The sequence below is a fragment of the Corella eumyota genome, chromosome 2 (assembly GCF_963082875.1).
Source record: "Corella eumyota chromosome 2, kaCorEumy4.1, whole genome shotgun sequence".
NCBI classification, from domain to species: domain Eukaryota; kingdom Metazoa; phylum Chordata; class Ascidiacea; order Phlebobranchia; family Corellidae; genus Corella; species Corella eumyota.
This window is the reverse complement of record NC_137491.1, coordinates 9,456,863-10,000,000: the sequence shown is the minus strand read 5'-3', so window position 1 is coordinate 10,000,000 and position 543,138 is coordinate 9,456,863. Positions and strand designations below refer to the sequence as shown.

The window sequence follows — 543,138 nt, the reverse complement described above, 5'->3', positions numbered from 1 at the left end:
CATAATGACATCCTGTTTTGATCAATAATATTTGTCACTTGAAAGTCAGTTTCCAATATTTCCTGGCATTCACCAATGCAAGTATTCATACTTCTTTGAAATTCGACGAAAGCGGGAAATGATAGTGGAAATATTGCAATGAATTCTTACATTGCTTTCCGTTATGTAAACTTGTCACTACAATTACTTACAATATTTCATTAAAGTTATGTAACGACAATAACTTATTGTAGGAATGCAGTTACAGGCAATCTTTCCCTATAATAACCCAAAAAAAAATAAACAATAAATTTAAAGTTCCAACATGACAAATATAAACAGAAAAATTTTTAGTCATGATTTGTTTCTATGTTATTTCTCTATATCAAAAGTTTATTGCAAGTTTTTTACTATTGTTTTTTTGGGCTTAGTTTTCTTTACATTTTTGTTTATTTTTATATAGATATTCGCCAAGAAGTGGACTCGTATTCCGACAATATTTCCCAGAATAAAGAAAAATTAAATCAGGTTGCACAAGAAGTTAAATATCTTAAAAACAGTAACGCAAACATGCAAAAAAGACTTAACCAAATTGAAGGTATGGGTACATGTTGAAGACACGGTTAAACTATTCTCAATTTAAAATATTTTGCCATTACTTTTAGTATGCAAAAGATTTTATGTATTAAGGCAAAGTGCTTTTTAGTTTTAATTATTTTTAAACCCTTTTATACATTTTTTTAATAGCAAAACAAAGTGAACAACAAGCATCGATAGAAAGTTTATCAACTCTTCTTGAAAATACGGGCGATTTTACGCTTCCTCCAGATGGGGCTGACGTGTCAGACTACTCAGATTACGGCCGAGAATTTTCACAAATTCCTTCACTTAGTAAGTGAATTCGTTTTATTTAATTACATAAAAGGCCAAACATATAGCCTTGTTTAGTGTTTTTTAAAGAATATCAAATTTGCTCCCACATTTGTTTCTGCAGACCGAACACAAATTACAAAGTTGTACTCCGTTGTGGAAGGGTTACGCCACAGGTTGAACGACACAGATAAGTTGATCAACAACCACGATCAACACTTACTACAACTTGGTTTCGAGTTTAAGAACATTCGCCAGGCTTCAGATTTTTTACAAGGTAAGATAAAAAAGAATTTAACATATAACATTTGTAACATAACCACGCAAATATACCCTTTATTTAACTAATATTATACAATACGGTGCGTGTTAAAATTTGATCGAGCAGAGAGGTTATAGAATTACAAGAAACGCTTATTTAACAAATGTATATTCTACCTAAGTGTTTAAAAATAAATGTTATTTATATTTTACCAAAGTGTTTAAAAATAAATATTAAAAACACATAACATTTTAGGCGAAAATCTCAAGACGTCCCAGAATTTAAATAATTTGAACAACGCGATGTCACAGATGCAAGTTCAAGTTGATTCAATAAGTGGTAAAATTAATTGTTTTAAACTTGTTTAAATACAACTCAATCATATTTAAAAAAAAAAAACTTTTTACAGTAATTTACAAACTTAACTTCAATACGATTTAAAAATGATAAAACTAAAGAAAATATCTTGTGTTCCAGCATTACAACTAAAATAAAGATAATTTTCTAATTTGTTAAAATGTGCTTGACTAAAAAAAATGTCTATAACCATTCTTAGAAGATATCCCCATCCCACCTTCTTCTACTCAGGATCAAAGTGCTATTGATGTCATCACATCATCTTTAAATGGCCTTAGAAATGACGTCATAGGCGTACAACGAGAACAACGTGTTCAAAAATCGTCAATTCGAGTAAGAAACTATCAAGACTCAAGCAATAAAATAATATCAAAATTACGAATTTCTTTTAACAGCTTTTTAATGATAAATAACTTTTAACTATTATAACTTTTAAATAAGATCTCCCCTAAGTTTTTCCTATACCCAGAACATAAATACATCAACATAGTTATTGATCATGATCTTATTTGTTTTAGAACCTTACATTAAGTTTAGACCTTGCAACAAGTTTTGGAGCCTTGAGTGCAAAACCAAACACACCAACTTCTGATTATTACGGCAATGATGGTGGTACCTCCAATGACAATATGGTGTTTGACCTTGCTAGAACTGTTTCGGACTTAGAGGAAAGATTTAAAAACGTTAATGGTAAGTTCATAAGTCAAAATTGCTGCAGCTTTTTTTAAAACATAAGAGTTTTATAAGGCCTGGTGATTACTTTTTTGTGCTAGTTTATAGTATATAAACCACAAAACTTAAATCAAATCCTTCTAATTAAACAACTTAACAGGGAACTTGTGCAACCAATGCACTAAGTATATTTATAAAAAAAACTAGCAGACAATATACAATAAAATATTAAAACACAAAAATAATATCTTTTAACAGAAAATGGTCAAGTTGAGTTGGAGGAATTAGCAATGAGAATGACCCATCTGGACAACACAGTGGGAGATCAAGGACAACAAACAAGTTCACTTTTAACAAGAGTCAATAATTTACAACAAACATCACAAGTAATTACTTGCAATATAAAAACTATGCAAATTTCCTTATTATATTTGTTATGTTTTTTAATTTTACCACAAAGTTGTATACAAAAAATATAAGCAGTTAAATCTCTTATATATTGTTTTATAAAAATAATAAATTGTTTTTGTATTTTGGTTTTACTATTGGGGAACAATATTTAACCTAATCTTCAAATAAAATGTTATTTGTTATCTGTAGAAACTGCAAGAAAATTTACTAAAAATAAACACAACAGTTCAACAACATGACGGTGTTATAAATGAGGTAGTTCCACCAGAAGACTATCCCTCACTGGGATTCGTACCCTACCCCCTAGACTCTAGAGATCAGTTTCCAGCAAACCTAACAAACCAAGTTTGGGAGCCACCAAATTTTGACATTGATGCCAGATTTAAAGTATTGGAAGATTCGACCAAAGAAACAATAGGAATTCAAAACAACAGATTGCAAGCTGTTTCAGATAAAATATCACTTCTTGAGAGTCAACTACAGCCAAAATTATATAGATCATTAACTAGAGATCTTAACAATGTACCGCATGATGCTAATAGTGCTATTGAAGATGTCATCAATGCCATGAATACAAGTATAGTAGTTCAGAATGCTATGCTAAATCAAGGAATAAGAGAAATTGGAAATTACAACCAAAGGTAGAAGTTTAAATGCCAATCAGCTAACAATAACTTGTAAACCATTATTGCCTCAAATAATTAATAAAATAATAGCAATACCTAAAATCTGAAATATGTTGTAGATTGCGGAGAAATGAAGCCAGGGACAGTTCTCGAGATAGAGAATTAACAGAGCTCAGAGAATTACTTGAGAATACAACAGTTACTTTATCTGAAATGAGCATGCATGTAGCAGAACATCAACTAACAATACCAAGCATTTTTGAAGTAAGTTATATGTTAAACTGGCACAGGGTAAGATTCTACAAATTTTTGTAATAAAATCAATTTTTTAGGTTTAGACCTTAGTATAAAGCGTAAATTCTAGTTTATGTCTTAATATTAAAGTACCGACACACAATTATTCACTTGTGAAAAAATAAAAATTAAGCTCATTTACTATGGAAATATATATGTTTATATAATTAAAACATTCTTTTGCCATAGAGCCTCAAAACTGGAGATGATATTTTGCTGGACTTAAATGAACAAATCTACCAACAACAGTTAAACTTGGATGCCATGAATCTTACTGTACAAGGTTTAGGTTCTGATACCGTACCAAACCAACTACTTAATGATGATTCCTATGTGACCCATGCTGATTTTAGTGCATTAGCAGAAGCACTAGCTGGTAAATTAAAAAAGTTAACAAAATGGTTTTGCTAAAAAGAAAATATTGACTTAATATGGTACACTTACAAAGTTTTAAGTAAAAATATTGTTAGGTTGCAAATATTTTGTTATATTCTTAGTATGTTTCTTTTTTGTTCTTTATCTAGGTGTAGCCATGCGAATTGATACCACTACAAAAAACCTTGATGATTTCAAGAATAAATCAAATTATGTTTCAACAACTAATACAAATACTAATCAAGATGATAACAACCAAGTTTTACAAACCCTCACTACCCAAATTGAACTAATAAACAGAAAATGTTCACTCAGCCAGTTTGCAATACAAGATTTATCTTTAAAATCTGATAATTTAACTCAAGAAATAAATCTGATTCAAGCAACCATTGCAGCATTGCCCATTAATGCAACTGGGGTATTCCAACTAATTAATAAAATAAAATCTAATAATGAAATTTCCAACTTATTGGACACTAGTATGGGAAAGCTTGTTACTAACGCAAATAATCATAAAAAATGGATTATATCTTTGAGAAAAAGAATAAGGAATTTGGAAGGTATAGTAGTTCTGTACAAATACTATTTTATTTTACACATTTTAAAAATAATTTTAAGGTATCTGTTGAGTTCTAAAAAACTGAAATTATACATAACAGACTATAAAGAACTACAACAAACCCAGAAAATATATCTAGAAAAGTCTTTATTTAGGTTTAAAGTTAAAGACATGTGCACATATGTCTGATGTCTCATCATTAAACACAACCTTATCAGACAAACTAGTTACACTCAACAATGTTGTTGAATCTATATCTCCACTTTGTGAAGATAAAAAACAAACTCTAAATGAATTAAATGAGAACCTAAACGGTGATTTTCTACTAGAGGTAATATTATTTTTCATTTAATTTTATGTATAGATAATAAAGTAATATCAGTTAACATTTATTGTAAAACACTTAAGCTCGATAAGTTGGGTTTTATTAAACTCTTTATGAAAAATCATAGTTTAAACTCCTTTAGGATGAACCCAGTGATAGTCAAAATGAAAACAACGTTTCTAAGATAGCCAAAATGTTGCATGAGCTTAGAAGTATCCCCTTATCAGTAAGACTTCTTGAAACTCAGGTAAGAACAAATATTTGAAAAAATAAACTTTAAAAGCATAAGTAAATAATAACATAGGTTTTTTAAAATTACGTATATATGTTCAGTTAGTGATAAAAAATGAGTATTTTAACAGGTGCATACACTTCAAGAAGCAATGCAAACTCTTCCAAAACTAAACACCAGAGTTGAAACACTAAACAGTATGAGGAATCTTGTGTTCAAAAATGCTCAAGATGTAAGTTCTTTCCATGAAAGTGTTGCAGCTTTGGAACGGAGTATTCATGATGTTTCAGTTATATTGGATTCTGTACAATTCTCACATAATAGATTGGATTCATATCACCACGATTTAAGGTATTTTTGAACATATTTACTTAAAAGGTTAGAATATTATGAATTTTTTGTACATGTTAATTTTTACAGAGATATAATATTTGGTGTACTAATTAAAACTTAGGACCACTTATAAAAGCCAATTAAACAATATTTTTTTAGGTCCCAATTAAATGATACTAAAAAAGAGCTAGATGGAAGCAACGATCAAATTGTAGGATTAGTGAGCAATGTTGGGTTAATAAATCGACACTTGAGTGGTAACTTAACTGAGGTTAAGGACAGTCTTAAAAAACTGACTACAAATCTTCAAGAGAAAAGTCAACAACTAGAAACAGTGTCACAAAAGCTTGATGATGTCGATAATTACGCAAAGCACAATAGTGCACAGGGTGTGTTACGCGTTAATGAAGTTGATTCACAATTAACACTTACTAACCGTCGTGTCAAGGAAGTGAAGGCACGTTTGCAACAGCATGACAACTCAATTGATCTATTAACTCGATCTGGAAATGAAGATAGAAACACCCAAAGAAATGCAGTGTCTGAAGTCAATTCCAAACTTTTACAGCTTACAGCAAGAGCTAATGGGTTAGTTCAAAAGGTGAATGACATGAAATTAAAAACAACACAAAATGAAGATATGCTTGCTAACTTGAACAACCAACAACTAACAACTTCAGGTAAAACCAGTTTAAGTGAATAAATAAAACCAATTTAAAGGTACCAAACTATTAGTTCCATTTAAGCATCCATTGGAACCTAAAACAGCATAAATTAAGTATTTTTATTTTTGTATTTTAGATGAACTGAGTGGTTTAACAAGATCAAATACTGACATTTTGGGTGACCTGAGAGGAATGAATTCTGAAATAAATAGTCTACAATCTGATGTTAATCTTCAAAACACAAAAATGAATAATTTTGAGGATGAACTAACTGAAGTTACAAATTCAGTTACATCACAAGTAAAAATTAAGTTTAATCATTAACTTTAAGTTAAGATAACATTTCTAAAAATAAATAACAGAGTTTATTTTCTTTCTTTTAAGGCTTCAAATATAATGTCAGTAAGACAAAGTTTCTTGACGGCAAATGATGAAATTAATAATTTGCAGCAAGCTGTACAGGTAACCTTAAATCTTTTTTTAATTTAATCTCTACAAAGTTAAATTCAGGAGCTTAAACCTTACTTAACAATAAAATACATACTTTAATTCAATATTGATTTTTTTATATTTTGCAAAATTTTAGTAATATTTTTTGTGAAGTTTAATATAATGTCTTTAGAGACATGATTTATTTGTAAGGAGGGCAGATCAAACAATAGAGAAACAGAAGTTCGACATATCATTTATACTTGAACACTCGTCCAATCATACTGTTGCAATCGAAAGAATAAAACAATTGGTTGATGTAGATTTTGCAGGTAAACATTAAAAAAAATATATTTTAAAGTGATTTTTGCAGATATACAACTTGTTATTTTAGACAGTCTTACTAACAACACACAAGAAATGCTAAATGAAATTAGACTAATTGACCAGGATTTACGAAATGTGAAAGATGAAATGGTCTTTGTTAAAAGACAAAGTAGTGTAAGGGACAATACAGCAACTCAACTTGAGCTACAAATATCTGAAGTTTCATCAAGGTAAGTTAACATGCTCCAATATTAATTTACTGTAAAATGCTATCCATAATGAAGCTATTTTATTTAATTAACGAAATAGTTGTTAAAATAACTTTATTTGTAGCCATCAAGTCATATTTTTTAACTTTAAGCAAGTTCACTACAAAGATGATTAATAAATCATGACCAAAATTTATAACATGTTTAAGTTTATTGGAGCAAGGAAATAAGGTGAGAGCTAATAAAGAGTCAATAAATTTGGTAAAAGGAGACTTGAACAGACAAAAAAACAAGGTCAGGGAGCTGGAACACATTTCAACAGAACAACGAACGTTTAATGAAGATTTACAACAGGTAAAATAGCAAATTAATACAGTTGTCCTTATTTAAATTACTAATTGTTTAAAAAATCCTTTTAACAGTATTCTGTACACAAAAATATTTCAAATACAAAGTCCGGACTTTATACATTGTGTTTTAGTTTGAACAAACAAAATGCAATTTATTTAGGTTGTGTTGTCTAATCGAAATGATTTGGTCTCACTTAATAATCTTCAATCCACCTTGGAACAGACTCGGACAAGTTTTGTTAAAGTGGTTTCAAGACAAGAAAACCAAACACGAGCTATTAAACTTGTCCAAGATCAACAAGCTAATGAAGTATTAACAACTTACTTTTTGTGCATAAATGTATTTATTTAACACATTAATATTGCCACAATAAAATTCTGTTTTAGCACACCCCTGTTAAACAAATTTTATTGCAGTGGCTCAGAAATAAATATCAAGTATTTTTGGACACTTAGTTTAAATATTACTGCTCACAGATATCTTTAACAAGCCATATTCAACTTGTTTATATTTTAGATTTTGCGAATACGAACTTCTATCTCAGAGCATGACAGAACATTAAACAACATGCAACAAGATCGCTTTAGTTTGGAAGGGGACATTGACCAAATATATCAATCTTCTAGAAACTTAGAAAATCTGCTCAGAACAACTGTAACTCAGTTAAATGACTTAAGAAAAGAATTTGATGATTCTGCGGGTAGTAGACTTATAGAATCTGATATTGAAAAAAAGTAATATATTGTTAAATTTATCAAAGAGGCTTATGTTTGTTTTAAAAACTTAATGCCTATGTTATACTAATACAGGTTTCAATACATTTTGTTTAACCAAATGCCTCATTATTTTTATATTAGGACAACAAAATTACAAGAAATGGTCAGGAACAGCATTCAAACTATGAACTCAAATGAAAACAAGATATCTCAAATACAAGGCACAATAGAACGGATGAGTTTGTCTATTTATGAAGTAACAAATAATTTGCATACAAGAGAACAAGTAGATCGATCAAGAATTGCAGAGTCAAGAGACTTGAGAAATAAAATTGATAGAACTTCATTGATAATACGAAATTTACAGGTTTTTAAATTTTTTAATATAGTGTATATTATACACAATGTAAAATACAATAAATTCTGTTTCTAAAGATATGTTAAAAAATATAAATTCCATTTAAAATTAATTTTCTGTTTTAAACCTCCAGAGAGATTTGCGTAATAATAATGACAGATTAAGAAGCTTAATTCATCACCAATCTACAAATATCAATGTTCCAACACCAACAAAACCAACTACAACAACTAGTCTGGATTCCACAAACGACTTAGAAGCATCAGGTAAAAAAAAAAACAAGTTACACAATTACATTTTTCATTTAACTTGTTTAGTTAGTATAATTTTTTATTATTTAGGCTGGATAAATACTGGTGAAAACTCAGAAAAACAAGTACAACCAACAGAAAACCAACCTAGTATTGATTCAAAACAGTTTTATGAAAACTTAAATGCTTTATCGAATGAAATCTTTAAATTAAATGAAGCAATTGATAGACTTGAAAGAAGGTCTGATGATCAAAGTCTATTACAAAACATCACATCATCTCAAGTTTCAGAGGTACAGTGTAACTTAATTGTATTTTTAAATAATTTTTCTTTAATTTTGATGAGGTAAAAAAAATCATGAAACTGTAATTTTCTATTTATAATATTAAAGTAGAATAAAAAGAGCGTCTTTTTTTCAAAAAAAATAGGCAATTACATTTTCATCACAAAACCTTCAAAGATCTGAAGAAATAAACACTGCTTTGCTCTCCTTGATCACAGCCCTTGAACTAGATGTAATAAAGCTATCCAACCAAGTTAGTAAGCCTTCTGATTATGATAATATTATTGCTAGTCTTAGTAGGAATGTGGAAGAATCAAAAACAAATGCACAAAATGCTTTAAAGTTGGCTGAAAGGTGTAATGGAGATGTGTCAAGCTTTAGAAATGAAATGATAAAACAAGTTGAGAGACTGGATGTAAGAAGGTAAAAAAGTTGGGATTAATTAAAATAGCCAAATTTGTTTTGGGTTTCATCATTTTGTATTAATTTTTTTTATTAGTCTTGGATACCAACAAAATTTGGAGGAAAGATTATCAGAATCATTCTTAAATTTAAACAACACTCTAAATAAGATTATATTAAACAATAATGGTTCTGATAAAGGACAATTTGATAAACTCCGCAGCCAAATAATAACCTTGCTGAACAACAGAAATCAGGTTAAAAAAACTACGATTCCATTCATTTACAAACTACATATAAAACACATGAACGAATAATTTCAATTAGCACATTCAGTTTTCTGTTGAAAATATGATTTTTTACTTCTTTTAGAAATACCTTCAAAACATTGAGACAATAAATTCAACATTGGATATGGTTCTAAATAGTCTTGAAGAAAACTTGAATCCAACAACTAATAAGGATGCTCAATCGCTAATTCAAAATTATATAAGAGCAAATTTTAGTGAGTTGCGCCAACAAATTAATGATGTTGTAAGCCAATTTGATATACTGTTTGAACTAATAAATAATCTAGAAGAAACAACTTATCAATTGCAAGATAAAGTTAATGACAACGGTCATGTATCTGATCTTGACAGTCAGGTATTTTTGCTATTCAAAATTACAAACTAAAAATCAAACAACTACTATAATTTTAAAAATTTTATGGGCTAATTAAAACAACATTTCTGACATTAACTTATGTTTAGCCAAACTATCATTACACTAATAAATTAAAAAAGCATTTTAAAAACTATTACTTAATACCATATCTGGGATTACAGATATATAAAAAAAATTTTGATTTAAAATTTGGTTGATAAATATAAAGTTGTGTTTACAAACAAATATAACTTTTGCATTTTTGTATTTAAGATGACACATTTGTCAACTATATTAAATGACATACTACATCGCATTGAGACATTGGATCACTCAAGTAAAACTTTACATCATAGAAATTCAAAGCAAATTACAGCAAACACAGATATTTCTTTAACGAATCAAAACTCTATTGAAAGGTTATGTAACTAAATTTACTATGGTAACTAGACAACATATTTGTTTAATTATGTTGTAGTTTAAAATGGTTACTCTTCTTTTAAACTTTTATTTTACTTTTACCTAATTTTGGGTGCTCAATTTTTAGAATTTTAATGATGTTAGATGGCAATGCAATAAGCTTAGCAGAACAAGGTGCAAATATTGATATAATTAACACAACACTTAATAACCTGGACATAACTAAAACCGAGCATGTTCCTAAACAAAAAGGTAAGTAAGACTAAAGGAATCAAAAAATATATTAAACATTTCAAAGTATATGTGAAAAAGATATTACAAAGCATCAGTATCAAAAATGTCAACAAATTTACAAAGTGGTAACAACCGACTGTAGTTATTGTGTAAGTTATCATCATATTTATTTTTAGATGAAAGGCCACATCGCACATTAGCCAATCAAATAGCATCAATACTTAACTCAGTTACCTATGAATTGAACCAAGTAAACCAATCCTCTCATATAATTATCAACAAATCAATTGGTTCTTTTTTCAAGGATATGACATCTTATTCTTTTTACCCTGAAGTAGTAGATGAAACAGACTCGAATGATATTTTTTATGGTAGAGAGGAAGAGGTATCAGTTAATTATTTTTTGTTCATGTAATTATCAATTAAAAAATGTGCTAATGTGCAAAATTGCTTTTAAATAGAATAATATAGGCATATGTTTTGAAAAGCGTAAATAAGTATAAAAAATTTTTAACCATTATTCATGCTGAATACAACATTATTTTCTATTTAGTTCGACTAATTTTGTAATTTTTTTTAAGATAAACGGTTTTAAGGAAGATGAAGATCAAATGCAAGATGGAGATGTAAGTAATTTAAATTTTTTTTTCATGATTCTCACCACTGGTGACAAACTTAAGTATTAACTATAAAAACTTTGATATTTTTAATAGAATCTGATCAAGGACACAAATGAAAATTTGATTCATATCGTTTCTGTTCTGTTAAATGTGTTTGATCAAATCACTAATGTTCTTAATGCTAATATTGATCAAACAAATACTAACAATGACCATAACAAGAATCTTGATATAAATTCAAACTTGAATGAGGAAAATATAGATTCAACTTTAAATGATGTAGTGCTAGGTTTGGCAGCAAGAATACAATATTTAGAAGGTAAATTTGATAAATATGGAAAAAAGAAAAATCAGACTTTCTAACAAAATCTAACTTCCAAATTATTGTTTGCTACATAACATAGTTTAATAAAAACATGCTGAGTGTTTTATTTACCATTTTCATTTTGTGCCCTACATAAAAATCACAAATTTTATTTTTAATGTAGAAGAACCAAGTTTGCCCCCAGAATTATTTTATGAATTATTAACCAACATGACTACACTGTCTGACAAAATAAGGGTTATGTCTTCGGATGAATTAGCCTTATTTGGTAGAAATGAGGTAACTTAACATAATTAAAATTACATGTGAGTTAATTAAACCATTTTTTTTCTGTTTTTTTTATGTTAATTTCTGTTAACATTCTATATATTTAGAACATTACTGCGCAGTTACGTAAGGATTTCAATGCTTTTAAAAACCAAATTAAAGATATAAAAACCCCTGACCCTAAAAATACTGTTGCTAAGTTAACTCAAGATTTCAGAACTCTAAACGAAACTGTTTCTGCCCTTTCTGAATCTCAAGACTTCCAGGTTTGAAGTAGTTTATAATATTTAACAAAATCTTATAGATCTAAATCTTTCACAACCTCCAAATAATAATAATAATAATAAATATAAAACAAACATTTTAGGACTTGAGCATCAGCAATATGTTGCATACCCAAAACTCTAATGGACAAAGAGTAACACAATGTAAGCAAACTCTACAAAATCTTACTAGAGAAGTTAAACAAATTGAAGCATCAGTGAACAAACAAATGCAAGATAAATCTGATCAGTAAGTATAAAAAAAAATTTTTTTTGTTGATGCATAGATTGGTAAATTATGGAAAGAAAAAAAACAGATGGTATGATTAATTAACAACCATAAAGTTGTAGTTTTTAACAATCTAACTATAACTTTAAACTATTTGTTAGGCTGGACAGAAGATTAAATGAAATGATGACACAATTATCATTCGATCAACAGAACATAATGTCTGATCTTTTTGGTGTAATGGATGATATTACTACTGTGAATTTAACAATTCAATCTTTGGCAAATTACATCGGTACAATTCAAGCAGGTTAATTAATCAAAAATATCAGAAGCATAATTTAATTACCAAAATAATTTTTTTATTAATTTAATTTTTTTTACTTCTGTTAACAAATAAAATAAATCAAATTCTTAGAAAAACATTGTTTACCACAAGACGTCATTGTTGTCAATAAAACAATTAGTTTTTTTATTCTAGATTTTCAAGTTCAACTTTCAGGAGTAGATATAAATGAAGTCCTAAGAAGGACACTAGATCAACATGAGGAACAGTTAAATCAATTTAATGAAAAACAAATGGAACAAGAAACGTAAATTACTTTTTATTGGCTTTTTAAAATTAATTATATCATTAATTTTAGTAAAACAACATACAATTTTTTCCAACTGTTTTCCATTTTAGAGTACTAACTGACTTTGAAAACACAAACCTGCAACTTACAAATGATCTGCTATCAGCTAAAAATGACATTGCAAATATGAACAAAACTACTCATAGACTACATAGCTCTTCTAAGGCAAGACTAATGAAAGTGGTGGAGAGTGCCAATTCTGCACATTTTAGAATTGAACAGGTACAATAATATAAAAAAGTGTTCTTGGGTGAAAAAATAAGTAATTTAATGTGCGCTGGTAAATGTATAGAGGTGTTAATATTTTGACTTTTAATGGCTTATTAATTTCAATTTTAATATATTTAAAGACTGAAAAAATTGAAAAAAATAATTTTAACAGTAAACTAATATTAAAGTTAGACAGTTTAAAATATTTAAAGATTTTTTTAGAGTTTGGATCAACATGATCGCCAGATTGCAACTCTACGAGAAATCACAAATGCAATTGGCCAGCGTGTGGCATCAGAGATTGGTGAGCTTGCCCTTCAAATGGGTGATGTAAATGCAACTTTGCAATCTAATAAACTTGATTTAACACAACTTCAAAGTGATACCAATGCACTGGAGACTTTAAGTCAAAAAACTAATGCTGTTTTAATGAGGCATTCAGTTGAACAAAAGGGTTTTACAAGATCAATTCAGGTAAAATTTAAAAATAATTAAACAGATTTTTTAATATTGCTCTATTTTTGAATTAAAAATAATAGGTTGGATGAAAAAAAACCCTAACTAATCTTTTTAAATTAGTCAATTTCTCCAAAAAATGTTTGTAAAAATAGTTTAAACCACGCGATCAATTTTTTACTTTAGGCTACAGAAAACTTATTGAGAACTATGATGGAAACAGTGTCTTTACACAGCAGTCAAATAACTATCCTTACAGGAGAAGTCATGAGTGCACCAGATAAATATAAACACACAATTTCGTTCCTAACTGAGATTGTCAGCAACCATTCAATTGATTTAATGCATCTTTATAATCAGGTGAAGCAAATTGTGAATATTTGTAATGCAAATTGTGAATATTTGTAATTGTTTAGGTATTTTACAATTACTGTGTTTTTAACAATGTTCCAATTAAAAGTTTCAACTTATTGATAAACAACAATGTTTTAAGATGTCATCGCTATCAAACCGGGTGAGAAATCCTACCTCTGTAAGGGTTATAGTTCCACCATCAGGCCCAATAAGAATCCCAGTTCAAACCACAACAACAACATCTACAAGTAATTTCTTATTTTTTTACAAATATTTTGCAAAAGTCCAGTAGTGTGGCCATCTCTTTATAGCGCCGGACTACGAGCCAAAAGGTTTCGGGTTAGAGCCACACAGTTGCCACACTATTCGCCTTTGAGCTCTGTGTTTACGCACAGCTCAAACACGCCCCAATTACACACCCCTACCCGATAAAGTTATCAAGAACCTATCTCCCGGGGGATATGAAAAAAAAATTGTTTTGAATAAGAAGAGTGGTTTACAAAATACACAAATATCCATTTTTTCAATGATAATTAACAATTTAACATAATAACAACCAATTTTATTCTGTTTCTGTTTATAAAGTGCCAAGTGATCTATTTATTTAAATTGGCAAGACAAAAATTACATTTTATTAAAATTTACACATTCTAGCTACAACAACTGACTCAAGTTTAGGCAAGCCACCTAGTCCAAGTGGCCTGACAGTAATTGCCTCAACTCACAATGAACTTACTCTTACTTGGATACTTGTAAGTGGAGTAAGAGAGTATAGACTGGTGATTCAAAATATCAATGGCTCGCCACAGATTACAAAAGAGGTAAAGATTTGTAAAAGTAAAAGTTCTTTAAAGATCAATGAAAGTGAAAACACTATTGCTTATTACAATTCCAGTTTTATTGGCTGAAACTTGATCTTCACATGTAATTTTTTTAAATTGATGTTTAGAAATGTATTATAATTTAATTTTAGATAGTGGTACCTCACTCACCAGTAACAATTCACGGACTTGCACCAGACACCAGATATCTACTTACATTATTTTCTGCAGTTGGTCAACAGTTAAGCCAGCCTCATAGCGTTATTGCTAGCACATGTAACACCACATTTTCCTTTTCTGTTATAGTTACATTTTGTCACAAATTTATGTGAGTTTAAACATATATGTTATTCGTAGCTTCACTGCCTACCACTACTACTACAACAACCACAACACAGCAAACAACAACGACATCTACATTTGATCCAAATGAAATAATACCAGATCTAGTTTTAACAGATAACAACTTAAATAGAGATTCATCTAAAGGTTTGAAAAAACTTGTGTTTTAACTTGACAACATCAAGTTTAAATAACAAATAGCTTATATCATATTTTTTTAACCTTTATTCCTTTCTATAAGACACACTAACCTTAGAACTAATCTGGAATAAGTATTAAGATAGAAGTTTAATATTTATTTAAATAATTCGATTTATTTTTTAGTTTTCTCCTGTGACTTTGATAATGGCCTCTGTGGTTTTGTTGACGGTAGCAGTGACGATTTTGATTGGATAAGAAGAAATGGTTCTACCCCCTCAGCAGATACAGGACCTTCAAGAGACCATACACAAGGAAGTGATCATGGTAATATAATTTGTTTAAACCCCTCAACAGAAAAATCCAAAAATTTGGTAATATACAAGTTTACTTTCGGGATACAGCTTTTATTTAAATTAAGTAAATATGTTTGGTTTGGCAGGTTATTATATGTTTATTGAATCATCTCGGCCAAGAAGAGTTGGAGATATTGCTCAATTAATTACGCCAAACTTTCAAACACCAAGTATGTTGAAAATACAATTTTAACTAACCAGTAATTTCTTGTAAGTAACGACAATGTTAAATTTATTTGTGTTTTCAAGGTATATGTGTTGACTTTTACTACCATATGTTTGGTGTTGGCACTGGGGGTTTAAATGTTTTGGTGGGGTCAAGTGACGGGGCCACAAGCAAAAAAATTTGGGGTGAAACTGGCAACCTTGGTAACCAATGGAAACATGCAGAGATCAGTGTTGTGTCAAGTGAAGAATTCAATGTGAGAATCTTTTTTATGCCTTAGTAAATTTTCTTTTTCTTTCTACTTCTAATACAAAATATATAAAAAATTTGGAAACAAATGTACTATGTACCAATTACCACAGCTATACCATCAGTATAGTCTTCTCCTTTATTAACTTAAACCTGATCTAAAACTTGTGTTAAATATTTTAGATCATATTTGAAGCTGTGCGAGGGGCTGATTACCATGGCGATACAGCGATTGATGACATAATAGTTAAACGAGGAGCATGTCCACAACCTTTAATTAGTTGTGGCTTTGAAACACCGGGGTTATGTGGCTTTGTACAGGTATTAAAAAACTGAGCAATACTTAATAATTAAAGATTTTTAATTAAACAACAGGTTTTTTTTAAATTAACTATTAATTATGATAAGGCAAACAAAAAATAATTCTGTATCAAAAAGTAAACTTTCTTTCAAACAAACAAACACCGGTGCAAATTAAGCCATAATTTTTTTACAGGAAACAGATGATGATTTTGATTGGACCCTTCAGAAAGGTGCAACATCTTCTGCTGATACTGGGCCAGTAGCTGATCATACTTTGGCAAATGCTGATGGATATTATGTGTTTATAGAAGCTTCAAATCCAAGGTGCAAAGAGTTTTTTTAAAGTTAATACCGTTTTATAATTATTTTTAGATCTTAAATTTAAATAATACCAATGTTTAGCTAAGTAAAACAACATATAAACACCTTTTTCGTGATTTGAACACTGGCAATGTAATAAAATTAGAAAGTTTTTTTAAACAAAACCAAAATAAAATCGAAATTCTTCTATACTGCTATTTTAATAATACCATAACAATCTTAATAAAAATTAAATTGTAATAAAATTGGTAGGAAACTTGATGACAAAACACGTTTAGCTTCTTCAACCCTATCAACTACAACTGGACAGTGTTTACAGTTTTATTACCATATGCATGTGAGTTTTTTTAAAATAAAAAAAATATTTATTTTTACAATAGTGGTTTAATTAAATTGATACGCTATCTTCAGGGTGCAGACACAGGTAGCTTAAATGTGTACTTGCGACAAGTTTCAACCCCAAATGACCTGGGGGTAGCAATTTGGAATAAAGAGGGACCTCAAGGTTTATATTAATTATTATTTTTGGTATATATATACATGAAAGAAACTATAGAAAGAAGCCTATTTATACATATAAAACCATATCAAAAAAACACTTAACTTAATTTGTAACTTTCATTAAATTGCTGGACTGGCAATATGAACCATATTTTGAAGTAATGTACAAAATTATTTACAAAATTCTATGTAAAACACTTTGCAAAATAAGTTTTGTCTAACAATGCTACCTATATTACCGATTAATAATTCGTTTTAACCTAAATTTTTAGGAAATGATTGGATATTAGGTCGAGTGTCAGTAGTTTCAGTAGACTCATTTCAAATAGTATTTGAAGCCATTAGAGGGGGAGATTACCATGGCGATATTGCTCTTGATGATATTACTATAACAGAAGGACTATGTGAAAACCCAGGTTAAAATACACTAACATTGGGTTTTTATTTTTTGTATTTTAAGTGTGCCATTTAACAAATCAGGTTTAAAAAATATGAGTTGGCAATTAAAAGTAGCTAATTAAAACATGGTATATTTGCTACTATTTAACTAAATACATTTTTTTTAAATAGTATGTCCAGTTGGTGTACGGTTTTTGGAGCAATGTTACAAGGTAGAAAAGGATGGCAAAACTTATCAAGATGCGAGAGCACATTGCCAATCTAATGGAGGATTATTGGCTGCTATAAAAACTCAAGAACAACAAGATTTTATAGTGGTAATTACTATTCATCAATAAATGCAAAAAAGCAAAAACAGGTTTTTTATTGCATTTTTTTGGTAATATGTTACACATTTTCCCCTGTATTGGATGTATTTCCATTTTTAGAACTTACTGAGCAATGAAGGAAATAGATGGACCTTATTTTGGATTGGGTTGGACGATTTAACAACAGAAGGACAGTTCAGATTTAGGTAATTATGCATAAAAACTTATTTCACAAACACACCACAAACTACATTTCATCTAAATCAACTAATCGAAAGTCAAAAAATAATAAACTAATGTTTTACCTAAGTTAATATTTTATAAAATACTAAAATAAACTAGCCCTAAAATAAAAACAATCAAGGCTAGGCTTAAAACTTTAACTTACGATGCATTGGCGTTACTGAACACACATTTACCATACTTAAAATAACAACCTTTACTCTAAACAGTACTATTATATAACAAAAAGTCAAATTCTGTATAACAAAAATACATTTTCGTAGTGATGGAACATCGCTAGACTTGGGAGCTTTCGGTGCTTGGACCGACAACGAACCTAACGACGCACTTGGCGACGAAGATTGCGTAAATATGGAATACTCTTCGAAAAATCGAAGGTGGAACGATGTACCGTGCGACCGAGAACTATGGTTTATATGCCAATATGATGTAACTGTATAATTGGCATTGCGCATATCTAAATGGCTACAGTAACTTCAAAAGTGCAGCGCTTAAAATGTTGTAGATAGCATATCTACATTTTCAAATTTGATTTTTAATATTTAGTAATAAAGCGTAGTTTTTAACAACTAAAAACATCAAAATACTTTTACTACTACGGTTAGGCTATGTACTTGTTCTAATGTTGTGCTATAAACTGTTTACCAGCATTTTTGTTCCATTTTTTGAGCGTTTTTTTTATTTTGTCATCAATAACTTGATTATCTCAATTGTTGATTTCTTTGATTGCCTTTTTTTGTATTGTACATGACATGACAAATAAATTTGATTGTACAGAAAATGTAAAGTGGTCATTTTTTCTCCTATACTCTTAATTAGTTAATTTTGTAAAATACAACCAAAGTAAACACATGTAAACGGTTCTTTAAAATTTATGCTTTGGTAACGAATGCGTCGTACACAAAAGTAGCTTAACGAAAAGTTCACGTAAAATTAAGCAACGTATTTTGGCTACCGCGTTGTTTTAAACACCTAATTACGGTATTCGTATTAATATGTACACACTTAAATTAACTTAATTTTAAATGCCTTTTAAGATGAAATACACTAAATGCAATTTTACTGAGATAGAAGGTTAGGTTTATCTAAACGTATTAAAAAAATCTATAACCGTACTTACTTTTGCAGCAAAAAAGAAGTGATACATAAATAAACCTTTTTCATATTGTTGTGTTGCTTTAAATCGTGTATGAAATTTCTGGTTTCTGAGATACGTCTACTATTGGTTTGCATGTCTTCCATTTAATGAAAAAAACTTGCTGCGCAAATCGCCTAAAAACAATCAAACGTTTTGTCGTCACAATTCTGCGTTCTATTGCGTAATACTATTGGATGTTAACTTATATAAATAATTAAAATTTAATATTTTTATGCAAAATTAATACAAAAAAACAGTACCCGAATTATTAAGTAACAAAAAATATTTAAAGTTAATTAATATTAATAGACGTTAGATTGTTTTTAGTGGTTAAACGCACTTTTAATTTGCTATTTTTGTTAGTTGTGGTTTTACAACGATATAGTATTAACTACATGAGCGTTAGTTTGTATACAGTTTAACTTCCTTAATTGTTCTTCATAACTAAGCCTAAATTAAAGTTCCGCACAAAAGCAGTGAACTACAAAAACATTTGAAATAAGGATTCAGTTCTTAAAGCAGCATTCTCACATTCAGAATCATGCTTTTGACTTAATTAATTAATTTGGGCATAGTAATGTTGGTTTATAGTATAAATAACAGTTTTTCAACATGTTGTTCAGCACAAATAAATAATATATCAAAAAACAACTCTTATAACAAAAATTAAAATCAGTCATAAAGTTTTAAAACTAATTCATTTTTAAATATTTCTTCAAGTTATAAAATGCAACGTATTTACAGTTAGGTTTAATCGCAAAAGTGCAAACAGTGATAACTAGCAAAATTTTAAATTCAAAACAGATTTAACGATGTCATATTTATTGCCAACTTTGACCCTAAATCGCAAACAAAATAGGATATCTGGATACATAACAATATCAACAAGATAAACAATAAGCAATAAAAGTTGTTTGCCGAATGCTGTTAAACCCCATAAAATAAACACAGTTTTTTCAACAAAACATAAAACTTTATGTATATGGTGTCAGGCCGAACCAAAAACAGTTAATGTTTTACGCATTATTAAAATCATTTATTTGTACCAAGGCAAAAGTTATGTACAGGAAAGATATAATTTAAATTAAAGTTCCAAAAAGGCTGTTTTTAATTTCATGATATTATTATGTCCATTTAAAAAATGAAGTAACTTTTTTGCTCTTACATTCTCTATGTAATCTGCATATTGGAATAGCAGATTATTAGTTCGTTTGTTTGACTTACACTAAACTTTAAAATAAATGAAAAATAAAATAAGTTTAAAACGTTCTAAAGAGTAGCTTAAATTGTAAATTTACGAACATAGGTTCTGAATTTATCGGCTCACTAGATAAAAAAGTCAGTTTTGCTTTACGATATGCAAAACTACGCTGCGACGATACGCCCAAAATGGGTCTAGGCTGATGTTTAAAATTTATTATATCCATCAAGTTTAACACATGTTTAAAACAATTTAAGTTTTTAGATTTATATTTTAACTTGACTTAAAATTGTCACAGTGCAGCTATAATGTCTTCTACGAACGGTTAGTTTATTTATTAACGATTATAATGCTACAATAACAATTCCCTTATATTTAAATAAAGTTTTTTAAATTAAAAAAAAGTATATATTTAAATATTAAATTTTATTTTTAGCGGAAAGAAAACTGTTTATCGTTCTGACAGTACAGGTAAGACATTAAATTAAACAAAACTTTACCAGACAAATTATTTAGTAAAAATGTTTGTTTCATAGGATGTTAAAAGAAAAAATGTACTTGGGGTGATAAATGAAGATGCCGATCTTTTAAAAACAATTGCCAACCAACTAAAATTCGAAGTTATTGAAAACCATGTACGAAATATAAACGATGCGTCAGCTTTCCTCCAAAACAGTTTGTATTTTAATAATCTGTTTTTCAATTGCAATTTTTTAAATTATTTAATGCTATTATATTTTGAAGTTAAATTCATTTTAATTTTTATAGTGTTTATTAGAATATAACTACTTTGACGAAAATCATTTCGTTTTAGAAAGCAAAGAAATCCCATACGCGACCAAGCAGTTTGTATGCTGTGTTTTGGGATATCAGTGTACGAGTTTATTATCAGAAACAAATTTGTGGAAAAATGTTACCCAACATTTTAATGGAGAAAATTGTCAGGCACTAAACGAAATACCAAAAGTTTTTGTAATCCAGGTATAAAAAATATTCAATAAAACTAACTAATTCTAACTTTTACCATAGTTCAAAAGCAGTCACATTACTAAAAATTCCAACGTAGGCGTACGAATCACAGAATCTACATGCAGTTTTGAGTGATGGAGGAGGGGCATCTCCTATATCAATTCCTAACGAATCTGAGGTTTTTATTCTTTTCTCAATTGATGAATGTGAGCAAATGGGTTGAAAATTTTTAACAATAATTTTTTATTGGTAAATAAATCTCTCGTATTTAAGTTGATGATAAGAAACCTTCATCACCTTCTGTATTCGTTAAGCATTTGACAGAAGAATTGGGTAACAACCAACAAAAACTAGACATGCTAAAGGTAATCTATGTGTCTATAACGACATGTTGTAAAAATATAATTAATAAAAATTGTAATTGTTATTAATCCTAGGTTGCTACCAAAGTTATTGAAAAGATATCCGACCAGAATCCAGATAACAAAAAGGTGCCGATTATGTTTAGTCGTATGACCAAGCCATTAATTTTAGGAGGCAGTGGGAAAGCAGATATCAAGTTAAATCGATACAAAATGATGGATAAATATTCTGACGGACTCTTTGTTATTTTTAAAATAAAGGTATTGTATGATATTTTGCATCGCTTAACTAACAAAAAACTTAATCAATTTTTTTTACAATACAATAAAAAGGTTGTTAGATAATTTATTTTTTAATTTAAGAATTTTGAAAATGGCGGTGATCCGACCTGGGGAGCAGACGCAGATGAAAAAAGATTAAAAACTACAATGGAGAAGTTTGGTTTTTGGTGTGATGTGCGAGAGGAGGAAGACTGCACCAGAGAGAAAATTAGGAATTATCTTACGGAGGGTATTTAAAAATGTTTGCTTAATGTAATAACTAACTCAATGCTTACGTTTTAACATTTTTTCTAAAATTATAGTCAAAAAAAGAAAATGGATCTGTTTTGGTTGTGCTATTTTGACACATGGTATTAATGATAAGCTTGTAACTTACAAAAAAAATGAGAAAATGGAGCTATCCGAGTTTACTGACCCTTTAACAGATTTAAAATGTCCGAAATTTTTTCTTATAGGGGTAAGAATTGTCAGTTAAATTTGAATTAAGTTACATTTCTTTTTTTAAACGACATACTTTACATTATCTTCATATAATATATTTTTTAATTGTTTTTTACATTTTTAAATTTCAAAAGTTGTTTATGTTAATAAACTTTTAGCGAACCGTTTAAAGGTCAATTTGAAATTTTAAAACTTTAGTTTACTTTTTCCTAAAAAAGGCTTGCAAGGGGGTAAAAAACGACAAAGTAATTTTTGGAGAACCGACCTCCACAACCATTGAGAACGAAGTTTTATATTCACAGCCATTAGCAACGCCAATTACAAGCGTAAATTTACCTTAAATTTCAATATGCTGTTTTTAATAAGTTTGGTTAACGGTTTTTACATATTATTACCTATTTTAATTTAAACTGGCAGCGTGGTGTACTGGTAAGAACACTTGCTACACCACACATGAGGTCGTGGGTTTAATTCCCACTGCTCTCATGCTGTAGCGCCCTTGAGTAAGGCGCTATAAACGGTATAAACTCCTGCTGAGTCAGCACTTAATCAACAGTATAATTATTGGGCAATTTTAATCTATGTAATATCCCAAACTGCCAAAAGCAACTCGAGACACTGGGTCTGTGTAACTGATGTTACTCTATGTTTAGGTCGCGCATTTGACCTTCCCACATTGAGGATAAAGATATATACAAAAAAATGTTAAAACCTAAAAAAAGACTACCATTTTTTTGTTATATGACCTCTAACAAACATGACATCTGCTTTTTTGTTTTAATTGAGATATAATATCAAAAAACCTTTACTTAATGTTGTTAGATACCCAGAACCGACGTACAATTTGATCTGTGTCACGACTTTCTGATAGCAAACGCAACAACCATAGGTGATTCATGGTTGAATTGGTTATTCTAAATTCTAAATTTCTAGTGTTGTATTTTAAGTTGTTTTGTATTTTAAGTGAAAATTTATAAATTAACTGCTATAGTTTATTCAATTATTTTAAAACGATACCAAAATTAAGTATAAATTACAGATTAAAATAAGTAAAATTTTTAGGATACACAGCCTATGGGCATGCAAAAAATGGATCAAGTTTTATGCAAGAATTTTGTGCAAAACTAAATGACATAAAAGAAAATGAAAGCAAAGAACTTCTACAGGTATGGTTTCGGCATATATTTAATGTTAAGAATAAACCTAACGTCAGAGGATACTTCAAACACACCAAATTTTTCTTGATTTGTTACAATAAATAAACATTACGAACAAAATGTATACCTAAAAAATTACAATAACTCAATAGGACTTACCAACTTAGCAATAGTACAGAGTAGAGTAAAAAAATGATATTATTCAGCATTCAAGTTAATTTATTACTGGTACATATTCAGCAACTGACCCCTTTTAAAAGAACCCTATGCAAATACAATTAAAAGTTAAAGTGAAATATAGCATTATAAATACATTTAATTGCAAAAATTATTTAAAATGTTTTTTTTTATTTTACTAAAAATAGAATATACTATTTTTGTTTTGTTACTTGGTAATATATCAACCAAAAGAATTTTTAGATCTTAACTGAAGTAAATGACTGCGTTAGTGCACCGGATGTTAAAGTTGGGGCAGGTACTATAAACTTCCAAGCTAAACAAATGCCCTCATTTTGTTCAACTTTGAGAAAGGAGTTAGTTTTAAAACATAGGTAGAATTTTAATTTACTTTTTTTTAGTAACAGTTTAATACTAATTTTACATAACGGTTATAATTTTAAGAACTTTTTCTGACTATGAAAAAAATCTGCATCAAAAATACATCGAAAGCAAAAACGTACAAAAAGTAGAAAAAAACTTTTTATCTATCACAGTGTTCGAAGTGTACAAAAAGTAAGACCAACATAAACAATTTAATTTTACATTTCTTTTATTTTTTATCTTTGAATAAAAAAATACAACAATCATTTTTACTTTTTATAATTTAAGTCCGTTTTCAATATATATTAAAAAATCAGTTCGTGGTTATAACCAACTAAATTTTTTTTGTTAATTAGATGCGGTGAGATTGGTTTTAAAAACATGCACATTGAGTGCCGCAAACTGCAATTCGGAGAAACACAGCAAACAGCGGAAATTCGTTTTAATATTGAGTATATGTTCTGCAAAGTGTGTAAGAAAAAGAAAAGAACAGAGGATCCATTTTTTTGCGACTGTTTCGCATTTTGTGAAGATTGTGTGGAAAACGCTAATAAATGTGTAATTTGCGGTTCAACCCCTTAATAATTAGATTAAAATACACGGTAACAATTAACGAAAAGTGAATACAACTTTTATGTAGGCAAGTATTTCTAAAAAAGAGTAACACTCAAAATGGTACTTAACTTTAAGGCAACGACTTCGGCTTTTTACTTTACTAAAATAAATATAAATTTGCTTAAAATAAAAAATTAGGTAACACATTGTTTTTGTATTAATGCTTTGGATTGTATTTTTATCTTATATGTTTTGTGACTGCTAAGCCACGGCATTTTTTTGATGTATTTTTTACATCAAGCATAAAACTTTGTGGTTTGAAGCCTTATTATAACGCCTTTATGTGTACAAAAGGTATGCAAAAATTGGTTTTACTGCGCCGATTTTAAGTTTAGTTCAAATAAAATAGCACGTACAAATCATTTATTTAAATTTCAAAGTAACGGTTCCTGCGTTAATCATTAATATTGTGAGGACATTGGCATTTTATTAAAAAAGGAGTAGTAAACATTAACACGCAAGGCAAACAAAGCGAAAGGTATTTTAAATGGAAACAACATTTTATTTCAAGTTTGTTTGCAAATGTTCGTTGCGTGGGTAGGCAAAAAGTTAGATTTTATTAAAGTTTAAATCTTAAAGCTCTTTTTAAGTTACTTTTTAAAATTTATATAGTTAGATTATGTCAAAATTATTTTAGGAATTATATGAACCATCACTCTTAGATGTCTACTAAGAACGGTTAGTTTATAAACAGTTTTATATAACCATGGTATAACTATAAAAGTTTGTATTTTTGTTAAAAACAAAGATTTTAAAAAGTTTTTTTTTATAGAAAAGGAAAAGTTGTTTCTTATTCTGACAATACAAGTAAGATATAATAAACACACATTGTCATCATCATATACAAATTATAAGTAACAAACTAAACTTTAACACTTTGTGCAAATTTTTAACAACATAGCATAATGTGTTTTAGAAAGTTGAAGTCTTCCAAAATGTACATGGGGCAATAAAGGAAGATGCGCGTATTTTAGAAAACATTGCCCAGCAGCTTAATTTCAAAGTTATTCAAGAACACGTACAAAATATAAGTGACGCGTCAACTTTTTTTAAAAAAGGTTTGTCTTTAACCTATTTTTGGCTTAACACATAATGTTACTTTATGTTAGATTTAGAAATGTCTTACCTTTATGATTTAAACCTTTCGTTGCAGTGTAACCTTAAAACTTTATTTAAGATGTTTAATAAACGTAAAATATGATGGTGATCAATTTTTTGACTTTAGTAAGTCAAGAAATTGCAAGTTCAATTGAGCAATTTTTTTGTTGCGTTTTGGGATACGAATTAAAAAAATTAAAATTGGAAAAAATTTTATGGAAAAAAGTTACAAAGCATTTTAATGGAGAGAACTGCCCAGCTTTGGATGAAAAACCAAAAGTTTTTGTGATTCAGGTAATTACATTTAAAGCAATAACAAAAAAGACAAAGAATTAAGATCATTTTTAAAAAAGATTGTTTATTTTTTAATAGCTGTATGAACAAAACAAAATAAACGGACCACTAAATCCTGGAGAGATTTCTACTCCTATAAAATTTCCTGTCGAAAACGAAATTTTTATTATTTTGGCTGTTGAAAAATGTAAGAAAAGTTTGATTTTGTAATGATGCTTATTTTAAATAAAAATTTATTATTTAAAATTTGATAAAGTAAAAGAAAATGAAGCTGCAGCACCATCGGTTTTCATTAAAGTTTTGAAAAATGAGTTGAATAACCTTTAACAAAAACTTGACATAGTTAAGGTAATTTCGGCATGTACATGTTTATAAATCTAAAAAGAGTTTGATTATTGTGAAAGTGCTATACTTATTTTACAATAGAAGGATAGAAGGATTTTAACATATTAAATAAAATAAACAAGATTATAAATTTTTGAGCCGATTATAAGTGTGTTTTTGCAAAATTGTAACACTTGCTAAAAAAACATATTCTTAGATCGCCACAAAAGTTAATCAAAAAATCTCAGAAAATAATCCTTATAACAAAAATGGACTGATCTCATTTTTAGCCGTTTAACAAAACCATTAATTCTAAGAAATGGTAAAGCAGATATTGTATTAGATCAATACAATATGATGGAAAAATATTCTGATGGACTCTTTGTTATTTTTAAAATGCAGGTAATGCTTTATGTTTTGCGGTACTATATTAGTAAAAATATATAGTCATATTTGCAATAATATAAAAAAAATGAAAATATGCCGTGACTTAGTTATATTAAATAATCCATTTATCATTAAAAAACAAATAAAAATTCTTTTTTAATATTTAAGAGTTTTGAAAAAGACCATTGTATAAAAACATGGGGAGCAGATGAAGATGCAGAGAAACTAAGTACTACAATGGAGCTGTTTGGTTTTCGTTGTCAAATAAAAGAAAACTGCACTAAACAGGAAATTAAAGATTATCTTGCCAAAGGTGTTTAACTACTTAGCATTTGCGTTAGGTACGTGGTGTTCACAATTTTTAATTTGCATTTACAATGCAGTTAGAAGGTTCAAAGGAAAATTGATTTGTTTTGGTTATGCCATTTTAACACATAGTAGAGGTGATAAGCTTGTTACATTTAAACAAAATGAGGAAATGGAATTGTCGGAATTCACTGCCCCACTTCGAGACTTAAACTGCCCTAAATTATTCCTTATCGGTGTAAGTATTGTCTTCTTGTAAAAGTCCAGAATGACTGTGTTTAAAGTTGCCTAAATTTTACCTAAAATATGTTTTAAATAAATGTTGCTCTATTTAACGTTAAGGCGTGCAAAGGTGATAAAATAGACGAAGGAGTATATGGAACACTTTCAACTCCGACGAGCGATAACGCACAACCAACCCCAATAAATATGACATTGGCTAAGCCATTTTTGCAAGTATACTACCTTTAAAAACATATGATAGTTCGACTTTCTAGTATTTTGTGAATGTCGGCCTAACTAATTTTATTTTAATAGTTAAAATCTGTAGACGGTACAGCTTCTTTCACCCGACCTGAAAGATATAAAGTTTTGAGGCTTGGCAAAACGTCTGCTAAACAATACGAGGTAGGAAATATTTGCTAAATTGGATTGACACTTTAAAACTGTCTTTAATATTAGAAATTACAATTTCGACAAGCAAAAATAAATAAACAACATATAGGATATATGTATCGACTAGTCAATTTCTTAAACAAGTTTACCTAAAAAGGTCGGCTGTAGTTTGTGATCCTATTAAGGTTTCTAAATTGATTTTTATTTTACAGGCAACAAACAAGATACAAAACGATTTAGGTTACGATTTCTTGATATCAAATGCAACAACTATAGGTAAAAATTAAATTACCATTTGGATTTTAACATCAAAATTTATTGTTAATCGATAAATACACCTTTTGAAAAGACCCAACCAACTCAAAATTTTGTAACATAGGATATCAGGCATATGCACCAAAAGATAAAGGTGGATTCTACTTTATACAAAACTTTTGCTCAAGATTAAATGATATAAAAGAAGATGAAAGCGAGGGAATGTTTAAAGTATATAAACTTTTATATGTATTATTAAAAAATCAAATCAAAACAAATTTTATTTTGTTGATATTTAATAAACAAATAAATCTGATTAGATATTAACTGAAGTCAACAAATCTGTTGGTGAATTAGATATTCCTTTTGAAATAAGTTCGCAAGATTGTGTTGTTAAACAAATGCCCTCGTTTTGTTCGACTTTGCGGAAGGAACTGGTTTTAAAAAATAGGTAAAATTTAGAATTTAATTTCTTTCAGAAAGTTTATAACTTTTTTTATAACGTTTTTTTTTCAATTTTAGAAAGTATTCTAACGAGAAAAGGGAATTGCATCATAACTACAACAAAAGTAAGGAGGTAAAAGAAGCGGAAAAACATTTTTCACCCACAACAGTGTTTAAAGTTTACGAAAAGTAAGGCTAACAAAAATATTAAAAATTTTTATAAATTAAAATATACCTGGATAGTTTCACTAAATACTTTTAAACACTTATCTTATTAAATAGTTTTATTTTATTAAACTGATATACTTTTACTGATCCATTTTAAATTAAAATAAGTTAACTTGTAGTTATCACTTATGTAAGATTTTCTATTTTAAAACAGAAACGGTGATTTTAGCTATAAAAACCAATTTATTGAGTGCCGTAAATTGAATGTGGAGAAACAAAACAAGAAGCAGAAACTAGTTTCAATGTTCAGTATGGTTTTTGCAGTAAGTGTCAGAAAAAGAAAAAAACAAAGGATTCATTTAATTGGGGTGATTTTGCATTTTGCAACTGTGCAAAAAAAACCAAAACTGTGTAGTCTGCGGTTCAACCGTTTTAAAGTAGATTGACATGTATGCTAACAATTAATCTAATGTAGCAAGTAAAAAAATCTAAAAATTATTAATATCTTAATTTAGAGTTCTGACTTAAAAACCTTTTTTTAAGTTAATTAATTTTTTTAAATCATTCGCAAAGTTTTGGTTTTATTGTTGGTTTAGATGCTTTAGTTAGTAATTTAATCTTAGTGTGTAACTTTTATAAAGTGTGATAATTTTTGAATAATTATTTTTCAAAATTTGAATTATAGTACCGCTTTTGTATCCGCATTGTTGGTCGAAGTTTTTCATTTATTTTGTTAGTCGTAGTTTTTCATTTATTTTGTAAGTCGTAGTTTTTCATTTATTTTGTTAGTCGTATTTTTCATATATTTTGTTAGTCGTAGTTTTTCATTTATTTTGTTAGTCGTATTTTTCATATATTTTGTTAGTCGTAGTTTTTCATTTATTTTGTTAGTCGTAGTTTTTTATCAATTTTGTTAATCGTGTTTTTTTTTTATCATACTTTAATAATAACCTTGCTAATATGCAATAGAGAGTTATTTTTTGCACATTTTAACATAAATTGTGCCAAATGATAAGTTTGATCTACTAAAAAACTTAACCTAAATTTTTTTTAAATCAGCATTCTATTTTTAAAGTTTTGACCCTGGTTAAATTATTAAATTTTGGCAATTGAACGCTAGTTTATAGTTAAATTTTTTCTACTCGTTGTTCACACAAGTTATTTTAAACCCTTAAAAAATAATTAAAAATTAACAAAAATGGTAAAAAGAGAACACGTTTAACGATGTTATATGTATGGCCCCACGTCAATAAATGACAATATCGACAAAATGACAAATAGAAATAAAAATTCTTCACCAAATGCTGCTAAGCCTATTAAAAACAGAACAATTTATTAATTAAGTTGTTGCCTTGAAGCATAAAACTTTATGTGATTTTAATGCGTAATCAAAAACAATAAGGTATTTTACAAAAAAAGTAATAATCCCCTTATTTGTACAGAAGGTTTTTAAAAATATAAAAATTACATTAAAAATAATTCACATTTATCAGTAAGTTAATCAGTTTAACCTGCGCCCAATGACTAATGTTTGTAATAAAAAACTGCGGATTTTTTACAGGTTAGTTCAAACAAAACAAGTGCAATTTTATTTAATAACAGTATGTTTTAGTTAAAACATTGTTAATATTATGTATACAAAAAGTAACAAACACTTACATAAGATAAGCAGAGAAAGTATTTTAAAGGGAAACGATGGCTTATAATAAAGCTGTTTTTATATTTTTACATAAGTTACGACTTTTTTTAACTTTGTAATTTGCAGTATTTTATTAAAAATATATATATTATTAAGCTGCTGCAAATATGTACTTGAAACGGTTAGGTTATGGCATTTTATTCTGACATTAGATATTATATAATTAACAAAAACATTTACCAAATGTTGTTTAAAAACATAATGCATTACATTATTGTCATTACCCAAATAGATTAAATTAGCTTAAAGAAAAAATTAATTTTAAATAACTATACCAAACCAACTGAGTTTATATAGATATATGAAATAGTTAACTTCTTAAAGTTAGACTTCAATAAAAGTAAACTTCGTAAAAGTTTTATTTTGTAAAGTTAAACTTTAACTTAATACTTTAAGCTTGTTGTTAAACAAGCGGAACCGTTTGAATACATAACACCCACACAAAATCAACGGAGCGACAAATAGGCCTTTGTATTATTACAATATAAAAAAGGGGAACTGTCTTTATTAGTTCAGGTGGTAGTTAATTGAAATAAAAGCTTGAGGTTCAAATCTGACCTTATATTTAAATCGAGCAAGATTAAACTTATGGTTAATAAAATTGTTTTTAATGTGTAGGTTTATATTTGATGTGTTTATGTAGGTTTATATTTAAATTAAACTGAAAATGTCTACTACTTCACCTATCAAAGATGGTTAGTTTAACTAAATGTTTTATGCGGATAGTAAAGTTTTTTTTTAATTACCATATGTATATATATATCTCTTTTTTTTTTTTTTTAGAACCAAGAAAATTGTTTTTAATTATCACAGTACAGGTAAGTCTAAGCAAATATGTATTTTGATATGCGTATCTGGTAGCGTTGAACAACATAATTAGAGCAATATTACAATTTGTTTATAATGTATATTTGACCTATGTAAACTAACTAATGTTTATTATCCTCTGTTTTATAGAACCTTGAAAAAGGTAAAAATTTACATGAGGCAATACGAAAAGACGCCTGTCTGCTAATCCATACTGCCACTCAGCACTTTAATGTCGAAGTTATTGATCAACATGCTCACAATATAAGAGAAGTGTCAAACTATCTAGACAAAAGTTTGTAATTTAATTTAGAAATTGTATGCTCGTGGTATACTTAGTTTAAGAAAAGGCACAGTTCCCTTGCATACACACATATATACATATTAATATATATATATATATATATATGGCATTGCTTTACTAACTTAATAAAAAAAAATTAAACTTTATTGTATAGTTGAACTAACGACTTTCCAGATAAACTGGATATTGCTCTTTTAAAGCATATAAAAATATTAGATTATTTAACATAATTTATTTGGTTTTAGTAAGACAAAAAATTTCAAGTTCAATTGACCAATTTGTTTGTTGTGTTTTGGGATACAAATTTGTGGAAACATTAACTGAGACATTTTTGTGGGAAAATATTACTCAGCATTTTAATGGAAAGAACTGCCCAGCTTTGAATGAAAAACCAAAAATTTTTGTGATTCAGGTAATAAAATTTTAAATAAACAAACATAGATTTCTATAAAAAAACAAACCAAATATAACAAAGTAAGTTATTTTTTTATGATGTAATTTAAATAAAATTTTATAAGCTTAATACTTATCTTTAACTTTTAACTAACAAAAAATATTTTTCAATATATATCCCATTTTTAAGTTATTAAAATCATGATATTAAATCGTTTTTTTATATTAATAACAATAAAAATATGTTTTAAAATTAAAAAATTTTAAGCTATAAATAAAAATTAAACTGACTAGTAAAAAAAAATTAAATGTTTTGTTTATTTTACACTAGATGTATAAACAAAACAATTGCAACAGATTTATGGGTACCGTAAGAGGCACTACCCCAATACAATTTCCTGTCGAGGGCGAATTTTTTATTATTCTTTCAGTAGAAAAACGTAAGCAAAGTTATTGTGCTATCTGTGTTCTCTTTAAAAACAATTAATTCTTAAAAATTTTATTTAAGTTAAAGAAAGGAAACCTTACTCGGCTTCTTTGTTTATTAAATGCTTAACAAATGAACTGGGTAACGATGAACAAAAACTTGATATACTTAAGGTAATTAACCTTTAACGTTCTCGAAGTGAAAACTAAGATATCATAAATGTAATACTATACAAAAAATTAATTGTCATTACTGTAACGCGAAAATAAAATAGTTACTTTTTGTTTTTCTTAAATATTTAACTAACGAAGCCGAATAAACAATTTTTTAGCTTGGGCTAATAACAGGATTTTAAAAGCTAAAATATTTAATTTGTTAAAGCTAATCTTAAAAATATTCGAAGTGAATATATTTATTCAAAGTGTAGGTATTATATTTTTTATTGTTTGTATGTTTTAAGGTTGCTACTAAAGTTAACAAAACAATATCAGATCAAAACCCAGGTAATATAAAATTGCCGATCATTTTTAGCCGTTTGACAAAGCCATTAATTTTAAGAGATAAAAGTGAAGTAATTAAATTGGATCAATATAAAATGATGGACAAACACTCTGACGGACTGTTTGTTATCTTTAAAATTAAGGTGATTAATTAAATGACAAAAATATTAGCATTAATTTTGTAGTATAAATGTCAACAAAACTATGTTTACTATATTTTATTCTAAAATTTTTATCAAAAATTTAAAGACATTTGAAAACAACCATTGTGATCCGACCTGGGGAGCAGATGCAGATGCAAAAAACTTAAAAACTACAATGGAGCTGTTTGGTTTTCATTGCGTTGTGCAAAAGGAGGAAGACTGTACCAGGGAGAAAATTAAGAATTATCTTTCAGAGGGTAATTGAAATGTTTGTAACTGGTAACAAACGTTATTTATTATGTTGTATAACAATCACTATGTGTATATATATTTCAGTCAAAAAGGAGCAATTGATTTGTTTTGGCTGTGCTATTTTAACACATGGTGATGGCGACAAGCTTCAGACATTTAAAAAGGGAGAGGAGATGAGCTTGTTCGAATTTACTGATATCCTTACAGAATTAAACTGTCCAAAACTTATTGTGACCGGAGTAAATATTGTCTTAAAATTAAATTTGTCGTGTTATCAAATCTCTGTGACTTTAATTTAATGTTAAAATTCAAAGTCCCATACTTTTAAATGTATATATTTTTTATAACAATAAAGGCATGTAGAGGTGACAAATGGGACATCGTTAAATACAAAAAAATTGAATCAACATCTAGCGAAAATGAAGTATCAAGTTCAGCAAGTGCTACAATGGCAAATCCTTTTCCTAAGGTAAACCTTATTTTAACACCTTCTGCAGTTTTGTAAACTTTATATTCTGCATTCTGTTACTTTAGTTTTTTAATAAGTTTTTTTTATATTTTTACATGTTAGTTCGAGATTCAAATTGATCTAAACTACGATATTCTGATTGCAAATGCAACAACAATAGGTGACTAACAATAATAGTAGCTTTTTAAACATTAAGCTTAAATATTAAAATTTTTTCTCCTAATTTTGCTTAACAATTTGTGAATTTAAATTAAAACCTAGGATATGTCGCACATCCGTCTAAGCAAATTGAAACCGGAACACGTTTTATTCAAGAACTTTGTGCAAAATTAAATGATATCAAGGAAAATGAGAAAAGGGGTCTATTTCAAGTAAAACATAATAATTTTGATATTAAATAACAGTTTTATTTTGTTTTACGCTACCCTGATAATTTTTACAAGTTTATTTTGATATTTTTCATGTTTAGATATTAACGGAAGTCAATAAATCGATGAGCGAAATAGCGGATTTTTATTATCTACAAATGCCCTCCTTTTGTTCAACTTTGCGAAAAGAATGGGTATTAAAACACAAGTAAAATCTTTTATTTTTTTTTCTACATAAAAGTTTCAGGATTTTTTACAACCGTTGTAATTTTAGAAAGTATTCTGAAAAAGAGAAGGCGTTGCATTTATCATATAACAACAGTGCGATTGTACAAGAAGCGGAAAAACACTTTTTACCAGATATAGTGTTTAAAGTTTACGAGAAGTTCAACCCACAAAATGGGTAGTTATTGTTATATATTTGTATATAACGAGTGTTAAGTAGGTTGTTATGAAAATATGTGGATTTTGTTAAATTTGAGATTGGTACTATAAAACACTTCTTACAAAAAATTTACAAAAACGAAAACGTGGGTATAACCGATATAATTATTTTGTTTTAAAACAGGGAAGATACGGTCACTATGGAAAACATGTATATTGGGTGCCGCGAATTACAATATAAAGAAACGGAAAAAAACGCAATAGAGTGTTACAATAAGCAGTACATTAACTGCAAAGTGTGCGGAGAAAATCCGAAGACTCGTGCACCCTTTGTATGTGATCATTTGGTATTTTGTAATGATTGTGCGATAAAGGCCAAAAAATGTTTAATCTGCTCGAACATGTGTAAGGTTTCCAACTAGATTAATTTGTATGTTGTTGTGTATGAAAACCTATTATTCCCAGTACGTTAAATTTTCATAAATATTTTTCTAAAAAAAGTACTTATTCAATTTTATGAACGATTGCATAAAGTCTGAAGTTTAAATCTAACCATTACCACAATTAGTGTTTTTTAACCAAAATAGTTTATTTTGTTCCAATACTTGAGTTGAATTTTAATATAATGTGTAACTTTATTAAATCGAATATAAGTCAAATTTTGTACTCGTGTATTTATTGTGTTTTGAAATGAGTAAAACAATAATGTAGAGTAGGTCAAAATAAGATAAATGTGAATTTTTAATTTGAAAAATGCTTAATAATAATATAAAGGTACGTTTTTGATTTAATAAAATGCAAACAATTCCAAATGCAAAACACTTTGTTTTAACACCAATATTATTGAACAAAACACGTTAGTCCACCTATGGCCAGATTTAGTATCTCAATCAACAAGTTATAAAATACACTAAAGCCTAATACAAATTGCAAATCATGCAATTAAAATTTAAATGATTTAAATATAGGTTTCAAAAATATTTTAAATAAAACTTGATACATCTGTAAAAAACTCAAAATAGCTAACATAGTATTCTTTAAAATCTAAAACTAAACTAAATACTGAGTGAGTGTTTAAATAAACATAACAATATGTTAAAATATTCGGAATTAAAAGTTTAATTTGCGGTATTTTAAAATTAAGAGTAAATAAAAATAGAAAAAAATTTCAAATACACCAAAGGTTTAAACTTTTTTACACACTGTTTGTTTATTCTAAGGGAAAAACATTAAGCGGTTAAGCAAATACAATTCTTAGCTATAGGCCTATTTGTACTATACTTATTCCAATTCATGATTATTAAAATCGTGCTCTAACATGGGCTTTAACACAATGGCCGGTTTTATTTGTGATGATTTAGCAAATCAAACAAGTTTTATGCCTTAAACATTATTTTAGAAATAATGGCCATTGTGTAAAAGTTAGTTTAGTTGGTAGATTTCAAGTCAAACGAATTTTAAAAAAGGTTTAGCTTCAAATGCTTTTTAAATAAAAAGTTTACGTTTGTTAAACATTTTTTAAATTCAGGATTTTATAGTTTGCATAGATTTTGAAATAAATACGACATCTTGTATTTAAAAAATGGGTTGCTGTACCGATATTATCAAGTATCTCTTGTTTGTGTTTAACATTTTATTTTGGGTAAGTTATTTAATTTGTAAAGTTTAAAGAATATGATATACATTACATTTAACTCAATATATATATATACATATGATAACCACTGCTTTAAAAATTTTCGACCTATTTTAAAATATCTTATTGTATTTTTAAGTTGTAGCCTACAGCGTTTAAATTTAAAATTAAATAGTTTGTTTGATATATTATTGTATAATATTTACCATAACGTTTAATTAAAACTTATATTTGTATGTTTAAGATTGCAGGTGGTGCTGTTCTTGGAGTGGGAATTTATTTGTTAGTTGCCAACAATGTTGAAAACGTCGTTGAAGTAGCTGGGCTACAATTTTACTACTCAGGCAAGTTTTAAGAATTCAAAACTTAACCTTTTCTGTTTAAATACATCTTGCATAAATTTTACAATTTGCTTAAAATTTAGGCTGTTCAATAATTAACTTACTTGTATAAAATGTTATTACAGAAAACTGATAAAATGATAGGACATATTCTTTAAAACGCTTTCTTGGAATGCCATAAAATATTAAAGTAAATTTTACTCGTTAACTATATCTAAGGTTGTTATGTCCTTATTTCGGTTGGTTGTATTATGTTTGTTGTTGGATTTTTTGGCTGCTGTGGCGCAATCAAGGAAAACCAATGCTTACTAGGAACGGTAATGATTAAAATAAGGCTACATATAGTTTTAAGTAAAAAACACAACACAAATATTTAAAATGAAAGTATATTTAAACATTCCTACAGTGCAAACATAACTGCAAATTATCCAAATAAGTTTTATTGTTTAACCATATAAGTTTATAGTGTTACTTGTTTCATATTTTTTTAGTATTTTACGTTCCTTCTTATCATTTTTCTAATGCAAGTCGGTATTGGAATATGGGCTTTAGTTTCACAGTCGTCAGTAAGTATTTATAGCCAATACTCAATATGTTAAAAGTTCAGTAAAATTGGTAAAGCTATAGAAAAATTATATTTACCCAAATTCACTTTAGAAGGTTCATCAAGGCCATAACGCAAAAGTCAATTTAATTAAACGCAGTTAATAGTTTTATGTCTTTCAAAGCAAAATTAAACACAAATTTTAATACTTTTTATGACTCATGTGTTTAATAAGAAGGACTTATAAAAATTGGCATTGACATATAGTGTTGCTAAACACACAGATTTCATTGTTGGGGCGTTGGAGAAGACGCCTATAAGTTAAACAAGAACAGTGTATTTGGTATTCCATGTAAATAGATTTTGTAATCGTGTTTAAATAATGACATTAGAAAATATGTCAAGTACATAACTATGCTTTATGTTATACTTTTCTACTCTATAATTTTAAATAAATCGCATTTAAAAAAGTTCTATCTTGGAGACTTTTTTTCATAAAATCACGAAAAACGTGTAAAAAGAACATTTGTTGACTCTTTAGTTTACTATCCAACTAAGCTAACTAAATACTTTCTTTCGTTTAGATTGAAACCACCATTAAATCTGGGTTAAGTTCTACTTTGCCCATTGATGAAAGCAAGGACAGTGCATATGCTAACACAGTGATATCGTTACAACAAAGCGTATGTAAAACAAAAAAATCAACTAAATAATATTTTATATAAATATATATATTGCAATATAACTAATGTTGCTACCGGCTAACGAGGCAGAAAAGTCTATTCTTAAATACTTATTTATGTTAATTATTGCTTTATCATAGAATATATAGACAAGTAAATTTTAAGAAAATACTACAACATTAGGGCATATAAAACGGGCATTAGTATTTGAATAAGTATTATATAGTTTATTTGTATAGTTTCAATGCTGTGGACTTGTGAATGGATGTTCGGATTGGGTAAACGGTACAACTAAGGGCTGCGAATGTACGCCACCTACCGTCGGTGTTTCTGTAACATGTGCGGCACCTAATGGAACTTGTACTGCAACGTCGGCAACCATATACCAAAACGTTAGTATCTATATGGTTTGTGATTTTTTTTAAATTAAAATGATTACAAATTTAAAACAAACGTATTTTGACATTGTAAAAGAACACTATTTTTACAGGACTGTTACAATGCTATTCTGCAGTTTGTTAACGACAACATTGTGCTTATAGCCGGCATTGGTTTGGGAATAGGCCTAGCAGAGGTAAGGAGTTACATTATTTTAAACTTAAAATATAACAATTTTAAAACCAATACATGTTTTTGTGTACAGATTTTCGGAATGATATTCGCATTAGTGATGTGTCGAAGTGGAAAACATAGTTACGAGACTTATTAAAAAAGCAAGAAATGTAGGATCAAAAATCTTTACATTTTCAGTCGTAAATTTAAATTCAAAAATATATATATTTGTACATTATAATTACCCATATTAAAAATTTATAATATTTATTTTAAAATATAATTTACGCTACGTAATTTAAGTGTAAATTAATTAATTTAGATTATTACATCTGTAAAGTTTAATTATTTTTTTTTATTTTATTAAACGTTTAATTACAATTAACCAACGTATTATTAATTACATAAAAAGTAAGAAAATGTACTTTAGATGCATTATGTTGTGTTCAAAATTTTGTAATTAATAGCACTATAACTCAGTTTAAAATACTTAATAAGTTAAATAGAAAAGCGTAATAATAAAACAAGCGTAATTCATGTACTTGTTTTGGCAGTAAATAAATAAAAAGTAACTAAATTGACCGATGCAAATTTGAGCTTAAATTTAAACCGCCATTAGAAGTTTTAAATACAGTACTACATTAAAAAATAAAAATAGCAAAACAACTACCCAATATTTCATCGCAAAACATTAAAATAATCGAATAATTTGAAATTTGATCTCACATTGGCGCAAAATGAGTTAATTTTTAAAGTTTTCGAATTGCATTAGAATATAACTTTTTTTTAAATAAATTGAGTTAGACCAAAGTGCTTTAAATAATTCAATTTTAGCTTAAAGCTTATTGGTTTCAAATAAAGGTACTCGTATACCTTACTTAAATCATTTTTGATAAAAACACCTCAAAAATTAAAACACACCTTTCACCGAAATTGCATGTCATAGCACCTCTTCTTAATAAATTAAAATCATGTGAATTTGATAAAAATTTAAAAATAAGTACTCAGGTAATAAGGTAAATGAAACTTAAGTTTGATTTTGTTTTGCGAAATATAAGTCTACTTAAATAAATATCATTGTAAAAACAAAGATTATGCTGAACAAAAAAGCATATGTTTTTAGTTTAAGCAAATAAATAAAGATGTAATACCGGCTTTTTAGCTTCTTTAGTACTATTTTATAATACAAAAAAAATAAAACAAAGTGAATAAAAAAATGAAACTAAAATACCTACAGAAATCGTTTTAGAGACACCAGGTGACAATCAACATCTGACGTCATCAAAAAAATTTTGGGTCATGACGTCATTAATAAGTGACGTATTGTGCGATTTTTAAACCTTGGTCTGGTCGATAAGCGTGGTGGTAGATTTTTTGCCACGAAAGTGTTTTTGTATCTGGTCCGGGGTTTTCCCTTTAGTCTCGGGCAGAAACATGATGACGTAACCGGCAAAGAAAGCGTTGCAAATTGCCCACGGTATAAACGCGTAAGCTTTCGCGTATTTCTACAATGGCAAATTTTTTTAATAATACACAAAATAAATTGATATGCATTTCCACTTTTCTGCATATAGCCCCATATAATATTATAAACAACATTTAATCATAACCTACCTTCGAAACAGCATGGTTTTCCTTATAACAAAAAACTCTATAGTTGAAATAATGCTGTGTAATTAACTTACCATTAAATAGGGGGATATAAAACTGACGAACCAGGAAAAAATCCAGAATATTCCCCCGCCATAAGTGAAGGCTGTTTCTCGGGTTTGCTCGGTTGTAAAAGCCGCCAACATCGGGAACAAAGTTAAACTTACACCACAAGCCCATCTAATCATATTAATATTTAGATTGAAATTTATAAAACCAAAAAAGCAATACAAGTAATAGCCTAAAAACAGAAAACTAAAATATAGTACTTTATTATTTTTAATAATTGCATATTGGTATTAGGGTATGTGCCCCCAATAATTCATCTCTTATATCTATAAAGTACCAGCAAAACTTTAAATAGTAAATCTTCAGTAAACAGTTTAAAAAAAGTGCTATGGTTAAATTTAAAAAAGTTTATTTTTTCGTTGTTGTTTATCCAATGATGGGTAAAAAACTTTTAAGAATTTTGATTAACCCAACACAACATCGCTTTCACTATTGTTTACACTCAAAAAAAATAGAGCAAACGTTCTTTGCACAATTAGGTAACAAACTCAAACGAACTTGCTTGTTGTGGTGACAGACCATCTCAATCTTTTCGTTTAGATTCAGTTTTAACAGTTTAAGCACTTACATAACGTATTTCATGGAATAATGCCGTAAGGCAGAGAACAGATCCAAAACATTTATAAACAAATGAGGTTCATGTAAGTGTACTCGTTTTTTTTTAAACACGTTCGGTGGAAAAATTTTAAATAATCTAAAATCTTGATTTCAACTTTGCCCTATTTTCAATAAACTAAACTTAGAGGCTTTGAGGTTTTTCGGCAAATATTTTAAGGCGTATACAAGTTTAGAAAATGATTTATCATCTGCTGATGTAGATTAAGGTTTGGAAGTTAGTATATGTAACTACCAGCCCAAATTAAGCAATGATAAAGAAGTAAAACTAAATTCTTAGTCCATTTTTAGGGACAATAAACCACTGCATCATGGGGTGTTAATTACAATATAAAATATATATTCTAGAAAATTAATGTAAAAATCTCTAAAATTAATTTTAGAGACAAATTTATAACTTACACTAGCACGTAGATAGTAACAGCTACTACACCAACGTATGGCCAACCCGATATATCTACGAACACGAGAGACAGGGTTAACATAATTAAAGATGCTGACATGATTAAACCTGATAGAATGTTGATAGTACGCGTCCCCCATCTATCCACAGCACCAGACTGAAAAAATTTACAAATTTTCAAAACTCAGAAACAAAACAAGGGCAATTTTTGCATGGTCACAACTTAAAGAGAAATGTTTCGTTGTTTACTATTAAAAGTAATCGAAGTTACTTTCTTCTTTCAATAGTAAATTGACAAATAAACAAATAATAACCGCATGCATAACATGTATCAATCTTAACAATTCCTTGAAAAAAACGTGGGAGAAATATACTTTTAAATCAAAAAACAAGCCCTAATTTTATTATTAAATTTATGCATTTGTAAAGCAATTAAAAAAATCCATAATAATATTGTTAATTAAATGTAATATTTACCCCTGCCAGTGCAACAATAAATTGAACAGAATAAACAACTGTAGATGCAGTCGTTGCTCCGTCTTGATCAAAATTTGCCTCCATAAAAATTAAATTCGTGTAAGAACCAACTGCATTTATACCGCAGAGTTGAGCTACAAAATTTTTTTATTAATTTTTAATTTTTTTAATAAAAGTAACTTTAATGTAACTTAAGTAACAAAGTACCGGCAGCGTGGTGTAGTGGTCAGAACACTTCCTACCCTACATAGGACCTTGGGTTCGATTCCCAATGCTCTCATTCTGTAGCGCTCTTAAGTAAGACGTTATAAACGGTATAAACTCCCGTTAAGCCAACACTTAAACAACAGTTTAATTCTTGAGCAAATATAATCTATAATACCAAAAAATGTCGAAGGCAACTTAAGACTGGGTCAAGGTAACGGCTGTTAGTCTATGTTTAGGTCGTGAAGTCGACCTTCCCACACCAAGGATAAATATGTAAAAAAGCGATTGGAAATAAGTAACAGTCTATAAAGACAGAATGTATTGCACAATATCTTATAAGAGAAAATGCACACCGCGCAAAAATTTAGACTTATATAATTTAGTTTATACGTATTTATTAATCGGATTTTAAACTTACATTGTAGAAAAACCATGATTACAGCAAAAAGCTGAGTTCTATACTGCGGTGACGACAACATTTCGGTTATTTTCACCAAACGAACTTTCTGTCCGTCCGTCTTTAACATTTTTTCCATTACAGAAAACTCTTTTAAAAGTTCATTCTAAAAAAAATTAAAAAATAATCTTGTAGAATTTTTATATTTTTTTAGGTAGGCTGGTAAAGTTCGCATGTTATCCGCAACGACAACAAGCGCATATGTTAAACTGTTTGTTTAGGCGTAGAAATATAGGTTAAACATGAATGTTTTTATCTTGTTGACTAGACAAGCCCTCAACAACAACAGATCTGATGAGTAGTTCACGTTAACATGTGTCCTCGATTTTAAGATAAACCAAATAAAAGAACAGCTCGAATATTCTCATGTGATATTTTTCCAAAAATGACAGAAGTCGCTTGGCGCCAGAAAATGTTAAAAAAGTGTTTGTCTTTTTACGCAAAATAAATATGGATACCAAGCAGGTATGTAACAGTACATTAAATTTTTAACCCAGAATTCAAAAGAGAAATAAATAAACGAACAATAACACAAGAGGAAATATACTTTAAATTTCTTGTCCAAGGTCATAAAGAATATAATTAAATTACAAAACCTTTTTTTAAATAAACCCTCACTAAAAACAAATTTAACTGTAAAATCACACACCAAAAGATTAGTTTAAAAGTAAATAAATAGAGTTGAATTGAGTTTAAATTAGTTAACCTATTGTAATTCTAGTGATGTAATTTAACCCGACTTTAACACGACTTTACTAACTAACGGCTATACAAGATGAGACGCTTTCTTAACAGTATTAACAAAAATTCTTGATTTTTTTAAAAAACACAGTCGTTTATATTAGATTACAAGTAACTTATGTATATTTCACGGTTAAGAGATCTATGTAAGATAGCTTCTAAGCGCCAGAATGTGTAATTTCTTTCTAAAATTAAAAATGATTATCGAGCCCAAATATTGAGACGTTAGGTAATGATAATGTCACGGTTTTAGTCTAAGCCTAAGACGTGTTTATTTTTGACGAGGACTTAAAAATACTATCACGTACACCTTCATATATAGCTTATGGGCTATTCTTGTATTTTTTAACCTCTGTTGTTAATGAATAACAACAAATATTACACTCCGTTAAAGTTAATATTAGCAGCGAGTTTTAGCTATTTATAAAATTTAAAAAAAAAGTCAAATAAAAATATTATTTCAAGAGAAAAAATTGTTTTCTTTGTGTAAATGTTTATAGAATATTAAAATTTACAAACTAGGTCAAATTTAAAAAAAAAGATTTTAAATTTTCAGATAATAAATGAGAAAATTCTTTTCTGGAATGCAATAAATTTGGCAGTGAAATGTTACGACGTCGCAAGAACTTTCTGCATTGCCGCAAGCGGGTCAGAAAAATGCAAGATTCTAATATTTTATTTATAAGCTATCTAGGTGAACACGCCTACAATTTTTAGGTAATGCACGTCGAATATTACATCAGTTTTAAGATCAAAATGTATATTTAAAAACATACTATTATTCAAAATCTCGTTTCGGTCTTTAGGGAATTAAAACTTCAAAACTATAAGTTTTGTGTTACAATAAACTTTTTGTTCTTAATAGACTATTTTTTGAGGAATTTGTTAATAAATAAAACAGTGTCTTGAATGTAGATTTTGACAGTTTTTGACTCAGTAAAATATAGTCTATAAATACCTTTGTTTTTTTGTAGTAATACAATAGATTTAAAATACAAGTTCTATAACAAACATGCTTTATTCTTTAAATAATCCACTAACAATTGAATTGTTTCCGCTATTAGGAATCCTATTACATGGTCTACTACTTTTCTCCCCTACAAACTTTCCAAGAAATTTCAACTATGTTGTTTTGAAATATTTACTATAATTTAACCCCAATGAAAATATACAACTTAACACCCTTGTCGTAGGAGAATGTTAGGTAAAAATACATCTGAGTATATAGGAGTTTATAAATACCTTATACGTTAAATACAGTAACATACCTCGTCGCTGTAATTTCTCAAAATCTTAAATGTATTTAGTGCTTCGGCTTTTTTCCCTTGCCTTAATAAATAGGAAGGAGTTTGTGGTAGCCAGGGTGATAAGAATAAGTAAACTAACGAAGGTAGAGAAGATAGAGTTAACAAAATTGGCCACAAGTCCTCTGTACCTAAAACCTATTGCATAAAAAAAATATATTTGTTTATTTAAAATTTCAATTTTTAATTTGTGTCAACATTACGAATCGAACTCTGTACCTTATGTATGACAAACCCGCGTATGTTTAACACCTAGACCGCGATATCACATTGTGACTATTTTACAACCTTCTAATATTTACTTAGACACCTTAATACATGTTTTTACGCGTTTCACCTGCTTAAAACTGAAGCACAAACCAAATAAGCCACCGAACGAAAGATTTACACCGATCAAACTTAAGTAAAAGGCTTGTCTCTGTAGAGACGAAGTTTCAGCTACTACAATTGGAATTAAATCTAAAAAAGAAGAAAAATACAACGATAAATTCTGTATATTTATTAATACTGTGTTAAATATTAAAAATATACTTCAAAAAATAGCACCAAATTTAAATTTAGTTTTTAACGAATATTTTAACACTACCTACTCATTCCAAAGCCGCAAAACAATCCCATTATAAATCGACCGATGATAATAGCCTCGTACGAAGGTATAAGTCGACCTCCAAGGGTAATCACCATAACTGATACCACGTTGGTGAGATTCATTGCTATCATGGAACCTTTGCGACTTAAACGAGCCAAAACCCAACCTAAATATAAGAAATATATTTTATTTTAGAAAATCAATCTTACACTTATTGTTATATATTAACTGTAGGACTGAGCATTAAACAATTATGTAAAAAAAGGGTAATTTAAGCTTTAAAAATGTCTTCTGCTAAGTTTGGCAAAAAACAAAGATGGCAAGAAATATGGAATAAACTAAAATTAAAGTTTAAAAGTAATTAACCTCAACATCTCACGGTAAAACAATTTATATTACTAATAAGCTAATAGTTGTTTAAAAGGTTGAACATAAAAGAAAAAAACATCTTAAATTTACCGATAGATAAAGCACCAACGAATCCACCAGCAAGCATCATAGAAACAGTTAAGGCCAACAACATCGCAGAATCCTCCCCTACCGGTTCCCCATATCTGTCCTGTAATAAAAATAAATAATTTGTTCAACATAACAAAATTTAAGTACATATTGTTAAAACACAACGAAAAAATGAAATTAAAACTACATAGTTACATGTACATTTTTATTGATACACTTATAACGTTAAGTTTAAATAGGTATGGACTAAATAACATAACAGTTTTCAGTTCCAACCTAATAAACACATTTAAATGTAATAAAGACCAACAACCTTATTTTTTGGCAAAAAACTATGCGTTAACACTTAATTCTTATTTATGCACCAGTAATAAAAGGCACCGGCATTTTTAATACCAATTTATGTAGCATAAAAATTTAAAAGGTGTTGCTATTAAAATTATTTATCCATAAAACCCACGTCATTCTAATATATCATTCTTACCATATAAGTTTGGTTATAAAATGGATTTAATAATGCAAGAGAAGGATTTAAAGCACCAACTGCTATTCCAGTTGACATCATGACAGATGCAACGGATAATAGTAGAGTGATCATACAATAATTTGAGTTCTAAAAATAAATAAGTTAAATTTTTTTATCTTTATGGTAGTTTTTTAATTAACTTGGCAATGCCTAGTCACGAATTACTAAGCTTTGTTTAGGGTTTTCAATTAGTATACCGGTAACGGGAATTGAACTTTAGGTATCGTGTGCTTTTGTGTAATTTTCTTGCTATTTTGTATAATTTTCACTTCACTCGACATTGAAATAATACAAAACGTTTTTTTTTTCTCGTAAACAAGTAACAATTACTACATTTACAACCCCATAAACTTGTTGTACGCTATACTATAAATATTTGCTTTTTACAGAAGTCAAACAACGCTATAACGTACGACGATATTTGGTAACTTTATTTTTATGATATTTACCAAGTCCATGTTAATTAAACAATATCTTTACAAATTGGAATGTTTAATACAATTATAATCCTATATGCATTTACATAACTAAGTCTTATTAGAATAGTGCTTAATTTACAAATGTAAATAATTAACTTAAATCCAAGGTGTTATGTACACTTTATCAATGTGGTTGGTTTAACAAGTGAAATCACACGTATTTCAGGTGTTTTGGTATAGATTTTACCAAAGCATATGTCAAGTGAACTTTGACATATTTATTGAAATGTTAACACAGTTTTTACCGGTAATAGAGATTGAGGTTTTGCCTGCTCATTTTCCTCGAATGAATGACCATTTTCTCTCGTCAAAAGTGGTAAGTCGCCATTTTCCTTTCCATTTTCTTTGGTTTCATTGCCCATTATTAACTAATATAAATCCACTTTTACTTAGCCCACTCTAAAACAAGAAAGAAGGGCGGATGTTATTAAAAACCACGCGGCCAATAAACAACGTATAGCGGTACATGCACAACGTAACTCTCTGCAATTACCTGCCTACGTAAAAAGCACGCGCAATAAAAATTTACGTTTTTATGCTTTTTTTTAGTTATTAGAAATAGTTTCCATTGCCTATTTCTTTTTTTTTTCTAGTAAGTGGCATCCGAATATGCCATACGACTTAATAAATAAAACCATATTTTTTAAAAAATTGCGTTTCGTTAGTAAGCTGACTCTAAAATTACAATAATATTTGTCGGATTATGGATAGATGTGCAAAATAAAATTCGGGTGACTCATCTAATATGTTATTTGCATTGTAATCGTGTTTTCGTCAGTATTAGCAAAACACAAAAACTAGAAGAGCAACGAAAAACACATTTTAAACACAATAGGCATAATAACAATTTGAAATTTTTTAATTTAAATTCTGCTTTCTTTAATTAGTTATCTCAGCCGATGGGTGACCTTTACAAACCTTCAATTTTCGCAATTTGAAAAGTAGTATGAGGTTGTTAAAATAGTTCTACGATTACATCACTATAAATTAATTTCTGTCAAATTAGACCAGGAAACCATACTAGATTAACACATGCAGTGCATCAATAACAGTTTATTTGGCGTACGCTAAATGTTATGACTGTTAGTGGTAGCTAGTTAGTAGATTGGTAAATCAGTCTACTGAGACTCTTTAATAGTATTATGGTCGCGCTATCAATTATTTATGCACATTGCCTCTCATGTTATATAAGTGTAAAACTTGCCACTAAAGTCAATTTGTATAATTTAATTTATTGTCAAAACACTTTGTGCTGTCAATCTAATTAACTTGTTTTAAAATAACTTAGTAAGCTATTTCCTAACTAAATGGTGTTACTTTACACTTTTAATTACTAAAACATACGTTCAAAGTCACTTACTAATTTCTAACACTACAAATACTAAGGACCATGCGTTAACAAACAACAATTTGCCTCTAATTATGTCAAACTTAACAGGTTCAAAATACAACAATAAAGAATGCTACTTTGGTTCATAGTCTGATAGAAGGCCCATCGTTTAGAATGAACTACTTTACTTCTGTGCCTGTATGATGTAACACTACTGCAAACGCCAAAAACCAATTCTACATTCTTTAATTAAATTTAAAATGTGAGCTGTTAGCAAGAACTAAACAACGAAGTCCACGGTACTATGAAATGACCGACATTTTTATCTTAAATTCTTGAAAATATAGGCCAAACAGTGAATGAGCTCCAGTTTTTACACGCGTCATGGTTATCGATTTAAAGTGAGAGAATAAAAAGAAAGTTTCGCCGTCAAGCTTTTTTTCGTACACGGCGCGGATCTCTAACGTTTCTTTTGTCAACCTCACGTTCTATAAATAATTGGTAATTTAAAAATGTAGGTCACCTTACCGTCTCGCCATTAAATTGTGACGTACCCTCGCTAACAATTCGAAAAATGCAGTCCATTTGTCGCTCTAGTGCATTATTTAACTTTTGAAACTATAACAAAGGTAAAAAGAATTATATATACATATCATTTTTAAATTAACTTGTGGGTTACTATTTAATATAAGGATTTACCTGTCAATGTGTTTATGTAACGCTGTTTTTGATAAAACCGAAACAAAATGTCAAAAATAGGTCATTCGACATTCTGATTAGGTTATTGACATAAAAGTAACATAACTGGCACTTTAAGGAACATTTACCTAGTATATTTCAGTTAAACCCATTGTTTTTTTTATAAAAATACTACAAATATTTAAAAAAAAATACGTTGTAAAAAATAAAACCATTTTAATTTTTATTAAATTATACCATTTTTTTATACTTATTAAAAACCGTAACTTAATAACGCCATTTTACTTCCAATTTAACAAAAAAAAATTAAAAAAAAAAATTAAACTAAATTTCAGTAAAATATTGTTTCTAAAATTTTGATTTACAATATTATGTTTAACCGGTAAGACAGATTTTTGGTTATAAAGCAAATTTTACTTCTATACTTATTTTTGCGGTGCCAAAAACTTAAAATATCAAGTATTACATACATTTAAAAAAAAATGTTTAAGTATTTGGCAACCCTGAATGTTATTTTTCACGTGGTAAAAATTCTGCGGGAGTTAACAATATTTTATGTTTTGATCTTTATTTACTTATTAGAGACTTGGTACTAAAAAAAGGTTTTGTACGAAAAAACACAAAGGTTCGTTGTCTTTAAACACTTGCCTGTAGCCACTATGTTTTTGGTTTAATTAAACCCTTAGATTAAGATGTAAAAAACAGTAAAACTTTTTATAAAAAATTGCTGTTCAGCTGTTCGGTGCTAATACAAAATTTCTAACCCTTTTTTGCATAGTTTTAATTGTGAAGTGTGCATTTTTGTTGGAGCTATTATAACAAAAAAATGCATCTTTTTTAAGGTAAACTAGTATGCTTTACAGCTTACCAGTCTGCCAGTAGCTTCTAGCCTATTAATTTTTTGCTGATAAAAAAACAACTTAGTATTATCTGATCATCCTGTCTGCCAGTTAATAAAAATGCCAAAAAAGAGAAAAAGATCATCTTCTAAAGTCGCTGTTAATGATTCAGGTAGAATATTAAAATTTTATTTTTTATTGGCAAGCACTAAATTTTTCTTATTATTTAACTATTTAGAATTAAATATTTTTGGTTTTAGACAGCAGTGGTGAATATCATTCTGCAGACGAAGAAGTTATTAAAAGTAAGAAATTGCTAACTAAAATTCAAATGTTTTTTTGAAATTTAAATTTTTAGAATATGCAAGTGGACATATATATTAATTACTATATTTAATTTAACCAAACACTTGCTTAAGGTCCTGTTCGTTTTATTTGATACATGCTTTGTTTTAAGGTGTTAGAAATAAATTGACTGCTTTTAACTGGTTCACCAGAATTCTGACTCCAGTCAATACATCAATTTCTAATGAAACACCACCCATTACCATTCCTACAGGTATATTTTTAAAGTTTTTAAAGCGATCTTGGTCTGAAGGTTAAACAATATTTGGCTAAGGCAACTACTTGCCAGCATGGTAGTTTAGTGGTCAAAACACGTACACTACATAAGGTCAGGGTTTGTTACACAACATAAGGTCAGGGGTTCAATCCCTGTTGCTCTCACGCTGTAGGAACCTTGAGTAAGGCTCTATACACGGTATAAACTTCTGCTAAGCCAGCACTTAACCATCAGCTTAATTATCGGGCAATTATAATTGATAAAATTTAAAAACTGCTAAATGCAACTTAAGACTGGGTTGGGTAAACAGTTGTTTCTCTATGTTCAGGTCGTGAAGTCGACCTTCCAACATCAAGGATAAATGTATATATACAAAAAAATCATAAAGTATTCTAGCCAAAGTCAACTGCTTACTGGAAAATATTTATTATATATATATATATAATCTTTAATTAATATATACAGTTTAATTTTTGTTATTAAGAACAAATTTTGATTCAAACAAAAAAAAATCTGTTTATCAAATAGAAGTACAGGAAGTTCAAGAAAATTCAATAGAAATACAAGAATTACAACTATCACCAAAAAGTTCAATTTCAAGTGGATCCTTTTCTAATTTTACCCATCCGTCAGACTTTGATTCAATTTCAACAAACAGTTTAAACCAAATAGTTTCAAAACAGGTTTTTGCCATTGTTAGCTCTTTACTACTTGGAGTTGGAGTTTTAACAATTGTGTTTTGTACTATTTGTAAGTTCAATTTAATATTGCCTAAACGTCTTTTACAAAATTATTGTGGTACCTACTTTACTACTTTTATTACTTTTTCTAAGGTAAAAATTTAAATTGGAGATAGATAATAAGGTTACTTAAGATTTTACAAAATTTGAATGTTTTTTACTAAATAGTCAATGTTCTTGATATACCAGGGTTTGTAATCACTTCTACAAACCAATATAATTTGGACCAAGAAGAAGACTTATCTCAATTTTATGGATTTATTCAAGTGGTATCTGTTAACAATAATTTGACTTTATGGGACAGTCAAATGGAAAATATTGAATCCGCATCTGCACAAAAACTTATTTCTAAATTGAAATTGCCAGTATGTAGAAAATCATTCATTTAAACACTTGTACACACTAGTCTTTTGATTGCCTTACAACTTGCATTTAAGGTTTAATCTGCCCTCATGCTGCTGTGCCTTGAGTATAAACTTGAGTATAAATAATATAAAATATGGTCACATTGACACAACTCCTAAATAATATAAGCCCATGATAATTTACGTCTCAATACAAACGAAAGTTTTTTATTTTAAAGGCCTAAAATTTAACATATTTTTATTCAATTTTAAATTGCAATACAATACTTTTTAGATTCAGGATTCCTTGGAGGCAGAGGGTTTTTCTGTTTCAAATGTTGAAATTTTAGAAATAAATTCTTTTAAGGAAACTTTATATAAAGTTAATGAACAAATTGTTTCATCAATTTCACTAAGAAATCAAATTGAAGGGGAAAATGAAAATAGTTTAGAACTGGTGGTAAATGAAATAGTATAAAAGCATACTTTTAGATTGTAACCTTTGTATTAATTAAACAAAAAGTAGCATTCTATTAATTAATACATCAAAATTTAGGTAGAAAAGGACAAAGAGATTCTAGCTGTAAGAGTTGAGTTTACAACTTATGGCAAGCCATCAAAAAACAGTGCCTTGTTGTCAAGGGTTGGAGAAAATGAATTATTTGTTGTTCAATTCATGTTAAATAATTATCTGGAACATCAGAATGTGATTGCTAATGTTGAAAGCATTGAAGGTAAAAATTACATATTTTATAGGCTATATTTAATTGTATATATAATAAATTAACTAAAAATAGTCATTTAAGTATTTTGTACTGGCATGGTGTTGATGGTTTAAATTAAATTATATATATCTTTTTCTCGAATTTTGTAAAGTTTTATTAACAAGAAAAACTAATGAGCAGACTATTTAACATATTGATACAGTAATATGGGCTATAAGATATGCTATTTAATATATTTTAAGTATAACTCAATTTTTATTACATTAAATCTTATTTTAGTTTATGAAAGTTTCCGAACCCAAGTTCAAAAAGCTCTACGCATTATTTCAAGACTCGCAGATCTTGAAACTGAAGATGACAAAAATAGTAAGTATAAGTCTGTTTTTTGTGCTTCGCTATTGATAATACTCTTTTAGCTGCATTCTAAAATATAATCTACATATAATAAAGCTTTGTGGCCATATTACATTAAATAAAATGCAGCTTAGAAGGCTGGCCATCAACGGCAGCGTGGTGTAGTGGTAAGAATACTTGCTACACCACACATGAGGTTTTGGGTTCATTCTCCACTACTCTTATGCTGTAGTGCTCTTCAGCAAGGCGCTATAAACAGTATGAACTCCTGCTGAGCCAGCAGTTAATCAGCAGCATAATTACCGGGCACTTATATTCTATATAATATCCCAAACTGCTAAAGGCAACTCGAGACTGGGTCGGAGTAACTGATGTTACTCTTTGTTTAAGTCGCGCATTCTTTCCACATCAAGAATAAAAAAAGATATATATATACTAAAAAAAATTTTAAAGGGTCATTTATCTGGTTTTTGCATTTTTTTTTAAATAATCTGTTTTATTTGGAGTTGTATATGTGGCATGCCACAAGCCTGGTACTGACATGTACTTGGACAACATGTTAGTAAGATGTCCACCTGACTGTTTAAACTCAGGGAATGGTTTACTTGTTGGAAGTGAATTTTATCAAATCCAATCTTCAGTTTGTTTGGCTGCAATTCATTCACATGTTATATTAGTAAGTGTATTCTTTTTTCAAAAAAATGGACGAATTTTTTAAAAAAAATGTCTTGAGGTCATAGTTCAAATTTTACTTAAAAATTTTAAATTTTTTTTTATATATAAGTTTTTGTTTTACATATTTGCTGGTTTTAAATTTTTTTGGTTAGGTCTTTAAAATTGAATTTATTTGATAAGCTTCTTAATCAAATTACCCTTTTTGCATTTTCTTAGAATGCACAAGGTGGAGTTGTTGAGTTTTTAAAAGTTGGAAAAGGATTTATATTTAAGGGAGAGGATTGGAATGGAATTAACTCAACGAGTAAAGTTGAATATTCTGAAAGATTTATTGTCAAAAGTAAGCTTTAATTTAAATTAGATTACCAGTATTTTTATTTTTTGTATATATCTTTATCCTTGATGTGGGAAGGTTGAATGCGCGACCTAAACATAGAGTAACATCAGTTACTTTGACCCAGTCTCGAGTTGCCTGTGGCAGTTTGGGATATTATAGAGATTATAATTGCCCAGTAATTATGCTGCTAATTAGGTGCTGGCTCAGCAGGAGTTCATACCATTTATAGCGCCTTACTCGAGGGCGCTACAGCATGAGAGCAGTGGGGATTGAACCCACGACTTCATAGTGGTGTAGCGTGTTTTTACTACTACACCACGCTGCCGGTTATTATAAATTGTACTGTACGAACATTGTAAAATATTGTTTTTTTTTGTTATTTTTTAGAACCAGGTCCTACTTGGGTAAATGATTTTGTTGAAGTAACAGAAAATAGAATTGAACCATTGCAAGAAAAAAAGAAATCCATCATGAAAAGTAATTTTATTTTAAGTCATTTAATAAAGTTTTATAGAAGCAACTAACTAATTTTCTATCCTATGCAATTTTTAACAATTCAGGCACCTGTCAAATAATACTTGTACTATATACATAACTAAAATATTGACCCGTTAATAGTTATTATTTTAAAACTTTTATAGACTTATATATGTATACATTCTTTAATTTAAACTAAAATGGTAAATTTTTAAGTTTTCCAATATTATTTTTTTAAATAATATGTATATGTTTTAGTTTCATTCACATTGTTAAAATATGACAACATTGCAACATCTTATTCATCTATTCAACTCAGAGATACTCCTTTTTCTCAAAATGTTAAATCTAATCTTCCTGTGCAAGTATTTAATATTATATATATTTTATCATCAATATAACACTTTTTTTTATATTTATTTATTCTTGATGTGGGAAGATTGACCTAAACATAAAATAACATTAGTTATTCTGACATAGTCATAAGTTGTCTACGGAACTTTGGGATATTATTGATTATTGTTGCCTGATAATTAAGCAGCTGATTAAGTGTTGGCTCAGCAGGAGTTTATACCATTTAAAGCACTTTACTTAACGGTGCTACAGCATGAGAGCATGGGGATCGTACTCTGGACCTTATGTAGTTAAGTCAAGTGTTCTGACCACTACCCAATGCTGCCAGTTTTATTAATTTGTTTTTGATTCATTTTACATATAATTAGGATTTCAAATAAAAGTATGTATTTTAAATATTTTTTTCAGTTTAAATTTTAATCTGATCAGTTTAATTTTTAATCTGATTTTATTTTAAAATATTTTAGGTCAAATATTCACTTCAATTAATTGATTGTGTAATATCTTCGGTGAAAATTAATTCTTTTAAACCATCACAAGTTAGTTCAACAACTGTCCAAGTTAATGTGGAATTGTTTGGTGAATATTCACTTAATACTTGGGTAAGCTGAATGCCATCAAAATAATATTGCAACAGATAATTAAATAAATTATTAAGTCCTGATAAGTTTATAAAAGAAAATATAACTTTTTACAGTACCTTTATTCAATTTAAATTGAGTTTTATTAGTTTATTATTTGTTAAACATAACCTAACTTAAATATTTATTTTTTAATTTTTACAAATGTTTATTAAAAGAAATAAAAAATGTTTTGGCAGGCTTTATTTCCCTACAAACCATGGGAAAAAAAACAGATTGGAAATCTTGAGGATAAAATTCAAACTTTACTCTTACAACATAGTTTAGAATTAGATGAATTAAAAGTAGAAGGTAACTAACTATACTTTATCATTACTGTGTCATTATTTTATGTTATAATACAAAAAAAACATATCTTTAATCCTTAATATAGCACTTTAAAATCTTATAAAGCTATGTTTTTTTATTCTAATGTTAAATTGTTTTAACCGTGTTTAGTGAATAAAGAATTTCTTGAATTTCTTGAGATATCACCAAGTACAACTTTTCCACCAATGTTGAAATACACAGGCAAGTGCGGGTAGGCTCAAAAGTTCAAAGTTTTATCTTAACAAAATTGGCGAAATTAGCGATTGCCAAATAATGATGTACATTTTATGGTATAGCTCCAAAATTTAGTCTTAAAATTATATATAAGGATTTAACTACCTGTTTCTGTGGTATTGACATTTAATAAGTTTTTGAACAACATAAGTTTGTTAAGTTTAAACATTATAAAATGTGTTTGTTAGATGTGGCGAAGTGTTTTTTATTCAAAGTGTTGAATCAACATACAACGAGAATGATTTTAATTTACTTACTGAGATGTACACTGATATTTTTGACAACTATGATTTTGATCAGGTATGTTTGGTAAATTGATTAAGTTGGCAGCGTGGTGTAGTGTTAAGAACACTTGCTACACCACCATGAGGTCGTGGGTTCAATCTCCACTGCTGTCATGCTGCAGCGCCTATTGAGTAAGGCGCTATAAACGATACAAACTCCTGCTGAGCCAGAAATTAATCAGCAGCATAATAACTGGGCAATAATATCCCAAACTGCTAAAGGCAATTCGAGACTGGGTCGGAGTAATATGTGTTACTCTATGTTTAGGTCGCACATTCGACCTTCCCACATCAAGGATAAAGATATATACAAAAAAAAATGCATCAGTAAATGTTATAGATCAAGTGGGTATTAACCTGCATAATACTTACTTAACAAAATTTTTGTAAGTTTTTATGTTCAACTCAAATAAAATCTAAGGTTTTAAGCACAACCAGTTTAAACCCAAAAATTTCACATCACTGTTGCACTGGGATTCGAACCCAGGACTTCAGGTTTCACAACATCTAATTTTTAGTTAATAAAAAAAAATATTTTCGTAGATAAACCTTGGTCTTGGTTTTGCAATAATATCTCCAACTCCATGGAATGACAAAATTATTACCAATGTTGGTCAAGACTTTAGTAATGCAACATTGAGAAAAATATCTGAAGCTTTTGTAGAATATTCTTCAACAAAAAAATCAACAAATATAGAAAATGATGAGAATATTGAAAATGAAAAGTTGTGGAAAATGATATCTGTAAGTAAGTTCTTCCATTTTTTGTGATTTTGTTAGGCCAAATATAATTTAAAAAAATATTAATTCAGTATATTTATAGTTAAATGCTTGATTTATTTTTTAAATTTTTAATACATTGTTTTAGAAAATGCAAACAGAGTCAAATTTTCTTAGGCAAGGTATAGGAACGCGTAAAAAGTTGTTGGTAATTATATCAAGACATGTAAATGGACCATCTTCCAATTTAAACCAAGCTTATTTGGATAAGCTAAAAAGAAAAGGAATATTAGTTGCCTATCTTGGTTATAATTGGAATGAAAAAGAATTACAAAGGTTAAGTATATTTTTTTTATAATTTGTTTACTTTTGCAAAACTTTTTATATATAGGCATATTTTCCAAATTTTATGGTATGATACATCATTTTTTTAGGAGTGTTTAAAACTTTTTTTTTTAGATTTTATTATCCTCAGAAATTTTCGTCGGAGCCTGCAATAAATTTTGTTCGAAATGTCGCTGCTCTTAAGGATGTTAAAAGATTAACTTTATTTATAATTGATGTTATTAAGTAAGTAGTTGGTATATTAATTTGTATATACCTAAAAATTAGGACCTTACTTATAGTTTAGGATATTATAGATTATATGATTAAGTGCTGGCTTAGCAAGAGCTGATTAAGTGGGGGCTCAGCAAGAGCTTATATGGTTTATAACGCCTTACTCGTGGGTGCTACAGCATGGGAGCAGTGGGGATTGAACCCACGACCTTATGGTGGCGTAGCAAGTGTTCTTACCACTACACCACGCTGCCGGTCAGAAATCACATTGAAATCACAGGTTTGATTGCCGGTTTGTGCAACATTTTTTTACTGAATTTAAAGTAATCTGTTACAATATGGCAGTTTAAATATATAAAAATTTAAAAAAATGTATTTTTTATAAAAATTTAAATGTTTTTATTTTAGAAATTATATTTGTATGGAACCACCTGAAAGTTGTGAAAGTTTAAGTCACATCATTCCACCACCAGGTTATTAGAATTTGGTCTTGGTCTCGAAGTTTTTAACCTAAAATTTATAATTTAAAAAATATGTTTTAAATCAGTTTTTTTAACCTACACAATTCTTAGGTGTAGATATAATGTAATTTTAATAATTAAGTAATTTTATGATATCTTTATAATACCATAAAAATGCAATCCTATTTTTAGCGAATTGATTTTCAACTGCTAATTCGTACCCTATTTTTAATAACAGCAAAATAAGATTACTTTTTTCATTTTTTAAAAGGCATTTTGTCGTTTAGATGACTTATTCTTTAACTTGTCTTCAACTGGAAAGAATGAAACGATAGGAAGTTATTATTTGGGAATTCCAAAAGGAAATGGATTACGACAATTTCCAGTAATTGCAGGTGCAATGTTTTTGCAAGTAAAATTAATACTACTTTAAATAACATTTTTTATGACTGTACAGTTTGATTCCTCACATTAGGTGCCTTATAGTGGTGGATAAAAATTTATACATAAAGTTTAGTGGACGTTATATATATATATATATATTTTTTTTGTATATATTTTTATCATCGATGTAGGAAAGTCGAATGCGTGACTTAAACATAGAGTAACATCAGTTGCTCTGACCCAGTCTCTAGTTGCCTTTTAGCAGTTTTGGATAGATTATAATTGGGTAATCATGCTGCTGATTAAGTGCTGGCTCAGCAGGAGCTCATACTGTTTATAGCGCCTTACTTAAGGGCGCTACAGCATGAGACCAGTGGGGATTGAACCAACGACCTCATAGTTGTGGAGCAAGTGTTGTTATCACTACACCACGCTGTCGGTACTACACCTCACTGTCGGTTATATATGTATGTCCAATTTATATTAACTACAAAATAAAATAAACTGTCTTTTATAGTTTATGGGGAAATTATCCCAAACAAATATTAGTTGATAGTTGCGAGCATATTATGACAATTAAAATGCCGACTGTAGGCTAATTAAAAAAATTTATAATAAATTGAATAAATTATTTATAAACATAGGTAGAAAATACAATCTCGTAGATCTTCCAAAGACATCAACCTGGCGTAAAACTCCACCTGATCACCAACAATCTTTCTACAGACTTTATTCTTGTGGTCAACAAGCAAATCAACCTGTGTTTACTCAAGGAAGGATAGTGGGTAATATTTTTTAGTTTGTTCATTCTAAAATTTGAATTATTATTAGCTTTATAGTATACCTGATTTTTTTTATAGCTGATGTGTATATTTAGTTGTCCGCACTTGCCTGTCCTTTAACTACCCTATGCTACTTTAACCATCAAAGTTTTTATTAGTCTGTTGATATATTTATGCCTTTGATTGATGTTAACTCCTGCTGAGCCGGCACCTAACCGCCAGCTTAATAATTCGGCAATTATAATTTTAATATTCCAAACTGCCAAAGGCAACTTGAGGCTGGGTTTGGGTTAAAGTTGTTACTTTATGTTTACGTCGTTAAGTCGACCTTTCCATATCAAGGATAGTCGACCTTCCCACATCAAGGTACACACAAAAAAATATTTAAATAAATTTATTTTTATTACTTGTTTAGGTGGTAGTGAGGCACTTCCCCATTCATGGCCATGGACAATAAGTATAAATATTGTGAGGGGAAAATTCAGTGAGGCTAGCAATAAGATTAAATATTATTATAACTACTGGAACTGTGGGGGAACTATTATCGATAAACTTTGGATTGTTACTGCAGCTCATTGTTTTGCTAATGGAAATATACAAGTGTAAGTTAAAAATTTTTATATTTTAGATTTTAAAAAAGCAAATTTTTCTAGAAAAATTTAAACTTTTTTTGTATATTTGCTTATCTTTGATGTGAAAATATCAACTTCACGACCTAAACATAGAGTAATATTAGTTACTTCGACACAGTCTTGAATTGCCTTGGGCAGTTTGGGACGTTATAGATTATAATTGCCTAATAATTATAAGCTTGTGATTAAGTGTTGACTCAGCACGAGGTTATACCATTCATATCGCCTTACTTATGAGCACTACAGCATGAGAGCAGTGGGGATCAAACCCAGCCCCTTATGTACTGAAACCAAGTTTTGTGACCACTACACCATGCTGCTTGCAATAAATACTAAATCTTTTTTTAATTTTGAGACTTTTATACCATACTCTTGTGTCAGCAGTTAGTATTAAATTTAGCAACTCTGCTTACTAACTCTAACTAAAAGCCAAACTATTTTTACTAACAAATCTCATATTGCAATATTTCTATGAAGTAAAAAACTGTGTGAATACAGGGAACGAAATAACGGGTCGCTATTCGCTAACAGCGAATCGTTTTTTTAAAATTAGCGAATCGTTTTTTACAAATATATTAGAAATAGCGAATCAACAAAAAATGGTTCAGGCAGTGATAAAACTCTCGTGTATATTTTTACGATCTATTTTACACCGGTTTCACACTAATTTAATTACATCATCATAATCCTGCGTAAATGTAGGTTACTATAGGGCATTTAATAACAATAACTTTCCATGTTTTGGCAATGCGTAAATTTCGCTCCCGAGATCGTTCAGTTGTTGCGCAATTTTTTAAATGCTTAACACAGCCTTAAAAGAATTAAAAATGTCTCGTTTTTCGTGCAAAATATTCTTAACAATTGTTTAACAATAAGTTACGTTTTAAAAATGCCACGCAACGCGTCAAGTGTTACAAAAAAAACGAAGATTATGACTTGAACCTAATAATTACTATAAAAATGCGACCTCATTTTTAGCGAATCGTTTTTTAAACGTTAATTCGTACCCTGGAATAAATTATAGATTTTCATTAATTTAAAACATTTTTTTTTATGATATCCAGACCTACCACAAATTACAAAGTGGTTGTAGGTATGCATGACCAAGAAGACCTAACTTCATTGGAAGGAAATGTTTATGTAATTGAAAAAATTGTTTATCATCCCAAATATGATGATTCTAGAAATCAATTTGATATTGCCCTTCTTAAACTAGATGTAAGATTTTAAATAATTTATAAAAATATTTTTTTGTTACTTGTGTTTTAACAAAAACCTAAAAAAATTTTAGCGTGACATAATGTTCAACCGCGAAGTGGCGCCAGCGTGCTTGCCAAATGCTGACGTTATTTTACGAACGAATACAGTTTGCTATGTAGCAGGGTGGGGCTTTACAAGCAATACAGGTAGTTCTTTCACATTTTAAATTACTAAAGTAATAACGTGTTTAATTTTGTTCATTACGAAAGTAAAAACGTATTCAAATACTAAATATCACGTTTATTATTATACTCAATCCTTGTTACTTTATGTTTAAGTCATGTATTTCACCTTCCCACATCAAGGATGAAGATATATCCAAAAAAAATTGTTTTCTTATTTAATCTAATAAAGTTTATATAACCTTTTAACATATAGATTGTATTTTGTTTTATTTAGCTGATACGAAGCGCAATAAATTAAAGCAGGCAATTCAATATATTGAACAGCCCTGGAAATGTCAGAAAATATATCGAAGATATTATTATGATCCTAACTTTAACTTTTGTGCAAAACGTTCTGATGATCCAAGTAACGCTAACCTTCAATGCAGGGTAAATATTTTTTTAATGTTTTAAATTTATTTTTTTACATACAAACACTAATTTTTAATTTTTTTTACATGAAACTCTATTTAAATATACTTGGTCTTTAGTTAAGGACACAGTGGTATTTAAACTCAGAATCTAAAGTTTATAAAAATTTATAAAACTGCTCGTTTGGAGAAATTTTACGATCAACTTTTGAATATAATAATGGTTTAAAATTTGCCAATCTACTAAAATTATTTAGTTTGAGTTTAGAAAACATTAATACTTCATAAAACTGAAACAGCAATAGGCCAGAAAATTTAGTTTAAAAAAAATAATGAAAGATTAGAATAAGAAGAAATTAAAAAATTAGATTTAAAAAGTTAACGTTGTAAGTAATAGAAATTCAAAGTTAGAAAAATTTATTAACTATTTAGGGCGACTCAGGAGGCCCCCTAGTGTGCAAGGAGAACGACCGATGGATCCTTTACGGAGTATCGAACTTCGGGCCCAAGTTTTGTGAGAACGGGGGGGAGGGGGGTTACTTTTTAGTTTCCAGTGTTTTGGATTGGTTGTGTTGTTACATGGAACCTAAGTTTGGACCTTGCGCTTACGTTCAATGTTCCTATGGAGAGTAATGCCATACATCATTAATTGCAGCGTGTTGCTTACGTCATAAGTCGCTAGTTGCTCTGTGACGCCATTGAAGTGACTGTTGACGTCAGTAACTTGACCTATGACATCATTTAGGCTTTTTTGGTGCTACCAACGTCGCGTAATTGCAATCAGTGATACTACCAACTTAACTTGTGACGTCATTACCTTGATCTATGACGTTATTAACGTGATTTTTGACGTCATCGGCTTGAATTGTTACGTCACCCTTGCAAGCAATTAAATGTGTGGTAGAATATTTACCCTATTAGTTAAAGGACGTAATTTTAATATGTTAAAGTAAAGTTTAGGCATACATTGTCTATGGAAATTTGTAAGCATAACAAAACGTTTAATGCCCGTTTAGGAATTCTATGTTTAAGTTATTTTAAGTATCATTTATGTGCTTATGACGTCAATGACTAATTATGACGCAAAACTCACTTTAGCGTAACTTATCAAAGGGTAAGTTGTTTAAAATAAATATATTGACGTAAAACAGGTCACGTGACTCGACGAAGTTTTTCTTTAATATCTTAAAAATTTAAATCAAAAGACCCAGCGTGTCACGTGACTTTTTGGTACTACACCGTTCTTGTTGCCGAAGCTTTCGAATTTTTCGGGAGTTTTTTTTGTGGTTATTCGGCTCAAGTTTAGGATTAACATATTCTCAGGATTTACGTTTTGTTACTAATTCTGGCCCGGCGCCATTCGTTATTTGTTTACCCGCAGATTATTTAAACCGATTTAAATACAAAGTTTATTATACGAGAATTTGTTGTTGATTATTTTTAAGGCTTAAACAAAATAACTAGATTTTAAGCCTAACGAATTTTGTTAAACAAATTCAAAAATGTTAATGCGATTTTTTGTGAGGTAACTACATTGCCCTTTAAAAAAAGAGTATGTTAAACTACATATATACTAAAAGGACTAAGCTCATTTTAAAATAGCAGTCTGATATTACACATTACAAAAATTCGTTTTCCCATTTTGTGATTTTGAACTTCGTATTTTGATATTTTGATCTTTCCATTTCCCCGCGTTTTGCCCATTACTGACTCTGGTTACAATTTTGTTTTTGCCCGTGATTCATTCATCTTGATATGTTATCCTACTACAACGATATCAATGTTATTGGTGATTTATTGAACCGATATGTGGTCAATATTATTCCATAAATATTTTGACATTTATATTAAAATGAAAATTTGTTTTGGGTTCGAATTTTGAACAAAGGCGAATTATTTTTATGATGTTTTTAACAACTTACTTAATGTGTGGCAAAAAGCTACGGATTTTTAACATTTAGTTTATTTTTCTGGTTAGAAATTTGGTTAATAATGAATATTGTGCCAATTTTTAAACTTAAACTAGTTAGGTGGCATTGGGCAATATTTCATTTTAATGTTGGTTAACAATAATTAACGTGGCAGGTGGAAATGCATATTTGTTTATTTTTGGTCGTCAACTGCAACTGACTGCCTGCTTCTTATTGTTTGAAGTCATAAGTTTAATACCTTCTTGAGATAAATAACTCGAATTTTGTTTTGGTATTTTATCATGATATCGCAACTGGCGAAAATAAACATCGGACGAGTAATTTTTCGTATAAATTTATTCGTTTATTTGCACAGCAAATTTTGATATGAGCAACTTCAAAACGTGATGTTTATCATAAATGTGCTTTTAAATTGTTATCAATTTGGTCATTTTCTGGTATAATTACTTAGAATGTTCTGTAACCACCTTTGAGGTGATTATAATTTTTGACACTTAAATCTAAACAATATTTTGAAAATTACGAAGCTGTAAGTCATTTTATCATGAAAAATCTGTTCTTTGTTGACTTTACAGCCAATCAAAATTGACCTACGGTTCAACCAAGTGTGTTATATACAAATTCTTTTAAAAATGGTCACTTTTGAACTTTGTATCTGTCTTGTGGCAAGATTCGGCGTACGAGTTTATATGTTTGGAGAGCGACCGGGCATTTGTTAAAGTTCAAATCTGAATTGGAGCCAAGGTTAGCGTGTTAAACCGAAAGGTCAGACTTTCACAAAAATTTGACGGGGTTTTGGTTGTCTTCCCACGGTCGATTTCACTTCGATGTTACCCTCTTCCAAGAACGATCAACGTTCTTGCGATGTACTAGGTTTTTACATAATTTATTTAAGTTTAATGTTGGACAGAATAACATCTGTTTCTTGAAGGTCGTTCAAGCTGTTTACAGAATTGCAAAGGTTGCCGATGCAGCAGAAATGGCAAGACGATATCTGTTAAACATATAGCGTCAATTAAGGTCGCCTGTGTTTTTTTAAACTTATATTGTGATAGAGCCAACATTATCTTTAAATTTTGGAAAATGCTTTGCTACTGATGTTATATAGTAACTAAACACTTACGTTGTCTTTTGAAGTGTCGAAACTCTTGCATTGAATGTTATTTGTTTTTCCTTGTTCTAAACAAAGATCTGGGTTTTGACAAGATTTTTCTAATGTGACTTCTCCGTTTAAAATTTCTAATTTTGTCATACACATTTTCTAGGAATAAAAATTGGTTTTTAATTATTTTGCAATGACGTTTGGACCATATATTTCTTTAGTTTTAAAGCCAAAATTGGCAGCAAGGTTTAATTTGGTAGGCTATATAGTAACATCTAAATCTAAACTTCAAAATATTTTAGCAAAAATTTAAATAAAAAAAGTTGAGTACAGCCGCTTTAATACAAATTAGCTGCAAGTTTGTGTTTTTATTTAATCCTACTAGAAAAAACTTAATCTACTACCATGTTATGCAAGTTTGCAAATTGCCATGACATTTATAAGCGTGGGATTATGAAACCTAAATTAAAGATCTAAACTTGATAAACGTTGTGTAAAGCTTTTTTAATGAAGCTGTTTGTTTCCAAAATATTGCAGTTTAGCATTAAGATTGTAGGTTTTTAGTTCAAGGTATTGTTTTGTATGTAGTTGACCACCAATCCGCAAATAAATTACTCACATATGCCTTGAGGTTTAACGTAAAATGTGACGTGAATTGGTATTTATAAACATGTAAAAGATTTGAATTACATTAAAATTACTTGTAAGCTCTAAAACCCACACCCTAAAATAAAGAAATTGGTCATTTAAATGGACCTAGTGCTATTTTCAATTAAAGTTCTTTGAAACGGGTTTAAATTCTACACTTACAGGTCGAAATGGTAAATCACCATGTAAAATACGATTTTAAAATACTAAATCATCATGATATAAGTAATTTATCGGTCTAAGCACGTCAAGATTCAAAACAAGATTACTTTTATGATTTTGGACACGTGATATAAACGCCTTAAATACCGTCTTTTAGCTTAAACTGGACATTTTTTTCATGTTTTTTGGGGAATTATTTCTTATCCTATTGCGTTCGTATAAGCAAAAACAAGTAGTATCTAATATCAAATAAATGGTTTTGACTACATATTTAACAAGCTAAAGATTTTACGATTATGCTCAATATACCCTTAAGTAGACGCTGCAATATTTAACAAATATACACGAAGTTACATATACACATACCTTGTCTGAAGCGCAAGTTTCGGTCTTGTAATTCTGGTTTTTGCCTTGATAGCATTCACTCGTAACTGGAAGAATTCGTTCGTATGTTTCACCTATGTTTGTTTATAATAGAAGTGTTATTATGTTAGATGTCTAATGGTTTTTTGAAATGTAATCATGTACATTTACTCAAGTACATGACATAAACGCACAATTTCATTTTTTACAACTTAAAAACATTGGTTAGAAAAATTTTCTTTGTTTAAGCAATATATAATTATATGTAATTTAAAGATATAAGTATAAGTTTATTCACATAATAATATATAAAAGCTTTTTGGAAGTTTCTTAAAATAAACCACTAATTTCTTTATTGTTTTTTCTATATAATGGTCAAAGTAAAATGTAAATATAATACGATAATCTAAGTTTTTATCAAGATTGGAAAATTTTTGCGAATTTAGAATCGCAACATCTATAAATCATCTTTAAAGTTTTCTTAAAATATTGCTTAGGGCCAAATACATATTGTAACAGCTATAACAACAATATACACTTCTTAAAAATTTATATAAATTAAATAAATTCAAAAAAAAATTACAAATTGCTATAATTTGAAACAAATTATTGCATTAAAAAACGTGTCAAAAAATAATTCCACAAATAGTTTTTTCGAATAACAATTTTTTTTTACAAATACCTTGTTTGTGAATGAAGGGAGGCAACGGAATAGCTTCATTTGTTTGTGCTAATTTTAAAAAGCACAACAAAGTCACAAATATAAATTTAATGTTCATTTTTATTAGCAAAATATTTAACTAATTTAAAAAAATTAAATAGTTGAGGCCTTATCCCTTAAAGGAAAAAAATATTAAATATACTTTTTAGCAGTAATTATTATTTAACTGCGTTTTTTGCTTTGTTGTGAATTTCTAAAAGTGCGAAATTTTTTGTCTAAAACTTGTCTGATCTGTAAAAATCTTATCTGACCTAAATTTCATGGTTAAAAATTACGAATATTACTGAGTTTACCTGTTATCGTAAAAGGTAATCTGTCTACTTTATTGAAAGGCGTCTTTTTTGTTTTTATCACTCTATCAATACATTTACCACTTTTCACTTTTCGGCCAAGTACTTCTTAGTTTTACTTGTTAATTTTCAATCTTAATTGGCTTATCGAATAATCTCAAACGTTGGTTTTCTTGGCAAAACTGATTAAGTCCTGGTTTATAATACAGCACGATTTGTATGTATTATGCTGCTTATAACAAGACTTACTGATTTATTTAGCTAACGGCATGTTACACATTCTTTTTTCGCCTCTCATGTTATAAGAAAATAAACATAGGCACAAGCTATATGTGTAACGGTTTGTAATCGAACATTAAATCGATTTAAAGGTAACGCAATAGGTTCTGGATATATAATATTTTAATAGGTCTTTTCTGCACCAGTCATTTTAAATGGTTGTAAAATAAAACGGCATAAATGCCCACGCGCTGAAAAATAAAACTTTTTCTTAGAAGTACTAACAATTAAATTGCGGTGACATTGGGTTTTTTGTCCTGACATTTGGTCAAGCTTGTTAATTGCCTGCTGTCGTTATCCAAAGAACAATTAAAATTACAATACAAAAACTCTTACCGTTCAAATGTGTACTAAAAATTGCTTTTGAAAAAAAAATTTCTAATTAATATTTCTGTTAAAACTATTCGGAAAAATTTAAATAATTATATAATCTAAAAATTTAAGTTCAGTTTTTTTGGTTTCTTTTAAATTTTGTTGTTTTACAACATCTAACCACTGTTTTATTGCTCAGTCCTTGGGCTATAACATAATAAAACTAACATAATACTCTATTGCATTTTTTGCTGCTCCTTTTTATATTATCTTAAGATAACTTTTTCTAATTTTTATTTGTATGATAAAATTTATTTTTTAGTTTTAAACAAATTAAATATTTGGTTAACAAGTGTCTTTTTTATTTTTTAAAGTTTTTAGTTGTTATTTTAAGTTTACCTATGGTATTTTAATCGGTTTCCTATTGTCCGCAAGTATTGCATTTAATCCCATGCATAAGCTTAACACCTTTCTTAATTATTTTAGACTGTCGACTATAAACTTTAATTGATTAGTTCCACTTTCTATTAAATACCAAGATTTTAAAGGCATCTTAACTCATATGGTAATTAATCTGTAAATATTTAAGCTATAAATATTTAGTTAAATCATTGCAATATAGTTTAGAATTGAAGCCTAAATAGGATTAGATAATTCATAAACACAAGACAGTGTGTAGCGGAGACTTGAGTTTATGGTAATCTACTTATAATTTGCTTCACGTTTAAGTTGACATTAATCTGATAATGAATGATGCATTGCAACAACCACTAACGCCGGCTAGGTTGGCAGAAATGGTATGACTTCATAGATTTGAGATTTAAAAAATTATAAGTTTTGTAAGTGTATTAAACCCACGATTATTAATAAAATAAGTTTATTCCTTAAGAGTTTGTATTTAAATAAAAAGAAAATAAATTTGTTAGAGAACAAAATAAATTCTGTTTTTTGTTTTTTAAATTTAGTTAAACCTTTTTCCGTTCTTATATTATTTTCTGTTACGTTTATAATGTCACAAATGACGACTCTATTGTCCCATCTAGCGATTTCAAAACTATGAGTTTTTTCGATTGTATATTTTTGTGTTAAAAATTGTTGATTCTAGTGATTAAAATAATTAAAAATTGCACTTTTCCCCTTTAGGTTTTGTGTAAGGCATTATACTTAAATAATTTTAAACAAAAAATTTAAAATAAAAATTACATTCTTACCCTTTGTGTTTTGGGTAAGACTTTACTTACGTTTTTAAACAAAAATATATTGCGGCCCTAAAAGTGATTAATCCCCCTTTCTTTCGTGGTGACAATTTCAAATTAATTTATTTGCAAATTAGATTTTCTGTATTCCAACAATGTGGTATCACGTAGAGATCTTCTCTCATAGGAAATCAATTTATTACTAACGATTTTGGAATTTGTCTTTAAAGAAAATTTAAATTTTTGTAAATAAAGGTTTGAACTAAAATTAACATAATTTAATTTAAAAAATATCTTACTAATTTTTTTAACTTTTTATTTTTTTAATACTGATTACTAAATTTAATTAAAACGCTATTAGATGGAATATTTGTAGTTTTATATCGGTGGAATATTTGTATTTTTTTTTGTAAAAAGTTACCTAACAATTATATCATTAACGGAAATGCAATTTAAACAAATCAAAAACGAAAAGCTATAGTTAAAATAAGACTTCAATATACTTTTCAATTGCCATATAATTCGCCTAACTTTAAAAATTAAGTATATAAATAATACTTAGTCATGGGTATAGCCAAAACGACGCCCAAAAAAGATTAAATTTAGTTGATCCATTTATATTCATTATTTAGCTATTACCACTTTAACCCGTTACAAAATCCTGTTATAAATATATTTGATAGGCCTAAAACCGTATAGAGCGTGTAATTTTTGTAGAGCGATTTAATAACAATTAAATGTATTTGATATGTTAGTGTCTAATGTAAGTAAATATAGATTTTATACTTCTGCTAATCTTTCAAAACGTATTTATTAAAATGGAAAAAATCTCGTAAATTGTTGAATTTAAATTTAAGTTAAATAAAATTTTGACTTATTACAGTTTATTTTATTTTAAAATATTTTCAAAATGGCGGAAACTTTAAGAAAAATGTGTAAAGCATAAATAAAACCGGTACATAAACGCAAATATTTACAAAAAACTTCAAATATAAAATTCCCAAATGTTTTAGTTTGTTTACTTTTCTTGATCTGCATCATCTTGGGTGCAATGATTATAAAGACCCTGGGCGATTAACTCCATCGCCAACCCGTTTCTAACCCCACTCATTTTCTTCACTTTGGCCCTCTTATTTTGAAACCAAACTAAAAATAAATAAATAAAACAAAATTACATATAGTTATTATAAAAATTATAAGTTGACATGTTTTTTTTGTTTTTTGTGTAGTTTAGCCATATCTTTAAACAAAAACAATTATTTTTGCCGTTATTTTTATAGAATTTTACTTTATTTGGTATATGAAAATTTTAGATATGTTTTTACTAACCTTTAATTTGCGCGACTTTCAAACCCAGATTTTTAGCAAGTCTGATTCGTCTTTCTTCGGTTAAGTATTGACTTTGCTCAAATTCTTTCTGCGACAATAATAATAAATAACAATTTTACCCTTTGCCAATATTTTTCATAATTAAATTTTTAGTGTTCAATTTCTAATGTTAATCTATTAAAACCATCTTGAATTTTTCTTTTTTATTTTACCTGTAAAAATTCCAATTGACTTTCAGAAAATGCTGTTCTTGCTCTTTTATCTGTGACATCACTATCCGGTGATTTCCCTTCAGGTGATTTTCTTTTATTTCTTCTTATTCTAGGTCCTTAAAAAAAATTATAATTACGTAAAAAAATTTTAGCACATTTTTAAAATAAAGAATAGGTGTGTTTACATCTTTGTTTAGTTAGTAACTAAAAAATCAAATTAAAATTAGATTTGTAAATTAAATATATATTCCACCTGCCGAAGGTCGGTCCGAATACCGAGTACAGTAAACCCAAGCCGGCCATATTTGTCCCTCCGGCTTTTCAGTTTTATTCCCCGGGCTTGTGGTACCTTCGCTCGATTTTTCTGTTTCGACTTTCGATATTTTGGGTTCTGATGTTTCGGTGACGTCATCAAAGCTATGACGTAATTTGAATTGACGCCTGGGTGGGGTTGTGTTGTTTTGTGAAAGATTTTGAGAAAGTTGGTTTAGTTTTTTAAGAGGGTTTGAATCAACTTGCGGATTTTTCAAATCCGAAAAAGCCTCGTTTTTTGGAGAAATATTTTGACTAAATAATGGATTCCAGACGACTTTACGTTTAGGACTGGTTTGTGGGGCTAAATAGCGTTGATTGTGCATATGCGGCCTTCCATATAGAAAAGGTTGAATATATTTTGACTGTGGAATTGGAAACCTACCATACGACATCTGTACAAAGTTACTCCAATTTTGTAACTGATGAGTAAAATTTTGCAACGCGCTTCGATATCTGTCCGAATCCCGAACTACATTAAACTGTGGTTCTTGTATCATTGAAAATGTCTTATTCGGGTATATACGCTGTGGAGATATATTCAGGCCAGAATTTTGAACCTCCTTTTGTTTTTTTAGATTATTGTTTTTAGAGTTTTGGTCTTGGTTTTTTGGCATACCTTGTTCTGGAATAATTTTTAATATTGTCTCAATTAAAAAGTTTGGAAATCGTTTTTGATTTTTGGACACACTTTTGTTTCTGTTAACTTTTTCTTGTGACCAACTACTTGTTTCTTCATTCGAGTTATCGTCGTTGTTAGAAAATAATTTTACAACATTGTCAGAGTTTAAGCTTAATTCCATTTTAGAAGCCATTTTGTTTAAATCTAAAAATCTTCATAAAATGAATGTTTTATTAATACTTGTATAAGGTCTAGAAATATTAAATTTAATATAACACTTTTTTCTTGCCCTCTGAAAATCCTGACATTTCTTATGTTCCATTATTTGGAATTTGACAAAATAAAATGGAATCAATCTAAAATCTCGATTTCATTACGATTTTTTTTCTTTTTCGTGACGTCACAAGTTGATGTCACGTGACTGAACGCGAATTAGGAAAAATTGAATAAACCACAAATACATTTGATTGAAAATGGAGATATTTAATCAAAAAAATAAAAAAATAATTTAAAAAGCAATACAAAAATTAAATTTAAATCTTATTAAAAATAGCTTCACAATCTCTACATTTTTAAAACGGATTTGTAATTTAATAATTTGGTTTCAATAATATTTGCCTAATCAAAAAAAATATTTTAAAAATTTATATTTTATTTAAATGACATCATATGAGGTTATGTACTCTGTTATATAAAATTAAACAAACATATTTTTTTTATAATTTTCAATTGGCTTATACATTCCTTATTCACATTATTGAGTAATTAAATCGGAATCAGTAAAACAACAGCAATCTGTTATCTTCTTGTAAATTTAATTACTTTATTTATCCCCGAACGAAAAAACAAATTATTGTATCGTTTAAAAACGTGTTTATTGAATTCCAATGAAATGATAATTGACAATAAATCGTTTATAAAGCAAATAACAGCATGGTTTAGGTTATTATATGTTTTGTATACTCTCCCATGGGGTTGACTATCCTGTTGGAATAAAATTAACGCCATGATATGGAATTAATTAAGGTTCATTTATCAATGCTTAACAATAGCAAATTAAATTTAAATTAAATAACAAAATCAAAATTTATATTTAAATAACAAATTAAATTTTTTTTTTAAATATGTCAATATATTTATTTGTATACTTTTTAAATATTATGTTGTATTGTTTTTAATAAATTTAATGTGACTTTCTAGAATTTCTGAAGCAAAAGAAAAACAAAACTAATTAAGTTATTAAAATTTTTTTCAGTAACTTTATATTAAACTTTGTTTAAAATTTATATTTTTTTATTTTATAAATTTTGACAACCGTCTTTATCATATCAAAGTAATGTCGTGAGCGGTAGAGCGAAAAAATGACTTTTTTATGACTTCCCTTCATCTTTGTTCGTGCCTAATGTAGTGCTACATTGTTGAGTATACTCGTGTCAATCTTAAACTGTAAACTAATTTGTCATTCGATTAAGTATTTAGGACGTGAATTTTTACGTGTTACAGCCGCGAAATCGACATAAAAACATCTTTGAGATTATTTGCTTCGTCTTTGATGCAGTTTACTGAATTAATCAATTTGGCATATCAATTATTCGGGCAAAGTAAGTGATTAGTTTATAATAGTCAAAACTCAAAAAAAAAATTTCGGTGCTTTTAAAAACGAAACTTTTGTTAAACCAATTTCATTAGTTTGACAAATTGCCGAAACAAAACATTTTACTAAAACCAAAAAAGCGATTTTATTAACAATACGCTTTCTACATCAACCCTAAAAATTCTAAAAAAAAATCTTTGTATAAAGCGTTGTATAAATTCGGAAATTGAGATTTTCAAGAAATACATTTTTCGGCAAAGTGTATTGTGTTTATATGGGCGAATACTAATAGAATTAGTCGTATTTTTTATAAGGTATTACGTAACAAAAACAACAAGACATAATGTAGGTATATTTTATTTCCAATACAGCAGTCAATATACACACCGCGTTATTAAACAATTAATTATTTGCCGTAAGTCCAGGTGGAGGATTGATGACATTAGTCGCTGTGTTGCAGAAGTCGCTGTCACAACAATAACGGCAAACTTGGGACTGAAAAAAAATAAAATGAATTTTTTTCCCCCTTTCTTGTTAAACTTTTTAAATTCGCATGCAAACTTTCATATAACAAACATGGCACATATTAAAAATGTAAGTTATTGTGTAAAATTAAAAGACGTTTTAGTACAAAAATTTCCTTTGTTTATTTTTTTTACCTCACTTAGAATTCGTTCCCCGGCATAACAATCACGTTCGTTTTCCAGCACAATTTGCCTGCATGGTCCTTCCTCCTTGCAGAATTTCTCTACCACTACTTTTCCGTTACTCACATCAACTCTTGTTTGGCAAAACTAACAAAAAGTCACTATTTTAAATTTATGCGACCAAGATAAAATATTTAAGATAGGATATTGCAGGTTACGACTACTATATTTTTAACTGGGATATGGCATTGAAAATTTTGTTATTCATTTTGTCAAATTTATATATTATACTAATAACAGTTTAAAATACAAGAATTTGCGGTTCTTTGAGCTTATAATTGTTTCTTGGGCTTTGCAAAAAGAGATTTAACAAGTTGCATATTATTTAAGGTACACCCTTACCTTATTCACGCAATCCGTCATGTTGAAAAATCCTGTCACTGTATAGTCCCCATCAACTCTCATTCGATCTGTTCGTCCAGTAAAACACATGATGCCATAAGTTTGTACAAAAGCCACACAAACAAGCAATGCAACAAGTAGATACTTCATTTTAAAAATTGTCCTAAGCTTTTTCACCTACTAGTTTTTATCCGAATTCTAGAAATATACAAGTTTAATGGCATAACCATAACACTGCTGAAACTAAGTTGTACATGTTGTTTCTTATAATATAAGCTTAATATATATTTATATAACCACATCGTTTTGCTGTAAATTTATACAAATGCAAAATGTTTAGACTTGTATTGAATTTATACCGTTACTGCAATCATTTAGAAGTTAAATATTTAAACGTTTACATGTGATTCATGTCTTACGTGTATTTCTGCCCTGCAGGGACATATAGCTTTAGATTGTGATCTTCCAATAACATTGTGTAAAATGTCATGCGGGTAGCATTACGATAAAATCTGTCATGTAAGGTTAAGGTTAGCTTACCTTTATAAACATTGGTCGGTAAGGGTAATAAATTTAACTAGATAAATTAAACTTTTATTACAAAACTTAAATAATTTTAAAATTGCGCAAGCTAAAAATGCCTAATTTTAATTAAACTTTTTAAACCTGTAACATATTTTTTAAATTATCCAATTTTAATATTACCAAGGTTAACCCATGATAAATATAGTAATCAAACAACTCTTTTTTTAAATTGTTTATATAGTAAAAAGTCTCGTTGTGTCGCATTTCTGTTACAACTTGGAATTAGGGAAAGTCCCATTTCACGTGTGTTATTTTTTGGATTACGAACAAATAAATAATCAAGTTTTTTTTTAACTTTTAAACAAAACATGTAAAGCAGTATTTATTGGCATAAAACTATTGACAGAATGGAATCATGTGATAAAGTTGATTTTGTTTTATGTGGCTGTAAAGGTTGTCGGACTTGTATTATTTGTGAAAAACAAAAACTAAAAAACGAAGAAATTATAAAACAAGACGTAAGTAAGTGATTTTAAGAGTTCGTGTCATAACGTTACTAAAAGCTACAAGTGTATAATTTTTTTTTATTTTTTAATCTTTTTAAATTGACAATTTTTTTTCTAGAATAAAATTTGTTTTCTTTATTGTCCAAATCTACAATTGGCAGTTTGTAAACTGTCACAAGAACAATATACTTACGTTGGACTACAATTTGAAGGGGTCACTTTATTTAATAATTTCATCTCAGAAAAGGATGAGATTAACTTAGTAAACAATATCGACAAGACAGCTTGGAAAAATTCGCAGTCTGGTCGCAGAAAACAAGATTTTGGCCCAAAAGTAAACTTTAAAAAGAAAAAGGTTAAAACTTCAACCTTTTCTGGGCTACCAATTTATAGTCTTTCAATAAACAAACAATTACAAAGTTTAGAAATTTTGTCGGATTTTAAATGTGTTGAGCAGTGCAATTTGGAGTATGACCCCAAACGGGGTTCGGCAATTGACCCCCATTTTGATGATAACTGGTTATGGGGTGAGAGACTTGTAACCCTAAGTTTGTTATCCAACACTTACCTGACAATGACAAAATCAAGTCCTGAAAAATTGAAACCCCACCTTACTAATCTCTCATTAGAAACAATATCAAAACTTGATAAAAACCAAATATTATTTTTGGATAAAAATTCAAGCGATATTTCTCTTGAAGACTTTAGCTCTTTTTCTTTTAGCGATATTTTTGTTAAAATTCCAATGAACAGAAGATCTTTACTTGTATTAAAAGGACCAGCACGATATGAATGGAAACATGCTATTACAAGGTCAGTATGCTGTAACCCTATCTTATCTCATTACAAATATAAAAGATTTGGTGACAAAACATAGTAAAAATATAATATAAAAACCATAGTTAAAAATTTTACAACTATGTTTGAAAACTGCTGGTACTGAAATATCAAACCTTAAGAATGACACTTAATTGCCTTTTCAACAAAAAGTTAGGGGTAAGCATGGGTATATGCTGTGTTTATTCTATTTTTTTATTTTTTATTGTATATATCTTTATCCTCAATGTGGGAAAAGCGAATGTGCGACTTAAACATAGAGTAACATCAGTTACTGTTACCCATTCTCGAGTTGCCTGCGGCAGTTTGGGATATTATAGATTATAATTGCCTGTTAATTATGCTGATGATTAAGTGCTGGTTCAGCAGGAGTTCACACTGTTTATAGCGCCTTAGTCAAGGGCGCTACAGCATGAGATCACTGGGGATTGAACCCACGACCTCATGTGTGGCGTAGCAAGAGTTCTTACCACTACACCACTGATTTAAAAGGACATTAAGTACCACCGTTTTAAACCAATATATGATTTTTGTAATTATGCATCAAGTAAAATTTTATTTTTACAGGAAAGATATAACTGCAAGACGGCTGTGTTCCACTTTTCGTGAACTATCTGATTTGTTTTTAAATGGACCAGATAAACAAGTCGGAGATTGTTTATTAAAAATTGCCAATACATTTAGTGGCCATGTAGTACTGTAAGTGAAATATAATAAAACACCCATCATTGCCTTTATTTCAAAAAAATATTTAATACATAAACAAAAACAAATAAAAAATGTGCGTTAGTGTTTGCAGCTTTTCTCTGATAGACCAAACGCCTATTTTTTTAATATTTGTATTTTAGGCAAGTTTTAAATTAACTTATACCATTCAATAGTGCCAGGTTTTTAAAATTATTACATTTAACAGCATATTAGGAATATATTTAGATCCAAGCTAGTTCCTTAAAAAACCCTGTTATATTACATTAAATATAAAATTTACTTTAAGCCAGCGGCAGTATTTTAACTATAACGTGAAACGAAATCCTATTAGAAATATTAGGTAATTAACGTTTTTAAACCAAATCTACTCGAAAATAGGTAATGCAACGGGTCGTTGTTACAAAAGCTTTTTTAATTTTACCCTTCTTACTTAAAGGACAAAATAGCATTAGTAATCTAATAACGTAATTAAAAATTAAATTTTGTTTGTTTATTATATTTAAATGCTTGTTTATATGTATTTGTTAGATCGTTCATTTATTAAAAAAAAAAAAAATTAATTTAAACATTCAAAATTTGGTATAATATATCTTCTGATATTAACAACTTGAAACTGGGTTAAACAGTTATTTTTTTTATGTTTATTATATTTAAAATCTTTTGTTTATTAAAATATAATTTAAGATTCTTAAAAGTAATTTATGCTTTAACTAATAAGCTATTAAACTTTTTGTTAAAAATAATCAAATGTTTTCGGGCCATATTTTATTTAAAAAACAAATCTAGTTAATGTTTAAACCACGCTTATGAAATCGGGTTTTTCAGCTTAAAAACTAAACCTCAAAATTTTAAACAAACAACGTGTAATTTTAAATTTAAATATACCAATACTTTGTAAAAGTGCAAATTTACCTTCAGGCATTTATATTGCAAAATGTTTTTTCCTTTGTCATCGTGGCCTAAGTTGTATAACTTAAAAAGAATGGCAAAAATAAGTAGGCTTTGTTTTTTGTTCATACTTCTAGTATTTTTTGAATCAGCATTTAGTCAAAGTGAGTTAATAATTTTTTGTTAAGTTGGTTTGTCATTTTAAACATTTTTTTTCTTGTTGAGTTTAAAGACCTAAAGCGCCGCGCAAAATTTTTAAGTTGTTTTGTAAAAAATATAGGAATTGTTTATCAATTAAAAAATTTTATTTAGGAAAATGTGAAGACACAATATCCAAAAGCCAATGTAGCTTATTTGTGGTTGGTGGTTTATGCAAAACGAACAGATTTCTTGAGATAACGTGCGCAGAGTCTTGTAGTTTCTGTAAGCCGGAATCAGGTAAAAGAAAAGAGAAAAACTGCAAAATGAGCACTACTTAAAAAAAATTAACCTAAATATGCCTCAAAAGAGCAAATTTAACAACAAGTAAATTTTAATATCGTGGGCCAAGGTAACTAGATTTTTTGGGATTTTAGATTATTTTGCTTTTTTAAAGCCTTTTTTTATTTAGGTGCAGTCTGTGAAGATGCCAACCCTTCGTATTGCAAAAGTCTTTCTTATTTTAGCCTGTGTGTTCTTTTAAAAAACTCATCAGCAATATTGTGCAAGCGAAAATGCAATCTGTGCTCAAACATAGTTCCAAGAACACTTGTTAGTGTATTACAACCAACAACAACAAGTATAAAACAACTTTTATTACATTTTCCTGTAACAGTAACATAAATTAGATAAGCTCAGGGCTTAAAAAAACACATTGCTCTTTACAAACATTGTATCACTTTTCTGATTATTGCGGTTTTTTACTTTTAATATTAGTTGCATCACTTTTGGGACGGTGGCTACCGTGGGGAGAGTGGAGCAGTTGCACAACAACATGCGGACTTGGTAGCACCGAAAGAAGAAGGCGATGTAGTAATACTAGATTAGGGTGTGGCGTTGGGACAGACAGAGTAGTGAGGCCTTGCAACGTTCGGACATGCACATTAAGTATTTTTTTCTAAGTTATTTAAATTATATGTGTTTAAATTTTGAACTCCGAAGTGTAGTTGTACAAAAGATCCATTTGTCAAACAAAGACGTTTTAAATCATTTTTTTGCCACAACAAGCCTATAATCTTTTTGTTCTTACTTCCAGTTGCAGCTTGGTCCTCTTGGGGAGGATGGGGGCAATGTAGCAGTGTTTGCGGAAGAGTTACTTACACCACCCGGCATAAAACATGCAGCACTGGTCGTCCTTCTGATTGCGGAACTTCCAACGCTGTTAATGTAATAAATGAACAAAAGCAATGTCCTATTGTACGGTGTCCGAGTAAGTTTTTACCAATGTATTTTAGATTATATATAGAAAACTAAACGTCAAAGTCTCTTACAAAATTTTCATGATTAGGCTACATACCAACTGAATTATAGAGATTACAAATACAGAGCCTATGTTATATAGGTAATATTTGTATGATTGTTAATTTGTATAGCGAACTGGAATTCATGGGGCGCCTGGGGGGAATGTAGTAAGACATGCGGTGAAAATAGTCTCGCAACTCGGCGTAGAACTTGTAACACCGGCCAAACTGCTGACTGTGGAAGTTTAGACTCAGTTACAAAACGGTGTCCATCGGCACAATGCCCACGTATGTATCTTATATTTCATTTTTTTAGGTCATCTATTTCTACTTGATCTAATTTTTTTATGCAATTGATATTAGTCATTTAAGTGTTTTTTTAACTCTTTTCTTAAATCCAATTAAACGTTTTTAAGAAAATAGGTAACGGATCCTGTGTATTTAGCTATTTGGAATACTTGGGGAACATGGGAAAAATGCGATAAAACTTGCGGGCAAGTTAGTTACATATTCCGGCGTAGAACCTGCAATACTGGTCGATCATCTGACTGTGGAAATTTGAAGGAAGTTAATAAACGATGTCCAGTCGTACAATGTGCTCGTAAGTAATCACCTTACTAGAAATCACTGGATATATATAAATTAATTTTTAAGCATAGCTAATGAGGTAATACATGTAGCAAAAACGACCTTGAAAAAAATTGGCAACAACTTCCAACTACTCTTAGAAAAATTCATTTAATTTTATTGATAGCTTGGACTAGTTGGAGTGCTTGGACAAAATGTACGAAATCATGTGGTGGAGGAACTAAATTCAAGGCAAGATCTTGTAGTACTGGAAGAAGTGAAGATTGTGGTACCCAGGCAAGAACAGATACAGAAAAATGCAACACTAACTCTTGTATTAGCCCAGGTACAATTTTAAATCTTTGTTTGTATAAAAGAGTGCGATAAAAAAGTTGCAACAAAACCAATTTATAAAACAACAGATAATTTGTTTAGATCGGAGGTTTTTAGGTTAATTTAAATAGCTGTACTACTGTATTTGCAATATTATATAAGACCAAGGAAATTTAGTAATAGTTGTTTCATTGGCAATTGATTTAAACATAATAAAATTACAATTAATTGTTAAAAGTAAGATATTATTAAACATATTTAAACAAAAAATTTTCAGTAATGATATTAAATATTTTAAACATAAAAACGGCAATTAATGTGACCTAACTCTACTTTAATATTTTCTTTTAATACTAGCTTGGACTAGTTGGAGTCCATGGACAAAATGCACGAGGTCATGTGGCACTGGATCTAGAATCAAGGCAAGATCTTGTAGCACTGGAAGAAATGGAGATTGTGGTTCACAGTCGAGAACTGTAACGGAAAAGTGCAACACTAACTCTTGTATTAGCCCAGGTACAATTTTAAATTTTTGTTTGTATAAAAGAGTGCGATAAAAAAGTTGCAACAAAACAAATTTATAAAACAACAGATAATTTTTTTAGATCGGAGGTTTTAGGGTTAATTTAAATAGCTGTACTTTCTGTATTTGCGATATTATATAAGACCAAGGAAATTTAGTTATAGTTGTTTCATTGGCAATTGATTTAAACATAATAAATGTACAATAACAATTAATTGTTATATGTAAGATATTATTAAACATATTTAAACAAAAAATTTTCAGTAATGATATTAAATATTTTAAACATAAAAACGGCAATTAATGTGACCTAACTCTACTTTAATATTTCCTTTTAATACTAGCTTGGACTAATTGGAGTCCATGGACAAAATGCACGAGGTCATGTGGCACTGGATCTAGAATACAAGCAAGATCTTGTAGCACTGGAAGAAGTGAAGATTGTGGTTAACAGTCGGGAACTGTCACGGAAAAGTGCAACACTAACTCTTGTATTAGTCAAGGTACTATATTACACTCTGTTTGTTTATCTATATGAAAATTGAAAATTATATTAAAAAATAAATTTTTCGTTTAAATTATACAAACATAACCTGAAGCAACTTGGAATCGATGGACCTCATGGAGTCCTTGTAGTCACCAATGCGGTGATGGTACAAAAACAAGAACCAGGTCTTGTAGTTTAAAAAATACCAACAATTGTGGAACCCAAAAAAGCCAACGTGTTGCCTGTAATCTACAACCTTGCCCTGATGGTAAATTTATACTTAAACTTTTATTTTAAGCTGATGGAGCTTAGTTTAAGAGGTGTGAATAAAACATTTTACTTATAAGTTAATTTAGCTAATCCTAATTGGTTAACTTGGAACCAATGGAGTCGTTGTACGAAATCGTGCGGGGATGGAACACGAACTCGTACTCGGGGGTGTAGCAGAAGTCGAATCAGGGAATGCGGAACGGAGGAAGAAGCGAGGCAAAAGTGGTTGTGCAATGACAGACCGTGTCCGTTTGGTAAGTTTAGGTTTAATAGCTACAACAACTTTATAAATACTATTGCAAAAATTAATGCAAATTAATCAAACTTAGGAGATCGATGGTTTGAATGGACGCAGTGGACCACATGTACAAAGTCATGCGGAGGCGGAACACAGAGAAGAAGTAGAAGTTGCTCGACTGGAAGAAATGAAGACTGTGGAGATCTATTCTTTCAGAACTGGAAATGTAACACGGCTGAATGTTCTCGAACAGGTATAACGAAAAATGTTTTTTTTATTTTGGTTGTATTTAACTTTTCAATCTGGTGTTATGTTAAGTTTGGAGCAGTTGGAGTGTTTGGTCGCAATGTAGTAAAACTTGTGGTGGCGGCAACCGGATTCGAACTCGAACATGTGGATCAGGAAACAATAATGATTGTACTGGATCATCAACTGAAAATCAAAGATGTTCGACCCAAGAATGTCCTAGTAAGTAGTAGTTTTATCTTTTAGCATTAAGTGTTTTTGGTATATTTCTATATTGTATTTGTTTTTTGTCATTGGTAACATTATTGAATAAGGTTTAAAAGAATTATATGACTATACACATGTTTTACCTTACAAGGTTGGAGCGCTTGGAAAAGTTCGCAATCTTGTAGTGTTACATGTGGTGATGGAACCCGAAGTCGAACAAGAAGTTGTAGTTCAAGACAAAATTCAGATTGTGGCTCAAGGAGTTCGGTAACGGCGTCATGCAACATACAGCCTTGTCCAGGTAATTGAATTGGAAAGTTTATTGTTTTATGAATAATTTTTAATGTAAAAAACTTGGTATTCGTTCAAATCTTATATACTTAGAGTTGTCTGTTGATGCAATTGTATTGCACAATTATAAGTTTATTTCAAATAGCATGGAACAACTGGCAACGTTGGTCTCAGTGTTCGAAAACTTGTGGAAATGGAAGGCAATCAAGAAGAAGAGTTTGTAATTCAAATGGTAGAACCTGTATTGGAAGTTCAAGAGATTCAAGAGATTGTCAAGTTTCTGATTGTCCAGGTATTTTTAACAATTTATATTAAAGTTTTACCTTTAGATTTATAAATTTTAATTAAGTAAATTTGTTTAAACTGATTAAAACTACAAAGTCTTTAGGGATTTGGTAGTATCTTCTTTTTCCTTACTTTATCAACAAAAAACGTTAGATAGATAATAACAAAACTAAAACTAATTAAAAAAAGCCCAAAAAAAACTTTTCTACTTAAGTTTGGAGCAGTTGGAATAGTTGGTCGCAATGTAGTGCAACTTGTGGTGGCGGCAACCAGGTTCGAACTCGAACATGTGGATCAGAAAACAACAATGATTGCACTGGATCTTCAATTAAAAACCAAAGATGCTCAAGACAAAATTGTCCAAGTAAATAATTTTTTTTGTTACTTAAATTTAATTTAAAGCTTTGTTATTTAAATTCTTAGTTCTATTTTTAAATATAAGTAAAATTAAACAGTTTTTTCCCTTATATACTTGATATTATAATAAAGCAGCATATGTTACATGTTAAAGGTAAACTTATTGAAAATAAATTTGACAAAGGCATGATTTCAATCTCTTAACCTGCTTTTAAAAAGGTTGGGGCTCATGGAAAAGTTGGCAGTCATGTAGTGTTACCTGTGATGGCGGAACCCGAAGTCGAACAAGAAGTTGTAGTTCAGGACGAAATTTAGATTGTGGCTCAAGAGATTCAGTAACAGTGTCATGCAACACACAATCTTGTCCAAGTAAAACTTTTAATAAAGTTTGTGTCATCGTAAATAATCCATTATGAAAAAATATTATTTTTATAACTTTATCATTTTATTCAAATCTTACTACATAGTGTGAGTTATCTGTTGACGCCAGTACATTGCATGAGATTGATTTGCGGACCTTATTTAAAACTTACTAAAGAAGCATTACCAATAGTTTATGTCTCTGCTTTACGTATCATATTTAAAATTCAGGGTTTTAAAATTTTTCCAACTTGGTATTGTTATAAAAATATATCTAAAATATTAAAAAAAAATTTCCGATCTCGCATTTTTTTTAAATAGCTTGAAACAACTGGCAGCGATGGTCCCAATGTTCAAAAACTTGTGGAAATGGTAGGCAATCAAGAAGAAGAGTTTGTAATTTAAGTGGCGGAAACTGTGTTGGAAGTTCAAGAGATTCAAGAGATTGTCGAGTGTCTGATTGTCCAGGTATTTTTAGAGTCTTATTTTATGTTTAAAATACTTTGATTGAATAATAGATTTAGGCATTAAAAGAAACAGTAAGGATGTATGTTTTGCCAACTAAGGACAATATTAATTTTGATATTTTAATTTTTCATGTTCTGTTTTAACTTAATTTTAAAAAAATAATTAAAAAAACAATAATATTTACCCATAAGAATAACAATTTTATGTTAAGTATGGAGCAGTTGGAACAGTTGGGGTCAATGCAGTGCGACTTGTGGTGGCGGCAACCGGATTCGAACTCGAACATGTGGATCTGGAAACAATAATGATTGCATTGGATCTTCAACTGAAAACCAAAGATGTTCAAGTCAGGATTGTCCTGGTAGGAGAAAGTTTTATAATTTACTAGAACTAATCTAATGAAAGTTTTAGGGTTAAAGACTTTTAAAGAAAAATTGCTAAATTAGGATTTTGCTTATTTTATTCAAGACTTAGATAATCCTAATTGGTTAACTTGGAACCAATGGGGTCGTTGTACGAAATCTTGCGGAGATGGATCACGAACTCGAACTCGGGGGTGTAGCAGAAGTCGAATCAGGGAATGCGGAACGGAAGAAGAAACGAGGCAAAAGTGGTTGTGCAATGACAGACCGTGTCCGTTTGGTAAGTTTAGGTTTATTAGCTACAACAACTTTTTAAATACTATTGCAAAAATTAATGCAAATTAATCAAACTTAGGAGATCGATGGTTTAAATGGACGCAGTGGACCACATGTACAAAGTCATGCGGAGGCGGAACACAGAGAAGAAGTAGAAGTTGCTCGACTGGAAGAAATGAAGATTGTGGAGATCTTTTTTTTCAGAACTGGAAATGTAACACGGCTGAATGTTCTCGAACAGGTAATAAAAAAATCTAACTTTTTTTAATTTTGTTTAACATTTAAATTGTTTTAAGTTTGGAGCGGTTGGAACAATTGGTCTCAATGTAGTGCAACTTGTGGTGGCGGTAACCGGGTTCGAACTCGAACATGTGAATCAGAAAACAATAATGATTGCACTGGATCTTCAACTGAAAACCAAAGATGCTCAAGCAAGGAGTGTTCTGGTAATAAACTTCTTTACTTTTTATTTTTTCACCTTGATAAGTTTAACAGAAAAATTTTTATCAGCATATTATTAATGTAAATGAATTTTATTTTTAATTTACTATTTAGTGTGCCCGAGTTCACACGTTAAAAAGTTTGAATCAAATGAGTGTTGTAACACAAGAGTTACAGAGGAATGTGCTCGAATTGAAGTACCTAGAAGAATCACAGGCAGCAGGATATTTAGCGGAAACGTTTCGAATTCTTATCAATGGCCATGGATGGTTAGTTTTTCTACAATAGCCTTAGAGCTATGTTTTAACATGCATTTAGTCTTAATAACCTTATGCAACATTCATGCATACATGCGCTATAAGAGTTGCGTTGCCATTTTTACATGTTTATAGAATTATTTACGTAGGTTTCAGTAACATATGAAGGTAGCTTTAACTGTGGAGGGACACTTATACATAGAAGATGGGTATTAACTGCTGCCCATTGCTTATAGTAAGAAGCTTTGATCATTAGGTGGTAACTCAATCTATTCACAAATTTTTATTGTTTACAATGTTTAATATAAACGCAGCGGAATTCAAGCAGGCATAGGAGTAAGTCTTGGGGCAAAAAGGTTGAGCAATTTACGACCAGTTGGGATTCGACGAACGATAATTCATCCAAACTATAATCATTTTTTAATTCTTCGATTAAATGTACACCCACACGACATTGGATTAATAGAGGTAGTCCTATTATTACTTTAAAAAATAACTTCGTAAGAACCTTGTTTTGATAGCCAATGAGATATACAAAATAACTAAAAAAAAATTTTGTCATTATGTTTAGCTGGAAGTTGATGTTTTAACTAACCCTTTCGTTCGACCAATTTGTATGCCAAAAGGTAAAAGACCGGTGGTCGGTATGCTTTGCTTTGCTGCAGGGTGGGGTAAAAGTAAGTATTAGTTTATTCAATTTCATGCACTATACTCAATGGTATGGTAAATGATTCTTGGCGTACGATTACAGACTAAAAGGTTTAAGATTTAAGCCGTACCAATGCCCTACTGTTTAACCTTGGGCAAAGCGTTCAGTGATAGCTTCGTCTGTCCAATCCCATTTTCTTTTCCTATAAAACTAACAACACGTTTAAAAAGGTTTGTTAATTTAAATGTAGCAAGTAAAGGGAAATCCGAAGAGTTACTTCATGTTGGTTTAAAAGTGTTAAACCAGCAGAAATGTAATCAAGTTTATAGAAATCTAAGACCAAATATGATTTGTGCAGGGGGAGAGAAGGGGGTAGATACCTGCAACGTAAGTTTAATAAAACATATTCTCTAAACAACATCTTTTTTTTATTTTTATTTTTTGTGAGTATATTAAAACAAAAAAACTTCATTATTTGTTAAGCAGCGGCAGCGTGGTTTAATAGTAAGAACACTTGCTACGCTACCATGAGGTCGTGGGTTTAATCCCAACTGCTCTCATGCTGTAGCACTCTTGCGTAAGACGCTAAAAACGGTATAAACTCTTGGTGAACCAGCACTTAATCAGCAGCATAATTACCGGGCAATTATAATTTATAATATCTCAAACTGCCACGGCAACTCGAGGCTGGGTCGGAGTAACTGATGTTACTCAATGTTTAAGTCGCGCATTCAAACTTCCCACATTAAATATGAAAATATATCCAAAAAAATAATAATTACAAGTCTCTTTATATTCTAAGGGTGATAGTGGTGGGCCGTTAATGTGCTAGGTTTGTAGAAATTGTGGATGGTATTTGGCAGGGATAACTTCTACAGGTCCAATAAAATGTGGTACAGCTGGCAAGAGTGGAGTCTACACTCGAGTAACTTCGTTTGAAACCTGGATCTCAACTTATACAGGAGTTTCACCTACACCATTACCAAATTCTTGCTAAAGTGAATATAGCCGTTTTTTGTTTCGTACTATGTACATATTAAATGCTTTTTGTAAACATATTAAATGCTTTTTGTAAACATATTAAATGCTTTTGTAAAAATCTTGGTGTTGCAAATTGCTTTACTTTTAATAACTTCCTTTTGTTAACTAATTATTATTTTTTTAACAACACAAATTTAAATCAACTATATTTTAAGTTAATTTTAGGAGTCAGTTATGTCATAATTGGCGATAACAATTTGGATAAAGAAATGTATTAACATTTAAAACTAACATACTTTTAAAAAGATGTAATAAACTGTAAAATTTTACATTACATGATGAAGTTTAAAAATCTACTTTAACTATTTATTTGAGAAAAAGGGTAAAAATAATAAGAACAGATTTAAAAGTTTGGGTCATCGACATTTGTTATTTTTTGTCCCAAATGTTTTTCTTCAAATTGTGAAAGTTGTCGAACCAAGTTTCTATTTGGTCGAATTGTAAATTTACAAGCTCTCATATGACGCCAGGCATCCTAATGTCAATGAAATATGATTATTTTAAACCAAAGATAAAACTGCTTTTGCAAACTCTACACTCCTTACATAAAAACAAAAGGTACAATAGTTTAAACATTGTGGAAATAATACCTTTAAGGGCCATTTATAATATGACATCAAATATAAAATACAGGCTGCAGCACTTCTACTAATTCCATTGGTTGACCAAATAAGAATGGAGTTCAAGTTTGTACGATTCATATCTTGACAAAAATTAATTTAAGTATTTTTATATAAACATTTTTGCATTGTTTATATAAATGTATAGGCCCATACAGCAAAACACCAACTGCTGTAGTTATATTTCTTTTAAATTTGGGCCGTCAATTATTCTCTAAATAAGTTTTATATACCCACCTATGAATTGAACAAGTTCTTGCATGTGGCTAGTTAGATCACAAGAGTCATTATCCTCAATTGGAATGTTCAGATAAATTGCTTTGTCATATTCTGTAAAACTTAAATACAAAATTAAATTTTAATACATTGAATTTGTTTTAAAAAATTGTACAAACAAATGAATTCTAGTGTAGCAAAATACCTTTATTGAAAAAACCTATTTAAAGTTGACACATTTATTGTAAATAAGGGTTTGTTGTTTTTTTAAAATCATATTTTATTTAGACATTTAAAAATAACACAAAGTTATGACTTACTATTTATCAGGTTCATTAGTAAGATTGATATGTGCCCTGATCTTTAATTCTTTATGAACGGTTGCACTGTTTGCCTGCTTACTTGATCCAATATACAAAATTCCTGGCAACACTTCGCAGGGATATGTTTCAATAGCATCATATTCCTGCAGATAGATTTATATATTAAGTAAGCATAAAAAAATTCTGGACACCTATAAGTAACATTAAATTTTGTTCAATAAGTATTTTGATTTTCATATTCAAACTTTATAGATTGATAAAAATGCAAAAAATATTACGCAGAGTCATTTTTCTGTTTTACCTGGGGCATGTAAATAATTTTTTGTGTTCTCAGAAATGGATACATGGCAGAAAAATCCTCATATCCTCCTCTTAATATTTTAACTGGATTTTTACTTCCATTATTTCCCATAGTGGAGGCACATTTGACAGCATCACCTAAACATAACATTTACAAGTTGTATAATGTGATTGGTGTTTTTCTGGAAATCTTAGTTTTATTTATAAATCCCTGCCAAACGTTTTATTAGATATTCTGTAATGAAGCCTTTTGTTCTTTGCAACAAAAATTTATTATTGCTGTGAATTTCTATTGAAAAATCATTTAAGCATGAAAATATATTCACATGCACCAAATGTCTAGTTCATTTAATGTTTACATTAAAAATTTTCGTTTACATTAAAAATTGGAAACTAACTTTTAATCACATCATATTTAACTTACTCTTTTCTCTGAGCGATCTACAATTTCCATCATAAACAATTACATGGGTTTTACATTCAAGCTCAGCATCATAAGGTACCATATAATTTTCATCCTCATTCAGTTGCGCTCTTTTTGCTGTGATCACATGACTTTCGTCGTACTCGGATTTTTTACGAGCATCTTAATGTAAAATAACTTGTGATTATTTTACAGAATTAATATAACAGGCAGACAAGATAGTATAATTATATTAAGACCAATTTTTAGCCAATAATTAATGGCATTATTAATGTAAAAATTAATTTTTAACTTTTAAATGTATATTAAATTAGGAACTTATTTATTTTTTATATTTGGACTATGCTGCATTAACTCGAAACGTTTTCTGACATGTTTTTAATATAAAAATGGCAATTTACAATATATCTAGTAAATCTGGTCTGCAAATCACCTAAAAGTAAAAGAAAATTCTGGTCACTTAGACAGGGATATACTGTGTGTTGATTTAGAATATTATACAGCTCGGTCGGTTCTATCAATACAATTTTTGACATTTTTCTATCCCGACCGAATATTTCAAAACAATTTTGCAAAGCGTCTTTGTGGTTATAGCAACAACTCGAATTATGTTACCACTTGAGTTCGCAATTTTTAAATACAATTTTATATTTTGATGCGGAAATAAGCAAATTATTCAAATCTATATTTAATAACAAAGGCGCACATTGGTCAAGAAATAAACAAAAATGAGTTTTTAAATGCACATAAAAAAGCAATTTGCAACACCAGGATTCTACAATGCATTTAAATATGTACATATGGTACATAACAAGAAACAGGATGTGTTCACTTTAGCAAGAATGTGGTAATGGTGTAGGTGAAACTCCTGTATAAGTCGAGATCCAGGTTTCAAACGAAGTTACGCGGGTATAGACTCCACTCTCGCCAGCTGTACCACACTGTGTTGGACCTGAGGAAGTTATTCCTGCCAAATACCATCCACAATTTCTACAAAGCTGGCACATTAAAGGTCCACCACTATCGCCCTATAAAATATCAAAAAATAGTAAATAACATGTATAACTAACATTTTTAATCCATTAATTATACCCAACACAATAAAAAGAAACAAAAAAGTTTTGTTTTAGAAAGCATGTCTTATTATTTCACTTACTGTGCAGGTATCAATGCCCTCTTCCCCTCCCGCGCAAATCATATCTGGTCTTAAGTTTCTATAAACCCGATTACATTGCTGCTGGTTAACCACTTCTAACCCAGCATGAACCAACACCTCGGATAACTGGGCGTTAAAATTGTTGCTTCCTTCATAAACAAAAATTTAAATGCAGTTGTTAATTTTTTCACATTAACCTTGGGGAATTTTATTTTAATTTATTTGGAGAGGTTGCACTGGACACCTTTCTTTTAAAACCTTGCTAAAGGGCGGGGCATTATGCTTCTTTAAGCTAGTAGCTTTATACCATGAATAAACAACCAAGCCTGTTGCATAAAACTTAATAAACTAATACTTACTTCTACCCCATCCAGCAGCAAAGCACCTCATACCATCATCTGGCCTTTTACCTTTCGGCATACAAATTGGCCGAACGGAAACATCTATTGAAACATCAACTTCCAGCTAAACTCAAAAATGTGATTGTAATGTTATTAGCATGTAGTTAATGCTAGTTTGTAGTTGATTAACTTGTGAATATATACTTGTTTTTGGCCTGCTTAATTTTTTTTTAATTATTTTGGTATAACAAACTGAATCTTAATTTAGACAGCCCATATCGATATATGAGAAATTATGGTTCTTTTAATATGTAAAAATACTTAAAGTTGTCATACCTCTATTAGGCCAATGTCGTGTGGAATAACATCTGTATGTCCAATTATTTGATCATCGTAGTTTGGATGAATTATCGTTCGTCGAATACCAACTGGTCGTAAATTGCCCAACCTGCTTGCTCCAAGACTTACTCCTATGCCTGATTGTTGTCCGCTGTGTTTAAATTCAACATTGTAAAGATCAGAAATTATTTACAATAATAATTCGTTGAAATAGTTTGGTTAACAAAAGAAAGTATCGTTTTTACTTTATGCAATGGGCAGCAGTTAACACCCATCTTCTATGTATAAGTGTTCCTCCACAAAAATTGGCTCCTCCATGTGTAAGTGAAACCTAAATAAGTATAACGTAAATAGTCAAACATTGCAATATATAATTTTATTACTATAACAATACAATAACGCCTATGCATGAATGTTGCACAATGCGATGGGTCCAAGTTAAATCGTTGCTCTAAAGCTTTTGCGACAGTTAAAGTATAAAACTCATCAATTACATTTACAACGTTGTGCTTAAAAGTTTTATATAAGCTTGTTTTAAATTTTCTATTTTTTGATATCAATATTACTAACCATCCAAGGCCATTGGTAAGTTTTTGAAACATTTCCGCCAACTACTCTTTTAGGAAGTTCAACTCGTCCACATTCTTCTGTAACTTTTGTGCTACAACACTCGTTTGATTCCATTTTTTTCACATGTAAATTTGGGCACACTAAATGAGTAAAGTAATTTTAAAGAGCTGCTAGTAGATTGGTTAGTCAAGTATAAGCCTTATTATAAGAAAACTTATTGAATTTCATTAAGTTATCTTTATTTGTGAACGTACCTGATTTGCTATCACATGGACATGTAAACTTGTCGCATAAATCACACGTTCGCGGGCAATTTTGTTTTGCATAATCAGGAAAATCGTTGCACAAAACAGCAAACGAATCACATCCAACCATAACGTTGTCGTTACAGTTTTTATCGGGACAGTAACATGTGTCACTAACAATAAAAAAAATAAAATGTCGTTTACCAGACCGATTATGTCAAACTGACAGCATGGTGTAATGGCCCGAACACTTGGCTTCACTACATGAGGTCCTAGTTCGTTCCCAACTGTTCTTATGCTAAGGCACCCTTAACTAAGACGCTATAAACGGTATGAACTTCTGCTGAGCCAGCACTTAATTAGCAATATTTATTTAAAATACCAAAGGCAACTGGAGACTAGGTCGGGGTAACTGATGTTACTCTATGTTTGACTTTTTAATTCGACCTTCCACATCGAGAATAAATAAATATAAAAAAATATGTTAATACTTTTTTGTGGTGTGACCATAGCATTAAAACGTTTAAAGCATTTAGTCTACTAACACCTTATCTCAATCCAGTTTTTATCACAACTTACTTGCATGGGCCGTTGTTACAGAAATCATTTGATATAGACTGGCCTGTACATTGACCACCAGGGCAACTTCTTGATCGAGTTTTAACTCCAAAACCACAATTCGCATCACAACTTGTCCAACTTGACCATGTTGTCCATACATCTGTATAATACAAATACGTATTTATGTATTTGATATTGTATTAGGCCTAAAATAGGCTAAAAGTCTATTACATAAGGCTTTAGGAATATGAAAAAAGAAACTAATTTGCGTGGTTTTTATTATAAAGACACATGTCTTTAAAATACCTGGACAGTCAGACACTCGACAATCTCTCGAATCTCTTGAAATTCCAACACAGTTTCCGCCACTTAAATTACAAACTCTTATTCTTGATTGCCTTCCATTTCCACAATTCGCTGAACATTGGGTCCAACGTTGCCAGTTGTTCCACGCTACATAAAATATTAAGTACTGCTTTTAATTTTAAAACATGATGTTAGAAAGTCACTATGCCAAGTGTAACATTCAAAACAAATAATTCTTTTTTTACGATATTCAAATTGTTTTATAGTACTTACTTGAACAAGGTCGTATGTTGCATGACGCTGTTACTGAACTCCTTGAGCCACAATTTGAATTTTGACCTGAACTACAACTTCTTGTTCGACTGCGGGTTCCATCACCACATGTAACACTACATGACTGCCAACCGTTCCACGCGTTCCAATCTTTTAAACATTTAAAAAATTAACTATCTCGCCAATATAGTTAGCTTAAGAAATTTTAAATTTAGAATTTTTTTTAAGTATATATCTTTATCCTCGAATGGAAAGGTAGAACCTAAACATAGAGTTACAACTGTTACCCCGACCCAGTCTCGAGTTGACTGTGGCAGTTTGGGATATTATAAATTATAATTGCCCGATAATTATGCTGCTGATTAAGTGCTACCTCAGCGGTAGTTTATACCATTTATAGCGCCTTACTCAAGGGCGCTACAGCATAACAGACGTGGTGATTAAACCCACGACCTCATGTGGTATAGTAAGTGTTCTTACCACTACACCACGCTGCCGGTAAAATTCTTCGTAGCCAATAATTTCAATAGCATTGCAAAATTTATGATTACTTGGACAATCTTGACTTGAACATCTTTGGTTTTCAGTTGAAGACCCAGTACAATCATTATTGTTTCCTGATCCACATGTTCGAGTTCGAATCCGGTTGCCGGCACCACAAGTTGCACTACATTGACCCCAACTGTTCCAACTGTTCCATACTTAACATAAAACAAAAAAATAGATCATTGGTATATTGTATTACCGGTACATTAACGCACAACTGTTCAGTATTATTATTTCCTACCGAAATCTTAGTTGATTGTACTTTATTTAATTATATGTTGGCTGTTTTGGAAATATTTTTCACCTGTGCGGGGACATTCTTCTATATTACATTTCCAGTTTTGAAAAAAAAGGTCTCCACAATCTTCATTTCTACCGGTTGGACAACTTCTACTTCTTTGTTGTGTTCCGCCCCCGCATGGCTTTGAACAGGAAGTCCACTGCGTCCAATCAAACCATTGATAACCTAATGAAAAAGAAAAAGTTTAATAATAATTTAGTTTTTTTTTTATTATGCAGCTTAATATAACGATAATTGTGTAAAAACAAACGAATCAAAAGAACCATTTTTTAAAGAATAAAATTATAGTAAACTAAATTTACAAATTGTTTTTTAATTCTTCCAAATTTTTCATTAAAATTTCATGATTATGTTAACTTACTAAATGGACACACGTTGCTGTTGCACACCCAAGTTTGCCTCGCTTCTTCTTCCGTTCCGCATTCCCTGTTTTGCCCTCTATTACATCTCCGAGACCTGGTCCGGGTTCCATCTCCGCACGACTTTGTACAACGACTCCATTGGTTCCAAGTTAACCAATTAGGACCGCCTAAATTGAGTAAACAAAAAAGTTTATACCCAAAAATAGACTGCTTCATGAATAAGTTCAATCTTAGTAAGATGTGATGGAATATTCTAAATACGGTCGTTACGTTTTTACTGCATTAATTAGACCATACCTACTCGATAGACCGTCCCAACGGCATTTTGGTTGTCATAGTATAATGGCAATTAGTAAACCACAAACAAAATTTTATTTATAATCTTAGCCTATATATTGGACACACAAATATATCTACCAAGCTACATTATATATGAATTGATCAGTTTGTAACAAAATTTAAAATGATCTTTTTTTACCTTGCGAGCACTGTTGTAAGTTACAGGGGTCCGACTGGCTGTTTGTGGTTCCACAATCTCTGTTATTTCCTGTACTACAACCCCTCGTTCTTGTTCTTGAGCCACCTCCACACTGATGACTACATTGACCCCATGCAGTCCATTGGTTCCATGTCGGGCCTATTGTTACGTAACAATCACATGACTATGACGATTAATTAGGATCTACAAACTTTTTATGTTTTAGGCTTATCTTAATACGAAAGGTATAGCTTTTGGAATTTTATGATGGGTTAAAAATTTGCTAGTTTTTTTAAATTGTTTAATAACGTTGATATTTTTGTCTAAACTACAGACAAATTTTTACTTTTTATATCAATGCTTAAATTACCATTACAAGATCGAATAAAACAATCTCTAGAATCGACATTAAAACTTCCACAATCTGAAAGTCTTCCACCGTTGCATAATCGGTCACGAGTCTGCCTCCCTTGTCCACATGTTTGGTCACAACTCCCCCACGAACTCCAATCTGCCCAAGTTGCTGCTTGACCTAAAATTAAAATTGGTTCACAATTTTAAAGGAATTAAAACTAGTTATGTTTTGTAACAACTCTATAATTGTTTTTGTCCAAAGCGGGAATTAATATTAAATTTCCTGAAAGCCTTCAAGATTAACGGGCAGCGTGGTGTAGTGGTAAGAACACTTGCTACTTCACTATGAGGTCTTGGGTTTAATCCCCACTGCTCTTATACTGTAACGCCTCCTAAGTAAGGACTATATAAACGGCATTAACTCCTACTGAGCAAGCAAATTTCGCTACGACAAATGCTTAAATTACCATTACAAGATCGAATAAAACAATCTCTGGAATCGACATTAAAACTTCCGCAATCAGAAAGTCTTCCGCTGGTGCATAATCGGTCACGAGTCTGCCTCCCTTGTCCACATGATTGGTCACAACTCCCCCACGAACTCCAATCTGCCCAAGTTGCTGCTTGAGCTAAAATTACAAAAACTTAAGTAAGAAACTCTAATTTAGTTTAGTAAAAAAGATTGCAGACATATGCTTAAAGTTTAAGTCGCATTTTTGTAGTTTTGGTGGTTTTAGAATGTAGTTAATATTTAACTTTTATACCCTCATTGCTAAATTACCAAAATTTAAGTCCTACATGATTTAGTTTGGTAAATAAGTTATTATATATTAAGTTTTAATTGTTTTTTGTACTTTTTGTGCTTTTAAAATGCATTTTTCATACCCTGGGTGCATGATTGAATGTTGCAATTTTCTGTTAAAGTAGCTTGTGAGCCACAATCCCCATTCCTTCCAGAACTACAAGTCCTCGACCTGGTTCTAATTCCTGAACCACAAGGTCTCGTACATTGTGTCCATGTTTCCCAACTGGTCCAGCCGGGTACTTGATCTTTAAATATAGATAGTTTAATAAGGAAGGTAATTTAAAAAGCAACGCCAACTTGCAAAAATTTTAAAAAGTTAATAAATATTAATTATAGCTTTGCCTATAGGGTTTCGCTTAGTTTGTTGGTGCTAAATTATTGTTTTCACAAACGATTTTCTAACACTGTCAGGCAGGTTTGACATAGCTTCAAATGCTAAAATAAAATAATATCAAAAATCGGCAAATTTTAACCATTGGTAAATAAATTCAGAAATAGGCGCACAAATTAAAATGTTTGCGTTTATTTTCTATTATCCAAATTTGTATGCAAGGTTCAAGTGTGCAACGTTTTTCATTAACAACTTGAATCTAAAGTCAAATAAACTTACCAGAACATTCCACCACGTCGCATTGTTTTCCATCAGTATGGAAAAGGCCACAATCATTAGTTTGGCCAGTTGAACATTTTCTACTTCTTAAACGGAGGGCATAGCCACAGGTTTTATCACATCTTGACCAAGAATTCCAAGACAACCATAACCCAGTTGTAGCTATTATGGATTTAAATTTGTTAAGATAGGATTGAAATGCTTATGTTTTGACAGGTTTATATATAAATGCTCTAAAAACTTTACGCCTGCGGCCAAGGTCATTTAACTAATGCGTTAAGGTGCGTGAAATTTTTTAAAGGTCAAGTCATTCGACCGGTGTGTCATTACTTTTAAAGCAATCGATTACTAAACTTTTTTTTAATAAACAACAGAATACGGCAAATTTTAGACAAATTTTAAATCCTTGTGATTTAACTAAAATATTTTTTAAAAGGTAAAGGTATTTTTTTCATTAAATAATAAACTCTAATTTAAATAGTAACTTACGACCACATTCCATGAACTCGCACTCTTCATGATCTAAGTTAAAAGTTCCACAATTAGATGTTTGGTCACTGTCGCAAGTTCGCTCGCGGGTTTTGTAACCAACTTCTCCGCAAGTCTTTGAGCATTTTGTCCACGATCCCCATGAATTCCAAGAAGCTAAATTACGTGAAACGATTTAAAAATAACCAAACGCTTGATTATATAAACCTAGTTTAAACTATATGAATGGTATAGGCTATAAAATGCTGCGGTATGATAAACTTTTAAAAAAAATAAAAATACTTAATTTTTTAATTGTTAAACTTATAGTTTTACTTACGTGGGCATTGTACCACTGGACATGGTTTACTTTGATTATCAAGAATTCCGCAATCAGCAGCTCGGCCAGTACTACAACTTCTACGCCGGGTTGAGAAAGTATTTTCCCCGCAAGGTCTACTGCATTCTCCCCAGCTTTCCCATGAATTCCAAGTAGCTATAGGTTACATAAAATCAAAAAAATTTAGTTTTAAGTAATACATATAACTTCTTGGGCTTTGTATCATAATTGACTTGAAAAAAACAGCATGGTTGAGTAACTTAAAGTGAGTGTAAATAGTAAAATAAATTTAAAAATAAATATTTTGGCTGTATTATGGTAACTTATACAAGTTTTAAACCGTAGTCATGAAATCCTAAAATTTGTGCTGTAATACTTACGTGCACATTGCACAAATGGACACTGTTTATTATCAACGTTTGTTGTTCCACAATCAGAAGATCGACCCGTATTACAAGCTCTGCGCCGGGTTGTAAAGCTAGCTTCCCCACAAACACTGCTACATTGTCCCCAACTACCCCAAGAATTCCAGTTAGCTAAAATGCAAAACAAAATGGTAAGCGATTATAGAGTGTCAATGTAGCATAACGTTTTAAGAATGACACTGTGACTTACGACAGTTACGTCCGACACAGCTTCTAATATCACTAGTTCGTCTGCTACAGGAACTTTGAGGGTAACCAGATTCTCTGAATAAACATCTTCTTGTTCTTGTTTCGGTTCCATCGCCACATATGTTTGAACATGATGACCACAAACTCCAATCACTATATCTTAAAACTCGAGCTGTTAACATACAACTTTTTTAAAGAAATTTAATTACTATATTATGAATATAAGTTAAATTTTTGGTTTGTTTAACACTTTGTAAAGGCTGCAATGGTTTGTGGTTTAAATACCACTCATTGCAACATACCTTAGCAGATAAAATAACAAATTTTATAGACTGTCAATAACGAATTATTTCTCTGCTCGTTATAAAAAATTGAAAAAATAAAACATTAAGCATGTTAATATACTTCTGCATGGCTCAAGATTGCATGTTTTGACTTGTCTGTCAGACTCAACTCCACAATCCAAGACTCTCCCAGTGCTACATCTTCTTCGTCTTTCAGTACTTCCAGATCCACAACTTGTTGTACATCTACTCCATTGTCCCCACGGTAACCATCGACCTGGACAAAATAGCAAAAAATTTTAATTTGACAAAAATTTTCAAGTTTTTTTTTAAATAATGGCATTATGTTAAACATTTCTTGTACGTTATTTAAAAAAAAGCTAACAATTTAAAGTAAACATTGTCGTTTAAACATCGATTTAAAAATATTTTAATCAATGTATATAAATTAACCAGAGGGTTAATAGAAGGTTGTAAAAATATTTTTATAATTTATTTATTATTTATTAAAATAATGCTAATGTACATTGAAATATAATCTTTAAGTTAGAATAATTGGTTAGTTAGTACGAGCGTTAAATGTAAATATAAGTAAAACTTAACCTGTATTTGAGCACCAGTTACAAGTGCGCCTGCATATTCCTTCAATTGAACTTTTAAAAGTCTCACACAAATTTAATCGAAAATAACTATCGCATAACGAGGCATCCACATCTTGACATACCGCCCCACCTATATAACACATTTAAATATAATATTTATTGATTTAAAAGTTACTTCAGTAGCATTCTTAGTTCATGTTGATTCATAATCTGTGTAAGAAATGTGTTATAACACATTTAAACTTAGAGTTTAAACAGACATTATGTTTGATTTATACATTAATACACTTCTGCTTAAACTATATACGGCCTTACTGTTTATACCTACCCGATCTTGAGTTACAGAAATTGCAAGACTCTGCGCACGTGATTAGCATAGTGAGTCTGTTTGACACGCACGATCCTCCCCGCACCAGTACATCGCATTCGTTCTTTGATAGCCTGTCCTGACATAAACCTAAATAAAACCCATAATTAAAATTAACTTAATAAAATATAATGTGATTTGATGTGAAACAATAAACGTTTTTTGGAATTTAATTTATATTTTTGTTTCCAACTTTATAGAATTCGATTATTATTCTATTCTTAATTTTTCATGTTTTTAACTATTTTTTTGCTTTAATTAACATTCTTTAAATATGTTAATTAAATATAATTGTTTATTGTAAAATACTGTTTAAAAAAAAAATAAAACCTTATATTTAAAACATCAACTTACTTTGGCTGAATGCTGATTTCAGATTTACTGCAAAAAACAGTAATAACAAAAAACAAAACCCACTTATTTTTGCCATTCTTTCTTAGTTATAAATTTATGACTCAATCAAAAAAAACATTTATTTTCACAATTGCCTCAAGGTAAAGTCGTGCACCTACACAATATTTTAAAAATTAATTTAAAAGCAAATGCGCACTTTATTTAATATTTTGGATTTTAATTTGCGAAAATCTAACTTAAATGCGTCATGTAATGATATGTAAAGAAAGGTTTACTGAATAACGCTATATTAACTAATTGACGTAATCCATTATCTCTAAATTTGATAAGTTTACATGATTTCGTACATAACATTTCACAGATCGATCAAAAAGTTATTTTCATCATAAAAGTAAATTATTCTGCTAATTTCTAGTTTAAATTTAGTCTACTACAAAACTTGACACGAAAATATGTTAATTATTGCATATTTCGTGACATTTTTGTTAAATTACGGTTAATTAACAAATTATTTTTAATGTTTTATCACTTGAAAACACTATGTTTTCGACCCCTGGTCTTGTAAACGTGACAAGCTTTGTTAATTAATTTACCCTTTTAACTTATTTATTGAAACCTACTTTTACCAAAATTGCGGTTTTCATAAAAAAAAATTTCCCAAAAATGTAGTTTTACCCGATGTTTTTTATATTTTTTAGGTTATAGAATTTTGGTTAATATGTTAAATGACCACATTTTTTTAAATAATTTGTGAACACATTGAATAAAATATAACAGTATTTTTTTAAAACATCTTATTTACATAAAAAATATAATTATTCTTAAATTTTTAAGTAAAAACTATTTTGTAGTAGAAAAAGGTCAAGCTTGTTTAATAAATTAAAAGCAATGTTGTTGAATATACAATAGATACACTGGGTATCTTAAAAGCTCCTTGGGTCTCATATAATTGACCCAGGCCCGATACAGATGCCCCAGGACAATGATCGTATATACGATCATTGCCCAGGACCTATAAACATATTTATTTTATGCTAGTCAGGACACTTTAATTAAATCTAATTTTTTTATTCCTTTGAAAGTAATATAACAACATACAGATTATAGAACTAAAATACATTTTAATTTGTTTTAATAAATTTAATCGGCTAAGCGTGATGATAAAATTTGAATTAAACGGGGAAATCCCCTAAGGGATGCGTGGTTTTAAAAACTGCAACCTTGCAAATTTTATTTTAAATAAAACGTTTAGACTGTGGGAGATTTTTGTAAAGTTCCGAATGTATTCTTTAAGTGTATAACTGTTAATATTATAAACCATAAAGCTGAATGTAGCTAGAAAGCAGTTAAATTGCGCTCTAAAGACAGACAGCAACAAATTAAGAATTTTAACAAATTAGTCTAATAGCTGAATAGTGTTAAATTTTCGACTTTTAAAAATTTCCACATTTGTGTAGCTTTTAGTCTTTAGATTGTGGATTAATAAAAATAAAGAATGGACTGTGGTGACAGCATGGATTTTGAAAATGTTGTTATTCCAAACTTAAATAAGTTTTATGAGGTAGATCCTCATGTTAGAAGCTTTGAAAGCGATCTAAAAAGAAGGTTAATTTTCCTAAAAAATTCGGATCTCTATTACTTTCGCACGGCCGAATTTAACAAGGCGTTATAACCTAAGTATGGCAATTGTTCAACCAGACATTAAAAATTACTTAAAATATGTTTTAATGAGTATAACTAAGTCCACTTTACGAGTCAGATGTGTTAATGTGTAAACTGAATAGGTGAGGGTTAGGGTAAGGGTTTAATTTATGCAACCTCTTTGTTTAATTACATGTGCCGCATTTTGGTTACACGCCCTGTTTATGTAGGGCGTGCGTAACTAATAGAGATCCAAAAATTCTTATTTTTATAGTGGTTATAAAATGCTTAAAAACCGTAAACTTATTTAATATATTCTGTGTAATTACAGCTAAATATAAATTATGGTTTTTAATTTTAAATCCTTTTATGTTTTTAACAATTTATTTTTTATAGATATGCATTGTTTGAGAAAACTAAAGAGCGGATCGAAAAAGCCGAAGGGTTAAACAAGTTTACCCAAGGGTTTAGGGAGTTTGGGATTCGAGCCACTCCAGAAGGAGGAATATTCTGTAGAGAATGGGCCCCAGGAGCAAAAGCAATTTATCTTTGCGGGGCTTTTAGTAAGTAAAATAATCAATCGACTATTTTTAACTATATTTTTGTTAAAATTTTGGCTTTATTTTGTTTAATATTTACACGAGAACATTTTGAATTTTTATCTTTGTATTTATTTGCATTTTTTTGTTTAAGACAACTGGGACAAGCGCCAGTATGCATTTGAGAAAAAGGATTTTAGTAAATGGGAACTTAACATACCAGTTCGACCTGATGGAAGATGTCCAATTGAGCAAGAAAGTGAAATAATGGTAAAAATGAAACGTGTATATATATAGCCTATCTATTTCTTAAATTTTAAAATAAAAAAAAAAAAACAAGTTAACCAAGCCCAAGTTTTTCTTTTTGGTCGAAAGATCACTCAACCTATGCTGTTTTAAACTAACCTATGCCAATGCCATTTGATGTTAAGGCATTTTATGATCTGTATAGTTGTAAGTGGTGCGCAGGAAACATTAGTTGCGAGTTGTGACCATATAACAACAATTAAAGGGCCAAACGTAGGGCAGGTTATTGACTATTTAACTTAATAAAATTAATTTATTATTTGTTGAACTCAAAGTTTGTATATCCTTTACAGCTGGTTATACAATCCCAAAATGATGAATACCTGGAAAGAATTTCACCATGGGCAACTTATGTTATACAGAGAGATGGACATGGAACTTATAAATGGATATTCTGGAACCCAGAACATAAGTTCAGGGTAAAACTCAATTAAAATTTTTCTTAGTTTAAATTGTTATATATATACATTATCAACTTTTGTAAATTAGTTTTTTATTGCTTCTTTATAAAAGTTAAGGATAATGATAAAACTGGGAATAGGATTCATTAAATACAATTATTTAGATTTGAGCTTTTTGTATCAGTTTGGGTGAACACAAATCAGTTTGCATAAAACTCCTGCAAAGCCAATACTTATTCAGCAGACCATTATAATCTATAATATCCCAAACTGCCAAAGACAACTTTAGATTGGGTTGGGGTAGCAAATGCTGGTCTATGTTAAGGCCGAGAAGTCGATCTTCCCACATTGAGATAAACAAATGTGACAAAAAAAATTAGTTTTATTTAATAAACAACTTTTTAAAATAATGTCAGATTTTAAATTTGGAATATTAAATACTTACCATTTAACGCTTTTTAATTTTAAGTTATTTAAAACTGTATGTTTTAGTTTAAAAATCAAAGACCAAAGAAGCCAACCAGTGTTCGTATTTACGAAGCTCATGTTGGTATTTCATCACATGAAGGAAAAGTTGCATCTTATTCCCATTTTACTCAAAACGTCTTGCCCAAAATCAAGGAACTTGGGTACAACTGCGTTCAACTCATGGCAATTATGGAGCATGCATATTATGCAAGTTTTGGGTACCAAGTAACAAGCTTTTTTGCCGCTTCCAGGTGAATATGGACAGTTCCACGTGCTAATATAGCTAAAAACATAACTTTATAATTAACTACAGAAAAATTTGATTATTATATTAAAAATAAAAATGGGTTTTTAATAGAAGTAACAGTAAAAACACAGTTCTCTATGCAAAACTCTATCTTAACGATTGCACTTTTTAGGCATTTTTTAATAAAAAAAATAATTTATTATTATTAAAACCAAATGTGATGTTTTCGGTATTTTAACCACCATAAAATGATTTTTGATGTTGTAGTCGATATGGAACCCCAGATGAACTAAAACAACTTATTGACGTTGCACATGGAATGGGGTTGTATGTTTTATTGGATGTAGTTCACAGTCATGCTTGCAAGAATGTTTTGGATGGATTGAATATGTTTGATGGAACAGATTCTTGTTATTTTCATTCAGGGGGAAGGGGTACACATAGCATGTGGGACAGTAGACTCTTCAATTACTCTAGGTGAGAAAATGTTTTGATTTTAAAATAGAAAAAAAATCTTTTAATAATTTTTCTTATTAGTATTGGCTAATGGTGAACTTTATTTTTTTAAAAGATAACTTAGCTTTGTTTGGCATTGATTTATTTGTAAATAGTTAAACTATAATTTTGGATCATTTGAAGCCACGTTTACTAATTATTTTTAATTTAGGTATAAAACTATGCTTTAAATTAGGTAATTTATGGATAAAAATAATTACAATTTTTTGCTATGTAAACTTTTAGCTGGATAATGTATATACTTCAAATGTCTTATATTTCTTTAATGTTTATGTTAAATATAGTTGGGAAGTGTTAAGGTTTTTGCTGTCCAACTTGAGATGGTACATGGATGAATATATGTTTGATGGATTCAGATTTGATGGGGTCACTTCAATGCTGTACCATGACCATGCAATAAGTAAATACAGAAAATATATAAAACATGTTTTTTCCATACAGTATATTTACACTTACACTTTTTTTATAAAATTTGTTAACTTTGGCAATGGTGTAATTAATTTTTAACTTTTTTAATTTTTTTTACTTATGATTAAATTACTGTTGACTGCCTTACGACTATATGAGTGTATGCTACATGCTTGTGACATTTAAAACAATGAGTTTACCTTTTTTATGATAGCCCGGGGCTTTTCTGGTGATTACAACGAATATTTTGGTTTACAAATGGATTTGGAATCGATCGTTTATCTTATGCTATCTAACGATATTCTTAAAAATCTGTACCCTAATATTATCACCATTGCCGAGGTAAATAACAGTTAATTTTTTATGTAAATATTATACTTATTTATTTAGAATAAATAGGTTTTAAAAGTTGTGCTTTATTAGTTGGTCATTAAAAATTAACTTTGTGCAATAGTTTAAAGAAGTATTCAAGCTTTTTTAATAATATGATTTTTTTTTTTAAATATGAAATTAAAACCAATTTAAAATTTTTGAAACAATTTATTTTTATTAAGGATGTCTCTGGTATGCCAGGTATGTGTAGACCAGTTGATGAAGGAGGTGTGGGGTTTGATTACAGGTTAGCTATGGCTATTCCTGATAAGTGGATTAAGGTAATTTTCTAACTGGTTACGTTAAAATTTTTTATTAAAAAAGGCTATTCTTGCATTCTGGTATTGAAGTTAGCTTGGTTGGTTCTCTGTAGGCATGGCAGGTGCATAATTTTTGCTATTTTACTTAAAACTTTTAAGTTTTGGCAGCATCAGAAATTAAACCTAGGACCTAAGGCACTAAAAAAGAGGACAAAAAAACTTAAAAACAACTATTACTTTTTTTAAATTTTTTTGAAGGCAACTTTAAAAATGTTAATAATTCTTCATTTTTACAGATTTTAAAAGAGCAATCAGATGAAGATTGGAACTTGGGGAATATAGTTCACACTTTAATTAACAGAAGGCATGGGGAGAAATGTATTGCATACGCTGAGAGCCATGACCAAGTAAAAATTTATTACAAAAAATCAAAATAGTAAAAATTTTAAGCTAAAACATTTTTAACTAAAAATTTAACAAAATAGATAAATACATCTGCTTCTGGTATAAAGTATTATTATAGTTTACAAATGGTACCATATAATTAGCCTTACAAGTTTACCTTTTTTTACAATTTCATTTTTTTGTGAAACAATTTTTTTAGGCATTGGTTGGTGACAAGACTTTGGCATTCTGGTTGATGGATAAAGAAATGTACACAAATATGTCGACCATGACTCATCGAAGTGATGTCATCGATCGAGGATTAGCTCTTCATAAAATGATTCGGTTTATCACTCATGGTTTAGGGGGTGAAGGATATCTCAACTTTATTGGTAAATAAATTATTTGTTTATTAAGTTTAACTTTGAAAATACAATAGATACAAATTTAAATAAATTTTATTTATCATAGCAATATTGGTAAATAAAAATAAATAACATTAGGTATATTTAAATTTATTTATGTTTAGTTTCATAAAAAACCTTTAAAATTAGTTAAATTATATTTTTTGCTTATGTGGCTAAAATGAATGATTAATGTGTCATTATATTGTAAAGTTTTAAAAAAAAACTTGAACACATATTATGTATATGTATATTAGAAGTTGACAATGTTTTTACATATGTATTACATTAAGGGAAGTTGTTAAAACTTTCTTGTGTCAATAGAGTTTACCATATGCTCTTAAAGGATACATTGTTAGTCAGTTTTAACAGATTGAAATGGAGTTAGTTTTAGTTAACGAATAATTTAAACCTTTTTTTTTATCCATTTTTTCCATATATATTTTTTTTATTAGGTAGGGGTGTGATATTGTGATGTGTATAAGCTATCCATAAACGCCGGGCTCAAGAGTCATAGTGGCAATGGTGCGGCTCGAACCTGAAACCGTTTGGCTCGTAATCCGCTGCCATGACCGCTTAACCACACTACCGGATAATAATTTTAACACTTTTTAATTTTTTTAAGGTAATGAATTTGGTCACCCCGAGTGGTTGGATTTCCCAAGAGCTGGCAACAACTCAAGTTACCATTATGCTAGACGACAATTTCATCTTATTGATGATGAAAACTTAAGATATAAGTTCTTGTTTCGATTTGATGTGGCCATGCAGCATGCAGAAGAGAAATATGGTTGGCTCAATTCACCTCAGGTATTTATATGCTGTAGAAGAGTGTATATTAAAATGTTAACTTTTGGTAAATTTTGTGTATTATTGGGGTTGCTAAAACATGTCATGGTAATACCTGATATTTCTTTTGCTGGTATGCCAAGTTGTTTTTCCCGGCAGTTCCCACTTAAGTTTGAAAAATAATTGCCTGGTAATAAACAGTTAATATTAAATGACCAACAATATACAGTACTTGCAAATTTGTCCTTAGACTATGCCAAAGTAAGAAGATAGGGTTGCTTTTTTAAAAATTAAAATTTAGGAAAAAAATGCATCTAAAATGTGTTTAAATTAATTGTTTACTAACAATGTTTTTATAGGCCTATGTAAGCAGAAAACATGAAAGTGACAAAGTAGTTGTGTTTGAGCGAGCTAATGTTTTATTTTTGTTTAACTTTCACCCAACTAAAAGTTACACTGGATACAAAGTGGGGGTGGATAAACCAGGAAGGTAAAAAAAATACTTCCTTTTTTTTAATTAAGCAATTTATATAATAACATTTTTTTGTCATTTTTGTTTTAAATTAAATTTTTAATTTTTTGTATATTTTTTCGTTGATATGGGTAGGGTGACCTGTTTGTGTATACATAGGGCCAATTTAAATACTCTGACTTAATTTAAATACTCCGGCCCGGAGTACCATATGACATTTTAGAATAATATTAGTTAAAATTGCCAGGTATTTAACCTGCCGATTAGTTTTTGGCTTGGCATGGGTTCATTTCATTTAAAGAGCCTTACTCAAGGGGCAACAGCATAAAAGGGCGAGAAATTCAACCCAGGATAATATATTTTATTTTTTGACTTTCCAGATATTTAATATTTTAATTTTTTAGATACAAGATTATATTGGACACAGATGAGAAAGAGTTTGGTGGTCATGGTAGAAATGAAAAATCAACGAGATTTTTCACAGAGAATAATCATTGGGATAATAGAAATAATTCTATGATGGTTTGTATTTTAAACTTTATAATTTTTTTATTTTTAAATTAATTTTTTCCTTACTAAGGCTTTGTAGTTGGCCTTTGCTAAAATATTTTTTTGTTATGAAAATTTTTGTAATTGCCACCAATAATTTTTTTTATTTTAAATATTTTACTTTTAGGTTTATCTACCATGCAGAAGTGCCTTAGCCATGGCAATTGACAATGGAAAATAAATAATCACTAAAGTTCATAATGCCCACTGTATTAGCTATCATTTAAAAATTATATAGTACTAAAAAAAATTATAACACAAATTATTATTGTTTTTTTCTAGTTAGATTTTTGTTTTTATTATTTCTATTTATTTTTAATACTAGATTAATATGACCTAATTTATTTTAGAAATAAAATTTCTTTAAACAACATTATAAAATAGTTTAATTGTTAATATTAATAAATATTGCTTGCGCTTGTAATAAAGGGAATATTATTAGCTTTATTTATGTCTATATCCTGAGTTCTATCCGATTTTTTTACCAAGATTTTTGAAAGTTATTCGATCAAAAACAAAACGTAGGCCTGTGTTTGTACTAGTTCAAAACGTAGGCCGGTGTTTGTATTAGTTTATTTTATGTAGGTCTAATTAGTCATAAAATAAACAATTTTTATTTCTAAAGTATGTTAAGATAACTTGTTAATTAAAAAAAATAACAGTTTAGTATTGTGATGAAAGGACTTAAAGACATTAGTTATCGATACATGAGAGCCTGGTTTATAATCCCACCCATTTTATGTGGTAGAAAGTAAAACAATATGTTTATACTTAGTTCAATAAACAACTAGCAAGCTTATCATAAGGCATTACACCAGTTTAGCTTTTCTTCATCGAGGATAAATAAATATTTATAAAAAAAATTTCTTATTAGGGAAACTTCCCCAAACGATTTCATTTTACTTTGCAATGTGATTACAAATTATAAACGTGCTTTCTGTGACTTAAAACCAGATGACGGGGCCTACTAAAAAAACAAGTGCTGTTATCGCATGACACGTAAGCATGCAATTTTTACCTACTTCATTGATTAAATTTTATGCAATATTGATTAAATTTTATGCAATACGAATGTAAATGTTGAGTATAAAAAAAGGGTTCTATTAATTACCAAACACTGACACACAGGTCGTTCAGTCATAAAGGACAATACATTACCACACAGAACAAAAATATAAGTGGGGTGGTTCTGTTTGGTAATTAGTAGGGCCCTATATAAATGTTTAAAATATAATGAATCTAAAGAACCAAACTTAAAAAAAATTGTAAATATCAAGCAATAAATATTAGTACTAATACACTTAACTTATTTAGTGGACCTGAAAAGTTATTAGAAAAAAAAGAGGTTTTTTAATACGAAATAAATGAAATTTTTTTTAAAGAAATTTTTATAATTGTATACATGCCTTAAACACATTTGTTTTAATACCTCTTAAAATACATATGTTACCTAACATTGCATTTATTACATTTTACATGCTTTTTATTATCCTAGGTTTTATTTAAACAAAAGTAATCATGAAAATTGTGGATGTAAATGAATATTTACATCGTATAAAATACAATGGATCAAAAGAGCCAAATTTGGAGAATTTAATGAAATTATGTGAACATCAAGTAATGAACATACCTACTGATACACTTGACCTATTTGGCGGGCCTGGAAAATCATTTGATCTTCATTATATATACAGAGTTATGGTGAAGGAAAATAGAGGCGGATTTTGTTATGAGTTAAATGTTATTTTTGGGGAGTTTTTAAAAGAATTTGGTTATGATGTTGCTTTCTTGGAAGGAAATTACTATTTGGACAATGACAACTTTGCATTTCCATTTAATCATATGTTACTGAAGGTATAGGTTCTTTTTATCCTATTACTTTATTTTATGTGTTTCAAATAATAGGTAAATAGTCTATTTTGGGTCTATATCACTTAAGTAAATTATTATAGAACTAGCCTAGGGTATTAAAACAGTATGTTTAGGCTGTAAAATTAGTGTTTTTTCTAGAATAAATATCTTTAAAAAAGATACAAGATATATAACTTAAAACAGTGAAAACACTTACTAAATGTTGTTGACAAAATTATAACTGTTTTTATTAAGGTTAAATTGAATGATGAAGTTTGGATAGTAGATGTTGGTTATGGTGCACAGTCTTACTATTTGCCAAAAAAATTTGAGTGTTCAACAGAACAAAGTGATATTACTGGTACCTATCGCTTTCGATTATTGCCTGGTTCTAAGGTTATTTATTTACAAGAGAAACATGTAAAAACCATGTATAATATGGATAGTAAGTAAATTAATCAAATTAAAATCCAAGTTTTATATTCTGTAAATAAATATCAAAAAATTTTTGGCTTTATTTCTAAAAGAACATGAAATTTTTTTCATTTTATAGGTGGCAAAAAACTGGATGTAAAGAGGCAGAACTTATCAAAATTTCTAAATCAATCAGAAGAATGGATTATTATACAAAAATTCAGGTATATTGTGTAAAAATTAAGAATATTGGTTGTCTTAACGTTTAAATTTTTAACGAATTACAACTCTTTATTTCTTGTAGAATTTTTATTTACAATTTAAGTTTAATGGTTTCATGGTATATTTAAATAAGAAAATAGTGAAGACAATATATAAAATATATGGTTTAAATTTTATAGCCTTTTTATTGAAGTTTTAATTTTCTGTTAAATGTTTAAGTACAAAAGAGCATACTTGGGAAGATTTCAAAGAAGGTTGGGATGGACATTTAGATGACCCTGATAGTTACATTATGGGAAACTCATTTCTTTCAGTAAGTATTATTACATACTAAAAAAGAAGTTTATTTGAAGAGGATAAAAATGCCAAGAATTGCATGTATGTACATATTTTAACTCGAAAAACATATTATTGAATATAAGTAGCTAATATATAAAATATAGTTAACAGTGGTAACTATTGAATAGTTAATATTTGTAGGATAATTTTAGCTTGCCTTTTTATTTAGGAATAAGATTATCTTATTACCAATCATAAATTATTGTCTCTTTTTTTATTTTAATTTCTGGAAAAAAATATTTAAAAAATAAAAAAAGGTAATTAATATTTAAAGATTAAAATTGGAAAGTAATGGTAACTTATTATATATTTGTAACAGGTATTTCATCAAAATGGTGGTAATGTTTTGTGGGGCTACAATTTTCTGGAAATTGAATTTGTCGATTCAACAACGGAGAAAAGAAGAATTACTGAGATCCCACATTCTACTTTGGATGATGAAAAAGCTCTTTTGGATTTGATTCGTTCCAAATTTGGAATCACTCTGAAATTTAAGCTCAACAATTTGAGATCTATCCATTTAAGAAAATAGATAGTAGATATAAAAATTTTAGGGGGTGAATAGAAGTATTTTGGGAATCATTTTTATTAATTTAATTAATTCTGTTTAAAGGGTATAAGTTTTTAGGTTGATTGTTAGGTTTTGTAATTACTTTATTTTTATAATTACTTTATATGCATGAATTGTTATTTTTTTAAATGTTTAATCACTGATTTGTAAAATTATTCTAATTTTTTTATAAAATTAACCTAAAATTTAAGCTTTCTACCTCATTATGTATGCACTGGCTATTTCTTTCTATGCATTGGTTACCTTATTACACATGCAATTACTGTACATTTAATTTCTATGTCCAACCATTGTAACTGATAAAATCTGGGATTTAATTTAGTATTTAAGATGTTTCTGGCATTTGTTACCTTATTATGTATGCATTGTTATCTTACATTTAATTTTCATGTTTAACCTTTAAAATTGAATTGTAATTTATGTAATACTCTTATTACTAGAAAGCCTCAATTGTAAAATGAATTATTTTTAGAGTCTTAATATTTTATAAGATAAAGGAATATATGAAAAATATTAAAAATGTTGGTGAATATTGTCAAGAATAAAGAACAACAGATCTGAAGAACTAAACCCAACTAGCCTTAAAGACTATAAAAGTTAAGGTATATACTAAACTTTAACAGCAAACTTTTAGTTACAGTGTAAAAATGGTGCCGTTTTATTAAAGGGATACAAATTTATTAAAGAAAAATTTAAAGATCAAAAATTTCAATTGGAACACCTGAAGAATTGAATTTACTTAAAGAATTTATTAAAATTTTAATTAATGTAACTAACTTTAAAATAATATTGCTGAAAAAAGATTTTTTGTTTATATATTAGTGCAATTTAAAAATTATTATTATTTCACACTTTCTGTTTACTTATACTTAGCTGTGGTGTCATGATTATTTTTTTTTCTTTAAACAGGAAACTATATTAAATCATGTCTATAGTAAATGTTGATGAATATATAAGTCGTATCAGATATAATGGGTCAAAAGAACCAAACTTGGAAAATTTAAGGAAATTATGTGAACATCAAGTGTTGAATATTCCTTTTGATACACTTGACCTATTTGGTGGGCCTGGAAAATTTTTTGATCTTCATAAAATATATCAAAGCATAGTGAAGGAGAACAGAGGTGGATTTTGCTATGAATTAAATGCACTTTTTGGAGAGTTTTTAAAAGGACTAGGATATAATGTTGCATTTCTTGAAGCAAGGGTATATAAGGGAACTAAGCAAGATATTTTTTCACCACCTTTTGACCACATGATTTTAAAGGTAAAAGTTTATATTTACAGGATTCTATGCTTGTGTAAAAATATAAGCTAAATATCTTTTCTTAAAAATACAAAATTTGGCCATGTCTGTACACAGCAGAGGATTGCTAATGCCTTAGATTCTATTTCTACCCAGTTATATTATTATATCATTCTTTAAAAAGTTTATAATGTGAAATGGTTTACTAAACATGTACCTTAAAAATGTATTTCAAGATAGAATTGGAAGGTGTAATTTGGATAGTTGATGTTGGATTTGGTAAACCCAACTTTTACTTGCCTAAAAGACTAGAGTGTTTGACAGAACAAACTGAGATTACTGGTACATATCGGTTTCGAGAAATGCCTGGTTGTAACAATGAATTTATTCTAGAAACAAGTGTGAACAAAGTTAACAGTGAAAGTAAGTATAATCTACTACAATAACTTAGTAAATTGTCAATGTATTTTGTGAATTTATTTAGACTTTTTTGCGGGTTTGATTTAAGTTGACCTTTTGTAACATACCTTTTAATTACAAGTTTTATTTTTTGTATTTGTAAATAGATGGAAAAAGAAAAATTGAATGTATTTCTAAGTTGTGTAATGGAACATTGGAATGGAAAATTATATATAAATTTAGGTTTGTTGCATTCAAAGTGGTTTTATCAACACATTATTACTTTCAAACATAAACCAATGTTTTTTGGCACTCTTTTATGTTTAGTGTATGATGTTTAAACATAATTAGTTTTAGATACATAATTAGTTTAGTTATTATAAGGTCCGCCTAGCAACATTTAAACATCATGTAAAACTTTAAATTATTTGCAGTTAATTTAAATTTTTTTCTAAAAGAAAATGTAACTTATGTTTAGCATTAAAGAATACAATTGGGAAAACTTTAAGGTTGGTTGGATTAATAATACTACAAATGAAAAAGACTTTATATTAAACAACTCAATTCTGAAGGTATGTTTTTAGCAATTTTGGGCTAATTTAACATGCAAAAATTTATTTATGCTTCTTCAAAATTGCCAGTATGACATTTTTCTATGTCTTCTTTTAATTTATAAATGCTGATATAATGTCCAACGTTGTGTTACAAAGTTTAACCTAAGCCTAGTTTTCTGTTTTTTTAAAGGTTATGTATGATAAATTTCAAATACTTGGCTTGCCACTTGAGGGTAGGTAGAATCATACACGAAAGTTATATATAAATAACACAGTTTAACCGGCAGCGTGGTGTAGTGGTAAGAACACTTCCTACATCACAATGAGGTTGTGGGTTCAATTCCTGCTGCTCTCATGCTGTAGCGCCCTCGATTAAAAATGGTATAAACTCTTGCTGAGCCAGCACTTAACCAGCAGCATAATTACCCGGCAATTGTACTCTATAATATCCCAAACTGCTAAAGGTAACTCAATACTGGGTCAGAGTAACTGATGTTACTCTATGTTTAGGTCGCGTATTCGACCTTGCCACATCGAGAATAACTATATATACAAAAAAAAACAGTAGGCTATCAACAAGTTACAATGAACTTTAATTCTAGCATGATCTATATTTAATAGCAAATTAAGTTATGCAATGAAGCTGGCACTCGCACATTGTGGGGATACAAATTTATTGAAAGAAGTTTTAAAGATCAAATTCCTAATACGATAAAGGTGACAGAAATTCCTCATGGAACACCACAAGAATTAGATTTACTTAAAGAGTTTATTACAGAAAAGTTTGGAATGAAGATTTCACATACACTGGATAAACTAAAATCTAATTTTTTTAAAGATTAAACTCTTTACTTAAAATTTTAGATTTCTAATTTATAATGTGCAATTATTTTTTAACGTTGTGTTGATAATGCCAATATCTCAATTAATTTTTAATACTTACTGCTTTAAAAGTTTTTTGATTTATTTTATTATGTGATATGCAATTTAAATTATTAGATTATGGTTGTTTCATGTATTTATCACTTATTCAGATTTAATGCCATCTAAATATAACCTATATTATCATCAACAGATAACTGATTAAATTATGTCTATAGTAAATGTAGATGAATACTTAAAACGTATAAAATATAATGGATCAAAAGAACCAAACTTGGAAAATTTAAGGAAATTATGTGAACATCAGGCCTTTAGTTTTCCATTTGATACACTTGATTTATTTGGTGGGCCTGGAAAATCTCTTGATCTTGATGATATATATAGAGTTATGGTAAAGGAAAATAGAGGCGGTTTTTGCTATGAATTAAATGTAATGTTTGGTGAGTTTTTAAAGGAACTTGGATATAATGTTGCTTTTCTGGAAGGAAGTGTTTATAAAGGTGCTAAACAAGATATTTTTTATCCCAAATTTAATCATATGATTTTAAAGGTTTGTACAATCATATATCTTGCAAATGCTTTCTGTGTATATTAATTAGTAATTTTTATGTTAAAATTCATGAAAAAGTCATTTACTATTATAATTAATTTATATATGTTAATTTAAGGTGATACTAAATGATGAAATTTGGATAGTAGATGTTGGGTTTGGATCTTCAAACTATTATCTACCTAAAAAATTGGAATGTTTAACAGAGCAATGCGAGGTTACTGGTTTGTATCGCTTTAGAAAAATGCCTGAAAATGATAATGACTACATTCTTGAAAGACATGTCAAAGAAATTATCAATGTGGATAGTATGTATTGTATAAGTATGACTATTAAAAATTCAGTGGTAATTTTATACAAAAACATTTTAATTTTGCAAAAACATTTGTGTTAAGTTATAATAAATGTGTTTTAATAAATACCAATTTTATTATCAGTACAAAAATAAAAATCTTGTTTTTGTTTAAAGCTGATAGGAAGAAAACAAAGGATATTATTATCTCCAAGTTATACAATGGTTCAAAAAACTGGGAAATAACCTTAAGGTTCAGGTAAAAAATATTTAAACTGCTTTACTATTAGAATCATTCTGGATACTAATTTTCATCTTAATATTTATTTGTACTAACCATATAGATTTGTTCTAGCTACTGTGTTTTATATTGCAAGTAAATCAAGACTGTATATGTAGCTTTATGTTTTTATATTTACAAAAGCTAATACTGGATTATTTTTTTTATTGTCTTAGTTTAAAAGAATATATTTGGGAAGATTTTAAAGAAGGGTGGATAAGTAATACAACTGATAAAGATTGCTTTCTTCTTAAGAACTCCTTCATAGAGGTAAATTTTGATATATATTAATTTTAAACTCTTTTATATACTTCAAAAAATAGTCTTGATATTTTTTTAATTAGAAAAATATTTATTTACAAACTAAACAAATTAAAAACATGAATAACTAAATAAATTTATGTATAGCTATTTTACATTTAGCTGTTTAACAAAAATGGTATAACTATACTGTGGGGTTATAAATTATTGGAAACAAAATTTATAGATCCACTTACTGAAAGTATTAAAGTTACTGAAGTTCCTCATTCAGCACCTGAAGATATAAAAGCTATTAACAAATTTGTCCAAGAAAAATTTGGTTTTCATATTGCATTTGAGCTCAATAAATTACGATCTGATCATTACAAAAATTAAACTTAAATTGTATTTTAATCAAACAAAAATAATTTGTAGTTTTAAGTTTGTGTGTAAATACTTTCACCTCAATTTATAATTTGTATTTTTTTATGCAGCATTTTTGAATTGTGTTTGTTTTTTATCTTTGTTTATAATTTTTTACTTGTATTATTAATTTTTGTAATTTAATACTTTTATTAAAGGATTCTATTCTTTTTATATTAAATATAACAGCATTACCCTTAATAAACGAAATCCAACTATTTTGTTGATTTAATATACACTAAAGAAAGTTAATTTAAAATACAAAATTTTATTTCTAATACTAATTTACTGAACTAGCTGCAACCTTGATAAAGCTATTACTTAAAGCAAGTTTTTTATATTCATTTTTATATTTGTCATTGCTTTACATATTTAAGTCTTGACAATGTAAGACTTTGGTGTTATATAACCTATTTATTTATTTACACAGAAAACCACTTTTAAATATGTCTATAGTTAATGTTGATGAATATATAAGTCGCATAAATTATAATGGATCAAAAGAACCAAACTTGGAAAATTTAAGGAAATTTTGTGAACATCAAATGATGAATATTCCATTTGATTCCCTGGACCTATTTGGTGGGCCTGGAAAATCATTTGATCTCTGTGATATATACAGAGTTATGGTAAAAGAAAAAAGAGGCGGATTTTGTTATGAGTTAAATGTTATTTTTGGGGAGTTTTTAAAAGAATTTGGATATAATGTTGCTTTCTTGGAAGGAAGTGTTTATAAGGGGACCAAACAAGATGCCTTTATCCACAATTTAATCATATATTAAAGGTTTGTTCAATCTTCTATTTTTTCTTTAACTTTCTGTGTTAATACAACATTATTGGTAGGTAAAACTTGCTAATGAAATTTGGATAGTTGATGTTGGTTTTGGTACATCATCTGGTTTTATGCCAAAAAAGTTAGAATGTTTGACAGAACAAAGTAAGATTACTGGAGTATATCGCTTTCGAGAGAAGCCTGGAGATGATGATGATTACATTCTTGAAAAGCATGTCAAAGTTTACAATAAGGATAGTGAGTGTATATAGGCTTAAAATTACTTTAAACTTTGGATTAATTTTAAACTAATTGAGATTATCTTTCTAAATAAAAAGTTTAGTTTAAAAATAGTTTTAAAAGTAATATTTAATTTTAAAAAAAGTTGACGAGAAGCACAAAAAAGATGGCAACATATCCAAATTATTTAATGGTTCAAAGAACTGGGATATATGCTTAAGATTTAGGTACACATGATGCATAACTTTAAATAATTTTTTTTGTTACTTATTATTACATAGTACTGTTTATAACTATGTTGCTCTTTAGTAGTTAATGTTGATACTTTATATTTTAGCCCTTTAGCCTATGAATACTTTTTTTTAATCATGCATAGTATTAGGACAGTAAATGAAAAGATTGTTTTGTACATTTTAGTTTAAAAGAGTTTGTTTGGAAAGATTTTAAAGAAGGTTGGATAAATAATACAACTGATAAAGATTGCTTTATCCTTAAAAACTCAATTTTGGAGGTAAGTTAAACAATATGATTAGTTTAAAAGTTTAACTAAATTTAGATAAAGATCAAACCAAAGTTTACTTTAAATGCATAATTATTGTATTTTTGCTCAAAAAACAACCCATTTTTTTGATTTATTAAATCTAACATTGTAAAAGTTATTTTTCATTTAGATTTTTTTAAAAAAAGGTGAAATTTTACTTCAGGGTTATAAATTTTTGGAAACGGAATTCTTAGATCCACTTTCAGAAAATCTTAAAGTTACATAAATTCCTTATTCTACACTAGAAGATATAAAATCTCTTAACAATTTGTTCTAGAAATATTTGGGGTTCGCATTACATTTGATCTAAATAAATTACGATCAGACTTTTGCAAATATTAAATTGATGTATTTTTATGTTTATTCAATAAAATGTTACTAATAATTATTTAAATTTGGTTGTGACTGTGTATATTTAAATCACATCTTTTTTTCCTAGATTTACTAATGATGTTAACTTTGTTTTTTTAACTTTTAATTTTTGCAAAAGTTAGGTACACAAATCTTAAAATTTGTATACATCCTATTATTTTTTTTTTTAATTTTAATGTAGTGTTTTGTTTCATTCTTAACATAATGAGGATAAATAAAAATTACAACAATTGTTTTTGTTATTACTGAACCAATGTGAACATAATTCAGCAGCATGTGTGTACGTTTTTAACTGAAATTTAAGTTGGAAAAATACTTTTCAAGTTTGATTTGTATTTAATGTTGAGATAAAAGCAATAAAATGGCCATTTTTGATGTGTAAGGTATGTTTTAAAAAGAATTACCTTGTTAACATAACATAAAATAAGTACTAATTGAATTTATGTGAATTTATTCGCGATAAGCAATAACTTAAACTGATGGTCACATAATATGGTGATTGCAATAAAAAACAATTATATTTCTAGCATTTAAAGCAGCATGGCTAACAAAAATATAAAATAAATTAGAATGCAACGCAAGCAAAAAGCATTAACCCATAATATTTACTATTTTTTCTCAAAACTATAATTTTTTTTTTATAATTTAGCTTTTTAAGAGATTTTTTCACTTAAGAGTTTTTTTTTAACAATGACATGGGCGCAGATTGGCAGTTATAAAAAAAAAAAAAAAAAAAAAAAAATTAGCTAGTACCATAAGCCTCCATAGTATAAAATAAGAAAACAATTCATATACCTTCGCACACCAAAAAATTTAATGAACTAGAAATCAACTTTTTAAATTAATCAAAAGCAGCTTAAGAAATAAAGTTGTCAAAATTGCTAATCAACAAGCCTGTTAAAATTAACAGATTTATTAAACTATTTTTATAATAAAAGAGGCCATTGCAATTTGCGGACACAAAATGATATAATTAGGTGCACAAATTGTTGACATACTTAAAAAGAAATTGAAGAAAACAAAAACTACCACAGCATTAAGGGGCAAATATTTGATGAAACTATAAATCGGTGACGAAAGATGCCCTTGAAGGGTCTTGCATCTTTGAACGCCGATCGTTTTGCATTGCAACATCGAAGCCAGGCTGATCACCATAGTACATATTGTTATTATTTAAGTTATAAGCACGATCGTCTGATATCGACCTGTTTAAATCAGAAACTTGGGGCCTCCAGTGAGGATTAGTCCTGGGCAAAGCCCTTCGGACATTATTGTTTGGGTTTTCCCCTCGTGGGGCCCTGCGTTGGATCAAGGGTGAAGGCTCTGGGGGGTAAGCAGCAAGACTCAGCATGGACTCGGCCATGCTTTCTTGGGAATTACCCCTTCTAAGGAGTCCATTGTTTGCGTTTGACCCATAAAGTGGGGCAAGTTGGTGGCTGTTGCTCCGAACATGGCCGGCTCCCTTGTAACTCTGAGCACGAAATGAGCGACCACCATGGTCAGCAGGGTGGGTGGGCGCAGGAGATGTCCCTCTGCTTAGGTTGCCATGGTAACTGGAGGAAGAGTTAAGTCGTGGACGAGCTTGTGGGATTTGGATTAATTCAGAGGATGCAGAAGCAGGTCGGTGTCTGTAAAAGAAGAAAATTTAGATTTTGTAAGAATTTAAACAGATTTTTGTGAAGGTTAATGCAAGTAGTTTAATTGTTTGTTAAAAGAAAGAGGACTTATATTCAAGTAAAAAATGATTGTTTATAAAAATGATATTTTCTTACCTTGTGCCAGCTTTTCTTATTTCATCCTTAATTCGTTCAATCAATCTTTTAATTTCCTTCAAATTATGAGCAGGTGCAGTTTTCTCTGCTTCTATGACATCACGGAGGGCAGCTTGAAGTTGTGAAGCTTCTCTTAAAACTCTTGCTCGAGCGTACAAAGCCTCATACCAGTGGGGTTTCAACTCAATGGCTCGTGATGCTGTATCCTCAGCTGTTAAAAAAAAATGTATAATTGTAAGTAATCTAGAAAACTAACCAAAGGTAATGTGGAAAGGCTTTTATCTGATATTTAGGGTATTATTTTGTGGTATATGTCAACTTAAAAAAAAACAAACAAAATTTTTTAAAAAAATTGTAAAAAACTTACCTTCTTGTAAGTCACCAAGCTTTCTTAAACATCTCGAGTAACCTAGCAACAAGTGGGCACAAAGGTCAGCGAGTTTACCCACAGGTGATGGACGATCATCCCTCGAGTTTGATGTAGGGACTTCCCCCACATGCCTCAGTGCTTTTGAGTAAACATTGCTCGCATTTTCAAAATCGAAACTTTTATAAAAAGCGTTACCGTCTTCCAAGCATTTGTCTAAAGAAAAAAAATGATTAAAAAAACATATATGACATGATATTTTGCTAAAATAACAGTTAAATGCAATTATAAAATGTAATGTTATTGTTTTATATCTTGTTTTTTAAGACATTACTTACTCAAAAGGGCTGCAGTGACGTCGGGTTTTCCACTTGCCATCGCCCACGATGTTTGAGCAATCTGAGCCCCTCTTCTCAACAACCTTGCCACTACGTTAATATTCTGACAACCAATGGCTCGATCCAATGCACACATTCCACTTGCATCTACATGCATAAAGTCAGCCCCAGCATCAAGAAGTAAATCAACAATCTAAATAAGAACAAAAAAGGTAAATCTTAGTTTAATTTAGCCTTCAAAAAGGTAAATCTTGGTTTAATTTAATATTTAAAATTAGAGTTTTTTGGTTTATCTTATGTAAATACCTGTGGGTCGCCGAAGAATGCTGCAAGATCTAATGCAGTTCTTCCACTAGCATCACAATGATTAACTGAAGAGTTTCTACTTAGCAAGGATCTTACACAAGGACCATGTCCTGAAATATCAATATAAATTTACTAATCACAGTAAAAACGTTGCAAGACAAGTCATTGTATGCAAAACAGAGAAAACAAAACTTTTTAAACGGTATTAAAATAAAAAAAAACTAAAAAAGAATTTCATCAAAAAAAAAAAATTATGATTTTAATGTAGTTTTTACCTTGCAGTGCAGCCCAACTGAGGGCGGTTAATCCCTCGCGATCAGCAGCCACTACACTTGAACCCCGTGACAACAAGAGTTCTAACACACCCAAGTGACCATTACATGCTGCAGTTATGAGTGCTGTTTTACCAGCTGTGTCACAAGCATCGAGTGACGCTCCAGAATTAAGTAGCAGATCTGCAGTATCCCAATGGCCCTAAAAAAGGTAAAAAGGAGTTAATAAAGCTTACTACACACTTTTTGTTTAAATGGTGTGTACACTTTGTTTAAAAACAGTTTTTAATACTTTTTTATCTCTGTGTTGAAAATTTACCCTTCACCATTAAGGGATTATATCAAAATTTGCCAAAGAACTTACTTGTTTTACAGCACACAACAACGGCATCAACCCAGATTTGTTTCTCTGTTCGACGTCGGCTTTGTATTTGCTGATGAGGAAGTCGCAAACTTCGGTTTTGCCGTGTGCAGCAGCTGATGTAAGAGGGGATTCCCCATGAGATGGTTCAAGAGCGTTCACGTTGCAGTTGAAACCTTGATATTCTATCAGGTATTGCATTAACTGACAAGAAAAATTTAAGTTAGAGGTTGTAAAAAATTTAATTTTTTAATAAAAAATTTAATTTTTTAATATCTGAAATTTAAATCTAAATTTGAAATGCAAATTCTTTCATTAATTTTTTTTCAAATTCTTTTATTATTTTAGTTGTTGGTGATTTTGGGTTTTAAAACTTACCCCAATGTCACCAGTTGTGGCAGAAGCCACCAGTGCTTGTTGTGCTGCAAAAGTTCGATATTCCTCGGAGGCATATAAATCACAGGTCAATAGGAGTTTGGCAACATCCGAGTGACCTCGAGAGATGGCGTGAAGTAGAGGAGTATGTCCGTTCATGTCAACTTGGTTTAACTAAAAAAAATGTTTAAAAATTAAACTTTAACTTTGTTTCACATTTAACATTTACTTTTAAATTAGTTACAAAAAATCCAAAATCAGCAAAATATATCTTAATTTAACAATTCAACAAAATAACTTTATTTTTTTGGAAATTTTACTTCAATTTCTTCTCACAATTTTGTTTACGTATTGTATAAATATTTTATTTAATATTCTCCACTTACGTTAGGTCCGTATTTGAGCAACAAGTCAACAATATGTCTTCTGCCAGCAGCTGCACCAAAAGTCAGAGCACTCATTCCATTTGAAGCTGGAAGATTGACATCAGCTCCAAACATTAGAAGAAGTTCAGCTAACTCTGTACAACCTAAAGGTAAAAAATATGTTAAAATACTGATTTAAAATATTCTTAGATTTTTTGAAAATAAGCCAAACTAATTTTGTTTATATTAGGTCTAGTTAGGATAAATAACACCTGAAAAAACTAATAGTTGATTTATTTAAATATTAATAATACCTGAGTGAGATACAACAGCCAAGGGTGTAGCATTGTGGAAAACTTGGGTTGGAACATTAGGATTTGCTCCTGCTTTTAACAGCAACTTGCTTACCTAAACATTTAAATTTGATATAAAAAATATTCAGTTTTATAATGTTTATTATTCTAGAGATTATATGTAGAAGTAAAAATGTTATATTTACCTTCATGTTGGGATAGAAAAGATTTCTGATAGATGTTAGTGCTTCTGTCAGTTGTTTGCTACTTTGTGCCATAAATCTAGCATTTTGTTCACTTGCCCCAATGCCTAACAATAACAATAACAAATTAATTTTAAGAAAAAAAAATTGAAAATGAAAAAAAATTACAAAATGGTAAAGCCAATTTTTCTGAATTTACCGGTTTGTTTTGATTGGTTTTTAAACATGCCGGCTTTGAGTACGTGATGTGCTAACTCAAGTGTGGCATGTTTATGTAATCGCTCAGCTGGTTGTCTTGACAACACGGTGGCTAATAAAGCGTATCCCCGTTTAACATCAACACGAAATTTACTCGAGGATTGAACTAAAATAAAAAAAAAATTATAAACAGGTTGCCAAAATTTTTTTTTTAATTAAACAGATTAATATTCCAATTTTTACACAAAAGATAAGTAAAACATTTTTAAACTGCACATAATTTTTAAATTAAAACTTACGAGTTCCATTTTTCTGTCCAGCTGTTGCTTGCTCAACTAACCACTCCCTGAAACAAGGATGAAAAAATGACCTTCCTTGGTTGACCAAACCCTGAACTAAAACGTCATCCAACATCTCCATTTGTTGTTTAAACTTTTGCCAGGTAAGGTGGTTAGGAGGGAAACCAGAACCAATTGCCTGTAAGGTAAAAAAAAAATTAAAAAATTTGATTTTGAATAAATTAAAATTTTTAAGTTATTTTTCTACATCTATGTTTTGAGGATAATATGTTCTTTTTTTTGTTTATATACCTGATAGATTTGATCATCTTTTAATGGGTACAAAGAAGCAAGTGCAACTGAAATAATATCACGAACTTCATCAAATGAAGTGTAACTCATAAACCTCAAGTTGCACATCAACAAAAATACCTAAAAAATGAAAGTAAGTTAAAAAAAAAAATTAATTTTAACACCCATTTAAGTTTATAAACATTCCTTTACAGTACTAGTTATTAAAATAGCATAAAAGTAGCCAATATATGTTATTATTAATATTTAAAAGTTCTTTACAACTTTTTGATATTACCTCATGTATTGAGACTGGGATAATTTTGAACCCAGCACTTTTAGGAACAATTGATCCTTTTTCAATAAGATCCAAAGTCATTCTGAGATATAGGAAATTTCCTTTTGACAGTTTAAGTAAATGTTGGGTCAGTTGTTTTTGGGTAACGGCGGGGTCAGATTTACCTAAAAAAAATATTAAAATTATTTTTAAATAAAGGTTTTAATACATCTTAAAGTCCTACATGTAATTTTTAAAGGCCTTCTGATTTTAAGCGTTCATTTTGTGTTTTACATTATATTTCAAGGTTTTTTCAATTTTTTTATGTTTTTTTGTTAAAAATTATTTTAACAAACCTGATAAATTAAGGTTAGCAAGAGTAGGTGCACTTGAAATCCTGTTACCAATATACATCTGTACATCCCTTGCCACGTGATTATTTTCTGCATCGATTGATACAAAATGGACGGGAAATCGGGCAAGTTGCTCACTTTCCTGAGTCCGGCATGTGACTATGACTTTCATAAAGTCAGGGAAGTCGACTAGGTGGCATTCCAAGAAAGATAAAATGGAGAAACCGTAGTCGGGGCGATATTTTTCTGCTTCATTAATGGCGTCGATAAGGATCACAAGGTTCGTTCGAGGAAGTTTTTGACCTGAAAATAAATTATTTTTAGATTTTGTTCCTAAAATACAAGGCTCTTTATGTTCTCATGTATTTAAGTATCCACACCCAGAAAAATAACTATTTTTAATGTTTCATGAATGGAATGAATGGACTTTGTTATTTTTGGTCTGCTTTATAGATGATTATTTTGCGTGAGAATTTCATGAAAAGTATTTTAAAATCTATAGCGTCATATATTCGCCTTCATTTAATAAAGGAAACTTGACTTCATAAATTTAAATAAAAACTTACATTGTTTTAGCATGACTAGAGGCTCGATGATTGCTTTTTTCAAGGCTTGAGATGGGTTTTGAATGCAACTTCTGACACTAAGTAAATTTTGTAAGTGAGGTTCGTTGATCAATAATTCCCTGTATGCAGTTAATTGGGGAGCTTGGCTTAGTTGTGCAGAGATGCTGTTGAGAAATTCAGGCACGTAACAAGTTGTGTTGTTGTTAGACTGGCAAAAATGAAATGCTACAACCTGAAAATAAATTGGTTTAATTTTTAATCTAATGATATTTTGTTACTTTTTGTGTTTTTTTAATTTTTTTTTGTGTTTTAAAAATACTGAATAAAAAAAAAATTTTGTTAAATATGCCAATAAAAATTGAAGGCTTTTTTTGAATATGGCAATGTTTTTAAATTTAGTAAATTTTTTTATGCAAATATTTAATTTTTTTACCTGTGATGCCAATTTTCTGCAAGAATCGTCCACATTTAATGAGGTCTGACTGCTTGCTCTACTATTTGCAGTGCTTCCAAAAGCTGGACTGGCAGTTCTGCTGGAATGGTTTGAACTGGTCACCGATAACTGGTTGGAACCACCTCTTGGGTGGTAATATTGGCGACCACTTGATATTGGGCTGGAGGAACGAACCAGAGAACCAATTCTTTGTAAGGTATCTAAATATTCCATAAAAAAAGTTAAAAAGTTATTTTTTGGACTTTTGAATTTTAAAAATTAGGTAACAAAATTGTTTTTATTTACCTCCATCATTTGATCTCATAGTTCCACATTGTTTTGAGTTCTTGTGCCCATGGTAACTATAAGACACCAAGTGGTCAATAATTGAGGTCTTTCCATGACCAGATTCTCCACTAATGACCTGAAATAACACAAACACATTAACAAAAAATATAACAAAATTGATTTGCTGTAATAAAAACAAAAATATAACAACCCAGAGTTAAATAATTATTTTTACAAAACCTTTTACTTACCACTCCTTTTTTGTTTTTATTCTCAGAATTGTTGTTATTCAGAGCAGCAAGAATTTCACTGAACAACCATTCCCGACCAACAAACTTGCTTTCATTAGCGACAGCCAATGGAAGCTCGAACATTAAAGGTTGTAGGTTCACATCCGGTGCACGGAAGGGAGCAAATCGAACAGCTAAGCAAAAAAATTATTTAAAACATTAAAATAAAGATTTAACAAATTACAATTTAATTTTATATATAAAACAAAAAACTTTTAATTCTTTTTACCTTTTGGATCTCCATTTTCTGCATTTCTATCACTAGGATTAGACCTCGTTGACGACCTTCCATTGCTATGACGACTAAAGGTATCTTCATTAAACCCTGGGGCTTGGGGAGTCAACCTAGCAGGATTGGGGGGTATGGGTGAAGAGTGAGCATGGGGTCTTTGCAGTTGTTGCTGCTGTTCCCATAAAGCACTCGTCGACCCGTAAGTTGGTTTTGGTTTGTTGGTTTTCTTATTTTTGTGAATGTTTCCAACTGATTCGGCGCCACCTAGTGCTGATGTTGACATGCTAGCGGATAAAGCTGTGTGGTTGTTTTGTGTAATGGAAATCGGGATTTCTCGTCTCTGATCTTGCGCCCTGATTTAAAAACAAAAATTAATAAACTTGTAAAAAAAATTTCCAAAGGAAATTTGTTAATTTTTAAATTATTTGTAACATTAAATATTATTTTATTTACCAAATTCTTTTATCCTGCCTTTCTCTTTCCCTAGGCTCCGGATGACCATTTCTCAATGGATTAATTGCTCCATCTGAGGACAGTCTTAGCCTTCTTGTTAGGGTTGAGCTTGCCGTTATCACCTCATCACTAGGGGTCACAGTTTCCTCCCTGGTGTACCCGTTGACCGATGTGTAACGGTCAAAGTTAGGGTTAAATGTGTCCACACAGGGGCTTGCCAAAGGTGGGGGTAAACTGTTGGTAGGGGTGGGTTCTTGGAAGTGAGAGTGTGAGTTCTCAACTTGAAGTTGTAAAGCTTAAAAAATAAAAATTTTAAACATTTTCATTTTTTTTAAATTGATTTTTTAAGAATATTTTTGATTTTATAAATTTCTTTTACTTTTAGGGGGTAACGGTGGAGGGGGTAACATCTCTTCAACTTCCTCTTCCTGTTCTTCTGGAGGGGGTGGAGGAGGGGGCAAGTCGTTCTCGATGACAATATCAATTGGGGGAGGAGGGGGTGGCGGGGGTAATGGCTCGTTACTGTAACCCTGGAAACAAAATAAGGGGTAAAATATTAAAAAATTTTCGATTTAAAAAAAAAAATTGAATTTTTTATCAAACTTACAATTGATTTCACAGATTTCAATGAACTTTTATTCGACATCTCGCACACCGATACTGCAGGTGTGACAGAGCGTGACGATGACACACTGGAGTGACTCGAGTGGCTCGGAGAATTCTGACATAATTGGGGCAACTTTTTGATGTCCAGGGAATCTAGAATCACGAAAAAGGGGGTAAAATTATTATTTTTAAAGGTTGGGATAATAGTAAGGGGTATTTTTTGTAATATTACCCACTAAAGTATTTAAGATCTGTTATTTAAATGTAAGAGTTGCTTTTATTTCAACTTGATATTATTTTTTGGATTTTTCTTTCAACTGACCTCTCTCGGTTGATCTGTCAGTTCCATTTGATGTTTGTCTTCTGGTCGAAGGTCGCCTGGGTTTGATTGAGGTCATCGATGACACAAGGTTTCCTCTTCGTGGATCTGAGTTCCACATGGTGGCGCTGCTCTGTTCGGCGAGCTTTGATTGAGGAATTCCACCCATGTTGCTACTAATTTGAAAAAAAATTTAAAATGTTATTTTAAAACATACAAAAAAATAAAAATGTTTTATTTTAATTTGAAAAAATCTAAAAACCTTGATACGGAGGAGTGGCAAATGATGTCAGATGAACTTCTTGAATGATTAGGGATTGGAGCAACTTCTGTGGAGTAGGAGGAAAGATCCTGTGTCCTCGAGTCTAAAGATCCACTTCTACTCGCATCATATGGAGCAGGAGAAGGAAGAAAAACGGACAATCCTGACCGGAACTCTGAATCAAAGGATCCCACACTGCTTCCTGTAAATAAAAATTTGTAATTTTTTAATTTTTGTTTCTTTTTTTATTTTAAAATTAAATTTTTTTTAGATTTTCGGAAATTGTTCAAAAAAAAGTGAAAATTTTTAAGATATTAAAAATCAATTTTTTTTGTTGAAATTACCGATTCCTTTGTCGGACAACGTGGACGCAGGACTAGTGGTTTGTTTCTTTTTAATTTCGTTGCTATGGATCGCGCTGATCACGTCGTTGCTATGTATGACGTTGGTCGCTTCGTTGCTAGGTAAAATGTCGTTGCTATGGATGTTGGCGCCAATGTTAATATGACTCAACATCGGGTGGGGATGGTTAGTTGTTTTGACATGACTTACTCTAAAAAAAATTAAACAAAAATTCGAATTTAAATTTGAAAACGTTTATATTTAAATGTTATTATCATGTTAGTAAGTGAGTAATTTAACAATGACTGGCAGTTTTACATAAACTGAAAAAATCGATTATTATTTACAAGTGTTAAATATATATCAAGTTACTCATAACCAATATTAACATGACTAAAATAAATAGACTTAAATTTAAAAAAAATTCAAAATAAGAAATTTGGTCCCTACAAGATCAAATTTATATTATTAAAGTTAACAAAATGTTTTTTTTACCTTTGTTCACCCATATAAAGTCCTAGTTTAGCCATTAGTGTGGGGTCCGGGACATCTGTATCACTTGTTATACATTCCCCTAAAAGACGATTCGATGGACTTACATTAATCGAATCTAAACAAAAAATTATTTCAGAAATTTAAAATTATAAGCAATCAAAATTTTATTTAAAATTTGCCAATACTATTGACGTATTGAAGTTTTAATAGGCCTGCTTTTGGCATATGTGTTTTTGGCTATTAAAATTATTAAGTTTGCAAGCCTACTGCAGAACCCTTAATTTCTACGATTAAACCCTTACTGAACTCTGCCAATATATTAAATCTTGCCGCAAAAATTACGCGATTAACAGATTGCCAACCAGCGCACGCACTTCCTAATGGCAAGGTGCGTGGGAAAGTAAAATGCGGAAGTAATGCGGAAATCGTTAGCAGCACTGCTGTGTCTAATTAAACGATCGAATCCCGATTAATTCAATTGGAGTCGGCCCGACCTGATCTCCGATTGATTTAGGTTGATAAAATTAATTTTTGCGGATCTTATTGGTGTTAGTTATAACCATGATATATAAAATGTAATATTAAACTTTAAAAAATGCCTTTTTTAAACCTTTGCGTGATAATTGTCTAAATTTAAAACCGAAAATTTAAAAAGTCTTATTTTTAAATTTACAGTCATCTAAAATCGCACAATTGACGTCAAAGCATTACGTCATCTGCCTTCTTTAAAAGTACTCCAGTCGAAATCAATTAGAGCCTTGTCGACCTGAACTTGAAAAAACTATTTTTGACGACTTATCAGTTTACACAGCACACTATGTTGCAACACTTTTTGTAATGTGTACTGAACACTTTAAACGCTGTGTGCCATATAACACTCTAACCCACATTCTTTTGCCTTATCGCGTCTTGGCAAATATGTACTTATGTTTTTATGGCGAAAATAACACGTTGAAATTTAAATCATAACAAGCTCTGAAAACTTGAAATAAATTCCAAACTTGTTTTATTTATAAAATTTATGTATGACACATATTTTAGATGTGTAAATTAAACAGTATACATTTATCTTAATGCTAACCTGTTTAATTTTAAATTTAAATAACTGGTAACGTAGTTTCTATTTGTTCTAGGCATAAAAATATAAAAAGCAATGTTCAAACAGGTTTATTATTCTCTAATACTCTTATACCTCCCAATCTAGTTAGAGCTTATACGGAAAATCGATAATCAACCGCACATTTCGACTTTCTTATCGATTTTTACTGCACCACAAAACTCTGGTATATTTACGTATTCGATTTTTTGCACTCAATTCGTTGTAAGGTTTTAAAAGGCCAACGCACTGGTTCAATTAAAGATTTTTCGGTTTCTTAGTATTGATTGTGCTATGTATACTTCGTTTTATCTTTGATGTGAATACGACTATTTAATCTAAAGCTATTTTAAATACCTTAGCTTAGCCTCTGCCTGTATACGGACATATTACTAAGCTTCTAAATTTTTCTTTTTGTTTCTTACTTGAAAATAAACTTCAAAAAATAGCCCGATTTTACTAAATGCCTATGACCTATACTTTCAAAAAATCAAAAGGCATTTCTAAAAATAAATTTAAAACAAATTAAACGCCAATAATTGATCAAAAGTTGAAGTAAGATTTCCTTGTTTGACAAGCTTTTGATAAATCTGATATTTTGATTTTTCGCTCAAGAATTCGACGAGGGAAGTTAAGTATTGTGCGAACCTTTATGTTTAAAACCCAGGGGAGTCTCAATTATTTTATTGCTGTTTATTTTGAAATGTGGTATTTTTCGAGGCCCTTTTAGTAATAAGTAAAACAAAAAGTTTAGTAGTATTACATAGCGAAGTATTTTTAAATAATAATCAAATTTTCGAATTAAAAAAAAAGAATTTAGGGGTAGGTTGTAAAGTTGCTATTCCTTAAAGCGGAATTTTTAAGCCCCGCCCCCCCCCCTTCTTTCCTAGCTGTCAATCAAAGTTAAACAAATTCCTGTTCGGCTTATTCGACCTTCACAATTCGCATTCCGCGATTGGAAATAATCCAGACTTGCAAGCCAATAAGGACGCCAACTTGTCTAAATACTTTCTTAATTTCGTGTATATTTGAAGTATGGTTAAAACCACATATAAAGATGGATTAAAATCGGATTTTAAATACTAAATTTCAAACAGATTTTTGTTTAAGATTTTACAATAGCCTATGTATACCTTTATAGTTAAAAAATTAAATTCCTGTTTTTTAATTTTTTTATTAATTTTCTTTATGTTTTCAATTACCGGTGTTTGGTTACATTCGACTGTCTACAATAAACCAAACAATTGTCATTTCTAGACACATTGTCTGCCCATTGTCCGCTGTAACAATGGTCCACAATTAGGCTCAATGCAAAATTTACAGCACAAAAGCGTGCCCAGAACAATTAAACATAAAAGTGGAACTTGCTATTAGAGAAATCGGTCAATTACATAATAGCACACCAACGTAAGGTAAGCCGCGTGTCATGGCACTATACTAAATATAACGAGCGCCTAATTAGTTTCAGATAATTACAATAAACTTAATTAGGTATTTAATATACGTATTGATTTGGCTCTAGGCTTTTCAATTATTACTGAAAGTTTATATATGCACCTGTCAAAGGCTGCGAATCTTAGGTAACGATGTCTATTAAACCAATTTTACCGTAATTTAACTAAGTAGCCTACACAATAATAACTAGCAGCGCCTATTCAACGTAACGCAAGTGTAAATTTGTTTAAAGCCCATATAGACTTTATACAAAGCAGCCTGTCATATTAACCTGCCCTCGGTAGAAAAATCGAATATTTAAAATAGCGGACTACCGCTTAAACGTGACGAAAATCTGTCATGCGCAGTCGAGCGTGGCTTCCGTAAACTCTTCTTAGGACCACGTGGTTGCAATCGAACAATGCAAGACCACGTGACCCGTAACAATCCTACACACCCTGTACTGTCAAATTAAAAGCACCACAAATGTGATTTTTCCTTATAAGCGTTATTAAATAGGATTTAAAGTAACTTTAACTTACTGTATGTTATAAAATCATGTTTACGATAGTTACTGTTACGATAGTTGATGGGTAAAAATGACTTCATTTCAAAAACCAGTGTGCTTAAAATTACCTGAAAACTATGTTAAAAAATGCATTATCAATATTAAGAAAAAAAAACGAAGTTAATTAAATTTTTACTTCATCTTATCTTCAAGTATTTTACATTTTTCAACAACACCAGATACCACAACATTGCCAAGTTAACCTTTATCTTAAATATGCTTGGAATGTACTCGTTTGATTTTCACACACAAATATCTTAATATCGATATGTTGAATAAAACCACAAAAATGCGCCAAGGGGATACGAAATTCACGTACAGCGAAGTAATGGTAATATTAAAATTTTTAGGGTTATTATAAAATATTTTGTAAGGGGATATGAAAGTTTGACGTCATATAACAATAACTGTTAAATAGTGACCTCCAAATTTTGTATTTAAATTTAAAGATTATCTAAATAACGATAAATATTATATAGGCAAAAGTAGATTTTTTAAACTTTTTTATTAATTTTTGTAGTAATTTACATACAAAGCTTTTAAAATTTTTTACCTTTTAAAAAATGCCTTTATTGGAATTATCGCATTAGTCTTATTTTCAACATGTATAAATACAGGTTTTGTGAATTACAAGGTAGCAATTATTGGTATAGGTAAAAAACTAAGAGAAAAATTAATTTACCGTTCTCGGATACTGATGGGATGGAAGGAATTTCAACGAACTTCGGTTTGCGGTTCGCTGGCGTCGGTGTAACTGTTTAGAAAATAAATTAAACTTTTTTGGCTTTCTGCGAATGGCTTAGCTATTTAAATTGCGTTTTAATTCATTTTTAATACAATTTTTTGAAAGTATAGAAGATTAGGATTGTTAGATTTTATTTAAGGGATTGGTATTTTGTTGAAAAATATTTATAAATATTTGAATTTTTGGTAATTATAAAACTATAGTCTTTAAATATATAAATAAAACTGTTTATAATAAAACAAACAAAAACGTTTATAAATATTGATTTTTCTATATATTATTTAAAAATTGGTTAAACAATTTACTTACCTCTATTTACATCAATATTAGTCGCCATTTTTTTAACTTTTTCTTTAAATAAATAATCCTTTTCTTAAAATTGAATAAAAATCATATCAATTTTAACATGTAAATCTTATTATTAAATCACTGCTGTATTCTGCGAAAAGAATAATTTGGTTAATAACTAACACGTCAATCAAATAGACTAATTTACCGTAACTCTAATTACTTATAATTAACTTGAGTTAATTTGGCTAAATTGTTCTTTCAGTCGAGCCTTTAAACCTGTCGACTTGACTACGTTTGTAGAAAATTTTTAATTGTTACGTCACTAGCACACGACCACATACGATCATTCACAAAAAGTTAACGTCACATAACAGGAAACATTGGGCCGAAGAAGTCGATTTAATGTTTTAAAACGTAACTTAATAGCCCACACCTGTATTTAATAACTCTTTACCTTAAAACGTCAACTTAATGTGCCAAACTATAAAGCGTTAAACCTTGCTGTATAACTTAACTTTTTTAAAGAGTTAACAATTACGTTTTTTCCCGTCCTTACTGGATTTAAATGCCTAAATGTCGAAATAATGACAAAAAAAGAACGAAATACAATTGTAATCACCAAAATTACAACCTCGCAAAGTCGGAAATGCTTAACAAAAGAAAGCGGAAACAATAATTTTCCAAAATAGTGAATGATATCATTTCGGATGACTAAAAACCTTAATTTATTTTTCTTGCATGAATCCATTTCCTGATCAACTCCGATTTAAAAATTAAGGGAAATTTTTTTAGTTTATTCTAAATAAAATTTTTAATTTATCCTCGACGTAAAAAGTGGATTCATTACATTTAAAATGAACCTAACAGTTCTAAAAACTTGTACTAGCTCAAAATATTGCTGATTTTATTTTAAATATTTATTAATTTGCGAAAATTGAAAAAAACCAAAAGTTTTTCAACTACATATATCACCTTTTAATCTTCTCTATTATTCTTATCAACCTTTTATTCTTATCTACAACACAACATGTCGCAATCAAAAAAAAATTCAAATGGGGATTTTAGTTCGCGTGTTCGTTCTTTACAATTTGATTCCTAAAACCCCAATGCCTAGAACCAATCATCTAATCTGAGAGCAAACACTATTGTCTGTGACGTCATAAGGCTCCATTGTTACGCCATGTTTGCTTGCCGAGTGAGTTGTAGGATTACGAAGTTGATAGGTTTTCGAATTAATCGGAAAAAAGTTTAATCCAGGCTTATTCTGTTTGCGATACAGATCGAGTGAAATTCGACTTGCAAGTTTTAATTAAATTTAAATCCAGCGACGAAATACCTGGCAAAAAATTCCGACAATTTTGTTTTCTATTTTTAGCCTTTCTTCTGACAATTTTTTGTTATTATATTAAAATATTTTTTTATTTTTTTTCTTCAAAATATTTTTTTGTCTGAATAATATTAAGCCTTAAATTTTTTAAGTCTGTATTAAAATACCAGACCTAAATTTTATCTTGGTCTATGATTCATAATTTCAACCATCCCAAATTTACCCCTAGCATATAAAAGTGTTATGTTATTGTGTCTTTCTTTAATACCTATTCACACTTAATACACGTTCCATTGACTTTCCAAGGAACAAAAATGGGTGTATTTCGAATCCTGACTAATATAGTGAAAAGAGAAATTTTTTCACATTCAAATTTTTTTTTCTCAAAAATTACGCAACAGAATTCGTTCCACTACGTTTAGGGTGAATGGTATCACGAAACTAGACATTTATTACCTGTCTATTACGTCACAATTGTTACTATAACTTTAGTAATGACAAATCTAGACGAAGTCGTATCAAAAAATTACCCTAAGTTTGAAATTGACTTCACTACAACTTAAGACAAAAAATCAAAATTTGTGATTTCTATAAACAACTAACTAGACTATACCAGTGCTTTTTAAAGGGCATTTAAATTAAAAACCGCCAATGACACTATATGACACAATAGGGTCACATTTTTACTCTACAAAGTTCAAAAGCGCTTGTAATTGCTTTTGGGCCACCCGTATGGTCTACAAATGACAACACGTGTATCATACGTAAAAGCGCATACTTTTAAACTTAAACAAAAGAAATACATTCAAACTACAATAACGTGGTTTTGTTATGAAAATAAAATCTGGAAGCGTGTTTAAACAATGGATTTGAGAACATACTTGAAATTTTAACACATTTTTATGGCATGACTATATCTTTAATTAAGTCTTACTTATACGCCTTTTTTACTATATTCCTATAGCTTTAAAAACTAAAAATTGTTGATATTATTAATTCTGAAATGGGTTAATTTTTTTGTCAAAACTGACTATACATCAAACATTATCATCCAGTCTTAGTACCTTAATACACCTACCTACCGCGCCGTACTAACTCAATAATGGTTTAAACGATGAGCCTATAACTCGGGTAATATTGTCTAAGTGAATCAGAGAGAACTTTACAGGTATTTGCCCTTTAGCTATTTATTCAACGGTAAATATTCCAATCCGATTGCTTTGACGTAAAAGAACAAGTCTTTACGCTGTGCGTCAGCTACTATAAAGACTTCCACTATTTTAGGTAAACGTAAAGAGAATTTTACGATTTTCGAATACATATTTTAACTGTAATGTCTATCTAATCTGGCGACATGGTGGCATAAAATGGTTGTGTATTTTAAATGTTAATCGGCTTTGGGTAGTCTACAATGTTAAGGATACTGACTAAATAAACTCAAAAACTTTATTTTGTTCAAATATATACTTTCTGATTTGGTCTAAATAAATTTACTTTATAAATTTTGATTCTATTTTTAGTATCTATTTGTTTACTTTTTAAACAATATAATGTATTTTGCCTTACTTTTTAAATGTCAAAACATAAATCATATTTAAATTAAACATCATTTTCTCTCTGCGAAAAACGAAAAACAAAGAAGCCAAAAATAGATGACGTAACCTATTTGCCAAGACTTCAAAACAAGAGTTAGCACAATAGCTATCTCGCTTTAACTCGACAAGGGTTTAAATCACTCACAAAAGTGCCCTAAAACACTTGAGTTTTCGATTTAACAGCACGCAATATGAAGGGGTTAAACTAGGTTGATAAAAGGAAAACACACGAGGCTGATGCTATTCATACTAAAACACTTGACAACGTTGAAAACTTTGCAAAGTGATTTATGGCATTTTTTATTACTTTTTTTAAATATGCGTAAAGGCCAACTCTAAGAACTGTATATAACATCAGATACAGTTCTTAAAACACATAAGCCGTATATATTAATATTTCTTTTCTGTAAAATAACAAATTCTGTAAACGCCCATTTGAAACCTTTATAATGTTTGTTATTGAAATAAATATGTCCTATAGAAGTTATTTCTATTTGCATATATTTACAAAAAATGCTTTGAAATTTAAATTTTAAAAACCAAAATAGGATTTAACTTTAGATTAAAGATGATTCGACGATATTTTGAAAACAGAAAAATTTTCAGATCAATCGCTTTCCATGAAAAAGATTATTTAGTAAAAACCGATTAAAATGTTGTCGTAATAGGTATTTTTGTTTATTTGACTTTATACAATATTTCCATCTTCAAATTTTTAAAAATTTAAAAAATTAGAAAGAATATTTTAGTGTTTGCGTTTTTTAGTAATTTCCTAATCTTTTTGGTAAACCAAATTAAGGATTGGGTAATGTTTCTATTAAAAATAAAGCGTAGGTGTAAAAATATTTAAAAAATTTATATTTTTTGACTCAAAAAAAGTTTATTTTTCCCTTAAACCTTTATTTTATTCTAAAAAACAAAAATCTAATTCAAATTTTCGGGAATTCCTTAACTGTTCCAATACACTACCGCCGCTCTTATCAATTGATCACATTACCGTTACGTCACACATTGGTTTATGACGTCACAGCCGTATAATTTTTATGTAGATTGCACAGATTACCGGTCGGCCAGTCACCAAAGTATAGCCCTGAGCTAAATACTGTGTACTTACTTAACAACACCTTACTTGTATTTGTACGATCTTAACTAGTTCTGTTAGACGTAAATGTCTATTAAAAGCGCATCAATCTGTTGCTGGTGGGGCTAAATCTGCTTGTTTTTTGTAAACATTTCCCGGCCAAAACCTTTAAAAACAAGTTTTTTTTTTAATATTTGGGTGGCCTGTTTGTTTTTCGTATTGCGAATTATATTATTCATATTTCTGCAAGAGGTTAGAATTAACTAATTGGTAGTCGCAGAGATCTGTTTAAAAATTAAGTTAAATATTTTAACTTGTGCAAACCAATTTTTAAAAAAAGAAATGCTTTAATACCAAATTTTTTTCCAAAAATGACTTTTGATCTTTAAATAATCTTCAACTGTCCAGCTATAGATAAACAGCCCGCACTTTCACACAACAACTATACGACTATCTGCCATTTAATAACGTATTATATCGAATCCTATAATCTCCACGAGTTATTTCCCATAAGGAAATGATAGCTTAAACCGCTTTTGGTAAGGTCCGCCGCCTAAACTCAATGGACACTTAACTTTCTCCTATATCAAGCCGAAATCATCCAAGCGTGTACAATTCTTCCGATCACGTGACGTGTTTGAACGGATGACGTAATGTCAATGCCCTAGCGAGCGAACCTATACCTACACGGCGCTTTCAAGTAGTATGAAAGAGGTCATTCATAACTGATTAATAAAGTCGAATTTCTTTGTAGTTCTGCCTACGCTACGCCCGGATCTAAACAAGGAAGTTTAGATAAGCGATATGTACTTTGAAAGCCTAACTTCCGAGACCAATAAAAAAAACGCAGTAGACTTTGTATACTTTTGGTGAAATTGGAAATTAATAATTAATTTGTTTGCGTTGTTTTTAACAATACTTGGTATTGTTACTTAATTATTGCCTTTTTAATAAAGTTTTATCTATTAATAATAATTAACCTTATGCTTGAAAGGGCATTATTCTAAGTATTGCCCACCCTTTAATAATATTCTAAATTAAATTTGATCTATATTTACCTGAAATATTAATTCTAAACAAGGCTAGGTTAGATGGATTATATTTCTAACTATCCTTTTAAATCTATAAAATGAACGACAAAGTTCTACCACAAACATAAGGCTTGGTATAATAACCTTTCTTCCCTTAATCTGCTTATAATAGGTATTTAATATAGCGAAGGCGTGTATTAGTTAATCATTAAGCAGAGGACTCGTGTAGACTGAAAATAAACACTTGTTAGGTATAAGCTAACGACAAATGCTAACGGAATACAAATAATCGTAAACTATCGTGTTTTATGTAATGTTGGTTTTTGTATCACACCTCTAGTTGAGAGGGCGTGTTTTGTTAAATAGCCCTTAAAATAATCGATTTTTTAATAACTGAGAACATAATATATTTATTAAGTAAATAAACGACGCAATTGTTAAGTTAGTTTTAAATTTATCCTCGATATGAAAATAATTTGCCATGCCTTTAATCCATACATGTTTATGCACAATACAAATCTTAAATTCACTTTGAAAGGCTGGTTTAAATATTAATTTATTTAAATATTTTCTTAAATGCAATTTTAATTTCTAAAAATTCACCCTTTTTTAAAAAACTGCTATAAAGTTTTAACCATCAATCAACTACCAGACTACCATAACTCAAGATCAAATAACCTGTTATCTAATACTGAAATTTTATCTTGTTAAAACCTAACCACTATCGCTTATTCACTGTGTGTGGTACACCTTGTTTATGTTATGAACGAACACATTTGAAAGTTGATTAAACAAAATCAAAATCCCGATTCTCGTGGGAAATATATATGATCACGTGATTCATTAAGGTAATCACGTGACCATATATTGATATTCCAGCAGTAACGTATAAGGTAATATATGATTATTAAAATGTTCAAAAAAAAACCTACTATAGTTTAATTCCTAAGGTTGCGACGAGGTCACGAAATATAATAATTTTTCTGTCAAAAAATTTCGAAAAATCCACATTTTAATATCTTTAAACGAAGTCCTAAGACTATAATTCGAATAGCAAACAACGCTGCTAATTCCAACACGTCCCTGCTGTTAAAATAGCTTATATTCCACTTACAATGCCTGCTGTTTTTGGGAGAGTTTTTTGCAAGTTTTTTGTTAGGGTTTTAAGCCTTGGCTACTTGACATATTTTAGAGCTCTAAACCCCCGTGTATTACAATCGACTTAAAGAAACATTTTGACCAGAACAAAAAAACTCGACATTCCTTGAATAGGGAAAAGGTTTAATCTAATTTTGCTTGCTAGTTGCAAAAAAAACTTGCTTCTAACTGTATACTCTTACTGATGTAAGCTATACAAATTATAGGTTTATGATGGGTTAGTTTGACTTTGTAAATTCATTCTGACTGTAAGAGTTTGAAGATATAAATGATTTAAAAAACAATATTCTCTTTTTAATAAAAATCGACTTTTTCTTTGTTTATTGTTACTGTAACTTTAATCCAAAGAATTTTTTTTTTAGAAATTGTTCACTAAAATCTCGTAAATTTAATTTGATCTCAATTTGACTGCTATAAAATAATCGAATACGCTCGTAAAAGTGAGAACAACATCACCACACTTCATTCAACGATCAATTTATTTCCAGCGGCGTTTTAACAAGTTTTATTATGATAGAATAACAATGGAATTGCGCTCTTGTATAAGCCGTGAACAGCAAGCAACAATTGTTGTTTTTAGTTTAAAAAGATTTTTCTTTAAGATTATTACAAAAAAAAGAAATTTTGAATGTGATTTTTAATTTTTCGCACCATAAATATTTAAAACGTTTTCCAAAATTGTTTAACGATAAGGTAAAAATTACTAAAACTTTTAAAATACCTTGTCGAAATTTTATTAAAAAACGAATAAACAACGCCTCGCGTGTTTAAATTTTAAGTCAGGCCGGTCTAGACGTGCCTAAAAAAATTTGGGTGAAAAGTTTAAAATAGTTGTGAAAATTTCTAAAATGGCCTCAATTATTTTTCAAAATCAGACTGTCTAAAAAAACAAGTTTAAAATTGGATTAATAAAACTAGGTCGAGATGTTAGTTGGAAAAACAACTTTAAACTACATCATCTAATTACTTAAAACTTTTCGTTTGGCTACCCAAGCAGCAAATTGTATTAAGAATAATCTATTAAAAACTCACATACTTTATTTAACATCGAAAGTTTACAAACTACGTATTGTGTGGATTAAACCGTGTTAAAAATACAAATTTTACTTTCCAACGTAAAAATAAATTGCCAAATCATATGATTCCTACCTTACCTATATATAACTTCGGGTATTTTCCATTTATTTTAATCCAGTTAGATTTTAAAATTTCGAATACACTGGCGTTAGTTCAAATCTTACTTATGACGTTAACACTGGGTAATTTATACACACTACTCGTTAAATTATTTAGTTATAAACAAAATGTCCTGTGTTTACTTTTAAAGTGACAAAGTTAGCACAACACATACTTATTCGCACTAGAATGTTAAAGAAGTTTTAAACTTTTGTGTCAAAACAAAAGTGAAAAAGGGGTCAATTTAAACGAATAATTTAAAAAAAAATTAAACAACAATTTTTTTGTCTAAAAACACAAATTATAATAATTTTTGTTACAAAATATTTAAAAAAATTTTTCATGCATTTTACAAAAAAATGACGACAAAAACTTGAAATAATCACCTTTATACATTTGACTTAGGAACACATTATGACATATCGTATTTCCATTGTGTGACGTAATACCAATTGTAACTAAGGGATTTAAACCGCGCACGAAGCCCCGCTGGGTAAAACCCTGGGTACAGCGTTAATAATCACGTGACCGTAAAATTTTTAAGGTTAACTCGAGCGATAACTTTTACACCACGCTGGCTTAGGGCGGTAATGATGTCATTGCATAGTTGAAATTCGGCAAATTTTGGGGGAAATTTAAATAAAAACAAAGAAGAACCATTTCGACGGAAAAAACTTATAGTAATTACCTGAAAATACCCCCTTAAACATTTTGAAAAAAACCTAAGACTATGTTATAAAAAAATTTACACTTCTGTTTTTTTTCGCGATAATTTACGGTAGACTTTTAAAATAACTTTAGGTTTTGATCTGTTATAAACTAGGTTTTGATCTGTTATAAAATTACAAACTAATGTGAGAATATATTTAAAATTCCTATCCTACCCAAACACAAATATTCAGTTCTAAAAATATTATTAGTTAATCATTGTTAATATAACTTGTCCAAATTAAAGCGTCACCTTACAGTTCCCATATGTATCGGCCTACGTTAAATTCCGCTGGCCAACCAAGCGTAAGTTATAAGCTTATGTATATACTCGACCCGTGGAATGTAGTAGTGTTTGCTTAACCAAAATAAAGCCTTTTTATTTTACAGCACAATGTTTAAAAGCCGGCTGTTTTATATAGAAATGCTATCCTAATTCGGGCGTAAATAATTTTATGTTTCGCTTTTTTTAAGCGCGGTTTAAAGAACGTATTAATATTTCATCTACGTGATTCATAATAATTTTTCTAAAAAAATTGTTACCACAAAAAATAAAAAACTTAAAAATGAAATAATGTTAGTTTTTAAAAAATAACGTCATACGATTATGTAACGTACAATTTTTAGCAACTATATCTTCAAGTTGTAAGTGGTATGCAATAAATCTTTATAATAATAAATGTTAGTTGTACACTTATCGCTGCCGACCAAAGAGCGTAATTATAAACTCCGTGTTATTTTAATGGGCAGTTATACAAACGTTGCAACTTTATAGATATATGTGTTTGAGCTAATATTTCATCAAAACAAAATTCCTTTTAAAACGCTACTTGAAACTGTAAATACTTTGTTGTTAGACATAGTAGAATGACATTTCAATTAATTGTGATTATAGAGTAAGTTATATTGTCAAACACAAGCTTATAACATATGTTTAAAAAAACGTAACAAATTTCTGAAATTCCGAAATTATTGCAAATCTAGCTCTTACTCACTTCTTTATATTAACTCAAAGCTATTGTGTAACTGTTATTTATTGGGCTATTTAGTTCCTTTGCTTTTTTTTCTGTTTAATTTCTGAATTTGAGGGTTTGTCTTTTTTTGACAACTTATATGCTTATCAAGAGTTACATATTTTTACGAGGAAAATTTAATTTTAAAATTTAAGTGATTAATAAAATTAATTTTCATTTGGTCTAAACACACACATATACCTATACCTCATCTTTAAGTTAAACAAAAACCTTAAATTGGATACTGAATTTACAATACGACCATTTAACTTCCTTTACTGCCCTATACCCTTTATCAGCTGCGGATAATTTTTGTTGCAGACAAACACACGCAATAAAAAACTCAACAACAGAAGAGAAATAGATAAAAAACTTTTTCTGATTATCCCCTTTTTCTTGTCACCCCGCGGCGTTGTCGTAACTCTCTCGCATTTCTTTGTTTGTTTCATATTGACGAGAGCACGTGCTATCTTTTACGAGTAATCAAACAATAGTAAATCATGGGCGATCGAACGACGCTGCAAGGTGTAGATTGCAATTATCAGATTTCCAAGCTGTTATTATTTGTCGCAATACCCAATTAAGGCATTAAGTGCCATTCAACTTAACATTACGCAAAAGTTGGTTACTTATTGCGAAATAATGTCTTTTAAACTTGTAAAAGTTAATAAAGCCTTACTAAGGTTATTTTGATATGCTTCTTTTTGAATTGTTTTTTTTGAAATAAAGTCTTTTAGACAATTAATATTATCCTTAATTTAAAATACAATGGTTTAAAGCCCAAACTATAGAAAAAACATTTATTAGTTACATTTTTTTTTTTTGATTTTAAATAAATTCCCTTACCTTAACACATTTGTTTAATAAAGCTATTAATCTTATATGATTTAAATTACGTTCAATTGAAATTAATTAAGTTCCCACAATCTTTAATTGTTAAATGTGTAAGTTAACTTGTACAATTAGAAGTGTATAATGAGCTATTGTTACTTTTAATGGGAATTTACCTACGACAAAGAAAAAAAGAATTACTAATTGTTTGTTTGTATCATTTTTCAAAATATTATGTTTTGAACGCTTTCTATTTAAAAAACCAATATTTTCACATTATAAAGTTAGTTAAAGTCATTTTTATTTTATTATAGTTAAAAATGAATTAAAAAGTAGGTAAAATGATATTTTTGAAAATGTATTTATTTATAAAATATTTATATAAACACATTTAATTTGAAACTAGTCTATTGTTAAAAATATAATTTAGTTTATAAATTATTAAAAAGCATACAACATTTTTATTATTAAGTTTTCGATACCCCAAAAAGTATATTATATCAACATTTAATTTAAATAAAACTGGATAAAAATCAATTTATCACAATTTTTAAAAATTAAAACAAAAATATATTAATTTTTTTTGTTTAATTTTGTTTGTGCAATTAAGGTTACGCTGCGGTCAAAAAATCATAATTGAGAAAATTACTAATTGAGTCAAAACAAGGATTTAACAGGCCTTGGCGCTAAGTCGTTGTTAATTTGGGTTTATTTAGCTTATAAATTCCGACAAGGTTAAAAAGGTAAAGGCTGGATTTTTAAGGCTTGCTAACTGTACGAAAGGTAGGCTCGACCGCTTTAATACCAATCTACAAAACGCCTTAACATTTAGCAGTAAAAACCGCCAAAAATAACAGATTTTTGTAGAAAAATGGCTTATTTATTTCACAAACAACTGCATTTATGTAGGTATTGATTTCGTGGGAAGTTTATTAGGCGGATAACGGCGACAGATTAACTTTAAATTCTCCCGAATTACATTTTTCGAGTGTAAATAATAACAGAAAACAATCTTGTATTCGTGCGTTGTGTCAAATAGTTAATTGTCAAAACAAATTAAAACAACAAGTTTTTATTGGTCAGTAGTCACGTGACCAATTGTCAAAATAAATATTTTTAAAAAAGCATTCGTAATTTGTCTCAATTCGAAACAAAAATTTTTAAAAATATTATTTTTTTACATTTAAAAAAAAAATTAAAAAAAAAATTTCCAAACAACTAAAGGGATTTAAAGCCCGACACGTTTTAACCTTATCATAAAAGTCCATGTTTATATTTGCACAGACTGACTCTCGTCCTGAAGACCAAATTTAATAATAATCCGATCTTAAACTGTTTAATATCAACGTTATTAACACAAGGTGAAAAGTGTAGCCCACGCTGTTTTATGACCATGCATAACTCTCCTTACCGCCTTATGACGTCACAATCAGCTTGGTGGTTGTTTAATCTTGCAACATAGGTCCACGTGGTTTAATTGAGAACGAATGTCGTTTGCATTATTTGATCTTTTATATAAACATTGGCAAGGCATAGGAACGTGTAAATAAATTGTAAAAACACGTGTTTTTGTCCCTTTAGTTTCAAAATGTTTACACTTGTTTTATCAAATAAAACGTTGCAAGTACAAACTTAATAATTGATAAGGTTTATTTTTAATTAGGTAAAAGGCAATATTTTAAAATGTTTACTAAACATTGCATTACAAATTTGGGGACATTTTAATTATTTAACCGATTGCTAAAACTTAACCAAAACCATTATCTACTCAATTACTAAATGTCTTTGCAATATATCAATAATTGCAATGCACTTTATATATATATACTTGTACAAATTAGCTAATTTGCTATCTGTTCTACCCAGTAAATTATCAAAACTACTTTCTTTTCAAAAATAGTTAAACGGATAACTTACTTTAGATATACCAATTCCTTCCAAGAACTGTTCAGTAATAAATCAACGTTAGTGCAATTAGCATTAAGTTATTACTATTACTCAATTATATTTTTTTTAAATTATTGTGATGAATATGTTATTATTTTGGACATACAAATTATTTTTTATTAAACATTTAATTTTTGTTTTAACAAAAGACCAAGCTAGCGTATATTCATCCATAAACCCAGTTTAAAAATTTATTTAAGATAATTACTAACTTTCTAGGTCTGATAACCTTAATTAGAAATTTACTTTTTTACGACTACAAACAAAGTAAATCGAAACCGCACTTGTTTAAAAACAAGCACAACTTAACACCATTTGATTAAAACAGGTTCTTTTACTTAAGCAACACGCCGGGCTTTTATTCATTATAAACTATCCCACCGCTGCTTTTATAACTATTCACCCTAAAATATAGTCTTAGATTAAGGACCTTTCACTGGCCATTATGACGTCATATTATCTAATTCTCACGAACCACGTTGCGCTATTGAATTAAGGTATAAAGAAAATGTGTTAAAATGCCGATCAGCTGTGTGGCGTGCTTAAAAAGTTTATTTTAAAAGCTGATTTTAAGTTAAGATTGCGATAAAATTACGTTTTTTTATTTTTGTTTATTTAAATCAATTACTTTTGACAATTGTTATAACAACAAAAGATTATAATAATTTAAATTCAAAATTTTTTTCTAACATCACTTTTTTTGTGAAAAAATTTTGGCCGAATTTGCTTAAAAATTGCTTAGTTATGATACTTAAACAAAGGCCATACCTTCTGTTCAGCCTACATCCAAAAACTAAGACTTCTTCACACGGTTTAAACACATATCATAGCTGGGAATAGTCTGGATTTAAATCATTGTTATAAAGAAATCTATTCATTTCACACGGCCGAATAATGTACTTAATTCGGATCAAATACAATTGATATCAAATTCCTTAATTCTTGCCTAGACATGACGGTGTAATACTCTGTTATTTTAGGGCATAACTGTGTTGTTTATATTTCTGTATTGTTAGGTATACGGTATAATGTAGTTTATTAAATATTTAGTAACTGTTTGTTTAACATATATTGCTCAACGTTAAAAAAGTTTTATTTTTTTTAAATGCCATTTTAATTTTTTAAACCGTTTCATCTTAAATTAAAATAAATATATTTTTAAATTTAATTCAAGTCTGTATTATTTCAAAATATTTAATTTTTTTTAAAAACATCACTACCCAAGTTTTACCATAGACTTATTTATCCAAATAAAAATTTAATTTATCAAAATATTTCGCATCTGTATATGAGAGTTATATTTTGATTGACAGCTTCTGTTTTTTGTCCAAATATTTTGTTTAATTCACGACTAAGCCGCTTTTATTGGAATATTAAAATATCGACATATGGAATTTGTTAATATCGTGAAATTTTGCAGACATTTATTTTTTTACAGCTTCCATGGGAAATAAAGAATAAAAGAATATATAATGTATTTTTTTAAATGTTCAATGCAAAAATTAAAAACTTAATAGTTTTTTAACAAATGTTTTTTAGTTATTTCCTTTTTAAATATGTAAACTGACAAGAATTTTTATATAGTTAATTTCGGAACAAATATTATTCAATTTTTTTTCTAATTTTGTTTTTATAACAAAAATATTACTAGTTACACTTGTTTAAATGACATTTAATTAAGGCTTATCCTTATAAGTGAGATCAATGCAGTCTTTATTCTCAAATATCATGCGTTGAAGACTATCTACATATATTTTCATAACATTAGCCTTTAACAACTACCCATAACATATTAATACTAATTGGTAAATTCCGGGCTATCGTTAAACCCAACATAATGCGATTACATGTTCGTTAATAGACAGAAATAAAATAAAACAGCTTTATAATTTCACGACGATGTTCACAGCATTTTTGCATCTCCATCATGGTGGTCGTCTATGTTTTGAAATCGATATTGTGACGTCATAAAACGATTCGTCTCTCATGAATTGAGCTGTGAGAAGACTGTTTCCGATACTTGGACCTTTGATATATTTCGTTTTCATTTTTGGTATGAATTAAGTTCAAAGTAAGAAAAATATTGTTTTTGTGTATACCTACATTAGTGAAAAATTCTTAAGTTTATTTATATATGGATTTTAATTTAGCAAAATATGCCAACTTTTTGCTTTTTTGGGAACTTTTTTAATTTTATATTATTAATTAAACCTTATTAGGTACTGAATTATTAAATTTAGTTGCAAAAACAACCACAAGGCTGCGTCAAAGGATTACATTTCTTGGTATTTTAATTCTAAAAAGAATTTAAGGCAGAAAACAGTTAAAAAATGTGTATTCGCACTCGTTTTACACTGTTTAAGGTATTTAACCCTTTCGTAACGAAAACACTACAAACACAAGTATTAAGATTACTTATAATTGTTCTTGCTGGTAAAAGGGCTGAACAAATTTTAGTTATAATGACTTGCAATTTTATATCACGTAAATAATTTAAAATGAATTTCAGAAACAAATTACAATAAATTTTTAATATTTCTTTATTTAAAAAAAATAAAAAAACTTTTCATATTCTGGCAGATATTAAATTCAGGTTAAGGTCGCCGGTTTTAACGTTCTGTTATTTTTATTCTACTTAAGACCCCTTAAAAAATGTTTACACAGTGAGATACACCTACACTGACCCGAGCTGTGTACCTACGAGAGATATTAGATTACATTTTGTTGAAACTAAATCTAATGTAAGTAAAAGTGGCGACCCATTTATTCGCTTAACTTATTTTCCCATGCTATTATGGATAGAACAACAACTATCAAAACACTATTGACAAATATTTTTTTTTAATTAAATAACTACCTAATTTTTTTTTTAAGAATTTAATTTTTTTAAGAATGTTTTGTTGTTTTAAATAATTTAATCAATTTATATATTTCTTTAATAGCGAAATACGCAAGATTTCTTCAAAAAAATTAAAAAAGTGAGTTTTATTTAGATTGAACTCAAATGCAAATATATTATTTATTATATTAAAAGTCTTTCAACTACATTGATTTTTTTTCAGCTGTAAATTCATAATCCTTTTAAAGCCCACTAGCGCCAACTCGCGATACGTTTTATAAACTGGTTTTAATTTATGGCTGTAGTCAATCAATTACTTGTTGCTACTTTTTTTTAAACCTTTTTAAAATACTAAGAAAAATTTTACAAAATTATTATATCTAACAAAAAGAAAGACTAAACTGTAGTATGTTAAATAAAATATTTATTTTAGCTTTCAATATTGTCCGGTCGTAAATTTTTAAATTAATGATTAATAAAAGTAACCGTACAGATATCTTAGTTACTGGTTTAAAAAGTTAAATATTAGTAACACGATGACAGTTTATAATCATTAGTTTATAATAAATCATTATTCATAAACAGGCTTTAGTTAGAAATGTATAGAACGTTAGTTCTAATACTTTTTAATGGTAAAAAAATTTATTTTTTATGTTTGGTTTAAAGTTATTTAGTTAAAGTTTACTTATTTTAGTTAGTGTAGTTAAAGCAAGGTATGTAGGCAGCTAGGCAGCACTTCAGTATCCAGCCATATTACCATTTGACCGAATATACATTTTCCCGAAAATTTAAATTTTAAACTCGACATTTTACCTAAGTTTACGTCAACATTCTTTAAAACTAAGTTTATTTAAAAAAAAGTGGGGTTTGGATAAAAGTGGCTGAATAGAAAAATGTCCCATTATGGGTTAAACGTAATTTGGTTTTCGTTTAAATGTGTTTTCGGAAAAATGGTGTTTGGTCATATGGCAGTTTACACACATGGGATTTTGTATAATCAATTAATTAATCATGCATTAAAGTAGACTTCCTGCCTTTTGCGCTTAAAAAAATACCAAATCGCCAGTTTGTAAAAGGGTATAGCTTAATATTGTTGCCTGGGTATATTATTATTGGTTTAGAGTATTATGGATTGAAAGTATTTTTTTTATCAAGTTAGTTTACACTGACTGTTAAATATTTATAAATGCTGTATAAATATTATTAATAAACTGGATGATTTTAAAGCAAAACTTAAATTATTTTTGGTGTAATAATGGCAACAATTTTACTTTATACTTAGACATGTGATATTTGATGTATATAAATAAGAATTAGGCAAAGAGAAAATAAATTTAAAAATTTTTTCACACTTTATTAAGTTAAAGGGTGGAGTATGTAGGATCATTGTGTTAAATTATATTAAGGAGTTTCAAGGAAGTAAAATTACATGGGGACGCGGAATTTGAGGGAATGGAAAATGAAGGAACGGAAATTGAAAGAACGGAAAATGAAGGAACCGGAAAATGAAGGAACGGAAAATGAAGGAACCGGAAAATGAAGGAACGGAAAATGAAGAAACCGGAAAATGAAGGAACGGAAAATGAAGGAACCGGAAAATGAAGGAACGGAAATTGAAGGAAAGTGAAAAAAGGGGAGGCGGAATCTTAAAAAAATAAAACGCGGAAATTCCGTTGACTGTTTATTTGTATTTAAGTCAATATTATTTTAGAAATAAACGGGCATTTTATAGAAGAGAGTTAGGGTATGCTGGGGTAATAAAAATTAACTCATTATCGCTCATCAGTTCTCGAATAAATGACAGTAATCCTAAATAAACAGTCAACGGTATTTCCGCGTTTTAGTATTTAAGATTCCGCCCTCTCCTTTTTTGCTTTTCTTTATTTTCTGGTTCCTTCATTTTCCGTTTCCTTCATTTTCCGTTCCTTCATTTTCCGGTTCCTTCATTTTCCGTTCCTTCATTTTCCGGTTCCTTCATTTTCCGTTCCTTCATTTTCCGGTTCCTTCATTTTCCGTTCCTTCATTTTCCGTTCCTTCAATTTCCATTCCCTCATTTTCAGTCGACCCAATTACATAACGTTTCATATATTTTGATTTTAAGTGGCCCACACAACGTTTTAAGCTGCTTCAGGTTCTGTAGTGAAACAAAAATGTTTTCTCTACTAGTTCAGTCTATAGCATAAGCATAAGAGTAGTAGTACTTGCTTATGTTAAGTGGCCCAAGGGCATTTATATAAAGCCGCACTGTTTGGTTTAGTTTTGTTTAGTTATGCCATCGTTCAGATTGGTAAGGCTATGTAAAGCACTGTACCGTGAAACATGTGTTAACATAACTTTTGTTTTAATACACCGGTCACATTTAAAAAAGCTTATATGCACTTAAAACAAACCAAACTGTTAAAATTTAAACTGTAGAGTGTGTTTTAGTTTTTGTACAGGCAGAAGCAGATTAGAAAAACACTATTTTTTAGTTATGAATTATTTATACTGGTTAGCAAGTACTACAGTTAGATCACTACATTTAGCTTGTGTATTTGTAGGCGTTTTTAAAATAAAGCCCAAGCTATTGTGACTATGTGGATATAGCAATATGTTTAGTTAATCAACATGAAACTTTAGAAAACTGGAAGTAATTGAGTTATGTGGTAAGGTGGAAACGGAGATTAAGCTGTTTAAAAAACCGTTCTAACAGTTTTAAACTATAGTTTAAAGTTTTTAAATATAGCTTAATGTAGAAATACTATCTGTTTTCCAATGCTTATTACTAAAGATTATAAGTTTATTTAACATACATGTTACTTTATAGTATAACAAATCAAATATTTTAAATCTTAGAACTTTGTATAGTGTATAAAAATGTCTCAGTCTAGAATAAATATAACAAAATTTAGGCGTGCGTTTCTACTGCTTGCATTTATAGTAGCATTTTTTCTTTTCTTTGGTTTGCAATCACTAGTTACTTCTAGTCTAAAAATACAAGGTAAATTTTATTAAATAAGAATTTTAAAGCTAAATTGTTTGATATGGACTGTAGCTTATACCATTTCATTGATTTTTACACAGGTTAAGAATAAAAGCAATTGGCGTATTGATTTTTAATGTTTTTTTCTCCCATTGGTTTTAAACCATTGTATACAAGAGCTATTAAATGAATGCTTGTGGCTGCGTTAAAAAAAATTAACAATTGTTTTTTTTTAGAATTTCTAAGATTTGAAACATATGAACGTAAGTATCGTTTAATTCAACTATAATTAAGAACACTTTAAAAACGTTGTGTTAAAAACTTAATGCTAGTTTATATATACTGGGTTTGGTGACCATGCTATAACATACTTGAAATATTTATGTTAACATTAATGTTTGTGGCATGTTTTAAATCATTAAATTGATTTCGTAATTTTTCCCGTCGCAATAATGTGATATTTATGTCTTATTATATTATATGTCTTATTATGCACTGTCATTGATGCGCGAAAAAAACAAAATAAATAAAAAAGGAGGTTAAAAATGTTACGGGTTTGTAACACCAGTCATGCGTTGTTAGTTTATATTGGCCTTATAGTAAGCTAACAGCTCATAAGCAAGCGTAACGAAAATTTTAAACACGCGGCTTTTTAAATCTAAGGTATTTTCAACGATTATTTCACGCATAAAATGATAATAACAAGAAAAGGTTCATATTAAATAATATATATATGCGTCAGTATAAAATAATTTAATCAATTTGTGAATACACTTTATGATTGTTACATGTTTATTTAAAGACTTTATAGTACAATATGACATTGCAACTAACTCTATGTAACAAAAATTATTAAACCCCCCTTTTAACACACCAGCAACATACTTCGTAAAAGGTCTTAAAATTTTTCAAATATGTAAACCTTTAAACCTTTAAATTGCAGTTGCTATCACTAAAAACTGGCAAAGTTAACTCGAGACTAAGTCAAGGATATCAAAGTTGTCATACGTTTAAAATGTTTACAATTTAACCTTAGTGTAAAACATATAAAAATAATTTATATTTTAGCTGGAATACCGGGCAAGTCTTCTCCCACAGAAGAGTTTGAAAGATTATGGAATTTTGTCTACAAAAGACAGGCAAGGAGCTTATATTATATTAAAAATTATTTTAACGGATAGAATATTAGTTAAAAACTGGATTTTCTTGAACGTAATTTACCTGGAAATAAAATATTTCCAAATAAGATATTTCCAATAACACACTAACATCCTGTTTTAAATTTCGAACCTAAATTTTAATAAAATGTCGTTTTTGAAATTTTGTTTTTTGGAAATATGTTTATTCGATAATATAGATGATTACTGAAGCTTATAAAACTATTTTCTGTATAACCAAACTTTAGAATATATCTGTTATATTTTTACGGTTTCTTATATATTCAAATATGCTTTTCTTTGTTTGGACAAACTAAAAATCATTCAATTCGGACTGTTTTGTGTTATTAGTCAACACGCTTGAAATAATGACAAAAGAACGAATCAGACATTAAATATACAAGTTCAATTATATTTATTTTTGAATAGATTTGGCATAATAGAATTGAAGAAATCTTTTGTAACTTAATCTAATAAAGACGAGAGAAATACTTTACATATCTACAACAATAAGCCTCTTCTAACAAAATTCAAAAAAACGACTAACCGTATTTTTATAAAAATAAATAATAAATCAAAAATAACAAAGCTTTTTTAAAACGGAACTACATTTTTTTAAGTAAAATTTAAAACGACATTTTACCCAAATTTAACTACAAATTTATTCAGGGTGATAGAAGTTTTAATAAATGTCTTATTAAAATATGTTTTTGGGGATATGATTTTCGGTTAAATGTATACTCGATAAAATGTTTTTTCGGTAAAACTACAATTTACGTTCTCCTGAAAATTGCCGCAAACACTAGCTTTAAATGATATTTCTGCAAATTATTAATAAGAAGCAATTACATTTATTTGTAACAAAACATAAAATTTGCAATAATTTCACAGTATGAATGTACTAAAAGCGAATACATTGGTGGGCGGGAATTCGACGGAGACGGAGCATATAGTCTCTGTACGGAAGACCAGTTTTGGCCCAAAGAAAGAAAAACCAAATGCCTCATGTACTCGATCGGAGTTGGCGGCGACTTTTCTTTTGATGACGTCATTGCTGAGAGGAATTGTGAGGTGCATTCGTTTGACCCAAGTAAGTGTTTGGTCAATAAGAATTTTTTAAAGTAATTTATTATTCTAAATTACTTGTAATTTTAATCTAGAAAGTAGCTTAAATTTTTTTTAAACGTATTAAGTTTGTGACACTGCTCTTTTACAGGCATGGAGTTTGAAGATGGCTGGGTCCGAGATTCCGGGGTTACTTTTCATAAGATTGGAATTGCTGGCGAGGACAACGATAAAGACGAACATGGTTGGAAAATGAGAACTTTTAGTAAGTGCGGGATCGAATCCCACTGCACCCATTTTTCACAATTGTTTTTTTTTTAATAAAAAATGAACGAGAATTTTTTGAGCTTAAGTAAATAACGTGAAAATTTTACTAAACATTTGTTTTTAGAAACCCTATTAAAAGAACTGGGACACAGTAATAAGGGGAGATATATGGATTATTTAAAAATAGACACAGATAAACCTGGCGGTGGTGGATTTGAAGATACGGTAATTATATTTTAACTAAAAAAACATTAAAGGAATATTGCTACGACTTATTTAACAAACTGTCAAATTTCCACTTTTTTTCTCTTTTTCTTTTTTTTCCTTTCCACTTAAAGTTAACACAGCTAATTTAATGCATTGTTTTAAAGCTTATGCAAGAGTTATTGGATACTGGACTGCACAAATGTGTTCGTCAATTTGCTATGGAAATACATTTACCGGGTCCAATCTCTACACCAAAATGGCTGGACCGGTGTCGTAGAATTTATCGTCAGTTATCGGAACTTCACGATAATGGATATCGTATTTTTAATACGACTGACAACGTTCGAGCTGCTAGATATTTGCAAAATAATCCCCAATATAGCCAAGTGCACGATGTTAAACCGCACATGGTGTACGGTTTCACTACTATATTATGGGAAATAGCTATGGTTAATCTTAATGCCGAGCCTTGTCCGTAACTTTGTCATACATTTATTGCATTAAAAAATCATGACATAAAACATATGCCTTAAGCAAAGTGTTTAACAGTTCTTTTTTATTTTGTAGTGTTACAAATTTAGAGCACAAATGAAACGTACGGTATTTTAATGTTTTCAGTTATTAAAAAATATATTTTGTTTTATTATCTGTACCAAAAATGTACTTTTCGATTTGTTTTGTTTTTTATTTTAACGCTTGTTTGTTGATGTTTATTTTCTAATCACACAACTTTTAATAAACTAGTTTAATGCAATGCTGCAAAATCAAGTTCGAAAAAGGTCTCAGAAAAACTAAAAAAAAAATACTCAAAAAATCGTTTTATTTCATCTTAGAAAAATGCAATTGTTTATATAACGTTACCAAGCAGTTTACTTTATAACCAAAAAAAGCATATGTCGCCAAAGGAAATGGTTGATTTCTACCAGTTAAAAAGCTGTAGGTGTATTTTAAATACTGTTCTCACGTTTGCTTCGTTACATGAAAAAAGGGATCACTTGACTTAACGGTTCTCAAAATTATAGGACCGTAAAGCACGAGAACGAATTAGCAAGGAATGTTAAAACGGGATAAAATTAGCTGAGGCCGTAAAATACGAGAAAGAGAATTCAATAGGCCAGTAAACTACGTTAAAAAGTTAGGTAGGACCGTAATGTACGAGAGAGAATTATGCAGTACCGTTTTTCTGATAACGGTACAAGTGATCTAAAAAAATACTTTTTTAACAAGCTTAAAAACTTAGGTCTCCTTTGCAATGTCTTGTGATAAAATTTATATGGTTGTAAATGCAAAGAATTTGTTTTACATGTTTCCCTTCGTATTCGTAACTTGTGTTCACATTAATTTATAAAAAGTTATCAAATTTTGAGACTGGTTTTAAATTAATGCAACATTTGTATAAATCGTGTTTTGTTGCGTTACAACTACGGTTAGAAAGATATAAATATTTAATTATTTGGTGTTTTTGTTTACTATGTTAAAAGATATTGTTAAATTTGCAGCTTAATAACGATGTTTTTGCAACTATTTTTCATTTCTGATCTTCTACTATTGTTTATATTACTTACAACTTTATTTTACATTTTTAAATGGTACCAACCCATACACCCCAGATTTCCCCCAGGACCAAAGGGGGTACCCATTTTGGGAGTTTTACCCTTTGCTTCAACCAAACCTGAGCAAGTGTTTAAGAAATGGAGTAAAAAATATGGGGATGTTATGTCTGTAAAGTTTGGAACAAATAATGTAGTTGTATTAAACACCTATGATGCATGCTATCAGGTAAAGTTTGCTTTTTTTGGTTAGTAATTTTTAAAGCTAGCTTTACTAAGCAGGACAATGTGATTGTTGTGATTGGTCTTATGTTTAAACTCTTAGATTGCAAAGTTGTAAATCCCATTAAATATTCAAACAAGATGTAGTTTGATTTGTAGGCATTCGTAAAGCAAAGTAACAAGTTTTCTGGAAGACCATTGGTGGAGTTGTTTCATCAAATTAATGGAAGAGAAGGAATTATTCTGAAAACTTACAATGCTGATTTTAAGATTCAAAAAAAATTTGGACTTAAGACATTAAGAAGGTAAATAAATATTTTTTTATTATTATGGGTTATTTTACAACTTGAATATTTTACAATATAACTTATATATGTTAAATAAATATCTTTTAATCAGTTTGGGCTTTGGAAAAAGGTCCATGGAAAATGTTATTAATAAAGAGATTGATTATATCATTGAAAGTCTTTTAGAATTAGGAAAGGATACACCATTTGATATTTCTGTAAGTTAAGGGTTGATTTAAAATTGCTAGAAAGTACTTTTCTTATAAAAATATATTTTGAATTCAGTCATATACAAGAAAGTTTACTGGAAATGTTTTAGCTGGTTTATTATTCGGGAAGAGATTCGAATATTTTGATCCGGTCTTTCACCAAATCCTATTTGCAGTTCAGAATGCGTAAATATTTGTGCAATTTGTTACAACTTATACCAAATTTTTCGATTAAATAAAACAATTTCATTGTGTTCGAATTTATTTTATTTTTTTTAAATATTTTATTTAGATTTGGCAATCGTGAAGATTTAGGTAAAATGATGCTGATATATTTAATGCCATCATTTCGACATTTACCTGTAATAAAAGCAGCAAACAATAGATTTCGCAAGTTTATGTGGAAACATATAGATAAGAATTTAAAAATTTTAGCAAAATAATTACTGATTTAAATTTAATAATATAAAAATCTAGTTTTATTTTATGCTGCAGCATCTTGAAAGATAATACCCTTAATATTTTGGTGATACCGTTTAGCAGTTAAGTTATGATACAAATTTTACGGGGTCGAAAAAATCTGAAAATTATATAAAATTTTAAAATCTTATAACAAATACCATATATATTTTTGGTCTATATTTTGATTTTTTTTAGTCCATTTAGGTATTTAATTATTCATGTTAAACAGATATAATAAAATGCAAAATACAAGAACACAGGGAGAACTATGATGAAAACAATTTAAAAGATTTTATTGATTGTTTTATTTATGAACAACTACAAGAAAAAGACAACCCAGACACTAGTTTTACAGTAAATTTTATTCATTTAAAATTTGAAGCTGAACAAAAATATATTTTGTAGTAGTATTAAATTATATGTTTATGGTTCTAAATTATTCAACATATGATTTTTTTAGGATGCTCAACTTGTGATTTATGCAAGAGATCTGCTTGTTGCTGGCATTGTAACTACAAGTGGAATATTAGATTGGGCTTTTCTTTGCTTTCTTAAACATAAAGAATGTCAACAAGAAATTTATAATGAAATTGACAATGTGTTGGGTAAATAAAGTAGTTAATTTTCACACATTAAATACAGATTGTAATATAACAAATATTAACTTTTGATCTATAACAAATTTCTATATTGTATTTTTTAAAGGTAAAAATGATTTAGCATCTTTGGATTTAAAATCCCAAATGCCTTATACTTGTTCGTTTATTGATGAAATTTTAAGATTTGCTTCTGTATCTCCACTAGGAGTAAATCACGTCACAACAGAAGCTGCTGAATTATATGGTTACCACATACCAAAAGGAACAGATGTAATAATTACAATTTTTAATTTAAAGAATATTTAAATGGTAACTTTGCTATTGTTGTCCAATCTTAAGATGTCAAATAATTAGTATTAAGAAAAACAAGCAAAATTTGGAGTTTTAACTACAAAAGATCATCATTATTTCTAACAGATTATGTCAAACCTTTGGGGAGTAAACAACGATCCAAAAGTTTGGGAGAACCCTGAACTGTTTTCGCCAAGCCGACATTTAAAAGAAGGAAAATATGTGCCCTCTACTAACAAAACTCTTTCATTTTCTATTGGACCAAGGTTGTGTATTGGTGAAAATTTAGCTAGGATGGAATTATTTATTTTCTTTGTCAGATTTTTGCAAAAAATCAAGATTTCTTCCAAGGAAGAACTACCTAGCCTACATGATGGTATAAGTAGTGGACTCCAACACACATGTCCCTACTATGAATGTTATTTACAATTACGATAGGTAATGTATGTGTAAAGAAATTTATTTTTGATACATATGTAAATAATCATTTCGCACTGCCTTAGATACAATGTAAAAGCTTTCCTAGCTTTTTTTTTTTTGTATATATCTTTATCCTCGATGTGGGAAAGTCGAATGCGCGACTTAAACATAGAGTAACATAAGTTACTCCGACCCAGTCTCGAGTTGCCTGTGGCAGTTTGAGATATTATAGAGACTATAATTGCCCGGTAATTATGCTGCTGATTAAGTGCTGTCTCAGCAGGAGTTTATACCGTTTATAGCGCCTTACTCAAGGGCGCTACAGCATGAGGTCAGTGGGGATTGAACCCACTACCTCATGTGTGGTGTAGCAAGTGTTCTTACCACTACACCACGCTTTAAATCAGCAGTCCAGTTCTTAGGACAGAAAGAAAAATTGAACATAAACTCTAAGGCAATATTAATCACTCGGCCCCTGTTGACCATGCAAACTTGCTCTAAAATGTCATTTAAAATTATCTGATTTCAAAAAAGAACGAAAAATATTACCAGATTGTTAAATAATTTAATTAACCAACAAAAAAATTACAGGAGAACCACCTTTTCAAACATATCCTACGAATCAAAAACTTGTGCGAACTAGCTGCCATCTAATGCAATCAAAAATGCACTGTAATTCAATTGTACACAAGTACAGGTCCCACTGCCCATAGGGCAGTTAGAAAAACACAAAATTTTAATCGTTACTATAGTGAAATAGTTAACTTTAAGGTAATGTACCCTTAATCATAGTTAACTTTTTTATTTTGTGCTATGCAGATATGTGTTATCTAAATGTTATTAATGTAAATGTGTAAAAAAATTATTTGTAAAATCATGTAAATACATTAAAATAAAACATGTAAGGAGTTTTTTTTTAATTCAAAAACAAAATTAGAAGTTTTAAATCAATAATAAAAAAGCGATCTTCATATAAATATTAATATCACGAATTTAACAGAAACGTTAGAAATTAACAAACTAAAATTTTTGTATCAAAACATAATTTCGCAACTTTGTATTTTTAGCGTAAAAATTACCTAGTTTTATCATTCTTATATGAATCATCTTCATTGCAAGAAAGTGGCGCAATAAGTGACTTGAGACTGGCTGACTAGTCGGTTCGTTAAGTTTTGAGTGCCAGCGTAAGCGGTATTTTTAAGCAAAGGGTGCGGTCTAATTTGTTAAGTTATATTGTTTATTTGTTCTAAAATAACTGTAATGATATTGTTTTTGTTTTATTTATTTAAAATTCGCTGATAGTCAGACACAAGTTACACAAGTAATGCCTAAAAAATATAGGTTGTCGGGTGTAAAGCTTCAGCTACAAAACTTTACGAAATCTTACGTAACTTACGCAAACTTTCGTACGTGTGAACCACTCTGTTCATTTTAAATGGTTGCGAAATCTTACACTACGTTGCGTTGCGTTGCGTACGCCGTGTGAACGGGCCTTTAGTGCGACCCTGTTTTCTTTATTAAGGTATAAAATTTCTTTTGCAGCCCAACAAGGATGTTTTTTCAACTATTCTCCCTGTCTTATCTTCTACTATTGTTTATATTACTTGCAACTTTATTTTACCTTTTTAAATGGTATCAACCTATACACCTCAGATTCCCCCCAGGACCTAAGGGGGTTCCTATTTTGGGGGTTTTACCCTTTACTTCAACCAAACCTGAGCAAGTGTTTAAGAAATGGAGTAAAAAATATGGCGATGTTATGTCTGTAAAGTTTGGAACAAATAATGTAGTTGTATTTAACACCTATGATGCATGCCATCAGGTAAAGTTTTATTTGCCCTTCTTATTTGGTAATATTCTATAGCCTAATACATTAAACAGGGTGGTATGATGTTATTAGAGATCGATGTGATCAAAACATCAAAGGCCTTAAGTTCAAATCCCCTAAGTGGACCCTTTTTTTATTTATAATTTAAACCACATATTTTTGTATTCTTTGTTGATATTCATTTAAAAAATATTGATTTGTATTGTAGGCATTTGTAAAGCAAAGTAAAAAGTTTTCTGGAAGACCATGGGTTGAGTTGTTTTGTCAAATTAGTGGTAGAAAAGGAATTATTGAAGGAAATTATAATGCAAACTATAAGATTCAAAGGAAATTTGGATTAAAGACATTAAGATGGTAAATAAATATTGTTTAAAACCTAATGTAAGGGCTACATCACACATGAAGTATTTTAAATTTAAAAATGGTAACATAACAGATGAAGTATTTAACATTTAAAAATGGTAACATTTTATTCTTTGTATGTTATTCTACCATTTTTTAACAAATATATATACCTAATAAATTAGTTTGGGCTTTGGAAAGACGTCGATGGAAGGTGTTATAAATGAAGAGGTGGATTATGTTATTAAAAGTCTTTTAGAATTAGAGAAGGATACACCAATAGATATTACTGTAAGTTGGGGGTAATTTTAAATTCTTCTTTAGGAGAAGTATATTATGTATAAAATTTAAATTTTGATTGTACTGTCAATATATTTTAATTTATTCACAGCCATTTACAAGAAAGTTTACTGGAAATGTAATTGCTGGTTTTATTTTCGGAAAAAGATTTGAATACTCGGATCCAGTTTTTCATCAAATCTTATTTTCAGTTCAGAATACAGAAATATTTGTGCATTGTGCTAAAATTTAAATTAAAATTTTAAATCTCGAAATTTTAAATCCAATTTTATAATATATATTAGAATTTCTTTTAAATATTTTTTATAATTTATGTAGGTTAGGCAATCGTGAAGATTTATGGAAAATAATGCTGATATTTTTAATGCCATCATTTCGACATTTACCAATAATAAAAGGGGCAAACGATAGATTTTGCAAGTTTATGTTGAAACAAATAGGTAATAGTTATCACAACTTTAAAAAAATTATATATATACTGATTTAAATTTTTTAAATTTAAATTCTATAAATATTAACCATATTCTTTATTGATAACAATTAACAAGTAAATAATTATATAAATTTCATACAAAGGTCAACTAAATCTAAAAAAGATATATATATACAATTTTTAAAATCTAATACCCAGTGTCTTTATTTTTAATTTTTTAATTTTGAAGCATTTATTTACTTTTGTTAAACAGATTTAATGAAAAGCATAATACAGGAACACAGGGATAATTTTGATGAAAACAACTTGAAAGATTTTATTGATTGTTACATTTATGAACAACTGCAGGAAAAGGACAACCCCGATACCAGTTTCACAGTAAATTAAATTAAATTTTTTATTTATAATTTGAAGTTGTACAGAAACTAATTTCATAGAAGTATTCAATTTATGCTTCTGCTTCTAAATTTTTTAACATAAATAACTCTTTAGAATGAACAACTTGAAATTTATACCAGAGATCTGTATATGGGTGGCATTGTTGAATCAAGTAAGACTTTAGATTGGGCTTTTCTTTGCTTTCTTAAACATAAGGAATGCCAACAAGATATTTATGATGAAATTGACAATGTGTTGGGTAAATGCAAGAGTTAAATTTTAAACATTGAATATCTATATACAACTTTTTTGTTGTACTTTTTAAAGGTGAAAATGCATTAGCAACTTTGAATTTAAAATCCCAAATGCCTTTTACTTGTTCGTTTATTGACGAAGTCCTAAGATTTGCTTCCACATCCCCATTAGGAATAAATCACATGACAACAGAATCTGCTGAATTAGATGGTTATCACATACCAAAAGGAACAGATGTAATAAATATATGTTTGTTAACTTTGTGCAATCTTAAGTTGCCAAGTAATTAGTATAGGGAAAATATTTAAAAAATTTAAGTTTTATATTATCAATTTTAGTTTTAATTACAGAAGTTATCTATATTTTTAACATATTATGTCCAATATTTGGGGAGTAAACAACGATCCAAAAGTTTGGGAGAATCCTGAACTGTTTTTGCCAGGCCGACATTTAAAAGAAGGAAAATATGTGCCCTCTACTAACAAAACTCTTTCATTTTCTATTGGACCTAGGTTTTGTATTGGTAAAAATTTAGCCAGAATGGAAATATTTATTTCCTTTGTCAGATTTTTTCAAAAATTCAAGATTTCTTCCATGGAAGGACTACCTAGTTTACATGGTGGTATAAGTAGTGGAGTTCAACATGTTTGCCCCCACTATGAATGTTAGGGATTAACTTAGGCTGATCTTAAACTCCATAGCCTTATGCAAGGACATGCATTACTCATAATTTTGTGCAACACACATTTTTTAAAATTAAGCCTGAAACTATGGGACTATGACTTTTTTTTTTTTTTTTTTGTATATATCTTTATCCTCGATGTGGGAAAGTCGAATGCGCGACTTAAACATAGAGTAACATAAGTTACCCCGACCCAGTCTCGAGTTGCCTGTGGCAGTTTGGGATATTATAGAGACTATAATTGCCCGGTAATTATGCTGCTGATTAAGTGCTGGCTCAGCAGGAGTTTATACCGTTTCTAGCGCCTTACTCAAGGGCGCTACAGCATGAGATCAGTGGGGATTGAACCCACGACCTCATGTGTGGTGTAGCAAGTGTTCTTACCACTACACCACGCTGCCGGCCAACTTTGGATTGCCTACACATTTAGTATATTTGAATGAACTTATATTATGCTGTTTTTTACGAAAAACAATAAAAAAGACTTTAAATCGGTTACTAACTGCGATCTATATAAAAATTATTAAAATTACGTACGTAAGAATTTAAGGAACTAAATTTATATAATAAAATGTTATTTGGCAACTCTGTATTTTCTAGCGTAGAAATAAACAAAGTTCCTTTCTTCTTAATGTTAATGAATCATCTCTAATGCATGTACAGACAGACGTAAGTTGCGTAAAAACGACTTGTGATTACTCGGTTCGTTAAGTTTTGACTTTGTGCCAGCGTAAGCGGTATATGTAATCAAAGGGTAAGGTCTAATTTGTTAAGTAATACCGTTAATTTATTCTAAAATAATCGAATGTTATTGTTCTTGTTTTATAATCTGACAATTATAATTTGCGTTTGTTAAATACTAGATTGCTAGTAGTGTCAGTTATTATTATTAAATTTATCGCTTTTTTAGTTGTCAGTTAGTTCACATGGTAAACACCAACAAACTGACTGACTAAATCAGTATATAAACAGACAAAATATTCCCTATCAGGCCCATTCAGCTCTTAGTATACATGCTTAACAGGAACAGGAACAAGATATCATTGAACAGTTAACACACAGCCATATTACATTACTTATAGTACCTGTATTTGTTTAGAATGACTTAATTTTAAAGTTTGGTTTATGAAGCTATCAAAATGAAATTAATAGAACAACATAAAACTTTAAAAAAGGAAATAAATGAGGTTTGAAAGCATTTTTTTGTATATTTAGTAAAAGTTTTGATTTTTAAAATTTTATTCTTGAAAATAACTAATCATTTTTACAAGGTAATTGTTATTGTAGTATTATGTCCTGGCTTTGAGTAAGTTTTTTTTTGTAATTTGATACTGATAAGTGGATTGTTATTGTTTTTAGTGTTACAAGGTTGGATCAAGATAGTACAGTACAATAAGGAAATAAACTAAACAAACTTTAATATTATTTTCTAGAATTTGTCATCAAGTGTTAAACTGTTGCAACACGAGATTGCTCAAAAGGTTGAAAGTGCCCCTAGTGTTCAATCTGACAGTGATGTTGCTTCTCAATTTATTTCTGTAATTGAAGCTGCATTTGTTCATGGATTAAAGGTAGTTTTACACAAATTGTTCAAATTGTAAACATTATATAAGATTCAATATTTGTATTATTTTATATAAAATGCCAATGTAAAATAATTTAAACAAAAGTTTATTTAATTATATGTTGTGTTTTTTACGAGTGTGTAAAATAGCAAACACATATAATTACTTTCATTATAGTAAGATCATAAAAAAACATCAACTAAATTTTGCTAAAAGTATCAAAATCATAAATATGTTGAGAACTGTTGAATTATATACAATTTTTATTTTTTACTAATTTTTAAATATAAACAGTTAAGTTACTATGACAAAAGGAAGGATGGTGAATTATATAAACCCCAATTTTGGAATTTAATAGTGAAGATTGGTCATAAAGATAGCCTAACACAGGTAAACAATTGTCATCATGTTGACAACTTAATCTGTTAATAGCTTATACCTTCATATAAATATTAGTATGGTTAATTTTTTGTTTATCATTAGCGTTAATATGATTGGAATTTGCAGTTACTAAAAAATACACAATTTTTTTTTTACAATATTTGCTCTTGTATATGACCAATGGCTTTTAGTCATTGAGGTTAGTGTTTTTTTTGTCTTTAAGGTCATTGTTTTTTTTATAAAAAAGGAAATGAGTAAAAAAAAAAAATAAATGATTTTTTTTTGTTAAGCATCTTAAGCTTTTATATTTGTTGTTTTTAATTTTTTTTATATTTAGGTTCGAAAATTAAACTGGATTAAAACTAGTATAGGACGATGTCGTGCATGGTTAAGACTTGCGTTAAACGATGCAGCTTTATCCTCATATTTATCTTCTCTTCTTTTAACTTCGGAATATAAAACAACGTTAAATCATTATTATCTACCTTATGCTCTGTTTAACGACCCTGAACAGGTATTTTGGGAATTATTTCAATTTTTTATTGTTTTTTTTGTTATTTGTTTCTTTATTTGTTGTAAATTAGGTTTTTAAGTATTAGAATTGTAAATCCATAATGTTTGGCCCACCACACCTCTATTTGTTTAGTTTTGGGAATTAAAAAAAAATATTAATAACTTTAACAATTAATCAAGGTATGAAATTGATTAAAATTATAAGTTAATATTGTTTTAATGTCATTTAAATATTTACTTTATGCAAAAAGATAGTTTTCTAACCTGTTCAAATATTTGTGTAGGCTGACATATTTCTGAGATATTTGCAAGGCGCCGAAAGTCTTAATTTTCAGCTCAGTTTTAATTCTTCTGTTTTAAATTCGTGGACGAGAACTCCTTTAGAAATTGCTGGAATAATTGCACCTAGTTTATCTAAAAAGTAGGTGAACTTTGTTTGTTTAATTGCATTTACAATTTAGAATTACCAAAAGTTTTTTGTTCTATTCAAAAATTTTTTTGTTGTGTAAAATTTCATTTTTAAAATGTACTAATTGGAATTTATTTATATTTTTTCTATTGATAGTTTATTTTGAATAAATTAAAGTGTTTTGTTTTTAAAATGTATGGTCATTAGATTATAATCATATTTTAAATTTTAATTAATCAGGAAACCCACTTTGTAAATAAAAAGCAAACATATGTACACAAACTAAAAAAAAATAAATTATTTAATTTATTATTTTTGACTTTCATAAGAAGCATACCCGTTGTCATTAAAAAATTGTATTTTTTTAACTATAAAATTTTTTTTAATTAAAGGAATATATTTTTCAGAGCATTTTCTGACAACAACAATGGGTCAAAATCTCGCTCCACGACATCGTCGTCATGGTTACGACCAAAGAACTTCCCAATTGATGTAGCCTCCAGAAAATCTTCTTCAACATCCAACTCAGATGAAAGTCGACGCGAGAGTCTGATGTCCTTCTCGCTTGCCCTACCTCCCTCCCCAACTGGAAGGTATTTATTTTTTGTAGGATTTTCATTATTTTGTAATGTAATAAGCAAATCAGGCTTTTGTAATGCATGGAAAACTGAACAAATGTGTTTTTATTTTTGTTTACAGTGTAGCTTCCATTATAAGTAATTCACTACCTCCTGCAATTCATGTTCTACCCCCCTCTGGTAAGCAACTAAAGTGATACTTTTTAAATTAAAAATTGCAAAGTATTCAGTTAATATTCACATTTTTAGAAAAAAATTGGTATAAATAATATATTTACATTGATTTTTTCTACAATTAGTTTTGTTTTATTAAAATATAGTGTCAATGGACTTACTTAAAAACTGCTGAAATTCTCAGCTGCGTTAATTTTTAACTTTAGTTGTAAATTGACTTTTTTGAATTTTTAGTCCAAGAAGATTCAAACCTAGTCGAAGTTATTCCGGATGCAGGACTTGCTCCTGCTTGCTCTTCCAAGGAAAAATGTGGAAGGAGAGAGGAGAAGGATGGAGGAGTTGTACACAGAAGACATCTAGTAAAAAGAAGAAGGAAAAGATCGCTCAGAATCCAAGTAAAAATTAACAAAAAAATTATGTTTTTAATTTTTTTTTAGATTTATTTTATTGTTAATATTTTTATAAGATGTTTGTATACATTTATATTAAATATATTATTACAATAAACATATTATAAGTATAAGCACATAGTTTAAAATCTATAATTAGTTAACTTGTATTCTTGTTATGTGGTATATATAGTTTTAAACCTGATAAGCTGTTAATGATGTAATTAGGTCAGTAAATATCTTAAGTGTTACAACTTAGATAACCTCTCGCTTTGTTTGATTCAGATTTTTAAAACAACAAAAATAAATTTTTCCACACAAACATGTTTTTACATATAAAATCTTTAAAATTAAATATAAAATAACAAAATAATGTTGTGACACATTTTTAACAAATATTTTATGGCTCATTTTGATTTATTGCCTACTGTGTTAAATAGTAAGAATTAGTTTAATTCTATTTTATTTTAAGTTGCTATTGTGGTTTAAAACATTTTTAAGAAATAGTAAAAAAAATTTTTTTTTTTTTTTACCGAATAATTTTTAAAAATATTTTTATTTCAGTCTGTGGATCTTGGTCGCTTAAATGGATCCTGGGGCTCGATTGGAAGTTTAAGTTCTAACTTAAGTAATGGATACGAGAGAAACACGAGTAGAACCAACAGTATAAGTTCCAACACTCCACGTAGCCCAACTCTAAGTGAAACTTCAAGTTCTGTAAGTTATTGATAATAAATAAAAAAGTAGAAACATATATTTAAAGAATGATATTTCATAAAATGTATTTTATACATTGCAATGATTTTTTTGTTGTTGGTTTTTTTTACGCTTTATAAAAGCCTTTTTTTTTGAAATTGTTTTTAATAATTTTTTTTTGGTGTGTGTTAGGCCTTAATTAGTTTCATTTGCAGCATATAAAATTGATACCAAATTCTTATTTGTAAACGGTATCTTAACTGATTATACATTTAATTAATAACGTCTATATATACATGAAATCTTTGTGATTACTTTTAAACTGTTTTTTTTTTGATTTTATAGGACCAGTATGTTGATGCCAAAAATGAAATTATCAGATCCACTCGAAAACCGAGTATTACCTCAACCCTTAAATCCGAGAAACTCAGTCGATCTGCTTCCGCTTCAAAACTTTTATCTTCAACCCCCACTTATTTATTGAATAATATCGAAAACAAAAACGGTGGAATACCACAAAAAAATCCGACCGAGTTAAGTTTTAATAATCACGACGAACAAAGACTTGTTGAAATTGATGATATAGAGGAAGATCGAAATGAAAATAATAATAATAAAGAAGAAGAAGTAAAATCCGGGAAGAATCTAGCTTCAGTTGACGATATGATGAACCCAGATTTTCTACTAGAAATGGATTCAAGGTAATTTTGTTTATTTACATAACAACCTTATCAAGTACTTACTAACATATTTTTACATCTAAAGTTATGTTATTACCATGTTAAAGCCATTTAAACCTTGAGCCCAAGCAAGGCTTGCAATATGTTTACATTTTAACACCATCCCTCAGTTTAAAAACTGTTTACATAATCTGTGTATACAAAAATAGTTTTATTTATCTTAAATTTGAATTGCAAATCAATTTTTAAAACTGAACATAATTTAAATAAGTAAACTAAACAAGTAAGGTTTTTATTAATATTTTGCAACTAAAATTAAATATTGCAACCCGACAAAATAAATAATAATTTTTAAAACAATAAACGATGGTGCAATTTGCACGTGGCATCTAAATTCACCTGACTTGTATTTTAATATTTAATTGCAACACTGTATTGTTTCCTTCTGCACACAAATAAAGTGGAAAGTTTATTTTTATAAGGTTATTTTAATTGGGACCATAAAGTCAATTTTATTTTTAGTGAGTCAAAAAAATAGAATCTCATTGTATTTTCATTTTTTACTTCCTGTTTTTTATTTGTTTTAAAATTGCAACATTTTAGGCCTATGGATTTTAAAAATAATTTTTAACTTATTTAATTTTAGACTTTTAAGTAAATTTTTTTAGTTTTCCTTAAAATTATTAAAATTTTTTTTTTTTAAGGTTGCCTGAATTACTAGAACACGACGAAGAACAAAACACAACCCAAGAAACAGGGGATTTCCCTGATACTCCACTCTCACCCCGGACCCAGATGTCGGATTCAACACTTACCGAGGAAGTTGACATTTATGCAAACTCACATATGACATCATCGATGACATCATCAAGGAACGAGGAAAGCAGCGAGAATCCGTTTTCGTGTACACCTGGCAAAGGAAGTAAGTTAACATTTTTTTTAATTTAAAATATTTTTAATAGGTTTTTATTTTTTTTAATTAACTTTATATTAAAAAAATTGTTTAAATTAAAATTAGAATTTTCTAAAAACTGTTATTAACAGTTTTGTTATTTTTGAATGTTTATGGTTATTTTTTGCCTAACTTCTGTTAAAAAAAATAATCACTAAATTTTAATTATCAGAAGTTATAACAAAATTTAAGTTTATGTAAAGAATTACTTTATTTAATATGTTAATGCAATTTAATAAATTAAATTCTGTATTTATTATATATTTTATTCAATCCATTTTTTTATTCATTTTTCTTAAATATTTTCAGGTTATGGAAATAGTTTACTGTGTGCAGTTGGTTGGTCATCTGACAATAAACCTGCTGACCACAACAGCGATGACCTCACAAAGGCTGTAACCCCACCTGTGACATCACCACCGATGAGGTCATCAACTCCTGATTCAAATAATTTCAATAATGTTTTGGAAGTAACGCCACAACCTCGAAAAATGTAAAAAAAATATTTTCTGTTTATAAAAATTTCATGTTTTGTTTTTATTAAAATTTATAATTTTTAAAAATTTTTATTTTTTGCAGAATAAAAGATGACTATTTACAAAAGAAAGATAATTTATTATTCTGGAGAACAAGATGGTTTATATTAACTTCAGAATCTTTAACTTATTATAAAGGTAATGTTAAAATATTTATATTAGTTTAATTTTAATAAGTAAAAATGTCCCTTGCTTATTGTTAGTTTATTAGGTTATCAAACTTAATAAATATTAAACATCTTCTTTCAGTTTTTATTATTTTTTTTGCTGTTTTATTATAGATTGTTTTACAATTTTTTAATTTTTTGTTATTTTTATTTAGATAAATCCTGTGAAGAAAGATTGGAGAAACTATTTCTCAAAGATATTAAATTAATAAACGATTCTGATATTCACAAAAACAAAAGCATAAAGTAAGTCAAAATTTCCAAAAATTAAAATTTTATTAAAACCAAGCCTCGAGTTTAAATCCCACTGTTGGCATGTAAAAGTGTCGTTAATAAATTGGTAATAATAATAATTTAAGGTAAGCTTAAAATCTAATTAGCAGATTATTATCATCTTAAAATAAAGTAGATCAATAAAATGTTGAACTTATAAATTGCTTTAAAATTATCTTATCCTTAAAACTAATTTTTAATTTTAGATGCCTTTTGAAATTAATTTAATGTTTTATTTAAAGAGATTACCACTGCGCCGTCTATAAAATTCACTAACATCATTTGTTTTATTTAAACAAATATATATTTCTTTAATTTTTAGATTTGTAATGGCAAATGGAACTAGCCACCAACTTGCGGCCCAGAGCAGGGAAATACTTCGAGAATGGGCAACAGTTTTACAAGAAACTGTTAACTCGGCAAAAATTTTACAAACTGAGGCTGATGTTAGATTAGGGGATTCACCCGACAGCAACACTTTTGAAGTTCTGGAAAATTCTGATCTACTACCTGGTAAGTCGAAAAATGTACCTTCCGAAGTAGTGGTTAGAACAATTTGCTTCACTATGTGAGGTCATAGGTTCAATTCCCACTGCTTCCATGCTGTATCACCCCTTGGTGAAGCAACATTGACAGTATAAACTTTTGTGGCAGAAATCTATCGGCAGAATAATCATAAGACAATTATAATCAATAATATTCTAATTGCCCAATGGGTCAGAATTTTAAAAAAAATTCCGACATTTACTAAATGTTAACTCTTTTTTTTGTTTTTCTTTAATAAAAAACTTTTTTATATAAATTTTTTTATGTTAACAATTTTTTAGACCACTTGCTAAGTAACGAAACTAACACAAGCTGGCATTCAACCATGACAAGTCACCTGACTAGGATAGCCAATGAAAAAGGACTTGATGCTCAAACTTATAAATGTGCTGACTGTGCCTCACCTATTGGTAGATTAACTTATTGATTGTTGTTTTTTGTTAATGTTTTGATATTGTTTGGAATTTTTTAGTCGTTTGTGATAAAATTTTGTGTTGATTTTTCAGATCAATTCTGGACAAATTCTTTTAATGAATTTTATTTCTTTTTCCAGGTATAATATACGGTCAACCAAGGTTATGCAACTACACAGGAATGTATTACTGCCACCAATGTCATAGTAATGAGGAACATTTTATACCAGCCAGAATGGTTCATAATTGGGACTTCAGGAGACATAAAGTGGCCAACAGGTTTGTTGAATTGAGCTTGTATTTATTTTTAAATAATTGCTATTATTTAATTTTTCCATTTTTTTAAACAACACAAATGTTATGTTAAAATAATATTTTAGGTTACTTTTTAAGATATATTTATATTTTTATTTTTTTAATCAAATCTGTAATTTTTTTTCTTAAAATTTAAAATAAGCAAACTTAAAATCTAAAATTTTTTTTTTTTTCATTGCTTTAAAGGTCTCGCAAATTTTTGACCCAAATGTGGAGAGAACCTTGTATTAACATGGAAGAAGTCAATCCAAATGCATACAGACATTTATCACAACTTAAAAAACTCTTGCCACTGAGACAAAAGCTTCATCAAATGCAACCTTACCTTAAGACCTGCAGTAGAATTAAACCAGGACAACTTAGTAAAAGGTAAAATAATTTATGTTTTAGCTTGGAAAAAAAATAAAATTAACATCAAAAATATTTTGAAAAATTTTAAAAATAACTTTGCAATTTGACACTCTAGATTAAAAGGCCATTATTACATGATGGAAGACCCCCACTTATTTTCACCTCATGACCTCTACAAAGTTCAAGATGGTGACCTATATGACATTATCAACAATATGGTTAACTATGGGTCAGGTCATGTGACCTCCTGTGAACTTTGTATGGCAAAAGGATTCCTATGCGAAATATGCAAAAAAGACGAGGTAGAAAAAGTTAAAAAATTAGTAAAATTTCTGAAATATTCCAACCGTCGGTTGGCGCAGCGGAGCAACCATCTTTGTATATCTGGTTGATAGGGTTAGATCTGTGTATACCTGATGTTTAGATGGATCACGCCCAAGTCTATTGTTGTTAATGTTAGATAGACTAACAACGCGTCATTACGTACATTGTCTGGACAAATAAAATTTCATAACACTTTTTAATATAATATTTTGCCAATGAATCACGTTTTGTTTTTGTAGATTTCAAAAATAAAAGAGCACGCGACTAATCCGTTAGGCTTTATAATATAAGTTCAACAAAATGCCATAGCTTTAAATTGTGAATCAAATAATGTAAAGTTTACATTTTGAAAACCAACTGAATATTTTTTTGACTTTTTTTAGATTATATTCGCATTTGAAAGTGAAAAAACAACGCAGTGTGATTTGTGCAAAGGAGTCTTCCACAAGGTGAACATTATGACGTCATAATTGTATAAAACGTCAACAATTTCTTTTATTATTCAAAGAAAATTGTGAGCGTAAAAATAGCTTCGCAAAAATCTCACATTTATTTATTTAACAATCAATTATTAAATTGATTTTGGTCACGTGGTAAGAGCGCACCTCATCTCCGTGTATACTCGTGACGTCACGTGTTTAAACTTCGGGCGTTGTGATGACGTAGAACAATAGAAATTGGAATTTACTTTTGTGGAGCTTTGAGTAAATGACGATGAAATTAATCTTAATTTTAAACTGTTTTTTATGGACACTTTCTTTAAAATATAAAACAAGAATTTTGTGCAAAGACTGCATCAACACTTTTGCTTAGAATTTAACAGAAAATTAAAACATTTTTAAATATCAACACGTTTTAAATAAGATATATTTTGACCAACAGGTTCGTTTGTTTGGGAAGGTTTAGGGAAATTTTATATAGTTCTGAAAAGAGATCAAAAAATATTATTAAAGATCAAAAATATTAAAAAATATTGTTATTTTTAATTTTTTTGTTTTTTTTTAGAATTGTTTAACCGATCAAGCAGATTGCCCGAGATGTGAGAGAAGATGTGCCAGATTGCATGCTCAACATAACAACTACGACCAACCTACCACCTCATATCAAACCGATGACGTCACATCGCTTAAAAGATGACATCGTCAAAACTAAAAAATGAGGTCATGCTTTGTTGGGTCGGTAAGGCGGGTATAATACAAGTTAATGACGTCATTCTGGTTGAAATATGACGTCACTTCCAATAATGGTATAATGTCATCGCATAAATAAATATACTTCTAAATGCATTTTTTTCTGTCTTTGTGAAGCTAATGATGACGTCACATCTCTGTATTGATGACGTTACAATATTGGTTTTGCAGTTATCAATTTCTGCCAGTTTTCAATCCTTATAATCTACCACGTGATGAAAACATTCAATAATTTCCAAAAAAATCAGACTTGTAGAAAAATAGCACTTAATCAAAATCAAAATTCTGGTCCTATTTGTTTTGCGGATTTTATTCTGCGATGTTGCAAAATTTTTATTTTATTAAAGTTTTGAAGGAATTTTAAATATAAGGAAACCTTTCAACTTCCTTGAAATTCGATATTTTCTAGTGTCTATAAAAGAAAAGGGGGTTACTCAAGGACATTTTTGTTTTTTTCGGTTTCAAATTCTCTATTTTAATTTAAACAAATTTATAAAGAAAATGTCAATGTCTTGTATAAAGTGTTCAGTGTTGCAAAACAAACGGAGGCATTGTAACTGGTGATTTAAGGGTGTTATTAGAACTATACATTTTGAGTTTTTCCATTTCAAGTTTTAAGAAAAATATTTTTTTAAATTATTTTATTATGTACTTAACTAAAAATCAAAAATGTACGAACTCTGTAAAACCATATCTAAAAGCTCTTAACTAAATCAACATTCAAACTCCTTTTTACTGAATAAAAAAAAATTCTTTATTTAGTTAACTTTCTTAAGCATTTAAGCATGAACGAAGTTTTTACTACAAATTTATTTGACTTTTTCTATGTCATCATAAACTAGCTTCTTTAAGTGACTTTCTAACAGAACATGTATTTAATTATGACGTCATAATGTCATGTTGTTGTTCTTAGAAGTGTGTTAAAATGGTGCGAATCGTCCTAAGAAGTATTTTACCTAAATGTCAGTTATTTTTTGCTTGTTTTGTTATTTTCTCTTAAACATTTTTGCTTATAATGATTCGAAATTATAATCGCCATCTTGCAAATATTTTTGGTGAAGGCATAATTCATAAAAGCGCTTATTTTTAATCAAAATTATTTTTTAATTCCTTAGGTTATAATTTAATAATTAAACTGCCCCCATAGTTTTGTTTTCCAAAGATAAATACTAATGTTGTTGTTTGATTTTTAGCCACTTGTGCCTTCACAGCATATAATATAAGTGTTATTTCCATTTAAATTATCATTAAATATATTACTATATATTTTGCTTATGAAATTTTTTGACCTTAAATTGTTATTAAAAAATTGACTATTTTCATAATGAAATAAATCATTTTTTGATTATATATAGCTATATTATTTGTATCCTACATTAACGATTACGACTACAATATAGTTATACTGTTTTATTTTTTCTATTTCGTCAAGTATATAAATTATTTATTGAACAAAAAACTATTGTTAAAAGCAACAAAAAGGAAAATTAAATAACTACAAACATTATTAAATAACATCAAAATATAGAATATGTTTTTAATAAATCAACGTTAGCTATTTTAAAAGGAACTCGCGGTTTTTTGGATTGATATAAATGATATAAATTACAATTTTAATATGACTTTAAAAATCGATGTTTTATGCATTTTCGCGTTAATTTTAATAAGTTTTTACCATTTTAAGGCACTTCAGCGTTTTATAAAATCCTGCATAGCAAAAACATGAACGAAATAAAGCGTAACAGTAAATAAAATATATTTCTTCTTAAACAACAAATAAAAAAGCTAATATATATAACAGTGTTTTAAATTAATATATACTCAACTAATTGCACGGTAAACTTAAAATAATAAACAAACACCTCTACTCTGATGTTGAACAACTGTTAATCTATAATGACCATTAAAATTTGTAAAGTCCTAAAATGTAATATGATATTTTAATTTACCAAATGATGTATTTATATATTGATATCTGCGCCCATATCATCAAAAACCATTTTAATAAGACATATATATTCCCTAATATCAAAGTTTTTCAAATATAAAAAAAAATTGTTTTTCTAAATTTGCTAACCTAAGGTTTTACTCAATCAAGAAAGTAAAAATCAGCATTATTGTTGCGTCACACTTTCCATCATGACGTCACAGAAAACCTAATACTACGTACGATATACATACACTCGATAAAACTTTTATTATGTCATAGTGATGTTGGATTTACGCAGCGTCATTGGCAAATTAATAATAATTAGGTAAAATATCATTTGCGCCTTTCAATTATATTATGACGTCATTGTAAAAAATGTGATTAATTTACACAAATAAAATTTTTATTTTTGTTGCATTGTGGTCATTATACTTGGCCTCTAGCGCACAACTATTTTAAAGTTAAATATTTTAATACAGCTACATTCAAAACAAAGCCATGTTCGAAAATATATGAAATCGAGGTCGTATTCTAAGATACCATTCAGTCCACTTACTTACAAAGTTTTCTTCGTCCTTCGCCTCATAAGTCAGCAGCTTTCTGTCATTCGAAGCTGGCAGGACATGAAATCTATCCAAAACCTCGTCTTGTAAGTCGTACCTCGTTGCCCCTTTAATATTCGAATCCCCTCGCCGTAATTTTCGACGCAAAATGCCTGTTACGAATACGTCGTGTAGCTCGGGCGGTAATATTAAGTTCGTGACCCTCGATACGTCATAAAGCTCTTTTATAAACGACACAGGAGCTGTGTAAAGTCCTTCGCTGCAATAGGGTGGCCACTTTAAAGCGGAATAAGTTTCCATGGATACGGAGCGTATAATCTCAGTTTGTCGTTCCGTACTTTCTGATTCTTTGTAAACTTCAAAACAATATAATTGTAAAGGCTGCGACGAGGCTACGGTGCCTCCGTCGTCCGCCTCTGCGACTGAGATTCGATTAGGTGGCGCCACGGGCCGTAACTCGCGGTTAAAATAGTCTCGAATCAGCGCAAGGTTAAGAACGATGTCGTCTGATGTTGAAGCGTAATGAAAATCTCCGGGTAAGTTTTCTGATGCCCATTGCATTCCGGCAAGTAATTTAAATGTGCCGTCACTGTAAAATAAAAAGATAAATTTAGGTTTAAAAGTGAATAATAATCATGTAAAATTAGTTACATAAGAATCTTATATAGCTATCATATTGGTAGATAATTTCGCATTTAAACTAAATTGCTATACTTAGAACTATTGCATATGTATATAATAAAAGGATACAGTTATGTCGTATTGCTGTTTAGACCGAATTTAAAAAGTGTACTATTACCTATAACCTAACAAGTGTGACTCACATTAATATTATATTGTAATATCCTGAATACAAAGGTTAATTTCTAAGTACTGTAGTGGATATGTTTTGTATGATGTAGTTGTTTTGTTTTTTTCTAAGAGTTTTTTATCAGAATTTTTAATCTTTGAATTTTTTCATTAAAAGTTTAGTACCGAGGTTGGAAATAAATATTTTTGTTATTGCCAATTCCTTTTCAATAATTTAACTATGTTTTTACATTTCTTTTTATGTTTTCACGACAGAAAATACAATACTTTTAACTTAGCAAACCGCACAAAAAGTACACATTGGGCTTTCTTTAGTATTTACTAAGATTTTAACATAAATTTAATATATGCGCTTGAATAAAGGGGTTTTAGGCAAATAAAACTAATTCGTAGGTTTTGGTTTGGGATCCCTAGAATTACCTTTATTACAGTATTGTAGAAGGCAAGTCCAGACCACTACAGTATAACGACAATATTATACAGGCTTACAGGCTTAAAAAACACAATGTATTTTGTGCTTTGCTGTATGGGGTTAGGTACTAGTCAAGTACACTTTACCAGCACTTGTGTTTTCTGTTTTCTTAGCCTCTCCAGCTAGCTAACAGGAAATCGTTTCGCTTATTAAGAAAGAGTTCATCAACCAACAATGGCCTTTTCAAAAATTACCCCTATGTTTAGTTAGTGTTTTAATTCTTCATTTTATTTTAAACGACAAAAAACAAATTGAAAACTTTTTGATTTTCCACGTGTAGTTGTAAAAGGATTTAAAATAGTTTTAAGTGTTTGCATTTTGCAATTATCTTGGTTTGTTTGTATTAAATTTAAGTGCACGTGTTTTTGAAATTGAGCCAATTTTTGATAGCCACACTTTCAAATGTAGCAGCATTTCAAAAAGGCTAAATATGTGCTATAACCTTGCTTTTGAAAATTGAAATTGAGCCAATTTTTGATAGCCACACTTTCAAATGTAGCAGCATTTCAAAAAGGCTAAATATGTGCTATAACCTTGCTTTTGTTGGTTCTATAAGATGGTTTTTATAGAAATTCGACAAAATAAAAGCAAAAAGTAAACCTTGCTGTGTCGTTCCCGTAATACTGAAGCATGTCACCATAAGAACTATTTTCAATAACTAAACTCGATTGCTGACGCTTCGTGTTAGCCTTTCCCATGACAAACACCACCTCGAATCTACAACAAAACAATTTTTGACGTCACAATTATTAATTATAACTTAGACAACGCGTTGATCTGGTAATAGTATGTTTTATTATATGTAACGCATAGAAAGGCTGTTTGAATGTTGTTAAGAATTGGGAAAAAATAATATTGTGCATATTTTGGATAAAATAAAACTATTTTTTTAAATAAATTTAACTAAATAATATTTTTATTTGTGTTTAAAAAAAAACACTTTTTTTACACAATTTTAACATTTTTGAGAAAAACTATTTCTTACTTCCATCCCTCGATTTCACGAATGGAGGCCCACGTCCTCCGGAGCAACATCCTCCTCCTAAAATGCGTAACGCTTGACTGCACAAAGAATACCACTGCTCCCTTCATGAAGGTACCAGACCAAGTGTTTCCCTGAAATTCTCGGATTTCCTAAAAACAAATTTAGCTAACTTAAAAAATTTGATAACTAGAAAAATAAATAACCAATCAATATTTTAAAAGGCTTTTTATAATTTAAAGCAGTCTAACTATCCCCTTACATAAAATTTGTGTAACATAATCAATGTTAATTATACAACCAGTTGTTAACAAAACAACCTTAACAGTTTTTTTTTTTTTTTTATTTAAAAAAAACACAATATATTTATTCACATTTTTATATTTAACGATTAATGAATTAAAACAACAGTTAGGTTAACCTGGTTTTTATCAACCAACTGTATATGTCATGCGGTTAAGTAAGTAAAGAAAAAGTATAGTAATAGCCTTTGTAGCCCTTTCAAATACGTAATATTATTTTTTTGGTAACACAAAATATGTAATAAATTTATTAGGTTAACAAAACAATATTACATATTAATATAATTGACAAATTTTCAACCGCACGTCTTTCATTCTTTTGCTTTACAAAAGAAACAAATTTCAACATTTCTAACACAATGGCTTTAGTGTAAGTGGTTAGACAATAGACTTAAGACAACACTGGCAAAATAGTCGTCTTATAGTTGTCGCAACGCACTCAAAATTTCATAATAGGTTAAAACAAATTAAATCACATTTTGACGTTGAGAGCTTTTTTATATCAATGATTGACAATTTTAAACTTTGGGTTATTAGGTTAGGGTAACAGCACCTAAAAGTTTCATCATTTTTTCGATCTTCATATTAGTTCATATTAGTCGATCTTCATATTACCTTAATATTTTATTATGTGGTTTTTATATTATTGTCAATCCTGTTTGGAATTGTTCACTATAAGTTTTACATATACCCAAATCAACATGCATTTCATAGTTCAAGTCGTATAAGGGTTGTACAATAAAAAAGAAAAACTGTTTAATATACTTGTAATTTTTTATGAAACATGCCATAAAAGTTAATTTAAAAACTGAGTTTCTTATTCCAAAAATTTTCATAGAGCAAAAAGTATATCTTACTAGTAATCCTTGTTGTCCTATAAGTCTAGTTGGTTCAAGTCGAAATTCGACATTTTTTCGTTTAGTTTTCATTATTTCGGTAAATTGAACTGGTAGGTTAACTAAACCCTTGATAGGCACTTTTTGTGTTGGTGGAGGTGTGGTCAAGGGCTCGGGTTCGAACCTCAGCACCTCCGTTTCAACAGTCTTCTTTTTAATTCGTGTTTTTCTGTTGTTATTTGCTAGTTGGGTTGATTCGTACGGCATTTGTAAATTCAACAAGGAAGCTTCTGTTTTTTCTACTGGGCTAAAACAACAAAGCACTAATGTAGGTTATATTCAACACGTTATGGAAACAATATATTTAACGTTCTTAACCATACTGTAATATAGCTGTTTTCACATAAAAATACAAGTATTTATACTGTTCATAAATAATTTAATATGTATATACACTATTCAGCCTAACTTTCCTATGTAAATTTAAAGTGCTTAACTCGTACTAAGATATACTTACCCAGGCGACGGGATTTGCAACATTTGTAAGACACTTGCACTTGAGAAAAATAAAATTGCAATAACAAAAATTTCCTTGGTCTTGTACCGGAAATTGCTCCCCCACGCACGCATAATAAACACTACACAATACTTCTTTAACGTTTTGGCTTCATTCAGTAGTTTTCCTAATTTCAGCGCACATAAGGCGCTTCTATACACATATATTTATTTGTCTATTGTCTAATTCAATTACATAAAATAATACCACATAAAAACAGCCTGTAAATAGTACATTAATTAACTCTTACATATTAAAGTTTACTATAAAATATAAAACCGAAATATCCATTAGATATTTTGCTTTTCAAAACGTTTAATACTATGTGTATTAACAAATCGTAACAACAATAAAACTTCGTTCTAGCATAATTTATTAAAAGAACAATATTTTATTAATTGCCTTACTGAAAAATTGTTTGATAATTATAGCAAAGTTGGCAAGTTTTCAATAGATTAAATGACAGCTCAGCAAAATATATAATTTCCTCTTGCAAAATATATTATATGACTTTTTAGGCGGGGTTTTATTTTTTAACAAGTGTTGAAACTGAATTCTCTTTCTTAAAGGTTTTCTCATTTTTGCCTAATTAGCTATTCGAGTTTCGGTTTGTATATGCTTATAACCAATAACATTGCCTGTACTGACTTAATTTTTATACAATCTTAAAGGAAACGGAAATTCTCCTACAAAGTAATTTTTATTCTATCAATAATTTAAAACTGAAATAAAAGCTTGATAATTGTTTAACTACAGCAAAATATAGTCTATATATAAGTCCTTTTACATAATGTAGTCTATATACTAACATTGTGTATCTGTTGTACTTTTAACATTATTATAATATGCGAGAGCATGGATAAGCTGTCTGCCGGCAATCACGGAAACAATAAAAATGACGTTGCGTATGTGTCATCGCTAAAATGGCATTTATTTGGGCCACACTCATTGCGTACATACCTACTTTCGAGCTTTGCCAGTGTTTTTAAAAAACATGTTCACTAACGCATGGTTTACACGGTTGCTTGTAGCAGTGTGCTATTTTGTTTAGCATATTGGACTTACATACTCTAGCTTTTGGCTTCCGTTCGCGTATACACCATGTGTTTTCAAGCTTATGCGAATACGTTTCAACTCGATTGACAGTAACAGGCTTGCTTACTTTATACAATGGTTTTAACTTTTCTAATTTGTTTTGCGGCAGCATAGGTTTTAACACTTGAAATATTTTAAGTAAAATCTTATTTATAAATAGCTCAGTCTCTAACATTTAACGTTTTTTTCTGCCTTTACTGTAAGTTGCTGAGCATACCTGCAGTACATTACAAACGATGCGCAAAATAAATTAATCAAAGCTAATCAGTTCAAAAATTCCTGTTTGCTGTACAACATATTTAATAACTGCAACTATGTATTTACTAAAAACCCATAAAAGCATTTTCACTTTGAAATTATACTCAGCACCGCTCGATTATGGCCCACAAATGGGTTTGAATAGAAAATAAAAGCCCATTCACATTTTATTGGATTTTTTTAGAGTTTTGCTTTGTCGTTTGGATTAGCTCTGCGCGATAAGCTCAGTAATGCTATCTTGCGACTGTTATTTCTGACCTCAGTATAAGTAAAACTATTGGATAAATGACAATAAAATGTTACAAATATTAATCTAAAACGTATGCACGTTTTTACATATTTGGTAAAAGTAAAATGCAGAGGACGGTTCTAAAAATGAGGTTTATTTTTATAATATGACGTAACAAACTATCATTTATATAGTTATATGACGGCATAAATTCGGTTTAGTGCTGTATTAGTTTACACAAAATGGATTTATAAGTAAAAAATATTTTAATTGGTAGTTAGTGATGCTGATGAATATAAACCAATTAGTCCAATTTTTGTTTATGATGTTTTATTTTTTTTTTTTTAAATGATTTTCACTGAGGATAAAGTTTTAAAATATTGCCTATTTTGCGACCATAAATTAACCGTTGAATCTTTGACCGCTTCACTTAAAATAAAAGCAAGGGAAAGTACCAGGAATTAGTCATAAGATAAAGTTTGTTAAATAAATAATTTTTTAAAATGCATAAGACAAAAAGTACAGAAACGTTATTGGAAGAGGAATGCTGTTCAACTGTTACTATTGATTTAGTTAAAGATACTAATCTACAAACTGACCGAAGTATATAATTTTTTTCTTAAAAAAATTTGCTTAAAGTTTTAATCAAAACCATTTGATGTAAAAAAGAAACTCAAAATGTATATCAATGTTAGTTTTTTGTTACCCTAACCCAGTCTTAGGCTTAATTTATCTGTTAAGAAGACAAGCAAGTGCTTTAAATAAAAGCTACCCATTTATAAAAATATTAAATAACATTTACTTAGAAGTTAATCTTATTTAAAAAACATTGTGTTTAGGTTCTTTATCGCACAAAGACCAAATTTTTTTTGTCTCCGATCAATTTGAAACAAACAACAATGAGCAAGAAATAATGTTTGTCGATAACAATGTGCATGATAAAGCAACTCTGCCTCCCCCCAGTGGTCAAACAATCAAACGAACACATAATTCTGAACCTTTGCAGTTTAAAATTATAAATGGTAAACTAATAAAAAAAGTTGTTTAAAAATTAATTAAAAGTGATTTTTTGGTTGTTTAAATGTTTGATTACTTGTGTATTTTAGGTAAACCGTCGAAGAAACCCAAAACATCATTAAAACAAAGTAAAAAAGAGATTCCAGGTCGATCGAGAGCAGCTGTCACTCAATGTCTGGAACCAGGATGTAATTTTGTGTAAGTTTTGTAAATTGTTTTAACTCACTCAGAGTTTAAATTTTAGGGCTGTAAAGTAAAGTAAGAATTTGTTAAAGTAACCGGAACAAAAATGTAAGGATTAAAAAAACAGACCCTTCATTAGATATGTAATGATTTAAGATTTGGCATTAGGATATATAGGGTATATAGATATACTTATGTATTTTAAAGAATAGTAAAGCATTACAAAAATTTGGTGTGGTAATGATATTATATAACATAAATATGCAAATTATAAATGTATTCTCTTTTATTGAAGATTTTATGTTTCACATATTTAAAAAATTGTGAATTGCATTAAAATAATAAATTTATCACCAATTTAAATTATTTTGAATAATAGATGTAACAGAATCCCCCAACTAAGATGTCACTTAGAAGATGTTCATAATATTTCTCAGGAAAAGAAAGAGTTTTATTTTAGTAGTGAAGAAGGTAAAAAATATATTATTTGCCCAAACTAATATTGTATACAGCATTAATTGATGTGTAAATCATTTTTCCTAACTAGTTTAATAACTTCACAAAAAAAGAAAATGCAAAAAAAATCAAAATTTTTTTTTTTTTTGAAATTGCAAAATTTTTTTTTAGAATTTCATTCTTGGTTAGGAGAACTTCAAAGAGAAGCCCGTTGCACTTACATGAGAAGAAGAGGTTGGCAGAAAAATAAACGGGGTTCAAAAACAAGTTGTTATTATTGCCATCGAGGTGGGGCTTATACAAGTATTGCATCTAAGAAACAAGTTAAATTACAGGTAAGTAATAATAACTTTTATTATTATTATTGATACTAGTCGTCAGCTCTTACCCTACAGTCAATATTTGCCAGCGATAATTGATGGTGCTCCACAAACTGCAGTTTTATTTTATTTGTATGTCTCTAAATTCGACACACATAAATATAAGTATATAGTCCACCAAGCTCCATTATTTTTAGATTATTTGCAGCAAGTTTTTCTTATTATGAACAATGTAATTCATACACATTTGGAATTATTTTTATAATTTAGTAGATTTTATTTAATGCCTATGTTTATACCATAACGAATATGTGTCCTGCTAATGTATCATGCTACTTATATGCTATCTGATTACATTCTAATATATGTATGTGTTATTAAATAGGGGTCATGTAAAATAGGGGTTGAGTGTACTTCTTCAATGAAAGTTACAATGTGGCCTGATCAACACTTGGATAAAAAAGTACAGGTACTATGACTACATCACTATTTAAATAAAAATTCTGTAAATTATTATATGAACTGGATTTATTTTGTTTTAGGTTGAGGCATTTCTTCAACATTATGGTCACAATCTTGATATTGGTCACACAAGGATAACTGACAAAGAAAAAAAGGAAATTGCGAAGTAAATATTTTGTTAATATATAATCATATGTTGCATTGCTGTTATTACTTTTGTAAAGTAGTTCTTATGATGTCAGAGCCTACTAAGACATTCTCTAAGGGTCCTTAGGTTATTTATATTGACATTTATTTTTAATAACAAATTTATTAATTTAGAAAATTGTCAAGTGGAATTAGTCGTCACAAAATCTTGGATGAAATTCGTGGAACATTGGATCCTGCTGAGACACCAAAAAGACTTCATTTTCTATCTTTACAGGTGGAGTTGGATTTGTTTAATTTATTCAACATTAAAGTACTCCAACAAAAAATCTAAATTTTTAAATCTTTTTTGGCACTGATAACAAAAAAATTGATTTGCTTTATATTTAATCTAAAAACTTCTATAAATTGTAGGATATCTACAACATAGAAAAGAAAGAAGGAATAAACAATTCTAAACCTAAACATGAAGCAGGAACAACTGTACAAGCTTGGATAGAGAGGATGCAAACAAGTGAAGATAATCCAGTTATTCTCATTAAATATCAACAAGAAAAACCAACACAGGTAAGACCTTGTTCTGTAATCTTTAAGGGTTATAGATTTGAGAAAAATGATTTTACATAATTTATTTAAAAAAAATTATATCACCTAGGAATTTAACAAATGGAAAAAATTACATGGTCAAAGTTACAATAAATTTGCTAAATTATCATCCAAAATTGTTTTTATACACCAATTACATGTTTTTGCATCAAAAATAATCTAAAAAAATTAAATTTGGTTAGGTTTGTTCATGCCTAACCGATGATGATTTTCTTCTTGTGATGCAAACTCCCCTTCAATCGATGATGTTGCGGAGATACGGTCCTCATCAGTGCATTTGCATCGACATTACACAAGGCGATATCAGCAATCTTACTCCAAAGGGTGATTTTTTATATCAAGTGGCATAATTAAAAGCACCCCTTATTATTTAAAGGATTTTAAAGTCTATAATTTAAGTTAAAATTGTAAAATTATGTTAAAATAATAAACATAAAATAGAGCTTGATTTATCAACATGTGTTTTACCATGTTTGAAGTTGTTATATTTTATTAAAAAACATTTAAAAAAGTCAGTACTAGTTTTATTACTACTTTTTGGTAATTTTAGTGGACCCTAGTTTTTATCTTGTATCTCTTCAAGTTCTTATCCCACTTCAAGATAACAACGATGAAATCTTCCCAGTTGCTTGGTTTGTTTCTAACAGAAAAGATCAACCTGTTATAGAGATATTTCTATCTCAAATTAAAGTAAGTTTATTTCAATAGTTTTTACATTTTAGTGTTTATCCAAACAAAATATAGCTATAGTATAAATTAATACTGTGTATCATAATTTTGTTATGATATCTTTTTAATATATTTTTGAATATTAAAGTTAAATTATTTAAATGTTTTTATAAATTTGATGCTGTTAAAATAACTTAAAACATTTGATTACGTTATATAAAATGAAATTTTCAAATCACTTACAAAGTTATATTAAATTTTTTATTCTAAAAATAATAAATTTGTCTTAAATTGACTGAAATTTTATTAGAGAAATTTGTCAGACCTTACCTTGACCCCTTCTTATCTGATGGTCCCTAGCATGGGGGTAACAGGAGGGTCAGATTGGTTCGATATTTGGACTAAATTGTTTGGATCAGGACCAAGAAAAATAATTTGTGGTTGGCATGTTATGGGTAAGAAGAAATATTTTTTTTGGAGAGGGGTTAAAAAAATTTAAAATGATTGAATTTTTTATATTTTTTTATCATAGCTGAATGGTCACGCAAGGTTGAACACCAAAGTTCATCGATTCGAACTTTACCACTAGAGGGCAAAAGACTATTGGCAAACGTTACCACCGTGATACTTGAACCAAGTATTTCTAATTTCGTGATCCTCGTGAAAGATTTTCATGATGACCTGAAATCGGTAATTTTTGATTTTTACAAAATTTTAAAAATGTTTTCCTATTTACCAGAAGAAAAAAAACAATAAATGGTTACTGATTTGTTTGGATTTTCTTTCAAACATTATTTTAAATCTATGTATTTATTGTTAATATGACTCGGTTATGAGTTTTTATGATAGAGTGTCTAAACATTAGTTACCCCGACCCAGTCCCGAGTTAACCTTAGTGGTTTTGCTTATCAAAGATTTTAATTACCCCTTAATTAATCTGTTAATTGATTTTTGACCCAGTAGAGGTTTAAACTGTTCATATCGCCTTTCTTAAAAGCATTAATGCAGTAGGGATTGAACAAAGGACCTGATGTAGTGAACCCAAGTGATCTAATCACTACACCATACTGCCGTTTTTATTATAAATTCAAGCTATTGACATAATATCTCATTTTTTATATTAGAGTGATGTCACCCTTCCCTTTGCAAACCATTTCGAGAAATATTACCTAGAACAACCGGAATCCTGGGCACGTGCATATAGAACAGAAGTTGTTAATAAGGCAGAATCAAGATTCGAGGATTTTCATCGAAAGTTAAGTCGACATATTTATCACGAAGGTTTTAAGCGAAAACAGTTGGACGTTTTAATCAAGGTAAAAAACAAAGTTTTGGAATATATTTTATCACCTAGTGTTAAAGATTGATTTTTTTCCTTTTCACGTGTTTTTACTATTTAAGTTTATTAAGCATAATTAATATTTGTTTATCTTAAAACCATCAAATTCGATCCATTTTTTACTTATTTACATAAATTTGTTTATAAATTATTAAAATAATCAAGTTAACTACGATGGAACTTAATGTAAAATTTAATGTTTTGCAATTTACAAAATGTTTTTTTAGCCTTTTTTTATTTTTTAGACACTTATGAAACATTCACGCGACAAAGCACTGAACAAGTTACGAAATATTTACAAAAATTCAAGCGATTTAATAGTCAGTAGAAGCACAATATCGAAACATAAACTAAGTTTGCAAATACCTTCTTCATTCGTTACATCACAAACTGTAAGTCCCATTTTTTAAAGTAGTAAAATATTTATTCTCATGGCCACAAAAATGAACTTGTATAAAATTAATACAATCAATTGGTTTTTTTCTTTATTTTTTGCCTTATAATATTATTTGTTGTTTAAATTGTAATTGTCTTTAACATATATCACGTAGGGCACTCATAGTTGGACAGTAATGTCTGTTATTGATAGTATCAGAGCAGTAGAACAAGCAGACGAGGGAGAACCATTAAGGTTAAAACAGGTAAGAGGATCATAAATAAAATTTTCATAAATAAAAAAAAAAAATCTGACTAAAAAAAAATATTTATCTTAAATTTTTTCTACCATATCGTTAATTTTTTTTTTGATTTTTTCTTGATTTTTTCCAGGTTGCAGTAGAGTATGTTGTGGAATGTACCGACGTTGACCGATGTCCAGCTAGGTTAAAATGCCCTTACAGATGCCCAGACTGCGAGGTTTGCTCTCATCATTTTACCTGCACTTGTCAACCTAAAAACGTAAGAAAAATTATTATTAAAATATTATAAGCTTCGGAAATTAGATATTTCCGTTTTCGGTATTTTATGATATATTTAAGTCACGTCACCAGAATTTCAACGTTATTTTGGTGACGTCACAATATTTTTGACGCTAATTTGGTGACTTTCCATTTTTTGTTTTTTATTTGGGTTACGTCAAAAGTTTGTTTTCGCGAATTTCGTTTTCAGATATTTTTCACTATTAATTAAATAAAATTCTATAAAGTTTTCAAAGTAAATATCAAAGTTAAGCATAAATCCTTATTTTTAATGACCGCAATGTTCGTAGTAAGAAAAATATACTCAGTAAGAAAAATATTCTGAAGTAGTTAACTTATTGTAGAACATCGACGCACTGGTAAACGACGGCGTTGTAGTCTTGTGCGAACACTGCCATCTAGTACGCAGGTATTTAGCGGAACACGGTCGCACGGTGGCCTCGTTGTTCACTTCCCAGGAACCTTCCGAGGTCGTGATTCAAGTTGAAACCGGAACTTCCCACGAACGTCGTAATTTCCTGCTTGACCCGGAAATAGAAGAAGACGATATTCCCATCGTTGCTTCAGCACAAAACAGATTAGTAGTTGTTGTTACTGAAGAAACTGAGTATGACGTCACAAGGGTAAAAGATATCGATGACGTCACAGATAACACTCACCATTGCATTGGTAATGACGTCACGAATAACGATGTCGTGAATTTGTCTAGAAAATCTTATGAAAATAAAATCATGAACGTTGCTAATGTAACAAAGAAAACATAAAAATAAAGAATAAAGTAGTGGAACAATGGATTGACAAACAATGAAGTCGATTAGGATTATGTGAAATTTTATTTTTTGTCTTTTGTTTATATGAAAATACAAAAAATCATTTAAAAAAAGTTGGTTTTTTTCTAAGCACATTTTTATTGAAAGTATAGAATAACGTTGCTCTTGATTTAAATTTTCCTAAACAAACAAATGTTTAAACAAAAAAAATATTTTCTAGGTGTCCAATCTAATAGCACAACCTGCTTAGTTTGTGAGTAATTAAATTATAAAGACATAATATAGAAGGCTATAAACAATTAATAATGTAAACCTTCATATGGGTTATACTTACAATAAATCCAATATCTGTCAAAATTTAGATCTGACATATATTTTTTCCATTGATTTAAACCTAGATCAGGAATTACTGTTTGGGTTTAAACTTAATTTGAATAACAATAAGCAATATACTACACATTACTGCTAAACATGAACTTGCGTAAAAAGGTACAGTGAAATTACCAGTAATATCAACTAATAACCCCGCAAGAGGCGGAGTTGCCATTACAAAACTGCCGACTAATACTGATCTTAAACCCAGAGAATTAAGAAGATTTTTTGGACCAAATAATTCGGCTAGAATTGTTATTGGTAAGGCACCTAGGCAGCCAGTGCCAATCGAGTAAACCAAAGTTGCAATACTTAACATTGGAAAAGTTCGAGCATATGGAATAGAAAATGTAGTACATGCAGTGAATAGCATTATACCAATATAAACCATTAGTCTGTTTACGTTAAATCGACCTATTTTTTGACGACTCAACGCAAAACCAACAGTTGGTTTTAAAAAAATTTCCACAGTGTTAATCATTGTAAAGAGCGACGCAGCTTTGTAATCGTTTATACCTAGATCCTGAGCATATCTCACTAGGTAAGTGTTAATTAAAGTAAAACATGCTATATGCATGGCTGCAGCGAAGGCAAAAATAAGAAAATAACCATTCTTTAGCAAGCTTAAATCAAATAGCTTTTGTTTACTATTCGATTTGATTTTAACATGTGTGTTTTTGGCCTGCAATGTTAAAATTAAAACTGCCGGAATTGTTTGCATTATAATATTGCTAAGAAGTAATATTGAGCCTCTCCAAGTATAAACATCAATCCAATATTGTACAACAATGGCTAAAGGGCCAGCTATTATTGATGGCCCGATAGAAAGCAAATTGTTAACAAGAGGTCTTTTTGTCGTAAATATTTGGCCAATCAAGGCAAGAACAGGAATATTGATTAGGCTACTACCAATTCCTAAAAAAAACAGGTCTAGCTAAGCATTTAAAAATACCAAAACGTATTTTAAATATGTTTTAACTTTTTTAAAGTTTTTTCTCTTGGTTTAAGAACATTACAAAGTACTTACCCGCACAGACACCCAACGTTACATAGAGTGTATATATTGAAGAAACCCAAGATGATGCAGCAACGCCACTACTAATTAATATGGAACCTATAAGTAGGGTTTTCTTATAACCCAATAAGTTACAAAGCACAGTTGATAGTGGAGCTAAAAAACAGTATATGAATTTTTTTTTTTAGATTTTTTATTCGTTAATGCTAAAAATGGATTTCTAATTATTTTTTTTGACATGTTACAGTTCAAAAGTATGGTAATACTTAATCGTATAAACTAATAGTTAACATTCATGTAAATGATAAATGAATATGGGTAAATTAATGGACAAATACAAACCGCTTAAGTGTAGAAAGCCAAACAATAAAGCCCGAACCAAAGCGGCTTCTCTTGTTTTAGCTTCCAAATCTTCTTGAAATGGTAAAAAATATATACTTATACATTTCATAGATCCAAATAGTAAAGCTTTAGCTAATACAGCGAACACAACAATTAAAATCAAAGTTTTCTTTTTCGGTTTTGGCGATTCAGTTGGTTGCGTCACAATTGAGGTTTGTGACGTTTTTTTGTCATCAGCAGGCATTTTTACTTTAAAATTTTACTTAGTTATGTCTATATACTATTGGCAATAATCATATTTGTTATATTTTCTTTATTATTGAAACTGTAAAAAAAATCAATTTCTTTTAAATTGTTCCCTATCTGCTTAAAATAATGTTTATTTTCTACCTTTACAAAGTTAAACATTATCTAACCTAACATGTCCACACAATGACAATAAAAATATCTTCTTTATACCCAATGCCCATAGGCCAGGTAAATTACTGTATTTGTTTTGCAATCAAATGCAATGGAAATGCTTTCCTAGCTTTAAACCAGCGGTTATGCTGGTTAACTCAAGAGCGAAAATAAAATTACACGCTTTGTTGACGATGAATCATTACACGCAGTAATTCATTGGTAAAAATGCTTATTAAAGACAAAAGGTAACAACAAACAATACTAGATTTATTAGATAAATAAAATATGGTTCGAAATTATTTGATCATTTAAAATTAATCTCTATTAGTAAATAAAATTATGCATAAACATTACTTTATTAAGATTATTAACTAAATAAATAAATCAAATATTACGTATTTAATTGTTGTTAGACTAAAAACGTATTAAATTATTAAACTAAGAAAATTTTGGAACAAAATTATTTTAAAAATTTTAAAATATCAATCTTTAACTTTTCAATCAACAAACAAGTAATTAAATATACTTAACAAACAAAAATTATTTTTCTACCCAGTTTTAAGTTGTTAATATCTAAATATACATTAGACCAAGTTTTGAATGCCTAAAATTGATTTTTGATTTTTATTAAATAAACAAGCATTTAAATATAATAAATAAACTAAAATTATGTTTTAAATATGTTTTTTAATTACTAAAATTATGAAGTACATTATACTAAATTTTAAATGCTTAACATTAAATTTTAATTTTTAATAAACAAACAAGAATTTAAATTTAATAAACAAACGAAAATTAAATTTTTAATACATTTTTGACTTAAAAATATTATAATATATACCTGACCAAAATTTAAAAACCTAATAACGATTCCTAGATAAGCAAACATGAATTAGTAATTAGTAATATTTAAATTATCAAAATAGGAGGGTTGGAACACGATATGATAATAAACAACATACTAAAATTTTAAAGATTTATATATACAAAATCAAAAATTATTCGATTTCAAAATTCGGATTAGTAAGAATAAAAATAAAAACTAGATTTATTTGATAAATAAAATATGGTTCGAAATTATTTGATTATGTTTAGCATAAATTTTTATAAATAAAAAAAATATGCATACACCTTAACTAAGAATATTACATATCTTTGATTTTTAATAAACAAACAATCATTTAAATATATTGTACAAATAAAATTAATTTTTCAACCCAGTTTTATGTTGTTAATATCAGGATATACATTATACTAAATTTTAAATTCCTAAAATTGATTTTTGATTTTTAATAAATAAACAAGCATTTAAATAAAATAAACAACCAAAAATTATTTTTTAAACAAGTATTTTATTACAAATATTATAAAATACATTATATTAAATTTTAAATGCCTCATATCAAACTTTTATTTTTAATAAACAAACAAGAATTTAAATATAATAAACAAACAAAAATTAAATTTTTAATTTATTTTCGAGTTATTAATATTATGATATATAACTGACCAAAATTAAAAAACTTAATAACGATCTCTAAATTTTAATAAACAAACACCTATTAATTACTAATTAATAATATTTAATTTATCAAAATAGGAGAATTGAAACACGATATGATAATAAACAACATACTAAAATTTAAAAAATTTATATACTCAAAAACAAAAGTTATTCGATTTCAAAATTCGGATTAGTAAGAATAAAAATAACAACTAGATTTATTTGATAAATAAAATATGGTTCGAAATTATTTGATTATTTTTAACATAAATTTTTTAAATTAAAAAAGGTTTACATAAAAATTAACTAAAAATATTACATATATTTGATTTTTAATAAACAAACAAGCTTTAAATTTTAATAAATAAACACCTATTAATTAGTAATTGATAAAAATTAAAATTTTATTTTATTTTTGAGTTACCGATATCATGATATACGAATGGCCAAGATTTAAAAAATAAATAACAAACTATAAATTTTAATAAATAAACACCTATTAATTATTAATTAGTGATAATAAATGGTGGTAAATAGGAGAATGAAAACACAATCTGATAATAAACAACATACTAAAATTTTAAAACTGTAAATGTTCACAAAAAAAGTTATGTTAACTCAACATTTACAGCTTATAAGACACTGGAAAAGATCAATAATAACTAGATTTATTTGATAAATAAAATATGGTTCGAAAATATTTGATTATTTTTAACATAAAATTTTATAAATAAAAAATATATGCATAAACATTAACTAAGAATATTACATAACTTTGATTTTTAATTAACAAACCAGCATTTAATATAACAAACAAACAAGAATTATTTTTTAATTATCTTCAAATTATAAATATAATAAGATATAACCGACCAAAATTTAAAAACCTAATATCAATCTTTAAATTTGAATAAACAAACACCCATTAATTAGTAATTAGTGATGAAAATTTTAATTTTAATTTATTTTTGAGTTAGTAATATCATGATACACAATTGACCAAGATTTAAAAAGTTAATAACAACCCTTAAATTTTAATAAACAAACACCTAATAATTAGTAATTAGTGATAAAAATTAAAATTTTAATTCGTTTTTGAGTTACTAATATCATGATATACAATTGACCAAATTTAAAAAGTTAATAACAAACTTTAAATTATAATAAATAAACACCTATTAATTAGTAATTAGTGATAAAAATTAAAATTTTAATTCATTTTTGAGTTACCAATATCATGATATACAATTGACCAAGATTTAAAAAATTAATAACAACCTTGAAATTTTAATAAATAAACACTTATTAATTAGTAATTAGTAATAATTAAATGTTGTAAATAGGAGAATAAAAACTTAATCTGATAATAAACAACATACTAAAATTTTAGATTTTTAAATTCTAAGGAACTAAAAATATCTTCTTTCAAAATTGGGACTAGAAAGAATAAAAATAATAATAATAATAAAAATAATAATAAGTATAATGACAATAACAATATGTTTCAAAATCTAAGATTTCGAACCATAATGAAAATAATAACTAGATTTATTTAATAAATAAAATATGGTTCGAAATTATTTGATTATGTTTAGCATAAATTTTTATTAATAAAAAAAAGATGCATACACCTTAACTAAGAATAGGACATATCTTTGATTTTAAATGAACAAACAAGCATTTAAATATATTATACAAATAAAATTAATTTTTCAACCCCGTTTTATGTTGTTAATATCAGGATATACATTATACTAAATTTTAAATTCCTAAAATTGATTTTTGATTTTTAATAAATAAACAAGCATTTAAATAAAATAAACAACTAAAAATTATTTTTTAAACATGTTTTTTAAGACAAATATTGTAAAATACATTTTATTAAATTTTAAATGCCTATTATCAAACTTTTATTTTTAATAAACAAACAAGAATTTAAATACAATAAACAAATAAAAATTAAATTTTTAATCCATTTTCGAGTTATTAATATTATGATATATAACTGACCAAAATTTGAAAACTTAATAACGATCTCTAAATTTTAATAAACAAACACCTATTAATTACTAATTAATAATATTTAAATTATCAAAATAGGAGGCTTGAAACACAATATGATAATAAACAACATACTAAAATTTTAAAAATTTATATACACAAAATCAAAAGTTATTCGATTTCGTAATTCGGATTAGTAAGAATAAAAATAAAAATAATAATAAATATACGGACAATAACAATATGTTTCGAAATCTAAGATTTTGAACCATAATAAATATACGGACAATAACAATATGTTTCGAAATCTAAGATTTCGAACCATAATAAGGGTTCAATAGTAAATTAAAATAAAAAAATAATTAAATTAAAAAATTGTTTTACAGTTAAATTAAAAAAAATGATTCAAAACATATTTAAGTTTTAAAAACTATTTTTTTGTTATTTTAAAGTTAACTGAATTTTTAACATTCAGTTAAATACATAATTTATCATTTTTAAAAAAACTAAAAAAGTTAAAAATTAAATAGATATTTATTTTTAAATCTAAGAAATTTAAATGATTGTTTGATGTGTTCGATAGTGTATCAAGTTTAAGAGCTTTAAAGTATTTGATTTAGTATGGGAATCTAAATAAATACATTCCAAAAAATAAATATTTATGTAGTAATAACAATATATCAAAGTTGGTTAACTAATGATAATTTTTGTAAATTTTTAAGAAAACTTGAAATATTTAACTGTATTTAAATTTTTTGATTAAGACAAAAAAATAATAACTTATTAAGAACAAAAATTTTTTACATACATTGTGATTCAATTTATATTTAAAAATGTAAAATATTAATTAACATGAAATATTATATAATCGAGGATAAAGCAATTTACATCTAAAACCATCCGAGCGTGATAAATAAAAACAGAAATCGGGGAGTTTCCCGAAGCGTCTTGAAGAAAATTGTAATTTCTTTTTTCTTTTTGATTAGGTTTTTCTCGCACGTAAATAGTTGGAAGGTAAACAAAACAAGTTTATCAAGTTCAACCTAAAAATGACGAAGTTAAATTCATAGTTTTATCATGTTATTAATATTAACTGTTTACAAAAGTATTTCTTCGTGCCAACGTGTCTTGTTATATCTCTAATATTGTTATATCTCTACTGACGATCACAAAACTTTATTTCTGCGTTTATCAAGTTTAAATAAATTTAATTTGTTGATTACTTTTAGGTTTTAGGCTCGTTTGCTTTAACTTTTAAAATGTGTTTGGCTTAAACAATCATAGTAAAATTTTATTTTTAAAGTACTTCAAAATAGTTGAATGTCGTTACTTTAACTTGAGATTATATTTATGTTAAAACACTCAAAAGAAAACCTAAGATAAAAAAATTCAAAAAATATTGAACAGAACAAAAATTACATCATTTTTATATTACGTATACAGTTTATATTCATATATCGCGTGTAATTTAAGTTTTCAAATTACGTTATGTAATATTTTATTAAATATATTTTTTGTTTTACAGGCAGTATTGATCATTACAACACATAACAACATCGGCTGTTCAACTTTATAAAATCATTTTTGTTTAATAAAATTGATCATAATATTTTTTTATTATCGAAAGTCTCTTGCAAACATATGTATATAAATAAGTAACACTTATATATCGAGTCCGGTAGCTCAACGCGTAATGCCATACGTTGTAAGTAGCAAAGTCTAAGGTTCCAAACCCAGCTTTCCCATTGAAAATAATTTTTTTTTTTTTTTTTACGCATAGCTATAGTCACGACCTGTAATATAAAAAAAATTTATGTTATGAATACGCAAAGAAAAAAGTGCTCAAATTTTTGTTCTTTTGACTTTTTGAAAAACTTTCTTTATCTTGAATCTTAGTAACGTCATTACAATTCTAATTAACTATAAAATTTTAAACTCTTGTATAATCATTGGTCGAGCTAAGTATACAGTTTTGATAGGTCAAAAGGTCACGCGAACGATTCTATGTACGTGAAATAAAAAAATGCTCTTATTTTTGTTTTTTAATTGTTTTCAAAAATTTCTTGGGTTTAATTAGGTCACGTGATATTTTTGGCCAATAATATTGCATACAAATTAAAAAAAAACTTCTAAATCAAAAAATAATTGTTCTGTTAGAATAGTAGGTCTTATTATAATGTTTACATAATATTTTTCGAAAATATTAATATTAATAAAAGTTATGACACTTTTATTAAAAATTGACAAAATCTCAAAACTTAAAATTTTATATTTAATTAGACGCGCATTGGCCTAACTAACATTCAAGATTAAACATTTCGCGAATATTTTAAGTAAAACAAAAGTTTGAGGTAATTTTTATTTTGGTTTTCATTAGGTCACGTGATATTTTTGGCCAATGATATTGCATACAAATTTTAAAAAAATAAATAAAAAATTTTAAATCGAAAAATAATTGTTGTGTTAGAACCGCACAGGTCCGATTACCGTGTTTACAAAATATTTTTCGAAAATATTAATATTCATAAAAGTTATGAAATTTTTATTAAAAATTCATGAAATCTCAAAACCTTAAATTTTGTATTTTATTACACGCGCAATGGCCTAACTAACATTTAAGATAAAACATTTCGCGAAAATTTTCAGTAAAACAAAAGTTTGAGGTAATTTTTATTTTGGGTTTAATTAGGTCACGTGATATTTTTGGCCAATGATATTGCATACAAATTTAAAAAAAAATAAAAAAATTTTAAATCGAAAAATAATTGTTGTGTTAGAACCGCACAGGTCCAATTACCGTGTTTACAAAATATTTTTCGAAAATATTAATATTCATAAAAGTTATGAAACTTTTATTAAAAATTTATAAAATCTAAAAACCTAAATTTTGTATTTTATTACACGCGCATTGGCTTAACTAACATTCAAGATAAAACATTTCATACTAACTAAAAAAAACATGATATACTAACTAACATTCAAGATAAAACATTTCGCGAAAATTTTCAGTGAAACAAAAGTTTGAGGTAGTTTTTATTTTGGTTTTCATTAGGTCACGTGATATTTTTGGCCAATGATAATGCATATAAATTTTTTGAAAAAAATAAAAAAATTTTAAATCGAAAAATAATTGTTGTGTTAGAACCGCACAGGTCCAATTACCGTGTTTACAAAATATTTTTCGAAAATATTAATATTCATAAAAGTTATGAAACTTTTATTAAAAATTTATAAAATCTTAAAATCTGAAATTTTATGTTTAATTAGGCGCGCATTGGCCTAACTAACATTCAAGATAAAACATTTTGCAAAGATTTTGAGTAAAACAAAAGTTTGAGGTAATTTTTATTTTGGGTTTAATTAGGTCACGTGTTATTTTTGGCCAACGATATTGCATATAAATTTAAAAAATAAATTAAAAAAATTTAAATCGAAAAATAATTGTTGTGTTAGAACCGCACAGGTCCAATTACCGTGTTTACAAAATATTTTTCAAAAATATTATTATTCATAAAAGTTGTGAAACTTTTATTAAAAATTTATAAAATCTCAAAACCTAAAATTTTGTATTTTATTAGACGTGCATTGGCCTAACTAACATTCAAGATAAAACATTTCGCGAAAATTTTAGTAAAAAAAAGTTTGAGGTAATTTTTATTTTGGGTTTAATGAGGTCACGTGATATTTTAGGCCAATGATATTGCATACTAATTTAAAAAATAAAATAAAAAAATTTAAATCGAAAAATAATTGTTGTGTTAGAACCGCACAGGTCCAATTACTGTGTTTAGAAGATATTTTTCAAAAATATTAATATTCATAAAAGTTGTGAAACTTTTATTAAAAATTTATGAAATCTCAAAACCTTAAATTTTGTATTTTATTACACGCGCAATGGCCTAACTAACATTTAAGATAAAACATTTCGCGAAAATTTTCAGTAAAACAAAAGTTTGAGGTAATTTTTATTTTGGTTTTCATTAAGTCACGTGATATTTTTGGCCAATGATATTGCATACAAATTTTTTTGAAAAAAAATTAAAAATTTTAAATTCAAAAATAATTGTTGTGTTAGAACCGCACAGGTCCAATTACCGTGTTTACAAAATATTTTTCGAAAATATTAATATTCATAAAAGTTATGATACTTTTATTAAAAATTTATGAAATCTCAAAACCTAAAATTTTGTATTTTATTAGACGTGCATTGGCCTAACTAACATTCAAGATAAAACATTTCGCGAAAATTTTTAGTAAAACAAAAGTTTGAGGTAATTTTTATTTTGGGTTTAATTAGGTCACGTGATATTTTTGGCCAATGATATTGCATACAAATTTTAAAAAAAAAAAAAAAAAATTTTAAATCGAAAAATAATTGTTGTGTTAGAACCGCCCAGGTCCAATTACCGTGTTTACATAATATTTTTCGAAAATATTAATATTCATAAAAGTTATGATACTTTTATTAAAAATTTATGAAATCTCAAAACCTAAAATTTTGTATTTTATTAGACGCGCATTGGCCTAACTAACATTCAAGATAAAACATTTCGCGAAAATTTTCAGTATAACAAAAGTTTGAGGTAATTTTTATTTTGGTTTTCATTAGGTCACGTGATATTTTTGGCCAATGATATTGCATACAAATTTTAAAAAAAAATAAAAAATTTTAAATCAAAAAATAATTGTTGTGTTAGAACCGCACAGGTCAAATTACCGTGTTTACAAAATATTTTTCAAAAATATTAATATTCATAAAAGTTATGAAACTTTTATTAAAAATTTATGAAATCTTAAAACCTAAATTTTGTATTTTATTAGACGCGCATTGGCCTAACTAACATTCAAGATAAAACATTGTGCTAAAATTTTCAGTAAAACAAAAGTTTGAGGTAATTTTTATTTTGGGTTTAATTAGGTCACGTGATATTTTAGGCCAATGATATTGCATACAAATTTAAAAAAAAAAATAAAAAATTTTAAATCGAAAAATAATTGTTGTGTTAGAACCGCACAGGTCCAATTACCGTGTTTACAAAATACTTTTCGAAAATATTAATATTCATAAAAGTTATGAAACTTTTATTAAAAATTTATAAAATCTTAAAATCTGAAATTTTATATTTAATTAGGCGCGCATTGGCCTAACTAACATTCAAAATAAAACATTTTGCAAAGATTTTGAGTAAAACAAAAGTTTGAGGTAATTTTTATTTTGGGTTTAATTAGGTCACGTGTTATTTTTGGCCAATGATATTGCATACAAATTTCAAAAATAAAATAAAAAAATTTAAATCAAAAAATAATTGTTGTGTTAGAACCGCACAGGTCCAATTACTGTGTTTAGAAAATATTTTTCAAAAATATTAATATTCATAAAAGTTGTGAAACTTTTATTAAAAATTTATGAAATCTCAAAACCTAAAATTTTGTATTTTATTAGACGCGCATTGGCCTAACTAACATTTAAGATAAAACATTTCGCGAAAATTTTGAGTAAAACAAAAGTTTGAGGTAATTTTTATTTTGGTTTTCATTAGGTCACGTTATATTTTTGGCCAATGATATTGCATACAAATTTTTTGAAAAAAAATAAAAAATTTTAAATCGAAAAATAATTGTTGTGTTAGAACCGCACAGGCCTAATTACCGTGTTTACAAAATATTTTTCAAAAATATTAATATTCATAAAAGTTATGAAACTTTTATTAAAAATTCATGAAATCTCAAAACCTTACATTTTGCATTTTATTACACGCGCATTGGCCTAACTAACATTCAAGATAAAACATTTTGCGAAAATTTTCAGTAAAAAAAAGTTTGAGGTAATTTTTATTTTGGGTTTAATTAGGTCAAGTGATATTTTTGGCCAATGATATTGCATACAAATTTAAAAAAAAAATAAAAAATTTTAAATCGAAAAATACATGTTGTGTTAGAACCGCGCAGGCCCAATTACCGTGTTTACAAAATATTTTCCAAAAATATTAATATTCATAAAAGTTATGAAACTTTTATTAAAAATTTATGAAATCTCAAAACCTAAAATTTTGTATTTTATTACACGCGCATTGGCCTAACTAACATTCAAGATAAAACATTTCGCAAAAATTTTCAGTAAAAAAAAAGTTTGAGGTAATTTTTATTTTGGGTTTAATTAGGTCACGTGATATTTTTGGCCAATGATATTGCATACAAATTTTTTAAAAAAAAATAAAAAATTTTAAATCGAAAAATAATTGTTGTGTTAGAACCGCCCAGGTCCAATTACCGTGTTTACATAATATTTTTCGAAAATATTAATATTCATAAAAGTTACGATACTTTTATTAAAAATTTATGAAATCTCAAAACCTAAAATTTTGTATTTTATTAGACGCGCATTGAACATTCAAGATAAAACATTTCGCGAAAATTTTCAGTGAAACAAAAGTTTGAGGTAGTTTTTATTTTGGTTTTCATTAGGTCACGTGATATTTTTGGCCAATGATAATGCATATAAATTTTTTGAAAAAAATAAAAAAATTTTAAATCGAAAAATAATTGTTGTGTTAGAACCGCACAGGTCCAATTACCGTGTTTACAAAATATTTTTCGAAAATATTAATATTCATAAAAGTTATGAAACTTTTATTAAAAATTTATAAAATCTTAAAATCTGAAATTTTATGTTTAATTAGGCGCGCATTGGCCTAACTAACATTCAAGATAAAACATTTTGCAAAGATTTTGAGTAAAACAAAAGTTTGAGGTAATTTTTATTTTGGGTTTAATTAGGTCACGTGTTATTTTTGGCCAACGATATTGCATATAAATTTAAAAAATAAATTAAAAAAATTTAAATCGAAAAATAATTGTTGTGTTAGAACCGCACAGGTCCAATTACCGTGTTTACAAAATATTTTTCAAAAATATTATTATTCATAAAAGTTGTGAAACTTTTATTAAAAATTTATAAAATCTCAAAACCTAAAATTTTGTATTTTATTAGACGTGCATTGGCCTAACTAACATTCAAGATAAAACATTTCGCGAAAATTTTAGTAAAAAAAAGTTTGAGGTAATTTTTATTTTGGGTTTAATGAGGTCACGTGATATTTTAGGCCAATGATATTGCATACTAATTTAAAAAATAAAATAAAAAAATTTAAATCGAAAAATAATTGTTGTGTTAGAACCGCACAGGTCCAATTACTGTGTTTAGAAGATATTTTTCAAAAATATTAATATTCATAAAAGTTGTGAAACTTTTATTAAAAATTTATGAAATCTCAAAACCTTAAATTTTGTATTTTATTACACGCGCAATGGCCTAACTAACATTTAAGATAAAACATTTCGCGAAAATTTTCAGTAAAACAAAAGTTTGAGGTAATTTTTATTTTGGTTTTCATTAAGTCACGTGATATTTTTGGCCAATGATATTGCATACAAATTTTTTTGAAAAAAAATTAAAAATTTTAAATTCAAAAATAATTGTTGTGTTAGAACCGCACAGGTCCAATTACCGTGTTTACAAAATATTTTTCGAAAATATTAATATTCATAAAAGTTATGATACTTTTATTAAAAATTTATGAAATCTCAAAACCTAAAATTTTGTATTTTATTAGACGTGCATTGGCCTAACTAACATTCAAGATAAAACATTTCGCGAAAATTTTTAGTAAAACAAAAGTTTGAGGTAATTTTTATTTTGGGTTTAATTAGGTCACGTGATATTTTTGGCCAATGATATTGCATACAAATTTTAAAAAAAAAAAAAAAAAATTTTAAATCGAAAAATAATTGTTGTGTTAGAACCGCCCAGGTCCAATTACCGTGTTTACATAATATTTTTCGAAAATATTAATATTCATAAAAGTTATGATACTTTTATTAAAAATTTATGAAATCTCAAAACCTAAAATTTTGTATTTTATTAGACGCGCATTGGCCTAACTAACATTCAAGATAAAACATTTCGCGAAAATTTTCAGTATAACAAAAGTTTGAGGTAATTTTTATTTTGGTTTTCATTAGGTCACGTGATATTTTTGGCCAATGATATTGCATACAAATTTTAAAAAAAAATAAAAAATTTTAAATCAAAAAATAATTGTTGTGTTAGAACCGCACAGGTCAAATTACCGTGTTTACAAAATATTTTTCAAAAATATTAATATTCATAAAAGTTATGAAACTTTTATTAAAAATTTATGAAATCTTAAAACCTAAATTTTGTATTTTATTAGACGCGCATTGGCCTAACTAACATTCAAGATAAAACATTGTGCTAAAATTTTCAGTAAAACAAAAGTTTGAGGTAATTTTTATTTTGGGTTTAATTAGGTCACGTGATATTTTAGGCCAATGATATTGCATACAAATTTAAAAAAAAAAATAAAAAATTTTAAATCGAAAAATAATTGTTGTGTTAGAACCGCACAGGTCCAATTACCGTGTTTACAAAATACTTTTCGAAAATATTAATATTCATAAAAGTTATGAAACTTTTATTAAAAATTTATAAAATCTTAAAATCTGAAATTTTATATTTAATTAGGCGCGCATTGGCCTAACTAACATTCAAAATAAAACATTTTGCAAAGATTTTGAGTAAAACAAAAGTTTGAGGTAATTTTTATTTTGGGTTTAATTAGGTCACGTGTTATTTTTGGCCAATGATATTGCATACAAATTTCAAAAATAAAATAAAAAAATTTAAATCAAAAAATAATTGTTGTGTTAGAACCGCACAGGTCCAATTACTGTGTTTAGAAAATATTTTTCAAAAATATTAATATTCATAAAAGTTGTGAAACTTTTATTAAAAATTTATGAAATCTCAAAACCTAAAATTTTGTATTTTATTAGACGCGCATTGGCCTAACTAACATTTAAGATAAAACATTTCGCGAAAATTTTGAGTAAAACAAAAGTTTGAGGTAATTTTTATTTTGGTTTTCATTAGGTCACGTTATATTTTTGGCCAATGATATTGCATACAAATTTTTTGAAAAAAAATAAAAAATTTTAAATCGAAAAATAATTGTTGTGTTAGAACCGCACAGGCCTAATTACCGTGTTTACAAAATATTTTTCAAAAATATTAATATTCATAAAAGTTATGAAACTTTTATTAAAAATTCATGAAATCTCAAAACCTTACATTTTGCATTTTATTACACGCGCATTGGCCTAACTAACATTCAAGATAAAACATTTTGCGAAAATTTTCAGTAAAAAAAAGTTTGAGGTAATTTTTATTTTGGGTTTAATTAGGTCAAGTGATATTTTTGGCCAATGATATTGCATACAAATTTAAAAAAAAAATAAAAAATTTTAAATCGAAAAATACATGTTGTGTTAGAACCGCGCAGGCCCAATTACCGTGTTTACAAAATATTTTCCAAAAATATTAATATTCATAAAAGTTATGAAACTTTTATTAAAAATTTATGAAATCTCAAAACCTAAAATTTTGTATTTTATTACACGCGCATTGGCCTAACTAACATTCAAGATAAAACATTTCGCAAAAATTTTCAGTAAAAAAAAAGTTTGAGGTAATTTTTATTTTGGGTTTAATTAGGTCACGTGATATTTTTGGCCAATGATATTGCATACAAATTTTTTAAAAAAAAATAAAAAATTTTAAATCGAAAAATAATTGTTGTGTTAGAACCGCCCAGGTCCAATTACCGTGTTTACATAATATTTTTCGAAAATATTAATATTCATAAAAGTTACGATACTTTTATTAAAAATTTATGAAATCTCAAAACCTAAAATTTTGTATTTTATTAGACGCGCATTGAACATTCAAGATAAAACATTTCGCGAAAATTTTCAGTATAACAAAAGTTTGAGGTAATTTTTATTTTGGTTTTCAATAGGTCACGTGATATTTTTGGCCAATGATATTGCATACAAATTTTTTGAAAAAAAATAAAAAATTTTAAATCGAAAAATAATTGTTGTGTTAGAATCGCACAGGTCAAATTACCGTGTTTACAAAATATTTTTCAAAAATATTAATATTCATAAAAGTTATGAAACTTTTATTAAAAATTTATGAAATCTTAAAACCTAAAATTTTGTATTTTATTAGACGCGCTTTGGCCTAACTAACATTCAAGATAAAACATTGCGCGAAAATTTTCAGTAAAACAAAAGTTTGAGGTAATTTTTATTTTGGGTTTAATTAGGTCACGTGATATTTTAGGCCAATGATATTGCATACAAATTTTAAAAAAAAAATAAAAAATTTTAAATCAAAAAATAATTGTTGTGTTAGAACCGCACAGGTCCAATTACCGTGTTTACAAAATACTTTTCGAAAATATTAATATTCATAAAAGTTATGAAACTTTTATTAAAAATTTATAAAATCTTAAAATCTGAAATTTTATATTTAATTAGGCGCGCATTGGCCTAACTAACATTCAAGATAAAACATTTTGCAAAGATTTTGAGTAAAACAAAAGTTTGAGGTAATTTTTATTTTGGGTTTAATTAGGTCACGTGTTATTTTTGGCCAATGATATTGCATACAAATTTAAAAAATAAAATAAAAAAATTTAAATCGAAAAATAATGGTTGTGTTAGAACCGCACAGGTCCAATTACCGTGTTTAGAAAATATTTTTCAAAAATATTATTATTCATAAAAGTTGTGAAACTTTTATTAAAAATTTATGAAATCTCAAAACCTAAAATTTTGTATTTTATTAGACGCGCAATGGCCTAACTAACATTTAAAATAAAACATTTCGCAAAATTTTCAGTAAAACAAAAGTTTGAGGTAATTTTTATTTTGGGTTTAATTAGGTCACGTGTTATTTTTGGCCAATGATATTGCATACAAATTTAAAAAATAAAATAAAAAAATTTAAATCGAAAAATAATTGTTGTGTTAGAACCGCACAGGTCCAATTACCGTGTTTAGAAAATTTTTTTTCAAAAATATTAATATTCATAAAAGTTGTGAAACTTTTATTAAAAATTTATGAAATCTCAAAACCTAAAATTTTGTATTTTATTAGACGCGCAATGGCCTAACTAACATTTAAGATAAAACATTTCGCGAAAATTTTGAGTAAAACAAAAGTTTGAGGTAATTTCTATTTTGGTTTTCATTAGGTCACGTTATATTTTTGGCCAATGATATTGCATACAAATTTTTTAAAAAAAAATAAAAAATTTTAAATCGAAAAATAATTGTTGTGTTAGAACCGCACAGGTCCAATTACCGTGTTTACAAAATATTTTTCGAAAATATTAATATTCATAAAAGTTATGAAACTTTTATTAAAAATTTATAAAATCTTAAAATCTGAAATTTTATGTTTAATTAGGCGCGCATTGGCCTAACTAACATTCAAGATAAAACATTTTGCAAAGATTTTGAGTAAAACAAAAGTTTGAGGTAATTTTTATTTTGGGTTTAATTAGGTCACGTGTTATTTTTGGCCAACGATATTGCATATAAATTTAAAAAATAAATTAAAAAAATTTAAATCGAAAAATAATTGTTGTGTTAGAACCGCACAGGTCCAATTACCGTGTTTACAAAATATTTTTCAAAAATATTATTATTCATAAAAGTTGTGAAACTTTTATTAAAAATTTATAAAATCTCAAAACCTAAAATTTTGTATTTTATTAGACGTGCATTGGCCTAACTAACATTCAAGATAAAACATTTCGCAAAAATTTTAGTAAAAAAAAGTTTGAGGTAATTTTTATTTTGGGTTTAATGAGGTCACGTGATATTTTAGGCCAATGATATTGCATACTAATTTAAAAAATAAAATAAAAAAATTTAAATCAAAAAATAATTGTTGTGTTAGAACCGCACAGGTCCAATTACTGTGTTTAGAAGATATTTTTCAAAAATATTAATATTCATAAAAGTTGTGAAACTTTTATTAAAAATTTATGAAATCTCAAAACCTTAAATTTTGTATTTTATTACACGCGCAATGGCCTAACTAACATTTAAGATAAAACATTTTGCGAAAATTTTCAGTAAAACAAAAGTTTGAGGTAATTTTTATTTTGGTTTTCATTAAGTCACGTGATATTTTTGGCCAATGATATTGCATACAAATTTTTTTGAAAAAAAATTAAAAATTTTAAATTCAAAAATAATTGTTGGGTTAGAACCGCACAGGTCCAATTACCGTGTTTACAAAATATTTTTCGAAAATATTAATATTCATAAAAGTTATGATACTTTTATTAAAAATTTATGAAATCTCAAAACCTAAAATTTTGTATTTTATTAGACGTGCATTGGCCTAACTAACATTCAAGATAAAACATTTCGCGAAAATTTTTAGTAAAACAAAAGTTTGAGGTAATTTTTATTTTGGGTTTAATTAGGTCACGTGATATTTTTGGCCAATGATATCGCATACAAATTTAAAAAAAAAAAAAAAAAATTTTAAATCGAAAAATAATTGTTGTGTTAGAACCGCCCAGGTCCAATTACCGTGTTTACATAATATTTTTCGAAAATATTAATATTCATAAAAGTTATGATATTTTTATTAAAAATTTATGAAATCTCAAAACCTAAAATTTTGTATTTTATTAGACGCGCATTGGCCTAACTAACATTCAAGATAAAACATTTCGCGAAAATTTTCAGTATAACAAAAGTTTGAGGTAATTTTTATTTTGGTTTTCATTAGGTCACGTGATATTTTTGGCCAATGATATTGCATACAAATTTTAAAAAAAAATAAAAAATTTTAAATCGAAAAATAATTGTTGTGTTAGAACCGCACAGGTCAAATTACCGTGTTTACAAAATATTTTTCAAAAATATTAATATTCATAAAAGTTATGAAACTTTTATTAAAAATTTATAAAATCTTAAAATCTGAAATTTTATATTTAATTAGGCGCGCATTGGCCTAACTAACATTCAAAATAAAACATTTTGCAAAGATTTTGAGTAAAACAAAAGTTTGAGGTAATTTTTATTTTGGGTTTAATTAGGTCACGTGTTATTTTTGGCCAATGATATTGCATACAAATTTCAAAAATAAAATAAAAAAATTTAAATCGAAAAATAATTGTTGTGTTAGAATCGCACAGGTCCAATTACTGTGTTTAGAAAATATTTTTCAAAAATATTAATATTCATAAAAGTTGTGAAACTTTTATTAAAAATTTATGAAATCTCAAAACCTAAAATTTTGTATTTTATTAGACGCGCATTGGCCTAACTAACATTTAAGATAAAACATTTCGCGAAAATTTTGAGTAAAACAAAAGTTTGAGGTAATTTTTATTTTGGTTTTCATTAGGTCACGTGATATTTTTGGCCAATGATATTGCATACAAATTTTTTGAAAAAAAATAAAAAATTTTAAATCGAAAAATAATTGTTGTGTTAGAACCGCACAGGCCTAATTACCGTGTTTACAAAATATTTTTCAAAAATATTAATATTCATAAAAGTTATGAAACTTTTATTAAAAATTCATGAAATCTCAAAACCTTAAATTTTGCATTTTATTACACGCGCATTGGCCTAACTAACATTCAAGATAAAACATTTTGCGAAAATTTTCAGTAAAAAAAAGTTTGAGGTAATTTTTATTTTGGGTTTAATTAGGTCAAGTGATATTTTTGGCCAATGATATTGCATACAAATTTTAAAAAAAAATAAAAAATTTTAAATCGAAAAATACATGTTGTGTTAGAACCGCGCAGGCCCAATTACCGTGTTTACAAAATATTTTCCAAAAATATTAATATTCATAAAAGTTATGAAACTTTTATTAAAAATTTATGAAATCTCAAAACCTAAAATTTTGTATTTTATTACACGCGCATTGGCCTAACTAACATTCAAGATAAAACATTTCGCAAAAATTTTGAGTAAAAAAAAAGTTTGAGGTAATTTTTATTTTGGGTTTAATTAGGTCACGTGATATTTTTGGCCAATGATATTGCATACAAATTTTTTAAAAAAAAATAAAAAATTTTAAATCGAAAAATAATTGTTGTGTTAGAACCGCCCAGGTCCAATTACCGTGTTTACATAATATTTTTCGAAAATATTAATATTCATAAAAGTTATGATACTTTTATTAAAAATTTATGAAATCTCAAAACCTAAAATTTTGTATTTTATTAGACGCGCATTGAACATTCAAGATAAAACATTTCGCGAAAATTTTCAGTATAACAAAAGTTTGAGGTAATTTTTATTTTGGTTTTCAATAGGTCACGTGATATTTTTGGCCAATGATATTGCATACAAATTTTTTGAAAAAAAATAAAAAATTTTAAATCGAAAAATAATTGTTGTGTTAGAATCGCACAGGTCAAATTACCGTGTTTACAAAATACTTTTCGAAAATATTAATATTCATAAAATTTATGAAACTTTTATTAAAAATTTATAAAATCTTAAAATCTGAAATTTTATATTTAATTAGGCGCGCATTGGCCTAACTAACATTCAAGATAAAACATTTTGCAAAGATTTTGAGTAAAACAAAAGTTTGAGGTAATTTTTATTTTGGGTTTAATTAGGTCACGTGTTATTTTTGGCCAATGATATTGCATACAAATTTAAAAAATAAAATAAAAAAATTTAAATCGAAAAATAATTGTTGTGTTAGAACCGCACAGGTCCAATTACCGTGTTTAGAAAATATTTTTCAAAAATATTAATATTCATAAAAGTTGTGAAACTTTTATTAAAAATTTATGAAATCTCAAAACCTAAAATTTTGTATTTTATTAGACGCGCAATGGCCTAACTAACATTTAAGATAAAACATTTCGCGAAAATTTTGAGTAAAACAAAAGTTTGAGGTAATTTCTATTTTGGTTTTCATTAGGTCACGTTATATTTTTGGCCAATGATATTGCATACAAATTTTTTAAAAAAAAATAAAAAATTTTAAATCGAAAAATAATTGTTGTGTTAGAACCGCACAGGTCCAATTACCGTGTTTACAAAATATTTTTCGAAAATATTAATATTCATAAAAGTTATGAAACTTTTATTAAAAATTTATAAAATCTTAAAATCTGAAATTTTATGTTTAATTAGGCGCGCATTGGCCTAACTAACATTCAAGATAAAACATTTTGCAAAGATTTTGAGTAAAACAAAAGTTTGAGGTAATTTTTATTTTGGGTTTAATTAGGTCACGTGTTATTTTTGGCCAACGATATTGCATATAAATTTAAAAAATAAATTAAAAAAATTTAAATCGAAAAATAATTGTTGTGTTAGAACCGCACAGGTCCAATTACCGTGTTTACAAAATATTTTTCAAAAATATTATTATTCATAAAAGTTGTGAAACTTTTATTAAAAATTTATAAAATCTCAAAACCTAAAATTTTGTATTTTATTAGACGTGCATTGGCCTAACTAACATTCAAGATAAAACATTTCGCGAAAATTTTTAGTAAAACAAAAGTTTGAGGTAATTTTTATTTTGGGTTTAATTAGGTCACGTGATATTTTTGGCCAATGATATTGCATACAAATTTAAAAAAAAAAAAAAAAATTTTAAATCGAAAAATAATTGTTGTGTTAGAACCGCCCAGGTCCAATTACCGTGTTTACATAATATTTTTCGAAAATATTAATATTCATAAAAGTTATGATACTTTTATTAAAAATTTATGAAATCTTAAAACCTAAAATTTTGTATTTTATTAGACGCGCTTTGGCCTAACTAACATTCAAGATAAAACATTGCGCGAAAATTTTCAGTAAAACAAAAGTTTGAGGTAATTTTTATTTTGGGTTTAATTAGGTCACGTGATATTTTAGGCCAATGATATTGCATACAAATTTTTAAAAAAAAATAAAAAATTTTAAATCAAAAAATAATTGTTGTGTTAGAACCGCACAGGTCCAATTACCGTGTTTACAAAATACTTTTCGAAAATATTAATATTCATAAAATTTATGAAACTTTTATTAAAAATTTATAAAATCTTAAAATCTGAAATTTTATATTTAATTAGGCGCGCATTGGCCTAACTAACATTCAAGATAAAACATTTTGCAAAGATTTTGAGTAAAACAAAAGTTTGAGGTAATTTTTATTTTGGGTTTAATTAGGTCACGTGTTATTTTTGGCCAATGATATTGCATACAAATTTAAAAAATAAAATAAAAAAATTTAAATCGAAAAATAATGGTTGTGTTAGAACCGCACAGGTCCAATTACCGTGTTTAGAAAATATTTTTCAAAAATATTAATATTCATAAAAGTTGTGAAACTTTTATTAAAAATTTATGAAATCTCAAAACCTAAAATTTTGTATTTTATTAGACGCGCAATGGCCTAACTAACATTTAAAATAAAACATTTCGCAAAATTTTCAGTAAAACAAAAGTTTGAGGTAATTTTTATTTTGGGTTTAATTAGGTCACGTGTTATTTTTGGCCAATGATATTGCATACAAATTTAAAAAATAAAATAAAAAAATTTAAATCGAAAAATAATTGTTGTGTTAGAACCGCACAGGTCCAATTACCGTGTTTAGAAAATATTTTTCAAAAATATTAATATTCATAAAAGTTGTGAAACTTTTATTAAAAATTTATGAAATCTCAAAACCTAAAATTTTGTATTTTATTAGACGCGCAATGGCCTAACTAACATTTAAGATAAAACATTTCGCGAAAATTTTGAGTAAAACAAAAGTTTGAGGTAATTTCTATTTTGGTTTTCATTAGGTCACGTTATATTTTTGGCCAATGATATTGCATACAAATTTTTTAAAAAAAAATAAAAAATTTTAAATCGAAAAATAATTGTTGTGTTAGAACCGCACAGGTCCAATTACCGTGTTTACAAAATATTTTTCGAAAATATTAATATTCATAAAAGTTATGAAACTTTTATTAAAAATTTATAAAATCTTAAAATCTGAAATTTTATGTTTAATTAGGCGCGCATTGGCCTAACTAACATTTAAAATAAAACATTTCGCAAAATTTTCAGTAAAACAAAAGTTTGAGGTAATTTTTATTTTGGGTTTAATTAGGTCACGTGTTATTTTTGGCCAACGATATTGCATATAAATTTAAAAAATAAATTAAAAAAATTTAAATCGAAAAATAATTGTTGTGTTAGAACCGCACAGGTCCAATTACCGTGTTTACAAAATATTTTTCAAAAATATTATTATTCATAAAAGTTGTGAAACTTTTATTAAAAATTTATAAAATCTCAAAACCTAAAATTTTGTATTTTATTAGACGTGCATTGGCCTAACTAACATTCAAGATAAAACATTTCGCGAAAATTTTAGTAAAAAAAAGTTTGAGGTAATTTTTATTTTGGGTTTAATGAGGTCACGTGATATTTTAGGCCAATGATATTGCATACTAATTTAAAAAATAAAATAAAAAATTTTAAATCGAAAAATAATTGTTGTGTTAGAACCGCACAGGTCCAATTACTGTGTTTAGAAGATATTTTTCAAAAATATTAATATTCATAAAAGTTGTGAAACTTTTATTAAAAATTTATGAAATCTCAAAACCTTAAATTTTGTATTTTATTACACGCGCAATGGCCTAACTAACATTTAAGATAAAACATTTCGCGAAAATTTTCAGTAAAACAAAAGTTTGAGGTAATTTTTATTTTGGTTTTCATTAAGTCACGTGATATTTTTGGCCAATGATATTGCATACAAATTTTTTTGAAAAAAAATTAAAAATTTTAAATTCAAAAATAATTGTTGTGTTAGAACCGCACAGGTCCAATTACCGTGTTTACAAAATATTTTTCGAAAATATTAATATTCATAAAAGTTATGATACTTTTATTAAAAATTTATGAAATCTCAAAGCCTAAAATTTTGTATTTTATTAGACGTGCATTGGCCTAACTAACATTCAAGATAAAACATTGCGCGAAAATTTTCAGTAAAACAAAAGTTTGAGGTAATTTTTATTTTGGGTTTAATTAGGTCACGTGATATTTTAGGCCAATGATATTGCATACAAATTTTAAAAAAAAAATAAAAAATTTTAAATCAAAAAATAATTGTTGTGTTAGAACCGCACAGGTCCAATTACCGTGTTTACAAAATACTTTTCGAAAATATTAATATTCATAAAATTTATGAAACTTTTATTAAAAATTTATAAAATCTTAAAATCTGAAATTTTATATTTAATTAGGCGCGCATTGGCCTAACTAACATTCAAGATAAAACATTTTGCAAAGATTTTGAGTAAAACAAAAGTTTGAGGTAATTTTTATTTTGGGTTTAATTAGGTCACGTGTTATTTTTGGCCAATGATATTGCATACAAATTTAAAAAATAAAATAAAAAAATTTAAATCGAAAAATAATTGTTGTGTTAGAACCGCACAGGTCCAATTACCGTGTTTACAAAATACTTTTCGAAAATATTAATATTCATAAAATTTATGAAACTTTTATTAAAAATTTATAAAATCTTAAAATCTGAAATTTTATATTTAATTAGGCGCGCATTGGCCTAACTAACATTCAAGATAAAACATTTTGCAAAGATTTTGAGTAAAACAAAAGTTTGAGGTAATTTTTATTTTGGGTTTAATTAGGTCACGTGTTATTTTTGGCCAATGATATTGCATACAAATTTAAAAAATAAAATAAAAAAATTTAAATCGAAAAATAATTGTTGTGTTAGAACCGCACAGGTCCAATTACCGTGTTTAGAAAATATTTTTCAAAAATATTAATATTCATAAAAGTTGTGAAACTTTTATTAAAAATTTATGAAATCTCAAAACCTAAAATTTTGTATTTTATTAGACGCGCAATGGCCTAACTAACATTTAAGATAAAACATTTCGCGAAAATTTTGAGTAAAACAAAAGTTTGAGGTAATTTCTATTTTGGTTTTCATTAGGTCACGTTATATTTTTGGCCAATGATATTGCATACAAATTTTTTAAAAAAAAATAAAAAATTTTAAATCGAAAAATAATTGTTGTGTTAGAACCGCACAGGTCCAATTACCGTGTTTACAAAATATTTTTCGAAAATATTAATATTCATAAAAGTTATGAAACTTTTATTAAAAATTTATAAAATCTTAAAATCTGAAATTTTATGTTTAATTAGGCGCGCATTGGCCTAACTAACATTCAAGATAAAACATTTTGCAAAGATTTTGAGTAAAACAAAAGTTTGAGGTAATTTTTATTTTGGGTTTAATTAGGTCACGTGTTATTTTTGGCCAACGATATTGCATATAAATTTAAAAAATAAATTAAAAAAATTTAAATCGAAAAATAATTGTTGTGTTAGAACCGCACAGGTCCAATTACCGTGTTTACAAAATATTTTTCAAAAATATTATTATTCATAAAAGTTGTGAAACTTTTATTAAAAATTTATAAAATCTCAAAACCTAAAATTTTGTATTTTATTAGACGTGCATTGGCCTAACTAACATTCAAGATAAAACATTTCGCGAAAATTTTTAGTAAAACAAAAGTTTGAGGTAATTTTTATTTTGGGTTTAATTAGGTCACGTGATATTTTTGGCCAATGATATTGCATACAAATTTAAAAAAAAAAAAAAAAATTTTAAATCGAAAAATAATTGTTGTGTTAGAACCGCCCAGGTCCAATTACCGTGTTTACATAATATTTTTCGAAAATATTAATATTCATAAAAGTTATGATACTTTTATTAAAAATTTATGAAATCTCAAAACCTAAAATTTTGTATTTTATTAGACGCGCATTGGCCTAACTAACATTCAAGATAAAACATTTCGCGAAAATTTTCAGTATAACAAAAGTTTGAGGTAATTTTTATTTTGGTTTTCATTAGGTCACGTGATATTTTTGGCCAATGATATTGCATACAAATTTTAAAAAAAAATAAAAAATTTTAAATCGAAAAATAATTGTTGTGTTAGAACCGCACAGGTCAAATTACCGTGTTTACAAAATATTTTTCAAAAATATTAATATTCATAAAAGTTATGAAACTTTTATTAAAAATTTATGAAATCTTAAAACCTAAAATTTTGTATTTTATTAGACGCGCATTGGCCTAACTAACATTCAAGATAAAACATTGCGCTAAAATTTTCAGTAAAACAAAAGTTTGAGGTAATTTTTATTTTGGGTTTAATTAGGTCACGTGATATTTTAGGCCAATGATATTGCATACAAATTTTAAAAAAAAAATAAAAAATTTTAAATCGAAAAATAATTGTTGTGTTAGAACCGCACAGGTCCAATTACCGTGTTTACAAAATACTTTTCGAAAATATTAATATTCATAAAAGTTATGAAACTTTTATTAAAAATTTATAAAATCTTAAAATCTGAAATTTTATATTTAATTAGGCGCGCATTGGCCTAACTAACATTCAAAATAAAACATTTTGCAAAGATTTTGAGTAAAACAAAAGTTTGAGGTAATTTTTATTTTGGGTTTAATTAGGTCACGTGTTATTTTTGGCCAATGATATTGCATACAAATTTCAAAAATAAAATAAAAAAATTTAAATCGAAAAATAATTGTTGTGTTAGAACCGCACAGGTCCAATTACTGTGTTTAGAAAATATTTTTCAAAAATATTAATATTCATAAAAGTTGTGAAACTTTTATTAAAAATTTATGAAATCTCAAAACCTAAAATTTTGTATTTTATTAGACGCGCATTGGCCTAACTAACATTTAAGATAAAACATTTCGCGAAAATTTTGAGTAAAACAAAAGTTTGAGGTAATTTTTATTTTGGTTTTCATTAGGTCACGTGATATTTTTGGCCAATGATATTGCATACAAATTTAAAAAATAAAATAAAAAATTTTAAATCGAAAAATAATTGTTGTGTTAGAACCGCACAGGTCCAATTACCGTGTTTACATAATATTTTTTATAAAATATTAATATTCATAAAAGTTATGAAACTTTTATTAAAAATTTATGAAATCTCAAAACCTTAAATTTTGAATTTTCTTAGACGCGCAATGGCCTAACTAACATTTAAGATAAAACATTTTGCGAAAATTTTCAGTAAAACAAAAGTTTGAGGTAATTTTTATTTTGGGTTTAATTAGGTCACGTTATATTTTTGGCCAATGATATTGCATACAAATTTTTTGAAAAAAAATTAAAAATTTTAAATCGATAAATAACTGTTGTGTTAGAACCGCACAGGTCCAATTACCGTGTTTACAAAATATTTTTTTTAAATATTAATATTTATAAAAGTTATGAAACTTTTATTAAAAATTTATGAAATCTCAAAACCTAAAATTTTGTATTTTATTAGACGTGCATTGGCCTAACTAACCGTAAAAATAAAACATTTCGCGAAAATTTTCAGTAAAACAAAAGTTTGAGGTAATTTTTATTTTGGGTTTAATTAGGTCACGTGATATTTTTGGCCAATGATATTGCATACAAATTTAAAAAAAAAATTAAAAATTTTAAATCGAAAAATAATTGTTGTGTTAGAACCGCACAGGTCCAATTACCGTGTTTACAAAATATTTTTCGAAAATATTAATATTCATAAAAGTAATGAAACTTTTATTAAAAATTTATGAAATCTTAAAACCTAAAATTTTGTATTTTATTAGACGCGCATTGGCCTAACTAACATTCAAGATAAAACATTTCTCGAAAATTTTCAGTAAAACAAAAGTTTGAAATAATTTTTATTTTGGGTTTAATTAGGTCAAAAGGTCGCGCGAACAATTCAATGTACGCGAAATAAAAAAATGTTTTTTTGTTCTTTTAATTATTTTCGAAAATTTCTTTATCTTGAGCATTAGTTATACCAAAACAGTTCTAAAAAAATTTAAAAATCAATGTCATAAATTTGTCATAACTCTCGGAAATATTAATGTTTGCTAAAAATTTTTGCAAGCACGGCTGTTAGAACAGTGCAGTTTTATTGGTATAGTTATCTTTTGATTAAAAAAAAAAATTTTAAAACTTTTTTACTAGTGTGCTAGGTCACGTGATCATAAGACTGGCCCTATGTACGCAAAATACAAAAAATTTATAAGTTGATTATTTTGAGGAGTCTAAGTTGGGAACCAAACCTAGGAACTCAGTACTGAGAGTTGTGGGCCCTTCGCACTAAGCTAACTGCCACGACCTTTCAATAATGCAAAATTGTATACATAGCTTAAGTAAGCACTTGTAATAATAAAAAAACTAGATTTATTTGATAAATAAAATATGGTTCAAAAATATTTGATTATTTTTAACATAAATTTTTATAAATAAAAAAAGATATGCATAAACATTAACTAAGAATATTACAAATCTTTGATTTTTAATAAACAAACAAGCATTTATATGTATAGCACAAACAAAAACTAATATTTAACCCAGTTTTAAGTTGGTGATATTAGGATATAAATTATAGTAAATTTTAATTTCTTAAAATTTATTTTTATTAAATAAACAAGCATGTAAATATGATAAATAAACGAAAATTATTTTTCTAATATGTTTTTTAATTACTTATATTATAAAATACATCATACCAAATTTTTAATGCTTAATGTCGAACTTTAATTTTTAATGAACAAACCAGCATTTAAATATAAAAAACAAACAAGAATTATTTTTTAATCTATTTTTGAATTATAAATATTATAAGATGAAACCGACCAAAATTTAAAAACCTAATAACAATCTTTAAATTTAAATAAACAAACACCTATTAATTAGTAATCAGTGACAAAATTAAATTCGTTTTTGAGTTACTAATATCATGATCCACAATTAACAAAAATTTAAAAAATTAATAACAACCTTTAAATTTTAATAAACAAACACCTATTATTAAGTAATTAGTGATAAAAATTAAAATTTTAATTTATTTTTGAGTTAGTAATATCATAATAAACAATTGACCAAGATTTAAAAAATTAATAACAACCTTTAAATTTTAATAAACAAACACCTATTAATTAGTAATTAGTTATAATAAAATGTCGTAAATAGGAGGTTTGCGATTCGTTGGGATAATAACAAACATACTAAAAATTTAGAACTTTTAGTTTTAAAGAACAAAAGTTATCGTTTTTCAAAATTCTGACTAGAAAAAATCAAAACAATAATAATAATAAATACACTGACAATAACAATATGTTTCGAAATCTAAGATTTCGAACCATAATAATAAATATAATAAACAAACAAGCATTTAAATATATTGTACAAATAAAATTAATTTTTCAACCCAGTTTTATGTTGTTAATATCAGGATATACATTATACTAAATTTTAAATTCCTAAAATTAATTTTTGATTTTTAATAAATGAACAAGCATTTAAATAAAATAAACAACCAAAAATTATTTTTCAAACAAGTATTTTATTACAAATATTATAAAATACATTATATTAAATTTTAAATGCCTATATCAAACTTTTATTTTTAATAAACAAACAAGAATTTAAATATAATAAACAAACAAAAATTAAATTTTTAATCCATTTTCGAGTTATTATTATTATGATATATAACTGACCAAAATTTGAAAACTTAATAACAATCTCTAAATTTTAATAAACAAACACCTATTAATTACTAATTAATAATATTTAATTTATCAAAATAGCAGGATTGAAACACGATATGATGATAAACAACATACTAAAATTTTAAAAATTTATATACACAAAAACAACAATTATTCGATTTCAAAATTCGGATTAGTAAGAATAAAAATAAAAATAAAAATAAATATACGGACAATAACAATATGTTTCGAAATCTAAGATTTCGAACCATAATAAATATACGGACAATAACAATATGTTTCGAAATCTAAGATTTCTAACCATAATAAAATTGACAATAACAATATGTTTCGAAATCTAAGATTTCGAACCATAATAAAAATAAAAACTAGATTTATTTGATAAATAAAATATGGTTCGAAATTATTTGATTATTTTTAACATAAATTTTTATAAATAACAAAAGATATGCATAAACATTAACTAAGAATATTACATATCCTCGAATAAACAAACAAGCATTTATATATACTATACACACAAAAACTAATATTTAACGCAGTTTTAAGTTGTTTATATCAGGATATAGATTATATCAAATTTTAAATTCCTAAAACTGATTTTTGATTTAAATTAAATAAACAAGCATTTGAATATGATAAACAATTGAAACTTATTTTTCAAATATGTTTTTTAACTACTTATATTTTAAAATACATCATCCCAAATTTTTAATGCTTAATATCGGACTTAAACTTTTAATCAACAAACAAGCATTTAAATATAATAAACAAACAAGAATTAATTTTTATTTCATTTTCAAGTTATAAATATTATAACATATAACTGACCAAAATTTAAAAATCTAATAACAATCATTAAATTTAAATAAACAAACACCTATTTATTAGTAATTAGTGTCAAAAATTAAAATTTTAAATTATTTTTGAGTTACTAATATCATAATATACAATTGACAAAAAATTAAAAAATTAACAACAACCTTTAAATTTAAATAAACAAACACTTATTAATTAGTATTTAGTGATTAAAAATTAAAATTTTAATTCAGTTTTGAGTTACTAATATCATGATATACAATTGACCAAGAAAAAATAATAATAATAATAATAATAATAATAATAATAATAATAATAATAATAATAATAATAATAATAATAATAATAATAATAATAATAATAAGTATAATGACAATAACAATATGTTTCGAAATCTAAGATTTCGAACCATAATAATAATAAATATACGGACAATAACAATATGTTTCGAAATCTAAGATTTCGAACCATAATAAAAATACTGACAATAACAATATGTTTCGAAATCTAAGATTTCGAACCATAATTAACAAGTCTTTTCAAGTTGATGAACAATTGAAACCCAGCCGTTTTTATCTAACAAACATTTTATTGATACTTTAGCTGGCATTTTTATCTTAAATATATCTATCTGTTTTCTAGGCACTATTTTTGTTTTTTTCTTTACTATAAACTCAGCTTATAATAGTGTCATTCTCTGCATGTACAAAGTTCAATCTTATTCAACCTAACATATTAACCGAATGGCAATAAAAATAAGCCAGCAGTCGATGCCTTAAGGCTAGTGAGAATACATATTTGTTTTACCGCGGTGAAAATATTATAAAAGGTCGACGTATAAATATCGTATCTAAAAAACTTTTTTTGGAAATACTAATGATAACCTTTTTGATATAATTTTAATTAGAATAAAATTAAAGTAATAATAAACTAAAATATTTATATTTTTTTATACTGGACTCAATTTAATATTAAAGCCAAACATATAATGTAAACAACATATGTTTTTTTATTATTTGATTAAGCGCAACGACTGTGCAAAAAATGCTTTTATATTTATAGATAGAAATAATAAAATAACATTCCAAAAATTTACAAAAGTTAACAAATTCAACGCACGGCATTAAAAAGATCGCAATAAGAATAGTTAACTTAAACCGTATCAAACCACCAACAAGTTAAAAAGCAAACTTCTAAAATCTTTACACCAATGGATTTAGCTTTTTACATCTTTTATGCAATTTTCCAGTGGCTATACCATAAAAATACGTAGTAAAACAACAGTTACAATCTTTTTCTTTGTTGACTGTTGGCCCTAATGCAATGCGTAATCAGCATCTAACCACGTGCCATGTGATGTCATTAAAAAAAAAATTAAAAATAAAAAAATTAACTGACACATTATAACCGTAGTAGCCTTACGAGCGTTTTAACCAGGCGACTAGTAGGGTGTAACGCATATAGCGTAAGCCTGCGCTACCCTGTGACGTCACCGGCCATAATGTTTAAAAAAATGTATCGAAAATTTTAAATCAAAAATAAACTTTCCTATTAAATCCCAGTATCCTAGCAAACATATTTTTAAAGATTTATCAAATCATTATTATCCATAAAAGTAATGACACTTTTATTATAAAAGTGTCACTTTTGAAAAAACGATTTTATGTATTTTATTTGAAGCGCATTGACCTAACTTTTTTTTTTATATTTTGTCTAGTAGCCTAGTTATAATGCCTTATCATCACAAACTCTCGTGACTTTGTGACGTCACCGATGATACAAGTTTGTGTTAAAAAATGTAACAAAGAAATAAAAATTTTAAATTAAAAATTTAACTTTCTCATTTTAACGGCAGTGGCCCAACAAACATATTTTTTAAAATATTTGGTCAAATTGTAAATATTCGAATAAGTTATGACGTTTTTACTAATAAAGTGTCATCTTTCAAAACACAGTTTTATATATTTTATTAGCAGCGCATTGACATAAATAAAATTCTAGAAAAAAAAAATTAACTGAAATACTCAATAAAACAAAATGTATAGTAGCATTTTTATTTTCTGTCGTTTTTTTTTGTAATGCAAAATTGGTACTATGGTAGCTGAACATCAATAGGTATCTCGTTTGTAATCAAAAATCACAGGTTCGATTCCAACCGACGACAAACAAAAAATAACATTTAAATTATACAATTTTAAAGTGTGACGTCACAATAACCAATGTACGCTTGAAAATAAAACCTACAATACCTCCTCGGTAGCTTTTAAGTAGATGACAATTTTTTTAATAAAAAGTGTCATAACATTTATGAATATCAATATTAAAAAAAAATATTTTGTAAACACGTTAATTATACCTGTGGAGTTCCAACAGGACAATTATTTTCCAATTTAAAATTTTTTTTTTTTACATTTATATGCAATAGCATTGGCCAAAAATATTACGTGACCTAATTAAACCCATAATAAAAATTAGCTGAAACTTCTGTTTTACTGAAAATTTTGCGAAATGAAAAATTAATTTTTGACACATTTTTTTTAATACATAATTAAACAAACCATTACTTAAAATTTAATAGATTATTTTTAATTTTTATGTTTGTTTTTTTTTTAATTACTATATCACAATAAACTTTAAAACCAATTTTAAACGTCTAACATCAATCTTTAATTTTGAATAAATAAACAACCATTAAAATATAACAAAAAAACAAAAATTAATTTTTTAACTCGTTTTTAGATAGCTAATATTATGGTATACTATTTGAGATATTTATAACCACCTTTAAATTTTAATAAACAAACACCTATTAATTAGTAATATTTAAATTATTAAAATAGGATGCTAAAAACATTATTCTATATTAAACAACATACTAAAGTTTAAAACTTTTAATATATTTGAAGAAACCTAAATTCCTAAGAAAGTTGTTTAAATGTAAACAACATTTCTATAAAAAACTAAATGCTGCAAATAAACGAAATCGAAACTTAAAACTGTGTGTTTATTTTAAATAAAGAAACAAACATAAAAAAGCAATTTTTTAAATAAATTGCACAAAATTAAACACAAATAAAATAACATCCACAAAAAATTTTAATTTTAACTGATTAAAAATAAATATTTACAGCGTTATTAGAAACTTACATACAATAACTAGTACAACCAAAATGACCGAAAACAGTAACATTACACATTTATGTTGTTATGCAAAACAATTAGTTAAACCCAATGCAGTCTTGTGTTAAATTGTTAACATTATTATCAGTTCTTTTAAATTCAGTGCAGCTTTTAGAGGGTCTGGCTATTTATGATACATACCCATTTCCAAATCAGCTACTTGCCAGAAGAAATAATTCAAAAATTATCGATTCATTTTACCCTGAAATGTTTACATAAACGATCCTAGTTTTGGTAGATCGGGTAGTTTTAGATCTTTAGGTAAACTAGGAAGATCAATGCTTTTTAATGCTGCTGCTGCTTTAGCAGGCGCCGCCGATAACCCAGCCTAAAAAGAGCAAAAAGGTTTGAAATAAACTAATTTTGTTAGATATACTATATAGCACAATATTGATAATTTTTTTACCTCAGATTTTTCTAATTTATCTTGATCAAGAAACTTTGAAACAATCTCATTCATATTTGTTTCTAAAACCATTCCTCCCATAACAATTTCTGACAAAATATTGTGAACCTAAAAAACAAAAAAAATATTTAGTTTGTGGCTTTATCAACATTATTTCATATTTTCACTATTTAACTTAACCATAAAAACTCTAAAATTTTTAAGTATATTTATAAACCTTATATATATAATAATAAAAAAAGGCTTGTTATGTAAATAGATGCATTTTTTTGTTTTTTATAGATACATATTTCAACATACTTTATCCACGTGAAAGATCAAATCAAGCTCACAAACATTTTCAAAACATCGGTCTAATGTTTCTACAAAAACCTGAAACATTTTTAAATCAAGTTAACATTTAGTATTATAAAAGACATATTTACTTTACACTTTAATACAAAACACCAATTTCTAAAATGTAACTGGAAAATTTTTTTCTACATATCTAAAAAGTATAATTATTACATGCATTATCATTTTTAACCTATATAATACAATGTTTAGTCTTTAAGTTTGTATTGCCAACCAACTTAATTACCAAAACTATTTAGGAGATTAAGTAGATTAATATTGATTTATAGATTTAAATTTTAAAAAATTGCAGCAATGCATATTCAGAATAAAAACTATAGTGTGAAGTTATTTACAACTAGAGAAAAAAACATTCTCCTTTTTTCAATATTTCAAAAATTGTTTTAAATTAAACTGATTGTACCTGTATTAAATCCAATATTCCAAGTTCGCTTTCCGAAGAATCAACACAAAACACAAAGTAAAGAGTTGCGTAATGACGATATATTAACTTGTAATCCGAACCACCAATCAAACTAGATAAACATACAGATGACGTAAAAATTGATGTTTTGTTACAACATACATTTGTTAAATACCATATAATTTAAAGAAAAATAATATGGATTTACCAAAACCCGGAAAACTTTATTGATTTTAAACCTTGTTTTAAGTTATCTAAAAACTAATCCAGTAAAAGTATTAAAAGATTAAAATTACTTAAAGAAAAAAGTTACCTTCCACCTTCTAAAAAACTACAAACATTTTCATCTCTCCGTGAAACAAGGTGGAAAGTTTCGCGGACAATTTGTTGTTGGACTTCTTCAGTCTGTTCGTAAAAAATATATATATATATATAAAATTTACTATCAAAAAGCTGTATCGAATAGATATTTAAAAAAAAACATTAATACATAGGTCAATAATTCGCAATTAGTGCTATTTTTAATTTACAGAATTTATAGATATACATGATATAACTTTCAAAAAGAACAATCAATCGTCAGATCGTTACTACTTACATAATGTTGGTAAAATCTCATCATTCGTGCTTTTCCATGATTGTTAAATACCAAGATTGCCTTAATCATATTGATTCACCAGCGAACCCTTATTATTATTTGAAATTTAAACTACAGCACACACTTTACTGAAATGTTGACGTCACTACAGTATACAACAAACGTCAGGTTTTAGTTTTATTTAATTAAAAATACTAAGCTTGTGACATAAACGTGTCAAAAACTAGGTTTGTGACATAAACGTGTTTAAACTGTGGCACAACAACTTTTTACCTGGCGGACGGAAACTTAAATAAATTATTTTAAAAACTAAGCCTAAAATTTTTAAAATTACCTAAACTAATATAAGCTACAATTTAACGTAATCAATAAATGTATTCACTTTTTTTACAAGTACTTTTACGAAGTCGCAGAACATTTTTTACCAATCAATTTAGTTGTAAAATCAATACAAACAATACTAAATTACAACTAAAAAAACATTATAAAGTTATACAAAATTTAAATAATATAATACAGTGTTAAAAAGTAACAATAAGAAAATCTGCAATTTATTTGTATAACTTTATAAATATTAACGTAACAACAAGATATAATTTAAACGCGGTAAATGGCAATATTTTATAAAGGCAGAAATTGAAGTTTAGCTACCGATCTAAATAGAAAAATTATATACAGTACATGGAGAAAGGGCAGTAGCCCTTATTATCTAAAATAACCCTTTTTCTATTATGGTCATGAACTACAGTGTTGGCAGAACAATATACAGTGAATAATAACGAAATAATACTGAAAAAATAACAAACCAATGTATAAAAAACACCTTTGGTTAAGTTTGAATTATTGGTCAAAAACGGTTTTCAATAAATGCTTGGTAGATTTAGTAATATTAACAAAATATTAATATATTTTAACACACAATGGGCCTTTAAAGCTGGCACCAACGAATACATTTTAAATCAATTTATAAACTAAAGTCAAAATGAATTTAAATTGTATAAGTTACAAATTAAAACAAATCAGCAAATATACATGTAAATGGTTTGGGTTTTTATACAAAATAACCTATATTTTAATCACTCTGCAATTGCAACAGACGATACGATCGATTGCTGGCTAATACTTGGTCCAATATCTTGTGACAAGGGAGAACTATGCTTGGTGTGATGTCTTTGAACTGACAAAGTAAGTCTTGAAGATCTGGTTGATCTTGCATGCATTTGTGAAGCATCATCATGAATTGTAGCCAGTAATTGGGAAGCCCTTGAACTTAAATAGTAAAACCGTTTTTAAATGCTGATGTAATTTTTACGCATGAATAGTAAAGAATGACATAAATAGTTTTAACTAAACATTTACCAATCAAATATAATTACACTAGGCCTCTAAAAATAAGTTTAAACGCGAAATTTACCTTTGGTGATTACTGTGAGTCCTTGACATTCCCGCATCCTCAGTTAAAACTGAAAATGAAGCAGGGAGTTCTTTTGGTTGCTTTATAAATATGTTGGAAATATTCTGTGTTAAAGTTTGCATACATTCATCTTTGTTTTCACGAGTCCTGTGTTAAAACAGAAGCTTGCTTAAAACTTTTTGATATGTAGTTTCAATAGAAAAAATCTTAAAACATCACTTATGTAACAATATTGGACTGTCGTTATCTACTTCTTAGTCACGTTACACCTTTCATTTCTAGTCACGTGTTTACGCCTACTGTTATCTTTATTGTTTGCAAGTTGTGTTGTTGTATGTAAGCTTTTTTGGACTAGTTTTTTTTTAGTGAATGCATATTCTAATATTTTGTATATTTATTTCGATTTTATTTGAATAAGCTTAAATAAGATTGTTATTGTATAAATAAAGATTGAACCGGAAACTCAATACGTTATACTTACCATTCAACAGGTAGACCAACATGTAAACAATGTTTCCAACCATTTAGAAAAGCTTGTGAGAGTTTGTAGTTTTTTGAGTAATATTTGATCGCATGAATTAATGACGGTTTCTCTCGACATAATCTTAAAAGCTCCCGTTCACCTGTGTGGTCAAAACTAAGATAACCCAAAGCAACCGCAGATGCACCTCGTACCTATTGATTACATAAAAATAGTTAAAGGTTAATGAGCAAAATTTAAAAAAATAAATAACTTAAGCCATATAAAAATTGAAAAGGCCTAAGTTTGCCAATTCAAATGATTTTTAATGAAACTACATTTATCATACATCTTTGTTAAAGGGCATTTTAAAAGCACAGCATTGTAAAAATATAGCCCTCCATTGAATCACAATACCAAACATATTTTTAGATGTTCAAAGAAATTAAAGTATGTAGGATATTGTTTTTCATGTAAACAGATTTTTTACCTGTTCATTGTTAAGTTGTAACAAAGCACATAAATGTTGAATAACCTTAATTGATACCATGGCTGCCGGAACTCCTGTAAAAAAAACATATACCATTGAATTAATTGTTCTGTTTTAACATATTGTTAATGTTGACAAAACAATAAGAACATATCTATTAAAAATCACTTTAATGTGAAGTAATAGCTAAGGTGTCACTTGAACAAACGATTAATTAAAATTTAAAACCCACTGTAAGCAAAGCATTTAGAAGTAAAATAAATTTCATATATACACAAGCTATAAAAACTTTACAAAAATAAGTTGGTTTTTACACAGCAATGATATTTTAAATCTCTCAAACCTGCTCTTGTGTGAGCTAGCCTTGCAATGCAGTCAGCTGCCAGTGCCCTCATGTGGTCATCTTTAGTGGACTCTAACCTCGTCACTAAAGTTTTAATTCCTTCAGACGATGAAGAAGCGGGCTCTTCATCAGGAATAATTCGGGATAAAACAACAACCTTATGTGATTAAAACAAGGGAAAGAATAAAAAAAATAATCCTTTAAAGTTATTTATTTACACTTAACATTAAAGAACACTTGTATTCTATACCAATACTAAGCTTAAATTTTTGTTAAGTTTATGTCTCAAGTTGCCTGTTTGAATTTAAATAGATACTTAGTTACATTCTTGATAATAATCTTACAAACCTGGAAAGCAGCGTTGATAGCTACATTATCATCCTTAGACTGAAGTGAAGTAGCAAAGTTATGCCACCTTACCCCGCCACACTCAGCTATATCTTTCTGTTGTAGAATGCTGTTAAATGAAAATGTTGCAAGAGCTGTACCAGCCAGAATGCGAATGTCTTCATTGTTAGAATACAGCAATCTAAAATATGTTTAATTAATAATCAAATACTAAAATAAAACTTTAATAATGAAAAGGTGTAATATCAAGTCATAGACTTGACTAAATTACAAAAAAATGTAAAAAGAATTTTTTTATATATATACCTTATCATGTGCAGAAAGCTAAAGTCAGGATTGCCCTTCAAACTTGAGAGATTTTCAGAATTTCCTTAAAAATAAAAATCAGCTATTGATATAATATTTACTGTTAATTTGGTAAAAAAAATACTTTAAGATTTATTTATACGTTAAAAAACTACTGATGCTAAATATCTACATCTCAAAATACATTATCTAAATTTATCTTTCTTGTTTTCCTACCCCTTACATTTGTCTGTTTTGAAGTTTTACCACTAAATATTATAGTTCATTGTTTCTTGATTAGCATTTTCATGTTTTCTGAACTAAGCTGTGATGCAATTGTTAACTTCGCTAAATCTTGTTTATGAAACGTTAAATAAAAAAATAGGTTAATGTATATTCATTTAAAAAAAAATATTTGGCAAATATATAATAGTTTACAATTGGACAAAACATTTAAAGAAAAACTTATTTTAATAAATTATCAGCAATTTGACCAAACACAACAAACCTAAAGAAATGGAGCCAAGAGTAATTGCAGATTCCACTTGAATTAATTCAGCTTTCGAGTGGGCCATTAAAGCAACCAAAAACTTAAGACCTCGTGATTGTGCAATTATGTTTTGGTTCTTTGTGTTAGTAACATAACCTACAATTTATGGTAAAAATATTTGGAAAAATATATATTTTAAGGCTTTTTAATAAAAAGCTTTTTAATTTTTACCTATTCCAATGCAAAGATGTCTTAAGGTTCTGATAACAGATGTAACAACATTAGAACTTGAAGAACGAAGTTGTCGTACTAAAGGTTGAATTCCATTTGCTTCTGCAATTCCAGACTGTTTGTTATGAGCCCCTTGTGCCAATACACCTAATATTTAAAAAAAATCGTTAAGTTTAACCCTAACTAAAACCAGAAAATTTATATTTCATACATTTCAAAATATTAAGTTACAACTAAACACAAGTTATGTTTTAAATAAATTTTGTATTTAAAGCTTCAATTGTAAGGAGAAAATTAAAACCGCTACAAAATACAAACCAAGTCCTTCAGCTCCAATAAAATTAAGATTATCAGCCGATGTTCCTGCTGCACCAAGAAACTCAATCAGCAAATTTACACCTTAAAATAAAAACTTCTTTTAAGCAGGGTATTTAGTTGATTTATGAATATTGACAAGATAAATACAGCGAGCTACATCATATAATAAAAATTTTATCGTTACCACATTTTAAGTTAATTTGATAGGATTTCATTTAGTAAAATTTATTAAGTTTGCTTTTCATGCTGTGTAAAGTTTTATGTTTTATTTAAAAAAATTTAAACTAGCCATTTAAGAACTTAGAAAATGATCAACTAACCCATCAAAGAGGCCATTGATCTTTTCTCATTGATGTCAGGTCCAGCTAATGACCACAAAGTTAAAGCAATTGCTTCTTGTAGAGCTAAATTTCGACTTTTTTTAAGTATTTGCATTAGTGGAGCTACAGCACCTTCATCAAGTATATGCTTTGATGCATAAGAATTTTGGAAAGAAAGTCGATATAGGGTCTGTAAAAAATAAAACAAAATTTAAGTTTAAATTGTTTTTACTTTTTACCAAAAAAATACAAAAGGTTCCTACATCAATAGTGCTGGTCTGCAAATCTCGATGTTTGCTTGCCCTTGAAACCATAATAATTGAAGGAGCAAGTTTGTTATTGATGCACAGAGTTTGGTTTTCAGTATTACTATCCACAAGCTTTCCAATAGTTTGAGTTAAAGCCATCAAAAGTGGAACACAGGTCTGATATTGAGGATGGTTGAAGAGGCCACAAAAAGAGCTGAAAATTCCCTCAGTACCTCCAATTGACTTCTGCAAGGCAACAGAGACACCAGCGATATGACCTAAAGCCAACACTGCATTGGATAAAGCATTGACTGACATTTTGTCAGGGTAATTCATAATCTTAACAGCAATTGGTATAAAACCAGCATCTTGGATTTGAATGGCAAGGTTAGGGGCCAAGGCACTTATTTCTTTAATAACATTAAGGGCAGCAGGGTGAGCATCTTTTAAACTTCGAGAAATAAATGACACAATAACTTTTAATCCACTGGCTTTTGAAAGCAAATCTGGGACCCCTTTGTAACGAATAATGTTGTTGAGAACTATAATATTCAAGCCCTTGACATGGTCACTTGCGCTTGATTTACAAACCTAAAAAACAAGTTTTTATAGTGAGCTTACTCTAAACAAAACATGTGTGTATTTGAAAAAAAATTTGGACCTTGCAAATGGCTTACTTTAACTATAGCGTCAATGCCTTTGTGGTGTACAAAAGGTTGCCAGTGTGGATTGGTGCAAGTAGATTCTCCTTCATTTACTCGAGTTAACTTGTCCAAGATTTGAGCAGCCTTTAATTTTAAAAAAAATATTATTTTAGATACTAATCTGTTTTTAAATTAATCAAATAATTTAAGAGGCTAAATTATTATTGTTTTAGCATTTTTTAATTAAAAACAAAAATAGTTTGGGTAATTACAACATACGACTAGTAAGAATCAAACTTCAAAATTGAGATAAAATATAAGTAGTAACCTTTTCTGATTCTTCGTCTGTACTAGCTTGCATAAACTTGACCAATCTTTCCCAAACTTTTAATGAGCCATCATCCATGTCAATAAAGTGATGTAACATCTCAACATTTTCGGTCATTGCACAAATTTCAACGACTCCATGCATATGAGCATCTGTGGCATTAATTCTGGCACCTAAAGATAAAAAATATTTAAACATGGTTATATTAAAAAATGGTTACATTAAAAAAAAAGATTTTTAGAATTGTTTTTAAATGATTGTTTCTTTGATAATAACAAATTCTAATTTCTTACCAAGATCAAGTAATTTTTCGACACTTTTCACTTTATTTCTTTCCACAGCTAACAGCAATGGAGTTCGTTGATTTTCATCTTTCGTTTCAATTTCCAAATATTCTTCGTTTGTCGTCACAAATTTCTCGATTGACATTAAAAGTTCTTTCTCAGCAGCAACACAATGATGAATTGCTGCCCATCCATCGTCATCAAATTCAATTTCCATTACTGATTTTTATTAGTTTAAAACTTTAAGTTATTTCAACAATTTTTGCGCTAGATTTAAAAAAAAGGTTATTTTCGCATGAACACTGAACAGAGACGTTCCGGTCATATCTACTTTACTAAATAATTATTTTAGAACATATAAGAGTCATAACGGACAATAATATTTAAAAATTGTGCATTATCTATAGTTGCTGCCTTTACGCATTTTATCTTTTGGAAAGCTAAAATGTTGCACGATATCTTTGCAGGTCAAGCGAATGCGGCATAATAAAGAACGCGTTGCCCATCGAAACGAGGGTAATCCCCAACATTGTATTTTTTTTATATTTTCTATTGACTGATTTCTATGTTGAACATTTAAATAATTTAACGCCAATTTTACATCTGCCCAATCTGCCATAATAAAATGTAGAATGTTTTCATGTATATTTAACTATACTATAAAAATATTCTTTTTTATTTTACTCCTTAACCATAAGAAAAAATATAACATGTCATTTTCAGTAAAATGGATTCGTTTATGATAATAACTTATTTTTAAAGCCTCTACTAAAACTAAAGTCGTTTTAAAAATGTATTTAAAAACACAACGACAGTGAAACACAAAATAAAAGAAGAATAAAATTGTGTTTTTGTCAGGAGTGAGATCGCTAGGTAGAGAGATAGATAAATAAAACAATAACACTGCAAAAAAACGAGAAAAAAAAACAAAAAGTGAAGAGATAAGACATCGACAACCCTGCGAATTCCTACATAAGTTAAAATAAAAAAACATAAAACAAACCAATACAATAATAAAGCAACTTCATGATTACAACAATGATTAAGATTATAATAAAAAAAATACTCGAGTTGAGGTAGTTATAAGATCTCTACTACGTTTCAGGAGAACGGTGACTGTTACATTCACTGCTGTCAGACGAATGTCCACCATCTAGTTCGTTGGCATTTGGCAAGAATGGGTTTTCATCAGATAGCATTGTGCAAGTGGTTACTGTACTCATCTTTGCCTTTTTGTCCATTTGGTTACGTAACAATCGAGGTTTAGCCTTTAAAGGAAGCTTCGGCGTCGAATCTTCACTACAAGACATGTAACTATCGCTATCACACATTTCCAGTGAAGAATTAGGAATCTGTGAAGCCATTGCTCTTTGGCGAGAAGCTATTAAGCCAGCAGTACCGCGTTTACGCCTAGGCGACTTAATTTTACCGTTCGAGTTCGCTTCAAGTGTCGAAACTCGACTGTAATCAGTAACTGGCTCGTCGAACTCAAGTTCGTCACTTTCATGAGTATCCGACCAAGTTTTTTCACTGCTTCCAGCATCGGTTGGTTCTGTTCGTATGGAGTTGCTCAAAAGAAGAGTACTGTGACTGTTTGCACTTGAGATTTCGTTGGTGAAAGCGACAGAATGGGGAACGTTGCTGCGGACACTTTTTCTTTTAAATCTTCTAAGAAAAATTCGTGAGTTTTATTTATTAAAATAAGTTAAAAAAATGATAGAAAATATAAACAAAAATAAGCAGGATTATGATCAATATTTTTGTTTACATCAAACGAAAAATACATTTAAAGTTTTAATAGTGACTTGTTAAAATTAAATTTTGCCTACCTCCACATAAAAAATCCTAATCCAGCGATTAACAGAAAAACAATAAAGGCAGTTCCCAAGAAAACTGCAAGTAATCGAAGTACTGTGGATTGCTCTGTAATGCAAATAAATTAATTCAAATTAAAACCATTTAGTCTACAAATACATTTTAAATGAATGTTAAAATTTTTTCAACATCAATATTACCACACAACTTTTTGTTTAACTATATTTACCGTGCTCCGTTGGGCCGCTACTTCCATTTGTTGCAGGAACCGCCATCGTGGTTACCACAGAAACAGTCGTTGGCTTGACAACTGTGCCAGGTGCGACTGGTCGTAGACTACAATTACCCAATATTGCGTAGGATTGGTTGATTTCATCCAAATTGCTTAAATCAGAAAGATTGGGACTAGGTAAAGTTGAATTTAGGATTGGATCCGGGCAAGCACACACGTATCTGTTCGGCCCACTCATTAAACATAAGTGAGTGCATCCACCGTAACCAACTGTGACATCACATTTGCTTGTCCCAGTTTGCCTCAAAGCTGACACCGCCTAAAAAGTAACAACTAGTTAGCCAACGCAGTATTCTATTAGTTTGTTTAGATTTATACTTTTAGAAAAGTTTAAACAGTATAAAGCTTATTTTAATTACCTTAATGTCCATTAACCCCATTATTCCTTTTATAAGCACTTGGGATTTCGCTCCTTTAAGGAATGACATTGAATGAATGCTTTTGGTTTGCCAATCCGTCCAATATAGTTTACCAGATAACTGTAATAAACATAAATTTATAAAAACATTGCAATCGAAAACAAGTTTGTACTGTGACCAACTTATATACCTTACAACGACAGCGTTTGTCAAAAAGTTCTTTATTGTATATTAATGAAATGACTTACAAATGTGATAGCAAATCCATGTGGCACAGGTGAGACGACAATTTTTCTTTTCCTCCCACTAAAGTCACACGACTCAATCCTGTTTAAAACTTGGTGAGCATCGACCCAAAATATTCTTGAATTTTTGTAGTCAATAGTTAAACCGTTTGGCCACTGTAGATTTTTACGGACCAAAGTTTTTCGACCTGTTCCGTCTAAATTTGCTTTTTCAATTCTAGCTTTTCCACCCCAGTCTGTCCAGAATAAGATACCACGTGCTGGGTGAACACATAACGCTCTAGGTTCGTCAAGATCTTCGTCAATAATAACTTTTCTAAAAAACAGTAACAATACAAAACATAAAAATTTAGATAGCTTTGCAAGTAAATAGCCTTGTCTTTTAAACCTTAAGTTTTACTTGTGTAATATTAGTAATACTGGTGCTATGTTCTTTAATGTAAAGGTAAAATATTCGAATATGTGAGGTAGGGAGTAGTAGGCAAACGCATTACATCAATATTCAGTCTTTTAAAGTGTATAGTATGACACACAATCACTTGACCTCACCACCTTAGATTATTGACGCAAATATTTTGAGTGATCAAGTATATTATGTAAACTTGAAGCGAGCACCTTACCTATTCGACCCATCTAGTCTTGAGACAGTTATTGTATTTGGCCCGGCATCAGTCCAATATAAGTTGTCAGCAATCCAATCCACTGCAATACCGTCCATAGTCTTAAGATTGCGGGATACAATTGTTTGCACGTTGGAACCGTTCAGGTTTGAGCGTTTAATTTCGTCCAAGTAAACGTCGGTAAAGAATAATAGCTAAATGACAAAAATAAATTTAAATAGAAAAATAAGTAAAGTTTTTATTTAAATATTGCTGACACTAAACAAATGTTAGTAAATTTTATATATTCAATAAGATTGTAAAATTTACAATTTTAAGAAACCAACTTTGCGAAATTTCACTTGGTCTTAAATTACACATTGTTTTAATCAAGCATTTTTACTTGCAAAAAAGTATTTTTTTCCTACCTGTCTTCCATAATGATAATCCAATGCAATTGTATTCTCGAGATCTGTGATAGGCAACTCAACATAGACATTGGTGTCAGCTTCTAAAGACAATCTTCGGATAGACATTCTTGTTGTAAACAATAAATATTCGTTCGGTAGATTGCCGGTGCTTTCTGAGCAAGTTTTACCGTCAGAATTAAGCGCAATCCCCGTCGGGCAGGCACATCTGTATCCTAAGTTTATAGTTGGGCTTCGTAGGCAAAGATGACTGCAACCACCATTATTACTTCCACACCTAAAATATACACAATACAAATATAGTTAAATTCTTTTTTTAAATCTGTTAAATAAAGTAGAAAAGTGCAGTTATACACTTACCTATTCACACCGATATTATTCATATCGATGGCCTTTATTCCCATCATGCTTGGCATATTTTTACGAACTACTGAAGTGTCTGTGGTATTCATAATTGCCATTTTACGAATATCTCGGGTCTGCCAATCCGTCCAATAAACTGTACCATCCAAGTATGCTAAACTGTACGGGTGTTGCGCAGATGAAAATATAGTTTTACGATTTTCGCCAAAAAGATCAGATCTTTGCAACCACTGTAACAAATTTTAATACTTTTTTTAAGTTGTAAACAAAACATTTAAATCTAAGATGACTATTTCCTCGCTACCTTAAGTCCCCAACAGAATACAGCCTCTAATATTAAATTTGTAATAAAGTATATAAAACGTATTGTAAACTGGAAGACTAAAAAAATAACAACTAAAATAATAAGTTTAAATGTCAAGTTAGCAAATTTTAAATTTACTTTATCAATAAAAAAAGGAAAATTTCTGAAACAAACCTCGTGTTGGGGATCGTCCCATATCAGCCATCCATTTTCTGTATCAATTGCAATTCCATTCGGCCACAAAATATCGGTGTTAATTATAACACTTCTGTTGGATCCATCTAATCCTATTCTTTCTATCTTTGCTGATGGATTGGTACCCCAATCTGACCAATATAGGTAACTAAAAACAAGTTTAACAGCATGTAAATTTCAAGTTGGTTGTAAGAAACCAAAAACAAAAAGAATATGCCTTTAGTTATCTTTTCTTTTGATAAAATTAATTTTTGTTAAAGTATTTTTACCCAAGTTCATAGTGTATCGCAAGAGCCCTAGGTGATCCCAAATTAGTGCTGACTAAAGTTTTTCTCATTTTGCCATCAAGTGTCGACACATCAATAACATCCCGTCCATCATCTTAATAACAAAGTTTAATGATCAATAAACATAGAATAAAAACGATTAAATACACTCTTTAATATCTTGAAATCAAGCTAAAACAGAAATCAAGCTAAAATCAATTATCTTGAAATCAAGCTAAAACAAATACCCAGAGTAGTATGACCTATTGTGGGTAACTTATAGTATTATAAAGCTTACCTGTCCAGTAAAGTAGTCGGCCTGTTTTGTCAACGACAATTCCGTCAGCTGTATTCATTCCTGATCCAATAACAACTTCAGTTTGTGTCGAGTCGGATAATAATGATCTCATTATTTTACGTGTACCAACATCAGACCAATATAGGTAACCTTGAAACATTGAAACAATAAGTAACGAACTATAAAAAAGCTTGATAAATAAGATAAGTAGTGGGCTTTACAATTCTTTTCTGTTGTGGTTTTATCATATATCAAATTCCTCTGTTAACACTTTCTTATAAATTGTTAACACTTTCTTATAAATATATACAAAACAAAATTTAAAAGTCACTAAAAAGGTTAACTAATTTATTCAGTTAAACTTACCGTCGACAGGATCGACGTCAACATCCACAACATTGGACATATAAGAATCAATCGGTAACTTAACATCAGCTGAATATGGAACATCCAAGCTTATTACTCGAATGTCTGTACGTCGAGCAACAGCCAAGAATCTAGAAACAAAAAAACAAAATTTATTTAACATGTGTAGAAATAAACTTGAGATAATTTAACAAACAAACGACTTTGCCAATTTATAACATCTTAAACTTGTCCAAACAAGTGTTTTGCAAAGTTTTTTAATGAGTTTTTGTCAATTACATTAAAACATTAAAAACAAAATAATAAAATGGTTTTCAGGCTACAAAACTAACATTTATATCATATAACCCATTACATACCGCTTCATTTTTGTGTTGCATTGCTTCTTATCAGAGCTGAGAGTCAGTCCAGTTGGACATGCACAAGAGTATGGTGTATTTTCAACAGTCGAATTTGGATTGTTATTAGGAGCAAGTAGACACAAATGTGAACAACCACCATTGAATAGAGAACAAGGATTTGGAGAAATGGGTCGGGATTTATGAAAGTATCGTATGTCCATTAAAGAGTCTAAGTTTTCCCGTAAAACTTGGCGATTATCACCTTAAAAATTGCATAGATGTCTAACTTGTTATCAAGAATGATTTTACGATTTCAATTGTGGTAAAAACAATCAATTTTGTCTTAATTAATTTCCATTTTAGAGGAAAATAATAATCTTTTATATGAAAACTTACAATAGGTAACTTCCAAATTTAAAATATTTTCCAAGTTAACATTTAATCATGTTTACGTTACCAACAACAAACCGAGTATTTTATCTGCACTGTTGATGCTTTTTGTCTGCCAGTCAGTCCAATAAACTTTGGTCTCATCTAAAGTAATTCCAAACGGATGGGGTATATCTTTATTAATTAAAACCACTCTGTTACCACCATCCAGGTCACACGACTCGATCTTTTTCTGCCCTGCGTCGGTCCAGTATATTCTATGAAGACAGACATGTAAAAAGAATTTAAATGTCTGGCCACCGAAATCAAATATTTAATTTTTTATACATTTTACCATTTTTGTCAATAAATTTAAATTATTTAAACAAACCTGTCTGTATCATGGTCCATTGCGACACCATTGGGCCACGTGAGACCGGTAGAAACAATTATTGAACGATTCGTGCCATCCATTCCAGCTTTTTCAATTTTCTTTTCGTTTCCCCAATCGGTCCAAATCATTTGGCTTAAAAAAATTAATAAAGTATAAACTAACTATAAAACATAACACACCCACATATACTTCAACAGAAAGGATAAAAATTGCTTACATTTGTTTTAAAATAAAAAAAAACAAAGCTAATTATATAGTTTTAGTTAGGTGATAGTAAATATAGTTTTTGTTAGGTGACAGCCAAAACACTTTTACCCTGATTTGGGATGTACCACAATACCACGTGGTCGATCCAAGCCTGTCCAAATTAAAACACATCGCATTGATCCACTTAAAGTTGCAGCTTCTATTCTGTCTATCCTGTAGTCGGTCCAATATATTTTATTCGTGATCCAGTCGATTGCTATTCCAGCTGGCGAATCGAGGCTACCACTAACTATTACCTTAAAATGAAGTATTTTAATGCATATGGAAATAAAAAAATTAGGATATTAAAGTTTAATTAAAAATGGTATACAGTTTTTTTAATTATCTTGTTTAAGTAGACATTATATTAGACATGTATGCCTTTTTTAGTAAAAATAAAACACTTACATCATACTTTTAGATTTTAAAATTTAATACAATTTTGATTTAAAACTTATTTTTTTACTTTTTGTTCACTACCGTCCCACTCTGCTCTATTAATTGTAGCCAAGTCAATGTCCGACCAATAAATGTAGCCAGGGTGAGCGTTGTGCCAATCTAAAGCCATCGCACTTTTGATATCATCAACTGGAAGAACTGTGTCTGCCCCTTCATCGCTGTCAAACGATATTCGCCTATATAAAAATTGGGATTTTATTAAAATATACGGTTTAATCTTATTACTTTAAGTAAGCGACCAGTAGCTATTGATTGAAATATATATATCAATTCAAGTATATAGTGTATGAGACCAAAGTATATTGAAGTATTGTTTGTACAACTATAAAATTAAATAGTAATACAAACATTATTAGGTGCAATTTATTTTACCTAATATCAGTTTTTCTTGTGAACACCAAAAATCGGTCAATGTCTTCAGCACATTGCGTTTCATTAACAACCCGAAACCCGGTAGGGCAAGCACAAGAATAACTTATTTGGTTGGGAAGACAAAGATGGCTGCATTTTGCATTTTCGCAAACATTTGGTCCTGAAAATACAAATTTTAAAATTGGCAAAAATCGTAGTATTATTTTGTATATACCATAAGTAAGAGTGATTGATTAAGGTCAAAGTTAACAAACGACTTAGTTTTATAAGGGTAAAAGTATGGTAAAATTCCTTAGTATGGTGGTGAGACTGCAATAATTCTAAAAAAAAAACAGTTTTTAATTTAAATATTTAATTAAGGTCGTTTTTTGTTTCCAACCTGATGGCTGTCTTAGAGGATGGTAGGTCTGGATATCCATCGGGAAATGTAGCTTATTTCTTATCGTCCTTACTTCGGCACCGGTGAACTTATTAGCACTGTTGACACTCTTTGTCTGCCAGTCAGTCCAGTAAATTTTATCTTCAAATATTGTGACACCAAACGGATGGGAGAGACCTAAAAATGTTAAGTTTTTGGTAATTTTATTACTAGTTCGCGTGCACATGCGGTTAGGTGTGGCAATGGTGTAATTACCTTGACGTTTAAAACCGAGCAATTACTATGTGTATACTTGTAGCAACGTAATTATTGTCTATAGGAAAGTAAAGTGTAAGCAATACTTAAAACTGTAGCAATTTGTTTTAAAAGCAGTATACACTACCTTATCCAATATTATTAAAATGTACAAGTGTATTTTGGGGCATTTTCTTTTCTTTGACTATTTTTTACAGGCCTTGGTTTAAAAGCAGGCTTTAAAAATAATATAAAAATTTATTTTAAAATTTCAACCGCTTACCTCGACTGACAACTGATCTTCGATTCCCGCCATCCAGTCCCGCCTTTTCGATCACGTGATACCTTGCGTCAGCCCAGTACACGTGGTTATCGGTGTAGTCGATGGTTAGACCGTTTGGCCAGTGCATACGAGTCGAAGCGATTGTAGTTTGGTTGCTACCGTCCATGTTAGCGCTACCTACTCGAGGGGCTATACCCCAATCAGTCCAAAAAATAAGGCTGAAAAGTAAAAATTAATTTTAAAAATTGCACAACAAAAAACAAATTGTAAAAAAATTATAAAATTGTCTTAAAACAAAAGATAAAACATCTCAAATCTTCTTTAAAATTTTTTGCCTTACCCCTTAAGTGGATGAAGAGCAAGGGATCTTGGCTTTTCCAGATCATCCCAGATTAGAACTTTTCTGTAACTTCCATCCAGAAGAGAAACCTCGATCCGGGAAGTTGCGCTGTCCGTCCAAAAAAGAAGATCGTGAATCCAATCAACGGCAACCCCTCCTAAAACAAATCAAAAAACAATTATTTAACCAACAAAAAAATCGAAAAACTTTTAAATTTAAAAATGCGTTAAAGATTGTCAAATTAAAAAAAAGAATTATTGCCATATTGAAATGTTAAAATCTCTCAATAAATACAACCAAATTTATGTTCGAAGGTTAACCGGCAAAATTACATGTTATCATACACGTTTAAATTTAAGATTAGTCCGTTTAAAATTGAGGCACAACTTTTTGGATTTGCTTAAAACGGTTTCCGGCTTTCCGTAAAAACTTTTATGAAATCGTTCCTGCAGAATGTTAAACTGCTTAGATATAGGTCACGTTTTGATACGCTTGACTTATTTGCATGACAAAATATTTGACACGTGGGTGCAGTTTTAAAGTTTAAACAAAAGCGATGTTTGTACAAAAAATTTAGGTTCATTTTTGTCTTAATAGGTACCAAAAAATATTAAAAATAGACTACAAAATTATGTCAAATTGTTGCCTTTATGAACCATATAAAAAACATGCAATAATACTTCAAACTGTCAAAGTCTAAAAGTTTATTAATATAAATCTTATACAATATACAAGTGAGTCTGTATTTTTAAATTAAATTAAACTTATTTTAAACTTAAATTCAATTTTACCAAAAAAATTGGATTAAAAAACTTACCCGGACTCTCCAGGCCGGACGAAACAATTTTTTGCACTTCGCTTCCATTAATATTCGACCTCATGATCTCATCAAGAGTGACGTCAGTCCAAAACATCAATCTCTTTTCAATATGGTAATCTGTTGCAATAAAACACATTTACAAACTTGAAATCGGATATACAAACATGGAAAATGTGATACCGTTTATCTTCTAGTATACTCAGTATGATTTATTATAATAGTGCGTCAGATGTAACGATAAATGTTTAATGAAGCGAATAATATATTATGCTTGCTTTGCAGTTACTTAAGTAATTAATAGTAACTCTTAAAGCCGAAAAACAAGCAAACAATACACTAACACAACAAAGTTTGTAATTGCTTTTTTGCCTGAGAAAAATTCAGGGAATCTAAGTCAAAGTGTTGTACAAACAAATAGCCTGGGTAAGATAGATTACTTGACAGAATGCAGAAGGTTACAAATGTAACCTTAGAACACAGCGCCGGGCGGTAATTTTGTTAGAGCAAAAACAAAGTACGGAAAAAAGCCAGAGGTGTCGAAAAAAGAGAAACATGGTAACGTATTAGATATAGTAAAGTCGAGACTGCACTTTGTTACTCTTTAAGTATCGCCAATGAAAAATTTTGGCGCTTCAGGTCGTTGCACTGCCGGAAAATGGGGTTATAGCTAAACGACGAAAGTTGTTTTTGGTAATTTTGTTTACGTCAGATCTAAGGTTTCGAAAGCACCGGAGCGCAAAATTTATTTTCTTATCGTTTTTTTTTGCACCTAATGCACCTTCTGTGGTAATGGCAGATAAAAAGTTTAACCCACAATCGTAAATCCTTTAACAACCAAAAATGCGATTTTTAATTTTATATGTAAAGCCCCATAACATATTTATCCAATACCTTTACGCTAACAGCAAAAAAATAGCGTTTTAAGTTTTTAAAAGACTTAAGTTAAAAAAAGCAAAAACTTAAAATAAAAGAAATTCTAAACTGAATTTAAAAATAATATCTAAATTTATCAATTTACCTAATCCGATAGCATTTTCCAGGTTCTGTAAGATCAAAGTATTCTCCTGACGATCCGTCAGCATCCTTCGGATGTCGATCCGATTTGTGAAGATCAGTGCAGCCTCCGGAGCACTCGCTTTACAAGTTCTCCCATCCGGTCTTAAGATGTATCCGATCTCGCAAGAGCAAACAAAACTTCCGTTGGTATTTGTGCAGGTTTGGCTACAGGCTCCTTCGACCGCACATTCATCTATATCTGTAAAAGATAAGTGTTAAAAGAACGTAAACATAACAATAACTCCTCATTTAAAAACACAACAAAGACTAGGTGATAAAATCTAACAAGGGTTGACATAGGTTCGCACATGACTAAGCAATAAAGTGTACCACAAAGCCAATTTAACCTGTTCTAAGGATTTAAAAATCATGTACAACAGCATCCAAAAATCGTATATGAATATAAAGAAAAAACTATTTTAATATTTAGTATTTTAACGTTCAAGACTAAAAGCTTAGCTAAAATATTTAAAAAATAGTAAATCAACTGTTTGTAGTTGTTTTTTTTAAATAAAAACGCTTACCGGTACACCTTCGTAAATCTTGTGCAAGTTCAAAACCTTTCGGACACGAACACTGAATACGACCGTTTGGTGTCGTCTTACACGAGTGAGTACAGTCAGCACAATGGTTTGCCCCATTACCTGTTAATCAAAATAAACCTTTAATATTTAAAAAACTTCGTAATCAAGCTGACCAAGTTAAAAATACTTTGTTGAATTTTGTATAAGATATAATGTTTTGTTGTGAAAGTACACAAGTTAACTTACTGCAGTTGTAGAAAGGAGATTCGTCCGTTCCGTCCACACAGTCCATATTCCCATCACAAACCTTATAAGCTGGTATACAATCACTTGCACTGTTCTTACATTTAAATTGACCGCTCTCACAAGCTAAAAACCAAAAAATTACGTTTATTTAAAGTACTAAAAACTTCAAAATGTTTTTTTTACTTTTAATGTGGGTAAAGGTTAGCAGACACTAAAGCTAAGATATATCTTAATAATACCCCAGCCTAACTTTAAACTTCCCCTATTAGTTTAAGAAGTTAATTGACGTCATAAATTTAAGTAAAACCTCCCGATTAGTTGTAGGCTTAGTAGCAATAGAACCGCATTAGTATAAGAGTCACTTTACGTCGAAAAGGATTAGAATTGGGCAACATTCCTAATCCCAAAATCCTTTATGGCAGGAAATAATAATGGAAGAGCAAATATATATAAAACAGTTACATATACCTACGAAAATAAAACTGTCATCTGCAGTAAAAGTGTTTACTATTTATAAAAAGTACTTACCGCAATTTAGCTCGTCGCTTCCGTCGCTACAGTCCGGCTCCCCATCACATCTCCATGACGACCGAATACATCTTTCACTAGTCGCGCATTCGAACTGATCTTCGTCACAACCTTCACCATCTAAGAATATTACAAGATAAGATTTAAAATTAAAAAAATATCAGGCAGCACGAAATTTAAACAATATGATCATTAAATTTAGGAAGGAGATTCTCAGGAAAATTTCGTTTAAATATTAGTTTTAGTTTCTAGAGCGCATTTAAAAAACCATTTTTAAATTCGGTGACTGGTCAATTCAACATAAAGCCAACTAACTCTACACAATTCAACCTAAAGACAATTTAAACCAATACCTAGTCAACCCTTGCAAATTTAGTTTAATAAAATAAAAGATCAAGTAAGTGTCATTAGGCTAGTTTGTCAAAGACTTAATAGTCAATGAATTAAAGGGTCGACGGTTAAATTGTCCTCTGGTTAAATGAGACCCAACATTTATTATTACCAGAAGTAATACTTAAAAACACAAATTGTAATTGTAACCTTAAAAATTATACCTGGACATCCGAGCTCCTCGCTTCCATCATTACAATCACTATCCCCGTCACATCTCCACTGTTTACTAATACACATTCCGCTTGAACAGCGGAATTCTCCGTCGATGCATTCCGCAAATTCCGCTAAAATAAAATATAAAAATAATAATCAACAAACTTAATATTTTTAATTTTTTTAATGTTTTACCAAACAAGAATTAATTCAATTTTTTTTAATATGACAAAGTGGGTAATTACCAAAATTTGTCTACTTCATTTAAACGGTAGGTTAAGTTAATTAAAAAACAAGGTAAGGCTGTAAAGTCGGCATTTTACATTGAAGTTACTCCAAGTAAAAATAGATCAAGAAAACAAAAACAGTTAAAATATTATTTTCACCACTACCCGACAGCTGGGCTTGCGAGTAAAATTATGAAATTGAACCCGGAATTATTTACATATTTTTATTATTTTCCGGTTCATTTACAATTCGGTCGTGATTTTAAATTTCACAAAAAGATTTTGGCAAGCCATTTGGGTCTGCTTCAATTAAAATCATTCAAGGATAAAATGTGTCTCAAACGATTATTTTAAATTTAATTCCTCGGCCTAAGCAGTCAAAACAGAGTTCAAGCGTCTATCTTATTTTCAAAACAAAGCTAGGTTTATGTTTAATATAAATCGCGCTTAAATAGAATAAAATTTGCTTTATCTTTTGACTGACAGATTTCAAAGTCACGAATGATAAAATAAAGAAAAATGGCGATAAGGTATTTCAAAATAAACTGCTAAAATAAGTTGCAAAACGCATAGTGTTTCATATAATTAAGTAAGTAGTTGAATGTAAAAATATACACCTACAATTATATATTGCCAAAATTGTGTACCCAGCAATTTAAGGTAATGCGCTAGCAAGGTCACGTACACTTTAGTTTAAAGTACTTCAGCTAAGACCTTCTTAATTCTATATTTGAATACGCAAAACCGCCTTTTGAAAATTCTAAGTTATAGCTTTGAACATAACCAACTATAAACAGGCGTACTTAGGATGCCATTACTAATGACTTGTAAATAGTTCTGGTATTTTGAAGTAGTTTAGTTTTTCTGTGCAGTATATTTACATTAAAGTAGTTAAAAATATTTAAGATTTAGTATTGAATTATAAATTTCAATTCTAAAATAGTGGGCTAAAATACTTGGCTTCACTACATGAGGTTCTGGGTTTAATTTAAGCCAATACTTAAATAACAGCTTAATTATTAAACAATTTCATTCTATAATATCCCAAACTGCCAAAGGCAACTCAAGATTGGGTAAATACAGAGTAAACATTTCAATATCAAGGATAAATTAAAAATATAAACTTACGACAATTTTCTTCGTCACTTCCGTCACCACAGTCGTCTGTTCCGTCACAATGGTTATAAAGACTTGTACATTGCCCGTTACTACATCTGAACTGCTCTGCTGTGCAAGAATGATCTGTAAAAAACAATAAAGTTTAGGGTAAAAAATTATTAAATGACCAAGAATTGTAATGCAGAAATAAGAAAATCAACCTAGAGACAGATAACTTTAGTTCAACCTCGTTTTTGAAGCCATTGTAGTAGGAAATTTATAATAGTTACTAAAAAACATAACGTTTTGACTGTCTTACAACCGATTATAAATGTAAAAGCCTTAAATATTTAAAAAATATTAAATTTTTTTAAGTAGAAATAACAATACTTCACATTCGCATTTTTAGGCTTTTTCAATGGGACATTATAACAGTTTGTAAAAAACATTATGATTTAATTGTCTTAAACCCTAAGATAAATGTGTAGGCTATTACTAAGTATTATTTCTAATGGTTTGTTTTATAAAAGCAAGTTAAATCAAAATGTCATTACTTAAAGTTTGTAAAAACCACATAAAACAAAACTGTATTAAACACTTACAATATTTAGTCCGATATTTTTATGAATTATCTTTTAAATCCTACAAATATTAGTTTAGAGATTATTGGGGTAAACATCGACTACGTCATTTACCCACGTTTAGCGGTCGGGGTGAATTACGTCATAATGCGTGTTTAACCCACACGTCAACAACATTCTTTGGGGTTTTGTTCAAAGACGAATTTTACTGAAACTGTTTATTTTTCAAAGAACTTTGCTGTTTTAAGTGACAGCAAAACAAAACGGTTTTTAGTTTAAGATAACAAGTTGTATATACCCATTTATAACAATAAATACACCACATTTTTTCTATTTATTCATCCTTGATGTAGGAAGTTCGACTTCACGACCTAAACTCGGAGTAACATTAATTACTCCGACCCAGTCTCGAGTTGCCTTTGGCAATTTGGGATATTATTGATTATAATTTCTCGACATTTAAGCTGCTGATTAGGTGCTGGCTTAACAGTAGTTTATAACGTTTATGGCACCTTGCTTAAGGGAGCTACAGCATGAGAACAGTTTGAACCCAGGACCTTATCTAGATTTTTTTAGATTGCAAATTTTTAAGATTGCAAAAAATTTTTAAGTAAGGCCTTTAAATTCTTAAAATTTAACATCAATTTTTTTCATTTCATACCAATATTTAAACAAAATCAATACAAAGCCCAACAAAAACTTTAATTGTAAAATAAACCAGACGATGCAGCCTAAAAATGTAAAGGCGTCTTGTAAATTGCCGCTTATCGTTCTGACACCGCCTCAAAAATTTAAATAAAAAGTAAAATCAGGTGAAAATTGACCTCGTGACGTCATAGGGGCTACCCGGCATTTTACGCCTCGCACGCAACCGAGGCTTCCGTGACGTCATAAGCGTTAGTTAAACCCCTCGGCGGTTGGGTGAATTACATCCAGACATACAACAGCAACAAAAACATTTAGATCAGGGTCAAATAAACAAAATAGCAAAAGGTTAATGTCATTATAATCTGACACGGGCAAATCAAGATTGCGTCAAAGCACTTAAAAAATGACAAAAGTTTAAGGACTTTCTTATTTTAAGAGCAGGCGAATAAACACGATTATTTTAATCTATCTGCGAATTCCATTTTGAAAACCCACACAATATGACTTATGTTGCCTTTTTGTCATCTTAAAAAACACTTCGCGCAGAATTTTATGCGATTTTGAAATTCGTGGTCAGCTGTTTGTTTAGGGCCGACTTTTTGGACTAAAATTTTGTTTAAAGAACAAACTAAACTTGCCTGGCGCATCTGATCACTCAAACCGACGTCACGGCCCAACACACACTGTACAAGGCCCCTCGATACGCGCGAATGCGGGTTGCTTTATAAGCTAACAACAGCACAACCCTGCACAAGAATTCCAGATATTTCGACCTAGCCTTTATCTCAAATGATAGGCTTAACTGACAGAGGGTATGATAGACACAAATGATAACCTAACCTGGATATAGCAATCACTAAAAATACTAGACAAAAATAGCAATCCGAAAAATAGTTGTGCATAGGGTGGTGATTGAAATATTTTCAAGAAAGTCAGTTATTTTGCTAAAATAAATCAGCAATGAACCAAATGCCACCTTGTACCGCAAAAAGCACATTTTTTCCGTACGGGAAACATAACAGGCCAAACTGTACAAATATAGTATCGTACCATCAATTTTTACTTTTACCAGGATAATTAGGATTAGCTAATGGACCTTATGCTTATTCAAAACAACTTATTTAGAAACCAACTGTTAAGCAAACACTTTAATGTAGGGGTAAAGCTATAAGGTTAAGCCAAATTACATAATTACAACAAAATATGTTAAAATAAATACACAAAAATGAACCCAAACGTAAGGTTACCTATACAGGTTACCTACAGTAACCTACAGATAAAAGTCACTTTGAAACAACTAACGGAATTTCATTTCACCACAATAAAGTGTTAGTCACGAATGTGCTGGATTAAACTTGTCATCTTAATGATAAGCCGATAGGTCGTTATTTGCTAACTAACAATCAAGTCCATACAATAAAGATACTTTTCACACTACTGAAAAACCACCCGGTACTCGTTTGAACATACTTTTGGTTGATATAAATATTACTAAGGTTCCGGGTTCGATTTTCACTACGCTATCTAAACGCAATTAATGTAATCAAAACAGTTTAAAAAACCTAAAATAAAAAATACGCCCTTTTTAAACCATTATATCCATGCAGAATTTAGTATATACAAACGCGCTTTAAAAAAACTTATGGTACATTTTATTACAGTTAAAAATTGTTCACATTATCAAATAAAATATACCCAATACTAACAGCGGGAATCGAACCATGTACTCCCAAATGACCAAAGCGTACCGCACATTTTTGGCGTGATTTGAAGTCAAATTTTAACACAACTAATACTTACTACAATTTTTTTCATCCGATCCACTTTCACAATCCTGTTCCCCATCACAAACATATTCTATCGGAATACACGAATCCATTTCACCGAATTCCCCGCATTTAAAATCGTCGTCTTTACAACTCGTTTCAGGCCACGGTACAACAGTAGCTATAGTACATAAATAATAATATTTGCACCAAAGTTTGTGTAAAATATATGAACTTTATGTAAAAATTTTACAGTTTTATTTTACTATAAAGTAAATTAGTTCATTTTTACATATTTTTATTAGCTATACATTTTAGTTAGGAATAAAATATTTGTTTTTTGTAGATTTGTAAAACAACTTACGATCATGAGAGCATTCTTCATCAGATCCATCTCTGCAGTCAAAATCTCCATCACAATGAAACTCTTTGTTGATACAATCTCCATTATTACACGTCATCTCATTCTCTTCACAGGGAATTTTTTCTAAAAATTAAAATTGTTTAGTTTTATAATATGAATAGCCGTTTTTTAAATTTATTTATGAAGTGGTTTTAAAGAGAAGTACTCATATTCAGTTTTAAGACAAATAATTTTATACATTTCTTTATTATTTTTATTTGGAAATCTAAATTTTTAAACCCTAAATCACGTTCCACAATTTGCTTACTACAAACAACAAATAAATTGCTTTATAAATACTTATAACGCAAGCTAACGTGTCATTTGCAAACATGATACTTCAGATGAATCATCAAAAAATTTTATTTTGTTCGGATTTAGCGTTTAATGAGAAAAGAAATTTCAAATCGAATTTTGTAACACTTTTAAATATTTAGTTAGTCCAAGTTAACTGGATTATAGTAAGGTTAATTTCGCCAAAATATCCAAATTTGGTCTTAACACCATATAGGCGTGCAACTATGTTGTTAATGTTAAACATAGTGTATAAAATTACCCGCATAATAAGGGTTTAGGATTAGGATTACCCGTACAAAATATGCAACATTTAAATAGACATTCTTGAGCTATATTTAGATATCCGCTTTGCATACCTTGTTAAGTATTATCATGACAAAGAATGTATTCATATTTTGGAATTAACAAAAAGCGTTAGAGATTTTATATTGAAACCCAAATGGCCTATACGTGTTATTTTAAATGTTAGAGTTGGTGCTGAACACTTTCTTTAAGCCAGGTGTGTCTATATAGACATCTGTAAGTATTTGCACAACCTAAATTTTAACAGATCTCTCCAACTGAAAACTTATTGTTGATTATTGTAGCTGTGTAGGCTGTGTTGGTTTAATTCGGCTTTATTTTAATTTTTTAAATGTATAAGTAAGTTAACTCTTTAGCTTGAATTTTAAACTGTCCCAATTTAAGATATAAAATATTATATAATTTTTTTTCTTAAACTTAATCGATTTTTTATAAGCCTGGTGAAAATAAATCACTATACTGTTTAAGCTAATATTAGTTTTCAATAACAAACTATGAGAAGTTAAAAGTTTTTGAAAGTATTCTAGGTACGATTCTAGGTCTTAATACTTAAAATAGTTTGCAGTATGCAAATCCATGATTAATGTTAATGAAAAAATTGAAAAAAAAAACTTGGATAAAATTTTAGTTGGAGAACAACTTACTGCACTCGTTAGGATTTTCATCACTTCCATCCGAGCAGTCCTCATCTCCATCACACCACCATCTATCCGGGACACAATCTCCGGAATTACATCTTCTCTCTGTGTCGTCACAAGACACAGAAGCTGTGAAAACAAAAAAAATAAACTTAAGAATTTCAGAAAAAAAATTTTAAAATAAAAAATTTAATTTTAAAATGAAGAGTCTTTGCAAATAAACATCTCAAAAAAACTCACTAAGGCTAAATAATAAAAAGTAGATTAAACCTTAACAATTTTTATGCATAAAATTCAAGTAAACTTTTTAATAAATTTGCAGGTTTTATATTAAAAAAACATCACCTACAAGTTAACGAGTAAAATAATAATCTTTTCAATTTGAGGTAATGGTGGAGTTAATATGACATAACATATTAGATACCACCATATGTTATTAAGTGCGAACACATAAAACCCACAACAATTGAACATAAGGTAACCTAATCCTTTAATGTGACAAAACTTTTACTCTAGTGCTACATAATTGAACAGTTTATGGTATACTGGAGGCGATTTTCAAATCCAGGTATTTTACTAAAACACTCACAAAGTGGTATATGTTAAAGTGATAAGGGAATTTTTGACCTCAAGTCACCTTAAAGGTTTGATCAGAATGACGTAACGGGGCTAATGAAATAGGCCAATTTTAATTTTTTTTAATTTGATTGACAGATACAACCATGGAGATAAATAAAAAAGGCTTTTAAAATTGCAAAAACAAAAATATATAAATTTCGGAGCGTTACTAACTACGCATTTTTAAGGTCAGATCTCAAGGTTCAATGCCTACTGCCTTAAAGTAATACTTATAACTTGGCCAAAATTAACCGATAGTTTAATACATTACAATACTATTATGATGCAATTTTTCCAAGCTAATACCAGGAACTCAAAACCGACTTAAAAACTTTTCTAAGAATTTAAAAGTTAAAGTAAATTATTTCGCTTTTTAAAAACAAAAATATAACTAAAATATCTTGGCCTACACGAAAAATAATCTAAGTCATGTTACAATACATTTTTTAACCACAAACAATTCATCTACTAGCTTCCTGTTGCTATAAGTTCATTCACAACGATGTCACAATACCATCCAGCAGGAACCATACATTTTGTCAAAATACACCACACAAAGCAAAGACATTTTTAACTTACGACAATTTTGTTCGTCGGTGTCATCTGCGCAGTCGTTGTCGCCGTCGCAAACCCAGCTTCCTTTAATACATCTTCCATTCCCACATCGAAACCAATCTCTATCGCACTCCAAGGACACTGGAAATAAAATAAAAAATAAATTTAAACGGCGCCACTTGTGGTAACTTTGTTTCAATTACTATGATAATTTAAAAGTATATCGTTAAAAAGATTTAGTCGTTTTATAACATGAACATTTTAATATTTTAATTCATTAAACTTTTGAGGTATCAAGGTTCTTTTTGAAACAAGCTAGAATTTATTAGTCTATAAAAAGTAATATTACCTTAAATACACATTTTAAACTGGTTTTTAACTTAACAAATGTAAAAATACTTTAAAAACCTTTATTATTAGGGAAATGCGCTAGACATAAATTATTGTCTTCTACTTATAAAGCAAAAATTAGTCAACGTTAATGAATATATATTAACAGGTTAAACTTGTTAATTATAAAACCATATTAAATCAAAACAAAATGACTTTGTAATTTTTAAGAAAACCCGCAATAAAACGGTCGAAAGTTTGTTTTAAAATGAAATATAATCTATTAAGATCTAATTAAAGTGACTTTTTATGTGAAGTCTATATGACGTATATCAGTAAATCACACGACGCTGGTCCATTACTATATGACGCTACCTACCGTAAAAACAAATAAACAAAACCTGATTTAGTTTGGCTTAAAACACGATTACAATAAAGATAAAATAGCCTCAACATTACTAATAAATGTCACATAATGATGTAATGTAAAATTCGTAATAAAAACAGGCCTCGACAAAATCTATCTAAGAAAAACATTTAGTAAACACAAAAAACACAATTTTTAATATAAAAAAATAAATTTTAGTGTAAATTTATAACTATATTATGCTATAAAAGAATCTAAAATATTTAATTTATTTAAAAAAAATATTTGTAGAGTATAATATGTAATAAATATAAAAAAACGCGCTATAATTTCATTTAATTTTTTATTTTTTAATATTTGTTGAGTATATGTTATAAATATAAAAAATCATGCTATAATTGCATTTAAATTTAAAAAAAATTAATAAATAAAAAAATCAGCTATTTTAAAAAAATGCAGATATTGTTTAAAAATCTAGGAGACAAATAATGCGTCTAGAAAGAGGCTAATAATGCGTCTAGAAACGTGGAATCGTAGATTTAAACAATAAACTGTTTGGACAACTCGCACGCAACAGCTTATGAGGTAAGGTGTAAAGGGGTAATTGTTTTGTTTTGCTTGAATAGTTAGGTGTACATTTCGAATGGTAACGAAAAAAATGCAAGACTCTAGTTACTTTCGTCCATTTACCAATTTTTGTGTCTTATTTTAATTAAATTCGGTCGCACAGACAATTAGTAGGTTTAAACGTTCAATTTAAAGTACAAAAATATTTAAAACAGGTGCTTATTAAAACGGAAATAAAAGCCATCGCTGAAGAGCATACTAAATACCTTTGAAAAATTGCTGCGTAAAAAATTGGTATGATAATGTGTTAGAGCTATCGGCCCCAAAAAATACTTCAAGATATATGATGAAGAATAACATTTCTTATCAATTATCCATTAACACTTTAACTCTGAGTTACTTGTGTTTGCAAGATCTTTAAAACGGATTTATAGTTTTTTCACACTTTTCAACTCAAAGAAGTCTAGGTTAAGGTCAACCAATTAAAAAAGCAAGAAAAGTAAAATAGTTGATTAATCGTAACGGACTGCTGCTACTAAAAAGATAATCCAATAGTATTTGTAAACCCAGGCTTCACTTTTAACAAAACAAACCCGAGTTAAGCGCACAAAGGTTCTCTTAATTGATGCGCCAACCACTTGAATGTAATCAACCGTGGCTGCCTTTGAAAAGTTTGGTTTTGGAAAATTAACTTGTCGATTTGAGTGCTTTTCAAATGCGGGCTTCGATTTCATGAATTAATTTTTGCGCACTTAACAATTAGTTTTTTCAGTGTTATATCAACAATGAGAAAAATATAAACTCCAATTACAAAACTCACAAAATTTATAAAATTTGGGTTTATATAAAATAGAGAAAAATGACTTTTATTTATAAAGAATAATTGTTTAAATACTCATAAAATACAAAACCTAATATACACCCGAAAGGTGTAGAAGGGTTAAACTTGTTCAGGTTAGAAAGCTATGAATAAGGGGGAAATTAGCAACATATGTCACTGCAATTCATTCGTGGGTGGTCCTTTTAAATTACATGCTGCTAGTCGTGGTTATTAGTGACTTTTCTTTGTAGTTAGCTATTTCAAGATAATATGCCAGAAATGGGTCATTTATAGATTCATTGTTTTTCTTTTTTTAACCATCTTATATATAGTTATGCAAAAATTGTGGTTCTATTCTGTCATTTTTGGTTCTATTTAATCATATGTGGTACAATATTACAGACTGTAAAAAGTTCTATCGGTTCTGCGCAATTTTTTGCGGTAAAAAGTCTTAAAAACCACAACTTACCACATTCAGTTTCGTCACTGTGGTCGGCGCAGTCTGGATCTCCATCACATTTCCATGCCATTGGAATACAAGCACATTTCGCTCCACCGTCTTCCACGCAGGCAATATGTTTCTTCTCGCATTTACAATCAGGAATTCGACTCGATAAAATACCTGGAAATCGAGAATAAATAGAAAATTACATGTTGCACTATTTAGGGCTTACAAAATGTGATTCTTATAATTAAAAAGTGTTTTTTCAAAAAGTCATTCACAAAATGCTTTTTTTTGTGTAGGGGGTTGTTTTTTGGTAAATCAAAGGTTTTACTTTATAAGCTTTAAAATTATTAACTAAGTAAAGAATAAATGGATTGTAAAGGGAGAAAAAATCGAAAGGTTTAATATATAATGATCGCTACAACACACGCGGATGGCATTTATGTGGGAAATTTAATACTGAAAAACTTTCAAGGATTTAAATGCGAGCAGAAATATGTCTAAGCCTTAATTAAGTATCTCGAAAACAACAATCCGGAACGAATCTGCTGGTTTCGAAATCAACTCAACTGAACACGTAAGTGCTTAAAGTAGGATACTCAATAGACTACAAGTACAATAGGCAACGCTAAAACACTTAAATTCTAATCTTAGCAGCGTCTGTACATTTGACATGGCAAGTCAAATGCTTTAACGACGGGTCACAAAGAATCTGATATTCTAATCAAATAATGAGCTACTGTAAATCACATATGAACTGGAACATGTAACGTTTATAACGCTATTAATTAACTTATTTGGGGTGATGACAAAGTAAACCTAATTGATTTTCAATTGATTGTGTTTGATTGTCACTGGTGCATTAATAATGAGATATGTTACCTCTTAAGAGATTTAAAAAACTTTAGACCCGTTAACATTCAACGTGGCAAAAATACAACTGCAATTATGGGCTTTAAACGTTTATGTTGGATTACAACAACCAACAATATAAAACTTAAAAAGTGCCTTGACAATTTATTTATAAGGATTTAAACGGTCAAAATATTATTTATTGCATACATAGTTTACGTTGGATTGTGTTAAAAAAATAAAGTCTATGTGCACTGCTCTATACTGCTTAAAAGTTTTATATGATATACCTCAGCGCACTTACCGAAGATTAACCTTTTTATCTTCTTCATTGGTCGATTTAAAAAGACACAAAACCGTTGATTTATCTAAACAAACATCCAAGAACAAACAATAATGTTTGCTTTCACTTTTGCCAAGCGGTAATCAAACAATACTAAGTTCTCGCGGCAATAAATTTAATTTAATAACCACAAGAACTTGATTTTACAAACAGGGGCTTTAATACAAATGGCCGCATATTTTTATGCCTTGAATATACGTTGTAAATCAATCGTGGTTTAGTGAGATTCTTTGCAAATTACAAGTTTTACGATTTCCAGGAATGTCAAGCCTAGCAAAGCTTTGCTGGATCGTTAATAATGGACAAAAATAGCAACTTCTAAGCAAACAAAAGCCTGCGTTCAGCTAAGTTCAAAGCATTAAGCCTTTCACAAATAGGTCAACTTTGTTTGCAGAAGATTGGGGCGAATAGAATTTATAATCCCAATTTACTTAACAGTAATTCCCATTCACTGAACAGGCAGCCTCGTAAACATTTTATCTGACAGTTCGGATTTTTATAGCTCTTCACAGCACATCAATTTATTTAACGACTTTGCTTTGATGATAGCCATAAAAGACAAAGAAAACGCAACGTGGTGGGTGATAAGATGCCGCAAAAAGAGTTTAAATTTGCATCGAACTTTAAAAAGGTATATTGGGAAAATTATAAGTTACCAAAATTTGGGACTCAAAAAATTTTGCCTTATCTCCCGTCGGATTATGAATGTTTAAGTGCAATATTGACAAAGTTTTTCCTAAAACATACAAAACAACAGCGGGGGTTATTTATCTTTCCGCCTTTTGTAAAAGTCATTTTGTAGAAAGCTCTACGCGCAACACTAAAACTCGATAAATGCCCCGAGAACTGCTGGAGTGACGGTGTTATTACATGAATTTACATATGCGATAGAACGATGAGCAATCATAATAAGGTTTGTGACATTAACACCACCATATGATAAGATCGTAATAGCCAAATTTATGGAAACGATTGGGTTTTATGAACACGTTTTGCCAAAGCTTAGGGTAATACCACAAAATTAATACATTACACAAATAATATAGAATATCTTTAAGATACGTGAATACTGCATACTAAGTAAATGTTAAAATAATAATACATTTACTGTGTTGTGTTGAATACTTCCATAATATTTGAAGTAATATAAAATTTTCACTTGAAGAAGATTAAAATACGGTCCAGTAGAAGTAACACAAATAAAATTAACCCATTTTTTTAGAAACCTGGTTAAATTATTAGTCCATAACGGTTGTATTTATATTATATACTAAGAATTTTACATTAGACATTTACCTACCTTTAGCAAATGTTGAACATATTATAATCGTTAATAATATTCGTTTAAATTCGGCTCGATCGGCCATGCTGTTTTACATACATCGACGATTAGCAATCGATATAGCGGCGTTTGATGTCGTTAACTTTAGCCAAAATCAAAACTTTTCTCGATGTGTTGAAATTTCAATAACGCTTAAACTAGTTTCTTTTTAGATCACTCCTTATAAAATTATTGTTTGTAACGTTAATGCATCCACTAAAAAAAACAAATTTAAGAAATATATGAACGTCATCCTATCAAAAAAACTGTTGTCTATTCTTTTGCCAGGATACCACATTACTATTAACAACATAAACTTCTTTTCTGCCATCAAACATCTATTTAAAGTTTTTTAAACTTTTCCTAATTTAGCTTAGTTTGTTATTATTACTGTAATTTGTTATTAACGAACTGTATGTAAGTTGCTAACTACTGAGAGAAGTAAACTGAACAGTTGTTAGCCTTCGGCTTGTTGTGGCACAGTCTAGCAAAGTTTACCAAGACTGGCGCTGTACTTCTTCGCTCGAATTCTCTTTTATATTTCGTCATCACAGCGTAATCTTTTGACTAGAATGAATACCCTTCTTAGAATAAATAAAGATGACAACTTACGGACGTAGCGGTCAGAAAACTAACTTATAAAACTACATATACCAAATTCTGATTAATAATTTTAATTTTGGATGGTAGTGTAAATAACCAAAGTAATATTTATTTTTAGTTAGAAACCATAAGCTTATACAGTGATGTTTTGGTGTATATTTAATTTCAACCACCGATTTTACCATTTTAGACAAAATTAGAATTTCAAAAACGCTGTAAGTTAGGTATAAATTTATGTAAAAAGGCCACTTCAAATGTTCTTAATGGTGTTTGAAAATAAGAATAGATCCTTAGAAATTTTGTTGTTTACGTTGCCCGCTCAAATACATAGAAAATTAGCATAACATCTCCATACCAAGAAACACGTGTTTCCCCAAAACTATACACCCATACGTAAACATACCAAAACATTAAATCTACTCAGATAGTATGTCATATTAATTAAATAAAGCCTTCCTAATCAGTTAGTAAACAAACCCGTACTTGGTCGTTTCGCGTTTTGTTTAATCTATGGAAGTGGGCCACGCGCCCGCTGTTCTGTTTTCTCCATTGTTGACGCGCTGCGTGCCAGTGTGACGTAACAAAGATTTTTAATGAAAATTATTAAAGAAACAATGTGGTTTTCGAAGAGCAAACACCCTACTTGAAAATTTAATTAATAAAATTGTAATATAACGGAAGTATAACTGAGATAAAACTATATCTGATCCAATTGTTGCGTTGTTTTTGAATTACATTTTAAGGAATCCTAGATTTTAAAAAGCCAGTTATTTCCATTAAGGTTGAACTTTTAAAGCACAAACTAAATTAATTAAAAGTTTTATTTATTAAATAAAATTTAAAATATTCTGGGTTTTAAAAAAATTTGTTGAGTTTTGTTACTTAAGTTTTAAAGTTTACGTAAAATAAAAAATATTTTTTCGTTTTTAAAAATTAACTTTTATTATAGAAATAAATAGCCTATTGATGTCGGCAAGCTGGGATAATTTTTAAGTTTTCTATTTTAAAAAATCTGTCCAATAAAAAACAAAGCGATAGCGACTACTAACGGCACATCCAAAATTGTTTTTTTTCAGAATAAATATTTTCAATTTTTTAGTTTTAGCGGAATACGGCAAGTTACAAAAGAAAAAAAACTAAAACTAACTAAATAATGATCACGAATTTAAAAAGAACTAAATAATTTTATTTCCCCTAAAAAATATCAAAACTTTGTCATTTTTCGATGTGTTTCGTCCTTTCGTCTTCCCACTTGTATAGCATTGTTTGTTGATTTTAAAGAATTTAGTTGTAAGTTGACATTAGATAATTCTATCCGTAGTTTTTTTGCAACAGATGGATTTCTAAAACAATGATGTAAAAATTTAATTAAAAAAGGGAAACACAAGCATTTAAATTAAAAAAAAACTGCATTATTAGGCTATATTCTATTTATTTTCGAACAGAGGAACTTTGTTTTTTTTTGTATATCGAAACCAGGTTTTAATTGCAAAAAAATTTGAATTTTACATTAACATATTTAAAAAAATTATATGTTCAAATATTTACAAATGTTAATTAAAAGTTTCAAACCCAAATACTTACGTTTCTTTATTTCTATTAATTGAACCGTTCAACTTTCTTATCCTTGCGTTAAGTTCCTTTATTTTAAGATCGTTTTTAATTAAAACATCATTTTGAGCCTTCTTTTTATCTTTCGGATCTTTTGTTTTATTAATTGTTGTTAATTGAGTTTCTTTTTTATTAGGGGCAGATTTTTTGCTTAAAACGTTGTTTAAAAAGTTGAAAACGTTTGGTTGAGGTTTGGGTGGTGTTGAAACTCCAGATTGCTCGTTCTTGAAAACAAATTACAATAATTATAATTCAACATTTTTTATAGAGCAACTTAATAACTGTAGTAGTAAAGTGTTAAAGATTTCTTTATTCTTAATATGAAAAGACCGACTTCACGGCCTAAACATAGAGCAACATTTTGAACATTTGTTACCCTGATCTGGTATTATTGGCCAAAAATTAACTTGTCAATTTTTTTTGGCAACCTAATAACTCCAGTAAGTATAAAGGATTTTTTTATTTTTATTATGAAAAGACCGACTTCAAAGCCTAAACATAGGGCAGCATTTTGTTTTTATAAAAAATAGAATATTACCCCAAATAATTTCTTTTTTTCTTTTGACATCATGCAATAATCTAAAGATTTTCCAGAAGGTAAAACTACAACTTCAACTGGTTCTATTCTTCCTTGACCATTCTTGCCTAAACCCTCGCCAGGAACATAACTGAAATAATAAATGTAATTAATTCCCTTTTTAATTAAATGTAAAAAACACCTCAATGAAGGATTTTAAAGGGACAAATACATTAAGTATTAGTATTAAAATAAGTTTCTTAAATAAACTACAATGCAGGTTAAGGGATCAAAAAACAAATATTTTAAATGTTTGTTTTAAAATGCAAGATTTATGGAATATTTTACCCATGTTTAATCATCATTTTTGATCCAAATCCATTTGTGTGTTTCTCCCACTCTCCAATTCCTTTTAACGTGATATTCTCAGTGTCTTTTGCTAATTGTTTTCCTGTTTAAGTAATCACATATTTTAGTTTATTTAATGCTTTAAAGTTTAATTTAACTTGTTAACTTCAATTTATAGATTTTTAATTTACATTTTTTTTAATCAGATTTAATTGTAACTAATTTTTGGATACAGTATAAATGTATAATTTGAAAAAAAAACAATACACAAACTAACAGTAATGTTATTAAAATTTTATTTACCATTACTGACTTGAGAAACTTCAATTTGGGTATCTACAGTTTTATCGTTTGATGAATTCAAAGTTTCATAAACAAATGGATAAATGTGTTCTGCATCTAATTCACATGTTAACCGATTATCTCTAAAACTAAAAGGAAATAAAATAAACCATTTTTTGATTTGGGAAAATACAATTTTTGATTTATCATTAGAATAATCTGTATTTTGTATTGAAAACGTTATCAAGTCCAAATTAAACAGTTTGTTAATTGTTTGTTAATGTTCTACAATGATTTTACTTCACTTGAAATTTCTCTCCATCAGTTATTTTTTCCACCACTGCATTTGACCATAATCCAGTTGGCAACTTAGCAAGACATTCTGATTGCGGTTTCAATTGAGTAAAGTCTGCCTCTTTAAATTTCCTTAGTGAGTACAAGCTTACAGTATGTCCATGATTATACTTGCATTCAGTATTAGAATATCTGAAAAAAATGATAATTTATGTCATTGGTTTGCGCTTAAAGTTTAATGCAAATTAATTAAGGAATCTAACAGCAATTTACTAGCTGTAAAATATATAAAAATAATTAAGGTAGAACTAATTTGAGTTGACAATTTCTTTAGCAAACAGTTAACTAAGCCCTTTTAGTGCATAAAAGGCCCAATGTAAAAATGGAAAGTAAATTTATCTTAAGTTGTAGATGTACGATTATTTATGTAAGATTAAAAATAAAATACTGAAAAATTAAAAAAAATTCACACAACTCTTACTTGCAATCATCATCTAAATAAAATGGACAAGTTTGCATTTCAACCATAGTTGGATTAAGAAACAGACATTTAAGCGTAATATCTTCATTATTAGTTTCAATAACATTCATGATCATCGCATTGTGATAATTAACACCAGACCACTCAGTGGTGTAAGGAGCTTGGCATTTTGTTCCAGTGATGTCGTCAAGATTTTCAATTACTTTTAAAAATTTACTATTTTTGACATCGATAGTTGTTCTGTCATTGTCCATTTGATGCCATTTAGACTTGTTTGTATTGCTAGATTTTTGATTTACTTTTTGGGAAGAAGTACTTGGTTCTTCAGCATCAAGCTCAGCATAAAAAGAAGCAAGTTCGTCGTCTACATTATTTTCATCCTAAAATTTTTTGTATAAATTTTCTTTATCTTAGATATTGTTGGCATCAAAATTATTTTCAACTCGTAGATTAAAGTTGGGACCAAAAAAAAACACTTAAATAATGCTTTATTTAACACACTTTGACTTTGCATTCAAATATAAGTAAAATATTGAATCATAAATTATTATTATCTACCTTTTTATTATTTTGTTCATGTGGATCTTCGTTACAAATAGTCATTAGCTTGCTTTTTTCATAATCCAATAAACTATCAGTTGTCAGTTCAATCAATTCTAGCAAATCATCTCTAAGTAAAACCATTTCTGAATCTTCTTTTAATGATAAAGCATTATTAATCTAAAAAAAACATAAATAAGTGTTTTAGATTTTTTGATAAGTTTTAATGAACAATAAAACCTAATTCAAAAGTTCAGTAACTCTAACTGTATAACCATAAGTTTTTTAACACTTTATCTTTTTATTAAAAAATACCTGTTTAAGTTGCAATTTGTACGCAACCAAAGATTCTTTTAGGTTTTCCATTATGCAAAGTCTGAAAGTTAAGTTAATTTCTCCAAATATGCTAAAAAAAAACCTTTTAATTTTTTATTATAATAACTTATAAACGAGCACTCTTTCAATTTACCATTTCTGATGTAAGCATGGGGAAATTACCAGTTATGAGAATAATTATTTAAAATATAATAATTTTATGTATTGCAAATTTTTCGCTAGAAATATTTTTGTGTCAAAATCATGCTATAAAAATAATTTTAATTCATTTATTTAAAAAAACCCAAATGTTAAATACCCTCTTAAACAAGTTTTTTTGTTTAGTAGTTTATTCCATAGAGATACTAATATATACACTAGAGTGGGCTTCGCATCCATTTTGTGTCGCAAATTGAAGACCGATTTGCCATACTCGCCCGAGTTGCCAAAGCAAAATTTAAACTTTTAGATTGTTTTTAGGAAACTAAAATAAACATTTTTTTACGTTTAATTTAATCTATTTAAATCATTGATCAATAAAAAAATGTTATCTTTTTGTATATATTAGTATCTCTATGGTTTATTCCCCATCTAAACAGATTTGTTAACCTTAAACATGGAGTAAATTTTATTAGCTTACACCTTTAAAATATATCTTGAATCTGCATAATAATCTGCCCATAGTGTTACAAGATATTGGCATAAAGCAGTGTATTTATGAAACATAGCATAGATAAGACAAGCAGTGGATATTGGAACTTTAAATGGAACTTAATTAAACAAAAAAACAACCTTTAAATAATTAAGAACTTTTAGAAAGCAAAATAAATGCAAAAATGTACAGTTGTACTGCAAATTAGAAGTTAAAATTAAATTTAAAAGCAAAAAATTGTCAATTTTTTAACTTAAACAAGTAACACTTTTGGTGACCAAATAACATACAACATTAATTTTCAGAGATTATTAACAATTCATTTAAAATAACTTTTAAAGGCAAATAACAATTTGATTGAAATTTACTCAAAAGGTAAAGTAGTTTATAGTGATAATGAATTACTACATAACATTTCAATGCAACCTATCTAACAAAAAAATGATCTAAAAAACTCAAAAAAAAACAAAAGAACCTAAAAAGTCGCACTTTTTCGCAACAAGAAAAAAAATACACCATTTTATTAATAGTATAAGCAAAGGCAAAAATGTAAAGCAAGTGTGAAACCCGTTATACGAGCTATGCACAGTTTTCAGACTGAGACTTTTAATGAAGTCTGGGTCTCTTGTCATGTTGACTACCCCCATTCCCACTGTTTGAATGTTTGTGATTCTAAATCAAAAAATTTTTAATTAACAAAACTAGAAATTATTTAAAAAAAGAAATTAATTGAAATTGTAAACTATTATCTTATTTTTTATACATTTGTCTTCTTAAATAAAGGCTTTACAAAAAAACATCCTAAGTTTTAATTTAATAAATATATTTTTAAGTTGCCTAAGCCTGTGTGAAAAAGAAAGTTAGGCACATTAAAATGCAAAAAATGTTAAATAAAATCATCTGGTTAAGTCAATTAAGGTAAGTATTAACATATTATTACTTGGCCTTTCTGTGTTTGTGCCTTATGCATTGACTGAGTTGGATTGCTGGGTTGCTGTGATGATTCGACCTGAAAACATTAAAATAAAATTGTAAAAATTAGGATTAAAAATTTGTTCGAAAACATAAAAATAAAAAAAATAACTTCTGTAACTTTTTGCATTTATTAATTATATTTTTTTATGTTAGATTTATTAAATTTTGTTAATGAAACATTACCTGAGCCCACTCTTCATCATATTCAATTGATCCCATACCTTCAAGTCTGTGTAAATTTATCCAACCTTTCCAACATACACAAACTCCATTTAAAATAAACGGTGATTTTAGATATACCTGTAAGCAATAAAAATATTGTATACATTTACTTTTTATTAGTTTTTACTTTATTACTCTTGAGTGTAATAAACAGACATGACTTTAAATTAAATAATAATGCCAAGTACATTATAACTAAAATCAGTTTAAAATATTATAATGTCTTTATATAGGCATTACTTGTTTTTTTTACAGTTTTAACTGTTATATTTTACATCTTTAATGTATGTAAACATTTATGTTTTTTAAAGAACAAAAAGTTTTATTTTTCAACCTTTCCAGGTTCACGATCGAAATTTACATAATCCTTTGGAGGAGATATTCCTTGGATGTTGTCTAAATTCCAAGGGTAAAACTGAAGAGTAAGATTCATCCCAGATGTAACGAAAGCCTACACAAAAAACAATATAAGAAAGGCTTTAAACAATATAATGGCACTATTAATAAACCTATGCCAAAAATATAATGTGTATGATGTAATAAGTAAATAACAACCTCAGGCAATAAACTACCAAAAATAGCTTAGTGGTTAAAGCAATAAATGTTCAGTTTTTAATACAAAGAGTTTTAAATTATATAAAAAGCATTGGAAAAAAATTTCCAATGCTTTTTATATAACAGTAAACAAAAATATAAAGCCCTATACTCCTAAAAGTTACAATAAAATTCATCAAGTAGACAAAACCTAAACATTAAAGATTTAAAGTTGATTCTTAAATAAATTTACCGGCAGCATGGTGTAGTGGTAGGAACACCTGCTACACCACACATGAGGTCGTGGGTTTACTCCCACTGATCTAATGCTGTAGCACCCTTGAGTAAGGCGCTATAAACAGTATGAATTCCTGCTGAGCCAGCACTTAATCAGCAGCATAATTACCAGGCAATTATAATCTATAATATCCCAAACTGCCACAGGCAACTCGAGACTGGGTCGGAGTAACTGATGTTACTCTATGTTTAAGTCATGCATTTGACTTTCCCACATCGAGGATAAGAATATATAAAAAAAAATTTTAAAATAAGACTAAAAACAAGTTGAATTACAATTTCCGCTCTCCCGGCTCTGCAACTATTCTGAAACCGAAGTTGCCTTTCGTCAGCGGCTCTATCCCTATATCCAGTATATTTTATCTAAAACAGTTGTACAGTAGTTAAGCAATGCCAAAATAAAAAGGTTTATAACCTAAGCTAAATTAAAATCCAAACTAAAACTTTATGTTTATGAGTTATCTTTAAATATTATATATACTATTGTATATTTTTTTATTGATTATTATCTATAAATCCAGTTAATAAAATACTTTTTAAGCTGGTTTAATACACCTAAACATAGTTAGTCAGAATTAATGAATAAACTAAAATAAAAATTTAACAAGCAACATCTGCTCATTCTCTCAATGTATCAATTAAACAAAGATGAACACTTAAACACTATTAGACCAAGTGTGGTTTAGCCTAATACGTATAAAGTATTTTCTTGCCAACAAAATATACCTCTGTTTCTCTACTCAAACGACGAAAGAGTTCATTGGATTCATACGCAGCACGTTGATCGGCAACAACTTTTGGCATCATGAGTAAACTTAAACAAACTTTATTTAATAAGAAACTTTATTTAATAAAATATTATTTAAACATAAAACTTAGTGGAAACACTGAAACGTGAAAAAGAAAACCCGGACCGGTGACCAAAATACCGGGAAAAAAATGACAGAAAAAAATCAACACATTTATTATTTTAAAAACGCACACTTTAACGTTACTGTAAAATTAAGATTTTGAATCTAGGTTAACCAATGTGAAGGTATCGATTAAAATAATTGTTAGTCATAATATTGTCGCACAGCAAATATATTTTGCCTGCAATTCCAGTCCAATAGCAAAACTTACGCTTATAACGTTGCTGGTTTTTAAATGGTCGCGTCTCTATAAGCCCATCATTTTTCCACAGGGCCATTACTTTTATATTTTACATAGGGCTACCAATATTTTATTTTAATCACAAAAATAAATTTAGCACGAAAAACTTACCAATAGAATAGGTGCTCTTACCTATACAAAAAAGATAAAAATCGTCTTTTGGTTGAAAAATCATTTTCTTGGCCTACTTGCCCTAAGGTAGACTATATGTTTATTTGGTGCAAATGGATATATGTTTATACATTATTTTAATCCAAAATCACATAAAAACGTGTGTTTTATCTTGTATTTATTAAGAGACAAAATCGCAATACAGAACAAGATCAAAAACTATTATTTTAAAAGTATATGTCCTGAACACCCGAAAGAAAGAATTTGCACATTGTAATTGCCTATAAAAGTCTAGTTAGAGGATTTCTTTTTAAATCTGTCCAAAGCTGATCTAGGTTTGGGGTTTGCTGGTGGGGACGTAGATGTAGAAGGAACTAGTGTATTATTATTTTGGACAGCAGATATGGATTCACCTTCTACTATGGGTGTTTGATCTACAATATTATCGTTTGAGTGAATAATATCTTCAACGTTTGATACTTGGTCATCTTTTGGTGTTTCTTGATCCTTGTTAAGTTTGGCTCGTTTTTCGTTCATCGATTCACGAATTTTTGCTCTCAAAACCTCGCCTGCCATTTTTTGTTTTCGTTTTTCAACGTGACCAGATTTGCTTCTTCCTTTATTCTTAAACCTGGGTTCAAACTTTGGTTGAACGGGAGTGTAACCCTAAGATATATAGAGTAATAATGTTACTCGACTTTAGGAAAAAGCTAAATTATCCTTTTATGCATATTTAAAATTCCATTTATAGTACACCACAACAATTTTCAATTATAAAAAATTATTGAAATTTACACAAAAAAGTACAAAATCCAAATTTCTTGAAGGCAAAAAACAATATTTAAAGGCAGGACTAAAATTGATACACTATGCTACTAACCAATCTTTCAATGCGATCCTTTTCCAGTCGATCAGCGGTCACGTGGTCGACTTTAGCCAATTGGAGCGGATCAAGTGAGATCATGTCAGGTTGAATTTTTTCCAACAAAGCGGCCACCTCCCATTCTTTTCTTTGTTTTTTACTTCGAAGTGGATTTGCTTCGTTAGCGTCGAAATTTGGTTCACCAGCACCTTAAAATAGTGAAAAAATGTTTAATAAATCAAACAAATTAATCACATTCGTTTAGTTTAATTTCCAAGCCATATATAACTTTTGGTCCCCGGCATAGTCATCCGCCAAAATTTTATTTAGAAAGTATATTTTTTTACATTTATTTAACCTCAATGTGGTAGGGTCGACTTTACGACCTAAACATATAGTGACATTAGTTACCCTGACCCAGTCTCGTGTTGTCTTTGGCAGTTTGGGATATTACAGATTGTAATTGCCCTATAGTTAAGCTGCTGATTAAATATTGGCTCAGCACGCATTTCTACCGCTTATAGCGCCTTACTTAAGAGAGCTACAACATAGGAACACTTGGAATCGAACCCATGACCCAATGAAGTAAAATTAAGTATTCAGTTTAGTTAAGTTTTTAAAATTCGGTCCATTTTTTAGGGAAAGAGATGACCTAAGCAACATGTTACTATGCCACACAAGCTTCAGGTCTTGATAAGTTACAAATTTTAGTTGAAAGTCGCCAAACATTGTCGTACATAAAAACCAATGGAAAAATATAACCAATACCTGGTACTAAGAGACTTGTAAAACCATCTGCTTTCCCAACTCCTAAAACATCTTCAAACGGGCAAAACTTGGCGTCCTTTGCCGGATATTTTAAGCGGTGGGTAAGATAAGGTTTCTCCTGAACCTGAGAAAGAATTTGAAATACAAGAATTAGTTATATAAGTCTTTGTTAGACTTGATCGAAAAGGTAACCTAATATTAAAAGAAGGAGTAGTTCATGTTTTTTTACGAAGGAAACAAGGTCAATGTAAAAGATCATTTTGTTTTAACAATGCCTTTAAACTTGTGTTAAAATTCAAGTACTGTAATCTGAGAGCATTACATAAAGGTAACAACATTGTTTTGGCTAGCCAAAATCTTTAGTTGAACAGTTTTAAAGTAAAAAAAATAACTTTCATAGAAATATTAAAAAAAAAAACATTCTGGAAATTGTAATCCAAATATTAGTAAAAGCTCTAAAGGTATATGACATATGCTTTTATAATCCAAATATATATGTGTGCCGTTTACAACATTGAAATACGAGAAATTAAAACATCAAAATACAAGATAATTGGATTTGTACGCCAATTTAAAAATACAAATCGATTTAAAGCTAACAGATCACTTTACATATAAACATCAATCAATAATCAATAAGGAGGTCACAGGTATTCGTGTTGTAATATTAAAACTAAAATTTTATCACTTTTAAGTACAAAGTAAGTTAAAGTTACAAAGATTTAAACCTCAAAAAATATTGACAATTTTTAAATTTAGCCAAAATATTTGATTTAGTCAAAAAATAAATCAAATTTGCAACCAAAACAAACTCGGAAATTTTATTTATTGGCCTGATACATTAACGGTATCAAAGTCTAATATAAAACAGCAAAGTTTTTTAACACCCTTAAATCACAAGTTTTTTTTATTCTACTAATACACAGAGCAGGGTAAAATGTAAGGTCGATTCACTCAATTGTCAAAGTAAACTTCCTTTAAAATTCCACAAAATACTTACAGTTACAAAACATACGAAGGGAAGTTAACAAGAGTATAAACCCGCTTGCACGCGAATAAGACCATAAACTACAAGTTTTTTGTTAATTCTGACGCATAATAATACTAGGTTAGCCAAAAATGGTCATTTAATAGATTGAAAATGTCGTTTTATGTAAAAAATACGGAATTTTATAGACAGGTGGGATGTTTTAATAAAAGCGTTGTTGAAATTAATATTTAAACGCTAAAATTAGTTGCCAAGCAAGGGTTAAATCACAGCGTTTTTTTAAACTAGTAAGCTGAACCCTAGACAATTTAAATTTTTTTTTAAATATGACAACCTTTAGAAATACGCAGAACAGACAAAAAAGTTTTGCAAAAAAATTGACGTGCGTTAAAAAACAATTGTTTTGTTATTACGCAGCAGTGCTTTTGTTATACGTTAAACCATAGCGTCACCAGCAATAATAATAATAACACTAATAAAAACAAACGCTATCAAATACTCACCAGAACGGAAATAAGTGCGCAGAGAGCAGTAAGGGTTTTTATTTTGCGAACGTATTAATAATATTCAATTACAATACGCTATCGGCGTGTGTGGTTTAATCCGCTGCAGCGCGGTATAACGCGATAATTGCGTTCATTTGTTATGCAGAACGCAAGGTAAACAATAATGAAGAATGGATTTAGTAGCAAAAGTTAAGTATAGGTTAGACTTTTAATACATAACTATCAGTAGCTTTAAAAATGTTGTGATTTTTGTTTTTAAATTTGAGGCTTGTTTTTTTGCATTTTGGTTTTCAGTTACTGTTCTTCGTTTAGCAAATGTTTTTTTGTTTAAAAATAACAAGATGACGTCAAACATGACGTCACAATTTCTCGAAAACGCGCGAATTGGGGGAAGTTAAACTCGGTCGATTTGCATTAGAGATTAGGATTGATACGCGGAAAATTCTCAATGAATAAACAAGATAAAAAAAAGCTAAAATTAAATTGAAAACCCCAACTACGATTTGGTTATGGATGTATAATAGACTACAAGTAAAAGTCTGGCACAACAATAGCTAAAACAACAAAGCTTAGTAGTATAAGGCAATCTAGGCAAATCCAGGCTAGCATAACCAGAATAAATTTAGTAGTAAAAACAAAATTCGTTATGTTCACAAAACTAAAATAGGCAAAACATTAAAAAAAAATGGCCAAAAAATTAATTTAAGTTAGAAACCTATTTAAACAAATTATAAAAGACAGTAGATAGTTAATTTAAAAATTAAAAGTGCAATTTTTCGATATATCAACATATATGTGAGAAAGTCGTTTTTGTTAACAAAATGACCGTATAAAAATAATTTTAATTGCCAGGTCGCTACAATACGTGAGATTTAATATATCAGGCCGCAAATTCGATACCTTAAACTAACAAGCATTGTTCGACTTGACGTAGCTTAGTATTATGTGGGACAGCTGAAAAAGCACTAAAATCGAATTTATTTCGATTTTTGTTGGCAATAATACAACCATACAAAGAGTATTAGTTATACAATGCTGATATATTTGGTTTGATAAAAATTGTGCAAAACTATAATAAATACCTAAAAATGGTGGATTTAAAATTTTAAAAATTGTAGGTGAAATGATTAGTATTAGTTAGTTAGTTAATAGACTTAAAAAATGTAAATCGTGTTAAATTGAAACAGATTTTTTAATTACATGTTTTTACAAGTTTGACCTATCTCGACTTGTTGCGTTTCCAGTAAAACATAGTTACAAAAAAGTGCGCTTTGTCTAAAAACTTAAAACAATATTTTAAATGGCTTAAATATGCACTTAATCATTTACCTGTAAGCAAGGGTCCTTGTAAATTTCGACAACGTTTTCGCCAGTTGTTGCTAGTAAACCTCTTTGACTGAACGCTAAGTTTGAAGGTATCATTTTTGGTTGGTAATTATGCAGAGGTTTGAAAGTCCGAATGTCGAAAATTTTCATGCGACGGTCCTGACCAGAAGTAGCCAGGTAGCTATAGAAAATAAACAAAAAATTTTTGATAATTTGGCTGCAATTTGATTTAAAATGTTTAGCTATAAAATTTTACCGTTAGGCCCCTTTTTTTAATTAGTATTAAAATTTAAAATAAAAATACAATTAAAATAAATTAGGTAACAATATATTGTACGAAACGTTTTTTAAACGCAATAGTGTATCCCTAACAACGCAATTTGGCGAAAAAATCGATAAAAAAAACTGCCCACGACTGTTTCATAATTTTTTGACGTAATCGACCACTAACTATCATAAAATCAATGTCGAAAAACAACAACAATAGATGCTATGAGCAATAACCCACCACAGGAAATGCGATGAGAATATAAATGACCTTTAAAACAATGATACAAGCAATAATAGACAATATAATACTGTTAATACAAATCAATTAGGGTTTCAATAAAAAAAAACTAATATACTAGATTTTTTTTCTTGAATGGCCTATTAAAAGAAGTGATGTGGTTATAATTTAAAAAGAATAACAAATAGTCTAATTTTTAATATTGTCGTAATGTTTTAAGATTTATAAGTATGTAGGATGTAAGGGCAGGCTTTAAAATTTACAACGATATAGATATATTAAACGCGAACTACTATATAAAAAAAAAAAATATTATAAATAGTTCGTGTGATATGTAAGCACAATAGCATATTAAGCCTATTTTAAAGGTAAAACAATTAAAAGTTGTACAGCAGGCCAATTAGACTATACTCTAAAAATAGTTTTAAAAATAAGTTAGTTTTGTTATGAAAGTTAATATGTGATTTACTAGATGTTCAATATATCAAAAACTTATTTAAATCTAATTTCGTTTTCGAAGTGTAGTGTGAACTTTAATAATAGTGGTGTAAAACTCAACTATTCAGAAATCATCAAAACAAAACTTACTTTCCCTTTAAGTCAACCGCGACAGAACGTACAGCAGCTTTATGACACAACATTTTAACTAACGGTTCCTTCTGAGTGGGGCTCCACATGGAAACGGTACCGTTGTGGTGACCTGAAAAATACAAAATTTAGGGTAATTTTAAACAACGTTACTTTGAAAATGGAGCCAATCGTTCCATACCATGAAGAGCGCTACCCAAAATGGGTATCAGGTTTTTTTTGCGAAATTTGGTTAAACTTGATTAAAATTTCAAAGCATTTTTCAGGGTTCGGGGTAAAAAGTTAAAAGAAAATACTTTATTTTTGCCAAAATAGCGTTTTCGGTAAATTTTTGTTGGGTTAAACGTCGATGTAAGTAATCATTTTTCGGTTAAGATGTCAAAAAATTACAATAAGAGATAACTAGGTTTTTAAATTTAAATATATCGCAGAACGTTTTAAAAATTTAAAAAATTATAAATGTCACTTCCTACCCAAAATAATCGTTGCATTGTGTGAATTTTGACACATTACATCAAGTCTGCCAGACCTTGTTTGAATCGTGGAATTTATTTGCCCGACAGAAATATCAAGGTACTGCAAAAATCCATGCCTATTCTGTGGAATTAAATATCATTTATTTTTGCGGTGAATATTTTTTTGCCTGTAACCTTTTGAGAACAAAAAATGAACATCTAATAAGGCGATAAAATACAGAAAATTAAATTTACGCATTCGGATCAAATTGTTTAAATTTATCAAAAAAATTTTTTGGGTCTATATAAAAATTTTACATCTATATAAACTGGCTAAACTTATACCTATATTACAATTTAAATTAAATGGTGTTGCTTTTGAGTAGTAGCGCATAGATATTGGATATATTTAGGCCACAGAAATGGCATAATAATATTTTGGGTTACGTAAGTTAATTAAGTAAGGGCGGCCAAAAAAAACAAATTATAGTTACATAAACTGTAGATGTGTTATTGGACCAATTTTGTAAAGGATATTTGTCAAAAAATATATATATGTCACAAAATAATTACGTAATGTTAAAACTAGTCGTACGTATGCGTATATTAATTGATTTTTAAATCATTGTGTCACATATATAAATGTTGTTCATTGTTTTTTGTAAAAAGCTATATATCAAATAGTGCGGTATAGGCGTATTAAGTTACAAAAAATGAATAATTGACATATTAAAACTGGCCTATACGAAAGGTTTGTAATAAAAAAACAATGGACTAAATTAAAAGCTTATTAAATATAAAATCCATTTTTTAAAGAGACTTTTTTTTATAACTATCATAATTTAATTAAAAAACTAATTGTCATGCCGAGTTAATTTACTTACGGAAGCGACTAGTAGAAAATGAAAAGGCAAAAATTCCAGTTTGCAGGTTTCGTTAAAGCGTTTTAGGCAATGCAGTTCGATTCCTTGATTATCGTATACATATAACCACCTTTTCTGTGCAACTGCAAACATATTTTCAGTATGTAACCATCTGTAAGTAAAACAGAATAATAAAAAAAGTTTAAAACAAAAAAAACTTAGAGATTACTGTAAAAAAATTATGTTTTGGATATTTACAAATGCTGCAAAAAAAAGACTTGTAAAAGTGGAGCAATTTTAGCATATTAAATCTATGAAAACTGTAATTGAGTTAGGTAAAGTTTAAAAAAGAAAAAATTTAAAAAGAGAGCACAGTTTTTATTAAAATGCCTAACGTGTATCGTACGTAAACACCATTAACAAATTAAAAATAGCACAAAAATGTCAGTAAACAGCTAGTTTCACAGGCCAATTATTTTCAAACAGTTACCCCCAGAATATAGAACACATTCAGTGATATACTGAAGAAAGTTAATAAACTAAAATAATTATTTTTCAATTAAAAACGTCATTTTGGTTAAGAAAACAGAATTTGTGTGCAAAAATAATTAGGCTTTGAAATATAATAATTCACAATGAAAAGTAAAGTAGACCGCTGGTAGAACACAATAGTTTTCCAAAATAGTCCGACATAACAAACGATTTAAAATTCTTTTAGAAAGCTGAACGAAACTTAGATCAAAAATAACAAATCTTTAGATTAGTATTAAAAAAAATGAGTTTAAATAACCGACAATGTTATATCCTAAATTTAGCTTTTATCAACATATTGCTTGGATAAGTCTATGAGTCAGCATATGATAACAACAAGCGAACTTAGCTTAAATTATTATTTCGTCTAATTTAGCCGCCTAATTAAACGTTAGTCTTATTTCGTCTAATTTAGCCGCCTAATTAAACGTTAAAAGTGCACTAGTTTGGTATGTGTAGTAATTATAACCGAGCTATCTTTAATTGTACAGTAATTTGAAACTCAAAAAGGACACCAATTTCAAGAATAGATATTTCGTTTTCCGTTTTAATTTATGCCAAAAATGAATTTGTGGTTTAGCTCTGAAAAAGTTTTACATTTTTTTAAGTGACTATCATTAATGCGCCTAGTTTCTATCAAAAACGTTCCGATCTGTGAGTTTTAATTATTTAAAAGCTGTAACTAATTTGATTTTAGCAGGTATTTATTGATTCAGTTATTTGCCTAATCCGCCTTATTTTAACTGTTTAATAATTATAACAAATATAAATCAATATATTAAATAGTGGGCAAGCCTTAACAGTCATTCTCAAGTAGGGCATAAAAATAAGGCTTAAACCTTAACATAACGAGTTTATCAAAATAACAAAAAAATTTAAAGTTGGAGACAAAAAACAGTAGACGCCCACAAAAACGTACAAACATGTATTATTAAAAAGGTTATGTAATAGAAAAGTCATATGATACGACATGGCTTTCCAGCCCAGACCTATTATATGTTGCCCTAATTGTGTTTAGTAAAGATACAACTTCGGTGACTATAGTATCCGTTTTCTAGCTTACAGTATTTTGATAAACCTCGGTGTCATATTACGATTCTCTGTTTAGTATAGGAGGTCTTGAACCGATACACAAGGGATACAAAAACAAAACTATCAAGGGAAAAAGTTAAGTGGCGCTTTTTATATACAACGAAACATTTAATAATAAATGACATTACTGTTAGAACCCGACTGAATGTATGAATATTAATAAAGAACAAAGAACAAAATACTTTCATTTTAATTATAAACAGCCTGTACAAAAGCAGGAAGCGTGCGTAAATAATTGTAAAAAGATAGTTTAGATAGGGTTGCCTTTTTATCAGTTTAAAACAAGTTAAAATTTAAAAATAGTAATTTATTAAGCAACCAAAACCTTGTTTTACAGATTAAGAGCAAAAACTAACAACTGAACGAATAGTAAATACTGCTTTAATTATTTATAAAGAAGCAGCCTTAACTTAACCAGCACGAAGAAAACCTGTCAAAAAAGCAGAGAACAGCATTTTTTTAGAAAAAATCAGGAAATTTTTAAGTTTTTTAAGAGCTAAAAACGACTGACCTGCCCAAATGTTGAAAATGGGGTGTGGTTTAACCAAAGACAACGCAGAAGCGAATACGAAAAGTCGAAACATTGATAGGCAAATAAGAAACGAAACGAAGGTAACAGTAACTTTAAAACAATAATTAATGTGTTGAAGCTTTGAAAATTGCCCATTATACCGCTTTTAAGATGTAATATAAAAAAATATCCTATATTTAATGTTTATTTATCCCGCTAAAGTTTCACTTTGCCGCCTAAACTTGGCCTGCAAGTGTTTTGTTCAAGGTTTACTGTTTAATTGCACGTATCATAATATTATTTGCTGACCTTTTAATATTATATGCTACAGTACACCGGATATTAACATGTTGGTTTATTGCATTATTCATTTTCACTATTATTAAAACAACGTTTTTCTAATTAAGCCTACGCACTATAAACGCAGTGCTATGATAAATTCTAAATATCACAAAAGTATTATCAGAAAACCATTTAAAAGAGTATTTATAACACATTTTATTCAAAAAACAACATCACACAAAAAAGATGTACGCAGAACTTTTATAATTGCCAATTAATAATTAAAATTTTTCCTAGGCATATATGGAACAAATTAAACTCCTGCTACTTGGAGCTGGGGAGTCGGGAAAAAGTACAGTCGTTAAACAAATGGTTATTATTCACAAGGACGGCTTTTCAGAATACGAGATCAAAAAATACAAGTATGTATCAATCAATAATGTTCTAATATCCCTTCTAGCTAAACAACTCAAACCATTGTCAATAGAGTGACACAATGACTTTGTATAAAAAATGAGACAAATTTTGTACAAAACATCCTGTTTTAAAGGCTGCTGCAAACAAAGTTCAGCTGAGTTTGACAAAAAAAGCAATTAAAGTTAACAAAAAAAAAAACTACATTTGTAACAAAATTGTGTAATGTTTCTGCCTTTAAGTATTAATCAATAGTAAAAATTTGGGGTTTAACTATTTTCTGGGTTGTTTTTTCTAAGTCAAAATTTATCACAATAAAACTAACACATTGTGTTTAGGCCTGTGGTTTATGGAAATATCATTCAAGCGATACATGCCATGGTTAAAGCAATGTCCAATTTAGAGATTGAATACAACAATCCAGCAAATTTGGTAAACAATGTGTTAATATTTTAAAAAAAGAATAAAATAAAATAGTGTTACAAACCACTAACGTATAATTCTACCATTTTACATTGTTTTAAACAACATATTTTCAATTGTTAAGTCTTACAAGCCAAGCAATTTGGCTTTCATTTTAACTTTTTAATTAAGATATTTAAAAAGATTCAATAGGCACAACCTAAAAATAATTTTATATATTTAAGGATGCGGCTAATAAAGTATTAGCAGCTAGCTCAATCTTATCTGATGAGATATCGCAAGAATTAGGGGAATGCATTAAAAATTTATGGGCAGATAAGGGCATTCAGGTATATTTACATTGTTTGGAAATATAAATACCTTTTATCTAAACATGATCTTAGCTTTAATACCAGTGGATGATAATTAATCAACTAAGAATATATTGTATTAAGAAATAACAAATAATTAAGATTTTAACCATTTAAATTTTTTTTTCTAAAAACATTAACATAAAAGCTTTAAATTTGCAATCTATAATTTAAGAAATGGTTTTAAACCCTCTTTATGTATTAACAGCAAAACTTTAAAAAAAATATGAAGTAATTTTAATTTACATGTTGTTTAGGAATGTTACAGTCGATCTAACGAGTATCACTTGATTGATTCAACATTTTATTTTATGAATGATTTGGAAAGAATAATGAATAGTGAATATGTCCCAAATGAGCAAGATATCTTAAGAACAAGGATAACAACCACAGGAATATCAGAAACCAAGTAAAAACAAAAAATTTTTAAAAAAATGGCTAAATAAACTATATTTTGACAAACAGCCTTAATTAAACTGAAAAAATAAAGTTTTAACAAATTTATTATATTAACTTGACATAAAAGATTACCAAAATGTTTGTGATTTTAGGTTTTCATTTAAAGACATTAACTTTTTAATGGTTGATGTTGGGGGACAGAGAACAGAAAGAAAAAAATGGATTCATTGTTTCGAGGATGTTACAGCAATTATTTTTGTTGTAGCACTTAGTGGGTATGATCAAGTAAGGATAAAATTTTTTTTAAATCAATGAAAATAGAACGAAAAATGTTAAATTTAAAAAACAAATAATTCCAAATTTACAATGGGTTTTATTACATTGACCTTAAGACTGAATAATATCAAATATAAAATAAAATCGTAGTTTCCAATCTTTTTGTAATATTAAATAAATTTAATTACTGATTTCAGGTTCTTCTAGAAGATGAAGAGATGAACAGAATGCACGAGTCAATGGTTTTATTTGATTCAATTTGCAACAACTCGTGGTTTAAACGAACTGCCATGATCCTATTTCTCAACAAAAAGGATTTGTTCCAAACCAAAATTCAAACCTCCCCGCTGACTGTGTGCTTTAAGGATTATGACGGTAATATGGTGCTAGATCAACTTTAACACTATCACTTAACACATTCTTAATGGATTTATTGGCAGGAGTATTGTGGGTTAACCAGATAAAATCAAAGCATGGATGTAAAGGCATTAGGTTTTCTGTATTTTAAGCTAATATTACAGTAAATTAAAAAAAATAGGACGTGCAAATGTAAGGGCATTTAAGTGCGAATATAAGGGCATTCAAGTATTTTATCCTATAAATAAATTTATTCAAGTTTTTAAAAACAATATTGTTAATTGGCCAATTATTTATTTTTACATAACAAATTATACGTCAAAACAAACTGTCAGTTAACCAAACAAACTGTACCCATAGGGAATTGCATCATTAATAAGATAAGAAATAAAATAAAAGAGTATGAAAGGGTATCACTATTAAACCCATAACCAAATTTGACTCTAAACATTTCCTTACAGAAAATCCAATATTTTATATTATTTTTAAACCTAGGCTTTTTTATTTAAGTAAAACATAAAATTTAATTTAAATTTCCTAGGTAACAACACTTATGCTGAAGCATCAGTCTACATCAGAAGACAATTTGAAGATTTAAATTTACATCCACAAACTAAAGAAATCTACTCTCATTTTACTTGTGCTACCGACACTAGAAATATAGAGGTAAGACTATGATCAAAATGGTAAAGGTTGGGGTTAAACAAAATAAAAAAATGAGCTGCAAAAATCATGGTGTATAATTATAAGAGGCTAGTAATAAACACTTTTTTTGTTTTCATATTTTTTTACAAATTAAATAACATTTAAAACTAATATTACTATTATAGGTAAATGTTTATACTTTAAAGCAAACTATCCAAAATAGCTATAAAACATAATGATATAAAAATACAAGTTTATATATTGACCCGCAATAGCTATTACCTTTCTACATGGTTTAGTCTGTAAGACTACAAATACCACAAGGGAAAAGATTACTTCACATTAACTAGTCCCTAGTGAGATAACTTTCCTGTTGATTCAAATTTATAAATAATAAACACATTTTTATTAATGTTTAGGTGGTTTTTGATGCAATTGCCGATGTTATTACAAAATCAAATATGATGGAAATCGGATTAATTTAGGGCCTTAATGGCAGAACAAACTGTCATTGAAAGAATGGGTACTGCCCCAACATATTAAAGTGCTATGATGAAAATGCCCTCAACTTAATCTCACCAACAAGACTTATGGTGATTATTGCACAACAAAATTACCGTTTTTATGGCATTTTTTCTGAAACATTATAAATATTGTACTGAAACCGCAAGTGTTAGTGTATAGGCTAGTGTAACTTATACTAATGTTGACTAGCAGTATCTACCTTTAAGTAAAAATGTTAGCTCAAATAAAACATTTAAATTGTTAACAGGTTATGTATACCCAACAAACTTAAAATCAAAAGGTACCATACAAGCATTTTTGAGTAAATTTAACATCGTATTTATAAAAATGTGTCTACTGAAACGAACTATTTGACAACTTTGTTGTCTATTTTAGGTAATATCCCCTTTGTTTTTATGTCGAGGTATCTAATACTTGACACAATTTGTTTAATATATTAACTTGAATTGGTTTTAAAATTGGCCAATTCTGGTCATTTCGTTGGCTGCTTTTACGTGTACAACAAGCATAAAACATTGTTTTGTTTGTTCATATATAAATAAATTTTTATTGATTTTTTTTTGTGCATCTATTCTATGTGTTTTATTTCTATTTTCACGATTTGACCAAAATAAAGCAAAAACTTTGCTTGGACTGAATGTAGATTAAAACTCGTGATACAGGTTTTAATTAGTCTATGTTAGAAGTTTAACTATCATACACCATATGGTCTTGAGTAAAAGCACGATTTAAAATCTATTTTTATCTACAATTCTGTAGTGCTAATAATATATTTTTATATATAAACTACATATTTTATAGCATAGAACTTTAAAAATTAGACAAGTCTTAAAAATTAGATTATTATTTTGTTGTTACCAATAATATTTTTTTGGTAAATTTAGGGGAATATATATTTAACCTCAAATTGCAAATTGTCATTTCCTAAAATTTCTAACTTTTAAAAAGTGGATAAGCAAACTGCTAGCGCCATCAAATGGATAAGAGATTTGCTACAAGGCATTGTATATACATTTAAGTTGCCATAATTATAACCAACTAAAGGCATATAGTTATTATATACAAGTGACTTACTTAACATCATTGACTGATTCCATGACATTTATTTCACACATTAACTTCTTGGTTATCCAATCAAAGGCTGCCACATGTCCTCTCCTTCCACCCAGAAGTAAATGCCTAAATAATTCAAATTAAGCGAAAATATTAAATTAAATAAGCTTAAAAACTAGAGATTTTATACCAAATACTTTTATATATAAATATCATTTTTACAAGACAGCATTTTCAATAATTCCAAAAATTGCTTCTGAGATGTTAAGCTAATTTAAAACAAAAAAAAACATTTTAAATAATATGCTGTTTAAAAATCGTCGACAAACCAATTTAAAAAAAATTAAATTCAGGTATGTATGGTTATTTGGTTTTAAAAGTTTAATAAAAAGGACCTTCCGTTTCTTGTATAATCAATGCAGTAGGGCCCAAACTGATCAAGGTTAAGTTCAAAATGTTTTCCAGCACTTGTAATGTCAACATTGTCAACTATTTCATGTTGTTTAATGTTCCAAGAATCTTCCCCTTCTTCTGTTTCAAGAAACCTTAAAAATAATTGATATTTTAAAATAAATTACATAAACTAAAAAGTTTTTTAAGATATTAATTGGACATTGAAAAGGGAGTTTTAATTAAATTAAAAAAACTTACTTAAACTATTGCCTAATACAGTATAACAACTTAACCTTTTAGTTTTATTATAATATTTTAACATAAATTTAAGTTATCAGGCAAGATTAAAAAATTGTAACTAATACCCTTTCAGAAACACATAAAAAAGTTTATTATTTTTTAATATATTTTATCCAAAAATTACCCTGGTTCTTCAGTAAGAAGTAACTCATATCTTGAAGCTTGTGTAACAGCTTTGTTATACTTATTTTCTGTTTTTTCTAAGCGACCTAAAAAAAATAATTTATATTTATATACAGCAACTTTTTTATTTAATAAATACACTATATGCAAAAAGAATGTTTTCTTTACAAAAAATATAATAAGTTTTCAAGCGATTGAATTCATGATAGATTTTGTATATAAAATAAAAAACAATTTATGAGAACATACTTTTTAGTTTAATATCTCTAACATCTTTGGAATCATATTTCTCCCCTCGCTGGTAAGTTTTTTTACTTTCCTCTGAAACTGGTGCTGCCCCACGAAAGGGATCCTAAAATAAAAAACATAAAAAATCTATCTCATAAATGATGTTATGTATGTTTTCATTGATTAAAAATTTTAAATGTTTCAAAGATATCACAGATTTATTTCTTAAAAAAAATTATTCATTTACATTTTAACTTTAAAAAAATCAAACAAATTTATATTTACCCTTTTTCTCCTTCTTTGTGTTTTCGCTTTTTCCTTTGTGTTAAAAAATCTTGTTGAAGACATATTCATAAAACTTAAAACATGTCTAAAAATTAAATAGCACGATGATATTAGCATCAAACAAACATCAAAGTAAATAGAACAAAAACATTATAACAACAACATTACTTCAATAGTTATTGTAATTGCTGCACAAACTTAATACCCCATAACATCAAAATGCATAATAGAATAACATAACACAGATAGTTTTTTTTCAGATATAATTTTCACCAGAAAATCTTAAATTAAATAAATTGTGTTTTTTTATAAGCATCCTCTCATGCCCATTCCAATACTCATAAAAGTTCCGAAAGTTCCTCCACTTTGGACCATCGTTTTTCCAATTGTACTAAAAAGTTCACGACCTCTTAACCCCGCACGCAGACCCCCAAAAGTCCCAAAAATAATCCCAGCACCCATTCCAACAGTAAATCCCATCCCGAACCCCATTTTGATTGTTGACCAACAAGACGGTTTTTGGCCCCCCGTGTTACCTCCCATGTTTCCAACTGGCATGTTGGTTGTCAGTTGTTTCCTTTTATTTTAAGCAAAAAACTGAAACTAAAACAATAAATGATTGAAAAAATAGATATAGCTCTACTAATTCATTCATATTGCATTTTTTAAAGCAATTCTGTCATAATATTAGTACTTTAAATTGTTTTTAATTACACACAGCTTTTTCAGACGTGGCATCAAAATTATTATGTTAAATCTGTTCGTAATTTTACAAAAGCACTGATTAATTTATAAATACAAATTTTAACCTCAACAGTAAGTTTAGCAGATCATATCTAACCCTTGCCACACTTATTTTCAATCAAATTTATATGTTTATTCTCTTTTTTTTTTAATTTTAACGTATATAAATACCAAGTACATAACTGTTTGCTTATAAAACAAACATTTAAAACTGCAGAATAATTCAGTTTTTCTGTCACAATCATTAGTTAGATTATCCAAAAACAAGCATACCATTTCTCTATAAAAACGCATATATATTTAACAAGTTAGGAGTCATATTACGCAAGTACATGCCATGTTAAAACGTAAATATGGCTGTGTTTCGTATATTTTTTAGTTATTGCTAGGCTTTAAAGTAAAACATAAACTGACACGTGGAGCAGTAGTTATGATTTATGGCACTGGTTAAGGTGCCACAATTTAAAGTGCCACACGTTTGTCTTTTTTCTTTACGTATTCCATTCTACTGATTTATTTTTTTATAAGTTTCTGTTTATTACTAGGTAAACTATTCAAATAAAATACATATTAAAATTTATTCGCAAAAACATGTGTTATTTTTTTTCAACAACAAATTATACATGGCAAAACAGAATTTTTTATTGCAAAAAGTCAATACGTAAAGTACATTGTCGTGGAAAATTTCACGTTTAAATATTTAATTAGACTCCGGTAAAAACCCAAATTTTATTTTCCAGTAATTTTTGGGAATCCGAATCGTGCAAGATGCAGCAGAACCGCGGGAGACCAACATGCTACTTGGTGTGCTTCTCCATTCGTTAGTTGTTGTGTCTAAAAACCTGCAATAAACAATAACTTGTAGTAAGCTTTTATAAATAATAGTTTAACAAATTAAGCGATTTGACGAAACCACAAAAACCAATATAAAACTACAAGCGTAGTAAAGTGGTCAACATCATTGGGATTCACTACATGAGGTCCTGGGTTCAATCATTACTGCTCTTATGTTGTAGCACTGGCTATAAACGGTATAAACTTCTACTGAGTCTTTAATTAATCAGAAATCATATATATATTTTAAAATGGGAAAAGAATACAAATTTATGAAAGTATCTTACGTTACTCTATCAACAACTTCTTCGTCACTTTGCCAGCCTCCAAGCAAGTAAATATTGTCACCATACACAGACACTCCGGGAAAGTAAAGCATGGTTGCACTTGGTGAATCTTTGTCATTGCCTGGCATGTTAGTTTGAACCGAAAAAACGCCGGATAAAGTTGAAGATATGAATGTCCATTGACCTTTCTCGAAATATTCGGCAGAAAATTCGATTCCGCTTCCACCTTAAATAAATTTATACTTTTCGTAAAACTTAAAAAAATATTTTGCTAATCTTAAAGTCAGTGACAATAGCCTAGATGTACGAGGTTTGAAATCTAAATACATTTATGTACAAAGTGTATAGCCTACCTATTGCATAAGCCCTATTTCCAACAGTAACCATTACATGTGAATCTCTTCCCTTATTTAGAGGTGGAAGTTTATGCCAGGCATCGTTATCAGGATTGTAAGAGAAAGCGTTGTCTTCCTTCTCATACCCCCCACTTATAATTATTTCATTGTTCAGTACACAACCAGCATGCCTGTAAATTATTAGATTTAATTTTAAACAAATCTTGCCACAACGTTTTCAAATAACTCCTTAAGTAAAAACCTTACACTTTTACAATTCAACACAACTTTAAAAAAAAATTCATAACTTGAAGCTAAGTAAATGTATATATTAAAATTCATTCTAGTTACCTGTATCTAGTAACAGGTAACGAAGAAGCCAACTCCCAGACTCCCTTTCTTCTATCCAGTCGCTCCACAGTAGCAGTATAACCACTAGGTGTCAGGCCAGCAACAGCAAACACATACCCCCCGACAACGTGCATAGAAAAACAAGACCTTTTAATCTAAAAAATTGAAACCATATTTCAAATTGTTCCTTAGGTCGTAGCTATAAAGTAAAAGATGATTTAGTTTAAAAATTGGTTTCACTTACACGTAAATGAGGCATATTGTACCATTTTCCACTAGATAGATCAAAGCAGTAAACTGAATTAACAATGCACGAGTAATGGTCATGACCTCCAGCGACAATTATAAACTGATCGCAAACAACTGCACAATGCAGGGACCTTTTTTCAGGTAAATTGGACAGGTCATGAAAATGGCCATTCTTGGGGTTGTAGAGTGTAAACTGACTCGTGTAACTAACAGCCTGATAACCCTGCTCGTCACTAGTCACATCTGAAACCATAATACTGCCACCTAGTGTCGCTATGTACTCCACACCCCTCATTTCAACCGGGGCATCAAACACGTGGTTTGGTTTGCCGGAGATTACGCTTGTCAGATGCTTGCATAGGTTTTCGTTGCCCATTACCATCGAATCGGTTGTAATGTCATCAATAAGGTGTTTGTAACTTATAAGAGGAAATCGTACAGCACTCATGACCTAGAAAAGTTAGTTCAACATTTAACAATGTATTTGTATTAGAAGGTTGTGCCTTTCAAAAGAGCTTTGAATTAAGATTGACTACGATTTACGGACTTTAATTCACATATACACACCTCTTCTAAATGTTGAGTTCGGTTTATTTCGTCGTGGTTAATCCATCTTTTAACGGCATGAAACACCGACATTTCACCTTCTGACACCGGAAACTCGACATGTAAATGATGTGACGACATTAGCTCGACTAAACCACCAACGGATAGGGTCATAAAGTCACATGACCTCGCAACATGGTGGAAGTTAACGGCAATAAACTCATGAACACGATCCTAATTAAAATAAAAATGGTTATTTCAATTTATATAACATTTTGTAATGGTCAACTACATACACCCTTAATTAATGCACTTTTTATTTAATTTTACCTTAATTTTAAAAAAACTTTTGCAAATTTTTTTTTTAATATTAGTATGACATTAAACACATTTATTTTAGTTTTTACCTTTAATTTTTGGCAGTTATAGTCGATGGCCATTGTCCTGTATTGGATACAGTTATGTACCGTTACAGAGGATTCAAGATACTCAGCGCACCCCTCTATTACGTCACTTAACTGCATTCTTTGAGCCCCTTTCATCATTTTAGCGACAGTCTGTGAGTTTATTCCTATACGACCAGTGTAAATGTAGTTTATTAAAGACTGGAATACAACTTCGTCGACTTCCGATACCTCAAATTCTTCACTTTTTCCAACGCCAATCTGTTATATATTGATATTCATGTTATACATTTTTAAATCTATTTAAACGTAAGTGAAATTAAGGTGACCAGTTTATTAAGTTCAGAGACACTTTAACTTTGGTCAAATAAACCCAAAGACAAATTAACCAGTAACACTTCAAGCCCAACAAATAAATGATTATTTAATATACAAAATAACAAAGAAAAAAATTTTATTTGCTTGGTTTATCTAAAAATGACTTGTCTTAAGGTTAGTGGTTGAGCTGTTGTAGGTAAAATTGACTTAGAACCATAAAAAAATATTAATTGAATCTAAAAACAGGACTTTAAAAAAAGGTTAAATACATTTTTATTACCTGGATAGGCTCAAAGAAGTTAGAACTGCTTAACAACGCAACAGCATGAGCGTCCATCGTTATATTCCTCGACGGTGAAAAAACAACTGTGTCAGTGAACTTTTTCTCCATACGCAGGCTGTTAAAATGTTTCAGCATTTTACTCGACAAAGTTGGGTCAGAGTAACGGTATCTGAACTGCGAGGCTGTTGCATCTTTTTCCTCATTCGTAGCCATGTCTTGCGTTTCGCATTGCAAAACAACATCAAATTCGTTACATGCCGTTACGATGTCGACTAGGCCACACTGGTTAGCTAATACACGTAAAGCAGCGACGTTTTTTCGGGTAATATCGATATGCGATGTGTAAAGAAAGTTAACTAAAACGTCGACAGGGTTTTTAAACGAAGTTGGCATCACGACCGTGTCGTAGCTGGGTGGCAACTCTTCGTTCTCAACTTGATCACTAGTGTCACTCGTGGATGGAATATTTGATTGCTGATTCGCTTCCTCTTCTTTACTCATCGACACTTCGTCAGAGTTAGTGACGTCGCCATTTGTATCTATTGTGTTGGTGACGTCATTGTTTACACTTAGTGTGGACAATTCACTAAACAATGGGGGAGATATTACATCATCGGCAGTTTCGGTGGTTTCCTGCTCTGTGACGTCATCACTCTTTTCGGTGGTGACATTATCGGACTTTAAATGTGCTACAAGGTCTTCTGTGGGGTCGGTGACGTCATCAGCAGTAGTAACGGTTGTATCTGTAATTTCAGTATCGACATTGACAACTGGATCTACGTTTGATCCTTCATTATCTAAATATGTAAATAAAATAAAAGTCTTTAATTTCTGTTTTTTTTTTTAATTTAATGTTTTTATAATTATTGTAAAGTTGTATTCACCATTTTCTGCATTTACTTCCACGTTGTCTTCATTATGTTCAGTCTGATCATTTATTTTTAAAACAATTGTCTTTGATTCAGTCATCTAAAAAACGAGTTTTAAATAAATTAAATACTTAGGTAGAATTCCTCTGACTAGTAGCAAGTTTACCAAAAAAATTTTTTTTCATTATATTACCATTTGATTTTTTTTCTACATATTACTTTATCACACCCTTTAGTTTACCCTGTGACAAGGAGGCCCTTATTAAAGGGTGTGTGTTACTGAAGGTGTTTTTAATCCTATACGAGAAAACAAATAATACCTCTAAAAGAGTTTTGTTATAGGACACAACCACTTTGTGCGCAGCTCCTATTTCGCTATCCGTAATTGTGACATCACAACCAATTCCATGCTCCCGCAACTCGTTTAGCTTGGTCATCAACCCAGTTGCATAGTCATTTTCATTCTCAATGACGTAAGTTTGATGATGACGTTGCGAAGTGATGTTACCCATGGCAGCAGGTATTAGTTTTCGAATACCTAAACGGAAAAAAAGAGTAAATAATTTTATAAAAATATTCTAGATTTTTAAAGACAGTAAGGTTTTAATTTTGCTTAAAAAATTACCTTTAAACTTGTGTTCTTTCTTTGTTTTACAATTTTCAGTTTTTGATTTCTCTTCAGCCTTATTTTTTCGAACTGGTAACTTTAACGCTTTTAAGTTTTTAAACACAGTTTTTGGCATTTTATTCAAACATATTCTAAAAGTACAAAGAATATAAAAATGTATAGTAGTTTTATATCATTCCTGCCAAGTTAACTGCTTTAAGTTAATATTAATTTAGCTGGCCTACTCTGCTTAGTCTAAACAGAAGTAGATTATAAATATGACCTTAAATAAGTCTGTCTGACCTGATTTAATAAAAAAAGTTCAAGACTTTCTATTTAAACAATAATACCAACTAATCATCTTTCAACAAAAACGGCTCAAGCCAAAAATTGGCAACACATGACCGGTTAGACAACTTTTATATTATGACGTCACACTATATCGTGCTCCAATCGCCAAAAAGTAAAACGCCCGCGGCTTCATCGCGCTGTTTCGTCGTCGGAAAAAACGTGTACATTACAACTAAGCACACAGGTTAAGCGATCAATTTTGGCCACAAACTGAAAAGTATTAAGAAAATAAATTCAACGAAATCTTATGCACAAAATTTGTAAGGATTTGTTGTGTAACAAAATAAATTCTTTAGTTTAGGACCGTTTACCAAATTTTTATATTCTGTTAAGTTAGTCAACTTTAGTTACAATATTAACTAAAAAGATCTTAATTTTAACGCAGAAATTGTGTTAAAAACAGTTAGAATAAACTTTAATGCTTCAGATTTAAACTGACTGTATAAACATAATTAAAATGGAAAATGTAAGAAAAGCAAAGTTAGTTTATAATTAAAATGGAAAATGTAAGAAAAGCAAAGTTAGTTTACTGAACTTACAAATTTATTTTTTAAAGGGTTAAGTTTTTGTAAAGTCAGGTTTGTAATTTAACCAAGACTTTAAAAATGACGAAAATAAATCAAGAAAATGAAAATTCAGATCAAAAGATTATAGGTAACAACTTATTTTTAACAAAATTTAGGCTAAGAACAGTTATAGTTATACTTTTTTTTAAACAACTTAAATAGTTGCCATTTCACCTGTTTATCACCTTACTTAAAAACATTAAGACTACAAAATATTTAAAAAAATCCTTGTTTTGATTTTTTAATTGATTTAATTTAAGATATTTTGTTTGCAGACGACAGCGCATTGGAAAGTGCACCGGAAGAACCAAAGGAATCAAGTGGCTTCAGTGAAGATGGAATGGAAACAGAAATTGAAGTAGAAGTAAGAAATCAAAATTTAAAATAAATAAAATTAATTTGTCCTTCTTATATTAGTTTAATTGTGTTAAATCTGTCGGGTTACAAGTTTTCTTTGGTATATAAATTATTAAATCTTGTGGCAACAGTTTTAGTACTGGTGTTAATGCTAGATAGCAATTATCATATAGAACTTAGTTAACGATGTTACAACCACAAATGAAATTTAGCCCTGGACTTTAAAAAGTATGGCACAATAATCAGTGCATTAACTTTATTTAAAAATATTTTTATTTGTAGCCTGAAGATTCCAAGGAAAACACAAAAAAGAAACGCAAAAAGAAGAAAGAAAAGGAAAGCGAAGACGAAAAGTCGCCATCGACTGGTAAATTACGGTTAAACGTATTAATAATAATCAACATTTTCAAAATAAAGAAAGGTAATTACCTAATCCTGACAAGAATATGATAACAACTAAAATTTTAATCATTTTGGTTGCAGATACATCGTTGGACGCAGAGGAAGGAAGAATATCAGTTTCAAGTGAAAAAGATCTAAAAAGTCAACCTAACAAAAAAGTAAAACCACAAAAAGAATTACCAACATAACCAATCTAGTTACTCATTATTCTTTGTTTTTTTCCATTGCCGTAGGGTAGGGCTATTTCAGAAAAATCAAACAAGCTATAATTTTCGCATGTAATAATTATAATTTTATGGATCCTAAATTGTTTTATACGAGTTCTATCGCATAAAATTCGTAATTTTTGTTTTAATTGTTTTTATAGAAAATTGGCTATCTAGCCAAAGTAAAAGGATCAACACCACTTCTAATCATTATTGCTGTAAAGATTGCTATCTTTATTCCCATTGCTGTTTATGCTTGCGATATTATCATTGGACTTAATGTGCTGGACGGAGGACTGAAGTATGTAAACGATTTAGATCAAAACAACATCTCAGAACTTGATAGAGGCGCCTTTTTATATGATTATACACATCCACATCCCAATTCAATTATGAGCAGGGTATGGATATAACATTTTCATTATATCATAGATTATTCTAATTTTACTGTATAAACACTTAAAGTTATAGAACTAGACGTAGTTGGTTGGTTAAATTTGATTACTAGTTAACAAATGAACATATATGTAATTTATAAAAATAGACAGAAGAATGTTTTTTTAGGATATGCCTAAAACAAAAATTGGTAACTAGATACCGTGTATATAATATTCTACCAAACTTTGCAATTGCTTTTTTAGGTAGAATACTGGGTGCGTCAACGGTCAAAGAGAGACATAAACGGCACAGGTAACATTTACATTTGTGATTAATGCAACTAAAAAAAGACATGTCCTCAACATAAGGTACCACAATGGTGATATGCATACTTATTTAATTATCAACTTCATAAATTTAGATAACGTCAATTCTACAGAAATCATGACAACCGAAAAAACTCTTACAGAAACTACAGCTCTATCATTAACAACAGCAGGAGTCCAAAGCCTTACAGAAATCAGCACAATGTCTATTGAAGTTACTACGAAATTAAGTCAAGCTAATACTAACTTAACAACAAGTATTGTAGACCTCACACAACCAAACACCGTTAAAACAACCCAAATGGCTGCGTTAAATACTACTGAAGATTTAACAACTTTAGGAAATGTAACTGAAAAGCCGGTCAACTACAGAATCGAAGGTGAATTTTGTTACAGTCTGCGCTACTTTGTGAACTTGCACAAGGAATATCACGAGGAAAACAAAATGGATTGGTATGATACCATTTACGATGCTCTGAGGCGATATCAGAAAGCTTTATTCTACATGTTTACTATTGGAGGCTTCATTTTCCTCATGATGGCTATTGTAATGCGTTGTGAGATCTTTATAAATCAAAGTTGGTCGTCGTATCTTCTGTTGACATTTATCTTATACATGATTTCAACCTCTTTAACTGCTCACGTGTTCGCAGTACAAAGTGGATTTGGTGGCTTGAGGTATAAATTGTTGTTATGTTGTTTAAACCTAATTGCTTTTTACGTTATGGTATAAAAGCGCCTTTAAAAAGTTGTCCACAACAAGAATATATTTAGACCAAGCAATTTTTTGCATAATAACAGGATCTAAACAAAGATAATGCAACTTAATATTCAAACTGGATGTTGCAAGTAATTTAGAATTATATTGGGCTTATTTTTTTTAAATATAATATTAAAATATTGTTGTTTTGTAGATGTTTTCTATGTCGAGTAACAAGTTACTGCCAAGGAGTGGAACCATGGAACTTGCAATATGGGGAATACTTTCCAACTCACTCCCTTAACTGGACGCTTGCTGCTGTGGTAAGATGCATAATAAGCTATATAAACCAAACCTGGACAGCCTTAGGTGCTGGAATACTTGCCTGTTGTAATAATATTGAGTTACCAACTGCCAAACTAACCCAATATATTTATATTTCAGATCAGTTTTGTTTTTAAACTGTACGACTGCTTCATGATGGGGATAGTTACGTTGTGGATAATACACGACCAAAAAGATCCCTGGTATGCAAGTATGATCAAATTTACTGGCTGGTTGATCTTATTTCCAATCATGGTATTCACGCCTTTATTTGGAGTCATCATTTATGAAGTTTTGCCGGTAAGTTTGCACCGTTTTGCAACCAGTTTTATTTCCTTATCATAAGCCTACCACTCATGTTCATTTTGAGCATGTATAGCTTACCATAAATTCCAAATTTTTCTTGAAGTTTAACTTAAAGTAGGCTACTACTAAACAAAACACATCAACTTTAATGCATTTTGTTAGGTAACTGTAGACGATTCTTCCCCGGCCTATATCGGCTTTCAAATTGTTTTCTGGATTGGGATCGTTTTCTGGGGAATTAGTCTTGTCATTCTTCCGATATTCTGCAGATCAAAGATGTGCTCGGAAGGCGACGATGAGTACGAAGATGAAGCAGAGGAGTACGGAAGATAGATCTTCATATTTTTTAACGGGAGAACAATTTTTGCGCAAGGAATTTTATAGTGTAAATGTATATGATAGATTTTTAAAGAACCATTAACGAAAAAAACATCAATTTTTTTTATAAGAAGTTTTGTTAAATCAAATTAAGTTTTTGATACAGATTTTAAACAATCAAAATTTTTAAACCTTTTTTTGATCTTTCTAAATCGAAAGTCACGGAAATTTATTAAACGGTTCTTTATTTGGATTGAAACATCTTAAAACGAACATAACATTCTAGGAAAAAAATATTACACACAGGGTAATAATTACGGCTCAACAATTAATAGCTAAAGCCACCAAGAAAAACCTGCTGTTCTAAACTTCGTTAAGCTAGTTCGAAACCTACATCCTAAAAAGAGTAATTAAAAAGTTCTTTTCAGCTTAAAACACCATGCAGACACACATATTTTGAGATTTTTTAAAAAGGTAATTTCTTTTAAAACACATACACATATTTAGGTCATCAATAGAAAGAGAAATAAAATATATGTCATATATAATAGAAATACTCTACAAAGCATTAAGAATACGTTCTTTTTTAAATAGCCCGTTTATAAAACTAAAAACCAGAGCAAAATAATAAAAATAGGACGAAATAAAACAAATAGTAGAATAGCGATTGCACACTTAGGGTATATATGTACACGTGATTAAAACAGTATCTTTAAAAACTTGACCTTTTTTGTTCACCAATGTTTTTTTCCTTTGTGAAACGGGTTTTTGTGCCTTTGATTTGCTGGTACAACCCAGTCACCGGTTAAATGAGGTCGTTTATATTGTTCTGTTGTTGTTTTATTAAAGACTGGGACGATTTCAACGGCGGCAGTAGACAGAGACTAAATTAAAATTAAATTTCGAAGTCAAATTTTACAAATTTTTAATCCTACGATTTAAAAACTGCATAAATATTTTAATAAATAGTTTTATTTGCCTTTTTCTTTAATTGTAGCTTTATTATTTTGCCTAAACTGTTACATGGTGCCTTTTATTTAGTAACATGATATTTTTGCCTTGTATTTACTTTAGCTTTACGTTTAACCTATTTTCTCCAGTTATTAAATTTATGATGTAAGATTTTAACAGAGAACACTATTTACACTTTAGAGTTACCTAGCTCTATTCATGTACATAATGTCCCCCTTATAATATAAAGTAATAAAAGTAATATATTTCGTATTTTTATAGATGGAGGCATAGCGTACTTTTTTTGTAAAATAAAATAAATAGCTTTAACAGATTCAATTTTTACTGGTACGCTTAAAAAAGTTAAGTGTCTGCTTACCTTTAAATAAATGTATGCGTCGGTACCATATCCTTCCAAAGATTGAATTTGTAAATCACCACCTAAATATCGAGCATATAAACGAGATATTGGAAGACCGTAGCCAAAACCAGCCTGGTATAATAAAAACATCGTTAATCAGTAATTAAAAGTAATAAAAATGTGAGTTAAAATAAATATTAATACAATTTTGGTACGTGTTTAATAGGAGCAAAAGACATTTCAAAATCAATGATTCAAAAATGATAATCGATATTTTTCTTTATGGGAATTACATAAATGTCATCCTTAACAAACTTACTTAAAAATTTAATTACCATAGCAAATTTTAAATCAAAATTAACATTAAAATGAGTTAAAAAGATATAAAAACTCGATAAAAACTTAAGTTATTTCTTATCCTTAGTTTTAAACTAATATAAATTAGACAAGCGAAAATTTTTAATCGATAAAAAGTAATTTAAAATGTATTTCGTTCAATTATTCACGAAAATCATTTGGATCTTAATTCAAAATAGCAGACAATGACATTAAGATTCTTGAATAAAATTTTTACCGGAAACGAAAAATAATATTATAATAGAGTTTAAACTATGCAATAAAACATTAAGCCAATAAAAAAGCAAGCTAAATATAACGCGTCTTTTATATAAATATCAGCCTATTTTTTTGATTTAAAATTTAAATAAACTAAAATATGGGTCAGATCTTAGTACTTTGTATAAAATAAAACCTACTAGTGAAGATCCTGCACAATTTAAAATAGTATTAACAACTTATAAACCTGCAGCATTTTTTAAACAAGCGGAAATAATACTACTGGATATACTAACCCTACAATTCAACAGTGCCCTTATTAATTAGTAAATCAAGACTTAAATAAAAATGACTGCAAATTAAACATATTTAATGCCATGTACACACCGTGTTAAAGTAAAAATGAATTTACCAATGCTATACATTACTGTGTCCAAAAATAACCCAAAATTTAGCAATCCGAACAATTTAAAATACAGTTATCATGATCTACTTACCAATGGGGTTACTCTAGCGTCTTCACTTCTTGGGGGCCTGGGGGCAGTGCTATATAAATACTCAAACCATCGACTAGTCTTTTCTCTTGATGCACCACCACCATTATCTGATATCTTCACTGCACAATCAGTTTTTCCTTTTGTGATACAAACTTCGACTGGAGGTACCTCTACGTCGTCAGGGTATCGTTCCATTGTGGCTCGCATGGCATTCTAAGGATGTGGCAAATTATGTATTTAACAAAAAGGTATTAAAAAAGATAGTTTAAAAGTATTAAAAATAAGTAATGATTTCTGTTTAAAACACTCTAAATTCAGTTCATTTAATTTAAATTTAAATTTTGACTTACTTTAAATATTTCAAAACACATATGATGTAAGTGAGAAGGAACATAAATAATATCCACATTATCAACCTTGTCAACATCTAAAAACAAAAATGTTTAATTTATAAAAGCCTAAGTCAGCAAAAACATGAACTTTGCAAATCACAAAGTTTTATGCTGTTTTAAAGAGTGATACTTTAATACTACAATATTGTTTTACAACCATCATATTGTATCACAAAACCCCTATTCTTTAAACAAGAGAAATTTGATACTTCTTAACAAAAAATATCAAAACAATAAGACAAGTGTGAAATGAGGTTAAATAACTAATTTCACTTTGCAGAAACCTGCGGCAAAAACAAACCCAATGTTTGATCAACTGATAACATTTAATTTCAGCCACCGAGCCAATATTGATACAGTATATATATAGAAACCCAACAGTCTAGATAGCAAAACAAACGTATAAGGTTATTGCCGGTGATTCTTACCATTTTGAACTTTAATTTTGAGGTCTGGTGCACCAAGATAATATTGTTCACATAAAAACTTGGCAGTGTCGTAGGCATCTTCTACAACTAGTTTAACATCACAACCAGGTTCGATTGTGCCATAAAGATTGGATGAACTCTTTGCTGCATCGCCAAACAATAAAACTGCAAAATTAAGACAAAAATTTTGACAGCCTCATAATAATAAAAAGTAAATAGATCATAAACAAAAACCGGTGCAATTAAAGCAATAAAATTTAAGCTATTGCTAATATATTAACACACAAATATTCAAATTTAATAAAATTGACACAACTTACTATGTTGATTAATTAAAATTCGAATCCCAATTCGACTTGTATAAAAACGATCCAAAAAATATTGAATTTTATCTTGGTAGTCGTCACTAATTTCCTTCGAGCCGTGACATCTTTCCTTCCATTCCATTATTCCGTGTGCCATGGTCTCCACAACATTTCTGTGCCGTTGAATAACACCTTGTAAAACAGTGTGAAACCTAAAAAAAAAAAATTAAATTTGAGTGATTTAAAAATAACTTTTAGTAATGACATGTAGTATATGTCATTTACAGATAATAGCAAGAAAACCAATATTTCATAATTAAAGAGTTAAACGCTAGCTGTTAAAACAAAAGTTTAAAAGTTTATCATATTTTGATAACTAAAACAAATTGACATCATTACTTATATGCAAATAAAGATTTTTAAACTTTGCATTTTGTGTAGCAAGATGTAAAAACCAAACCTTTCTATGCTGGCCACATCAGTTTTATTTTTGTCAAAATCAATAACTTCTTGGAAGGATTGTTTATACCAGGATGTTACCAAACTTGTAGAAGGCATAGCAAGCAAGGAATCTGGTAACCTATTCATTTCCTGCAACAAAAATTAATTATTAAAGGTTATGAGGGTAATGACATAATGTTTATGTGATTGATGACAATATAATATGCAAATTTCTGAAAAAAAATATTATAATTATTCAACACAATTAATTTTGGTTTAGAAAATGAAACATAACCTCTCAAAAGAGCACATCAAACAGTGGTAAACAAGATGATAATTTATTTTTAGTATTTGTTTGCTGAATTAACAATGTGGCAATATGATGGCTCCACCCAAAGTCAATATTGTGCAAACATCGGCTTTAATGAATGGTGTCAAGTGGGCAAAGTCCAAAATAATAACACAAAAGCACTGTATACAGTTTTAACATGCCGATTAATCAAAAGTTGTTAAAAAATAATTTAAAACCCAATTCAGGCTAATGGAGAAAAGTATTTTTAATATAGAAGTTATTAATTAAAATCAAAAATTTTAAAAATATATATATTCCTGATCTTTTGCGATTATTTAAACAAATAAATGTCAACATAATGTAATGTTTGCTATTTCGACTGAAATATAACATTACATAACTAGATCAAAGTCTATCTTTTTATATATAGGTTAAGGTTTATTTACCTTAACCATGTTTGCGAGCCTGGTTGGTAACTCTTGTCTTAACCAGGTAAATGAAGTTTTCTCATCTCCAGTTTTTTGAGCTAAATTAAATGACGAAAAATTAAAAATAACAACTATTTAAAAAACAAAGTATATTTAAATATTATTATTACCCGACATTAAAATATACAAAATACAAGTAAACAAGGATTTAAACTTTAAATAAAACCCAAATCTACTAAACAAGTAACATTTAAAAAAAAATATGAATTAATATTACAATAAAGGTAACAGCATTCCACTACTTTTTAACAAAAAATAGTAAGGTTACCAAAATCCAAAAATTGTCGTAAAGATAAAGGACTTGGTGAGAATCTGCTGTAATGTTCAATCATATGCTGAAGGGATTTCTCTTTGCTGATATGCGCTTTATGTAAATTGGCTTGTAACAATCGATGTAAAAGTCTCATTTTACAGTTTTTTTTAAAGAAATTACAGAACAATATTTTTTGAAAAAAAAGAAAATTGCCTAAGATTGTAAATAAAACAAAACTAATTAATTTATGTACATACCAACTATATTAAAACTAGTATGACCATTGTCCATTACCAACTAGTTTACTAACTTTAAAAATTAATATTTATACACATAAAATATAAGCAAACTTTAATAAAACGAAAATTTAGACAACAACAAATTAATTTAATTTGATCAATTTAAATGATACTTTATTTCTAAACTGGCAGACTGCTATGGCTACGTGACATAATCACGTAAACCATTTCTACCTACACTGTCATAAGCTTATTGTATGTTTGGCAATTTGTTGTTATTGCCTATGCATTACAGGCTGACAGGTTTTACTTATATAGCCTCCTTCACTAAAATACCGTTAGGCCGGTATGTCACACCGTTATTATTTTTCGTCAGCACGTTTATTTGTAATCAAGTCACACTCACATGTACATGAATAACATCAGTTTTACATTCTTTTGGGGAGCCGGTAACTATTTATAAACTTTCCCAAACTAAATAAAATGCGGATGGAAAAAATAGCGAAATAAACAACGCAGGACGTCAACATTCGGAATACTTTGAGTAAGTTTCCACTTCTCCTCTCTTTCTCTTTTATTTTTTGCGAGCAATTTGCGTTTTTCTAATTGTTGTGCTTTAACGGGTAACGAGGTGATTCCCCTAACTCAGGATATATATTTTTTTACGTTGATTTTAAAAACATTAAATTGGCTTTTTTGTTTTAAATTAATAGAAATACGTTGTCATTTTTTATATTTTTGTGGGTTATAAAATAAAAAACAAAAAATATCCTCTGCAAAAAACAAACAGTAGCTTTAAAAAAAAAATAAAATAGTGTGAATATATTAAAACCGTAAATACATTATATATTCGTACATTTAGTTTGGAAGTTTAAAATATAAATTAATAAACAATGTATTTTAAATAAATTAATTTCGTTTTTTAAATGACCATGAGTTTAAAAAATCCCGACTGGGTGTAACTGGTGTCACTTTAAAATACATAACTTTAAGAATAACTTGGGAATTTTGATTTACTTTTCATTTGCTCCAAATTAAAACGTCATAAAAATAATAGGTGGGACTGTACCACCTACGTTAAGACTAATGATATAACTATTATTACTACATTTTTTTCCAAGTAGTAAACAAATATCTATTGTATTTAAACACAACCATAAGTCTTATAAGTTAATATTATCGACTTTGCTATTAAGATAATTTGTGCTAATTCGCATTATTTAGTTTTTTAATCTACGTTTAATAAATAATAAATTAAAAGCGTGTGATGTGAGATTTAACAAAAGATAATGCTTAAAATTAATTTATAGCCTAGGAAATGGCTAACTTGTTGTAGCATTTTAAAAACAAGTTCAAAATGTTTGTAAATTTAAAATGAGAAATTTAGCTTCTTACTTTGATTAGAATTCAACCAATATGGAAGCCAATAACTTTCGCTTTCTCGGAATATTAGTTGGGACGTTAACATGTTTATCAGGTAATTTAATAACTTTTAATTTATAAAAAAATTTATATTTACAATATATATTTATAGAGCAACAGCCTTTCTTAAACTAAATATACAAGTTTAAAATATAAACAAAACTAAAAAGAAAAAATCCATACAAACAGGAGGATTTAACATATAAAAGACATGGTATAAATTTATAACACACCACTATTAATTATGTACATTATAAATATATATATTATCATATAAACAAACACATAGTTTAAAAAAATATGATTGTGTTATTTTAGGAACTATAGGCAACCTGATGACAATCTTAGCATTTGCAACAAACAAAAAAATGCGAAGCACTTTTAATACACTGATAGTAAACTTAGCAATCGTTGACTTTTGTACAGCTGCGATAATATTACCGCTTGTAATATATGGTAAATATTGTTAGATTTTAATGTTGTTGTGTTTTTTTTATTTTTGGTTAGTTATTTGTTGTTGCTTTGAAGGTTATACAGCGCAGAAGTGGATGTTACCTCATCGAAATTGCTCATTATTTTCATTCTTTTATTACTCTGTTCAATATACCTCAGCCACTAACTTAGTAATTATCTCCATAAATAGGTAAGCAAAAATATATAGAAACTTTAGTCATAATCTAATTTCATTTAAAGTTTCTGTTTCGATATTAGTGCTTGGCCTCACAAATAATAGTTTAAACAAATATTGTCTTACTTGAATTTTGTATTTTTTTACATAATCTAGATATCTTCAAGTGACAAGACCGAGAACAACTTACAAAATTTTCTTCTCACGAAAAAGACTAAAGTTTTGTGTCGCTTTTATATGGATGTTCGCACCGATCTGCCTAAGCGCACTTGTTTTCCTTCAAGGCCTAGGCTGGAATGAGACATTACTTCTATGTACATACAAAAGGTAAAAAAAACTTAGAACATTGACAAAATATATTGTCTATATTTAGTAATTTTTTTCAGACAAAGCGGATTTTCTAACATTTACTCACTGGTACTTCGTTCTCTGTTCCAACTTACTCCGTTTATGATAATGACTGTTCTATACTTTCTAATCTATCAAAATGTTAAAAATAGTCATGCTAAAGTTGACAACCCGTCCAAGACAGGTAAACCTTTTTATCCATACTTATTAGCCATAGTATAACTTGAGAAAATTAACAAAAAATTTCTTAAGGTATAGAGGGAATGTTTTTCAATGACAGCTCTACACCTTTTCCATTAAGTACCAGCAAATCTTCAAGCCCATTTCCAAAGTTAAGCGGTTCAACAACACATAGCCAGCAAGCAAATACGAATCCTTTCCATGGTAGAGATGCTAGGTTTGAAGTTCCAAATTCTCCAAGCGATAACACAGTAGCTTCAATGCTAAAGAAAAATCAAAACTCTGGTTTAAGTCCTATAGAGTTTCCACCCCCAAACAAAGAAAGTTTCACTTTGCCTCAACTTAACCTGTCCAAAACCAACTCAGATGAAAACTTTGCGTATCCCGTTTTAAGAAAACAGTCCATTGCAACTAAAAAAGCTATTTTATGTCGTGCAAAAACCGTTGAATACATTAATTCCATATCAAAATCTCAAGAACCGGTACCTAATACCAAACGACGTTCAGTAACAATATCAAACTTCCATACGATTACTGAAATACCACTGAAAGAGACGACAAGTTTCCAATACAAACTGGTAGTCGAGAAAACGAAGCGCCCTAATCAATTGTCCATTCCAAGTCAGATGAGTCAATGGCATTCCAGTCGAAATATAAAAGCAAGAAGCAATACATTCTCAGTGCCTTCTACATACACTCCAAACACCAGGTAATGTTAAAAGTTATTCTGTTAGATACATAACCGATAGTGTGCAATTTGCATTTAGTTGCATGCATTGTTGCTGAAGCCAAAAAGTGTAACAAGTTAGGCTTTATCAAATAAACAGATTATCAAAGCCTGTATGTAGGTTCTGTTGCTGATTACAATTGTAACCAGTTCTATACCTTTTTCAGTAAAAACAGAAGTCAAACATTGAAACCGCTTCATTCTTCTGCTGTAAGAATTCGAACATTCTCGAATGCTGTGTTGGATGCTATAAAATCTCCAGTAAGTAAAATAAAACGTATATCCAAACAAATTAAGATCATTTAAATTTAACTTAAATTTTAGACTTTACAAAAAAGAAGAATTTCTGTTTTACATGCAAAAGCTCAAAGTCAACTTATCTACATGAGCATTGTTGTTTGCCTAGCGTTCGGTATTTGCGTTATTCCAAGGTAAACCCTATATTTTCCTAGACTTAAATATATGTTCATACACTGACTAAACATAACATTGTATTCATTTATATAGTTACACGGTAAATATGGTGTATAATTACGATAACATGGAGAACACATTAATGCCAACAATATTTATGGCGGTCTCCAACTTGACTTGGTTAAACTGTATGCTTAATCCTATTATCTATGCTGCAATGAATGTGCAATTTAGAACAGAATATAAAAGGTGAGATTTCGATTCATACGTAAAAATGCCTATAATTATTTTATATGGCCCCTTTTTTGTATATATCTTTATCCTCGATGTGGGATGAGCGACGTAAACATAAAGTAACAACAGTTACTCCGATCCAGTCTCGAGTTGCCTTTAGCAGTTTGGGAATTTATAGATTATAATTGCCCGATGATTAAGGGTTGGCTAAACAGGAGTTTATACTGTTTATAGCGCCTTATTTAAGGGCGCTACAGCATGATATCACTGGGGATCGAAACCGAGGCCTTATGTATCACTGGGGATCGAAACCGAGGCCTTATGTGTAGGGAGTGTTCTTTCTAACCACTATACCTTCCTGTCGGCCTTACTTTGACTTTTCTTTTTTTGTTAGAATTTTTAAGATATTCTCGCATTTTGTAACATGCCAACAAAACGAAAAGTTTCCTTCAAAATCAAGCAAGTCTAAAACGAAATCCAATCATCTAACTACAACCTAAACGTTTTCCTTAGTTTTTTTCCGTTATTACTCTACATCAAATTTTATGTAAATGTTTCTGAATATTTATCGCCCTTATATATTTTTCTTTATATTTTTCGAATAAAATCAAATAGAACGAAAATATTTTATTGAAACTACACCTTCGGAACTAAACATTTTACGAAAAATAAGAAACTTTGTTAAATTCAAGCGGGTAAAAGGTCAAAGTCGTCAGCAATATTCACCATAGGAACATGTAAGTCGTTTACTTCATCAGATGTTATAGTACGGTGACCATTATCCAATTCCTACACAAAAATATTAATGTAAAAATTAGGGATTTTTTATCCCACAAGCAATCTTAAAAAATTGCAACATTACCTGCAGTTTCATTATCCACTCAGTTTTTTGAACAGCAAACATGGCTTCAGCTTCATGTCTCTGTCGAGCTAGTAGAGAACTCTTCATTTTATCATACTTATCATCAACATCCTATATTACATAACATAGAAAATTCAAAAGAGGTTTTGGAGAATGGGCAAATAGTATCAAAATTTAAACGAAAAATTTTTTTTTTAAATTTTAATTAGTTTTTTTAAAAATAGTTAAAAAAATGTACAGAAGGACATTGCAAAAAGTCCTTTCTAATCCACACAATAGCAGTTTAAACGCGTGGTTATACAAAGTATTAAACTCATTTATTACATAATCGATTATCGTTAAAAACATATCCGCTACGTGTTATATTGTTATCATAACACTCAACAACAAACAAAATGACGAATTAATGACGTCATTTACCTGCAACCACGACAAAAACATTCTGGCGTTAAAGCGATCTCTTATGGAGGCCTTTGGTGGCGCGCCATCGGTTGGATTGGTGGCACGTGGCATGTAGTAAACCTCGTTATCCATAAAAAACGAACATGCGCTAAGAGGTTCCTTTAAATAACAAAAAATGCAAATATTAAAAAAATTATAAATAAATCAAAGATTTCGTGTAAATAAAAAGTGCTTTTTGTTTTATATAACAGCTAGTTAAGGTTCAAGATCATAAGTTCGATACCCTATAAAATAAGTTCGATACCCTATAAAAAATATGTTAAAGGCCTTACATATTGCCATACCAAAAGACCTATTTAATCTTAGTTTGGGGGGTATTGTAAGCTGAACATCTCACCTGCTGGTTAAGCGTTGTTCTAGCAGCTCTTGAATGGACTCTCATTATTTCTTGCTCACAAGAGATGATCAATTTTTCCCGTTGTATTGCATGCTGTACCCTCAACCTAACACGCTGTGTCTCGTGTGCATTAAATAATTCACTCATAGAATCGCATAAGAAAGGTGGTGCGGCTAATACGGGCACGGATAGATGACTTGCCTGGCAATTGTTGAGCAGATACCCGCCAGTGAAAGTCATATATTCCCAATAATATTGCGGGGCCTAAGAACAAGATGTTTTAATTTGTATTAACTACACATGTGAATAGGTTAGATAAAGTTTAGGTGTTTTACTTGTAAAATGAATACTGTTATTTAGCCAAAAAATAACCTGACAAGTAGTATTTAACATAAGCAAAAAAAAACAAAAAAATTCAATAATAAAATACTAAAAAACATTTTAGCAATTGAAATTAATATTAGGACCCAAAACTTTTTGCACCTTCTCTACTGTGCTATAACAAAAACCCGTCACAATAGATTGTATATAAGCTTTTGTTATGCACAATAAACAAATTATAAAGCACTTTTACCTGAGGTATAACAGTTGTAAAACGCTTTCGTTTTTCAAACACAAGTTTTTGTATAGCAGCTCTTTCGTCATACACATTAAGTCTAGAAACTTTTTCCTTCTCCAGTAGTTTTTCCATTGGAATATAAACTGGAAGCTTCTTTTTAACAGGCTTAAAACTGATAGTACCAGTCGCCAATCTAAAAAAAAATCAATTTTAGAAAATGTTTTCTCACTTATAAGTTAGAGTATTTAAAATTGACTTTACTGACAAAAGTCTAAAGTTTAATTTTATCTGCTGGCAACTCACAACAAGATAAATCAGATATTTCAATTAATAATTACAGTTTTACACTTACTTTTCTTTAATATATTCCTGCAACATTTTTTGTTTCTTTGAAATTTCAGTTTCTGGCTCTGGCTCTTTGTCTACTGTATCTTCAGACTGTTCAGAGGCTGGTTCATTAGCATTATTACCTTTCACAAGCTCTGTTGTATCACTATGAGCAGAAATTTCCTTGATATTTTCTTGTTTAGGTTGACTTGAGCAGCTAGCTACAACAGAAGATGTAACAGAAGAATTTTCTTCGACAATAATTGGTTGAGGTGACGATGTATTTGCTTTCATTGAAAGAACTGGATTTGTTGAGCCAGGTTTTGAAGTTTGTTTTTCAGCTACTGCAAATGATGAATTGTTTTGGATCTGAGCATTTGGTTGTAAAGATGGTGTTGTAATTTCCGAGCTTATTGCAGTTGCACTTAGAGCAGAAAAATTTAAAGCTGGTATAATATTGCTATTATTATCATGCAATACTGGTGGAATATATTTCATTTCAGACACTGGTATAGAAGGTTTTATATACGGCCTAGGCAACATAGTTGTATTATGAACAGGAGTCAAAGTAACAGATGAAGCCGTACTATGCAGTATATCTGAGCTAAATCTTCTTGATGTAGTTGTTTCTGCAAAGTCAATGCTAACAGGCTTGGGTACAGCAAAGCTCGGATCCATGTGTGTTATGAGATCTGTCATCTGAGGAAGTTGACTTAAGTTGCTATCCACACTGTCCTGTCTTTTAGGGGTACTTTTCTGCATCCTCTTATGCTTGGTCAGTTTTTCGGTTTTGTCAGTTGGGGTGCCTAGCCATTCAGACTCCATCAACTTGAGTTTTGGATTCTTTTTCTCTTCAACTTTTGTAACTGATTTAACCTTTTTCTGCAGCAATTTTTTTCGCTTTAAATTTTTCTCTTGTTCTCTTTTGCGAGATACGGTTTCAATATCACTCAAAAAATTTGAATCGGAAGAAAGTGATAACCTTTTTTGCTCAATTTTAGCTTCTTTTTTGACAGTTATTGATTTTAGGGTAATGGCAGCGGTCTTTTTAATATCAGAAGTAGTTGATTTTACAACAGGTTTTTTCGCCGGGTCTGAAACAGTTTTAAATAATTTCTCCTTGCTGATATCCATTTTCATAACCTTTGCCACAGATTTATTCTCAGAAATAATTTCAGAAGTTTTCGGATTTTGATTATCAGTAGACGCAGACAAAGTCAAATTTTTTCCTGAGATATTATCCACTTGTTCGGCATCTGTTGACCTTCTCTTAGGTTTGACATCACTTTTTACACTAGCAGTAGAATAAGCAGGAGTACTGGCAGGCAGAGATGTAATAGCAACAGCTGATTTAGGCACCAAACTTGAGGAATGTGTAGAAATCGGAGTAGTACTGGTATAACCAGAAGGTTTAGATTGCGATGTGGCTAATGTTACTGTTGTAGATGTCAAAACTGAACCCCAGTGCGAAGTCATAGGTTTACTGATTTTAGGCTCTGATAAATATGTAGTGTTGCTTTGTGTGGTAGTATTAAGTGATGTAGATGCTATTTGACTTGCTGGAGTGTCGTCAGGGGTTGGACTTTTGAATATTCGATCAAACATCATTTCAGTTGTTTCATGGAATGACTGTTTGTAAGGTGTAGCGTTGTAGGAAACAGGTTTTATTATAGCTGTCTTTGTATTGCCGTGATCTGTTTTCGAATTCTTTCTGTGCAAAGACACCTTGGCTGGTGGAAACAATGGTTTTTTGGAAAATATTCCTGATGAAGTTTTTGTTGTCAAACCACGATTCCATTTATCCTTTGAGTCTGGTTTTAAACTGATAGAATCCGAAGTGTTAAGAAAGTCGTCAGCCGATGGTGAAAAATCGTAAACGTCAGATTGAAATTTTTTAGCAGCAGACACATTAAGGATTGGTTTTTGTTTTTCGCCTGAAGTTTTACTTGATACAAATGGAGTAGAAGCGGTTTTACTTTCATCGCTGCTGTATGATAGTTTTCGGACATTGTGTGGGCCATGCCTTAAAATAATAACAAAAAAGTAAATATCTATAAAGTAAAAAAAAACACTGCGTGTTTTTGTGTGTATAAGCTTAAATTATATATACACACAATTATAAGTACTCACCCAGACTGTTTTATGTTGTCACAATCGCTTGAAGACTCAGTGGTGGATGAAAACAAACTCCGATGATTTTTATTCTTCTTCATTTTCTCCTGAGAGGAAGAAATGTCAAGGGACAGGGACTTGGATGGGAAATGGGAAGACTTTTCTTTTATATCCGAATCACTTTCAGAAGAAGATAAATTAGATTTGTTGAATGAGGATTTTTTCTCCTTGTCAGTACTTTGAACATTTTTGAATAGCTCACGACTAGCACCACCAACTTGATGCTTGTTGGATTTTATTGTTGTGATAATATCAGAACGGTCTGACTCAGAGTCAGTTCTAGAAGCAAATAAATACGATTTTCTATGATAAATTTTGAGGTGGTAATTCTCCAAACAAATTAATTTCGGCTAGATATAAAACTATGTTTAAAAGATGTCTTAATCAATTAAATTAGTTTTTAAAAAAAAAACTGTAATTAAAAATTACAAATTAAAAAAACTTATTTTTTATCTTACTAAACTTGCAACAAAATTCACACCTTAACTCAGTGTTTTTCCTTGAGACAGCAGCATGAACAGGAGATTTTTCTTCCTCTTCATCACTTGAAATAATCTCGTTCTTCATCATCTTACTAATCTCATCATCTTCTCCAAGATCAAGAGGTCGTTCCCCTTGTTTGTTGGGTAACAGGGGGTTGGCGCCATGTTTAAGTAGTAATCCAACAAGCTGTGATAAAAAAATTAAATATTACAAAAAAATAAAAAGTCAAAAATTTGAGATTTAATTCTTAGATAATTTTAAAATTATGAAATTTTTTCGATGATTACTGTATTTTTATTAACACTCTATAAAAATACAAAGCCTAAAATTTCTAAAACTTATTCAAAACAATCCCTTACGTCTACGTGTCCGTTGATAACAGCATCATGTAAAGGATAATCATTATCCAATCCCTTTGAATTAACATTTGCTCCACTTTCCAACAAATATTTCGCAATATCGTGGTAACCATGGTTGCAAGCTTCATGCAGTGGAGTCCAGCCTTTAGATAAAAATATTGGCTTAAATAAAATAATAATTTTTCAATAAATTTATATGATCGATGATGTTTTTTTAACCTAAAAATTTAAAAAGGTAAAAATAAGTATATATATATAAAAACTAATTTATATACAGTATTTTTTATTTATTACAAAAAAAAGCAATAACTGTTAAATATAAATAACAAACACATATAAAAAATTAAAAAGCCAAATAAAAATTGTAACTTTTAGAATACCTGCATAATCTTGAATATTGATGTCAGCTCCTTGTTTAATTAAGTCAGTTATTGTGTTAAGATCTCCCCTTATTGTAGCTAGATGTAGCGGTGTTTCCCCTCTTTCGTTACGTTTGTTAACTTTATCTTTCCTACCACTACTTCCCGGGGTTTTACGACTGCTAGGTGGCGGTGTTGTTTGTTCTAAAAACAATTATTAAATTCAACATTTTTTTTATTATACATAAATTAATTATAAAACAATTTTTAAATCCAAAGATTTTTAAAAAGATGAACTTTTTACCAATATAATTTTTGTTACTACATTTTTTGACTTTTTAAAGTTATATACCTGTGTTTTTCTCTGCCGTCATTTGCATCAGAAGAGCAAGTTGCTGACGTTCAGACAATGGACAATGTTGAGGTCGAGTTTTATCCTTTTTCTTTCTTTTTTTCTCACCTTAAAACAATAAATGTAAATAAAAACATATTAAAAAAAATGTTTTTTAAGTTTAATATGAAACATCATTACACCAAAAAAACAGATATTATTTACTGTGCATTTTTTTCTGTTCTTCTTCCAATTTTCGTTTAATTCCTTTGCATTCATCAGGGCTATCTGACATTATTTAACGTTTAATTCAATATGATTAATATCTGAAAAAATTATACATAATTAAATAAAAAAATAAAAATTATAAAAAAAAAATTTTGTTTTAATATTTTAATATTCAAGCTATAAAATTAATATATATAAATTAAAACATTAAACGACTTAAATAATATATGTATTTTTTTATCCAAAACTAACAGAAATAACTGACTAACGACTGGCAAAATAAGACTGTAAGAATTTAGCTAATAATGCTTTTTCCGTTTACAATTATTCCGTTACTAGGCTTACAATATATTAAAAATAATTTAACCAAACTCAAATGCAAGTTTTATCAAAAAAAACAAAATTGTCCGTAAGACTGTTGACTGTCAGACTAGTGAGAGTTTTAAAAATAGAAGAAGGTTCAAAAAATAAAATTCAAAACAACAAACAGTCAAGTCAGACAAATCATGATTTTTATCCTCGTTTGTTATAAACTTTAAGTAAAAACTTATTACATTTTTTTATTTACTTACAAAAAAATACATATACGGCATGTATTAATTATTTTTACTGCAAAAACAAAAGTTAAAATGTGAATATGGATTTAAAAAGATCCCAAAACCACATTTAAACAATATCAACTTTAGTGCTTTTCATCTTTAAAATGCTTTTTTTATAAAATAGTTTGTGCAACATAACACTACAAAACATGCTAAAAAGCAACTAGGTCAAGTTGTTTTTACTTTGGAAAAAAAACTAACATTGATTTATAGCATGTTTATGGTTACCTAGGACAACTAGTGTAATCAATTGTTCGCTTGCGCGAAGGTGATTATGCGATTGTAGACGTGCGCGTTCGTGTGTATGACATAACAGTGCAAATAGAAACTTAAACAAACATTATTGAACCCGGCTAATTTTGTAATCATTTAATAACTAAAGAAACCAACCAGTAGCACGTATCAAGTTGCAATACATCTTTTTAGGCAATTTCTAATCGCAAAAAGACTAACTTAAATAATGTTAGCAAGTAAGTAAACATTTTTACACTTAACGTTTAAGATATCAATGGGCATTCAATTAAAGTTTATATTTTATTACAGAACAAAGAGGTAAAGAATCATATTCCAAGGAGAAAAGGCCCAAAGGCAAAGATGCAAAAAAGATAACACTTTCTCCTGCCTTCTCACAAGGGTAATATTACTTTGATTTGTCTTCTTTTTAAAGAGTTTTGACTTACTTTTACTTTATTTAAATTTTTAAATTTAAAGTATTAGTAAAATTAACTTTTAATTAATTTTAAAGAAAGAGTAGCTCCTTGAAAGATGTGGAATCAGAATATATCAAAAACCTCCAACAACAAATTTATTTTTTGGAATTGGAAGCTCAATATTTGCGAGAACAAGCAAAGAAAGCAACCGATATTCATCCAAAAATGTCAAGAGAAGCAGACAAGATGATGTACAAACTAAAGGTTAATAAATATTTAACCTAAAAAATTAAAATTGACCCTTGCGGTTGAGTAAACTATTAAACCTAAAATAGAGTAGCTTATTAAACTGTCCTAATTTATTTTTGAAATAAAAGTTTTTAGATTTGAAATGTTTATTTTTGTCACAAAGGACATGCAAGGTGATCTTGATGGAATGAGTTTAGAAGTGACAAGAAAAGATGCCAACATATCAATGTTAACAAATGAAAAAGCTAGAATTGAAGGAGATCTTTATGCTACAGAAGGTTGGGAATTGATAAAACAATACATAGCTAAATTTCTATCCAAATAAAGTACATATATATGCCACATAGTATATATTTTATTCCATAAGTAGGCCGAGGACTATTTGATTTCCACTTTTTGTTTACTTGCCTTTTGTATAAACTATATTTTTTTTAAATTAAAATGTATTAAGTTTGCCACGGCTACAGAACGCAAAACGTGATAAGGGTGCATATTTGTAAATGGTAAGGTCTCAATTAGATAGGAATCACTTATTAAATAAAAATTTCATTTGTAGATAATTATCGAAGAGAAAAATCACTCTTGATGGAACAAATTATCGAATTAAAAAAAATGAAAGAAGTAGCTGATCGAGATATCGCTTTAAGAGACTCAGAGCTTGTCAATTTAAGGCAAAATTTAGAAAGAACTGCGGCAGAACTTCGCCACGAAAGACATACAAAAAACATAACACAGTCCCAGGTAAGTTTGAAAAATAATTCAAATGCATACTAAAAAAAGGGTATTGTGCCTTTTTACTGAATTAAAAAACGAATTTTAATTTAAAGAGTTGATTTAACGAATTGTTATACATTATTTTTTCTAGCTTGAACAAAGAATAACCCAGCATAATGACACAAGCAATCTGCTAGAAGAGAAACGAAATGAGTGTTTAAGAAAGCAATCCGACATGCATTATTTGGAGGAAAAATACAACACAAGCACGTTGGCAATCCAAGATAAAATTACAAGGGATTACAAGGTAGACTGTGAATTTTATATGCTGTAATTTACAACATAATACTCAAAATGTTGTAAGGTAGTATTTATCATATTTGTATTTCTTTATGTAATTGATATGGTATGGTCTGTAACGTTAAAGGCTAGCTTTTCACATTTTAACTGTGCTGACCTTGTTTTCCTTAGTTATTCTTTTTAGATTGAAATTTTTTTACTTGTTTATAGTATTGTCTGTCTAATAACCTATAAAATACTTTCAAATTAACCCTGTTTTCATATTTTAGGAAGAAATTCGATCAATTCGACAAGAACTTCGTGCAGTTGAAATATCAGCTGGCCAGGATCGCTTGCTGAAAGATAAAGTAAATTATAAAAATAAGATAATATTTTTACCAAGTTTTGTTAAAGTGAAGACCAAAATTAATATTTATTAGGACTCTTTCTTTAATTACCCAATTATTTATTAAACTTTATGGCTCTTGTCAAATATGGTTTTTAAAACGTTTTTTGTTGTAATGTTGTTTTGCTTTTCGTTTAGATGGCTGAAACAGTTAGCAAACTTACTCATGAGAATGCAAGTTTACATTCTCAAGTTTTAGACCTAAGTAAGCAACTCGACCATGAAAGACTAATGAGAGATGAGAAAGACTCAAGAGCCCAAACTCACACTTCTAAAGTGAGTCAAAAATACTTTATTCAAGTTTTTTTATTTTTAAAGTAATGAAAATTTTAAATTTTAAAATCTTTATTCGTTTAAATTACTAAAAATAAATTTGTTTTAACAGTTTTTAAAATTTATACATGCATAGATAACAGAGCTTAGTGGAAGTACCCAGGTTCTTGGGTTAGAGATTAAAAAGTTACGTGAAATGTTGGATTATGAAAGGAAAAAATTTCATGATTTGGAAGCACAAGTAATATATTATATTTGTATATGCATAAGAGTAACATTAAGCATGTGTAATTTTTGAATTCTTTTTACTAGATAATCTTTCCAAAATCAACTTAAGTTAGTTATTATTTTAGTATAAAGGTCTTTATAATAAATATAAACACTAAATCTACCTGTTTGATATAATAAGATGATGAAAACAGAAGATGGAATGACGAGCACTCAATTTCACAACAAATCAATACAAAGCAGATTGGATGAGGTGGAAGCAAGATATGGTAGAAGCGATGGTGAGAATGCACAACTCAGAAAAGACAAACAAATTTTAGTGGAACACATAGCTCAACTTCAGAAAAAGGTTAGTAAAAAACAATTATCTTCATGGCATCGTTTACTGCTATATTTACTTAAACTAAGATCTAACAGTAGTAAGGATCAAACTTAGGATAGCAGGTATGGAATTAAAATAGCTTTAAGTCAGCCCAAGCAATTTAACTTGACAAACAAAACAAATTTGAAACAAATTGTAATTTCCAGTTGGATTTGAAATCAGCTGAAGTTTCGAGATTGGAAAATCACTTGTACACACTACAAGATGATATTGGAACACTTAAGTCAGAAATGGATAGAAACAAATCTCTCCAATCTCAACATTGGGAAAATATGACCAGGACAGCAGACAGTCTTAACTTCAAATAAGAATTTTAAGTTTAAAATTATCTATTTGAAATCACAAGCAATTTTCAGTACGTCATAGAACCAAATTTAATTTTTACTTTTATATAGAAATACTGAAATTATGTCGCATCAGTATTATGAATTATGTTACTGATTATTTTTTTTTAGATTAGTGTATTATTAGGAATAGTTATATTACCTTTGCAATTATATCCACCCCTAGTTAATAACTAAAGTTTTGTGTTAATATAGTATGTATAATTTAGTCTTTTAGTTTGCTGTACTGTAATTCTCAGGAAAAATTCACCAGCTTTTTTTTCAAAAAATAATCAAAATGAGTCTCTTAACTTTAATATTTTTCAATTATGTTTCTAAATTTAAATTTTCTGTTTTGTTCATAAAATTTTAACATTTTTTAATTTTTACCTAAAAGTTATAAAAATCTGAGTATTTGTTTCTTGATTCAAAGGGTTACAGAACGAATTTTAAAATATAAGTAATTACATATGTGTTGCCAGAAAAAAAAACTTTTGCTTATTTACATGTTAAAACTACAAAAAACAGTTAAACAAAACTCTTATTAATCAATTACTAACAAGGGTTACTTGCCAAATTTTTTACTTAAAAAAAAATTGTTATTTTACTATTTATATTAAAATGTTAGGTAATTAGTTTAGTATATTATGTATTACCAATGTGACTATGTTGCCTAATTTACCTTTTTATTATTCTATTTAAATGTACGGTTTTCCACTGAATTAGTTAAAAAGTTAGATAATATTAACCAATTTGCACTTTTCCATGTAGGTAACTGTATGTTGTGATTTTTAGAAACAATAAAAATGTGACTTAGTTTGGTGTTATAATATAAGAGTAACTTAAAACAAACAACCGATATAATGTGCCTATATATATATTTATTGGAACACCAGCAACATTAAACAACTAGTGGCATTAGAGCGGAAATTAAATAGAAAAAGTGATTATTCACAATGCTTCTTGTTATTGGTATGTATATACAGTAATAAAACGATGGATTGTTAAGATAAAATTACTAAAATACATTCTTTTTTTAATAGTTTTTAATTGGTATGATTAATCAGAAAAAAATTAGGAATGGGTTGATAGGATAAAAAATACAGTTTTATGTATTACTAAACATACAATTATTATGAATATTTTTTGGTGAAATTAATTAATATGTCATAATTAAAATGTAAAATACAGCACAATTAAGTACAGTGATGCTTATAAATACAAATATTTGGTCACATATATTGTACTAAAAAGCATAATTTAATTAACTAAAAAAAATTACAAACAACTGGTAATTAATACTTTTAAAAATTCAAAAAAGAATTAAAAATATTGTCAAATTAATTTAGAAATAATTGAAAAAAAAATCTAAATAAATGGCAAATAGATTTTATTTTATTTTTTTGTAAAAGTATAAGTATATATTTTATCACCTGAGAGCTTATACAGTAACCAACAGTAATTATATTTCGTTAAATCATTAAAATTATTTCACTAACTCAACAAACTCTATAAAAGCAAAAAAACAACTAAAAAAGCTAAAAAAAAAACATAAAAACATACAGCAGTTAACTTAAAATTATAGCAAATATTTGGTAGACATTATTAATTGACATTCTGCATAAGATACATTCTATTTAAATAAAAAAAAAATTACAGCGATTTAAAATTTAAAAAATACTAAAAATTTAATAAAACAGTTTTCAAAAAAAAATCAGTGATAATTCTAAAATTTACATTCTTTAAATTTGGTCATTAAAATTTTACACTCTTATATTTAATACTGCAAAAACATATTAATTTAATTAACATGAAAAGCGCTAACAACTACCTTAAAAAAATTCTACTTAGCCTCTAATTTAAAATTTAAGTAGGAGGAGCAACAAGGGTGAGAACGGTGCCGGAAACTTTGCGGAAATTTGGGTTTCCTCCATTTTGATGATCAACTGATAAACTTTTCATCTTTCCACCAAGTTTGCATTGAAGTTGTTTGGCAATGTTTACTTGTAGCTCCTTGTTTTGACTTCTATATTTATATTATTCAATTTAAATAAAAATTTCTTTTAGTATAAATAGATTTAAAAAAAATAATCAAAAAAGTAATGAATAATGATGAACATATATAAGTTGACAGTAATAGTTTTTTTACTTGTTTTTGTTGAAGAAATATTACATTGTGGCAAGTATTTTCTTTTGATAAAAACACCTAAAATTTTGTGATAAACACCTTTCTTAGAACACACTGTAGAAAAACTTTCTATTAATGTCGCCAGACATCACAACACAGAGTCCTGAGTTTAATTACTACAGCTCACATAGAATATTGCAGTTTTTTTTATATAAACACTACTAACTTTTCCAATAAACAATCAGTGGGTTAATGATCTGGCAATATTGTGCCTAATTTTATGCCATTTTTAAGGCGTAGAGTTAGCCTTCTCAATTTTAAAATTTTTTTTTAATAAAAAACTGTAACCTACTCTTTAACAACGTTGATCAAGTGAGCCACAGCCTCTGGAACTCTATCCTCATTTTCTGGGTTAGTTTTATGAATACAAACAACCAGATCATCATGTTTTTCAAGATGAATAATTATCAGTTGGTCGGTGTTGCCCGTAATACTTACTCCAGTGATCTAAAAATTAATAAAAAATCCATTTATTTGATCACAAAATAAAAATTCAATTATCAAAATTTTAATAAAGTTTATTACATTTCTGATTGGAATGCCTGATGCCATTGCTTTGTAGGATTTTGCTGGGTTGAGTTTAAAGAGAAATTTGTCTGAAATCAAAATTGCTCGATCTTCGCATTTAAATCCTTTGTTAACCTGTTTAAATAAAAAAAATATGATTTAAAATGTTTTTAATTTGTAAATGATATATATATATGTGAACAACATCAAGTTAAGATCGATTTATTCATTTTTTTTAATTTACCTTTCTAACATGAGCTGAAAAGAGGACTTTGTTAAAATGTGATTTATTTCTCAAGGTATTACTTGACGACATAAATGTAGATGCAAGAGCAGCATTGTCCGACATCTACATAATAAAAATTTTAGTGAATTTTCTAACGCAAGGTAAACCAAGTTGAATGTTGCAAGTAAAACTTCGTATTCTGACTAAGCCTGAAAGTGTACTACACTAAACCTAAATAATATTTATATTCTAGCTTTATATTTCTTAATAATTCCATCATTCTATTAGGTATATACAGTAACTACAAATTAATACTACACTAAGTAATGCTCTAAAAGATTTTTCAGCAGTGAGGATCAAACCCAGAACCCTAGGTATGGTAAGAAGTTGTTACTAGTTTGTGAAACTTGTAATGGTTGTTATTTATAAAATTAAAACATTTTGAAAATGATTTTACCGAAGCAAGATAATTTCCTTCCCATTTTCTTTTTCTTATCCAGTTCAATCTCTTGTTATGTAAAGCATCATAAGCTGAACATCTTAGTTTTATTGCTGGCCACTCTTCGGGTGATACTGACTTGATCAAATATGAAGCTCTCCATCTAAATTATATAAAAGTCAATTTGAAAATAATAACAATATTGGGGACCTGGAATAAAAAAAGTAAAATTGATGAATAAAACGGTAAAATGTATCTTATAAAAAAGAACCAAGGTTAATATTAAAAAAATACTTTTAAAGCACAAATTTCTGCATACTGAAATAAAACCCCCTAAAAGATTTTACAGATAAAAAAAAATTTTACTGATATTTTTATGAATTTCATTATTTTAATATCTGCAATAAATTTTCAAGTTCTGTTGACATACTTTGCATGCAATAATTTCATTTGTTCAACCAAAGAAATTAAAACTTTTGGTGGAGTTGCCCACGGAATTGATTTTCCTAAATCCTTCATCCTTCTCACATTCTGAAATCGTCTAAAATAAAATCATCCAAAAGGTTAAAAATTTAACTCGGTTAAAAAAAAGTATAAAAATTGCCCAATAACTTAAAAAACTAATAGATTTTAGATATAAAATAATACACCTAAATTATATTTACTACATATTCAAGAAACTATCACAACAATTTTTATTCAGTATTGTGCTAGATAATCATAACATGCATATTAAATTGACAATTTTTTCTTACTTTGACATTTCAAGTAGATAGCATCTCATTTTATAAACCCGATATCGATTCATGATCTTGTAAATTGCAACTGTTCTCCTATATCTTCTCCTAGCATTTGCCCCCCTCCACATCTGAGCAAAATTAAGATATTACATTGTATTTCTAGTGTAAAATCTTTAAGCACATATGACAATTTTAAATAATTTGGTTTCGTCTAAAGTTGCTCAAATTTATGTAAAAAAATATATAGGCCTTGCATTAGTAGATTGTTGTAAAAGTACTAAAATTTTACTTTAAATTACTATTACATGTCAAAGGTAGGTCTTAAATCTAACAGTTTTAAAATTTATAGGTTTAGAAGTAAGCTCATACTCATGGGATAAATATACACATAAAAATTCAAACTTTACCTTTTGCAGAAGAACAATGATATGTGGAATTAATTCCGATCTTTTTTCTTCTAATGTCACCAATGTGTTTGGTGTTCGAATAAATATTTTTGTGTTCCCATAAGCAACATCTTCAGCAAATCTGGATTCACAAAATAATTTACTTCATATCTACTTTTTTCATAATCAAACTTTAATAGTAGTACATAATATATTTTAATTTATGTAAAATAGTTAAAAAAATAAAAAAAAATTATTAAATTTAAATTTTTAGATATTCTTACATGTTTTATTGTATGTTAATGATAACTGTTAATTATGTATATGGGCGCTTGTTATATGCAAATAAATACAATAATATATATAAATTCAATTCACCAAAATATAACATAACCTTAATAGTACCTGCTAGTCAAATTAGTTTTCCAAAAGTTAATGTGTAAATTTTAAAATCAAAAGTGTATTTTTTATTGTATATTGTTTAATTAGTTCCTTTTACTTAATAACTTTAAATTATTTTTTCTTTTAGTAAAATATGATATCATAGAAAAAGTGTAAAAAATTCTGTTTTTTCGCTATCAACTGAATTGTTTTTATATTTTAAATCAAATTACGCCATTATAACGACAATTCACTTATTTCTATTTAAATGTAATGTTATATCATGATTAAACTATTTTGTTACATCACTTAGCTTGATGCCAGGTCAATCTTGTTATATGTTAGTAATAAATACAATTTTAACATGCTGTAGTTAGTTAAAATCAATAAACTGTTAAATACAAATCACACATGCAAATTTCTTACCCTATATACCTGTATAGAAAATATTATTTTTTGGAAATTAAAAAAAGGAAAAGTTAAATAATATTCAATTTATTGCAAAAATAAAAAATTTAAGCCAAATATCAAAACAAATTATTAAATAAATTTATTACTAAATTTTTTGATCAATTATTAAATTAAATTAAAAAAAAAATATTTGACTATAAAAAATAAAATTATTTTAGAATACAATTTATCAGAAATAGTAAAGCATTTAAATATATTCGACAAAAATAATCAAAATCATTTTTTTTGAGTTTAGGGTAAAATATATAATATAATAAAAAAAATTTGTAACTTACCCAATATCTTGTATCATAGCCTGAACTGCCTCCTTATCAGTTTTACACTGATGATTAGGCCATGTAAAAGATGACAACATCTTATATCTAAACATTAAGATTAAAATTAATTACAAGAAATCGGACAAATTTACCAGAAAATATAACATTGAAAAAAAAGTTAAAAGCTCGTTCAATTAGTACAGGAACCCATGTGGGTAACCTTTTTCCGCCAAAAAATTTTATTAAATAAAAAAATTGTAATAAAAAACTAAATTATTTTTCCTTATATTTAATTATTTAAACCTTTGTAAAAATCGAGCGTAAGGTTGTCGGTTCGCAAACCCAGCTCTTCTTACTCGAACATTCTCCAACAAACCCAAGTAGGCCACCTGGTGACGACATCTCTCGTCGTCGAATTGTACCGGAGACTTCATCTCGTTAGGTTTGATGCAACGAACATAATAAGGCTCCTGACAAAAAAAAAATTTTTCCATAAATTTATTAACACAAATATACGCAAAAAATAAGGTTGCCAAGTTGTTAAAAAATACACAATTTTTTAAATAAGGTAACAGTTAATTGCTACAAATAAAAACAGTTTAAGTTTTTAAATTTGTATTTATAAGAAACTTACTTTGGAAGCCAGTTTTCCAACCAGTTGAATCATTGAGTTTTTGAATAAAGTTCCAGCAGTTTGGGGGCGTTTGGTAACTTGTTTTACACTCTGTGCTCCTTCTGGCCACATCTCAGATATTACCTTGTTTTTACTTAACAAAAAATAAATTTTATATTTTCACTCAGAATATTTTAAACAAAATACATCACAAAAAATGATATAAAATTTTAGATTTAGGATTCTTATTTAAATAAGATATAATGATTTTTTAAATAATATATTTAGTTTTTGGGGTACTACAGTTTCTAAATCAAAACAACTTTATTTTACATACTTTGCAATATAAATTCGATTTTAAATGCCTTTTTTCTTATGTAAATTCTTGCTAACCTTTCATACAAAAGTCGTTTAAAATCTTGGAAAAGTTGATCTTTATTTTTTTCCATGAAACCGCTAACAGAATAAGTTACATTCCCAGCATAATGCTTTATACGGAAATCTTGGTTGTGAACCAACTCCTTAAGCTTAGGTTCAATCTAAAAAAGAAACAGGGTAAATTATTAATCATATGTTTTATAACAACAATTAAATTGTTGTATGGGCTTCATTTCAATTGATTTAATGGTAAAATTTTAAACACAACAATATATGTATATCGACCACAAAGCTATATATAAATTGCATTAGCATTTTTTATGCTTAATTTAAATTTATTTTTATGCAAATAATTTATTATAAACCAAACATATTTACCCATAATATTTTAACAATCGAAAAAATTACAAAATGTGAACAAAATAATATTTAATAAAGTAAATAAAATCTTCACTAAATCAAAAAACTTCAACTGTATATAGATCCAACAGACATGTTTTTTTTGTAGCAATTACAAAAAATATCATTAAACTCTTTATTTAACTCACCCTTCTACTTGTGTAGTGTTGATGGCCCTTTAATTTCTTATCCATGGCCTCCAAGAACATTTGGTCAGTTACCTCACCAACATTTAAACAAGCTTCATCCAGTATAGCAATAATACCAGCATGAGGTTGTTCTACAAGGTCACATATGACACAGTTGTTGAAGTAATCAATATTCTGCCATGTTATTCCTTCGCGAAGATATTCTTCTTGTTCCTATAGGAAAATAAAGTGTATTTTAACAGTTTTTTAATGTACAATAATTCTTTTAGGCAATACATACTTTAATAGGTCTGACCCTATATTGATAATCTATCAAATTAAGGTAGGATACAAGTATAAACATTAAGGTTATTCCCTCCTAAATAATTTGAATACAGATCTTGTTCACAAAGCAGCATTTTAAGAATAAAAAACTTTTTTTGTTACATTAAAGTTAGGCATTGGGGTGATTATTTAAATAAATCTTCACATTGATTTTAAATTTTACAACATTGGTCATTTAGTGTGTGTATTGCTAAAAGTAATACCAATTGTATTAGAACTAAAAGGTTAGTGTTATTTATGTGACCAGCCCTGGCATTGGTTTTTAAAACATATTCTCAATTATAATTTTACAAAAGTAACCAAAATAGGAATAAAGTATGTCATTAATATTTTTTTTAAATGGTTTACAAATGTATTTACTTGTTTTAAAACCAACTCTATAAAAAGTTGTTGCAGTTTTTCATTACAATAGTTGATACAAAATTGTTCAAAACTGTTGTTGTCAAAAATCTCAAACCCGTAAATATCAAGAACTCCAATGACCGTACTTTTCCCATATCTGAAATGAAAAAATATAAAGGTGCTAGTGTAAACAAATCTATAAAAATAGTAATGTTAAGGTCACCAAGCTTTATATTTCAAATTTTGTGCACATTTAAATTTACTGATATAGTGTCTTTAAGTTAAGTGATTAGTATTAATATTATTATTTTGTATTGGAATACCTTGTAATATCAAGTTTGACTTCAATATTGGAGTTAATTCTTTCAACAATCCAAGAAAATAATCTTTCATAAACAGCCTAACAATAAAACAAATTACTTACTTGAAACCATTTTAAAATATAAATAAAACCAAAATAGAGAATAAAAGCTAAAAAAATTAGGCTTTAGGTAATGGAAAAAATTGTATACCTAGGTAAATATCAAAGCTATTAAATTTAATGCACTAATTCTTAAATCAACATTTTAAATTTTTACTCATTTTACAACTTGAATAAAAGCATTTACAACTAAATAATTGTAATTTACATTAGGTACACTCATATCTTTTTAAGCTCAAATCGGTACCTATAAAATATACAAGACAAAATGAAATAACCAAGTGAATAAAAATAAAATAGTTTAAAAAGTCGAAAAAAAAATTCTTTTTATATATATTTAATCAAGTATATTTTATAGGAACCTTATTGAAAATGAATTAGTGTTTTTAATTTTTAATCTTATTCGACAAGTAAGTACATAAACTATTCAAAATGTGCGGTTTAAAAACTGATAAAAAATAACAATCTACTAAAAAATAACAATCAGAAAAATTAATATTTAACAAAAACGCTTAAAAATTTACCTTTGCAAAGGCATTTCTAGCAAAACCAGCATCTTCATGAGAATGTACGACTGATATTACTTCGCCCCTTGCTGCCACAACTCTTGTTAACATGGCTTTCTCTAATGCTTCTCTTTCTGTTGAAAAAAATTTAAAATTTTTTAAATAATTTTTTTGTAGAAAATTTATTTTATTTAGTAAAATTTATTAACACCAAAAATTTTTTTAAAAAATTAATTTTTATTTTAACTTTTTTGTTGGTGTATTTATAACAATTTGAAATATAATACTTACTTGTTTGAAGAAGATTTGCAATGTAATCCAGAACTTGTTTGTTTTTAATTGTTACCTCATCACCGTCTTTTCCAAATTCAAGATTACCCTAAAAAAAATTTAAAAAAATAAAATACATTTACAATTTGTAAATCAAAAAAAAAATTTTAGTAGATACATATTAATATTAAATAAAATACAATGTTTGGCATGCACAAACTTATGTAAAACAAATAACATTGGCTAAAAGTGACCCACAACTAAAGTTATTTACAAGAAATAAATAAAAAGCTATTAATAACAACATTTAAAATGTGTTTTTATAAAATAGTTATGGTTGAAGTAATTAGCTAATACATAATACCAATATTTAAACATACATACAACAATTATAACAAGTCATAAACAGTTTTAAATAATTTACAAAGTTCACCTGCCAATAATTACTTTTTTATGTTTTCACAACTTTTTACAAATAAAAGTAGAATGTTGTAAATAAAAGATATATGTAACTTTGCAAAAAACATTGTTTTTGCAGGAGTTTACGGCACAAACTGAGATTTTAAAATATCAGTTTTTAGACAAATCTACCTGTTATAAATTTCCTTTTACAAACTTCGTAACTGCAATTTAATTAGCTTTATATAAAATATTTATTTAAGCCACAAAAAAATGAATTTAATTAATGTATTGTTTAGGTAGTGTATAAAATTCACAATTCTTTATAGACAGTTAGGGTGATTTCATTTTTAAAGATGATATATATACAATTAATCATAATTACTAAAATGCATTTTTATTGTTTTTATTTATCCTCGATGTGAAAAAACCCAATTTACAACCTAAAAATAGAGTAACAATTTTAGTTCATAAAAATAACAAGAGTATACACTTACCAAGTGTAAAATAACAGCAAGCAAATTGAAGAGGCCTTGTTGCTCATCTTGACTAAACCCCGCAGCTTTCAAAGCTCCACTCATTTCTCTGAATGTACGCTTGTCATCGATAGATTGAACGTTATTCGCATTCCCCTGTTCTGCAATAAAAAATAGATAATTTTAATTTTTTCTTCTTGATGCAAAAAAGACATATTATTGACATTTGCCAATGGTAGTTTTTCTAGTTAAATAAACTAAATTTTTTTTATAATATTGTTCTATATAATTAGCCTGCTTGTTAATTTTTAGGCAAGTTAAAAAAAATAGCACAATAATTGATCCAAAAGAGTAAAACTTAAAATTTCAATGATAATTTTACGCATGTAATGTTTTCAACCATTTACATCAATTAAATTTAGCAAAATAAATACATCACAACTAACATATTTAAAATTTGATTATTAATAATTTTATGAAAAAATATCCAAACAGTTTTTTTTAAAACAACTTTTTGTACAACAATATAAAAGTTACATTTTTAGGTAAACAGGCGTGTTACCCTAATGTACATGTTGAATTAAAATATCGGACCTCTTTGTGGTTTTGATTTTGTCACAGATGTTTATTACAATTAAAAAAAAAGGAGTTGAAATTCGATATCCTTTATTTCAATTGTGTCATTGTTTATTAAAAAAAAAAAACAATTAAAAGTAATTACACCCACTTCAATCTTAATTTCCTTAATTTGTTGACGAATATAACACAACTAGGTAATAGAATCATTTTAAATGATAATTATTGAAATTATGGTGTTTGAAATTGAGTGTTTAATAATAAGTCAATAAAAGTCCCGTTAAGTTAAACAAATTAAATTTGTTTAAAACTTTTTTTATTTTTAATTTACCTTTTTCAAAATTAATAATACCACAAAAAGATGAATAATTTAATGTAAAAAGGTTAAATGTAGGTATTTTCTTTAATTTAATGTATAATCTCACAATGATTTAACTTACTGATATAGTTGTAAACATTAGCATCTCGTTTAAGATGTAAAGAAGATAATGTTTGGTCTGTAGCTCCTCGAATCAACTGATAGAAAGAATGAAAATTTCTTTCACCATTTTGTTGATGGACCACTCTTGACTAAAACAAAAAAAATAGTTTAGTAATTTGAAAACATTGCAAAACTGCATATACTTTTAACTATCAATTTTGTAAGTATTTGTGTATTATTAAAAACATATGTTTGTAAAAGTAAGTGTTGGTCAGAATAGTGTTTTTAAATATAAGTTTTATAATAAAATTTATATCTAAGGCATTTTAATGACTTTTAAATTTACAATTTAACCTTTACAGCCAAAGCTATATAATAAAATTAACACAATTAAAGTGAGTCTTAAATTATATGACATTTATGAGTGCACACTATAATTACAACGATAATTAACTTTCTAAAGCTAAAGCATCATTCTTTCACTTAATTCTAAAGACTATTTATTTTAAATAGGTACTTTTTAAAGGTTTACTTTTTCAAGAAGGTAGTTGTTTATGTGACCACCTATCGGATCCCCTTTAAAATCAAAGTTGATGTCCATGTACTTTCCAAATCTGGATGAGTTGTCGTTTCTATTGGTTTTTGCATTCCCGAATGTTTCAAGAATAACATTGCTTTTAAGAAGAATCCCAGTTACTCTTTCAATCTAAAATTTTTAAAATTATAGTTAATAACACTCTGTAAATCAAATGAAAAAAAATTGTAAGGAAAATAGATGTTTAATGTGAGTTATACCCTTTAGACCAGTATAATAAAACAATAAAATTATTACTTAAAACTAAAGTGCACATAATTTAATAGACCGCTTATAAAATCCTTAAAAAAATGTGAATATCTAAAAAATTTACTTCTGTCCGATGACTGCTGTTGGTAATAGATGCAATATAGTTCATAATTATTTTCGATGCTTCCGTTTTACCCGCCCCAGATTCACCTAAAATAAAAAATAAAAGTTGAAAAAATACTGGGCTCAAAAAAATAATATTGATAGGAAAATTATATTTAAATACATACAAGGTTATCAAAATTATCAAACTATTTTGTAAGAGCCGCAATTATTTTGTGTGTTGGTTTGTTTATATTAATTTTTACAAATGTCTGCTTAAACTAAATTTTAGTTTAAATACTTTTTAAAAAAATACACCAAATAAACTATATGACATCATTTTACATGCTATATTACAATCCTATTTAGTAAGAGTAACTTGTAAATAGACACAACAACTTTTTATATTCATAGTTTTGCCATAAAAGGTATACTGAGTTGCTTAGTCAATTTTTGTATTGCCTTTTAAAGTGGAATTTTCCAACCATATTGCCTTTAAGGCCTGAAGATGTCTATATTAAGTGTTTTTTATATTCTTAACAAAGTAATTTTACAAAATATTGTAAAATCTTAGGTCTAGGAAATATTTAAAAGCTAAATTAAAAACCTTAAAACTAAAAAAAAAATGATAAACACCATGGTTTATTAAACAAATTACACAAAATTAAAGATTTTACATTTCATATCTATTACAATAAACAATACATATTTAATAACAATCAAGATAGAGATTTTGCAAACAATAAAATGATTAAATAAACAAAAAAACATAAGAGCAAATAAAACCCTATATTAATTTAAACAACAAACAACTGTTACCAGACGTAGAATGTTGCTATTACGTAAGGTAATAACAGGATATTCAAACCAACCATTCATTAGTTCATGTTATATGTCAGTATTACCTCATTTATTGCTTATGGTGGAAAGACCCCATAAGTTTGGTAAATAATTTTTAACCAAATAATGTTAATTTTTTATTTAATTAAATAATTTTACAACAAAAATAAAATTTTTATAAAAATAAAAATCCGTAATTGACTAAATAAAAAATAAAGAACTAATAATAACAATAAAAAAATTAAAGAAAATTTAACGCTAGGTCCAATATTACTAGTACAAAATTTAAAATTAAACAAACAAAAAAACAAAGAGAAATTTATACATTAAAAAATGTTCATTATGACTAAAACTAAGTCACATAACAACCAAACCATTTTAAACAAAATACCTTAACCGATAAAGCACACATTCCACTTGATTTAATGAACAAAACTCTTTTTATAATAAGAAAAAAACTCATGTTTGCTAAGCAGTAAATTACAAGGCTAAATTAAAGAGTAAATAAAATTAAGCAAACAGTGTAAGAAAACAATTAAGTGAGCTACGACTATCAAATAGGTTTGTCAAAAATGACGACTTACCTGATATGACAATGCAGGTGTCTTTTAGATATCTTTTCATTGCTTTATAAGCAGCATCCGCAAGTGCATAAATATGTGGGGGCTTTTCCCAAAATTCTCTTCCTATTAAACAAAATAATAATAAAGTCTTAGTAAATAATATATTGTCAATACATACTACTAAATAAATTCAATATTAAAAAAATTATTAAATTCATTTTGCAATCCGAATAATCCATTTAATTGTTATAAGAATGTTATTATCACTACTGAGGTCTAGTAATTTTAAACACATGCTTAAACATTTACCCTTATACTCTTTCACATATTCACTAGAATAAATGTTCATCGATTTGTAAGGATTGACAGACACAACCACCTCACCAATGTAAGTGTAAATCCTTCCTTTTTGAAACCTGAGAACAAAAATTTAAAAAATAAATGCTGTTAAGCAAATTTTAATATAATAGGCAATCGCATAACACTAAATTTAAAGTACTGTTACATTGTTTTAAAACCTCATAATGAAACAGTAAATTTTTTTTGTTACTTACTTTTTGTATCATATTTATTTTTAAAAAAAATATAAAAGTCAATAGAAACTAAATATGAATTAAAAAAAATCCCTTAAAAAAAGTTTTACAGTAAAATATAAAAACCTTAATTTAAGGTTGTCCATAAACGCATTTTCTGTGAGGTTATCCAACAAAACAAAATCCCCTTTTCCATGCTCTTCAGAATGTAAAACAGAATTCATGGTTCTGTTCTATAAAACTTCAAATATCACCAATTCAGTTGCATAAAAATCGTTTTTTTATATGTGCATGCATAAAGTTAAAATATAAACCTGCAATACGTTTAGTGAAAGGTTAAATAAAAATGGTTATTAGGTTTAAATTTAAGAAAATAATACGTCTTAATGTTTATTTTCTTTGTATTTAAAACGGTCGCGAAGCTCATTAAAGTTACTACAAACGTTAAATTTTAAATTATTTACAATAAGGCGTAAAATTAACGCTCATAAACGATTAACTTCGTCCACCACCCAAAAACAACTGCAAATCGTGTAAACCTAATCATCCAAAACACGCCTTGGTTGTCTGTTCTTTATACACACACAAAAACAAATTCACTTATCATAAAAATAGAATCGCGATGTAGTATGACGTCATTAGCCGGCATTCTACCGGATACGCCCTAATGATTTGCCAGGCAACGTTACATACGATTATTACTGCTGCCAAACCCAGTTAATCGCTATTAAAAAAAACTGAACTGACATAAGGTTATATCTACATTTCCAAGCGTTAGGATTGCAATGTAGTTATATATTAAGCAAGATATCTGCGGGTAAAGACGATTTTTTACACTAAGAAATGAGGATAAACCTAAATCTAAAGTAATATGTAAATGAAATCACAATATTTTCTAGTAATAGGTTAACTTGTTTCTTCATAAGTCAGAAAACTCCAACCTGTGTTATTTTAAAACCCAAACTATACTCAAGAGGTATTGTTTAAAAATGTTATTCAAATCGAGGGTAATTCTCTCTTTTAGTATTAAAAACATTCATGTTTTTTTCTATTTTTATATAATTGTGCTAAAGTTTTATATTTTTGGTGATAAAAACATAAAACAATCCAACAAACTGTGAGAATGTTAATTACTTATTTAAATAAGGATTGCCTTTTGTTATTTTTCTTACAAAAATTGCTAAAAAAAATGATAAGTAACATGGTGTTGTGGTCAAAACACGTCTCCACTTCATGTAAGATCAATCACCACTGCTCCCAATAAAGTAAGGCCAATAAACTCCTGCTGAGCCAACACTTATACAGCAGTTTATAGTTGGCGTGCAATCATAATCAATAATTTTCCAATGGCACCTCGGGACTGAGTCAGAGTAATTGTTTATGTTATGGTCTTGAAGTCGACCTTTCCACATCTCGAATAAATAATTGTAAAAAAATATATGCAGTATATAATTACCACTAGTAAATGCTTAATTTTCTTGTAAAATATAACAGTTTTTAGCGTATATAAATTGTAACAATATAATTTATTATTCAGTTAAGCAAAAACAGTTAAGTAAGTAATGAATTGGTAGTCGGTTTATAAAACACAACATAATACAAAAAAGGCAAAAGATAAGACTGTAGCCCAGACTTCTTATCAGGCAAAATCACGTGTCCCTAAGGGGCCGCTACATTACCCCCCTCCAGAAGCGGAAAATTGTTCATTTACGTTAAATGGGTAAACCGTTGTGGTGGTTTAATTTGACGCTTGTTACCATCTCTTCGACAGTTTGTGTTATGTCCATTATCGATCTTATTAAAAATTTGAAATGATTTATTAGCGGGAGGTCACTTTTAGTGAGCTCCGGCGTTTCATGCTGAATCATTCGGCTTGATCCCAGCTGCGGGAGATTTTCACTCCCCATCGTCATTTATGACGCACTTGTTGTTCTGTTTATCGATAATGCTTTGTATTTTCTTTATTGTTTGTATGCGCTTTCTCCTATTTTATTTCGCTTTAAATAACTGGCAATATAGCCTTTTGGTCAGTTCGCTGGACGTAAAAACTCATAAATAAGTAAGGCCGAAGTAAGGTTTAACACACAATTAGACTTTCGCTTTTATACTTAATTTGTTGATTATATACTTTATAGTTTGTGTTTCATGTCATATTTTTGTGTCGCATTTATTTCGCATTTCCTGTAGTTTCAATTCTGATTAAAAACCGCTTGTACAGATTACATTTGGTAGATTGAATCCTTGGGCAGGTTTTGGTAATAAGTTAGCGAGTTTGATTTAACACGACTATTTTGTGTATTTTAATTAAGTGTGGCTTTCTTATCGATGCTTATCTTTACAGCGTACTCTATTGGGGTTTAATAATTGTTTAAGCCATAGTAGGAGTGTATTAGATCCTACATTGCGAGATTTATGAGGTTTACCTTAGTAAGATTTGGAAAGTTGTTAGGTATTACTTGTGCGTAGTTAAAAGCATTTTTTGTGTGCTAATTTGTGATAGTTAGCTTTTGCAAAGTTGTTGAATATAAGATTCAATAACTTGTGTGTGTGGTTAATAATATACATAGGATTTTGTTAACTAAGTTGTTAATTAATTTTTGTAAAATATGGAGGAAGGAAACGTCACTTCTCCCGCCGTAACAACGGAAGGTATGGTTGTTACTTCGTCCACCACTGTGGACACTTCGACTAGTAAAACTGTTACTAAGTCGGGACCTTTGGGGTCAAAGGAAGAGCGTACATATACTCTATCGGCATTTACCCGATGTGAGAACAAACTTTGCAAAGAAATAGAAGCAGAGTGCTCTGATAGTAAAGAAGTCACAAGGTTAAAGGGTGACTTTGATACGGCCTACGAAAGAGTTGTAGGCGCGTGCAAGAACTATATTTCCCAGTCAGAGGGAGATGTAAGAACCTCCGCTACTTCAAAGTTGAAGGAAGTAGAACAGCGGAAAGTTGTAGCCGACAATCGGTACCAGGCATATTTGGAGACCTGTGTCCGAAAAACTTCTTCAAGAGCAGGTTCTGTTGCCGGACGGTCGATCAGATCTGGTCGCTCGCACCGCAGCAGACGAAGCGTTGAAGCTCTCGAAGAAAATGTGGAAGTTGTCCGCTCAACAGCTGAGTTTATGAAACAGCGTCACGAAATTGACAAACTTCAAGATGAACTTGAAGCTAAGCGCCAAGAAAGGGAACTTGAAGCCCAGAGAAAAGTTAAAGAGTTAAACAGGAAACACGAGGAACTTAAAATGCAAGAACAAATTGTTCATGCACAAGAAAAGGTTCGTTTTGCTGAGAGATACGAAGATAGCGAATTTGGCTCCGACATCTCTGAGGTTTTGCCTTTAAGACTGAAACAATATGCTGCAAAGCCTGTTACCGAACCAGAAGTGAACTTTAATGAAACATCATTGTCGCATTTACGAATATACGAAGGCGACAAATCACCTCGCTCAATAAAGGCAGCGGGGCCGGCACCAACTGCAGTTTCACCGGCATTGGCACATCGACCAAAGCCGTCCGTATTAGCGGACCCGAGGGATTATCTTTCCGGCCAAGAGGATCGTGTTTATGACCGACCTCAACCTGTTCAGCAGCATCAGCCGCCATTTTCAAGTTTTGATTTTGCCACGCCAAAGATTGAGTTGGATAGCTTCAGTGGCAACGTGTTACAATACTTGGGATTTATAAGACGTTTTGAAGAATTTGTTGAACGTAGAATTCACGATAACAGTGCCCGTTTAAGTTTTTTACTTAAATATTGTACTGGCGAGGCCCTACAAGCGATTCGCGGTTGTGACGTCATCGCAGACCGAACTAAGGCATACCGTGAGGCACGACTTAGACTGCATGAAAAGTACAATCAGCCTGATATACTCAAAGAAGCTGCAACGGATAAAATAGTAAATGCACCAAAACTAAAGGAGTTTGATGCCGACGGCTGGAACACATTTGCCGACGACCTTTACTTTTGTGCTTGTACTTTAAGTGCAGGTGGCTTTGAATGTGACCTTAACAGTCAAGACACAATCTTCAAAGTCTTACGAAGATTTCCAGAAAATGCTTGGAAAAGTTATAAAGAATTCGCTAATGACATGGAAGATCATGGCAAAACACCAACATTTGAAGATGTTATGTTGTTCGTAAAAAGAATTGCGAAACATCAACGTCGATCTTTACACCGCCTGCAGCTTGAACGGGACTGCAGGTCAAAGGTGCCCACTGCCCAATACACTGCTAGAGGTAGGGCAACCCGCCCTGGTCGTGTATTCGCTTCTGTTGAAAAAGAAAGCAACAAAAGAAGATATAATGGTCCTGTGCAAAAGTGCACATCTTGCAGTGAACACCACCCTTTATGGCAATGTGGAGTTTTCAAATCAAAAACCCCACAAGATCGACGTGAGCACGTAAAAAACAAACGCTTATGTTTTCAATGCCTTCGAGCAGGACATCAGTCCCGAGATTGTAAATATGACAAAGGCTGTAGGGATTGTGGCAAGAGACATAACACTCTCCTGCATATTAATATTCCGCCAAGTAGCGCCGAGGCTAGTGCGGAGCCGCAAAGCGAGTCAGCTATTGTGGCATGCAACGAGGTTTCCCACAACAGCGTAAAAAATGTGAAACGTTTCAAGATTGTGCCAGTTAAAGTTTGGGGCAACAATCAAAGTAATTTTGTGAAAACATACGCCTTTCTAGATGACGGTTCAGATACAAGTATTTGCACTGCAAGCCTTGCAAAGAAATTGGGTCTCAAGGAGACAAAAGAACATATCGAGCTCTACACAGCAAATTCGGTAACAAGCCATGGGAGCCGAGTTGACTCGTTATATGTAAAGGGGATCAATGAAACAGAATCGTTTAATGTCGAAAAACTTTTGGTGCTCGACCATATTGTCAACGTAAGTGACAGCATTCCTACGGAAAAGGTGGCAAACATGTATCCGCATCTGCGTGACCTGAAGTTTCCTGAACTTAAATCAAAATCAGTGGAGCTGCTTCTGGGAAACAACGTTCACGATGCATTCAGGGTTTCTGAATGGCGTTACGGCAAAAAGGGCCAGCCTTTCGGGTTACACACGGCCTTAGGCTGGACATTGTTTGGCTCGGACCATAATATAAAGAAACAATCGCAACGAATAAATGTTAACTTTATGCATGAACCTGAACAAGTATCAGCATCATGCAGCGACATTTTAAATGTCTTGTCGAGCGACTTTCATGACCTTGATTGTGAGCAAAGGAGCGAAATGTCATTAAACGACAAAAGGGCTTTAAAAATTATGGATAAAACAGTTTCGCGGAACGGCGAACACTATGAAATCGGATTACCATGGAAAGAGGAATATATCAAACTTCCGAAGAATAGGAAGATGGCACTTCAAAGGCTGCAATCTTTGAAGAAGAAGTTTATTGCTAACCCTGATATTTTTAGGCAATATAGGGAGAAAATTGATGAATATGTAAAATTAGGACATGCCACTGTATTGGCTAATAGGAACTGTCTAAATGATATAACGTGGTATATACCACACCACTGTACGGGCCCTAAGTTCCGTATAGTGTTTGATTGTGCTGCGAAACACTGCGGTGTTTCGTTAAATGATGTTTTATTACAGGGGCCTGACCTTACTAACAGTCTGGTGGGAGTGCTTTTGCGCTTTCGCCAAGAGGCTATTGCCCTCGTGGCAGATATTAAAGGCATGTTCCATCAGGTTTTTGTGAGACCATGTGATCGTGATGCCATGCGATTTTTGTGGTGGCCCGATAATGACCTTTCTCGAGCCCCAGTTGACTATCAGATGAACGTGCATATTTTCGGTGCAACTTCGTCGCCAAGCTGTGCGTCATATGCGCTTAGGAAAACTGCTGACGACAACGCAACAAAAGCAGATAAGAATGTTGTAAATACTATTAAGCGTAACTTTTATGTAGATGATTTGTTAAAGTCGTGTAAGTCTGTTGATGATACTGTAGAACTTATATCTGCTATTTCACCGCTTCTTAAAAGCGGTGGCTTTCATTTAACGAAATACATTAGTAATAACAGGTCCGTACTATCGTCAATCCCAGCGTGTGACTTGGCATCTTCGGTGGTAAATTTAGACTTACACGAACTGCCAACCGAGCGAGCGCTTGGTGTGTATTGGAACACCTCTTTAGACTGTTTCGAGGTAAAAGTAAACGTTCAAACTAAACCGTCCACGAGACGCGGTATACTATCGATGGTAAGTCAGGTATATGACCCATTGGGTTTTTCTTCTCCATTTATTCTTCCTGCACGCAAACTTTTACAGAAAGCATGTTCTGCACAGTTGGGCTGGGACGATCTGGTTCCAGAACAACATATTAACACTTGGAATAATTGGCTTAACACTCTTGTTGATTTAGAGCACATTAGTATACCCAGATGTTTTAAACCTGTAAATGTTGATTATTGTTGTATTGAGCTGCACACGTTTAGTGATGCTAGCAATGTGGGTTATGGTGCTGTTAGTTATCTACGCATGATTGATTTGCATGGAAATATTTATTTGTCTTTTGTAATGGGGAAGGCACGTGTTTCTCCCCTTAAGCCTGTAAGCGTACCCCGACTCGAACTTACGGCGGCCGTGGTAGCCGTAAAACTCAGCGACCTTATACGTCGAGAACTGGAATATAAAATTGACAATGTTTATTTATGGACTGATTCTACAACCGTTCTCCAATACATTACAAACACATCAACGCGATTTCAAACCTTTGTCGCTAATCGATTAGAAATGATTCATTCGCTTTCGAAACCAGAACAGTGGATGCATGTTGACACAAAGCGAAATCCCGCTGACATTGCATCAAGAGGCTTAATGCCTAATGAACTGCACAAGGCAGACCTGTGGTTTAAAGGCCCAACCTTTCTTTATAAGACAGTCGAACATTGGCCGGTTCGCCCTGCTATCTTGCCGTTATTGACCGCCGATCCTGAGGTCAAGTCAGTGACCTTGTGTAATGTTGTTTGCAGTGATCAATTTAGTTTACTGCGTTTGTGGCGTCGTTATTCTTCGTTTACAGACCTACAACGAGCAACCGCCTGGATTCTGCGATATCGCACCTTTTTGTTATGGAAGGTGTCTCAACGGAAAGCTAAATCTAACGACAAATACGCCATTCCTGAATTTTTATCGCTAAAAGAACTAAATAGCGCAACAGCTGCCATTGTGCGGGCAGTTCAACGACAATCCTTTTCCGAGGTGATCAATCAATTTCATGACCACCAAACCTTTGACGAGCCTTTACAATTCAAGTCTCAGCAACATCTAAATAAATCAAAACAGCTTAGCACTTTAAGAAAGCTAAGCCCGGTTTTAGTTAAAAGCATTATGTACGTTGGTGGCAGGCTACATAATTCAACCGTCCCTCTAATCACCAAACATCCGATGATTCTTCCATCTAACCATGTTGTAACTGAACTTATTGTGACAAACTATCATAACAGGCATGGGCATTCGGGAACAATTCATGTCTTGTCCGCCATTCGAGAACGTTTTTGGATTCTACGCGGACAAGCCACTGTCAGAAGGATTCTAAGAGGCTGTAGAAAATGCCGATTTTGGTCTGCTAAAGTGGGGGAACAAATTATGGCCACTTTACCGATGCCGAGGGTCACTTCAAATAATCCTCCATTTACATGTGTGGGAGTTGACTACATGGGGCCAATTCTCACAAAAAGTGGTAGAAGTCAAATTAAACGATATGCTTGTATTTTTACTTGCATGGCTACTCGGGCTATTCACATCGAAGTAGCCCAATCCTTAGAAACAAGTGCTTTTATTGATGCTTACCGCCGATTCTCGTCTCGCCGCTTGGGTCCAAAAAGAATTTATAGCGATAACGGCACAAACTTTGTTGGGGCCGAGAGAGAGCTACGAGAAGGTATCAGGAGATGGAATAAAAAGCAAATTCACGACGCGCTCCTACAAAACGAGATTGATTGGAGTTTTAATCCGCCAGCTGCGAGTCACCAAGGCGGAGTCTGGGAGCGGATGATACGATCCGTTCGGAAAATCATGAGGCTAATAATGGGCGAAACCATTCTTGACGATTTTTCACTTTTAACCTTGATGGCTGAGGTGGAACGAATCTTGAACAGCAGACCTCTGGTGCCACTCAGCGATGACTGCAAAGATGAATTGGCATTGACGCCAAATATGTTGCTAAAAGGAGCAATAGACAATGACCTGCCTCCAGACACGTTTGTCAAGGCAGACGGTTACAGGCGATCGTGGAGGTTGGTTCAACTTCTTGCTGATCAATTTTGGGACCGATGGACCAAAGAGTATTTGCCTTTGTTACAATTGCGACAAAAATGGGTTCAACCGATGAGGAATTTCACGGTTGGCGACGTGGTTTTAATCGTTAATGAGAACGCGAAGAGAGGACTCTGGCCGAAGGGGATTATCGAGAAGTGCATTAAAGACAAGAACGGGATGGTGCGCCGTGTCCAGGTGCGCACTGCATATGCTACCTTAACCCGAGACATTCGCAAAATTTGCCTTTTAGAAGGGGTCGCATAAATTTGTATTTTCGATGTTTTATTTGTGTTTGTATTTACGCCTGCATGCCTCACAGTTTTTCTTCTTTACACTTTCATATCATTTTTGTAAAACGTATTTTTGTGATAGGTGTGCCTTGTATTGCATGAACTGACACACTTGCTACCTTATAGATGTAGCGTTAGTTTCATCGTTATTATATGTTATACGTAATGTTAACTGAATACTTTGTATTTTTGTTGAAGTTTCGAATGCAGTTATTGTGTTTATTTCTTGTATTTTGTTATCGTATAATGAACATTTTTGTTGTTAAATGCCCTCGTGTTATTACACTCTGTCATTTGGGGCCGGTATGTTATGTCCATTATCGATCTTATTAAAAATTTGAAATGATTTATTAGCGGGAGGTCACTTTTAGTGAGCTCCGGCGTTTCATGCTGAATCATTCGGCTTGATCCCAGCTGCGGGAGATTTTCACTCCCCATCGTCATTTATGACGCACTTGTTGTTCTGTTTATCGATAATGCTTTGTATTTTCTTTATTGTTTGTATGCGCTTTCTCCTATTTTATTTCGCTTTAAATAACTGGCAATATAGCCTTTTGGTCAGTTCGCTGGACGTAAAAACTCATAAATAAGTAAGGCCGAAGTAAGGTTTAACACACAATTAGACTTTCGCTTTTATACTTAATTTGTTGATTATATACTTTATAGTTTGTGTTTCATGTCATATTTTTGTGTCGCATTTATTTCGCATTTCCTGTAGTTTCAATTCTGATTAAAAACCGCTTGTACAGATTACATTTGGTAGATTGAATCCTTGGGCAGGTTTTGGTAATAAGTTAGCGAGTTTGATTTAACACGACTATTTTGTGTATTTTAATTAAGTGTGGCTTTCTTATCGGTGCTTATCTTTACAGCGTACTCTATTGGGGTTTAATAATTGTTTAAGCCATAGTAGGAGTGTATTAGATCCTACAGTTTGTTTTCGTCTCTATATGGGTTTTTACGTTCGTTTCTTCTAGAATTACTTGCTTACGAGGTCTGCCTCGTAACTTTGGTTGGGCTAGTTGTACAGGCATATTGCGATCCAGATACGCAGGTTTTATGCGATCAATCGAAATGATTTCTGTACGTCCGCCGATATCAATCTTAAAAGTTTTTAATCCGTGCTTAATAACTTTATATGGACCTTCATATGGGGTGCAAAGTGGCGCCTTGTATCCCACTTTCTTAATAAAAACAAAGCTGCTGTTCTTTAAATCAGAAGGTATGTAGCTATTTGGTTTACAATGCCACGAGGTTTGAGGCGCTTCTTGTTTTATAACGTGGCGGAGCTTTTGTAAAAAATCTCCAGGTGCGTTGTTGTGGTCGGTAGCCTCCACAAAAGGGCCTGGAATGGTGAGTGGTGCTCCATACACCATTTCTGCTGAGGAACATCCTAAATCTTCTTTGGGTGTGGTTCTAATTCCGAGTAGAACCCAAGGCAGTTCGTCAACCCAATTGTTGTCTTTAAGTCGCGACATCAACGATGCCTTAAGTTGTCTATGAAATCGCTCCACCAGGCCGTTGGCCTGTGGGTGAAATGCTGTGGTAAATTGCAAAGAAGTGCCCATAAACTTAGCAATATCTGACCATAGTTTTGATGTAAACTGTGCTCCTCGGTCTGACGACAATGTTGACGGTATTCCAAAACGAGATATCCATTGTTGAATAAAAACTTTTGCACATGATGTCGTCGATGTTTCTTGCAGTGGGTACGCCTCTGGCCACCTTGTGAACCGGTCAACTACAGTAAGCAAATATCTAAAACCTTGAGATGGCGGCAAAGGTCCCACAAGGTCAATATTTAAATGATCAAATCGTTTTACAGGCAATGAATAGTGGTGCAGTGGGGCTCTTGTGCATTTGTGGACCTTAGCTTTTTGGCAATAAACACATTGTTTTGCCCATTCGCCAATTTGTTTTTTAAGTCCTTTCCAAACAAATTTTTCAGCAATTAGTTTCTTTGTGCTTCGTATCGATGGATGCGATAAACCATGAACTAAATCAAATATTTTTCGACGCCAAGATTCCGGAACAAGCGGTCGCGGTGATCCAGTTGTTGTGTCACATAAAAGCGAAGTCTGGTTTTTGTCGCAAGAAAATTTTTCAATTTTTAAACTAGAGTTGGCTTTCAATTCATTTATAATTTCTTTATCTCTTTCTTGATCTAAGGCCATATCTGAAAAATTGATTCCTAAAGATGCCTGTATGACATTTATTCCAGGTCTTGATAATGCGTCAGCAACAAAATTCTTTTTTCCTTCTATATGGCGGATATCCGTAGTGTATTCCGAAATAGCGCTAAGTTGTCGTTGTTGGCGAGCTGACCATGGTGAAGTAGTTTTAGTTAATGCATAAGTAAGTGGTTTGTGATCGGTAAAAGCTACAAAGTGCCGTCCTTCCAAGAAGTACCTAAAATGACGAATAGCAAGATGTAATGCTAGAAGTTCACGGTCGAACGCACTGTATTTTATTTCAGGTGGCCGTAGATGTTTGCTAAAGAAGGCTAATGGTTTCCACAAACCATATATATTTTGCTGTAGTACTCCCCCAACAGCTATATCGGAAGCATCCACAGTTAACGCAGTTGGCGCTCCTACTTGTGGATGGGAAAGCATAGTGGCATTAACTAAAATGTTTTTAGCTTTAACAAATGCGTTATTTAGTTGATCACTCCACAGTAGAGGTTTAGATTTTTTTTTAATTTCTTCGTAAATCGGTCGCATGATGTTAGCCACTCTTGGTAGAAAACGATGATAAAAATTGATCATGCCAGCAAACCGTTGCAGTTCTTGAAATGAGGTTGGTCGTGGAAAATTGTTTATTACCTCCACTTTATTTGGTAAAGGCTTGGCTCCTTCGTGGTCAATGCGGTGGCCTAAAAATTCAATACTTGTTTGTCCGAATTGACATTTAGTCGCGTTTATTATTAGACCGTTTTCGTTCAGACGCGTAAACAATTCTTTGAGATGCTGGTAATGTTCGCTTTTTGACTTGCTTGCTACCAAAATATCATCTAAGTACACGAAAACAAAATTAAGATTCCGGCACACACAATCCATCAGTCTTTGAAAAGTTTGTGCTGCATTTTTTAATCCAAAGGGCATTCTTATGTACTCAAATAAGCCAAAAGGAGTAATGACTGCAGTTTTTGGAATATCTTCTGTTGCTACAGATACTTGGTGGTAGCCTCTAACAAAGTCTATTTTTGAAAATATGTTTGCGTTTTCTAAATTCGCAGAAAAATCTTGAATATGTGGTATGGGGTATCTATCGGGCGTGGTAACAGCATTTAGTCGTCTGTAATCTCCACATGGTCTCCAATCACCGTTGGATTTCTTAACCATGTGCAATGGAGATGCCCACGGGCTGGCTGATCTTCTGACAATACCCATGCTTTCCATCTTGTTGAATTCACGCTTGGCTTGTACCAGTTTGTCTGGTGGCAGTCTACGTGCACGGGCGCTAATCGGTCGCCCGTTTGTTATAAGAAAATGTTCCACCTTGTGTTTGGTTTGCTTTTGCTGGAAATTTGGAGTTGTTATCAGTGGAAATTGTGCGAGTAAAGCAGCATATTGGTTTTGATGTAAACCAATTGCGTTTATTCTGGGGGCTGAGACATCTAACAACTCAATCGAACAGTTTGTGTTTAATTTAGCGCTAATTAATGTTTTGTTTTTTATGTCTACCAAAAGCGAATTGGCTCGAAGAAAATCTGCCCCGAGCAGTGGTTGAGATACTTCTGCGATTGTGAAAATCCATTTAAATTTACCAAACGGTAAATCCAAATGTAATAGGCGTTGGCCGTACGTCTTAATCTCGCTTCCGTTGGCGGCTCGAAGCTTTTTCTGGTTAGAGCCATTATATCGATCAATTCTTCTTGGTGGGTATACGCTTATTTCAGCTCCAGTATCAACTAAAAAGTTTTGTTTTGAACACTTGTCTTTAACGAAGTATAAATTAAACGTGCCGCCGGCCGCCCTCATCGTTATTGACGACAGGCATATTCGTTTTCCGAAAAACTGCAAGGTGGACAGCACTGCCTGGCTTTATTTCCGAAACGTTGATGATAAAAACATAGATTTTTTTTATTTGGTTGACGTTTATTATACTTCCAATCAGTTTCATGGGATCTATAAACTTTAGAAACTAACCCAGAAAATTGGGGTTTAGCTAAGCATAATTTATCTGCTTTTAAAGCCAATTCTCTCATGTCTGTTGTTTCTTCGGTAGCTAAACCAACTCTCACTTCCTCGGGCAGTAGTTGCAAAAAAATATGTTTAAAGAGAAAACACGATCCGTGATTTCCCATCAATGCCAGCATTTCGTCCATCACAGCAGAAGGTTTTCTATCTCCAAGTTCTGGCATTTCAATTATTCTTTGGGCTCGTTCTTCCTCGGAAAGCTCAAACGTTTTTAAAAGTCGTTCTTTGATAGCAATATATTTTCCTTTTGTTGGTGGATTTTCCATAAAATCGATTACGCGTTTTGCTGTATCCTGGTCTAGTGCTGCGATAACATGGCAGTATTTCGTTTCGTCGATTGTTATATTTCGCAGAGTAAATTGGGCTTCTGCTTGGTTAAACCAAATTTTGGCATGTTGCGACCAAAAGGTTGGCAGTTTAACAGCTACAGCATTTTCTTGCGTCATATTGTTTTAAAATTTTCGTTTTAAAACGTCGGGGTCACCAATTTAGCGTATATAAATTGTAACAATATAATTTATTATTCAGTTAAGCAAAAACAGTTAAGTAAGTAATGAATTGGTAGTCGGTTTATAAAACACAACATAATACAAAAAAGGCAAAAGATAAGACTGTAGCCCAGACTTCTTATCAGGCAAAATCACGTGTCCCTAAGGGGCCGCTACAAGTTTAACATTTAATGCATAGTCTTTATTTTTAAAGCAAGGGGTAATTGCAGTAATTATTAAATAAAAATCAGGCTTTGTCAGAACTAAAAAAAACAGGATTGAAAAATAAGGTAAAAGATAGAAATAAATTAGGTAAAAGCAAAAATTAGTAAGCACTACAATGTGGCAAGGTAGAAAATAAAATTAACTAATATCCAATTGCACAACCATCTGCTCTAATATCAGACCCAGCATAATATTGCTTTATATTCTTAGAATTAACATCCCAAAATTGGGAATTCGCTATAACTTGACCCCTTCCAAAAACCTGACGTCCAAACCCACTCACATTAGTATCTGTAATTTCATGGCCCCGTTTTTTTAAAGCACGACATACAGAATCAGATATTCCTTCTTCAAATCTTACACCACCAATTGGGGATACATGACCTGAACCTACTAAGAACCGAGGTGCATCTAAGGCCTCTTGAGGATTCATTCCAAACTCCAGCATGTTTAATAAAACCTGTACATAAATAAACATGTTAAATTTATTAAATAAACAAATTTTATTTTAAAAAAATTTTTGTATAATTTGCGATGCTGCATTGGTGCTTGTGATTTTTAAAATTTAATCTTAAAAAGATTGAATATTGAAAATTAAAGTTATTAATATAATAAAATAGTGACTGAAAATATGTGACATCACCTGTACATGGCCCTGTGGTTGCATAAAACCTCCCATAACACCATAAGACATTAACAGTTCACCAGTTTTGGCATCTGTTACCACAGCTGGTATAATTGTGTGATATGATCTTTTCATAGGTCCAACACAATTTCGATGGCCCGGTTTTAAACTAAAGTTATAACCCCTATTCTGTAGGGTAAAGCCACAATTTTTTGGTACTATTCCACTACCAAATGACATGTATGTGCTGTTAATAAATGAACAGTGATTCCCTTCTTTGTCAGCTGCTGTAAGATAAACTGTGTCACTTTGGAAACAGGAAAGATCACCTTAAATAATAAAAAATGTATTGTCATTGGTAAAAAAATGAATTATAAATTTCACACAGAGATATGGCATGTTCAGAAAAATGATATTAGATTTGTTTATAAATTTTAATAATTATGGGTTAAATTAGATTTTTAAGACACTTTTATTACTACAAATGGTAATAAAATTATAAAGGCTATTAAAAACAAAAATAATTATTGTTTTATGCTTCAAAACACATAATATTAAAAAATAGAATTTACTAACCTGAAGTACAAGGGTTACAACAACTTCCATCTTTTGAAATAAGTTTAGCTCTTTTCTTACCATATTCTGAACTTAATATTTGTTCAACAGGAATGTTTGCAAATAAAGGATCACCAACATATTCAACGGCATCAGCAAAACTTAATCTAAAAATTAAATTTAAAAAAAAATTTGAATTTTTCGTAAGCCAAAGTAAAAACTAGCAACAATTTAATAAAATTAACAAAGGATAACTTGGTATCTAAGTACTTTCTAAATATAAACAAAGTTTTTACCTTACTGCTTCAATAAGTAAATGTAAATATTCCTCCCCATTATGTTCTAGTTTAGAAAGGTCAAAGTTCTTTAAAATATTTAAAGCTTCCAGTGCAACTATGCCTTGTCCATTAGGTGGTATTTCCCATAATTTTACACCTACATAAATATATATTATTTTAAAATTACTCACTTATCATGGCTAGTAATCATGCTTTTCTTATTATTCTTATACTTCAATCGGCATTATAAGAAAAACAATTATAAATGGATTTTACTATGGCAAAAATCATGAATATTTAGTTACAACAAAAGCTATATACAATAGAGCTTGGTGGACGATATGTATGTACAGATTATAGGCCTACAAAATAAATAAAAGTGCTGTTTGTGGACAGGGGTCAATTAAAAGGGCAAATATTGGCCGAAATTTGACCATATTACAACTACTTTAATGCCGAAGGTAGGGGTGGGCTATCACCCAGTTATGCTAACAGTGTTATTACTCTATTAAATACGGTATTGTCAAAAAAAACTAATATTATACAATAAATAATATACATAAAGAAATAAAATCACAAATGCAATACCTTTATATTCCATAGATATTGGTTCTACAAACTCAGTTTTAATTTTCTCCAAATCGCTGTGTTTTAAAACTCCACCAAGACTACCCACAACTCCCACCATAGCATCTGCAACCCAACCTTTATAAAAACCATCTTTTCCATGTTTCGCAATCGCCTCAAACACATTAGCAAGATCTGGGTTTTTATATAATTCTCCTTGTCTGGGAGCTCTATAATTTTTGTCTTTTTCGTCTAGTAAAAAAAAAAATTAATTTTATAAGTTATTATTATTGAAAACCTAATAAAACAAAGTTAAACCTAAAAGACAATTGTGTCTAAGTAACCCCAAAATTACATTTAAGAATTACCTTTAATTAACAGACTGTTGCGGCCTGTGCTTTCATGCTTTTTTAAAAGTTGTTGATATTTCTCCCAACAAGTTGATGTAATGGGGCCAGCAACAGGAAAACCTTGTCGAGCAAGTAATATGGAAGGCTCCAGAATATTAGATATTGATAAATTGCCACTTCCAAATTTTTCAACACAATCAATCCATCTTTGGAAATTAAAAAATACATATGGATATAATTTTTATCATACCTTAAAAATCACTTTTGCATTAAAAAAAAAATAGTTTACCACAAGTGATTTAAGTTTTTAATAGACATTTTTAAATTTTGGTATAGTTTTAAAGTTGAGTATAGTAAAAATACTATATTAACATTTAAAATTGTTAGTTTTTTATTAACTTAATGACGTAACTGTATTGTTATTTTAAAAATTTTTATGCCTAATTACCTTTAGCGCCTTGCCAAAGGATGTCATATCATGTCAAAAATTTATAACCGCAAGGTTTAAATAATGCATACCCACAACACATTGCCATCTGATTTAAGCTTAACAATTTAAACTAACCCTGCACATGCACCAGGTACAGTCACCCAGTTTGGATCTCGAATATCTGGTTTATTTGTTTCACTAAACCCAATAGAGTTAAGATATTCCAGAGTTAAACCTTCAGGGGCAAACCCACTCCCATTTAACCCTAATAAAGTTTTTGATTTGTTGTCAAAAAATAAACAGAACATGTCACCTCCTATACCTAAACAGAAATTTTGTTTTAGAAAACACTAATGCAAACTTTGCAGAATAGTTTTTTCATTTGAAATTCATAACAATTGAATTTTTAATTAATACAATTAATATAAATAATAACAAATTTGAATACTCCGAATATTATTAATAATCATATTTATTTACCTGTTGAATATGGTTCTAATACATTTAATGCTGCTGCTGAAGCTACAGCAGCATCTGCAGCATTTCCCCCTTTCCTGAGAATATCAACTCCTATTTGAGAAGCTATAACTTGACTTGTCGCAACACAACCATTACTACAAGATATCATTGATTTTTGAGTGTATTCCATTTCAACAATTAAACAATTTAATATTTTGCATACTAAATGAAAATTTAAATAAGCAAATAAAAATTTTTAAATAGGATCATTCATGCTCTTGAAGTATGTTATTCTATAACACAATTTATTACATCTAAAATTACAAAAACTTATTTAATTGAATGCAAAACAAATTACTACAACAGTTAAAAATATTGAACTAACTAAGAAAATATATCAACAAAAAATAACATACCTACTGCTAAAACATATAACTGACGACTTTAAGTAAACATAAATTATTTCATGGTTACTGAAATAAATCATTTCACACAAACAATAACATTACATTTTTTTAATCTTATGTTGGTACCACGCAAACTGCATCAAAAAACAAATATATTTCACTAATATCTAAATTATTAAAACAAATTTGATTGCAAGGCTTTATGAAATGGATCAATTATAGGTAGTAAAGCACTACAAAAATGTATAAAAAACATTGTCATGTAAGCGAGAGATAACAAAATAAAAATTCATTGAAGTTTAAGATGAGTTTATTTCCCCGTTATTAGTAAGTTCGCTAAGAGGCGTTCGTATAACACAATTTCTAGGAAACCAACCTCTTTCCCTTATACCTTGATTTGCACTTTCTTTATCTAAGATTTTATCTCCATATAACCAATATTTGTTGCCACGAGAAACCATTAGTTTATCCCCAGGGCGCAATTTTATACGAGACTCATCGGTGCATGGAAATCTTAAACAAGTGCATAGTCCTTTCGTTATTGGAAACCACCAACCCGAGTAGGAATGTATGACATCAAACCTTACTAAACGTTCTTTTTTTGCTTTTTTTTGCATTAATTGTTCGATAGTTAATGTATATTGATTGCAACCCTTTGCAACCTTCCAAACATATCCATTACCTACAGGAGTGCAATTCATGTTTATTACTTGAAAAAAATTATTTTTCAATCCTAGGTCGTAGGGGTATTTAAATTTTGCAACAGGGGCTATAGATTCTTCGCGTCTGTCCTCTGCCTTTTCTATTATCCACTGTTCGATTCCCGTACTGTTTCTTATAACATTTTTTACCTGGTAATAAAACAAAATCCCCACTGCCACAATTGTGCCGAATGCTAGTCCACTTGCAAATATTGTCATGAGTAACGCGCGCACAGAAAATTGAACAGGTCTGTAAGCAACTTGAAGGTATTCAGCTCTTCGAAAAAGTTGATACCATACAGTAGCAATGCATACTATAAGAGCGTGAAGACAGCCAACTGGTGCAAAAAATACAAACAAAACAAAGTTTGTGTGATTTAAGTGACCACAGCAATTGTTAATCCAAGGACAATGATGATCCATTTTCATTACACAGCGTCCACATACACGACAGTGGTGTGCTCTTGGAGGTTTGTAACTTTGGCAAACTTGACAATATTGCAAATACTTTGAGTCACTTTCGGGATTCGGTTTCCAACCTAAAGGTACATACCCAGGACCCCCGAGAATAGCTCGGAAAAAGTTCCTTAAAATTAACCCTAGCCATATTGTGAGAACTAGAATATTAAGTTGACCAGAAAAACATGTTTGTGGTGGTAGGAGCCATACCATACTATCAATAACAGCAACAGTGTAACAAATAAATACAACAGTCAAGGCAATGATAGGTCCCGCATGTAGAATTCTCCCTAATCCAAAACAGGAATTATATTTATTATAGGGCATGTTTTAATATTTTTATATTTTTACCAACTAACAGTTCTGTATGGTAATGAATAAATTATAGCTGCATAGTTAGAATGTCATTTTATTATTGAAAATTCCTTATTTAAAGCCTTTTTATAATAACATCATAATGTAAAATGTTCTAGGCCTATTAAATTACCGTATTGATCAAACATTTACAAGGAACTATAGTCTAATAGTACAGTCAACATAAATCTTTCTATACAGTGCAACCGGGCGCCAAATAGCGGAATTTAAATTTAACTAATTCCATTCAGGCGTTTTTTATATAGTTTGACGTGTTGCGTTGGCCTGCCCTTGTACCTAAATTATTGTTAAATAGGAATTGTAATCAGCAAAACAAACTGAGCGATGATAGTATTTAAAAACCAAGTTACTTTACACATACATGTTCGTTTTAACGCACTTGGTTTAAAGTTAGTAAACAATAAGTTAACAAAATATGACCAGTTGGTGAAGAGTGACTTACAACTTTTTAGAAAAATCAAACAGCTGCTTGTTGCTTTAAAGCAAGTAAAACTCCTAAAATATTAAAAAATAAGGAGTAACTTTAACTCTTTTAGAATTGTAGAGGAACTTAAAATTCAAAAACTAAAGTAAACTAATTGAAATATCAAACTATTACTCTATATGCTTTATTAGTTTATTCTGTATTATATTACAACATACACATTAAAAAATTAAATACGAAAAGAATGATTTGTAAAAGTAGTACAGAAAAAAACTACTGCAATTATTACCAATACCATAAAAACAGTGTTCAAAAGAGTACGTTCACTTTAATTAAAAAATTAACAAGTTTAAATAAGGAAGCTTTAGTTCAAAAAATTGTGTTTAATTTTAGTACAACAAAAGTTATTGCAGTTTACAGAAAAATAACAAGTATAGGCCTATTTTATAATATATTATATTTTAAAACCGATAAATGATACAATATGCTGCATATATGTTAGATGATATAAAATACATTAACTATTACTAGGTTTACAAATATGTTTTAAACCCATCTTCTTTTATTAAAGGTTTGCTACCGTACCTATATATTGCACCAAAAATTATAAACATTAGCAGATCGTTGACACATCAAAGTCAAAACATAAATAATTAATTTTTGAAGACAATATTTCCTAGAATACTACCTTATTTTACTTTAAATTACCACATTTTGTTATGAAAAAATGGTGTATATCTTTTGTGTAGTTTTTTGAGGGAAAAACAACATTTTCACTAATTGTAATTTATATGTCACCAAATATAATACCAATTCAGCACCCTATTTAAAGTGTATTTGTAGCACAACTATAAGTTTTTTAATAAAATCATTTCACAGTTTACTATAACTTTACAAATTGGTATTTGTATTGGCTAGTTCATACTTTGGCTAACAGTGCTTTTAGGTATTAGTATTGACTGAAGGAATTTAAAAGGTGTTTCTAAATTACTTTGATTGTGAATCATATAATACCACCTGCTTCCCAAACTTGGTAATACATTTATCCACCAACTCCAACAACTTAGCGATGTTCTGTTCAATAACCACTGATATACGAGGCGAGTTAGCATCCAAAAGTCGAGTTCTAATCTGACCACCAATGGCACAATGATGTGCTTGAGCATGCCTTAATGTTGCTATAACATGGGAGGGAAATTGACAGTTGTAGAGATAGGTTGTGTAGTCATTGGTATTGTGGATAAATGCAGCCTCCGTTTTGATGTGAAGAAGATTACCTGTTTTAGTGAATAATTTTACAATAAAATCCAAGTTTACAATAAAGGGTTAAGTCAGTACTGTAACCCCCTTCTTATATTTATTTTTTCTTGATGTGGAAAGGTTGACTAAACCACCTTAACATAGACTAACATCAATTACCCCAACCTAGTCTCAGGCTTCCTTATGGCACCTTGGGCCAATACAGATTATAATTCTCTGATTATTAAGCTGCTTGTTGAGTGTTGGCTTAGTAGGAGCTCATACCATTTATAGCACCTTACTTAAGCGCGACAGCATAATAGCAGTGGGAATCGAACCGTAGTAAAGCCAAGTATTCTGACCACTACACCATGCTGCTGGTTATTGATAAATACACAAAAAAAAACTATTTGTCACATATTTAAAAAAATCTTTATTGATATTAACAAATGTATTTTACCATGTACACTAAGATGGCCCTTTGTAGGAATAGGAATGGAAGCCAAAAATCCAAGAATTAAATATTCCATGTCACTCCACTGTCTCTTACTAAATGGGGTTACTGCATTGGTGATACGAGCAAGTTTCGGAACTGAAATAAAGTGTTCAACATTCACTCGTTCTGGTATCTTAAAACAAATGATTGAATTTAAAATGTTGTTTATTTTGACTTAAAGCATTTTATTATTGTCTTAAGCTGCATATTTTAAATTGAAAAAATTATTTTTTTCAGAAAAACTTCTGGTTTGCCAAAGTAATTATATTTAACCCTTTCTTTAATATTCTGTTAGTTGTTAAACATTTTACTTGTAACAATATTAAAATTTTTAATGTTACCTTTGGAACAACAACTCCTGTAAGAGAGTTGTCAGAATGTTTGAGTGGTTTAAATTTATCAAACTGGTTTCCACCAATATCTACAGGAAAACCGGCATTTGATAATTCAGTTTCTGTCATCATTCTTTCTATAGCTGGGACAGTCTTGTATAACTTAAAAAAAAAAATAGTTTATAATTCAAAAACATATTTTAAATTTTAATTGAAAATAATTTTGTTAAACATTTATTGATTATTTTACATCAAAATAAGAAATTTTGCTAATAAATTAATAATTAAGTATAAACTTTTGTAAATGGGCATTGTTTTCTAGTAATTGTTACAAGCAGCTTATTGTTCTAAGTTTCCACTAAGTCCCTACACTAATATTTACAACTTAATAAACAAAACTAAACTGGTAAAATAAACACTGGGCTTTAGAAGTTTTAAGGTTAAAAAAACCAACCTAAAAAATATAAACCAAAATGTTCAATAGATCCCCTATAGCTAATTTAAAACAAAATTAAATTAATAAAAGTTGAACATTGATAGAAAATTAAAAAATAATAAAAGAAATTTAGTAATACTGAATTTAAAATAAAAGTTGGGTATTTATGATTATATATAACAAATATTATGTTATCTTACCCCTAGCATTCTGTCTAGTTGGTAAACCGCCAGTTGTGAAACATCAAATTCTTCTGGACCTCGTTTTGCTAAAAAGGTGGCACTCTGTGAATGAGAATCGTAGTCAACCTCTATATCCATTTGACCCCCATTTGCTAGTTTACCCCGAGCTGGGTTAAATTTAGTGGCATCAAATATTCTGCCGTTTGTGATCAGTTGTTCATAATCACGATCAGTCATACCTAGTTTAAACAAATATAAAATCAGTGGTTTTCTTTAATATTTGCAAATGATCTGATATTAAATTTTATTAACCACAATATAGTCTGTGTTATACTAGTTGATTGCCTGCCCTAAAAACTACATTTTAATTTATGGTATGGTTGCAACTCACAGCTAGTATATGCCACTAGTGATTTACTTGTGTATGACAAAATGCAGTTTTGAAATTTTAAGGACTAAAAATGTGGTCAAACATGGATGTGTATTTAAGTATTTTAGCTACAAAAAACACAAAAATGATAAAAGTTCGAATGGCATGAATCATCTTTGTGAGTCAACAATCAAATAAATTTATTAGAAAGTTAACCTACCTGGCCATCCACAAGTTTTCATTAAATTTGATTCTAATTTTAATCTCAACGACGCTTGAGAGGAAATAATGTCGCTTAAACAATCGTCGTTACTTATGTAACTCTAAAAATAAAAAATAATATAAAATAATACCAAATTTGCGGTATATTGAAAATTATATTGCCATGGTTTGAAAAGATCACAATCTGAAAAACTAATTTTTGAGAAAATTTTTTGTTTGAAAAATAAAAACAATTCTAAAATTACAAATTGTTTGCTTTACCTGAAGATCTGAAGGTAAGTTTAATATAGGAGTTTGATTTTGAGAATCAAATATTCGAACATAAACAGTGGTGCCTGCATGGTCCACAGGTTTGCTGTTGTCAGATTTAAAAATTCCAATTAACCAACCTAAACAAAATAGAAGGTACAAAATCGCTGTTGTCATTTTTAAGCCATATAAACAATAAAAAAGAGTGAAAAAAATGTTTAAATCCTTAATAATTTTGGCTAAAAAACCATTGTTTCTAGATTAGCTTTATTAAAACTTTATTAAAGTATTCATATTAACTACCTTCTTTTCTTAGATGTGGTATGGTCACGATAGCTTTACACTTTGGATCTTCATTACATTTCTGCATGGCATCTTCAATTGTTTGCAAAGACATCACACAACCCCATTCTGCTTTACTTCTTGGACAATAATAATCAAATCTGCCCGGGTAATCAGCATTCTCTATTTTATGGTAACCAGTTTTGTCCAACTACATAAAAAAAAGTGTAAATTTAACCAGAAACCAAATAGTCTTAATAAAACAAAAACTAATATTTAAATACATTTTTTTTTATTTATTTAATTTATTTTTGATGTAGGAAGGTCGACTTTACGACCTAAACAAAGTGAAACAAACATTAACCCGACCCAGTCCCGGGATTGCCTTTGGCAGTTTGAGCTATTATTGATTTTAATTGCCTGGTAACTAAGCTGCCGATTAAGTGTTGGCTTAAAAGAAGTTTATATCGCTTATAGTGCTCTACTTGGGAGCAATACAGTATTGTACCATGCTGCCAGTTTATTTAGTTCATTATTAGTATAATTTTAATAACTGACTTGACCACTTATTCATTTTACACAAATTACTTTTGTTTCTTTTTTTTCCTCCTGTTGTTCGTTATTGTCTCCAACAACTTCCACGGGATGAGCATCAATTTCTTCTCCAGGATTTACTTCGTTGATCGCAACTTTTATCTCATGTTGTTCCCAAGAATCAACCTGACAAAAATTTAAAACAAAAAAAATATTATAAAAAATAGCAAAAAACTCAACGTAGAAAAAATATGTTCACATTTTTGTTAACTTTAAACTTTATACAATAAAAAAATAGTATACACTGCAAAAATAAAACAACACTGCAAAATCTAACACATATCTGTTAATAAAATTTTGGTTACTCTAAAATTACTATTTAGTAAGGCATTACTTATGGTAAACTTTATTTTTTATTTAATTTTTATTTTTTTGTAATAAATTTATCTATAAATTTATCACAAAAGTTAAATACCTGAGACCCATCCGGAAGTCTGTCCATACTTATTACAGCTGGATTCCTTATTTTTTGCTCATTTATAACAGGTTGATTATCTATAAAACAGCATAAATATTTACAGAAAAACTCATAGGTAAGAACATAAACAATGATTCTATTTTAAGCATTAAATTATTAAATATATATAAATAAAACAATAATAATAAACCGAAAAAAAGATTTAAAATTGATAAAGTTACAAATATAAACTAAGTATATACCCTATAGTTTAACGTTTATATATAATATTTTTTATGGATTGAGCACCCATGTTTACCTTTAGTCATATATATTTACTATTAATCACTTACAAGCGTGGGAAAGGTTGTTTAAGATAACTGCCAACTCTCCTGAAGTTAATTTTAGATTATTTAACTTCATTAAAATGTCAAGAATTTGATCGCCAATCTCTGGTGGAACATTGTAGCGTAAAATTGGAGATATTATTGATCGATTGAGCTCGTACAAATTCTTTTTTGCATTGTAACCAACACAACGGTTCTCTTCACAGGGTACAGCTGGAAATTTAAAAAATAAAAAATAACAAGAAATAATTTCAAATCAAAGGTAAAAAGGTATTAAAAAATAATTTAAAAAGGAATTAAAAAGGTTTAATGAAAACAATGTTTAAAATATTTAAGCTTTTTTTAATTTATTATATATGGTTTATTTTTTGATTTATTATTAAAATAATTTTTTTGTGTTGTTAAAAAATTACAAAAAAAATTTTGACAAACCTGCATTTATTCCATCAACAAAACAATCATTTTCGGTATTACAAAACCTCTCAGTTACATATATATGTTGGTCAAGATTAAACAATTTTATTGCCCCCGTTTTTTGACTTATTATAAAATTATCAGGTTTCCAATTTTCTAGGACAACTGTTCCTATTTGGGTCCAACTTAAATAATTTGCTAAACCAACCAGACCAGCAGAAATCTAAAAATAAAAAATAATATATATATTTAGTAGTCGATTTTCAACCCAAGAGCTGTATTTTATTGTTGTGATACAAAGACAACAAATTTTTGCACTTAATCATTTACCCTTACACCACAAAAACAGCATTTTTTTATTTTAAGGCCCAAAAGTGAATAAATCCAAGCCCTATTATGTATATTTCTTTTCAAAAAAATATTTTAAACATACTTTTTCGAAACTGTTTAAAGGTCAAGATGAATTCTTTTGAATGAAAGTTAAAAAACTGAATATATAATTAACTTATGATTTTAAGTTAAAAATATACCTTAATTCTTTGTTCCCAGCTTAACAATTTAAGTTTCTCCAAGTTAACTGGTTCTCCTCCTTCCTTAATTAATCTAACTCCACCAAAATCTAAGTTAATAATTGTAAACCATCAATTGTTGAAAGCATTTTTTTAAATAACGAATATAAATTTTAACAACAAATAAAATAAATTTTAGTGTTAATAGCAATATCTTACTGTGCTTTCCAGTCTGTGTTGTTGAACCCCTTTGAATACAAATTCCGGTTAACTTTGCAATATTAGCATGGGACAACTGCACCAGCAAAACAGCTTCTTGCAAAAGTCTCCTAAAATGTAAAGTAAAAATTTTTTTTATTACTTTAACAAAAAAAACTACATATATTTAAATGTTTGTGAATAAGCCAAGCCTTATGTACTTAATAATTTATTGAAAGTATTGCATTTACTGACTTGTTTTTCACTAAGAAGCATCTGTCCAGCGTTTCTTGGGATGAATCAGAGTCAGAAGAACCACAATTTGCTGCAATAAATTCATCCATGTTTAACCTTGTTTGCTCAATGTTGACCACCTCTTTATTAAACGTTGCCGGATAAATTAATTTGTTTTCAGTTTGGTCCAATAGATCACCAACCTTTAAATAATTAAAATTTAGTTTAAATACAAAACAACAGCAATAAAATGATGTTTATATAAATAGAAATACTGAGAAACTACTAAAAACCATTTTACCAAATGGCCAAAAAACATTAAATATACCATATGCAAGACACTTCTTATTAACAATCTTTTATCGAAAAAAAACACCAATTTTAATACAAAAACAATAGTTAAAAAGTTGCACCATAGTAACAATACAAAACTCACAAATATTAGTTAATTATATAAGAATAAGTAAATTGCATACCTGAATATTTTCCATACTTCTACACCCAGCTAAGTAGTTAAAGAAGTTGTATACATTAAAAGCAGAAATCAATTCATTTAACAAATAAGTAAAACTTGGAACTTTATCATTGTTTTGTTTTTTAGATTGTATTACATTAAAATGAGAGGCTTGCTCTATCGAAGAAACCAGTTTGGAAAGTTTTATTTTAATAAAATCATCACGAATAAATGGGTCCGTTGAAATAAGCCCTGTTTTGGTTAGAGTAAAATTTTGTTGAAAATATTCGATCTGATTTTTTTCGATCCGGAGTTGTTTATTGTTTTGCGTTAAATGTTTTGCATCATTATGGAAGTTGGAGGAATAAAAGAAATAACAAAAAGTTAAAACGGTGAAGCATGATGTAATGCTGATTAACAAAGTTGATCTTGATAAATGTAAGTATCTGCAGATACTCAACATTGTTGGAATTAAAGTTTAAATTTTTAAATCCTTTTTTAAGTATTCAACTAAAATAATAAAAAATAATTTAAAGAATCCCTTATCTGCTTATAAAATAATTGTTTAATTTGTAATACATGAAATTATAAATACAGAAAATAGATTAATTTACAATTTGAAACAATTTAACCTCAGTCAGTCAGACAGGCTAACAGTTTTAGTTTGTTTTTTTTAAACTAACCTACGCCAATCTATTGTAAAGTTAAAGTATGCTACTGACCAATCTCTATTAACGTTGTTCGCCGGTTGGGACGAGTAGTACTAAAACAAATACGAAAAGAGCGGAAAGTACAAAAGAAGATTAGAGTAAGGTTATAAAAATTCCGCAATTCCGCATTTTATAAACTTGGCGGACGACGCTAACAGAGCTTCCTTACTGACTTGGTTTACAACACTAAATAGACTGACGATTTGCCTGTACTGCTGTACGACAAAAAAACCTCAGGAAAAGAAACAAAGCGGAATGTTTAATTTCCAATATGCGGAAAAACGGAAACTGTTATTCAAATGCGTTTTTTTATTTGCTAAATTATTATTACAAAATTTGGTTTCAATATGGTCGCATAATAGTTCAAAAATCGAATGATAACCAAGAAATTGTATTTACATGAAGGTTCAAACTATCTTGGTTTAAAACAAATTCATTAAAACCTATTTTTTTAAAACGAATGTACAGAATCTTTTTAGAAAACTTGAAACTGAAAACGACTTTGGGTAAAACTTGTAGTAGAACCCATACAAAGCCAATAAGCTTAAAATGGTGATTGAGATTTTCATTTCTCTTTTTATTCTGAGAAAAGTAGGATGGGTTTGAATCAGGGTTTCTAGCAGTTTAGAATTTGCGTTCTGATGAGGGAAGTGTGTTGACGGAACGTCGACGTTAAGAAATTTACAAAGTGGTTCCCAACCTTCCTTTACATTGAACACCAACAGTTTATCTTTGGGAGCATTCTGAAAAAGAAATGCAATATTCTTATTTTTTTATGTAGCCCATTTCATATAAATGTGTTTACCTTTACCCTTAAAAATTGTGAAGTTACCTAAGTTAGCCCAAATTTTTTTAGTTTCGGATATTAATAATGGAGTTCTGGACATAGAGGCTATGTCAAAGTAATACCAGCAGCCTTTAAGCTTGTGTTACTAACATATCATTGAGCTATTGTGATAATGGTTATATTCTTTTTAACTAAAGTCATTACTTACCTGTGTAACGTGTGCCGCTTGACTTCGGTACTTAGTTTTAAGGCTGACTTCATTGACGATTGGATTGTGAAACCAATTATCAAATCTCGCAGTACCAAAAACAACCAGACCTTTAAATACGAATGACCACGAAATAAAAAATTAAAGTTAAAAAGGGTATTCAAATTTAAACTAACAAAAATGTTTATTTAACATGACCTACTTATGTTATCACAAAAAGTAAGAAAGCGAGAGTGGGTTGGAGATAGCAAGGAGGTCAGCTTACGAGGAAAGGAAAAATTTTCAAAAATCTGCTTTTTTGCACTTTTAAACCAAACATCTTCGTCTTGCCTTGTTGTAAGAATTATCTTTAAAAATATAAAATGCGTTTAGTTCCTTTAAAGAATTTTTGCGCATTACTTGTAATCCAGAGTTTAATCTCCGTAACCGGTGTTCTTATTTTGCGTATAATTTTGTTAAAACCAGAATAAAATTGACTAGTTGCTGACTAGCAACATCACTAGGCTTTTAATATAAAAAGATAAAACGACATAAAACCGCGATGGGAAACCTTTTTTATTTTAAGGCTCTAAAGTTGACTTTTTAACAAGGAGGATAAACAAAAAAAATTACAGGTGAAAGTATTATCGTATAATTTGGTTTTGCATTTACCTTTGAATCGGGAAACGCTTTATGAATTTCTTCCCAGTAATAACAAGCTGGTATATCAGTTACTGCATCAACATTTGCGTACATTCTTTGAAAAGTTTCAGCGGTTGCCGTTTTGCCTGTTGTCAGTATTTCATTCCAATCAGCTCCGTGATATTCGTAATGTTCCAATAAATCATAAACGTTAAACCCAAGTTGTTGTAACGCCATTGCCATAGATTTTGTACCCGTTTTGGGCATGCCAGCTACAATAACTTTCATACTTTATGATGTTGTATATTGCACAAGTTTGCAAGTCTTAAACCACTTCTGCTAAACCTATGAAAAGATTTCAAATTTGGGTATATGACCATGCGTTATAATACATTTAACCGTTGCGAAACGTTATTAATATTTAACTAATAAAACTACTAACTTAAACTACTTAAGCGTGTGTTTACTGCAAAACTGAAACGCATAGAGCCTACAGGCATCGTAAGCCTTTGCACTGTTTACGAAGGGGAGAGAATTGTTTTCGCTTGGAGAAAAAAGCACTTACATATTTTCGCCGCAGCCGGAACTTAAAGTAAGATTTTTATTTACTCCATTTTAATGTTTGTTATTAAATTAAGAAGAGTTTTTAGTCCGGCGCGATTCTCAAAATTATAACTGCTGTTGCAAAAAGTGCTTTATCACGCAATGACTTAGCGGTATCGCCGTAAATTTTCAAAGGTCAAACATAAACGTGATTAAATTTTATTTTAAGTTTGAAAGTTAAAAAATAAGGCAGGATTTTGAAACAGACTAGCTAGACTACACTGCCATAGTGTGTAAATTTGTGTAAAAAAGATTTAGATTATTTATTCAGGTTTATAAGACATATACAGATATATATAGTTAATGTGGTATTTTTTTGTACGCAGTGTTGATTTCTTTCAAAAACTTTAGGTAGTTTTTTAAGTATATTTTTGTTTGCAAATTCCAAAGGAAAATTGAAAAATGTCAGGATTAACTGAATCTGCAGAATGGAAGCAACTCGAGGCCGATTTCTCTGAATTTGGTAAATCGATTAACATTCGACAACTTTTCGCTGAAGATCCTGATAGGTTCAAGAAATATCGGTAATAAACTTTTTTGCATTTATTTTCAAATATCAATTAGTTTAAATTATTTGTACCTTTTTTGGGATTTCTATTAGTTTCGCACGCCCTACATAAACAGGGTGTGTAACCGAAATACGGCACATGTAATTAAACAAAGAGGTTGCATAAATTAAACCCTTACCCTAACCCTCGCATATTCAGTTTACCCATTAACACATCTGACTCGTAAAGCGGACTAAGTTATACTCATTGAAACATATTTCAACTAATTTTTAATGTCTGGTTGAACAATTGCCATACTAGGTTATAACGCCTTGTTGAATTCGGGCATGCGAAAGTAATAGAGATCCCTTTTTTGAAAGTGCCATTTTGTAGTTTAGGTTGATAACTGACTTACTTAGCTAATAGTAAGTTATTTTTTTTAAACTTACTCAGACTTTTATGATTTTAGGTCATTCTTTGCTACACCAGAAGGTCCTTTTTTGCTCGATTTTTCTAAAAATCGAATCAATGACAAAATCTTGAAAGACCTGTTTGCTTTGGTATGTTTTTTCTTATTCTTAGAAAAATCAGAATAAATTCACTAGCTTATTTAATTCACGTAATAGTATAGCCTATACAAAAAAAATTTAAATGCTTAATGCAAAATTTTGATCTTTATTTGCTTTCATGATACTAGATATATTTAAAATAAATTAAATATTATTAAAGTTAAACTACAATTTTTTAAATCTTGTTATTTTACTTCGGTTATCCATTAGAAGGATAAGTTTTATAAGCTTAATTTGTGTTGGAAATGTTTTAAAATACAACTTTATTTTTAGGCAAAAGCTCGTGGGGTTGAAACAATGAGAGATCGAATGTTCAGTGGTGAAAAAATCAACTTCACTGAGGTAAAAAAATAAAAATTTATATATATATAGCCTATTATATATTAATTAAAAAAATTCGAAAAAAAAACAATAATATTTTATGCTTTTGCTTAAGATAAGGCCTTTTTATGATTATAAATCTAATTTAAACATATTTGTGCTTTTAATAATTCTGTACTTTTGCAATTTAGGATCGAGCTGTATTGCATATTGCTTTAAGGAATCAATCAAACAAACCGATTGTTTTAAATGGTAAAAATGTAATGGATGATGTTAATGAGGTTCTTGGTAGAATGAAAGTCTTTACAAATGTAAGTATAGCTTTAAAAAAATTAACCACAGAGCCTATTAGCTTACATAAATATCTTGTTTTAAACAATTTAAATTTTTTTTATGTTAAAGGCCGTAAGAAGTGGAGAATGGAAAGGTTGTACTGGAAAAGCAATCACTGATGTTGTTAATATTGGGATTGGGGGTTCTGACTTGGTGAATAGATAGTTATGTTGTAAAAAATAAAAACAAGTAGTAAAATTAAAGTTTAAAACAACTTATTTACAACTTTTTAGATATTTTGAGATGTCATATTAAAGTGAATAATATTTAAAAATATGAGTTTTAAAGCATTGTAATTACTCTTAATATCAACTTGTTTAATATTCTGGCAAAAAGCTAAGGCATTTAAATATAAAACTTTTAAATGCATTTTAATGTCTAGTCAAGCAAAAATTGCAAATTTTAGCGTAACATTTATAAACAGCACTTGTTATGGTTGCTTTACAGGGCCCATTAATGGTTACTGAAGCATTAAAACCTTATTCAGTTGGAGGGCCAAATGTTCATTATGTTTCAAACATTGATGGAACTCACTTGGCAACAAAACTTGCAAATCTCAATTATGAAACCACCATGTTTGTGGTAGCTTCCAAGGTAAAAAAAAATTAATTTGTTAATATTCATGTCATAGGTTGAGATATTTTAATCTCATGTTGCAATTTGCTAATTTTTTAAATTAAGTAAAATAATAGGACTTTAAAATAATGCAATATAAAAGATTTTTATTTAAATTTGCAAAAATCCTAATCATTTCACAGGCCCCTTATTTTAATACAGTGTTTTTTAATTTAAATACTATACCCAAATTTAAATACAGCAAGTCCCATTTAGCTTTAGAGTATTTCATTTTTAAACATTGGAGAATTTTAATGCTAAGTTCCCAGAATTGTTGTAAAGCTGGTGATGTGTGACTTGTAGTCGTGCCTGCTTGTTAGCTAAGTGTTTGTTAAGCTATCTCATTTCCTGAAAGTTTAAACGTTGTGATAAACTGTTTCCTATGTCGTACCATAATCGTGATTCAATTTTTACCATAATCCTGCTGTAATATGCATTGTTTACTTTATTATAATTTAATAAGTACCAACAGATTCTTTTATTCCAAATTTAGACAATTTTTTTTATAATGTGATTTATAAACAATTCATTTTAACTGTTGTAGTTATGCTGGAAAAAAATATATGAAATTTAAAATTTTTTTTAAATTACGCATATTATTTTTTCTGTTATTTTAAATTTGTTTTTATAATTTTTTTTTAGACTTTTACCACTCAAGAAACAATTACCAATGCTACATCAGCAAAAGATTGGTTTCTTGCTAAGGCGAAAGACCCAGCAATGGTTGCTAAACACTTTGCAGCTCTTTCTACTAACGGTGAAAAAGTTTCGGCTTTTGGAATTGATCTCAACAACATGTTTGGATTTTGGGATGTAAGTAAAATTGTTAAAAAGTGGTGATTGTGTTAACATTGCTGGTGATTGTGTTAACATTGTGTTATTATTATTCTCATTTTTTACTAAAGTTAAAGTTTTGGTAATTATATACAAAGCATTTTGAGGTAGCCTATATAAAGCTTAGTTTTTTGTATAATTATATTTTTTTTTGAATTTTTGCAATGTTTTTATAGTGGGTAGGCGGACGTTATTCTTTGTGGTCTGCAATTGGATTGTCCATTGCCCTTAATATTGGTAAATATGCATTTATTTTTATTTAAATAAACAAGTTACATTGGTTCGGATGATTTAACCTAACTTAAACAATTTGATTAGGGGTTTTAAAACAGTAAAATATAAAAGCATGTTAGCCTTCTATAAAAACTTTAATTTATGATCATAATTAAACAACCCTACATCAAATTTAAATAAATTGCATTTTATAAAAGAAGCATTTCATAAAAAAACAAAAATAATTATGGTTCAAACTAAATAACTTCCCATAAATTTAAATGAATATCTTGCATTTTAGGTTATGATAATTTTGAGTCCCTACTCAAGGGAGCACATCACATGGACAACCACTTTAAAGAAACCCCACTCGAACAAAATGTTCCAGTGATCCTTGCAGTACTTGGAGTATGGTATAACAACTTCTTTGGAGCTCAGACCCATGCTTTGCTACCTTATGATCAGTACATGCATAGATTTGCTGCCTACTTTCAACAGGTAAGGGATTATATTTCAATTTATTGTAAGCTGGGTTTATGGAACTGTTTTCCTATCTATAATTTGAGTTTTGTGAGGTAGAAAATATGGTTAACGGTTTTTAAAAAAAAATTGGTTAACAAACCAGAAATAAAAATGTTTTAAACTTAAATGATATCCTAGTCTACATTTTAACCTAAACCATTCATCTTTGCCTAAATAATTTCAAACCTTAAAATTAGAAGTTATATTTTTCATGATACGGATAAAGCAAATTAATACTAACAGGAGATTGAATTATATTCATACTTTATTTGTTTTTATTCAGGGTGATATGGAATCTAATGGCAAGTATGTAACCCGATCAGGAGCTAAGGTCACCTACTCCACAGGACCAATAGTGTGGGGAGAACCAGGTACAAATGGTCAACATGCTTTTTATCAACTTATCCATCAAGGTACCAAGATTGTTCCCGCTGACTTCTTGGCCTCTGCCCAAACCCATAACCCTATTTCAAATGGAAAGCATCACACGGTAAATAAATTTACTTTAGGCTGTGATTTTGAGTTTAGGCTGTGATTTTGACCCTGTAAAAGCAATTTTTAGAAGAACACATTTTATTTGCTTTTAAACGGTTTAAATTATGATTTAAGCTGTACTTATAACAATTTTACTAACGGGTATTTATAAATATATAAGAATAAAAAGCACTCTGTAACTTTTTGGATTTAAAAAACAATATTGTAAAAATCCAAGGCATTTTTTTTCTTTTTTTAATATCTTTATATTTATTCTAGATTCTTCTTGCTAACTTTTTGGCACAAACTGAGGCTTTGATGATTGGCAAAACAAGAGAGGAGGTTCTTGCTGAGCTAAACAAATCTGGTTTGCCACAAGAGGCAGTAGAGAAGATTGCACCGCATAAGGTAATCTTGTTAAAGTCATGTATATTTCTACTATGATATATTTCTGAAGTGTGTCTTTTCTATTTTATACTATTTAAGCTTAAATATTTTTTTGCTATGGTCTTTTTTTTTATGTATTATTATTTTTATTAAATTTTATTTTTTCGTGCATTTGTCAACTTTCACTTAAAATAAATATAAATTTATTTTAGATATTTGAGGGTAATAGACCCACTAACTCAATCGTTTACCCCAAGCTTACCCCATTTATGTTGGGTTTGTTGATTGCCATGTATGAGCACAAAATCTTCACCCAGGGGGTGATCTGGGACATTAATTCTTACGATCAGTGGGGGTAAGTAATGGGTTTGGGAGAAATTTTGTAAATTTTTTAACCCAACAAAGTGTAACTCGATTAAATGTTAATTGTCTGTATATACTTTTTTAGAAATAATATTAACTCTCAAAAATGATGTTATATAAATTTTAATTTAATAAACCATGTTGAATTTAATTTAATTTACTTAAACTAAGCAATTGAATATATTTTTGGTTTTACTAAAAAAATACTACATTTCAATGCCAGAAACTAAGGTCCTACTGTCAGATATAATCTATACAAGTGTTTGCTATTTTTGGTTGTTACTATTACTACAATGCAATAGTGTGCAAATGTAAAAAAAATTTAATAGTTTTTTAATTTATTTTTTTCCTTGATTTTTAGAGTTGAATTGGGTAAGCAGTTGGCCAAGGTGATCGAACCCGAATTACGTTCAGCAGAAGAAATTACGTCTCATGATGCATCCACAAATGGTTTGATGAAGTATTTAAAAAACTACAAGTAAAGTAAAAACAAACATGCATATGAAGTTCAACTTAACATTTTGTTGCACTTAAATCATTCTATATCCCAGAGTTCATATAACAATATTACATACTGTCATTTTGGTGTATTTTTTGTCAACTACAATTATATCTAGATTTGCTTAAAAAGTATTTTATTTTGAAACAAATTTATTATGCAATATTATTTGTTATTGTACCTACATTCATTTATAGCTTGAAGAAATTAATTTAAATATGTTTTTTGCACTGGCAAAGTTTAGAAATTACTGAATTATTTGTATAATTTTCCCATTAAAAAAGAAACGCCATGATGTAAAAGTATTTGAAATTTTGAAGTTTTTTAAAAATGTTGAACCTAGTATGAACCTAATTTAGTGTTTGCACCGTATTTACATATTTACAATATATTTTATTTACCAATATACTAACCCTGTTACTTTTGTTAATGTTGGAATTAATACAAGTTATATACATACATGAAAATACTATTTACAATAGAGGATCAATTTAAACCTAGTAAAGGGATTTAATAGCAGTAGTTGAGAAGCTGTGTATCAAAAAGAAAAATAGATTTTTATGCCAATTTTAAATGCAAGTAGCAAGAATAAAACTCGGGCTTAAAAAATCGTTTACTTTATAATTATATGTCACGTTGATATATGTTTATTTCTACATTTTGGCTTATACAATGATGTAGATTTAAATTAATACAAAAAATAATAAAACAAAAAAATAATTTATTTTAAAGTTTAAAAATTTAGGTACAACAATTAACTCTAAATCAATTAAGAAAATAATTTTGTAAATATAACGTATTCTACTGGTTCTAAACTAAAGTGTTTACTTTTGTTTTTTTTACGTTGAGGATAAATAAAAATTGTTGGTCACGTGACGCGGTATTCCCGCCAAATTAACAACAGCTGAGACGTGAGCGTAAAAAAACAATTTCCGCCAAAAACGGCTTTAAATAGAAACATGTGCACGAAAAATCAACATTTTTTTTATAAATTTAACTAGCTACCCCCTTTACATTATAATATCGGTTTTAGATCTGCGTATTAAAAATGGCGCCTTGTTGGTCTGTCAGTAAGTAAGTTTGTTAATCTGTTTAAATTTTTAGTTTTTAATGAAAAAGGTCGCTGCTTAGATAGTAAGAACAATGCCAAGAATGAAGTTAGTTTGCTTTTTTAATTGTAGATTTTCATACTTGTATAATTAATATCAGATTACACTAACAAACAACAAAATAATATGACACACTTTTTGTTTTTTTAGTGTTACCAGGAATTTGTGCAATTGTTGCACATTAAATGTAAAAAAAAAATTAAAATGGAACCAAAAGCAGAAAATGGTGAACTTTTATGGACACAATATCATGATCTTTGTCTCTCTGTCAACATGGACAAACCGACCAAAGAACTTGCATGGCAAGCTTATGAAAAAATTATCATGAATTATACATTGGAAGTATGTTAAAACTTTTACTTATTACTGACTGACCAAATCAAACTATATTATTTCAAATTAAAACTTTTTGGTTAAATTATTTTTGCATTATTAAGTTACTCTATCTGGCAATCTAACAGTATTTTATATATATTTATCTTTAATGTGGGAAGGTCGATATTATGCCCTAAACACTGAGTAGCATTATTTACATTAAACCAGATTTCAGTTGCTTTTGTCAGTTTTATAAAATATTTAATTGGTTTTGGGAGTTTATATTGTTTATAGACCTTTACTCAAGGGTGCTACAACATGAAAGCAGTGGGTACTGGGGATCAAACCATTTCCCTCATGCTGTAAAGCTAAGCATATCAGTTGGCTCTGATATTTATTTAAAAAAAATATTTCTATCTAAATTTTAAGAAAATGAATTAACCATATTATAAAAAAAATAGTGTTAAACACTAATTAAAGTTAATTCAAATATTTTACTTTTTTAAGGGTGACCAAATTCACTGGTTAGTGTGTGCGTTATATTCATCTTGTAAGCGGAATTTATCTTCTGGTTCAAACCAAATGGTTTCCAGTAATTGTATTTCGTTAACCATGTTATTGAGGGAAGCTAAGTTCAGGTTTACAAATTATTTTACCTATTTATATTTAAATTTTTTTTGTATATGTTATAAAAAATTGTTAACAATTTTGTGTTAAACATTGAATTTGTGTATTTATATATATAATTAATATAATTTATAAAAAATTTTTTAAATTTAAAAAATTTTCTTAAAATTTATCTTACCAACTTTAAATAATTTTTTGTTGTTAGTAAAATGCGTAACATAATTATTGGTTAACTTTTTTAAGCCAAACTGCCAAATAATCAAATTATTTTTGCAGTTTAATTAGTTTCTTTCGCAAAATGAAGCAGTGGATAGAAATGGATAGCTCAGTTGGATCTCCATTAGTTCAACACATAGAATCGCTGGAGAAAAGTTTTAGAGTTTCAACTGTTGTGTTTAAAAAGTTTGTGGATGTATTTAAATGTGTGTTTACTGACCCAGATGATCCAGCAAATCAAAAAGTAAACAAGGGTAGTTTTAAAAACCCTCCACGACCCCATCGGACCAGAAGAAATAGGTAATTTTAAATGAAATTTTTTGTTAAAATAATAGATATAATAATGTACTAATACTGATTGTAGTAGTAAGTAGTTTGTTAATATTTGTATTTTGTTCTTGCATTGACAATCCTTTTTTTTGTGACAGGCAAACTGCATGTACCTCAAAAGACATTTTTAAGTTTTGTTGGACCTTATTTATACATGCCAAAGGTAAAAATAATTTAAAAGAAGTTAATTATTAATTTTTGTATAATAGTGTTAAGTGAGTTTATTTGTAAATAAATATATAATTGTAAATTGGGTTTGCTTTAAGAAGCAATAAGTAAAATTTACTTACTAAATTTAACTTGCAAAACAGCAATTTAAATCCTGTTAAATTGAAATATTTTAAATTTTTTTTAACAAGTTTTTTTTTACATTTAAGGCACTGCGTACCAATCCATCAGTGGTGAACTTGTGAGTTCATTTCAGCTTTTACTTAGTGGGGTCGACTTGTGTTTTAAAAACGCACTAAATTGCTCAAATCGTGAAAGTTTACTAAATCCTGACTTTGAAGGTAAAAACATGTATTTTATTATTAGTTAATTAGTTTAAATTTTTTTAACAACTACAATCCTTTTTATTGAATATAAATAAAAAGACTTAGAAAAAAGACATATTATTGAAAAATATAAAAAAAAAGACTTAAATTTAAGGTGGTCCTTAGTATTTTAAATAGTATAGGATTTTTACATTTTTATCCTACTTTATATTTGTTTTATTTAAAATTTTGTAACTTTAAAATTTTGTAAAGGTTTACCTGAAAACTGGAAAGATAAGGACGTTGAGTTATCGAACCAGAGTGACATAATCACCCTTCTTGTACAAAAATATGCAGCACAAGGTCTCACTCATTCTGAAACTGAAAAATTTTTGCTGGAGACAAGAGTTGTCAATATTCATAATTGGAAAAAATATGTTGCATCATTGTTAGATCCTGAAAAAGATGTAAGTTAGTTTTTGTTGCTTATTTGTTGGTTTTTTTAAATTTTTTGTATAATTTTCTTGTTTTTTAAGCTCGCCAAAATAAACATGTTTTTTTAACTCTTTAAATGATGTCACTTTGTTGTAAAAGCAGTGGGACTTCGAACCTAGGACTTTTTGTGGCGATGCCTAGTATTTTACTCTCAAAATTTTTAATTCAGTTAGATTAGTCCTTCAGTAAATCTTTGGTGGTATATTATTTTTTATCAAATCTTTTTTTATTTTGGTATAGTTGCTATCGGGTGATGAGACAACTTTATTTATTCCACAAAACTTTGAAACAAACAAGTAAGTTTATATTCAAATTAAAAAAAAGGTAACAATAGTTCTAAAAGATTTCAAAAACCAATCTTTAAATAAAAAAATAAAATATAATTAAATAAACTTTTTATAGGTCTAAAAATATACGAATACATAATTTAGAGACTGTTACTTTACGCTATAAAATCTTATTATTATTTAATTTGTTAGGAAAGCACTCAATAAATTGTACGAGGTTTATGTTTTAACTGAGGGTGACTTTGACGAAAGAGTTTTTCTCTGTGATGATGTGGACACAGAGCTTGGCACTCCAATTAAAAATCCACCTCCCAATCCATTAATCTCCTCACAACATCGCAATGAAATTAATGATCATTTGGCAGGGGTGAGAGATTTTTGATTTTTACTAAATTTGGGTATTTTTTTTATAATTTTTGGAGTTATATATATTGTATATATTTTTGTTTTTGGTATTTAAAAAATGCAAAATTTTTAATAGCATGGTTTAAAAAAATACACTTTGTAAATAAATAAATATATATTCATATTTTCTGAGTTCAGTGTTCTTGTTTACTTTTTAGAAAAATAATAAAAACAATTTTTTTTTACTTTTAGGCGCACAACAGTCTTGCACCAAATACTCCTTTGACAAACCGTGAATTTCTACAAGGAAGGCAAGAGGAAAACCAAAACTCTTCCCCAGTTACGGCTGCATTACAATCTGTAGCAAAACTGAAGAAACTTTTACATGGAAAACCAGCACAACCTTCTGATAAACTTCTGAAAATTTTCAAGTATGTGTACATGTTGATTTATATATAATGGAGCTTAGTGGCTAATATGTATACATATTAGCATCAAATTTTGGGGTTTTTAAATAAAAAATCATGTTCCGACAACGACAGGTAAAATACAGCAAAATGGATTTATTTTAAATGGAATAATTTTTATTTAAACACTAGGATTTTAAATTATTTTAAATTTTAGTGATTTTTCTGTAAGTACAGCATGATTGACCTTTTCTTTACCACTATTTTGGCAACTTAAATAAAATAACGTTATAACATTTTTGTTGTGTAGGGAATGTAGTGAGAATCCTGTTAATGAAGTTAAGGAAAGGGTTGAAAAACTGGGTGAGGAGTTTAAGAAAGAATACATGAAACCTTATAACACTTTTCCTGCTTCATCCAAGGGTAAGAAAGCAGAAAAATTGTCAATTTTTAAACATATTTGGTCCTACTACAAATCTAAATCAAATTACTGTATAACATATCAATCTTTAAATAAAAGCATAATTGATTTGCACTTTTTTTTTGTTATTTTTAGAGTGTGCTGAAGATAGATTAAATTTGTCGAAAATTTTATATTTTCACACTTTGGAAGCAACCATGTTGCAAGAAATAAAACGGTTAGGTGGAAAGGGAGATTTAACGGTTAGTATTGCTTACGGTTTTTAAAGTCTAAATTTTCTTTTAAATTCTGGATACAAGCTAAAAAAAAGTTTTAAATTCTGGATACAAGCTATAGTCATCATGTCATAGCCTTCTTGGGTAAGGCGCTATAAACAGATAAACTCCTACTATCAATACTTAATCAGCAGCTTAAATATCAGGAAATTTCAATTAATAGTATCTTAAAGTGCCAAAGGCAACTCGAGGCTGAGTCAGGGTAACTGATGTTATTCTACATTTTAGTAGTGAAGTCGGACTTTCACACATCGGGATAAATAAGAAAAAATATATATATTATTTACAAGAGACACAAATATTTTGTTTTAAAATTTTTCCTATTATTTTTAGAGTTTGTTAAAACGTGATGATTACCACAACTTGTTGTTTGCTTGCTGTGCTGAGATTGTTTTATGTTCGTGTGAATCTCGACGAGCATTTCCCTGGATCATGGAGGCTCTTGATTTAACTCCTTACTATTTCTACAAGGTTTGTAATTAATAAAATTTACATTATCTAAAGGTTATGACGGTTATATCACTAGGTCAATAACAACCATAAAGAATTTAATTCACTGATATTATGAACATCCGTTAGTTCGGCTTAGTATGAATTAGTTAATGTATATACCTACTTAACAAAATCCTCAACTGGCATAGGCATCATAAGACTAGGTCAGAATATTAACGGCTACCCTATGTTTAAGCTATAAAGTTACCCCCTGTACATTTTGGCTAATTAATTACAAAAAATTACAGGTTATTGAGTTAATTATTCGCGCGGAAGATAATCTCTCAGGTCCAGTAATTAAACATCTAAACCACATCGAAGAACAAATACTTGAAAGTTTAGCCTGGGTCTCGGATTCACCATTATGGATAGCTTTGGAGCAGTTGGAATGGGAAGCTCCGTTGTGTGAAGAGGTACTTTAATTTTTTTCATTTTTAAAAGAATATTGTTGAGTTTGTTTTTGGATTTAAGTAATTTTTTTAGGTCTCAAATTAAGGCATAAAATTTTTTTTTAATTTTAATATTCCTTTCTCACATTTTCTTTAAAAGCCAAGAATAAGGCTTATATTACAATATATATTTATATTTTTTTAACAAGATTACTTAATGATGAAGAGTGATGCCTGGTTAAGTTTTTTAAGTAAAAAACTCAAAAATATTTTTTTTCTATGTTAGGTTAACCACTCACACCATATAGAACCCCAATCTGTTAACGGTGGTCTCCAAAGTGGGAGATCCCCACTTACCCATCCAAGGATCAGGGCTGTAGCTGGGGAAGAAGTGGGTATGCATCATCGACACTCGGATTCGGGGCTTGTTGGGGATCGATTTAGTTCTCCGGCTCCAGGAGCAGCCAGAAGGAGACTTTTTGGAGGAGAGGGCTCCATGCAAGCTAATGTAATTTTTTTTGTTTAAGAATTAAATAAATACAAATTTTAAAATAAAAACATTTTAAATAATTAAGGTAAAATGTTAAAATCTAAGAAAATACTAACTTTAACCAGAATTTAATTTGGTTGAAATTGTTATATTGTGATTTTATTTATTTTCTTGTTATTTTTAGGTGGAGGGAGATTCAAATTTTGTTCCAAGGACTCATCTTGTTTTTCCATCTTCAACAGGTATATTTAAATTTAAGTTAATCATATTTAAGCTTTGAAAAAGTTGCAGATATATTATAACAGGTTAAATACACTGGACACTATCACATTAGGTTCTATGTTCGATTACCAATATTTCCATGTCCTTCTTTTTTATTGAGTCACAACATACCAATGCTAACTTAGGAATAAATAATTTTTTATATTAGGTCGAAATTCTGTTTTATTAAATTCAAATGAAAATACAACAACTGTAGTTACATCAGAGAAAATCGAAAAGCCGAAAAAAACTGGATCTCTTGCACTGTTCTTCAGAAAAGTAAATTTTATCATATCTTAATAAAAGATAATTTTACTGTTAAAAGAGTAAACCAAAATATAGTAAAAGAGAAAGGTAACTTAAGACTTGGTTAAGGTTATAAAAGTTATCTCAGGCTGTTAAGTCAGTTTTTTTATGTTTTTGTATTTAATTAGGTGTATCATATGGCCAGCGTTCGTTTGCGACACTTATGTGATCAGCTTGTTATTTTACCCGACTTACAAGCTAAAATTTGGACTTGCTTCGAACACTCTATTTCCAAACACTCGAGGGACTTGATGAGAGATCGGCACATTGACCAACTCTTGATGTGTGCTGTATATGTCATGGCAAAGGTAGAGGCTAAAATAAGTATATCTAGCTTGTACAAATTAAGAATTTAGGTCTGTAATAGGGTTCCGACTGACCCTTTTTGAATTTTGGTTTAGATAACCCAGCATGATCAATCTTTCCAAGAAATAATGAGATGTTATCGAACCCAACCACAGGCAACAAGTAATGTAAGTCAAAAGTTACATTTATTACTGAAGCACACATTTGTTTTAATTTTGATGATTTAAATAGGCTTCTGAAAAAAAAACTTAAAAAAAAAAACTTTTTTTTTTAGGTTTACCGAAATGTTTTAATCAAGCGAGCGTCCAGCCCTAATTTAACTAATGGGGGATCTACCACCAGGGGAAACACCCCCGCAATGAGGTCTAACAGCACTGTCCCTGCCCCACAACCCTCTTCATTGCCCCCTTCACCCACAACTCACATCACTTCACCTGAGGAAAGACATGATTTGATAACGTTCTACAACAAAGTTTATTTGCCTTTGATTAGAGATTTTGTGAAGAAGTTTAGTCCATCTGGAGAGACAAATCATGTAGGAAAATTTTTCTGATTTTTAAGCAATATTTTACCTTTTTTTAACATATTGCATATCAGAATCATGGTTATAAGTTTGTTTATTTTTTGACATGTTAAAAGGATCTCTAGGTAATGATAACTACTGGATAATAAGATTGTTAAAAACAGAAAATTAAAAATTAAATTCAAGTTTTAATCAGCTTTTTTCAAGAGTATTCTTTCTTTATTTTTGGAGATTTAAAAAAACTTTATTTTTAAAGATTTAAATACACTTACATAGAGGTTAAATTACATTAATTATTATTAGTTGGAGGTTCCATTATCCCCCATGCCACTTGTTCGAGCCATTTCACAATCTCCACGTAGGGTTCCTGGTAACCACAACATTTCTATTTCACCCATGAAGCCTCGTAAGTGGATTTTTTAAAATAAAACTAAAACTAGTAATTATTTTAAGACAAATTACCTTACTATTTGGGGCCTTAACCTTAACCATAATGCACAATTAATAAGTTAAAATGTATATTTTTATTGCTTTTTGGGGACACCAAGGCTAAAATTGGCTTTTAAAGAAAGGTAATATGTTTATTATGTTTTTAATGACAATTGTTTTTTAGGTTTATTCAAAACTAACTCGCCTAATACAATGGAGTACAATTTCCAGAGAAGTCCTTCGAAAAATTTGCGAGAAATTAACAAAATGATGCTCCGTCGGGGCCCTGCCACCAAGCGGTCACTTGCGTTTAATGCTGACGAGGCCACTCAAGCAAAACGACCTGCAGTCACTAGCAGAGCTCAAATCATCCATGACCAAAGGAATGGTGTAAACTAAAACTTTAATTTTTGAAAAATATTTAATTGTTTTATATTCGATTTTTTGTTAAGGTCTAACATATGTAATTAAGATTATTATTAAAGCTTTTTTGGCTTAGTTCTGTAAAAAATACCTAGCATTTAAATAAAATAATGTAAGAATGGTAAACGTTATTCAACATTGCACTAAAAAGAGGACTAAATACATTTTGACCTAATCGTAAGCCTTGTGAATATCATTTTAATATTTGTATATACCATACTGTTCACATAGTCAGTCCACGTATTTCATAATAACTTTGACTTGTTTACAATAGCTTTTCTAACCTATACCTAACTTTTAAAGAATTTCCCAAAGTCAATTTTAAAGTTTCAAAATTGAAAACATATTTTTTTTCAACTATTGTGATTTTTATTTTTGTATATAATCATGTTTGGGATTTTATTGAAGTAGTTCTCATGAAATTTTTATTGTAGTGTTGTTTTTAGAGTTGTCTTATGATGTCTTCGAAAATTAATAGTCACACGTTGTTTTAAATAATGTCGATTTGTTTGATTTCTACTTTAAGTAGACAACAATTATTTTTATGTAATTTTAGTGTATTTTTACGTGTGTATGTTTTAATACAGCCAACTAAAAAAACGTGTTTTATTGTATGGGCTAAATATAGGTTAGTTATTTACTTAAAAGTAGCAAATTAATCCTAAAATCAAATAATAAGAAAAGGTACTTACGTAAAGAATTTACAAAATAAATTGTGCGGTTAAAAATTCAATTAAACTAAAAAGAAAAGTTTTCTACTGTAACATGGTTTAAAATGCAATTTTTGAGAAAAGTGATAAAATTGTAATTTGAAAAAAATAAATAGCAAAAACAAATTAGTTTAACAAATAAATTATGTTTTATAGCCATTATTTATGAGGAAAAAATATGTAAACAAACGTCATAGGTTAAAGGTTACACACGTGTTTCAATAATAAAAAAATGAAAATAATTATTTCTTTAAAAGTTGATAATAAAATAATAAATTTAAAAATTTCTTTTCTAGGTTAATACGCCAGGAAGGTTAAAAGAAAAATTACGAGATTTGTTTATTTTTTAGTGCTGCATGATGTTGACTTTGCACAACGAAGACACTAAAATAAAAAAATGTGTATTTACAAATTAAATTGCAGACTCGAAGGTTTAATTTTTTTTAATTTTAATTTTAAAATTTCTTATTATGTAAAAAATAAAATGCATATCCTAACAGTTTTTTTTGTATGTGGGCTGTTGGGCTAAATGTTTGTTTAACTTGCTAAACTTATTTTAACTTTACAGGGTACCAAAATAAAACACTCAGTTAATAATATTGTGCGTGGGACGAAAAAGGTATTTGCACAACATGATGAAATGCTGCAGGTATTAAAAATAATCAAAAATTTAACACCAAATAAAAATTATGTGTTGTTTTTTGCAGAATAGTATTTATATGTTTATTAAATTTTTTACTAAAATATTATTAAATTGCAAATTAATGAAATTATATATCTAACGAAATTTTTTTAATATTTTGTTAATATTATTTAAAAAATGTACATTGTTCAATTTTTTAATGTTCTCATAGTAGCCTACTAATTTTTTTTGTCAACAAAGTCCACCTCTTTTTTTTTCTAATATTAGGTAATAGCTGTGCTTTAAGTATATTATTTCTAGCATTAGCTGTCTATCATAATATTTTGTTTTGCTTGCTTCTCTAAATGTTTATGAAATTTGATGCTAGAGAAAAGAGGATGCTAACCCACTCAAATAAGGAAGTTACCACCTCACTCTGTCTTCCCATTATTCTATTGTTCTTGAAAGAAAATAGATTTTAGAGTGAATTAAAAATGAAGTGAGCTATTTTTAAATGCCTTAATAATTACTGTGTTAAATTTTTTATGACTAATTGTATATTGTGCTCAAATTAAAAAAAATTTTTTAAATTATTAATCAATGTTTAGACTCTTAGAAAATAGTAGTAATCATACAATAAATACATTAATACTTTTTACTTTTTTTAAACATTTAATTTTATTATTATGTTTAAAGGTTAATTAGGAACCAATACATAGTTTTCTGCTTAAAAATCTGCTGCAGGCATTCAATTTAAAGGTTAGTGTTATGACTTTTTTATTTGAATAAAAATCAATGATTTTTTTCGAGAAAATGGAAGGTATTATGAATTCAATAATACTTCAATTGTAATTCAACTGTTTTTAAATAACCAGAATTTTATAAATTAGTCAAATGTGACACAGTTTAAAATTTCAATCAGTGGTCTTCCATTTTCTGATTAATTATTAGGAAAAATCACTTGGGTATCATTTTAGCAACTTTTTGAATGTTAATTTGACGTAAACATGGTTTTAAAGCAGTTAAAATTACACCGGATAAGTATAAGTTTATGTAGCTGTAATGTTTTTACAGACTTGTTTATTAAAGTTTATTATTTTGTCGTAATTTTGTAGTTTACTTGGCTGCCAGTTTATATGTTATTATAAATAGGATTTTATGTTATAAAATAAAAATGAGTTTATTTTTGCATTTAAATAAAACTTTGCATGATTATTTTGGCATTGGTAAGTTAATTTCAATGAATATTTATTTCAATAAGACACTTAATTTCAATGAATATTTATTTCAATAAGACACTTAAAAGAAACTAAAAAAAAGTAGTGTTAGTTGATAATTTTTTTTAAAAATATTATCTTAATTTTTTCAATTTATTAAAGCAAAGATTCAAATAATATTCTGTAAAAAGTAAAATTGATTTAAAAAATCTTGAATTTCAGATTTTGGTTTCAATAGTTCGTTATTGGAACTAAATAAAAAGATGTCAACAAGTATGTGTGGGGAAGCTGAAAGTTGGGTAGTGGTGTTAGAACTATTGATATCGGTTTTCGGTATCATATTTAACGCAATCACAATCTTCGTAATTATTCAACTTCAGGATTTTAAGAAAAGTATATCTCACTGGTATGTTTTGTTACAAAAAAAAAAAAAAAAAACATTTAAAATAAATTAATAAAAGAAAAATTATTTTTTTTGGTGAAATAAGAAAAAAAAAACTTCTTTATGTTACAGTCATAAAAAGTTATAATAAAAAATTTGAAAAAGAAAATAAAATATTAAAAAAATTTCTTAAAATATATTTATTTTTGTAATGAAAAAAAAATTGAAATGTTAAAAATTTTCTTAAAATATTTTTTTTTTGTAATTGTAGAACAATTTTATAAAACACAATCAAAAAATACTAGTACTGTAAAAAATTTATATTACGAAACTGTTGTTATTGTTTAAAGGTACGTGCTACAACTTGCAATTGCAGATTTCCTTTTTCTAGCAATGCTTCCTTTACGAGCTGCAGAAGGGATCACCGGCGAATGGAAATTTTCGTTGCCATTGTGTAAAGCTTACGAGGGCATTTTTATGCTCAATTACTACGCCGGCATTTTGTTTCTCACGGTTAGCTAACTGTTTTTGAAAGTGTGTGAATTTTTTTCTTGATTAGGATGTATCTTGTAATATTGGTTTTAATAGGCCATTGTTCTAGAGTTAGGGATATGATAAAAAAAAATTTAAAACCAAAGGTTGGTAAACGCCAATTATTTTTGTAACAATAAAAAATACTGGGTTTAATTTAATGCTTAAAATTGTGTAAAGTTGATATTTTAAAAAGCTTTAATTTGTATTTTAGCATTGGGTTTTGAATAAAATAATGTTCGTAAAAAAACTAAAACTTTCTAATTTGTTTTGTTAAATGTTTATTAATTATATTTTTAGTTGATGAGTTTTGATCGTTATGTTGCCATTGTTCATCCTGTTGCAGCTCGATGGAGAAAATTAAGAACGCACAGCAATGCAGTTATACTTACTTGTGTGGTAACTGAACTAAAATCTAATTTTTTTGTGAATTTTAATAATATGTTTTGTTTGTTTATGGACAATTTTTATTTTTGTTTTAGTTAATAACAAAATCCGTTTTTTGGGGATTTCTTAAAGTTAACTTTGGCTAATGTTTTGGCTAATGTGCAAAGAAACTACATATATATAACATTTCGATTTTATTTTTATATATAAAATTTTTTAAGAATTTTTTTTTTTTTTTTATATATAACAATTTTTTAAGAGTAACTTTCTGATTTTGTCGTGTTTACGATTTCCTAATTTTTTTATATGGGTTTGGGTTATCGCTATCGCGTTGGCATCCCCTTTATGGGTTTGGTCCCAAGTCAATTGCAACTGTGCTTACGAATTTCCTCGTACCGCAGCTGATGAAGTACTCTATGATGGTGAAGATCTATATACTCAAGAAAGTAAAATAAATAGATAATTCAACAAATTTAGTTATACTGTTATAGCTATAGACTGAACAAATTTTGTGAATAAACAGTTTAAGATTGTGATGTAAATGCAACAACTTAATTCCTAACTCCTTTAATAAATGTTAAGTTAAAGTTAAATATGCATAACTAACAAGACTTTTAATTTTACAGAACTTGGAGAAAAGTTTGAGGTATGTTTTTTTATATTTTTTTCAAATATTTAAATAAACTTTTACATTTATTCAATGTAAGTTAGCATTGCCAATAAAATGATTTTTAAATAAAAATATTCTATTTTAAATTATATATAAAAAGCATATTATTTTAACACTTGAATTTCTTTTAGAACTTAACCTATGATCAGCATGCATATTATACAGGTGTGTTAATAAAGCATTACAATTATTTTTATATAACAAAATAGGTTTAATTGTTTAAATATTAATTTATATTTTTGCTTTTTTAGAAGAGTTTGATACGTTAAATATGCAGGTATTAACTTTCGTTTAATTAAATTTTCAATTTAAATAATTGGGTATGAATATTCAAATTATTATATCAAGGGCTTACTTTAAAATAAAAACTATCAACAATTTTTTTTCTTATCTTCTATATTTTTGGCAACCAATAGCGTTATTACAGTTTTAACCCAATCTATTTTTGTTGTTATTATTAGTGTAAGCATAAAAAAAGAACTGTGTTCTACTGGTGGGCCCACTTTAACTTTGTGGTTACGTTTGTTATTCCTGTTACTATCATGACAGTTTGTTACAGCTTTATATTATGGCGAGTTCTACACCCTGCTGTTGGGTCTGCAAACAGGTTTTTAAAAGCTAATTTAAATAGATAGTACATAGGCTATCCTAACTTTTTTGTATTAAAAATTTTTATTTTTTTGTTAAAGAACCCCGGGTCGTCGTAAAAGTTTTGATCAGTCCCCAAACGACAAAAAATTCTCTTTTTTTCGATCGCTTCGTCTTTCATCAAGCTCCTCTTCAAATTCAAACAAATCACAAAATCTTAAACAAAAACAAAGAGTTACTGGAATAGTGGTAATGTCTTTTATGTTTTTTTGTTTAATGCATTGAGTCTTTTAGGTCATGGGTTAGATTACCACTGCTGGCTTGTTGCAAAATTCTTGAGTAAGAAACATTAAGTACAAGCAGATTTTTTTAACAGTTTGGAATATTATTGTTTTATAATTTTCTTGACCACTAGCCTGCAAAATGGTATTTGCTTAGCAGGAGTTTAGACTAGCTATTTAAAGGCACTACAGAATAAAAGCAGTATGAATTCAACCTATGTGGTAAAGCCAAATGTTCTAACTACTACACTAAATATATATAACACAGATATCCCTGGTTGTACTGTTCATAGTGTGCTGGCTACCTTATCATGCCAACACACTTCTGAAATTCAAAGGACTTAACTTGAAGAGGAAACCTTGCCAAGTGGTGTCAACTTGCGCTAGTTTGTTAGCATTTTCCAACAGCATGCTTAACCCAATATTTTACACCTTTCTAGGTAATTATATCAATTAAGATTTGCAACAAATGTTAAACTATAATCTTTTTAAAACTAAAACAGTATTTTTGTATTTTAAAATACATTTAATAGCGGTTTCGAATAAACTATATTACAGTTTGAAATGAATGTTACTCATAATATTTATTTGAGAAAATGGGGTGATAATTGTTACGTGACCTGGTCTTGGGGGCCTTTAGAAAATAGTGATATATTTGCTAAATTTTGATTTTTAGTATCTCTGTTTTAATAAATTTTAAAAGATGCCGTAATTATTTAAAAACAATTTTATTTTTTTAGGTTCAAAGTTTTACCAACGCCTGTCAACTGCTACTTGGATGTTTAGACCGAAAAGAAAACTTGCCCGAACTAGTGGATTCCTTTACACAAAATATAATAAAAATAAAGTCCCTGCAAGCAGTCGTACTGGTTCTTCAGCCAACACTCGTGTATGTAAATATAAAGAGTATACAAAATATTTGGGTTTAATTTATTTATTTTTTTTATCCCCCTCATTTGAATGGAGCGGTGGCTACTTTTGGCACAGTCAACTTGAATTATCCGTTTCACTAAGTTTTTTTTTTACTCTAAAATCGTAATTGCAGTTTAGGGTATACTTTATGCTGTTGAAATTAGGTACTAAAGAAGCTAAGAAATAATTAACTGTGTTAACCTATGTTACCACTTGGTCTTAAGACCAAAATTTGCTATTTATGCATTTTGTCAATTTTTGATTTTCAGTTGTCAGATGCATCTATGCTTGGTCATCACGCTACTTACCAATCCTCATTCAACAACTCCAAACTTTATCACATCACAGAAGTAAGTGAAGGCCAACATTCTAATTCTCTGATACCTGACGTTGAACTGAAAAAAGTTGAGACAACGCCCATAGTCTAAAATAAGTTTGATTTTAAATGGTGGACAATGTTTCATTTAGTTGGGAAGTATAAATGTTCTTTACTAATTACTTTGGTTAGTTTATATATAGTAAACTATTTTTGAACCAATTAGGCTTAAATGAACATTGCTACCATAGAGAAATATTGTTGGGTTAAATTATCACCATTAATTCTCTCTTTTCTCATATACATTGTTTTTAAATAAAAGAAAATAATATGGGGGTTTATTTAAGGTGTTTTAATCCTGTTTGTTGTTTGTAAATATGTTGGTTTTGTGAAATGTTTTGTATTTAATATGTAAAATACCTTCTTTTATAAGCGGAGTGTTTTATGAAAATAAATATGTAAATTGAGTTTTAACAGGAGATTTTTTCTATTTTTAAATGTAAATCTTAAAAATTATCAGCTGGTAAAAGTCTCTAACAATATAATTGGTATCAAAGCACAGATCAAAAAAGGCGGTTTTAATAAATTTAGCAAATATCACAAATAAATATATCACGAAACAAAAATTATGCTTATCGGCACGACCGCATTATTCTGCGGCGATGCAAGCCGGTTATTACTGCCAAAAGTATCAATCCAGCTCCGATCACGTACGCTACAAACTCCACCGTACCCCGGGAAAAAATTCGACCGTACGCGGACAACGCCAACGTTTCGTCCCCGCTACACGACGGCAACGTGTCGGGGTTGATATCAGCGTAGGTGTGTAACGTCGGGTGGTTGGAGTAATCGTCATTTAAAAGGACAGGCGCACAAGGCGGTGGATCAGAAGACCAAGTGTAGTTGTATTCGTTAATACACGAAGCGTAGTGTGCACCAGCACCTGTGGCATCCACGCACGGGGTCTCGCATTTAACATAGGCTAGGTTAAATGAGGGGGGACTGGCTTCGCATAAGTATTGAGAACTTGCATGCACAACACAGGCTAAAACTATCAATTTAAAAAAAAAAATTACTCGAAAAACATATCTTAGTAACAAATCTTTTCTACTATTAAGCTTTTTTTTTTTAATTTTAACAAGATAATACAGAGTTTAAATTCACTTGAAAATGTAGAACATAAAATAGATTTTGCTCACAGTGAAAATTGGCCAAATTCGGTGGTTTACCCAAAAGAATGACGTTTGTACCGGTCACGTGACTGATAAAAAACGAGAGTTTGGAACCTTTTTCGCGGAGTCTATCCATGTCGATCACATAACCTTTCCTGGAAAATAATTGGAAATTTGAGGCAAAAAAGTTCACGTAAAGTTAATATCGTTACAGTATATATTTTAGTATAACCTTAAGCTAATAGGTTTTCGTAGTTATACTGGGAAAAAAAGGTGCTGTTTTTGAGCTACTCGTAAACATCGGGCTTAGGGGCAAGTAGTGTGGCATTGGGCCTTTCTACCATACTACTAAACTATGTCATAACAGGTTTAGAAAACCTGCGAAACTCCTTAAAAAGTCACGCTCTCAAATGTTGAATAGGAAAGCGTTCTATGCCTTATCTTATACAAGAAGTGTAGTAGCATTGTTTAGATACCAGCTACGTTTACGCCGACCTAAAGTTCAATAAAGTTCTTTCAAGCTATCTCAGCCCACATAGTTTTCTAGTTTTAAATTGATACAACTTTCCACTTATTTAACTCACAGACAGTTTAAGGTATTATCAAACATTGATAATTCTACCCTACTTTGCAACAGTATATCTGGATATCTTACTAATTTTATCTTGTTTTGGCCGGTTGGCTTATTGAAACTTTAGTTAAAAATATTAAAAAAAATGGGTGTGTCCGGTAGTGTTGTATACCGGTCATGTCAACAGACTACAGGCTAAAGGGTTTTAGATAGCTTAAAAACACGTCCCAACAGCACAGCCTCAATATACGTCTCAACAACCCTTTTACAATGTATACATATGGATGGATCATAAAGTTAATCTTACTTGTATGTTACTGATGCCACGTCGACGCACTTACTCGGGACGAGAATTTTCTCGGAGATTAACCTCGAAGCCAGAAAAGGGAATGCGTGGATCACGTGATAATTAGAAGCAGTCGCTAGTTTGATTGCCTCATTATCTTGCCGTGTCAACCGCTGGTCGTATATGATGTAACCTATAAAATAGATCATATTTAGAATAGGGTTCGATTTGAGAGATTATATTTTTTATGGAGAACTGATTCTAGCCGAAAATTATATGCCGAAAAACGCCATTTTATCAAAGATTTCTGAAATATTTTGACCAGAATTTCGGTTAAATATAATTAATAAAATTTCGATATTTGGAAATATGCAATTCGGTTAAAAAACATTTTAGGTTTGAGGTCTTAAGTTTGAGTTCAATTGCAGACATTTTTAAGTCAGAAACATTTAGAGATTTTTGAATTACAATACTTAATGCTGCCAAGTCTTAAGGTCAAATGCTTTCACGTTTAAACAAAAAAATCGAATACCAAAGTTATCTATAGCTGCACAATCCATTGAAGAACATTCCGTTACAGTTGAAAGTAGTAGACTTTCAAAATAGTTCAAAGATATATCTCCACCCATTACACCAAGCATGTTGGGTGCAATATCGTTCCCCGTGCTTATATTGCTGGCCATAGGCTCAGTAATAGCTCTACTAACAGTAAGTACCAGGCCTCCGCCGTTGGCGTCCGTATACGGTGGTGATATTGCTGCTAAGTGCAAGTCCGACCACGAAATGTTAGGTATCTTTAAATATATAAAAAATAAAAATATATAAAAAAAGGTAAAAATTCTTAATCAAAGGTCTCAATGACAATTTAACCTAGATTTAAAGGAGTATTAAATAGGGCTACAGTTTGAAAGGTTTTGAGTTCAAGTCCCATCAAAGGCAGGCTACATACCACCCAAGGTACAACTTTAGTGGTAAACTTAGTCGCGTTACAAATCAACAAAGTAAATAGGACCCAGGGTAAAGTTATATAAAAAACGGACCATTGTAGGCAAAAATAAGCTCCTTACTTTATTTTCAAAGACTTCGATTAAAAGTTGATGTCCCAGTTTATACCAAGGTCTCTGCGTGGCATCGTACAACTTTGGCATTTCAACACCGGGCAATATTCGAAACACGCCCTGCTCTGACCCGAAGAATGTCCAGATCACGTGATTTGTCATGTTTGTACTATCACGTGACGACTCCCATATATTTCGTAGCGATGACGTAGACAGAACCGAGTCACGGACCCCGGGTTTGAAAGTAAGGGAATGTGTTGATACGTATCTATCATTTCTCATGTAGTAGTCGTAACTAGACAGTAACAAAAAAATATCATTGGTCATATAGCTTTAGATTTTGAGCCAAATGGTTTTTCGCACCAATGCCAAACTATTTGCCCTAGGGCTTAATTGCGTTTACTGATAACTTTAAACAAATCACAACAACACACCTTTTTCTAACAAAAATAATCCAAAAAACTATCAACTTAGGGTAAAATTAAAAAGAATTAAAATTACTGCGTAAGTAGATGTATATTGTATAAAAAAAAAAATCATACCCAGATATTATTTCAAGTGTTTCGGTGATCTCCGAGTATTTTCCACTGTCCGAAAAAGCTGTCGGGGATAACATTGTTGAATCTCGGTCGTTGGTGACTGCTTGGCCTTGGTGTCGACACATCCCACTTGGTTTAAGAATGTCGTATCTACCCGTTAACAATTATAAAGTTAACTTAAACTCGGGGTTGGGTTTAATTTCATGGACTACAGTAACTTACCATAAACTGTAATTTTTGCTGTAGGTAAAGATGTTACTCCCTATTGTTTTTATGTCGTGGGGTTCTGAGTTCAATTCCTGTTGCTTCCATGTCGTAAGGTTGTGGGTTTAATTTCTACTGATTCTTTGTCGTTAGGTTTTGTGGTAAATTTATTGCTTACATGTAGTGAGGTTGTGGGTTTGATTCCCACTGCTTTCATGTAGTAAGGTTGTGGGTTTGATTCCTACTGCTTTCATGTAGTAAAAGTGTGTTCAAATCCTATTGCTTTCATGTCGTGGGTTGTGAGTTTGATTCCCACTGCTTCTATTTTTGTAAGATTCGGGTTAGATTCCTACTGCTTACATGTAGTGAGGTTGTGGGTTAGATTCCTACTGCTTTTATGTAGCGGGGTTGTGAGTTCAATTCCTACTGCTTCTATGTCGTAAGGTTTTCGGTTAAATTCTTACTGCTTACATGTTGTGAGGTTGTGAGTTCGATTCCTACTGCTTCTATGTTTGTGAAGTTTTAAGTTTAGAGTTTAATTTCCCACTGCTTTTATGTTGGGTTTACCCGTATTTATTTATTGTTAGTTGTTACACTTAAAAATAGTATTTTATAAGAGAAAACCTGTGGTATAGAAAGTCGAAGGGGTTGGGTAGAACTTGACGCGCCAATGTTTTAACTGAAGTAACACCAGTATCTACAACCACGCATAACACTAATAAAGTGTCATGAACGTTTGAACATGAATACGTTTGCGTGATATTATGAATCACAACCATTTCATGAACCTAACAAATTAAAAATTGAAACATTTATATTTTGTGTTTTTTAACGTAAAAGTCAAGAATGGTAAAGCTTTTATTATGCAAATAATTTTCGGTGCAAAAAATGTTTACTTACTTCTGGTATGGCACGTTTAGTTGTGAAAGAATCTGTGAACACGTCGCCGACTTGTAAAGGTCTTCCGCTCGGTCCTTTGCCCAAGCTTAGCGAGTGCAAAACCTGATTAATAAACAACAGCACTGGCGCGCTACGTTCAAACGCGCTTATACCGGTTATAACCGGATCTTCGTCAACAGCGGCGGGAACTGGTAGTAATGGATGCATTAGAACACGACCTGTGAAATCCACTATGAAGGCGTAAGTGTTATCTGCAGCAACTCTGAAATATGTGACGTCAGCCAAGAGTTCCTGCATCGTAATGTCGACGCCAACCACCCCAACCAAACTCTCTAAAACAAAAAGGATTTAAGGTTAAGCATATTTACAGTTTTCATGGTTAGAAATAAAGCTGCTTTACTTTTAAATATGGCAGACGATTCGGCAGGCCCTATGTTTTATTTCTGAATAATTTATATTACATAATAAATATAACAGAATACCTTTATAAACCACCGGCGAAGCTGCTGTCAGTACCATTCCTAACCCCCCAGCGTCAAAATATGGGACACTCCAAACCACTGGTGGATTTTGCAGGTTGTGGGATGTAAAATAACTGTAGTACAAACCCATGGTCGACCTCAAATATTTAGTATCGTTCACATGAAAGTAAAATCCCTGTTTAATTGTTGGTATTGGTCCGCTACAATCACCATCTGAGCAATTATCGTCTAAATACGTGTTGTCGTTAAACTTAAACTCTTGCGTTGCCATCCTCATCAGTGCTGCACCGAACGGTGCTTTCCCCAATGCGTAACATAGGAAAACGACGCTGTTTCGTAGAGCTCGGTTTCTTGTTTGAATGAGTCGAAAAATGCGAGCGGGTAGATCAGATGGTTCTCCGTCGGATAGGAATTGTATAACACGGTCACGTTCTTGAACTATTTCGTCGTCAGTGTGCCTAAAATAAACTATGTGAATTACCTGGGTCTTACAATTTTAGCACATTTATTAAAACTTGGTAGATCTTTTCAAATGTAGGTTATTATGCTGTACAAATGACTATATATATATTTTTTTTTTCTTTTATCCTCAATGTGGGAAGGTCAACTTCACGAATTAAACATAGAGTAGCATTTGCGTTATCCAGACCCAGTCTCGAGTTACCTTTGGCAGTTTGGAATGTTATAGATTATAATTGCACGATAACTACGATGCTGATTAAGTGTTGGCTCAGAAGGAGTTCATACCGTTTATAGCGCCTTACCCAAGGGCGCTACAGCATAACAGCAGTAGGGATCGAACCCACGACCTCATGTAGTGTAGCAAGTGTTCTGACTCCTACACCACGTTGTGAGTTTATAAGTTAAAATCATGTAAAACTTACCCTTCCAAACCTTCATGTTCATGTAAATCTCGGTGGTACGCTTCTTCCAAGAAATTAAACGCTAAAATTAACGCTTTCCCGTAATTAGTATCACCCAACGGCACAATCTGGCTAACTACATCAACCAGGCGAGCAATATTCGAAGGTGTCGCGGTCGCCATTATAGTACTAAAGCAACCTGTTAAATCCGACTCTCTGCAAAACAATTTACGTTTTAACATAAAGTTACACTAATTCACTGTCTGTCTTTTTTTTCATGACCTAGGATCTCAGGTTTGATCACCACCTCTGACAATTTGTAGCATTTGTATAAACAAACAATAGCCATACGCCTTTTTTAAACTTACGCATGAAATCCAGAAACTTCGTAATGATTTGAAGCTTTCACGATTTTTTCGGATAATTTTGAACCTAACGGAAAAGCTTCCGTAGAAAACGTAACAACTGCTACTCTGTCGTTCGGACTTAGTGTGTTGAGAACCGTAATTGCAGCTAACTTTGCTGCTTCCATTTTACCGTTGTTTATCATTGACCCAGAGCGATCTATTACTATAATAATATCCTTCGGTTTTGGAGCACTGGCTTGTACATACCTAAATTACGTTTATTTTAACCAATAATGTTGGGATGTGCATATAATAAGTAAATACTTTTAAAGTGTAAAAAAAGGTTAAAAACGGACTAAAATTCAGTAAGTAAAAGCCAAGCACTTTATATAATAAAAACAATGAAAAATCAACTATTACCATGGCCGAAATCGGTTATCATAAGTACTGGAACATGTAGCTTCCTCGGTGGATGGATAACTCGACAGGACGCCACAATCACTTCCAAAATATTGCCATTTCAAACCAGGGTATAGCTCTAAGTTTTTCTCGGCCGCGCGCAAGAATAAATAATTTGGCACTTTGTGGATTTCGGTGGCTGTTTGTGCCCGAACGACACATACCGATGCAAGATTGACCTATTAAATATGTTAAAAGTCAATCTTTTAAAATACATGAATAAAAAATAAGTATATACATGGACTAAAAAAAGGTAAGTAGCCTCCCAATTCCAACTCATTTAACAACAGAACTTTAAAAAATTAAAAGTTTAAACTTATTTTTATTATTAATTTAAAAGGAAGTGTACGTGTAACTCTATATTTTTGCAATGTAAATTTACACCAACTCAATCTGATTAACAGGAAGTTAAGGATATGACGTCATATTTTGCTGTGTTGCTTATTACCAGTCCAGTGTAATATTGTATAAATATTTTTAAATCTATCTACCCTTGTTTTGAATCTTGAGTCGTACTTTTCCTCGTAGAATCGATCGGTGATGTTACAACATTCTTCCCAAGTACCCCAATCGGATAAAGTGTAAGATGTTAAAACAGCACTTCGCAGGCGTTTTACTGCGTCTACTCTATCAGCAAATTTAATGCTTATAATTCTTGCAACTTCTCGCGCAATGTTATTGCCAAGAAGCGCTACAGTTTTCATTTTAACCTCGGTGTTAATAAATTCTTGAAACTTTGTAACGCCTAGAATGTCATCTCGTATTGTTTGGACGGTCTTTCTAAAATCTTGCACTCCATTTTCGTCAAAAAATTCCGTTTTTGCCATCTTTAAAAAAGATGCATGGACGACGAAACAAATAAAAAAGTTTAATTTCTTAGACATAGCGAACTGTTTAGCTTCTTTTTTCGTTGATAGAATGTAATCCAATCATTTTTTATTAACAACAGGCTTTATATGTGTCTAACAAATCTTTTAAACCAAACTATTTCCTTAGGCAACTTATACACCTTCACTAGCTGTAATAATTTCAAAGTCAAGCGGGAATTACCTATTGTTACGACAGCAAGATTAATTGTTTCTTCTACATAGATATAACATTTAAATTTTAAATAAATTAATAAAAATTAAATTAATTTACACCTATTTTTACTTGTTACAATGTACATTTTGTTGTTAAAAGTAAAAAAAAAACATTTATGAAATGAGATTAGGACTGGTTATCAATTGGTCACACTTTTAAATTACGTACGTCACGTGCGGTAGTAAAACTTTGATCACGTGGGTAAATACAACAACAAATGTTTTGTTTTGTGTGGTCTGAATATTTTTGAAAAGCTCAAACTTAAATTTTTCTCACAAACTTTGGTATTTCCACCGGTATATTCATTTTTTTTCGTTAATTGATTTATTATTAGACGCTGCCAACTTGTTAATCTGTCTAAAATTTATAAAACTGATTTATATTCAGTTTTTGGATCGGTATTCTAGCTGTCTTTTTTGTCTAGCAGTCCAGATACTCTGATAGTTTAGCTATTGCCAGATTAAGTGAATACAGACAATTTAAATTTGGGATAACACAATTGCAGTTATATTGTTATCAAACCAATCGACTATAGTTAGACTTTATCGAGTTATAAATATTTTACCATTACAAGAATTTAAATGGTTAAATTTATTATCTTTTAACTTTTTGCTGGTTTAAACATATATATCTGTATGTGTTAACTGTAGTTTAAAACAAAATGACTTTGCCAGCTCGTTAAAATGCTTTTTACAGGATGCAGAAAGTTATAATTATTATTAATTATTATAAATAAAAAAAGGCATCAATAAACTATATACAATTTAAATTTTACCCTTTTAATATATTTTAGGCACTATTGCACAATGCATTTTTGTAAGCTTTTGCTTTTTTTGTTTTTTCAAAACTTTGTTTTTGTAATTTCTGTTAAATTTTCCAAAAATACCGATGATTGGAATCGACAAGCTTTAATTCTAGAAGATGATGAATTAAAACTGGTTAATTTAGAAGATCGGGATATTTACTTTAATTCTCATAATGAAATTGTATCTGTTAATCACATGAACAATATTGAAAAAAATGGGTAAAAATCAGTTTAATTATTTTTTATAAAAAAATATATATATATATCTTACTTTAAAATTATTTTTTTTATTTGAGAAATTAAATTGATTTATGCAAAGTGTGTTTATTAATAATACTATTTTAGATCTTTTGGTTAATAAAACCTATTTTTAACTTATGGAAATATTTATTTTTTAGATGGGCACAACTTGAAATTACAACTTCTCCTAACTTTAACAATAGTTTACAAAGTTATGCTGCAGGTTATGCAGAAGGAAGAGTTATGCATTCATTAATTACTTCGCATTGGAAAAATGGATATAGTGGTACAGTGAAAAGTTGCATTATACAAAAAAGGGTTAAAAATAATTATTGTTGTTAGCCAATTGTTAAAGTCCTGTATTGGCGATATTTTTTTACTCAAAAAATTGATAAAGTTGTTGTCACTAAACACAAAAATGGTTTTAACTTTAAATAATTTACTTACTTTTTAAGTTATACAACATTAAAAAAAAATTATTTTATTAAAAGAAAGAAAAGTCCCGTTTGCGATGACGTAGAAAGTACTAGCTTGTATACATTCACTCTGCTACTTAGTACTTTCTACGTCACACAAACAAAATATGGTAACCTGGTTTTTATATTCATTATTTTCTTTTTTGAAAAATTGAATTGTAAGTACCATGTACGACAGACATTTTTTAAAGGTTCTAAAGGTATTTTATGATTTAGTGTCAACCATACGAACGTGCTTTATACGTCACTTACAGAATTGCAAAACTCTCCAATATTGCACTTTAAACAAAAATTTCGTTATTTTTTTGTTTTAGATTTTTGCCAACCAATGACTTCTGGTTGTATCAAAGTTAAAGATTTTTTACAAAAAAATATTAACTTTATGCTGAATATGATTGACCATAATGAAAATGATGATCCTTATTGGAACCAAGTAAAAAAAAATTAAAAACAAAGTATAAGCAATTTTCAGGGGCATTTTTGACTAAATTAATTTTTGGGTATTTTTGTTACTTTGAAGGTTTACTTGATTTTATTGCAAGCACAAGGAGTTGCTGATGGGTTACATGAGAGGAAACTTAATTTGACTTTACGATTAGAACCATTTAATGAATAGTAAGTAGTTTAATAGTGTTACATAATAACTTTAACAGTTATTTATTTTTCATGCTATAGCGCCCTTGAAGAAGGCGATATAAATGGTATGAACTCATACTGAGCCATCACTTAAGCAGCATAATTACCAGGCAATTATAATCTATATAATATTCCAAACTGCTAAGAGCAACTCGAGACTGGGTTGGAGTAACTGATGTTACTTTATGTTTAGGTTGCGCATTCGACCTTCCCACATCGAGGATAAAGATATATACAAAAACATATTATTATATTGTAAAAAAATTACTATTAAATTAAATTTATATATGTCTTGATTCTAAAAAATGTAAAAAGAATGTTTAAAATTTGAAGTAAGCTTATAGGAATTTAAAATTTCTATTTAGGTATATTTCTAATTTATTTTATTTTTTGCAGTTTATTAAATTTAATGGGTGACATGGAGACACTACAGGAGGTATATGATGGTAAAAGTTGGATGGAGTCAGGAAGATGTTCGGCTTTAATTAAACTTTTACCTAATTTCTCCGATCTGTATGTAGGCCATGATACTTGGTCTGGTTATCAGGACATGTTAAGGGTGATAAAGAAATATAGTTTAAATTTAAAAGATAAATATGGTAAGTTTATTGTTTTGATAATGTATTTTTAAATTTAAAATACTTTATTATATATATATTTTGTGTATATCTTTATCCTTGATGTGGGAAGGTCGATGCCAGACCTAAACATAGAGTTACATCAGTTACTCAGACCCAGTCTCGGGTTGCCTTTAGCAGTTTGGAATTATAGATTATAAATGCCCAAAAATTATGCTGCTGATTAGGTGCTGGCTCACCAGGAGTTTACACCGTTTATAGCACCTTACCCAAGGGCACTACAGCATAAGAGCAACTTTGCTATTAGACAAAACTCCAAAAGAATTTTTATTCTATATAAAATTATTTTATTTTATAAGCTCTTGTTTGTTATTTGTTTCAAATATACTTCTTTTATTTTTCTTTTCGAAATATTTGTACTTTGGTAGGTGATTTAATTCCTGGTCACACTGTGTCCTTTAGTTCAGAGCCAGGTCATATTTATTCAGGAGATGATTTTTATATTCTTTCATCAGGCTTGGTAGGCTTATATTTTTACAAGCATATTAAATGCAGTGTAATTAAAACGTTATAACATTTTGTTAGAGACATATTCTCAAAAATCAAAATGTTGAAAACACCATTTTACTAAAATTATGGCATTTTCTATTACCCCTCTACCAAATTTCGATAAAATGCTGTTTTTTTCAGCATTTTAATTCTTGGGAATATGTCTCTATTGTAGAATGGTTTTTAGTAAAATGAGCAGATTCAATTACATTTAAGTCGACTTTTGTATTATTTAGACAACAATGGAGACTACCATAGGTAATAGTAATCCAGTTTTATGGCAGTACATGCAACCTAATTCAGTTTTGGAATGGATCAGAAATCTTGTTGCAAATAGATTGGCCAGAAATGGCGAAGAATGGTCAAAAATATTTATACATTATAATAGTGGAACGTAAGTGGAATATTTAAAATAATATTTAGTCACATTTACTTTTAAATATACATTTAAAAATAATTTTTAAAAAGTTTTTTTGTTTTCGGCATAGGTATAACAATCAATGGATGGTGGTTGATTATAACTACTTCAAACCTGGAATAAAATCCAAATCTGGACTTCTATTTGTGCTAGAACAACTGCCGTAAGATAATTAAACTTATATATTGAAAACGGGCTGCGTGGTTAAGTGGTAAGAACACTTGCTACACCATCATGAGGTTGTGGGTTTAATTCCCATTGCTCTCATGCTGTAGCACTCTTAAGTTGCTTTCATGCTGTAGCGCTCTTAAATCAACAGCATAATTACCGGCTTGGTATAATATATATAATATCCCAAACTGCTAAGGGCAACTTAATACTGGTTTGGAGTAACTAATGTTTCTGTATGTTTAGGTTGCACATTCGACCTCATCACATCAAGGATAATTCTATATACATATAAATGCATAAATATTGACCTAAAATTTAGCTTTTTTTAGATCTTATGTAATTTTAAAGTTTCTTGTGGTGGTTTACTTGAAAGATTAAAATTAAAATTTTTTTAGAGGAATAGTAGTGCACAAAGATAAAACTGACGTTCTTGTAGAAAAAGGTTACTGGGGAAGTTACAATTCACCGTAAGCATTTTGTTGAGTTTTTTGTTATCTTAAAAAATTGTTCACCCCCCAAAAAATTCCCACAAAAAAAATAAATTTTAAATTTAGGGAAGCTACATTTATAGTAATATTATTTTTTTCCAAAAAAAAATTCATTGTATAAATTTTAAATATGTCGTTGTTTAGTTATTTTCCTGAAGTTTTCAATGCAAGTGGACTGCCAGCAATGGTTGCCAAATATGGGGATTTGTTTACTAATGATAAAAATCCAAGAGCATTAATATTTGCCAGAAATCAATCAAGGATTTCAAATTTAGATGAGATGATCAAACTAATGAGGTCAGCTTTAATATATTTTAATTATACTTTTAGAAAAATTGGAAATACTTCAGTTGAAAAAATATTTCACTAACACCAAAAACAAATTAATTATTTTTTATGTTACCCCTACCCAATGCAGATACAATGATTACACCCATGACCCACTATCAGTTTGTAATTGCACACCACCCTACAGTTCTGAACTTACTATAGCTGCAAGGTGTGATCTTAACCCAATTGATGGAGAATATCCTTTACCTATGCTTGGTTTTCGTAACCATGGAGCAATAGATGTTAAAGTAACATCATATGCAATGCAGAGGTATTGACTTAAATTTTAAGTTTGCTTTTTTTTAGTTATTCTTAATGTTGGATGGCATACTTTACAACCAAAACGTAGAGTAACATTTGTAACCCCAACTCAATCTTAAGGTTGGTTTTTAAAAGACCCAAAAATGAATCTGCTCAAACTTATAATCTTCTATTATATGTCAATCTTATTAAATCGCGAAAAATATGTTAAATCAAAAAGCTATGGATACTTGTTTTTGTATTAAAATTGTAAGGGTATAATTTTTTTAATTTTTGAAAAAAATGTTATATACTTGTAGTGAATTTGAAATGGTTGCAGAATGTGGTCCTACCCACGACCAACAACCTGTGTTTGTTTGGAGTCAATCTCCATTCGCTAATTTATCTCATTATGGGATGCCTGATCGCTATGATTTTGATCCTGTTCATATTAAGTGGTCAACTTAATATTTTTAACAGCCTTTCCTTAAATTTAAAACTAAATCAAATACATTTTTCTACAAATTAACATTTTTTCTTTTTTTTTTTATAAATCCATAAATATTTATCATGTAAATAAAATTATGAGATTAGTGTTAAAAATATTGTTTTTTGTTATATAAACCCCTTCGTTATTTTAATGTTCTATCTCATTTTGTATTTATTTTCTTATCAGCAATATTGTTTCTTTTTTCACAAATTATCAGTTAAACAAAAATACACCAACATATAAATTTAAACCATTAAATTATTTATGAAGATTTTTAAATTTGGATACGACTCAACCTAGGTAAGTATTTTAATAAAAAATTACATTTATTCATGCCAAATATGATTCCACATATATATATAAAACTAAATAAAACATATATTTTATTGACAGATTGCACCTAGGCTTTTGAAGCAAGTACATATTCTTTTCCCGGTACACGAAGCTTTAAAATTTGAAACCGGTTCATGTGGACATTGCACCACACAAAAGTCGTTTCCGCACCGCGGTGCTTTTTTACTGCACCGACACTCGGTACCTGGGCTCCCTTGGCAACTTCCACCTTCGCACGTTGCCTTGCAGTAACCTGTTCAAGTAAAATGTTTTTAATGCACCTTTAAATAATCGTTGGTTATACAGAGGTTTTAAAAATTATATGAAAGTTTCTTGTTTATCTTAACTAGATTGCTGTATTTTTAGGCACGTTTTTAAACCTTTGTCTATGGGCTACTGTTTTAAATACTCCAAATTACCGTCCATTGCTGGTTGCACTTGCGACGAATACTGGTTTGGAAGATTTCCAGTTTCCCGGTAATGTGCAACAAAGAAATGCTTTCCTCCAAACGATGATGAGGCACAACCTACCATCTTTGTATTGCGCCAAACCAGCTGAGTGAATGAATCTAAAATGAAAATTGTTATTTTATTTGTGACATAGATTAAACAACAATAAAATAGTTTAAACATGTGCTGAAAATACTACTTATCAAAAAGCTTTTTAATAGTGTCTAAAGAAGCTGGAAAGTTTTTTTTTTAAACTCCAAAAAATTATATCCTGGTAGTATTAACTTGAATAAAGAGTGTTAGGTTACCTGCATCAGGATCTGGTCCATCAAAATCATATTCCAACCCAGAACTGTACCAACGTCCAACTGCTTCAGACACTGTGAAAGGTTTCCGTCCTCCTTTTGACGCATAATTTTCACCAACGCCCTGTTCACGGTCAATGCCTGTACGACAATATATTTTACTGTTGTGCTAATAATAAAGTAACTTACATACTTGTTTTAAAAGTATGTAGGATATTGCCTGGTCAATTTACCCTATAAACAACACAACCCAGTTTAAATCCATCCAAAGACAACTTAAACCAAAGACAAATTACCCTTTAAAGTTTATTAAATTATACAAAAAAGAAGAAGGGGTAGTTGTTAAGTTGGTTTATTTAAGTTGTCGCCGGTTTAAGTTGTCCAAGATTAAATTGACTCCGAAGTTAATTAATATTTAGAATAATAATTACAATATATAATGTTGCAGCCTGCCAAGCAAAACAAAAAAGCAATTTAATACTGAAAACAATTTCAGTAAAAATTACCTATAACTGAGTTTCCACTTGCGCTATTAGCAACCAATTTGTTAGCATATCTTTGTGCCGATTCTTCAAGTTCTTCACTGTACATTAACTCGTCTGCTCCGTGGATACATCTGTAGTAATTATGGACGGAAAGACATTGCTCTTGCTTGCTAAGTCCATCAGTTTTCAGAACGCATTCTGCGCCTATAACAGATATATTTTTGATTTTAACTTGAATACATGAGTTTCTACTAAAATTGTATAGCATATATAATGCTTGAAAAACACTTACCACAATTAAATTCTTTACAACGAATCAAATAAAGCTAGGTTCTTAAAGTTACAATCTTGTGTATACATTTGAATAGCAATAGGTATTTTATTGGGTAAGTACCTGTTGAAGGTGAAGTCAGCAGAACTTTAGTTGTTCGAGTTTGGTATGTAGTTGTTGCTATAGTTGTTTTTATTGTTTCCTTAGTCGTTGTTGGGCTGGTCGGATTACGTGTTGGTCTCATAGTAGTTTTTCTTGTAATTGGAAGGTTTGTTGGTCTCATGGTAGTTTTCCTGGTTGTTGGAGGGTACGTTGGTCTCATGGTCGGTTTTCTTGATGTAGTTGGCCTGTACGTTGGTTTCGTGGTTGTTTTCATTGTTGTTTTTACAGTCGTTGGTTTTCTGGTGGTTTTAATGGTTGTTGGTTTTCTTGTGGTTTTAATGGTGGTTGGTTTTCTTGTGGTTTTAATGGTGGTTGGTTTTCTTGTGGTTTTAATGGTGGTTGGTTTTCTGGTCGTTCTTTGCGGTTTTGGTCTAGCTGTTGTTTTAGTATATGGTCTGGTGTAGTGGGGCTTTTTGGTTGTGTATGGCGCGGTTCTGTATGGTTTTCTGGTAATTACTGATGTTGTAGTTTTAATGGTAGGTCTTGGACAACTACAAAATAAACAAAAATGCGTTAGTTAAGAAAAGCCTTAAAAACAACTTAAATTTTTAGGTTAACAAATAGATTATGCACTTAACCTTCATTTTATTTTCTCAATACTTAAATATTTACCCTGATGTTTTACAATTTAACTTAATTAAACTAATGTTGAAAAATATACAAAGATCTTACGTGATGCAGAATCGACAGCTTTTTTGGCAGTTTTTGCGCATGAATTTGATGTGATAAGATCCCTGTAGGCAATATCCACTTTTCCTCCAGAAAGAACAAGTTGTATATCTATCATCACAATCTAAAAATAGTCCATGAAAAATTTAACAAAGTTTAAGTTTTGTAACACTAAAAAGTTCTAATATTTATCTTGTATAAATATTCTTATTTTGATTAGTGATATAAACTGATTTCAAAGAAATTGTTTTATTAATTTTAGGAGATGTAAATTGTTAGTTACCATCGTCGCATTTCAAAGACCTTCGCTCGGCTCTACACGGAGTGCACAAGTCGCAAGTTTTTCGACATCTTGCTTGAACAAATTTACCAATTCTGGGGTCGTCACATTTTCCTTGTGCATATAAGGCCGGGCAGCCGTGCATTCTATCTTTACATGGATCATCCTCTAAAATATTGTGAAGAAATTTAGTTGCCAACTTTGTGGTGTGGTTAAAACACTTGGCTTCACTACATGAGGTCCTGGGTTCGATCCCCACTACTCTTACATTGTGGCACCCTTTAGTAATGCGCTATAAACGGTATTAACTTGTGCTAAGCCAGCACTTAATCAGCAGTTAAATTTTTGGGCACAATTATCAATAATATTCCGAACTGCCAAATGCAACTAAAAACTGAGTCGAGGTTACAATTTTTACTCTACTTTTAAGCTAGGAAGTCGGTCATCAAGAATAAATAAATAAAAATAAAAAGTTAAATTAAGCTATGTTTGTACTGAAAAGTTAGGTTGACAAATTTAGCTTCATTTTGGTACACTAACTTTTATTTTTTTTACAATTATATTGGTCGTGATACGTTACGTATAAAAGTTGTTTTAACAAAGTTAATTCAAAGTTACCTAATTTACATCGTCGTCCTGGCCCGTCACATGGCACACAAATACCACAAGTCATCGGACAATGCAACTTCATGAATGAATTGACGCGGCAAATTGATTTGTAACTTGAAATCGTGCAGGCATAACTGCTGTCTTTACAGTACTTGTCTAAACATAAATTTAAAATTGTGGTTGATTACTTAGGTTTAGTTTTTTATATTTTATTTCAAACCAATTGTTATATACCTAGTTTTAAATGTTATTTATAAGCCTGTCTATTGGTTTTAGGTTTTGCTAAAAAATTTTAATATCAAAAAAAGTTAGTTAAAAAAGTAACCAAATCTTACCGCATATTAAGGAACCACTTGCAAGGTTTACTAGCATATAACATAGAGCGAAAACGACGGCTAAAACTTTCATTTTTATGCTTGTTAAATTAATCTTTATACAACTATCTATCGTTCGCCCATTAAATTGCATTCAGAAGCCATGGCCAAGTTTATATACGACAGCAATTTGAATATATTATAATCGAGGCCCTTATCTTGTTAATTGGCGTAAACAAAATCCATTTAGAAGCTTAATTGTGCTACATTATGGTTAGTTATTTTAACAATTACATTGTAACTTATATAAACAATCAACTGGTTGTCATCGTTAATTTAACGCGATAGGATATTTATTATGTAACAAAATAATTTCATAAAGTTGTCTCAATTTCATTCGACAATAATCAAAATCAATGACGACTATGGTTGTAATTGTGACGTCATAATTGGAGATTATGTCACGGGAAGCGGTTAATTATTTGATTAATATACAAATTCGTTTTACTGCTCACGTCTTAAAAATCAATTTTGTTATATTGTCTAAACATCCTAATTAAAATGTCAAAATTGAGTAACAAAGATTTTAGCAAACTTACATGTCATAGTTGTGCTTATATTCTTTGCTGTTTCATATTTTTTAACGAAAAGTGTTTTAAATACATTTCATTAAATTTTACTACCATTAATGCAAGTGTTAATTTTTTGTCTACATACTCTTACTAATAGTTATTTGTTTGCAACACAGAATTTTTGACATTTTAATGCAACGTAAAATAGCACGTTAGTTTAATCTGGTTGTAAATAGGTGTATAAAATGGATTACTGACATATAACCAATCTTTACCACCCAATTGAAGTTCCTTATTTCCTATTTTTCTTAAAACTCGATTTTACGGACATTTAAAAAGACAATTTCCTTTAACTCTCTTTTACCCTATCCTTCTTAAGGAAAACGTCCTATAATTTCTAATAAAAAAAGTTGCTAAATTTAGTAAAGAGTTTCCTTTTTGTTTAAACTATAGTAAAGAGTTTCCTTTTTGTTTAAAAAATACCGTTTAAACTATACAATACATTGTCTACAGATTTTATTTTATGATTTAGGTATTTTTAATAACATTTGTGTTCTGTGCTAAATTTTGCTACAATTTCAGTCTCTAGATTCTAGATTAGAATGACAATTTTAGACTCATTTTTTGAAACGAACTTTAACACATTTTTGGTGTTTTGATAAGCTATAGTAGATTAGGCTAAAGTTTTAAGTCCTACTACAATAAATATAATATCGACACATTAAAAACTTGTTTTTTTTTCACCTGCTTATTTATTAACATTAAAAAAAACAATTTTTCATATTACAGATTCAATATTTTACGAAAATTTTTAAAATACAATTTGTAAAAGTCAAATAAAAAGCAAGATATTAATTAGGTATTTGGACTTATTTATGGGTATGATCTTCTTGTAGTGTATGGTCTTCTGGTATATGGTTTTCTAGTTGTACCATATGGTTTTCTGGTTGTGCCGTATGGTTTCCTAGTTGTGCCGTATGGTTTTCTAGTTGTGCCGTATGGTTTTCTGGTTGTGCCATATGGTTTTCTGGTTGTACCATATGGTTTTCTCGTTGTTGATGGTCTTTTAGTGCCGTATGGTTTTCTAGTGGTACCGTATGGTTTTCTAGTTGTACCATACGGTTTCCTTGTAGTTGATGGTCTTTTAGTGCCATATGGTTTTCTAGTGGTTCCGTATGGTCTTCTAGTCGTGCCGTATGGTTTTCTGGTTGCACCATATGGTTTTCTGGTAGTTCGAGGAGATTTTGTTGTTTTGACGACTGGCTTACATCTAAAATAAACATATTCAAATTAATTTTAAACAACTTGGCTAATAGATGAAATAATTGTTTTGTTTTTCTACTAATGAAAGTTAAATAAAAATAGTTTAATTTACGAATGTTTTAAAATTAAACTTTTTATAACTGACATTGAAAAAAAACGTTTCGAATTTGTTAAATTATTAATTTAATTTTTCTTACTTGACACAAGCTTGGCAACTTTTTGCACAGTTCTTTTTCATGTAGTTTAGATGGAAAGAACCTGGTTTGCAATATCCTTGCTTTACCCATAACGAACATACCGACGATTTGTCTTCGCATACTATAAAAAATTAAGTGCAAATATTAATTATATTGTCTTTGATACTTTTTATTTTTACATGTTTGTTTCCTAGAGTAAGGGTTTTAAAACATTTACTTTGGTCAAGTTTTAAAAGAATTTAAAATTCAATAAGCTATCAATTCCTGTTTATTGATATTAAAAATATAGAAGAGGCTTTAGACTGGGCTAAGCTATTCAAATTTATGTTTTTAAATATGTACTCTCACCTTTTTGGCATTTTACTTTCTTTGGAACAGAGCATGGTTTACATACTTCGCAGGTTTTTCGACAGTTGTTTTTGTAATATAGGTTAGTGGTGCTGTTGCAAAAACCTTTTTCTTTAAATATTTGACAATTACCAATCGTGTCTTTGCATGGGTCGTTTTCTATAAAATAAATAAGCGGTTTTTAAAGTAATTAACGGATTATCAGACATTAAAACGTACATTTTAAATAAAAAATATATATATAAAAATACGAATACATCTCACAAATAGGCCTATTGCCCTTTTATACTGAGTTTAAAATATTTTAATTTTTTCATTAGTTTAGTTTATAGTTCTACCTGGCTTGCACTTTTCTGGTCCATCACAAACTTTACAGAACTTGCAAGTCATTGGGCATTGAAGTTTGATAAATGGGTTTTGTTTACATTTCGGATACAAATAACCACAAACTTGGTTGTAATCTTTACAATGTTTATCTAAAAAAGTTAAAAAATTATTATTCACAACTACATTAAGTTTTTATGTTAAATAGTTTTGCAGAAATTTATTTTAGATCTTTACAAGATCAAACATCAGGAAAAATAATATGGTTTTGTTAAGATCTTTGAATTTACAAACCCGATAGTAAAACTTAAATGGTTATAACTCTTTCGATTTATTTATTGCTTTTTAATTTCAAATAAGTTTTTATATATTTACCACATCGTTTTCCACTCATAGCAAAACTAGACCCAGTTAGTAAAAGTAGCACACTAATGCTGAAAATAAACTTCATTTTTAAAAATTCGCTTAACCGATCCAAGCGAAACGTTTCCTTATAGCCGAACAAATTTAGAGCTTAAAGATTTTATACATATATCGTAGTAATTAACATTACAATAAAATTACTTTACATTTCCACTGTTTATGTTAATATCGCAAAATGACGTTAATCAAGAAATGGGTTCCACTTTAACTTGTTTTAATTTCAAAGCCTTAATTTAAAGAAAAATTGTTTTTCTCACAGCAATTAACATTACGAACGAAGAGTTATTAGTCATTGATTAGAACTAATAAAAATTGGTACTAATTAAATGAAAACATATTGTACAACGTCTATGTAATACTACTCTTAATTTCGTAACAAAATTATTACTAATTATGTAAACAAATGTAATTACAGATAATTACATGAAACAAAGTATGTATTTTTCCAACAATCCTGCGCGTCAAAAGGTTTGCATTTTAACGTACTTAATATAAAATGATATTTGTATTTTAAACAGATGTTTTGCATAAAATATTTCATGTTAATCTATTCATTTAATTTTTAACACAAATATAAATAGTTGGACTCTTTTAATTCAAAAAAGATGATCTTTAAAACATAACAAATTTACACAACAATGAAGAAATGAAATTTTTAAATATTTAAATGAAGAATTTGTTTTCTTTGTATAAGATTTTGTTTTAACTTAAATTACGTTTGCATAAATTAAAATGCAACAAAGAAATAATTATCGTTATACAAAGGCAACTTGTTTAGGTTACAGCTTATTGTTTGCGAACTTTTTATCGCATGTTCAAAACCAATATCATTATATAAGAATTAAAAAAAAACATGAAAAAAGGTTTAATTAATACCTAAAAGTTACCGCGATGTGATCAGGTTTGGTATTTTGTAAAACTATTCCGCATTTAGGTAGGTGATTAAGTATTTCAATTATTTTTTATGACGTCATTTGTATTGAGATTTAATTTTCTTTGGTGTCTTCGCCAGCCTCGGTATCTTCAGTAGTTTGAGCGTCAGCGGGAGGCTGAACTTCCGTCTCATCTTGATAAAAATCATCTGTGATAGGAGGCGGGGAAGGAAGATAGAGAACAGATAACGGCTCTTGGTCGTGCAACGGTAAATCTTCCGCTACGGGAGGAGGTAACGGAGGCTCCAATTCGTTTTCTTCTGCATTTAAATGTTCATCAACAGGCCCGTTGAGTTTTAACTCGTCGGATGTTTCTGTGTGGGGTTGTTCACAAGGTGTCGCCGTATTTTGGGGAGAATCAGGTAGTGGGGTTGGTAAATCTTCAGTTTGGGGAACCGAATCGGGCGGGGGGAAAGTTGGGTCAGTTTGTATATCTGGTAAAGGGGGTGGAAAGTCGGCTACCGGTAATGGTAAATCAAAATCAAGTTCTGAATGTACAGGTACTTCTGGAGGCAAAGCTACCTCTGGTTCTGGCAAGTTTGTTTCAAGATTATTCTCCTTAGCACTCGGGATTGATAAAACCGTATTTAATGTTGACGTGTATGTTTCTGGTGAGGGCAAATCACTTGCAGTTTGACTTGGTTCAGTTAATGGCGGAGGGGCGGGTAAATCATCAACAACAGCACAAGTTTTCTCTGATGCTTGCTCTGTTTTGTTATCATCAGTTTCGTTGGATTTTAAAGGGGCATCTACGATTGAAATTTCTTTATCGGTTATTTGCTGTCCATCAAAGGCACCTGGTTGGATATTTTTAATGACAATATTTTCAGTGGGTTCTTGAGCTTCAGTTGAAGTTATTTCTTGTGTTTTAATTTCTGTACTTTCACCATTTTGTGTGTCTGTAAGTTTAGGTTGTTCACTGACAGTTGAAATTCCTAGTTCAGCTAAAACCTCTCCGCTCCAACTGTGAGGTTGATTGTTTTTCAATACAATATTCTCTGTCGGATTTGGAATATCAACCGATTCTGTTGTCATGATTTCTTTTTCTAGTTCTTCGTCGTGTTTTAACGTAGTACTTTCTTCTGATAAGGTTTTTTCGTTCATATTTTCTTCAGCAATCGGTTCTTGAGGTTTTACTTCTTCTAATGTGGGTGGTGTGACTAAAATTTCTTCTGCATTTGGCAGTTTGTCCTCACTTGTATTTGTATCCTGTTGACTTGAATTTTTTTGCATATCTATTGGGGGTGGAAGATCTGAAACTGGTAAAGGTTCAACAATCTCTGTGAAATCAATATTTGAAACGGGTTCGGGTAGACCATTTTCTGTTGAATGTTGTAATTTTGTGGATTGGGTTTCTGTTTCTTTGTCAGAACCAGGTATGGAAGTAATAACTTCAATGTTATCCGTAACATTATCTTCAGGTGGTGATGGAAGGTCTTCAACAATATCGGCAGTTTTTAAGGTAGGCTCCTTGGGTGCAGTGATTTCTGAGGTGATAACTAAAGGTTGTGAAGATTTTATTTCTTCTGTGGATTTCTTTTTAGGTGTTATAGTATCTTCTTTTTTACTTGGTGCGGCTTGAACAGGGGTGGGCACAACTGTAGTTTCAGTTTTATTTTGTTTCTTTATTTGTCTTTGGTTTCGTTTTTCTTGTAGTTCGTCGTATTTCTTTGTAATTTCATCTCCAGACGCGCTTGACCTCGACATTTCGGGTGTTTTAGGTTCGACCTTCATCACTGCTTCTCTCTTTTTCTCAAGTGTAGCCAGCCAGGGTACATTTTCCTTTTCCACGCTTTTTCGTTGTTGTGCAGTAGCATTGGTTTCAGTAGGACGCAATTTTACTTGGGACATTGCGCTTGTATCAACTTGAGGCGCAGTTTCTTTCTTAATTTCGTCTCGGTTGACTTTTTTGAGCTGAACTTTGGCGATCACAGGAGTTTCTGGCGACTTTGTGGCTTCTTTTTTAGGCGATGCTGTTTTAAGTTTTTTAGCTTGACCGAGGTCAACTTGAGGCATCATGGCTATTCCAAATCTTTCAACCTGAAATAATAAAAAATATTTTTATGTGAACAATCTCCATCATTTATTTATAAAGCATTATATAAATTTGTTGGATTTATTTCGATGTAAAAATGTACAGAACAATACTGATTTTTATTAACTATAAACTAAGCTTATTTTTAATGATTAGCATTGTTTTGTTGCCAAATGTAATGTTCGATTAGTTAACATTCCGTTTATAGTTGAATTTAACTAGAAGTATTGTATAACATTTGAGTCTGCAACACTGACCTTTTCCTTGGGTGAGGTCGGTGGAATATTTGCCTCCTCTAAAAGTTCAGATTGTGGTGGGTGACTTTCTTCTATAGCGATTTTACCCAACTCATTCTGCAAAAAAAAGAAATTTATAGTTTGTTTACACCCACATGCTTACAAAATACTGTTTGTGTTAGTTTAATGTAAAAATAAGTAAGTTTAAATAAGAAAAATTGAGCTTCATACAAAAATACTACAAAAAAATTTACTTCGATTAAATTTTCTCGTGATTTTTCTCTCTCTTCTTTGGAAATGTATTTTTCTTTTGGTCTTTGAAAAAAGATGGCGAATTTTCTCAACTGTTTTTGATTATCTGCAGCACTTCTTACATGTGAGGTTACTAGAACAGTGCTTAACTCCCAGCCATATTCTCCGTACTTTTCAGCCTCGGATTCCAAGTTTTCTTGCACAGTCTGCAACATAAATTCACCAGAACTTTAATTTCATCATATTTTAAATCACACTACTGTCATGTTAGAAGTTTCAATGTTTTTTTTACATATATATTTATCTTCGATATGGGTAGGTGAACTTTACAACCCTATGATAGAGAAACACCAGTTATCCCACCCTTGAGTTGCCTTTGGCAGTTAGGGATAATATAGAATTTAATTGCCCCAAAATTAAACCGCTGATTAGCTCAGCAGCTCTTCATACCGTTTAAATCTCTTTACCCAAGGGTGCTACAAAATAAGACAGTGGGGATCGAATTCAGGACTTCATGTAGTAAATCCAAGTGTCCACAATGTTGTTACGGTGGAATTTTTACTGCTGTCAAGCCTCAACATTGGCAATTATGACATTGAGTATAACTGGAATTTCTGTCAAGCCGATAGCAAAAGAATTAAAGTCTGGTTTATGTTACTTAAATACACCCACGATATACAAAATCTATTTAAAAATGCAGTTAAACTTAATATATAAACAATAGTTACTAGCTTACGTCGTCAACTGGTGCCCAAACTTCCCTCACCAACCCTTCGTAATCCCCAGCTACGTCATTGAATACGTCATCAGCGTCGTCATCATCTTCATTTTTTTCTTTTTTAGTGTTGTTGTCAGGTAGAAGAGATTCGTAGAAACATAGAGTAGTAACTTCAAAAGACCGGATTTTTATTTTTTTGCCTTTTTTATCTGGAGCTAAACAAAAACGTTGTTTTGTTATAAAAAAATTAGGTAATTTTTTGGAAAAAAAAATTAAATTTAAAGTTTTCGAAAAAATAATATTGAAGAATTTAAAAAAACATTTTTTTACGTGGTTCTTCCGCGGTTGGTAGTTCCCCTACGTTGATAACCTCTGTTAGTTTCGTTTCAGCTTCGAACAACGACAACCAGTTGGTGGTCCACGAGATATTTGCTTCGCGTGCAGGATTTTGTTTCTTATTTGGTTTGAGTTTTTGCTCTAAACAATTAAAAATTGGGTCATTTCTATAGCAAAAAAATGACGACGTCACCATAATTATTCATCATAATGTTATAGAGATACTGCTAAGGTTTTTAAATATAAAACTGCGTACTCATCAAAAGTGTTTATCTAAAAACTTGTCTTTATTTATACGTTACATTTCAATAGCCAATTCATAAATATATTAATAAAACTATGACTGTTTACCGGTGCATTGTATTCCGACACATTTCACTTTGTATTCAAATACAGGTTCCGGGTTTTCAGAGTTTTTATGTAAAAACACCATTCTTAGATGTAACTTTCTATCGGTTTGAATGTTAGTGGAATCTTCTTGTTTTTGTGGTGTGGCGGTGTCGTCGACGCACATCACAGTTAAGAGCCTTCCCCCTTTTGCAGCTTGTTCAGAAATCTAATGAAATAAAAATTAAATTTTTTATATTAAAAATAATCATAACTTCTAGTGCTAATATTTTTAAATTTAATGGCAATGAGTATGCCACCTTAAGCATTTTGTATTGAGAAGTCAACGTATATAGAATAAAGACTAAAAAAAACAAATAAAGAGTGAACTAGTACTTACCAATTTTTGTAATTCTTTAACGTAATTCCCGCTGGGAATTTTGGAAACGTTTTCTACATAATCTTTTGTAGTAAAGATCCAACTATAACTAACATCCATCCTGAACAAATTATTTAAAACATTTAATATATGAGTTACAAACAGCATTTGTGTTGCAATTTTTATGTGTGGTTTTTAATAATAAAATACTTACATGATATTTAAAAAGGTTTTCTTTGCCTCCATTCTTTTTAAAGAGAATTCTTTTTTTAGTCTTGACCTAATAATAATTTATAATTATTACACTAAACCGAAAACAATAAGAAACAGATTTTTTTGTTAAATTCTTTTGTTATTTGGATAATATTACACAAAACTATACGTTTAAATATATAGTTAATATTGATTAAGGCCTACTTAAGTAAATTTAGGTATAAATGTCATTTTAAGAATTATGATAAAGGTAATTGGATTTTTAATTCAGAATTTAACACTTACTTTACTTTGGGTCTTAAAAGAAACACTGTGTGTGAAAACTGGTTAACTTCTTCACTCGTAACATCGTTGCTTCCGTTTTCACTTTCCTGAAAAAAGTGGAATCAAACAAAGAATTTGTAAATAAACAATATTACTAATTTACAAGCAATGAACCAATCAATACATTCTGTTTGAGGTTTTCCCTGTTATTGTTTGACTATAGATTGTTTAAACTGGTATTAATGATTGATTATGCATAAGATGTTGTTATTATTTTAAGTAAATTGATTCATAAGCTATCACCTCTTTTATAAATGAATTTCGGCCAAGTCTTGACGATTTACCTCCCTTAACCTTAGGCACTATAAAAGCCAGATGATAACTTTTTCTATGTGCTTTGGTAAGCAACTTAATAATCGAGTTAGGGTGGACGCGTTTTGGACTTTTCTTCTTAGTATCAGTTTTTTCCTCGCCTTTTTCAACTGTAAAAAGAGTAATTTTTGTTTTAATTTAGTATAAATTATAACATAGGTTGCATGGTTGTTTTTTTGAACAAAAGTTAACAAAAACATAGACCAATTCAAAAGCCCACTTTAATGTGAAACTAGTGGGATTTAAACCATAAGCCTCAGTTTTGACTTGTTCCAAAATACTTAAACATATTCTTAACAAAAGTAAAGTAACATTACATCAATCAAAATTGAAACCATCTAACCTAATAACATGTATTTGTTATTTTTACCTATGGTTTATTTGTGCTGTATTAAAGCCTACCATCTTATAAAAATACCTGTTTTTTCCGGTTCCTCTACCCATACATCAACGGCAGTATACTCTCTAGGTCTTCCCACATATTTTGACACGTCGTCTGGAAGTAAATGACAAAGTGTTGCGTTTTCCGTAGCGTAGATGTCGACTTTTTTAGAACTTTTTTGACCCATTATGCCTAAAACCTAACGCTGTTTAGAAAACAATGTTAAATAACACTGTTTAAAATGCATGTTTTGTTTAGATCGAGTTATATTTTAAAACTTTAAAGCTAATCTAAATATGAAATCAATTAAAAATCGTGCTTTGTAAGCATATTAATTTCTGAACCCTTTCTTTGACTACATGCCTCGTTTGTTTTATACTGTATTCTAATCAACAACAGAGTAATGTGCGCATCAGTAAGGACGTGACGTCACTTCCTGTGTGGCGGGAAAGCAATGCATCGACAATAGTGTAGCCTTGTATTGTAGAAATTCGGTCTTTAGTTTACCTGCCATTCAAGTGACGATTATATTCCCTTAAACATTTGACACCTTGACTGAAGTACCTTAACAGATGTAGTTATATTTTTACAACATTTTATTGTAACTCAAACATATCTCATGTACTTGAGTTTAAATCTTTATTTTACTTTCTTTTTAATTTTAACTTAGTTTACCAAAAATCTTCAAGCTTCTAATTTTATATGAATAGTAGTTGGAAGTATAAACTGTTAAACAATTAAACTAAATGGCACTAAGGGCATATTTCTTTTAAAGTGTTTAATTTATACTGAATATAATTTTAATTTCTGTTTAAATTTCATGATTGAGCATATGTTATGCAAATGATCACACGATATAGAATCATTCCAGATAAAATAAAACACGTTTAATGTGTAACTAATACTACTTAATGTTAATTACTTATTTGCCACTTACTAATTAAGATAACAGATAGAATTTATAACACTTATTTGCAATTAAAAAACACACAAACTAATGTTAAAAAACAATGTTAATACTCAGAAAATTATAAAAAAAATTATTTATTTTACTTCTGTTTTAAAATCCAATGCTGTCTAGATCCAAATGCTTTTGTTAAATTATTTATATTTAATGTAGGTGACGTAACCTAGCCCCTTGCCCTTCGAATTGTTTTTTTTGTATTTAGCTTAAGCCTTATGTTAACCGTGGCCTTATCTTTTTTATCATAACCACATGCTACTAGAACTATGTTTGAAGATATGACTTCGGCAACAGGAAACTATTTGTGTTTCGAAACTGCTGAACACGTGTTATATTACATCTTAATTGCTATAACATATTGCTTGTTGTAAATATTGTAAGTACTAGCTGGCGAATGTATATGCTACAAATGAGAACTTTGAAAAGCAAATAACTTGGCCTAATGTATACTAACTAAAAATGAACAAAATAAATTCTATTTTGTACAAATCTTGTAAAACAATCGATCAATTATATTAACAAACAAGCTTGATTTTTATTAACATCTAATATTGACACTTACAATATAACCACAGACCTAACTGACAAGCTGGTAATTGAGTGTTTTGGTATCACGATAATAATTAATTATGCGCACGTATGAACAGTATGAAGCTCCAGCCTATCTGCTATACCTATTGATAATAAAGTAGTCACGTCAGAGTAAGGGTGTGGTGCTGTTAACTTTTCAATCGATTTTATTCCAAATTGAACAAACTGGCACTACTAAATGGCGGTGTTATATGTATTAAAGCTACATGAACTGTATATGCTTATTACTATTATTATTTCTATGTATTTTATTGCACTAATAATCTAAATGGCAATTTGGCAACGTAGATTGTCTATATCAGCTCACCATTCAATAGTGCGAAAAAAAACGTGTTGAATTGAATTACTAACGATCGATTAATTAAAATTGGACCAATTTGCCCCCTACTAAATTGCTAGTGCCATATGTCAGCACTTGTTAAAGATTTTCATATTTTTAAATGTAAAGTAAATTAACACGATATTTAAAAACCATGCATAAAATCCCTTGACTAAGCAGTGTTATACACATATTTTAAAATGTTACATATCTGGTTTGGTTAAGTTTGTCTTAAATTACTTACACATTAAAATATCGGACATACCTTCCCCAAATGATCTATTCGACTATAAAGCTATCAAAGAATATTTTTTTACTTGACTTCAATTTTCAGATAAAAAACGACATGTATGACCGTCTTAACACTAACACCGGATGCTAAAAAGTTGATATTAATATAAAACTACGTATCAGCTACGCTGTAGGAAACCAAAACAAAACTGAAAAAAAACTTCTCCCTTGGGACAGGGTTGTGGTCGCAGAGCCTTGTTACTTTAATAAAGACAAATTAGTTCTAATATTGTTATAAGGATGTAACTGTATTATTTATAACAATATAACCAAATGCCGTGGCCATACATTCGGGTATACGTATTTCCGTTTTAAAACTTGCTTTTTTATTACTGTTTAGTTGCGTAAGAATTAACGTTGTATACACTCTACCCTTATTGATAATTAACTGTTTTTAACTCAAGTTAACGCAACTTAAAATTTTAACAAAGTTTTTTAAATGAATATTATTGTAACTTGAAAAGAACCATTTTTTTAATAAATATTTATTTTGCAATAAGTTGTACGAAAACAAAAGTCTATTTATCTTTTTGCAAAACTGTATTTTTTCTGTATTGTTTGCTTTTTAGAAAATGTAAATATTCCGCTTCGTTCCGCTTATTCCGCTTCGTTGCTAATTTTGCACGTTGTTGTTGTTCTTGCAATAATTTACTCCATCCCGTCGTTATAATGGTTGTGTTTTTTAAATGCCTGAGTAACAGCTAAAAAGACATGGGTGAAATAGAATTAAATGGTGTCGGGATCGAAGATACTCGGGAAATTTTCAAGGCTGCAAGACCGTCGTCGTGGCTTATTCAAAAATTAAACGCTGATCGATATTCACCTCAGTCGACTTGCGATGTTAATTTATGTGCCGATGATGTAAAAGTAAGTGCCCACAAAAATATTTTATCATGTTATTCCGACTATTTTAAGAAAATGTTTGCAATCGAAATGAAGGAGAAATACCAGAAAGATATTAAGATTGGTGGTGTAAAGGGGACGGCCTTGCAAGAAATAATCGACTATATTTATACTGAACAAATTGTTTTATCAAAAGACAATGTTTATGACGTTTTAATTGCCGCACATTACTTGGAACTTTTGGATGTTTTTAGGTATTGTTCTTCTTACCTAAATAATAACTTTTCTGTAACCAACTGTTTAAAAGTTGTGAAACTTGGCTTAAATTATAATTTAGATACACTAGTTACAAAAGCAATAAACCTTATCCTTAGACATTTAATTCCTTTTACTGATGGTCATTTTGAGTTAGTGGCTTTGGATAAAGATGTTCTCGAAAAAGTGTTGACAATAAATATAACTGAAAAATTGTTCTCAGAAGAAATGGTATTTGAAATTATTACAACTTGGGTAAATGGTGACACTAATGGGCGCAAAGATATGTTACCCCATCTGTTTACCTTTGTTGATCTAACATCATTACCCCTTGAAGTTTTGCAAAAATTAATTTCTACTAACCAATTAGTGCAGGATTCCAAGGAGTGTATGTCGATAGTAATGGGTGCTGTAATTGAAATTGCTTCAAAGCTTAAAGAAATTTTGTCAGAACCTGATAATTCCAAGTCAAAATGCTTGTTAATTGGAGGTGTAAGTAAACCCAATTGCTCTATGGTTTTTAACCCAAACGTTAAAAATTGGAAGGGATTGCATATGACTAACATTTGTTCTTATTTTTCAACGGCTACAGTATGTGATGATCATGTTTTTATTATCGGTGGCATGTCAACAGATAGAGATATACTAGGAGATGTTGAGAAAATGAATTTAAAAATTCCACAAAGTGATTGGGAAGATATGCCATCAATGATCACCGCAAGAGTGCATGCTGAAAGTGTGTTATACAAAGGAAAAATTTGTGTTATTGGTGGCATGGATTGTGTACACAACACGCTTTCATGTTGTGAAATTTTTGACCCTGTTTTAAATGTTTGGACCGGTTTTAAATCAAAATTAAATGTTGCAAGAAAATGGCTCGGACTTTGCAATTTAAAAGGAAAGTTATATGCAATAGGTGGCAACAACGGCAAAAAAGAACTTTTCTCAGTTGAACGTTATAGCGAAACGTTTGGTTGTTGGCATTTTGTTTCATTTTTAAACTATCCGAGGTCTGAGTTTGCTGCTGTTGTATTAGGAGAACATATATACAGCATTGGTGGGTGGGATGGAAAAACCACATTGAACACAGTAGAAAAATACGATCTAGCTACAAATAAATGGATCAATATTGCACCTATGCAGTTTGCAAGACAACGTCACTGTGCATGTGTTATGGGAGGAAAATTGTATGTTATTGGAGGTTGTTTATTAGAAAGCAGTGGGGAAATGACTGCTGTTAACACCATCGAAGTGTATGAAGAGGCAAGTGATCAGTGGATATGTTTTCATGAAATGGTGTTACCTAAAGTTGGAGCTTCAATTATTCCTTATTAAGTAAAAAATAATAATTCTATACTAAGCCTGTTAGCTTTATCCTTAAAGTTAAAAAAATTTCTATCTATAATGTTAAAACTTTTCACATACAAAAGCTTGTTTGAATTTTTACTTTTAAATTAAACCTGTAAAGTTTTTTACTATAAGTTAAATGTTAAATTTATTATTCTATATTTTATCTTTTTAGACCCTTATTGTTGCAATGTATGTAAACACTTTGTTGTTTATTTTTACCTAATGTGTTCAATATTAAAACATACCATTTTTTTCCAGAAAATTAAAACAACTAGGCAAAAATGGAAAATGAAATATATGAAGTAGGTAGTCTAGAAAAGAATGAAGTTGAATTAAAAGAGGGGGAATTAAACAATAACTCAAACGAAGAAAAATGTGTTCTAGATACAATCCTAGACAAAGTCTCGACTGACGATGAATTTCAAATGTTAAAAAACGAATTTACGAACATGGAAATTGAGAGCGTGGATACAATCACAAATATTGCAAATAAAAATAACACCGAAACTAAAGAAATAATCGGAGCTGGTAAAGAAGAATTTGTGTATGATGAAATTAAACACCACAATCGTTCGACCTTAGAAGCTGATATGAAGCCTTTACTTCTACAAGATAATGTTACAAATATTAAATTGAATACAGTTTCTAAGGAAGATCTTTTAAACAACAACAACAACGTTCTAAAATTTTCTACAAAGCCAACAAGCTTGTTGGATAACGAAACTCCATGTATGATTTGTGATTATGTTGAAAAAGATGTTGATGATAATAAAGCTAAACACGACGAGTATTTGTGTCATCTAATTGTCGAGCACACCTTGGTGATCGCCGACGTTAAGTTGATTGCTAATATTCGGAGCTATGCCATCTACTGGAAGAAACGATTTGAAAACAATTCCCTGCGAGAATTTTGTTATGCAATCCACACAAACACTGGACCCAAAGATCAGTCTTCATCTGAGGAATACTTCCTCCTTTGCGATGCTCTTCCGGAGGACAAGGAAATCAGAGAAAAATTGCAACTACAAAAATTGAAGAAGCTGTTAGTTCAACAGGAGTTTGAGCGCAAAGATGACATGTTTGAAAGAGTCTGCCCATTTTGCACAAAATATGTCAAAGGAAATCGGTTGTTAATGTTCAACCACATGACGGAGGATCATAATTTTAATATCGGCCACCCAGACAATGTTGTTAACGTCAGAGAGTTCCTGGATTTGATTCAACAGAAACTTGATATGTTACAGTGTTTGTTTTGCGAGAAGGTTTTCAAAGACAGACCAACTTTACGTGATCATATGCGTAAAAAACTGCACAGAAGGCTTAACCCAAAAAATAAGGATTATGATCAGTTTTATATCATCAACTACTTGGAGTTAGGAAAAGGGTGGGAAACGCTGCAGGGTGAGTCGGATCGTTTGGACGGGCATGGGGATGATTGGGATGGTTGGTGTGAAGACAGCCAGCATGGCGTTTGTTTTTTTTGCGATTCATCGTTCGATCAAGTTGAAAAAGTCTATGCTCACATGGCTTTGGAGCACAAGTTCGATTTTCCTAAAATTCGTCAGGAAATGCAAATGAGCTTTTATCAACAGCTTAAGATGATCAACTACATCCGAAGAGAGGTCCATCTTGAAAAGAAGAAGGCAAAGAATAAAACTCCTTTGGAGTTAGCTGCATATATCTCAAACCTTATCGAGGTGTCAACAAAATGGAATCAGCCACAATATTATTTCTCGACATATGAGGATGACACTTTGTTGTTCCAACTGGAGGATAAAGAGGGATTATTTGAGCCGGAAGATACTTTTGTAATCGGGGAGGATGGAATTGATTGCAAATCGATTGTAAACAATAGTATTTTGACTGATCTGGTTATTACAGGTTATTTTGAATGTTAAATTCTTTTTTTGGGGGGGTGGGTTTGGGTAAATGATAATTAAGTTAAGTTGTTGCAAATATTTTAAAATGGAAGTTTTTTACTAAGTTGGTATTATTGCTGGGTTTTTACTTTTTTTAAATATACTATCGTGTGTATATAAGCAATATTTTTTGTGTTTTCCTTTGCATGATAATGTTTTTTTTTTTTTACATATTTTGCATATTGCTGTTTTTTTTTTTAAATTTTTGCCTTTTTTAAACAAATAGTCTGTTTTGAAAATTGATAAACAGAATCATACTAATTTGTTCTACCCTTGTATAACTTTATATTTTCTTTTTCTTTTTTTATGGTTGTCTCATTGGTGCTATTATAAAATTTTGAATTTTGTGTTTATTAATACAAGTTTCATTTGACTGTGCGTTGCTTTTTATTTAAATTGTGTAATTACTTACATAAATATGTTAATTTAAGTTCGAGGCTCTGAGTTCGATTCCTGGTAATAGCACACGTTTACAGAAATTGAGTAATTTCGGTCAATAAATTAATAATATTATTCGCTTATGACTTCATAAATAAATTTATACCAATAAAAATACTTGTCCTTTCAAAAAAAAGCAAGAGTTAACTTAGTCTAAAGTATGTTTTTTATGATTTAAATATTTTGAAATTAAATAATGGGCCTTAAACCCAGTTTAAGTCTGGTAACCTGTTGCCAAGAACTATGTAAGTTATTTTTAATTTTGATTAATTCGTCGTTATTAATTGGAGGTATTTTGCTGTTCATATCTGGCATGGTTTTAAAAACTAGATATGGTGATTTTTTGCAGCATCTTACTATTGGAACTAATAAAGGTGGGCAATTTAATTCGTTCCATAAAATACATTTTTAAAATTGTATATTTTTGCAATCATTGGTTAAAAATTGTCAAGATTTTTGTTACTGAAATGTTAATTTATTTTTAGGAGTTACGTTTCAATCAGCGGCTCAATATTTTTTCAGTTCCCCCTCGTTTTTAATTGCGTTTGGGTTGGTTATTTTTGTAATTGCTGTTATTGGATGTATTGCTTCATATACTGCACGGTCCTGGATTTTGAACGTAAATTATTTCAAATATTTTAAGATTACTTTTCTATTTAAACATGTTTAACTTTGGTTATTGACCAGAATTGCATAAACATTACATTGGTTTTGTTTTTGTAGATATATATTGCTTCGTTAATGTTTTTAATTGGACATTCCTGCAGCGTTTTAACAATTGCGGGATTAATATTAGTTTTCAAAGAAACACTAAAAGATATTCTGTATTTCTATGTTAAAAGTAAGAAAAATTTAAATAATGCAATTGTGAAAAATAATTTAAGGTTTTGGTAAAATGCTTTAGTTTAAAAGACGTTTGAATAGGGGTTTGTTAGTTACAAATCACCGAAATACTTTAGATATGATGGGTAATTATGCAAGGAGTGCAAATATGATGGATCTTATGCAAAGTTATGGAAAATGCTGCGGATTAAACTCGTACGCCGATTGGTACGCTGACAAAGGCTGGAAAAATGTTTTGCTACGAAATGTCGAAAAATACAGGTACCAAAACGCATTTTGTATAGTCTGTCAACGAAGGTATACTAATTTTGTTCGATATTTTGTTGTATTTTATCCGCGTGTGGAAAACGTTACTTCACGGCCCTATTAACATCTGTTACTTTTATTCAGTTTTGAGTTAAAGATTGTTATAGGCTTTGTACCGTTAATATCACTTTCTTAAGGCGCTCAGGCATATAGATGTTGTGATTCGAACTAAGGACCTCATGTAGTAAAGCCAAATGTTTCAACCACTACACCACAACGCCGTTTTTAGTTGAATTCTTAATTGTTTTTAAGCGAAGAAATTTGCCTTGGATGTAATCCTTTACCGAACAGCTGCTGCATTGATGGACCTGAAAGCGAATGTGGATTAAAACTAAGCAATGAGCCACCAGCAGCATTTATTTACACGAAGGGTTGTGGTACTGGTAGATTATTCGATGAAATGGCATCTGATGGAAAGACCGGCCTTTTAATTATTCTGTTAATATCTGGAATATTGTTTTTTTGTGTTGCACTTTCTTGTTGTTTAATTGATATTGGTAAAAAGCGAAAAAATCATATTCACCGTACACGCGTTGTAGTTGATAAAAATAAAACCGAAGAATTTGCAGACTAATTTTTGAAATTCCGTGCATTTTTGCCTAGGCTTCCAGCAAAATTGTGAATATATCGAGTGTTTGCAAAAGTAAGAACTACATAATTTAAAGTTTGTGAATTATTGATTAATTCGTTCTTAATTTATCCGCATTTATTTTTTAATAACTGACAAAACATCTTGCACCACATTTCATTACGTAGGTGGTAATACTGAGACTGCTTTGAGGCTATTTTTTTAACTTTGATGACGTCATATTTCGCCATTTTAACGGCATTTTGCTTTGTGCTGAATTTGGTTTTGTAGATATTTGGCGATAAATCCGTTGCAATCGGAAGAAGAAAGCAAATAAAAATTAATTTTGCAGGTAAAATATGTTACTAATAGGTTGTTTTTTTGTTAACAACTTTTTAACATATGTGGCAGCAATTTGAAGTTTCAAAATTTAGGTATAAAACAGGAACAAAATTTTTACAAAACCTCGTTAAAGGTTTTTATTCTAAAATATTATCGTTAACGGTGAAACAACTGTTATATAATATGCAAGGCTTTGCAGTTATTTTATTATTTGTGGGTGAGGAGGGTTTAAATTTTATGATTAAAATAGTTTAGAATTGCATTGTTTCAAAAAAGGCAAAAAATTTTGAAATGAAATAATCGATAATTTTTACACGAACTATACAAAAGCGAATAAGTTAGTATGATTTTTAGCATTTTTTAATGAAACATATATACATGTTGTTGAAATATAAATAAAGTAAGTCTGTTAGTATTTACAAAGTATTGATTTTTTAAATTTTAGAATTTTAAATTGTCATTAAAATTTAGTCAGTGCTTTATTTAAATTTTTTTTGTAATTTGTTGTTCACAGTCTAAAACATAAAAATTTTAAACCTAGTTAAATTTATGTCAGGTTTTGGCAGCTTGCATAAGGTTAAAATGAATTAAATTTTTTGATGAAACATTTTAAACTTTTTTGTTCAGGTCTAATTTTGAAGTTCATCAAGTGACATCAAATGTTTGAAATCTTACTAAGCGATGTCAACAGGCTATGGTGGTAATAAGGGGAAGGATGGAAAGTACAACACACTCAACCTAACGCAATACAAAGGACGCTCTGTAGATACCTCGAAACCATCTGGTAACTTTTCATATCTAACTAAACCTACAAGGGAATAGACTGACAAAAAAAACTAAACCTACAACTTTAAATTTTTTAAAATGTGAAGACATTAATATCAATAACATTGTTTTTTTTTTTAAATTTGTTTGTATAAAAAATTTATTTACAGAGGCATTGAATTTAAAAAAGCATTTATTTTTTTTCTGGCTACAAAAGCTTTCTTAATTTCTTTTGTATATATACTTCTTGTTTTTTAACATACGGGTTTGATTATTTTTTAGGTAATTTAGTTCGTCATGGCCTCCAAAGTTTGGGTAAAGTTGCAAGTACTCGTCGCGTTCCTCCCCCTGCCAGTTTGCCGAGCTTAAAGTCTGAAAACCTTGGAAACGACCCTAACGTTAATTTAGGTGATTATTTGTTACAAAAACAAATGACATAAACGCAAAATGCTGTTAATAGTAAAAAGAGACTATTTTTTAAATTTTCTCTAAAATATTGTAATAGCAAAACCATTTTTTATGACATTTTGTTTTTTTTCATCTTTAGTTCCTAAAGACGGCTCAGGATGGGCTTCAAAACCCGATCAGCCCAGCCCTCAACAGCAAAACCAACCACAAATTCAACAAAATGTGTCGCAAGCCTCCAAAGAAAGTGCTTCCCCAATTTCATATATCACAAAACACCAGGCAAGTATTAAAACAAACTGAGTGTCAGGCTGAGTAAAGTAGAACCAAGCAGCCACACGACCGAATCATTTGTTTGTATTATTAGTCAAAGTAAATATTACAAAGCGAGTTATGTCAATGAAGCGAAAGCTTTTAATATGTTAAAAAAATTCCAAAACATGCTAGAATTATTTTATTTACTTTGTATATAAGTTACAGTTAATCTTTCAAAAAAAAACTTTTTCGTGAAAAATAAAAATGATTTTTATGGTATGCTTGAATGCTAGTGGCAGGAATCAAACCCAAAGCTTCAAGTCTACGCAATATATATATTTATCTCAAGAATTAAAACAATATTTCTGGTTTAACCTACTTCTTTATTTTGTTACAGAACCTTCAATCAAGCCCTTCCGATGGAAACAATCGAAACCAGTCATCATCTGTTCCTTCTCATCACCCCCAACCTCAAACATGGGGTCGCCATGCACCTTCTGGTGGTGGTCGAGCCCCCACATCAGGCACTGGGACCCGGGATCATGGAAACACTCCCTTCTCGGAGGAGTTTCCTACTCTGAATGCTCCGGGTAGCAAGGATGGTGAACTGAAAGGAGATGAATCAACTGAACAACCATACGGACCTGGTCCTAGTTTAAGACCTCAAAGTGAGTAATGTATATACTTTTAGGAAAATCTAAAGACACTTTATTTAAAATTGCCGAAATTCCTATTAAGAAAGTTTTCTGTTGTATTGAGTATAAATTTTTTTTATTTATTTTAGATGTGTCGTCATGGAGAGAAGGTGGGGGTAGAAATCTTGGCCACATTGAGCAGCAGAGTGCTGAACCTGAAGTTTCTGCTCACAAACAAACTTCACAAGGATATGACATGCAGGTAAGAACTTAAATTAAAATTAAAAATAAAAATATACTAGTTTTAAGGTTCAAGTAAAGTAAGTTTTTTATTGTTCATAATGTAGAATGCATTATTCATGCTATATTATTTCTTTTTAAAATACATTTATTTTAATTGTAAATTATTATATGCAAAAAGACGCATTTTAAATGCTGTGGTTTGTTTTTAAAAGTGTAGGTGGTATCTATCTTAAGTTTACTATTTACTAAACAAATGTAATATTTTTCTACACTGCATTAACTTTGTAAATATGTAAGATCAAATTTTGTAAATATTTATAAAAAAAATATGCTTTATTTTGTTGTTGCAATAGATTAATGAGAAAAAGAAACTGATATTCTGCAAAATGAACGCATAGATTTTTTTAATTTTGCCAAAAAATTTTGTTTAAAAAAATTACATAAAAACAAATTTATTAAAGTAATTTAATTTTTATATAGAGTATACAGGGCCACGGCCAGCATAACATGACACAACAACAACAACAAAGAATAATGCAAGCTAATATGATGCATCAACAATCTCTACAATATCGACCCAACATGATGCCAGCTTATGTAAGTTAAAATCTAGTCATAAATTATTAATCTATACAAAAATGAATGACTATTAATTTCTATTTGTTGAATGAAGTATTAATATCTATTGACTAAAAAAAAACTTTCACTGATTTTTTAAGAAATCATTCTTTATTGTAGATGTATAATAACCGGTTCCGCCACCCAGGGATGGTTCCCCCCGGTTCCCAACAGCAGGGTTCCCGGTTTCCACAAAATATTCAACAACCTGGTATGCGGTTTCCTTACCCCAATGAACCTCGGTAAAGTTTAAAAAAAAATTTGTAAAAAGTAAAATTGTTTAAAATTGATTTTTTTGTTTATGAATTATATTTATTTGTTTTTCAGTTTTCGAGCAATGTCACCAACAACAACAGCAGCGACCACTTCACCATATCATCAACAACAAGAAAGTTCTAGACCACAATTTCAAGATATTAAAGTAATTTACTAGTCATGCTGACCTATTAAAGCCTGCAATTTATTCTTAATATTGAATTTTTAAAAAATTATAATTTTGCTCTTCCAGGACACAAGTGAAGAAGGAGGATGGGCAACAATGCACGGGGAGGTAGATTACACTGAGAAACTTGTCTTCAGTGATGATGAGGACACAACCCCAAACAAAACGTAAACTTAAAAAAAATTTCTTGGTTTTAAATTTAAAAAATCTCAATTTTTAAATATTTACTGAATATTGATATATTTTTTTAGGTCGAGTTTTCAAAGTAGTGAAACAGAGAAGACGGAGAAATATTCTACTACTTCTAACAATCAGCAGCAACAAAGACCGAAGGTTAGTTTTAAATATAAAACAATACAGTTTATATCGTTTTCTAAGCCCCACTGTTAAAATTTTTAGACATTTTGAATTTAAACTTTTTAAATTTATTTTTAGGTGATGCCTCCCAGACAAGCATGGCCAACTCAGCAACAACCACAACAATCATACAGCGTAGAACAACAACATTCTATGCAGCAACAATGGCAACAACAACAACAATACTACAACAAGTACCACGCTTCGATGCAAGGAATGGACCAAACTAAATCTGGGTAATTTAAAATGGGCAATTTCTAATAATTTTTATAATTTTGTTTGAAAAAAATCATTTGAATTTTACGTAAATAAACATTTCGCTTGCTTAAACTTAAAATTGTTTTACTTATGCAATTTTTACAGAAACATGATGTTTGATAAACAACAACAGCAGAGAATGCAACCCCAAGGACAATCCTACCCTTCCTCTTCTCCCAACATTTACTCTTCCCACTCCTCTCATCAAGAGGAAGACGGGAGAAGGAGAAATGAGAAAGAGGAGGCTCAGGAGAGAGCACGAAAGAGAAGGGAGGAGGAAGAAAACAGGTAAAGACTTCATCACTTAAAAATGATTTTAAAAAAAAAATTTTTTAAATATATAAATTATTTCTAATTTTTTTCTTTTAGAATGGATATGGAAAGAAGACAGGATCGTAGAATAACAGAATCCCACCAAGAATATGAAAGTCCCTCATTCTGGCAACGAAGTAGTGAACAACAACATAAACATGATAGTTACAGGGTTATGGGTGATAGTGAAACCAATGTTGATGAGAGAAAATATGTCAGGGTAAGTAATAATAAAATTTTCGACTGAAATATACAAAAAAAAATAGCAAATTTTTTGATACAATTTATTTTAGTAACTACACAATATTTTTTTAAAAATATTTGTCTAATTTTTTTTTCAAAGGATCAAAATTACGGAAGCGAGGTATATCACAGAAGTAGCCCCCTACCCTCACATGGAAATATTGGGGGGAGGAATTTACCCCCTAGGTTGGCTCAACAACGACAGCAGCAAGTAAGAAAAAAAAATTTAAACTAAAACTTTTTTTTACCTATGATGAATATTTTGAATCGCTACGGTATGATTTTACTTTGATTCTAAAACACATTTTAACTGAGGCATTATAAATTTTTCATAAAAAAATTTTTAAAATTAACTTTCGTATATATTTATTATAATATTTTTTGTGAAGGAGAGATGGAATCATCAACAGCGACTTATTTCGCCGAGTGGCTATGGCCACACGATGGAGCAATCTTCATGGGATAATCATCATGTAAGTTTGTCACAAGCCTTGTGCAGAGGCAAAGTTGTAACCATAATGTTTGCGTTAGTTAAAAATTTTTTTTAAAATTCTTAAACCTTGTCCTTTCAAAATTTGAAACTGTCATTTAAAGAATTTTTACAGAGTTATTTACTTTAACTCTATTTTATTAACAAAATTTACATTATTTTTTGTAGAATGAGACCAAGCAGACTGTTACAAGTATAATGAAAAGGTCTGAAAGTGAAGATACTGACAACAGTGCAAGAAGTCGAAAAATTTCTGAAAGTTCGGCTCACTCTCATCATGATACTGATGACAGGTTAATAAAATTAAAATTTATAACAATTGTGTAATATTATTATATATCCAATTAAAATTTATTTTGTTTTCTCTTTTATTTGTATAGTATCATCGAGTTTTAAACAAAAAAAAATTAATTTTGATTTTTTTAGGCGATCTTATAACCAGCGTTACAACAAAGATGATAATCGATCCACCGGAGGCGAAAGAGAGCAGCGGCTGTGGGAAGCCGGGCCTGATAAACGGGGGTCAATTAACCGACAACGCTCAAGAGAAAGCCCTGCCCCAACAGGGAACAATTCTCGACGAGGGTCACAAAAACTGACAGTGACGAGGACCGACAGCGGGTAAGTGAATTAAAAACTTGTAAAACTGGTGAAAACCAAATTTACATTTTTTTGCTTTTTTACATTTTTTTAAACAAGTTTTATTCTTAATTTATTTGCCAATGATGACATCGTGCACCACTCATAATTTTGTTGATTGACAAAAAACACACAACCACAGAATTGCGCTGAGGCAAAATAAATATATATTACACAACTAAGATTCCTAAAAATGTATTTTTTAATATGAAATTATTGTTTTAGGCGGTTTGTAAGCCAAGGTGATTCATTGCAATCACAAAATGTCTCAGATTATGATAAAAACAATCAACATGTTGTTAGACCGAGACGAAGTGGTGGAGAAAAAGTAAAACTTCGCAATTTCAGGTTTGTTTTTTTAACTTTATTTTTTTGGAACAAGAAGTGCTAACAAAATTATATTTTTTTGCAATTTTTGCTAATGGTAATTTTTTGCTAATGGTACCAGTTTGAAAATTTTTATTTTTTTATTTTAAATTATTTAATTAAATAGAGTTGATGCTGATGAAGATAATGCTGATAATAAAAACCAGCAACAAAATCAAGGTATTTAGTATTTTATTTATTTAGCTGTAATTTTTAATACAAGTTGTAAAAGTATACATCAAAAATTACCAATTCTCATGTAAAAAATAATGAAAGAAATTTATTTCAATTAGGATTTGATGATGGCTCGACTTTATCGTCTCGCCCTAAAAGCTGGAAAAAAGATATCAAAGGTAAAGTTAGTTACAATTTAAATCGACTTTTATGCATGTTGGTGACTTAACAAATTTCTTAAGCACCACAAGTAGCAGTAGTATTTTCGTACTTAGGCATTTTCAAGTGGTTTTGATTATCTCAAGTGCAGTGATGATCCGAATTTGTTTGAATCTAATTTGTAGTGAAATAATATTTCGCCCCTATCTGAGCACTTAACCCAATTTGTACAAATTAATTTAAAATAAATTAATTGTACAATTAGTTAGCATAAAAAATATTTTTTTTATGGCTTACGAATTTAGTGTAATATTGAAAGTTTAGTAATTAATTTACTTCAAAAATTTTATTTTTAAATGTTTTTTAGTGTCAAAACCAGTAGCTACGGTCTCACCATCTACCAGCACTAATGTAGTGGCAAGCAGGTCAAAAACCAGCAAAAATGATACCATTACTGCAAGTATAACCAGAGACGTGGTTTCTACTGTTACAGAAACACCAGTTACTGGTCAGCCTAAAGCTCAAGGTATTTTAAATATTGTCTAAAATTAATAACACATTTTAATTATTTTTTTAAAATCAAAAAAATAATTTATTTTTTAATGATGAATAATTTGAATCGCTACGGTATGAATTTATCCTGATTCTAAACTACATTTTACTGAAAAAATCTTTTTTTTAAATAATTCCAATTTTTTAAAAAAAATTTGTTTTAAATTAAATCTTTTTTGTTTAGAATCAAAACCAATGCAGCTACGTCCGGAGAGTTGGGATTCTGAGGACAATGTCACAACCCCTCCTTTGTCGCAACAGCAAGTCACAAAAGAGTCACAATCACAATATGATGACAGAAAATATCGTCGTGATAATACTCGAAAAAATGAGAGCCGACGAAATGATAGAAATTTAAATCCAAGAGATTCAAGACCTCCACGTGAAACTAACAGGTTAATAATGCTAAAAGTTAGTTTTTTTGGCAAATAATTTAAAAAATTATAAATTAACTTTTTTTTTAGGCCCGAAGGTCGTTATCAAGGTCGTAACCCAGACCCTAATCGGGGTCGCTATGACAACAAAAGAGACGACAAACAGGATTATAAGAAAAAGGAATCTTACGTTAAACCAACAGTTACTGACACAAATAAAAGTAAATTTTACATTTATTTTAATTTTCAGAAAAAATTTAATTAATTATTAGATAAAGTCTCAACATTGAAGATTTGGACATTTTAAGTACTGTAGCTCACTAAATTAGTAATGTTTATCATTTAACTCATTTTTTAATATTTAAAAAGGCTAATTTTTTAAATTTAAAATGGTTTAATTTCCTCAAAGGTAACAAAGATAAACCTCAAACCACTGCAGGAAGTGAAATCATTAAACCAAGCAAACCACTAGAAAAAGGTAGGAACTAAATAAATAAATAAAAAAACTTAAATTAATTTGCCAATGATGACATCGTGCACCACTCATAATTTTGTTGATTGACAAAAAACACACAACCACAGAATTATGCTGAGGCAAAATTTTTATAAAAAAAATAAAAATTAAAGTCACAAAATTTTTAAAATAATTTTTTTTTTTTCAGAGCAATCCACTGTATTAAGTGTTGGTAAATCTCATAAAGCTGCTGCTCCACCTGCCACTAATGTGTGGGAAGAAAGAAAAAAGCAAGCTAAAATAACCCAGGTACTTTTTTATTAATTTTTTTTTATTTAAAATTAATTTTCAATGAAAAAAAAAAAAATTTTTAAATATCAAAAAAAAATTTTTTTTTTAATTTTTAGAAAGAAGACGAAAATCTGACTTACACTCCCAAGCAGGAGGATAAAAAGAGGACCTTAAAAGAAACAGCTCCTCCTTCTGTTCCAATCAAACCAATCGTCCAAAACCCTAAACCCAAACTTACCGACGAAATTAAATCTTTTGATGATCCTAGAGAAAAATCTGCCCCAACTAAACCCAAACCAAAACAAATCGAATTTTACGGTAAGATATTACATAATTTTAAAACAAATTTTAAGAAATCGGAAAAAAAATTATTTTAAAATATTTTATTCCAGAATCGAAATCTTCCGATTCTCGACTTCGAAGGTTAAACAATGAAAACAATTCTGATCGGCGTAGCAACCTCGATGACACACGACCTCCACGACGCAACAACTACGATGATCGACCACGACATGTTACACAAAGTGAAGACTCTCGCTTGCGGAGAGGTGGTGATCGTCGGCGAGGCTCATCTTCGCAGACATATCGGAGTACTGAGTCTTACTCAGCTGGAGCAAAATATGAACGTCGAGGTAGGGGTCGTGGAAGGTCAAGAGGTTTTACCAGGGGTCAAAGTGATGGGTTACAAAGAGGGTCTGTCAGAGGAGGGCGCCGTGGTGTTGGGTAAATATTTCTTTTTTAAATTTTGTAATTTTAAAAATTGATAAAAATGAGACCAATTTTTTTTTCTTTCAAATTTGTTAATGAAATTTTGAACATATTTGTTTAGGTCGTATAGTCATTCATCTAGGCAAGCTTACTCTACTAGAAAATATAATGATAAGGTAAGAATAAGGAAAAAATGTTATCATGATAGCAATTTTTGGTTAATTTTTCTATGAATACATCTGTGTTAAAATTTAATAACTTTATCTCTTATTTAGTTTAATAGTGATGGATCTGAAGGTTCAACTAGCTTGGAGTCCACTGACGATGAAACTTACGTAAGTTAAAAACTTCTTTGACAGATTTATGTTTTAAAGCTTATATTGTCCTTGATGATCTTCACACAGACCTGTACTTAATAATAATGCTGATTTGTTTTGATCTGAGACTATTATTTTACTGTCTTAAATTCTTTAAAATTACAAATATATTCATTTTTTTGTTAAATTTAATTTGGGTAAATTATTAGAACCCAAACTTAGGATATTTTTTTTTTTAATTTTTGTCTCCTTTCAGGTCAAAGATGCTGGAAGAAAAAGAGAGGAGGCATCTGAAGATTCAACAGAGAGTTACACAGAAGACGAAGACAATTCCCCTCCAAATAAACCGGTATTAACCTTTTTTATAAATTTTTAATTTGCCAATGATGACATCGTGCACCACTCATAATTTTGTTGATTGACAAAAAACACACAACCACAGAATTATGCTGAGGCAAAATTAGAAAAAATAGGGGCTTTTATATGTAGTAAAAATATAAGTTTTTATGGGTTAATGTGGGTCAATTTTATGAGTCAAAAAATAATTTTTTTAATTTTAAGATTGTGACAAAACCCGCAAACCCCAATCCACCCCCAGAGTTTGTAGCAAGGGGTGAAGCTACTCGTAGAGGAAGAGGTGGGGTGAGAGGTCGTGGTGCTGGGTCAAGAGGTCGAGGTCGTGGAAATAATAACCCGACTCGTGCCACTTACTCTGCACCACCATCTAGTGGTGGAAGAGGAAGAAGTGATAACCGAAGAGACCCACCTTTAGGGTAAGTTAATTAGAATTTTTTTTTATTTTAAATACTGTTAGGTTGAATTAGTGGTTAAAAAAATTTCATATTGAATTTTATTGAAATCTAAATTCTGCTTTTTAACCTGCTGTCTTGTAATATTTTTATGCTAAAAAGAATTGTTTGCAGAAATGCGAGGACATCTCAGCGAAACACTAACCCAACAGAGAATCCAACAAGAGCTCCTCCCACCACACAACAACAACATGACAAGAGAAAAAGAAGACCAAAGCAAGATCAGTAAGACTAAATACATTTTAACATTATTTTATTTTGGGTTTTTTAACTGGTTTTCGAAAATAGTCAGAAAAACTTGAAAAATTTCTTTTTTAACTTAATTTCAAACTCGATACTTTTGCTTCACTTTTTTACTATTAGGCCGCCCCGATTTAAAAACTCTAGTCAAAAGAGAAATACTCCTCGAGATTCTACCTACAACGGGAATCGAACCCAAGGTAGAGGGGGCGAGAGACCAGAAGTAAATGAGGACTGGGAAACAACATCTGAAAACAGTGCAGAAGCAAAAAAGGTAATTTTTGAATTTAAAAAATATTATTTTTAGATAAATTTTAATTTGTGTTATTATAAAAATTACTTTTAAATTTTTTCTGTAAGTTTTTAACTTTTGTTTTTTAAACAATATAGAACCCACAGAAACCTAGTGATAGGTCAAATGAAACAAAAAGAAATGATGCGAAAAGAAGTTTTACCAACCAAAGACCTTACAATGACAGGCATTCTAGCAGAGGTACAAAAAATTCCTAAAAAAAAAAAAAAAAAAATTTTTACTTTTTTATAAATTTTTTTTTATTAAAAAAATTTTTTTTAGGAGGTAGAAGCAATGTTAGTCACAGCTCTCAACACAAAGGACCAATCCATGTTGAAAAACAGGTAAATTTAAAACTAACTTATCAAAATAACTGCAGAATGATTAGAATGTTAAGACATAGGACATGCAATGATTGTATTAATCGTAATGCTCTCCAATGATTGCTATTTACTTTATTGTCATAGTTACTATGACTGCAGATTTTCGACATTAAAAAATTTAAAAAATATAAAAATTAAAATTTTAGAAATAATTTTTTTTTAATTTTCTGAAATTTTATTTTAGGTATTTTCTCTTCATACTGTTAACTACACTAACCCCTCTGCTATAGAAGGAGCTTTAAACCAGGGTATAACCGACAACAAACTAGAGCAAGGTTTAAAAGCAAAAAACGAGGAGGTTTTTAGGATGTATGATCTTACTAATTATGCTGGAGTTATTAATGTTGACGATATACCTGGATCTCACAGGTAAAATATTCACAAATATTTATGAATTTTTGTTAAATTTTTTTTTTTGAATGTCAAAATTTAAAATGTGAGATTATTTATTTACTTGCCAATGATGACATCGTGCACCACTCATAATTTTATTGCTTGACAAAAAACACACAACCACAGAATTATGCTGAGGCAAACTTAATTAATTAATTAAACTAGTAAAATCAGAATTTCGATAAAAAATTTAAAAAAAAATTTTTGTAGAAAAAATTAAAAAAAATTTTTTTTGTAGAAAAAGCAATGGTCCTGACATCCAGGAAAGCAGCCTTGATCTTTTAATTAGCTCTCTACCGCCTTCTGGTGAGAAATCAAGCGAGGACGAAGATGGTTTTACACCGGTGCTTTCTAAGCGAGCACAAAAGAAAAAATTGGAAGAAACCAGGAAAAAAGATGTAAATAAAATACTTTTCCAATTTTTTTTTTTATATTGTGACAAAAAATTGTTTTTCAATGATGATTCTTACACAGACCTGTACTTAACAATAATGCTGATTTGTTTTGATCTGAGACTACTTTTTTTTTAAATGTACTAAAAATTAATATTTAAACTCAATTTAAACTTTTAATTTAAAATGTTTTAGAAAGAAGAACAGTTGTTGGAGGCGACAAGAAAAGCTCGTTTGGAACAAAAACTACAAAAACGAAACAAAATGTTGAAATCAAACACAGGTAAAATACATTTTTTAATTTTCAGTTGCTTTATGCTCTGCCTATTTATTAGTAAATATATTTTACAAACTGCATAGTGGATACATATCAAATAAATCTGAGTTCAAAAGTTTAGAATGTTGGATAACTTTACTTGCTTTGTAATATTTTTTGTTGATTTTTTGATTATTTTGTTCAAATTTAGGAGTTTTAACTGGCAGTAGTGGAAGTATTAAACAACCCAACAACAGTACTTGGATGATAGGTAAATTGTTTCAATTATTTTACTTTCATTTTATTTGTTTTTGGTATTTGTAACTTATTTTTAAATTATTAAAGACTTCAAAAGAAAAAAGTTTCTTAAAAAAATTGTTATTTATTTTTTTTATTCTTGTAGGTACTTGGGACCCTAAAGATAGTTCAAGTATTAAGAAGAAACTTGAGAAATCGGAAATAAGTCACGACAGTGGGGTTGAATCATCAGTCACTTCATCCCAACGAAGTTCACCTGGTACCGAAGCCAAATTGAGTTTCAGTCATTTTGGTTCGGTCACTTCAACCAGCATCGTGACTTCAGTATGCGGCAACCTACAGGTAATTCAAAAATAATAAAAATTTACCCAAAATGGCCCAAAAAATGATTTTTTGTTTATTTTTTACAATTTTTCTTGTTTTTTTTAGACTCCATCTATGACAAGTATGATACAAACCTCATTGAAATTGTCGGCAAATATTACAACAAGTCCAAAACTATCATCGTCTCTCTCTAACAATAACCCAGTAAGTTTAAATAAAGTAATATTAAAAAATATATATTTAATAACTTAACAGTGTTATGTTAAACTTATTTTACCTTTAATACTCTCTGTGATTTTAATAAAAAAAATTTAATGAAAAAAAAAACTAAAATTAAGAAAAAATTTTTTTAGATAAGTTCTTCTACTCATAGCCCAAATAGGGTTAGTGGAAATCCAATTGGACCAATAGGAAATGAGCGTGTAAAAGTCTCAAAGCAGCCTGTAGAGAATATGACTTCTATATTTCCGACAATGAATGACAAAAATGCGATTTCATTTATAGCGGATGAGGATGTCAGCAAAGGTTGGTTTTTTAAAAATCTGTAATTTTGGTAACCTACCTTTTTGAGAAACAAAATAACTTTAATTTATTTTTATATATTGTTATATTTTCTATTAAAATTGTTTTTATTGTAAAAGTAATTTTTATTAAACTCGTTTTTGTTAAATGCTTTTTAAAATAAAATCCCAAAAATAATTGCGAAGTTTTTTATTTAATTGAATTTTTTGTTATACAGCAATCAAGGTTCCGACAAATTTGTTTCCAAGCGACGTACTTGCTTCAAATAATTACTCACCATTTGGGGAACCCCCCAACGTGGCACTGGACATGTCTCAAAGAAGTTTTAAAGGTAAAAAACTTAACAAAATTTTTTTTTATTTAGTTTGCCAATGATGACATCGTGCACCACTCATAATTTTGTTGATTGACAAAAAACACACAACCACAGAATTAGGCTGAGGCAAAATTAACAGTTTTAATTATTTTTTAATTTTAATATAAAAATTTTGTTAAAAAATAAACCAAAAAAAATTTTTTATTTTTTTTTAGCTTACCAGAAAAGTGATTTCTCAGATGATCACAGTGATTTGTCGATACCCACGAGCAACTATAATGCCCTGGGTACTTTTTCGACCCCTTCTGCCTCTCCTAAACCTACTGATCTTAATATGGGGCCAAATAGTGAAGTTGACCCCATTTCAAGTTTTATTCATGTAAGTTTATGTTATTTTGTGAGAATGAAAAGTTGCAGTTTGATAATGAATTTTTGATCTATTAAAGCTTTTAATGCCTACTGTCGATATAAATAAAAAAAAAAAATAAAAAAAATATTTTATAGTTTTTACTATAGCTTTTGCTTATTTGTTTTTATCTGAGACTACTATTAAAAAATAATACTTTAACTTTATTTACAATTTCAATGTTTAATTTTTCATAGAGACCACAAACGTCAGGAATGTTCTCATCACTAACTTCAAAAGCGATGTCCATGAATAAAGCGGGGTGAGATAGAATTCCTGAAAATTTTATTTTTTTAAGTTTTTTTTTGTTGATATTATTTTAAGTTTTATTTAAGTTGCGATAAACAGTGCAGGATGATTAAATTTGATGACATGATTTTCAATGATTGTTTCATGTTGTTCTATCTATGACTGCACTGTGCAACTTAAATGTGCACGACTTTTATTTTTCTATTTTTTTTTTACATAAAGTCAGAAAAAGTTTTAAGAAAAAAATGTCAGAAATTAGAAAAAAAGTTTAAAAATTAGAAAGTTTAAATTAATTTTTCGATACAGTTAATACAGCTCCGTTGTTTGTTTGTGTTTAGGGTAAGTCTTGACTCTGACCCCCCCAAAGACATGCCCCTTACCCCCCAGCCCCAACCTAACCCAGGTAATCGGCAAATTGAGGGGACCATCCCTGCGCCGATACCCTTACCACCCAAACACACCGTTAATAATAACAAGGGGGAGGGGGACAGTATTAGGCAACAAAATAATGATGTTAATCCCCCGTCGACTAACGGTGGGGGCGATATGGGTCTGTTGACCCCAACTTCACCCTCGATTGACCTCAATTTGAAGATGGAGCTAGGAAGAAAAGCGTGGGAAAATATGCCACAATCTTTAAACCCTGTCAGCCAACCAGGAAGTAAGAAAAAAAAAATTTAAGATTGATTTCTTAAAAAAATTGTTTCAATAAAAAATAAAAGTTTAATTTTACTTGTTATTTTTTTTTTAGATGGAAATGAAAGTTATCCTTATCATTCAACTACTTCAGTTGGTGATGATCCTGAACCTGTTATACATCCTTCAATGCCATCTGTAAGTTGGTGTGATAAATTTCTCTTAAAACATAAAAACTTTAAAAAATAAATAAAAAAAAGCTAAAAATACTTAAAATATGGAAATGACAAAATGATCTGGAATTTTTTTTAAAACTAAAAATATATGCAGCTGTTAATATTTAAATTTTATCTTGTGAAAATTTGCAAATATTGTTTTTTTAGGCTGATTTGAGTGTAACACAATCAAGTGAATGGAAGCCAAGCACTAGTATTTCATCAACTTCTAACAATGAGGAATCCTGGAAGAATCCAACTCAACAAACTCAACCTATTATCGAAAAAAAAAAGGAATCTGTTAAGGTAACAATTTTTAAAACTTTTATTTTTATTGACTAGCCTTTCTTAGGTGGTGTCCTAATATAACAATTAAATTCATTTTAATAATATTAAATCATTTTTAAAATTTTTTTTTAGAAATTAAAAAAAAATTAAAAAAATTTTTTTTTAACTGTTTTGAATAACTGCAGAATGATTAGAATGTTAAGACATAGGACATGCAACGATTGTATTAATCGTAATGCTCTCCCATGATTGCTACTTACTTTATTGTCATAGTTACTATGACTGCAGACCCAAATTTTGATATACCTAACTTAATTGAATTTCAGTGACTAATTTTTAAACCCTATTTTTATTAGAGTCCAACTTTAGCCTCAAATGAGCCTACAATTCAAACTGGAAATTTTACTCCTGATTCTCAAGGTTGGTAGAAATAATATTTGATATTTTTCTTTAGCTTAACAAATATTACAAACAAAAAACCGTAGCAAGTGATTAAGTGTTAAAAGATGAAAAAAATGAGAAAAAAATTTATTCACCAGAATTATCCCAATATTTTTTCCATCAATTTTAACTATTATAGGCATTTTTGTAAACAATAAGTAAATTAAAATTATAAATATTAACAATTTAATAATTTTTTAGCTGCACCATTAGTAATGTCCCAGCAACAACAACAAGTAGCTGCACCACAGCAGATAGCCTCATCTTATAATATTCCATCTTATGTTAATTATGATTATCCTTATTCCCAACCTCATAGATCGGGACAGGTAAATTTATTTTTAATCTTAAAAAAAAATTTATTTTTTGTATATATTTTTATCCTTAATGTGGGAAGGTCGAATGCGCAACCTAAACATAGAGTAACAACTGTTATCCTGACCAAGTCTCGAGTTGCCTTTAGCAGTTTAGGATATTTTAGATTATAATTGTCCGATAATTATGCTGCTGATTAAGCGCTGACTCAGCAGGAGGTTATACTGTTTATAGCACCCTACTCAAGAGCGCTACAGCATGAGAGCAGTGGGGAATAAACCCATTACCCCATGTGGTGTAGCAAGTGTTTCTTACCACTACACCATGCTGCCGGTTCTCATTGACCTATATTTTCTAAATAAAGATTTAAAAAGTAACAAAATCTGTAATATTTTTTAGCCAACACAATCTACAATTTATCATCAACCAATTTCATCTCAATCTCTTGCAACTAACCTTCAACAAATGCAACAATATTTTGGAAATATGCCTTCAGTAAGTTACTATGTCAAACAAGTTATTTAAAAAAAAATACAAAATAAATTTAAAATGATAAGACATAGGATATGCAATGAGTGTAATAATCAACATTTTTTCTGATTTTTCTTATTAGGAATATGCTCAAAATATCTACTCGGCCACCCCTACAGTTACTTACAACAGTTTATCCCAACCACAAAGCTACAACACTCCACAACAAAGTGATTATTCACTTATGTCAAGTTCTGTAGCTCAACCAACTGGTAATTTAAAAAAATCCTAAAAAAAAATTTTTTTTAAATTTGAAGGTACAAATTTCTAATTTTTATTACTGCAGAATGATTAGAATGTTACGACATAGGACAAGCAACGATTGTATTAATCGTAATGCTCTTCCATGATTGCTATTTACTTTATTGTCATAGTTACTATGACTGCAGAATTTTAATGAACAAAAGCCCACAGTCTCTTGCCACTCATTAATTTATGTCTTTAAAAAGTTCTTTTTTCTCATTAGGAAAACCATCAGTTGCTCCCAACACGACCACTATTAAAAGTAACCCACCTGCTACAGTACCACGAGGAAATCCCCTACCTGCTACTTATGGAACTCCATCGACAATGCCTGGTAAAAGAAATACTTAATTAATATTTAATTGTGGACAGCTTCTGTGATATAGTGTATTGATACAATTTTTTTTATTTAAATTTTTTTTTGTTATAGGAATGAGTCAGCATGCAGGTATGACTCAACAAACAAATCTCGGAACTAATCCATTGTCTCTTCCACGGCCACATGGTGGCGCTCCTTCACCAGCTCAACAAGTAAGTTGACTCGAAAAAAAAATTCTGTTTAAAAATCTTTATAGCAAATAATAATAAAAAATTGTCTTTTGTATTTTGCTTAGATTCATTACATTCCATTATTGGATCAAAATCGAGTAGTAAGTGGAAATCAAGGAAGTCCTGCAACATTAATGAACAGACCTCAATCTACTTCTTTCTTTAGGTAACAACAAGCTTTAAATTTCGTTTTAAACCTCAAAGACTTGCGAATATTGTGTTAAACTACCTGAAACTATATAAATTGTATTTTGAATTGTTTTTTTGTGAAAATGTCGAGTTAATTTTTTTGTACAACTTTTAAGATTTTTGATTTTTTTTTAGTTCGTTGAACCAAGGTGGAAATAATTTTTACCCACCACAACCCCAACTACGACAACAACAACATTTTCATCACCACCATCCCCAACAGACCATACCGCCAACTCTCTCTTACCAACAGGTTGGTTTGCCACCATTTTTATTTAAATGCTTAAATAAAAATATTTATATTTAAAATATTTGGTAAAAAAATTTTTAGGGAGGTTTTCAACAAATGAAAGCGATATCACCCAGCCCCGGTACCCAACTAACCCATGATACTTTTGGAAACCCCCAACAGAGCTCATATGCCCCGATTGCCCCACCTTCGCAACGAATTCGAGTCACCCCCGATTTCTCACCCCATTCTTACTACTACGAACAACCTAAACCCCAACAAATGGGACAAAAACAGATCACCCCATCTTCTACACCCACCTTTTCTGGCACTGCAGCCCCGGGAAAACAGAATATAGCGATTTCTGGTTATAAACCACAGATGTATAGCATTCAGCAAAAACCAGATATAAACCAGCAACCACAGATGTCCAAATTTGGTTTCTCGAATATTTCCTCGAACAGTGGAATAGGTTTCCCAGGTCAATCGGATTGGGGTAAAGCGCAGAATCAAAGCGGGCAAATGCAGCAGAACAAGAACATGGTACATGGGATTTTATCAAGACCATTTGCTTCATGTAAGTTTAATTTTTGTGTTTTTTAGAGATTAAATTAATAATTTATAATTGGTTTAATTTTTTGTATATAAGCAATAAATTATTACTGTTTATAATTAACATTATGTTCAACTATGAAAATTTAAATTTAACAAGATATAATCCAAAATAAATTTAAAAAAATTTTGTGTTTTTATTTTTTTCTTAAAATTTTCATTTTTTTAGCTGCTGGAGATTCAACTTTTCAACAAACCCCACCCTCCTACCAAACACAACAACAAAAAGACTCCATTATGGGATACCCTGGACAACAATTTCAACCAGCAACTCTATGGAAACCCAACATGAACCCCCCACATCAGCAGCCAGGGATTTTAGGGAAACCACCTCCTAGAATGCCGATGACCCAGCAAAGATTTCCATCTCCACAATCCCAAAGCTTTCAAGTGAGTTTTTGTTATTTTTTTTATGAGTTTTTTAAATTTTTAACTTAATTTTTTTTTTGTTTTTTAGCCTGGTATGATGCCACCAATGCAGGGTGGGGCCAGGATGCAGAGAAATATAACTCCCTCTCCGAGGATGCAAATGCAAGGAGCTGGATTAGGTAAATTAGAACCTTTTTACTAAAACGTTTTTGTTTTAATTAAAAATGTTTTTATGAAATTGTTTTTACTATCTTTTTATGATAATTAAATTTTTTTCTAATTAGGTTTTTTTTTTTTCATTATTTTTATTTATTTTGTTAAAAATTTGTTTTCAGTTGCCAACATGCCAATGATCGGTACGTTTCACACAATGGATGCAACCCAACCAAACAAACAAAACAAAAAAGCAATGCAAAGTAACAACCCTCAGCAAGGAGCAAAAGCCCCTCCTGTACCCACATTGGTGCGTGGAGCTGGAAGTAATTTGGTTGGAAAGAAACCAACTTTTATGCCAGAGGAGGTTGTCAAGGTAAATAAAAAAACTTATGTTGGTTTTTTGTCTGAAAGAAACTGATCAAAGTAGGTTATCTATATAGTGGAGCTTGGTGGACAATAGATATATGTATGTTCCATTTATAGGCCTACAGAATAAATTAAACTGGCATTTGTGGTGCAGGTAAGTTATCTCGGGCAAATTTTAGTTAAAATTTTTAACAATTTAAATGCTGACTGTAGAGTGGGTGGTCCATCAACCAGTGTTAAATAATATTTAAAAATTTTTTAGTCTAACCAAGCATCTGAGAGAGCAAGCCTTCTTCAATCTCTCTCTAATTTTTTTCCAGGAAAGAATAAAAATGAACAGGTAAAAATTAAAAGTGAAGTGCTACATAAACATCATTAGATTTGTAAAGTGAAAACTTATAATTATTAAAAACAAATCTTACCCGGAAAATAGAAAAATATTTTTTTATTCTATTTCAAAATGTTGTTATTTTTAAGGGTGAAAATGGTGAGGAAAAATCTACAGCTTGGTCTGCTCAAGTTGCAAGTAGTTCTCCATTACCACAACGTAAACCTGTAAGTCCATCTAAAATTAAAAGAAATAAATTTCGTAAAAAATAAAACAATTTAATTTTTATATTTTTTTAGGGAATGAGGCATCCAGGGGTCGATAAAAGAAGGGGTAAAGGTGATAACCGCTCGGGACCCATAGGTGGCAACAAACCCCGATATCAGGACGAAGAAATTCCGATTCAGGCTACCAAAAAGTTGACCCTTGCTGATACACAGCCAAAAAAGGGTGAAGTAGCTACAAGAAATCGACCCTGATAGCGTTTAGCTCAAGTTTTTTGACCCGAATGTCGAAAAACTCTACAAAGTAGACTTTTATTCTTGTATATAGCTATACCCTTTGTGGTTGTGTTTTTTTGGTAATTTCTGCTATTTGATGTTCTTGTTTAAAGTGTACAGAGACTTTTGTTTAGGTTTTTTGTTTGTTTTTTCTGTCACTAGTTCACGATATTGTTTATATTCAGTTCTAGCGAACTCCTGTTTAGTTGAAAACAAACTCTTTTATTTACACATTGTATCAAACAATTGTGTGTTGAAAACCTTGCTGCTGCTGACTGGGTGCATGTGAATATAATCCGGTGATTGTTTTATTAAAAGCTAAACAGTTTTTGTAATATTTAGAAAGCTTGCATTGTTGTTTTTTTGTGTTAGAAAAGGCAAGTTCGGTTTTTGTTCATAAACTATTTTTGTTATTATTTAGCATTTGTAAAAATATGTCATTCATATCGAGTATACTATTACCCGGAACTGTTTATTTATACTTGGTAATTAATCTATTTAAAATTGTATGTGGCTTTGTGCAAGTAATGTCTTGTGAGTGGTTCTTTGACCAAAAGTGGCCGCATTGACACGCTCCGAAAATGAGAGAAAAATTCTTTTTTTGACGGTATATCGCGTTGAAGTTTTTCCATGTTGATTTTAACGCATTTTTCCGTGATCACTGTGTTTCTAAAGCTTTTTTCACTGAATATTTATATGTCTCTAGTGTGAAAGCAAAAAAACTATTTTTGGCTTGAATTTATCCTCGCAAAGAAGACAGCTCGCCCTATACACATCTTAGGGCCGATGTACAGCCCGTACATTTTCACTATTTTTTTGGCAACACTTTTCCGTAGTTCTTAGCCGTTTTGTTTTTCTTGTGGGTGCAAATTTCATTGATCTTATGTGTGTGTTGTTACTAAATTCTTTCACCAATATATTTGTCTTTGTACCCTTAACGAAACATGTTTATAATTTAGCAAGTAGTTTTTCTTAACATGTGGCAGTGTGTAACAATTTGTCTGCCTTTGAAAATAAAATTTTGCTGTTAAGGCCTGTGGTTTTGTATTAAAAATACTAATTTTAGTAGCCAACAGGTTATGTAGAATGTCAGAAGACCATATGATCTTTGTTGACAGGATTTCAAGAAATAAATTATGAAAACTTCTATCCATACACTTTATTAAACTAAATATTATGGCTATTATAACACTTAGGGGACATGTGTAAGATCCCCTTACAGGTATTTACCTTGTATTAATACCATAAAAAAGCACTAATATGTATATCTCAAACTATATTCTCAGTGAATAAATTCCACAAACTTCATATAGTTTCTAATAAAGAAAACATATTTGTAATATAAACAAAAAAACGTTTTGAATTTGCAAAACGTAAATAATTAAGGTAAACAATTTCTACATTTGATTATAATAAAAAACGTACATTATTAACTGTTAAATATTACTTTACAAATCTATTTTCAATTTTGATTCTAAAAATAATTTACATCAAGACTATATATTTGTTTTTATTTCCAATCGATGTGAAAATAAGTAAAACACATTTATGACGTCAGAACATCTAAAATCAGCTGATAATCAACAGACACTTAAAAGTTTTAAATTTAGTTTTAGAATTGTTAAGTTAAAATAAAGCTAGTCTTCGCGGTGTTAATGTCGCGTTGTATGACGCACCAGAATATACCAGAGTTGGTTAACTTATACATTTAAATAATGAATGTACACTGACAGACTGACCGACTAGCTGACTGACAGACTGAAGCGAATAAAATGTTATAATTTGATGTTTTTGAAAAGTTATATAAAGTAGATGCATGATGATGATGAATTTGGCAGGCAGACAGAGACAGGCACCATCGGATATGTAAATTAACTGATCAGGTATATAAAGGCAATAGAAATAGTTTAGACAGGTAACAGGTTTTTTGTGCATTTTACATTTTTGCTATTTAATATTGAAACAACAAAACAATTAAGCATTCAAATTGTTTTTACTTAAAAAGTATTTAAGCATTTAATCAGTAACTATATTTGCCCAATATTGATACATTTAAGGCACTAGGTTAGGTTCTTAATTTGAAACTAAATCGAAATTTTTGAAAAATTTAATGGGTCTATAAAAGAAGTATTTAACCTATGTTAGGAAAATAAATGGATTGAATGGAATCTGCTAAAGGTAATTATAACTATTTTTTAAATTTACAATAGCTAAACAACTATTAACTAGAAATCAGAGGTTGTGTATGGAATATTAAAAAAATGTGCATAAAAACCCTTATATATTTGTAAAATTTACACACTGAAAAAACTGGGGTAAATTTTTTTAGGAGGTAAAAAAATAAAAAAAAAAGGATTAGATTAATTTAACTTAATTATAAAATTATTTTTGTTTGTTATTTATAAAGACCTGACTTTTCTCACATTAGCTTTTATATTTAATTAATGAAAATATTTCAGAGAAATTACGGCAGTTAGAGGAGGAGTTAAATAATGACGATAGCACAAGTTGTACTTCCTCTCTTGCTACCACTGTGAGTGATGAAAACGACGAACTCAACCTCGGAGCGGAAGGTTTGTTGTTTGTTACAAATTAAAAATTTGTAAACAAAAGATTTGTTGTTAAACTGTGTTGGAAAGTTAACAAAACGAAAAGTTAATGCTAAAACTGAAGTTTATTGAAGGTTAAAGCCATCAGTTGAAACTGTTTAATTTTTTTAAATTAAGGCTTTAAGCAAATTTTTTTAAAACAGATTAATATATTTTTCAAATTGAGAGATGTTAAAGTTTTATTTTACACATGTTTTTTTTTATTTCTTTTACTTGTATCAATTTTAAATTTAACTAAAAGATTACTATAGTTATTGTATTGCTAGATTAAAGATTATAACACTAGTTGTTACCTAGTTAATTTTATTTTATATTTGTTGAATATATTTTAAAGTTTAATTATGATTCTTGTCTAATATTGAAATATTTAACTTAGATGAAGGGTTTTTGGCTAACAGTTGCAACTAAAAATTACACATTGTTTGTTAAGTTTTAAGTAAAACAATTTAAATTTCAAGTAAGTACTTTATGAAATTTTTTTTTGCTGTTTTGTGACTACTGTCATTGTATCGACTGTCACTAATTCTTGGTTTTATTTTACAGCCAATTCTTTTGACCCGAGTTTTCTCAGAAATAGGGGAACATTCCTGCATGACCAACATGATAGGTGGGCTTGGGATTTATATTTCTAATTAAATATTTAGTTTGAAAGGTTAAGCTTGTGTAAAAAAAAGTGTTTTTATGAAATGAAACTTTTTTTTTATAGAAATATTTTTTATGAAAAACAAGTTTTTTTTAAAAAAATTTTGTTCTATATAAATTTCGATTGCTGAGTTATTTTTAACTCTGTTAGGCTATTTAAGTATTAGGTTTGCATAATGTAACTGAAAATTGATTTGATGAATAACTATATTTAAATTAAGTTAATAATTTAAAAATAACCATAAATTGAATTGTTAATTGAGTTTAAATTATTTATTAAGACCACACCGTTATTCAAATCGTGCAATGGTTATAATGAAGGAAATATACACATCTGTAGAATCATGTGACACAGCCAAAACATATTCATCGATTAGCAGGTATATAACTTATTATTAAATAAAACATTATGTTTTTGCAATAAAAATTTTATGTTAGACTTGAAACTATATGTTGTATAATATGGTTTTGATATTGAATTGAATATTGGTTCTTTAAATAGTTTTTTGTGGTTAAAATGTAAATGTTTGGCTTTGCTAGAAACTGGTTTTATATTTGAATTTTTTGTATTATAATTAAAAAAATAAGCTGTCTTTTTTATGTCTCTTGTTTTTTAAATGTATATATTGTTATTGTAGGTGTAGTAATCTAAATAGTTCAATATCTAGAAAAAAAAAGTTTGTTTTATATGACCCATCAAAATTGGTTTGATTTTTTTTAAGTTGAAATATTTGGCCTACTTCCTTAAGGTTGATGCCAAAGCACAATGTTTTATTTCAAAGTTGACATGTTTTTTGAAAAGTGACATGTATTGGTTATATTATAACACTATTAAGACGTGAAAAAAACAAGTTCAAATATTTCAAAAAGTTATGACGATTTTGCCATTTTAAAATGCAAATTTGTTGCGCCTTTTTATATGGTGTTTATTTTTAGGTTACTAATATAATAGCCAATTTAAAACAGTACTAGCATTAAAATTGTTTATTGTATAATAATTCAATCTTTAATTATATTTAATTAGTTATTTTGCTTTGCACCCAAATTATCATAGGTCATTAATGCACACATACTTAAATGATATATGATTTAATGTCCTGCTATGATAAAAAAACAGAAAATTGCTGTGTCATTATAAGAAAAATAAAAAAAAATAAAATAGGCCTTATTGAAATTAAAATTAAAAAAAACTTATAATTGGCTACTTTTACTGAATTGACGGACTGCGCCTTTAGTAAATAATCTCTTTTAGGTATGCTGTGTACAACTAACATACCTCTTTGTTCACCTAATGTTATGAGTGGCCGCCTTATTTGTTTAATATTTCAAATTCCGATCGGTAACATCAATACATTTTTAGGATTAAATTTTTTTTTACTATAGAAAAAGGGTTGTAACTTTTTAATTAAATTTGTTTTGCATATTAAAAGTTTATGAATATCATTTTAATTCAACATTTAAGGAACTGTGTATATTTTGTTTACATATTTTTAAGAAATACTAAAAACAAATAAATTTTAATAATTTTCACTATAAAGGCTTTGGTTATTTTAACGTAAATGTGTTATTTTACCCAACCAAAGCTTTATAGTTTTAAATAACTTTAATAAAAAAGCAGACGATATTATATGAAATAAATTGATATTAATTGAGCTTAAATAAAAAAAGAAAACACTAAATTGAACTGTCAACCTTGCAAAGGAAGTCACTTAGATTAATTTCCTTTTTAAATTGACATTTGGCAAAAAATCAACAAGTTCAGTGTATGATATTAATGACCTCTTGACTGTCTGATGTCGACCACTAAAACTAAATATGGAGGCCAATTTATCTAGCAATACTGTACCTCATGATAATTTTGAAAATGTTGTTTTGAGATAGGGTTCATAACATGATGTTATCTGTATTCTATTCAATTTTTTTTGTTTTTTTATTGGGTAAATTTTGAATTAAATGTCTCTGAATTAAATGTGTGTTTTTATATATTTTTGGTCTTAGTTATAAAGATATAATTACAATAACTAACTGGTATTTTAGTTTATTGCATAAATTTTAAGTTAAATGTTATTTTTTTGGTCTAATTTATAAAGATGAAAATCTGATAACTGATTGGTATTTTAGTTAGGGCTTATATTGTAAAATTGTTTTTTGTTTTTGGTTTGGTTAAAATCATAATTTATGGCATTGTGCTGAACTTTGTATAATGATCATTATTTAAATAAGCAGACAATACTAAATTCCTTGTGGTATCCACACCACACAGTTTATTTTGTTTACATTATAAGTTTTTGAATAGGTTTAAACTTTTATTCATCCTATCTTAGACATAAAACACTTTCAGGCCTACTTAAAATTCAAGAAATTTAATTGAATATTTATGTGGGTGTTTCTACTAATTAGTTGAGTCATGATATTTTACTTTCAGTTATTTGAGTCAACTAAAACATATTTGGCCAATTTTTGTAACTTTTTGAAATGTTAAAATATTTATATCGCAAATTTTTTTTTTTTTATGTAATAATAAAAATTCGATTATTTTTTGATTATTTTTTAAGCAAATGCGTAAATCAGCTTAAATTTATGCAACAAACTTAAATTTATGCTTGTTTTTTTGTAAAATGCTTAATTCTTTGTGCCAAATTAATAGTGTTTCTAATATTATCTATATTAGTTTTCCAAAGAATAATTTTTTAATGTTTTATTACAGTGTTTCTGACTTGTTAGATGCACGATCTGGAAACGCTGAAGAAGTTTTGTACAATCTTGGTTTCTCAGCCAGAAATGAATCGCATACAAGAAGTGAAGTAAGAAAACTTTTCATTTTTTAATAATTTTTTTTTACAATTTTTCTGTATTACGTAACATAAACATGCATATCATAAATAAATCATAATATTTATTTTAACCTTATGTTTATTCATAATTAAACTTTAAATAAAAGTTAATATTTTTAATTGGCATTTGAGTGATTTAAATTTTAAGTTATAATTAGTCATTTATATAACAAATTAATCATGTATGTCTTTTTTAGTCATAACGCATCAAATTGATATTTTGTATGAAATTTAAATCTAAATCTACATTGATAGTTTGAAATTGTTTTATTAAATTTGTTAAAAATAAGTTTTAAAATTAAAATTTTGCTACAAAAGGCCCTTAGAATAGATAAACAAATTTAATAATACTGTAATTCAATTTTTTTGGAAATTAATTGGAAATAATAATAGCTGCTTAAGATAAAAACACTTGAAAATTAGATTAATATCAGTTATTATTATTTATTTAATTATTTCTATATCAATATTTGAATTTTCAATTATATCAGTTGATTAATATTGGTTTCAATATTTGTAACTTGGCATTTCAATATTGATTTTATCGTTTTAAATGACGTATGGATGTGGGCATTTTTGTTAAAAATAAACTAAATAAATACCTGATATGCGTATATGCATTTTCAAGTAATCGAAAAATATATCTGTAACATAACACTAAAATATGTTTTTTAAGATAAATATTTTATTATTTTGTACATTTTTTAAACTTATTTGTTTATTTTTTTTTTTATGTTTGTAAGTAGTAAATACTAATTTTGCTAATTTTTGAATTTACTTGTTATTTTTTTTAGATATTATCAAGATTTAAAGCTCCACCTATAGGATTATACAAATCGCCTAAAGTTGCCCCTTATAATGAAGGTAATAAGATTTAAACTAATTCTTTAATAACTTAATAGGCGTGTTTAAAATTTAAGAACTGGAATACTTGCCTAGTTTTGTTTTTTTACGAAAATAAAAATTTATGAAAATAAACTTAAATTTTTTAACTTAGTTTTTAAACCTTTTACAATTTTAAAAAGATCATTTATAATTGGTTTGAATATTTGTTATTGATGGATGTGTTTTCGTGGTTAGCAAAATTTACATAAGAAACGTTAAATGCACGGTTTGCATTTTTTCCAAATCATTGTTTTTTACCAAATATTTTTTTTTTTTTTTGATGTTTAAATTTAACAATTTTGCACTTATGTAAAATTTAAACAAATTTTAATGAGCCAACAGTAAAACCAAAATTTCCGGATCAATAATAAAAGTGACATTTACTATTATTTTTGTATATATTTATATCACAAATTTAAATTCAAATTTTTTTGTTTTTTAGAAATTAGTTTAACGAACGACGCAAACTTGCAACATTATAGTGAGAGTATAACTAAAACAAAGGAGTGGTTAGCTTTTCAACAAGACAGCAATGCGAATGGTTATGACTATAACAGAAAGGTAAATAATTTAAAAAAATTTTTGTCACAAAATGACTAACTATTAATAAATTAAATGCAGGTTGTTAGTTTTTATATTGCAACACAACATATATTAAAATGTAAAAAAATTGGTCTAAAAACTTTTAGATGAATTAATTACCATAGCTATTTAGAATTAAAATCATGTTTAAAAGGAAGCCCAAATTTAGATTAATTAGGAGTTCCTTTTCAACTTTACATATTTTAATTAAATATTATAAATTAAGTAAAGTGTTTGTATAGTGCTATTATGTCATTATAAATTTATTTAAATTTTAATGTTAGTTTGCAAAAAGTATGTTGGTGCAATTATAATTAATTGGTTTGTTTACTTGTATTGATATTTATTTTGGGCATACCTACAACTTAATATAGGACTACGGGGTAAAAACAATTTTTTAAACCGAATAATTTTATTTTTTTTGTTTGTGAAAAATGTTAAAGTAGCTTTTATACAAATATGTTAAACTATAGTATATGCAAATATAATTAGAAATCCTTGGAAAAGTTCACTAAATTTTATTTGCCTAAAAATTTTCGGGGATTTTGAAAATACTTTTCAGTCCATTGGGTTTCATCTCTATCCCTGTTTATAGTTTACTGCGTGTCAGCGCTTTGTATGCGACCCTAAAATGGGCTATTATGACGTCATAATAGCCACTGTGTTGCAAGTTTACATGCTGTGCTTGTATCTAAACTGACAATTTTATTGTTTTTTTTGTTGTTAAAATGTTTGAAATAAAAGCAGTAGAATTTTAGTTTTAGATATAAATAACATTTTCAAGAAAAACATTGGTTAGAATATACACAATTAAAATTCTATCCTAAATTTTTTCTACGTATTTTATATTATTGTAATACGTTTAACCCTTTCACAACCAAAAACTTTGTATAACATACGAAATCGCGTTAACAATACACGTTTCGTAGTTAAATGGTTATGATTCCTAGTTAATATAAGTTACATAATAAACGTGCTGTTATCAGGTCAGTTTGTTATTAATATAAAAATTAATATTAAATTATTATGTCTGATTTTTAAAATTTGTAGGTAATTTATGAATTCTATTGAAATTTTTTTTTATTATATATTAACATCCTAGCTTATATAACTAGGGTTCGTTGTTGTGTAGAAATATTGGATTCATAATGGGTTTCATATTCTATTCAAATTGGTTATCTGTATTGTTTTAAGATGCAGCAAAATAAGATAACTATGTTATTGCTAGTATAAAAATGTGTCAAGAGTTTAAATTTTTTTTTGTTTTGTAAAAATTGTTATTTTTTTGGTTTTGAAAATTGTTTTTAGTAATTTTAAAAAGAATTTTGATAGTAGTTTTTCGTGGTAACAAATAACTTTCAGAGAACTGTTTTTTATAAAATTAATTACTTTTTTTTAAAAAATATTTACAATTCTCAATACACAGTAGGTTGAAATCATTATATCGGGCCACGTGTTTTTAATGTTAATGTAATAAAAATACATTCCTTAGTTTAAACTTTCAATTTTAAAAACGGTCAAGTTAAACACATTTTTCCTAATTTAGAAAATATAAAAAACTTAAAAAATATACTTAATAAATATCATATTCTATCTATTATCTATTTTATTTTTATTTTTTTTTTTTAATAAAAAATACATTTTTTCAATTTCTAATCAAATTGTGGCATCACAGAGCTCGAACGGTGGCGAACAATCTTCTCTTGTGACGTCATTGACGGCGGGAAAGCGAGTCGCGCGGAATCCGAAGCTCAGAAGGAAATTTTCGAAATCTCGACAATCCTCTTTCGATCTTCTTCCCGATCTTAAAGAAGAGGACGCCACGAGCGAAGGTAAGTGACATCAAAAAAGTGTGACGTCATCGACCTAAGTTTAGCTTTAAATTTGACGGCTTAACATTCGTGTGACGTCATTGTTATTGATGTGGTTGTAATTCCTTAAACAAAAAAGCCGCAAATGAAAAATTCGTCGAAATTTCAACGGTGCATAAATTACGCCTTTGCTTCTATTATGTTCTACCTCTATAACCCTATATCAGCAAACCTGTTTTAAAGGCATTTATTTTAAACGCGTTTTGTAATGTTGGCCTTTATAGGGTTGCGCATATTTTGATGTTTTTAAACTTGGTTTTATATTCGTTTGCATATTGTACTTGTAATAGGAATAGGTTTGTACGTGTAATAAATATACTGGTAATGTACTAAATAGCTAATGGTTTGTAATTAGTTTGAATAAGTTAATTGCATCACATTTATATTAATTAATTTAATAAACTAAACAATAATCAAATATATATAATAAAATCACGTTAATAATTAAAAAATATTTAAAAATTAATATATTTGTAAAAAATAATGTATTATCTTTTAAAAACTGAAAACAATTTTTTTTAAAATAATCCTAACTTTTAATCCTTATCTTCCAGTTTTATTATTAATTATTTTTTCCTTTTTTACCACAATTTCCTTTTATTTTTTTAATCTAAATAACGTTATATAAAAATTTTCCTTTTTTTAAATTGTATTTTTAATTTTTTTAATTTTATTTCCAATTTTTAGTTGAAGGTCAAACAAAGAGAACCGAAGAAGAAGGCAGCTCAGCGTTCGCACCTATCCGAGAGAGTTCGACCGAACTGAGAACGCCCACAGATCAGGTATGACGTCATTTTTGCAATCGTGACGTCATTTTGAGGTTTTAGAGTCGCGCAGTTTTATTGACTATGTTTTTTTTTATTTAGAAGGTTCAACCATTTTCCAACGATGCGATATCGAACGTCAGCGAAATAAACTCGGATAAATCTGATAACGCCTTTATCGAGGTAATTTTATGACGTCATACAAATCCATATATGTACAATTTATAGCCCTTAAAAATAAAAAAACTGCCGTTTGTAGTGCGCGGCAAGTTTTTGTCATTTAATAGTAGTCAACCAAATGAGTAAAAACGATTATTTTTAAAAATTAATTTTAATTGTTTTAGGATGATTCCCTGAAAGATCCTCTTCAGAATAAGAGACCGACTTTAATAAATTCACAACTTGAGTCTTTTGAATTGGAAGAAATTATCAGGTATAAAACTAGTACATAAATTTACAAAAAAATGTTTTAGTTAAAACTTGCACAATGTGGTTAACTTTTTTTACATTTTTAGAATTTTTTATTCATTTTTTTTTTGTTTTTTTTTATTAAAGCAACGAGGGGGTCTCTGAACAATACAACCGATCTCACAACGGGGGATCCCCTTACCGGTCGTCGCGCAGAATCGGCGTCGTGGCCTTGCCGGTCGGTCAACGCAATGATCTCATATCACACAACAGTGAAAAAACACTTCGGAAAAACGAATCGTCCGTCCGCGGGAGTTCGGGCTACGAAACCCCGCCGTCTGATGTTGGAAGCGACGATAACGAATCTTCTAGTGGTTTTGGGGAGGAAGATTTGGGACATCAGGATGCGGTGTTGCAACATCAGGACACAGTAGTAAGTAGACAGGATACAGTGGAAGAATTAACACCACGAGCGGATAATAATTTCTCCACGAAAATTATTCCAAAATCTGTTACCGAATCTGTAAAGGTAATTTTTAACATTCATATTTTTCTGGATTTTTAGACTATCTATGTATGGTGTTATGTTGCAATATACCGGTTCAAGAAGTCACGTTGTGCAGCTACCTAATTAGAACTGATTAGTAGGAGCTTAAAATAGTTGCAGATAAATTGTGATAGTACCACATAGCGCCAATGTGTATTTAGTTGGTGCCTTGGGCTCTAGAAAGCTGTTAAAATCCTTAAAAAACATCAATTCTATAAAAAAAATTAAAAAGTTAACGTTTTTATTGTTATTTCTTTTTTTAACTTCGTTTTTTTTTTTCTTTACTTTTTAGTCTGAATGTGAGTGTGGTAATCACTTCGGGGAATCACCTTCGGTCAGCACTCGCTTCGAGTTTGACGTTCAACTTGGCACCGGTCACGTGATGCAAGACGCAGTTAATGACGTCACGTTACCAGGCACGGTAAAAAACGATGACGTCAGCAATTTCGCCAACGGGAACTGTAACAGCAATAAGCGTTTCGATTTTAAAGCGATTTCCTTGGACACAGCTCTTTCAAATCCCTTGTACGGCTCTATGACGTCACTGAGTTTCGACGTGACGTCACAACCTAAAAACACGCGCTATATTTTAACGCACCGGTCACCTACTAGCGGCAAATGTCGCGTAGCTTCAAAAAATCGTCAAAGACGACGCGAACTTGCCTGCGAATCGGCACTTACCGGCGCGCAAAATGACGTCACGATGACGTCACTGGTTCGTGACAACGATGGTCACGTGGCCAAGGAGAAGAAAAATCCGGTGACCAGAAAGAACTTATTGTTTAGGTCGGAAAGTGCGCCCGTGTTTCTTGAAAGGGTTAAAGAACTGGCTAGTTCAACAGTTCGAAAACTAGAAGACCTAAAACATTTGAAATCAAACGGAAACGAGAAAAAAGCCGAAATCAACGGAATAAATATAGGACAAAATAACAACAAATGCACAGTTGCACAAGAATTATACACAGCTAATAATCATTGTATTAATATTGACAAAAAACTCTTAGATTTGAAAAACCACAACAATCATGCATTATTAATTGAGGATAAACGAAGGGACGATAACAATAACTCTAACCTGAACGAAAGGAATTCAAATAGAAGAGGAAAATTAGTTAGACAACGCCCTACTACTTCTATAAATGAAAACACTTCTTAAGAGTTAGTTATTATATTATATAAATATGTTCATGTGTTAAATTTTGTTATATATTATATAAATATGGAAACGTATTATAAAAATAACAATTTTTGTTAAATTTAGTCTAAAACGAAATGTATTTTATATTATGCTAAATATTTGGGGTCTTAAAAATTTTGCAGTATTTTTTGGATAACGTTTTTTGCGGTATTTAGTTGCTAAAACTTTTGCAGTATTTTTAGTTTCTATCATTCAAATTGTGCAGTATTTTTTGGTTGGAATTTTTGCAGTTTTTTTGGTGCCTTATTAAGTTATAAAAGTGTATTTTTGTTGTAAAGAAACAGATTTTTATATGATCTTTATATTTTTCTCCTTTGTTGGTTATTTACCATTGCGCTTATTTATTAGTTCCTAACCAAGCTAATCAACCTATTTTGTAAATTTTTTTTTTTTTTATAACTTTAGTGATGTTACTAATATAGAAAGTTATAGTGTAAAGAATTATAAGAATTTTGTGTTGCTGCAATTTAATTTTCTAAACATTTTCTTTTTGTGTTTTTTTTTTTATATTAAATTAATAACATTCCGTTTCTTAAACTGCAATACTTGGTATTTGGAAACATTCTAATTTTTTTTTACATATTGCTATATTTGATAAATACCTAAAAAAATTGACCCTACTTGTTTTTATGTTAAGTTATAACTGCTTTCTAAATATATTAAAGCTCTTTTTATATTATAAACACTAGAAAAATAAATTAAATTGGTATTCTTATTTTGATATAAAGTTAGATAAAAAACTAATTTTTTTTTTTGTACAAATTTTTTAGTTTAAATGTGGCCTTGTCATTATTATCGCAATTATCAAATTTCAACCTTTTTGCTGCTTTTTTAGCTTAACTTTTATTATTTTTCTATTTTTTCACGCCTTGCTCGTCACTTAACTTCTTAAAATTTATTTACTTGCAAATAAATTACTCGTTACTGCGTCTAAGTTACACACTAACATAAAGTTTTTAATAGATTTTTATTTATTAAGATTATTTCACATATTTACACATTAAAATTCTGACAAAATATTGTTTTTTTTTTACAAAAAAATTATCAAAAGAGATTTAAAATTAAACTAAAATTTCCTATTTCTATATTGAAAAAAATTAACTACGTTGACCACTTGATGTCAGCAGCGATCGATTCTCCCGTGCCTCTATGACGTCATCAGTGACGTAGGTCTGCGAGGCCTTGTAACGTTTGTATTCGGGGTGAAGTAGAAACAAAGCCAGCAAAATACATGCTACTGAGAATGCGCTAGGAACGCATGAAGCGGCCACCGAAGGCGTCAGACTCTGGGCCGCGACGTCATTTGTAACGATGTTTAAAGCAATTCGGCCAACAATTGGGTAAAGAACAAAGAACGCCATCCAGGACATCACAAGAACGCATGAGAAGTTGATTTCATGAAGTGGGTAGGTGACCTCGGATGCTATCTCAAACAACGCAGTTTCAGCTATACCCATGAATAAACCAAGTGCCATATGCGACACATACAACCCTATAACACTTTTTAACACAAGAGATAAGGTTATACCACATGTGCTAAGAGCTAACCCCGCCATCCCAAACAAAGTGGTTTCTCTGTAACGTTTAGTTTTGTCTAGAATCCGCCCTGCTAAAAAGGGCCCAACGCTGAAGCACACAAACATAGCTGTAAGGATTCGTCCCGAAATGACGTCATTCATATCGATGGCGTCATCGTTGTCTCGAAAAGTGTCGCGCATCATTGAAGACAAAAGTGTGATGCTGTTTGCTGCCGAAGAGGCCGACACTCCGTAAAATAAAGCGATCAACAAAAAATCACGATTTTTCAGCAGCGATTGTTTTTTATTAACAACCGCTAGATGGCCCCTCGGAGTAGATTTTTTTTCTTGACGTAAACATTGTGCAGTACTTGGTGGAAAATCAGGTCGTTGCTTAATAAACCCCAGTGTAAGTAAAAATGTCAATATCGACATGCCGGCTGTGCAAGAAAACATTGTCACAAGTTTAAATTCGAGCATCGAGAGACCATTTGTTTCAATTTCTACTTCAACTCCCTCTTCGTCTAGCATATTGGGTGTTATTATTAAGGTGGCGGGTATAAAAGACCCGATCGCAACTCCACTTCCGACTGAGATAAAAGAAGCGGCCAAAGCTGTTGAGACTTCGCTTGCAGCAAACCAAGTTGCTGCCACTAATGGCGGTATTGTCATGGCAATTGCGTTATTAGCGCCCATTATGGTTTGTCCGGCTATGGCCAATGCAAAACCATGTTCTCGGCTTGTCATAGCTGCTGTAAGAAGGATGGTCCCCAGTGATGAACTTCCCGTCATTAAAAGACATAATCCCCGCAAACTTAGTCGATTTTTCCCGATGTATGCGACTATAGGAACCACACAAAATGTGGCTAAAGATCCGGCGTTTGTTAGCCAGTCCACCGCGCCGGGTGGCACATCGTAGTATGCCGAAAAAACGTCGTTAATTTGTCCAAACACGACTGAAATAAACGATCTAACGAAAATTGAAAGGCAAACGACTAGTAGAACAAACCAGCGAAGTTTGGTAAGCCTTGTTTCGTTAGCTTTAACGTTAACCCACTGTGAGCTATCATGTCTTAGTGCTCTGTTGTTGGTTGTATCTTGGTGTGATGTTTTTTCTCTTTTGCTTTCGTCGATGGTGTTGTTGTTTTCGTCTTCTGAAAGTAGTAGTTTATTATCGCCGCTAGGGTTACATTGCTGGCTACTAACGGACGATAACTCGTCGTCTTTTCTTTCTAGAAACTTCGTCTCTTCTTTTAAGACATCATATGATTTGTAATACGTTCTGCGGTCGCCTTGTAGGTGTTTTTCGGCTAAGTAGATCATGTAGTCCGATCCCACTCCTGAACTTAGCTCATCGTCTCCTTCGTTGACGTCTGACATCTCGCTGTCAGACGTATACGAAACGTAACATGACGTATCTTCTCCGCTATCATAAACACTCGAACCACAATAGCTGTAACCTGATTTTAATTTTTCGTTAAATATTATTTGCGAACTAAAAACAGTAAGATCCATTGTAATACACCAACAAAAAGTTATTAATGACCAGTAAGGGTCATTTTTTGTTTATATAGAGCGTTGCCTAATTATATAAGGAAATGTGATTGTTATTAAGTAGATTAAATGGTGTATTATTAATAAGGATTGAGTTTAACTAAAATAAATTTGTTGCTAATTGACTTTTAATCGTAAAGTTGTGATGCAATTTATATTGTCTTTTAATTAACATTTTTCGAATGTCCTATTTTGATTACATTTGGTTGTTGATTGATTTAGTTGCTTAATAAACATTTGCATCTATATCATAAACGCCTCTTTATTTAATTCAACTTTTAAACGGATATAGTCTAAGGTAATACTATCCAGGCAATTAATTTACTTCTTATTTTTAAGTTAATATGCTAAATGCAAAACGCAATCGCGTATATTGTATAGTCTATTTATGTAAGTAAAAATGGCTAGAGGTGATATCGCTTAAAGTTCGATTAAAAAATGTTACTCTACGTTTAAGATGTTTATTTGTTTTTTTTGGAATCGATGATAATAAAATAAGTAGGTTTATGTCATTTACCATTTAAATGGCGAATCTGTTTTTAAAAATCAATAAAATAAGTAACTAACTTTTGTAGTTTAAGGTAATTTGAATAAGGAATAGAATTCGTATAAAATTGTCGAAGATATAGATTAATATAAACACCAATAAGGCCTTTAACAGTTTTATAATTTTAAGCTAATGGCATTTCATTAAAATCAATAGCGTTTGTTGTAATACAAAAGCAATTATTACAAATAAAATGCATTTTACTAGCAAATTACCTCATGTAGCAGGATGTTAGAAAGTCGTACATTTATTTATTTGGGCATTTGCTGTTTTAGATAAAACGCGTAGGGCTTTGTGATCCTTTCATAGTATACCAAGCGTGTTGTCACTAAAGAGTAACAGTTAGCAAGCTTGTATAAACTAATAAATTGTTTTTATTTGCAATCAGCTACTTAAACAATTATTAGTTTTTATTGTTTGAAAAACTTAGGCTATGCCAGTCAATCTTAACTTATTACGGCTAGAATTGAAACATAGTAAGAAAAGAGAGTAAACTACATCACAAAAAAGGGAGTCAAAAAAAAAATGGAAGTTTCTGCTTTATGTTTAAATCGTTGTATCAAAAACAAATGTGAGTAATTGTACAAATGTCGAAAATGACAAATCTGTTTCCGTAATTTAACTCAATTGCAAACAACTATTTAATGAACTAGCACAGGAAAAAGCTATTTGTTGAAAGTCTAGTCACGTTATTCAAATTTGTTTAAAACAATCAAAAAGGTTAAAAATTTAATTTTAGTATAAAAAAGGCGAACTCTATGGTTAATAATTAAACGTTAAGCTTTATCAAACAGGTCATGGTACAGAAATTGAAATGGCAAGTCGTAGATTGTTTCTGCTAGGTTGTTTATTCGTGTATTGCTGTATGTTAGCATATGATGCTGTTATATTTGAAAATGTCAACATCGGGGCAGATATCTACCAGACTTTTAAAATAGAAGGCTGGAATATTTACTCAAAGGAGCCATATCATTTTAACCATTCAGTGCTGAAAATAAGGTAAGGGCAACGTATCATTATTGCAAGCTTACGGCTTGCAACTGTTGTTAAACAAATTTTCAATAACTGTTTGGTAACGTGAAAAACTATTCTTCACATTTTTGGTTTTAGAATAAACATGATAAAAAGAAATTCAGGGTTTTTTTTATTTTTCTCTTAGTTTAGTTTTTGTTTCTTAACATTTGGTTTCTGTTTTACTTTTATTAACTTTTACATTTAATAAAAAAACGTAGAATTTTATGTTTTTGCTTACCAAAAAAAATGGATAATTAAAAGCAAAACACAGTAAATTTGAAACAAATTTTGAAATTGTCATTAGCGAACTATGTTTACTTTTGTCATTATGAATTACTTTACAACAAATGGGTTTAGTAAATAAAGTCGCCGGTGGTTGTACCTTTGTTACCTGTGCTTTTGTCTGCCGTTCCAGTAACGGTTAATATCAATGGATTAAATTCAGTAGTAAGCCAAACTACAGTCATTTTGTTACTAAGCCCAAATCTGTTTAAAAATGACTCAGTTTAACATAACTTTGCATCGAAATGGAAGGTTTGCTGTGCTAGTTATTTTAGGAGTTTATTTTTTAATTTATAGCCAAGACAAAGTTATATTTGAGAGCCTAAACGAAAGGTTAAATGACATTAATGGAGTTTTTACTAACACCAGAACGACTTCTATGTTCAGCTTTAATAGAACAATTTTTAAAACGTATGTCATTCACATCTTAATTTTTGGAAATTGGTAATTAATTAAGGCCATTTTTAATTTGTATAATTGTTTTATAATACAAAAGTATGGAAAAAAAAGTTTGTTAGGTATGATACTTATACATTAATTTTGTGGCCTAAAACTTAACGGTCTAATCAAACTATCAATTTTAACAACGTTAGGAACATCTTTTATTAATATTTAACTTAATATTTTGATACCTTTCGTATTGTTAGCTTAACGTGTTATTATACTTACAAATAATATGAACCCACCTACTAATATGTCATTAATATTACACTCTTTTATTGACGAGTCTTTGTGTTAGTTTTTTTTCATGTTATACATTTATTTTATCATATGGCCAATATTTATGTCTGAAATTTGCTATTCTATAAATAAGAATTTTAGTTTTTATTTACAACTATAATTACTTTTTTTTATTTTTACTTTTTACAGGGAGTCAAAACCAAAAGTTATTTTATTATGGCGACCGTTTTTCGGGGTAGCTATACAAGAGCAACATGCGTGTCGAGGTTGTGTCTTAACGCATGACAGATCAGTAGCTGGTGAGGCTGATGCTATTGTATTTCATTGTGCTGACCTTAGAGATTCAAGATCGAGTTTGCCTCAAATAAGAGCACCATGGCAAAGGTAAACAAAGAAGTAATTTTTTTATCGTTAAGGCGCCTAAACTTTTTATAATTAATGTATATGAAACATATAAACCCCATTTTTTAACAAGTATTTTACTCTTACTCTTTAAACATGTTCTAAACCGTAAAGTTAAAAATACATTGGTTTGATAAAAAAAGGGTCCTGGTTCGTAGAACTTCCTTGGCCTTATATTATCTTTTGTTCAAATGACATTACTCTGTATATTATCAAACAGCGAAAGTTTATTTAACAACGCCTTTGAAAAATGAAACTGTTATATTGACTTTGTTTTAAAATTATTCATACGACCATACACTTTCATTTGATAAATTGTTTATTTAAAATAGCAAAAACTCTTAAAAATAAATAAGTATTACGTTTTGTTATAGATATGTTTGGGCGTGCATGGAGCCTCCAGGTAACGTTAGATTTACATTCCAGAAACTTCTAACAGAAATGGATAATGTTTTTAATTGGACTATGACTTACCGAACTGATTCAGATATTTTAATGTCATATGCTATATTATGGGATCCCGTTAACAAGTATTTTTTTATTCTACTGACCTTTTTTTATTTTAAATGTTTGGTATACTAATAATTTGTAAAATACTCTAACTTTATACGCTAAAATTAGCTGTAGTTTGTTTAAACTTAAAGAATTTTATTATTGTTAGATTAGTTTTTGTTACTTCCAAAAAAATTAAGATAAGAGAAATATTATGTGGCCAGTTTAACTAATTGTAAGTGTATGTTTATTTAATATGAAACTATTTCATTTAGAACTGTAGCTGAAATTACAGCCAATAAGAATGCTACAGAACTGGTAGTTTGGGCTGTTTCAAATTGCCATGCGGAAGCTCGCATGAAATATGCTAATGAGTTGGCTTTACATGTATCTGTAGACTACTATGGAAAATGCTATGGAAAAACAACAGGGTTAAATATAGCTAGGTAAGTTCTATTAAATATATAAATATACAACATTATGATTTATGTATGTTACGAATGCATTGGGAGCTTTATTAGCATCGTCCGCCAAGTTTATAAAATGCGGAATTAAGGAATTTTTATAATCTTACTCTAATCTTCTTTTGTACATTCCGCCCTTTCCGCATTCATTTTAGTACTACTCGTTTCAACCGGCGGATGACGCTGATAGAGATCCATGTATTGTATATACCTTTTCTTGAAATAAATTTTAAAATATTTTTACATAATAACTTTTGCAGATACAAATTTTATCTGGCTTTTGAGAACTCTCACTGTAAAGATTACATTACCGAAAAATTTTGGAGTCAGGCCCTATCAAGTTTTACAGTTCCTATAGTGATGGGTACAACACGAGAAGACTACGAAAAAGTAGCACCACCCCATTCATTTATACACGTCGATGACTTTGATTCACCAAAAGAACTAGCTGCTTATTTAATAAAATTGAATAATGACGATAAATTGTATAGTGAGTATTTACGCTGGAGGTCGCTGCCGGACAGCGGGTATGGCAATTGGAAGACCGATATCAGCGCTAATCCGAAATTAAAAGGTGCTGCATATAAACGCATTGTGGATAGCGTCCAGGACTCGCCCAACTCTATGTGTAGGCTATGTAATAAATTAAAAAACGAGCCACCTGGCAATACAGTAGATGTGATCGAAAAACTGGACCAATGGTGGTACGGGAAAAGTTATACTTCTTCTAGCAGCGAATTTCCGATTTGCTCTAAACATTCTGGGCCTTCGGGTTTGCCTTTAAGACCTTATGTGACTTTTGCGTATTCTTTTTTGTTTTTTTTATTTGCAGGTATTATATTTTGGTGCGTATTTTATAAACGAAAACATACAAAAGACAGAACACTTTTATAGCCAAAATTTTTATTCAATTTTTTGTTTATTTGTTATGTTTCAAATATTATTTAATTAGGTTATGCATTCGTTTACCCTTATTTGTTTTTTAGTGTTTTTTTAAAGCGTTAATAAAAACTTTTATAGAAAAGTTGTTTATAATTTTTAACGAGCGAGGATAAACTAAAAAATTGTTGGAAGCTCTGAGGGGGATTTTTTAAAATAAATATTTGAAAATTAAAATTCTTGGTTAGGGCATCATGGTTTAATAGTACCCGCTATATAGATACAATTTATTTTAAACCTTATTGAAATTTCTCTGCAGTAGTATATTATGTAGATAGTGAATTAATAATAAGATTTCTTTGGTAGTTTTTTACATAATTTTTTACTTTACAGCTTCGAAATAGTTTCTACATATTTGAATAAAAAAATGAATCAAAATTCAACAAAAAAGCTGAGAATGAGAAAAAAACGTGAAAATTACATGAACGAAGGATTTCTAGTTTCTGACCTTAACCTAAAAGTGGATGAATTATTTATAAGGTAGTTTTATATATTGTTATAAATAATGTGTCTACAAGAAACAATTTATGTTAATTTAAATTAATGTTATGAAAAATAGTAAAGTAAAAAAAAAAAAATGAATGTTCTATTAGAAAAAAGAATGTGAAGGTATGACCCTATAAGAGTTATACACAAACAAAATTGCTTAACAGTTAATTAACTTATTGCAAAAAATATTTAATTTTAAATAAAAAGCTTGTTGCGAAATTATTAATTTTAAATTTAATATTGAAAACAATTTTTTATTTTAGTATTAAAAAATGTTATTTAAATTTTTTAATTTAGGTGGTTTAATTTGCCAGCAACACAGGAAACATTAAAGAAGGAATTTAACGAAATAAAACAAAAGAAAAAATTGTACGTACCATTATAATTTTTAATTTTAAACCTGTTTTTAAAAACTACTTATTAATATACATGTTAAATTTTAGATATATAACTAATAATACCATAACTTAGTTCTTACTAAGATTAAACCTGTATACAGACGAATAGTGCTATTGGTAATTAAACTTACGATTTAAAGTTTATACTTAAATTACAAAAGTTCATGTCACAAGCTAAAGGTTGTACTGCTAAGTATTGATTAATTGAGTTATTTATATACGGAAAAATCATTTTTAATTTTCTTCTTATTATAGAAAAAATGAAAACATAGTTGAAGAAACAAACAACAATGTCAACAACAACCAACCTCAACCAGTTCCTTCTCCAAGATTCGTAAAAAGTCCTCCCTGCTCGAGATCAATTAAAAGTCCTGCCACTCTTACCACTCCCTCCTTCAAGAATGAGGAGAAACCACTTCTGAGTCCTCGGAGGAGATCAACAAACAAAAGAAGCTCTGGTGCAAAGGTTGGTAAAATTTATTAAAATTTAAAAAATTAAATAGTTTAAACTTATTTGGTAAACCAGATTTTTAGTAACAATCATGTTTTTTAATTCTAATTAATTGCCAGTGAGTTATAGATCAGTTTAAATATTTCGAAATGTTTTTAACTAAGTCTTGTATTGATGTTAATGTCATTAAACTCAAAATTTGAACAATTAAACAAAAAAATCAAATTGTATATACATTTTTTTATATCTTTTAACATTTTTCACTCACTTTATTTTAAATTAATGGTCATGTGTTGTAGGATAGGCTTCTAGTAATTGTATTCAGGCATACCGCTACTGAATAACGTTTATATAAGATAACATAAATGAACCATTAGTTTGTGGTTTAATTAAAATATATTTTATTCGTATATACAATTACATTTACAACAGTATACTTACATTGTAAAATTTTTTTTTAATATTAATAAAATTTTACGTGTGAAAAGGCAACATTGGGTTTGCATAAGGTTGGGAAAAATGTCACATATTCACATGTGGTTTTTTGATCAAATAAAATGTGATTTATTGAATTGGTGAAATACCAGTTTTATATTTCTAGTAAATGTTTAACCATATTTAGATGTAGAATTTTAACTATTGAAAATGAAATGTAGTTCATAAATAAATTGTTAAAAGGTTTTTATAACGTCCAGTTTTACTTTATAGGATTGTTTTTTAGGTTCTAGATTTATTTTTTATTTTTAAATATAAATAAATATGTATTTTGTTTGGTGTTGAATAAAACCTCATGCCTTTTGCCCTACTTGCAATATGCAGTTTGAAGTTAGGTCACGTGATTACAGAGCAAAATTCAGTCACGTGACCATCAATATAGCTGTCACGTGACTTTGAGATCAATCGCTAGCCGTGTTTGTTATTTCTTCGCGTCGACATTCGCTAAACGACTTAGCCAATACCGCAAGCCTCAAAATGTAACTCTTTAACGGCCGAAACATGGTAATCCGTTTTTACTATCCTACACATACTTATGTCGTCGATGGTGAAAGGTTATCGCATTTGTAATTAGTCTGCTTCTCTGTTTTATGTCTTGCTACCGAGAATGAGGCTGTCAAGAAATGCATGCGACTGCAGTTGTGTTATAAATAGATGCAATCTAGGCTACTAGTAATTGGAATTTCTCGCCTTACTTATGCAGTAACAGTTTGCCAACTGTTATTAATCTCAGTCAGTTGTTTGTCATTTATACTGAAGCAACTAGAGAGTTTTTTGTGGATTTTTGTGCCGTAGTCAAAACTTTAAGCTAGAATTTGTTTTTGTGTATTTAATTTCTTTTTGATAGCAGATTTATTAGTATGCGATACAAAAGTTTTTAAAATTTATAACGTTATAGATAACTAACTTATACTTAAAAATAGTTATTAGCTAGTCATGTTTTAGCATTAAACGTCCTAATTTAAATCGAAAATAGGTTTGCAATAAGTTATCATGGCAGTATTTAAATGCTATTTTTAAAAAGCGTGTTACTAAAATTTGTAATTAATATTTTTTGGTAATTGTATTTTTGACATTAAAAAATAATTGATAATAGTATTTTTAACGTAAAAAAATAAGGTTTAAAACTATCTAAGATTTTATTTAATAAATTGATAATAAAGTTTGATACAGTATTTCGCAACAATACTTTTTCGCTTTAATATGAAACTCAAATAGAAAGTATTTTAAGTATTCAGATTGCAGCGAATATTTTGTTTATTTAGAAAGGTATTGTGATGGCATCTACCATTCAAGCGCTTACAATCGGAAACGTTTATTTGAGGTTTTAATATATTTGTCTAAAAGATTATAATGTAGTTATATTTTATAAAAAATTGTGATTCTAAAATAATTTTCTTGTTATATAGAGCAGTATATATTAGTTGATTTTGACTGGTTTTTAGGTAAGGCAAGTCACTAAAAATAACATAAATCCAACAATTTTTATCACCTTTTTTCTTTGTAATTAATTAATATAATTATCAACTCCTTTATTTTGAACAAACACGTTTAAAAGAATGAGTTGTAACACAATCTATCCGCGAAAAAAACAAGTAATAAATTATTAATCCAAAACCACAGACTAGGCTAGGTTTATACGCGCCTTTACTAAAGGTTAAAATATAAACTTAGTATAAAGAATACACACTACATTGTGCAAGTTTGTGTTCTATAAGTTCTTAACCTTTGCGTTAGCCTGCAGCAGGTTTAGGTTAAGTTTTTGTTTATTGAAATGCGCTTAATTTCCGATATGCGTATATTTAGTAAAAAGCTATAGAAAATTTCTATTGAAGATAATTCGGTAGGAACCCAGTTACAGAGTATGAGTTAGTTAAAATGCAAATTGTATTTACATACTGTGTGTTGACATATGCGGTATATATACTGTAGTAACTTATAATTTTCTGTCAAAAGCTTTGTAAATATTTTAGCCAGTCTTAGAAAGTGTATAAAATGTTATTATCAAATATTTTGCTATAAAAATCGTGTGCATATTAATTATTTACAACATGTATTGCGTTTATTTGTTGAAAACTTAATTACTTTTCTTTAAATTTTGGCTCAGGTATTTTTTAAGTGAATTTTAAAAAATGTCGATGTTAAGAGATCGTCATCAGTTTACTGCCTCAGAGTTGGGAATTCGGCGCATGCGCAGTCGACACGTGCTCATGCACGCCCTCAGACGAAAAATGTTACACGAAGTAGCGGACGACATTCTACCTCTTTCGTTTACCGACTGGTCGCACGAAAACATTGGAAGTAATTTTGATTTTTCACCGGACGCGGTAAGCCGACCCCCCGCCGCGATCGTGCATAACTCCCGAAGTCCGAGAGGTACGAAGTTCAAGGTACGAATTATGCCAGAGTTTAACTACCAAAGCAGTGGCAATCAAAATATAATGCGGAGTAACAATGAGCTCAAAGAGCGACTTGTAAAGACGCATTTTGACGGAAATCGTAATTATGTTGACCCAGACGCCAATTCATTGAAATGGAGTAATGATAACAATACGAAGCTAAGCAGGAAGTATTTGCAAGACAATAGCGAGCTAATTACTCAGAATAAACCCCCGCAAACCGGACTAGATAATAGCGAAGAACAAAAACGCTATCGCAGCTCGATTACATTTCAATGCAATCCCGCTAACTCAAATTCATCCAAAGATTCCAGACAAAGAAACAAAGATTTGGATTATTTTAAATATTCAAAAACATCACCCCGGCCGGGTTTCGAACCGGAAACAATTGATTACAGTTCGAAATATCGCTGTAGCGGCGACGGTGCTGAATTACCCAACCCAGTCCGCAAGGAGATGGCTCCAATTCCTATCCCAGTGTATCACGTGACCGATTCGGGTACTTTTGTTAACAACGTGACGTCATCAGAAAATAAATTACGTCACAGTAGACCTTACGTTCGGAGAATAAGATTGCCGGACAACATCCGCAATCGAAATGTAAAAATTCGCGTCACTCTCCCCAAATCACTTTCGAGTAGTAATGGTGACCGTTTTGGGCATGCGTCACGCCAGGAAACAGTGACGTCAGTGCCACCACAGCGTGACTCGTCGGCGGTGTCATCAGAAGCGTCAACAAATGTAAACAATCGAACTAACAATGGTTTTTATTCATATTCGATTGCTAATAACAGTGATCAATTAAAGAAAAACAATTCAAGAAATTCTTCAGCATATAAAGTCATGTGCGATAAAAACGGAAATAAATCAGAAAATTCAAAAAATTTAAAATCAGAAATAGATTCTTTAGATTTTCAAGATGGCAGAATAGACAAGACCGAAATATCAACCCCTATAGAAAATGCATTAGCAAAAAATGACAGTATCTCAATCGGGGGACCTAATACAATTAACTCTATTAACTGCAACGCATCGAATGCTAATAACAACGATATACGGAAGTCTGCAGCGAGGAATTGTATTCTGCGGAATCTCATGAGGACTAATAATCCAACTGGGAATAACGTTAATTTAAATACAGCAAGGGACAAAACTTTAAATGAAAATTCTACTGTTGTTGTTTCTAATAGCCAACAATTGCGTGATAATGTGTCTGCGAATGAGGATTTCACGACTTTAGACAAATCTCAAGTTTCTGCGAACGATTTTCAGTTACAAGAAACAAATAACATAAGTCGTGATTTAAATGAAAACATTACTGATAATTTTAGGGGTACTTTATCAAACAACTTATTTAAAAACATAGAAAGTAATTTGGATGGTCATTCTATATCTCGAGATGAATATAACACTGAAAATGGGGTTATTAAAAGTCAAGTTTTTACTGCTTCCACTAAAAAAGACGAACCTAATCAAATTTTCGACCAAGAAATCCGCACCGAGACGCTGCCCGGACTTTCTCTCGAAAACGGCGAAAGCGAAAAAAGCGAAAAAGGCGAAGAGAGAAAGGCGGGATCACGTGACTCGAACGGAGAGAACTATACAGAAACGGATTCCTCCGTAGAAACTAAACAGCAAAATATGTCGACCGCAGTAGTAGGGATAAATTGTCCCCGTATTTATTCGGATAACTCTATAGAATTCGGGACTAGTTTTCCAGAAGAGTCTACGAGTTTTTCGAATATTTTTAACAATTATTCGAGGCCTAATGAGCACGAATTAAACAAAAAAGTGCCACATTTTTATGAGGATTTAAAGAAAGAAGAAGATAATATTAAAAATGAAAACGTATCGAAGGACTTTGATCTTGGATCCGAGAAAGTGGAGACGGACTTAAATATCAAAGATTCCAAAATCGACAATTTAAAAAAGGGTAATATTACAGCTTTACAAACTGAAATATTGCAGGAAAAAATACCAGAAAAATCAGCAGAAATTGTTACTGAAATTTCCAAAAATTTAGATGACAAAATAATAAATAAAGAAACGGATGTAAATAGTTTTACTCAAAACGAGAATGACGTATCAACGGAAATTGAGAATAAATCATCTGTAGATGAAGCTGCAAATAAGGTAAGAGTTCACAATTTTTTTTATTGACTGTAAAAAAAAGAGATTTAAGCGGCGAGGTACGGGGTTTGATTCTGACAGCTGCCTATCGTAGCATAGCATTATTGCAATAGTTTTTTTATCTTTTTTTTATGGAAAATACGGGTTAATTAAGGGAAAATTAAACTAAATAAAAAAGTTATTTTATATATATATTAATGAGAGTAATAAGTTACTTATAAATAAAGGCTATACTAAACCTAAAACGAAAGTGGTTTAACATTTTAAATGTCGACATATATCAACATACTAACTTTTAGTAATAAAAAAGTACTATTTGTATGATTTATGTGGTACACCATAAAAAAACACATGTAAATATAGCCCAATAAAATCCCATATATTTGCAAAACAAAAATTCGAAAAAACATTAGAAATTTTCAATCTATGAATAATGTATTGTTGTTGTTTTAAATGCATTACGTTATAAAGCCTACGCAGAAAACGCATTGACGCTATATACATATGTGTATTAATACCTTATGATGGTTAATTTGGTTTTGCTAAACCGGATTAACATGTATTCTACGTGTTTTCTGTTTTGCAATTTGGATAGTCTTGGTTTTCACGTATAGGTGATAATATCGGTTCTGACATTTTTGAATTTATGAATCATGTATTATAAGCTGTTTGTTTGAAAGTTATATAAACATGATAACAATATACAATTGTTGAATTATGTGTATTTTACGGTTTTCTTAAAATTAATCGTTACTTTTACGGTTTTGTAAAAAATCTTATTAATTTTTAAAATTTTTTGGAGAACCGTAAACTAAACATGATTTTAACTTTCTTAACCTCAATAATAAATCGTTTTAAAATTTAAAAAATATTTGTGTATTGGGGTAATAGATGTATATCTATTTAGAACCATATAATTTACGAATTTTATAAGGCATTTAAATGCTAATCTCTGTCATTTTATTGTTATAAGGAAATTATAGATATCTTTTAATTTAGTAACGCCCCATTTTAATTTATTAGTCTTTGAAACTTATTTTTAAAACTACTTATTTTTAAAACTACTTAATCTATAATTAAGAAAGGTATGCAATTTTCAAATATAATTTTAAAAAAGACATTTTTTACAACTTTTTTAAATGTTAACTATAGTTTAAATGCCAAATTAGAAATTTTATCATAACATCTCATATCAAGATAACGCAAATTCTTAGGTTATTGCTTCTTAAAAAAGGCACAAATATATTAAATATGACGTCAAACGCGTCATCGACACCATGACTTTGAATTATTATTATTTTAACCTTTTTTCTATGAATAATTCTAAAAACATTTTTGTAAAATATTCAAAAAATAAAAACTCAAAAATTTAAAGTAAAAAATTTGAACTTGATTTCTAATGACCTCTTATTATAAAGTTAAATAGCGAAAAAAATTTCAGTTTTTGTGACGTCATGTCCTCTATTTACTCAATTTATGACGTCAGCAAAATTGTTTTTTTTTTAATAAACCCGGTCGTCGTTATAATATAGGGAAATGGTAATATACGTAACAGAATTTTAATAAATCGTTTTGGCTGGTTTCTATTAAATTTAAAGAGAAAATTTAAATGAACATTTTTTTTAATGATGTTTATAAGTAAAAATATATTTGATGAATTACTTAATGCGATTTTAATGTGTGCTTTAATGTATGTTTAGTATAAAACGTAGTTAAGTTAAGTTCAAATTAATAGTTTTGTTGGTTTAGTATTTATATTTAAATATTCGTTTCAAGTAAAGTAAATAGTTTAAGTGTTTTAATAAAATGCACACATAAGTTGATTTAAATATAATCTTTAGCAAAAAAACAACATATTTCATTGGAAAAATATCTAATTTAAATTTGCGTTTTAAAATTAATTAAAATTAAATTTTTTTTTGAGCGCGTGAAATTAACATTATTTTTTATATTAATGGGTAAATTTATTTGTTTTTTGTAAAGAAATTTTGATTGACAAGCAAAAGTATTGTTTTAAATTTAAAGCAAAATTGTAGATTCAAATCATTCATTTTATAAAACAATTTCTAATCTTGATTTTTAAAAAAATAGTTCTTCATTAATATTTTGCGAAAATTACTTTTTTGTCATCTAAACTTAGTTATATAAAAGTTTAATTCTAAAAATCAATTTAAATTTAGTCAAAAGTATAATATTCTTTAAAAACTAAAACTTAAAAAATATCAAAAACAGAACTGGCATTTGGATTTAATAATTTAAACACCATAACTTTTTTAATAGTTCTAATACAGCATCTGTATTGCTGGTTCTGGATTTAAATTTAATTCTTGTTTACATTTTTTATTACCACGTGCCAGTTTCTATTGTTCATAGGTGTTAACACCGTCTATAGACATTCATTGTTAGCACAGTTACCTAGTAGCAGGCTATATAATAGTAAAGTACGACAGTATGATTTTATTAAAGAGTTTAGTTAACAAGCGATGGTACTAAATAGTTATTAGTATAATAATGATGCGATAATATAAGGTAGTTTATTGAATTAGTATGCAATTTTTTAAGAGATTAATAATTTAATATAAATAGGCAACAGTTTGATAATTTTAGAATTTTTTATAGACTACCGTTGCAAAAATGTTAGATTTTTAGACAGAAAATCTATATGTTAATTAACCGCCTTTTAAACCCCAATTTAAATTGATTGATTTGTCGAAATTCGATTGAATAATGGTGGTTCATACATTGGTTTCTGTAAATGTCATTTTAAATCAATATTAGACAAAGTGTTTTAAGATAAGGGACATCTTATATAATTTTTCGCAATAAAAATAAGCTCATGCCTAATGTGTAGACTAAATCATAGCGTTGTTTTAATTTTGGTCTACTTTAGAACATCTATTTTTAGATAAACACACGAAAATCGAAAATATAAAACTCAAAGAAATATTTAAACAATTTAAAATATTTCGTTAAAAACAAAATCCCACACGTTTTTTTAACAGTGACTACGTACGGTGGTAAAAAGAATTTTTTAGGTGATTTAATAAAGGGCATTTTTTCTATGAGGTGTTTTACGCATTATTTTAGTTTTAGGTTTTTTAAAAAGGTTAACGTTAACGTCTTAGTGAGAATAGATAGTTTTAACCTATTTTTAAATGAAGTGTTTTAATTATCAAGTTTCAATAGATTATTTAATGTAAACATAGTAACTTAAAATTGTTTAGTGTATTTTTATATCTAATTTAATAAACTATTGCGTTGTCTAGGCAAAAATAACATGTAAATAAATTAATATTATAACAGGATATTAAAAAAATTCTTTTAACAGTTATTAAGTTTGTTAAATTAAGTAAATATACTTATAATGGGTTAAATGCCTTGTATAGTTCAACCATAAATAACAAAAATTTGACAAAAATAGGGCAACGAATTTTAGGATTATAAGTTCAAAAGTTAAAAGCAGAATAGAGTATTGAATTTTGTTGAATAGAAACTTACATAAACTATATCTGTGACGTCCCATTTTTTTTCGGACAAATAAAAAGTTACCGGAAAATGATGGATAATTAATTAGTTAATGTCAATCAATGACATCGTTTAACCCGCGATATATTTATAAGAAAAACAAATTGTAAATGGGTTCCCAGAAAATGAAAGTTTTTTTTAACTTTGTTTTTACAGGTTTTCATTTATGAAAACGAAATTTAATTTTTGTAGGTGCTAACAATAATATGATCCAGTCTTATTTATAGTTGGTAGCAATGAAAAATTCAAATATTTTAGACTTTTATTTGAACGACTAGTTTCTAAATTTAAAGTTTAGTGAAATATAACAAAATAAAAATAAAGTCTAGCTTAAAACTTAATTATGGTAGTAATTTAATCAACTTAAACTTTATTATATTTTAGACTTAGAATTTATTTTTGGCGTTTAAATCTGTTTAAAAAAAATAAAATAAATAAAAAAAAACATGGATTTTATAGTACTTAGTTTTACAATTTTTAAATTTTTTGTTACAATTTATATATAATAGAACGGTATTTTCAATTCTTTGCTGGCATTTTTTCTTAAAAGCACTTTTTAATTAAACCCTTAAATAAATACACCGCGGCATCAAGCGTGCCATGCCTCATATCTGGTATGAGTAGTTTCGTTATTTTTCTGACTTTATATATAAAGCAACCGTTTCTTTATAGAATTTAGTTTTTCGGACAGTGTATAAGTAAGACAATGGTGGAAATTTGCTGATTCAGTTTTAACTTTAAGTTATTTTTGTATTGTTTTTTATTTAGAACTTTTACATTTTTTATTTTAGTAATTCAGATACCAAAAATAAGATGATAATATTTTTTACCTTAACCAAGCGGTTTTTAGTATGCAGAATTAATATTCAATACTTCACCTAGGAGGGTTTGAACCTAAGAAATTCTTTAGTAAAATTTATGGAAAAAAATAATTAAAAAAAATTGTTTTATAGAAATACTGACAATAAGTTAATAAAAAAAATTTGTAAAAATGTTGCTAATTGCAAATCACTTTGATGAGATGGATTGTAGTTTAAATGAAGAAGTTTTTGTGGCAAATATTTTAAAGGATGATTCAATCGTAAGTTGGGTGCAATGGGGTTCGAACCATAAATATCGGGGGTTAAAATAATACATTTAAAAAAAAAATAATAAGTTATTTATTGAGTTTAAAAATATAAAAAAACAGTCTAAAATTAATTTAATTTTATTAGAACCAAAAAAATGTTATAAAATGCAAAAATTAAATTTTTTTAATAAAAAATTTCTGTATTAAAATTTGCGAATATGCAACGTGCGAAGCGTCAGATTCGCCTGTTTAAATATTTAAACCCGGTCCGTTTATGACGTCATGCATAACGTCATACATGGCATTTGGTGTCAAATACGTTAATTGTGCGTATAAGGATATGTCATATAGGTGAAAGGTTTAAAATGGGTCCAAAATCTAGTGATTCATATAAATATTGATAAGTTAATATAGTTTAAACTAGGTTGAGTTATTAATATAAATTTGTGTCATGTTGTATTTCATTCATAAAGCATTTAAAAGTGTGTTTATTCAAATTAATTTTAGATTTAAATCAGTTATTTTTAAGAATAGTAAATATTTAATTCTTTTGATTGTACTTTTTAATTAACTTTTAAACATTATTTTTTATTTTCAGTTTACCACCAATACAACTAAACCTTCATCTCCTGTCAACACAAAAAACGAAAAAAATCTAAGTCTAAAAATTCCTAAATTTTATTTTCCGAAAGGGCAACCCTGCTTAAAAGGTAAAAATTATTTGACAACACTGTTTCTAACAAAATATTTTTACATAAATTTTCTAATACACTTCTATTTATTAATTTTTTTAAATTTATAATTTTTATTTCGTGTCAAATGTATTTGTTTATATCTTAAGGCACTGTTGAATCTACTATTGCAAAGATAGAAGAAGCTTTTAATAAGATCGGGAAAGAAAAGTTGACGCGCCGGGAGTTAGGACCAATTGCCGGGGTAAGTTATCACCCTTCCATATTCATTTATCCTCGATGTAAAAAGGCAAACTTTCGCACCCTAAAAATAAACTCATGTTTTTTAGTGTATTTTATATTTTTCTATTGGTACGTGACTAGTATGTTGTAATAAGGTTGAACGGTAGAGCTTCAAATTTTCAGTTTCCGCTTTTTTAAGGAAACTGAAACCTTTGCATACATGCTGCACGTACTTGCATAAAAGTTAATTAAAATTCATTTTTAATTAAAAAGTTTTAATAATTTTTTTTTAATTTTAATTATTTTACTTTTTTAGGCTTGTGGTTTGAGCGCCTACTGGAAGTCAGCGATCTTTAAAGCTTCGAACAACTCTAACCTCAACACTGTAACCAGAAATGACGTCATCACGATGTGGAAAAAGTAAGATTTCTATGTCAAATTTTCCTATGAGACATTGTATTTTGCCAAGTAAATAATATTAGTTTGAGTTTAAAATTGTTACATTTTTTTCTTTTTGTTAGGGTGACTTTATGTAACCATGACGACGCTTCTCGTTTTATTTCGATGTTGGCGAAGAAGGGAAACTCGTATCTCGAATTCGACGATTTTTTAGTTTTATTACAGGTAAAAAAATTGACAAAAAATAATTTATTTAAACAAATTAATCAAACAAAAAAAGCTAAATATATTTTTGATATTAATTTCGTATGTGTATCTCATTGTTTGAAATTTTTAACTTTTTTTTTTATAAGTTTTTAATTTTTTCTAACTTTTTTTTAGGATATAGTTGAAGGTCATCCTGGTTTAGTTTTTCTTCGCGATGCACCAGAATTTCACACAAGATATATGAATACTGTAAGTACCAAGTTGTTGTTTGTAAAAAACAACTTTATTAATTCTAAAAGGTAAAACAAATTGCCATCTGTATAAGAGCATTTACTTTAATAATTATATCATATTTTTTAAAGGATTTTTAAAAGGAATTATTGTATTTTTGATATATTTTGGTATTTTTATTAAAGAAATAAAAATTATAAATATTTTTTGTTTTAGGTAATAGCTCGTATATTTTATCAAGTAAATAGATCATGGTCTGGACAAATAACTGTTAATGAACTTCGCAAAAGTAACTTTTTATCGGTAAGTCAAAATTTATTTTAAAATATAATTTTTTTTATGAATTAATATAGATTAAAATACAATAATAGAAAATGTGAAAAAAATTTTTACAAAACACTTTAGAAATATTTTTTTTTTTAATACAAGAAATTTTTTTTAAAAAACATGCAAAAATTATTTTTTTAAATTTAGGCAGTTTTATTTTCTCAATGTAAAGTAATAACTTATTTAAGTATTATGTTTCTGACTTATTGTTTATTTACCGATACACTTATATGCGTAATATTATTGTATGCATGACTAACTTATTTGTTGCGTTTTTGGCATTTAGTTATTTGGACTTTGCGCGTAACTAATATCTGGTATTTCTAATTAAAATATGTGATACTTAATTTGCATTTGGTTTAAATGTTAATTGTTGCATACATTGTAATGTAAGGGGAAAAATGAATTCATTTTAACCTTTTTTTTAAAATTTTTTATTTTTTTTAGATATTGTCTTTACTTGATGATGAAGAAGATATAAACGCCATCACAGAATATTTTTCGTACGAGCATTTTTATGTTATTTATTGCAAGTTTTGGGAGTTGGACATGGATCATGATTTGATCATCGACAAAGCTGACTTTTTAAGACATTCCAACGGAGGTATTATATGATATCTATGTTTATTTTTATGATTTCTATGTGAATTTTATTTTTTTCTTATTTTTAGTAATATTTATTTTTTTAAATTTAGCTTTATCAAGTCGTCTTATCGACCGAGTGCTCTGTGGCGCCGTCACGCGGTGGGATGCGTCCGACCATCGAAGTGGGAAGATGTCGTACGTGGACTTTGTTTGGTTTCTTATTTCCGAGGAAGACAAAACGTCAGCTACGAGGTTAGTGTGACGTTATTCTTTTATCATTATGACGTCATTTTAGCTAATTTAAATACATTTCACAAAAAACATATTATTTTTTTATAAAAAAATATCTGTAGGCAGCTGGAATCGTACCCATAACATCAAGGCTAAAATATTTTTTATTTTTGCTTTGTTTAGTTTTTATATTCTTGGTCAACGGTAGGAATCGAACCTGTGACTCTAGGTTTTTAAAACGCGGTGCAATTAATGCATTGGTTTTAAATCTAAAAAAATAAATTTCGAAAACCAATAATTTTTTATTTTAGTATTGAATATTGGTTTCGTTGTATGGATATAAATGGAGATGGAATGATATCAATGTATGAGATGGAATTCTTTTATGAGGAACAGATGAGAAAATTGGAACAACTTGATATCGAACCTCTTCCGTTTGAAGATTGCATTTGTCAGGTAACAACATTTAATTTTTACAAAATTTTTAATTTTTATTTTTAATTTAATTTTTTAATTTTTAATAATTAATTATTTTAATAATTAATTATTTTCGATTTATTTAGATGTTAGATATGGTGAAACCTGTACACCCAGATTTTATAACTTTAAAAGACCTGAAAAATTGCAAGATGGCTAACTTGTTTTTTGACACTTTCTTTAACGTTGAAAAATATTTAGGAAATGAACAAAAAGACCCTTTTGCGCCACCTAAGGTATTACGAATGCTTACTTTAAAAGTGTTTACTTTTTTGTTTTTAACTTTTTTTTTTAAATTTGATTTTTAAAATTTTTTGATGACGTCATAGGACCACGATTCTTCTTTGTGCGAACCTTCCGATTGGGAAAAATACGCGGCGGAAGAATACGAGATATTGGTCGCGGAGGAACAGGGAAACGAGGGCAACAACATGGAACTGTAAGTAGTTCCTAAGAGTTTACATTTTAAACTATTTTGCTAAAATAAATTAAGTTTGTAAAAATTTTTTACAAACTTTTTTTTTTTTTTTTTTAGAACTTATGAAGAAGAAGAAGTCGATCCATTGGTTGAGGAAGAATTAAGAAATCTTGGTATCGTAACTGACATGGCTTCACTTGGGGCTCATGATCATCATCTAGCGAACACGAGAAAACGAGAACGATACAGCGTTGAGGAAGCAAATGCGCTTGACCCAGTTAAAAGCTGATTTTCGGGCAAACTTAGTTTTCGAGGATTCAAAATCATGATTCGAATTTAGTCCGAATCGTCTTGAGAGTTGTTACAGCACGGGGGAACTCCCTTGGAAGTAAAAACTTTAACAGTGTCGGCTCTTTTGAAAAATGATGTCGTTGGGCGTTTTTCACGTGTTTTAAATCAAGCGAACGAACGTTGGATTGTTATTGCTGTAAAAGTAATTTAAAACTTACAGTAGCAGCAATTTCGGCATCAAAAGAGCCAACAATTTTTTGTTTTTTAATTTTTTGTTTTTCTATTTGTCTGTGAATGAATTTGTCTAATTATACTTGGAGAAGTTACTTTAAGCATTTTACAACACTGTTTATATGTTGTTTTGTACTAAGTTGGTAGCGACTTTTAAATATATTGAGATGCCCATTATATTAAATATCTCAAATTGCCTCGTTAGAAAAATTATTTATTTTCTATTTTTTCTAAAAATTAAATAAAAAAAATATTATCTGCCCACTGTGTTGCTCCGTATCAAGTTTAAAATATGTAAGTTGCTGCGTTCAAGCGATTAAAAAAAAAAATTCCATCCTAAAATTCAAGAGTTTAAATGAAAAATTAAATTTAAAATAATAATTTTTAATTTTATGCAATTTCAGTATTTACATGTTTTTGTAGGTATTACAAATTTGAAAAATGTATTTAATTTTGCAAATATTTTTTATTACATGTGTGCTTTTGGTTAAAAATGACATTAAATTTTATTTAAAATCGTAGTTTTGTAATTTTGAGTTATGTTTAGGTCGGTAGTGGGGCAAGTTTGTTTGTCAAAAAGGAATTAGAGCGCCCTCTTACGTCCACTAGCTCTTATACTCATAATTGCATGGTTTTACTATTACAACTACATTAGTTGGTCATTTTGGTTACAATTTACCAGATAAACCGATTTAATGTATATATTTTATATAAGGCTAATTAATTAAACAGGGCATATTATTTTTACTATGATAAATATTATCTTATAGCTCTTATTAACCGAAATTCGCACACTTTTTGAGATGACAAGATTAATTTTAAAGTACACAGTAGAAAACATACTTTTATGTTCAGACTAAAAATCCAACATAAACTAAAAGTATTGTAGTAATTGGCACTTATATATTTACATAGAAGTCGCTTACTATGTTGAATCCGCCAACAGCATAAATTACATCTAATTTCTCTTACTTATTAGCTACAGTATCGTTAAAATTGCTCGAAATTTTGTGGCAAGACCACCTTGGTTAATCCATAGACTTACGCTAACAGGTTAGTAGACATACCCTTAAGTCTGTAACTTGATATCAAGCGCACGGTGTGCCGTGGTTTTACTAAATCGTGCCTTTATTTGTGGTCGAAAAAAATCGATTTTTTGCGGGTAACTTGGATCTTTTCAGGTGAAAGTTGTTTAGTTTATAAATGTTGCAGTTTTGTGGTTGTTAGCTTGTTGGTATAAGCTGTCTGTTTTTAATTAAATTATGTATTTATTAAGGAACATTTCGATTGGAAAACTATAAACTACTGATAGTTTAATTATATATATTTTTTATTTTCCAAAAAAATGTGTTTTTATTTTAATTATTATATCGGTAATACAATATATATATATATAGAGAGAGAAGTTTAAGCATATTTATTTAAATGTTATGTTTTGTACGCTTATACTCAACTCGGTTATTGTTTGCAATATAAAGAATAATTTTAATATAAACAACCTAAACTACTCTGCCAACAACCATTTATTATTACGTCATAATTCTACAGTCTATTTAACCTGTCGCGCGGGGTTAGGGGGCTTATAAGATCGGGGTATCAGGTTACCCCGTCTTCTGTTTCCTGTCAAACGTGGGGCCCACCCGCGCGTTTTTGCTGACCCTATTTTTAACCCATGTCGGGTCCCATTTTGACCCATAAACATGACCCACTTGTAAGGTTGTCATATTCTAATCGTTTGATCAGAATTGAATAGTTTAAAAGTGACGTCACAATTTTAAAAATAGAGTTTTTGATTTTTAAATTGTATTTAATCTAACATTATTTAAACGTCCTTTTTTGGTAATATTTTGTGATTTTGGTTTAATAGAAAGCTTTGGCACAAAATGTAATTGTGTTTTGTAATAAGATAAAAAGTTGTTTAATTTTATAAGAAATAGTTTCAATTTTTAAAAAGTTTGTCTGATCAAATAACTTTCCGCCATTTTGCTTTTCCAAAAAACTAGTTGTTAGTTTTTTTGTTAGATACTCCTTTTAAAAAAAAAAGAATTTTAATGATATTGTTCGGTTAATTATTTTCTTGTTAACTTATATTTTTTGGTAATTATAATTTTGTTTTTATTTTAGAAAAAATTGCTAGTTTTAAAAATATCACTTTCTTAATGTAAAATATCTTAAAAAGTACACAATCTTTAATGTGTATTTCGACAAAAAGTTATAAAACAAATAAATCAAAAACTAAAACGGCGGTAATCACTTAAACATTAAACAAAATTACAAGAAAATCGACAGAACTAGTTACTAAAAATTTCATAAAAGCTTAAAAATAAACACGATTAAAAATGGCTTCTTAAAATTTCTAATATCGCGGGTAGTAAGATTACAATTTAAAGATATCAGTTAAGAGAAATGGTTGTTATCAGTTTCTTAGAAATATTAAATTTATATTTGAAGCATTAACTTGATAAGAAACCCAAAAATAGTTTAATTTGGTATGCCAAAACCAAGATAAAAGGCATTGTTCATATAGAGTCTAAGCTACCCAATTAAAATTACGGCGTCCAGAAATGACTTGATCCTTTACAATTCAAATAAATGGGTCACCACCATAAAGTGCTTGACATCATTATCTCTTAATTGTAAAAGATCTACAACCAAGGGTCATTTACACAGATTGGCCGTCCTTAAAAACATGTCACATTTTGTCGCTAAATTGGACAAACTTTGTCGCTTGGATTTGACCCGTTCTATTACTGTTTATAGCCTTAAAAATATTATTATTTGTAAAAAAAATAATTGGTTAAAACGCTATATGACTTTAAAAATGATTGTGAAAAATCTATGTATAGTCATGTTTAAATACAATACAGTTTTTAGATTTGTTATAGTTGTTACTTTTTTGCAGGTTTTATTACAAGTTTTTTCGACACCTTTTTAACAAGAAATAAAACGAAAAAAGTGCATCGCAATTCACAATTTACAAAACATTAAAAATGGAACTTTTGGATTTAAAAATGTTATTAGCGAGTTGATATATCTTAGTTGTCCACCAACATAACATGCAACCTTGAACTATAGCATAGAAGTACGCTCTATAGACTTACAAACGTTTAGTTATGTATTTTTTCGCCCCAACTGTACGCCGAGTGTCCATGGAAATTGAAATGACTTAATGCTGTCTGGCCCGGGTGACCTACCATAGCGCACGGGTCGTTCGAAGGACTATGCGGGGAATATTGAAACCCGAGTCCCACAGAATGGCACGAGGTTGCCGGGACTTGATGCATTAGGGCTTCACCACCATATGTCGCCGTGCCCATTGAGCCAGCAGTGCCGTAATATGAGGGGCCAAGATGATGTGGCATTGCGCAGTGCGGGTCCTGTCCGGGTGGGGTCTGGCAGGACCCGTATCCATTGATTTGGGCAGCCTGATGTCCATTTGCCCATCCGTTATAGGAATTGTAAGAACCGATATGATACTTGGAAGGGTGAGGTACCCCGAATTGTGCGTAGGGGCTGTAATCGACTAACCCTAGCATTGCGGCTCGCGAGGGGTCTAAGATAGAAGCCCCAGGGCCTGCGGTGGGTCGGTAAGGTCGCTTCATTCTTCTTCGTCTTCTGTAATTTCCGTTTTCAAACATATCTTCGCAATTCGGATCCAGCATCCAAAAGTTTCCTTTTCTTTCTCCACCGCCTTCTCTAGGTACTTTAATAAAACATTCGTTCAAGCTAAGGTTATGCCTAATGCTGTTCTGCCAACCCTTTTTATTTTTTTCATAAAAGGGAAACTTGTCGACGATGTACTGATAAATTCCGGAGAGTGTCAGCTTTTTCTCGTGCGAGTCTCGTATAGCCATTGCTATTAAAGCAACGTAACTGTAAGGTGGTTTCTGGGTGCGACATTTCTCTGGTTCTTTTTCATTACTTTTTAGACTTATTGTCAAGTCTTTGTCTTTTTTACCGTGGTTGTTGTTGCCAGTATTTAAATTAGAATTTTTGTTAGATTCTGTTTTTGCGTTTGGGGCTAGATTTGAGATTGGTTTGACAGTCGGTTTCGATTTTGGTTTTTCTTTGTAACCGCCATTAACTGAAGTCTCCAATTTAACACATTCTTTAGCGACTTTGTTGCGCTTATTTACATTCTGTCCCTTTGACATTAAAGTCGTTGTCTTAGCGCTATCAGTTTTTTCGGCGACTCCATTTTGTAATTTTTTGGTGGCGTTCTCGGTTTGGTTTTGTGGATAAACAGAATAGGGTTTACCGGTTATTGTTGGGGTAGTTGTATACTTGCTATCATTTGTTGGCGATGTTTGGTATTCATTTTGCATCCTGTAGTAACTAGCATCCTCAGTGCTTCGCGACAAACGCGTTGTTTGTTGATTTGGTCGCTGATAAGAACATGGTGAACTCTGTAGTGATACCGACTGTCTGTTCCTAGCTTGAGAATGATTCGAAAGGTCACGTGGCGACGTCGGGAGATTCTGATTAGGTAAAATAACTGAAGGGCTCGAAACGCTCTGCGCTGTATGGTTAAAGTCCTCGCTCATAGAGTTAACTGAGTTAGGGTCGTAACTTGACGTGTACTCACTTTGCTCTATCCCCGAACTTGGATAAAGGTTGTATCTATGTTGTGACGCCATGTCTGCCAGGTGTTGGAACGGATGACGGTATCCATTGGTGACCGGTGGAGCGCCGGGTGTCACGGGGTCACTGTAGTGAGACTCTACGTGGCCGAAATAGTCGTTTCCACAAGCAGCAGTTCTATCGTCGAATGAAGCAATTTTTCCATAGTTTTGGCCGTAATGATCAGCCGAACCTGGAAAAATGATTCGTTGTCCATATTCCATTTTTATTAAAGTAAAACTTTGTTTGGTTTAAAATTTTTAAACACATAAATTTATGAATAAAATCTGCGCAAAAATAGGAATATTTAGTCAGTAATTAAAAATATGTTTTTTTTGGATAGATATTTGTTTTTAATTTAAATAATCATCTTCGGTAGAAATCAATTTTTTGCGGGAATTTTATCTGCGAATTTAGGCGATATTTTTACTTGTAAACGATCTTTAAATACAACTGTCATCTCCATCAAAGTTTTACTTTCGAACGAACGACTTATTCTGTGGCAATACACTTGAACTTAGTAATGGGTATTTTGGCACAAGTTAATAAAACGAACCGCGACAACCGAAATACAAGCGTGATATTTACAAGTAGTAAGACAAAACCACTAAGCTGATGTATTCAAAAAAAAACTAAATATTGATTTATTTAAAGAAGTATACAAAACATAAATGTTTACTAATAAAATATATAGTAAAAAAATGTTAAAACCTAAAAATATTTGTTAATATGATATCTAGGCTCTAGATTTGGCGACTTTGTTAAATATATGCCTACAAAATATTTTTATTTTAATTTATTAAAATTACCAAAACTTTTATAGATATTTGTTAATTTTTTTGCAAAATGTAAAACTAAAATTAAGAAATTTTATTCATAATTTAAAAGATTAATTTATATCTCTTTAATTCCTTTAAAGAAATTGGAAAAGTTTTTGTTTAGTTTTGGGTCATTTACGATCAAACGTAAAAGTTTAACTCAGAACTTGCGACTTTAACTTAATTGAATTTAATCAAATTACTTTTAAACTAAATACAATTTTTTAAAAAAATAATTTTAAGTTTGTGTTAGATATATGAACTACAATAAAACTATTGTTAAATTTAAACAATAGTATTTAACCATTTAATTTAACAAACTAAATGTCAAGAATAATAAAAAATGTAAATTGTGATTTAAAAAAAGTGAAATAGTTTAATTTATTTAGAAGTGTTCAGCTCAAATAACTAAATAAAAAAAGTATTATTTTTGAACAGTTTTTTTACGCATGTTACTTATGATATTTTAAAACTTAAAAAGATAAATTAAGTTAGTTATTGTATATCGAATACTAATGGAAATAAAAGTTAAAATATATGTCAAATAAACAAAACACATTATTTGTACCATAGGAAAATTGCTAAAATTGTTAAAACAGTTCTGCACAAACCTTTATTATTACATAGAACCTTTTTTAGTTAACATATTTTAAAAATCGTTTTTTTATAATGTAAATGACTTTAACACGACTTCAATTTAAATTTCAAACACTTGACCGAAGCAAACCGACTTTTATCTTTTTAAAAACTTCTTTTTGAGATTAAAATCGTTGACCGCAAATCAAATAAACAATTTTTTTAGCACTTTAACATATCCGACCGTCATGCTTAAAATTTAACCCTTTAACAACACGAATTTTCATCAAATGCATTAGACTGGATTTTGTTGTGGGCCTTGTTGTCGGCCTTAGGTTAGTTATTATCTAGTGCATCTTTTAGCGTTTATGGTCTGGCAAAATTATGAGTGTTACCAGCTGTGAAACAAAAATGGCGACAAATTTTTGGTTAACTTTTGTTAAATGCATGTTTTATAAATGATATATCATTTACATTGCTTTTAGGTTTATCTTGTAAAAAAAAAGTTTAAATTATCTAGGGGGTTTAAGTTAAAAGTTAAAATACAAGCGCAATAAATCTTTTTTTTTATCATACTTTATAAAAAATTTAATTTAAAAAAACGAGTATTACAATTTTAATCTATTTTGTTTGTTTTTTTGTGTCTTGTCAAAACTAGCAACAAACACCAAGTTTATTTTAGAATTTTGAAATACAACACGCACAGGTCAAACTAACTTCGCTTATGATGTCACAATGGGCCAAGTACCGGCGTAAGCCAATCACTCGTCGATCTAGAATCGTACGTGCCTTTTTACAGCAATTTTTAACTTATACACTAACGACATTAGTTTATTAGTTTTTTTGATACCCAATACCTAATGTACATTTTATTTATTTGTAAGTTAAATAAAGTATTTTAACTTTCAAATCAAAACATTTAAAATACAAAATATTCAAAAATTAAATTATTTTTTATTTACAAAAAATAATTTTAAAGTTTAAAAAAGCTAAACTATATACAAAATACAAAAATAATTTATTTAAAATAATAATCAACGAACTGTTAATATTTCGTTATGCTAAAATAGTTATAAAACAAAATTTTACCAGTAATCTAATTAAGTTGAAGATAATTAATTATTAGTTATGTAAAAAAATAAATTATGAAAAAATATATTCTTTTATATAATAAAACGTTCCATAATAAACACTATCTCTTTAATGTTATGACACTTTATATAAATACAGTTAAACAAAATGGCTTCAATAAACAAATACCATCATCTAAATTACTAATTTTAATTCTTTAAATTTAATTTTTTTAAATATTTTAATATTTATTTTTTTAACGCTAATTATAAAGTAATAGCTGGTTCTGATTCGGAAGTTTGCGTTATATTGTTAAATATTTTTTTCCGGATTTTTTTTAGTTATAAATATAGTGTTGATAATGTTTATCTGATAATGGATAAAAGCATATACATTTTTCTAATTTTGTATAATTATTTTATATAAAAACGGTGTGAAAAGTCTTGTATTAAGTTTAATTTATCTAAACTGTTATCGTTATGTAAAATATGGCTTAAAATATATAAAAAATAAATACCTCCAACAACATTGATAAAATATTAAATTAGCAAAGTTCCTTAAAACTCTAAAATCTATTTCTAACATTTAAAATTACAAGAATTCCAGTGCGAATTTTTTACAATTAAAAAGCTGCTTTTAATCAAAAAAGACAAAATTTTTTAATGATTTCAAAAAAAAATTTTCTATTTTGAATAAAAAAAATTGCGCTGCAAAACTACTTATCAATAAAAAATTTTCAAATACCAAAATTTCGATTCAAAATAATAATAAATTTCTCAAATATTATTTTTGAAATTATTAACTATATCGGCTACCTAAAGTAAATAATTGGGCCTACGTTAAAGCTAGTTAGTACTGCAACTCTATACCCTCTGTGCATCATATGACAAATAATTACATTTGCTTTATTTTTACCATATATCATTTATATCAATACCACCGTGTGCGCTGGGGTTTAAGTTACCCCCTACATAAGTAAACCGTGACCCTGATTGGTAAGGAGAGAAAAAGGGGGGCCTTAAAACTGGGTAAAAGTGATTTTGATCAAGCGTTGCATTTTCTGTTTGAGCTTACCTATCTGTCGCGAATTGATGAATGTTTTCAGTTTGTTAATATTTTATTTATTTGCTCATTTTATTAAAGTAATTTATTAAGTGTGTAAAAAACAATAACATAATATAATATCTGTGTTATTAGCTCATTATGTATTAATTTATACTGTAAAATATTAAAAAATATCAAGTAGATTAAAATAAATCATGATAAAAACACATAAGAAAAAATTAAAAAGATTAAAATTGATAACAATATTATGAGTATTTTACTTTTTTACATAACTTAAAATATTAAAATTTTTTTATTAAATAAAAATTTAGTGATTTGTTAATAATATTTTTATGTTTATTTAATTTGGACCAGTTAACAAGTAATATATTGCTATCAATTCATCAATAAAATTTGAATCTTTCAAACTTAACCATTAATCATTCAATGCTTCGACGTAAAACTGGTTTTGGTTGTGATCAGGTCACAAGAAATCGTGAAAAAAATCGATCTTCGTTGCCGGAAAAAAATGATGCGTTTTTAACTTCTTAACATTTTCAACAAGCGTAAAAAACGAAAAGGCGAGTCTGGATTAACCCTTTCACAACACAACATGTTAAATCCCTTTTAAATCTAAGTTTAAAATGCGTTTTTGTTAGTTGAAGAGTTACAAAATCGAAGTAACTGTTCATTTTCAACACTTTAGACTTAGAGTTTGATCCTACTGCGGACAGAACTTATCACAAAACGGATGCTCAATTGTGTGAACGATTTAATCGAGCGTCGGGCTGTAACTTTGTGCCCCAAAACGCTCCCCCGGCGGTGGTGGGGGTATTTTTACACCATCGAAAGCACGTACTATCTGTCGTCGGTTGTAAGCGCATATATAGGTTTTGCTGTCAGTAGGCTTAACCATAACCATGTGATTACTTTAACCGAACAGCGAGAAATAATTGAGCAATTGGTTAGCCATTTTGTTAAATTGAAAAATACATTCCCATATTTGCTGTTATAAATTATTTTAGGAATAGTTTTTTACTATATTTATTTTAACTTTATTTTAAATTTAATTTTAAACCTATAAAAAAATCTATCTATATTTTTCACTGGTACTATTTTTTTCTATTTTCTGTTTTATAAAAAAATTAAGTGTTATACTAATTTAAACCGTGTTCAATTTTGTCTATATTCTTAATCTCAAGTTCTCGACAGACATACATTTATAACAAACTTGCATATTTTGTTTAGCGACAAAACAAAAATGAAAAATCTCGCCATTCGTTCAAACTCCTTTTCGTGTAAGTCACGTGACCGCACGATACCACGTGACCCAGCGGTTGTTTCCTTATAGCGTCGTGTCAATCATTCTAATTGGCTGCGTTCTGGTTAAATTTTGATTCCGAATGCCTTTGTGGGTTAAAGGAGTAGACTGGAGTAACGAGGAATTAAGGGCGACTGTTTAAATGTAAAAACGCAGGCTACTTGTGTATTTTTACTGTAAAATGCTGTTAAAAATATCTGGTTTTGTAAACAGAGGATGGGCTATTGGACTGCCCGTAAACAACATGCGCTTGTTGGAGTTAAATGACGTAGTTTTAACCAATTAAGACGAGTTTGTTTAGTGCAGCAAATAGCCGACATCCTTATACTGACCGCAAAATACGTTTGCCAACTTTTTTGTCTCATTAAACAAATCGTGGTTTTTGGTTCTCACAGTTTGCTTTAAATCTAAAACGTTTGATAAGAAAGTTGAATTTAAGAAAATGTATTTTATTATGCTTTAGCGAAAAACAAGATTTGTTTTCTACAAAATGTTTAAAACCTTATCATTTAGCTTTTTTAATACATGGTCTATAAACTCTATATGGTCTATTTTTTGCTTTTATTGGGTTCTTAATAATTTAATCTTTATGCCATTTAGCTTGGTAATTTATCTTTTTTATATATAGGAACAATCATTGTAAAAATCTAATCGCGGTTGGAATCGAACTCTAAATTTCAACTTTATAAAAAAAAAGAAATGTTTAACTTTTGACTGCAACATTTTTATAATTGATTTGCCAATTTTTTTTAAACTTTTTCTGAAAAAAATCAATATGAAAATTTTACATTTCCTTTAAAGAGTAAATTGCCCCTTAGTTTAAGTAAGTTCAAGGTATAATCTAACTTGTATCCTTGCATGTGTTAGCTATCAGAAGTAATTCTATTGATGTTATATTGTTAAGTTACTAAGCCAAATCTTAATGAGGTATCGTCAATTAGTGTCTCGGCTAAGTAAAATTTACGTAACCTACGATAACTTTACCGCGATTTATTTACATCTTTCATTTTGTTATCGTAGGCCCAAAAATTACAAGATTACATAATTTAGTTGGTCGAATGATGTAGCTCACCCTTGCGTTTGGAACAATTGAGAATGTGCTTTAAATTATATGCTTGATTTGAAAATGGCATCACTGATTCGATTTCAGATAATTTTTTGAGTTTTCCTTTTCGTTTCCTTTTTCAACATTCCGTAGCTAAGTAGATATACTTACCAGGGATTAGCATAAAATCATTTGTAAACGTCAACATTTGTTTTGATTGTGATAACAAGTATTAAGACAAATGTAATATGACCATGTAAAAAAACAAATTTTGAAACACTAAACAAATTGTTATGAATGAAAAAAATGTGAACTTTGTTACAAAGTAAATTATTATTATAGCTGTCAACGTGTTAATAGATAAGTTATGTTATTAAATACAGTTTGTTTATTATTACAAACACCTTATATGTAAAAGTGTTACGAAAAATCTACTCCATTTAAAGCTTTTAAAACAAATAAACAATCTTTGCCAGCAACTGGTAACGAGTTTAAATGTTTACTATTTGAACTTGCGACTGATCCAATATCAGGTTACCCCGCAAAATAACAGGAATTCAAAACAACATGGGTACGACGCAGGTGCTGCCGGGGCCTAAATATACCCACATTTACCCAGCTTTGGGTAAACAATGGCTCCATTGTGTAGAACGTTCGATTTTTGCGACAATTTTTTTTTCGTTGGAAGAAAGGAGCAAAAAGTTTTGTTAACCCAAAGTGGGCGTTTTAAATGGGGTGAGACCCCGTTTTGCGGGTTTTGGGCAGGATTTAGGGGGTGATTTGGGGTCACTGAAAACTTACGCGGTGTCGTTTTTTGTTGGATCCAATTTCAGGAGTGATGATCTCAAACGCACGACCCAAATTTATTTTAAGTTCAAAAATTTTTGTTTTAAAATTTTTGTTGTTGTTTTTAAAAGAATTAAATTTTTATTTAAAAATTCGTTTTTATACAAACACGCTATCATTTATATAAAATAGTATTTATTAAAAAGTTATTTTAAATTTGTTTAGAATATTTATTAAAATTAGTGCGTAATTTTGTACAATTTTGATTCGGTTTTATAGTAATTATAGTTGCTGTTCTATAGAAAAAATTTAATTTGCTTTTGTAGCAGATAAAAATATATCTTAATTAATTTCTTAATCAAATAAATAAAGTGAAGCAGTTTTTAAATAGCATTTATCAATGCCCAGCATCTTAAAATAGCTTATATATAAACATTTAAGTCAAAATATTTATAAGAAAGTTGCAAAACCATAAATTTATTTTTTGTTTGGTTTTGAATTACTCAGTGTTTAGATAAGTCACGTGGTCTTTGTCAAGCTTGAGTGAACATAAGTAGGGGTAGCAATTATCACGTCAAAATTAAAACTCATGAAATGGCTTAGTTACATTTTTGTTAAGATAATTTGATTAATTTTAAGATAAATTCTTGTGTATCATTTATTTTAAAGTTAAAATAATCTAACATTGGCCATTTTAAACTTGTGTTGACGGCTCTATCACAAAAAATGAAGCCCTGAGTACATGTTTAATGTAAAACCAACGAACTCTATTAAAATTCAAGAGTTTTTGGCACTGAATATGCCACGAACTTGCTTCTAAATACGAACTGAAAAACTACAATGTGAATCAATGAGTTATACAGGATTGTTGCCAACTTGTTAATTAAGGTTTTGTTAGGCCGAATTTTTGCTTTAAAACTTGTTAAAACTTATACATTTGTCAGAAAATATTCTTTACAAAATAAATGAGACGAATTTTGACTGGACTTAGATTACCCCTTTAAAAAATGTAGCCTTTGCCTATTAACATGGAGTACTGATATAGATCTACGAAATTTCTATGTCAACGTACGGGTCATATAAGTCGGGAATCGGCTGGCTCTAAACCAACAAATAACTTTTTTTATATTTAAAATGTCGCTAAATGCGGTTTTACGTTTTTTGGAATAATATGAAATTGAATGGGTTATGAATGTTGATTATAAAATGTAATGATTTGCTATTAATCTACATGGTCATTCTTGATCAAAATGTTTATTTGATAATTGAATAATTTGATTTTAGATAACGTTAAAGTATTTAAACAAATTAATAAATAAAACTTTCGCTGCTCGGAGAATATAAAACTGCTGTTCTTATTAATTTATTTATTTTTTCACGGTTATGATAATTAATAATTAAACAAAAATTTTAAAGTTTTTTTGTGTTGTTGAAATTGTAATCTCCAAATTAAAATGTTTTTTTTAACAACGCGGTCTGGTTAACATGAAAGAAATTATTTAAAAAAAATTGATTAAGCCAATAATTTAAATTTAAAAGTTTTGGGTCTAAAAATGATTTATTAATTAACCTAGAAATTTATTACATGAAGTAAAAAAAACTAATATTTTTAACATATCTTTTTGGGTGCAAAAATTTTTTTTGGCAACAAATATATAAATTTGTTTTGCAAAAATAGTAAATTTCTTTTAAAGTAATTAGATTACATTTTTTATATAATGGCGGGTTCTACAAAAAAATGTTTCTATGTAATTTTTAATTCTAAGCCACAAAGAAATATAAAATTTAGAGTAACCAAAAATTTCTTTTTTTACAAATAAAAAGGTTAATGTTGGTACATTAATTTGGCTAAATTTTTTTTTCATACTTTCTTTATTTTTTAATCTAAAAAACATTTTTAAAAGATTACATAAAAATGTTTTATACAAAAAAAATATGGAGTCAAGTTATTAAAATTTTGAGTTCATTTCAAATCAAAGGAAATAAAAATGTCGATCTTAATTTATCGGCATCCAGCTCCAAATTCGAAGTCTACTGACTATGTTTACAATTCCTTCTCTACCGTTCGCCCAATAAATCGACTTTACGCGCTGGGTATCAAAAGAAAAAGACAAAAAACGTGACCCTTTTCACCGGCCCATGACCAGTTTCTCCATTACAAAAATCGCGGCTTAACAGATAGGAGTTTTTGTAAGGAATCGATTTTTCAAGGTTGTGGCGAACGTGAATATGGGATTGGTGATTCTTTTCAGAGCCGATGAGGCTAGATTTAAAATCACTTAGTTTTTTGTCGTCTATGGTGGCACGGCAAACACCTGCGCCCTGAGTACGGGTCACAGCTAGCAACATCGGTACGGTTAGGCTCGGTTAAGCCTGGTTGTACGTGAGCTATAAACATAACAATCAACCTTTATCATTGCTTACATTCCAGTCCCTTAAACACACACTTATTGACTCGGCTTGGTGTAGTTGTAAGTTTCTGCCAAGTTTGAATCGTTGTGAGTTTGAGTTGGTATCTGTGAAAGTTGTGTGCGTGTTTGTAATTGATGAAAAAATTGCTTTTAAGCTGATTTCCGGCTCTGAAAAGTTGCTGTTTAAGCTCGCTTGGCTGTCGTAGTTGACCCCTGCTATAAATACCTCGCTTGCTTGAGAATCTTTCATCGAAATTTGGACAGGAAGTCGACCTGTCAATCAAACTATTGAAATAAACGGATTCGAAAGGGATTAGGCAATAAACAAGACATTGTCGTTGACGAAAAAGAATTTCCTGTTTGTTAAAGTTTTTCGTTGGATAGTAAAAACACTGGTAATAATATCTGTTCGATGCCAACAAAAAAAACTTTTGCAAACATCCGCAGTTTACCATTGCAAATATTTGTTGTTTTTAATTAAGGCAAAAACATTTTATACAAAGCCATATTTTAGTCAAAAAGCTTTATTTTTTGTAAAGAAAGGAAAAAAGATTAGGTTCTGTAGTAAAACTGCCATCCAGCGGTTGAAACAAAACGAAAAATGCAACATAAAAAAGTTTTATTTTTTTTAATTTTTACTAGATCAAATTGTATGCAAAAAAGTACTCACTTAGGTATATTTTTAAAAAGCTGTTTTTATATCTTATTATCATAAACTTTAACGTTTGCAAACCACCTTAATAATGCTGCATTAGATCAAAGCCTAAATAAACAATGACAAGTATAAAACTTTGTCATGCAATACTACTAAAAATTAAAATATTGACAACAATATTGACAAACTTTAATAAATAATTTACATTTTGCACGTGATTGTTTTCAAGTGTATCGAATGAATTGGCAAATTTGTTGTGTCATAACTCGTGACTGGTGTTTTTGAATCTGCTCCTACAAGAGAATAAAAGAGAAGGAAAATGAGTAGACTTAAGAGAAATATGTATTAAAACGAATTTTTTTGATAGCCTTAAACGATATAACAAAAAATTAAGTAAAGTTTTGTACGCAATTTAACTCTTAGTGCTAAAGCTTAGCGTAGCCTGTTTTTTTTAAGTTTAAACAACTTTAATTTAAGTTTAAAGCAATTACTATTAGAATATAGTGCAACAGTATACGCTTATTATAAGAATGAGTAATATCCTTTACCGAATAGACAAGACCGCATCTACATATTTTCAATATTAAATAAACAAAAACATGAATTAAATATAGTGTAAAACGTAAGTATAATACTGTATTAAACCAAATAATAGCTTCTTATAACATTTACGTATTCAAATCAATTATTTTTTAAAAGTTACAGTGTACTTTTAAGGTTTTGTGTTAAACAGTAAACATTATTATGAAAGTGTTGGTTGTTAGTATTTTAATTGCTTGTACAAGTTATGCAACAGCATGTGATTTACACCCAAAACATTGGTGTGATTCAGTAGAAAATGCTATTAAATGCAATGTAAGTATTTAGTTGCTTTTGAATTTTAAAATAATCATTTTGATGCCATTATCAAGTACAATATGTTATTATATTGTTAGGTATACGAGCAATGCAAATCAATGCTCAATATGAATTTTGAAATGGACTCAACAAATGTGGTGTATGTGACCACATATTATGAATCTTTGTGCCCAGATTCGATCAATTTTATTCGACAACAGCTTAACCCAACTTGGCTTAAACTGAAAGACAGTGGCATTATGAAACTACGTGTTGTGCCATATGGAAAGTCTTGCGTAAGTAAATATAAATTCAAATACGTAAAAACCTTAAAAACTTTACCAAACTGAGGCAGTTTTTAAGTTAAGCCGTTGTTTAATTTTTGTCGGTTTTAGCGGGTAGTACTAAAATACGGGATGCGGAAAGTTGCGGGGTGCGGGAAATACCGAGGCCGTATGTATACGTTAACAAAAAAACGCTGATTGCGGAAAAGGACGGACTTTTTATACCCTTCGCTAATCTTCCCTTGTGCTTTATATTCAATTTCGCATTATTTCTTGACCCTTAAAGTTAATCCCGCATCACCCCTTAGCCCTTTAGATAAAAACAGCAATCATCCCGCAGAAAAGTACAAAAATTCCGTTCCGTCCCGCATTCCGCGAATTTTCGTTAACGTTTACATACGGTCCCGCACTATCCCGCATCCCGTACTTTAGTATTGTCCGTTTTAGCCTTTATCTATTTTATTTGTATTTTTTATAAAATTTGGGATGTATATTAAACGTGTACAAATAAAATTTAAACCAGCAACCTATACTTGTTTAGACATACGATAACCACGGTACTTATACTTTCATTTGTCAGCATGGTAAAGATGAATGCTTTGGAAATCTTATCGAGGTAAAATTTTAAATCAAATCATTTTAAAAATAAACTATATTTAAACGTGTCAAATTTTGTTACAGAATTGTTTAATAAAGTATGGTAACTCTGACCCAGAAATCTATTTCCCAGTTATACATTGCATGTCAACTGCTCCAAGTGAAGTATTGGGAAATGCTGAAAAGGTTAATTTTAAACCCACTTTGCAAAAAAAAAAAAAATTAACTTAAAATACTTTTTTTAGTGCATCTCTACAGACAAGAATTACAACTACCAGCAAATAATGCATTGTGCAAACGGGACAGAAGGAAGTGAATTAACCCACAAAAGTGGGGTCGAAACCCATGCTTTAAGCCCCTCTTTGTATTCTGTACCTTGGGTTAACATAAACGGGGTAAACACTTTTATTTTTTGAATTTTATTTTAAAACAACATTTAAATTATTAAATTTTAACTAAGTTATATTTCAGGTACACACCGATAGCAACCAAGAAAAAGCCTTAAACGATTTACTTGCATTAGTTTGTGACAGTTACACAGTAAGTTTTTGAATAAGTATATCTAAGTTGTTTTAGTAAATTTTCTCCTTGTTAAATTTAATTATATTTTACTGGTAGTTAGTCAATAAAAACACGTAAGCGTCGTTTTTATACCCATATTAATACCTGTTATAGGATTAAATACTCTATAACATTTTTTTTACCACGAGGCTACGTGCATGATAAGAAAAAAAATTTAAATTATTGATATTTTGATCAATTTTTAGGGGGCAAAACCATCTGCTTGTAATAATAAGAAATACCTGGGGTTTGATGCGAATATTATGCGATAAGTTAAGGTAAAGATTATTTTGTTTAGCATAAAGTATTTTTAACATTATGTTAAATATATTATCTGTAAATTGGTATATTACTAAGTTTGTCTTTTCTAGTTACAGTATTTAAAAATATTAAAATAACAAATTATGTATTTAAAATTATAATACAGATTTTACTGAATTCTACCTAGTCCTATGACATGGAATCACATTTGCTTTTAATTATTTATTTTTCTACCATAATTATCTTTTATATAAACATATTATATAGTCTCGAATCAGCATTAATATAATGAATAAAACTTCATAAATAATCTAAGTAGTATAACATTTAAAAATATCAACTAAAAATGTTAATCAAAGTTTAAGGTTAAAATAAAAACAAAAAATTAAGTTTGATTAAAAGTTGATTACATATTTCTGTATATAAAAGATTCGAACAACTACTTTGTAAAACTAATTCTACTGATATTGGTAATTCAGTCCATATACAACAAGTAAAATAATGAATTTAGTTGTAAATATTTATGTGATTTACGGTCCAATCTGGTCTGGCATATGTATCTTATCCAACGCATCATCTCTTAAGTACACACTCTTACATTCATCGGGTACATCACCCTAAAATCAAAAATGTTAAATTCAAACCCATTTCAAGAAAATATCAAGTCTAAGAGAGATATTTTAACAATATTTTAGTTCATAAATTAATCGACTATCATTAAATTTTATGTGACCTAACTTAAAAACTTCCTGTTTGAGGTTAAATTAGAGACAGCAAAAACTATAAAATTAATTGGAAAATGATTCTTACCGTGTAGGTATCACAAATTACTTTTTTGAGATCGCTGGATGCTGCTTCTTGTAACTCATCAGAGTGCATCTAAATTAAAACTCTTTGTTATTTTGTTTAATGCCTGAGCGTCAAAATTAACAAGCTAGGCGACATAGATTAATACTATATTAAGTAAGTTACATTAAGTAGTTTTCGATAGAATAAAATGTATAATCTTACATCGTTAATATTGATCCAAGGCACCCAAAATAGTGAAGGATTTAAGGCATGTGTTTCGACTCCGCTTTCCATGGTTAACTCACCACCTTCATTTCCATCTGCACATTTCTTTATCTCATCGAAATCGTAATTCTTATCGTCGGTGATACACTAAAAAATACTGGATATTGTTAAAAAAAGTTGTATTTGAAGTTTCTTTGAAAATAAAAGTTTAAGCGTTAGTATTCTCTATATGAAATTCTATATGAAAATATCTAATTTGCCAATATAATAAGTGTGTTTATTTGTTAAAATATTAGGAATACGTTTTATGAGCAATTAAAATAGGTAATAATATTCTGTTTTTTTTAATGTATTGAGGTGAAATCTTTAATGTTATTTTTTTCAAGTTAGAATTAGATTAACCTTTTCAGCATTTCCCAATACTTCGCTTGGCATAGTTGACATGCAATGTATAACTGGAAAATAGATTTCTGGGTCAAACTTGGCGTACTTTAACAAACAATTCTGTAACAAAATAGACTTTTTTTAGCAACAAAAAAAAACATAAAATAACGCTTGGTTTTTTAATACTAGAAAAATTGCAATAAATAAGTAAATATTGGTTGATTGAAATATTAAACTACTTATTAGGCCGATAATAAAAATAATTTTTAGATTGTTATTTTAATTATTTGACCCTTTTTTTATTAAGTATTTAACAAGTTGTTTTAATAACTTTGCGGTGTTTACCAAACAAGAAATATTGTTTACCGCCCCTTTGTTGGAACTGCATTAAAATTGCCAATGTTTACTTTTGTTAGGCATGTTTGCTTATTTTTGGCAAGTGATAACTTGGTGATAGCTTGAACTCTTTATTAGTTTTAACCAAATATATTTTATTACTTGTAAATATTTTTGTGCCTTTAAATTGTGATAGAGTTTATTTCTGCGTTGATGGAGGTCGTTTAGACATTAAATTTCTTGTAAATACGTAAATTAAAATCTCCCCTAAACAGTATAATAACTTTCATCAAATTTCATGTAACTCAAACTTCAAAAAAACTTCAACATATTTTATAGTTGTTTTTATGTGTTTAGCATAACATTAAAATAGATAAAATAAAGTTGTTTATTTTAATTACTTTTACCTCTATCTTATTTCCATAACATTCTTCATATCCATGTTGACAAACAAATGAATATTTACCCTTATTGTTGTAGGTCTAAAATGCAATCATAAATAAAAAAAATAACAATAATTTGTACAAAAAGGACAATATCACAAGTAAAATGTGTTCTTATGTTGAATTATTTGAGGTCATTGGCCTGTCTCAAGTTGTTTTTAATTTTTTTTTAAAATATTCACACATACATTTTTATCTGTATACTTAAACATAAAAAAAAACTAAATAAATAAATAGAGTTATGGCCAACAAGATTTTTATACAAATTTTAAAGTTATTATAGTCTTACTGATGCTTTTCCGTATGGCACTATTCGTACATTTAAAATTCCAGTGTCTTTCAGTTTAAGCCAAGTTGGGTAAAGTTGCGTCCGAATAAAATTAATCGAATCTGGGCACAAAGATTCATAATATGTTGTAACATTAACCACTTTCGTTAAATCCAAGTCAGGATACAAAAGAGACTTGCATTGCTCATAAACCTGAATAAGACAAAACAAAATTTAGTTTATATTGAATAAATGTCATTAAAAATACCTTGGTTTTAATAAATAAATGGTTTGTAATATTAATTAAACAACTATTTTCACATGGGAACATTAAACTTGCTTTCGTTATATTGTTTATGTATATTGAACGATTTATTTCCGTTTTATATTTAGTGCACATATTATTTATAAAAACAAACTAAGCAGTTTTGTTTTACTGAACGAACGCCACACAAAAAATTTTGATTAAGACATAACGTAAATTTAGTGTTTATTTTTGGGAGAAATTAGCTAAAATTTTTTAAACATATAATAATAAAAACATTATTTTGCTAATATAATTATATTTAAGATAATTTTAAAACAACTCTTACATTACATTTTGTAGCAATATCAACTGTATCACACCAATACGTTGGATGTAAATCACATGCTGCTGCACAACTTATAAACCCAACCAAAACACTAATTACTAACCACTTCATTATAACTGATTTAAACTAATATCTAAGACTAAAATTATTTTCTAAAAACAAAAAAATCCAATACTAACAAAATATAATGCGTAAGTTTGTATCATAATATAACAATAGCAAAGCTTAACTGTAAATCTAGGACGTTGAAATTTTACCTATAATTAACCGTTTAGTAATTTTTTTTTGTAAGATGACAATGCAAAAAATAACGACGAAAAACTAACACTTGCAACCCACCCTTTTAAATAAACAAATAAACTTTAATGTGTTTGTTATCTATAATGCTTCAGTTTTGTTTGCCTAGACTTTTAATGAAGATTTTTTTACTTAACCTTATGTAATTGTTTGGAAAATGCAGTTTTAACGTTGGGCTATATCTTTATTATACCAAAGTTATTCTTAACTGTTGTCTTTTATAATATATATTTTTATTACGTGAATAACGCTTATCGTAAACCTACGAACTCCGGAAGGTTTTATCATTAAGTAATTTACGACGTAATTTTTAAAGCTATTAGTTTTAGAAATAAATTAGGAAATATATTTTAAAGGTAAATGTTTTATAAAAACAATTAACTTAAGAGTGTTAGACTCTCGTTAAATGAAACGATTAAATTAATTTTATACTTTAAAACATAATATAAATAATTTAAAAAAAATATTAAATTCTATTAATCCTAAACTACAAAATATTATTAAAAAAATGATAATTTAAAATTTGTTTTTAATTTGAAAATTTAAAGAAATTTGTTTTTTAATGCATTAAAATAAAATTTAATGTGATTTGTATGATTATTTTTGCTCGGCGGTAGGCGCTCTCTAGTCAGTTTTGCAAATCAGCATATTTTTTTCAACGGAAATTAAAATTAGAGGCGTGAGTTTCTTTAATTTTTTATTACTTTAAATAATTAATACTAAAATAATAAAATCAAAAAAATTTTTAAATTTTAAAAATTTAGCAAAAATGATTTATTACCGACCTAAAAGAATAAATATTTTAATACCAATATTCCAATATTTTACTGATAAACTTTAACAAACAATATTTCAACAATTTGGCCCCAGTCTGTCCAGTTATTTCATTAAAAATCAACCCAACACTTTCCTTGTCTATCGACAATAAAAACCACATACCAAACTTATTTAGCCAAAAATAATCAGTTTCTTAATGCTAGTGGTTAACCAAAACACAAAGCATTATTCCCACGTAAAGGGAATATAAACAACCAACGGAATTGGTTGCTAACTTTGAACAAAAGACAGTTAGTTAAAAGTATTGTAAATGGTAAAGGTAGGCAAGTTACTGAATAATTAGTTTAAAATTGTAGTGATCAAAAAATTATAAAGTATAAAAAATTAATATTTAAAAAAATTGCCAATTAAATTTGTTAAATAAATACATTACAACAACGTATTTGATTATTTAAAAGCAATATACTCTTTTTCCTTTCCTGCTATATGTTTATACCCCAACGTTTCTTAACTACTACTTTGCCAAAAGAAATTGAGGCCGGCATTCTGTTCGTATTACAACTTGTTTTCACATCAAAAATCTTATTAATCGCTATGTAATACAAGCTAATTTTTGTCCAGCGATTTTGGGCTTTTGTGTATTTTTGGGGATCACAATAGTTCATTGTTACGTGTTTATGCGTCGCCTTTTTGTTTCGTTTTGTTAAAAAGAAAAGTTTTTATTTTCAAAATTGTAAGTGATGTTTTAGAATTTATTTATCTAAAGTTATGCAACAGAGTCAAAAATTCTACATATACTTTAAAACCTAGTCTTAAGTTTTTATTATACTTGTATGTATTATAAGATACATTTATTACAACTATATTGTAAGGGGTATATAATTATAGGCTTAATTAGATTATATTGATTATCGAATACCGTGTAATTTACAGAGTACGGCAAAAAAGGTAATTAGAATTTTGAACGTGTATTTTTATAGTATTATTAAAACAAATTAAAATTAATTTTTAATATATAATATTTTTCAATCTGAATATACGTTTTTATTTTCAAGTTAGCATAAATTTTATGTAGCTAAAGCAAAAAACACATTCGTAGAAGCATCTTTATTGTCATAAGTCAATATTTAAATATTGTATTAAAGTACATATATAAAAGATAAGCCAATTTAAACAGACTTATAGTTAATTTTTATGTTATACTTGAATAAGCTCCTAATGTACATTTGCTATATAGAGATAAGGTTAATTAAGTTTGAAAAGCGTTTAGTTTTTAACCATAGTTAAACATTAACAAAATCATTTTTATGTAATTTGACAAACATTATAAAAAGTGTTTTGTAATGTTATTTAGTAAGGTAATGCTTTAAAATTGCAAGAAATAGCTAAAATATATCTGTTGAATACGTATTTTTAGTTAAGTTTATAGAAGGTTAAATTACTATTGGCCTGTATATGCTATAAAGCCCTACTAATTAGTTAATACATAATTCCTAATTGAAAACTTGTAAATATGTTTTTTTTAATAAAAAAGCATAGTATATAATATATTAATACTCTTCAGTTAACGAAAAATATATTTAAAGCATAGTTTAGAGTAATTCAAACCATTATTAAAGGGTCAATACACAAGACTTGAAAGAAAGAACGAAATAACTAAAGCGTAATCGAAGTTATTTTATGTCGAATACAAAAACACACTAAATAATTGATTACCATTGACAATGGTATAGAAAAGTTTTAAATTACAATAAGCTTAGTTCTACGAGCTACTAACCGACTACTCAGTGTCAATATTTACTTAAAATTTCGCGCTCCGGTTCAAACAGTCAAATTACCAAAATGTGTAGTTATTATGCGATATTTAGCTTTCATTTTTGAAGTTGCAGTAATTTAGGCTAAATAATAACGGTTATTACTAATGCACTAGAAATTATCGATTTTAGTAATGTTGTTTAAAGGCAGTTTTTTTAGAGAGTAATTTAGGCCTAAAATTTAATTTATCATTAAAGATTTAGCTTTAGAAAAAAATCGATTTTAGTGCTTTTTTGTGACTAACGTTTGTGGCATTATATTAGTTCTCTTGTTGTACTATTGTTTGAAGGTTTAGTGAAGCGAATTTAAAAATTGTGCCGGAAAATTATTTATCAATTGACGATTTTGAAAACTGCCTAAAATGCAAGTGCATTTTTGTTTTTGTACGAAATTTGTTTGAAAGGATTAGTTTGTACAATACCAGTTTAGTTTTTAATATATATTTTTTTATAAGGATATATATATATATATATGTAGCACAAAGCAATGCTTTGAATGTAGAAAAATAAAATATAAAAAAATATTGAAATTTATTAGTAAGAAGACCACATTTCATAAATTTAGTTTTTTTTAAATTTTTCTGTACTTTTTAAGCATTTAAAAACCTTAATAGTTTTTAATCTTTATTACATTGTAACATATATTTAAGTGTTAATAAATAGTAGTTATATATACAGGGGGTTATTATGTAAAATAATCGGATTACTTAAGACACTTCAGTCCATTAGCAATTTTTAAATCTTTCTATTAGTTATATTGTAAAATGTATAGTATAATTGTAAACTGGTCGTTGTATTAAACTGTTAAAGCTATTAGAAATTGGTATTTTTTTGTTTAATATGCTAAAAACGGGGTACGCTTAACTATAAAGACAGTAGACCGGACTTAGAATAGTAAAAAAACGAAATGGAGAAAAAGGTTTTATTCACGTAAGGTTTAAATTAAAATATAAAAACATTGCCACAAATTAGATATGTTGTTTAAGTTAGGTTATCAGTTCTATATAATAATCGAATTTTTTGGAATGTTCACTTAAAACTTTTAAGATTTCACATCTGTCGTCCAACAACCCTAAATGACATTACGTCACAGTTTGGCTACTGTGACGTATAAGACAAATTATTTGCCTTAAAAAATCGATGCTAACTAACTTACGGAGTTTTATAATTTTTTGTATATTTTTTATAATATAAATGCTAATTTTAATATGTTGCCATTTAAAGTGTTTTTAATATAGTTTTAATGTAATTTAAAATCTACTTTTTTGTTTTGGTAATTTAGATTTCACGCTTTATTTTAATCCATTTAAAAACTGTAACAACTTTTATTCATTTAAATTTAAAACTAGGCCATCTATAACCTAATTATTTAAACCATTTTTTGCGTGAAAACATGTGCTTTGCGAATCAGTTTAATTATTAACGTAATACCTATGGCATATTACTCTAAATTGTGACGTCATTTTTTATTATTGCGTCATCAAAGGAAAGCGACCTTAAAAAGGGTTTAATTTTGTGGTTATAAAAGTTTTACAGTTTTATATTAAAGAAATTAGGTTATTATGTTAAACAATAGAAAACATATGCAGATTTGGGGTTACGTTTTTTTAGGAATATTAGTTTTTTTGTTTTAAAAAGTAATTTTTAAGATATCTAGGATTTTTTTAAAAATTTTGGCTTAAATAAATTAAATTTATTCAAAAAATGCAAAGTTTTAGAGTAACAACAACTGCCTTTAAAAAAATCGGACCGGCGCTAAATTTCAAGCCCTAGGAAAGAGTGAATTTTGACAACTTAATCAAATTTGTGACTCTATCCAAGTTTTTTTTCTCACAACAGCTGGTTAGGTTTGTTCAGTAGTTAACGAAGTAATACTGGCCTTCATAATTATTGTTGCGTAGTGCCGAATAGTCGCATGATATTGTAGCCTTTATGTAAAAGACTTAATTAAGTAGATTTGACTTTTCAAAGTTATCAGGCCTTAGCCTTTGAGTAATTTGTCATATTGAAATTTATGATTGCATTTTTATTAGGTTTTTTGTTAGCTATTTTGTGTTGTATGTGCTATTAGTCAGAACTTTTATAAATATTGTAATAGTGTAATTTCTTTTTTTTTGATGGTAAAAAATTGTGAGGAACGTAAGGTTATTTAGTTTAATCTTAAAACCGGTTTTATTTTTTGATAAAAAGTTATATTAATTGTATGAAATAACCTTGAAAAAAATTGTGCAACTTTATAAATACAATTTTGGTATTAATATTTAAATAATATTTTTAAATGCGTTTTTTTAATCACATTTTAAAATCTAATTTAGAGAACTTGAAAAAATAATTACGTTTTAGGTAATGTTAAAAATAACGTACGGTGTTTAACAACAAAAGTTGTAAAATTAACCCTGGGTATTTTGAAGGAACAAAATATTCTGTTCTCGTTTTTTTTACCGCAAAGGGAACTAACAGTGGTTGGGTTAAGCCTTTACACATTACAAGTGCTAAAGCGGTTTGCAATTAGAAAAGTTAAGCAAGGTTATCAGTGGAAAGATGATAAGAAAAAGTCAGCAGACAGTGAACAGATATCAGGGATTTTTTAATTTACACCCTATCTGGTTGTATATAAATTATTAGGATAATAAATTAGTGGTTGTAAAAAAATTAGATATATTTTTAGTTCAAGAAAAAAAATTATAACGATACTTCGAATAAAGGTTTTCTAAATTTTAAATATTAACTTAGGCTTTATCAGTTTAAAAATATGTTTTTTGTTAAATGTAGGTAAAAATGTTATTCTCGTATACGTAAAAGTGTTATTACGTATTTCATTATTTACATTGAAAGCAATTAACTAACATTTACAGTTTGCGTAATATTTACTATTACCCAATATAACCGTGTGGGCGTTTTCATATACTAACTTATAATTTTAGTTTAACTATTGTTCAATTCTTCTTTTATAAAGTTTTAAAAGTTAAAGTTCTGCTTCTTTAAATAGATAGAAAATATATAAAAAAATTGCGACATTTTGCGGGCTTAAGGAGCTAGAATTAAGAATAGAAATAGTTTTTAACAATATTATAAAATTTTATTTTTCTGTTTTTTAAAATTGAATGCAGTTTAACATTATGTTATGCCAGTATATTTATAGGCAGAAAATCGACTGGCATAGGTCGACTTATCAATTATTTAAAATTTTTTGTGCGCATGTTGAAGTGAAGTCGATTTTTAGATCAATAGACATTGCCATAACTCACACTATATAATATGCATGAACTACAAGCGTAAGGGAATTACAATACAAGTAAAGACCCTTGTAAACAAATAGGAACGGCAGACTGACCATTACAATTCCCTATAGTTCAAGTAACTGTCAAAAATCTTGTTTCACGTTGGGCTAACGGCAAATTTTTTTTTGCCGTCGCGCTATTTTTTTGATAATGCGACATATGCATTATTCTCTACGGTGTCTTTAGTCATAGAAATCAATACATTATGACGTCATAGATGTATGCTTGTTATGTCATTTAAGCTAGTTTGGTGGAATAATTAAATCAAAGAGTAAAGTTCGTTTAAAAATTAGGATGATTCTGAAATCAATTTTTAAGATTTTTTGTGCAGTAATCGAAAACTTAGTTGTAAAAAGATTTTTATTGTTTTTACGGATTTTAAATTTGTTGTTACACCTGTAAAATGTAAAGGATGCAGATACATTTAAAAACGGAAAACGTAGTACTGCAAACCAGCAATTAATACCGCATTAAAAACTTAAAAAAACATCGCAAAAGGCATGCACTTTACATACAAAAAAACATAATCTGCAAAATGAAGAAAAACATAAATTATTCAAAATGCGTTTTCTTTTTTCTCGCGAGAGGAATTTCAAATCAATCAATGAACTGTAGGTAGGTGTGCGTGCCTACTTCTGATCGATTTTTTGCGAAAGTAGAAAGAGTATTTGTTCTGTAGTACTTTCTTTTGGGACTAGTTAGAAGGTTTCTTTAATAAGGGATAAATATATGTAAGTTGTTTACTTTATATGTATTCGAACTGTGAAGTTTTAAATTTTTATTTCAGAAGGTAATTTATTTTAAAAATATTGAACCGGACAAGTTATTAGTTTTCAGTTATTACTAGAAGCATTAAACACTTTTTTAAAATTTTACTATTATTTTTACAGTATTTAATTTAGGCTTTTTTAAACTTATTTAGAAAGTATATTGGCCTTTTTAAACTTATTTAGAAAGTATATAGAAAGTATTGAGTACAATACATAGCTTGGTGGAAATAATAACTACATTTGTTAATAGACTAAATAGCTGTATTAGAACTAAATACACAACGGTAGCTTATAACACAGTGTTGATTTAGGGCGGCGCAAGTAAATACGATTTTATTGTGTATTTAATTTTGATACATGTCTCTGTTATAATATAATAGATAACACTTGTGAATCTTTCGGATTGGATTTTTTGCGATGTAAATTTTAACTTTTAAAAACTTTTTTACGTAGCTCAACTAGTCGTAAATTTTTTAACGCTTTTTAATTTGAATATTATATCCTAAAACAGTTTAAAATACATTTATTCAAAAAAGGAACTATATAATACGTTTGGCTTATTATTGAACATGTTATTTTTAAAATGATGATGTATTTATTCAAATTTAAATAATGGATTTTCAGAAAAAAGTCGAATAATAGAATCGAAAACAGACTGGGTACACACTTATTATTGTACTTAAGTACCTTAAGTTCGCGTTTACGTTTTCTACACACGTTAAACAACCTGTACAAGTAGTAGAGTATGTTAGTATAGTCATAGATACAGAATGTTTTAAATAAAAATCAAAGTTTAAAATTTTTTTTTACAGAGGTTAGATTTTGAATTTTTTAAAGTTTAATGTTTGCTATTATAACAATAATTGTGAACAGTTTGTTTTGATATGGATAGAAATGTATTTAAATTAAAGTAATTACACATTGCTTAGGGCCATTGCTATTTAAAATATAGATTTAAGTTATAAGTAATGCAACGCTACAATCTATAATATATGCATACCCAATTCGCTTTTAAATTTTTATATTTCGTTTTTTTATGCCAATCAACATCGTAAATAATTCAAAGCATCGCCTACGTAGGTTTTTACGAAATTGGTCGTATTATAATGTGTGCAATTTCATAGTAATTTGAATTGAGTAGATTTAAGTGAAGCATATGTTTTGCCTAATGTGAAATGCTTATAGGGTATGGTAAACATTGATATTAATCTAGAATATTAGTTATTATCGAATAACCTAATGATATAAAATATTAATATTCAGATTTTTTTGATTAATTATTTAAATAAAATATTAAATATTTTAAATTGTATCACGTGATCAGATACCAACATGGCGACGCTAGCTGCAATAGTATTGCTTATGACGTCACTTTTACAAACAAGTTTAGCTGTAATAGAAATTCCTGAAGAAGGTAAGAAAAACCCCTTAAAACAAAAATAATGTTAAAGTAATATTTGCTCCAATTTAAAAAAAATTTATTAACTGAAATTGATTTTTATATTTTGTTTTGAATTATTTAATTAAGCTGAAAAAATATACAACTTGAAATTTTTAATTTTGTTTGCTAATTTGGGTTACAGTTCGTTCAACAAGTAAGTTTATATAGCTCATGTTGACATGTCAATTTATGTATGAGGCTTGTCTGTGGAAATGTCATACGTTAAATCAAATTTGTCAGTAATACATCCTTGACTTCCATCTGTAATATTGTATTGTCTGTTAATCATATCGTAAAGTTGTGTATGAATATGCTCGTTTGTGGTGTTTTTTTGTTAATGAGCTATACAAAGAAAAGAATGCAAATCAGCAAAATGTTATTAATTATATTAAAATAGGTATACGTTATATTGATTATTGTCATATTACCAAAGCATTTTTTGGAAATGATTCTACTGAAAACCTAAAAAAACGCAATTTTACTAACAATAAGTTATTTCTATTAACCCTCTTTTACCCCTTTTCTTGAAAATGCCTTTAGTTTTTAAATTTTGTTTTTGGGGTAACAGTTTATTAAAATGGTTTTTAGTAAAATGGGCTGATACCCATTTGTATGGGTTAAATTAAATAGTTAAGGGAAAGAATATATTACAAAATTCGTTTAACTTAGTAAGTTTTTGTTCTTATTTTTAGTGCCAAGACCTCCACGTATCACGAAACAACCCGATGACGTCACTTATGCTATCCCGAAAAGTGAAATCGTTTTAAAATGCGCGGCAAATGCATTTCCAAACGTTGCAGATATTAACGGGTACATTTTTTATTATTCCATCTTTCTTTATTTAAAAAAATTAAAAATAAAAAAAATTTGAGATTTTCTAGGAATTTTAAAGTTTTTTATTTATTTGAACAAATTACTTTGGTTAAGTGTTTATAAGTTTATACAACTGGCTTTTAACTGACCGGTTAAGCATAATGTTATGGTTAGTTAACTGGTTAAAAGGTGTGAACTGTTTTTAGGTTTGTTATTATTTTATTTCAACAAAATATTTAAAATTAAAAAAAAAGTTGAAAATGTAATATGTTTTCCTAAAGTGAAGTTCAAAAACTCAAAATGTAGAAATGACAAAGTCTGTCAGTCTAATTGTACTTTAAACTTTGTAAAACACACTTACAATATATTTAAACCACTTCACCCCATAAAAACGAGAATACAAAAAATTATAGTAATTCTTTTGGAGTTTATAATTTTCGTTGGTAAAGAGTTAAAGTTAAAGTCAAGTGTTTAAGTTGTTGTAATATAGATTACGTAATTTAAAAAGGATTAAGTCAATTTACCCATAATAACTAATAATGTTTATATTGTTGAGTACATATTTGTTTTTGCACATACATAAAAACTCACTTAATTTTATGGCAAAAAATATATCGTTTTAAATTTTCAGTATTTATTTTAGGCAAAGTGTTTAGTACAGCATTATTTAATAAACTAAACACACGTTGTGTAAAATTTAGGATTTAGTCATTAAAAATGCATTTTCCTAATTTAGATTGATTTTTTCCTTATTTTAATTACGCATTAACAGTCGCAATAATAACAAGTAATTTGATTTCCGTCGATTCTAATTTGAGTTTATTGATTTTATGATTTCGAATCATCGATTTGGACTTTACTGAACTTCAAAATTTAAAATAAAGTTGTTCAAGAATTTATTTAGGAATTAAAATAGTTTCATAGATAAAAAATAAATATCTATTTAAACTTTTTATTAAAAAAAATGTTTTAGATATTCCTGGACGAAAAACGGAGAACCCTTAACCGTGTCACGTGAGGGCAGCAACGCTCAATTGGGAGCTATTGTGATGTCATCAAATGACGGAACTATAAGATTCACGTAAAAAAATTTAACTAATATAATTTTAAAATTCAGCTTTTAATAATTACAAAAAATATTATTTATTTTTTTAAATATTTTGATTTTTTAGTGGAAGTCAGTCTTACTCTGAGGAGGAACTGATGCAATTTGTTGGAGTATATCAGTGTTTTGCTGCAAATAAATATGGCACAGCTATCACCAGACCTACCACGTTAAAGGCAGCAAGTAAGGCCATTAGTTATTTATTTTTTGTTTTTTATTTCTGTAATTTTAGACGACAAGAAAAAAATGTTATTTTAAACTATTTTTTTTGTTTTAGGCACGCCTTACGTTCCGCCTGCCAACAAAGTTTTAGATGTCCAAGACGGGGACTCGATCACGGTACCCTGCAACTACAGCACCACGTCAGACGGTTACGTCACCACGTGGAATTTCGAGCCTGATACAACCTCAATTAACGAAAGAATGACGCAGGTGATTTTCAATCTATTTTAAAATCAATAAAATAGTTTGGTTTACAGATTTATGTGAAACTTTCTTAAAATTTGAAACATATACCCTTTTTGATTCTCAATATATTTTAAGTTTCGCGCCATTTTATTCTTTTCGAGGATAAACAAATATATATAATTTTTTAGACACAAGATGGTGCACTAGTGATAGCAAATGTTGTAGGTAGTGAAGACGACGGGTTAACGTTTTACTGCATCGTCAAGGATAAGATGATAAGAAGGTCCACTGATGGCCCACATTACACATTAAGAGTTAATACGGGTAGGTTTACAAAATAGGTTTTTTTTTTTTTTTAATTAGTAAAATATTTTTATTTAATATTACTTCTACTAGTCTTTAAGTGGTATTTTAATTTACTTTTCACAAAAATTAAAGTTAAAAATCTGAGTATTGATTTTTTGTCTTTTATTTTTTGTTTTTAATTATTCAAAATTAAATATTTATAAGCTGAAAAATTTTAAAGCATCATTAAGTACTTACTTGACTGTTTGATGCATTAAAATGTTTTTAATAAGAACCAAATCAATAATAAAGGTTTATAAAAAAAAAAAATTTTAATTATTTTTTTGCATTTCTTTTAAAACTATTTGTGAATAAAATCATAAGAAAGGTTTTGACTATTATAAACAAATAACATAATGTTTTAAATATTTATATTGAAGCGGTTTTCAAAAATAATTTTGGTATGTACAACTCTATATTTTTTTCACACTTGAATTTTTTTATATTTTTAGATGAACCCCCAATAGACAGGGAACCTAGAATAGTGTCTCCAAGTTACAGTCAACCTAAAATAGTGTTAAAAGGAAATGAGATGAAACTTATTTGTGGAGCCATTGGAAAGTAAGTTACATTTAAAATTAAATACAAAAAGTGTTTTAATATATTTAGTATATAACATACAAAAAATAATACACAATTTAAACTGCTTTAACTTTATTTGAATTAAATAAAAAAATGCTGTAATTTAGATACTAACAAAAAATCATTTTTTTCGAAAATATTTTTAAGAACGTTTTGCTTTATAGTCCAACACCTACAATTAAGTGGGAAAAACAATCTGGAAGATGGCCAGAGAATAGATATGACGTCACAGACTCAGGAAAAGTTGTGACAATCACAAATGTTACCTATGAGGAAACCGGAGATTACAAGTAAACATTATTCTTCAAATGGGCAATAAATTTATTGTGAAAAAAGAAACCAATTACTATTTTGGAGGCATTTTCTACTTTTTTTAAGTTTTGCAAAAATATGTGGAAATATGTGTTGGAAAAATATTTAATTAAGTTTTTTTTTAGCCTAAACTTGTTTTTATTTTTAATTTTATTTGATTTTTTTGGTGTTTTTTAGATGTGTTGCTTCGAACTACCTCGGAAAAACTACAACGGAGGTTTCTATTCTTGTTCACTCTCGCCCCTTCTTCGAAAACGTCAACGACAGACCCAATGACGTCATCGTAGTGCCAGGTGGTGACGTCACAATTCGATGCAAGCCGGAAGGAATTCCCCAACCGACAACAGAGTGGAGAGTCAACGGAAAACCGATCAGAGGTTGGTATTAAATTTTTTAAGTTTTAATGTTTTAAAAGCGATAAATAAAATCACAATTTTTACTAAAAAAAGACTTTTAAAATGTAAGAGTATTTATAACTGTGTTAGTTTACTTGTTCTTCAAAATATTTTACACACAAATTGGTTCTTAAACTTAACCTTTTTTTTTTATTTTTTCAGAAACTTCGATGTCGAACCGTGAGGTGTTTGCGAATCAAATTTTATTGACAGACTTAAAGGAATCCGATTCGGCAGTATATCAATGCATTTCTACAAATAAATACGGTTCCGTGATTGAACAAGCTTTCGTTAACGTCCTAAGTAAGTTAAGTTTTATTTGATGTAAACTATAGTCATTTAAAAAAAGGAAAATCAAGTTTTATTAATAAAAAAATCCTAAATTCAAGAAATTATATTTTTTTGTTTGATGTATTGCAGCATCTAAGCCGATTCCTTTATCAGATAACGTTGATACCTACATGCAAGTAAAAGGAAAATCTATTGAGATGAAATGTTTAGTGTTTGGATCTCCACCTCCTGTTATTGTATGGAGAAAAGAAGGATCTGATGTTGTTATTGAAGATAGGTTAGTCGAAATTATTTTCCAACATCACAGTTTTATCTATAATACTGTGGTTTTTATAATTAAATTTTATTGTAATCTAAGTTGGACTAAGTATGGTTTATTGACATACTTTAAAGTGTTTGTTTTTTTGGTGACATCTTTAAAATATTGTTTTTTCTTGTATTATATTTAAAAAAATTATTTATCTTGCTTTAAAAAATCGACTTAATGTTAATAGTTGTAGGGTGATTAATATCTCTTTAACCAAACCTATCTGTTATATTTATTATTCAGATACAGTTTACTAGAGGACAAAAATTTAAGAATCGAAAAACTAACTTTCGACGATGCTGGCAGCTTCTCATGCGTGGCATCTAATATCTATGGTGTAGCAACTGTCAATCAAACTTTAAAAGTTCTCGAAAATACAATAATTCAGTCTTTTGATTCAAAAACTTCGTATAACGTTCAAAGAGGAAATTCAGTAACTTTATCCGTCGAGGTAAGTAAGAAAACTTTTTTGTATAATTTTCTTTGGAGACAATTAAGGATAATCTAAAAATTATTAGAGAATTAACTTTTTTTATTTTTTTTATTTTTTAGGTAATAGCAGATCCCGCTCTTAGTCCAAGGCCAGTCACGTGGAAAAAATCTTCTGTTAAAGTAGGTAGGGGAGATTCGTTTACGATTGACGACGCGAAGTTCAGCGATAAAGGAACTTATGTTGCCTCGGTTTCCACGTCGCTAGATGACGCTAAAACGTACATCCGAGTTACCGTACAGGGTCAGTAAAGTTAATTCGACTTATTTGAAAAAAAATTTGTGTATTTTTTGTTTAATTTTGACATTTACTAAATCCTACTTTGAAAAAGAAAAAATTAATTTTACAATGTAAATTAATTAAGTTTAGTATTTTAAAGTTTATAAGTTTTTTAAAGTAATTACGTTTGTTTGTTGTTTTTAGATGTACCTGAGCCGCCAACTAACGTAGAGTTTACAGTAAATCAAGATGAACCTTTAAATGCCATGTTTACATGGGTTCAACCTGATGACAATTTCTCTCCTATTACAGGTACGAAAACACAAGTTTTTTTAGGTTAAAAAAATAACTAACTGTCGATTACGTCTGCTAAAAATAATGGCTTTTGTTACGGCTTCCATTAAATATTATTATTTTAATGGCTTCTGTTAAATATTGTTATTTTTTTTAAGAATCTTTGATGTTTAATCGTTGTGTTTGGTATCCTAATATTTATACCAATTTAAATACTCAAGAATGTGCTATCATTAGAAATCTGTCTATAATCTTATATTATTATTACACTTTACTTAACTAACATATTATTACAACCCTTTATTTTTCAGCTTACAAGATTGAATTTGAGAACATTAACAGTGACACTGGGGAATGGTACACTTTAAAGGACTCACTAGAATCCACTTTGACGCAAGCAAACGTCGAACTTTCACCTTACGTCAATTATCGATTCCGCATGTGGGCGCAAAACGAACTTGGGTGGAGTCGAACAGCCAGTGACGTCACGAGAACTTATGAGACTCCAATTAGCGGTAAGAATAAATTAAATGTAAATTTAAATAAATTAAAAAAACGTAGAAAAGAATATTTAATTTCAAACATGTACCTACCCTTCTTTTTAGAACCAACTTTAAATCCTAGCGGTGTGACCGGAATGGGGACTTCCCCTGATAATATGGTAATATATTGGAATAGGATAGATGAGTTGGATAAAAACGGACCATCATTTGAATACAAAGTCAGGTAAAAAAAAACAATTTTATGGAAAATTGTAATAGCTTACCAAACGATGTTTTATAATTCTTTGTAAGTCAAATTTTTAATTTTATTTTATGCATTAAATATTCATAAATATGTATTTAATTGTTTCACATTAACTGCTTTTTGATTTTGAGTTTTTTCTTTAATTTCTAATTGTTTTGTATTTTTCGATTCTGTTAGTTATTGCATGAAGTCTCCAGTATGCGATTCTTGGGAAAGTACCACCGTAAATGGGTCCACGACGTCATACTTGATTACAAACACCCCCACGTATACACCATATTTTATCACAGTACAGAGTGTAAATGGGGTTGGCCCGGGACCCACCCCAACCGTTTTTACAGGATATTCCGGAGAAGACGGTAAGAATAATACAACTTGTTAAATTTACTAATATAAGTGAATAGTTATTTAACCATTTAAAATACCTACATGTTTTATCAAGGATACAGCAATGTTATTTATGTCTTTAAAGCTATTTTAAAAATTCTTTAACGGTATCCATCTTAAAAAGAGGGCAAGTCTAGATAGTATTAAGACTTTATTAAAGTCTTTAAAATTAGGTTAAATTTAAAATTAGGTTAAAATTTTTTTAAATTAGGTTAAATTTAATTGTTATTTTCAAATCAAGATTAAGCTAAATATTATAAAGTAACTTAACAACATGAAGCTTAGTTATAGCGTTTATAACAAAAATATTTTTCCATTAAAATTAAATTAAATATACTTATGCAAAAATTAAAGTAAATATAACTGTTCTGTTTTTATTACCCCAGTACCTCTCGATGCACCGACTGACGTCACAGTAGTGACGTATTCCGAGGGTCCAACCAAGGCGACAATTAATTGGAATGGGGTTAGTCTTGATAGTGTAAGAGGGGATTTATTGGGGTACACTATAACCTACTTTGTAGGAGGCACAACAGAAGCTAAAGGTAAATAAACATGTGATTTTATTCCACTTTTAATTTAGTTTTCTTAATAATTCCGTCTATTGAAACTCTAAGTAACTCAGTAGAATAATAAGACAATATCTGTTACTTAAAAAGATTTAGAAAATTATCTTAATCAAACATTTTTAATTTGTTTTTTTTTTACTTAAACAACAAATTACATAATTTTTAAATAGATATTATCATATATATTTAGTAATAAATAAGATGGTTATAAGTTAATAATTGTTTTTAGCTGTGAACATTTTTGGTGATGTGACAAGTGGAGAGCTAACAGAGTTGATGCCATATACAAAATATGGTGTCAATGTTGCAGTTTATAACTCTTTGGCCGCAGGACCTACCTCTGATGATGTACAGCTTTATACTCCAGAAGGGGGTAAGTTCAGAACATGTATTCTTATTTTAAAAAGCCCAAAACATAACCAAAAAGTTTATAACTTACTTTTATCGATAAAAACACGAATATGGCCTACTTTCTTAAACAAACGCTGGCAAAGTAGTCAAAACACTTAGCTTCACTACGTGAGGTCCTGGGTTTGATTTCTACTGCTCTTAACTGTAGCGTCATTGAGTAAGGCGGTATAAAGGGTAAAAACACCTGTAACCGGAAGTAAGTGGTGGACAGAACATTTGTCTTCACTACTTAAACAAAAGCAATTATTTTTTCTAAATAAATTAATAAACTTTTTAATTTAAAAAAACGTTTAAATTTTTGTAAACCTTTCCTTGACATTTATATATTGTATCTTTGTAGAGCCTGGAAAACCATCCAAACTTCGAATCACTTTTAAGTCAGAAAATAAGTTAACTGTATCTTGGGATAGCCCTGTTACACCTAATGGTGTTATAAAAGGCTACGGCGTACAATACAGATGTCTTGATAACCCAAGGTACAAAAATCACTTAAATTTTAAAAACTTTTATTTTATAGTGTAAAATAGTTCAGCGTTAGAATGAAAATACACAGAAATTTACACAGAAAGGGATAATTTATTTTAAAAGCGTTAAAACTAAATTTATTTGTCTTAAATAAACTTATATGTTATAATAAACGTAATTTTAATTTATTCTTAGTGTTCAACCAGAATTAATTAATATACCAAAAACATCTATCACACTTGCCGATCTTACTCCTGAATATCGTTATGTAATAACAGTGAAGGCAAAAACTTCCTTTGGATTTGGTGAGGAATCCATTATTCAAGCAACAACTTTTGGACTAAGAGGTAGATTTTGATTTAATTAATTAAATAAAATATTTATTTTCTTATTTTTTTTGTATTTTTTAATAAAAAAAAACAATTTTTTGGCGCTTAGTTTTAAACTGATGTTTTCAAATTATCATTTCTTATTTGATAGAACCTGATTCAAGTCGAATAAACGTAACTTCTGGTTATAATGAAGTCAATGTTACTTGGTTTCCAACTGACCTTGGTCTAGATGGAAAAGAATTCGTCGTGGATTACAAAAAAATGGGTAAATAAGTTTATTTAAAAAAATATTTTTGTTAGATACTGTTTTTTTATAACTTTTCACAAACACTTTTGCATTTATTTTGCCCAAAACGTTAATAATTTTATTAAGTATGTTATCAGCATTTACAAGTTTTAGTTTTTCTAACACAATTATTTAAATTAATAAAATTTCATTATTAATAATAACTACTAATTTCTATGTTTTAGGCACAGATGATTGGCAAGGAGCAACTGTATACAATAACAAACAAACTGGTTTACCAGTAGCTGTAACGGGACTTGAACCCGGGACCACTTACTATGTCAGAGTGATAGCAAGAAATGATTATGGTGAAGCTACCCCCGAAATTTTAATGGTCACTACAGTTGGTATAGGTAAGTTTATTTAAATGCTTTATTTCTTATTAGTGGTTAAAAAAAATTTGGGGTATCGCTTAGGTCAATAGACATACCCTTTAGTTTTTTTGGGCTTTGTTTACAATTTTTGATTTCATTATCAAAATGATGTCATAGCGATTTTTAAAACGTCTTACCTAGAAAAAAATATTTTTGTCTAAGAAATGTGTATTTAAATTTCAAAAAAAAAAACGAAAACAAATTCTTTTATATAAAGCAAAAACTTTTTTTTTGGGCCAGACCGTTTAAGAGAAATTCAGTATGGTTTGAACGTATTTACATTAGACACATATTTTCTACTGCATAGATTAAGAAATCTTGCCTAACCACATTTTAATCTAAATAACTTCGACCGACTAAAAATATACAAAACGTTCAAACTAGACTTTGATCAAGGTGATGTTAATCTGTTCCGGCCAAAAACGTTTTAAACAACGATAAATGCTTGTTGCGAAAACAAATTGAGGACATGAAAATACATAAACAGTTTTTTTTTAAGCATTAGCCATATCGTTATCACAACAGTTTTAAACGAAACATGTTTTCTATTTTTTTAAAAGACTTGTTACTTTTAAAACCATCTGTATTTGGACGTTGTGGAGGTACAAGTATTTACAGACCAGCATATTTGATTTGCAATCTATTAAAATAATCTTTTGGTATTTTATATCAAAAACAGGTTTAACCCTAAAGCAGAATACAACATATACTTTGCCAATTTTCTCTTGATTCTAAAAAGATTTTAATAAAATCTTTGGTTAAAATATTATCTAATATAGAACATGACATTGCTTAAAACTTATTTTAGTTGGTTGATTATCTTAGAAAGCAATCTGTCGGCACTAGGCACATGATATCACTTGTTTACAAAAATATGTTTACCACTTATGTCTTTTTAAACTTTTTTTTGAAACTTTAAATAGCTACAAAAATAATTATATATGTATAATACATGACGTAAGTTTATACAAATTACCACATAATTCGGTAAGTCATGTATACTTTTAAATTTGTGTTTATTATTTTCAAATAACAAACAACAAAAATACAAATTTTAAAATATGTTGTGCTAAAAAAACATACACCTTCTGTGCAAAATATAACAACAACAAACAATTTACATTAAATTGAACACGAAAATTGACATATCAACTTTAATTGACCTGTATTACAGTAAAGTCTGCAGGTTTTGTTGATATTACAGTGTCAAGTTACTTTTTATCTAATCCGTGGGTTTGCCCTACAGCCTTACCAGTGCAAAAAACGTGTCGTCTGCCATGCGTTATTAGCCTCATCTTCATTTTTGGAAAGTTATTAATGTTCGGCATTGTGGTTTGTCAAATTAATCGCTTTCTCGATTTTCGGACATTTTTCGTGGAATTGTCAAGCTCAAAGTTTAATACACAGTGCAAACACTTCTTACATTTAAGATTTATGTCTTAAAACGTCGTTTATGTTTTCATTTTGATTTTAATCGCCTTTACATAGAAATCAGTTTCTTTGTATTGTTTCGCTACGGGTCACTAAAGAACAATGGCGCGCTTTTTACTTGCCTCGTTGCTTTTTCTTGTATTTTCTTTGCCTCTCTGTTCACCAGCCCCTCTGTTACATCATTGTGGATTACGTTATCCTTAACTAAATGAAACCACTTGCTCTCGTTAACCTGGATCTTCTCGTACATTTCCAAAGCGAAAAAGAACGCTGTAACGGCTATTGGTTTTCCTATAAAACTTAAACCATGGCTTTTTGTGTGAACATCTTGCATGTTTTTTTCTGCAGACTTTGTCGCAAAACCAGCGGTATTTTCTGGAAGTTACCACGCCGCTGTTACTAGCAAACACAAAATACTTCGAGCCCGAAATTTGAAGGTTAAAATATTGTTTTTTTGGTCGGGACTTTTGTGAAATGTAGTTGACTTCGAAGTATGGAGAACCCACGCACTTTTTGTTAACAATTTTTGTTGCCTTGCACGTGCTTAGCCATCTTTGGTTATTATCTTCTGGCGTTGCTACGACAAGATTGTTAAAACTGTCAAGGTTATTATGATTCCGGTTAAACTTAGGTTCCAAGGTTATACGACTTCCGTTTACTATTTCCACGCTGAATAAATCTAATATAAAAATTAAAAAAACTACATTTATAAAGCAATAGTTAAAAAATTGTACTGTTAAATTATTTTAAGGATAGATTGGCAACGTTTATAAGTAAAGTAGTAATGATTAACCGAACACATCACAAGATTAATTGTTTTTAATGTGTCAACTTTCTTAAGCTTTAGGTATGCCTATGTAAATATACATAGACACAAATTTATCGTAAAAAGAAACATGTAAAATTTATATCTAGTCAATATTTACGCCCATACAGCAGTTTGACAAGCAGTCAGTTTAACATGCATGGTTAAATACCGGTAATTGAGCATATCACCATTGGTAAATATTTAAATTGTTGTGCAAGCTGACAAGAAAAGTGCACCATAATAACCTCAAATTGTTTTAATTGGTAGAAAAGAATCGACTTTCAAAGGGCCAAAAACAAGCCATTATAGTTATTGGGCCAATATGTTTGCACATTTCTTATTAAAATGCCAGCAGAGTTTCGAAAACTAAAATTATTGGTTTCGTAATTTTAATTCATGTAATGCCACCAAGAATTTATCAGCTTGCTTTTTTAGTATTAATTGTCAAGTGATTATATAGTTCATAAATAGGTAGTTATGCTATTTCTTAGAATTACAAAGCCCCCGTAAATATTTAACATTCTTAGTTCAAGTTGTTTGAACTCATGCTAAGGGTGAATAGATATCACTACTTGACAATTTTTTGGTTTAAACCCACGTGTTTTTTCACAACTATACCCATTTTCTACCCGATAAATTTTTTTTAGAGCTTGAACAATGATAAATATTCTAGTTATTTTAATGTTGTTTATCGTAGCTACGATACTATTGACCCTACAACACATTCCATTATGAATCTGGTAATATAATCTTTTTATTAACTTTAACACATATGTTTTCCAAACCAACTCACATTAAGCATCCATGGGCCTATATCCATTTGTTAAAAAACTTTAAAAAATTAGCCAAACTCGATGCAAACTTACTTGTTATGTTAATGTTTATTTGGTGTGTTAAACAAGCTCCTACTACAAGTGGTTCTCCAGCTTTTCGACGTTTTGGAATCCTTACGCACATATACCGAGCTTTTGGGCCTTCACCTAACATAATAATTCGTTGTAGTCCGTCCAAGCAAACTTCTGATATATCTCCAAACCTAGCACTGCAAGTAGACTGGCCTGTCGAAAGACTAACTTGAAGAAATAGCAAAAAGCAAATGCTGTATAATAATCCACAGGTTGCTGAAATATATCCGTTATTTGATGATGTAAATTTTCTTGTATTTTGCGATACTGTCGATCGATGAGTTAACCTGGCGTTAAATGTATCTATCGCAATTCTGCCGATTACCACAATACGCTCATGGAAAAGCCTAGCCAATATAACCATGCCTGTGAGGCTTTATACATTTTTGCGATTTTAGAGTCAAAGGGAGAACAAAATGCCAAAAGTAGCACGATTTCTGTAGCTTGGTTTTCTCTTCGCCCGTTCTTTTTCTTTCGGTTATAGTTTCTGCACGAATACGTGCTTTTGCACAACCCTCTTCAATGAACTGTAACTACATGCATGCAGCAAAAAAGATACACCTTTTGCTGTGTGATCTTAAATACCTACGAAACAGATAAAAATAGTTTGTCACAGTCTCAACAATGGCGTGTAATCTCGAAACGAAAACAAATATTTATACAACGATAAAATGTATACAGGAAATTTGCGTTGGTAAAGTAAATCTTTTTACTATAATATAGTGCTTTACCACAAGATTTTGTTATGTAAATACAATCATCTAATTAGTAAACAAGATACTGTTGTAATTATTTATACAGGCCTATTGTTTGGTTTTACAAATTTTAAACCTACTTGACGTATAAATTGTAAAATGTGCTGAGCAAGCAGGTGAAAAAAATTACATAAGCTGTGCGTAATCTTTTTAAATTATCCTTCCAAAATATTTAAATTAATCTTTTAGATTTAAACCAGGCAAAAATGTGCTTTTAGTTTTACGCAAATTATATTTATAGCTTGCTCTAACTATCCAAAAAAAAACTTACTGTGCTTTTTCTAAACATACTTTCTAAAATTGCTTTTTAAATCTACTATGATTAGTCTTATAGTTTACTTTTTATAATTTTAGCCCACCTATGGATGTTCATCTATATATACATACCTATACATACCTTAAATCTCTATCACCATAAAGTCGTGCACAGATAACTAATCGCAAAAAGGCGGCAAGCGTGATCGCCTTAGGCTACTGCGGTTGCATAACATAACTTAACACAGAATTAGTTTTGATTTTTAACTCGATTGACGTTTTTAACGTAATCCGATCAAAAGTTTATGTCAACAAGCGACAAAGATTAAGGCTAAACTGACTGGTCTTGGATAATTCCCGCTTTGCACTTAGCAATACCCAAATCTAACTATTACATCAGTTTCATTTAAGCAAAAAGTGACTACATTTTATAAAAGTTTTTGATATGTTTTCATTTTCTTCCACAAAATTTTAAAATTGTTTTTGGTTGTTTTAGAAGCTGCAACCGGAAGCATAACAAGCGAAATTTGGTTTATAGTTGTTATATGTTTGCTTGTTTTAATCGTCGTTGTCCTAATTGCGATTTGCTTTCTCAAAAGAAGCAAGGGTGGAAAATATTCAGGTAAGATAAAGACTTTTCCGGGTCTTGATTTTCTGACAAATTTAGTCAAAAAAATTTTTTTTTTTCAAATTTAGTTGCTGAAAAAGAAGAACAATTAATGGAATCGCAACCGATTAACGAGGACATCGGCGAATACAAGTGAGTTAAACCCAAATTGCGTTATAACTTACTTGGGTGACGTTATGTTTTCTAGTATTTAGGGGTGTATAGCAGATTGTTGTCTGGTTATATGCAATTAAATAAAAATATATTTATATAATTTGATCATTTATGTTTTTAAAATTTTGGTGGTCTTAATTTATTTAAATAAAAAGTTTTTTTTTATTTATTAACTAACTGTTACTTTATTTTTGCTTTCGTTAGAAGAATGTAAGTATAATTTTATTTTCTCTTAAAACCCAAACTAATTTTGATATTGGTCTAATATTTATAAACTAAACGAAAAAAAAACAACCTTTAATGACCTTATTATATTTCAGCGTTGAAAAAGACAATGATGTAAAACAACCTCTGACCCCCGAATTAAACGATAATCAAAACAACGGTAACCCCCCTACCCCTCTGGCGGGGTTACAATTGACAACTCCGCTTCGCACACGGGGTGACAGTGTAGGAGGCGACTCTATCGATGCTTTTGCTGACGCAGATGCAAAGGAGTTTGACGAAGATGGGTCGTTCATCGGACAATACGGAACTATTAACGAAAGCAACCACGCCTCCGCTGCGACCTCTCCCGGTGAAGTCGAAATGCCTGAGCATTTAAAAGGAGACGCTGTTTAAGTTAGATGTCGGTTTGGTTAAAGCGTACTTGCGGCGCCGTACACTGTTTTGTGGCGAAAATTTGATGTCTTTTTACGAAAAACAACAATTTAAGCTAGATTAGATGAAATCTATTAAGCGATTAAGACAGATTACACAAAGCTCTCCGAAAAAAGATTAAAAAATTGCAAATTTAAAAAGGAATATTGCGATTTAAACAAGAGTCAAATAATATTATGCTTAAATTTTGTTGTGTATAGTTAGGGTTTTAAAGAGGCCGTATTTCTTCAAGTTGTTTTACGTTTTTAATTTTTATAACGTACTTTTACTGTTTAATTCTGTTAATCTTATTTATTTTTTTATTTTTAAAATTTGTTGCGTTTTAATGTTTAACCAATGTTTATCCTATTTTCAAGCTATAAAATATTTTAACATAAAATTTTACATTCTATCTTTTAAAAATAATAATAATTAAAAAGTGTTAAACCAAATTTTGTTACTGTCGTTTTTTTTAAATAAAATTAACATTTGTTACTAATTTTGTAATTTTATTCTATGGGCATTTTCTTATTAGGTAGCAGCAACAGTTAAAATGTTCCGTTCTCTTGTTTTTTGCCTATAGTCTGATTGTGTATAGTTTATATTGTGTCTTACCACGGCTAATTACTTTAAACCCGTCTGACTTCAAAAATTATTTTATTGCCTTGTAGCATACCAGCATTGACAGTTAATTAGACTTTAAGTGTAAGGCAATACCAAGCAAGCTTATTAACTTGTGTTATTTAATAGTAAGTGACCGTTACTTGAAGGGCGCAAATCGTTATGTTTATTCGCATATCGTTGTAATCACTAATCGCGATAAGACTAAATTGCTTAGAAAATAATGTAAAAAATCAAAGTCAAATCAAGTTCTGCTGACACCGATCAAAAATTATGCCCATTTATGGTTTAAATTTGCACTTATATTTTGTTATCTGATTGATCAAAGCGTTAAGTTTGGTTGTACTTGACTTAAACGTGTAGTTGGATGCTATAATTTTTACATTAGGCCCCTATACATCTGCGATACGATTTTAGATAAAATTTGACGTTTTTGAAGGGAGAAAAAATAGTAAGTATGTCAGAAATTTTTAATATTTCAGTTGTCAATAATTTGTGTTTTAAATAAAAAAGAAACTAGCAGCGTAATTGTAGTCAGGTGAATAACATTTTAAAGAAAGGAAAAAACAGTAATTGAATGTGTTAGTAAGGTTCGCTACAAAAAGGTGAAATTTTTTGCATAATAGCCTACGCGTATAAAATACGAATTGTAAGTGCAAAATGCAATTGTGCTTAAACCTTACTTAGCCCAAGCGTTTGCCGCAATTTTACTTAATTACACGTATGCCTTAATCCTAAAGCAATCACTTAAAACAAACGATTAAGCCGCGTGAGGTAGCTAAGCCCTATTTTAGTTTAATTTCTTATGTGAAGGATTCTGAATTTTTGTTTGGTTTAAGTCGAATGCTGTTGTGTAGGTTTGTTTATGCAGATTTAATGGTTATGGCAAATTGTTACTAAATTGAAGTTTCTGTTACTTAAATATAGTTTTACATTCATTATTAATTTACATAAGATGAAAAAGGAAAATTTTTATTAAAAAATTAACAGTGAGTTTTAGAAATTAAAATTTTCAAATATATAGTTATTATTGTTAAAATGAGATCGTTACTAGTTTAATGTGTTTTTTTTTGTTGTTTCATTAGGAAAAATACATTTTTAAACAATTCAATTCGTGTAATAAAATGTAAGTTTTGACTTTGTGTATTTACATAAAAATTTTGTTTATTTACAGATACAAAAAAGTAGAATCGTAAATAAAATTGAAGATTTACAAATATGTTAACAAATATAAATGAAATTGAGGGCTGTACCAAAGAAACTCCAACGCAGCCGATTTTAATCGGTTTACCAAACGAATGTGATTATTATACAACCACATCGACCACTAAGCGCATGCGCAGTTACTTCAACCGGGTGCTGGATCGCTCGCCACAAGAGTAAGTCGTCGCTGTTTATTTCTGAAATTAGTTTAGACGATTTGGTGTCTGGTAAAGCGATTAAGGCAATACTTAATTGTGCTAAAAGCTTACTAAACACCATATCTTAAGTTGATTTGAATTTGCGCGTTCTTTACCTTAAGTTCATTGTTCAAAGTTTTATTCAGGTATTGAAAGTTTGAAGTCTAATAGTAGGTTATTGTAATTTAAACTACTGTAGATACTGGTATTTTTACTGGGCATCATTTTTGTATTAGTCTGTCCTTTCTAAGGGGGATAAACAACAAATTGCACGTGTTTGCAATATTATGGTTTAACGCTTGATCGCAGATATCATAGCACGCGTTATATCTAAAAAAAAAATTGTTGTTGACGTATTCTAAAACGCGTGGCTTATTGTAATCAATATTATTCGAACAATAGGTTTTGTAATCAAGTAAGCTGGATAATTTAACAAAGCCGAGGTATTTGCCAGCTTAAAAATGTTAATTACTTTAGTTATTTATTACTGTTATTTAAATTACGTAATCTGATAGTGATATAGAATAAAAACTGAAAAATGCTATCGTAATTCGTTTGTCCATTTGTATTGGATAGTTTTTACTGTAAAAGTATTAGTGTCCATTGTCATAATATGTGGATAAAGTTTTTACAGGGGAAATTGTATTGTCATATTGTTATTCATAAAATAAATATTGATATAAGTAACTTAAAAAAGGACTAGCCGACTAGCTGACTAGTTCAGTTCGAAACTTTTTATTTTTATAAGTGTATTTTTTTATAGCCGTACCTTTTGACTTCTGTACCAGAGAGAGCTGTATTGTAATAAATTTAATTTTTTTATGTAGCTCTTACTGTACAAGGTTTCATATTTACCCTGTTTATTTTTTTGTAGTAAGATGGCGGAGTATTTGATCAGTGGAGAGACAAGTTATGTTCCTGAAGATGGTTTAACTGCTGGACAGCTTTTAAACAGTGGGGATGGGTTAACGTACAAGTAAGTAATATTTTTTTTTTGTTATTGTTTTTTTTTTAATGTAAAAGCTCGACTTTCTTATTTCTACTAAAATTTTAGCCATTTAAGCACCTTTTGACCTTGCCCAAAGCGTTGTACAGCATATAAGCAAAAAATATCACAATTTTATTTACTATAGGTCTTGTTGTGGAATATTTTAAGGGCATATTTTTTAATTTTTTATCAGTAATATGGAATAATAAAATAAAAATATAGCCTTTATAACATATACTGGCATACAATAAAATAATAATTAAATTAATTGAATTAAAATTTTTTTTTTTAAATTTCATAGTGATTTTCTGATTCTTCCTGGATTCATTGACTTTTCTGTGGACCAAGTGGTAAGTAAAAATATTAGTTGAAGTAAAACCTTTTTGTTTGTAATTTAAAAAAACTATAAACTGCATAATAGTAACAAAATAAAATGGCCTACTTCATTTATTGTTATTTTGTTTTTGGTATTTATAAAGGATTTGACTTCAGCATTATCAAAGAAAATAACTCTTAAAACCCCCTTAGTATCTTCTCCTATGGACACTGTTACTGAAGCAGATATGGCAATAGGAATGGCTGTAAGTTTTTTACTACAAATCCTACTTTAAACACAAATTAGTTTTTTTTTTGTAAATAAATGTTAAATTGGCCAGTAGATGTGTATACTAAATATAGTTTATTTGGTTATTGTTTAGTACAAAAGCTAACCATTACAGAAAATTGTTACATTTTTACATTCTGTGTATTAAAGTAGTATCACTTATATTTTATATAAATATAGTTAATGGGTGGAATTGGAGTTATCCATCATAATTGTACACCTGAATTTCAAGCTGGCGAAGTTAGGAGGGTAAAGGTAAAATATCTTTATGAAAACTTTTTTCCCTATTTGTTTTTTATTGGACTTTAAGATTTATTTAGTAATAAATCACCGTGCATTGTACCCAATAGACCCTTAACTTTGTTTTATGTTTTTTAGAAATATGAGCAGGGTTTTATTCAAAATCCAGTCACTCTTGGTCCTAAAGCTTTAGTAAGGGATGTGCTAGAGGTAAATTTTTAACATTTGTATAAAAATCAATAATTTATGTCATATGTTATATGCATGCGATTAAAATGTCATTTGCGTATGTATATATATATTTTAAATTTCCTTTTTTTAACTTTAATAAAATATTATCTTACAGGTTAAGTCTACTTTTGGGTTCTCAGGCATTCCGATAACTGAAGATGGAACGTTGAATGGAAAGTTGGTTGGTTTGGTATCTTCCAGGGATTTTGATTTTCTTAAACCTGAAGAAGCAGATACTTTACTTGAAGAAGTAAGAGATTGACATTTAACAACTTTTAATAAAAAAATAAGTGAAAGTTTGTGAAACTTCGTAATATTCAATACAATTTAAAAGTCTTAATTACAAACATACAGGTTTCAAAAAAATTGCAAATGTGACTGATTTATTGATTAAAATCTGTTATAAGGTTAAATAAGTTCAATTGAATTTGATTACTATGAATTATTAATTATTTTTGCAATTATTATCACATTACACATGTTCAAAAAATAATTAAATCAAATTATTTCAAAAAAATAATAGGTATTGATTATTCATATATTTTCCAATTGAAAATTATATTATAGTACATCTAACAATTTTAATACTTTAAATTAAGAGTAAAATCAAATATATAATAAAATAGTATAATTAGTATGTTTAATACTGTCTATTTTACTACATTGTCAACATGTTTACACTATAAATAAAATTTAAGCGATGACACCTTTTTTATTTTTGTTATCACCACACTTTCACTTGAACTAAAAGTGTTAATGTAATTAAAAGGTTATGACTCCACGGGCAAAGTTAATCACTGCCGACACTTCTGTCACATTGCAGGAAGCAAACAACATACTTTCACAGAGTAAAAAGGGTAAGGTGTTTTTTGATTTAAAAAAAAATATTTTGTTTTATGATGCCTGTTATTAGTCCTACTTTTTTATAATCAATTACTTAATAATAAAATTTTTGAAATATTTAAATTTAAAAAAAACAGTTTTTATATATATACAATGTTTAATATTCCTTGATTTATTAACAATAGTTTTTGCATTTTAAGTAATTAGATATTGTTTGGTAAAGTTAATTAACAGTACCGACTTGGTCATAACACATAATTAAAGTAACAATAGTCAGGAAGTCTAATTCAACACAGTGCTAGACTAAATCACAACACTTGACAGTAAGAGTTTATTTTTCGCTGTTTGATAGTTTGACCTAATGAACTAGTTCACAGAATGCTTAAATGTAATTTTATATCAAGTGCTCTAGAAATTTGTAAATTGTCTAAAATAATTTTGTTATTACACATTTGCCTAAAAATTGGATTTTTTTTATTGCACATTTGTTTAAAAATATTTTTATTACATACATATTATATTTATTTGACATACATAAATATTTATTTTACATTAATATGTTTTTTAAGTTTTTTTAAAATAAACAATTTTCTTTTTTTCAGGAAAACTTCCTATAGTGGACAAAGATGATCGATTAATTTCTCTAATTGCCCGAACTGATCTGAAGAAGAACAGAGAATTTCCTCTTGCCTCCAAAGATGATCACAAACAACTCCTGTGTGGAGCAGCAATTTCCACCAGGGAGGAAGATAAATATCGATTGGAGATGCTTGTGGATGCGGGAGTCGATGCAGTTGTCCTAGTGAGTTTTTATCTTTAAAAATATAATTTTGCAATGAAGTAACAGAAAAAATTTAAATGCCATATATTTACATTTATTTAATGTTTTGTTTTTTTAATAGTTGTTTGTTTCAATATTAATGTTAATGTTAAATATTTAATTGACTTATAAAATTTTGTGTATTGTTTTACGTAAATTTTTAAATATATAATTAAAAATAAATATTAATAGGATTCATCTCAAGGAAACTCTATATACCAAATAAACATGGTCAGATACATCAAACATAAATATCCCAATTTACAAGTTATTGGTGGAAATGGTAAGCAAATTCTTTCTAAATATTTGAGGAAAACACTTCAAATGGTAAACTTGTTACAAAATTTTAGACCAAAAAATTTACAGTAAATTAATTTTTTTGTGACAGTTGTAACTGCTGCACAAGCAAAGAACTTGATAGATGCTGGTGTTGATGGGTTAAGAGTTGGTATGGGAAGTGGAAGTATTTGCATAACCCAAGAAGGTAGTCTTTAAACATTTCCAATTAAATTTCAAAGTTTTGGGGAGATTAATTTTAGTTTTCTCAAAATACTTTTAAAATTTTTTTCTAAACCCTGAAGCCTCTTAATTTAGTCATTTAACTGTAAAATTTAATACAAATGCAATTTTTAAATTATTGCAAAATCAAAGTTCACAATTTTATTTTAAAAAATATTTTATTAGCAATCTTAGTTCTTAAAACAAGCCTGTTTTAGTTTAAACATTAGGTTTAAAAAGGTATTGTTACAGATAAGTTACAGATCACAAGGTTTGGTGATCCAACAGTTTCTGGTTCTTTCTGTAAGTTATTGTAGAGTGTGTGCAAGTCTATGACGACTTTATTTGATCAATCATTTTATGCCAGCTTGCTTTGTCCTTTTTATAACCTTAAAATTAATATTAGTCATAGTCGAGTATAATTACTATTAAAAATGTCCAAAACTTTTGAATAAAAAAATTTGGCGATTGTGTTTTTTTAAAACTTATACCAATTGTGTGTTTATATCAAAGTTAGTAGTTACATTTTTTTTAAAATAATTTTAATCTGGATTTATTGCTTGCTTTTTCAAACTTATTAAGAAATGAAATGTATAAGTCAATAATTTTTAACTCATTTTACAAAAAAAGATTTGTACAGGGAATTTTGTTTGTTTTTTTCTTGTTTTTATTACATTTTAAAACTGCTTGTCTAATAATAGAATTGATTTCTCTGCTAAATGACATGGATTAAATGTCAAATGCAGCTGTTACTACTTGTGTGGTATTATTGACATTCACACTTATTGAATACAGGCATAACATTGGTAACATGAAAACTGATTGAGATTAATAAACAAGAACTTGTTTGTATCATGCTTGTGAGATATTCCAACCCTGATATTTTTAAGTTTGATTGTGATGATTGGTTTTCTGTGGACATGTTCTTTGTGTGACTTTTAAATTTGTTTTAAAAAAATTGTTGTTTTTTTTGCGCTACCATTTAGTTAAACACCCATATTAAATTAAAAACACAACACAATAACGGTCTTTTTTACTAACTTATATTAAAAAATTCCTGTTATTTTATTTTTGAGTGAAACTCATAACCACTTTTTGTTATTTAGTGATGGCTGTTGGTCGACCACAAGCCACTGCAGTGTACAAAGTGGCAGAATATGCTAGGAGATTCAATGTTCCTGTAATCGCTGATGGTGGAATACAAAATGTTGGTCATGTTACTAAAGCACTTAGTTTGGGAGCCTCAACAGGTAAACATCAAAAAATTTTCAAATTAGTTGGATCCTTTATGTTGGTATCAGATAGTCTTGTAAAAGGGTGATAGCAGAGCTTTTACATAGAAAATTTATATGTGTCCTAAAATGTGGTAAAAATACTTTTTTTAAATTTAAAAAAAAATTAAACCGATTCAAAACACTTATAAAAAAGGGCACATTGATAACCAAATTATGTTAGACTTAACAAGTTCAGTAAATAAAATATATATATTAACTTTAGTTGTAAAATCATTTTTTTACGGATGCACAACTAATTTTTAGGAGCATTTTTACACTTCATAATTTTATTTTTTTAGTTATGATGGGTTCACTGCTAGCAGCAACCACAGAATCACCAGGTGAATATTTTTACTCCGATGGAATAAGATTGAAAAAATATCGGGGGATGGGATCAATGGATGCCATGGACTCTAAGGGAAGCCAGAACAGATATTTCAGGTAATTTTATTTACAGAACATTTATTCAAAACATTTTATTTACAGAACGTTTATTCCCCATTGCTTTTGTGCTTTATCACTCTTAAGTGAAGTGCTATAGGCGGTCTGAACACCTGCTGAGTCAAAAAACAATCGGCAGATTAATTTTCAGACTTCTATAAACTATAATATCCCTAACTGCCAAAAACTATAATATCCCTAACTGCCTTGACTTTGGGTCAGGGTAACTAATGTTACTCTATGTTTAGGTTGTAAATTAAATTGAAAAAAGTTTTTGAATGCTTAAAGTTAATAAACTATTACCAACAATTTTATAGTCAGAATTCTAAATTTAAACTTTAGAATTTTTTTTAAGTGAAAAAGATAAGGTAAGAGTAGCACAAGGTGTATCAGGAGCTGTGCAGGACAAAGGATCAGTTCACACTTTTATCCCTTATCTGCTTGCTGGTATACAGCATGGGTGTCAAGATATTGGGTCAAGATCTTTATCACAACTCAGGTAGGTTAAGTTTTACATTAAACTAGTGTTAATTTAACAAAACATTTATTTTTTTATTTATTGTTTTTTTTTGGCAAGGTAGTGTACATTCCAGGCTTTAAAATTTATTTACAAACAATATTTTTTGTTTTTTTTGTTCTGGTTATTAATAGTTTAAGATTACAACTTAGCAATGCTTAAAAAACACTTTTGATTGGGTCAATTGGAGAATTCTGGGATACAACGTTATAACGTTGATTAAATCTTTTAGATCAATGATGTATAGTGGTGAACTCAAATTAGAACGAAGATCAACTTCTGCACAAGTGGAAGGGGGAGTTCATGGTTTACACTCGTAAGTTTTCAACCTTTTCTACGTAGAAAATAATTTTAAATCACTGTTACCAGTTTTGTGTTTATAGATTTTATGTAAATACTTAATCCATGACTTTTTTGGTTAGTTTAAATTTTGTCATAATTTAAGTCATAGAAAGTTGCTTTCTTTTTGATTTTTATAGTTAAGGGTGTAGTATATAAATAAAATATTAGTGCATGTAAGGCCTATTTTTTAATAACCTATTGTAAAATGACATAACTTTATATTCATTGGTGGATTGTAAACTTAAAAAACATTTCTTAAAATCAAAAAATGGTAGTTTTACCAATAAAAATAAATGTTTACTAAAAGCCTTTATGACAACAATTACGGAGGAAAAATAGTCAAGTACAACTTTAAGTAGGGTTAGGTCAAGGTGAGGGTTTTACACAAAATCATTTGATCAACAAGCAATTTTTTACATAGTTTGGCATGTAGCAATTCACTTGAATAATTAGAGTTGTTTGCAATATATAAAACCTAGTCAGTATAATTAATTTGAAAATTTACACTTATTTTTGTAGTCTCATTTAAAAATAAAATATTAGACTATAAGTAATGGGTCAAGTATTAAGGTTTTTATTGGGTAAGACCGAAAAATCTTTTGCTATACATTTTTGAATTTTTATTAAGTATTGCAGATAATTAATTAGGCATAACATTTTTTCTATGCATTTTACATATATGTAATTTCTTTTAATCTATTAACCTCTTATAAGCTTAGGCATGTTTTTATATACATAATTACTCTTAGTTTTATTGCTTTAATTTTTACTAATTTAGGTTAACATACCCATTAACTCATTAACCAAATTTGTAAATATTGTAATCCAACCTCTAACAAAAAAATCTTTGACTTGCATGCTTTCATGATACAGGGTTTTTCCATGTAAGTAGATATCACTGTTATAACTTGTCTGTTTCTTTAATATTAATATATTAAAAGTTAACAAAATTAATCTCTTTATTGAAATAAAAATATATAAAAAGATTAACATCTTTTTAAAGCTACCTATTTTTTACTTTAATTTAGTAATATCATAACATTTAAGCCCTAAAAAATATTTTAAATAATTGTTTTAGTTGCTAAATAGTGTATTAATCAGCATGTATTCATGTATTTATAATATGTTATCTATGTTATAAACATGCATGAGTAGTATGCTTTATACCTTCTTACCTTAATTAGTAAACTATTTAACAAAGTTATTTAAACTTTTTTATCAAGCAATTTTTTTATTAAAAGTTTTACTCTGCTTTAAAACTACCTAAGTGTAGTAGTAAACCATTTACCAAAACAATTTTAAAATCTCTTTTTACCAATTTTAATTTTTGTTAATTGAATGTTTTTTTCTGTTAACTTACAGATACGAGAAACCACACTTGTGAAACAAAAGAAACAAACCATAATATGTCCGTCCACTTTTAAGATTTTTTACTTTATTCCATGATATGTTTATTATGCTACTTCTTCCATTGACGTCTTACTGGTACAAGAGCATTATGCCGCTGTTAATATTTTTAAAGCAGGCATATACAAAGCTTCATTTTCCAATACAATAATATCCTCTTTCGTTTAGATATTAATTAGTTAATTATTAAACAAAAACATTTGTTATTTTAAACCAGCTGTTACTTTAAAAAATGTGTTTAAGGTAATTGGTTTCATTGTTAATTATTGTATCAGTCCAAGACTAATTATACCACTGCTTTAGTACTTTTTGTAATATAAATGTACTATAAAATATGTGAGATTTAAGGAAAAATTGCTGGTGTTTATGTTTTATTACAAATTTACATAATATTTTTAAATCCAAGAGGGCATCTGTAATTAATATTTTATAATTTTTTTATTGATAAAAGATGTCTGTTGTATTGTTTTTTTACATTACATACAACGGCATTTATCTCAATTATTTTTAAGAACTAAGGACTACGCATATTATTTAAGTGGTGTGTGTTTTTTTGTATTCAACCTCTAGTCTTTAAATATTATGTTTCCCCACCATATTGCTGCATAAAAATATTGAGAATCAAAATTAATTATGGTTTGCTGTAACTACCCTGAACTGATAACATTTTGCACACTGACTAATATCAAAACTAGCTTTACTGTATTTTGGTATATATTGCCCAATTATCACAACACAAAATGTGTTATTTTTGTTGTAGACCCACTGCCAAAATATTGTTCAAAAATATTTGACATATTTGTAAGTCTTTTTTTTCATAAACTACTAATTTAAATTTCTGACTCTAAAACATATTTAATATTGTCATACAAAAACTATATTGTAATTAACTGTATTGGCACTGTCGAAAAACAAAAATAAACATTTACAAAAAATTAAAGTTTTTCTGAAATTTTGTTCCAGTCACGACTGTTGTTGTTGGGTAAAAATGGGTGAGCAATAAGGGGGTTAAGAGACTCAAGAGAAGGTGGAGATTTAGCGCCAACAGGTAACTGGGCCCGGTGTGAAGTAGATGTGTAGATTTTGTCGATAGGTTCTGTTAAATTAAGTAAATTTTCAAAGGTTTGTGTTTTTAGGGCAAGTTACACATAAATGTACATAAAATTTAGTTTTAAAAAATCTCTTCTTTAAAGAAGAAATAAAATATATGTTTTGTATCGTAATTAGTCTATTTCATTGTAGTTAATACAATCATAAAACATACTAATATAAAGCAATAAATTTCCTACCAACTCCAGTAGGGAAGTCTAGGTCATAAGTTGTTTCAAATTGATTCCAAGGCCCAACTTCTATGGGACCAATTTCTGACAAATCTGGCCAGGATAAATCATATTTGATTTTTGAAACACTAAACATTAAAATATGTTTAATGCAACTTAAATTTAGTGCAGTCACCACAAATGAAAGTTGGGCTGATTTTACTAAGTTTAAAATATGACGAGATACTTTTTAAAAAATTCCTTGTTTTTTTTCTGTTTAACCAATGATACAGTTTTAAACTAGTATAAATGTTAAGGTTGAAATATATATAAATAACTTTTTTCTTTTAGTTATAAGATTAGTATATCACTCTTATGCAATGTTGACAAAGAATTTTTCTATGGATTTTGGATATCGTATTAATACATTTATTGTCTCAATTTTTCAAGGTTCAGAAGTTATCAAAATAGAAAAGCATTGGTATATATGATTTAAAAGTTTTTGAATTATGGGTTTCTTTAAAGTTCTAAATAACTTACAGTTGTTTTGGATTATTTCGATGTATTCTTCCAACTTGACAAACATATAATCCTTGAACTGTTTCACCCATAATTGGGGCACTAAACAAAAAACTTTCGGTTATAATATAATTTTACTTGTTTTAAACTGGTTTAATTTATGTGGGTGTCTTGATATTTTTAAGTTTAATCAATGTGAATAATACTTGTGCGGGAAACCGACTAGTTTATTTTCAACAAAAAATTGCTTGAAATGTTATGCTGTATAGTTTGTTTATTTATTACTGTATGGCTTTGTATAAAAGCATTTTAATTATTATCTAGGTCTATTTTTATAAATATATAATTGGTATTTTACGTTGTTGTTCCTACATCACTGACTGTTAGTTGTGGATGTCTATTTGTAAATTCCCTTAATCGAATGGCATCTGCAATTCCAGACATTTTTATTTTTTTTGTTTTAACCTTTAAATACTTATGATAGGTTCAAGTTTTAGTCAATATTTGGTAAACATAATAAAAATTTATAGATAAATAAAATTTATATATGAAAAAATAGATTTCTGGGACTGTCTAAAACACATTTTTAAACTAAAATTCTGTTCTACATTTTTTGTCTGCTCTGGCCATTTAAATTTGTAAGATGCTGCCGATACAATATCTTATAACAATAATTAAATGTTTTGCCATCTTGTTACTTAGCTATGCTTTGTGTAAAGTAATACTGAAGCTCGTGTTGTAATGTGATATTTATTGTTTAAAAGACACCACATCATTAAAGACATACAATATTGTGTAGTATAAACACATAAAAAGGTCACATTTGAAAGACATTTAATTAATCAAATATTTCTAAACATCTGTTGAAAATAATTTATTTTTTAATTTAAAATTAAAAATGATATACTTTTAAAATTTTTTGTAATATTAGCCCCGCATTTTTTTTCAATTTTAACAAGCAACAAAAATAGCAATACTGAAAACAAGGGCAAACAAAGCTGCCCTGTTTTAAAATATCAAGAAACAGATTTTCTTGTAAATTTCATAATTGATAAAAACTCGGGCCCACTACGCCTTGATAAAACTATTTCATTTTTAAAATTTAGTTTTTGAAATATTTGTGAGATTTCTTCTGGTTTATTTTCTTTGATAACTACCAGGTAAAATATTCCCCTGAAAAGTAAGAGTATAAAAGCTTTAATATAAATTGATTTTACTATTATTTATTTAACCTAATTATAACCTTTAAAATAAAAATGGTAGTAATGTCGATTACTAAAATAAAATTTTTGTTATTAAAATAAAAATTAAACAAATGTTAAACTACCTGTGGGATAGTAATTCTGGCACTAATGGAAATAAACGGTCCATAACTTCACGCCCATTCAAACCTCCAGCCCATGATGCAGATAAACCATTTGATTTAATTTCATCAGATGGTGTCACTACATAGGGAGGGTTAAATAGTAGAATGTCAACAGTATGTTTAAGTCTTGGTAAAAGTCCTTGGACCTAAGAATACCCAAAAAATTAAATTGGCAATTAGTTTTAAAAATTTTGTTACAAAATTGATATTTTTTAAATCGTAAAAAACATTAGAGTTTTTAAATTTGTTATCTTTAAACTTTGTAAGACATTTAACAAAACATAAACTATTACTTAAAACTGAATATTTATGTACCAAATCTGTAGTTATTGAGTAAATGGGTACATTGTTACTATAACCAGTCTCGCAAGTGCATAGGCATGCATCTTCATTTCGATCTGTACATCTGTAAATTACAATAAGTATTTTAGATTCATATATTTCTTGCTGTTGATTTTTAAGTTATTTTTAATCCTTGTTTTTAGGATAATAAACATATATAACATACATATGAAAGCAATTTGTTTTCAATAATTTCGACAAAAATGTTGTAACAATTCCTGAACCACTTCCAATTTCAAGTGAGATTAGTGGTCTAAAATTACAATCAATAATTTATAAAAAATGTAATACAAGATTAAGTTGTATAATGAACTCCAAACATTTAAAGCATATCATTATAAAAAAAAGAATTTACAACTTTCAATTGAAATTCATTTTTAGTGTACAAAAAAGCATTAATCTATAACTTTTTTTGCAACAATTGTTTACTTTATTTTGTTTATAAACTCGATTTCGTTTTCTAGAGCATCCAAAAATAGAAATGTGTCTTCTGCTGGTTCATAAACATTTTCATATTTTCTGACATGCGTATAAACTGGTGTTGCATAGTTCATTTTACCTGTTAAAAACTTTTTAAGTATACAAATTTATGCTATACTTTTATAAAAACAGGAAAGAGTCCAAAATTAGTAAAATAAACCAATAACTATGCTACACTAACATATATAAAAATCAATCACAACTGTCTGTAAATCTTTTCTTACTCTGAGGACAAACACCTACCACGTGGTCCGTAAATATGAGCGTGTTATGATTTATATCCTTTTGACCGTAAAAGTTCGGCCAATCAGAATTCAGTAACTATAGATAAAATTGTAAACAACAATAAAGAGAGTCGCGTGCAGAAGTGAAATTTAAATTTAACGCCAAAATGTTTTTATTAAAAATTAATGTATTAAAGCTGTCAGATTAAAAAGTGATATTATATTAGAGTAATGTATAATTTATTACTTTGTACTTACATTGCCGAACGTTTTAATATGTTTTTTCGTATTGATTATTCATGTTCAACGTAAAGGCAGTTAAAGTCGTTAACTTCAGATCGATCGTTTAAAAGATGTCCGTTAACTATGTAAAATTCTAATTAGAACTGTAAAGGTAGCCATAGTCGTTCGTGTCTTAGCCTCAACTTCAATTAATGGTAGTTTGCTCCGTAAGTAATGCAAAACAACTTTAGTTATAAGTACTATAAAAAGTGTGTTTCTGTTAGCACTGTTATATTTAAATGCGATTACGTTTACTTCTAGCCATAATCCTGTAATCGTTATTGGGTATTTTAATCCCCTATCTGTCAGCGTTCATTAGCGTGTCTAAGATGTATTGATCGTATGGTATGTTTTTAATTAAAATAAAGAAAAATCTTAGTGTTTGATTATTGCTACTAAATAGCAACACTGATTAGTATTGAAAATGCGCCTGTACTAAAAATCTAGTATAAATTACAGATATTTGTATTTATAAGTCAGAATGCTTATAGGGTTCTAGTAAACTTAGGGCTAAATATTGCAAAAATGTTTAAGAATGATTCATGTAAAAAGATACTATGGTATATTAATTTCCCGTTTTTGCTTATTCTATTTTTTGTATGTCAACTGATGGCACCTGCTGCTTATGTGGTATGGTATATTTTACTACAGGTTTGTAATTTGTATAGTTTTGTTCTGCCTATATTATTTAAAAAATATGTATAAAAGTATGCAAGAAATTTTAAAGGTTACAACAATTTTATGTTTTTTTAATATGCACCAAAAGTTAAGCTAATTATTAGTTCAAAAAAATCTATTTTTAAAATTAAGAATCCAAATAAATATGTTTTATTAGCCATTACGACTTATAGCCCCATCTTTGTTTTGGAAATTTGAAGAAATAATGTTCAACTCATTTTTGGGCATAGTTGCTGCTGAGTTACAGCTCAGCAACTTTGAGGGTAAGCCAAGTTTTTTTATACTAGAGAAGTCTTTTTTTATTTTTATTCCTTATGTCATCGACTTTTGTTAGTTACCATTGAAGTACAAAAGCTATGGTTCTGTATTAACACAACATCTTAAAGTTAGTTTTCCTATCTTAACCTCTATTTATACAAAACAGTGTTGATAAGCGGTGATGATTGGTCAAAATGTGTTGGAGAGGAAACTTTAATTCTTCCCAACCATCAATGTTACTGTGATATTGGGGCTTTACTTAGATTTTTTCAGGTAAGTTAAAAAAAAAACATTTTTTTAATATTATTGTAGTAAGGCACACATTTTAAAGATTTAAGGTTTAAAATAAATTTCTCTTTTTCGATTGTACATCAAACTATATTTGACTGGTAAAATTTGTATTGCAAAATTGTTTTATAGGGTCATGGTAAGGTTTTTGGTAAAACTAACTGGGTAATGGATTGGATTGCTCAATTTTCCCCAGTTGGTTGGACTTCAAAAGGCCATGGAGATTTCTTTTTACTTCAGGTAAATTAGTTAAACCCAACTTCAAGCCTACATAAAAATTATTAACTTATTAAAAATAATGTTTCTGTTAATTGGTTTGTACAATTTTACTTAAATATCCACATAAATAAATCTTGATTGATGTTTATTTGTCTATTGATTATATGTCTATCTATTTTAGTAGGTTTTCCTTGTTTATTGATTGATTTTAAATGTGTACATTTATAATTTAGGAAATGTAAAATCAATATTTGATTTGGAGAGTTTTGTAAAAAATTATAATGTATACGTATAACTAACATTTTTATATTAAAAGTGTTTAGCTATGTAGTGAAATAGCAAAGAAGATCTTAAAAAAATCAACAAATTATTTGTTTATTCTTTTATTATGTTTTACAGCCCGTTAACGCAAAACAATATTCCAAGGTTGGTGTATTGGGTTTTAATTCTGAAACCTGCAAAAATGAAATGCCGATTCTTCTGCAGAAAAATTTAATTTCAAATAAGAAGAAGGGAAAAAAATGGCTAATACTATTTGCTGAAGGTGGGTTTTTAAGAAAAAGAAAGGCTTCAAGCCAAAGGTAATTAAAGATTTCAAATTACTAGAATAAAGTTATTTGTAATAACTTCATTTATTCTGGTTATAGTTTTCGTTTTTTTTTCAATCAACAAAAAAATATTTTTTTAAGTTTTACATTATTTTTACCCATTTTTTTTAAACATATTGGTATGTAAGTTAATTGACTATTTTAAATTCACAGATATGCATTAAAACATGACCTACCAATATTGGAATATGTAGCACTACCTAGGGTTGGCGCATTTAAAACAATTATTGACACATTAGGGGTGTCTTATCAACAACAAACTGATGAAAATCCTATTAAAGGTGATCAGTTTATTATTATTTTTATTTATAATATGAAACTAGGAAAAAAATTAGCATCTAAAATATTTTACAAACACTGGTTTTATTTACTTTTTATTTTACTAATGTTTTATTACAGGGAAATCAAGTTTAACTGATTCATCCACCAAACCATTAAAATGGATAGTTGATTTAACAATTGCTTACAAAACACAAGAAAGTTCTGTCAAGTGTTTATTAGGTTACCCTCAAACTATATCAATCCATTGCAGGTAAGAACCATTATGTATATTTAGATTTGTTTGGTTTTAGTTTAAAAATATTTAATTTAATTTGTATATATATACTTTAAATATTGTTTAATATATGGCATTATGCCTTTAATATTTGTAAACACAATTCTATACTTAGGTTCAGATATGTTTTATTGCTTGTATGTTGATATTAATGATATTTCAAATGCTATAATACCATTAATGTTATACTTAAAATGTTACATGTTTGTTATAGAGTCATTCCAGCTTATGAAGTTATTGGAAAAAATGTAAGATTAGAAGACAAAGAAAATTGCATTACTACCTGGTTGTTTGATCTTTTTGAAAACAAAAACAAACTCCTTGAGAACTTCTCTAATCAAGGCTGTTTTGTGCACAATACTGACACAACAATAAAATACCCAGTACGAAAATGTGGTGTATTTCCGTATTGGGCATTTGCAGTTATTTGTTTAGTTGTGCTTGGCACATGGGTGAGCATAGGATGTGGTTTTTATTACTTACTTGATTACAAAAACATAATTTAATAGTTTAAGGCATTTAAATAGGCATTTAAAATGTCTATATATTTATAAGGAATTATTTGTTTTAGTCAATATGTTCTTATTTTTATTGCAGCAACACATTTATTTATTATATAACAATATTTTTATTATCATATACTTTTTTTGGAAAGTATGTGTTTTTGTTTTATAAAATTATAAATTGATTTTATTTTTTAAATTGCTATTATGCTGCTTAAAAATAGTTGTCCTGTGAAGAAACTAAGACAGGTGGGTTCACATTGAAAAAAATTATTTTATTATTATTTATAAAATTTTTGATTAAACTTATTATTTTGTGAATTTTATTATAAACTGTGATTTTTATATAAAAGATTTTCATTTTTATATTTATTATATTTTAACAAGTATTTATTTTTATTTGTTTACCTAAAATGAAATAAATTTATTACCACTACTAAATGTTATGGAAAAATAATTAAAAAATTTAAGTTCAGATATTTTGAGAACATTAATCTTTTTAAATAATAAAAATTTTTGGCCAAATTCATTTTATTATATTTAATAACAAGTAAAAAAAGATTAGTTATTACAGGTATTTATTTATTTTTTGTTTTTGATAAGTTTTATTTTTATAATTTGTTAATTCTAACAGAACAATTATTTTTTAATTTAAATTTTTTTATTAAAAAAAAAATTTGTTTGCAATATCATTGGCCAAAAATATCACATGACCTAATTAAACATAAAATAAAAATTGGCTTAAACCTTTGTTTCACTAAAAATTTTTGCGAAATGTTTTATTTTGAATTTTAGTTAGGCCAATGCACGTCTAATAAAATATAATATTTTGGGTTTTAAGATTTTATTAATTTTTAATAAAAGTTTCATAGTTTTATGTATATTAATATTTTCGAAAAATAATTTGTAAACACGTTAAATGGACCTATGCGGTTCTAACAAAACAATTATTTTTTGATTTAAAAATTTTTTATTTATTTTTCAAAAAATTTGTATGCAATATCATTCCCAAAATAAAAATTAGCCCAAACTTTTGTTCTACTAAAAATTTTTGCTAACTGTTTTATCTTGAATGTTAGTTAAACTTTTGTTCTACTGAAAATTTTTGCGAATTGTTTTATATTGAATGTTAGTTAGGCCGTTGTAAAATTGTAACTATTTAAACACAGCCACAATAGCTATGTGCGTAAGTGCTCAGACTGCTAATCAAAAGTCATCATTTCGAATCCAGTTGGTGACTATTAAAAAAATTATATTTTGATAGTTTAATGTCGTCTAACAATGACGTCACAATAGCCATTGTTCTTTCGAAAATGTAATTTTGTGAAACAACATCTTAATTATGTCGTTAGTCGACAGACCCGTGGTCGAAAAGTTGCTAGTTCGAATCCAAACAAAGCTATAAACATAAATATAATTAAACTTTTATTTTTATTCTAAATAATTCATAAAATCGATAACGTGACCAATCAACGCTGCAAAAAAAAGAGCTGTAATATTTGTTTTATAAAGTATTCTTACGAATTTCTTTTTCTTCAATGTTAATTAGGTCAATGCGTTTCTAACAATATATTTAAAATCGTGTTTTGAAAGATGACACTTCCAAGTAAAAGTGTCATAACTTTTTTGTGTATTAAAAATGTGATAAAATATTTTAAAAATATCTTTGTTGGGCTACTGCGGTTATAATAAAAAAAGATAATTTTCGAGTTAAAATTTTTTTTGACGCATTTTATCAAATTTAAACTGGAATTGTTGGTGACATCACAGAGTCACGTGAGTAAGTCCTGACAAGGCGTTATAATCAGGTCAATGGTCATAACATAAAAACAACGTAACTTTTGTTTTAATACGACTTTTCACGATTTTTTTTTCTTTTAGTTATGGCAATGCATCTTAAAAAATAAACGTTAAATCGTGTTTTGAAAAATAACAATTAATCAGTAGAAGTGTCATAGCTTTTTTGTGTATAAAAAATATGACAAAAAAATTTAAAAATGTGTTCGCTAGGCTACTACCGTTATAATGGGAAAGTTAATTTTCGATTTAAAAAAAAATCTTTGATGCATTTTTATACAAAATGGTATTGTCGTTGACGTCACAAAGTCACGTGGGTAGGCGCTGATAAGGCGTTGTAATCAAGTTAATAGTCAAAACATAAAAACAATGTTACTTTTGTTTTAATACGTCTTGTTCCAATTTTTTCTCTTTAATTTTAGTTAGGGCAATGCGTTTTAAAAAATATATGCCAAATCGTGTTTTAAAAAATGTCAATTTATCAGTAAAAGTGTCTTAACTTTTTTTGTGTTATAAAGATATGACAAAATATTTTAAAAATAGGTTCGTTAGGCTAATGGGGTTATAATGAGAAAGATAATTTTTTTGGTACATTTTAAACAAACTAGTATTTCGGTTACGTCATAGAGTTACTTAGGTAGATGCTGATACAGCTTTATAAACAAAGTGATAAAAATAACCATTACTGTCAACATTAAGTTAATAGTCATAACATAAACACGATTTAACCTTTGTTTTAATTGATATTGTTACATTTTTTTTTGATTTTTAGCTACGACAATATAACTCGAAAAAAGTCACAAAGTTTTTGGTTATTAATCATTTTTGACAAATTATTCAAAAATATGTTTGTAGGGCCATTTTAATTTTTTAGATATTTTTTATGCGAAACCAAATGTTCGATGACGTCACACCCCGTGGGTAGGTGGTGATATAATTATGGTTCGAAATCTTAGATTTCGAAACATATTGTTATTGTCAGTGTATTTATTATTATTATTGTTTTTATTCTTTCTAGTCAGAATTTTGAAAGACGATAACTTTTGTTCTTTAAAACTAAAAGTTCTAAATTTTTAGTATGTTTGTTATTATCCCAACGAATCGCAAACCTCCTACTTACGACATTTAATTATCACTAATTACTAATTAATAGGTGTTTGTTTATTAAAATTTAAAGGTTGTTATTAATTTTTTAAATCTTGGTCAATTGTATATTATGATATTACTAACTTAAAAATAAATTAAAATTTTATTTTTTATCACCAATTACTTAATAATAAGTGTTTGTTTATTAAAATTTAAAGGTTGTTATTAATTTTTTTAAATTTTTGTCAATTGTATATCATGATACTAGTAACTCAAAAACGAATTTAATTTTTGTCACTAATTACTAATTAATAGGTGTTTGTTTATTTAAATTTAAAGATTGTTATTAGGTTTTTAAATTTTGGTCGGTTTTATCTTATAATATTTATAATTCGAAAATAAATTAAAAAAGAATTCTTGTTTATTTTTTATATTTAAATGCTGGTTTGTTCATTAAAAATTAAAGTTCGACATTAAGCATTAAAAATTTGGTATGATGTATTTTATAATATAAGTAATTAAAAAACATATTAGAAAAATAATTTTCGTTTATTTATTATATTTAAATGCTTGTTTATTTAATAAAAATCAATTTTAAGAATTTAAAATTTACTATAATTTATATCCTAATATCACCAACTTAAAACTGGGTTAAATATTAGTTTTTGTTTGTATTATATATATAAATGCTTGTTTGTTTATTAAAAATTAAAGGTTTGTAATATTCTTAGTTAATGTTTATGCATATCTTTTTTTATTTATAAAAATTTATGTTAAAAATAATCAAATATTTTCGAACCATATTTTATTTATCAAATAAATCTAGTTTTTTTATTATTACAAGTGCTTACTTAAGCTATGTATACAATTTTGCATCATTGAAAGGTCGAGGCAGTTAGCTCAGTGCGAAGGGCCCACAACAACTCTCAGTACTGAGTTCGGTTTCCAACTTAGACTCCTCAAAATAATCAACTTACCAATTTTTTTGTATTTTGCGTACATACGGCCGGTCCTATGATCACGTGACCTAGCACACTAGTAAAAAAGTTTAAAATTTTATTTTTTTTTTTAAATCAAAAGATAACTATACCAATAAAACCGCACTGTTCTAATAGCCGTGCTTGCAAAAAATTTTAGCAAACATTAATATTTCCGAGAGTTATGACAAATTTATGACATTGATTTTTAAATTTTTTTAGAAGTGTTTTGGTATAACTATTGCTCAAGATAAAGAAATTTTCGAAAATAAATAAAAGAACAAAAAAAAAATTTTTTATTTCGCGTACATTGAATTGTTCGCGCGACCTTTTGACCTAATTAAACCCAAAATAAAAATTACCTTAAACTTTTGTTTTACTGAAAATTTTCGCGAAATGTTTTATCTTGAATGTTAGTTAGGCCAATGCGCGTCTAATAAAATACATGATTTTAGGTTTTAAGGTTTCATAAATTTTTAATAAAAGTTTCATAACTTTTATAAATATTAATATTTTCGAAAAATATTTTGTAAACACGGTAATTGGACCTGTGCGGTTCTAACACAACAATTATTTTTTGATTTAAAATTTTTTATTTTTTTTCAAAATATTTGTATGCAATATCATTGGCCTAAAATATCACGTGACCTAATGAAAACCAAAATAAAAATTACCTCAAACTTTTGTTTTACTGAAAATTTTCGCGAAATGTTTTATCTTGAATGTTAGTTAGGCCAATGCGCGTGTAATAAAATACAAAATTTTAGGTTTTGAGATTTCATAAATTTTTAATAAAAGTTTCATAACTTTTATGAATATTAATATTTTTGAAAAATATTTTGTAAACACGATAATTGGACCTGTGCGGTTCTAGGACAACAATTATTTTTTGATTTAAAATTTTTTATTTTTTTTTAAAAAATTTGTATGCAATATCATTGGCCAAAAATATCACGTGACCTAATTAAACCCAAAATAAAAATTACCTCAAACTTTTGTTTTACTGAAAATTTTCGCGAAATGTTTTATCTTGAATGTTAGTTAGGCCAATGCGCGTGTATTAAAATACAAAATTTTAGGTTTTAAGATTTCATAAATTTTTAATAAAAGTTTCATAGCTTTTATGAATATTATTATTTTCGAAAAAAATTTTGTAAACACGGTAATTGGACCTGTGCGGTTCTAACACAACAATTATTATTCGATTTAAAATTTTTTATTTTTTTTCAAAAAATTTGTATGCAATATCATTGGCCAAAAATATCACGTGACCTAATGAAAACCAAAATAAAAATTACCTCAAACTTTTGTTTTACTGAAAATTTTCGCGAAATGTTTTATTTTGAATGTTAGTTAGGCCAATGCGCGTGTAATAAAATACAAAATTTTAGGTTTTGAGATTTCATAAATTTTTAATAAAAGTTTCATAACTTTTATGAATATTAATATTTTTGAAAAATATTTTGTAAACATGGTAATTGGACCTGTGCGGTTCTAGGACAACAATTATTTTTCGATTTAAAATTTTTTATTTTTTTAAAAAAAATTTGTATGCAATATCATTGGCCAAAAATATCACGTGACCTAATTAAACCCAAAATAAAAATTACCTCAAACTTTTGTTTTACTAAAAATTTACGCGAAATGTTTTATCTTGAATGTTATTTAGGCCAATGCGCGTGTAATAAAATACAAAATTTTAGGTTTTAAGATTTCATAAATTTTTAATAAAAGTTTCATAACTTTTATGAATATTAATATTTTCGAAAAATATTTTGTAAACACGGTAATTGGACCTGTGCGGTTCTAACACAACAATTATTTTTCGATTTAAAATTTTTTATTTTTTTTTCAAAAAATTTGTATGCAATATCATTGGCCAAAAATATCACGTGACCTAATGAAAACCAAAATAAAAATTACCTCAAACTTTTGTTTTACTGAAAATTTTCGCGAAATGTTTTATCGTGAATGTTAGTTAGGCCAATGCGCGTGTAATAAAATACAAAATTTTAGGTTTTAAGATTTCAAAAATTTTTAATAAAAGTTTCATAACTTTTATGAATATTAATATTTTCGAAAAAAATTTTGTAAACACGGTAATTGGACCTGTGCGGTTCTAACACAACAATTATTATTCGATTTAAAATTTTTTATTTTTTTTCAAAAAATTTGTATGCAATATCATTGGCCAAAAATATCACGTGACCTAATGAAAACCAAAATAAAAATTACCTCAAACTTTTGTTTTACTGAAAATTTTCGCGAAATGTTTTATTTTGAATGTTAGTTAGGCCAATGCGCGTGTAATAAAATACAACATTTTAGGTTTTGAGATTTCATAAATTTTTAATAAAAGTTTTATAACTTTTATGAATATTAATATTTTTGAAAAATATTTTGTAAACATGGTAATTGGACCTGTGCGGTTCTAGGACAACAATTATTTTTCGATTTAAAATTTTTTATTTTTTTTTCAAAAAATTTGTATACAATATCATTGGCCAAAAATATCACGTGACCTAATGAAAACCAAAATAAAAATTACCTCAAACTTTTGTTTTACTGAAAATTTTCGCGAAATGTTTTATCTTGAATGTTAGTTAGGCCAATGCGCGTCTAATAAAATACAAAATTTTAGGTTTTGAGATTTCATAAATTTTTAATAAAAGTTTCATAACTTTTATGAATATTAATATTTTCGAAAAATATTTTGTAAACACGGTAATTGGACCTGTGCGATTCTAACACAACAATTATTTTTCGATTTAAAATTTTTTATTTTTTTAAAAAAAATTTGTATGCAATATCATTGGCCAAAAATATCACGTGACCTAATTAAACCCAAAATAAAAATTACCTCAAACTTTTGTTTTACTGAAAATTTTCGCGAAATGTTTTATCTTAAATGTTAGTTAGGCCAATGCGCGTGTAATAAAATACAAAATTTTAGGTTTTAAGATTTCATAAATTTTTAATAAAAGTTTCATAACTTTTATGAATATTAATATTTTCGAAAAATATTTTGTAAACACGGTAATTGGACCTCTGCGGTTCTAACACAACAATTATTTTTCGATTTAAAATTTTTTATTTTTTTTTAAAAAAATTTGTATGCAATATTATTGGCCAAAAATATCACGTGACCTAATGAAAACCAAAATAAAAATTACCTCAAACTTTTGTTTTACTGAAAATTTTCGCGAAATGTTTTATCGTGAATGTTAGTTAGGCCAATGCGCGTGTAATAAAATACAAAATTTTAGGTTTTAAGATTTCATAAATTTTTAATAAAAGTTTCATAACTTTTATGAATATTAATATTTTCGAAAAAAATTTTGTAAACACGGTAATTGGACCTGTGCGGTTCTAGGACAACAATTATTTTTCGATTTAAAATTTTTTATTTTTTTTTCAAAAAATTTGTATACAATATCATTGGCCAAAAATATCACGTGACCTAATGAAAACCAAAATAAAAATTATCTCAAACTTTTGTTTTACTGAAAATTTTCGCGAAATGTTTTATCTTGAATGTTAGTTAGGCCAATGCGCGTCTAATAAAATACAAAATTTTAGGTTTTGAGATTTCATAAATTTTTAATAAAAGTTTCATAACTTTTATGAATATTAATATTTTCGAAAAATATTTTGTAAACACGGTAATTGGACCTGTGCGATTCTAACACAACAATTATTTTTCGATTTAAAATTTTTTATTTTTTTTAAAAAAATTTGTATGCAATATCATTGGCCAAATATATCACGTGACCTAATTAAACCCAAAATAAAAATTACCTCAAACTTTTGTTTTACTGAAAATTTTCGCGAAATGTTTTATCTTGAATGTTAGTTAGGCCAATGCGCGTGTAATAAAATACAAAATTTTAGGTTTTAAGATTTCATAAATTTTTAATAAAAGTTTCATAACTTTTATGAATATTAATATTTTCGAAAAATATTTTGTAAACACGGTAATTGGACCTGTGCGGTTCTAACACAACAATTATTTTTCGATTTAAAATTTTTTATTTTTTTTTCAAAAAATTTGTATGCAATATCATTGGCCAAAAATATCACGTGACCTAATGAAAATCAAAATAAAAATTACCTCAAACTTTTGTTTTACTGAAAATTTTCGCGAAATGTTTTATTTTGAATGTTAGTTAGGCCAATGCGCGTGTAATAAAATACAAAATTTTAGGTTTTGAGATTTCATAAAATTTTAATAATATTTTCGAAAAATATTTTGTAAAACACGGTAATTGGACCTGTGCGGTTCTAACACAACAATTATTTTTCGATTTAAAATTTTTGATTTTTTTTCAAAAAATTTACAAGCAATATCATTAGCCAAAAATATCACGTGACCTAATTAAACCCAAAATAAAAATTACCTCAAACTTTTGCTTTACTGAGAATTTTCGCGAAATGTTTTATTTTGAATGTTAGTTAGGCCAATGCGCGTCTAATAAAATACAAAATTTTAGGTTTTGAGATTTCATAAATTTTTAATAAAAGTTTCATAACTTTTATGAATATTAATATTTTTAAAAAATATTTTGTAAACACGGTAATTGGACCTGTGCGGTTCTAGGACAACAATTATTTTTCGATTTAAATTTTTTTATTTTTTTTAAAAAAATTTGTATGCAATATCATTGGCCAAAAATATCACGTGACCTAATGAAAACCAAAATAAAAATTACCTCAAAATTTTGTTTTACTGAAAATTTTCGCGAAATGTTTTATCGTGAATGTTAGTTAGGCCAATGCGCGTCTAATAAAATACAAAATTTTAGGTTTTAAGATTTCATAAATTTTTAATAAAAGTTTCATAACTTTTATGAATATTAATATTTTGTAAACACGGTAATTGGACCTGTGCGGTTCTAACACAACAATTATTTTTCGATTTAAAATTTTTTATTTTTTTTCAAAAAATTTGTATGCAATATCTATCATTGGCCAAAAATATCACGTGACCTAATTAAATCCAAAATAAAAATTACCTCAAACTTTTGTTTTACTGAAAATTTTCGCGAATTTTTTATCTTGAATGTTAGTTAGGCCAATGCGCGTCTAATAAAATACAAAATTTTAGGTTTTGAGATTTCATAAATTTTTAATAAAAGTTTCATAACTTTTATGAATATTAATATTTTCGAAAAATATATTGTAAACACGGTAATTGGACCTTTTGTGTATGCAATATCATTGGCCAAAAATATCACGTGACCTAATTAAACCCAAAATAAAAATTACCTCAAACTTTTGTTTTACTGAAAATTTTCGCGAAAAGTTTTTTCTTGAATGTTAGTTAGGTTAATGCGTGTTTAATAAAATACAAAATTTTAGGTTTTGAGATTTCATAAATTTTTAATAAAAGTTTCATAACTTTTATAAATATTAATATTTTCGAAAAATATTTTGCGAACACGGTAATTGGACCTGTGCGGTTCTAACACAACAATTATTTTTCGATTTAAAATTTTTTATTTTTTTATAAAAAATTTGTATGCAATATCATTGGCCAAAAATATCACGTGACCTAATGAAAACCATAATAAAAATTACCTCAAACTTTTGTTTTACTGAAAATTTTCGCGAAATGTTTTATCTTGAATGTTAGTTAGGCCAATGCGCGTGTAATAAAATACAAAATTTTAGGTTTTGAGATTTCATAAATTTTTAATAAAAGTTTCATAACTTTTATGAATATTAATATTTTTGAAAAATATTTTGTAAACACGGTAATTGGTCCTGTGCGAAAACCAAAATAAAAATTATCTCAAAATTTTGTTTTACTGAAAATTTTCACGAAATGTTTTATCGTGAATGTTAGTTAGGCCAATGCGCGTCTAATAAAATACAAAATTTTAGGTTTTAAGATTTCATAAATTTTTAATAAAAGTTTCATAACTTTTATGAATATTAATATTTTGTAAACACGGTAATTGGACCTGTGCGGTTCTAACACAACAATTATTTTTCGATTTAAAATTTTTTATTTTTTTTCAAAAAATTTGTATGCAATATCTATCATTGGCCAAAAATATCACGTGACCTAATTAAATCCAAAATAAAAATTACCTCAAACTTTTGTTTTACTGAAAATTTTCGCGAATTTTTTATCTTGAATGTTAGTTAGGCCAATGCGCGTCTAATAAAATACAAAATTTTAGGTTTTGAGATTTCATAAATTTTTAATAAAAGTTTCATAACTTTTATGAATATTAATATTTTCGAAAAATATATTGTAAACACGGTAATTGGACCTTTTGTGTATGCAATATTATTGGCCAAAAATATCACGTGACCTAATTAAACCCAAAATAAAAATTACCTCAAACTTTTGTTTTACTGAAAATTTTCGCGAAAAGTTTTATCTTGAATGTTAGTTAGGTTAATGCGTGTTTAATAAAATACAAAATTTTAGGTTTTGAGATTTCATAAATTTTTAATAAAAGTTTCATAACTTTTATAAATATTAATATTTTCGAAAAATATTTTGTGAACACGGTAATTGGACCTGTGCGGCTCTAACACAACAATTATTTTTCGATTTAAAATTTTTTATTTTTTTATAAAAAATTTGTATGCAATATCATTGGCCAAAAATATCACGTGACCTAATGAAAACCATAATAAAAATTACCTCAAACTTTTGTTTTACTGAAAATTTTCGCGAAAAGTTTTATCTTGAATGTTAGTTAGGTTAATGCGTGTTTAATAAAATACAAAATTTTAGGTTTTGAGATATCATAAATTTTTAATAAAAGTTTCATAACTTTTATAAATATTAATATTTTCGAAAAATATTTTGTGAACACGGTAATTGGACCTGTGCGGTTCTAACACAACAATTATTTTTCGATTTAAAATTTTTTTTTTTTTTATAAAAAATTTGTATGCAATATCATTGGCCAAAAATATCACGTGACCTAATGAAAACCATAATAAAAATTACCTCAAACTTTTGTTTTACTGAAAATTTTCGCGAAATGTTTTATCTTGAATGTTAGTTAGGCCAATGCGCGTGTAATAAAATACAAAATTTTAGGTTTTGAGATTTCATAAATTTTTAATAAAAGTTTCATAACTTTTATGAATATTAATATTTTTGAAAAATATTTTGTAAACACGGTAATTGGACCTGTGCGGTTCTAGGACAACAATTATTTTTCGATTTAAAATTTTTTATTTTTTTTTAAAAAATTTGTATACAATATCATTGGCCAAAAATATCACGTGACCTAATTAAACCCAAAATAAAAATTACCTCAAACTTTTGTTTTACTGAAAATTTTCGCGAAATGTTTTATCTTGAATGTTAGTTAGGCCAATGCGCGTGTAATAAAATACAAAATTTTAGGTTTTAAGATTTCATAAATTTTTAATAAAAGTTTCATAACTTTTATGAATATTAATATTTTCAAAAAATATTTTGTAAACACGGTAATTGGACCTGTGCGGTTCTAACACAACAATTATTTTTCGATTTAAAATTTTTTATTTTTTTTTCAAAAAATTTGTATGCAATATCATTGGCCAAAAATATCACGTGACCTAATGAAAACCAAAATAAAAATTACCACAAACTTTTGTTTTACTGAAAATTTTCGCGAAATGTTTTATCGTGAATGTTAGTTAGGCCAATGCGCGTGTAATAAAATACAAAATTTTAGGTTTTAAGATTTCATAAATTTTTAATAAAAGTTTCATAACTTTTATGAATATTAATATTTTCGAAAAAAATTTTGTAAACACGGTAATTGGACCTGTGCGGTTCTAACACAACAATTATTATTCGATTTAAAATTTTTTATTTTTTTTCAAAAAATTTGTATGCAATATCATTGGCCAAAAATATCACGTGACCTAATGAAAACCAAAATAAAAATTACCTCAAACTTTTGTTTTACTGAAAATTTTCGCGAAATGTTTTATTTTGAATGTTAGTTAGGCCAATGCGCGTGTAATAAAATACAAAATTTTAGGTTTTGAGATTTCATAAATTTTTAATAAAAGTTTTATAACTTTTATAAATATTAATATTTTTGAAAAATATTTTGTAAACATGGTAATTGGACCTGTGCGGTTCTAGGACAACAATTATTTTTCGATTTAAAATTTTTTATTTTTTTTTCAAAAAATTTGTATACAATATCATTGGCCAAAAATATCACGTGACCTAATGAAAACCAAAATAAAAATTACCTCAAACTTTTGTTTTACTGAAAATTTTCGCGAAATGTTTTATCTTGAATGTTAGTTAGGCCAATGCGCGTCTAATAAAATACAAAATTTTAGGTTTTGAGATTTCATAAATTTTTAATAAAAGTTTTATAACTATTATAAATATTAATATTTTTGAAAAATATTTTGTAAACATGGTAATTGGACCTGTGCGGTTCTAGGACAACAATTATTTTTCGATTTAAAATTTTTTATTTTTTTTTCAAAAAATTTGTATACAATATCATTGGCCAAAAATATCACGTGACCTAATGAAAACCAAAATAAAAATTACCTCAAACTTTTGTTTTACTGAAAATTTTCGCGAAATGTTTTATCTTTAATGTTAGTTAGGCCAATGCGCGTCTAATAAAATACAAAATTTTAGGTTTTGAGATTTCATAAATTTTTAATAAAAGTTTCATAACTTTTATGAATATTAATATTTTCGAAAAATATTTTGTAAACACGGTAATTGGACCTGTGCGATTCTAACACAACAATTATTTTTCGATTTAAAATTTTTTATTTTTTTTAAAAAAATTTGTATGCAATATCATTGGCCAAATATATCACGTGACCTAATTAAACCCAAAATAAAAATTACCTCAAACTTTTGTTTTACTGAAAATTTTCGCGAAATGTTTTATCGTGAATGTTAGTTAGGCCAATGCGCGTGTAATAAAATACAAAATTTTAGGTTTTAAGATTTCATAAATTTTTAATAAAAGTTTCATAACTTTTATGAATATTAATATTTTCGAAAAATATTTTGTAAACACGGTAATTGGACCTGTGCGGTTCTAACACAACAATTATTTTTCGATTTAAAATTTTTTATTTTTTTTTCAAAAAATTTGTATGCAATATCATTGGCCAAAAATATCACGTGACCTAATGAAAACCAAAATAAAAATTACCTCAAACTTTTGTTTTACTGAAAATTTTCGCGAAATGTTTTATCGTGAATGTTAGTTAGGCCAATGCGCGTGTAATAAAATACAAAATTTTAGGTTTTAAGATTTCATAAATTTTTAATAAAAGTTTCATAACTTTTATGAATATTAATATTTTCGAAAAAAATTTTGTAAACACGGTAATTGGACCTGTGCGGTTCTAACACAACAATTATTATTCAATTTAAAATTTTTTATTTTTTTTCAAAAAATTTGTATGCAATATCATTGGCCAAAAATATCACGTGACCTAATGAAAATCAAAATAAAAATTAACTCAAACTTTTGTTTTACTGAAAATTTTCGCGAAATGTTTTATTTTGAATGTTAGTTAGGCCAATGCGCGTGTAATAAAATACAAAATTTTAGGTTTTGAGATTTCATAAAATTTTAATAATATTTTCGAAAAATATTTTGTAAAACACGGTAATTGGACCTGTGCGGTTCTAACACAACAATTATTTTTCGATTTAAAATTTTTTATTTTTTTTCAAAAAGTTTACAAGCAATATCATTAGCCAAAAATATCACGTGACCTAATTAAACCCAAAATAAAAATTACCTCAAACTTTTGCTTTACTGAGAATTTTCGCGAAATGTTTTATTTTGAATGTTAGTTAGGCCAATGCGCGTCTAATAAAATACAAAATTTTAGGTTTTGAGATTTCATAAATTTTTAATAAAAGTTTCATAACTTTTATGAATATTAATATTTTTAAAAAATATTTTGTAAACACGGTAATTGGACCTGTGCGGTTCTAAGACAACAATTATTTTTCGATTTAAATTTTTTTATTTTTTTTAAAAAAATTTGTATGCAATATCATTGGCCAAAAATATCACGTGACCAAATGAAAACCAAAATAAAAATTACCTCAAAATTTTGTTTTACTGAAAATTTTCGCGAAATGTTTTATCGTGAATGTTAGTTAGGCCAATGCGCGTCTAATAAAATACAAAATTTTAGGTTTTAAGATTTCATAAATTTTTAATAAAAGTTTCATAACTTTTATGAATATTAATATTTTGTAAACACGGTAATTGGACCTGTGCGGTTCTAACACAACAATTATTTTTCGATTTAAAATTTTTTATTTTTTTTCAAAAAATTTGTATGCAATATCTATCATTGGCCAAAAATATCACGTGACCTAATTAAATCCAAAATAAAAATTACCTCAAACTTTTGTTTTACTGAAAATTTTCGCGAATTTTTTATCTTGAATGTTAGTTAGGCCAATGCGCGTCTAATAAAATACAAAATTTTAGGTTTTGAGATTTCATAAATTTTTAATAAAAGTTTCATAACTTTTATGAATATTAATATTTTCGAAAAATATATTGTAAACACGGTAATTGGACCTTTTGTGTATGCAATATCATTGGCCAAAAATATCACGTGACCTAATTAAACCCAAAATAAAAATTACCTCAAACTTTTGTTTTACTGAAAATTTTCGCAAAAAGTTTTATCTTGAATGTTAGTTAGGTTAATGCGTGTTTAATAAAATATAAAATTTTAGGTTTTGAGATTTCATAAATTTTTAATAAAAGTTTCATAACTTTTATAAATATTAATATTTTCGAAAAATATTTTGTGAACACGGTAATTGGACCTGTGCGGTTCTAACACAACAATTATTTTTCGATTTAAAATTTTTTATTTTTTTATAAAAAATTTGTATGCAATATCATTGGCCAAAAATATCACGTGACCTAATGAAAACCATAATAAAAATTACCTCAAACTTTTGTTTTACTGAAAATTTTCGCGAAATGTTTTATCTGGAATGTTAGTTAGGCCAATGCGCGTGTAATAAAATACAAAATTTTAGGTTTTGAGATTTCATAAATTTTTAATAAAAGTTTCATAACTTTTATGAATATTAATATTTTTGAAAAATATTTTGTAAACACGGTAATTGGACCTGTGCGGTTCTAGGACAACAATTATTTTTCGATTTAAAATTTTTTATTTTTTTTCAAAAAATTTGTATGCAATATCATTGGCCAAAAATATCACGTGACCTAATTAAACCCAAAATAAAAATTACCTTAAACTTTTGTTTTACTCAAACTTTTTGCAAAATGTTTTATCTTGAATGTTAGTTAGCCCAATGCGCGTCTAATAAAATACAAAATTTTAGGTTTTGAGATTTCATAAATTTTTAATAAAAATTTCATAACTTTTATGAATATTAATATTTTCGAAAAATATTTTGTAAAACACGGTAATTGGACCTGTGCGGTTCTAACACAACAATTATTTTTCGATTTAAAATTTTTGATTTTTTTTCAAAAAATTTACAAGCAATATCATTGGCCAAAAATATCACGTGACCTAATTAAACCCAAAATAAAAATTAACTCAAACTTTTGCTTTACTGAAAATTTTCGCGAAATGTTTTATTTTGAATGTTAGTTAGGCCAATGCGCGTCTAATAAAATACAAAATTTTAGGTTTTGAGATTTCATAAATTTTTAATAAAAGTTTCATAACTTTTATGAATATTAATATTTTTAAAAAATATTATGTAAACACGGTAATTGGACCTGTGCGGTTCTAAGACAACAATTATTTTTCGATTTAAATTTTTTTATTTTTTTTAAAAAAATTTGTATGCAATATCATTGGCCAAAAATATCACGTGACCTAATGAAAACCAAAATAAAAATTACCTCAAAATTTTGTTTTACTGAAAATTTTCGCGAAATGTTTTATCATGAATGTTAGTTAGGCCAATGCGCGTCTAATAAAATACAAAATTTTAGGTTTTAAGATTTCATAAATTTTTAATAAAAGTTTCATAACTTTTATGAATATTAATATTTTGTAAACACGGTAATTGGACCTGTGCGGTTCTAACACAACAATTATTTTTCGATTTAAAATTTTTTATTTTTTTTCAAAAAATTTGTATGCAATATCTATCATTGGCCAAAAATATCACGTGACCTAATTAAATCCAAAATAAAAATTACCTCAAACTTTTGTTTTACTGAAAATTTTCGCGAATTTTTTATCTTGAATGTTAGTTAGGCCAATGCGCGTCTAATAAAATACAAAATTTTAGGTTTTGAGATTTCATAAATTTTTAATAAAAGTTTCATAACTTTTATGAATATTAATATTTTCGAAAAATATATTGTAAACACGGTAATTGGACCTTTTGTGTATGCAATATTATTGGCCAAAAATATCACGTGACCTAATTAAACCCAAAATAAAAATTACCTCAAACTTTTGTTTTACTGAAAATTTTCGCGAAAAGTTTTATCTTGAATGTTAGTTAGGTTAATGCGTGTTTAATAAAATACAAAATTTTAAGTTTTGAGATTTCATAAATTTTTAATAAAAGTTTCATAACTTTTATAAATATTAATATTTTCGAAAAATATTTTGTGAACACGGTAATTGGACCTGTGCGGTTCTAACACAACAATTATTTTTCGATTTAAAATTTTTTATTTTTTTATAAAAAATTTGTATGCAATATCATTGGCCAAAAATATCACGTGACCTAATGAAAACCATAATAAAAATTACCTCAAACTTTTGTTTTACTGAAAATTTTCGCGAAATGTTTTATCTTGAATGTTAGTTAGGCCAATGCGCGTGTAATAAAATACAAAATTTTAGGTTTTAAGATTTCATAAATTTTTAATAAAAGTTTCATAACTTTTATGAATATTAATATTTTCGAAAAAAATTTTGTAAACACGGTAATTGGACCTGTGCGGTTCTAACACAACAATTATTATTCGATTTAAAATTTTTTATTTTTTTTCAAAAAATTTGTATGCAATATCATTGGCCAAAAATATCACGTGACCTAATGAAAACCAAAATAAAAATTACCTCAAACTTTTGTTTTACTGAAAATTTTCGCGAAATGTTTTATTTTGAATGTTAGTTAGGCCAATGCGCGTGTAATAAAATACAAAATTTTAGGTTTTGAGATTTCATAAATTTTTAATAAAAGTTTCATAACTTTTATGAATATTAATATTTTTGAAAAATATTTTGTAAACATGGTAATTGGACCTGTGCGGTTCTAGGACAACAATTATTTTTCGATTTAAAATTTTTTATTTTTTTTTAAAAAATTTGTATGCAATATCATTGGCCAAAAATATCACGTGACCTAATGAAAACCAAAATAAAAATTACCTCAAACTTTTGTTTTACTGAAAATTTTCGCGAAATGTTTTATCTTGAATGTTAGTTAGGCCAATGCGCGTCTAATAAAATACAAAATTTTAGGTTTTGAGATTTCATAAATTTTTAATAAAAGTTTCATAACTTTTATGAATATTAATATTTTCGAAAAATATTTTGTAAACACGGTAATTGGACCTGTGCGATTCTAACACAACAATTATTTTTCGATTTAAAATTTTTTATTTTTTTTCAAAAAATTTGTATGCAATATCATTGGCCAAAAATATCACGTGACCTAATTAAACCCAAAATAAAAATTACCTCAAACTTTTGTTTTACTCAAAATTTTTGCAAAATGTTTTATCTTGAATGTTAGTTAGGCCAATGCGCGTCTAATAAAATACAAAATTTTTGGTTTTGAGATTTCATAAATTTTTAATAAAAATTTCATAACTTTTATGAATATTAATATTTTCGAAAAATATTTTGTAAAACACGGTAATTGGACCTGTGCGGTTCTAACACAACAATTATTTTTCGATTTAAAATTTTTGATTTTTTTTCAAAAAATTTACAAGCAATATCATTGGCCAAAAATATCACGTGACCTAATTAAACCCAAAATAAAAATTACCTCAAACTTTTGCTTTACTGAAAATTTTCGCGAAATGTTTTATTTTGAATGTTAGTTAGGCCAATGCGCGTGTAATAAAATACAAAATTTTAGGTTTTAAGATTTCATAAATTTTTAATAAAAGTTTCATAACTTTTATGAATATTAATATTTTCGAAAAATATTTTGTAAACACGGTAATTAGACCTGTGCGGTTCTAACACAACAATTATTTTTCGATTTAAAATTTTTTATTTTTTTTTCAAAAAATTTGTATGCAATATCATTGGCCAAAAATATCACGTGACCTAATGAAAACCAAAATAAAAATTACCTCAAACTTTTGTTTTACTGAAAATTTTCGCGAAATGTTTTATCTTGAATGTTAGTTAGGCCAATGCGCGTCTAATAAAATACAAAATTTTAGGTTTTGAGATTTCATAAATTTTTAATAAAAGTTTCATAACTTTTATGAATATTAATATTTTCGAAAAATATTTTGTAAACACGGTAATTGGACCTGTGCGATTCTAACACAACAATTATTTTTCGATTTAAAATTTTTTATTTTTTTTCAAAAAATTTGTATTGAATATCATTGGCCAAAAATATCACGTGACCTAATTAAACCCAAAATAAAAATTACCTCAAACTTTTGCTTTATTGAAAATTTTCGCGAAATGTTTTATTTTGAATGTTAGTTAGGCCAATGCGCGTCTAATAAAATACAAAATTTTAGGTTTTGAGATTTCATAAATTTTTAATAAAAGTTTCATAACTTTTATGAATATTAATATTTTTAAAAAATATTATGTAAACATGGTAATTGGACCTGTGCGGTTCTAAGACAACAATTATTTTTCGATTTAAATTTTTTTATTTTTTTTTAAAAAATTTGTATGCAATATCATTGGCCAAAAATATCACGTGACCTAATGAAAACCAAAATAAAAATTACCTCAAAATTTTGTTTTACTGAAAATTTTCGCGAAATGTTTTATCGTGAAAGTTAGTTAGGCCAATGCGCGTCTAATAAAATACAAAATTTTAGGTTTTAAGATTTCATAAATTTTTAATAAAAGTTTCATAACTTTTATGAATATTAATATTTTGTAAACACGGTAATTGGACCGGTGCGGTTCTAACACAACAATTATTTTTCGATTTAAAATTTTTTATTTTTTTTCAAAAAATTTGTATGCAATATCATTGGCCAAAAATATCACGTGACCTAATTAAACCCAAAATAAAAATTACCTCAAACTTTTGTTTTACTGAAAATTTTTGCGAAATGTTTTATCCTGAATGTTAGTTAGGCGAATGTGCGTGTAGTATAATACAAAATTTTAGGTTTTGAGATTTCATAAATTTTTAATAAAAGTTTCATAACTTTTATAAATATTAATGTTTTTGAAAAATATTTTGTAAACACGGTAATTGGACCTTTGCGGTTCTAACACAACAATTATTTTTTGATTTAAAATTTTTTATTTTTTTTTTAAAAATTTGTATGCAATATCATTGGCTAAAAATATCACGTGACCTAATTAAACGCAAAATAAAAATTACCTCAAACTTCTGTTTTACTGAAAATTTTCGCGAAATGTTTTATCTTGAAAGTTAGTCAGGCCAATGTGCGTCTAATAAAATACAAAATTTTAGGTTTTGAGTTTTCATAAATTTTTAATAAAAGTTTCATAACTTTTATGAATATTAATATTTTTGAAAAATATTTTGTAAACACGGTAATTGAACCTGTGCGGTTCTAACACAACAATTATTTTTCGATTTAAAATTTTTTTTTTTTTTTTTTAAAATTTGTATGCAATATCATTGGCCAAAAATATCACGTGACCTAGTTAAACCCAAAATAATAATTACCTCAAACTTTTGTTTTACTGAAAATTTTCGCGAAATGTTTTATCTTGAATGTTAGTTAGGCCAATGCGCGTTTAATAAAATACAAAATTTTAGGTTTTGAGATTTCATAAATTTTTAATAAAAGTTTCACAACTTTTATAAATATTAATATTTTCGAAAAATATTTTGTAAACACGGTAATTGGACCTGTGCGGTTCTAACACAACAATTATTTTTCGATTTAAATTTTTTTAATTTTTTAAAAAAAATTTGTATGCAATATCATTAGCCAAAAATATCACGTGACCTAATGAAAACCAAAATAAAAATTACCTTAAACTTTTGTTTTACTAAAAATTTTCGCGAAATGTTTTATCTTGAATGTTAGTTAGGCCAATGCGCGTGTAATAAAATACAAAATTTTAGGTTTTGAGATTTCATAAATTTTTAATAAAAGTTTCATAACTTTTATGAATATTAATATTTTTGAAAAATATTTTGTAAACACGGTAATTGGACCTGTGCGGTTCTAAGACAACAATTATTTTTCGATTTAAATTTTTTTATTTTTTTTAAAAAAATTTGTATGCAATATCATTGGCCAAAAATATCACGTGACCTAATGAAAACCAAAATAAAAATTACCTCAAACTTTTGTTTTACTAAAAATTTTCGCGAAATGTTTTATCTTGAATGTTAGTTAGGCCAATGCGCGTGTAATAAAATACAAAATTTTAGGTTTTGAGATTTCATAAATTTTTAATAAAAGTTTCATAACTTTTATGAATATTAATATTTTTGAAAAATATTTTGTAAACACGGTAATTGGACCTGTGCGGTTCTAACACAACAATTATTTTTTGATTTAAAATTTTTTATTTTTTTTTTAAAAATTTGTAAGCAATATCATTGGCTAAAAATATCACGTGACCTAATTAAACGCAAAATAAAAATTACCTCAAACTTTTGTTTTACTGAAAATTTTCGCGAAATGTTTTATCTTGAATGTTAGTTAGGCCAATGCGCGTTTAATAAAATACAAAATTTTAGGTTTTGAGATTTCATAAATTTTTAATAAAAGTTTCACAACTTTTATAAATATTAATATTTTCGAAAAATATTTTGTAAACACGGTAATTGGACCTGTGCGGTTCTAACACAACAATTATTTTTCGATTTAAATTTTTTTAATTTTTTTAAAAAAATTTGTATGCAATATCATTAGCCAAAAATATCACGTGACCTAATGAAAACCAAAATAAAAATTACCTCAAACTTTTGTTTTACTAAAAATTTTCGCGAAATGTTTTATCTTGAATGTTAGTTAGGCCAATGCGCATGTAATAAAATACAAAATTTTAGGTTTTGAGATTTCATAAATTTTTAATAAAAGTTTCATAACTTTTATGAATATTAATATTTTTGAAAAATATTTTGTAAACACGGTAATTGGACCTGTGCGGTTCTAAGACAACAATTATTTTTCGATTTAAATTTTTTTATTTTTTTTAAAAAAATTTGTATGCAATATCATTGGCCAAAAATATCACGTGACCTAATGAAAACCAAAATAAAAATTACCTCAAACTTTTGTTTTACTAAAAATTTTCGCGAAATGTTTTATCTTGAATGTTAGTTAGGCCAATGCGCGTGTAATAAAATACAAAATTTTAGGTTTTGAGATTTCATAAATTTTTAATAAAAGTTTCATAACTTTTATGAATATTAATATTTTTGAAAAATATTTTGTAAACACGGTAATTGGACCTGTGCGGTTCTAACACAACAATTATTTTTCGATTTAAAATTTTTATTTTTTTTTCAAAAAATTTGTATGCAATATCATTGGCCAAAAATATCACGTGACTTAAGTAAACCCAAAATAATAATTACCTCAAACTTTTGTTTTACTGAAAATTTTTGCGAAATGTTTTATCTTGAATGTTAGTTAGGCCAATGTGCGTCTAATATAATACAAAATTTTAGGTTTTGAGATTTTATAAATTTTTAATAAAAGTTTCATAACTTTTATGAATATTAATATTTTCGAAAAATATTTTGTAAACACGGTAATTGAACCTGTGCGGTTCTAACACAACAAATATTTTTCGATTTAAAATTTTTTATTTTTTTAAAAAAAATTTGTATGCAATATCATTAGCCAAAAATATCACGTGACCTAATGAAAACCAAAATAAAAATTACCTCAAACTTTTGTTTTACTAAAAATTTTCGCGAAATGTTTTATCTTGAATGTTAGTTAGGCCAATGCGCGTCTAATAAAATACAAAATTTTAGGTTTTGAGATTTCATAAATTTTTAATAAAAGTTTCATAACTTTTATGAATATTAATATTTTTGAAAAATATTTTGTAAACACGGTAATTGGACCTGTGCGGTTCTAAGACAACAATTATTTTTCGATTTAAATTTTTTTATTTTTTTTAAAAAAATTTGTATGCAATATCATTGGCCAAAAATATCACGTGACCTAATGAAAACCAAAATAAAAATTACCTCAAACTTTTGTTTTACTAAAAATTTTCGCGAAATGTTTTATCTTGAATGTTAGTTAGGCCAATGCGCGTGTAATAAAATACAAAATTTTAGGTTTTGAGATTTCATAAATTTTTAATAAAAGTTTCATAACTTTTATGAATATTAATATTTTTGAAAAATATTTTGTAAACACGGTAATTGGACCTGTGCGGTTCTAACACAACAATTATTTTTTGATTTAAAATTTTTTATTTTTTTTTTAAAAATTTGTATGCAATATCATTGGCTAAAAATATCACGTGACCTAATTAAACGCAAAATAAAAATTACCTCAAACTTTTGTTTTACTGAAAATTTTCGCGAAATGTTTTATCTTGAATGTTAGTTAGGCCAATGCGCGTTTAATAAAATACAAAATTTTAGGTTTTGAGATTTCATAAATTTTTAATAAAAGTTTCACAACTTTTATAAATATTAATATTTTCGAAAAATATTTTGTAAACACGGTAATTGGACCTGTGCGGTTCTAAGACAACAATTATTTTTCGATTTAAATTTTTTTATTTTTTTTTAAAAAATTTGTATGCAATATCATTGGCCAAAAATATCACGTGACCTAATGAAAACCAAAATAAAAATTACCTCAAACTTTTGTTTTACTAAAAATTTTCGCGAAATGTTTTATCTTGAATGTTAGTTAGGCCAATGCGCGTGTAATAAAATACAAAATTTTAGGTTTTGAGATTTCATAAATTTTTAATAAAAGTTTCATAACTTTTATGAATATTAATATTTTTGAAAAATATTTTGTAAACACGGTAATTGGACCTGTGCGGTTCTAACACAACAATTATTTTTCGATTTAAAATTTTTATTTTTTTTTCAAAAAATTTGTATGCAATATCATTGGCCAAAAATATCACGTGACTTAAGTAAACCCAACATAAAAATTACCTCAAACTTTTGTTTTACTGAAAATTTTCGCGAAATGTTTTATCTTGAATGTTAGTTAGGCCAATGTGCGTCTAATATAATACAAAATTTTAGGTTTTGAGATTTTATAAATTTTTAATAAAAGTTTCATAACTTTTATGAATATTAATATTTTTGAAAAATATTTTGTAAACACGGTAATTGGACCTGTGCGGTTCTAACACAACAATTATTTTTTGATTTAAAATTTTTTATTTTTTTAAAAAAAATTTGTATGCAATATCATTGGCCAAAAATATCACGTGACCTAATTAAACCCAAAATAAAAATTACATCAAACTTTTGTTTTACTGAAAATTTTCGCGAAATGTTTTATCTTGAATGTTAGTTAGGCCAATGCGCGTCTAATAAAATACAAAATTTTAGGTTTTGAGATTTCATAAATTTTTAATAAAAGTTTCATAACTTTTATAAATATTAATATTTTCGAAAAATATTTTGTAAACACGGTAATTGGACCTGTGCGGTTCTAACACAACAATTATTTTTCGATTTAAATTTTTTTATTTTATTTTTTTTTAAATTTGTATGCAATATCATTGGCCAAAAATATCACGTGACCTAATTAAACGCAAAATAAAAATTGCCTCAAACTTTTGTTTTACTGAAAATTTTCGCGAAATGTTTTATCTTGAATGTTAGTTAGGCCAATGCGCGTCTAATAAA

The 543,138-nt window shown here is 28.9% G+C and overlaps 69 protein-coding genes and 1 long non-coding RNA gene across 84 annotated transcripts in view; 36 read left to right on the top strand and 34 right to left on the bottom strand.

The window, feature by feature from the left end:
* LOC145742854 (uncharacterized) overlaps window positions 1-18,866 on the top strand; it is a 20,644-nt gene extending 1,778 nt beyond the window's left edge. The window contains exons 3-58 of the mRNA XM_082560682.1: window positions 443-577; window positions 727-870; window positions 974-1,126; window positions 1,367-1,450; window positions 1,668-1,801; window positions 1,987-2,158; window positions 2,399-2,526; window positions 2,741-3,192; window positions 3,297-3,441; window positions 3,661-3,847; window positions 3,996-4,406; window positions 4,561-4,736; window positions 4,873-4,977; window positions 5,093-5,313; window positions 5,455-5,975; window positions 6,097-6,260; window positions 6,345-6,422; window positions 6,583-6,721; window positions 6,784-6,946; window positions 7,135-7,279; window positions 7,436-7,585; window positions 7,793-8,010; window positions 8,134-8,359; window positions 8,484-8,616; window positions 8,692-8,894; window positions 9,031-9,308; window positions 9,385-9,544; window positions 9,660-9,932; window positions 10,206-10,351; window positions 10,480-10,604; window positions 10,763-10,971; window positions 11,168-11,212; window positions 11,300-11,525; window positions 11,695-11,810; window positions 11,906-12,064; window positions 12,166-12,311; window positions 12,452-12,600; window positions 12,772-12,883; window positions 12,976-13,147; window positions 13,358-13,609; window positions 13,778-13,951; window positions 14,085-14,193; window positions 14,600-14,766; window positions 14,919-15,042; window positions 15,124-15,255; window positions 15,433-15,573; window positions 15,689-15,772; window positions 15,852-16,024; window positions 16,201-16,338; window positions 16,514-16,644; window positions 16,894-16,978; window positions 17,053-17,146; window positions 17,415-17,558; window positions 17,713-17,858; window positions 17,970-18,055; window positions 18,356-18,866. Coding sequence (XP_082416808.1) covers window positions 443-577; window positions 727-870; window positions 974-1,126; window positions 1,367-1,450; window positions 1,668-1,801; window positions 1,987-2,158; window positions 2,399-2,526; window positions 2,741-3,192; window positions 3,297-3,441; window positions 3,661-3,847; window positions 3,996-4,406; window positions 4,561-4,736; window positions 4,873-4,977; window positions 5,093-5,313; window positions 5,455-5,975; window positions 6,097-6,260; window positions 6,345-6,422; window positions 6,583-6,721; window positions 6,784-6,946; window positions 7,135-7,279; window positions 7,436-7,585; window positions 7,793-8,010; window positions 8,134-8,359; window positions 8,484-8,616; window positions 8,692-8,894; window positions 9,031-9,308; window positions 9,385-9,544; window positions 9,660-9,932; window positions 10,206-10,351; window positions 10,480-10,604; window positions 10,763-10,971; window positions 11,168-11,212; window positions 11,300-11,525; window positions 11,695-11,810; window positions 11,906-12,064; window positions 12,166-12,311; window positions 12,452-12,600; window positions 12,772-12,883; window positions 12,976-13,147; window positions 13,358-13,609; window positions 13,778-13,951; window positions 14,085-14,193; window positions 14,600-14,766; window positions 14,919-15,042; window positions 15,124-15,255; window positions 15,433-15,573; window positions 15,689-15,772; window positions 15,852-16,024; window positions 16,201-16,338; window positions 16,514-16,644; window positions 16,894-16,978; window positions 17,053-17,146; window positions 17,415-17,558; window positions 17,713-17,858; window positions 17,970-18,055; window positions 18,356-18,533 — 9,461 coding nt within the window. The 3' untranslated portion in view covers window positions 18,534-18,866. The remainder of the gene's footprint in view (window positions 1-442; window positions 578-726; window positions 871-973; window positions 1,127-1,366; window positions 1,451-1,667; window positions 1,802-1,986; window positions 2,159-2,398; window positions 2,527-2,740; window positions 3,193-3,296; window positions 3,442-3,660; window positions 3,848-3,995; window positions 4,407-4,560; window positions 4,737-4,872; window positions 4,978-5,092; window positions 5,314-5,454; window positions 5,976-6,096; window positions 6,261-6,344; window positions 6,423-6,582; window positions 6,722-6,783; window positions 6,947-7,134; window positions 7,280-7,435; window positions 7,586-7,792; window positions 8,011-8,133; window positions 8,360-8,483; window positions 8,617-8,691; window positions 8,895-9,030; window positions 9,309-9,384; window positions 9,545-9,659; window positions 9,933-10,205; window positions 10,352-10,479; window positions 10,605-10,762; window positions 10,972-11,167; window positions 11,213-11,299; window positions 11,526-11,694; window positions 11,811-11,905; window positions 12,065-12,165; window positions 12,312-12,451; window positions 12,601-12,771; window positions 12,884-12,975; window positions 13,148-13,357; window positions 13,610-13,777; window positions 13,952-14,084; window positions 14,194-14,599; window positions 14,767-14,918; window positions 15,043-15,123; window positions 15,256-15,432; window positions 15,574-15,688; window positions 15,773-15,851; window positions 16,025-16,200; window positions 16,339-16,513; window positions 16,645-16,893; window positions 16,979-17,052; window positions 17,147-17,414; window positions 17,559-17,712; window positions 17,859-17,969; window positions 18,056-18,355) is intronic.
* Window positions 18,867-31,003: 12,137 nt separating this feature from the next.
* Window positions 31,004-35,131, top strand: LOC145743021 (uncharacterized). Of its 2 annotated transcripts, none has more exons than XR_014280980.1 (15): window positions 31,004-31,082; window positions 31,171-31,205; window positions 31,345-31,489; window positions 31,744-31,910; window positions 32,223-32,331; window positions 32,400-32,491; window positions 32,779-32,961; window positions 33,068-33,218; window positions 33,298-33,452; window positions 33,569-33,682; window positions 33,785-33,842; window positions 33,944-34,053; window positions 34,152-34,244; window positions 34,325-34,453; window positions 34,619-34,758. XR_014280980.1 is itself a non-coding variant. In XM_082560878.1 (15 exons), the coding sequence occupies exons 1-15, from the start codon at window positions 31,055-31,057 to the stop codon at window positions 34,854-34,856; spliced, it is 1,821 nt and encodes a 606-aa protein (XP_082417004.1). In that variant the 5' UTR covers window positions 31,004-31,054; the 3' UTR covers window positions 34,857-35,131. The 2 variants fall into 2 exon arrangements, 1 of the variants encoding a protein (XP_082417004.1); XM_082560878.1 differs by having other exon boundaries at window positions 34,152-34,258; window positions 34,619-35,131.
* Window positions 35,132-35,951: 820 nt separating this feature from the next.
* On the top strand, window positions 35,952-38,721 carry LOC145741841 (CD9 antigen-like). Its single transcript, XM_082559507.1, has 8 exons — window positions 35,952-36,076; window positions 36,315-36,414; window positions 36,631-36,728; window positions 36,903-36,977; window positions 37,540-37,638; window positions 37,878-38,030; window positions 38,129-38,212; window positions 38,282-38,721. Exons 1-8 carry the CDS (start codon window positions 36,017-36,019, stop codon window positions 38,345-38,347), a joined length of 735 nt encoding a protein of 244 aa, XP_082415633.1. The 5' UTR covers window positions 35,952-36,016; the 3' UTR covers window positions 38,348-38,721.
* LOC145741840 (solute carrier family 2, facilitated glucose transporter member 1-like) lies at window positions 38,554-46,556 on the bottom strand. The gene is made up of 11 exons (XM_082559506.1): window positions 46,412-46,556; window positions 45,646-45,774; window positions 45,162-45,261; window positions 44,704-44,868; window positions 44,451-44,572; window positions 44,078-44,251; window positions 42,030-42,174; window positions 41,405-41,538; window positions 40,927-41,084; window positions 39,876-40,020; window positions 38,554-39,695 (listed from the first exon to the last, which is right to left on the bottom strand). Exons 1-11 carry the CDS (start codon window positions 46,526-46,528, stop codon window positions 39,525-39,527), a joined length of 1,560 nt encoding a protein of 519 aa, XP_082415632.1. The 5' UTR covers window positions 46,529-46,556; the 3' UTR covers window positions 38,554-39,524.
* A 16,139-nt stretch (window positions 46,557-62,695) lies between these two features.
* On the bottom strand, window positions 62,696-65,429 carry LOC145741826 (uncharacterized). Its single transcript, XM_082559488.1, has 4 exons — window positions 65,291-65,429; window positions 64,612-64,703; window positions 63,457-63,594; window positions 62,696-63,327 (listed from the first exon to the last, which is right to left on the bottom strand). Exons 1-4 carry the CDS (start codon window positions 65,385-65,387, stop codon window positions 63,220-63,222), a joined length of 435 nt encoding a protein of 144 aa, XP_082415614.1. The 5' UTR covers window positions 65,388-65,429; the 3' UTR covers window positions 62,696-63,219.
* Window positions 65,430-68,424: 2,995 nt separating this feature from the next.
* Window positions 68,425-70,074, bottom strand: LOC145742349 (uncharacterized). Its single transcript, XM_082560130.1, has 5 exons — window positions 69,951-70,074; window positions 69,201-69,884; window positions 68,948-69,063; window positions 68,736-68,823; window positions 68,425-68,552 (listed from the first exon to the last, which is right to left on the bottom strand). Exons 1-5 carry the CDS (start codon window positions 70,072-70,074, stop codon window positions 68,425-68,427), a joined length of 1,140 nt encoding a protein of 379 aa, XP_082416256.1.
* A 1,742-nt stretch (window positions 70,075-71,816) lies between these two features.
* LOC145741827 (uncharacterized) lies at window positions 71,817-72,731 on the bottom strand. The gene is made up of 3 exons (XM_082559489.1): window positions 72,525-72,731; window positions 72,135-72,269; window positions 71,817-71,970 (listed from the first exon to the last, which is right to left on the bottom strand). Exons 1-3 carry the CDS (start codon window positions 72,672-72,674, stop codon window positions 71,878-71,880), a joined length of 378 nt encoding a protein of 125 aa, XP_082415615.1. The 5' UTR covers window positions 72,675-72,731; the 3' UTR covers window positions 71,817-71,877.
* A 656-nt stretch (window positions 72,732-73,387) lies between these two features.
* Window positions 73,388-75,095, top strand: LOC145743726 (alpha-ketoglutarate-dependent dioxygenase alkB homolog 4-like). The gene is made up of 3 exons (XM_082561761.1): window positions 73,388-73,567; window positions 73,674-74,368; window positions 74,960-75,095. Exons 1-3 carry the CDS (start codon window positions 73,457-73,459, stop codon window positions 75,093-75,095), a joined length of 942 nt encoding a protein of 313 aa, XP_082417887.1. The 5' UTR covers window positions 73,388-73,456.
* A 987-nt stretch (window positions 75,096-76,082) lies between these two features.
* LOC145742348 (uncharacterized) lies at window positions 76,083-85,321 on the top strand. The gene is given in 28 exon segments (XM_082560129.1): window positions 76,083-76,152; window positions 76,301-76,426; window positions 76,599-76,766; window positions 76,904-77,074; window positions 77,223-77,396; window positions 77,560-77,715; window positions 77,873-78,028; window positions 78,182-78,340; window positions 78,685-78,803; window positions 79,195-79,353; window positions 79,450-79,522; window positions 79,685-79,861; window positions 79,937-80,098; window positions 80,164-80,313; window positions 80,450-80,599; window positions 80,735-80,881; window positions 81,089-81,238; window positions 81,451-81,600; window positions 82,271-82,420; window positions 82,528-82,701; window positions 82,777-82,938; window positions 82,994-83,143; window positions 83,253-83,407; window positions 83,545-83,630; window positions 83,710-83,863; window positions 83,967-84,072; window positions 84,295-84,431; window positions 84,847-85,321. Coding segments are annotated over 28 exon segments (4,086 nt in total). The 3' UTR covers window positions 85,042-85,321.
* A 56-nt stretch (window positions 85,322-85,377) lies between these two features.
* Window positions 85,378-87,530, bottom strand: LOC145743727 (serine/threonine/tyrosine-interacting-like protein 1). Its single transcript, XM_082561762.1, has 7 exons — window positions 87,402-87,530; window positions 86,969-87,130; window positions 86,546-86,682; window positions 86,242-86,387; window positions 85,943-86,043; window positions 85,676-85,788; window positions 85,378-85,560 (listed from the first exon to the last, which is right to left on the bottom strand). Exons 1-7 carry the CDS (start codon window positions 87,502-87,504, stop codon window positions 85,429-85,431), a joined length of 894 nt encoding a protein of 297 aa, XP_082417888.1. The 5' UTR covers window positions 87,505-87,530; the 3' UTR covers window positions 85,378-85,428.
* Window positions 87,531-98,708: 11,178 nt separating this feature from the next.
* On the top strand, window positions 98,709-105,414 carry LOC145743858 (1,4-alpha-glucan-branching enzyme-like). Its single transcript, XM_082561913.1, has 15 exons — window positions 98,709-98,849; window positions 99,282-99,448; window positions 99,579-99,694; window positions 100,024-100,149; window positions 100,624-100,850; window positions 101,114-101,323; window positions 101,647-101,762; window positions 101,985-102,112; window positions 102,325-102,423; window positions 102,699-102,809; window positions 103,007-103,178; window positions 103,816-104,000; window positions 104,339-104,469; window positions 104,856-104,973; window positions 105,128-105,414. The coding sequence occupies exons 1-15, from the start codon at window positions 98,740-98,742 to the stop codon at window positions 105,179-105,181; spliced, it is 2,070 nt and encodes a 689-aa protein (XP_082418039.1). The 5' UTR covers window positions 98,709-98,739; the 3' UTR covers window positions 105,182-105,414.
* A 1,104-nt stretch (window positions 105,415-106,518) lies between these two features.
* On the top strand, window positions 106,519-108,734 carry LOC145742347 (arylamine N-acetyltransferase, liver isozyme-like). Its single transcript, XM_082560128.1, has 5 exons — window positions 106,519-106,854; window positions 107,107-107,296; window positions 107,405-107,489; window positions 107,707-107,800; window positions 108,146-108,734. Exons 1-5 carry the CDS (start codon window positions 106,519-106,521, stop codon window positions 108,356-108,358), a joined length of 918 nt encoding a protein of 305 aa, XP_082416254.1. The 3' UTR covers window positions 108,359-108,734.
* A 144-nt stretch (window positions 108,735-108,878) lies between these two features.
* On the top strand, window positions 108,879-111,492 carry LOC145742723 (arylamine N-acetyltransferase, pineal gland isozyme NAT-3-like). Of its 2 annotated transcripts, none has more exons than XM_082560508.1 (6): window positions 108,879-108,999; window positions 109,307-109,664; window positions 109,880-110,066; window positions 110,210-110,285; window positions 110,521-110,614; window positions 111,218-111,492. In XM_082560508.1, the coding sequence occupies exons 2-6, from the start codon at window positions 109,323-109,325 to the stop codon at window positions 111,437-111,439; spliced, it is 921 nt and encodes a 306-aa protein (XP_082416634.1). In that variant the 5' UTR covers window positions 108,879-108,999; window positions 109,307-109,322; the 3' UTR covers window positions 111,440-111,492. The 2 variants fall into 2 exon arrangements, with proteins under 2 accessions (XP_082416634.1, XP_082416635.1); XM_082560509.1 differs by lacking the exon at window positions 111,218-111,492 and adding an exon at window positions 110,787-110,940.
* Window positions 111,493-111,685: 193 nt separating this feature from the next.
* LOC145742722 (arylamine N-acetyltransferase, liver isozyme-like) lies at window positions 111,686-113,294 on the top strand. 2 transcript variants are annotated; one of them, XM_082560505.1, is made up of 5 exons: window positions 111,686-112,028; window positions 112,147-112,336; window positions 112,498-112,579; window positions 112,777-112,870; window positions 113,024-113,294. In XM_082560505.1, exons 1-5 carry the CDS (start codon window positions 111,687-111,689, stop codon window positions 113,234-113,236), a joined length of 921 nt encoding a protein of 306 aa, XP_082416631.1. In that variant the 5' UTR covers window position 111,686; the 3' UTR covers window positions 113,237-113,294. The 2 variants fall into 2 exon arrangements, with proteins under 2 accessions (XP_082416631.1, XP_082416633.1); XM_082560507.1 differs by having other exon boundaries at window positions 113,088-113,267.
* A 415-nt stretch (window positions 113,295-113,709) lies between these two features.
* On the top strand, window positions 113,710-114,045 carry LOC145742345 (arylamine N-acetyltransferase, liver isozyme-like). Its single transcript, XM_082560127.1, has one exon. The coding sequence runs from the start codon at window positions 113,710-113,712 to the stop codon at window positions 114,043-114,045; it is 336 nt and encodes a 111-aa protein (XP_082416253.1).
* A 201-nt stretch (window positions 114,046-114,246) lies between these two features.
* Window positions 114,247-115,049, top strand: LOC145743675 (uncharacterized). Its single transcript, XR_014281035.1, has 4 exons — window positions 114,247-114,293; window positions 114,421-114,502; window positions 114,693-114,786; window positions 114,947-115,049. It is a non-coding gene; the product is annotated as an uncharacterized LOC145743675 (long non-coding RNA).
* Window positions 115,050-115,629: 580 nt separating this feature from the next.
* On the bottom strand, window positions 115,630-129,807 carry LOC145741292 (protein TANC2-like). 2 transcript variants are annotated; one of them, XM_082558856.1, is made up of 30 exons: window positions 129,676-129,807; window positions 129,304-129,375; window positions 125,524-125,638; window positions 125,031-125,239; window positions 124,687-124,888; window positions 124,428-124,600; window positions 124,107-124,258; window positions 123,879-124,029; window positions 123,500-123,794; window positions 123,044-123,399; window positions 122,776-122,948; window positions 122,543-122,660; window positions 122,237-122,457; window positions 121,804-122,035; window positions 121,241-121,540; window positions 120,906-121,069; window positions 120,629-120,748; window positions 120,338-120,515; window positions 120,040-120,204; window positions 119,844-119,947; window positions 119,659-119,752; window positions 119,366-119,508; window positions 118,983-119,153; window positions 118,608-118,808; window positions 118,247-118,445; window positions 117,972-118,081; window positions 117,666-117,858; window positions 117,328-117,543; window positions 116,961-117,171; window positions 115,630-116,816 (listed from the first exon to the last, which is right to left on the bottom strand). In XM_082558856.1, the coding sequence occupies exons 1-30, from the start codon at window positions 129,701-129,703 to the stop codon at window positions 116,249-116,251; spliced, it is 5,634 nt and encodes a 1,877-aa protein (XP_082414982.1). In that variant the 5' UTR covers window positions 129,704-129,807; the 3' UTR covers window positions 115,630-116,248. The 2 variants fall into 2 exon arrangements, with proteins under 2 accessions (XP_082414982.1, XP_082414983.1); XM_082558857.1 differs by lacking the exon at window positions 129,676-129,807 and adding an exon at window positions 128,596-128,696.
* A 17,395-nt stretch (window positions 129,808-147,202) lies between these two features.
* Window positions 147,203-150,766, top strand: LOC145741748 (putative methyltransferase-like protein 24). The gene is made up of 7 exons (XM_082559394.1): window positions 147,203-147,343; window positions 147,562-147,588; window positions 148,394-148,464; window positions 149,374-149,572; window positions 149,699-149,812; window positions 149,939-150,039; window positions 150,186-150,766. Exons 1-7 carry the CDS (start codon window positions 147,220-147,222, stop codon window positions 150,498-150,500), a joined length of 951 nt encoding a protein of 316 aa, XP_082415520.1. The 5' UTR covers window positions 147,203-147,219; the 3' UTR covers window positions 150,501-150,766.
* Window positions 150,767-151,149: 383 nt separating this feature from the next.
* LOC145741804 (vitamin D 25-hydroxylase-like) lies at window positions 151,150-156,211 on the top strand. Of its 2 annotated transcripts, XR_014280941.1 has the most exons (12): window positions 151,150-151,800; window positions 151,953-152,098; window positions 152,193-152,298; window positions 152,366-152,475; window positions 152,582-152,604; window positions 152,981-153,105; window positions 153,212-153,356; window positions 153,457-153,620; window positions 153,768-154,079; window positions 154,653-154,832; window positions 155,604-155,883; window positions 156,098-156,211. XR_014280941.1 is itself a non-coding variant. In XM_082559462.1 (10 exons), exons 1-9 carry the CDS (start codon window positions 151,531-151,533, stop codon window positions 154,077-154,079), a joined length of 1,401 nt encoding a protein of 466 aa, XP_082415588.1. In that variant the 5' UTR covers window positions 151,150-151,530; the 3' UTR covers window positions 154,653-154,948. The 2 variants fall into 2 exon arrangements, 1 of the variants encoding a protein (XP_082415588.1); XM_082559462.1 differs by lacking the exons at window positions 155,604-155,883; window positions 156,098-156,211 and having other exon boundaries at window positions 154,653-154,948.
* A 492-nt stretch (window positions 156,212-156,703) lies between these two features.
* Window positions 156,704-157,998, top strand: LOC145741805 (cytochrome P450 2D6-like). The gene is made up of 5 exons (XM_082559463.1): window positions 156,704-156,721; window positions 156,850-156,971; window positions 157,218-157,342; window positions 157,457-157,601; window positions 157,670-157,998. The coding sequence occupies exons 2-5, from the start codon at window positions 156,881-156,883 to the stop codon at window positions 157,885-157,887; spliced, it is 579 nt and encodes a 192-aa protein (XP_082415589.1). The 5' UTR covers window positions 156,704-156,721; window positions 156,850-156,880; the 3' UTR covers window positions 157,888-157,998.
* Window positions 157,973-158,266, top strand: LOC145742344 (steroid 17-alpha-hydroxylase/17,20 lyase-like). Its single transcript, XM_082560126.1, has one exon. It carries the CDS (start codon window positions 157,973-157,975, stop codon window positions 158,264-158,266), a length of 294 nt encoding a protein of 97 aa, XP_082416252.1.
* Window positions 158,267-159,223: 957 nt separating this feature from the next.
* LOC145742134 (pleckstrin homology domain-containing family M member 1-like) lies at window positions 159,224-170,071 on the top strand. The gene is made up of 21 exons (XM_082559899.1): window positions 159,224-159,466; window positions 159,713-159,850; window positions 160,139-160,234; window positions 160,563-160,739; window positions 161,023-161,159; window positions 161,555-161,740; window positions 161,847-161,905; window positions 162,134-162,294; window positions 162,853-163,005; window positions 163,330-163,685; window positions 164,369-164,586; window positions 164,926-165,109; window positions 165,196-165,290; window positions 165,475-165,565; window positions 165,915-166,105; window positions 166,420-166,548; window positions 166,692-166,830; window positions 167,053-167,235; window positions 167,333-167,519; window positions 167,925-167,990; window positions 168,547-170,071. Exons 1-21 carry the CDS (start codon window positions 159,419-159,421, stop codon window positions 168,676-168,678), a joined length of 3,126 nt encoding a protein of 1,041 aa, XP_082416025.1. The 5' UTR covers window positions 159,224-159,418; the 3' UTR covers window positions 168,679-170,071.
* A 73-nt stretch (window positions 170,072-170,144) lies between these two features.
* Window positions 170,145-175,397, bottom strand: LOC145742135 (beta-1,3-galactosyltransferase 4-like). The gene is made up of 5 exons (XM_082559900.1): window positions 175,144-175,397; window positions 174,648-174,933; window positions 173,492-173,640; window positions 173,107-173,223; window positions 170,145-171,813 (listed from the first exon to the last, which is right to left on the bottom strand). The coding sequence occupies exons 1-5, from the start codon at window positions 175,254-175,256 to the stop codon at window positions 171,147-171,149; spliced, it is 1,332 nt and encodes a 443-aa protein (XP_082416026.1). The 5' UTR covers window positions 175,257-175,397; the 3' UTR covers window positions 170,145-171,146.
* Window positions 175,398-177,228: 1,831 nt separating this feature from the next.
* On the top strand, window positions 177,229-183,694 carry LOC145741595 (uncharacterized). Its single transcript, XM_082559201.1, has 18 exons — window positions 177,229-177,367; window positions 177,604-177,786; window positions 177,871-177,979; window positions 178,344-178,435; window positions 178,592-178,755; window positions 179,126-179,209; window positions 179,283-179,368; window positions 179,524-179,626; window positions 179,764-179,916; window positions 180,138-180,279; window positions 180,506-180,645; window positions 180,935-181,079; window positions 181,157-181,314; window positions 181,749-181,940; window positions 182,209-182,355; window positions 182,515-182,604; window positions 182,732-182,860; window positions 183,225-183,694. The coding sequence occupies exons 1-18, from the start codon at window positions 177,268-177,270 to the stop codon at window positions 183,642-183,644; spliced, it is 2,637 nt and encodes an 878-aa protein (XP_082415327.1). The 5' UTR covers window positions 177,229-177,267; the 3' UTR covers window positions 183,645-183,694.
* LOC145741596 (monocarboxylate transporter 2-like) lies at window positions 182,292-185,695 on the bottom strand. Of its 2 annotated transcripts, XR_014280939.1 has the most exons (4): window positions 185,380-185,695; window positions 185,050-185,193; window positions 183,238-184,937; window positions 182,292-182,852 (listed from the first exon to the last, which is right to left on the bottom strand). XR_014280939.1 is itself a non-coding variant. In XM_082559202.1 (3 exons), the coding sequence occupies exons 1-3, from the start codon at window positions 185,621-185,623 to the stop codon at window positions 184,057-184,059; spliced, it is 1,269 nt and encodes a 422-aa protein (XP_082415328.1). In that variant the 5' UTR covers window positions 185,624-185,695; the 3' UTR covers window positions 183,043-184,056. The 2 variants fall into 2 exon arrangements, 1 of the variants encoding a protein (XP_082415328.1); XM_082559202.1 differs by lacking the exon at window positions 182,292-182,852 and having other exon boundaries at window positions 183,043-184,937.
* A 30,914-nt stretch (window positions 185,696-216,609) lies between these two features.
* Window positions 216,610-218,729, bottom strand: LOC145743993 (AP-3 complex subunit sigma-2-like). Its single transcript, XM_082562082.1, has 6 exons — window positions 218,562-218,729; window positions 218,277-218,368; window positions 217,964-218,075; window positions 217,507-217,578; window positions 217,207-217,314; window positions 216,610-217,128 (listed from the first exon to the last, which is right to left on the bottom strand). The coding sequence occupies exons 1-6, from the start codon at window positions 218,628-218,630 to the stop codon at window positions 217,012-217,014; spliced, it is 570 nt and encodes a 189-aa protein (XP_082418208.1). The 5' UTR covers window positions 218,631-218,729; the 3' UTR covers window positions 216,610-217,011.
* A 247-nt stretch (window positions 218,730-218,976) lies between these two features.
* On the bottom strand, window positions 218,977-225,003 carry LOC145742057 (uncharacterized). The gene is made up of 15 exons (XM_082559802.1): window positions 224,774-225,003; window positions 224,481-224,653; window positions 224,186-224,296; window positions 223,524-224,099; window positions 223,261-223,450; window positions 222,941-223,021; window positions 222,623-222,769; window positions 222,410-222,547; window positions 221,923-221,986; window positions 221,617-221,797; window positions 221,269-221,425; window positions 220,926-220,999; window positions 220,457-220,650; window positions 219,976-220,122; window positions 218,977-219,830 (listed from the first exon to the last, which is right to left on the bottom strand). Exons 1-15 carry the CDS (start codon window positions 224,979-224,981, stop codon window positions 219,638-219,640), a joined length of 2,634 nt encoding a protein of 877 aa, XP_082415928.1. The 5' UTR covers window positions 224,982-225,003; the 3' UTR covers window positions 218,977-219,637.
* A 528-nt stretch (window positions 225,004-225,531) lies between these two features.
* On the bottom strand, window positions 225,532-249,904 carry LOC145743804 (low-density lipoprotein receptor-related protein 4-like). Of its 2 annotated transcripts, none has more exons than XM_082561851.1 (34): window positions 249,590-249,904; window positions 247,119-247,271; window positions 244,590-244,706; window positions 243,399-243,521; window positions 242,116-242,238; window positions 241,786-241,932; window positions 238,787-238,900; window positions 237,440-237,562; window positions 236,886-237,005; window positions 236,358-236,480; window positions 236,112-236,231; window positions 235,550-235,786; window positions 234,529-234,648; window positions 233,712-233,868; window positions 233,372-233,589; window positions 232,855-233,031; window positions 232,476-232,635; window positions 232,111-232,279; window positions 231,714-231,901; window positions 231,396-231,530; window positions 231,104-231,282; window positions 230,654-230,897; window positions 230,295-230,425; window positions 229,929-230,078; window positions 229,634-229,745; window positions 229,344-229,512; window positions 228,863-229,095; window positions 228,503-228,779; window positions 228,096-228,289; window positions 227,479-227,791; window positions 227,231-227,350; window positions 226,809-227,130; window positions 226,594-226,687; window positions 225,532-226,429 (listed from the first exon to the last, which is right to left on the bottom strand). In XM_082561851.1, the coding sequence occupies exons 1-34, from the start codon at window positions 249,654-249,656 to the stop codon at window positions 225,859-225,861; spliced, it is 6,000 nt and encodes a 1,999-aa protein (XP_082417977.1). In that variant the 5' UTR covers window positions 249,657-249,904; the 3' UTR covers window positions 225,532-225,858. The 2 variants fall into 2 exon arrangements, with proteins under 2 accessions (XP_082417977.1, XP_082417976.1); XM_082561850.1 differs by having other exon boundaries at window positions 225,532-226,432; window positions 249,590-249,903.
* A 1,351-nt stretch (window positions 249,905-251,255) lies between these two features.
* LOC145743266 (zinc finger CCCH-type with G patch domain-containing protein-like) lies at window positions 251,256-254,739 on the bottom strand. Its single transcript, XM_082561189.1, has 9 exons — window positions 254,602-254,739; window positions 254,305-254,466; window positions 253,747-254,126; window positions 253,272-253,457; window positions 252,993-253,120; window positions 252,690-252,792; window positions 252,363-252,492; window positions 251,798-252,048; window positions 251,256-251,556 (listed from the first exon to the last, which is right to left on the bottom strand). Exons 1-9 carry the CDS (start codon window positions 254,650-254,652, stop codon window positions 251,418-251,420), a joined length of 1,530 nt encoding a protein of 509 aa, XP_082417315.1. The 5' UTR covers window positions 254,653-254,739; the 3' UTR covers window positions 251,256-251,417.
* Window positions 254,740-255,303: 564 nt separating this feature from the next.
* Window positions 255,304-258,148, bottom strand: LOC145742308 (core-binding factor subunit beta-like). Its single transcript, XM_082560091.1, has 6 exons — window positions 258,008-258,148; window positions 257,558-257,644; window positions 256,785-256,901; window positions 256,412-256,528; window positions 256,194-256,262; window positions 255,304-255,925 (listed from the first exon to the last, which is right to left on the bottom strand). Exons 1-6 carry the CDS (start codon window positions 258,086-258,088, stop codon window positions 255,860-255,862), a joined length of 537 nt encoding a protein of 178 aa, XP_082416217.1. The 5' UTR covers window positions 258,089-258,148; the 3' UTR covers window positions 255,304-255,859.
* A 573-nt stretch (window positions 258,149-258,721) lies between these two features.
* On the bottom strand, window positions 258,722-273,718 carry LOC145743588 (WD repeat-containing protein 46-like). The gene is made up of 12 exons (XM_082561587.1): window positions 273,596-273,718; window positions 273,332-273,434; window positions 273,084-273,168; window positions 272,662-272,811; window positions 272,288-272,392; window positions 265,430-265,580; window positions 264,564-264,687; window positions 264,091-264,202; window positions 262,998-263,175; window positions 260,175-260,298; window positions 259,425-259,615; window positions 258,722-259,210 (listed from the first exon to the last, which is right to left on the bottom strand). The coding sequence occupies exons 1-12, from the start codon at window positions 273,710-273,712 to the stop codon at window positions 258,836-258,838; spliced, it is 1,815 nt and encodes a 604-aa protein (XP_082417713.1). The 5' UTR covers window positions 273,713-273,718; the 3' UTR covers window positions 258,722-258,835.
* LOC145743430 (guanine nucleotide-binding protein G(i) subunit alpha-3-like) lies at window positions 267,373-271,846 on the top strand. The gene is made up of 9 exons (XM_082561386.1): window positions 267,373-267,643; window positions 268,122-268,246; window positions 268,577-268,670; window positions 268,886-268,990; window positions 269,269-269,420; window positions 269,563-269,695; window positions 269,884-270,061; window positions 270,585-270,709; window positions 271,108-271,846. Exons 1-9 carry the CDS (start codon window positions 267,551-267,553, stop codon window positions 271,171-271,173), a joined length of 1,071 nt encoding a protein of 356 aa, XP_082417512.1. The 5' UTR covers window positions 267,373-267,550; the 3' UTR covers window positions 271,174-271,846.
* LOC145743597 (reactive oxygen species modulator 1-like) lies at window positions 273,680-274,193 on the bottom strand. The gene has a single exon (XM_082561597.1). The coding sequence runs from the start codon at window positions 274,151-274,153 to the stop codon at window positions 273,902-273,904; it is 252 nt and encodes an 83-aa protein (XP_082417723.1). The 5' UTR covers window positions 274,154-274,193; the 3' UTR covers window positions 273,680-273,901.
* Window positions 274,194-274,911: 718 nt separating this feature from the next.
* On the bottom strand, window positions 274,912-279,570 carry LOC145743587 (kelch-like protein 26). The gene is made up of 11 exons (XM_082561586.1): window positions 279,441-279,570; window positions 279,136-279,353; window positions 278,831-278,915; window positions 277,944-278,743; window positions 277,349-277,606; window positions 276,963-277,175; window positions 276,391-276,846; window positions 276,147-276,301; window positions 275,814-275,986; window positions 275,461-275,686; window positions 274,912-275,181 (listed from the first exon to the last, which is right to left on the bottom strand). Exons 1-11 carry the CDS (start codon window positions 279,556-279,558, stop codon window positions 275,040-275,042), a joined length of 2,844 nt encoding a protein of 947 aa, XP_082417712.1. The 5' UTR covers window positions 279,559-279,570; the 3' UTR covers window positions 274,912-275,039.
* A 756-nt stretch (window positions 279,571-280,326) lies between these two features.
* LOC145743592 (uncharacterized) lies at window positions 280,327-284,545 on the top strand. Its single transcript, XM_082561591.1, has 10 exons — window positions 280,327-280,427; window positions 280,615-280,703; window positions 280,979-281,063; window positions 281,180-281,256; window positions 281,466-281,705; window positions 281,946-281,994; window positions 282,104-282,686; window positions 282,923-283,031; window positions 283,153-283,332; window positions 283,501-284,545. The coding sequence occupies exons 1-10, from the start codon at window positions 280,379-280,381 to the stop codon at window positions 283,669-283,671; spliced, it is 1,632 nt and encodes a 543-aa protein (XP_082417717.1). The 5' UTR covers window positions 280,327-280,378; the 3' UTR covers window positions 283,672-284,545.
* LOC145743595 (pyruvate dehydrogenase (acetyl-transferring) kinase isozyme 2, mitochondrial-like) lies at window positions 283,885-288,852 on the bottom strand. 2 transcript variants are annotated; one of them, XM_082561594.1, is made up of 9 exons: window positions 288,635-288,852; window positions 288,325-288,404; window positions 287,606-287,736; window positions 287,161-287,357; window positions 286,841-287,005; window positions 286,371-286,447; window positions 286,021-286,233; window positions 284,987-285,100; window positions 283,885-284,540 (listed from the first exon to the last, which is right to left on the bottom strand). In XM_082561594.1, the coding sequence occupies exons 1-9, from the start codon at window positions 288,771-288,773 to the stop codon at window positions 284,391-284,393; spliced, it is 1,266 nt and encodes a 421-aa protein (XP_082417720.1). In that variant the 5' UTR covers window positions 288,774-288,852; the 3' UTR covers window positions 283,885-284,390. The 2 variants fall into 2 exon arrangements, with proteins under 2 accessions (XP_082417720.1, XP_082417721.1); XM_082561595.1 differs by lacking the exons at window positions 288,325-288,404; window positions 288,635-288,852 and adding an exon at window positions 287,882-288,311.
* Window positions 288,853-290,179: 1,327 nt separating this feature from the next.
* Window positions 290,180-293,430, top strand: LOC145743589 (uncharacterized). Of its 2 annotated transcripts, XM_082561588.1 has the most exons (10): window positions 290,180-290,335; window positions 290,599-290,736; window positions 290,809-290,923; window positions 291,065-291,235; window positions 291,295-291,440; window positions 291,509-292,145; window positions 292,331-292,424; window positions 292,488-292,594; window positions 292,671-292,826; window positions 293,206-293,430. In XM_082561588.1, exons 1-10 carry the CDS (start codon window positions 290,275-290,277, stop codon window positions 293,309-293,311), a joined length of 1,731 nt encoding a protein of 576 aa, XP_082417714.1. In that variant the 5' UTR covers window positions 290,180-290,274; the 3' UTR covers window positions 293,312-293,430. The 2 variants fall into 2 exon arrangements, with proteins under 2 accessions (XP_082417714.1, XP_082417715.1); XM_082561589.1 differs by lacking the exon at window positions 293,206-293,430 and having other exon boundaries at window positions 292,331-292,428; window positions 292,671-292,820.
* On the bottom strand, window positions 293,403-299,390 carry LOC145743585 (uncharacterized). The gene is made up of 12 exons (XM_082561584.1): window positions 299,288-299,390; window positions 299,084-299,191; window positions 298,753-298,935; window positions 298,373-298,515; window positions 298,012-298,199; window positions 297,489-297,809; window positions 295,384-297,381; window positions 295,047-295,224; window positions 294,473-294,736; window positions 294,094-294,234; window positions 293,674-293,784; window positions 293,403-293,600 (listed from the first exon to the last, which is right to left on the bottom strand). Exons 1-12 carry the CDS (start codon window positions 299,355-299,357, stop codon window positions 293,499-293,501), a joined length of 3,807 nt encoding a protein of 1,268 aa, XP_082417710.1. The 5' UTR covers window positions 299,358-299,390; the 3' UTR covers window positions 293,403-293,498.
* Window positions 299,391-300,184: 794 nt separating this feature from the next.
* On the top strand, window positions 300,185-304,127 carry LOC145743594 (uncharacterized). The gene is made up of 11 exons (XM_082561593.1): window positions 300,185-300,359; window positions 300,433-300,523; window positions 300,635-300,803; window positions 300,952-301,066; window positions 301,345-301,529; window positions 301,654-301,809; window positions 302,072-302,149; window positions 302,326-302,463; window positions 302,597-302,701; window positions 302,870-303,037; window positions 303,217-304,127. Exons 1-11 carry the CDS (start codon window positions 300,350-300,352, stop codon window positions 303,376-303,378), a joined length of 1,377 nt encoding a protein of 458 aa, XP_082417719.1. The 5' UTR covers window positions 300,185-300,349; the 3' UTR covers window positions 303,379-304,127.
* Window positions 304,128-304,829: 702 nt separating this feature from the next.
* Window positions 304,830-317,391, bottom strand: LOC145743586 (unconventional myosin-Id-like). The gene is made up of 24 exons (XM_082561585.1): window positions 317,211-317,391; window positions 316,861-316,967; window positions 316,573-316,674; window positions 315,171-315,256; window positions 314,795-314,968; window positions 314,282-314,411; window positions 313,287-313,426; window positions 312,412-312,499; window positions 312,139-312,254; window positions 311,517-311,593; window positions 311,212-311,350; window positions 310,528-310,740; window positions 309,995-310,140; window positions 309,623-309,755; window positions 309,292-309,458; window positions 309,007-309,093; window positions 307,901-308,021; window positions 307,509-307,621; window positions 307,184-307,294; window positions 306,772-306,916; window positions 306,333-306,437; window positions 306,107-306,223; window positions 305,874-306,028; window positions 304,830-305,419 (listed from the first exon to the last, which is right to left on the bottom strand). The coding sequence occupies exons 1-24, from the start codon at window positions 317,306-317,308 to the stop codon at window positions 305,260-305,262; spliced, it is 3,030 nt and encodes a 1,009-aa protein (XP_082417711.1). The 5' UTR covers window positions 317,309-317,391; the 3' UTR covers window positions 304,830-305,259.
* A 2,299-nt stretch (window positions 317,392-319,690) lies between these two features.
* On the top strand, window positions 319,691-325,636 carry LOC145742343 (uncharacterized). Its single transcript, XM_082560125.1, has one exon. The coding sequence runs from the start codon at window positions 319,691-319,693 to the stop codon at window positions 325,634-325,636; it is 5,946 nt and encodes a 1,981-aa protein (XP_082416251.1).
* A 2,936-nt stretch (window positions 325,637-328,572) lies between these two features.
* On the bottom strand, window positions 328,573-330,340 carry LOC145742342 (uncharacterized). Its single transcript, XM_082560124.1, has 2 exons — window positions 329,838-330,340; window positions 328,573-328,666 (listed from the first exon to the last, which is right to left on the bottom strand). Exons 1-2 carry the CDS (start codon window positions 330,308-330,310, stop codon window positions 328,573-328,575), a joined length of 567 nt encoding a protein of 188 aa, XP_082416250.1. The 5' UTR covers window positions 330,311-330,340.
* A 1-nt stretch (window position 330,341) lies between these two features.
* LOC145743591 (glutathione hydrolase-like YwrD proenzyme) lies at window positions 330,342-334,111 on the bottom strand. Its single transcript, XM_082561590.1, has 8 exons — window positions 333,863-334,111; window positions 333,518-333,704; window positions 332,971-333,158; window positions 332,624-332,854; window positions 332,054-332,192; window positions 331,779-331,924; window positions 331,221-331,531; window positions 330,342-331,037 (listed from the first exon to the last, which is right to left on the bottom strand). Exons 1-8 carry the CDS (start codon window positions 334,029-334,031, stop codon window positions 330,720-330,722), a joined length of 1,689 nt encoding a protein of 562 aa, XP_082417716.1. The 5' UTR covers window positions 334,032-334,111; the 3' UTR covers window positions 330,342-330,719.
* A 12-nt stretch (window positions 334,112-334,123) lies between these two features.
* LOC145743596 (palmitoyltransferase ZDHHC6-like) lies at window positions 334,124-335,767 on the bottom strand. Its single transcript, XM_082561596.1, has one exon. The coding sequence runs from the start codon at window positions 335,733-335,735 to the stop codon at window positions 334,548-334,550; it is 1,188 nt and encodes a 395-aa protein (XP_082417722.1). The 5' UTR covers window positions 335,736-335,767; the 3' UTR covers window positions 334,124-334,547.
* Window positions 335,768-336,520: 753 nt separating this feature from the next.
* LOC145741989 (uncharacterized) lies at window positions 336,521-343,748 on the bottom strand. The gene is made up of 15 exons (XM_082559706.1): window positions 343,185-343,748; window positions 342,730-342,911; window positions 342,496-342,605; window positions 342,298-342,386; window positions 341,786-341,990; window positions 341,360-341,566; window positions 341,025-341,104; window positions 340,604-340,735; window positions 340,037-340,226; window positions 339,746-339,873; window positions 339,483-339,585; window positions 338,911-339,131; window positions 338,284-338,436; window positions 337,907-338,075; window positions 336,521-337,484 (listed from the first exon to the last, which is right to left on the bottom strand). The coding sequence occupies exons 1-15, from the start codon at window positions 343,623-343,625 to the stop codon at window positions 337,195-337,197; spliced, it is 2,700 nt and encodes an 899-aa protein (XP_082415832.1). The 5' UTR covers window positions 343,626-343,748; the 3' UTR covers window positions 336,521-337,194.
* A 567-nt stretch (window positions 343,749-344,315) lies between these two features.
* LOC145742341 (uncharacterized) lies at window positions 344,316-345,822 on the bottom strand. Its single transcript, XM_082560123.1, has 4 exons — window positions 345,519-345,822; window positions 345,070-345,214; window positions 344,868-344,977; window positions 344,316-344,615 (listed from the first exon to the last, which is right to left on the bottom strand). Exons 1-4 carry the CDS (start codon window positions 345,774-345,776, stop codon window positions 344,316-344,318), a joined length of 813 nt encoding a protein of 270 aa, XP_082416249.1. The 5' UTR covers window positions 345,777-345,822.
* Window positions 345,823-346,421: 599 nt separating this feature from the next.
* Window positions 346,422-352,159, top strand: LOC145743602 (glucose-6-phosphate isomerase-like). The gene is made up of 13 exons (XM_082561605.1): window positions 346,422-346,615; window positions 347,049-347,139; window positions 347,422-347,490; window positions 347,661-347,780; window positions 347,872-347,955; window positions 348,250-348,396; window positions 349,060-349,230; window positions 349,428-349,488; window positions 349,766-349,962; window positions 350,270-350,476; window positions 350,740-350,868; window positions 351,060-351,202; window positions 351,572-352,159. The coding sequence occupies exons 1-13, from the start codon at window positions 346,494-346,496 to the stop codon at window positions 351,690-351,692; spliced, it is 1,662 nt and encodes a 553-aa protein (XP_082417731.1). The 5' UTR covers window positions 346,422-346,493; the 3' UTR covers window positions 351,693-352,159.
* Window positions 352,160-353,035: 876 nt separating this feature from the next.
* On the top strand, window positions 353,036-361,104 carry LOC145741592 (retinoblastoma-like protein 1). The gene is made up of 21 exons (XM_082559197.1): window positions 353,036-353,160; window positions 353,641-353,771; window positions 354,037-354,276; window positions 354,405-354,469; window positions 354,684-354,815; window positions 355,053-355,246; window positions 355,515-355,570; window positions 355,754-355,928; window positions 356,159-356,337; window positions 356,624-356,736; window positions 356,870-356,976; window positions 357,343-357,480; window positions 357,750-357,914; window positions 358,177-358,398; window positions 358,565-358,622; window positions 358,811-358,920; window positions 359,076-359,255; window positions 359,349-359,420; window positions 359,528-359,788; window positions 360,080-360,182; window positions 360,390-361,104. The coding sequence occupies exons 1-21, from the start codon at window positions 353,092-353,094 to the stop codon at window positions 360,602-360,604; spliced, it is 2,985 nt and encodes a 994-aa protein (XP_082415323.1). The 5' UTR covers window positions 353,036-353,091; the 3' UTR covers window positions 360,605-361,104.
* A 554-nt stretch (window positions 361,105-361,658) lies between these two features.
* Window positions 361,659-367,706, top strand: LOC145741590 (somatostatin receptor type 2-like). Of its 2 annotated transcripts, XM_082559194.1 has the most exons (16): window positions 361,659-361,769; window positions 361,907-361,987; window positions 362,349-362,459; window positions 362,657-362,719; window positions 363,400-363,583; window positions 363,910-364,072; window positions 364,391-364,491; window positions 364,790-364,923; window positions 365,104-365,123; window positions 365,279-365,312; window positions 365,399-365,424; window positions 365,609-365,754; window positions 365,837-365,984; window positions 366,285-366,456; window positions 366,757-366,905; window positions 367,198-367,706. In XM_082559194.1, exons 5-16 carry the CDS (start codon window positions 363,441-363,443, stop codon window positions 367,354-367,356), a joined length of 1,395 nt encoding a protein of 464 aa, XP_082415320.1. In that variant the 5' UTR covers window positions 361,659-361,769; window positions 361,907-361,987; window positions 362,349-362,459; window positions 362,657-362,719; window positions 363,400-363,440; the 3' UTR covers window positions 367,357-367,706. The 2 variants fall into 2 exon arrangements, with proteins under 2 accessions (XP_082415320.1, XP_082415319.1); XM_082559193.1 differs by lacking the exons at window positions 361,659-361,769; window positions 361,907-361,987; window positions 362,349-362,459; window positions 362,657-362,719 and adding an exon at window positions 363,080-363,186.
* On the bottom strand, window positions 367,359-375,125 carry LOC145741589 (VWFA and cache domain-containing protein 1-like). The gene is made up of 13 exons (XM_082559192.1): window positions 374,617-375,125; window positions 374,087-374,304; window positions 373,688-373,933; window positions 373,341-373,535; window positions 372,457-372,914; window positions 371,975-372,306; window positions 371,699-371,862; window positions 370,874-371,020; window positions 370,341-370,626; window positions 369,806-370,067; window positions 369,295-369,466; window positions 368,444-368,571; window positions 367,359-368,295 (listed from the first exon to the last, which is right to left on the bottom strand). The coding sequence occupies exons 1-13, from the start codon at window positions 375,007-375,009 to the stop codon at window positions 367,877-367,879; spliced, it is 3,420 nt and encodes a 1,139-aa protein (XP_082415318.1). The 5' UTR covers window positions 375,010-375,125; the 3' UTR covers window positions 367,359-367,876.
* An 882-nt stretch (window positions 375,126-376,007) lies between these two features.
* On the top strand, window positions 376,008-381,509 carry LOC145741832 (putative aminopeptidase PLBD2). Of its 2 annotated transcripts, XM_082559496.1 has the most exons (14): window positions 376,008-376,232; window positions 376,412-376,539; window positions 377,044-377,162; window positions 377,250-377,344; window positions 377,762-377,964; window positions 378,372-378,463; window positions 378,729-378,886; window positions 378,981-379,073; window positions 379,477-379,548; window positions 379,714-379,866; window positions 379,988-380,170; window positions 380,460-380,929; window positions 381,023-381,223; window positions 381,329-381,509. In XM_082559496.1, exons 1-12 carry the CDS (start codon window positions 376,015-376,017, stop codon window positions 380,605-380,607), a joined length of 1,662 nt encoding a protein of 553 aa, XP_082415622.1. In that variant the 5' UTR covers window positions 376,008-376,014; the 3' UTR covers window positions 380,608-380,929; window positions 381,023-381,223; window positions 381,329-381,509. The 2 variants fall into 2 exon arrangements, with proteins under 2 accessions (XP_082415622.1, XP_082415621.1); XM_082559495.1 differs by having other exon boundaries at window positions 380,460-381,223.
* LOC145741831 (uncharacterized) lies at window positions 380,806-384,641 on the bottom strand. Its single transcript, XM_082559494.1, has 9 exons — window positions 384,529-384,641; window positions 384,203-384,349; window positions 383,588-383,752; window positions 383,308-383,428; window positions 382,597-383,126; window positions 382,224-382,406; window positions 381,721-381,858; window positions 381,382-381,531; window positions 380,806-381,215 (listed from the first exon to the last, which is right to left on the bottom strand). Exons 1-9 carry the CDS (start codon window positions 384,599-384,601, stop codon window positions 381,013-381,015), a joined length of 1,710 nt encoding a protein of 569 aa, XP_082415620.1. The 5' UTR covers window positions 384,602-384,641; the 3' UTR covers window positions 380,806-381,012.
* A 1,311-nt stretch (window positions 384,642-385,952) lies between these two features.
* On the bottom strand, window positions 385,953-387,662 carry LOC145742340 (uncharacterized). The gene is made up of 5 exons (XM_082560122.1): window positions 387,587-387,662; window positions 387,226-387,363; window positions 386,888-387,046; window positions 386,540-386,660; window positions 385,953-386,349 (listed from the first exon to the last, which is right to left on the bottom strand). The coding sequence occupies exons 1-5, from the start codon at window positions 387,660-387,662 to the stop codon at window positions 385,953-385,955; spliced, it is 891 nt and encodes a 296-aa protein (XP_082416248.1).
* Window positions 387,663-388,210: 548 nt separating this feature from the next.
* Window positions 388,211-394,281, bottom strand: LOC145741824 (uncharacterized). Its single transcript, XM_082559487.1, has 11 exons — window positions 394,117-394,281; window positions 393,630-393,808; window positions 393,348-393,433; window positions 393,064-393,129; window positions 392,871-392,970; window positions 392,495-392,699; window positions 392,138-392,284; window positions 391,826-392,022; window positions 391,092-391,295; window positions 390,859-390,954; window positions 388,211-390,606 (listed from the first exon to the last, which is right to left on the bottom strand). The coding sequence occupies exons 1-11, from the start codon at window positions 394,265-394,267 to the stop codon at window positions 388,621-388,623; spliced, it is 3,417 nt and encodes a 1,138-aa protein (XP_082415613.1). The 5' UTR covers window positions 394,268-394,281; the 3' UTR covers window positions 388,211-388,620.
* A 2,607-nt stretch (window positions 394,282-396,888) lies between these two features.
* On the top strand, window positions 396,889-398,706 carry LOC145743651 (kelch-like protein 28). The gene has a single exon (XM_082561667.1). It carries the CDS (start codon window positions 396,957-396,959, stop codon window positions 398,676-398,678), a length of 1,722 nt encoding a protein of 573 aa, XP_082417793.1. The 5' UTR covers window positions 396,889-396,956; the 3' UTR covers window positions 398,679-398,706.
* Window positions 398,707-398,897: 191 nt separating this feature from the next.
* LOC145742339 (zinc finger protein 277-like) lies at window positions 398,898-400,591 on the top strand. The gene has a single exon (XM_082560120.1). The coding sequence runs from the start codon at window positions 398,975-398,977 to the stop codon at window positions 400,589-400,591; it is 1,617 nt and encodes a 538-aa protein (XP_082416246.1). The 5' UTR covers window positions 398,898-398,974.
* Window positions 400,592-403,003: 2,412 nt separating this feature from the next.
* LOC145741329 (uncharacterized) lies at window positions 403,004-424,008 on the top strand. Its single transcript, XM_082558902.1, has 64 exons — window positions 403,004-403,119; window positions 403,737-403,893; window positions 404,157-404,282; window positions 404,422-404,561; window positions 404,932-405,202; window positions 405,319-405,431; window positions 405,893-406,009; window positions 406,151-406,272; window positions 406,358-406,451; window positions 406,539-406,639; window positions 406,724-406,805; window positions 406,908-407,065; window positions 407,193-407,375; window positions 407,457-407,619; window positions 407,743-407,853; window positions 408,032-408,115; window positions 408,301-408,425; window positions 408,559-408,753; window positions 408,997-409,119; window positions 409,265-409,317; window positions 409,431-409,490; window positions 409,838-409,996; window positions 410,207-410,417; window positions 410,487-410,617; window positions 410,806-410,874; window positions 411,059-411,159; window positions 411,258-411,459; window positions 411,534-411,864; window positions 411,971-412,025; window positions 412,125-412,184; window positions 412,423-412,515; window positions 412,728-412,939; window positions 413,090-413,200; window positions 413,339-413,489; window positions 413,606-413,708; window positions 413,790-413,851; window positions 414,075-414,259; window positions 414,522-414,681; window positions 414,871-414,958; window positions 415,143-415,202; window positions 415,335-415,531; window positions 415,619-415,717; window positions 415,867-416,038; window positions 416,253-416,366; window positions 416,567-416,730; window positions 416,955-417,019; window positions 417,345-417,667; window positions 417,758-417,840; window positions 418,026-418,163; window positions 418,502-418,565; window positions 418,788-418,915; window positions 419,301-419,396; window positions 419,515-419,644; window positions 419,899-420,009; window positions 420,106-420,206; window positions 420,290-420,390; window positions 420,549-420,666; window positions 420,745-421,219; window positions 421,424-421,644; window positions 421,712-421,802; window positions 421,959-422,152; window positions 422,408-422,485; window positions 422,623-422,700; window positions 422,773-424,008. Exons 2-64 carry the CDS (start codon window positions 403,791-403,793, stop codon window positions 422,950-422,952), a joined length of 8,589 nt encoding a protein of 2,862 aa, XP_082415028.1. The 5' UTR covers window positions 403,004-403,119; window positions 403,737-403,790; the 3' UTR covers window positions 422,953-424,008.
* A 1,018-nt stretch (window positions 424,009-425,026) lies between these two features.
* Window positions 425,027-436,198, top strand: LOC145741556 (uncharacterized). Its single transcript, XM_082559157.1, has 13 exons — window positions 425,027-425,151; window positions 425,433-425,546; window positions 426,126-426,189; window positions 426,506-426,604; window positions 428,932-429,028; window positions 429,853-429,922; window positions 430,386-430,504; window positions 432,201-432,357; window positions 433,084-433,178; window positions 433,263-433,343; window positions 433,505-433,593; window positions 433,716-434,097; window positions 434,408-436,198. The coding sequence occupies exons 1-13, from the start codon at window positions 425,136-425,138 to the stop codon at window positions 435,269-435,271; spliced, it is 2,247 nt and encodes a 748-aa protein (XP_082415283.1). The 5' UTR covers window positions 425,027-425,135; the 3' UTR covers window positions 435,272-436,198.
* A 212-nt stretch (window positions 436,199-436,410) lies between these two features.
* On the bottom strand, window positions 436,411-438,345 carry LOC145742338 (choline/ethanolamine transporter flvcr2a-like). The gene has a single exon (XM_082560119.1). It carries the CDS (start codon window positions 438,343-438,345, stop codon window positions 436,411-436,413), a length of 1,935 nt encoding a protein of 644 aa, XP_082416245.1.
* Window positions 438,346-439,729: 1,384 nt separating this feature from the next.
* Window positions 439,730-443,275, top strand: LOC145743243 (3-galactosyl-N-acetylglucosaminide 4-alpha-L-fucosyltransferase FUT3-like). Of its 2 annotated transcripts, none has more exons than XM_082561163.1 (5): window positions 439,730-439,930; window positions 441,098-441,292; window positions 441,685-441,840; window positions 442,078-442,248; window positions 442,527-443,275. In XM_082561163.1, exons 1-5 carry the CDS (start codon window positions 439,746-439,748, stop codon window positions 443,158-443,160), a joined length of 1,341 nt encoding a protein of 446 aa, XP_082417289.1. In that variant the 5' UTR covers window positions 439,730-439,745; the 3' UTR covers window positions 443,161-443,275. The 2 variants fall into 2 exon arrangements, with proteins under 2 accessions (XP_082417289.1, XP_082417288.1); XM_082561162.1 differs by lacking the exon at window positions 439,730-439,930 and adding an exon at window positions 440,435-440,638.
* Window positions 443,276-447,170: 3,895 nt separating this feature from the next.
* Window positions 447,171-458,993, top strand: LOC145742337 (uncharacterized). The gene is made up of 13 exons (XM_082560118.1): window positions 447,171-449,570; window positions 454,760-454,871; window positions 455,003-455,097; window positions 455,392-455,495; window positions 455,597-455,699; window positions 455,856-455,930; window positions 456,129-456,215; window positions 456,687-456,843; window positions 456,935-457,076; window positions 457,367-457,511; window positions 457,619-457,768; window positions 457,862-457,971; window positions 458,068-458,993. The coding sequence occupies exons 1-13, from the start codon at window positions 447,171-447,173 to the stop codon at window positions 458,237-458,239; spliced, it is 3,852 nt and encodes a 1,283-aa protein (XP_082416244.1). The 3' UTR covers window positions 458,240-458,993.
* Window positions 458,994-460,721: 1,728 nt separating this feature from the next.
* On the bottom strand, window positions 460,722-463,372 carry LOC145742082 (uncharacterized). The gene has a single exon (XM_082559833.1). It carries the CDS (start codon window positions 463,314-463,316, stop codon window positions 461,580-461,582), a length of 1,737 nt encoding a protein of 578 aa, XP_082415959.1. The 5' UTR covers window positions 463,317-463,372; the 3' UTR covers window positions 460,722-461,579.
* Window positions 463,373-473,524: 10,152 nt separating this feature from the next.
* Window positions 473,525-475,665, top strand: LOC145743418 (gamma-interferon-inducible lysosomal thiol reductase-like). Its single transcript, XM_082561373.1, has 8 exons — window positions 473,525-473,674; window positions 473,755-473,952; window positions 474,482-474,556; window positions 474,622-474,723; window positions 474,783-474,932; window positions 475,009-475,077; window positions 475,305-475,376; window positions 475,526-475,665. Exons 1-7 carry the CDS (start codon window positions 473,564-473,566, stop codon window positions 475,368-475,370), a joined length of 771 nt encoding a protein of 256 aa, XP_082417499.1. The 5' UTR covers window positions 473,525-473,563; the 3' UTR covers window positions 475,371-475,376; window positions 475,526-475,665.
* A 224-nt stretch (window positions 475,666-475,889) lies between these two features.
* On the bottom strand, window positions 475,890-478,508 carry LOC145742335 (gamma-interferon-inducible lysosomal thiol reductase-like). Its single transcript, XM_082560117.1, has 7 exons — window positions 478,398-478,508; window positions 477,826-478,017; window positions 477,501-477,575; window positions 476,776-476,877; window positions 476,371-476,520; window positions 476,170-476,238; window positions 475,890-475,976 (listed from the first exon to the last, which is right to left on the bottom strand). Exons 1-7 carry the CDS (start codon window positions 478,506-478,508, stop codon window positions 475,890-475,892), a joined length of 786 nt encoding a protein of 261 aa, XP_082416243.1.
* A 4,560-nt stretch (window positions 478,509-483,068) lies between these two features.
* Window positions 483,069-501,942, top strand: LOC145741692 (neuronal cell adhesion molecule-like). Of its 2 annotated transcripts, XM_082559322.1 has the most exons (27): window positions 483,069-483,132; window positions 486,661-486,750; window positions 487,470-487,587; window positions 488,564-488,671; window positions 488,763-488,878; window positions 488,973-489,127; window positions 489,292-489,427; window positions 489,901-490,009; window positions 490,195-490,320; window positions 490,520-490,719; window positions 490,900-491,040; window positions 491,158-491,305; window positions 491,579-491,786; window positions 491,888-492,068; window positions 492,249-492,356; window positions 492,650-492,853; window positions 492,944-493,064; window positions 493,263-493,444; window positions 493,859-494,017; window positions 494,271-494,414; window positions 494,793-494,928; window positions 495,113-495,264; window positions 495,398-495,514; window positions 495,721-495,888; window positions 500,560-500,685; window positions 500,760-500,823; window positions 501,165-501,942. In XM_082559322.1, the coding sequence occupies exons 2-27, from the start codon at window positions 486,669-486,671 to the stop codon at window positions 501,463-501,465; spliced, it is 3,810 nt and encodes a 1,269-aa protein (XP_082415448.1). In that variant the 5' UTR covers window positions 483,069-483,132; window positions 486,661-486,668; the 3' UTR covers window positions 501,466-501,942. The 2 variants fall into 2 exon arrangements, with proteins under 2 accessions (XP_082415448.1, XP_082415449.1); XM_082559323.1 differs by lacking the exon at window positions 483,069-483,132 and having other exon boundaries at window positions 486,606-486,750; window positions 500,563-500,685.
* On the bottom strand, window positions 497,089-499,619 carry LOC145741693 (uncharacterized). Its single transcript, XM_082559324.1, has 2 exons — window positions 499,015-499,619; window positions 497,089-498,019 (listed from the first exon to the last, which is right to left on the bottom strand). The coding sequence occupies exons 1-2, from the start codon at window positions 499,415-499,417 to the stop codon at window positions 497,568-497,570; spliced, it is 855 nt and encodes a 284-aa protein (XP_082415450.1). The 5' UTR covers window positions 499,418-499,619; the 3' UTR covers window positions 497,089-497,567.
* A 1,492-nt stretch (window positions 501,943-503,434) lies between the features above and the next one.
* Window positions 503,435-512,640, top strand: LOC145743794 (inosine-5'-monophosphate dehydrogenase 2-like). Of its 2 annotated transcripts, XM_082561836.1 has the most exons (17): window positions 503,435-503,483; window positions 504,379-504,480; window positions 504,794-504,842; window positions 504,972-505,073; window positions 505,277-505,351; window positions 505,475-505,546; window positions 505,683-505,817; window positions 506,337-506,424; window positions 507,013-507,212; window positions 507,423-507,513; window positions 507,619-507,714; window positions 508,835-508,978; window positions 509,302-509,443; window positions 509,799-509,942; window positions 510,193-510,276; window positions 510,610-510,673; window positions 511,665-512,640. In XM_082561836.1, exons 1-16 carry the CDS (start codon window positions 503,440-503,442, stop codon window positions 510,659-510,661), a joined length of 1,620 nt encoding a protein of 539 aa, XP_082417962.1. In that variant the 5' UTR covers window positions 503,435-503,439; the 3' UTR covers window positions 510,662-510,673; window positions 511,665-512,640. The 2 variants fall into 2 exon arrangements, with proteins under 2 accessions (XP_082417962.1, XP_082417963.1); XM_082561837.1 differs by lacking the exon at window positions 510,610-510,673 and having other exon boundaries at window positions 511,665-512,639.
* LOC145743796 (uncharacterized) lies at window positions 512,592-513,984 on the bottom strand. The gene is made up of 4 exons (XM_082561839.1): window positions 513,846-513,984; window positions 513,509-513,589; window positions 512,999-513,117; window positions 512,592-512,805 (listed from the first exon to the last, which is right to left on the bottom strand). The coding sequence occupies exons 1-4, from the start codon at window positions 513,929-513,931 to the stop codon at window positions 512,645-512,647; spliced, it is 447 nt and encodes a 148-aa protein (XP_082417965.1). The 5' UTR covers window positions 513,932-513,984; the 3' UTR covers window positions 512,592-512,644.
* Window positions 513,985-514,316: 332 nt separating this feature from the next.
* On the bottom strand, window positions 514,317-515,825 carry LOC145743062 (methyltransferase HEMK2-like). Its single transcript, XM_082560941.1, has 5 exons — window positions 515,625-515,825; window positions 515,362-515,448; window positions 515,169-515,259; window positions 514,815-514,999; window positions 514,317-514,660 (listed from the first exon to the last, which is right to left on the bottom strand). Exons 1-5 carry the CDS (start codon window positions 515,747-515,749, stop codon window positions 514,504-514,506), a joined length of 645 nt encoding a protein of 214 aa, XP_082417067.1. The 5' UTR covers window positions 515,750-515,825; the 3' UTR covers window positions 514,317-514,503.
* A 1,239-nt stretch (window positions 515,826-517,064) lies between these two features.
* On the top strand, window positions 517,065-521,917 carry LOC145742334 (acyl-CoA:lysophosphatidylglycerol acyltransferase 1-like). The gene is made up of 8 exons (XM_082560116.1): window positions 517,065-517,122; window positions 517,284-517,390; window positions 517,538-517,645; window positions 518,024-518,205; window positions 518,386-518,513; window positions 518,632-518,764; window positions 519,003-519,240; window positions 521,861-521,917. The coding sequence occupies exons 1-8, from the start codon at window positions 517,065-517,067 to the stop codon at window positions 521,915-521,917; spliced, it is 1,011 nt and encodes a 336-aa protein (XP_082416242.1).
* Window positions 521,918-543,138: the final 21,221 nt, after the last annotated feature.

Excerpts from the sequence above, each read along its gene's own strand:
- LOC145743021 (XM_082560878.1), top strand. The coding sequence starts at position 31,055 with ATGTCTACTACTTCACCTATCAAAGATG. Across the intron at positions 32,492-32,778 it reads AAAAACTTGATATACTTAAG|GTTGCTACTAAAGTTAACAA; the intron begins GTAATTAACCTT and ends GTATGTTTTAAG. Across the intron at positions 34,259-34,324 it reads GAATGGGTATTAAAACACAA|AAAGTATTCTGAAAAAGAGA; the intron begins GTAAAATCTTTT and ends TTGTAATTTTAG.
- LOC145741841 (XM_082559507.1), top strand. The coding sequence starts at position 36,017 with ATGGGTTGCTGTACCGATATTATCAAGTATCTCTTGTTTGTGTTTAAC. Across the intron at positions 36,415-36,630 it reads GCTACAATTTTACTACTCAG|GTTGTTATGTCCTTATTTCG; the intron begins GCAAGTTTTAAG and ends ACTATATCTAAG. Across the intron at positions 36,978-37,539 it reads CTTTAGTTTCACAGTCGTCA|ATTGAAACCACCATTAAATC; the intron begins GTAAGTATTTAT and ends TCTTTCGTTTAG.
- LOC145741840 (XM_082559506.1), bottom strand. The coding sequence starts at position 46,528 with ATGGGCAATGAAACCAAAGAAAATGGAAAGGAAAATGGCGACTTACCA. Across the intron at positions 45,775-46,411 it reads AACCTCAATCTCTATTACCG|AACTCAAATTATTGTATGAT; the intron begins GTAAAAACTGTG and ends ATTTATTTTTAG. Across the intron at positions 44,869-45,161 it reads CGTTGGTGCTTTATCTATCG|GTTGGGTTTTGGCTCGTTTA; the intron begins GTAAATTTAAGA and ends TCTTATATTTAG.
- LOC145741826 (XM_082559488.1), bottom strand. The coding sequence starts at position 65,387 with ATGAACATTAAATTTATATTTGTGACTTTGTTGTGCTTTTTAAAATTA. Across the intron at positions 64,704-65,290 it reads TCCCTTCATTCACAAACAAG|GTGAAACATACGAACGAATT; the intron begins GTATTTGTAAAA and ends AAACAAACATAG. Across the intron at positions 63,595-64,611 it reads AAACTTGCGCTTCAGACAAG|AAAATGTGTATGACAAAATT; the intron begins GTATGTGTATAT and ends TTTTATTCCTAG.
- LOC145742349 (XM_082560130.1), bottom strand. The coding sequence starts at position 70,074 with ATGGCTTCTAAAATGGAATTAAGCTTAAACTCTGACAATGTTGTAAAA. Across the intron at positions 69,885-69,950 it reads AAAAGTTAACAGAAACAAAA|AACAAGGTATGCCAAAAAAC; the intron begins GTGTGTCCAAAA and ends AAATTATTCCAG. Across the intron at positions 68,824-68,947 it reads GTCAATTGGAATTTTTACAG|AAAGAATTTGAGCAAAGTCA; the intron begins GTAAAATAAAAA and ends TTATTGTCGCAG.
- LOC145741827 (XM_082559489.1), bottom strand. The coding sequence starts at position 72,674 with ATGAAGTATCTACTTGTTGCATTGCTTGTTTGTGTGGCTTTTGTACAA. Across the intron at positions 72,270-72,524 it reads TGACGGATTGCGTGAATAAG|TTTTGCCAAACAAGAGTTGA; the intron begins GTAAGGGTGTAC and ends ACTTTTTGTTAG. Across the intron at positions 71,971-72,134 it reads GGGAACGAATTCTAAGTGAG|TCCCAAGTTTGCCGTTATTG; the intron begins GTAAAAAAAATA and ends ATTTTTTTTCAG.
- LOC145743726 (XM_082561761.1), top strand. The coding sequence starts at position 73,457 with ATGGAATCATGTGATAAAGTTGATTTTGTTTTATGTGGCTGTAAAGGT. Across the intron at positions 73,568-73,673 it reads AAGAAATTATAAAACAAGAC|AATAAAATTTGTTTTCTTTA; the intron begins GTAAGTAAGTGA and ends TTTTTTTTCTAG. Across the intron at positions 74,369-74,959 it reads TGGAAACATGCTATTACAAG|GAAAGATATAACTGCAAGAC; the intron begins GTCAGTATGCTG and ends TTATTTTTACAG.
- LOC145743727 (XM_082561762.1), bottom strand. The coding sequence starts at position 87,504 with ATGTCAAAAATTGTATTGATAGAACCGACCGAGCTGTATAATATTCTA. Across the intron at positions 87,131-87,401 it reads GAATTTTCTTTTACTTTTAG|ATGCTCGTAAAAAATCCGAG; the intron begins GTGATTTGCAGA and ends TTTTACATTAAG. Across the intron at positions 86,388-86,545 it reads AAATTATTTACATGCCCCAG|GAATATGATGCTATTGAAAC; the intron begins GTAAAACAGAAA and ends ATCTATCTGCAG.
- LOC145743858 (XM_082561913.1), top strand. The coding sequence starts at position 98,740 with ATGGACTGTGGTGACAGCATGGATTTTGAAAATGTTGTTATTCCAAAC. Across the intron at positions 102,424-102,698 it reads TTCCTGATAAGTGGATTAAG|ATTTTAAAAGAGCAATCAGA; the intron begins GTAATTTTCTAA and ends TCATTTTTACAG. Across the intron at positions 102,810-103,006 it reads ACGCTGAGAGCCATGACCAA|GCATTGGTTGGTGACAAGAC; the intron begins GTAAAAATTTAT and ends CAATTTTTTTAG.
- LOC145742347 (XM_082560128.1), top strand. The coding sequence starts at position 106,519 with ATGAAAATTGTGGATGTAAATGAATATTTACATCGTATAAAATACAAT. Across the intron at positions 107,297-107,404 it reads AACCATGTATAATATGGATA|GTGGCAAAAAACTGGATGTA; the intron begins GTAAGTAAATTA and ends TTCATTTTATAG. Across the intron at positions 107,490-107,706 it reads ATTATTATACAAAAATTCAG|TACAAAAGAGCATACTTGGG; the intron begins GTATATTGTGTA and ends TAAATGTTTAAG.
- LOC145742723 (XM_082560508.1), top strand. The coding sequence starts at position 109,323 with ATGTCTATAGTAAATGTTGATGAATATATAAGTCGTATCAGATATAAT. Across the intron at positions 110,286-110,520 it reads AAAATTATATATAAATTTAG|CATTAAAGAATACAATTGGG; the intron begins GTTTGTTGCATT and ends ACTTATGTTTAG. Across the intron at positions 110,615-111,217 it reads TAAACAACTCAATTCTGAAG|CAAATTAAGTTATGCAATGA; the intron begins GTATGTTTTTAG and ends TATATTTAATAG.
- LOC145742722 (XM_082560505.1), top strand. The coding sequence starts at position 111,687 with ATGTCTATAGTAAATGTAGATGAATACTTAAAACGTATAAAATATAAT. Across the intron at positions 112,029-112,146 it reads TTAATCATATGATTTTAAAG|GTGATACTAAATGATGAAAT; the intron begins GTTTGTACAATC and ends TGTTAATTTAAG. Across the intron at positions 112,580-112,776 it reads GAAATAACCTTAAGGTTCAG|TTTAAAAGAATATATTTGGG; the intron begins GTAAAAAATATT and ends TTATTGTCTTAG.
- LOC145742345 (XM_082560127.1), top strand. The coding sequence starts at position 113,710 with ATGTCTATAGTTAATGTTGATGAATATATAAGTCGCATAAATTATAAT.
- LOC145741292 (XM_082558856.1), bottom strand. The coding sequence starts at position 129,703 with ATGGCGACTAATATTGATGTAAATAGAG. Across the intron at positions 125,639-129,303 it reads CCCATCAGTATCCGAGAACG|ATTCGATTAATGTAAGTCCA; the intron begins GTAAATTAATTT and ends TTTTTTGTTTAG. Across the intron at positions 124,030-124,106 it reads TGAAATCTGTGAAATCAATT|GGTTACAGTAACGAGCCATT; the intron begins GTAAGTTTGATA and ends TTTTGTTTCCAG.
- LOC145741748 (XM_082559394.1), top strand. The coding sequence starts at position 147,220 with ATGTCTCAGTCTAGAATAAATATAACAAAATTTAGGCGTGCGTTTCTA. Across the intron at positions 148,465-149,373 it reads ATTTTGTCTACAAAAGACAG|TATGAATGTACTAAAAGCGA; the intron begins GCAAGGAGCTTA and ends ATAATTTCACAG. Across the intron at positions 149,573-149,698 it reads GGTGCATTCGTTTGACCCAA|GCATGGAGTTTGAAGATGGC; the intron begins GTAAGTGTTTGG and ends GCTCTTTTACAG.
- LOC145741804 (XM_082559462.1), top strand. The coding sequence starts at position 151,531 with ATGTTTTTGCAACTATTTTTCATTTCTGATCTTCTACTATTGTTTATA. Across the intron at positions 152,299-152,365 it reads ATACACCATTTGATATTTCT|TCATATACAAGAAAGTTTAC; the intron begins GTAAGTTAAGGG and ends TTTTGAATTCAG. Across the intron at positions 152,605-152,980 it reads TGGCAATCGTGAAGATTTAG|ATATAATAAAATGCAAAATA; the intron begins GTAAAATGATGC and ends CATGTTAAACAG.
- LOC145741805 (XM_082559463.1), top strand. The coding sequence starts at position 156,881 with ATGCTGATATTTTTAATGCCATCATTTCGACATTTACCAATAATAAAA. Across the intron at positions 157,343-157,456 it reads ACCCCGATACCAGTTTCACA|AATGAACAACTTGAAATTTA; the intron begins GTAAATTAAATT and ends ATAACTCTTTAG. Across the intron at positions 157,602-157,669 it reads TGAAATTGACAATGTGTTGG|GTGAAAATGCATTAGCAACT; the intron begins GTAAATGCAAGA and ends TACTTTTTAAAG.
- LOC145742344 (XM_082560126.1), top strand. The coding sequence starts at position 157,973 with ATGTCCAATATTTGGGGAGTAAACAACGATCCAAAAGTTTGGGAGAAT.
- LOC145742134 (XM_082559899.1), top strand. The coding sequence starts at position 159,419 with ATGAAATTAATAGAACAACATAAAACTTTAAAAAAGGAAATAAATGAG. Across the intron at positions 159,851-160,138 it reads CATTTGTTCATGGATTAAAG|TTAAGTTACTATGACAAAAG; the intron begins GTAGTTTTACAC and ends AAATATAAACAG. Across the intron at positions 163,006-163,329 it reads TAAGTGAAACTTCAAGTTCT|GACCAGTATGTTGATGCCAA; the intron begins GTAAGTTATTGA and ends TTGATTTTATAG.
- LOC145742135 (XM_082559900.1), bottom strand. The coding sequence starts at position 175,256 with ATGCGTGCGTGGGGGAGCAATTTCCGGTACAAGACCAAGGAAATTTTT. Across the intron at positions 173,224-173,491 it reads CGTGAAATCGAGGGATGGAA|ATTCGAGGTGGTGTTTGTCA; the intron begins GTAAGAAATAGT and ends GTTTTGTTGTAG. Across the intron at positions 171,814-173,106 it reads TACGGGAACGACACAGCAAG|TGACGGCACATTTAAATTAC; the intron begins GTTTACTTTTTG and ends TTTATTTTACAG.
- LOC145741595 (XM_082559201.1), top strand. The coding sequence starts at position 177,268 with ATGCATAAGACAAAAAGTACAGAAACGTTATTGGAAGAGGAATGCTGT. Across the intron at positions 177,368-177,603 it reads TAATCTACAAACTGACCGAA|GTTCTTTATCGCACAAAGAC; the intron begins GTATATAATTTT and ends CATTGTGTTTAG. Across the intron at positions 179,917-180,137 it reads AACAAGAAAAACCAACACAG|GTTTGTTCATGCCTAACCGA; the intron begins GTAAGACCTTGT and ends AAATTTGGTTAG.
- LOC145741596 (XM_082559202.1), bottom strand. The coding sequence starts at position 185,623 with ATGCCTGCTGATGACAAAAAAACGTCACAAACCTCAATTGTGACGCAA. Across the intron at positions 185,194-185,379 it reads TGGCTTTCTACACTTAAGCG|CTCCACTATCAACTGTGCTT; the intron begins GTTTGTATTTGT and ends ACTGTTTTTTAG. Across the intron at positions 184,938-185,049 it reads AACGTTGGGTGTCTGTGCGG|GAATTGGTAGTAGCCTAATC; the intron begins GTAAGTACTTTG and ends TGTTTTTTTTAG.
- LOC145743993 (XM_082562082.1), bottom strand. The coding sequence starts at position 218,630 with ATGATTAAGGCAATCTTGGTATTTAACAATCATGGAAAAGCACGAATG. Across the intron at positions 218,369-218,561 it reads TGAGATTTTACCAACATTAT|ACTGAAGAAGTCCAACAACA; the intron begins GTAAGTAGTAAC and ends TTTTACGAACAG. Across the intron at positions 217,579-217,963 it reads GAATATTGGATTTAATACAG|GTTTTTGTAGAAACATTAGA; the intron begins GTACAATCAGTT and ends AAAATGTTTCAG.
- LOC145742057 (XM_082559802.1), bottom strand. The coding sequence starts at position 224,981 with ATGGAAATTGAATTTGATGACGATGGATGGGCAGCAATTCATCATTGT. Across the intron at positions 224,654-224,773 it reads CGAAAAATTACTTGATCTTG|GTGCCAGAATTAATGCCACA; the intron begins GTAAGAAATTAG and ends TTTTATCTTTAG. Across the intron at positions 220,123-220,456 it reads GTTGGTCTACCTGTTGAATG|GACTCGTGAAAACAAAGATG; the intron begins GTAAGTATAACG and ends GTTTTAACACAG.
- LOC145743804 (XM_082561850.1), bottom strand. The coding sequence starts at position 249,656 with ATGGCCGATCGAGCCGAATTTAAACGAATATTATTAACGATTATAATA. Across the intron at positions 233,590-233,711 it reads GCTCTTCATCCACTTAAGGG|CCTTATTTTTTGGACTGATT; the intron begins GTAAGGCAAAAA and ends TTTACTTTTCAG. Across the intron at positions 233,032-233,371 it reads AAGATCAGTTGTCAGTCGAG|GTCTCTCCCATCCGTTTGGT; the intron begins GTAAGCGGTTGA and ends TAACATTTTTAG.
- LOC145743266 (XM_082561189.1), bottom strand. The coding sequence starts at position 254,652 with ATGGAAAACCTAAAAGAATCTTTGGTTGCGTACAAATTGCAACTTAAA. Across the intron at positions 252,493-252,689 it reads AAAATGATGATTAAACATGG|TTATGTTCCTGGCGAGGGTT; the intron begins GTAAAATATTCC and ends TTATTATTTCAG. Across the intron at positions 251,557-251,797 it reads ATTAATAGAAATAAAGAAAC|AAATCCATCTGTTGCAAAAA; the intron begins GTAAGTATTTGG and ends TCATTGTTTTAG.
- LOC145742308 (XM_082560091.1), bottom strand. The coding sequence starts at position 258,088 with ATGATGCCAAAAGTTGTTGCCGATCAACGTGCTGCGTATGAATCCAAT. Across the intron at positions 256,902-257,557 it reads GAGCCGGGAGAGCGGAAATT|GCTTTCGTTACATCTGGGAT; the intron begins GTAATTCAACTT and ends TTTTTTGTGTAG. Across the intron at positions 256,263-256,411 it reads ATGATGAAGAGTGGGCTCAG|GTCGAATCATCACAGCAACC; the intron begins GTAATGTTTCAT and ends TAATGTTTTCAG.
- LOC145743430 (XM_082561386.1), top strand. The coding sequence starts at position 267,551 with ATGTTGAAAATGGGGTGTGGTTTAACCAAAGACAACGCAGAAGCGAAT. Across the intron at positions 268,671-268,885 it reads ACAACAATCCAGCAAATTTG|GATGCGGCTAATAAAGTATT; the intron begins GTAAACAATGTG and ends TATATATTTAAG. Across the intron at positions 270,710-271,107 it reads CCGACACTAGAAATATAGAG|GTGGTTTTTGATGCAATTGC; the intron begins GTAAGACTATGA and ends ATTAATGTTTAG.
- LOC145743588 (XM_082561587.1), bottom strand. The coding sequence starts at position 273,712 with ATGCTAATATCATCGTGCTATTTAATTTTTAGACATGTTTTAAGTTTT. Across the intron at positions 273,435-273,595 it reads CACAAAGAAGGAGAAAAAGG|GATCCCTTTCGTGGGGCAGC; the intron begins GTAAATATAAAT and ends TTTTTATTTTAG. Across the intron at positions 260,299-262,997 it reads ACAAGGACCCTTGCTTACAG|GTTCAGGAGAAACCTTATCT; the intron begins GTAAATGATTAA and ends ATTCTTTCTCAG.
- LOC145743597 (XM_082561597.1), bottom strand. The coding sequence starts at position 274,153 with ATGCCAGTTGGAAACATGGGAGGTAACACGGGGGGCCAAAAACCGTCT.
- LOC145743587 (XM_082561586.1), bottom strand. The coding sequence starts at position 279,558 with ATGCCAAAAACTGTGTTTAAAAACTTAAAAGCGTTAAAGTTACCAGTT. Across the intron at positions 278,744-278,830 it reads GGAAGTAAATGCAGAAAATG|ATAATGAAGGATCAAACGTA; the intron begins GTGAATACAACT and ends TTACATATTTAG. Across the intron at positions 276,302-276,390 it reads ACAATATGCCTCATTTACGT|ATTAAAAGGTCTTGTTTTTC; the intron begins GTAAGTGAAACC and ends TCAATTTTTTAG.
- LOC145743592 (XM_082561591.1), top strand. The coding sequence starts at position 280,379 with ATGACGAAAATAAATCAAGAAAATGAAAATTCAGATCAAAAGATTATA. Across the intron at positions 281,995-282,103 it reads GAGAGACATAAACGGCACAG|ATAACGTCAATTCTACAGAA; the intron begins GTAACATTTACA and ends TCATAAATTTAG. Across the intron at positions 283,032-283,152 it reads ACTGGACGCTTGCTGCTGTG|ATCAGTTTTGTTTTTAAACT; the intron begins GTAAGATGCATA and ends TTTATATTTCAG.
- LOC145743595 (XM_082561594.1), bottom strand. The coding sequence starts at position 288,773 with ATGAGACTTTTACATCGATTGTTACAAGCCAATTTACATAAAGCGCAT. Across the intron at positions 288,405-288,634 it reads ACGACAATTTTTGGATTTTG|CTCAAAAAACTGGAGATGAG; the intron begins GTAACCTTACTA and ends CATTTAATTTAG. Across the intron at positions 286,234-286,370 it reads TGTGTTTTGAAATATTTAAA|AATGCCATGCGAGCCACAAT; the intron begins GTAAGTCAAAAT and ends CCACATCCTTAG.
- LOC145743589 (XM_082561588.1), top strand. The coding sequence starts at position 290,275 with ATGGAAGCCAATAACTTTCGCTTTCTCGGAATATTAGTTGGGACGTTA. Across the intron at positions 290,336-290,598 it reads GACGTTAACATGTTTATCAG|GAACTATAGGCAACCTGATG; the intron begins GTAATTTAATAA and ends GTGTTATTTTAG. Across the intron at positions 292,827-293,205 it reads TTTAGAACAGAATATAAAAG|AATTTTTAAGATATTCTCGC; the intron begins GTGAGATTTCGA and ends TTTTTTTGTTAG.
- LOC145743585 (XM_082561584.1), bottom strand. The coding sequence starts at position 299,357 with ATGTCAGATAGCCCTGATGAATGCAAAGGAATTAAACGAAAATTGGAA. Across the intron at positions 297,810-298,011 it reads AGGAAAAACACTGAGTTAAG|AACTGACTCTGAGTCAGACC; the intron begins GTGTGAATTTTG and ends ATTTGCTTCTAG. Across the intron at positions 294,737-295,046 it reads TTACAACTGTTATACCTCAG|GCCCCGCAATATTATTGGGA; the intron begins GTAAAAGTGCTT and ends TCTTGTTCTTAG.
- LOC145743594 (XM_082561593.1), top strand. Across the intron at positions 301,530-301,653 it reads AAAACATAACACAGTCCCAG|CTTGAACAAAGAATAACCCA; the intron begins GTAAGTTTGAAA and ends TATTTTTTCTAG. Across the intron at positions 302,150-302,325 it reads ATCGCTTGCTGAAAGATAAA|ATGGCTGAAACAGTTAGCAA; the intron begins GTAAATTATAAA and ends CTTTTCGTTTAG.
- LOC145743586 (XM_082561585.1), bottom strand. The coding sequence starts at position 317,308 with ATGAATTCTGTTTTACATTCTGAAGAGCATGGAAAAGGGGATTTTGTT. Across the intron at positions 315,257-316,572 it reads CACCTGCATTGTCATATCAG|GTGAATCTGGGGCGGGTAAA; the intron begins GTAAGTCGTCAT and ends TTTTTATTTTAG. Across the intron at positions 310,741-311,211 it reads TAGAGTTGGTTTTAAAACAA|GAACAAGAAGAATATCTTCG; the intron begins GTAAATACATTT and ends ATTTTCCTATAG.
- LOC145742343 (XM_082560125.1), top strand. The coding sequence starts at position 319,691 with ATGGAGGAAGGAAACGTCACTTCTCCCGCCGTAACAACGGAAGGTATG.
- LOC145742342 (XM_082560124.1), bottom strand. The coding sequence starts at position 330,310 with ATGACGCAAGAAAATGCTGTAGCTGTTAAACTGCCAACCTTTTGGTCG. Across the intron at positions 328,667-329,837 it reads TTAAAAGCAGATAAATTATG|TGGTAGCAAGCAAGTCAAAA; the intron begins CTTAGCTAAACC and ends TAGATGATATTT.
- LOC145743591 (XM_082561590.1), bottom strand. The coding sequence starts at position 334,031 with ATGGAATACACTCAAAAATCAATGATATCTTGTAGTAATGGTTGTGTT. Across the intron at positions 333,705-333,862 it reads ATTAGAACCATATTCAACAG|GTATAGGAGGTGACATGTTC; the intron begins GTAAATAAATAT and ends ATTTCTGTTTAG. Across the intron at positions 332,855-332,970 it reads CAACAGTCTGTTAATTAAAG|ACGAAAAAGACAAAAATTAT; the intron begins GTAATTCTTAAA and ends TTTTTTTACTAG.
- LOC145743596 (XM_082561596.1), bottom strand. The coding sequence starts at position 335,735 with ATGCCCTATAATAAATATAATTCCTGTTTTGGATTAGGGAGAATTCTA.
- LOC145741989 (XM_082559706.1), bottom strand. The coding sequence starts at position 343,625 with ATGTTGAGTATCTGCAGATACTTACATTTATCAAGATCAACTTTGTTA. Across the intron at positions 342,606-342,729 it reads TGCTTCTTAGTGAAAAACAA|GAGACTTTTGCAAGAAGCTG; the intron begins GTCAGTAAATGC and ends TTTACATTTTAG. Across the intron at positions 340,227-340,603 it reads AGGAAAAAAAAGAAACAAAA|TTGGACAAAACTGGTTACCA; the intron begins GTAATTTGTGTA and ends TTTTTTATGTAG.
- LOC145742341 (XM_082560123.1), bottom strand. The coding sequence starts at position 345,776 with ATGAAAGTTATTGTAGCTGGCATGCCCAAAACGGGTACAAAATCTATG. Across the intron at positions 345,215-345,518 it reads AAGCGTTTCCCGATTCAAAG|ATAATTCTTACAACAAGGCA; the intron begins GTAAATGCAAAA and ends ATATTTTTAAAG. Across the intron at positions 344,978-345,069 it reads TACTTTTTGTGATAACATAA|GTCTGGTTGTTTTTGGTACT; the intron begins GTAGGTCATGTT and ends TCGTATTTAAAG.
- LOC145743602 (XM_082561605.1), top strand. The coding sequence starts at position 346,494 with ATGTCAGGATTAACTGAATCTGCAGAATGGAAGCAACTCGAGGCCGAT. Across the intron at positions 346,616-347,048 it reads GATAGGTTCAAGAAATATCG|GTCATTCTTTGCTACACCAG; the intron begins GTAATAAACTTT and ends TTATGATTTTAG. Across the intron at positions 351,203-351,571 it reads AATTCTTACGATCAGTGGGG|AGTTGAATTGGGTAAGCAGT; the intron begins GTAAGTAATGGG and ends CTTGATTTTTAG.
- LOC145741592 (XM_082559197.1), top strand. The coding sequence starts at position 353,092 with ATGGACAAACCGACCAAAGAACTTGCATGGCAAGCTTATGAAAAAATT. Across the intron at positions 355,571-355,753 it reads CAAAACTTTGAAACAAACAA|GAAAGCACTCAATAAATTGT; the intron begins GTAAGTTTATAT and ends TTAATTTGTTAG. Across the intron at positions 357,915-358,176 it reads AAGCTCCGTTGTGTGAAGAG|GTTAACCACTCACACCATAT; the intron begins GTACTTTAATTT and ends TTTCTATGTTAG.
- LOC145741590 (XM_082559193.1), top strand. The coding sequence starts at position 363,135 with ATGAGTTTATTTTTGCATTTAAATAAAACTTTGCATGATTATTTTGGC. Across the intron at positions 364,073-364,390 it reads CCGGCATTTTGTTTCTCACG|TTGATGAGTTTTGATCGTTA; the intron begins GTTAGCTAACTG and ends TTATATTTTTAG. Across the intron at positions 365,313-365,398 it reads TCAGCATGCATATTATACAG|AAGAGTTTGATACGTTAAAT; the intron begins GTGTGTTAATAA and ends TTGCTTTTTTAG.
- LOC145741589 (XM_082559192.1), bottom strand. The coding sequence starts at position 375,009 with ATGTCTAAGAAATTAAACTTTTTTATTTGTTTCGTCGTCCATGCATCT. Across the intron at positions 374,305-374,616 it reads ACTCAAGATTCAAAACAAGG|GTCAATCTTGCATCGGTATG; the intron begins GTAGATAGATTT and ends CATATTTAATAG. Across the intron at positions 372,915-373,340 it reads GAACATGAAGGTTTGGAAGG|GCACACTGACGACGAAATAG; the intron begins GTAAGTTTTACA and ends AGTTTATTTTAG.
- LOC145741832 (XM_082559496.1), top strand. The coding sequence starts at position 376,015 with ATGCATTTTTGTAAGCTTTTGCTTTTTTTGTTTTTTCAAAACTTTGTT. Across the intron at positions 379,549-379,713 it reads TGGGGAAGTTACAATTCACC|TTATTTTCCTGAAGTTTTCA; the intron begins GTAAGCATTTTG and ends GTCGTTGTTTAG. Across the intron at positions 380,171-380,459 it reads ACATCATATGCAATGCAGAG|TGAATTTGAAATGGTTGCAG; the intron begins GTATTGACTTAA and ends ATATACTTGTAG.
- LOC145741831 (XM_082559494.1), bottom strand. The coding sequence starts at position 384,601 with ATGAAAGTTTTAGCCGTCGTTTTCGCTCTATGTTATATGCTAGTAAAC. Across the intron at positions 383,429-383,587 it reads GTCTTTGAAATGCGACGATG|ATTGTGATGATAGATATACA; the intron begins GTAACTAACAAT and ends GACTATTTTTAG. Across the intron at positions 381,216-381,381 it reads AGTGCAACCAGCAATGGACG|GTTACTGCAAGGCAACGTGC; the intron begins GTAATTTGGAGT and ends TTACTTGAACAG.
- LOC145742340 (XM_082560122.1), bottom strand. The coding sequence starts at position 387,662 with ATGAAGTTTATTTTCAGCATTAGTGTGCTACTTTTACTAACTGGGTCT. Across the intron at positions 387,364-387,586 it reads TATGAGTGGAAAACGATGTG|ATAAACATTGTAAAGATTAC; the intron begins GTAAATATATAA and ends TAACTTTTTTAG. Across the intron at positions 387,047-387,225 it reads ACCAGAAAAGTGCAAGCCAG|AAAACGACCCATGCAAAGAC; the intron begins GTAGAACTATAA and ends TTTATTTTATAG.
- LOC145741824 (XM_082559487.1), bottom strand. The coding sequence starts at position 394,267 with ATGGGTCAAAAAAGTTCTAAAAAAGTCGACATCTACGCTACGGAAAAC. Across the intron at positions 393,809-394,116 it reads AGAGGAACCGGAAAAAACAG|TTGAAAAAGGCGAGGAAAAA; the intron begins GTATTTTTATAA and ends CTCTTTTTACAG. Across the intron at positions 393,434-393,629 it reads GAAATTCATTTATAAAAGAG|GAAAGTGAAAACGGAAGCAA; the intron begins GTGATAGCTTAT and ends CACTTTTTTCAG.
- LOC145743651 (XM_082561667.1), top strand. The coding sequence starts at position 396,957 with ATGGGTGAAATAGAATTAAATGGTGTCGGGATCGAAGATACTCGGGAA.
- LOC145742339 (XM_082560120.1), top strand. The coding sequence starts at position 398,975 with ATGGAAAATGAAATATATGAAGTAGGTAGTCTAGAAAAGAATGAAGTT.
- LOC145741329 (XM_082558902.1), top strand. The coding sequence starts at position 403,791 with ATGTCAACAGGCTATGGTGGTAATAAGGGGAAGGATGGAAAGTACAAC. Across the intron at positions 413,490-413,605 it reads ACAGTGCAGAAGCAAAAAAG|AACCCACAGAAACCTAGTGA; the intron begins GTAATTTTTGAA and ends TAAACAATATAG. Across the intron at positions 413,852-414,074 it reads CAATCCATGTTGAAAAACAG|GTATTTTCTCTTCATACTGT; the intron begins GTAAATTTAAAA and ends ATTTTATTTTAG.
- LOC145741556 (XM_082559157.1), top strand. Across the intron at positions 433,179-433,262 it reads TGAGAACGCCCACAGATCAG|AAGGTTCAACCATTTTCCAA; the intron begins GTATGACGTCAT and ends TTTTTTATTTAG. Across the intron at positions 433,594-433,715 it reads GAATTGGAAGAAATTATCAG|CAACGAGGGGGTCTCTGAAC; the intron begins GTATAAAACTAG and ends TTTTTATTAAAG.
- LOC145742338 (XM_082560119.1), bottom strand. The coding sequence starts at position 438,345 with ATGGATCTTACTGTTTTTAGTTCGCAAATAATATTTAACGAAAAATTA.
- LOC145743243 (XM_082561162.1), top strand. The coding sequence starts at position 440,442 with ATGACTCAGTTTAACATAACTTTGCATCGAAATGGAAGGTTTGCTGTG. Across the intron at positions 440,639-441,097 it reads AATAGAACAATTTTTAAAAC|GGAGTCAAAACCAAAAGTTA; the intron begins GTATGTCATTCA and ends TACTTTTTACAG. Across the intron at positions 441,293-441,684 it reads ATAAGAGCACCATGGCAAAG|ATATGTTTGGGCGTGCATGG; the intron begins GTAAACAAAGAA and ends GTTTTGTTATAG.
- LOC145742337 (XM_082560118.1), top strand. The coding sequence starts at position 447,171 with ATGTCGATGTTAAGAGATCGTCATCAGTTTACTGCCTCAGAGTTGGGA. Across the intron at positions 455,098-455,391 it reads AGTTAGGACCAATTGCCGGG|GCTTGTGGTTTGAGCGCCTA; the intron begins GTAAGTTATCAC and ends TTACTTTTTTAG. Across the intron at positions 455,931-456,128 it reads ACACAAGATATATGAATACT|GTAATAGCTCGTATATTTTA; the intron begins GTAAGTACCAAG and ends TTTTTGTTTTAG.
- LOC145742082 (XM_082559833.1), bottom strand. The coding sequence starts at position 463,316 with ATGGAATATGGACAACGAATCATTTTTCCAGGTTCGGCTGATCATTAC.
- LOC145743418 (XM_082561373.1), top strand. The coding sequence starts at position 473,564 with ATGAAAGTGTTGGTTGTTAGTATTTTAATTGCTTGTACAAGTTATGCA. Across the intron at positions 473,953-474,481 it reads TGCCATATGGAAAGTCTTGC|ACATACGATAACCACGGTAC; the intron begins GTAAGTAAATAT and ends ATACTTGTTTAG. Across the intron at positions 474,933-475,008 it reads CTTGGGTTAACATAAACGGG|GTACACACCGATAGCAACCA; the intron begins GTAAACACTTTT and ends GTTATATTTCAG.
- LOC145742335 (XM_082560117.1), bottom strand. The coding sequence starts at position 478,508 with ATGAAGTGGTTAGTAATTAGTGTTTTGGTTGGGTTTATAAGTTGTGCA. Across the intron at positions 478,018-478,397 it reads ATATTGCTACAAAATGTAAT|GTTTATGAGCAATGCAAGTC; the intron begins GTAAGAGTTGTT and ends TGTCTTATTCAG. Across the intron at positions 476,521-476,775 it reads TATTGGGAAATGCTGAAAAG|TGTATCACCGACGATAAGAA; the intron begins GTTAATCTAATT and ends AGTATTTTTTAG.
- LOC145741692 (XM_082559322.1), top strand. The coding sequence starts at position 486,669 with ATGGCGACGCTAGCTGCAATAGTATTGCTTATGACGTCACTTTTACAA. Across the intron at positions 493,445-493,858 it reads AGGATATTCCGGAGAAGACG|TACCTCTCGATGCACCGACT; the intron begins GTAAGAATAATA and ends TTATTACCCCAG. Across the intron at positions 495,515-495,720 it reads CGTGGATTACAAAAAAATGG|GCACAGATGATTGGCAAGGA; the intron begins GTAAATAAGTTT and ends TCTATGTTTTAG.
- LOC145741693 (XM_082559324.1), bottom strand. The coding sequence starts at position 499,417 with ATGGTTATATTGGCTAGGCTTTTCCATGAGCGTATTGTGGTAATCGGC. Across the intron at positions 498,020-499,014 it reads AATAAACATTAACATAACAA|ATTTATTCAGCGTGGAAATA; the intron begins GTAAGTTTGCAT and ends TTTTTATATTAG.
- LOC145743794 (XM_082561836.1), top strand. The coding sequence starts at position 503,440 with ATGCGCAGTTACTTCAACCGGGTGCTGGATCGCTCGCCACAAGA. Across the intron at positions 506,425-507,012 it reads ACTTTCACAGAGTAAAAAGG|GAAAACTTCCTATAGTGGAC; the intron begins GTAAGGTGTTTT and ends TCTTTTTTTCAG. Across the intron at positions 507,514-507,618 it reads ACAAGTTATTGGTGGAAATG|TTGTAACTGCTGCACAAGCA; the intron begins GTAAGCAAATTC and ends TTTTTGTGACAG.
- LOC145743796 (XM_082561839.1), bottom strand. The coding sequence starts at position 513,931 with ATGTCTGGAATTGCAGATGCCATTCGATTAAGGGAATTTACAAATAGA. Across the intron at positions 513,118-513,508 it reads CGAAATAATCCAAAACAACT|TGTTTCAAAAATCAAATATG; the intron begins GTAAGTTATTTA and ends TTTAATGTTTAG. Across the intron at positions 512,806-512,998 it reads AGACTTCCCTACTGGAGTTG|AACCTATCGACAAAATCTAC; the intron begins GTAGGAAATTTA and ends TTAATTTAACAG.
- LOC145743062 (XM_082560941.1), bottom strand. The coding sequence starts at position 515,749 with ATGAACTATGCAACACCAGTTTATACGCATGTCAGAAAATATGAAAAT. Across the intron at positions 515,449-515,624 it reads GAGTTTATAAACAAAATAAA|ACCACTAATCTCACTTGAAA; the intron begins GTAAACAATTGT and ends TTGTAATTTTAG. Across the intron at positions 514,661-514,814 it reads CCAGAATTACTATCCCACAG|GGGAATATTTTACCTGGTAG; the intron begins GTAGTTTAACAT and ends CTTACTTTTCAG.
- LOC145742334 (XM_082560116.1), top strand. The coding sequence starts at position 517,065 with ATGTTCAACTCATTTTTGGGCATAGTTGCTGCTGAGTTACAGCTCAGC. Across the intron at positions 517,646-518,023 it reads GAGATTTCTTTTTACTTCAG|CCCGTTAACGCAAAACAATA; the intron begins GTAAATTAGTTA and ends TATGTTTTACAG. Across the intron at positions 518,206-518,385 it reads AGAAAGGCTTCAAGCCAAAG|ATATGCATTAAAACATGACC; the intron begins GTAATTAAAGAT and ends TTAAATTCACAG.